Below are 471,888 nucleotides of genomic sequence, written 5' to 3'. Positions count from 1 at the left end.
AATAAGGGAATTTGCCTTAAAAAAAAGGGAAACGTTGACAGCTATGATGGGGAGGGAGGAGGCATCTCCTCTTTGCTTGTCCACGTCCTCGTTTCAAATCCAGGAAATGTGTGTGTGTGTGTATATACATAACAATTTCAACAATAAATTATGTGTTCTCTCTCTCTCTCTCTCTATATATATATATATAAACATAATATATTGTTGCAATTATTATATTTTATTTTTAAAATAAATTTCACTGGCTTTTGTATGACAAGCATATAGCAATAACATCTCTAATCTCTCTCTCTGCCCCCACTCCTCATTAGGTATCAGGTTATATATACATTAAGGTAACTGGGGTTTTTGCTTAGTTTTATGCTTTAATCAATCCGTACAGATTCTCCAAACGTCAAGCATGTGAAGTCCTGGGGACAGCAGCATAGAAATCGTCTAATCTGTCATAGACGGCAATAATAATAATGTGTGTAGTTCAGACCGTGCTGTTCACACTAGCAACGATGCTCTGAAGAGTTTGTCTTTAAGACCATTATCATTTGTGTATTGAATAAATGGCCATATTGCAAAAGAAAATAAATAAATAGCAACAATATATAATGTTATATATACAGGGGTACCTTGGTTCTCAGACTTAATCCGTTCCGGAAGTCCGTTCCAAAACCAAGGTGTGCTTTCCCATAGAAAGTAACTCAAAATGGATTAATCCGTTCTAGACTTTTAAAAACAAACCCCCAAAACAGTAATTTAACATGACTTTTACTATCTAACAAGACCATTGTTCCATAAAATGAAAGCAATAAACAATGTACTGCAGTCACACAGTCAATCAGTAGCTGAACTGGGTTCCACACAGTCACACACAAAAAAACAGCCGCAAAAACAAAAACGCAAAATTAATAGCAAAAACAGACAGACCTCAGCTTAACACTCAAAACTGAAGTGTGGCACTCAAATCGAAAATGTAGCGATACCTCTGCAATCAATAGAGACTCTACAGGACAGCTTCCAAGAGGATTGGGCCCATAACTTTCACATTTTTATACACTGCCTTGGGAAATGATGTTGGCAGGGACAAAAAAAAGGGGGGGGACTTATGGCTGTACAGCTAAGTTCTAACCTTTGAAAACGTGACTGCCGGGACAATTGTCCCCTGATCTCCCCAACAGTAGCCTATTAAAACAATAATGTTTAGATAAGTGAAGGTCATGTATGCTTACTCGCTAAACGAATCCAGTGCATGTATTCAGTTTTTAACTGTTTCCAGCTTGATCAGAAATGTAGACAGAATCTTCTTTGTTGGGGTGTTTCGGGGATCTCCTTGTTAAAATTCTCTGGGACCATCTGCACTATGCATTTAAAGCAGTATCATACCACTGGAAACAGTTGTGTCTTCCCGGAGAGAATCCTGGGAAGTGTAGTCATGGGGAAGAGGAATTAAGTCCAAGTGTCCTTATTTTCCAAGGACGTCCCTAGTTTAGAGAAGCCGTCCTGGTTTCTGATTTGATCTCAGGATGTCCCATTTTCCCTTTAGATGTCCCTATTTTCATTGGAGAAATGTTGGAGGCTATGGAGTTATCCAACCCCCAAGCCGTCTGAAGGCAATCCTGTATAGGGAAGTTTTATGAACGTTTTATTACTGGGGCAACTCAGTAAGATGTGTGGGGTATAAACCATATAACACAGGTCTTGAAAGACCTACAGTGGTGGCTCCCAGTATGTTTCTGAGCACAATTCAAAGTGTTGGTGCTGACCTTTAAAGCCCTAAACAGCCTCGGTCCAGTATACCTGAAGGAGCGTCTCCACCTCAATCGTTCTGCCCGGACACTGAGGTCCAGCGCTGAGGGCCTTCTGGCAGTTCCCTTGCTGCGAGAAGCCAAGTTACAGGGAACCAGGCAGAGGGCCTTCTCGGTAGTGGCACCCGCCCTGTGGAACGCCCTCCCACCAGATGTCAAAGAGGAAAATAACTACCAAACTTTTAGAAGACATCTGAAGGCAGCCCTGTTTAGGGAAGCTTTTAATGTTTAATAGGTTATTGTATTTTAGTGTTTTGTTGGAAGCTGCCCAGAGTGGCTGCGGAATCCCAGCCAGAAGGGTGGGGTATAAATAATAAATTAGTAGTAGTAGTAGTAGTAGTAGTAGTAGTAGTAGTAAAATTATCATTATGGAATGGGACTCCTCTATTCATGTTGGAGAAATGTTGGGCGGTATGTTAACTGTTAAAACACTCTGAGAATTGTAGCGCAGGTAGAGTTCAAGAAGCTCCCTCAGCCCTAGAGCAAGCACATGAGGCAGCTATTCTACATGCTACTGAACTTTATGCCAGGTCCCCTATCAGAGCAGTTCAACTCTGTCCTGGAGGACCACCCCCTGGTCTTGGAGTCCAGGCTGTCTGGCTCCATGGAGTTCCTGGGGAAGTGTGATGCCCTGGAGAAGAAGACATCAAGACCATCGGCTCTGTGTTCAACATGGAGGTGGAGGTGGTGTCGCTGACAGACCATGAGACCTACAGCCCACAGTACCAGCTGGTCCAGAAGAAGATAGAGGCACTCAACAGTAAGGTCTGTGTTAGTTTGCACAAACTCCCTTGCTCCTGGCCATCCCTGGGGATGCTTAGTGTAGAGTCCCCTGCAGGACACTCCTACATTGGAAGTTTTTAAGCAAAGGTTGGGTGGTCATTTGTCAGGTATGCTTTAGTGATGAAGCAATGATTCTTCAACATCAACTTCGTTGGACTGATCATGTTGTGCGGATGCCTGATTATCTTCTTCCAAAGCAACTACAGTGGTACCTCAGATTACAGACACTTCAGGTTAGAGACCCCGCTAACCCAGAAATAGTACATTGGGTTAAGAACTTTGCTTCAGGATGAGAACAGAAATCGTGCTCCGGCGGCACGGCAGCAGCAGGAGGCCGCATTAGCTAAAGTGATGCTTCAGGTTAAGAACAGTTTCAGGTTAAGAACAGAACTCCAGAACGAATTAAGTTCTTAACCTGAGGTACCACTGTACTCTAGTCTGAACTTAAAAATGGAAAGCGTAATGCTGGTGGTCAACAAAAGAGGTTTAAAGACTGTATCAAGGCAAATCTAAAATAATGTAGTATGTTGTTGTTTAGTCGTTTAGTCGTGTCCGACTCTTTGTGACCCCATGGATCAGAGCACACCAGGCACTTCCACTGCCTTCCACTGCCTCCCGCAGTTTGGTCAAACTCATGCTGGTAGCTTCAAAGACACTATCCAACCATCTCGTCCTCTGTCATCCCCTTCTCCTTGTGCCCTCAATCTTTCCCAACATCAGGGTCTTTTCCAGGGAGTCTTCTCTTCTCATGAGGTGGCCAAAGTATTGGAGCCTCAGCTTCAGGATCTGTCCTTCCAGTGAGCATTCAGGGTTGATTTCTTTCAGAATGGATAGGTTTGATCTTCTTGCAGTCCATGGGACTCTCAAGAGTCTCCTCCAGCACCATAATTCAAAAGCATCAATTCTTCGGTGATCATCCTTCTTTATGGTCCAGCTCTCACTTCCATACATCACTACTGGGAAAACCATAGCTTTTACTATACGGACCTTTGTTGGCAAGGTGATGTCTCTACTTTTTAAGATGCTGTCTAGGTTTGTCATTGAATTTAGTATAAACACCAACAATTGGGAAACACTGGCCTGCAAGCACTCCAATTGGAGAACAGCCTTTACCAAAGGTGTCATGGGACACTCGAACTCAGGACGCAAGGGAGAAACATTCTAAGAGGAAGGCACGCTTGGCAAATCCACACCGTGATCAACTCCCACCCGGAGCACTGTGGAAGGACGTGTGGATCCAGAATTGGCCTTCAAAGTCACTTACGGACTCACTGTTAAGACCATATTCATGGAAGACAATCTTACTCGGCTACGAGGGATCACCAAAGAAGAGTTGTGATTCCTGCATTGCAGGGGGTTGGACTAAATGACACTTGGGGTCCCTTCCTCCTCTACATTTCTCCAATTTTATGAACTCTTTCTTACTGAGCATGTTGGAAGGTAGGCAGGACAACTACGTGACAAATGTCACCTCTAGCCCTAACAGCTCATTTATTTTGAAAGAGCAGAAACTTCCCTAGTTATAAACAAACTCACCCGGGGACACAGATTTTTTTAGTAACACGTCAAACTTGCACAAAGAATGGTTGTTGCTTTTCATAGATGAAAATCACCTTTCCAGGATGCTAATTAAAAAACATCTCAAGAAAATGGCACTAATGAGGCAGAGAGAGAGAAAAAAATATCTCTGGATACCCATAACCTTGAGATCATAAATAGCTTAATCGCCTCTGCCAGGAACAGCCCTGCTCTGCAGTGTAATCAAAATAATTAAGGAAAATTAGGGTGGCTTCACCTTTGCACATGGATTCCTTTGCTGGAAGCAATGTTTTTCTCTTCCTTATATAACCACTGTGGAAAGATAACACAGTTCACTCCTAAAAAAAATAGATGATGCAGATACATCAGAGTGTGAGAGAGAATGTGGGATTTTCAAGTTTGTTTGTTTTTAAATGTAGTTTGCTTATATTGACACACAGTTGCAGAACTCATATTGACCGTGCTGTTGCCAAAATCAGATTGTACTGTCACCAATATTGTTGATGTGCCTAAAACTAGAATTGGGGAAATCCAAGATATTATCCACAGTAGTGTTCTTCAGTGTTGGTTCTCCAGATTTTGGACTACAAATTTCATCATCCAGCTTAGTCAATGTCCAGGATTGTTGGGAGTTGTAGTCCATCAACATCTGGGGAGCCAAGGTTGAAGAACCCTAGTCCAGTGTCTTAAGATATGATGAAATTATTATGGTTGCACACCATCCCAATGGCCATGTGTCCAACTTTACATAGGAAAGTCCTATGTTTAAAGGGTCATCTGGTTCAAGTCCAGTTTAAATATAACAAAGTCAAAGAAGGATGAGATTTAAAGTTGCCCATCAACAAACTGAACAAGCACAAAAATCACTTGGTCTGTCTTCCCTACTTTAGTTGTATGTATTGCATTGTAATACATTGTAAGTCAGGCGAGAGTGCTCACTGGAAGGACAGATTGTGAGGCTCCAATACTTTGGCCACCTCATGAGAAGAGAAGACTCCCTGGAAAAGACCCTGATGTTGGGAAAGATGGAGGGCACAAGGAGATGGGGACGGCAGAGGACGAGATGGTTGGACAGTGTTCTCGAAGCTACCAGCATGAGTTTGACCAAACTGCGGGAGGCAGTGGAAGACAGGAGTGCATGGCGTGCTCTGGTCCAGGGGGTCATGAAGAGTCGGACACGACTAAATGACTAAACAACAACAACATTGCATTGTATTTATATTACAGGGACTATTCCTAAATTTGCATTTGGAGATGTAAGTTAGCATTTGCAAATTATATGCAAATCAGTGTCCTCTTTGTGATGCAGAGGTGCACAAGTGGCCATTTTTGTAAACCTGGGACGAGGAACCAATGGCCATTCAGACATTGTTGGACAACACTTCCCATCAGCCCTATCAAGCTGCCAGAATCTCCATTACCCCAAAATGGAAAACCTTACAGGACTTGGGGCTCTCTGTTCGGTACAAAAGATGTGGTGTTTAGCATTAGTTGAAAAAATAAATAAATAATTACATGTTGCCAAAGGTTCAGAGGAGCCTGAAAAATATGTGTTTGGTGGGACCTTATCTCATATACAATAAATACAAGACTCCACAATACAATGTGAAACTTGGCTTTCCAAATGGTCTTAAATACTATTAACTACCCTGATATTTATTATTATTTTTATTATTATTATTATTATTATTAATTATCTGGGTGGCTTACAGTAGAATATAAAAACATAGTAAAATGTCAAATGTTAAATATTGCTCTTTTGTAGTTGTATTTTTATTATTCTTATTGTGTTTTATGTGTTGGATTTATTTCAATAAATATCTATTTTTAAGTGCAAAATTGAGGAACTTGAGCCGCTCTTGATGCTATTACATTTCTTCAGAATCACATTATCCATTCATGTGAACCTGAAAGAAGAAGTGAAAGTAAGGGAAGAAGAATGCTGACAAAGGGTCTGGCAGAAAAAAAGAGACTCATTAAACCTTAATGCTGTCTGGGGGAAAAATGAAGAAAGGTTAGGAGCCCTGGTTTTCTAAACTTCTCCTACTTATACAGATTGCTGGCCTCTGGCAGTAGAGTCAAAACCTAGCCATTGTGGCTAGTAGCTCTTGATAGCTTTATCTTCCATTACAGTAATCCAATAACCCCCCAAGAAACCCACATTTTAAAAGCGCATAGGATGTCAATCAAATCAACCAAAGGCCTGGTTAAAAAGGAATGTTTTTTCCTGGTAAGGTAAAGGTAAAGGTACCCCTGCCCGTACGGGCCAGTTGTGTCCGACTCCGGGGTTGCGTGCTCATCTCACTTAAGAGGCCGGGAGCCAGCGCTGTCTGGAAACACTTCCGGGTCACGTGGCCAGCGTGACGAAGCTGCTCTGGCGAGCCAGCACCAATGCAGCGCACGGAAACACCATTACCTTCCTGCTATAAAGCGGTACCTATTTATCTACTTGCACTTTGGGGGTGCTTTCGAACTGCTAGGTGGGCAGGAGCTGGGACCGAACGACGGGAGCTCACCCCGCCGTGGGGATTCGAACCGCCGACCATGCAATCGGCAAGTCCTGGTACCTAAAGGTGTATAATGAAGGCGCCAGGCAAACCTCCCTGGGGAGAGCATTCCACAGATGGGAAGCCACTGAAGAAAAGGCCCTTTCTCGTGTTGCCACCTTCCGGACCTGTTGAGGAGGAGGCATGTGAAGAAGGGCCTCAGAAGATCATCTCAGGGTCTGGGTAGGTTCATAAGGAAGGAGGTGGTCTTTGAAGTATTGTGGTCCTGAGCCATTTAAGGCTTTATAGATCAAAACCAGTACTTTGAATTGGGCCCGGAAACTAATTGCTAGCCAGTGCAGTCGGACCAAGATTGGTGTAATATGCTCAAACCATCTTGCTCCAGTGAGTAACCTGACCACTGAATTCTGCACCAGCTGAAGTTTCCAAAACTTATTCAGAGGCAGCCCTACCTATAATGCATTGCAGTAATCTAACCTTGAGGTTACCAGAGTGGTGTTATGTACTGAGTTGAATAGGATCCAAAATGCAGCAGTCTGATTGGCCCTAGAACAATCAGATTCAGAATGCAGCAGTCTGATTGGTCCTAGAACAATAGGATCCAGAATGCAGCAGTCTGATTGGTCCACAGGAGCCACCCAATCCAGCTCCAGGTGGAAGTGAATCCACAACCTGATTGGCCTACAGGAGAATCCCGGAATTAGCCAATCACGTGGGGCCCATTGTGTAAATAATGTCTGTAAAGCAGACATTCTGGGGGAACTTCCATTCCTCCTCACCACTATGAGCTGAATAAAGAGCATGAAATCCACTCTTGACTCCGAGTATATTTCACAGAGCATAGGCAACAGTAGTTAGGCTATCCCTGTCCAGATAGGGGCATAGCTAGGCAACCAGCCGAAGGTGATGGAAGGCACTCTGGGCCAATGAGACCACCTGAGCCTCGAGTGACAGCAAAGGATCCACCCCTAAGCTATGAACCTGCTCCTTCAGAGGAAGTGTAACCCCATCAAGAGCAGGCAACCTAACAGTGCCTCAGTTTTATCTGAACTGAGTTTCAGTTTGTTGGCTCTCATCCAGTCCATTATCGAGGCAAGACACCGGTCCAGCACTTCCACTGCCTCACTTGCAGGTGTAAAAGAGAAGTAGAGCTGGTTGTCATCAGCATACTGCTGACAACGTTCTCCAAACCCCCAGATAACTCCCCTCAGCAGTTTCATATAGATGTTAAACAACATAGGGGATAGGATTGAGAATTTGTGGTATTAAAAGTCAGGAGATTTCAGCAGAAAATGATGAGATATGCACTAACTGTGAACAAAACACTGTGGCTACTCCAAACAATTTGCAGGAACAAGCAGTACTGAGAGCAGGATAATGAGCACAAATCATGGTTATTGGTTCCGGGGGTTTTGTTGTAGTTGTTATCATGTATTTTGTGCTTTTATATTGCACTTTTTATGTTGTGAGATCTGCAGATGAAGGGCAGTGTCCTTTTTCCTCCATTTTTCAAAGTTTTGTTTAATTATTACTATTATTTTTCAGAGTTTCCATACATACGTACATATACTACATATTTTCCTTCATTTATTCCCTTTAGACTTCCCACCCCACCCTGGCTTCCTATTTTTCCTTTTTATGCTGCACATCCTCAAACAAAAAATTACCACCTGTTATTATTCTATTCATTATTCCAGTTTGTAATTACTTTTGCTTATATATCAATTCCTACTTGTAGACTTATTTGATTGTTTTGCCTCTTTAGGGTAGCATACAAATTTAATAAATATTACTGCTATATTACTCACAATGAAGCCACAATCAAAAGGACATCTGGAGGGACCTTTAAACATATGATGTACTCATTTGTGCTGTGAAAACAATGAGAATGCTGGCTTACTTTATAATTGCCCTAAAGATTAAAGAACTAATGTATGTGATGCTGTGAAGACAAGGAAAATGCTGGCTTGCTTTATAGTGATCCTAAAAATTACAGACCTAGCGTGAATCTACACACGGGGGGAGGGGGGAGAGACTATAAATAAGTCAGAAATTAGGTCATTATACCAAAAGAAAAAAACCCTATGTAAAATCCTGTAGAAAAGTTTTCTGCTCTACAGCGCCATCTGGCGTTGCATGTTTATAATGCATTCAAACCGTGGTTTTTTGACTAATGTAGCTGAGTCCCTAATGAATGTGAAACACTTTGAACTCTTAAAACAGGTATGGGTGGACTGTATTATTATTATTATTATTATTATTATTATTATTATTATTAGAGTTTATATACCACCCTATACCCAAAGGTCTCAGGGTGGTTCACATAAAAGATCACAACATATATAATCAATATAAAAACAACAACCCAATAACCCCTCCCCCCAGCAAAGATCCACATTTTAAAAGGGTATAGGATGTAAAACAGATAAACCAAAGGCCTGGTTAAAAAGGAACATTTTTGCCTGGTGCCTAAAGGTAGGTAATGAACTTCCCTGTGGAATACTCTCCCCAGGCAGGGAGCCACTGCAGAGAAGGCCCTGTTCTCATGTTGCCACCCTCCACACCTCTTGAGGAGAAGTCACAAAGGAGGACTGCCTCAGAAGGTGATCTCAGACTGTAACCCTACAGGCAGCAGGAGAATCACCCCTGAATTCATTGGTTCATCCTTCATGCATGTTGCTTTTCTTCAGATCCCTGTGTTCTCCTCCATCTCTTCCCTTCAGCCTTCCTGGCTGCGGTACCCTGGCACCACATTTTCCTTGCGCTGCTCTCTGAAGTTTCATTCCCAGCCAACTTGACGCGCCAAACATACATTCTGCCACTGGAAGCTTTGTTCTCTGAGCTGCGGGAACACCGGTGACATCACACACTTGTGCCTGCCGGAGACTTTCCTGCTGCTAGAGTAGAACATCCCTCCCTAGTCCCGAAAATACTAAGCTCAGGTGGCGAGTGCCAGCTGGACTGGAGCCCAAAACAGATGTGACGGGAAACAAAGAGGGCAGGATCAGAATGCACGGGGGAGAATCCCAGGTTGGTAGTAGTTTTTAACAATCCTGTGTGCGCCTTAGCGTTCTTAGTGTGACCGCAGAACTTTTACTGTCATTGGAAAAGAAGGAATGGAACAGAATGTCCTAGAGGAGAGCACGATTGGCTGACCAGCTGAAATCCTGAAGAGGTGGGCTGTAGCATTTTTTTAAGAAGTCTGGGTTTGGAAAGTGGCTGCAGACATTGAAAGCAACTTGAAAGGACATTTACAACACACACACACACACACCCCGCAAAAGAATTCCCATGCATTGCAGTTTGCCCCATGCAAAGCTATATTTCCCAGCACCCATAGCAAACTACAGTTCCCAGTATTATTGAATACATATTGTTGTATATGTATGTTTTATACACAGCCAGCGTGGGTTTCATCATGTGTGTTGTTGATATATATATATATATATAGGCCAAGATCCAAGTTTGGGGCAAGTACTCTTAGGTGAGAGAACCCCAGCAGAGATTTAAAATCACAAAATATGCAGCAAAGTAAAGCATGGAATTATAGATTCTTAGGACTTTGAAATATGCAACATATCATATTAAAGCGCATGAAGTTCTAAAGAGACTGGTGTTTTTAGTTTTGATGTGTCTCAATTCCGGGCTGAGCTTTTAAGGGTTTTGTGTAGGCCAAAATGGTCAATTTTTTGAAATTTCGAACCCTCATAACTCACAAACGGGAGGAGATAAAAAAAATAAAATTTTAGATTTAAACTTAGTTTTGATCATTCAACAAGTGTCAAATATATTAAGAAAAAAGTTGGATCACTTGATATGGAATGTCCCAGTAGTGAAATATTCTTGCGGTTTCAAGCACTTACCCAGGATTTGTGTTTCCTTTGGAAATGAGGCACTGCAGAGACCGTGGTGTCTTTATGATATATGGTTTATTTACACACATACCCAATCTTGGCCTACGATGGAGACTGGAGAGGTTCCCAGTGTTACAATCCAAGAGGATATTTTGCTTTGTTCCATAGGCGCAGCAGCCTTGGCTCCAAAACAGAAACCAGCCATGCACTCTGTCTCCTTTTACAGCTTGTCACAGATTTTGCTAATTAAAGGACCACTGAATGGTTAAGTCCAGTCAAACTTGACTATGGGGTTGCGGCGCTCATCTCACTTTCAGGCCGAGGGAGCCGGTGTTTGTCCGCAGACAGCTTTCCGGGTCGTGTGGCCAGCAGGACTAAACGGCTTCTGGCGCAGCACAAGTAGTGTTTGCTAACACACCACTGCCAACTGCCATCCTAAAAACTCTCGCCTTTTGTTTCCTGCTAACTACCTCACTAGAGGAAGGAGGGACTTGACCCCTCTCCTGCTTTGTTAATTGCCCATCTCCCTGCTCCTTTATTTGCATAACAACTCTGCCATTCTCAAACCCAAATATTGATAAATTGTTTTCGTGGACCCAGGAATTTACAGTGTCTCACACCCCACCAAATCGTAACAGCATTAGCCCCTTCTTTAGTGGTGTCCAAATTTTGTTCAAAGAGGGTCAGATTTGACGAAGTGAAGGGCCGTGAGGGCCGACCAAAGGCCGACCCAAGTTGTTAACCTTTTTTTTTATGATTGATGTTGTTGAGCTATTTTTAGAATTTTACCCCAGAAAGTAAACTGCACAGAGGCCAGATTAAACTGACCGGCAGGCTGGATTAGGCCCCCCCAAACAGACTTTGGACATGCCTAAGCATGTTCATTATATGAGGCTGGTTAGGACTTGCAGCCTAGGACTTGCAGATCAGAAGGTCGGCAGTTCGAATCCCCACAACAGGGTGAGCTCCCGTTGCTCGGTCCCAGCTCCTGCCAACCTAGCAGTTCGAAAGCACATCAAAGTGCAATAAAGTGAGATGAGTGCCAAAACCCTAGATATGGTCACGACTGGACCTAATGGTCAGGGTCCATTAAGCCTGTTCATTATATGATGCTGGTTATCCCACATGAAGTTCAAGGGCGGTGTAGTGGTTAAGAGCGGTAGACTCGTAATCTGGTGAACTGAGTTCGCTTCCCCGCTTTTCCACATGCAGCTGCTGGGTGACCTTGGGCTAGTCACACTTCTCTGAAGTCTCTCAGCCCCACTTACCTCACAGAGTGTTTGTTGTGGGCGAGGAAGGGAAAGGAGATTGTTAACCTGTTTGAGATTCCTTAAAGGTAACGGACCCCTGACCATTAGGTCCAGTCGTGGCCGACTCTGGGGTTGCGGCGCTCATCTCACTTCATTGGCCGAGGGAGCCGGCGTACAACTTCCGGGTCATGTGGCCAGCATGACTAAGTTGCTTCTGGCGAACCAGAGCAGCGCACGGAAACGCCGTTTACCTTCCCGCTGGAGCTGTACCTATTTATCTACTTGCACTTTTATGTGCTTTTGAACTGCTAGGTTGGCAGGAGCTGGGACCGAGCAACGGGAGCTCACCATGTCACGGGGATTCGAACTGCCAACCTTCTGATCAGCAAGTCCTAGGCTCTGTGGTTTAACCCACATCACCACCCGCGTCCCTTGAGATTCCTTAGGGTAGTGATAAAGCAGGATATCAGATCCAAACTCTTCTGCTTCTTCTTCTTCATGCTTTGGCGGGGGGGGGGGGGCAAGCCTACATCTCTGACTAGCTGCTAGAATGTTTCCTCTAGAATTGGTTTCTGCCTGCTGAGAGCATCAGGCCAGTTTCCTCTTTCTGTGGCTAATGCTCACTAGACCAGGCCATGAGACACTTTCACTACAAGCAAGTCAGGGGTTCGGATCAAAACAAGGAACCCAAAGCATTTGCAATAGAGGCAATTCAGTGACATAATCTCCAGCTGTCTTTTTTTTAAGGCAGCCACTGACGTTTTATCTACTTGTTTCATTCCATTTATTACCCCATCCTTTACCATAGGATTCCAGAGAAAGTTACAATGAGAAGATCTACAATTATAATGCAAATTAAACAGATACAGCCATAAAACAAAATTGTAGGAACAGGAAGAAAACCTATTCCATGCGTAAAAAAGCAATACAAAGGCTTTTAAAAACCAATCTGTTAGATAAACATACTTTAAAATAGGTCCAGTGTTTTTGGGTAAAGATCTCCACTTAAAAGTCTTGATGAAAAAGGGAGGTCTTCGGTATAAATATAAAAAAAATATTTCCCCCCCCTTTTAAAGTTTTTATTTATACTTTTCAAGTTTATACATTTCATTAGTTTTACAATCAATTTAACATTTCAAAGTCTGACTTCCTTCCCCTTCTTTGTGTGTTTCCTTAAATTTATTTTTAAATATCTTCTGCATATCCAAATTAATTTAATTTGCTCATTTAATTATCTACTTTAAATATATACTCTTATGAAACTGTATGTTCTTACAATAATCCTGCTACAGTTTTCATGTGTTTGCAATTTATCTGTAAATATTCAATAAGCCATTTCCATGCTTTTATTAAAAGTTTGTTATCTTGATTTCTTATTCTTCCGGTAAGTTTCGCCATTTCTGCATATTCCATAAGTTTTTGTATGCATTCTTCCTTTGCTGGGACTTCTGCTTCTTTCCACTTTGGGGCAAGTAGCATTCTTGCTGCTGTAGTTGCATACATAAATAAATTTCTATAAAATTTAGGTAATTCTGTCCCTATAATTTCCAGAAGAGAAGCTGCTGGGTTTTTTACAGAAGTTATTTTGAACATCCTTTTCAATTCATTATACATCATTTCCCAGTAAACTACAAGACCACCACATTTGATAATTTAGGTAGTTGCCAAAACAACTTTGTGTCCGGATTCTCACTTTTTGAAATATGGCAAGCCTACTGAATACACACTAACCTACTTGTAGCACAAAAATGTAGCTTTTCTCCAACTGGAATCTTTCCTACTCATCTTCAACACGCTGCTTTCAATCTAGATTGAGTCTAGATCCTGCCACCCAGAAGGGTGGGTGTGGTTATTTGAGATGTATTTGAAATACCCTCAGAAGAAGTACCAACATTGAAAGATTGGCAACATAATTTTTTCGAAATGATTGAATTAGCAAAAATGACGGCAACAATTAGAATGCAATCTAATCAAAATCTCAAACAGGAATGGAAATGTGTAGAAGAATACATGACCAAAACATTTATTGATAAGTTAAGCAGATATATGACTGAATGTTTAATTATTAAGATCCAAAAATACAATCTCAATAATAAATTTATAAACTAATAATAAGGAAGTCACGGACGGGTGGAGGGAAGACACAGGGCAAGAAATAAGAAATGGATAAATGTTGGTACATAATGAAATGTGAAAATGTGAATTCACAAATATAATGTATATGTATCATTATGTAAAGATTTCATATATGTATTGCAACATTAATAATACCGGTAAATAAATTTTAAAAATAAGAATGAAAACCCTCCCCTGGAAGAGGTGATCCACACCTTTCCCTCCCTGCACATGGCCCAGGTCATGGGTAGGCAAACTAAGACCCGTAGGCTGGATCAGGCCCAATTGCCTTCTGGATCCGGTCCACAGACGGTCTGGGAATCGCTGTGTGGATCACCAGCGTGCACGTTCTTTCCCTCTCCCTCCCTCTCCCTCCCATGGCGGTGGCGGCGGAGCTTCCTCCCTCCCTCCTCCTGGCTTCTCCCCGCCCTGCCTATAGGAGGAAGGGGGCTGTGCTTTATTGGTGCCAGCAGCAGCAGCGCTCCAGCGGCCGCCATTTTAAGCAACCTCTCTCCGGAGCCCTTCCACGTGCCACTCATTGTCCCGCTGCAGCTGCTCACAAGACACAGGTAAGCAGCCATTGGGGCTCATGGTGTTCTTGCATCATTCCCCCCCCCCAATATAGTCTGACCCCCCCCTCAAGGTCTGAGTGGATGGGCAGTGGACCGGCCCCCTGCTAAAAAAGTTTGCTGATCCCTGGTCCAGGTGAATGAAAAAGGGAGTGGTGATTGCAGTTGTGGGGAACACCCACCCGTAATGTCATTGGGCAGCTGTGGGTCCACAAAGACACCATTGCCTACATCTGTATTCAAAGGGATGTGCTGTGGGAGCAATGCAGAGTCAACCTGCAGCAAGCTTTGCTTTTTGGAACGAAACCAAATTCTCAAGAAGCCTTTTTCAGGGACACACACAGAAACACCAATGCATCCAATTTATGTGTGTGTGTGTGTGTGTGTGTGTGTGTTATGTAGGGGGAAAGTAAGTACTCAGTCTCCACTGCTCCTGAAATAAAATGTCATGCTCACACAGGCGAAGAAAAAAATATTCCTAAAAAGGAAATGAATGGTCAAAGAGGGTGCACATGTAACCACAGAGGCGTCTTTTCTGGCAATCAGGAAATGACTACTGTAATGACCTCTAGCATGACATGTCAGGACTGATAGCAGGGAAGTGGAATGTGTGGAAAGAGCATCCCATGGTTGGGTCTGTGTCCCCATGAGTCATGTGTGGATTTAGTCATTTTTTTAAATAATAATTTTTATTAGTTTTCAATTACAATCTTGTCATCTGCGGATTTAAACATGGCAAAGATATACAAAAAAAACGACTTACATGTGGGCAAAATAACTTAGAAACATAGGGGTGATAATAACACTAACTTAGGAACATAGGGATTTCCCTTCTACAGAGTCTGCCCATTGCATCCACAGGGATGCGGGTGGTGCTGTGGTCTAAACCACTGAGCCTTTTGGGCTTGCTGGCCGGAGGATTGGCGGTTTGAATCCCCATGACAGGGTGAGTCCCCGTTGCTCTGTCCCAGCTCCTGCCAACCTAGCAGCTCGAAAGAACACCAGTGCAAGTAGATAAATAGGTACCACTGCGGCGGGAAGGTAAATGGCGTTTGAATGCGTTTTGGCTTCTGTCACAGTGTCCTGTTGCACCAGAAGTGGTTTAGTCCTGCTGGCCACATGACCCGGAAAGCTGTCTGTGGACAAACACCAACTCCCTCGACCTGAAACGATATGAGCGCCGCAACCCAATAGTCGCCTTTGACTGGACTTAACCATCCAGCGGTCCTTGACCTTCTTTTTCACCACTTAGACTGGCTCAGTACATCCTACACTGACTGGCAGCAGCTCTCTAGGGCTTCAGGCAGCAGTCTCACCCATCCACACCTGGAGATACTGGGGCAGGCAAAGCAGATGCTCAACCACCTGAGCTACCAGACTTTGCTGAGTTAATTAATACCTGTAGAGCAAGGATGGACAAGCTGGTGCTCTCGACAAGTTGCTGGAGTCATTTCCCTCTTCCCACCAAAGAAACCATTGTGGTTACATGTACAGACACTTTGAGTTGTTGTTGTTGTTGTTTAGTCGTTTAGTCGTGTCCAACTCTTCGCCACCCCACGGACCAGAGCACGCCAGGCACTCCTGTCTTCCACTGCCTCCCGCAATTTGGTCAGACTCATGCTGGTAGCTTCAAGAACACTATCCAACCATCTCGTCCTCTGTCGTCCCCTTCTCCTTTCTCAACATCAGGGTCTTTCCCAGGGAGTCTTCTCTTCTTATGGGGTAGCCAAAGTATTGGAGCCTCAGCTGCAGGATCTGTCCTTCCAGTGAGCACTCAGGGCTGATTTCCTTCAGAATGAAGAGGTTTGATCTTCTTGCAGTCCATGGGACTCTCAAGAGTCTCCTCCAGCACCATAATTCAAAAGCATCAATTCTTCGGTGATCATCCTTCTTTATGGTCCAGCTCTCACTTCCATACATCACTACTGGGAAAACCATGGCTTTAACTATACGGACCTTTGTTGGCAAGGTGATGTCTCTGCTTTTTAAGACACTTTGAGTATTTCCTCTTTTTTTTAGGAATGGCAAATCAAGCACATTGCAAATGTTTTGCTGGGAAATTCAGGAGCATATTACTTCTGGTCAAAGTACTAATTGGGGCACTTTCCCCCATGCTTGCTTATTTATTGATTTATTGCTTTGTTTTGTTGAGATTATTATTGTTGTAAAAGTAAATGAAAACAAGAGAAAAAAGAAAAAAAGGCTACATTAATTAAAAAATGGAAGCAGAGAAACCAGAAACCACAAAATGACCAACAAATATAATTAAGATTACAAAACTATATACAGCATATATGTTGATGGAGAAACTATTTGTTTCCCTCAAGCCAGGATAAATCAAGGTTCCTGGCTTCTATTGACATGTAAATGTGGCCAGTTCCTATTTTGCCTGAGTTTGCTGTTTTCCTCTTCCCTCCTTGTCCCTTTTGCCTTGTGTGTCATGCCTTATAGGTTGTAAGCCCAATGGCAGGGGCTGTCTTGTTTTAACATTACATTACATATAAACCACTGTGGAATTCTTTTTGTTTGAAGAGTGGGGTACAAATGATCTAAATAAATATACATATTGTGTTGTTGTTTCAAATGAAGTTAATATGGAGGGGAGAGTTACTCTGCCGAGATCATTTTACTATCGCTCTTTTTCATACCGAGAAGGGGTGGATCGGACCGCTAAAGGATAACGCAAATCTCCTCGTCATCTTAGAAAAATGAGGTCCACGGAAATTAATTGGCTTTATTGTTCTTTTCACAGAGAGCAAACCAACGGCCACAATTGCATCGCCTCGTTTCAGGAAGCCTCTGGCAGCAACTGGACATCAACCTCTGCCTTGAGACTCACTAGAGAGTCAGATAATTAGTGCTAAGTGTATACTGTAATTCCTCCAACGCAGAGTGAAAATGCAGGTGTTTTGTGGCAGACGGGGCATGTGTTTTGATGTCATAACGGGGGGGAATACTTCTGATAATTAATTACACATAGGAAAGTTGCATAGGGAAGGGTGGAACATTTGTCGTACGGCCACATGGATCAGAGGGCTGGCTGAACGTCAGATGGAGACATTCTTGCGCAACTGCCAGGGCCCCAATTCCTGGGAGTGTCTGTTGCTGACAGTGCCGGATTTACATATAAGCTAAACAAGCTATAGCTTAGGGCCCCACTCTCTTAAAGGTAAAGGTTAAGGGACCCCTGACCATTAGGTCCAGTCGTGACTGACTCTGGGGTTGTGGCGCTCATCTCGCTTTATTGGTCGAGGGAGCCAGTGTACAGCTTCTGGGTCATATGGCCAGCATGACTAAGCCGCTTCTGGCAAACCAGAGCAGCGCACAGAAACACCGTTTACCTTCCCGCCGGAGTGGTACCTATTTATCTACTTGCACTTTGACGTGCTTTTGAACTGTTAGGTTGGCAGGAGCAGGGACCGAGCAACGGGAGCTCACCCCGTCGCGGGGATTCAAACCACCAACCTTCTGATCTGCAAGTCCTAGGCTCTGTGGTTTAACCCACAGCGCCACCTGCGTCCCTTCCCCCACTCTCTTGGGGGGCCCCCCAAAAAAAACTGAAGGAAAAAAACAACTGGATGTACATTTCCAAAATATAAGATAAAAAATAAATAAAATAAAACCTACACACAGCAACAGTGTTTTGTGTTGTGTAGGCTCCTGTGATGTAAGTAATGTGCGCCACCTGCTAGCCTGCTCCCTAAAATATCACTGGTTTGCTCATTTCTACATGCAGTGGGGTACCTTGGTTCTCATATATTCAACACAAAAAACAGTGACAATTTGTCGTTGACAAAGGACAGCTGGACATATAAAGGGCCCCATTACCTTCAGTAGCTCAGGGCCTCATCAAACCTAATTCTAGCCCTGGTTGCTGACCCCTGCCCTGGACCCCTCTTCCTCCTCTTCACTTTCTTTTGCCATACACCGGTCTTGAAAGACCTACACTGGCTCCCAGTACGTTTCGGAGCACAATTCAAAGTGCTGGTGTTGACCTTTAAAGCCCTAAACGGCCTCGGCCCAGTATCCCTGAAGGAGCGTCTCCACCTCCATCGTTCTACCAGGACACTGAGGTCCAGTGCCGAGGGCCTTCTGGCGGTTCCCTCATTGCGAGAAGCAAAGCTACAGGGAACCAGGCAGAGGGCCTTCTCCGTAGTGGCACCCACCCTGTGGAACGCCCTTCCAGCAGATGTCAAAGCGATAAACAACTACCTGACATTCAGAAGACATCTTAAGGGAAGTTTTTAATCTGTGATATTTTAGTGTATTTTTGGTTTTTATGGAAGCCGCCCAGAGTGGCTGGGGAAACCCAGCCAGATGGGCAGGGTACAAATAATAAATTATTATTATTATTATTATTATACTCCTTGTTCAGTGTAATTATTTATTTCTTAAGAGCTGCCTCCAACTAAATTCCATTCGGAGTAAACCCCTTGAAAGGAATGTCTCTTAAGTTAGCTGTGCCCTCAGTTTCAGTGGGTCTGTTCTGAGTGGGGCTAACAATGGAGACCACCCCCAAATTTATATGCCACCCTTCTTCCCAAAGGCACCCAGGACAGCAAACACCAGGCTATAAAAACAATGCAATTAAAAATAAAATAAACATTTGACACATTTACAAACCATTAAAAACAAAAGACCTCTCTGAAGCATATACAGTGGTACCTTGGGTTACATACGCTTCAGGTTACATACACTTCAGGTTACAGACTCCACTAACCCAGAAATAGTGCTTCAGGTTAAGAACTTTGCTTCAGGATAAGAACAGAAATTGTGCTGGACTACATGGAACTGGCGGAAATGACTGGCAGAATCTGAGACCAAGGTGAAGAGATGGTGGAAGAAAATTGGAAAAAATTTAAAGTTTATTTACAGAAACATTGCAGAATTAAGGAATGTTAGAAGGTTGTTGGAATGAAGTAATGTGGTTTTAGCAGAAATGATATAAAGGATTAGGTTAAAATTGATTTATTAATTGGTGAAAGACGAGAATTACAGTATATTAAGATAAATTATTAGGATTAAAAACAAAGCTGGAAAGGATTTGCTGAAACATCTAACTGAACTAGAATACAAAAAAGGGAGATGTGAGGAGGTCAAGGAAATAAGTAAAGGAAAGAAAGCTATGTAAAGGTCTGATCTGTTTTTTTTAATTGTTTGTTTGTATTTCTTATGTCTTTTTTATTTTTATTTTTTATTGTTCCTTTTTGTAATCTTCAAAATTTGAATAAATATTATATATATATAAAAAAAGAACAGAAATTGTGCTCCTGCGGCGTGGCGGCAGCAGGAGGCCCCATTAGATAAAGTGGTGCTTCAGGTTAAGAACAGTTTCAGGTTAAGAACGGACCTCCGGAACGAATTAGGTACTTAAACCGAGGTACCACTGTACATAGCATTAAAAATAAAATAAGAGACATATTTACAAACCATTAAAAATATTTTTAAACTATCACATATGCACACACCTGATAACTTCACTATTGACAGACCCTTTTGCCTGGGTGAACAGGAATTTTAAGTTCCTCTTGAGCATTAATAATGAGGGAGAAAGACGCATCTCACCAAGGAGTACATGCCACAATGGGTTAAAATATTATTATTATTATTATTATTATTATTATTATTATTATTATTAAATGTATTTATATCCTGCCTTTCTCCTAAGCCAGGGAGAAATACATTGAGCAATCAATATAGTTTATAACATTGATATAGCAGTGTGGGAAAGATCTTGGAAAGGAGATGTAAAATTTACAGTATGCTATGCATTAAAAGGGACGCGGGTGGCGCTGTGGGTAAAACCTCAGTGCCTAGGACTTGCCGATCGTATGGTCGGCGGTTCGAATCCCCGCGGCGGGGTGAGCTCCCGTCTTTCGGTCCCAGCTCCTGCCCACCTAGCGGTTCGAAAGCACCCTTAAGTGCAAGTAGATAAATAGGTACCACTTTATAGCGGGAAGGTAAACAGCGTTTTGGTGTGCTGCGCTGGTGCTGGATCGCCAGAGCAGCTTCGTCACGCTGGCCACATGACCCGGAAGTGTCTGCGGACAGCGCTGGCCCCCGGCCTCTTAGTGAGATGGGCACACAACCCTAGAGTCGGACACGCATGGCTCGTACGTGCAGGGGTACCTTTACCTATGCATTAAAAGAAAACTGCATGAAGAGGATGTATAGATGGTATTTGATGACTAGCAAGCTGGAAAAAAATGTATGTCTAAATCCAATATATGCTGGAAGTGTAAAAAGAAAGAGGGTACTTTTTTCACATGTGGTGGTCCTGTAAAGTTGCAAAAGCCTTATGGGAAAGGATTTATAATGAATTGGGGGGGGGGGTTAAAATAACTTTTGTTTGAAAACCAGAAGCTTTCCTTTTAGGTATACTTGGAGAAGGGGTGCTGAAAGATAAGGGAAAAAACCATTTATGTATGCTACCATGACTGCCCGGATGATATATGCACAAAACTGGAAAAAGGAACTGACACCAAAAGAGGCGATTGGCAACTAAAATGGATGGAATACGCAGAGAGGTTAAGAGATACCAGAGAATACCAGAAGGTTAAAAGATCAGGATGATAAACACTTTGTAGCAGAATGGGGGGAAATTATTGAATACATATGAAAACAAACTGTAACCAATTAGAAACATTAGCAGGATTGATATAAACACAAGCAGTAACGATGCTAAGGGAATTAAAAAGGACAAATGGGTAAAAAGGATAAATTAAGATATGCAGTAAGAATTTGATAGAAAAATAAGAAACCCAGAAGAGGAGTGAAGGAAGCAGCAGAAAACATTATTGAATTTGTGTGTGATTTATAGTTATTGTTGAATATTGTAAAATGGAAAAAGATATTTAGAAAAACCACAAAGTGGCTTACTTCTCAGTAGATGTGTGTAGAGAATTATAATATCACCACTTGATTCTGCTTGATGAGTTGCCGTGGGATTAAATCGGCTTAGGGCTGAGTAACAAAACTTCACTTGGGCTGTATATTTTTCATCTTCCAAAGTGATACATCTCGAAAGATCTAAGAGTTTGTCCTAACAAGCAATGGGAGGGAGATGCTTACTAAATGCAATATTTGCCTTTCATGATAGTCAATGGGGATTAGGTGTTCTTAAAACAATTTTGCCTTCTGTTCCTCTGCTGCAGTAACTCTTAAGTACCGTCTGGCAAAAGATAAAGGCTAACAGAAGAGTAACATTTGGTTGAACAACCAATAATTAGTTGTTGTTGTTTAGTCGTGTCCGACTCTTCGTGACCCCCCTGGACCAGAGCACGCCAGCCACTCCTGTCTTCCACTGCCTCCCGCAGTTTGGTCAAACTCAAGCTGGTAGCTTCGAGAACACTGTCCAACCATCTCGTCCTCTGTCGTCCCCTTCTCCTTGTGCCCTCCATCTTTCCCAACATCAGGGTCTTTTCCAATGAGTCTTCTCTTCTCATGAGGTGGCCAAGATATTGGAGCCTCAGCTTCACAATCTGTCCTTCCAGTGAGCCCTCAGGGCAGATTTCCTTCAGAATGGAGAGGTTTGATCTTCTTGCAGTCCATGGGACTCTCAAGAGTCTCCTCCAGCACCATAATGCAAAAGCATCAATTCTTCGGCGATTAGCCTTCTTTATGGTCCAGCTCTCACTTCCATACATCACTACTGGGAAAACCATGGCTTTAACTATACGGACCTTTATTGGCAAGGTGATGTCTCTGCTTTTTAAGATGCTGTCTAGGTTTGCCATCGCCTTTCTCCCAAGAAGAAGGAGTATTTTAATTTCGTGACTGCTGTCACCATCTGCAGTGACCATGGAGCCCAAGAAAGTAAAATCTCTCACTGCCTCCATTTCTTCCCCTTCTATTTGCCAGGAGGTGATGGGACCAGTGGCCATGATCTTCGTTTTTTTGATGTTGAGCTTCAGACCATATTTTGCACTCTCCTCTTTCACCCTCATTAAAAGGTTCCAATAATTAGTACTTATTTACTAACTAGGGATGGACAGATCTGTCAATTTCAGTTTCTATGCATTTCTCATTTTTCCAACCCTAAATTTTGTTCTCCACATTTCCACATCAGTTTTTGTTGTTTCATGGGTGCAGGTGGCACTGAGGTCTAAACCACAGAGAATCTTGGGCTTGCCGATCGGAAGGTTGGCGGTTCAAATCCCAACCCTAAATTTTGTTCTACACATTTCCACATCAGTTTTTTGTTATAATGCTATTGTTTGTCATCTGCTTTGAATGGAAAGCAGTCTAGAAATACAGTGGACGCTCGGGTTGTGAACGTGATCCGTGCGGGAGGCACACGTTCGCAACCCGCACCGCCGTGTCTGCACACATGTGGGTCGCGATTCAGTGCTTCTGCGCATGTGCAAAGCACAATTTTGCGCTTCTGCGCATGCACCAAAACCCAGAAGTAACCCGTTCCGGCAACCCGAAAACGCACAACCTTAAGCATCTGTAAGTGGAAGTATGACTGTACAATAAATTAAACCAAATGTTTAAAAGCAGTAAGTTCTTCCTCAGAGGGAAAGATTTCTCCCCACTGGTGCAAGCAGGTAATTTTGGACTCTAGTCTTCGCAAGAACAGACAAACTGCCTTATACGGAGTCAGACCATTGGTGCATTTCCAACACTGACTGGCAGAATTTCGAAAGGGAGCTTCTCTATCTCCCTGCCTGGCGCACGTCTCACACGGGACGCAAGCGACCTCCCTGGCACAGACGGAGCCTTCCCCCTTCTTTTTCTCCTTCTTTTCTAAACCTTGGGAAGTACCTTTGCCCCCATCGCACCCTTTCCCCACCGCAGTCACAAGGGGATGAGGAGCGGGCGGCGAGCGGCTTCCGTTCCCTCCCACCCCGTCGAACCGTGAGTCACTCGCACGCGTCTTTGTGTTGCCCTGTTTCAACCGCTGCCTCGCAGCCCCCTCATTGGCTGCGAGGGGCCGCTGCCCTCTCCCGATTGGCTACGGCGCGCCTGGGCGGGGGAGGCCCTCCGGCGGGGGCAGCCAGGGTCCGCCTGCCCGGGCTTCGCGGCCGCCTCTATAAAGAGGCACGTCGGGGCGGCTTCTCCATGAGACTTAGGCGGCAGAGCGGGATTGCAGGAGCACCGGGAGACGCAAGGAGAAGCAAGGCTGAAAGAGGCGATCCGGAGGAGAGGAGATCCAGAGGTCAGATCCCACCCCGTCTTTGGAGAAGCGCCGTCGAGGCCAGACGCCGGGATGGCGTCCGCCGCGCTGCAGATCCTGGGCTTGTCGCTGTCGCTGCTGGGTTGGCTGGGAGCCATCGTGGTGGCCGGCTTGCCCATGTGGCAAGTGTCGGCCTTCATCGAGAATAACATCGTGGTGGCGCAGAGCACCTGGGAGGGCCTGTGGATGAACTGCGTGGTGCAGAGCACGGGGCAGATGCAGTGCAAGGTGCACGACTCCATCCTGGCGCTCAGCCCCGAGACCCAGGCCGGCCGGGCGCTGATGGTCATCGGGGCGCTGCTGGGGCTGGTGGCGCTGCTGGTGACGGTGGTGGGCGCGCAGTGCACCAACTGCGTGCGCCCCGGCAAAGCCAAGGACCTGATCGCGGCGGTGGGCGGCGGCCTCTTCGTGGCCTGCGGCCTGCTGGTGCTCATCCCGCCCTGCTGGTACGCCAACATCGTCATCGGCAACTTCTACGACCCCTCGGTGCCGTCGTCGCGCAAGCGGGAGATGGGCGCGGCGCTGTACCTCGGCTGGGCCGCCGCCGCGCTCTTGATGGTGGGCGGCTCGCTCATCTGCTGCTCCTGCGCCCGCAAGGGAGACCCCTCGGCTTTCCCCGTCAAGTACTCGGCTCCCAGGAGGCCCGCCACCAACGCCGCCACTTCCAACGGGGAGTACGACAAGAAGAACTACGTCTGAAGGCGGCCCCGGCAGGGGAACTTCGACGGCGGCCGTCGGAGCCAGCGCAGCGGGGACTTCGCGGGGAGGAGCGGCGGCGGCGGCGTTGGCGCGTCTCTCGGCCTCGCCGTCGAGCTTCCGAGGGGCGATCGCCTTGGCAGAAGACCAGCGCTCCCTCCCTCCCCTCTCCCTTTTAAACTGCTTTTGTCTCTTCTTCCCAAGAAAACTCTCTTTTGCGAAGAAAAGGAATCGCGCCCAGGAACTCTCCGTTGCATTTAGGACTCCTCTGGGTTTGGGGGTTGTTGTTTTTTTTTTGGACCCCCAAATTGTACCGATTTCGTGGCGTCGCTTCTGAACTGGAAGCTTCGGGTGGGAACACACACACACACACACGGTCTGCTTCTTTTAAATTATATGTAAATGGGAGAATTTGCACTCTAAATCAAGCCGGGCAAAAAAGAAAAGAAAAAGAGCATGTGTTTGGTTAGCCTTGGGAAAGTCATCCTGATTGTAAATATTCCGGGTTAGGGAGGGGGGCTTGCCTCGTTTTGTACTGTTTCAAATGATCCAAAGGGATTCGCCGGGTATTAAACGCTGAGCAAGCATTGCAGGAGTAATAGATGGTTTTAGAATTGGTTTTTTTAATGGCTCCTCGAATTTGCATCTTTGGAGTAAAACTGGAGTATGGCTGTGATCCCAAGTGGTTTCAGTTCGGCCAGATGTGAAGTCAGTGGGATTGTGCAAAGGCTGCCTTGAGGGTCAGAGCTTCCCTGTGTTCAAAGGGCAGGGCACTCATAGGGTAAGATTTCCTCCCTACACACCTGCCTTAAAAGTGTTGGGTTTTGTTTTTTAAAAAACTTTTCAGTGTATGTTGTTAACTATTAAGCTGTGCGATAAGGAGGAGAATTTCACACTTGGATTTATTTTTTATTAATGACCGTGTCAGTATTTTTGCCTCTAAATAAAAATCCATCCCGGTTCCAAAAGCCTGGTCAAGTAATCAATTTTTCAAGGTTTCAATTCCCAATTTTTCTTTTTTCCGTTTACATTGCAGTCTTAATTTACAGAATTGCTTTTGCATAAGCTTCGATCATTTCAGTGGGGTTGACACAGGAGTCATGACTGGTACTGGATTCTACCGTTTTGTAACCTAAACTTAATCCTCTGTTGTTCTGAGCAGTATTTTCGAATCCAAGATCGTCGACTTTTATATATTGTGTATATTTATATAAATATTACAACTGCATGGTGTTTTTTTGGTCATTTTTAAGGAGGGAAACCCTATCTGCTCATGTTTACCAAGTGTCCCTGAAGCCGAATTGGGTTCCTTTTGTCTTTCTTGCTGCCTGGTCTGTTTCCTTTAGTTCTGTAGGAACAACCCAGATGGGGTAAAGGCACTTTCAGACTGTGGCTATTTTGGGGTGGGATCCAGTCATGCCCAGGCAAGTGATAATCAAATGGGAGGTCTCCTTGTGCAACAAACCTACTTCCCTAGAGGATCAGGCCAATGACCCATGTAGTCTAGCCTTCTGTCCTCGCAGTGGCCAACCAGATGTCCCAACGGGAAACTTGCAAGCTAGACGAAAGTCCAAAAAGCGCAGGAAACTGATAGGAAAATGCACTGGAAACTCTGGGATGGTACTTTCCCATTGACGCAAAGTCCTCTACCCTCCTTGCAAACAAATGGGGATGAATGTTCAAGTAAAAGAGGTTGCCTGTCAATGTCCTAACAGGTTTAAGACATAATTTTGAGAGTAGGCTAGCAGGAGAGAGACCAACGTTTTTCCTCTGCAACCTTTGTGTGCGTTTGTGGCTGCTGTCCGACTCTTTTGAAACTTAGCCCAGCCTTCCTCAGCCTCAAGTTGTTTTTCATTCTGGGTGCTGAGTATTTGTTTAGTTTCAAAGCCCTGCTTGGCGGTGCAAGGAGATTAGTTCAAATCCGGCAGGGGTGGGGGCAGGTGGGCTGCAAGCTCAACGCTCCGATTTTAATAGCCGCCAACCGACCTCTGTGGGTCTGATTCTTCAGGGCATGAAACTGGCATCTCTTTGGTTGTTCACATGCCGTTCTCTGCGTGCCGGGGCACAATTCCTCCAGGAAAAGGTGGGTTTTCTTTCGTCTGATTCAAATGCCAGAAGGGAAGCTATTGTTAAAACTCCAGGTTTGAATGCATGTTACAAGAAAAGAAGTTGCGTAGAACAGAGCAAATGTTTCCGCTGAGTAAAATTGCTTCAGCTCACTGCTGCAACAGCTACAAACCTATCCAAAAAATAGATATGGCAGAAGGTCGTGACTTCAGGACAGTATAGATGTCTTATCCCTTAATACAATCTTTGCCAACCTGGCACAGTCCACCTTGCTTGCGGAACGCCTTGGAACTCATACGTTTCAGCTCCGGAATGAATGAAAACCGGAAGTGAGTGTTGTGGTTTTCGAACTATTTTCGGAAGCCAAACATCCAGTGCAGCTTCCTCAGCTTCCGATTGGCTGCAGGACGCTCCTGCAGCCAATCAGAAGCCATGTCTTGGTTTTCAAATGGTTCTGGGAGTCAAACGGACTCCTGGAACGCGTGCTGTTCGAGAACCAAGGTACGACTGTACCCTCTAGCTGTTTTGGACTACAACTCTCATCAGGCTATGTTGGATGGGGTTGATGAACATTGTAGCCCTGCAAAAGACAGATGGAACCATAGGTTGCCTTAGGCTGAAAAGGATGGTGCCAGAAGTAGAAAAGATACAGAAAAGAGTGACCAGTATAACGAAAGTGTTGGAGTACCTGTCTGATAAAGGAAGACTCAAACATTTGGGGTTTTTCAGTTTAGGGGAGAGACCGCTGGTGGGGATGATAGGATTTTAAAGCAAAAAAAATTCCTTCCAGTAGCACCTTAAAGACCAACTAAGTTAGTTCTTGGTATGAGCTTTCGTGTGCATGCACACTTCTTCAGATACACTGAAACAGAAGTTTCCAGACCCTTCTATATAGTGAGAAGGTTCTATATATAGAAGGGTCTGGAAACTTCTGTTTCAGTGTATCTGAAGAAGTGTGCATGCACACGAAAGCTCATACCAAGAACTAACTTAGTTGGTCTTTAAGGTGCTACTGGAAGGATTTTGTTTTGTTTTGACTATGGCAGACCAACATGGCTACCTATCTGTAACAGGATTTTAAAGGTAAAGGGGCCACTGACCATTAGGTCCAGTCGTGGCCGACTCTGGGGTTGGGGCGCTCATCTCGCTTTATTGGCCGAGGGGGCCTCCGTACAGCTTCCAGGTGATGTGGCCAGCATGACTAAGCCGCTTCTGGCAAACCAGAGCAGCGCACGGAAACGCTGTTTACCTTCCCGCCAGAGTGGTACCTAGTTATCTACTTGCACTTTGACATGCTTTCAAACTGCTAGGTGGGCAGGAGCTGGGACTGAGCAACGGGAGCTCACCCCGTCGTGGGGATTCGAACCGCTGACCTTCTGATCGGCAAGTCCTAGGCTCTGTGGTTTAACCCACAGCGCCACCCGCGTCCCGATAGGATTTTAGGCATGCAGAAAAGTGGGGGAAGGACTGTAGCTCAGTGGTAGGGCATCTGCCTTGCATGCAGAAGGTCCCAGGTTCAATCCCTGGCATCTCCAGGGATTGAACTCCTACAATTCTGATTCTATGAAGAGTCTGTCCGAAACCCTAGAGAGCCACTGCCAGTCAATATAGACAATACTGGGCTGGGTGGACCAATGGTCTGACTCTGTACAAGGCAGCTGCCTGTGTTTCTAAGTGGCTAGAAATTTCGGCATCTTTCTCTCCCTTCATTGACAAAGTCTGGGTCATCCAGTGAAATGGATAGGCAGTAAATTTGAGGCACTGGCTTCTTATGAGTTACTAGATTTGGATCCTCCTCCATCACCTGCCACAGGCTCAGACATCACTGCCAATTTCCGGGACAGTCTTCCAGAGTGGTATCATTTTTCATGGTGTAGGGTCCATGAAGGGTTGCACTTGTTGGTTACACACACAGGTGTTTGCTGAGATTCTGAGCCAAGTCATACCATTATTTGTCACTCTCTTTACACTATACACACGGGTGCGCACACACACATTATTGGCAACCCAGTACAGAAAAAGAGATTAGCATGAACAGGGGCATCTTGGAAGTGGTTTACTGAAAAATAAGCTGTGAATTTTTGAGGTTAAAAACTAATAACCAGGACTATTCAACATTCTTTGTCCATTAACACAAGGGTAGATTTAATGCTGCTCCCTGGAGGAATCTAACACAATAGCTGTACTCGTGGAAACTCGTGCTTAGAGAAGGTTTTCACAAGTAGAGTTGCCATATAAATTCGATTTCCTGCACTGGCAAAAGGTTGGGCTAAATTGCCTTTGTGATCCCTTCCAACAGTTCTATATCCTTCATTGCTGGTAGGCCTGTGCAATTATTTAAAATGTCCTTTTAATGATCTCTTCCTGTTGTTTTAAAATGTTTTTATTGTCCCTGTGCACTACCCCAATGTTCTGCGAAATAGCAGTGAAGAAATACTTTGATAAATGAATAAAACAAAATAATATTAATGCAAGCTAGAAATCCTTTGCAAAAAATTCAGTTTCCTGTTTCGAATGTCGTCACTCCATGCCTCTCCACTTCATGCCAGACGAGATAAAGACATCTTCCTGTTTGGTATTTCTAAGAATATAAGAAGAGCCTTGAAAGATCAGGCCAGTGGACCATCTAGTCCAGCATTCTGTTCTCACAGTGGCCAACCAGATGCCTGTGGGGAGCTCAAAAGCAGGACCTGAGAGCAAGAGGACTTTCTCCCTCCTGTGGGTTCCAGCGACTGGGACTCAGAAGCATCGCTGCCTCTGAGAGCCAGTGTGGTGTAGTGGTTAAGAGCGGTAGACTCGTAATCTGGGGAAACGGGTTCGCGTCTCTGCTCCTCCACATGCAGCTGCTGGGTGACCTTGGGCCAGTCACACTTCTCTGAAGTCTCTCAGCCCCACTCACCTCACAGAGTGTTTGTTGTGGGGGACAAAGGGAAAGGAGAATTTTAGCCGCTTTGAGACTCCTTCAGGTAGTGATAAAGCGGGATATCAAATCCAAACTCCTCCTCCTCCTCCTCTTCTTCTTCTTCTTGACTGTGGAGGCAGAGAGCTTAGTCCTTGTCCACAAGTAGCCACAAATTTGTCTAGTCGTCTTTCAAAGCCATTGAATTCTCCTGAACATCCTGGAGGTCCCGGGCCACAGGGAGGTTAGACTGGCCTCAACCAGAGCCAGGGCTTTTTTGGCTGTGGCTCCGATCTGGTGGAACGCTCTGTCACAAGAGACTAGGGCCCTGCGGGATTTGACATCTTTCCGCAGGGCCTGCAAGACAGAGCTGTTCCACCAGGCCTTTGGCCAAGGCACAGCCTGACCCCCTCCTTCTGTAATCCTCATAGAACTCTAGCCCAATGGTTGCCATCAATTTGATTTGAACTGATTTTAGAATGAATTGATTTTAGAATGCTGTATTATTTTATTGTTGTTAGCCACTCTTCGGCTGGGGAGGGCGGGATATAAATAAATTATTATTATTATTATTATTATTATTATTATTATTATTATTATTATTGAAGTGATGGATTTTGACCAGACCCTCCAGATGAAACCCCACAGCAAATCTACTTCAAACCTGGCTGGGTCAACAAAGGGGAAATTACCCAGTCAGCAGGCAAAGAGGAAAAGGAAACGCTCAGTCACATCTGCAGCAGGATGTTTAAGGCAGCATTTCCCCTTCCTGTCCACAGATGTATTTGCTGTGCATCTGCTCTTTGGAGAATACTCCAGGCTCCTCCACCCCATTCTAAGCTAACAATTGCATTGCATGTTTTTTTTATATAGCATAACACAATCAAAGTAGCTTACAATGATACCGTAAACATACACAATGCCTTGGGGCACTTTGAAGACTAAAGGCATGTACACATTAGCAGCTCAAAGCACAATGAGGTCATTTCCCCCCAACCCACCCCGACTGTGTTTCAACCTAGGTTTCACATTGCTGTACACAACATTACCTGATTTGTTTTCCCGCGCAAAACCTGATTTCCTCCCCATCCTGTGCCTGCAACCTGCAAAACTCTTATCTAGGGGTCAGCAAACTTTTTCAGCAGGGGCCAGTCCACTGCCCCTCAGACCTTGTGGGGGGCCAGACTATATTTTTTGGGGGAGGGAAGAATGAATTCCTATGCCCCACAAATAACCCCGAGATGCATTTTAAATAAAAGCACACATTCTACTCATGTAAAAATGCCAGGCAGGCCCCACAAATAACCCAGAGATGCATTTTAAATAAAAGCACACATTCTTCTCATGTAAAAATGCCAGGCAGGCCCCACAAATAACCCAGAGATGCGTTTTTAATAAAAGCACACATTCTACTACAGTGGTACCTCAGCTTAAGAACTTAATTTGTTCTGGAGGTCCATTCTTAACCTGAAACTGTTCTTAACCCAAGGTACCACTTTAGCTAATGGGGACTCCAGCTGTGGCCATGCCACCGGAGCACAATATCTGTTTTCATCATGAAGCAAGGTTCTTAACCTGAGGTACTATTTCTGGGTTAGCGGAGTCTATAACTTTAAGCGTCTGTAACCCGAGGTACCACTGTACTCATGTAAAAAAAATGCTGATTCCCGGATCGGCTCCCTGGGCCTTAGTTTGCCTACCCATGCTCTTATCCAATTTAGCCATCACCTCTTCACATGTTGCCATCTGGGAATGTACAATGGATGTCTAACATGTGCATGCCTCAGCTTTACCATGCCTTACATTTTCAAACTGGGTGAAAGCTGGTTTGAGGGAAATCACATCCATCAGTAGTATTTCCTCCAAAACTACAAGCAACCAATGGGTTGAGGCTGACATCTTGTGTACGCAGCTTCAGACATCAGCACTAGGAGCAGAGTAAGGGGCAATGGATATGCAGCTGAAGCGTTGTACTGTGTTTTGTGGATTAGCACTTAATTAGATAAAGGACAAGCACATCTGGAATTTACTAGTGATATCTGGTTTTCAACATCATTATATATCACCAGTTAAAACATTGCAATATACTGACATATCACAATGTCTGAAATAAGGATGGAGCTATGTAGAGGCAGTGGCTAACTTCAAGGTTTTTCCCATATTGTGATTTCTGCATAGCGCGCGCGCACACACACACACACACCATGATATATATTGCCAGGTCAAAAATTATGAAACCGATATCATGATATGGACTTGAAACTGGTTTTGGACAATATATCAACATATTGCCCAACCGTAATGCTAAGTTTATTTATTGTTTGTAAAAGTATTGCTATATTTCCATATCACAACATATAAATGAAGTGTGCAACCCTAAAACGCCATTCAAAACAATAGGAGGAATTTAACACAGTGCTAAGCAGATTGCTCTGTCAGCTTGCCTGATGGACCAACCTGCCCTCTTTCCCCCCTGCAGACCCCTCTCCAAGAGCCAGTGGGGTGCACAGAGGGGAAAGCCCCATTGCACCAGTTTAAGTCCTTGCACGGGCTTCTGTCGGTGGGAAATCCCAGAGGGTTGCGTCCAACAAAATTCTACTCCGGATTAGACCCAGTGAAATTCCATCCAAACGTTAAAAACATCCACAATTAAAATATTCAAGACAACAAGCTAGTAAAAAAGCACAACAGTTTAAACATTTAAAAGAGCAATTAAAACAACTTGGTCAAGAAGTTCAAGTTCAGGAGAATGTTGGTCTAAACAGGTGTATCTACAAGAGCCAGGAGCTGCTGCTTCTTCTTTGACGATTACTCGTAGCCAGGTAAGATTGTCTTCCATAAACACGGTTTTAACAGTGAGTCCATAAGTGACTGTGGAGGCCAATTCTGGATCTACACATCCTTCCACAGTGGGGACGTTGGTTTCCGGGTGGGAGCTGATCATGGTGAGGGTTTGCCATGCGTGCCTTCCTCTTAGCACGTTTCTCCCTTTCGTCCTGAGTTTGAGCAACTTCAAAGGCCAATTGGTAAAGGCCAATTGGAGCGCTCGCAGGCCAGTGTTTCTCAGTTGTCAGTGTTTATACTACATTTTTAAAGATTTGCCTTGAGAGAGTCTTTAAAGCTCTTTTGTTGACCCACCAGCATTACGCTTTCCATTTCTAAGTTCTGAATAGAGTAGTTGCTTTGGAAGACAATAATCAGGCATCCGCACAACATGACCAGTCCAACGAAGTTGATGTCGAAGAATCATTGCTTTGACACTGCTGATCTTTGCTTCTTCCAGTACACTGGCATTAGTTGCCTGTCTTCCCAAGTGATGTGTAAAAAATTTTGGAGACACCGTTGAGGGAATCTTTTGAGGAGTTGGAGATGGCGTTTATAAGTGGTCTGCGTTTCACAAGCATACGGTAAGATTGGTAGTACAATAGCTTTGTAAACAAGCATTTTGGTTTCCCTGAGAATGTCCTGGTCCTCACACACTCTGCACTTCAATCGGAAGAAAGCTGCACCTGCAGAGCTCAGGAGATGCTGGATTTTGACATCAGTGGAAAGATAACTGCCAGGAGCTTGCCTATTCCAATAGATTTTCTCTTATTTCAGCAGGGGAGGGCATTCCACAGCACTGGTACCACCGGTGGAAGAAGCCCATCTCTGTGTTACCACAAGATCATTGGTCCATGGCAAAACTACATAAATTGTATGTTTCTGGTCAAAAGGCCACTGAACCCCAGCAAACCTTCTTTGCATATTCTTGATGGAAGTTTGTTCATTTAGATTCCTCTGCAGGAGGGGTCTGTCTGTCTGACCTCTTCCCCTCCTTACTACAATCTTCAGTTACAAGGGAAGGACAATCTCAGCCAGTACGTCATGGATAAAAGTCCCCATGGCAACTAGGAAGGCTATGAAGTTGCTTGGCTACCAGAGCTTGTTATAACATTTTGCCCCTTAAACACGGAGCGAGGCTTTCTGCAATGAATCAGCCCCACTAGTTTGCATTGTCTTGTGGCATTTTAGGATATTGTTTACAACGTACAGTTTTCCTGTCTCCCCGCTTCCCCGGATCCTTTGTGCACATTAAGCAGCTTTTGGCCTGGCATTCTTGCAGAGGAGGAATGCAAGGTTTGAGGTGCTATGAATTCAGTCTGGTACAAGGAAAGAAGTCGCATTCACTTGAAGACCTGTGCATCCCGTTCCGTTTTTCAAAGCTTCAAAAAGTCTGCTTTGTTTGTTGCATTTATTGTTTCCTTTTGTGAGTCAGAAGGCTTCTTCTTTTGCTGCCTCAAACAGAATCACAAAAGAAGCGAGAGGCTGTAAAACAGCGGCTTCTAAACGTTTTGAGGGAGTGTTCTTGTGCCTGGGTCCTGCTTCCAGTAGACATCTGGTTGGCCCCAGGAAGAAGAGGGGGCTGGATTAGATGAGCAACTGGCCTGGTCTAGGAAGACTCTTCTTAAATTCTAAAGGGTATTAGACAGAGTCAGGAAAGGTAAGGCTATCAGTGACTCCTAGACACAAGGACCATGTTTCAGCTCCACTGTTTATCTCCACTCTTCTGCTCATGTCCTCCTTGCATAAAGGTAAAGGTAAAGGACCCCTGGTTTTGAATTATGGTGCTGGAGGAGACTTCTGAGAGTCCCATGGACTTCAAGAAGATCAAACCTCTCCATTCTTAAGGAAATCAGCCCTGAGTGCTCACTGGAAGGACAGATCCTGAAGCTGAGACTCCAATACTTTGGCCACCTCATGAGAAGAGAAGACTCCCTGGTAAAGACCCTGATGTTGGGAAAGATTGAGGGCACAAGGAGAAGGGGAGGACAGAGGATGAGATGGTTGGACAGTGTTCTTGAAGCTACCAGCTTGAGTTTGACCAAACTGCGGGAGGCAGTGGAAGACAGGAGTGGCTGGCATGCTCTGGTCCATAGGGTCACGAAGAGTCGGACACAACTAAATGACTAAACAACAAAGGACCTCTGGACGGATAAGTCCAGTCAAAGGCGACTATGGGGTTACAGCGCTCATCTCGCTTTCAGGCCAAGGGAGCAGGTGTTTGTCCACAGACAGCTTTCTGGGTCATGTGGCCAGTAGGACTAAACCGCTTCTGGCACAACGGAACACCCTGATGGAAACCAGAGCGCACAGAAACGTCGTTTACCTTCCCGCTGGAGCGGTACCTATTTATCTACTTGCACTGGCATGCTTTCGAACTGCTAGGTTAGCAGGAGCTGGGACAGAGCAATGGGAGCTCACTCCGTTGTGGGGATTCGAACCTCCGACCTTCTGGTTGGCAAGCCCAAGAGACTCAATGGTTTAGACCACAGAGCCACCCACGCTCCTCCTCCTGGTGTGCTTCTCATTGGCATCAGGTGTGCCGCTGTGAGAACAGGATGCTGGACTAGATGGGTCATTGGACTGCCCCAGCAGGGCTCTTATGAGATCACGGAATCATAGGAGTATTTAAGAGGTCATCTGCTCAATGCAACCACAGTACCTATCTCCTACAAATAAATTCAAATGTGTGTCCCATTTAGCGTAATTCAGTGTGGCTAGAAGTTCAGACACACATGCTGCACATCCCCACTTCCTGAACCAGGGAGGGGGAAACAAATGCTGGCTGCCTTCTTGAACTGACCTACTGAACTTCCTGTAATGTGAACCATATACTCTTAGGGGTGCTGACCTCACTTCCTCTTCCTTCTTTTCTATGCCTCTCTTGTGAGAAGAGACATCTCTCTTTTGAATCTCTCTCCATCCGAGATGCAAGAGCAAGGAAGGCTCAGTGCGTCATCATCACCTTAGCTAGAACGAAGATCTTTCCTCTATCAAGTTACGTATATCCCACAATAAATGTAGCTGTATTATTTTCCAAACTCAAGAGTCTCAGTGTCCTTTCCAGCAGGAATTCAATTTTCCGTTCAGCTCCTGTCAGCATTTTAACTCCAAACTGCAAACATGAAAACCCAAGATCTCCTTACCGGGTGTAGGGCAGCAATTTGCGGAACTACCTCTTTTTAAAGAATTGTTGGAATTGCAGCTTTTGAGAATACGGGAAGTTCTTTGAAACTTTGGGGATTCCCAAGAGTTCTTGACTGCGAAACCCCTTCCCCCTCTGATTTTCTTTAGATTTTTAGTATAAAGACATCAAGTCAGGTCTCTTGACTCCTGCTGAAAATGAGGAAATGAAAGCCACTTCTCTGGAAGCCGTTTCTGTATCTGTTTCAGCAGCATCTTTCATATGGCAAAGGACTTTTCTGAAGGTCTTTTCATAGCGTTCTCCTGCTGGATATCCTGTCTGCACCACTTTTATTAGAAGTAGGATATCTGTTGCATTAGCCAGGATAACCTTTACCCTAATCTACCCACTATAGACCTTTAACAGTGACAATAGCAATCTTTCATTTCGCAGCATAAATAAACCCAGCTGCTATCTCGAAACAGAAGGCAGAAATGAACAAGCAAGACTTGTCAAAAGATTAGAGCAATTTATACTTGCCATATTTCCTGCTATTATTTCTCTGGAAGCGGCTGCCAAGATACAGCCCACTGTTAGCATGTTGCCTGTTTTGCTTACATCTTCCTTCTCTTGTCCCCCCTCCCCTTTTAAATATAACACCCAAATGCAGCTGTGGTGAGTACTCTATCCAGTTAGCACAGCATTCCGTGGGAGTTAATACTTAGGGAAGAGCAGCAACCCAGAGATAGAGCATGTGCTTTGCATGCAGCGGATTCCAGGTTCAATCTCTGGCATTTCTAGGTAGAGATGGGAGCATCCCAGTCCTGCAGAGCCATTGCCAGTCAGTGTACTGAGATAAATGGACCAGTGTTCTGACTTGGTGTAAGCTATATCCATGGTGGCGCTGTGGTCTAAACCACTGAGCCTCTTGGGGTTGCCGATCAGAAGGTTGGCAGTTCAAATCCCCACGACGGGGCTATTGATCCCTGTACCACCACTTTATTTCTCACTGACCACCCAAGCCCTACCTGGTACAATAGTGAGTCCAGGCAGGGCTAAATTGGAACATAGACTTCTGTTTATTTATTGCAGTTTAACAAGCGTGTGGTTTCATAAACGGTATCGGTCAATTACAATCATAGAGTGCCTATCCAGACCTATAACTTTCGATACCTGCTCTCACTCACTAAACCACCTCTTAGATGTTTACTTGTCTTCCTAACTCCTAACTGTTCCTGACTCAGCTTATTTCGCTACACTAACTCAACCTACCCACAGACTCTATCCCAATTCACTCCCACTCCAACCAACCACCCAACTCCCAATGAACTTCCCCCCTTCGCCCCTCACCCTGGGTTCTGATTGGGTAACCTGTTTAAGTAGTTCACCTCCAACACTCTCATATGTTAATGTCACAGGGGCGAGCTCCCGTTGCTCTGTCCCAGCTCCTGCCAACCTAGCAGTTCAAAAGCACGCCAGTGCAAGTAGATAAATAGGTACCGCCATGGTGGGAAGGTAAATGGTGTTTCCGTGATCTCTGGTTTCTGTCACAGTGTCCTGTTGCACCAGAAGCGGTTTAGTCCTGCTGGCCACATGACCCGGAAAGCTGTCTGTGGACAAACGCCAGCTCCCTTGGCCTGGAACGAGATGAGCGCCGCAACTCCATAGTCGCCTTTGACTTAGGAGCTTAACCGTCCAGGGGTCCTTTACCTTTTATTTCCCCCTACCTTTTTATATATTCCTATACATAGACACCTACTCCCTGGGTGCCCAAGCACCCACAAAATTCCCCATGAAGGGACTGGGCACCCACAAATTTCGGTGCCAAGGCCATGCACGCTGCATGGCACCCATGGCCCTGGGCACACACGCTTGCAGAGCCAAGTTGGCACTCCTGTTCCAATACCAACTCTTTCGGTAGACTGATTTTGTTACCCCGGATAAAACTAGTGATTTATTCAAATACATGAAGCTATCTTGTATGAAGACCTGGTTCTCACGGATTAAAAGTGTCTAGGATGAACTATGTTATGAACCTGGGGGTGGGGCTCACATGGCTGAATGGTCCTCCCTAGAAGAACTAAGGCTGCACACTGAAAGCTAGCAGTTCAGGAGACAAGGGTGAAAGAATCCTATAAGGTGCTAGCAAAGTTGTCATTGGAGCATTGATTCTGATGTAACCAAAAGGGCACCATCCACACACAAGAGGTTGAGATAACCTCAAGGGTTGTAGAAGTGATATATAAATTTGCAGGGTGGAGACTTAGTTGATGCTGAGTGTCTGTTGTGGGGAGGAGGGGATGGGAGAGGAAATGAAAGAGCAATGACTGCTGGCTGGTACATTGAAAAGGAGAACTCCACAAGTACAAGTCTCACTTAAGGCTCCCAAATTTATGGTCCCTGTTTAATCACCCGTTCCTATTTTTGCCTTTTTGGTTCTTCGTCAACGTTTTGTTAGTGTCACGCTTCAAATTTCAGTTCCTGTTCAGAGTTCTTAGAAGTTAAATCTTAGAGAGATTTACAGGAATCCAGGAATGGCCTCGTAAGGGATTTTTAAAAAAACAACCCATGATGGTGATGATTTATTTCATTTACGAATTGCTTCCCGCCAGACACCCCGAAGCAATTTACAATAACATATGTAAAAACAGTTAGAACAAAACAATTGTAAGTATAAAAACAGTTTCAAGCAATAACGGCCCATACATAAAATCGATTCAAGTCCAGCAGACAGCAGCTGGGATAAAGATTTTTAGAAGGATTGCATTTGGACCATTGTTTTTTTAAGTGTAGAATGAAGGTCTGGTGGTGGAGGGAAGCAAATAAGCAGGGATGTGGCAACAGACGTTTATAAAATTACGTGGTGGAAAGAAAGTGGGAAAACAGGTGGTTTTCTCTCCCCCCCCCCCACCATAATACTAGATCAGGGTTCCCCAAACTTGGGTCTGCAGCTCTTTTAGGACTACAATTCCCATCATCCCTGACCACTGCTAGCTAGGGATGGGAGTTGTAGTCCAACAACAGCTGGAGAGCCAGGTTTGGGAAACCCTGTACTAGATCATCCAATGAAACCAACCAGCAGGAGGTTCAGGACAAACAAAAGCACTTCTTCACACATCGCAGTTAAACTATGGAACTCACTCCTAACAGGAGGCAGTGATGATCCCCAGATAGGACGGCTTTAAAAAGATTGGACACATTCATGGAGGACTAGGCTGTCAATGGCTAGTAGCCATGATGGCTGTTGCTCTGCAGCCATTATCAGAGGCAGGAATGCTTCTGAATCGTAGTTGCTGGAAATCACAGGTGCTCAGGCCCTGCTTCCACCTGGTTAAAGGTAAAGGGACCCCTGACCATTAGGTCCAGTCGTGGCCGACTCTGGGGTTGTGGTGCTCATCTCCCTTTATTGGCCGAGGGAGCCGGCGTACAGCTTCCGGGTCATGTGGCCAGCATGACTAAGCCACTTCTGGCGAACCAGAGCAGTGCATGGAAACACTGTTTACCTTCCCGCTGGAGTGGTACCTATTTATCTACTTGCACTTTGACGTATTTTCGAACTGCTAGGTTGGCAGGAGCAGGGACCGAGCAACGGGAGCTCACCCTGTCGCGGGGATTCGAACCGCTGACCTTCTGATCGGCAAGCCCTAGGCTCTGTGGTTTAACCCACAGCGCCACCTGCGTCCCCCACAGCGCCACCTGCGTCCCTCCATCTGGTTAGCCACTGTGAAAATAAGAGGTTGGGCTAGATGGGCCATTGGCCTGATCTAGAAAACTCTTATGTTCTTATCTTATGTGTGATTTTTATGGAAGCCACCATCACAAGTTGTGGGGGCAGCTACTGTGGCTTAGATAGCATTGAAAGAGAACTGGGCAAACTCCTGTAAGGAAAAGAGTGTCAGTGACTCAGATAAAGCTCCCAGACAAAGAAGCGTTGTGCTGCTAAGCTCCAGTTGCTGAGAACAAGGCCAGGGGGGCAGTTGCCTTCATGTCCTGCCTGTGAGCTTCCCAGGAACATCTCATGGGCTCTTCTGCCCCACAGGAAGCTAGACTAGATGAATCACTGGGCTGATGCAGCAGGTCTTTTGGTAGGTTTCCTTGGCATCAGGAACTGGCTGTAAATGATTCTTTAAGGCACAGCAGGAGTGCACAGAATCATTGTATATTTCCACTTAAAAGGAGACTTTTTTTAAAAAGGTAGAGGAGCTGCATCATCCATCGCGAAAAGCATCAAAGGGAATGTCCAACAGGGACCAGTGATAAAACTGGTTCACATTTTGTGCATCGGTCACAACAGCAGGTGATGTGCTATTTGGAGAGAGCATCACTTATTCTTACTTAGCAAAGGTTCCCCCTTTTAATGCCAAATCCCTTTGACAGAAGCGGTTCCATGCAAGACAACGAAGGAGCATCTGTTGTGCATTTATGTTTCACAGACATAATTATGTAGAACACCTTCCATTTTCTCTTCTTTTGCAAGACTTTTCAGGGAATCTTCTACCTCCAGTCTTCAGGGTGAAACCTTTCACTTGGTCTTCTTACAATGCAGGACTGCTGCCCTTTCAGGAAATGCCTAGCTGCTTACACTGCCTGAAGAAGTAGGTGCCTTGCTAAACAAATTTAGGATGTGGGGAGGCAATGGGCCCAGAGCCATTGTTCTCTATTTCACTTCACATGCTAGAAAGAGTTCCACTGACTATATACTATACACAGATACTGAGATTCCCTCCTGATCTCAGAAAATCAAGCCAGATTTGCTTCTGTTACCCCCCCCCCCACTAGCTCTTTTTCTGTATACAGTGGTACCTCATTTTAAGAACAGCCCTGTTTATGAACTATTCAGTTTTAAAACTCCACAGAACTGGAAGTAGTGTCCTGGTTTGCAAACTTTACCTTGGTCTAAGAACGGAATCTGAATGGTGGAAGGGCACCGGAGGCGGGAGGCCTCATTAGGGAAAGCGCGCCTCGGTTTAAGAACAGTTTTGGTTTAAGAACGGACTTCTGGAAAAGATTAAGTTCATAAACCGAGGTACCACTGTATTTTGATTGCTCATGTTGTTGCTTTGGGGGGGCAGGCTTTCTTCACCGCTGTGTATCAGCTGGAAACTGGATTCCCACATACAGTGGTACCTCGGGTTACATACGTTTCAGGTTACATACGCTTCAGGTTACAGCCTCTGCTAACCCAGAAATAGTACCACGGGTTAAGAACTTTGCTTCAGGATGAGAACAGAAATCGTGCTCCAGCGGTGCGGCAGCAGCAGGAGGCCCCATTAGCTAAAGTGGTGCTTCAGGTTAAGAACAGTTTCAGGTTAAGAACGGACCACCGGAACGAATTAAGTACTTACCCCGAGGTACCACTGTACTGTGTAGTATACTGTGGAAGCAGAGGAATAGTTTGGCACCCAATTGCCAATAATCACACAGGATGCAGAGGAGAAAGTGGAAGGCAGGCCTCACAGTGCCCCACTTCCTGCCCCACCCATGCAGACAGAGGCTCCTATGTGCAAATAATAAACAGATCTCTATTGAGGTCAGTTACAGTACAGGCTTGGCAGCAGACAGAGTTCAGTAGTCACGATTTAGGAGTTCAAGATGCTCAGAACTGGATGGAAGCAATAAAAGCGTCCTGACGGTTTCCACGCCCCACCAAGCTTTTAAAGATGAGGCATGACCTGCTCTTTAGTGAGACTTTGCAGGAAGCTTGGGATTGCGAACCACAGTCCTCCGGGATGGGAAAGTCGGCTGCTCCCACCTGATGGTTTCAGGGTTCCTAAGCCTTTAAAAAGGCCAGCCCTAGACTGCCATGTGCTGGTTCAAAAACTACAGCCGGTGCAGAATGCAGTGAGTCGCACTGCTGGTGGAAAGTAGCCAGTCAGGACTTATGGCGCCAGTATAAGCACAACTGTACTGGCTGTTTATACATTTCTCTGCCCAATTCAAGGTCTTGCTTTTCACTTTTAAAGGCTTCTGTCTCAGAACCACAATACCCGACTGACCACCTTTTCCAACAATGGTGTAGTGATTAGTGTTTGATTAGGACCTGGAATAGGGACACGGGTGGCGCTGTGGGTGAAACCACAGAGCCTAGGACTTGCCGATCAGAAGGTCGGCGGTTCGAATCCCCACGACGGGGTGAGCTCCCGTTGCTCGGTCCCAGCTCCTGCCAACCTAGCAGTTCGAAAGCACTTCCAAGTGCAAGTAGATAAATAGGTACCACTCTGGCGGGAAGGTAAACGGCGTTTCCGCGCGCTGCTCTGGTTCGCCAGAAGCGGCTTAGTCATGCAGGCCACATGACTCGGAAGCTGTACGCCGGCTCCCTTGGCCAATAAAGCGAGAGGAGCGTCACAACTCCAGAGTCGGCCACGACTGGACCTAATGGTCAGGGGTCCCTTTACCCTTTAGGACCTGAAATACCAGGGTTCAAATCTTCTCAGCCATGAAACTCACTGGGAAACTTTGGGTCCACAACCTGCCTCACGGGTTGTTGAGAGTATGAAGTCCATACACCACATCAATGGGACCTAAGATAGTCTGGATCCAACTCCATCGCAGAGAGGGGAGATCCAAATACCTCTGCCCATTAAAAACAAAAAGCCTCTTTCCACCATTTAACTCCGGGGAATTTACTTTCATTTAATCAGTCACTCGAGCTTGTCAGGCGAAGAGCGGAGACACCTGCCATTGAGTTGGAAGGAATTCAGGGAGACAGGCAATGCTTGGTTTGTTTTCATTTGATTTAAAGCTAAAAAAGAAAAAGTACCAGCAAAGGAACAGGAGCAATTATGCCACATAAAGGTATCTCGTCTGCTCTGGAAACCTGGGTATACTACTGCCTTTAGCAGATGATGGCTAAAATATGTTGTTGTACAAGGCCACTGTGTTCATTCTAGCATACTCTCCAATACTCTCAGGGATATGCTTTTAACACTTATATTTTTCATTCCTGGGATCACTTTGCAAGTTGCATTCCCTCTACTATTCATACATTGGTGAAGGCTCTTTGCCTTGTGTGTGCTGCATTAGTTTACTCTGCATCCGTCCCCTAATATAAAAGCTGGAAGAAAGTTTGTTTGCTTAAATAAATACCAGATAAATCATAACTGCTGTATTTGAGAGCCAGCGTGGTGTAGTGGTTAAGAGCGGTAGTCTCGTAGTCTGCTCCTCCACATGCAGCTGCTGGGTGACCTTGGGCTAGTCACACTTCTCTGAAGTCTCTCAGCCCCACTCATCTCGCAGAGTGTTTATTGTGGGGGAGGAAGGGAAAGGAGAATGTTAGCCGCTTTGAGACTCCTTCAGGTAGTGTTAAAGCGGGATATCAAATCCAAACTCTTCTTCTTCATCATCATCATCATCTCACCAATGGTTTGGAACAGACATCAGTTGGGTTGGGATGTGGCTCAGCAGCCAGTCCCCTTGCTCCTCTTCTTGATGCAAGTGAGCAAACAAACCAGAAAGCCTGCCACTAACTTCAGCTTCATACCTGAGCACAGATTTTCACTTCTTGGAATATGGCAGCCCTAGGTTGACAGTCTCAGAAAAAGCCAAGACATTAAGCCAACTGCAGGTCACGGCTTCCTTCTTTCCACCCTATTTGTGGGCTGAGAAATGGAAAGGGCAGGGCAAACTGTTTTAATGAATTTCTTCACAGAGAATAAATTCTCCAACAAATTCTCAGTGGCCTACCTCTTTCTTCCCCTAAGGTTTTTAATTTTTTTGCCGCTGCTATAAAGGCGCCTGTGTTGGCAGCCTGGCCTCCATTTCACATCCTCAGAAATGTCCCGGACTAAGCATCATTGTGAGGCATGGTGGCAAGGGAAAAGGCAATTGCAACAAGACTAGTGGCGCATAGTTGAGAAAATTCTGCAAAAAGTAGCCTTTTCCCAAGAATGGGTTGACAAAATTAAATATCTTAAAAGTTTCACAGAAACCTCTGATGGAAAGCTTTCGTCTTATTAAACACATCAGTCATTCACTACAGAATCACAGCCAAGAAAATTCCTAAAAGGCAGCAGAGGTGCAATTAAAAAGGGGGTGTCCGCAGAAGCAGAGCATTTACTTAGGGAGGTTCCTGAAGGCCTGGTTAAGTTACTATCGATGTTCTTGGGAATCAGAAGCCGTGTGCTTCCCCAAAACAGCCAGGATCATTAATATTTGGTCTTTGACTCACTTCTTTCACTGTGCCAAATTACAAGCGGTAGTTATGGAACTGAAATACTTGCAATGACTGGAGCTCAGCCTGCAATCAAGGAAAGGGCTCCCCCCACTGAATTCACATTGTCCTTCTAGTACTTAACACTTATTAATGTTTCCTGTTGGCAAAATTCATATTTCTAGAATGCCAGAAGTTTTTAAGGCCGCACCGTATTTTAAGGCTTCTCTCCGGAATCAGTGTTGGTTTCCAATTGTGATTATTATTATTATTATTATTGCAAGATAGAAAACTGTGGCCAATGAAGTAATTTTCCATCCGGACTTTTAATGCACGATAAATGCTTCATTACCCTATGCCCAAGGGCTAAAAATGAAGTATGATTTCTACTATTTCCCATATAGATGGGGGGGGGGGGAATCACACAATGGTACACCATTACATATCACACATACATGTGACTACTTTTGCTGGTGTAGAATCTACACTGTAAATCATGGGTCGGCAAACTAAGGTCCATGGGCTGGATCAGACCCAATGGCCTTCTAAATCTGGCCCGCAGATGGTCCGGGAATTGCCGCGTGGATCATCAGTGCGTGTGTTATTTCCCTCTCATGGTGGCGCCTCCTCCTCCCTCCCTCCTCCTGGCTTCTCCCCGCCCTGCCTAGAGGAGGAAGGGGGCTGGGCTTTGTTGCTGCCAGCCCCTCTCCGGAGCCCTTTCACACACCACTCATCATTGTCCCACTGCCACCACCATTTGCAAGACATAGGAGCCGCAGTTAGCTAAGCACCCCTCTCAAGCGGCCACCATCTAAAGCAGCCCCTCTCCGGAGCCCTTTCACACGTCGCTCATCGTCCCTCCGCTGCCATTCACCCCCCCCCCCAAAAAAAAATAGTCCGGCCCTCCACAAGGTCTGAGGGACAGTGGACTGGTCCCCTGCTGAAAAAATTTGAGGACCCCTGCTGTAGATGCTATTGGAGTCCACTGGACACTGGGGGTTCTCATGCACTTGTCACATGATAGCATGCCACAGTATGTGAATGAGAACTCTCACCAATGGATGAGGTTCACCACCTCAACAACAGTTTGCACAAACTACACCTAAGGCCGTGGGTCCATGCACTGGCTCCCTGCTAAGCCGTTAGGAAACTTGGGAGCCATGCTTGCATGTTCCGTACTCAAATGCTCTCTGCTTCCCAGAACAATTTCTTTAACTGTGGCTATGAATTCTGTCCGCTTAGTGCCAACCATTTTTTGTTTGTTTCTAAAGCAGGGTATTTAACCATATAGAGGTACCTCGGGTTACAGACGCTTCAGGTTACAGACTCTGCTAACCCAGAAGTAGTACCTTGGGTTAAGAACTTTGCTTCAGGATGGGAACAGAAATTGTGCGGCAGCAGCGGGAGGTCCCATTAGCTAAAGTGGTACCTTGGGTTAAGAACAGTTTCAGGTTAAGAACAGACCTCCAGAACGAATTAAGTTCTTAACCCGAGGTACCACTGTAGTTTGAAACAGGTTCCAGGTCCTGGGTTAAGGTTGGGGAAATTATTTATCAATATTTCTTGCTATCCTGGCTTTCCTCGAAAGAACTAAGGATGGTATTTCTTCCCCTAGCCTAAGACCAAAAGACTGTGGCTGACCCAAAGTCACCCAGTGAATATCACAGCTGAGTGGGGATTTGAATTTGGGAGTCCCCATCGTCTGATGCTTTAGCCACAGTTCTACAACAGAATTGCTCCTGGGAGGCCGCATTCCCAAGGTGCATGTTTGCTTACACCTGAACCAGCATTATACCCGAACCAGCTCAATGTGCATCCTTCTCAGGTTATCAGGTATCCTTATCCTATTGGAAAGTCTAGAAATAACAACAACAATACATACGTTCAGGTGAAGGCACCTAGTTCACACCTCACACAATGCATCTCTGCCCATTCCCCATACATGAGCCACTGTTCTCATTAATGAGTCAACTGGCCAGCTCGCAACATGAAACAGAATGGAGAATTTCTTAGCTTGTTTCACCCCCCTTTAAATCTCAACATACCTAATAAGTACGGCAAATAATTAAGAATTGTCTATCACAGCAAACAAGTATTGTGTGCAGGGGGGAAATATTTGGCAGCTCCTACATAATCCTTTGGGAATGTCTCTTTTTGCATTCAGACACCGCAAAATGGAATGCAGATGCATAACAGGGCATAAGCTGATTTGTTAGTGCCTTAACTATTTTGTTTTTTAAACTTCCAGCCGAAGCCAAAAAATATCAACATGAACATACAGCTATAAAGAATATTATAATCTTTCCACAAAAGAAAGTTCAGAGCTCTCAAACCTGCCTCCTCTGAACGATAAAGAGTTGAGTCTGCAGAAATCAAGGTAATTCTTTTTTATATTTGATGGAAGAATGTAGGAGGAAAATGCACAGTGGCACTGCAAAGCATCCATTTTCCAACATTCACCAGGAGAGCTACATCATTCTGGTAATTTCCTAGTAATATCACTTTCCCAGTAGGAATGTTATGAAAGTAACAACAACAACAACAACAATTATTTATTATTTATACCCCACCCATCTGGCTGGGCTTCCCCAGTAATGTTATAAAAGGTTTATAACCTATTGCATCAAACACATGTAGTTGGGCGAGGCATGGAATAATTGCCTGAGATTCAGACTCTCTCTCCCACTATAAGAGCTGCTGCCATCAATGGAAAGCTTTTGATCCTGTGGAGAAATCTTACTGGCGCAATCAGGAGACAATTATAATCAATTTCTGCCTCCCTTTAAAGCCCTCTGTACCCTAAAAATCTGCTGGGGTGGCTTGATATTCTATTGAATAGTATGGAAGGTGACATGTGGGAAAGGAAAAGGGGTGGAAACTCCTCTCTCCTTCTGATGGCAGAGTACACTTTAGTAGATCTTTGCTCAGGGGATGTTCCTGTTGCCAGAGCAACATCTGGATTGCTGCTTTTAAAAGTTTTCAAAATGACTGTTTCAGTGCTAGCCAGGCAAATTGTTTGCCCAGAAGTGCCTGGGTGGGCAAACATGCCTGCAGCTAAAATTGAGCACTAGAGCAGATTCTTTAAAGCCCTAAACCAGGTTAGTATAAGGCCCCCTTCCACATACTGGGACTTGAAGACGACTTGAGATTGCCACTAGAGGCTTTGATGTCTGACCCATCATTAGTAAAAGAGGTAACTGTCAAACAACTCGCCTATAGCAGCACTGAAGTTGTAGAATTCGCTCTGAAAGGAGGTTCACCAAGGTCCCTCTTTCTAAGAGGTTGCTGAAAACCCTTTAAGTGCATCAGGATTCTTACGATTGATTTCTACTGTTTTTATGTTGTTTCCTTTGCTTTTAATGTTGCTGGTTTGTGTTTATTTGAAATCTCTCTCTCTCTCGTGTGTGTGTGTGTGTGTGTGAACAACTTAGGGGGGGGCGCGAAACTATTTCTAAAAGTGGTATACAGTGGTACCTCAGGTCAAGTACTTAATTCGTTCCGGAGGTCCGTTCTTAACCTGAAACTGTTCTTAACCTGAAGCACCACTTTAGCTAATGGGGCCTCCCGCTGCCGAAGCGCGATTTCTGTTCTCATCCTGAAGCAAAGTTCTTAACCTGAGGTAATATTTCTGGGTTAGCGGAGTCTGTAACCTGAAGTGTATGTAACCTGAGGTACCACTGTATAAATATATTTTCAGGTACAAAATGTGGTGTTAAGACATGGCATATATACAAAAACGGTAAAATAAGCCATGGATAACTGGAAGATTAATAGAGTAATAAAATTGTAGAGCTGGAAGAGACCCTGAGGGTTATCTAGACCAGTGTTTCCCAAGCTTTGGCCTCCAGCTGGTTTTGGACTACAACTCCCATCATCCCTAACTAGCAAGACCCAGTGGTCAGGGATGATGGGAATTGTAGTCTCTAAACAGGTGGAGACCAAAGGTTGGGAAACACTGATCTAGACAACTCCCAGCAATGCAGGAATCTCAACTAAAGCATTAATGCATTAAAAAAATGGAAGGAATAGAGCCAATCAACTGCTTTTAAAAAAATAGTCATGAACTCCAGCAGCAGCAGCAGCCCAAGCTCAGAGGTGTCAATAGTGTTGACTGAGAAGACACTGGCCCTAACAACCAGACCCCCCCCCCCGAGACCAAGCTGCTTTCCACAGAGAGGGGCTTGCATTCTCCAAGGGACTCACATTCCACCAAGCTGGCTTTTAACATACAGACAGTGGGCTCAGTATGAGATCCTGGCAGGGGTGTTACACCCCATTTCGCCGCTTGAGGAGAAACAGGGAGGGCCGCCCAGCTCCGTCTCTAATTTTCATCAAATTCTCATGAGATCTCGGTGAGATGCTGCCGGAAAGCAGTTCCAATGGTGCTGCTGCTGCTGCTTCTTCGCCAGGGCAGGCACCTGCGGGAATGCTGCCTCGTGGGCTGCTTCATCCTGTTTCATGGGCAGGCTGGCCTTGGATCCTGCAGAGGCACTGGAGTGCCAGGCTCTAAGCCAGAGGATGTGCACTAATCAGCAACAGGGTGGAGCCTTGAGAGGGATAGTCAGGGGCTCAGCTGAGATGATTCTTCTCAGAATAAGCTGCCTGCTCCCTGGGCTCTGTCCGGGGTCCTGAAAGATTTCCCTTCAGCTGTCATCATGGTTCAGATTTATGATCTTTACTGAACCCTACCTGTCTGTTTTCCCCATCTGCACCCTCTAGACCAAGCATGTCCAACTCCCAAGAGATTGTGATCTACTCCCAGTATAAAAAAACTAGCAGTGATCTACCCATTGTCATTGGAGGTAGGAGCGTGTGTGGGGTGGGTGGATTGCCCGGTTGTTAATAATAATAATAACAATACATTTTATTTATATCCCGCCCTCCCCAGCCGAAGCTGGGCTCAGGGCGGCTAACAACAATCAAAATAGTCCAACCTTCTAAAAACATTCATTATAAAATTAATTAAAATCAAATTAAGATCAAATTAATGGCAACCATCAAGCAAAATTCTGTGCAGATTGCCAGAGGAGGGGGTCAGGCTGCGCCCTGACCAAAGGCCTGGTGGAACAGCTCTGTCTTGCAGGCCCTGCGGAAAGATGTCAGGTCCCGCAGGGCCCTAGTCTCTTGTGACAGAGCGTTCCACCAGATTGGAGTCGCGGCCGAGAAAGCCCTGGCTCTGGTTGAGGCCAGCCTAACCACTCTGTGGCCTGGGATCTTTAGGATGTTTTTATTTGCAGACCGTAAATTTCTCTGTGGGGCATACCAGGAGAGGCGGTCCCGTAGGTACGAGGGTCCTAGGCCGTATAGGGCTTTAAAGGTTAAAACCAGCACCTTAAACCTGATCCTGTACTCCACCGGGAGCCAGTGCAGCTGGTATAGTACCGGATGAATATGATCTCGCAGCGAAGACCCCATAAGGAGTCTCGCCGCGGCATTCTGCACCCGCTGGAGTTAAGCTTTTTCTTTTTTTTAAGGAGTGAAGTGCCCAGAGTTGTTGAGCCTTGGGGGGGGGGGGGGGAGAGGATTGTACAGAGTTTTTTATGCCCCCCCAACTTTTTGTACACAACAAGGATCTCACGATCTAACAGAATCAGCCAGGGATCTACAGGTAGATCGCGATCCACTGGTTGGAAATCTCTGCTCTAGACCATGCTTAGGCAAACTAAGGCCCGGGGGCCGGATCCTGCTCAATCGCCTTCTAAATCCAGCCTGCAGATGGTCCGGGAATCAGCGTGTTTTTATACAGTGGTACCTCGGGTTAAGTACTTAATTCGTTCCGGAGGTCCGTTCTTAACCTGAAATTGTTCTTAACCTGAAGCACCACTTTAGCTAATGGGGCCTCCCGCTGCTGCCACGTCGCCGGAGCACGATTTCTGTTCTCATCCCGAAGCAAAGTTCTTAACCCGAGGTACTATTTCTGGGTCTGCGGAGTCTGTAACCTGAAGCGTATGTAACCTGAAGCGTATGTAACCCGAGGTAGCACTGTATGAGTAGAATGCGTGCTTTTATTTAAAATGCATCTCTGGGTTATTTGTGGGGCATAGGAATTTGGTTTTTTCTTCTTTCCAAAATATAGTCCGTTCCCTCACAAGGTCTGAAGGACAGTGGACCAGCCCCCCTGCTGAAAAAGTTTGCTGACCCCTGCTCTAGACACACCCATGGGCTTCATCATAGAGGGGGGCGGAGATAGGGAAAGAAACTGAAGACTGGATGGGAAAAAACAAACAAACCAAAGCACACAATGTTACTGTCATAGACATAGCCAATATTCACAACTTGGAAAGTAGCAATAATTCATATGGCCAATCAAGCACAATCGAGTACAGATATTTTGTTGATTTAGTGGTATATAAACATTGCAAAATAAAAATAAAAAGAAACAAAATATACCGAAGCATTAAAAAGTACATTACAAATTCTGAATATTGATGGACCAGTTCATGCTAAGTGAAACCCATGGCACACCCTAAGTATAAAATGAAATGGTCTGTAGTCCCATTTTTTGTAATATGTAGATTAGCAAAATATTGATGTTCACGGCATCATCAGATAGCACAGGGATTTTACATCAACCAAAACATAAAATGAAAAATTTATTTGATTAAATTTTTCAAGAACAAACCTGCATTGGCTACATCTAAACACACAATGCTTTAAAATAGGTTCACATCAAAGCTATACAAACCAAACATGGTAGATACAAGATAATTGCTATTTACAAATTCCATATACATAAGGTAAAACTCACAGATAAAACGGTATCAAGAGCTTACAAAAGGAGAAAGACACAACTTTAAAAATGGAACACATTCAGATGCATTTTAATGAGTTCTAAAATTGTTCAAGATTCAATGATTTTAAAAAATTATCCTTCAGCGCCATCTTACCACTAGGACAAAAGAGAAATAAGTGCATCCAGAAATTTGCTCCGATCTTCCATTTTCAATTCAATAACTAAAACAATAAAAGAAATGTCTGTAATGGCACAAATACTGGAGAGATAGCATATCACAGCATGATGGACCTGTTCTATATTACAGTGACAACTTGATTTAAACATTTTCTGGCGGTAATAATAATAATAATTTATTACTTACCGTATTTTTCGCCCTATAGGATGCACCGGCCCATAGGATGCACCTAGTTTTTTGGGGGGGAAATCAAGGGGAAAATTTTTTTTCCCGCTCAGGTTTGTGCAGCCATCCCCAAGCTAGAAGAGGGAGACGGAGCGCTCCGTCTCCCTCTTCTGCCTTCAGGGACAGCTTCTCTAGCCTCCGTGGGGCAGCGGCTTGCCCTGCTGTCCCCCGAGCTGGTGGGGCTGGTGATGGGGAGAAGCTTGCTTCTCCCCCCCCCCCGCCCGCCAGCCTCCAGACCAGGTCCGGGAATAGCGGGGTGGCAGCGCTCCGCCTCCCTGCTATCCCCCGAGCTTGTGGGGCTGGCGGGGGGGGGGGGAGAAGCAAGCTTGCTTCTCTCCCCCCCCCCCGCCAGCCTCCAGATCAGGTCGGGGAATAGCGGGGTGGTGGCGCTCCGCCTCCCCACTGTCCCCCGAGCTTGTGGGGCTGGTGGGGGGGAGAAGCAAGCTTGCTTCTCCCCATCGCCAGCCTCCAGATCAGGTCGGGGAATAGCGGGGTGGCGGCGCTCTGCCTCCCCGCTATCCCCCAAGCTTGTGGGGCTGGCGGGGGGGGGGGAGAAGCAAGCTTGCTTCTCCCCCCAGCCAGCCTCCAGATGAGGTCGGGGAATAGCGGGGTGGCAGCGCTCCGCCTCCCCGCTATCCCCGAGCTGGTGGGGCTGGCGATGGGGAGAAGTAAGCTTGCTTCTCCCCCCCCCCCGCCAGCCTCCAGATCAGGTCGGGGAATAGCGGGGTGGTGGCGCTCCGCCTCCCCACTGTCCCCCGAGCTTGTGGGGCTGGTGGGGGGGAGAAGCAAGCTTGCTTCTCCCCATCGCCAGCCTCCAGATCAGGTCGGGGAATAGCGGGGTGGCGGCGCTCTGCCTCCCCGCTATCCCCCAAGCTTGTGGGGCTGGCGGGGGGGGGGGAGAAGCAAGCTTGCTTCTCCCCCCAGCCAGCCTCCAGATGAGGTCGGGGAATAGCGGGGTGGCAGCGCTCCGCCTCCCCGCTATCCCCGAGCTGGTGGGGCTGGCGATGGGGAGAAGTAAGCTTGCTTCTCCCCCCCCCCCCGCCAGCCTCCAGATCAGGTCGGGGAATAGCGGGGTGGTGGCGCTCCGCCTCCCCGCTGTCCCCCGAGCTTGTGGGGCCGGTGGGGGGGAGAAGCAAGCTTGCTTCTCCCCCCCCCCCCCGCCAGCCTCCAGACCAGGTCGGGGAATAGCGGGGTGGCGGCGCTGCGCCTCCCCGCTGTCCCCCGAGCTTGGGGGCTGCAGGCTGCTGCCCGCAAGCCTTGCGAGCCCGCGGGACCTCCCGCCAGGCTTGCAAGGCTTGCGGATAGCTTTCTGAAGCCTGGAGAGCGAGAGGGGTCGGTGCGCACCTTCAGCGAAAGCCTGCATTCGCCCCATAGGACGCACACGCATTTCCCCTTCATCCTATAGGGTGAAAAATACGGTATACCCCGCCCATCTGGCTGGATTTCCCCAGTCACTCTACATTGCTAAGAGTCAATTTAGAAGCCACCGCTACCAGTATTAACTGGTAACCGTTGCACATGCAGAATTCATTTTAGGACTAGTTAACCTAAGGGACGTGGGTGGCGCTGTGGGTTAAACCACAGAGCCTAGGACTTGTCGATCGGAAGGTCAGCGGTTCGAATCCCCGCGATGGGGTGAGCTCCCGTTGCTCGGTCCCAGCTCCTGCCCACCTAGCAGTTCGAAAGCATGTCAAAGTGCAAGTAGATAAATAGGTACTACTCCGGCGGTAAGGTAAACGGCGTTTCTGTGTGCTGCTCTGGTTCGCCAGAAGCAGCTTAGTCATGCTGGCCACATGACCTGGAAACTGTACACCGGCTCCCTCGGCCAGTAAAGCGAGATGAGCGCTGTAACCCCAGAGTCAGTCATGACTGGACCTAATAGTCAGGGGTCCCTTTACGTAACCTAAGAAAAGCCATTTTTTCCACAGTGGTCAGCCATGTCTCTGGGTAGGCCGCAAGTTGGACATGAGGACAGCAATTCTCTCTTAACGGTTGTTCTCCAGCAACTGCTCCTCAGAGCAATCCTGATGCTACTTCACAGACATCATGATTAGTAGCTACTGAGAGCGTTATCCTCCATTAACTTGTCCGATCCCATTTTAAATATGTCCATGTTGGCAGCCATCACCACTTCTTGTGGTAGAGAATTTCACAGTTAAACTATGCTCTGTGTGACATTCTTCCTCTTCCACTAAGTTGGATGGCTCTAAAACTATGAGAGGGAGAAACTGCTTCTTTCTATCCACTTTATCTACACCATACATAATTTTATGTGCCTCTATTATCTCCCTACTCTTACTATTTTCCCTAGAGCAAAAAGCTCCCAACATTGTAATATTTCCTCATAGTTCATTCATTCATTCATGATCATCAATTAAATCACCCAAAGACTCACACTCAAAGATAAATGTATCAAGTGTTCCCTTCAAAAAGCACTTTAGTTGAAAGAATATCAGGTCATTAGTCTGTGATGTGGGGTTTTTCCCCCCCATACATGCCAGTCATCAGTTGGTCTTGTGCTCATCAACTGATGAGTGTGCACGCTTGAAACTTTAAAACTAGAAGCTGCACTACTTCAGTGCCAAGAAGTAAATACTTGGAGCCGATAAGCCTTTTCCCTCTTTGATCCATCATCCATGCAAAGCAACAGCAGCTACTTGGTTTTAGGGCACATCAGTAGGTGAAGCACATTGTTGGCTCCTGGTGCACATTCCTAGTCTCAGTGATGGTTGACTGCCAGTTCTTTTACAAGCTTACAAATACTCAGTAAAGTACTCAGACTTGCACAATTTTCTCTGAAATGTGCCTCATTAAAAAACAAGTAAACAAAGGCATGCATGGAAAAGCCTAAAAGTTGCTGATGCTCTCGCTTATATAAGATATGTAGCATTTACTTACTAGACATGTCAAAATGGTTGTGTAAAGTCCGAGAACTGGTGTTTTCTGCAGCTTTTTCAAATGCTCTTCCAAAAAAGCTAGAGAGGGAGAGAAAAACAAGCATTTTGCATTTCCCCAGAAAGGAAAAGCCAACAAGCATTTAGCCTTTCTCTAAAAAGTACCCCAAGCATCCATTAAATAAGCACACACACCAAAAATACAATCATCTAAGGCAGGCATAGGCAAACTCCGGCCCTCCAGATGTTTGGGACTACACTTCCCATCATTCCTGACCACTGGTGCTGTTAGCTAGGGATGATGGGAATTGTAGTCACAACCATCTGGAGGGCCAGAGTTTGCCTATGCCTGGTATTTGGTCCTAGAGTAAAGCGCTGGTCTTCCCCCTGGTTACAGCCCCCTATACTGCTCTAGAAAGTCCTCCAACCCCCAGGAGCAGTTTTTCAGGGAATGTGGGAGGCTGTAGGGGATTGGCAAAATCCAGGTGCCCCACGTTATACAAGTGCAAAATCGTTTGATACAACAGCTTAAATTTAACAAGCTGCAAAAATGGCAACTGTGCAAACTATTCCCATACTTCCTTTCCTCCAAAGAGTTTAGGACCCCACCAACACCTCATTTCATCTTTGCAACAACAATACAAGGTAAGATAGACTCAAAGAGTGACTGGCTCAAGACCACCCAGAGGATTTCATGGCTAAGCAAGGTTTTGAACTTGAGTCTCCTTGGTTCAAGTGAAAAATGCAAGCCACTACACCAGGCTAGTTCTCAGCATGCACCCAAACAACCATACAGAGTTGGCCTGTTTCATTGCAAACGCGTATCTGTTGTTTCTCCTCCCTCCCCACACATACACCAGAACAATGATCAGACTTGGAACAGCCAGCTCAGTTTGTGGAGCATCTTATCTAAAAGGGCCAGCAAATAAAACTCTTACTTCTTTTTGTCTGAGCTTTCCAGATGAGGTGGAATCCCCACCATGATCACTGTGCCTTGTTCAATGTCCATTGGTGCGGCCATAACCATTGGCAGCAGCTTACAGCGTTTGTTTTTTGTCTGGAAACCAGAAACCACATTGATTACATAAACTTCAAAGACAGAATCAGAAAACTTCAGCTCTGCTTTTTAAAGTACTGATGAGGAGTTCATTTGAGGGTTAAAGTTATCTAAAAAGGATTATAGATCAAACGTTTGCTAGACGTTTTGAGGTTCCTTAGGCAGCAGTAACCAGACAGATGTTGTTTCCAGCACTCACACACACAGATATTTATTTATACTTACTGCTCTGCTAGGTTTATGAGATTTTATCTTACCCATATTTAAAAGGAACTCACGTGTGCCTTACAATAAAAATAGTTTAAATGCTATGCTAAGTTGCTTAAAATGCAATTTAATAAAATTTAAAAACAGAAATTGTTACAGCACTATGGTGGATGAAATGCATAATTCTTTTTTGAATGTGCTTTTCTTTGGAAAACCTGCTCCTTTTGTAGATTTGCAATGTTCTGCCTTACCAAATGAATAAAAAAAAAAATCCAACACATGATGCTCAGAAATAAAACTGTCCTGTAGCATTACTCTTCCAATACAATGCCTTGCTTAAGTCAGTTCTTGAGTTAATTTAGAGTACACATAAGAAAGCCTGGGGAAAAACAGAAAGATTGGGGGGAATGTGGGCTCCCTGCATTGTTCCTTTACCCCTGCCCAGGCCTTCACATCTAACTCTAGAGCCAAAGTAAGGAACTATATTAAATTGCAGCAAATGGGGAGGGGAGAATTTAACCCTTTCACCCCTTGCCCCTAACCTAAGAAAAATTGCTTGCCCGAAAGTGCCATTTGTACTGTGAGTAAATTTCCCAGTAGCATCACTGGCGCTATTTGCTTTTTTAAAAAATCTGCACATTAAATTCAACTACAGTAAACCCACAACGTGCACACATTTAACTTGTGTGCATTCAGCTTTATGCTCTTGGAAAAACAAAAAATTAAAAAGGAAAGAAAAAGGAGGCAGACCCCCAGGAAAAATGATTTTGCCAATCCCACCCACCATTGCAACTAATGTTTTTTGACTATACATTGATACCTCTGGTTACATACTTAATTCATTCCGGAGGTCCGTTCTTAACCTGAAACTGTTCTTAACCTGAGGCACCACTTTAGCTAATGGGGCCTCCTGCTGCTGCCGTGTCGCCAGAGCACGATTTCTGTTCTCATCCTGAAGCAAAGTTCTTAACCCGAAGTACTATTTCTGGGTTAGCGGAGTCTGTAACCTGAAGCATATGTAACCCGAGGTACCACTGTACACGGTTTTGGCTTTAGGTGTGATCCCCGAAATTCAACCAGGAAATATAATACAGGCTTACTGTATGCATTTCAAGCCATGTCCTTTGTAATTTGGTCCTTGTGAGTACAATTCTATATCACTTCGGCACACCTCTCTTTAAGAGTGCATTTTAAAAGAAAATTGTGCTGTTCAACATCATGGAGATGATGAGTTGTATCCAGCAGGGCCACTCAACACTCCCCTCCTTTAAATGTGTTCAAGAGGTGTAAGGGAGCTCCTGGAGCAGATTATGTGGGTGTGGGGACTGCAGGACATCTCTGAAAATTGCTCCCCCGCCCCATTCTGCTATGGGAAAAGGTCTTGTCTGAGCAATGCTGGTAGATGCAGAACATCAGCGTAACTTAAGCAAACCCAGAAGGGGAAAAAGAAAATGACTTACAGAACAAACAAATGACTTGAGTAAGTATTTACTAAGCAAGCATAACGATACTGGTCTGGAGAACAATTTCACATCTGGTGTGCCCTGGGAAGGAAAAAAGAGATATAATTACTAAACCCGTCCCCAAAGGCAGTAATTTCCATATACAGGTTATAGGGCAGATGGCCCTTTTAGATGTGTGCCAGAGCTTCTACATGTATACCAGGCCACTGGGTCTTTTTTCTCCCCAACAGATTCACTTGCTGAGATTCAAAAGGTTCTTGTCAAGCAGTATGCAGCGCTAGTATTAAGATAAATAAAAGTTCAGCTGAGCAGCTGCTTTCCTGAAGGTGATTACTGAACCTCCTGGATCACAAATCTACCACCATCAACGTATAATATTTCTTACCTGCCCTTCACCACAAACTCCCTGGGGCAGGTTGCAACAATTTTAAAAAATACAATACTAAAATAAGTTAAAATGAAGTGTACAGTGACTGGTATCCTTGCAAGTTTCACTCAAAGCCCTGTTTTCATGCAGAGTGAAATCTTAAGATGTTAAAGGAAAAAACACTGCACTCTCCTGGGCTCCATAATGCAGGGCCAAACATTGCAGATTTGCAATCAGATCTCTTTACATTTCTTTTAAAAGCACTTCCACCATCTAATCTAAATTTGGCTCTGAAAAGCTGTAGATAGAGCATGTGTCAAGTGTGTGAAGCTAAAACCATTCAGTTTAGAACTTCAAGCTTGTTAACGTAAATGAAGTGTTTTAAAAGTACAGCACAGAACTGAGAAACAAGTCCAGGCTAATTTTACCTCCATGAGATAACAGTAAAGGAACGGTCCCTGATTGATTACAAGATTGGTGCAGATACAGCTGGCTATGGTCTGCTGAATTGCACGAAGTTGCTTTTTGGCTAGTTCCAGCCCTTGATGCAACTTGTCCAGGTTACTCCTGAAAAAAAGGAAAACAGAAAGAAGCTTACTTTACCAGAGAAGAGAAAAACCTGTACTGAAGACTTCTTAATTTATTATCAGTAACCACTTGCTTGGTACATTCTTATTGACCTTGAATTTTTTATGCAACAGCTTAGAATGCCTTACTGCCAATCAGTTGTGGGTAAAAAAAAAAATTAAAAAGCAGATTTGAATGAGCTTGAAAAACTAGGTGTGTTACCTGGAAAGACTATCCAAAGCTTTGATGAAATTGTCAGTTCCACTTTCGTCCTTCTCCATGTTCTCCATTAAAGAAGCAGCTGCATACACTACATCACTTGCTAAAAACTTATTTTTAAAACCAAACTGGATGCTGAAGGTTTGTACTCTTAAATTCTTCATTCTGCAAAACCAAATTAAGCCAACAGAGAGATGTTAAAAGCTTTTTTAAAACCCCTGCTGTCTTAGCACTGAACATACTATATACACGCACCATGAAAGTAGCTAAAGAAATCATGAATTTAATGTTCTAAAGGCCATTTCTGGAAGACTACCTAATAACAAAACTCTGTCCACCTGAATCCCTTCCCTATGTAGCTCATGGCAATATGTAGGAGCTTGTCTTTCCCTCAGTTTTCCTTATTCTTTTCCTCTTCCTCTCATTTTTCTAGGCATTTCCCTGCTCCAATCCTCATTTCCTTGGCCTAACACTTAACACTTTCTGCTTGCTTTGACCCTCTCTAGGATTAGATCAACTCAGTTCAGCTGGCGGCAGCTGAAGAACTCCGCCTGCCCTGCCATTTCTGTGATATCAGGGCAGCTAGTCCAATCAGCAGTCAAACAGTTCCTTTTAGAGCATTACTATTTATAAATAGTACTTTTCCCCCTAGGCACACACCAAAAAATCATGTTTTTGAAAAATCATGTTACTTTAAAGGTAAAGGGACCCCTGACCATTAGGTCCAGTCGTGACCGACTCTGGAGTTGCGTGCTCATCTCATCTATAGGCCGAGGGAGCCGGTGTTTGTCCACAGATAGCTTCCGGGTCATGTGGCCAGCATGACTAAGCCGCTTCTGGCGAACCAGAGCAGCACACAGAAACGCAGTTTACCTTCCCGCCGGAGTGGTACCTATTTATCTACTTGCACTTTGATGTGCTTTCGAACTGCTAGGTTGGCAGGAGCAGGGACGGAGCAACGGGAGCTCACCCCGTTGCGGGGATTCGAATCGCCAACCTTCTGATCGGCAAGTCCTAGGCTCTGTGGTTTAACCCACAACGCCACCAGCGTCCCTCATGTTACTTTAGAAATCAGTAAAACAACCCTGCAAATTAGGTTTGTGTTATAATCTCCATATACCACCCTAAGACCCTGAGCTCCTTGGAAGGTGTAATAAATAAAAATATTTGTGAAATAGTAAGCAGCAAGGGCAGACCTGCTAGCAGTGCTTTGGTTTATTTTTTAAAAAATTGATGAACTGTTCAATAGTTGGTTGAAAGTTTAGTAGAAATGTAAGGGCAAGGGTGGGTTTCTGCTTCTGCTCAGTCCAGACAGGCTACAATACACTTTTAGGCCATCACACAGAGATGAAAAGGTTTACTAAGACTTCCAAATATGTAAAAAAGTGTTTTACCCAAACTTATTTGCAGATTCTTCAATCATCTCCTGTAGATTCTCTTTCAAGGAAATGTCCATAGAGTGAAATTTCTGTTTTACTTGCTTCAAAGGTAAGCTGAGGGAGAGGAGTGGGGGTGGGGAAGAGATCACATTTTCAGTGATGAAGCAAGTCTGCCAAGTCACAATATCTTCATGTTCATTATTCAAAAACTATTCTTATTATTATTAATAATAATAATAATAATAACAATTTTTTATTTATATCCCGCCCTTCCCAGTTCAGAAAACTGAGCTCAGGGCGGCTAACAACAAATCTAAAACACTTAAGTGATGCAACAAAAAACAGCATAAAATGCAGTATAAAATGTGAATAACATAAATTCAGAATTCAAAAATTAATTTAGGGGGAAATCCATCCCATAAACATCAGGGCTGGTTAGTTAATGGCTGTTTTCTTCCTGAATATAGAAGACTGCCTTAAACCGAATCAGGCCATAAGGCCATATAGCTCAGTAATTGTCTACACTGAATGGCAGGATTTCAGACCAGTTCTACCCGGAGATGCTAGAGTTTAAACATGGAACTTTCCGGAGATGTTCCCAATAGTCTAGGTGAAAGCATATCAAACTTCGCCTGGCTTGGCAGCCTTGCTCATGACCTTTACTCAAGCTCCATTACCAGTTCTACCTGGAGATGCTAGACTTTAAACATGGAACTTTCCGAAGACGTTCCCAATAGTCTAGGTGAAAGCATGTCAAACTTCGCCTGGCTTGGCAGCCTTGCTCATGACCCACTACCTTGCTCAAGCTCCACTACCTTCAGCCATCCAAATGACTCTCCCAATTCTCCTTTGCCCCTTATGCAAAGGCCTGCATGCAACATTATCCATGCAATGCCTCCTCTTGCTTCCTTCAAAATCCACCTTCAAAACCATTCCTGCAAATCCTTTGTCTCAATCCTCTAGTCCAGGGCCAGTGAACTGGATCCAGCTAGTGGTCCGGATCCTGATCTCTCCAAGATCTACAGCGTACTCCTGTCAATCACCTAACACCACGATGACAGCAGATGAAGTATTTCATTCCCTGCACAACTGGAAATCAAACTGCAAGGGCAAAGGCAGAGGGCTTTGCAGACACTGCCAATCAGCAGATTGGGAATGCCTACAAACCCTGCATAGGGGTTCCCCATCACTGCCCTAGTCCTCATGCCCTACTGTGAATAAGCCTGTTAACTGAAATAAATGCAAATCCCCCCCATTATCCTTTTCTCCATTTTGCTCCCCTTTCTATGTTGTATCCCCTGTGCTTTCTATTGTAAACAATTCAGAACAAGGACCCATTCTCCTGAACTTTGTAAAAGAGCCACACACGTTGATGCTGCTATATATTATATACAAACTCTTTATTTATTTAAAATCTCCTTATTAACTCACCCCATATCAGCAAGGAATTCGTGAAGCCTCTTCTGACCTTGCACAGACCAAAGCTTGAAGCTGGCCGAAGTGTAGCAGGTATTACAGAGGGTTTCATACAGAGACCAATGTTGATAGAGCGCAAGGCACAAGCTAAGACCATCGATAAGAATTAGGAAAAGTACGTAATTACAGCAGGTTGGATCAAAAAAGCCTATTGCATTCTAGTTCAAAATGACTTGTCTGGATCACAATGCCCTGCTTCAGATATGACAGGGCTGCTTCAATAAACCATAGTTTGTTGGAGCATGAACAAATGCCAACCCCAAGTCCTCCCTCTCCTGCGTCTGATTGTTGAGGGACTTTCCTGGTTTCAGAGACCAGCTTCCAGAGGGAAAGGGAAGGCAAGAGCGCTTGAGCTCATCGCTCGCTTGTGCTCCAATAAATAGGTTGCTTTGAAATAGTGCCATTATGTATGAACTGAACCACTCACAGACTGAATGCCCAAACTGCAAACCAAAACCCACTTATTTCTTGCAAAGTGCCCAAAGTTTTTGAGCTTTTTGGGGAGACTCCCCAAAGTTGCTGAGCTTTTTTGGGGGGAGACACAACAGAAAAATCCCCGCGGGTCTTGCCATCTCCTTCCCTCTTCCCCCCTCCCACCCTGCTAGCTGGCTGGCTCGCTCTCAAGCTGCTGCGATGGGGAGGACAGAGCAGCCCTTAGGCCAGGTGAGTGGCGGCCAGGAGGAGAGGGAGAGCCCCCACCCCAGCCAGCCAGTCCAACAGCCTTGACTGCCTGCCTGTTCCCCGCCCGTGATCCCGGCGTGGTCTTCCCCATCTTCCTTCCTTCCTCCCTCCAGCAATGTCGCCGCGGCAAAGGGGTGAGGCTGGGTTGGGCCAGGCATGCGGCGGGTACAAGTGGCCTCCTAGCCCAGGCAGGTCGGGCCCACGGGTGGCGAGGGGCCTGCAGAGGATTGGAGCTGGGGGGGAGGCAGAGGAAGGGAATGGGCGAGGCCTGGATTGGAGTAGGGAGCTGGGAACTACTACGCAGCACTGAAAAAGGCGCAGAAAAAAAATCACAAGGAAGGTCAAATAACGAATGCTTTTGCGCCCAATCAGAAACAGCCACTGCCACAGCCAATTGAAAAACAGACCAATTGCCAAACACAATTGCCGGCTACCAGCAAAAAAAAGGGGGGGAAGGGGGGGAGAAAAGGTTCCGAGTTTAAGCAGCGGACGCACACAGTAGTGTGGGGAGGAGCGGGAGCACAAATGGAAAAAAAAAAAAAACAACAGTGCGGATGGCGCATGTGCCAGCAGTGAGGGCTCTGTGTGCCCACTCTGGCATGCGTGCCATAGGTTCGCCACCACTGGCATAGGCAATGCAACAACTGGTACTACAAACCACTTCACCCAAGTCTTAGAAATATTTCCGCAAAGTAATTTAGAAGGATACTCATATTCAAATGCTATTCTCATGCAGTCAATAGAAAGAGAATTTTCTTCATCCCCGTTGCGATGGTTATGCCGAGATACATGCCGCTGCAGAGACCCAATGTCTGTTACGTATTTCATTCTTTTTACAGAGAAAACAGATACGAAATAGTTAGTTCAATCTCTTTTCCCGGCAGCTCTATTATCTGCCTTTTAAATATTAAATGTCTTTTGGAGAAAGGATGAGCAAAAAAATATACTGATATATACCAGTAGATCTCTAGGGGATGAGCAGATTTGCAAGGGTTTATGTTTGACAACAGTGAAGGTGTTTTCTATGTTAGGTTGGTAAAATTAAGAAAAATATGTGAGAAGCCAGAAGTGGAATTTAGGAAGGGCTGCAAGATTAGTTCTGGTACTAAACTCAAATTACGGAGCTCAGCATGTGCTTTGTAGATGCCCTGCTCCTTAATGCTATGAAAATGTATGTCTGCCACCCTCACCCACTGTTTTGCAACTAGCTCTGATTGGTGGAGTGTAGGGTTCTATAGAAAAGGAGATAAAGTTTCACCATTCCTGCTTTCAGGATATTCAATGTGGAAAGAAGTCAATTCATTAGAAACAGCTTGCCAGTAAAATGCATGCTGTAAAATTCCTTTGACATTATAAGGGAATGAAGTCTATTGTCTCTCAAATACAATGCAGCCTTAGCAAATGCTATAAATACTGTGCTTCTCAGAAAAAACAAGTTTCCCAGTTGACTGCAGAATTGGCGATCGCCCCTAACACATGAAACGGGTATGCCGCTTTAAAAAGTAATTTCTGTCCTCACCATAATTGCATAAATTAAAGGATTCAATTTGTTATAAAATTACTTATTTAATTCCCTCTTTCTGTCCAGTCACAAAGACACCCAAAGCAGCTAACAATTTAAAAATACCCATTTGAATAGAATATTTACTGCTCACTTACTGAGTGATTTTGTCTTGAATCCACTGGTCTGTTAGTCCAACAATAGCCCACCTAAAAAGCAAATCAAAACAACTGAATCAAGAATTTGTAGATATTCTGTCTGTTCTTGCTGAGACTGAATAGTGAACAAATATTTAAAAGGTTCCCCGAAGACTTTAAGGTGCTATTCTATACTTTAGCCTACCTCCACCATACAACTCCCATCAGTCCAGTAAGCATGGCCAATAATCAGGGATGGGATTTATATTTCAAAACATCTGGAGGGCAGAAGGATAGAAGCTGCTATACCTACTTACCTGGGAGTAAGTACCATTGAACTCAATGGGACTTATTTCCAAGTAGACATGTATAGGGCTTCACTTTAAATATTTCAGATAAGCTTTCAGGTACTCACAGGTATGCCTAGCTAGCAAGTAGAAAATATTTCCCCACTTTCCAATGGAACATTGGAAGCTGCTTCTTAACAACTCAGACTACTGGTATAACTACCCAGTTCTGCCTATTTCAATTGGTAGAAGCCTTCCCAGGCTTTTACCAGTTCTGCTCCCTGGGTTCCTTTTAACTGGAAATATCAGGAACTGAGCATGGACGATTCTGGATGTATCTCTATTGGATGTGAAATTGTTTTTATGAAATGTTTTTATTGTTCAATCATCTTGTTTTAAAGGAAGCAATTATTGAATGGAAATAAATAATAGAATGTATGAGAATACATACAGCTAGGAATGACATTTAATGTCTGTGCCTCAAGAACATTTCCTTTTATATCTGCCTTATTAATAGCATACAACCAGTGTTAGAAACTCAGATATATAAGCTAGGTGCCAAATGGCTCCTTAAACCAGGGTTACCAAAACGGAATGCCTAGTTGCCATTTGGGGGCCAGGCAGCTCAAAAGTTGTATTTTCCAATATGACTTTCTGGTTCCTGAAATTCATTCTGATTGTGCAGATAAGATATCACAGACAGAATTCTACAGGATGGGTTGCTAGTGTGTGAAAACAGTCAAGATGCAAGGACAGCCCAGGCATGCACCTCCAGATGGTGGAGACGACAGGTGCCATCCTGGCACCCGGGCATCTTCACTTGGTCGCAAGTGGTCGATAAAGATAAAGGTAAAGGGACCCCTGACCATTAGGTCCAGTCGCGGATGACTCTGGGGTTGCGGCGCTCACCTCGCTTTATTGGCCAAGGGAGCCGGCGTACAGCTTCTGGGTCATGTGGCCAGCATGACTAAGCCGCTTCTGGCGAACCAGAGCAGCGCACGGAAATGCAATTTACCTTCCCGCCGGAGCGGTACCTATTTATCTACTTGCACTTTGATGTTCTTTTGAACTGCTAGGTTGGCAGGAGCAGGGACCGAGCAACAAGAGCTCACCCCATCACGGGGATTCGAACCGCCAACCTTCTGATTGGCAAGTCCTAGGCTCTGTGGTTTAACCCACAGTGCCACCCGCGAAAGTCAGGTGCAAAATGTGCCTGGCGAATTTCACACGCTGCATCGAATGGAGGGCCTCATTTGTAGAATTCCACCATTAAAAAACCTGTTTAGTAAAGCATCAGGGATTATGATCTCGCCCTAAAAAAATTGAAATAGTAGTTTATATGACATCCGTAAGAGCATGAGAAATGCTTTCAATGGATTTTCCTCTTCAGTAGAGCAATTGGCAGGGGCGTTTCTATACAGGTTGGAACACATCTGGAAGCAAGTCAGCAATACTACTATCACAAACTAAATTACGTACCACAACATATCATTTAAGTCTTTAGACATTATCCATGCCAAGTCAAACATCATCATGGCAGACTACAAGAGGAGAAAAACAACAATTAATAGCTGAGTGTGATTGGGGAAGGACAGATTTTTCCACACAAACAAATGTTTTCAGCATCTAGCAGGGCCAGCATTACTACTCTTACAAAAGTAAGGGGCAGCCATGGCTTGTTACAGTCTCTTCAGAAACTGAACTAATTATAACATCTGTTATTAACTGTTGTTGCTCATTTCCGAAAGCAGCAGCACACAAGAGCTCGGCCTCAAACTGTACAGGAGTGACCTGAGCTTTCTGCTCCCTCCCCACACCTGCACATTCAGAATACAGCACCACCACTCAGAAGTCTGTCGGGGGCAGCTTAATATGTAACTCATATCATCACCAAGGTTTGGGGGATAACAAGACAACCAACATGCTTATGTGTAATTAACACATGAAGGGGTTAATATCATAGAGTAAGCTGTCCTGCTATGTTAGCTTCCTCTCACCTTGAGAGGAACTAGGTAATCATGCCTCTCTTTACCCCCAAGTCCGCCTATGAAACTCAACATGTGAGGTCTGAGCTGGTTGCTGCAACTCAGACTGCATGCCTCTCAGAAACCAATCTTGAGTTCCTATACCAATATTTAGGAACTTTCACCACTTTGTAACTAACCCAAGTTTTACCGCCTGTGCAATTTTCTGGAGTACAGTAATCGGCCCTTTGAAAGTTTGTAAGTAAACTGATTTTTAACCTACCAAATGTGTGTTTTTTTCCTATAATGGGGGAAGAGGGAAGTTTTGGAATTCACAAGGGAATGTTTTAAAGGTCTAGCAGCCTGTATTTCCACGCTTTACTTTGCTGCATATTTTGTGATTTTAAATCTCTGCTGGGGTTCTCTCTCCAAATAGTACTTGCCCCAAATTGGATCTTGGCATTCAGGAATGTGTGTGTGTGTGTGTTCCCAATATAGTATTTCCCTGCAGTGAAGATGCACTCCCATTAGAAATCACCCTCTTATTGTTTGTGTATAAGTAACACTAATTGCTAAACTTATTTATACCTGAAAAGCAGCATGGTTCAAAGGTTTCCCCATTCTCATAGAAAGGTTAAAAACTACTGCAAAAATGTATACCCAAGAAGAGGGTCAGGGGCTTTTCTAAAGATGTGGCATGACAAAAGAGCCAGAAACACAGAATTAATTTATTAAGAATATACTATGCTTCTACTAGCTGAGCTTCCTTTCCACAAAGTAAGGCATCCTGAACTAACTGCTATTAATTTTGCAAAGTAATAACATCTTCACTTGAAAAAATGGTTCTCCTTCAAGGTCTACTGATGCTGATATTTGATACTCACTGAAGTCCCGTGATATTCATACTGCTCATAGTCAAACAGAATTTCTTGCCTGAAGAAGAAAAAGAAGTCATGGGGTTTATTCAATGTAGCACTAAGTTAAAGGCACTTAGCCATGTAGTTGTGCTGAAGGACTGTCGTTGTACAAGGGAAAACACAAGTACGGTGGTTCCTCTGGTTATGTACTTAATTCATTCTGGAGATCCGTTCTTAACCTGAAGCACCACTTTAGCTAATCGCTGCCGCAGCGTGATTTCTGTTCTCATCCTGAAGCAAAGTTCTTAACCCGAGGTAATATTTCTGGGTTACTGGAGTCTGTAATCTGAAGCATCTGTAACCTGAAGCATATGTAACCCGAGGTATCACTGTATATAACTGAAAATTTATTTATTTATTTATTTATTTATTTCATAAAATTTATAGTGCTTGACTGTAGAAAAAATTTCAGAGCAGTTTACAAAACAGATTACACAACAAGAATCATCTGTTGAAAAACAAACTTCTGCTAGTGAAATTGTTGATTTGGGTTCTTTTGCTCTGCAGCTTTTAAACGCTACCCTCCACTAGCACAAGGGCTCTTCCACTAATGAACAAAGAATGCTGTACTCCAACAATTGTTATGTACAAAAGGTTAAGCTTGTAAAAAAATATTTCCACTATGTAATGTGGAAAAAGAGAGCCAACCCAATCAAAAACACCCCATTGTGTATGCAGAGCTCTTACGTGCAAAGGTTGCCCTGTTTATTTTCATGCAAGGAAACACTAGATCTAGCTATATATTATAACTGCTGCCTCCACTGAAGCAACTGGGGAGTCTTCACAGGCCGAAAATTTTTGTGCGCAGGAGAGATCCTGTACCCACAAGAAATAAAGTGGAACCTCAGTTTTGGAGGGTCTTGGAAGTCGAATGTTTTGGCTGTGAAACGCCGAAAACCCGGAAGTAACTGCTTTGGTTTTTGAATGTTTTTTGGAAGCTGAATATGCCACGTGGCTTCCGTTTTGAGTTTCCCTATTGTATTGAGGTTTCCACTTTCAGTTTTCGAACATTTTGGAAGCTGAAGGGTCTTCTGGAACGGATTACGATCGAAAACAGAGGTTCCACTGTATTTGGATTTGGGGAGGAAACACAATGAGGTAATCAACAAAGCCTTTCCTACTAAAGGTGACCAATTTCTATCCCTGATAATATCCTTTCATCCAATTAATGCCACATCATAGAATGATAGGCTGTAAGTGTTATGTATTGAAGTTCTCACCCAGGCCACCAGGAGTATTGTGTATGTAGTTTTCACTCAGGTCCACGTCAGTTATTTTAGGCGGGAAACCCTGGGTTGTTCTTGCTACAATGTTGACAGCCAGCTGCCTATAAAAGCAGGCCGGCTGAGCTGTTTGCTGTTCAGTTTCTATTCCAGCTTACAAAATAAAGAGCTGCTTGGAGAAATCGCTGTGTCGTCTGTTATGTCAACCCACAACTTAACACTGGCGACGAGGATGGGATCAGTGGACATCAGAGCACAGCCAGACGCGGCCACCCTCTGAGATGAGCTGATTCACAGAGCTGAAACACTGAGCGAAATCACGGAGCAGAACCAATACAGAGCTGACCGTTCTGGCTAGAGCACAGTGTACCATCCATCGCCTCCACGTCAGCATCGGAACCATGGCTTCACTCGTGCCTCTACCGCCGTTTGCCCCAGCCTCTGAATCCTGGGACTCCTACCTCGCGCGGTTTGACTGCTACCTCCAAGCAAATGAGCTGACAAGAGGGTCTGTAGAGCAGAAGCGGGGCCTCTCCTCAGCCTTTGTGGCCCCGAAGTGTTCGCGGCGGCCCGAGCATTGGTTGCGCCTCTAGCAGTCCAGGCAGCACCTTGAGACACGATTCAATGTCATGTCTACCCACAACTTAACAGTAAGGAACCCCAAAGGGTCATCTAGTCCAACCCCCTGCAATACAGGAATCTCACTAAAGCACCCATGACTGATGACCAACCAACCTCTGCTTAAAATTTAATTGCCTGAGAGCTATATTTGAACCTATAACATATTTTAAAAGACAACTGCTGAGAACAGATTTTTGTCTTGAAGTTATATAAGCTAAGCATTTTTTTTAAAAAAGGAATAAAGATACACTTTCTATGATGCAATAACCACGTCAATATTTCAGAGCTTACAATCTCAATTTTACCATTAGACAGAACAGCAGAAGTATAATGTGTACAATCTGAAGACATACCTGCGTGCCTCCCACTCTCTTCTTTGCCGTCTTTTCATTGTTCTTTCCACTATTTCCTGCAGAGATTAAAATAGCAAATTACATTTCCCTTCTCTGTCCTTGTCACAACTGATTATAAAGTAATCCCACAAGTAGTGCCTGAAAGAACGGTCGCCTACTGAATTCTAACTCCCTGAACTTGTAGTTTTTATGTTTATATAGAATGAAGTTCTCAGGGGAAAAAAACAATAACCCATTTGCTTGCTTAGTGCATCTTCCTTCACTTCCTCATAGCAAAGTGGCTAGTAAATGATGAATGCCTATTTATAAACTTTGCCCTGTGATAGAAACAATTATTTCCCAGAAATGGAAACAAGAAGAAATTCCAACGAAAGAAGAATGGCAGACAAAATTAATGGACTATGCAGAATTGGACAAAATGACAGGAAGGATTTGAAACCTGCAGGACCAGAGATTTACAGAAGATTGGAAGAAGTATATGAATTATTTGAAGAGCAACTGTAATCAACAAATTACGCTAGTAGGACTACAAGAAGCTTTGTAAGGAGAAATATATGAAGTGTTACAAAGTATAAAAAGACAGAGATATTGGTTATAAGTTTGAAATGTAATAGGGAGGATAAAAAATACATACGGAGAGATTAGATTGGAAAATTTTCCGACAAGATTGATGGAAGTCAAAAATTTGAATAAGATGTAAAAGTATGTTTAATTACTGTTGAAAATGATATGTTAAAAAAACTAATTAAAATTATATTTAAAAAACCACAATTATTTCCCTTTAATACATGGGTATATTTTATTTAAGCTTCCATGATTTAAGGAACTAACCTCTTCAAATCGCCTCCGCTTTCCTGAAGGCTCTGAACCATCACTTTCATTACCAGAATCTTCCTCCTCCTCCTCGTCCCTAAAGATATCATCATAAGCAGGAATTTCAAGGTCATCATCTTGCTTTACCAATAGTTTGATCTAGTAAAAGAAAATGCTTAATTAAATAAAACATTTTAATGAAATAATGATTCAAGTGAAAGATAATTAACAATCATTAACAAGTCAATAAAACAATTACAATCTATAAAACACTATTGGCTAAACAGCAATAAAAAAATTAACTAAACTAAGCATCACAACTACAGCAAAAGTCATATTATATGATTAACAAATCAATACGGAATTTATGATCTATAAAACAAGACAAGCTAATGGAATTTCACCCAGGCTAGTTTAAGGAGCCAGAGTATGTCCAGAACCAAAGGATCCACCTATAAATTCTTATCTATCACAATGTGAATGGATTCCAATCAACCATTTTCTCAAGAAGCAGAATTTACCTGTGACTCGTTGTAAACATTCACTATATTGATAGGCCTGTGTGTGTCACAGACAAAGAAAACACAGTCTTCTTCAGGTTGCAGGACATCAAGTAGATCAACATTGGCACCACAATTTATGAGAACAAAATACTGGAACTGCAAATAAGGAAGTCATATTAATATGCAAGCAAGACTGTTGTTGTTTATGAAATGCTGGCCCATATCCAATAGATTAATGCTTCCTTTAGTCTCATATCCTCAGGGCTATTATGAAATATTAGCTCTTTACGTTTCCTGAGAGAAAATATAGCTAATTCCCTGGGACTACAGAAAGCAATTAGTCTTCCTCTAAGTTGTCCACAACAGAATCTAACATGACACTGTTTAATCTGAGAACTCAGGCCACCCAGAGCAATAAAAAGTAATTAACTCCCGTGCAGAATCAGTCACATGTGGAGAAGGGATATAACTCAGTGATACTGCATCTATGTTGCATACAAAATCCCTCAGGTTCATTCCTTAGCATCTCCAAGTAGGGCTAGCAAAGGAAATTCTGGAGAGCCATTGAATATTACATTATGTGGATCAATGATCTGGCTTAGCTTCATATGCTAACTCTTCATAAGAGTGGGCTGGACTACTGTAATAAGATGTAGGATTATTTGGGAGGAAGCACCAATGGAATTAATAGGATTTCCTTCTTATCAAATACACATAGCGCTTTTAACATGAGATGCTAGAAAGGAAATGGATTTTTTAAAAAATCCTACTTATGTTTTTACCTGATCTTTATGTTCAAGAAAAGCAGTTTCAAGTTCTTGCCATCCAGATACTGGGACTAAAGTATACTGCACATGATCACACTGGAATAAAGCCTCAAAAGAAACGAAAGTGACATTTTAGAGGAAGAGGTAGGCAAGCCACCACCATTAGTTTAATAATGAAGTTTATGGCTTTTGCTCAGCAGCAGTTTGAGCAAGGCCAAACATGTATCACACTGTCATAGAAAAATAAATAAGATTTACTCGAAGACAAGTACAAGAATCCAAGCAATCAAAAATTCACAGAGTTCTGTAAATAAAACATTGTTTAATCATCAATTTTTAGTGCCTGTTTTGCACTCTAAATATGGTAAAGTGTCCCAAATAATATAAGTGTGAAAAGGATTTCACTGCTTATTAGCCTTTGGCTAATTAAACAATCTATGGCCTTTTAAACTGGTGTGTGTATGATTGTTTTTGTTTGTTACTATGGCATGTATTTTTTTTTTTATATTGTGAAGTCTGTGATTCTCAGAGGAAGGGCAGTATGGAAATTTAATAATAATAATAATAATAGTAGTAGTAGTAAATCTACTTATATATACTCCATCTTTTTCCTTGACAGGAACTCAAGGCAGTTTAAAGATAAAACACTGCTTAATTTAGATATAGTTTTGCTTATCAGGCGACAGTATTTTAACTGCACAAAGGCTGCAAATTCCCATCTCTCCATCAACCAACAAATGCTGGGTTACATCCAATGGAGTAGATCCATTGAAATTAATGGAAACGACGAAGTTGGACCCATTAATTTCACTGTGTCTACTCCCAGTAGAGCTTAGCTGGATACAATATTAGAAAACTAGACTCCCCTCATCTTTGCACACAGGTCAGTTTACACCCATTTTGACTTTTGCACATTAACAGGACATAAAAAGGAGACTTACTTGGAGTATTTTACAAGCACATAGCGCATCTACATCTGAAGCAACAAGAAGTAGCACCCGCTACCAAAAAAAGAAAAGAGAGAGAACATTTTCATTAGTGTCTATGACAATAGCACACTACGAAATAACAATCTGTAACCACTTCATTCATCACAATTCTGGATACAGAAAGAACTTGAAAGAAACTTCATTTGAAGGTGTATAAAAAGTATCCTAGTACGTATATGAGAAAGGACTCAGTCTAGCCGCCTCTCCAGCATGCTATATTGCTTGGTAAATGTTGCTTTTCCACACTGCAGTACTGAAATTAAAAGGCCAACCTGGAGCATGAATTGGGCTTTCCTTTTGGGAATGCGGTTGCTTGTCCTTTTATTTTATTGTGTTATGTTTTCATTCACGTTTGGTAACAGAGGAGCAGCTGTATTAGCCTGCCGTAGCAGAAACAAGTCGGAGACTTTGGGCATCTAAAAGCCAAGCCGATTTAGAAAGCCATTCCATTTGAACAGCTACTGATGGACTAAGCCCAGTTGAGCTCAGTGAACCTCTTAAGTAGTAGACAATGTGCAGGTTACCATAGTTAGCATACATGCCTAACTGAAGAAAAGCTCCACTGAGCCTACTGGCAGGGCTGGTACAAAACCTTTTGGCACAAGGCAAGATCCAGGTCGGTGCCCTGGTGGGGTGTAAGGAGCATGCCGCCCGAGGGCGGGTAGCCTTAATGGTCTGCCAGCCAGTGTTCGAAAATAGCCATGTGCATTTTGACTCCAGCTGCAACCATGTGGAGATCTCTGGATGCCCGGTTGGCAACTAGGGTAAGCAAAATGTTACTTAGAGAAAGATCTGAAATATTTTCCTTCAAGCTTGAATTTGATTTATTCTGGATCATTTAATTTGATGTTTTAGTGTGTTGTAAACGGCTTTGAGATAGGTTATTTAACATTCAAATGGCATAGAAATTAAATTAATAATAGTAAGTTCAATTGCAAAAAAGCAAGACAAAAACAAAAAAACCCCGGCACCTAGACATTCCATTGTGGCAACCATAACCTAACTTTAAAGTGCCATTTGATGATTAGATTATATAACTGATTTCTAACACTGCTGGCCATGCTAGGGCAGTAAGTTAGCTCAGGGGCTGCAAGGCAGACCACATAACACACCTTTCTACCCCTCAGAATTCGCTGCTTGAGGCAGTAGCCTCACTCTGCCTCATGGCAGGGCCGGTTTACTGAGGGATTAGCTCTGAATAAATTAATCACCCCTACCCGGTCAGCCAGCCCGAAAAACAAGCACCACCTCAGCGCAGTGCTAGGCCAGGACTGGGGAGAGGCCAGAGTTCAAATCCCCAGCTTAGCCACAAAGCTCCCTGGGTCTAACCCACCTCAGAGGGTTGTTGTCAGGTTGAAATGGGGAGTGTGGCAGGACCCATGTGGGCCACCTTGAGCTCCCTGGGCGGAAAGGTGACCTAAATATGCAATTAGTAATACAGGCCCTCCAAGTGTCCCTATTTTTCAGGTACAGTCCGGATTTACAAAAGCCGTTCCAGTTTCTGATTAGATCCTGGAATGTCCTATTGTTCCTTAGGACATCCCTATTTTCAGTGGAGAAATGTTGGAGGGTATGCAGTTATGCAACCCCTGAGCCAAGGTGATAAGTAACTACACAACCTTTAGAAGACATCTGAAGGCATCCCTGTATAGGGAAGGTTTTTAAAAAAACGTTTAATGGTTTTATTATGTTTTTCTATGTTGGAAGCTGCCCAGAGTGGCTGGGGCAACCCAGGAAGATGTATGGGGTAACAACAATAAAAAAAGGTTATAATTATACAAAGGTCCATATAGTTAAAGCTATGATTTTCCCAGCAGTGATGTATGGAAGTGAGAGCTGGACCATAAAGAAGGCTGATCGCCAAAGAATTGATGCTTTTGAATTATGGTGCTGGAGGAGACTCTTGAGAGTCCCATGGACTGCAAGAAGATCAAACCTCTCCATTCTGAAGGAAATCAGCCCTGAGTGCTCACTGGAAGGACAGATCCTGAAGCTGAGGCTCCAATACTTTGGCCACCTCATGAGAAGAGAAGACTCCCTGGGAAAGACCCTGATGCTGGGAAAGATGGAGGGCACAAGGAGAAGGGAATGACAGAGGATGAGATGGTTGGACAGTGTTCTCGAAGCTACCAACATGAGTTTGACCAAACTGGGGGAGGCAGTGGAAGACACGAGTACCTGGCGTGCTTTGGTCCAGGGCGTCACGAAGAGTCGGACATGACTAAACGATTAATATAATATAATATATTATATATTAATATATTATATATATAATATATTATATATATTAATATATATATTAATATTATATATATATATATAATGTAATAAATAATAATAATATTCAATTGCATGACTATAAGAAGAGGAAGAGGAAGAAGAATCAACAGGCTGTCCCCATTTTCAACGGAGAAGTGTTCAAGAAGAACGTGCTCGCTTCAACAGCACAGATACGAAACAATAATAACAACAACATCGACCGAGGCCACCCAAGGGGCTTCGGGACTGAACGAGGCCTTCTCCGTCGGGGCTCTCTAAGGACCGGCCGGACCCTCTTGGCCCGCCGGGACCTGCTAACACACACAGGAGGAGCTCACCTGGTTCACGACCACCTCATAGAAATCTCTGCGAAAGTCCGTCAGGAACATGGCCGGGAAGGCCGGGCTTTCAACCCCCTGAGAGGAACCCGGCGGCGGCAACGGCGGCGAAGGCGAAGGCGAACTGTGGCGGCGACTTGGGCTCCGCTCAAAGGAAGGCGCCAAACCCCTTTGGCTTTGCCCATTGGTTGCCGCGCTCCGAATCTCGCCCAATAGGCTCCCCGACCCGCCCACCGTGCGGCCTCTCTGGCGCTTTGATTGGACGAGTGCTCCGCCCTCCTCCGCCCATCGCCCCAAACGGGCAGTTCTGAGACGGACCGGCAGAGGCCTTTTTGCACAGTTAAGAAGGGAGATTGGGCGGCAAGGGGAAAGGAGGTGCAGTCTTGCTCAGTAGGACGCGACGTCCGGTTCCCGGTTGCGTGTTGGTAGTGGCAGCCTCCATTTGAGAGAAAGAGTGGCGGAAATATTGCAGGGAATGGATGTAAAATTGCATAAGCGTGGGTTAGAGGCTCCCTTTCCTACCAGGGCTTGAAATAATCATTCCTGTATTTAAAAAAAAGGTCGGATCAAGGTTATCACTATTCTCTGGGGCTGCGCTTGCGGGGTGAAGCCTGCTAATCTTATTTACATGTTTACGTTGATTGCTATGTATAAAATGTATAAAATATAGGATGATACCGACAACATGGCTTTTTCCCAGGCTGCTGCTTAAAGCTCAAAAAGGGAGGCATAGCCGCTTTCTGCCAACCTTGCCCCGCAAGAGGTCTAATCAGAACCGGAAGAGAGGATTGTGAAGAACACTTCCGTGTCGACCCTAACAACTCTTTGGTCACAGGAGAGGGCGTGCCCATCCACCATTTTGTTTGTTTTAGAAGGGGAAGGGAAAAACCCCGAGGGAGGGAGCCGGAGTTTTCCATTGTAGGGACAAGCAACGCCGTGGTCGCCATGTTTGATTCGGGCAGTGCCTTTCCCTTTAATGTCCTCCTACAACTGTGGGCTGATAAATACACCCAAAAAGCGCCCACAGAACCCCAAACCGATGCACAACGCTGTGATGTTAAAAAAAGAGTTGAAATTAAAAACGAGACGTTAAAAAGAAGGAGAAAACACGAGAGCCTTCCCCCGCCCCCTTCATTTTAACTTCACCCGGAACAAAACCTTGGCGGACCGAGCCTTCGAATGGCATTCTGGGAAATGTGGTTTTTGTTGCGGTTGTTGTTAAAGCCCGAACGAACGTGAGGGGCGCGATCCTGTTGAGGTTTTCAACCCACGGAAATGCCGGCTTATCGGGCGTCGAGTGCAAAGGCGGCTTTTGAGTAAAGGTCGCTAATTTCCAGCCCCTGGGAAAGAAGTCCCCACCCGCTACCGCCCTTCGCTCCGTTTCCCTCGGCGCCTCACGAGGCTTCCTGTCGGCCTCGAAAGAGGCAAGTTGGCCGGAGCTCCCCGGCACTTGAGGAGGCCTCTGCGGGAGGCCTGTCAATAGCGAAGGGGACGAGGAGGAGGAGGAGGAGACGCCACCATCATGGTAGGAGGCCTTTGGGGGGGTCTTTCTTTGGATGGGGGGGACTGATGGTGGTGGTGGGAAATGCAGAGTCATCCTGGCTGTAAGGAATTGCAAAAGTACACACACACACACACACACACACCATCATCATCATTTATTTGTATACCGCCTTTGCACAGTTAAAAAACAACGCTCAAGGCGGCTTACAGCAAACAAGATTTACAACATTACAAAAGTCATAAACAATAAATAAACCACATCCAAAAAATACACAACAAAATGGGAAGCAGTTTCCACACAAATCAAAATCTAAAGCTAAGTATACAGCATTCATATCACACTTTAAAATGACATAGGTAAAAAATAACAGCAATTTGAACAAAATCAAAACAAAACTGAGCCCTCACACACATACACACCCCATTGTAGTTCTGTGGTACCTCGAAGAAAAGTTATTAGGATGGGGGACGGGGACGATGACGATTTGCATTTTTCCACTCAAGTAATAATATACAGTCCAGAAAACCTTGCAAACCTTTTAGCAAGGATACTAAGAATAAGATCTGTTGTTTGATTGACTTTCTGACATTGCTCAGTTGTTGTTGTTTGTTTATGATTAAAACAAAAATCAAAAGGAAGCCTATGGGTTCACCGGACTTATCTGCGGACGAAGGATGATGTGTCAAGTTCTGTCATTCGCGTCCATGTGAGCCTCTCGTATTTGGTATAGCTAAGCATTTTGCTCTGTCCTCAATATATTGTATTTTATTTTATTGCTACGGCCAGTGGCAAATGTAAATAGGGTTTCTATGCACTTATGCTTGCAAAATAAAAGTAAAGTGACAACACGGGTGAAAACCACAATGAGCAAAAGCTGAAGTGCACACCTCGGCAGTATGTTTAAATGGAACAATGCCCAACCCACTTAAAGGTTTAGATTTGCGGCAGCATAGTCCCCATTTTACTTTTGTGTGCGTACAGCACCGTAACAGCAGTTTGCGCGACGGACAGTAGATTCAAGCAGGCAAGATCCAGAGAAGGCTGGAAAAAACAAAAACCCCATTAAAAACTAAATAGCAAAAGAGAGTTTTGACTAAAAATTGCCCCCAGCTCAAGTAGGAATCTTAACCGGTCAGTCTTCAGACTGGTTTCCTGGGTTCAGGGTAAATTATATGCAGCTTTTGTGGGCTGTTGTTTATGTATTTATTCACGTTTATACAGCTGCCGCTTATCAGAAATTCTGCGAAGTGAAATAATAAAGACAACAACTTTAAAGCATACTGTACCATTCTTGGCCTGGGAAAGCCCAGATTCAGTCAGCCATGCTCTAAGAACCTCACTGTTGGAGACTACTGCAATGCGTTCTGTGTGGGGCTGCCCTTGAAGATGGTCTGGAGGCTGCCACTGGTACAGGATACTGCTGTCAAGTGGGACAGCGAGATAGAATTGTATGTGGTTGAGCCTTAAAGCACTGTGCTGGCTCCACGTGAGCAACAGAGCTCAATTCAAGGTCTTGGTTCTCGTGTACAAAAGGTTGGAACAACTTGAGGCCCCAGGACTGGGCATATTGCTTTGAGGCCTACTTGTCTTATCAGTGAGTATGTGCTCCCATGCTCTGGAACTTTCCAGATTGGATCATTGTAATCTGCTCTTTGTGGGACTGCCAGCGATGATGGATGCTGTAGTCCAAGAACACCAGGAGACCCAAGGTTGAAGAACACAGAAGTTGACAGTACTAAGCTAGATAGACGAATGGTCTGATTCAGTACAGCAGCATATTATATATAACTTGCCTCTTCTAATGCATTCTCTTGCTTTTCCTCCCCAGTTTTCTTTCAATATGTTCGATCACCCAATCCCCAGAGTGTTCCAGAACCGCTTCTCGACTCAGTACCGCTGTTTCTCGGTGTCCATGCTTGCTGGGCCTAATGACAGATCAGATGTGGAGAAAGGCGGGAAGAGTATGTGCACATTTTTCTTTTTGAATATTCTCTTGAGGGCTAGATGGTTTTGTGTTTTGCAGGGGGTGGTACTTGAAAGAGCGTTAAGCAACACGTGCTGGCTAAGCTCCCCCAAATAGAGAGCATAAGAGGAGCCTACTGGATCAGGCCAATCTAGTCTAGCATCCTGTTCTCATAGTGACCAACCACACGCCTGTGGGAAGCCTTCAAGCAGGACCCAAGCACAGGAGTACTCTCCCCTACTGCCGTTTCCAGAAAATGGGATTCAGGAGCATTATCTGGATTATGGAAGTCTAAGGGCCACATTAGGGACACGGGTGGCGCTGTGGTTAAACCACAGAGCCTAGGGCTTGCCGGTCAGAAGGTCGGTGGTTCGGATCCCCGCGACGGGGTGAGTTCCCGTTGCTCAGTCCCTGCTCCTGCTTGCCTAGCAGTTCAAAAGCATGCAGTGCAAGTAGATAAATAGGTACCGCTCCAGCGGGAAGGTAAACGGCCATCCCTGTGGTAGCCTCCTGTTGAGTCTCCCTCCACACTGAAATGTGTAGTATATAGGATACTTACTCTCTTGGTTTTCACACCCCCTGCTCTGAATCAGGAGAAGGAAATCTAGGTGTTATGACATAGGACATTGGATAAACATCTCTTTGTTCTCTCCTGCGGGCGGGAATTCAATGAAGGAATATATTCTCGTATTAAAGTACACGCCTTGATTTTCCTGTGCTTGTTTTCCATTGCCATGCCATACCTAATCTTACTGTTAATTTCCTTTTTTCGCAGTAATTATGCCACCCTCTGCTTTGGATCAACTCAGTGAGTATCTTCTATTCAGCTTACTTATGAAGATGTAAAGTATATTCTCTCACTGCAAGTGTTTTCAATGTTTTCCGACCCACCTTTAATCGAGACAGGGGTTTATAGACCCTCATCTTAATTGTTTTAATCTTGTATTTATATGACGGCAATGCCGTCATCGCGGCCCACTTTGGTTCAGGTCACAATCCAGTTGTGGATCCTGACCTACCAGTTAAAGATTAAGGTTGTAGCTGGTTAAATCAGTAAGAAGACAATAAGCATTTTGGATTGGCAACGTATGTGAAATTGCTGCCACGGTAACGCTACAATTATTTCCTCTTGACAGTCCATCCCATAGGATGTGGAAGGGCACAATGATGGTCACCTCTTGTCCCAACTTCTTGCTCCAGAGTCACACAGTGCTCAGACAAAACTATTTTTCTGGGGTTTTGGCCACCACATTACACTGCTACTGAATTAATTGCACTGGCTGTCAATAAGGTACTAGCCTTCATTCAAGGGGCTGCTACTGGTGTTCAAAGCCCTATACAGCTAGGGACCAGGATGCCTAAAAGGTTGTCTCACCCCCTTATATACCCAACTGTTATAGGAATTCTAAGGTCTCACATTTATATATAAATCATGTGTTCATAAATCTATAAGGCAAATACATAAGTATATAAACCACATCTGAAATAGTACAGGAGAGCAATCCTGAAGCCATTTTGAGTTTTTCAATGATTGACCTCAAATATTCTCTGCAGTGAGGAAGGAAATGGAAAAAGCCTCCCCATGGTCTCTTTGCTCACAAATCCTGTCTTAAGCGTTTTATTTGTATGTGAATAGGGTGAACCTGTGACCTGGTTTCAGGAACTAAGTATATAACATCTCAGAAGGAATGGCTAGGCTGCCCTGGTAAAGCAATCAAGTGACCAGTATCCTGCCAGAAGGATTTCTGTTGTAGACCGCCCCACTGTGATGTATTTCTGCTGTAGCCCACCTCTCTGTAGGAGAGGGCCTCCTGCAGATATCCCATTAGGAGGTCAGCTCTGTATGATTTTAGGTATTTAGGTCCCAAGCCAATTAGGGCTTTATATTTTGCTACTAACACCTTGAATTTGCAATGCTTTCAAGGCTGAAGTCACATGGTCCTATCAAGATTCCTCACTTACCATCCTAGCAGCCATATTCTGCACTAACTGAAGCTGTCTTCAAGGGCAGCCCCATGTAGAGTACATTACAGTAGTCCATGCAGGAGGAATAGGAATACTGTGTTTAGTGTTGCAGTGCCTACTCCTTGGAGCTTGGAAACCCTGAATTAGATCAATGGTATTTTCCTATATTCAATCCAGTCCTACACAAGTATTGTTGGACGCAAATCATACTGAGTTCAGTGAGGCTTACTCCCAAGTAAGCAAGTGTAGGCTCACAGTCCAAGATTCTTTATGTGAGCTTCCAAGAAAATTCTATTTGATATAGTGCAGTGCTTCTCCCCCCCCCCCACCCCCATTTTTTTCTAGGCCGTCTTAATATCACCTATCCTATGTTGTTTAAACTGACAAATAAAAATTCCGACCGGATGACGCACTGTGGCGTGCTTGAGTTTGTGGCCGACGAAGGCATTTGTTACCTTCCACACTGGGTAAGTAGACACCTTGATTCTCTTCTCAACTTAAAACTTTTACAAGGGTTACAGTGGTGCCCCACAAGACGAACGCCTCACAAGACGGAAAAACCGCTAGACGAAAGGGTTTTCCGTTTTGGAGGCGCTTCGCAAAACGAATTTCCCTATGGGCTTCCTTCACAAGACGAAAGCCCATAGGGAAATCTCTGGGACAGCGGGGAAGCGCAGCGCGTCTTCCCCACTGTCCTCGGACCTCCTCCAAAGGCTGGCAGTGGGGCGGAGAGCCCTTCTCCCCCCGCCAGGCTTCGGAAGGCTCCTCCGAAGGCTGGCGGGGGGCGGAGAGACCTTCTCCCCGCGCCAGCCTTCGGATGGCTGTCCTGAAGACTTGCGGTGGGAGGAGGGTTTTCCTTCCCACCGCCAACATTCAGAATGCTGTTCTGAATGTTGGCGGTGGGGAGGAAAAACCCTCCTCCCACCGCAAGCCCCGGGAACAGAGAAGCGCTGTGCGCCTTCCCCTCTGTTCCCGTACCTGTCCGAAGGCTGGCGGTGGGGAGGAGAGACCTCCTCCCGCCGCCAGCCTTCGGAAGGCTGCTCCGAAGGCTGGCGGCGGGAGGATGTCTCTCCGCCCCACTGCCAGCCTTCGGAAGGCTGCTCCGAAGGCGGGCAGAGGGAGGAGGTCTCTCCGCCCCACCGGCAGCCTTCGGAAGGCTGTCCTGAAGACTTGCGGTGGGAGGAGGGTTTTCCTTCCCACCGCCAACATTCAGAATGCTGTTCTGAATGTTGGCGGTGGGGAGGAAAAACCCTCCTCCCACCGCAAGCCCCGGGAACAGAAGAGAAGCGCTGTGCGCCTTCCCCTCTGTTCCCGTACCTGTCCTGAAGGCTTGCGGTGGGGAGAAAAGCCCTTCTCCGCACCGCCAGCCTGGCAAGTGGTCTCCATAGGAACGCATTAATTGATTTTTAATGCATTCCTATGGGAAACTGTGCTTTGCAAGACGAAAAACTCGCAAGAAGAAAAAACTTGTGGAACGAATTAATTTCGTCTTGCGAGGCACCACTGTATTTGAAATGAGTTGTCCTCTTTTTAATTTTTTAAAAAATCATTTCACTATAGCACAGGCTTGTGATGATGTCTCATACAGACTCCGGATAGACTGTACATTCCCATCACGGAGCTACAATTCTCAGAGTAGTTTATACTGTTGGTCCCTCTTCCCAGGGAACTTTGGGAATTACAGTTCTGTGAGAGGGAATAAGGGTCTCCTGGCAACTCTTAGGACCTTAACAAACTACAGTGGTACCTCGGGTTAAGTACTTAATTCGTTCTGGAGGTCTGTTCTTAACCTGAAACTGTTTTTAACCTGAAGCACCACTTTAGCTAATGGGGCCTCCCGCTGCCGCTGCGCCACCGCTGCACGATTTCTGTTCTCATCCTGAAGCAAGGTTCTTAACCCGAGGTACTAATTCTGGGTTAGTGGAGTCTGTGACCTGAGGCGTCTGTAACCCGAGGTGCCACTGTACAGGCCACAGGATTCTTTGCGGGAAGCTCTGAGTAGCTCCCAAGACATCATTTTAGCACCTGTCTTTGTTTCCTTTTGACAGATGATGCAGAACCTGCTCTTGGAGGAAGGGGGCCTGGTGCAGGTAGAGAGTGTCAACTTGCAGGTGGCGACGTACTCCAAATTTCAGCCGCAGAGCCCTGATTTCCTTGATATCACCAACCCCAAAGCAGTGTATCCTTTTCATTAAACCTCAGGGGAAGCCGCAGAGCATGGTTTGAGCTGTGGCCCCAGGGAAGGAAGATGAATTGCCTTTTTCCAACAAGGACCCACAGGACCAAATGTGGTTCTCCAGGGCTGTCCATCTGGACCTTGGAGCTCTTATTGGTGTTTGGCAACTTTGACCTGTTGCAGGACCTTAGCCAGACCTTAGCAGAGCATATGCAGAGTTCTCGAAAGCAATCAGCTGCAGGCAGGATGGATGAAGCAGGAACCAGTAACTTGTTACTTATAGGTGTGCTTATTATGTACAGCAGACTTCAAGTTAATATGTACAAGAACAGAACAGATACACAGATCTTAACTAACTCTCTCTCACTCCAAAGAACTCTTAGATTCCACACTGACCAACAACACATTCCAGTCATTTAGGTCATAAATCATTATGCCTGTGTGAGACTTTAGCTAATGGTAAAGCTGTTTCCAGGCTTCTTATCTCTAGGCAGATAACTCCTCTTTGCTCAGTCGTCCTTGGCTGTTGGCCAACTCTTAATTGCTTTGTGTGAAGCTGCACAGAATTTCACATAGTCAAAAAACCCAACAGCTCTGCCCAGCATGCACTTCCTCCTCAGGCCACACCCCTTCCTGTCTCTTCTTTGGCCTGGCTGACCCTGAGGGTCATGTAGTCCAACCCCATGCAATGCAGGAATATGCAAGTGACCCATGTGGGGTTTGAACCCAGGCCCTTGGCGTTATCAGTACCACGTGCTAACCAGTTCAGCTGGCAGAGCCTCTGAGTGTACAGAGTTGCATTGTCTTCCCTCTGGCCTTGCCTGCCATTGGCTTGCAGCCCCAGAAGGTTACTTAGGAGGGAAGGTGGCCCCTGGGCTCCAAAAACAGGTGCTATCTGAAAATGAACAAGGGCCAGTTCAGAGACAGCTTCCTCTGATGTAGCTTCATTGACTTCAGTTTGCGGTGGATGCCAGTGACACCAATCTGTGTGTCTCCTTTTCAAAAGCTGGTAACATGCCATGAGCTGGTGACTGAGGAGGGGAGAGTTTACCTTATGAGAATAAGATGTAGGAGAAAGTTGACAGACTTTATTCTAAAGCAGATTTTCTGCACCTTGGAGGTTGGGTGTCTATTTATTTTTAAGTAACTTTACCCTGCTCTGCAGTCAGAAAGGCTCCCAGGGGCGCTAACATAAGATCAATAAAGAGTAAGTCCCCCCTGCCAACAGGCATAGCACAAAAGGAAAACGAGTGAGGAGGGAAGATGGGGGGAAAAACCACACCAAGCAAATTCAGGCACTGGTTCATATAATGACCAGCTAGAACAGAAAGCTGTTCAGGGAGAAGAGGAGCCTGAAAGACCCAGACCCAGTGAAGTGTTCCTGCTTCACCTCTGTTCCTCTGCTCTAGTCCAGTGGAATGGCAGCCAGCCAGGTGACAATTGAAGGTGAGAGGGAGCCTCAAGGAGATGGGGAGGGTTAAAAGCAGCTGGTGATGTACCTGCGGTTGTGAAATGTAACCTTTTATGCTACCAGCATGGCTTGTATTTCAATTTAACATCCTGTAAAGATTGGAAAACGCTCTCAGAAATTTTGCTTGCCTGACCACCGGAGATGTTATAGCCATCAACTACAATGAAAAGGTAATACATTGCAATTTAAAGCAGAATAAGCTATACCTCTGGGACTCGGGTGGCGCTGTGGGTTAAACCACAGAGCCTAGGACTTGCCGATCAGAAGGTGGTTCGAATCCCTGCAACGGGGTGAGCTCCTGTTGTTCGGTCCCTGCTCCTGCCAACCTAGCAGTGCAAAAGCATGAAGTGCAAGTAGATAAATAGGTACCACTCAGGTGGGAAGGTAAACGGCGTTTCCGTGCGCTGCTTTGGTTCATCAGAAGCGGCTTAGTCATGCTGGCCACATGACCCGGAAGCTGTACGCCGGTTCCCTCGGCCAATAAAGCGAGATGAGCGCTGCAACCCCAGAGTCGGTCACGACTGGACCTAATGGTCAGGGGTCCCTTTACCTTTACCTAAGCTATACCTGAGGAGCCCTGGAGGGAATGATTAGGCATCATAATCCAGAAACTTGTGCATGTATCTATCTGTGCAGTTGATAATGGATCCAGGGCTATCTCCTGGTTTTTAAGTGGATTTTAGGTGACTTCTAGGTATTAGATTGAATTTGAGAGCTGGCATGGGGCAGGGCAGTGTGCGAGTAAAAGAGTTATAAGACTGGTCAGGCAACTTGATAGAGATGATATTGATGATGAGATCGGCTGTCTTTTTTTAGATCTATGAGCTTCGAGTGATGGAGACGAAACCCGACAAAGCTGTGTCCATCATAGAGTGTGACATGAATGTAAGTGGGAGATGGGCGTCTTCAGTCTCCCTGACCGCTTAAAGCAGGGGCTGGGAACCTTTTTTAAGTCAAGGGCCACATTACTCCAGTGGAAAGCTGTCAGGGGCCTGTGTTGCAGTATAGCCCCCCCCTCCCCCAGGTATTTCCCGTGGGTTCACATTCCCATTAAAATATATTTAGTTTTTAGTAAATATAATTTTTTTATAGACTTTTAAAAACAGCAACCAAGTTTGTAAACCCATTATCTCTCCTGGCTGTCCGAAAGTGAAAAAGCACCCGGCGTTTCCAGCAGAATGATGCAAAAACCGTCAATGCACACATTGGACTCCAAGTCCTGCCTTGCAGCTTTTAAAGGCCTCAAAATTCAAAATGCAATTGCAGAGGCAAAATTCAGGATGCAATTGCAAATGCAGATTACACGGCCTGCTTTTTGCATTTTTTCCCAAGTACCACAAACCCACCAAATTCCCCTCCTCTGTTTTGATCTTCTTGCAGAGAAAGGAGCTACAATTTTGCACAACATCAAAACCCTTCTCCCTTCCCATTGTACAACTGATGGTCTTAAGGGGGGACCCAGAGGATCCCGTGAAATCTGGCTGCAGGAATAATTGCTTTAATTCTACTTCTGGGGAAGGACTAAATCACTTTGGTAGATTAAGGGAGGAAGCCATTTCTTAGGAATGTTGTTCTTGTTTCTTACCCTGATTGTGAATTTGATATTGACTCTATACCCAGCCAGATGGGTGGGGTATAAATAATAATAAATTATTATTATTATTATTATTATTATTATTATTATTATTATTATTATTTATTACTATACAGGTGGATTTTGATGCACCCTTGGGTTACAAAGAACCAGAAAGACAGACACACCACGAAGAGTCCACAGTAAGTGGCCTTGTATATTCTTCTCTCTTTTTACTTGCTTTTTCCTCCCCCCCCAAAAAAAAACCCACTCAGAAGAAGCGGTGAATGCGACAAATAAATTGATAAAGCTGTTGTCAAGGTGATTTACTCCTTGCTTTTCATTTTCTTGATTGAGTTGGTCGACAGAGCGGTCATTTTGTTGGAAGAGTCAGGCTTTCTTCACAAAGTGCATAATTAAACTGTGGAACTCACTCCTACAAGAGACAGTGGTGGGCACCAATTTGGATAGTTTTTATAAAAGGATTAGACCAGTTCACTGTCAGTGGATATATTCCACCTCCACGGTTTCTAAGCACCAGAACTGAGCGGAAAGAGTGCTGTGGAGCCATTGTAAAACAAGTCAACTTGTTTCCCTGCTTGCTTTCCAGGATGTGGAGGCAGACCATAGCGGCTATGTGGGTGACCTGGGATTCCGTGTAAGTCTCTTTGATTAATTAAACTATATTTATTAGCTGCTTTTTAAGAAATAACAGCAACAACAGTTTTATTTATACCCCGCCCATCTGACTGGGTTTCCCCAGCTACTCTGGGCGGCTTCGAGCACGTACAAAAACATTAAAAAAAAAGAACTCAAAGCTACTCAGAAACACAGAGATTAAAAATAGGGATATCAAACATCCCTCAAAGGGGGACTTGACACCCTCTGCATCGCCCCATATGAAGGAAGCTGCTTAGATATTCCAGTGAACCCACTGAAATGTTTCTCTTATGATAAGACTTGCAGCATGTTGAGAATCCAAATTCAGAATATACTGTACTTTTCCGTGTATAAGACGCCCCCTATTTTGGGGGACTAAAAATTAAGAAAATGGGGGGAGATTGCACAGAGTTGTTGTGATGGTTTGTGTATGCTCTTCGCAATAAGCACCCTCTGCTCACTCAGAGAGGTGTTTACAGTTCTTTATTTTACATATGTACAAGCAGCACAGTACAACTTATGCATCCGAATCGTCCAGTTCAGATTCGGGGAGTGGTTTTCTCCTGCTTCTCCTCCAGCAGAAGAGGCGGGGTAGCTTCATGGGACGTCTCTGATCCCTGCGCTTTAACCCTTTCCTTTCCTATGCCAAAGACATAGGCTCTCTGACTGTCCCTGAGCTCCCTATGTGGTGCTGGGGCTCTACTTCAGCATCGGAGAGCCTTGCCACCTCATGGCTCTCCCCCTCTTCCCCTTCCATCATGTCCTGGCCGTTTCCTTCTGACTGTTCCTGCTCTGACTCTTCTCCTCCCCCCGACTCAAAGGCGTTCCTTGGCAGTCCCGTGACAGTTTGGCGGGAGGGTTTGCCGAAAATCACTCACCCGCCTGGGCAACGCTAACACTCGTGCCTCCTAATGTCTGTCCCCTTGCCGGAAGAAGCAGCCTATTGCCCGCCCAATTGCCACAGCAACACCCAATCAACACCACCCCAATCCCACGTCACCCCTAAGCCCTACCCATGTATAAGATGACCCCCGATTTTAAACATAATACTTCAGTAAAAAAAAACAACCTAGTCATCTACACGGAAAAGTACGGTAGATATAATTCCTTTCCAAACTGTGGAACAGTTGCAGTCTAATAGGCAGCCTTTCAAAGACAATCCTTAGTAAAGTTGTTGTTGTTTTCCTGCTTAGTTTCCTTGGGTGATTGCCTCTGGGGATTTCTTGGATAAACTAGATCAGGACTGTTCAGGTGGATATAGGCGTCATCCTACGTGGGCCATGACTTGAGATGCTCCATTTTACAAGGATGATGATTTCACGATGATGACTCTACCTTTCTTATCCCTGCAGGCCTTTTCAGGATCTGGGAACAGGCTGGACGGGAAAAAGAAAGGCGTCGAGCCAAATCCTTCTCCAATTAAACCAGAAGACATTAGAAGGTTGGTTTGCCTTGACACAATTCTGTGTGTCCTCCAAGTAAAATGACTTGGGCCGTTTCCATCTCTGTCTGCAGCATTGCCATGGCTTCAGTATTTGTGCGAGTTGGATATTCTCGCTTGGAGTGTCGTAACATGGCTTGGAAAGGAAGAAAAGAAACAGCAGCTATGTTGGAAGCAGGAAATCTCAGGTCCAGGAGGCAAATGTGGCCCCCAAGCCTCTCTATCCGGCCCTTAGAACTCTTCCCCAGGCCACACCCCATTATGGGTCCCTGCTTCACCTCCTGAGCATTTTTGCCTGGTTAGAAGTGTGCATTCATTCCTTTTGCTTGTCTGTATGGAGGACAGAGAAGAGTGTGTAGAAGCAGGTCTTTAGTGGTTAGCCTAAGAATGAGCAACTAGCTCAAGGTCACCCTGTTTGAACCCAGGTCCTCTCTGGTCACTGTCCAGCAGGCTAAAGAAGCTCCACGTCACAACACTTCTCACTGTGGATAATATGGTGACTTTACCTTCCCCAAACCTGGTGCCCTCCAGATATTGTGGACTAAAACTTTCATTCATCCCTCACCCTCGGCTGCGCTGGTTTGGGAGTGATGAGATGCGCAGTCCAAAACATCTGCAGGGCACCAAACAGGGAAAGGCTGGCTCATTTGTTTACAGCGGCAAGTCTCGCACAAGCTAGGAAATGTGTTTCGACAACTCCGGCTGAGATCAACCTGCGACTTAAAGAAGCCTTGTGAAGCCACGTGTTTAAAATTGCTCATCCACCAGGAACCAGTGATTACTCTTTCAGTAGAAGCCAAGCAAAAGGAGACAGCTGCATCTGGCTTCTGAAGCACACTATCTACCTCTCTATCTATATACAGTCAAACCTTGGCTCCCAAATGGCTCCATTTTCAAACGATTTGGCTCCTGAACACCGAAAATCTGGAAGTAAATGCTCCAGTTTTCGAACATTTTTCAGAAGCTGAACATCCAACACAGCTTCCACTGAGTGTAGGAAGCTCTTGCAACCAATTGGAAGCTGTGATTCAGTTGTCAAACATTTCAGAAGCCGAATGGCTGGCCATGCCTACCTTTAGGAGACCCCATCCTGTTCCCGGCCTCCAGCTTTTCCATTCTCCTTCACCCGCCCAACCATTAGTCAACATGCTTAGTCTTCATTGAATTGTTTTTGGGTCCTCTCATCACTCCAGCTTAAAAAATATTAAACCCAAATAAAAAAAAAACATGCCAAGTTTTTCCTTCTTTCTAAGCAGGAGCAAACCCTTAACTTCATGCTTTCTTCTCGATTTGATTTGGATGTTAATCTTTTTCTGTAAATTGTAAGCTGGCTCCATAAGGCAGAAGGGAAACGAATATATGAAGCACATGTACCTCATTTGTCTCTTCTGCAGAGGGATTCCCAACTATGACTTCAAAATTGGCAAGATCACATTCATCAGAAATTCTCGGCCGCTGGTCAAGAAAGTAGAAGAAGTGAGTAAAACTGTAGCTTTTTCACTTGAGGTTGTCTCCAGTGAAGGGACGCGGGTGGCGCTGTAGGTTAAACCTCTCTGCCGCTTGGACTTCCCAATCAAAAGGTCGGTGATTCAAATTCCTGCAATGGGGTGAGCTCCCGTTGTTCGGTCCAGCTCCTACCAACCTAGCAGTTCGAAAGCATGCAGTGCAAGTAGATAAATAGGTACCACTCCAGCGGGAAGGTAAACAGCATTTCTGTGCACTGCTGTGGTTTCGCCAGAAGCGGCTTAGTCATGCTGGCCACATGACCCAGAAAAACTGTCTGCAGAAGCAGACAAACGCCGGCTCCCTTGGTCTGTAAAGCGAGATGAGTGCCTCAACCCCAGAGTTGTTCGCGACCGGACTTAATTGTCAGGGGTCCCTTTACCTTTACCTTTTCTGTCCCCAGTGAAGTCATCCCATTTGCAGAAGGCCTTCCACCTTTGTAGTGGAATGTTTTCTCTCCTACCCTGCTCTGTCCCACCCAGCCCTGTTCATGCAGTGCTGGTTAAGACCAGCACCTAAAAACAACAACCACCCAAAGAATCTGACAAGAGAGCTCAGGAAGAGATATTGGTCAGTCACAATAAATCTGTTATTTGCACTGCACCCAAGACAGACCCTAAAACTTACTTACCTTGTGTAATTTGGCATTTCTAAGCATTTTCAATAAATAAGTGAATAAGCAGAAGTCAGCTCAGCTGAAATCACAGGATCAATGCAAAACTGGAACTACTCATGGTGCCTGAACAGGCCGCTGCCTGAAAAGCCCAGGTCTTCACTTCTTGCATGTGTAATAATGAATAATAATGTGAGTTTACAAAGTAATATTTCCCATTACCCACCCCCCTGTTTTCAGGATGACTCTGGAAGCCGCTTCATTGCCTTTTCTGGAGAAGGCCAGTCACTCCGAAAGAAAGGAAGAAAACCGTAACTCTCGGAACCAGGAGTTGGTTGGGAAGAATAAAATAACACTGCAGCGTTTCTGACTTATTTTAGCTTTTCTTTTGTAAAAGGACGTTGTATTGGGGGGGGTGGCGGCACTCTTGTTCATAAGCAACATAAGGACATTCTAATCTGGTTCTGCACTTTCAAGTGAAGTGTGGTTCAGTGGGTTTTGCTTAGTAGAACATTGTAAGTTGCGTGTTGATGAAGATAACTCTGGTAACACTGAACAGCAGAGACACGAAAAGAATGTGGATTTCTGAAGGCTGTTTTTGATTTATGGCAGCAAAGGGTTCTTGAATAAGTTGCTTTCTTGTATGTTAGCTTCCCACACTTGGAAAATAGGCATGGTTTCTTTACAGTTTAGGGCAGGGCTGTGGAAGCCTTGTGGGCAACCTTCCAGGGCCCGCATACCAGTGTTCTGGCAGGGCCAGAAGCAAAAGCAACATGTATGAATGACTGTTTTTTGTACTCTTACCTTTGAATGCCTTTGTATGCCAGAACATTCAGCCATTTGATACCTGACCTGTACTGTGAAGTGTTACAGCTCAGGTGCAGGTTTCTTAGCTAGAACTAGATGGAATAAAATTAGTGGTTTACATGCATGTGGAATGGATGGTAAAGATACGGTTTCTTAATAGTCGTCCTGGTTAAATAAGAAAAGCCCTGCTTAAACCAAAGGCCTATCTAGTCTGGCCTCCTGCCCTCACAGTGGCCAGCCAGATGCGCATGGGAAGTTTGTAAGCAGGACCTGAACGCAACGACACTCTCCCCTCCTGTGACTTCCAACAACTGATAATTCAGAAGACAGTGGAGCTAGAACCATAAGCACCAGGGTTGGTAGCCATTGATCGTCTCATCCTTCATGAATGTTTCAGCATAAATAAGCAAAGCAAAGTTTCTACCTTCTGATGGCTGAAGAAATGGCCACACCGTACTGTTGTGCTTTCACATTGTGTAGTTAAATTGGGTCAGCAACCTTTTTCAGCCGTGGGCTGGTCCACCGTCCCTCAGACCATGTGGTGGGCCGGACTATATTTTGAAAAAAAATAGGAACTAATTCCTATGCCCCACAAATAACCTAGAGATGAATTTTAAATGTTGTTAGCCGCTCTGAGCCCGGCTTCGGCTGGGGAGGGCGGGATAGAAATAAAAATTTATTTTTTATTATTATTAAATAAAAGGATATATTTTACTCATGTAAAAACACGCTGATTCCCGGACCATCCGCGGGCCGGATTGAGAAAGCGATTGGGCCACATCCGGCCCCCTGGCCTTAAATTACCCCTGAGTTAAATTAAGTGCTTAGGCAATTAACCACTATGCCTAAGTTGCCATGTGGGGCCTTAGTGACACACTGTAAATTTGGTAGTACAGTGGGAAACCAGTGAATCCAAAAAAGGGACTCATTTAGGCTGCAATCCTGTCCTCAGCCACCTGAAAGTTCTATTCAACTCAATATTTACTTCTTAGTAGACTGTTAGGATAATATTTCACTGCATTTTTCTAGGCAACGACCAAGAGAAGCCACTCTAACCAACTGAGCTCTCCAGACTGAGTTGATATTGCTGAATAATTACTAAATAAGGAACAGGAGTCAAGCCTTTTTTGAAAATAAAAAAGTCGTTTTGTTCTTCTCTCTTTTGCACAGGCGACAATTATTTCAAAAGCACGGGGTGGGTAGGGAAAGTGTTTACCCCTCTTGCCCAATTATCCCCTAATCAGCCTTTCCCCGCCACTCTTAACCCCCTTCAATGGCGGAGCCTCAGCCAAACTGCCGCAAACGGGAGCCGGAAGTTGTCTCTAAGCGAACCGCTGGAGCTTTTACCTCTTTGACTTCGACTGCGTCTGGGCTCGCGGACGGTGGCGCGGCCGGGTCAATCCGTCACAAAGCCCCGCCTCTTTACGGAGAGGGAGGGAGGGATGGACGGAGCAGGGAGCAGCATGGCTGACAGCGATACCTGGAGGGTAAGCGGGGGGGGGGGGGGATAACGTGGGGCTCAGAATAGGAAAGCTGCTTTAAAAAGCCTTCGAGAGAGGCAGTTGTGTGTAAGCCTTTTATAAGGGCCCCTCAAAAGACTGGTCTGTTGTGGCAGAAGGTGTGCAGGCTGCAGAATTCCTTGTGCCTAATGCAGGTATTAACGCAGGTGGCGCTGTGGGTTAAAGCCTCAGTGCCTAGGACTTGCCGATCGAAAGGTCGGCGGTTCGAATCCCTGCGGCGGGGTGCGCTCCCGCTGCTCGGTCCCAGCGCCTGCCAACCTAGCAGTTCGGAAGCACCTCCGGGTGCAAGTAGATAAATAGGGACTGCTTACCAGCGGGAAGGTAAACGGCGTTTCCATGTGCGGCTCTGGCTCGCCAGAGCAGCGATGTCACGCTGGCCACGTGACCCGGAAGTGTCTCCGGACAGCGCTGGCCCCTGGCCTCTTAAGTGAGATGGGCGCACAACCCCAGAGTCTGTCAAGACTGGCCCGTACGGGCAGGGGTACCTTTACCTTTACCTTTAATGCAGGTATATGAGTCCAATAGGTCCCTTATAGCGCCATTCAGGTGTTCTGGGACTACAACTCCCATCATCCCTTGCTAGCTGGGAGGATGGGAGTTGTAGTTCAACAACAACTGGGACTGAAAAGAGCTGGGTTAAAGCAGTGTTTTTCCAGCTGCTTTTGGACTACAATTCCCATTATTATTATTATTATTATTATTATTATTATACCACACCCATCAGGCTGGATTTCCCCAGCCACTCTGGACGGCTTACAACATACAGTGGTACCTCGGGTTACAGACGCTTCAGGTTACACACTCCGCTAACCCAGAAATAGTACCTCAGGTTAAGAACTGTACTTCAGGATGAGAACAGAAGTCACATGGCGGCAGCACAAGGCCCCATTAGCTAAAGTGGTACCTCAGGTTAAGAACAGTTTCAGGTTAAGAACGGACTTCCAGAATCAAATTTAAGTTCTCAACCCGAGGTACCACTGTATTTGAAAACATAATAAAAACAGCAATCCTTAAAAACTTCCCTAAACAGGGCTGCCTTCAGATGTCTTCTAAAAGTTTGGTAGTTATTTTTCTCTTTGACATCTGGTGGGAGGGCGTTGCACAGGGAGGGCGCCACTACCGAGAAGGCCCTGTGCCTGGTTCCCTGTAACCTCACTTCTTGCAGTGAGGGAACCGCCAGAAGAGCCTTGGCAGAGGACCTTAGTGTCTCGGCTGAACAATGGGGGTGGAGACGCTCCTTCAGGTATATGGGGCCAAGGCTGTTTAGGGCTTTAAAGGTCAGCACCAACACTTTGAATTGTGCTCAGAAATGTATTGGGAGTCAATGAAGATCCTTTAGGACCGGTGTTATACGGTCTCGGTGGCCACTCCCAGTCACCAGTCTAGCTGCCACATTCTGGATTAGTTGTTGTTTCCAGGTCACCTTCAAAGGTAGCCCCACATAGAGTGCATTGCAGTAGTCCAAGCGGGAGATAACCAGAGCATGCACCACTCTGGTGAAACAGTCTGTGGGCAGGTAGGGTCTCAGCCTGCATACCACATGCTGCAGGTAAACAGCTGCTGTGGGCACAGAATTGACCTGTGCCTCCATGGAAAGCTGTGAGTCCAAAATGACTCCCAGGCTGCGTACCTGGGCCTTCAGGGGCACGGTTCAGGACGAGGGTTCCGCCCCCTGTCCCCAAGAACAGTACTTCTGCCTTGTCAGGATTCAACATCAATCTGTTAGCTGCCACCCACCCACCCACCCACCCACCCACCAACTGCTTCAGACATTCACACAGGACCTTCACTGCCTCCACTGGTTCTGATTTGAAGGAGAGGTAGAGGTGAGTCTCATCCGCATACTGACAAACACCCAGCCCAACCCCCCTGGTTATCTCTCCCAGCAGCTTCATGTAGATGTTAAAAAGCATGGGGGAGAGGATAGAACCCTGAGACACCCCACAAATGAGAGCCCAGGGATCCAAACACTCACCCCCCAACACCACTTTCTGGACATGGCCCAGGAGGAAGGGGCGGGACCACTGTATAACAGTGCCCCCAGCTCCCAACTCCTTCAGACTGTCCATAAGGATGTCGTGATCAATGGTGTCAAAAGCCACTGAGAGATCCAGCAGGACCAGGGAACAGCTTTCACCTCAGTCTCTGGCCTGCCAGAGATCATCGACCATCGTGACCAAGGCAGTTTCAGTCCCATGATGAGTCCTGAATCCCGATTGGAAGGGATCCGAATGGTCCGCATCCTCCAGGCATGTCTGGAGTTGTTCAACAACCACGTGCTCAATCACCTTGGTCAAGAATGGAAGATTTGAGACTGGGTGATAGTTGGCCATGATGGCTAGGTCCAAAGTTGTTTTTTTAAGAAGCGGTTTAATAACTGCCTCTTTCAGCAGGTCTGGGAAGACACCTGGAACAGAAGAGCACTTTGCACTGCAACATTTTGATGCAGTTTCTATGGTCCTCTCTGTCCTGTAGACGAGTGTTGATTCCTTGCTTATACATTTTGTGTGTATGTTTGGCAGCCCCCACGAGCCTGCAATGACTACTGGTCTGAATGGAAACATTGCAAGAGCATCCCAAATCTGTTCCATTACTACTATACCTACGGGGAGGCGCCTTCCTGTAAGCAGTGGAAGAGAGATTATGAGAACTGCAAAGCATGGGAGAAGACGAAAAGTTCAGAGGCTAAGGTATGCCAAGGGACAAGGCGCAGGTTTGCAGCAATGGAAAAATCCATTCATAGGATTTTACTGTGTCAACCATCAATGTACAGTGGTACCTCAGGTTACATACGCTTCAGGTTACATACTCCGCTAACCCAGAAATAGTGCTTCAGGAGAAAGTAAGTACTAGGAAGGTTTTTCAGGCAGGAGGAGGGAAGTCAATAAGGAGGAATTTGGATGTAAAACAGATGTTTTGGATGTATAATTTGTTATGGAAAAAGAATAAAAAATATATTTAAAAAAATAGTGCGTCAGGTTAAGAACTTTGCTTCAGGTTAAGAACAGAAATCGTGCTCCAGCGGCACAGTAGCAGCAGGAGGCCCCATTAGCTAAAGTGGTGCTTCAGGTTAAGAACAGTTTCACGTTAAGTACAGACCTCCGGAACGAATTAAGTACCTAACCCGAGGTACCACTGTATCTAGCTCAGACTAGTCTTCCGTAGGGTGGGCAGATTTCAGATGTGTCAGATGCATGTTGCTTTTTTATACTTTAACCTCAGGATTGACCAACTAGAGCCAGGTGCAAATAACACACCGTCAAAACTAAATAACAGAGTGGCTCAAAACAGTGGTTTGCCTGCTGCTCTCAAAAAGTGGTTCAACTCAATCCCACACAGAGTAAGCAAAGAGAAATTGATGAGCATAAAGTGGGCATATTTCTTAATGCCATTGGGTCTATTCTGAGTAGGACTGGCATTGCATGCAGCCTATTGTGTGGTTCGTAACGATGGGGAGTACAAACTGGTTTTGCAATACAGGCAACCCCTGATTTGCGCTGGGGTTGCATTTTGGGTCATTGCATGCGACAGTGTAGTGAAAACCCACCCTGTCCGGGTTACGTCCTTTTCCGGCTCTGACTAGGCATGCGCATGGCTGGAATGCGTGCAAAATGGCCGTTGTCTGTATGTCCTAACCTAAGCACAACAGAAATGCTAAATATATTTGGTTCACTGTATCCCGTGTTATCCATCCTCAGCATAGCCTCATTGAAGTTTAACAGACATAATGAACTTGGATTAATTTCTGTGGTTGTACTGAAGTGAGTAGAACAGGTGCGATGAACTGTTGGTTCCCCAATGTTGCTGAACAACTCCCATCAGCCCCAGCAAGCATGGGCAATGCCCAGGGATGATGGGAGTTGTAATTCAGCAAGATCTGGAGGGCCAAAGCTCACCCACATCTGCAGAACTAGGTGGATACCTTTATTTTCAATACCAGAACTACTTTTGCACACAATCTCACGTCTTGTTGCCCCCAAGTTTGCTTTATTGTAGCAGTGTAATTTTTTAATCAACTATTATAGTGGTACCTCAGGTAATAATAATAATAATAATAATAATAATAATAATAATAATAATAATAATAATTTATTTATACCCTGCCCATCTGGCTGAGTTTCCCCAGCCACTCTAGGCGGCTTCCAATCAAGTGTTAAAAACAATACAGCATTAAATATTAAAAACTTCCCTAAACAGGGCTGCCTTCAGGGTTAAGTACTTAATTCGTTCCGGAGGTCTGTTCTTAACCTGAAACTGTTCTTAACCTGAAACACCACTTTAGCTAATGGGGCCTCCTGCTGCTGCTCCACCGCCGCTGCGCAATTTCTGTTCTAAACCTGAAGCAAAGTTCTTAACCCGAGGTAATATTTCTGGGTTAGTGGAGTCTGTAACCTGAAGCGTATGTGACCTGAAGAGTATGTAACCCGAGGTACCTCTGTATTGTTGTTTATTAGTTCCTTTATATACCACTAAATTGCCAAGGCAGCTTCTAAGCGGTTTACAAGTATAAAACCACTAACCAAAATTGTGTTTTTGTTGTTACTATGGGGAGTCGGAACCCCTTACTGATCGACCGATAACCTAGATATTTAACCAGTAGATTCCCCCATCCCATCGACCATAAGCCCACCCTTGATGTACATCAACACTGATTGCCAGCTGCTCCCCACCGTTTCGCACAGGTGCTTTCCCCAAACCTTTACCTGGAGATGCTAGGGATTGAACCTGGGACATTTTGCAGACACAGCTCCATCCTTCCCTTAATACTGAGGGACATAGAAAGCTGCCTTGCACTGAGTCAGACCATGGGTCCATCAGTCTACTGCCTACACCGGCAGCAGCTCCAGTATTCCAGTCTTTCCCAGTCCTATATGGAGGTTGAAGCTGGGACCTTCTGCAGGCATTCTATTAGTGAGTCATGTCCTACAAGATAGCTCAGTTGGTAGAGCATGAGACTCTTGATCTCAGTGTTATGGATTCAAGTCCCATTTTGGGCAAAGGTTTCCAGGGGGCTGGAGTAGATGACGCTTGTGGCCCCTTCAACTCTACGATTCTAAGATTGCAGACAAAGCTTTCTTTTACCAGCTGGGACCATTGGCCTGCCTGGGTCAGGAACGCCTACCCTGAGATGCCAATGCAGCTCTCCAGGATTTCACAGTTGTTTCAAGCCCTACCTGGAGACTCCAGTTTGCACCTGAGATCTTCTGTTCTGCATAGCATCTATGCTCACTTGAGGGCATTGTATGAATAATAGTTGTTATTATTGACAATTCGGTCTTTTTCCAGGACTCCCTATGCAAGAGCGAAAGAGAGCGGGTTATGGAGAAGCAGAAGTATGCTCCGGTGTGGAACTTGAGGAAAGGCCCTCCCGTAAGCTGGTATCTGCCTCTGGATGAAGACAAACCCAAATGATGAGGCCCTGGAATACCAGGTGTTGGACTTCTGGGCGATGCCTTCTATGGAATCTCAACACTGTGCTGTATAGAAGAGTTCTCAGCCATAAACCCATGCTCACAGCAACCATATACTTCACTATAGTGGTGCTTGATATTTTTTAAAAAGTACAATCTGTTCTGAACTATTTAGTAAACAGTGTGTTAAAGAGATAATTTTGGGGAGATAACCCTGTTACAAGTCCCCATACTTGCTAGTTAAGAGGTATATTGTCTCCGAATGTGAAAGTATCATTTAACTGTCATGGCTAACGGGCTTTATTTAATGTTGTGAGCTGTCCTCTGGCACCCTGTTTTCCCTCGCTCAACAATGTTCTAAACAGTACTGTCAGAATACCACTGACTTTCACGACAGGGCTACAATGGATACAATCCTGTAGATTTGTACGCGATGAGTGGAGGTGGTTTAGAAGTTCTTGTGTACAGTCAAACCTCGGCTCCCAAACACCTTCGTTTTGGAACATTTTGGCTCCCGAACGCCAAAAACCCGGAAGTAACTGCTCCGGTTTTTGAACAGTTTTGGGAAGCTGAACGGCTTTTGGGGAATTCTTTTCTTTTCTCTCCATTGACTTTGCCAACTGCTCTTTGATCCTTGGTTGTCGAACGTTTCGGAAGTTGAACGGTCTTCCGGAACGGATTATGTTCGACAACCAAGGTTTGACTGTACTACAAATGCAGCACGTACGTTCTGAATATGTGATACAGCAGGGGCTGCTAACCTGGTGCTATGGGACCTGGGGAAGACCTTCATTTGGCACCCTGACATGAGCCGCAGACTCGTGAGTTTTCAGTTTTTAAAAGGACTCTAGCCTTCCCATGGGACGTGGGTGGTGCTGTGGGTTAAACCACAGAGCTTAGGACTTGCCGATCAGAAGGTTGGCAGTTCGAATCCTCACAACAAGGTGAGCTCCCGTTGCTCGGTCCCTGCTCCTGCCAACCTAGCAGTTCGAAAGCATGTCAAAGTGCAAGTAGATAAATAGGTACCACCCTGGCGGGAAGGTAAACAGTGTTTCCATGCGCTGCTTTGGTTCGCCAGAAGTGGCTTAGTCATGCTGGCCACATGACCCGCAAGCTGTACGCCGGCTCCCTCGGCCAATAAAGCGAGATGAGCGCCGCAACCCCAGAGCCGGCCACGACTGGACCTAATGGTCAGGGATCCCTTTACCTTTATCTAGCCTTCCCATGAAGCAAAATGTGCAGAAATCCTTCCAAGGGATTTTTGTGAAATGAGGGAGCCTGGTTGTTCCTTCCTGTCTGTGTTTTTAGACAATGAGTGGTCAGAGCTGGGATTGGTGCGTGAGTTGTTTGGACCCCAAGTGATAGGAATCCCAAGGACCTAAGGAGCTGCTGTTTCTCTCTCACCCTTAATGTGCTGTTGCAGCTTATTTTCTACATAACATACAAGAGGTTGGTTAAGCCTCTTCTCATAGGAAATATGATTATGGTGAAAGCTTCACCAATATATGGCAACCATGTGTTATGCCACCCTCCCGTGGCAGCTCTTTGGGGACTGGTGTCCCCAGAACACACTCAAAATTCAAAAAGGTTGGTAACCCCATGGGATGTACAATCTTCCCCTCCTCGCATAGCTTTACTTAGAATGTAGACCCAATAACATATGCTAGCTGAACACATTCTGTCCAAGCTGGTGATCAGAGGAAAGGTGGCTAAGCAATCAATTTCCATCAGCCCCAAACAGCATAACCAACAGTGAGGAACGATGAGAGTTGTACTCCACACAACAGCTGGCAGACCAGAGGTTGGCTACTAATCAGGAAAAAATGGCAAAAAAATAATCATCATCATATAAATGTTGTTTATGTCACATATTCTTTGCACAAAGAGAGAAGGATAGTGGATGTCTAGAATGTACCCTATTCTAAAAGGGAGGCTTGCTCTTGTGGTGTGTTCTGTTCATTTCTGGTAATTCAGAAGTAATGAATGACCACACATAGTTCATGCTACTGTGTTTTGCATTTGCTGAATCTTCCAGTAGTTCCTTGGCAACGTTTCCGAATCACTGTGTATATACTTTGGTGACGTCGACACATTTTCCTTCGGGAGCCTCATACTTAGGCAGTGGCGGTGAGTGCATAAGCTCCTGCCTCTCAAAAGGGAACAGACCATCGTCTCGCTGAATTGCTGCCTCGTACAGTTCCTCTGATTCAAGGCGCAGTTCTTTTAACGCTGCCTCCTGGGCATCCACAAGGGATTTGATTATACCTTTCTCTGCCTCATGCTGCTTTTGCTTGTAAAATGACCACTTCTTCATAAGCAGAGCTCGCCTTTCGCTTTCCTCGGGGGAGAGCGGAGGGGTGTCTCGCACCCTAAAAGAGAAAAACAAAACACAATTTCCAATTAAACTTTTAATTGCACTAGCCATAGGCCACGGCATCATTCAGAAGGAGAACAAAAGAAAAAACAAAAAGAAAAAACAACAATAACCATAAAAATCGTCGGGCACAGACATACAATTAAACCACGGTCACGGCTACTAAAATTATTTGTTGCATTAAATAGAATAGAATAGCAGAAGATTCTCAGGTAAAATGTCCCAAATTAAATATCCAAATCCCCTTTGCAGTTGACCGCTATTTTGTCTAGTTCCTTCCTAAAAAACAAAACACAGTTACATACTTGGGGCCAACCAGTTGGAAGATTATTTTTACAAGACCTGCACAAGTTCCTGAGCTGTTAATCCTTGTTTCAGAAGGTGAAACTACGAGAGCTAAAATTTCTTAAGCCAAACTGACATTGAATCTCTGGAAAAGAAGCAATTTTAGAAGTGTGCCTCTGTGGTTACAAGGTCCATTGTGCCACATTGCAGCCCTGGGTTCTTGACTTTATTGTGAAATATTTCTGTTACATTAAAGCTGAGCAACATCAGCATCTAATAATAATTCCTTTGCCTTAACAAATACCCTTTGGCTGATCAGTGTAATTTGGGGGCATCAACTATCTTTAAGTTACTTAAACCACACAGAACTGTAATCCTGAAGCAAGGGAACCCATATCACGAACAAGGAATTTGTATGAAACAGTACTTGCTTTGCATACAGATGTTTCCCATTTCAATCCCAGACATCTCCATGTAGGGCAGGGAAAGATGCGAAGTGAGCAGTAAGCAGAGACAATTCTCGGCTAGAGGGACCAAGGGACAGGCAGCATGCTATATTCACTATATTTTGTCTTCACATGAAAATAGCTACTGATTGCTGAAACTTCGAGTGCTATTTAGTATCCAATCCACACCTTGAACATATCAGTGAATCAGAAGTTGAACTTAACTCTCAGGCTAGCACTGGCTTCCTTTGGACAACCATATCCCATATTATGAAGTACAGCAGTACCTTGGTTTACGAACTTAATCTGTTCCGGAAGTCCGTTCTTAAACCAAAACCGTTCTTAAACCAAGGCGCGCTTTCCCTAATGAGGCCTCCCGCCGCCGGTGCCCTTCCACCATTCGGATTCCGTTCTTAGACCAAGGTGATGTTCTCAAACCAAGACACTATTTCCAGTTTTGCAAAGTTTGTAAACTAAATCGTTCTTAAACCGGACTGTTCTTAAACCAAGGTACCACTGTACAAGTCTTTTACTTATGCATACAATCCCTTCTTCTCCTTCCTGGGCAACAGAGCTCAATGAAATAAATAAATTTCCAATTACTCATGGTTTCCTTTTTTGTCTGAACTAGGAAAATACGTTTACCAGCTTCAGAACAAGCCACGATCTTAAACCTTCAAACTGTGATTTAAAATTCTGGCTTGGTCCAAGGCTAATAGCCACCTATGTCCCTGGTCTGGATGAAATGGGAATCACAGAGTTGTAGAGTTGGAAGGGACCCCAAGGGTCATCTAGTCCAACCCCCTGCAATGCAGGAATCTCAACTAATGCATCCATGAAGGATGGCCAGCCATCCTCTCCTTAAAACCTCCAAGGAAGGAAAGTTGACCAGTTCTCATGAGAATCTGTTCCACTATAGAACAGCTCTTATCGTCAGAAAGTTCCTCCTGATGTTTAGTCAGAATCTCCTTTCTTGTCACTTGAAGTCATTGTTTTGGGTCCTACCTCTGGAGCAGGAGAAAATAAGCTTGCTCCATCTTCTATGTGACAGCCCTTCAGATATTTAAAGACAGCTATCATATCTTCTCTCAGTCGATATTCCAGGCTAAACATATCCAATTGCCTCAACTGTTAAAGGCTTGATTTCCAGACCCCTGATAATCTTGGTTGCCACCCCCTGCACATATTTCAGCTTGTCAATATCCTTCTTAAATTGTGACGCCCAGAACTGGACACAGAAACAATGGTTAGTCGGATACCACTGCCTTTCACTGAGACATACCCCATAAAGGGTGTATCATGCAAATGGATGAGAGAAGGGTTTGTATATGCTAGGAAAATACTTCGCTTATTAAACTGAAATTTGATTGCACAAATGCAGCAAAAGTATAAACTATCCCCTCTCTCAAACATGCACACACCTGAATTTTTTCACACAACTAAATCAGATTAATACTGCTACTCCAGAATCACTTCCCTTAGAGAGAAAAAAATACTGAAAAATCTGCTTTGCAAAGCATGCAAAATATATTGTGGCCATACTGTATGCATGGGAATGCCTGATAATTACCTTTTTTCATCTAGAAATCTGAACGGTGTTATAAAGTCTTCAATAGGAATTAGTTCTTGAGGGGCTTTTTGTAATTTTTTTATTTTCTTCCTCAACCGGTCTCTTATGGCTATATCCCTCTTTTGATCCACCTTCTTCTTCTTCCTTGGTTCTGCTCTAATGGAGACAGGGAAACACTTCAAAGAGTTCTTATCGGCAATTATAGGCATGCAATATTATCACTCAGGCCAACTATATGCTACATTCCAACAATGCCTCTGAACGATTACCTTGATGGTATCAAAAACAGGCTGAACAGAAAACATTTCAAACTATACGTTATATTGCAGGATTGGTGAGCTTGTATCCTTCCAGACATTGGACTACAAATCCCATCATCTCTGCCCGCTGGGCATGTTGGATGGTAGTTGGAGTCCAGCTACATCTGGAGAGGCAACAGGTTCCCCTTCCCTGTTTTATTGGATCATCCATGAAATACACAGAACTCTTCTTAAATGAACAATGCTACACATGTTTATTTGAAAATAAGTCTTGCCGTATTCAGCGGGGTTGACTCCCAGGTAAATGTGACTAAAATTTTTGCCTTAGAAACCCCCTGCAATGTAGGAATCTATTTGCCCAACATGGAGCTCAAACCCACAACCCTGAGATTGTCTGACTAGGACCAGGGAGACCTGGATTCGGTTCCCCACTCAGCTACAAAGCTCACTGGTGACCTTGGGCCAGTCACACTCACTCTCGCAGGCTTGTTGTGTACCTATAAGATCGAAGCTGACTTGGGTTTTACCTCATAGGTAATGCTGCCCTCAGTCCAAGAAGTGAAGACTGCCAGTGGTTCGCTCGACCTTGGACATTCCAGATTAGCTGAGAACTAAGAAATAAGCAATATTTCATTCATTCCAATATTTATATAGCACGCAATAGCAAAGATTACAGGCATCACCCAACACCCCATTTAAATCTAGCTCAACGTCCCCTATGCCATCTTTGTGCCCCTGGCGCCCCAATCATGGGCAACTTCCAGTGACAAACCCAACTGCAAACCCTTCTTCACTTCTGTGATGGTTATTTCTTCTACACCTGTTTGCAAATGTTTCAAACCAACTTACTGAAGCTAAGGCATAAAGGATTGTGGATTGGGCCCATCATGTTTTTTTCCATTTTTTGTGTGGCATAGCCACTGCGGGCTGGACCAAGCAGTGGTGTCTCACCATTTGCCCAGTGCACAGCAATGTCACAGGAGCAACCTGAGTATTTGAAATTGCCAATAGGTAGCAACTTGGGGCCACAAGGGTCATCAAGTCCAAGCCCCTGCAATACAGAAAATAGGGACGCAGATGGCGCTGTGGTCTAAATCACTGAGGCTCTTGGGCTTGCCGATCAGAAGGTTGGTGGTTTGAATCCCAGTGACGGGGTGAGCTCTCATTGGTCTGTTGCAGCTCCTGCCAACCTAGAAGTTCGAAAGCACACCAGTGCAAGTAGATAAATAGGTACCACTGTGGCGGGAAGGTAAACAGCGTTTCCATGCACTCTGGTTTCCGTCACGGTGTCCCGTTGCGCCAGAAGCGGTTTAGTCATGCTGGGCACATGACCCAGAAAAGCTAACTGCGGACAAACGCTGGCTCCCTCAGCCTGAAGCGTGATGAGCGCCGCAACCCCACAGTCGCCTTTGACCGGACCTAACCATCCAGGGGTCCTTTACCTTTACCTTAATGCAGAAATATTTGGCCTAACATGGGGCTTGAACCCTCAACCCTGTTTTTTGGCCTACAACTCCCATGATCCCTAGCTAGCAGGACCAATGGTCAGGGATGATGGGAACTGTAGTCTCAAAACATTTGGAGGGCCGAGTCTGAGGAAGCCTGATGTAAGTAATGGGCCCCAATAATTTTAAGTTAGAGCTTAATAATTATTTCATATACTTCTTCTTAATTGTATTTCACTATTAATATACTAGGGACGCGGGTGGCGCTGTGGGTTAAACCACAGAGCCTAGGACTTGCTGATCAGAAGGTCGGCGCTACGGGGTGAGCTCCTGTTGCTCGGTCCCTGCTCCTGCCAACTTAGCAGTTCGAAAGCACGTCAAAGTGCAAGTAGATAAATAGGTACCACTCCGGCGGGAAGGTAAACGGCGTTTCCGTGCGCCGCTGTGGTTCGCCAGAAGTGGCTTAGTCATGCTGGCCACATGTCCCTATAGAGCGAGATGAGCGTCGCAACCCTGGAGTCAGTCACGACTGGACCTAATGGTCAGGGGTCCCTTTACCTTTACCTATTAATATACTTCTTCTTAGTTGTATTTCAGTTCAACAATTTTAATAAAATACAAATTTTGTTATGTGCAAATGGCTTTAGATACCTATTAGGTCCATAAATTACCATATAGCATATATTCAACACACAAAAACTACCCTGCCCCCTACCTAAGTAAAGAGCTTCCTGCCCCGCTGCGAAGGAGGCTCAGCGCCCCAGAAGCGACAACCTGGCCCAACATGCCTCTCCTCCGCTCTTCAGCGCAGCGAACCTTCCCAAGTGCAGCAGTGCACCAGGTCTCTCCGTTCCGGAAGGGGGACACTTCCGGCGTTGCACAACGGTCCTGCCGCCATTGAGGTCCTCCCCACTCAGGAGCCCTGGCACAAAGGTTCCGGTCGGGGGAAACCGACTCGGTTGGGAGTTGTTTTCCTGTTAATAAAAGAGTTTTATCTCTACAGGTTGTCTTCCATTCTTTTATTGGCTGTCCCAGAGTTTTGGGGAATTCAGGTTACTGTATATTAATCTAGGGAACAGTAGAAACCCAAGGCTCCAATTCTTTAGCTGTTATTGTATATCTTTATTTACTTTGAAAAATAATATCTAGGTACAGATTAATTTAAAAACGTCTTCAGCAGTACAGATATTTGCTATTTTTTAAAAGGCGGTTGCAAAGGTTGGTGAGTGCAACAAGTAACAATGGAACGAAAAAAGCGGTTTGCCACTGACCCTCTCCAAAATAATATTTTTTATATGTTAGCAAGCAACACATGTGGCATTCTCCATAATAACACATCAGTAAAACTCAGTTATAGGAGGAGACAAGATAAATAAGGCCAGGAAAACTGCTTACATGGCAAGATATAAAAGGATAAGATCATCACAAGTAAGCACAATGTACGTGTTGGGAATGCATTAGTAATACAGATGTTAAGTATTCCTAATTTTTACATTGTATGAGGAAGGATGTTGTGGATTGTCTTCCTTATAATTAATATATATATAAAAAGCTCCAATTTGAAGTTAATTTGTCTGTCTTCGATGTATCATGTAAAACGCGTGATTTGGGGGTTAGTGACTAGTTTCTCTATAAATGCAATATGGCACACTTTGTGCTACCAGTTCTAAGCACAGTAACTGACTGTTGGTGCGGTCCTATCCATATCCACCCAGAAGTTAAAACCCCACTGACTTGGTGGGACTTACTCCTGTGCAGTCTAAATCAATTCCCTTCAAATACTTTTAAGAAAGGTCTGTAATCCTATTTTTAATAGGACAATTTCATGTAACGTAAACCGAAAAAATGCAATCTACAGTTTTCAATGGGATTAGCTGCCTGGAAAGTCTATATAAGGATTGTAGTCAGTTCATTATATGTTGTAGTTGACTTAGTAAATCTGCATTCATTTGCATATGAGGGGGAACAATATTTGTTGCACATGGGAAAGTAACAGTTCTAGAGCAGAGAGGAGGAACCAACGTGATTGGATTACGACTTTCATCAGGCACAGTCAGCATGCCCAATGGTCAGGGATGATGGGAGTTGTGAGTCCAATAACAGCTGGAGGAAGTCACATAGCTGTGTTGGCCTGGAAGGGCAACATTTCTTGTTATATTCAATGCAACACTGTTGAAGTCACTTAATGGTATTCTTGTTCCGCTCAAGAATGTTTTGTGCTGGAATAACATTGTTGCACAAGAGAACGCATAAGGTCGCTGGTAACTTCGTTGCGGGACGCAGATGGCGCTGTGGGTTAAAGCCTCAGCGTCTAGGACTTGCTGATCGAAAGGTCGGCGGTTCGAATCCCTGCGGCGGGGTACGCTCCCGCTGCTCGGTCCCAGCGCCTGCCAACCTAGCAGTTCGAAAGCACCTCCGGGTGCAAGTAGATAAATAGGGACCGCTTACCAGCGGGAAGGTAAACGGCGTTTCCGTGTGCGGCTCTGGCTCGCCAGAGCAGCGATGTCACGCTAGCCACGTGACCCGGAAGTGTCTCCGGACAGCGCTGGCCCCTGGCCTCTTGAGTGAGATGGGCGCACAACCCCAGAGTCTGTCAAGACTGGCCCGTACGGGCAGGGGTACCTTTACCTTTACCTTTAACTTCGTTGCACAATGGATTGTTGCACAATCTCTTGTGTGAGATTCCTCTGTTGCGCAACATTTTGAATCTCTTTGATAAGGAGATGGACCAGGCTCAGACCAGTGTTTAACAATGTGTTCATAATGTATGATATCTGGAAGTATGCTGTACTGTACGGTGTATGAAAAGTGAGGCATGCTTTTTCACTGTGCACTAGTATATGAGAGATTTGTTAATAGCATAGCAGGTGCTATAAATTTAGACCAGAGGTGCAAAAAATGTGAATCTAAAACTGAAAGTTTATTTTATTTATGGTAGAAATGCACCAACGCAAATAAACGTTGGATACCATAAGAGGTAATGGAAATAAAAATGCAAGTACAAAAAGAAAACCAATTTTATGTTATTATTTAAAAAAAAACTCCATACCTGAACATTTCTGAGAGTTAATGTTGTATATTGGGGTGTGGAACCTTTGGCCTGCAAGCCAATCTTGGCTGACTAGAGTGTCCAATTTGGCCTGTGATGCCATTTCCCCCTAATCGTTTCCACCTGCCAATCAACCAACACAATTTGTGTATATGACAGTCTATATGACTGTTGGCATCAAGTTTTGTTATGCAGATATTGGAAACATTATTAAATTTTGACAATGGTTGAATGGGAATAAAAGTTGCAATGATATGTTGCAATGATAAAGTTTAAGGTGGTCAACAGAAACATATACAGAATTGGGAATCCTTTATTATATTTTTGCACACAGCAGCGTATTCTTCAGAAGGTGTTAGATACTTTATGAGATGTTGTAAAGTATATAAATAAAGTTTATGCAATTCTATGGATCATGAGTTGGGATATATGAGATTCAATGGCTTTATTAGACAGTTTTTAGGATGATTAAAATAGAATTAATGCAGAGCTACCTGAACATTCTTGGTCTCAGTTGTGGTTAAGTTTAATTGAAATTAAAACAACTTACATCTAAGTAAACATGCACAAAATTGTACAAGTCAATAATTAGTCAAGCCCTTCATAAAATCATAGAATTATAGAGGAGAGAAAAATTACAAAAGGTTTCTTTATTTATTATTTGCTTCAGGTGGGGTGTGTCTGTGCTGCTTCCCTGTCCTCTCTCAGCCTAAAGTCTCCATCTAGATTATGGGGAATAATACCGACTGGGATTGTTGTGAGGAAGTCAACAGTATGTATACAGCAGAGATCGAGAGCCAGTGGTACTCTTCAGTCATTCTTGGACTCCCACCAGCACCAGCCAGCATAATCAACAGCCAGGGTTGATGGAAGCAACAACTGGAGGTCCACACCTGATATGTGAAGGCATTTCAACACCTGCTATATCCAGGATGTTGCTGGGCTCCCATCTCCCAATGCTGAGGTTCCTGCAGCATTTAGAGGGCCGTAGGCGGGTCTTGAAGCAACTTCATACACCTGTGGCCTTCTAGATGTTGTTGGACTCCCAATGCACTCGGTCCCAGATAGCAAGTCCAATAGTTGGAGATGATGAGAGAGCTGGGTTTGGGGTGTGTCCTCCTGCAGTATCTGGAGGACCACAGGTTTCCCAATATAGCAGGTCTTGAAGCAACTTCATACCCCACGAGTGAGGATTTGTGTTGGACTCCCAGCTCCCACCATCCGGATTTGTGTCGGACTCTAACTCCTATCCCCCCTGACTGTTTCCCCTGCTGGCTGGGACCTACAGGTGTTGGCAGTCCTGGCAACAATGGCAATATCCAAATGGACCATTTCAGGAACTACAGCTAGGGTGGGGCAGTTGGAGGGGTGTGTGTCATGTCATTGATTTTATTTTGCCTCTGGTCCTGAAGTCACTTCGAAGCAATCCATTCCAATCTGTTGCAGCCCGACAACATGACCCCTCTGGAATTTGTCACACACACATACACACATGTGAGAAAAATTGCCAATCTCTCTATGCTTGGCTACCCAGAGCTAAACCACATGACCTTTCTTTCCTCCTCCTCCTCGTTTTATTTTGACAAAGTAACAATCATAAATAAATAAGAATAAAAATGTGCACCCCACCACCGAGACCATTCTATTGTAACTACCCAACCTCCCAAAATTTCAACACCTCTGGCGATGGTTTGACCCCTTTCCGTTTTAACAGTACAAATTCTACAAACACCTTCCATATCTTATCAAAATCATTTCTCCTGCATATCCCCAGTCTTACCTTACTGGCACTTGTCAATTTATCATTAATAGTTATATCCCACACCTCTTTATGCCATTCTTCCATTTTATATTCTGCTTGCCCCTTCCACTTCCTGGCTATAATAATTCGTGCAGCTGTCAATAAATTTGTGAGCAGGTTCTTCATAGTCTGTGAACCTTCCCACGCCATGGTAAATTGATGATAATAATAATGCTACCTCTGGACTTTTCACACACCCTTTCAAACATGTGGAGAGGACACACGACTTGACAGAGAGAAAGAAAAAGAAAAAGAAAAAGAAAAAGAAAAAGAAAAAGAAAAAGAAAAAGAAAAAGAAAAAGAAAGAGAGAGAGAGAGAGAGAGAGAGAGAGAGAGACAGCCTTTTCCAATTGGAATAAAGGACAATCCTGTATCATACAGCACAGGAGCAGTGCCGGATTTATGTATAAGCTAAACAAGCTATAGCTTAGGGCCCCGCTCTCTTGGGGGCCCCAAAAAAATTTTAAGGGGGAAAAACCTCAATGTACATTTCCAAAATATAAGATAAAAAACAAATTAAACCTACATACAGCAACAGTGTTTTGTGTTGTGTAGGCGCCCGCTTGCTGGCCTGCTCCCTAAAATATCACTGGTTTGCTCATTTCTATATATAGGGTGCCTACATTCTGCATGTGCAAATAGCTTTAGATACCTATTAGGTCTGTAAATTACCATATAGCATATATTCAACGCAAAAAAGAGCGACAATTTGTTGCTGGCAAAGGACAGCTGGACATATTAAGGCCCCCATTACCTTCAGTAGCTTAGGACCTTATCAAACCTAAATCCGGCCCTGCTTCCGCCCCATGGTAAATTGATAATGCTACCTCTGGACCTTTCACACAGCCTTCCAGACATGCGGAGAGGACCCACGACTTGAGAGAGAGAAAGAGAGGGAAATAAATAATTAGGAGACAGCATTTTCCAATTGGAATAAGGGACAATCCTGTATCCTACAGCACAGTAGGGCCCCCTAACTGCACTCTAGTCAGTGCCAGATTTACGTATAAGCTAAACAAGCTATAGCTTAAGGCCCCACTCTCTTGGGGGCCCCAAAAAATTTTAATGGAAAAAACCTTAAGGGAAAAATTTCAAAGGAAAAAAATAAAGTGAGATGGCGCCGCAACCCCAGAGTCGGTCACGACTGGACCTTTAATAATAATAATAATAATAATAATAATAATAATAATGCAATCTCTGGACCTTTCACACACCCTTCCAGACACGCGGAGAAGACCCACGACTTGACAGATAGATAGATAGATAGATAGATAGATAGATAGATAGATAGATAGATAGATGATAGATAGGAGACAGCATTTTCCAATTGGAATAAGGGACAATCCTGTATCCTACAGCACAGGAGGGACCCCTGGTTGCCCCCCAGCAGCCCACCCCGCTCTCGGGAAAGGGGAGCCCAGGGAGCTAGCTGGCTGCAGCTGCTCTCCCCTTCCTCCTCTTCCCCACGCTGGATATCGCCCCGTCCCCACGAGCGAGCGAGCCCAGCCGCCCTTTCCCTCGCCGGCCCCCGGCCTCCTCCCTGGGCGTCGCCTCTTGTTTCCCGCCGGGCCGCTTAGGTCGTCGCCCTCCGCTGACTTCCGGCGTTGCCGGGGAGCCGCCGGGAGCGGGGGATGCTGCCGGGCGGAGGCAGAAGGGGCGGCTGGCGGGACGGGCGGCCGGGATGGAGCTCCCGTGAGGCGGCGGCGGCGGAGGCGGCCGGTGGTGGGAGCGGGGCGAGCGCAGGAGGAGGGTGGCAGCCCATGGCGGCGGGGCGCCGGCTGTGAGGCCAGCGGCGGCGGCGGCGGCAGCGACTCCCCAGCCCTCGCCTGCCTTCCGCCGCCCCCAGCACCCGCAGCTCCCTCGCCAGCCTCGCGGAGCCTGCCCCGACCTGCAGCCGCCCTCAACACGGAGGCCCAGGCACCCGAGCGGCGGGAGGAGGCGGAGGAGGAGGAGGAGGAAGAAGAGGAGGAGGAGGAGGAGGAAAATGAAGCTCCTGAAGCCGACCTGGGTCAACCACAGCGGTGAGCCAGAGGGGGACGCGGGGCTTCTCGGGCAAGGTGTGCGAGAGCATGTGCAGAGAGCCGACCCACGCACCCCACTCCACGCCCAAGGTGCTGGCGAGGTGCTCTCGGATTCTGTGCATGTGCCCTGCCTCTCGGGCAGGCCCCGGAGAAGCAGGGGGAGGGCTGAGCATGTGCAGAGTTCCACACACACCTGTTCTCCTGCTAAAGGGGTAGGGTTGGCTCCAAGCATGTGCAGCTGGAGGGATCTGGGAGCATGTGCAGAGTTCCACCCCCACCCCCACCCCCACCCACCTGTTCTCCTCGTAAAGAATTAGGGTTGGCTGGGAGCATGTGCAGCTCAAGGGATCTCTGAGCATGTGCAGAGTTCCACACCCCCCACCCACCTGTTCTCCTCCTAAAGAATTAGGCTTGGCTCGGAGTATGTGCGGCTCAAGGGATCTCTGAGCATGTGCAGAGTTTCTCTCTCTCTCTCTCTCTCTCTCTCACACACACACACAAACACACACACACACACACACACACACACACATACACACCTGTTCTCCTTTTAAAGAATTAGGGTTGGCTTGGAGCATGTGTAGCCTTCTACAGTAGGGCTCCAGAGAAGCTGAGAGATCTCTAGGCATGTGCAGAGTTTCACACCCACCCACACCTGTTCTCCCCCTAAAGGAGTTGGGTTGGGCTCCGGAGAAGTCAAGGGATATCTAGGCATGTGTGGAGTTTCACATACAAACACACCTCTTCTCCTCCTAAAGAATTAGGGTTGACTCAGAGCATGTGCAGAATCCTCAGTTGGGCTCCGGAGAAGCTGAGAGGTCTCTGGGCATGTGTAGAGTCACTCCTTTCTTCGTTGCTGAGGAAGCCCTGATGCAGTTGACGGGTGTTCCACAGCACACACCTAGGAACCTGCTTTGCATTGAATCAGGTTGTCAATCTGTCTCCGAAGGGTCTCTGAGCATCTGCAGAGTGGTGGGCCCTTCTCTTTATTACTGAGGTATCCATTGGGTGTACCCCACGCACTTGGTGTGAAACAGATAGGGGTTTCCAAGGTGCAGTTCAGTGAACGTGACTTTCTCTGAGTAAGATTTTTACTTACTTTATTTCCTTGCATTTACATTCCATCTTACTTCCATGATGGAACCCAGAGTGGCTTAGCTTTAGAAAAATAGTTGCCCTGCATGCCTTCTGGCTGTGCTCTGAGATCAGACCATACTTTGGGACACACAGGGCAATCTCTGAAAGTTTCTGAGCACATGCAGTGTTGGAAACTCATATATACATATACATATAAAGGTAAAGGGACCCCGACCATTAGGTCCAGTCGTGGCCGACTCTGGGGTTGCGGCGCTCATCTCGCTTTATTGGCCGAGGGAGCTGGCGTACAGCTTCCAGTCATGGGGCCAGCATGACTAAGCCGCTTCTGGCGAACCAGAGCAGCGCACGGAAACACCGTTTACCTTCCCACTGGAGTGGTACCTATTTATCTACTTGCACTTTGACATGCTTTCGAACTGCTAGGTTGGCAGGAGGAGGGACCGAGCAACAGGAGCTCACCCCGTCGCAGGGATTCGAAGTGCCAAACTTCTGTGGTTTAACCCACAGTCCTAGGCTCTGTGGTTTAACCCACAGCGCCACCCGTGTCACTGCATATACATATACATATATAAAATACAAAGCTAGGTGCCAAATGGCTCCTTAAACCAAGGTTACAGTTGCCAAAATGGGATGTCTAGTTGCCATTTTGGGGTAAGACGGCTCTAAAGAACTGCTGGCGCAAGTCTTTACTGCACTTGTGCAGCTTGGAAAGCAAAGCAGCCCCATAGAGCGATTTGCATTAAGCTAAGTAAGTTTTACAAGATGTCAACTGCAAGCCCTTAATCTGACAGTTTGCAAAAGGAGCAGAGCAAGGAAAGAGCTTTTCTGTGCTACTTTAAGTAGGTGTTAATAGCATACTGCTTCAGTATAATCATACCCCATGACAGCTGTGGGAAACTGGGCCTGTGGGGGTGGAGTGGGGTCATCATGTTGTTTGAGCCTTGAGGCCATTTTGATCAAGTCATACCTACCTCCCATACACCTGATCAGGTGTGTTGCAGGTAAAGATGTGGCTGAGCAGAAACAGGGTTCACAGGCACTGCAAAGCACTGTGCCCTTGGCTTTATAAACGGCCCTTGGCCGTTATGTATGTATGTATAGTCGTGACCGACTCTGGGGTTGCGGCGCTCATCTCGCTTTAGTGGCCAAGGGAGCCGGTGTACAGCTTCCAGGTCATGTGGCCAGCATGACTAAGCCGCTTCTGGCGAACCAGAGCAGCGCATGGAAACACCGTTTACCTTCCCGCCGGAGGGGTACCTATTTATCTACATGCACTTTGCCGTGCTTTTGAACTGCTAGGTTGGCAGGAGCAGGGACCGAGCAACGGGAGCTCACCCTGTTGCGGGGATTCGAACCGCCAACCTTCTGATCGGCAAGCCCTAGGCTCTGTGGTTTAACCCACAGCGCCACCCGCATCCCTGTATGTATGTATATGTCGCTTATATTCCCAAATGGCTGTGTGACAGTGACCTGACTTGGGAAGCTCCAGCAATCAGCTGATCCTTGGCACTTGCAGAATGCTGTTCACAGTACTAAGTTCACAGGACCAGAGACCAACAGTTGATCCTTGACACTTTCCACTGTGATGTCTGGTGATTAACAGGTGGGGCAGCCCCATCTTCCTGTCAAATGTGGCCTGGGGCAAGCGGGGAGGTGATAAGGGAGATAATGATTTGGACATACAGTTCTCTACCTTTGCTCTGATATGTAACACCTGATTGTATGGTGACAGTGGGAATGTGTATCAGGCTAAAGAAAGGATCTACAGTTTTTAAAATGCTGTTGTTCCTCTTGGGGTGGAGATTGACCAGAGAGGTTCCCAAGGCTCCTTGCTTTGTCATTCTGAGAGAATTAGATTATAGGATGTGAATAAATGGTTCCACTGGACCAGACAGGCTGATTGGGTTGCATAGCAAACCTCCTTACTGCATCAGACCAGGCCTAATTTAAATATTATTTACCCAATGCACAGAACACAAGAAAGCACATAGTCTGAGGATGCGGAGCTTAACTTTTTAAAAGCCCCTTACCAGGTGTGCATCACCCAGATTTCTGAGCTGCTGCTACATGCACATTGTCCAGTGCTTTCAGCACAGTCTTGACCATGTCTACTCAGAAGTAGGTTCTGTTGAATTCATCAGGCCTTACTCCCAGGTAAGTGGGGTTAGGATTGCAGCCTTAAACTTTGTTCTTTGCATACAGCATCAGTATAAATAAGTGGTTTTTTTCAGTGGGGGGGGATGTGTTTTCTTGGATTAAATAACATCTAAAGTGGGTCACCATTGCTCTGTCCATTTATTCAGCACGGAAGACAAGTGCATCAGAGAGCTGAGCTTTAATCTGGAAGGACAGGAAATTGGAAGTCTGTGTGTTTGAGGAGAGAGGGGCGAAGTAATCCACCCCACCTACCACATGCTGCAGAAGTTCAGCTGGATACCGTATCATTTACCTTGTCTCAGAAATATCCCCTTACCTGATGGTCTGCAGAGACAGGCTGGTGCAACTTCTTTGGGTGTTTAGGGTGGTTTAGTGTTAGGATAGCTTGCTGTTGTTTAGGGGAGCTTTAGAGCCCTGCTAGGGACGCGGGTGGCGCTGTGGGTTAAACCACAGAGCCTAGGGCTTGCTGATCAGAAGGTCAGCGGTTCGAATCCTCGCGACGGGGTGAGCTCCCGTTGTTTGGTCCCAGCTCCTGCCAACCTAGCAGTTTGAAAGCACGCTAGTGCAAGTAGATAAATAGGTACCACTCCGGCGGGAAGGTAAACAGTGTTTCCATGCGCTGCTCTGGTTCGCCAGAAGCGGCTTAGTCCTGCTGGCCACATGACCCGGAAGCTGTATGCCGGCTCCCTCAGCCAACAAAGCGAGATGAGTGCCACAACCCCAGAGTTGGTCATGACTGGACCTAATAGTCAGGGGTCCCTTTACCTTTTTACCTAGAGCCCTGCTAGAGCAGGTTGGAAGGAATTCCCAGGGCGCATATGTCCTCAATTTATTCTGGGTAGGTACATAGTTCTGTCACTACCCATTCTACTATTTAACACTGAGCAGCATTCATTGTCTTACCCTTTTCAAATCACTCTTTGTCAATAGCCTAGAATAGTTGGTTTATGAAGCAAGCTTACTTAACCGGAAGCCCCATGCTTTGTGGAAGAGGTTTCATGCTCTAACGTTGCATCTCTGTGTGATTTCATATATAATGCTGCAGTTGAGAGCTCCTTTAGAAATTTGTTGTAAAGGCTGATCCGGTCCCACTCTGAAACACATATACACAGCAATGACAAGGTTGGGTCATGTGGCAAAGACCTCCCTGCAAGAATGCAGGGGTTGGCATCCCTCGGCTAGGACTTTCATGCCCTGCTGGCCTCTGGGAAGCTCACATCTATGATCTATTCAGACACTGTAGGAAGCAGAACGCCAGATTAGACCTTTAGTCTGATCCAGCAGGGCTGCCCTTTTTGAGTTAAGCCTGCTTTAGAGGTCTGTTGCTTGTGGATTTCGAAAAAAGACTCCGGCAAAGTTGCTGATATTGAAGATCACTATTAACCACACTAAGAATTCCGACTGAAAATGCTCAGAGGCATTGGTTTATGCCATGGTCCTCTTCAGTGTCTAAGTAATATCTTGTGTTGGGCCTTCAAAAAGTGGCAAGTTTTCATGGTTCACAAAGTGCAAAAAAAGGTACCAGTTCCGAAGAGGATAGGTGAACACAGATGTTTTAGCAAGTGAAAGGAGAATGATTAAGTTTTTAACGTATCAGATGCAGTCTGTGTTCTTGATATCGTCTATCCCTGGGGGGGCGGGGAGAGGATGCCTTAAAGAAAATTAGTGTGACTTTTGATGAGAATGCTTTCTAAGTGTCAAGGTGTACTTATTTACTACACTTACTGTATTTTTCGCTCTATAGGACACACCCGACCATAGGATGCACATAGTTTTAGAGGGGAAGAACAAAAAAAAAAATTCTCTCCCTCTCTGCACAGCGCCCCTTCAGCGAAGTGGCAGGAGAAACAGAGAGGGAAAGCTGAGCAGCGCCTCTCCAGCAAAGCGAAGTCAGGAGAGTAAGAGGGATCGGCGCACACCGACCCCTCTTGCTCTCCAGGCTTCAGCGAAAGCAACGCGAAGCCTCCGGAGCGCAGTGGGAGCTCCCGCTGCGCTCCGGAGGCTTCGCGTTGCTTTCGCTGAAGCCATGGAGCCTGCATTCGCTCCATAAGACGCACACACATTTCTCCTTAATTTTTGGAGGGGGGAAAATGCGTCCTTTGGAGCAAAAAATACGGTATCTATCTGCTTTCTTCTGTCATGGAACTGAGGATGCTATGGATAGGGTTTGCCAGGCATTGCCCAAACCGAGACAGTGCCCTCGGTCCAGGGTAAGAAATTAGCCAGGCTCGTTTGTTATTGGCACGGGTCCAATTGTGACCATGTGGAGATCTCTAGATGCCAGGCTGGCAACTGACATCTCCATCTGGTTGGCCCCTGTAGCAGGTAAGCAGGAAGAGCTCATTTACTGCATTTATAAGGAGTCCATGGTTCACAGACTACCCCACCATCTCAGTTAATCCCTACAATGACCCTTGAGAAGGTTTGACTTGGCCAAAGTCACCCAGTTAGCTTCATGACTGAGTGGGGATTTGAAACCTGATCTCTCAGGTCCTACACTGGCTTCCTAGAGTACTTCTGCTTTGGGCCAGCTATATAAATTACCGGTAAGTAGGTAAATAAATATGGGGAAAGCAGAATGCCAGTTGTAGAAGGATCTGAAATATTTTACTTAAAGTTAGAATTGATTTTATTCTGGATTGTTTTATTTGATATTTTAATGTGTTGTAAACCACTTTGAGGGTTTCCCCCCCAAAAAAATATTCCTTAAAATACAAAGCGCTATAGAAATGAAATGGGGGGGGGGAATACTTCTAATTGTAAAAAAAAAAAAAAATGGTGCCTAGACATTCCATTGTGGCGACCGGAACCTAGGTTTAAGGTGTGCCATTTGGTGATTAGTTTATATTTCTGAGTTTCTAACACTCTTTATGTTCCTCTTGTTGTGACTGTATAGGCTTGGCAGGTACAATTTGTTAGCTAGGCCAAAAGCTGTACCTACTGAAATTTTGTTTACTGCACCAGTGTCAAAGGTAGAAAGAATTCCTTCCACCTTCTGTCGCTTCTGTGCTTTTTCTTCCTCATTTATTTCCTCTTTTAAAAACAAAACAAAAACCAAATATACAAGCAGAAAGAGATTGTGGTAGAACCGCTGTTGTGGTTAGGGCTGGGTGATGGTATATCAGTATAGTGTCCAAAACGGGTTTGAAGACCAAATTGTGACATTGGTTTCATAGTTTTTGACCTGGCCAATATATTGCAAATCATGGTGTGTGTGTGTGTGCGTGCGTGTGCTATGCAAAAATCGCAATGTGGGAAAAAGCATGAAGCCAGCCAATGCCTCTACATAGCTCCATCCTTATTTCTGACATTGTGATATATCAGTATATTGCGATCCTTAACTGGTGATATATCACAAAGCTGAAAACCAGATATCGCCCAGCCTTAGTTGTGACCTACCTTAGATCACATCTTGCCTTCCTTGAATGTTAGTGCACACTTCCAAACGCTAATAGCAGAAGGCTTAGTTTGAGCCTGGTTATGACCCCTTCACAGTGGAAGACAGGAGTGCCTGGTGTGCTCTGGTCCATGGGGTCATGAAGAGTTGGGCATGACTAAACAACAACAACAACAACAACAACAACAACATGACCCCTTCAAAGGTGGGAAGCCCTGTAACTCTGAAAATAACGTGACAGAAAGCAACCTGGGCCATACCATTTTGGAATGTGTACCTTAGGGCAGTTGATATTGACTTCAGGGGAAAATGGAAGAGTAAACGCTAGTTCCTGCAGCATAATGTACTGTTGTGGTTTGTGCTTTTGTGCGGCGTGCCTTTGAGCTAGAACGCTGTAGCTTGGATCGTTGTGGAAGAAAATTTTGGCCCAAACTGCACAAACCAAGGCAAACTGTCATTAGGGAAATGACTATAACTAGGCAACTTGTTCATAAGAATGCTGATTGTAGGGTATTTGGCTAGCAAAGCTGATCGTAAAGTGATGCCCGTGGAAAATAATGGCATTGATCTGTCCTCATCCAGCCATCATAGCTCTGAACTGCTGTAGTAAGAAAGGAAAGAATCGGAAGGCCTCTAAATTAAGTAGTATTAAGAGACATATCACACTCCTTCCTAAGTAATAAAACACTAGGTTCACAGTGGAGATACCTCCAACAGAGGGAGAAATGCTTGAAGCATGTAGATGTTCTACGACAGGAGTTGGCAAAAAAAATTAACGGCGGGCTGATCCACTGTCCATCAGACCTTGTGGCACGCTGGGGGGGTGGGGAGCTGGAAGAAGAGGTGAGGGGGGCAAGTACAGTGGTACCTCGGGTTACAGATGCTTCAGGTTACAGACTCTGCTAACCCAGAAATATTACCCCAGGTTTAGAACCTTGCTTCAGGATGAGAACAGAAATTGCGCGGCAGCAGCGGGAGGCCCCATTAGCTAAAGTGGCATCTCAGGTTAAGAACGGTTTCAGGTTAAGAATGGACCTCCAGAATGAATTAAGTTCTTAACCCTAGGTACCACTGTACCGTATTTTTCCATGTATAAGACTAGGTTTTTCCCCCTTTAAAATAATGTCAAAAATAGGGGGCGTCTTATACATGGGAGCATCTTATAGACAGAAAAATATGGTATTCCTCCTCCCCAGCCCCAGCCGCTGTGCTTCCCTTCCCAGGGGCTGCTGCCACCGCCACCGCTGATTCTTCTCGTGTGTAGGCAGAGTGAGCTCATCCACGCTGCTCTCTGGCCCACAGGGAGCACCAGGGCTGTGGCGGCGACGGAAGGAAGAGGCCGAGTGGCGGCAGCTCTGCCAATCAAACGCCGCACCTGGTTTACCTCAGCGCGGCGCAGGGAGGTCTCTGCCAATCAAACGCCACTGACGTAAACCAGGGGTGGAATTTGATTGACAGAGCCGCTGCTGCTCGGCCTCTTCCTCCCGTTGCTGAGAGTCTCGGCTTCGCGGCGGGTTCTGGCTTCACAGTGTGGGCTGGATTTAGGACCCAGGTGGGCCTGATCCGGCCCGGGGGCCGTAGTTTGCTGCCCCTTGTTCTACGAGATGTATGTTTACATAACCTGAATATTCTGTTTGCATGTTCTTGTCATAATTTGCATATTATCTTCATCAGTACAGTGGTACCTCGGGTTAAGTACTTAATCCGTTCCGGAGGTCCGTTCTTAACCTGAAACTGTTCTTAACCTGAAGCACCACTTTAGCTAATGGGGCCACCCGCTGCTGCTGCGCCGCCGGAGCACAATTTCTGTTCTCATCCTGAAGCAAAGTTCTTAACCCGAGGTACTATTTCTGGGTTAGTGGAGTCTGTAACCTGAAGCGTATGTAACCCAAGGTACCACTGTATTGTTTTTAAAAAAGGAATTTGAGCTGCTGCTTGTATTTCAGAGTGGACGTGAGGAGCCTGTGACACCCCCTCCCCGGTGTTTGCGCACCACACTCCCATCATCCCTGACCATTGGTCATTTTGGCTGGGGCTGATGGGAGTTGTATTCCAAAAATGTTCCGAAGGTCACAAGTTCCCCATTCCTGCATTAGAGGCCTGCCTCCTGCCTCTTAGCTGTGATTTTCAGGATTTCCTAACACAGCTCATTGGGCCACCCTGGTGGTGGTGTAGAGAGGGAGCTCATGAAGCCTAAGGTTGTAACCAGGCCACCCAAACTTGTGGGTCTTGGAATGGTGTGTGTCACCAAGTGATGCCAATATTTGTTTATTTAAAACCATGTACAGTGGTACCTTGGGTTACACACGCTTCAGGTTACATACGCTTCAGGTTACAGACTCCACTAACCCAGAAATAGTACCTCGGGTTAAGAACTTTGCTTCAGGATGAGAGCAGACATCGCGCCGCGGCAGCAGGAGGCCCCGTTAGCTAAAGGGGTGCTTCAGGTTAAGAACAGTTTCAGGTTAAGAACGGACCTCCGGAACGAATTAAGCACGTAACCAGAGGTACCACTGTATATCCTGTTTTTTAGCCATGGAAGTGGTTTGAAAGCTGACTCACAAAAAACAGTTAACAGCAAATTTTGCATAAAATATAGAAGTCTGCAGAACTACAGCCATCAAAGCAACCAATAAAGTGAAATACTTCTAGAAGCTTGGGTGTTCTTAAAAAAAGAAGACGTTTTAATTCGACTTCTAAATAATATTGTATGTCTACTGAGTATTGGGAAAGGGCTGTAGCTCTAGGATTGAGTTCATGCCTTGAATGCAGAAAGTCTTAGGTTCAACCCCTGACATTTCCGTGTAGGACTGGGAAAGGTTCCCTCCTGAAATCTTGGAGAAATCTCCTGAAATGGGAGTGGTCCAATTCAGTGACAACGATTGCATGTCACTTCAAACCATCGTTAAACCATCGCCAGCAAATGGCACAACAAGACTTTCTCATGAATTTCCTTGCGGAACTGAATCTTAAAAGTTAAAAGGGGGGGAAAGGCGTAGAATTCAACATCTCCTTGAGCCATTACTATCCGCGTGCGTATATTTAAACAATAATCATTTTATTTATAATAAAAATACTGCAACTTTTCCAAATGCCCAAGGAGAAGATTGTCAAAGTGGCTGCATCCTGCATAGCTCAGTTGGTTAGAGTGTGTTGCTGATAACGCCAAGGTTGCAGGTTCAATCCCTGTGTGGGACAGCTGCATATTTCTGAATTGCAGGAATATGATTCTAGAATATTTTAACTCTGAGATTCTAGCATGTTCAGACTTCTAAGATCTTTGGAATAAGTTTGTCCTCAGGAAAAACAGAATATACTCAAGCATTTTGATTTAAATATTTTAGGGTGGAATGGGGACCTCAATGGTTTATCAAGTGCAATCTCCTGCACGAAGCTAAAATCCTTCCCAAAACTATCAGTTTTGGTAGGTTTGCAAATAGTGCTATGAAAACATAGCTGCATGTACCCTTCCTTATCTTGCTGTTTCCAGACAGCTAATCCCTGTAATCCCAGTGTTTCATCCTTTGCTCATCTGTTACCAGATGATCAGTCCTTGGGGGAAGAAGGTGTTCAGTAAAGTATCCAAAGCTTCATTCAGACCTCTGATGGCTGGCAGTGGGCAGTAATATCACCAATCCAAAAGATTTCAGAAAACGTTATCATCCAAAATGCACATTTGGATAAACTTTTACTTAGCTTTGAGTCTTTATTCTTTTCTCCCCCGCCCCCAAAAAACCTGGAAGGTTTTGAAGGGTTTTTACAATGTCTGCTTAAGTACAGTGCTACCTTGGTTCTGAAACTTAATCCGTTCTGGAAGTCCGTTCCAAAACCAAAGCGTTCTAAAACCAAGGTGTGCTTTGCCATAGAAAGTAATGCAAAATGGATTAATCCGTTCCAGACTTTTAAAAACAACCCCAAAACAGCAATTTAACATGAATTTTATTATCTAACGAGACCATTGATCCATAAAATGAAAGCAATAAATTATGTACTGCAGTCACACAATCAATCAGTAGCTGAACACAGTCACAAAAACAAAAACAAAGAGCCGCAAAAACAAAAACAGACCTCAAAATTAATAGCAAAAACAGACAGACCTCGGCGTAAAACTCAAAACAGAAGTGTGACACTCCAAACGGAGCACGTTTGACTTCCGAAAAAAGTTCGCAAGCCGGAACACTTACTTCCGGGTTTGCAGTGTTTGAGTTCCAAGTTGATTGAGTACCAAGGTGTTTGAGAACCAAGGTACCACTGTATAAGGACAACCTGTTGCGCCAGACTGTCACCTAACAGCAGCTATTCTAGTAGCAAGCTGCAGAGCAAAGGGGGAGAAGGGAAGCAGGACTCTTCCATCAGTTTTGCTGAAATACCAGCTTCCCAGACTAAGCTGCCTGAACATTTTCCATTCTAGCTGGTCAATATAAAAAACTGAAGCTTCAGAAACAGGTGCCTCCACACACTGCCTACTGCTCAATCCCCATCTTTCTCTTTTCAAAATTTTGTGCAAGGTCTAAAAGATTGTAAGCCTGAGAGCAGGGACTCTCTTGGTTTTCTTTATTGTTCTGTAAGCCTCCCTGACAAACTCTTTGACACTAAAAAGCAAGGTAAAAATGCTTAAACAGACAGTGTAGAAAATGGTTGAATTTCGTTCTGTTTGAATTTATTGATCCCTTTTATAAACTGGTGTGTTGCCACCCCCCACCAAAAATAAATGTTTTGTGCTTCGATAACGGGTGGACATTTATTGTAAGCTGTTTTCGGCACAGCTCAGTATGGAAAAGAGGCATGCAAATTAGCTAAATCAGTCAATAAAAGCTTCTTGCTGTTAGCTGAAAAATGTGTGCCATCATTCCTGCAATGGAGACGCTTGGATGCAGGATACAGTGGTACCTCGGGTTACATACGCTGTAGGTTACAGACTCCACTAACCCAGAAATAGTACCTCAGGTTAAGAACTTTGCTTCAGGATGAGAACAGAAATCGTGCTCTGACGGCGCAGCAGCAGCAGCAGCAGCAGGCCCATAGGCTAAAGTGGTGCTTCAGGTTAAGAACAGTTTCAGGTTAAGAACGGACCTCCGTAATGAATTAAGTACTTAACCCGAGGTACCACTGTATATGGCTAGCCACAGAAAGCCCTATGCTTAGCCTCCAGCACTTTGTTGGACGAGTGAAAAGTCAGCAGAAACCAACAAGAAGTGCCTTCTCTGTCAAGAAGTATTGAAGAAATATTTTACTTTTGCTTTTCTGTTTTCCTTTCAAAGAAAGTCGACATCTTCCTAAAGATGTGATTACTTAAAATATTTTGGGAGTATTGGACCTGCTGGATTTGCTTACAGTGGTTACAGACCACTGTAACTCGGGTTACAGACGCTTCAGGTTACAGATGCTTCAGGTTACAGACTCTGCTAACCCAGAAATAGTACCTCGGGTTAAGAACTTTACCTCAGGATGAGAAGAGAAATCTTGCTCCGGCGGCAGCAGCGGGAGGCCACATTAGCTAAAGTGGTGCTTCAGGTTAAGAACAGTATCAGGTTAAGAACGGACCTCCGGAACAAATTAAGTTCGTAACCAGAGGTACCACTGTACTGTAACATTTGAGCTCTGAAAATTTATTTTATCATGTTTGAAGAAGTGTTATATTATTTGTTGATTTTCTATTTGCTGAATTGCTGTTTTTCCTCCTTAACTGGTCACATTTCAACCTAAGCCACGAGTTTCCTTTTTCTCCTCATGCCTGTGCCAAATAGGGCAGTCATCAATCCCTGTAAGACAGGAGCAAATACCTTTTTTGGCGTGTTTCAACAGGATATAAAAATAGGCCAACTGTCGGGGGAAGAAGAGGGACCAAAGAATAACGTAGCCGCTGCAAATCCAAATAAGTTGTGGTGTTGGTGCTGGGAAGTGAAGCAGCCACCTTGACAGATGCCTAAACCTTTAGCTTTTAAAAGTTCCCAGATGGGGCAGGTCCAGAGTGGGAAAGGGCAGAGGATGATGATGATGATGATGATGATGATGATTTAGTTGATGAACCACTTCCTATCAAGCACCTCGAAGCAGTTTCACAATACAGTGGTACCTCGGGTTACATACACTTCAGGTTACAGACTCCGCTAACCCAGAAACAGTGCTTCAGGTTAAGAACTTTCCTTCAGGCTGAGAACAGAAATTGTGCTCTGGCGGCCCAGCAGCAGGAGGAGGCCCCATTAGCTAAAGTGGTGCTTCAGGTTAAGAACAGTTTCAGGTTAAGTACGGCCCTCCGGAACGAATTAAGTACTTAACCCGAGGTACCACTGTACAGTAAAGAAATAAAGAACATTACATACATGTTTGTGTCCAGTTTCGCTCCCTAACAATCCATAATCTACAAATCAGTAACAGAACATGGTTTGAAGTCAGACTGGCAGTTGTGGCTTGTTTGGGAGAAACAAGCCACAATCTCGGATTCAGTCATAACGCCAGGTCCCCTGTCCCTTGTCTTTTTCTTGTGCAAGGAGGGAGTAAGGTAAAGGGACCCCTGACCGTTAGGTCCAGTCGTGGCCGACTCTGGGGTTGCGGCGCTCATCTCGCTTTATTGGCCAGTGGAGCCAGCGTACAGCTTCCAGGTCATGTGGCCAGCATGACTAAGCCACTTCTGGCGAACCAGAGCAGCGCACGGAAACGCCGTTTACCTTCCCGCTGGAGCGGTACCTATTCATCTACTTGCACTTGGCGTGCTTTTGAACTGCTAGGTGGGCAGGAGCAGGGACCGAGCAACGGGAGCTCACCCCGTGGCGGGGATTCAAACCGCTGACCTTCTGATCGGCAAGCCCTAGGCTCTGTGGTTTAACCCACAGCACCACCCGTGTCCCAAGGAGGGAGTAACGCAAGAGAAATGAGGCTGCATGTCTCGGCACAGTTTACTGAGCAAAGTTTCTTGGCTTAACTCAGAAATTCACGGAGGTAAAGGCTGTCAGCAGCTACTAGACAAAGTGGCTTTGCTCTGCCTCTATTCTTGGATTCGGATTGCGCCAGTTGTTGGAAACTGCAGGAGGGGAGAGTGCTGTTTCACTAAAGACTTGCTTTTTGGCTTTCTTCATTCATCTGGTTGGCCACTGTGAGAACAGGATGCTGGGTTCCAGAAGACTTTCCTAAAGCCATAGACTGTTCTAAAGTCACAGGAAGCTGCTTTAGAATGCTTTGGACCATGAGCCCATTTAGCTCAGCATTGTCAGCATTGACTGACAGTAGCTCTCCAAGGTTTCAGACAGAGAATTTTTCCTACCCCTACTTGGTGATGCCTGGGATTGAACCTGAGACCTTTGGCATTCAGAGCAGATGTTTTGCCACTGAGCTATGGCTTTTTTTTTGCAAAAGTGTTACTGTTAGTAATAAAATAAAAGCAGCCTTTCTATGAGTGCAACATGCCTTCCCCATTCGTAGGGCACTGTTGCATCCAGCCTGACGTTCTCTTTCGGCAAAATGCAAATACAGAGAGCTGCTATTGTACTGGAATAACAATTATACTGCACTCTGGGTAACTCTCTTGCTGTGTTTCTTCTTTCTCTTCCCCCACCTTCCTGCCACCCACCCACAACTCTCATTCCCCTTTGTTTTTAGATTCTAAGCCCCTTGGGCTATGATCAAACTTGTTTATTCTAAAGTGCCATGTGTATAATATGGCGCCAATTAAATAAATTGCATTCACATAACTGAAACAAATATCATTCATGTAACTTAATGCGTGGTACAGAGGATCTGTTGGAGGTACTCAGTACCATAAGGTGTGATCTCTTACTTGACTTTGTATCCCACTGGGTTCATAAGATGGAGAAACTGTGATAAGATCTTCAGATGAGCCGCCTTTTGAACAACTGTACTGTCAATTGGTGCAATGTGCTAGGTATGTTTAAAGGAGAGGGATTTGTCTATAGTGCCACCCAGCTTAAGGAGGTTCAACACATGCCAACTTCAGGCTTTCTTTTTGCCTTTTTTGATCCAACATTGCCTTTTTTGATCCAACCCGCTAGACGAAAGGGTTTTCCGTTTTGGAGGCGCTTCGCAAAACAAATTTCCCTATGGGCTTGCTTTGCAAGATGAAATGTTTTGCGAGTTTTTCCGACTTTCCCCCCCCCCCTTTTTCTAAGCTGCTAAGCCGCTTATCGGCTGATCCGCTAAGCCGATAAGCCGCTAAAAGCAGCTAAGCCGCTAATAGCGCTAATCCGCTAAGCCGTCAATGGGCTTGCTTCGCAAGACGAAAAAACCGCTAGACGAAGAGAATCGCAGAACACTGTCCCGGAATCTGTTGGAAGTGGTATAGACATCTTAAAAGCAGAAAGCATTTCCTGTTGCTTTTCTAAAAATAAAAGAGTAACACCTGCCATCAGTCATGTGCTGAAATGATGCCTGCTTTCAGAACAAATTTCAAAAGTCACACTCAGTGCCAACTGGTGGTTTGGATGGCAGGGAGACATTTGGTATCGAATTCACTTTGTGTACAACCTGGTACATTGTGGGAAGAGGCTCCCAAGTCATGTGATTTTGTTCCTCTTACTGTTTTTCAGGGAAGCCGATATTTTCAGTTGACATTCATCCAGATGGGACCAAGTTTGCAACTGGAGGGCAAGGTATGTTCACAGATTATATCCTCCAGAGAAAACTCTGTTTCCAAGTTGATTACTGGTTACCTTGAAAATGAATCATGGATCATGTTTTTTCAATGCAGTACCAGACAGTTGCATGTGGGGCTGATTGCATGATAACCATTGCAAACCATACATCTTTTTTTATTTTGATGCAGAGGCGGAAGGTAAAACTGCATAAGCCATTTCTCGTAAAACTGATCTACCCTCCTTTCATGCACGCAGAAGTAACGAACCACAGTTTGTGGCTTAACGTTACGTCTGAACCAGTAATCTGCTTCATTTGGACCATAATTGTTAAGCCAAGATGTGTTCTTGGCTTTTGTTGGCATGAAACAAACCATGAGCCTCAGCTTGGATGTAAAAGTGTGCTGTGGTTCATGGTTTGCTGCTCTCGCTTGTGCAATAGGAGAAGCAAAACGCGAGAGATCTTTGCATTTGGGCTAAACTGTGGTTTTTGCATGAGGTCCAAACCATAAATGAGACTTGCTGTAAATCTTTCAACACTCATATTTTCTGTAAAGGTAAAGGTAAAGGTAAAGGTAAAGAGACCCCTGACCATTAGGTCCAGTCGTGACCGACTCTGGGGTTGCGGCGCTCATCTCGCTTTATTGGCCGAGGGAGCCGACGTACAGCTTCCGGGTCATGTGGCCAGCATGACTAAGCTGCTTCTGGCAAACCAGAGCAGCGCACGGAAATGCCGTTTACCTTCCCGCTGGAGTGGTACCTATTTATCTACTTGCACTTTGACGCACTTCCGAACTGCTAGGTTGGCAGGATCAGGGACCGAGCAACGGGAGCTCATCCCGTCGCGGGGATTCGAACTGCCGACCTTCTGATCGGCAAGTCCTAGGCTCTGTGGTTTAACCCACAGCGCCACCTGCGTCCCTCATATTTACTGTAGGATGTCCAGTATAACATATTAGGACATTTCTTCCTTAAATTACTGTACAGTCAGGCTTCCCTTGTTCTGTTGAATAGCGTTGCTGTTGAGATATGACAGGCGGTCACAGTCTGTACTTTCCAGGAACAATGGAAAACGTTTTTGTTCCAACAGGCTTTCCCAGCTGCATAAACGTGTCCTTGCCATGAGTGTGTCTATTTGGCATTGTTTTAGTTTTGTTTAATTGTATCAGTTGTGTTTTTGTGTGTGGTGACTGCCTTGAGATTATTGTGTGAAAGGTGATTAATAAGTGAATGACAATGATAATTCATTGCTGTTTGACACCAGTTCAGAGCTAGTTCAGATCTTTGGCTCCTGTTGATACTGTCTTTCACATGGGGAGGAGGGGATGGAGTGCACAAATTACCGTATTTTTCGCACCATAGGACGCACCGGACAATAGGACGCACCTTGTTTTAGAGGGGGGAGAACAAGGGAAAAAAATTATTCCGCTCTCTGCCCAGCGCCCCTTCAGCGAAGCGGCAGGAAGCACTGCGCAGAGAGTGGGAGAATTTCCCCCCTCTTGTTTTCCCGCTCTAAAACAAGGTGCCGTTTAAGGTGTGTTCAGGCGGCTACCTTGGAAGCCTGGAGAGCGAGAGGGGTCGGTGCTCTCCAGGCTTCAGGTTCCTTTCGACCTGCTCTTTGGGGCTGGTGGGGGGAAGCCCACCACCAGCCCCAAAGAGCAGGTCAGGGAGCAGCGGAAAGGCGCAGCGGAGAGGCTGCTGCCATAGTCACGCATCACTTCTCCAGCCGGGAGAGGGTCACGGGGGGCTCCTCTCCAGCCGGGAGATGGCCGCGGGGCTATGGTGTCTTCGCTCCATAGGATGCACAAACATTTCCCCTTCATTTTTGAAAGGGAAAAAATGCGTCCTATAGAGCGAAAAATACGGTATAATGTGACAGGTGTTTCCCCCTGTTCTATGATTCTTTGCCTCCCCACTTAAAAGAGATGAAATAGTCACAGATAACATGCAAATGGCCATTTCACTTATCCAATATAAATTGAAGGGGATGGCAGCATTTCAATGGGGACAAAACCTGATACCTTCCCTGCCACACTAGAGATCCCGTTAGGCTTTTTCATGCATCACACGGAATGTGGGTACACTGTATACATGTGTTTGTTTGAAAGCTGCGCTTACTTGTTCATTTGTACAGCTCAGCTAGCATGTGAGGATACCTGCAGACCATTCAATTGCCAGTGGTTACATGTGAATAAATGTTCAGTCCAACTGTTGCGTATAAAGATTGTGTGATTGTTGAATATGTGTTTGTGTGTCTCTGTGGGCTATGCAAATCCTGTAAGAAAAGGAAACAAACAACGGAATGTTATTAAAGCACACATTTTAAAATCACAACAAGCAACACATGCTTGTTATACAACTAATATCGTTCAGGTTCTTCTCTCCCAACCATTTCTTTTCTTTGTTAAGTTTTCAAATTAAAAAGTAATAATTTATTATTAGTATCATTGCTGATGCTATTTTAACTGTCCTTTTCCCGTGCTCGGAGTGACATGGTTTTAAAACTACAGAAATAATTAAAAATCTATAACCTCACCATAGAAAAGAACAGAAACAAGAACTGGCAGCAATGTACTGCTAGATCATCATCACAATACAGCTTTGCCTCATACAGATAGACCTTCTCCACACACAAGTTTCCCCTGCCAGAATGAAGGGCATTTTGTTAGCTTACATTCATCTTGACATTGCTCAGCGTAGTTTAAAACGTGTAACTTAATAACAGTCTATAACTGGTTTCCTTTCTTTGCTTTATTTACATTGGCCGGCTCAACCCCATTTCTGTTAATCAAATCAACAATGCAAGCAAACCTTGTTGCTGTTTCTGAAGAGTGACATTTGATAATCTGACTAAATCGTCTTGGCCATTTTCCTTTCTTAGGTTATAAGTTAGAATAATCATTCTAGCTATTTGTTTCCATATGATGCTGCTTTGTTGTTTTGATTTCCTCCTGGAATCCAACCTGCAATTACACAATCCCTTAAACCCTGTCAATTTTAGCAAATCTGGTGCATCTGTATGCTGTGGGCTGGACTGCAACTTTTGCTTTTTCGTAGACAGTTTAGTGTCCCAGTGGCAAGGACAAATTAGCTGAATATATTTTGAATGGGAATGCATGGGATAGCCCAGTTGGTAGAGCATGAGACTCTTAATCTCAGGGTTGTGGGTTTAGCTCCATGTTGGGCAAAAGATTCCTGCTTTTCAGGAGGGTTGGAATAGATGAGCCTTGTGGTCCCTTCCATCTCTACAATTCTATGATTTAGCCTTTCTGAATTCTGTGGTTCTATGAAACACCGCTTGGGTGCCAAAGAGCTGTAGGCTGTAATCCAGGGGTGCCCAGACTTTTTTCAAAGAGACCCAGATTTGATGAACATGCATGATGGCCGACCAAAGTTTTTTAACCATTTCCCATCAAAGTTGTTGAGCTTCTTTAAGGATTTAATCCCAAAGTTGTTCAGCTCTTTTAAGGATTTTACCCCTATTAAATCGACCGGCGGGCCAGATTAGGACTTTGCACATGCCTGCTGTAATCCTATATACCGTATTTTTCGCTCTATAAGATGTACCAGACCACAAGACGCACCTAGTTTTTGGAGGAGGAAAACAAGAAAAAATATATTCTGAATCTCAGAAGCCAGAACAGCAAGAGGGAGCACTGCGCAGTGGAAGCAGCAATCCCTCTTGCTGTTCTGGCTTCTGGGATAGCGGCACAGCCTGCATTCGCTCCATAAGACACACACACATTTCCCCTTACTTTTTAGGAGGGAAAAAGTGAGTCTTATAGAGCAAAAAATACGGTAGTTTTACTTGGAAATAAGTCCCATTGGACTCAGTGGTGCTTCCAGCCAGTGGCCTTCAACCAGTCAAGACTTGAGACCTGCCTCTGACCTCCAAGCTCCAACATAGGACCCATCGGATTTATAGCTGGTAGCGTTATAGTAATGCATATTATTAAATCCTAAAATGGCAATTCACAGAGCAATAGACATAGTGTTACTTCTGCATCACTACTGAATGAAAACGAATCCTGCAGTGTGGCAAGAGAAAGGCATGAGCATGCAGTAGCTCAGAAATATGCATTCTATTTTATTTCTTAAATGGCTCCTGCCTTCCTCCTCCTACATTGCAGCACTCGTGGAAATTGATAAAATGAGCATTTTGTTCGGCGAATGCGTCCTGGTACAGATAAGCATGTAGTCCTCCTTTGGTCTGCTCAGCCGAAGCTGGAATCCAACATGGCGGCAACAGCTTTGCTGCGGACCACCTGCTGTGGCCTTGCGACCCATCTCTGGGTCCCAACCCAGGCTGAAGACCTATGTCCTGAGCAGATTTGTTGTGTGCTCTATCTAAAGCAGCAAGTGCAAGTATTTACTCTTGTGCAATGGAATTTACCTCCCACCCTCTTGTTACCCCTCTCCCCCCCCAAAAGAAAATCAGTTCTGGGTTTCCCCCCAACCCTCTGGAGCAGATTGGAGAGGAGGGTGCAAATTGGGCTTGGGGGAGTTCTGCTGTGCAAATGTAAATGGAACTCTCTAGTTGGAATCCACCCACCCCACAGTGTTGCACTGTCAGTCTTTCTCTATTTGATCATCATCATGGCTGCATGCAGGTAACGAAAGTACTCTGTGTGGAAACACCAGCGCTTTTTTGTAAAATGGTATGTTGATTTCTCTTTGTCCTTAGGACAGGATTCTGGGAAGGTTGTGATATGGAACATGGCTCCCGTCCTCAAAGAGGAAGACGAAAAGAACGAGAATGTACCCAAGATGCTCTGTCAGATGGACAATCATTTAGGTATTGTAGAACAGGGGAGGGCGGACTTCAGGTGTGTGGGATCCAGGAGAGCTCCAACATCCACCAGGGTGGTTAGATGCAACAGGCATACGGTGGTACCTCAGTATACGAACGGGATCCGTTCCGGAGCCCCGTTCGCATCCTGAATGGAACGTAAGACGTGACGGGGCGTCTGCACGTGCATGGGTCGCGTTTTGCCACTTCCGCGCATGCGCGTGACGTCATTTTGAGTGTCTGCGCGAGCGGCGAAACCCGGAAGTAACGCGGTCCGTTACTTCCGGGTTGCCACGGAGTGCAACCCGAAAGTGCTCAACCTGAAGCACATTCAACCCGAGGTATGACAGTACTGTAAGGATTTTGAGACCTGGAATTTGTTTGGCTGCTTTTTAGTACGGTACCAGAAATGGACAGAGCTCACAATTCTTCAGCAGAGAAATCCACTTCTGGTTTACCCTTCACCCCCCAGCTCTCGTAATTTCAGACGTATAATTTTGTTATTTAATAATTGATAGTCAGAAATCCTTGACCACTTACTGAAAATTGCCCAGAGATATAACACTACATCTCTTATCTACCTTCTATCTATCGCTCCTGGAGAATTACATTTCCATTTCGGTGCTGGTTGGTCAGTAAAGTGCCAGGAATGGCATGGAGTAGTGTTCTTCAACGTTGGGTCCCCATCATCTTTCAACTCCCATCATCTTTCACAATTGGCTAAGCTGGCCAGGGATGATGGGAGTTGTAGTCCAACAACACAAGGGACACTACACGGTTCTGGTGTAGAGAACCATGGGCCTTAATTGCATATCAGAGGAGTGTAGACTTTGAAAACTGCCTTGAATGTTACACTAAGCCATGGTTTGGTGTTAAGGAATGACCCATCTTATTGCATGCTCCCCGCCCTGCTTGTTCCACTTTTTAGAAATACCTTTCTGATGTCCAGAAATGAGTGGGTTGTACTATAATGCCAGATGGTACCCATTCTCAATTGCACCATTTTTTAAAGGACCTTAAGTTATGCCACTGAAATATTTGCTCAGTGACCCATTCATTTAAAGGAGAACAGAAGGCTGTAAAGATTTAGGTGCTCATACACACCACCTTCTCCAGTATGACCCTGCCCAAGTTGTGAGATCAACATCTATGGCCTTGCCCATTATCCACCACCAGAACATGTATGTGGGTACAAAAGTAGTAGAGGGGACCTGAAGCATTGAGTATATTGAATCTTGTCATTGGCAGTTAATTCCTGCTTATCAAACAAATTCCTGCTTATCAATTGCTATTGAGTGCATTGATATTTGTTCGCCTCTGATGTCGCTGAGTTTTCGTTTTGTTTTATTTTGCTTTCCTGGGTTACTGTTTTACAGACGTGACATTATGCCGCTTTACTCGGCTTGTAAGCTGTTTTGATCATTGCATGATCAAAAAATAATAATAATAATTCCAAACAATAAGTACATTTCAAATACTTGTTTTATTGGTAACGCAACATCTCTGAAGGAAAAGCATTGTTTGAAATGTAGGCAATCGCATTTCCTTCCCTCTTGATTCATGGTTAGCTCCCCCTCCACTTGTACTGTTTGATGGGTGCAGCTCCCACTGGTGGGACAGAAACACAATCTGTTTCTGCAGCTGAAGTCCAGTGCATGAACACTGCAGAAAGATAAAAACGCCATTACGATTATCAGAAGCATACAGAGAGAATTGCGAAGGGTGTGAACCCATTAAAAATACTGTGAACTGTTCTGACATGCCTTGATATAAAAATCCACCTTCTTTCCGTTTGTGTGTGTTTCTTCCATGTTAGCATGTGTGAACTGTGTACGGTGGTCAAACAATGGCATGTATCTGGCTTCCGGGGGAGACGACAAGCTGATCATGATTTGGAAGAGAGCTGCGTAAGTGTGCTGTCCGCCCCCCGCCCCAAATTTACATCTTTCCTTGTTCTCTGAACATTTGTTGAATTACTCCTTGTTTCTTATCTCCAGAGTTGTGTAAACACTTTCTAGAATACACAAAGCTAATTTTTGGTCCAGGCTTTCCCTGACCCACGAGGTTGCACCCTGACTTATGTCTCTTAATCCCTTGAATTCCAGTTTTACTTGCTTTTACAGTCGTACCTCTGAAGTTGAATGCCTTGCGAGTTGAACGTTTTGGCTCCCGAACGCCACAAACCCGGAAGTGAGTGTTCTGGTTTGCGAACGTTCTTTTGGAACCCAAATGTCCAACGCAGGTTCCGTGGCTTCCGATTGGCTGCAGAAGCTTCCTGCAGCCAATCGGAAGCCGCGCCTTGGTTTCTGAACATTTTGGAAGTTGAACGGACTTCCGGAACAGATTCCATTTGACTTCTGAGGTACGACTGTATATGTTTTTATAATGGTTTTGTTTGTTTTAGGTTTGCATTTTTGTTCCAATGAATGTTTTTTTTTCTGCCGTACAGAGTCTACACTGCTTAGAGTTTTTTTTTTTAAAAAAATAATGTGGTTAGGTTTTTGAATAAAATGAAGAAATTAAATAAATACAGATTCCATATTAAAAGTCTCCTCTAAATGTGGGGTGGGGTGAGGTTTTTGTCTGCTAAAGTTCATTTCAACTGTTGTGGTGGTTCACAAAGGAAATCTGCCGTGTGGTTGCTTTTGGTAACTCTTGTTCCCATCTTCCATAGGTACATTGGGCCGAGCACAGTGTTTGGTTCCAGTAGTAAACTTGCTAACGTAGAACAGTGGAGGTGTCTCTCAATCCTTCGAAGCCATTCGGGGGGTAAGTGTGTCTGAAACACTGGAAGGTGCTCACAGTGCAAACATTGATCTCTCAACCCACCCCAAAGTTCAATCCCCGTTATCTGGTCTGCTTTAGATAGATGCTATTCCGCACCAGCAGGAACACGGGTGGCGCTGTGGGTTAAACCACAGAGCCTAGGACTTGCTGATCAGAAGGTCGGCGGTTCGAATCCCCGCGACGGGGTGAGCTCCCGTTGCTCGGTCCCTGCTTCTGCCAACCTAGCAGTTTGAAAGCACGCCAGTACAAGTAGATAAATAGGTACCGCTCCAGCGGGAAGGTAAACGGCGTTTCTGTGCGCTGCTCTGGTTCGCCAGAAGCGGCTTAGTCATGCTGGCCACAAGACCTGGAAGCTGTACGCCGGCTCCCTCGGCCAATAAAGCGAGATGAGCGCCGCAACCCCAGAGACGGCCACGACTGGACCTAATGGTCAGGGGTCCCTTTACCTTTACCTAGAATGGCCAGCATTGCTTTCCATTGCACTGCTCTGTGCAGTTATTTACATCCTCACTTAACAGGTGGCTGGCTAGATAAAAGGCAGCAAATAGCAAGAGTCATACCCTATGAGCTCATCACATAGTCACTACCGCACTTAACACCCACCCCTATTTTGGGGTACTCCCAATTTCAAAAGATGTTGAGCTTTTTGGGGGGAGGATTGGAGTTGTTGAGCCTTTTTGGGAGAGGATTGCCCAGAGTTGTTCAGTTTTCTTGGGGGGGGGGGCAATGCAGTAAATCACTAACCCGACAGTTAAAATCGCTCGCTGACCATCACTCGCGTCTGCAACAAGCAGACGGCTGTGAATTTCGGTTCTCTGAACTCAAAGGGAGCTGTTAAGTGGATGGGTGCCTAGTTTTCTGTTTCCCCTGAGAAATAGTTCACATAAGGTGTGTGTTTGTTTGTTTTTTGTATCCCCTACAGATGTCATGGATGTGGCGTGGTCTCCTCATGATGCATGGCTGGCCTCTTGTAGTGTGGATAACACTGTTGTCATCTGGAATGCTGTCAAATTCCCAGGTATAACGCAGAGTTCTGACTATCAAGAGGTAATGGTTTTGTTTTGCGGGGGCCGCCGCTCAATATGGCAAACGTCAAATAACGTCAAATATCTTTAATATGGTCAATGACCAGAAAGCAGTTTATAAAAATATGACATTATAAGTAGTATTGTGCTACAAATACCAGTGGAAATATGGCCAGTTCACAGAATTGGTGCTTATATTTATGCCAGGTTATCAAGACTGATAAGATAAAAATAAAGCCGACAATGTCTATGATGGATGAGAACGGTAAGATGCTTCAAATAGAGGCAGATAAAGCCCCAAACCAGCTGGCTAAAAGACCAAAAACCCTATGGTAAACCTTTTTGAACAAAACAAACCAGAGGCTGTGCTTTGGTTTTTGGACGTTTTGGAAGTTGAACAGACTTCCGGAATGGATTCCATTCAACTTCCAAGTTACAAATGTATGTTAGAGTGGGATTTTCCACTGGTGGCAGATGACAAAAACTGTGACACCATGAGACCGGTGTAAAACCAAATAGAATAAAGGTTTTATTTCAAAACAACAAACAGCAAAGCTTGTGGGTGTTTTTCCTGCAGATCCTTTCATATCTCGTAGTTGCATTTGTATGCAAGCGTCCTTTAAAAACGACAGTAACTACTATGAATTCAGCATGATTGAATGCCAGCTTGTACCAAGACGTTGTCAGGCTTCAGTAGCATTTTAAAGCTCTCTGAGCTTTATCCATTTAATCGTTCTCGAAAAAGTCAGCATGTCTTTTTTTAATTAAAAAAAATATTTTTATCTCTTTGCTGCATGCAGAAATTCTCGCCACTCTGAAGGGACATTCTGGCTTAGTTAAGGGGCTCACCTGGGACCCAGTTGGGAAATACATTGCGTCGCAAGCAGATGACCGAAGCTTGAAGGTGTGGCGTACCATGGACTGGCAGCTAGAAACCAGCATCACCAAACCGTTTGATGAGGTGTGTGTTGTGTTAGCCATTTCAACAACTCATCCCATGAACAAACATAACTGCAGATGTGGGGTAGCTGTTTTAGCACAGGGGCTGCATTCCTTTGCACAGGCCATTGATGGGCAGGGCTGGAGGAAGAAGTTGGAGGAGCAATAAATGTAATTTTAAACCTTTGTACAAGAGATGTCTTTCAAGACCTCCACAAGGGACTACCATATATTTCGCTCTATAAGATGCACCAGACCACAAGACGCACCTAGTTTTGGGAGGAGGAAAACAAGAAAAAAAATATTCTGAATCTCAGAAGCCAGAACAGCAAGAGGGATCACTGCAAAGTGAAAGCAGCAATCCCTCTTGCTGTTCTGGCTTCTGGGATAGCTGCGCAGCCTGCATTTGCTCCATAAGATGCACACACATTTCCCCTTACTTTTTAGGAGGGAAAAAGTGAGTCTTATAGAGCAAAAAGTACGGTATTTACCTGTCCCTTATGCATATTCAACCCCTAGCTTCAGATCAAGATGTCAGGGCTCCCAGGTTTGCAGTTCTAGCTCGCAGGACAAATGCAAACCGTTGTTTGGCGGTCCACATCCTGCAATCCAGGGGGAGGAGGAAATTACAATCTGCAAGGAGAAGTAGGCAAGTGTGAGTCCAAGGCACCTGCAATCCAAGACAGAACTTTGTGCCAAACATCCAGGGCCCCACTCAGCCAATTAAGTAGAACGACCCCCAAACACAGCAGAGTAATTGAAGTAATACACATTGGCCCCTGAAGATGTACATCTGTTAATCTCATATAGTCAAACCTCGGTTGTCGAACGTAGTCCGTTCCGGAAGACGGTTTGACTTCCAAAACGTTCGACAACCAAGGCACGGCTTCCGATTGGTTGCAAATGCTTCTTGCACTCAAGCGGAAGCCGTGTTGGACATTCAGGTTCCGAAAAACGTTAGAAAACCGGAGCATTTACTTCTGTGTTTTCGGGGTTCAGGAGCTGAAACGTTATAAAATGGAGCCGTTTGAGAACGAGGTTTGACTAAAAAGCACCTAAATGAACTCCTGCTTCCTGGCCTGTTCTTGATCTGAGCTGAGCCGTAGCAGCTGACCGATTTTGCCTTCTTCAGTCAGGTGCCTTTGAAATGAGCAGGTGCCATCATTTCCAAACTGAGCACCTTGTGCTGTTTTGGTCCATATAAATTTGGGTGCATGTGGCTGTTCTCTCTCCCACATATAGCTTAGGAATTCAGTGCCTGTTCTCCCCAGTTGCTGCATTCCGAAACTGGGGGTTCACGTAGTATAGGCTTAAGACAGTTGCAAATCGTAACCTCTGAAAACATAAGAACATATAAGAACGGCTAAGGGAGCTGGGCATGTTTAGCCTGGAGAAGAGGAGGTTAAGGGGTGATATGATAGCCATGTTCAAATATATAAAAGGATGTCACATAGAGGAGGGAGAAAGGTTGTTTTCTGCTGCTCCAGAGAAGCGGACACGGAGCAATGGTTCCAAACTACAAGAAAAGAGATTCCACCTAAACATTAGGAAGAGCTTCCTGACATTAAGAGCTGTTCAACAGTGGAATTTGCTGCCAAGGAGTGTGGTGGAGTCTCCTTCTTTGGAGGTCTTTAGGCAGAGGCTTGACAACCATATGTCAGGAGTGCTCTGATGGTGTTTCCTGCTTGGCAGGGGGTTGGACTCGATGGCCCTTGTGGTCTCTTCCAACTCTATGATTCTGTGATATAGGGAGCCTCCTAGAAAATGCCAACGGCCCATCTAGTCCAGCACCCTGTTCTCACAGTGGCCAAGGAAATGCTTGCTAGCAGGACCTGAATGCAACAGCAACAACTGGTATTCAGAGGCGGACCGCCTCCAACAGTGAAGGTAGAATGCAGCATCCCCAGCTACTAGCCATTGGCAGCCTTATCCTCCTGGAAGCCAAAGTGGTTGGGTGACATGGGCACCTGTGAGTGCCACCCCAGATGATGCCAGTGACAGATAATACATGTTGAATCTGGTAACAGATTATGGTGTCATTTATCATCCATGAACATTTGGCAAACGTGATGCTCAGTCCCTTCTGTGGCCTGATTTTACTTTTCAGTGTGGAGGAACGACCCATGTTTTACGGCTCAGCTGGTCACCCGACGGACACTATCTCGTCTCTGCTCATGCCATGAATAATTCTGGTCCCACGGCACAGATCATTGAGCGAGATGGGTGGAAGACCAACATGGATTTTGTTGGCCATCGCAAAGCAGTGACAGTGGTGGTAGGTTCATTTATTTAAAAGTGTTTATGAACTGATATATATATATATTGATATATATATATATATATATATATACACACACACACACACACACTCTCGTACATATATATACAGTGGTACTTTGGGATGCGAACGGGATCCGTTCCGGAGCCCCGTTCACATCCCGAAGCGAACGTAACCCGTGTTCGCGCATCTACGCATGCGCGTGACATCATTTTGGGCGTCTGCGCATGTGTGCACGGTGAAACCCGGAAGTAACGCACTCCGTTACTTCCGGGTCACTGCGGAGCACAACCCGAAAATATTCATCCCAAAGCGTATTTATCCCGAGGTATGACTGTACACACATACGTGCACGCGCACACACACACGTACACAGAGTGGTACCTTGGTTCTCAAATTTAATCCATTCCGGAAGCCCGTTCCAAAACCAAAGTGTTCCAAAACCAAGGTGCACTTTCCCATAGAAAGTAATGCAATATGGATTAAGCCATTCCAGCCTTTTAAAAACAACCCCTAAAACAACAATTTACTATCTAACGAGACCATTGATCCATAAAATGAAAGCAATAAACAATGTACTGCAGTCACACAATAAATCAGCAAGCTGAACTGGGTTCCACACAGTCACAAAAACAAAAAGAGCCCCCAAAACAAACCCCCAAAATAAATAGCAAAAATAGGTGGACCCCAGTGTAACACTCCAAACGGAAGTGTGGCTCTCAGATTGGAAGCGTAACACTCAAAATGGAGCACATTTAACTTCTGAAAAAAGTTCGCAAACCAGAACAAGTTGTTTGAGTACCAAGACTTTTGAGAACCAAGGTACCACTGTATTGACAAACTAAGCAATGTACTGCATCAAAAACAAATAATGTTATTAAACTAAAAATAAAACATAAAAGCATATAGAAATAAATAAAAACAGGAATGCAGGACATTCAAACAAATGAAGATAGGGCTTGATCTTACCAGTCAGGCAAAAAGCTACACCTTTACAAGATACCTGAAGCAGGTGATAAGCTGCTACCTTGTGCGTATGGCGGAGGAAGGTTGTCCTATAGTGCAGGAGCAATAGCAGAACATGGCCATTTTCAGGTCAGTGCCCTGTTATTTCTTTAAGGTGTGGCACCACCCCTAGAATTCCCCCAAATGGTCTAAATTACTCCCTGTCCTGATCGTAGACAGAAGTGAAGCAGAACCGAAGAGACAATTGTTCTTATTTTAGGTAATTATTAAGCCAGGTCTTGCATGGGGTGGCTGGGGGGGGGGGGGGGAGGATAATAGTAGTGTAGGCTTCAGGAACAAAAAGTGACAAATGTGCTTATTTTAGCTATTTATTAAGTTCTTGAAGGAGAGGAAGAGGATAGTTGAGGAGGCTACAGGAGCCAAAAGAGCTTTTTTTCGTTTTCTTTTTCATGCAATAATTGTATTTCATTGCAGCCATCCCAGAAATACACAGAATAGGCATGTTAGGAGAGATTGGTATAATTCTTTGTTTGGGTCAGGCCTGACATACAAGTTTTAGCAAGGCCCCAAAATACCTGCTCGGTCCTCCTTTGCGCCTTAGCTCGGCTTCTTAAAGCAAATTAATTTTTAAGAGGACCCTCTGGTCGTTTCCCCTTCCCTTCCCTAGAAATTCAATCCAAAAATCTTCAAAAAGAAGCAGAAGAATGGGAGCTCAACCAAATCTAGCCACCCTTATTGCTGCTGTGCTGTCGGCAGCAAAGACCGGTCTCTTTCTGTCTGGGTAAGTAAGTCTTCTGTTCTAGCTGACATGGCCCAGCTCAGGCTGAGGTAGACATGTGTATCTTGATCAGTGGGCCCCACTCTGGTTCTGCCTTTTAGGACAGGTGTATGAACTTGTCAGGGAACTGCCATTGGAGCCAGAGGAGGAGGGAGGGCTCCAGAGGGATGACGGAGAGCGTCCCAGGAGGGAGAGAGACAGCCCATCTGCTGGGGAAGGAAATCAGCGCAACACCAGTGGAGAAGGGGGGCAGAAGGGGGAATCGGTGAGGGGGCTCCAGGACTCCTCGCCAGAGACCAGCGGGGAGAGCACGGGTCCTCCGCTGCCCACACCCTCCCTGCGCAGAAGACTTGCGTGCAGGGAAAATAGGCGGAGACTTGGCGTCAAAGAACTTCTTTGCTGGAAGAAGTTCAAGAAACGCCCACTGACGGATTCTGCCAGTGATTGAGACAGCCACGGATGGGTGGCTGTCCGGACAGAAAGGGTTCACCCAGGTAACTCAGCTAGGTGTGGCGACGACTTACGCACGAGCAACCCCCTAGAACCATTACAGAACTTAATTGAATTGTGCATAGGAGCAGCTGGTTGTAAGCCGGCTGTGCAGAGTGCTGATTGGCTAGTCTTTGCGACCATCATGAAGCCACCTTTCTCCCGCCTTCCTGTCAGGCTGTGGAGAGTGCTGACTGGCTGGCCCTTGTGGAAATCACAATACTGCCACCAACCACCCTGTTGTGGCTATTTAAAGAAAGCTTAAATGATACTGAATTAGCTGGTTGATAAGCTCTAAATTATTTATGGTAAGGTCTAAATTATGATTACCAGATGTCTCTCAATGAATCCGGGGACACTTTTTTTTTTTTTTGAAGCTGAGTAGCAACAGGGAGTCAGTAGTGGGGATGGTGAGGCAAAAGACCCTGGGCCCAAGCAAACATGCATATTGTATAAAGGTGCAAAGCCCTTCTTTTGCACCCTGTGAAACATAAATGTGCAGTTTTTAAAAAACCAGGCAACGGCTACCCACCCACCCAAGCCTCCCCATCGCCTGCCCCCTTCCTCCCTTTGTTTTGACAGATAGGGGAGGCTCAGGAGTCGTGGGCAGGTGGCCGTTGCCCAGGAGGGGCACAAGGCGCATGGTTTCTCTGCCAGACAAGGTGCAGCCAGGAAGTCAGTAGTGGGGATGGTGAGGCAAAAGACCCTGGGCCCAAGCACACATGTGTATTGTATAAAGGTGCAAAGCCCTTCTATGAAACATAAATGCGCAGTTTTTTTAAAAACTGGGTAACGGCTACCCACCCACGACTCCTAAGCCTCCCCTGATCAGTCAAAACAAAGGGGGAAGGGGCAGGAGATCTGTACCGCCGGACGTCCCTAGTTCCCTTTTGGCGGTGGCGATAGTCAGCAGCCCAGAGCCAGCCTGGTAGCGCAGTTGGCTCTGGCTGGCTTCAGGAGCTGCTTGCTGCTGTGGCACCCGCCATTTTTCCTCTCCGGAAGTTGTCATATGATGTGTTGCGCACAAGACACATCATATGGGGACTTCCGGACAGGAAAAATGGTGGGTGCCGCAAGCAGCTCCTGAAGCCAGCCAGAGCCAACTGCGCTACCAGGCTGGCTCTGGGCTGCTGAGGCTGCCACTCCCACGTTTCCCGGGGATAGATTTGCAAATCTGGGGACATTCCGGGGACGGAATTTGTCCAGGGACAGATTTGCAAATCCAGGGACTGTCCCCGGAAACCGGGGACGTCTGGTAACCCTAGTCTAAATAATTTTTTAATGTGATGAATATGCTAAGTTCCTGAGTGAACATGGGTGGTGGCAGGGAACAAATTTCTGTTAGTGGTAGAAGGGATGTAGTTCTGTTATAGCGCTTCTGCCTTGCAAGCAGAAGATCGCAGGTTCGATCCCCAGCATTGCCAGGCAGGGCTGGGAGAGAACCCTGCTTGGAAACCCCGTAGAGCCACTGCCGGTCAGTGTGGACGATACTGAGGTAGACTGGCCAGTGATCAGACTCAGTATCAGGGCCGTCTTAAGCATATCCGGCGCCGTGGTGCAAAGATTCCTCCGGCGCTCCACCCCGTTTCCCAGAGTTGTCAACCTTTTCCCAAGCCTCTGCGTGGATCGCTCTCCTCCCATGGAGGCTTGGCAAGGAAGCTGCATGCTCGCCAGCCATATTGTTGATGGGGCGCAGCTGACAGGCATGCAGGAGGGAAAGGGGAGGCCGCTGGCAAAGCCGCGCAGCTCCCCCACTCGCTGAGACGCCCCTGAGAGGCCGGCGCCCTGGCGCAACGCACCAGTAAACCCAATGGAAAAGACGACTCTGCTCAATATAGGGCAGCTTCTTGTGTTCCTGTATATTTAGTAGTGAAAAAGTGAAGCTTAGGGGTCAGGGAGAGTCACAACAGTAAAACCCGTGCTTGTTCCTAGGAGTTATGTCTGTCTCTGCTAGTGTGTGGTGCATTATGCCCAGTTGCTGTTTTAATGGGAACGTCACTTTCCCTCCCTCTCTCCTTCTAGGTCAGGGTGGCCCAAGACAGAACCCGTGGGCGGCAAACTGCCTTGTCACGCAGGGAGCGGGGGAAGCAAGGCCTCTAACTAGGCTTTGGGAAGAAGAAAGGATGACTTTAGGACCCTCTCAGAGCCCTCTCGCCTCCTTCCCAACACCCAGCATCTCGCTTACCCGCCTTTGGGAAGACAGCTTGAAGGCTGGGGGGGGGGGCGTGTGGTGTCAGATGTTGTTGAGGGCCACCAAAAAAGGCCTTGAGGGCCTCATGTGGCCCATGGATTGTGCGTTGGACCACCTTACTCTAGGTTTTCCATTGTTGGGTATTCAGCTTGCATGAATTAATATGTTTCATGATCTTCCACATGCTGGTGGATCTTGGAGAATGGGATGTGAGACTTGTGTATGACAATAACCACCATGCAACTTTCTGTTGTTTAGCTGACGTGTCTGAAAAGGCCTTTGGTTGTCATACATGAGCTGTTTGACAAGTCCATCATGGACATCTCGTGGTAAGATATTATTCATTAACTACGTTTTAAATTCCCCCTTTCCTCACAAGAGCAAGGTAGCGGCGACTGTTCTCATCACTTCCATTCTATCCTTGCAACAGCCCTGTGTGGTAGGTCAGGCTGAAAGAGAGTTGCCCAAGTTCAACGCATGAACTTCATGACTTGAGTGGCGATTTGGACTTGTGTCTCTGTGGTGTTAGTCCAGTGATCTAACCACTGCACCACACTGGCTCTCAAAATATGGCTTTGATTGCAACAAAAGATATTTCCTTTGCTGTTCACTGGGAAATAGTGATCTCCTGTTGTCAGCACGCCCAGTCATTCTGCAGTTTCATTAAACTGTATCCTTGTGGTCAGCCATCAGTTCCCATTTAATTCTGTAATGTCTGGCTTCCCACGTTTTCAGCTATTTTTTTTTTAACAAAATAAAAACATTGTGGTTTACAACATATCCTTGATTTTGCCTGTTGCTTGTGAGTAAGGCACCATGGTAGGGATGCAGGTGGCGCTGTGGGTTAAACCACAGAGCCTAGGACTTGCCGATCAGAAGGTCGGCGGTTCGAATCCCCGCAATGGGGTGAGCTCCCATTGCTCGGTCCCTGCTCCTGCCAACCTAACAGTTCAAAAGCACCTCAAAGTGCAAGTAGATAAATAGGTACCACTCCAGCGGGAAGGTAAACGGCGTTTCTGTGCGCTGCTCTGGTTCGCCAGAAGCGGCTTAGTCTTGCTGGCCACATGACCTGGAAGCTGTGCACCAGCTCCCTCGGCCAATAAAGTGGGATGAGCGCCGCAACCCCAGAGTCAGCCACGACTGGACCTAATGGTCAGGGGTCCCTTTACCTTTACTTTAAGGCACCATGGTGAGTGCCTTAGAAACAATAAGAAGTCTAATAGACTGCAGCGCAGTGCAAAAACAAATGGAATAAATTTCTGGGGCTTTGTTCAGGTTGGAAAGGCAGGTGCGGTGACTGGACTCCAAGTCATACTTGACAGTGCTCAGTTAAACTATGGAACTCCCTCACCCAGGAGGCTACGTTTATGTTCTTATGCCACATTGCAATGATACCTCCCTGCCACTTGAAGGCGCCACAGTGCTACTTCAGTTTCAGTAAAAAGCCCGTTCCCTCGCTCCTCTTTCTGGTTGCTCCCTCTGCTGGTTTGAAATGATTAGGTGGTAAGAGAAGCAAAGCTGATGATCTGGGCCTTAATTGAACTCAGCACGATAATAAAAGGTGTGGCTAAGCAGGAAGTGGGTGGTTAGAAAAAGTGCTCCCCCCCCTTTGTTTAAAAGATTTTTAGGCTGCAGATTTCAGCACTGCTTTCAGGGCAGAGCGTACAACCAGAGTAGTAATGCCCAGTGGCTTTTTTTTCTGGAAAAAAGGTGGAGGATCTTACCATGAAGTTACTTAGTTAGTTAATTAGTTAGTTAGTTAGTTAGTTTAGTTTATTGCAAGCCCAGTTGCAGCGCCCCCACCCCCCCAGGGCAGTGGCTAAATTTAAGATGCGATTAATAAACTCAAGCAGACAATGAGCTGGATTGGCCACAACTTTATTGATTACAGATATAGGTGGATTTTTGGCTCAGGCATTGGGTGTATATCCATTCCAGAACAAAACAAAAAGAAAAAAGAGATTATTATTTAATTTTTTAAAATTGAGGGAACTTAGTTCCACCGAGTTCCTGCTAAACACACACACACACACCGGTAATACCAATAGTATAACGTAAGACCACAAATTTAGTCCCATTAAAAGGAGAGAACAACACTGTAAAATGCCCAAGAAGGTTTCGGCAAAGTAAAATGAAACCATCCATAAAACTGCTAACGGCAATCAAATGAAGTCAAATGAAGTCTGGCGGATGTCAGGGTAGGTTGCCATGCCTGGCTTGTTTAGTGAGCGCCAAGTAAGTAAAGCACGTTAACATCTCCGAGGAAATCTGAGGGTTTGAATTTACATTTTTTCCCCAGTTTGCGTTTATTAAAAAGGAAAGGGGAAAAAAAAGGTTTGTTTTAAAGCAGGCTGTTTTCATTGTGAGCATCCTACTTTTTTTTTATCCCACCCACCTTCCCAAGAAGCTCATTTTTTTTATTTATAAGAAATATTTACTTGCTGCTGATTCATAAAGAAAATACTGAAACAGTTTCACGACAGCTGTACATAATACCATACAATAAAAACCATATGAGAAAGGTGAAATTGGATAGCTGTTGTGGAAAGATGTGCTCTGAGTTGCTGGCATAAACCTGACTGAATAGAAAAGTTTGCAGCAGGTATTTAAAAGCTGATGCAGAAAGCACCTACTGAGCTGCAGGGAAGGCTGGTACTGTCTGTAACATACCCAACACATTTTGCATTTGCACACCACAAGCTATCTTTCCGGAAGCTTATCTGTGGTTCTTTTCTGGCGAGTTTCCCTGTAAGCTGCTGAAGAACCTCCAGAGTCTCTGGAATATGTTTCAAAAACTGTTGGCCTGAGCCTTTTTGTATCCTGGCAAAAAAGAAGACATAATATAGAAATTTGTTGTGGGAAGGAAGTATTTGAGATGGCTCAGTCTTTTCCTATTGATCTTATGAATTCTGTAATGGCCATTATTTACTCATGTATGAAATACTATGGTATCGATCATTACAGCAGCATAGTCACTTGCCAGTTGTTCCCACTTTCTCTTGAAATGGTGTTGTGAGTGAGTGGCTGATTTGTCAGTCCGTTAGCATGCTGTTATGGTATAAAGCAACATGGACGGCCAGCTTCCATTTTTGAATAGCTGCACAGGGAATGGTGACAGCACAACATAGGGTCAGTAGGGCGTGATTTGCCTGCTGCCCCATATACATAAAGCCATTCCTCTGACCATAGTTCCATGTCAATAGACTCCTTTCTTAAGGAGTGTAGCTTGTGCATTCTCTGAAGCTGAACTGTGTAAAACCAAGGCCATCTGAAAAGCACATGCAAAAAAAAAAAGGCCAGAACTTAGAGTTTCTCATCCTGCTCCCTGCTGCGGTATTTGAACACCCATTTATCTTTTGCAAGGCTTTCTTCAGTGGTAGGGAGTTAGGTCTGGGTATTCCTGTTGCCTCGATGGCATGAGAGCTTTTGCAGTGTCACTCTTTCCTGCTACGCCAGGGTCATGTTAGAAGTTCCAGACCTGCCATGTGGAGTTTCATTCTGCTAGCGGTCAGCTTTGGCTCATGCTGGCATGAGGAGGGGCTGCAAGGAGGACTTCTCCCACTGTGCTTGGGTCTCCCCATGTTAATCCTGGCGTTGCAGGAAGGAGCAACTTCTACAGCATCTCCCAGGATATGATGAGTACTTGGGCTCAGAAAGCATATTGCACGTTGCTTGGGTTTTTCTAAGTTGCGACGAAGTTTCTCAGGAATATCATTCAGGATGCCTGATAATTTTGCAGGCTGGTTGATGTGAGAACTTGTGTGTGTGTGTGTGTGTGTGTGTGTGTGTTTGTTTCTGGGTTTGCCAGCAGGTTAACTACATCCCACCAAACCGCTGCTCTTCCAGTTACATGAGCTGTTCTCTCCAGTCTAAGGTACTAATCAAAATCCTAATCTTTATCTTCCCAGGACCTTAAATGGGCTTGGCATCTTGGTGTGTTCCATGGATGGCTCAGTAGCGTTTTTGGATTTTTCCCAAGACGAGCTTGGCGACCCTCTGAGCGAGGAAGAGAAGGTACCCTGCGCTATTTTGGACGGGCTTGCTAATTAAGGCTGCAGCCCTAACTTCACTTAACTGGGAGTAATCCCGATTGGATTCAACAGGACTTAATTCTGAGTAGACATGGTTAGAACTGTGCTGATCAGTCGCATCTTAAAGATGGGAGAACCTTTTGTTGCCAGGGTGGGGGTCATGTTGCCAGTTCTAACACATCCTTTGGATCACAGCTGGGGAAATGTGGCAGGTGCACTATAAACAGGTTATGTGCATGTATTCCTGCACTCAACAGATGCCTGTTGTTTTTTTTGTGTACATCCCTATGCTTTTCAAGTCTTCTTTCCTTTTTCTGCCACCATTGAAAGGGGATGTCCATTAGCTCAGCGCAGCATTCCTCAACCTGGTAGCTGGCAGATGCTTTGGACTCCCCCCAGTATGGCCACTGGGCAGGGGTAATGGGTTTTGCTGTCCAAAATATCTGCAGGGCACTAGGCTGGAGAAGGCTAGCTTAGCGGGGTTGTACATGCTTTTCATCCTCAGTCTACAGCATCACTGGTGTTTGAAATGCCCTCCATCGCTTCATTCAGAAATTCTCATTTATCTCTTGCTTTTCCTTAGTCTACTCTCTTTTCTGCTCCTCTGGTCCCTCCTGTCTGCATACTCTAAACCAGTGTTTTTCAACCACTGTTCTGCGGCACACTAGTGTGCTGCGAGATGTTGCCTGGTGTGCCGTGGGAAAAATTGAAAAATTTGAAAGATTAAAAAAAAGTCAAATTTTTGCCCACTAGGTGGGCGCCGGACTGTGTCCACCCTATTTTCCATCCGTCCTGGGTGGGGATCAGATCGGATGGGATCAGATGAGAGCAGACAGGCGGTCCGCTCTCATCCGATTCCCCATAGAGAGCAGTGGGGCTCTGACATCTCCCTCTCCGCACACAGTACGGAGATGGAGCTGTCATCTGCCGGCTCAGCGGGGATCAGCGGATCGATCCCCGCTGAGCAGAGAACGGTTCACAACGTTTTTGTTTGCCTTTAAAGAAAAAAATATTAAACATTTTCTAATGGTGGTGTGCCTCATGATTTTTTTCATGAAACAAGTGTGCCTGTGCCCAAAAAGGTTGAAAAACACTGCTCTAAACCTCTTTCTCACAGTCCGTCTCCTGCCTTTATTTTTGCACAGCACCTGAATCACTTCTAAATAATGGTGAAAGCCGGCAGACAAATGCAGCCGGAAATAAATGAGTCAGTACAGCTGAAGGTTTCTGCATTATTTGGATATTCAGTCCGTTGCCCGAGTCCTTTGTCATTTTTGATCAAGATTCGTGCACGCAGTTTAAGCGGCTGCTTTTGTGTTCTCACCTTTGCGCCCCTTAGAGCAACATCCACCAGACCACTTATGGCAAGAGCTTGGCTATCATGACCGAGGCACACCTGTCTACTGCTATAATTGAGAATCCAGAGATGCTGAAGTACCAGCAAAGGCAGCAGCAGGTGGAAAAGAAGAACGAAGCAGCGAGAGATGCAGCTGGCTCGGCAGCAGCGCCTAAAGTAGCAAGCATGGTGAATGGGGAGAGCTTGGAAGACATTAGGAAGGTAGGTGACTCTGATGGTGGTTCTTTTCCTTCATGTCACCTTTCCAAAAGGGGAAAGTTTGGCATCTGGCTCCTTGACGCAGCACAGAAGGGTTGTTGGTGTGGTTCCCATGTGTCATTTACACAGACCTCCAGCCACTCATGCTTAGTCCTGGAGAGGCTGTGACATGGACAACTGGAGCCTTGGCGAGGCATTGAGCGATTCAGTCATTTCTTAGATCCATTTCAATCTGGGTTTAGGCCGGGTTTTGGCTCAGAAACTGCTTTGGTGGCCCTGTATGATGACCTCTGTCGGGACAGAGGCAGGGGAAATGTGTTCCTCTTCATTCTCCTTACCTCTCAGTGGCTTTTGATATCATTGACTGTGGTATCCTACTGGAGCTGCTGTCCGAGTTAAGGGTGTGTGGTTCCTCAGGGTTCAGTTTTATCCCCAAAGGTTCGAGGTTTTAAACCTTTTTGAATCCATGGCTCCCTTGACCAGCTACAGTGGTACCTCAGGTTAAGAACTTAATTCGTTCCGGAGGTCCGTTCTTAACATGAAACGGTTCTTAACCTGAGGTGCTAATGGGGCCTCGTGCTGCTGCCGCACAATTTCTGTTCTTATCCTGAGGCAAAGTTCTTAACCTGAGGTACTATTTCTGGGTTAGCGGAGTTTGTAACCTGAAGCGTCTGTAACCCGAGGTACCACTGTACATTCTTTCTGCATCACCACTGTGGGGCTCAGGAGTCCAGTAATGTCACCCCTTACCTGCAGAGCTGGCAGCCTCTCACCCTTTTTTGAACACCCTGGTGGAGTGTTCTCTCAGCCTCCTGTCCTCTCCCCTCCGGACAGCCCCTGCCGCTGCCCCTGGTCTCTGAGCTGCCCTCCCCCCCGCCCCAAAGAGAGGTGCCTCCTCACACTGCCCCACAGCCACCTGGGACTTGTCTGTCCATTCCCAACAGCAAGAGCTGCCGGACTTGATGGCTGGGCTCCCTCGCCTGCTTGCTTGCTTAGTCCTAGGCCGCCTTGGTTCCTAGCAACCAGCACCCCCTGGCCAGCCCCAGAGACACCATTCGCCTACAGAGTTTGCAGCCAAGGCTGCTGCAACCAACAGCTGTGCAAGCCTTTGAGAGGCAGAGACACAAGAGGGCATCAGAGGGAGGGAAGGAAGGAAAGAAGGACAGAGGTCAGTGTTGCCCACAGCACCCCTGACCATCATTCAAGGCACCCCTGGGTGCCACAGCACGCGGGTTGAAAACCACCTATGATATTTAACATCTACATGAAACTGCGGAGTGGGCTTATCCAGAGTTTTGGACTTGGGCTCTAGGAGATTCAGCAGGCGTAATCAGTGCTAATTTTCAGACAGCTCCTCAAGCCTTTTTTAATCACAATAGGCCTATTTACCTGCTCAAATTTTCTTATGATGAGCTGGCTATCATTATTAATTTGTATTCTTTTTATGGTACCTTACATTTTATTATGACTGTTTTATTGTAAAGGTCCTATGCAGCCTTATGGTTTTATATGAGTGGGAGGGGTAGGAGTATTTTAACAAACTGAATAAACAAAATGTCCAGTTTATAGACTTTTGATGCTTTGCAATAGGCCTTTATAGCAATTACAAGCAAAAGTTCCAACAGCCATCTTTCCCCCCAACAGAATCTTTTAAAGAAACAAGTTGAGACTCGGACAGCAGATGGACGGAGAAGAATCACACCTCTCTGCATAGCTCAGCTGGATACTGGGTATGTATGTCTGTATGTGTGTGTGTATATATATTCCTCTCACTCTATAGGCCGAGGGAGCCGGCGTTTGTCTGCAGACAGCTTCCGAGTCATGTGACCAGCATGACTAAGCCGCTTCTGGTGAACCGGAGCAGTGCACGGAAATGCTGGAGCGGAAATGGCGTTTACCTTCCCGCCGGAGTGGTACCTATTTATCTACTTGCACTTTGATGTGCTTTCAAACTGCTAGGTGGGCAGGAGCAGGGACTGATCAACGGGAGCTCACCCCGTCGCAGGGATTCGAACCACCAACCTTCTAATCGGCAAGCTCTAGGCTCAGTGGTTTAGACCACAGCGCCACCCGTGTCTATATCTCTCTCTATATCTATCTATCTATCTATCTATCTATGAATGAAATATAAAATGACAGGTTTTATATTTTCTTCCATTGAGATTTTCTTAAATCATTTGTATACTTAAAAAGAAACCCTCATGTCTTCCTGTTGTGAAAATACTTCTATACTACTCTGCAACTTGTCTTTTGATGTATGTACTTTTTCTAAGTTATTGATGCTTCTTAAAGATTCAGGGTGAGAGTCAGCTAATGACTTATGTAAGCGGAAGCCCTGTGCAAGTTCTTCAGATAACCTAGACCTAAGCAGTTTAGGTTCTTTCAGGGTCTGCAGGCTGGTTGCCATTGCTCACACCCTGGTAACTGCCAAACCCATTGACTACTGCAGTGTACTGTACCTGGGACTACCCTTGGGAAGACTTCCCGGGAATTTCAAGTTCCCTGCATGAACTGGTAGCCTCCGACTGTTTCTGACACCACAAGGGTTGGGGGCAGTTGCTACAATGGTGAAAATGGCAATGCCAAATCGAACACAGCCATTTCTGATTGTGTGACTCAGATATGCTGAGAATCCCAGAAGGAGGTTGATGTACTCACCTCTGACCTTGCATGCAGCATAAATCTTTGTGCTGATCGAACGTGTCTTTTAGTGCTACTTTAGATACAATCTCTTCCTCCTTTTTATTACATAATTCAATGCATACAATTGTGTTTAAAATGTGTACACCTTCGATTATGTGGCACGTATATAATCCAGCTAATCTCTTGACTGTTGTCTGTTTGTTTCCCCCCGAAAAAACAGAGATTTTTCTACAGCTTTTTTCAATAGTATTCCTATATCTGGATCCTTAGCAGGCTCAATGATGTCAGCTTCTCAAACCAATCAGCTGATGTCATTAGATTACAATGCAACCAATATCCTCTGCACGTCTAAGCCTGCCTTAGAGCCGGTGGCAGTGAGTGTTAAACCAACCGAAGACGCAGGCAACAAAGATGGGTCAGTACTGGGCAACGGAGATCTCATCTTCTAACTTTTTGTGACTTGGGGGCTCTGTCCATGCACTGCATGTCGGTCGCTCTGCGACTCTTGTTAGCTATGATTTTGTGTTTTTGAATGAGCCCATCACGGCAATAACTTTCATATTGCCTCTCACTGATCCTCAGTGATTTGAAAATATGTTTGGAAAAAAAAAATCTGTGTAGTTCTAACAACGCAACAGAACAGGGGGGGGGGGAATCTCTCTTGGGACTATGTTAAATGGTTACAGGGAAATAGTCAGACACCACTTAACCAGTGCCGTATTTTTTGCTCTATAAGACGCACCCGACCATAAGACGCACCTAGTTCTAGAGGAGGAGAACAAGAAAAAAAATGTTCTCTCCCTCTCTGCTCAGCGCCTCTCCAGCAAAGCGGGAGGAGAAATGGAAGGGGCTGTGTTTCTCTTCCCGCTTTGCTGAAGGGGCGCTGCGCAGAGAGGGAAAGCTGCGCAGTGGCTCTCCAGCGAAGCGAAGCCAGGAGAGCAAGAGGGATAGATCCCTTTTACTCTCCTGGCTTCAGCAAAAGCAGCGCGAAGCCTCCTGAGCACAGTGGGAGCGCTCCCGCTCTGCTCAGGAGGCTTCGGGAGGCTGTCCCTGAAGCCAGGAGAGCAAGAATGATCAGTGCACACCAATCCCTCTCGCTCTCCTGGCTTCAGCAAAAGCTGCGCAGCCTGCATTCGCTCCATAAGACGCACACACATTTCCCCTTACTTTTTAGGAGGGGAAAAGTGCATCTTATAGAGCAAAAAATACTGTAATCATAAACTGAGGCTGTGTACGAACAATGCATTTAAAACACACAACAGCAACACTCCCAAGAATTCTGGGAACAGTAGTTTGTTAAGGGTAACTCTGAAAGGTAAACTACAACCCCCAGGATTCTATTGGATAAGCCACGTGCTTTGAATGTATGGTGTGTGTGTGTGTGCAGTCTTAACTTTGTGGGATTCTCAAAAGCACACACAGACCCATTAAGGGTTCCACATCTGCTTGCATCACTTGCCAACTTGATAATATTTTAAGTTTGTCACAAAAATAGTCTAGGAACATAGAAAGTCGCCTTATATGGAGTCAGACCATTGGTCTATGTGGCAATATCCCACACTCTAACACAATATCGGTTGGTATTACTTATCAGTTGTTTAAAAACATAAGCTGGAGTCAGATACAGTAAACTCTTTCCAGTGCAGTCGGGAATTCATGGTGATATAATCACCAGCCACTTCATCAGAAGTGAGACGTGCAGAAAACACCAGCCAGATTTCCTACAACTGCTAGTATGCAAAGTGCTAGATGCAGAGGTGTCAAAGTAACTTCATCACAAGCCTGGCAATTCTGGAACTATACCTGATGATCTGTTGGAAGTTGATAGTCTTTGTGATGTGGTGTAGTGGTTAAGAGCGGTAGTCTCGTAATCTGGGGAACCGGGTTTGCGTCTCCGCTCCTCCACATGCAGCTGCTGGGTGACCTTGGGCCAGTCCCACTTCTCTGAAGTCTCTCAGCCCCACTCACCTCACAGAGTGTTTGTTGTGGGGGAGGAAGGGAAAGGAGATTGATAGCCGCTTTGAGACTCCTTCGGGTAGTGATAAAGCGGGATATCAAATCCAAACTCTTCTTCTTCTACTTCCCCTTTGTTATTTTAACTCATGTGCAACTACTCATCCCCCATGCACATTTTATAGTTTCCTTTTTCATCTTTTAATTTTCGCCCGTTGTTATAAGTGTTCTCCCTGTTTTATATACAGGGGTACCTTGGTTCTCGAAAGGCTTAGTAGTCAAACAAATTGGCTCCTGAGCGTCGCAAACCCGGAAGTAAGTGTTCCAGTTTGCGAACGTTTTTCAGAAGCCGAACATCCGATGTGGCTTCTGCTTGAGAGCAGGAAGCTCCTGCAGCCAATCGGAAGCCACGCCTTGGTTTTTGAATGGTTTCGGGAGTCAATCGGACTCCCGGAACGGATTAAGCTTGAGGACCAAGGTACCACTGTAATTTCATAAAATGAAATTTATAAATAACCTTCCCAAAGAAGTACCTGGAAGACATGGGGAGGGACAAGGCAAGTCACTGGCTTCCAGTGGCTTCATTCTAGTTCTCTTCACTCAGCTGGAGGCCCCTCGAATTACCCAGAGGGGCAGAAGGGGCCACTTTACCCAAGATGTACCACGTAAGGATGAAAAACAGCTTCCATCCTGGGGACTGATGTGAAACAATGGGGACTGATGTCGCCGTTTTCCACTGCTTGTGATCTTTCATTTTGGTGTTTTGTTGGCCTGTAGAACACTCCCCCCCTCCAATATATATTGCCCCAACTCAGCTTTTTCTTCCTTTTTTTTACAGTGTAAATGCTACCTCTGCTTCAGCTGCTCCCCCTGCATCTTCGCCCTCTGTGCTGCCACCCTCTTCCAAGATAGAGCCAATGAAAGCATTCGATTCGAGATTCACGGAGCGATCCAAAGCCACCTCAGGGACTTCTGCCATAACACACACAAATCAGATTGCCATAGACAGGTGAGGAATGAGCTGTGCCCAGGTGAGTGTGAAGGAGGAAATTCCACTTCCTCCAAAGTTGCAATATCTTAAGACTCCGTTTTCTTGTTGTGTAGCCTGGTACATGCAAATGAACTTTCGCTAACCCTTCCCAGCAGAAAAAAAAGTATATGGGCAATAACCATGGAAACCTGCACCGTGGCACGTTATAGGAATGCAATAAATCAGCTAGGCAGAACGTTATAATTAACCTTAGGCTACTGAGCAAGGAAGAAACAACTAATGAATAAGACAATTAATCAAAAGTTAATGAATGAAGACACTGAAGAATGCGTGTTTATTCAGAAGTTAATAAAGAAGGACATTGAAGAATGTATTCAATCACATATTATTAAAAATGGAAAGTTAGGGAGGGGTATTCAGAGGAGCTAGAAGATTCCTGAAATATATACACAGAAATATATAAGAATGCTTTGTAATCATACCGCATTGCAGTCTTCCTCTGTTTTTCAGGAGACTGTCCCTGTGTGCATTTGTAGCCATTAAGGCCTAAATAATAATAATAATAATAATAATAATAATAATAATAATAATAATATTTTTTTTTTATTTATGTCCCGCCCTCCCCAGCCGAAACCAGGCTCAGAGCGGCTAACAACAGTAAAATGATACAACATTCTAAAATCATTTCATTATAAAATCAGTTCAAATCAGATTAATGGCAACCATTGGGCTAGAGTTCTGTGAGGATTGCCAGAGGAGGGGGTCAGGCTGTGCCCTGATCAAAGGCCTGGTGGAACAGCTCTGTCTTGCAGGCCCTGCGGAAAGATGTCAAGTCCCGCAGGTCCCTAGTCTCTTGTGACAGAGCGTTCCACCAGATCGGAGCCACAGCTGAAAAAGCCCTGGCTCTGGTTGAGGCCAGCCTAACCTCCCTGTGGCCCGCCACCTCCAAGATGTTTTTGTTTGAAGACCGTACGTTTCTCTGTGGGACATACCAGGAGAGGCGGTCCCGTAGGTACGAGGGTCCTAGGCCGTATAGGGCTTTAAAGGTTAAAACCAGCACCTTAAACCTGATTCTATACTCCACCGGGAGCCAGTGCAGCTGGCATAGCACTGAGTGAATGTGATCCCGCAGCGAGGACCCCGTAAGGCATTCTGCACCCGCTGGAGTTTCTGGGTCAGTCTCAAGGGCAGCCCCACGTAGAGCGAGTTACAGTAGTCAAGCCTGGAGATGACCGTCGCGTGGATCACAGTGGCTAGGTCAGGGCAAAGCACGTGCTTTGTCCCATATTCAGACCACAAGATCTCTAGCTGGGACAGAGAAGCTGTGGCTGCCCATGTGTGGTTGGACACCAGATTAAACTTGCACTAGCAAGGCCAAAGGTTCCCAGGTTGCTCGTTCCTGATCTGAAGCATCTGTTGCATCTGAGCTGTAACTGGCCATTTAGGTTTCAGCCAATTTGTGTCCTGAATGGGATGGCCGTTCCCACCATGTTTAGAGTAGTGCATTTTGTCGGGACGTGGGTGCCACTGTGGGTTAAACCACAGAGCCTAGGACTTGCCGATCAGAAGGTTGGCAGTTCGAATCCCCACGACGGGGTGAGCTCCCGCTGCTCAGTCCCTGTTCCTGCCAACCTAGCAGTTCGAAAGCACGTCAAAGTGCAAGTAGATAAATAGGTACCGCTCCGGCGGGAAGGTAAACGGCGTTTCCATGCGCTGCTCTGGTTCGCGAGAAGCGGCTTAGTCATGCTGGCCACATGACCCGGAAGCTGTACGCCGGCTCTCTCGGCCAATAAAGCGAGATGAGCGCCGCAACCCCAGAGTTGGCCATGACTGGACCTAAAGGTCAGGTGTACCTTTACCTTTATTTTGTCCTTACTGCTGCTGCTAACGCTACATCCAAAGTGCTTGCTGCTGAACTTGGCCATTAGCCCACCTAGTCAATATCCTGTTCTCAAAGTAGCCAACCCAGTGTGTATGGGAAGCCCAAAAGCAGGAGCTGAGTGCAACGGCGGTCTCACCACTTGTGATTCCCAACGACTGACATTCAGAGGCTTACTGCCCCCAACAGTGGAGGGAGAAGAACATAGTCCTCATGGCCAGTAGCCATGCTTTAGCCTGCGTGGAATTTGTCTATAACCATCTTTTAAGGCCGTCTAAATCAGTGTTTCCCAACCTTGGGACTCCAGCTGTTTTTGAACTACAACTCCCATCATCCCTGACCACTGGTCTTGCTAGCTAGGGATGATGGGAGTTGTAGTCCAAAAACAGCTGGAGGCCCAAGGTTGGGAAACACTGGTCTAAATTGATAACCATCACTGCTTCTTGTTGGAGTGATCTCCGTAATTCTACTGTGCGCTACGTGAAAAAGTACAGTCGTACCTTGGTTCTTGAACAGAATGCGTTCTGGGAGTCCGTTTGACTTCCGGAACCGTTCGAAAACCAATGTGCGGCTTTCGATTGGCTACAGGAGCGTCCTGCAGCCAATCGGAAGCTGCGCCGGACGTTCGGCTTCTGAAAACCGTTCAAAAACCAGAACACTCACTTCCGGGTTTCGATCGTTCAGGAGCCGATTTGTTTGGGAGCCAAGGTGTTTTAGATCCAAGGTACAAATGTACTTTGTCTGCCCTGAATTGTCCAGGGTTCCACTTCATTGGATGGCCCTGGGTTCTAGCGTTGTGAGAGAAGGGGGAAAATGTTTCTCTATCCACTGTCCCAACGCCATGCACCATTTTATATACCTCTATCATGTCTTCTCTTCTTTGCCATTCCTCTAAACTAAAAGTCTCCAAATGTTGTTTGAAAACGTGTGGATTTTTAATCATTAGGCCACTCCCACCCCCACGAATCAGCCCAGATCCTGCCATCTTCATCTGAGAGACATGCCTGGCCCCATTTCTGTCAGCTGTTAAGTGCCAGGATAATTCTTTTCTCAGGCCTTCAGTTAATTAATGTCTCCTGTGGTTGTGCCCATCTTTTACTGGGGTCATTACTAATTTGTTGCTGAATGAGCACCTTATACATTTTCTATTGTATGTGTTTTTAATTATTCCTCAGGTTTTAATTGGTTTTTCACGTGTGTAGCTTTTAATTTTTGCCAAGCCACTTCGCGTTTGTCGTTGCAAAAAGCGACTGATAAATGAAATTATCATTATCATACATGGCTAATTGCTATGCTGTGTGTTTGGAGCAAATTCTCTCATCCTTGGTTCTCTAGATGTTGTTGCGACTACAACTCCCATCATCTCAACCAGCGTGGCCAGTGGTGAGGGATGAAGAGAGTCGTAATCCAACAACATCTGCAGGGCCAAAGTTTACCAATCCCTGAGTTAAAAGGGTCTTGGGTAGCAGGCTTGGAAAAGACCCCTCTCTGCCTGAGACCTTGGAGCACCTTTGCCAGTCAGAGGAGATGGTACCCTTCTAGAGATACCAGGGCCGTCTGATTTGTTAAAAGGCCGCTTCTCTTAACCCTCTGCATTGCACCAGAAACCGCTTTTGAAACTTCGTCGAGTAACCCTGTGTTTCTTCTGCAGATTGAAGGAGCAGAACTCAATTAGGGAAAGCAAACCCAAGGATATCTTGGAGAGTAGCAGCGACAGTGAGGAAAAGATCCCAGCCAAGCCTATGATTCTGTCCAAGCGTAAACTGGACCTTGAGGTAGAAAAGAAGAAGAAAGGCAGACCTCGAAAGGACTCAAGACTGATGCCTGTGACGCTAACAGTTCAGGTAGCTGGGGTGCCTGTCATCTTCTCTTACTCATTTGCCTTTGAAAAAAAATATTTATCTGTACTTGATTTGCATCCTGTCTTTTGACTGGCAACCTTGAAGTGGCACATCATTTACCAAATACACAAAGAGCTCATAACCCACCTACTCTCAGCAGCCAGAAACATCATAGCCAGACACTGGAGAGACCTGTCAGGAGTAAGCATAGACCAGGGGTCAGCAGATTCTTTTCAGCAGGGGGCCAGTCCACTGTCCCTCAGACCTTGTGGGGGGCCGGATTACATTTTGAGGAAAAAAAATGAACGAATTCCTATGCCCCACAAATAACCCAGAGATGCATTTTAAATAAAAGGACACATTCTACTCATGTAAAAACACGCTGATTCCTGGGCCGTCCGTGGGCCGGATTTAGAAGGCAGTTGGGCCGGATCCAGCCTCCAGGCCTTAGTTTGCCTACCCATGGCATGGACCAATGGTATCAGTATGGGAAACAACCTTATTAGAAAAACTAACCAACAAATTGAAACTGACACGGAGGCAAATAGAAGAAGACGCCTTCACCCTGGTGTGGTTACTTTTTATCACATACACAGCCCAACAAGACAACGACAAGAATCTGCCAACAGCATTTGAATCAATCTGGCTAACCTGATCCAAACACACACAGACACGGAAACAAATTTCACCACAGCCAGTCAAAGGCAACCAGCCACCCCCAACCTCTCTAACCACCAAAGGAATACAAGTGAATAGTAAACTCACACAAGTGGCGCTGACACAAAACCCTACACATACACTAAGTAGAATAGAAGCATTCCCACCCCACCCCACTCACCATTCCCCCCTCCACCTCTTTCCTCCCTTTCTTCCTAATGTAACACTAATGTCTCAACAAATGAAACTGATCTGTAGAAAATGTAACCTGAAAAAAGAGACATTGCACATACATTTGTAAATCAATAAATCTTTAATATATATTTTTAAAAAAAATAAAAAATATGCAGATATGTAAAGAACCGTGAAAAAAACAAAAAAACTCTTGGTGGAGCAAGAGCAGGTGGTAAAAATGTCCCCTTCCCACTGAGAGCTTCGTGGAAAGGAATCTCCAGGAAGGAGAAAAGCAGGTGAAGACTACAGCGAGCTCCTGCTCCTTCTCTCTTTCCTGGATTCCTTTCCAGCTCCAGCTGGTGTTTGCAATTAAATGGACACAGGCGTTTTTACGCCAGTCAGCCTGGTTGAGTTCTTCTTCTTGCCTTTCAGTCTCCAGCAATCCTGGCTTCTGAGAAGGATGGTGCTTGCCACAGTGCACCGCTCACACTTAAACTGCCAACCCCAGTTCCTCAGAAATCGTTTGCATTGCAAGTAAGTGTTGGATTTAAAAAAAAAAAAACAAACTACACTGACCCTTCTGCAGTTAACAGCAGGTTAGTTCCAAGAGAAGAGCCAGGATCGGCGTGGACAGCCAGCTGCGGAAACTCCGGAGCATAAGGAGCGAAGTCTTCACAGTTTCCCAAGGCAGAGGTTCCCAGCAAAGTGTTTGGGGTATAAAAGGGGTTGGGAAAAAGATGACATTTTGGTCTTCCTGCCAACAAGCCGGACCCATAGAACCATATTTGATCCGGACGTTCCCAGACATAAGAAAAATGCATTCCTTTACGCAACAGCAGCGGCCAGAATACTGATCGCAAAGAACTGGAAGAGGAAGAAAATACCACCATTATTAGAATGGCAAAGTAAACTCTGATTTTGTGGAAATGGCAAAAATGACGGCAACAATTAGAGGCCATTCAAATCAGAGAATAATTAAAGAGTGGGAGGGAGAGAAGGAATATATGAAAAAAATATGGTTCCGGAACTGGAATATTAATAGATAACGTGTAAAACGTGCAGGGGTAAGCAAGGAAATAATAAAAAATCAGCTGAACAATAATTAAATTATAACAACACAACAAGACGGAAGAAGTAAAAATAAAATAAGATCACACATGGGTGAAGGGGAACGGGGGGGGGTATAGGAGAATTTGATATATTACTTATATTATAAAAGCTTTAATATAAAATTTCTAACTGTGTTGTATTTGTATACAGCAAAGAGAAGTTTAGAGTAATTAGTTATATTTTAATTTAATTAATTATGTAATAGGTTTATGAATATGGATGTTGAATTTGATGTTTGTAATTTTTCTTTTTTCTGTTTTGGAAATAAAATTTAAATTTAAAAAGGGGGGGGGGAAGAACCATATTTGATCCGGCCAGCTTCCTCATTTCAGCTCGTGCCTATTAAAAAGGATGGAGCTGAATCCCATATGCTTTATTTATTGCATTTATAACCCACCTTTTTCCTCCAAGTTGCTCAAGGTGGCCTACAGGGTTCTCCCTCTCCTCATTTAATCGCCACAAACAACCTTGTGAGAGAGGTTCAGCTGAGAGGCAGCGACTGGCCCGTGGTCACCCAGTGACCTTCATCGCCCAGTGGGGATTTGAGTCCTGGTCTCCCAGGTTCATCCAACACTCTAACCACCCCACCCCAATGCCTCTCTGTTAAGTTGCCAGCTTGGCTCAGATCAACAGATTGGGCGAGAAAACAAAGGGGAAAGCCAGATAATAGGAGGTTGCTAATTTTGGGTTAAAGTATCAGGTTATATTAGGGACGCGGGTGGTGCTGTGGGTTAAACCACAGAGCCTAGGGCTTGCCAATCAGAAGGTCAGCAGTTTGATTCCCCGTGACGGGATGAGCTCCCGTTGTTCAGTCCCTGCTCCTGCCAACCTAGCAGTTCGAAAGCATGCCAGTGCAAGTAGATAATTAGGTACAGCTCTGGCGGGAAGGTAAACGGTGTTTCCGTGCGCTGCTCTGGTTCGCCAGAAGCGGCTTAGTCATGCTGACCACATGACCCAGAAGCTGTACGCCGGCTCCCTCGGCCAGTAAAGCGAGATGAGCGCCACAACCCCAGAGTCAGTCACAACTGGACCTAATGGTCAGGGGTCCCTTTACTTTTACTATCAGGTTAAATTATAAATGGTGGCATTTCACTTCCTTTGTAATGAGCCCTTGTTGCTAAGTATTGGTGTAGCGTGGAAGTTCAGATGTGCTATTTTGCTGTAGCATGCCCTAAATGACTTATTGGGGGGGGGTGTACTGTACAATTGACCTTTGGCAGAATAATAAAGACTTGGACAGCATTGACAAGAGTAGAGCAAATTCACTGTACTTAATGCTGTTTCTTACCTTTCCTCTCAAGTCTGCAGTTGTAAACTGCAGAGAGCTGTTCTTTAGGAGCAGTATGTAAATTTAACAAGCTAATAAAATATGAGAAGGGCCTGGTAATAATGGTGATTCTGAATAATGCCGCTGGCAGGCACTTTTAATAACGTTTCAGTTACTACTACATAATACAGTAGCTGTGAACGGGCAGGTATTTCAGATGAGCCACCGTGTTTGAGCAATGTGTGTTTTTAAATAAAGAATCTACCATTTTCAATGTTGGATAACGGCACCTTCAAATTTCCAGGGTGTGTGGGGTTTTTTTAATTGTTTGAATTGGGATATATATTTGCCTTTCTGTTGCTCAGCTTTCATTTTAAGAGAACCAACTTTTGCAGGTCAGCTCAGATCCCTCCATGTACATTGAAGTGGAGAATGAAATCACCACAGTGGGAGGTTCAAAACTCAGCAGGTTAAAGTGCAACCGGGAAGGAAAGGAATGGGAAACAGTCCTCACCAGCCGAATTCTCTCAGCAGCAGGAAGCTGGTGAGTGTGTGTGTGTTTGTGTGTGTGTGCATGTGCAAACACAGCCACAACCAGGCCAGGTTGAAGGCATCAACTTGGTATATAAAGCCCTTAATGTCTTGGCACCAGTTTACTCATGGGATCACCTTACCCCATAAACACCTATTCAGGCTCTGCGAACTGTGCTTTCCTTCAGAATGGATAGGTTTGTTCTTCTTGCAGTCCATGGGGCTCTCAAGAGTCTCCTCTAGCACCATAATTCAAAAGCATCAACACCTTCTCAGTGCTCAGCGACCTCCTGTTCCCGTGCCACCCAATCACCCAAGGGCAGCTCTCTGACTAGGATGAAAACAAAATTAAAAATACATTCTGCGTGTTCCACCAGCTGATGGAATGCCTCATATTGATAACAGAAGGGCAGGATAAGAATGTCTTTCAGAAATATATTTTAGGTTTTCGGATGGAAGCTGTCCCGTTCTCCCAAGCTTTCTCTGGGATGCAATTGCAGAGATGTTTGTAGCTTTCCCCTCTTGTTTACCATGGAGGTTGGGTTGTGCTTTTTTAAAATGTGTTTTTATTTCTCACTTTCTTGTTGTGTTTTCGTTTTGTGCGCAAGCCACTTTGGAGACTCTTCGTGCAAAGCGTCGGTCTTATTAAATAACTGGAAGTTCTGAGTTGATTTCTCTTTCCCATCCCCTGGTTCTTTTCCAGCAAGGTAGTGAGTGTTGCTTGTGAGAAGCGGACCCTGTCTGTGTTTTCGGCTTGCGGCCGCCGCCTTCTCCCTCCCATCGTCTTGCATTCGCCAATCTCCACTTTGCACTGCACGGGCTTCTACATCATGGCTCTCACCACGGCTGCAACCCTCTCCGTCTGGTAAGCACTAAGCTGTCGTCGTTTCAATGGCCCTCAGGAAGGTTACAGTCAACAGGTGCAGAGGGAGGAATCCAGCGAGTGCAATGGCAGTTGTTCAATCAGTTGATTCATTTCAGCTTACCAAATGAAGCAATCTCCTCTCTGCTTCCCTCTTGCACTGTTCTTGGGATTCTCCCACCCCCCACAAGAGCCACTTTTGGGGGCAAGGGAGATGGCGGGGGGACCTCATTGTGTCAGCACAACTCCTTGCCTGAGCTTCCTCTGGCAGAGGCAGAACATAGTCGTTGTAGCTGGTAGCCAAGGGTAGCCTTATCCTCTAGTCTTTCAGTACAGCTTCTCAAAAGCGGGACCTGGTTCAATTCAGGCTTTCCCATGTGAGCCAGTGCCAATGAAGCGATAGTCCCCTGAATCTTACCAAGAATTATATTGGTGTGACGCTTAGCATCCTATGAGACTGGTGCCAAAGTTCCAGCGGCAATTCCTTGGTTTTCAGTTTTAATATTTTACCGTGCCGTATTTCAGTTTCTCTTCTGTGTTTTACTGAACTGAAATGCCATTCCCTTTCTGTACTTTCCAGGAATGCTCAAAAACAGGCAGTAGTGGTGAAAGACGAGTCCCTGCAAACAATTTTAGCAGGTAATGAAATTATTTCCGGTTAGGGGTGCTTTGTAGTGCTATGCATTAAACCAGGCATGGGCAAACTCGCCCCTCCAGATGTTTTGGGACTACAACTCCCATCATCCCTGACCACTGGTCCTGTTAGCTAGGGATGATGGGAGTTGTAGTCCCAAAACATCTGGCGGGCCGAGTTTGCCTATGCCTGCATTAAACGTCCTGTGTGGTCAAAACACATCACCCTAACACTTCACGGCCACTTCCCCTCCTCCTCCTCCTCCTTTTCATCCCCCTCCACATTTATTTTCTTTAGACATGATGGATTCTACCCAACCAAGTTCTACTTAGGCTTGTAACCCTGCTATGACTTTGCTCCAAGGAAGTCTCATTATCTGATTTGATTTTTATAGGAAGCGAAACAAGTGTGTCTCAGATCTTGTTGACACAGCATGGCATCCCCTTAATGAACATGTCTGATGGAAAAGCCTATTGCTTTAACCCTTCTCTGTCTTCTTGGTAAGTCTTAATCCTTGGGCATGTCCACCAAAGGTGAAAGAATGTACCTTCAGTCTCTTTACATTTCCAACATTTATTATCGGGCAAATGATAAATTTTTGCGAGCTTGACTGGTGTCATGTACCACCTGTAAATCATTTTCATTATATTCTCTCTTAAGGCATCACATGCCGTGAACTTCATACCTGTGGTCCACAACTGTTCCCAGTCAGCCATCATGATATTATGTCCAACATCTTGTGCCCATTTAATCATAGCTGATTTCACCGTTTCATCCTGAGTATTCCATTTCAACAGCAAGTTATACATTCTTGACAAGTTCTTAGTTTTGGGATCTAACAGTTCTGTTTCCAATTTTGATTTTTCCACCTGGAAGCCAATTTTTTTGTCCAAATTATATGCCTCCATTATTTGATAATAATGGAGCCAGTCTCGCACTTTATTTTTTAGTTTTTCAAAACTCTGCAGTTTTAATCTATCTCCCTCTTGTTCCAAAATTTCCCAATATTTCGGTCTTGCATATAATCAATTAAAACAAGACAGTTCCTGTCTGCAGGCTTACAGTCTTGAAAGAGAGAGAGAGAGAGAGAGAGAGAGAGAGAAGACACAAAAGGGGAAACGGGCGGGGAGGGAAGTTGGGGAATCAAATTCAGGCACCTCTTCTTAAACAGCTGTTCTTACAATGATCTGCTGGCACGGTTTGGGGGCAAGAGGTGCCTGATGGAGCCGGGCTTTTATCAAAGTCCATGGAATGAACCCTACTCCTCATCTCTTCCTCTGAGGCAATCTGCTGGAGTGGCAGACTGCCCCTGTCCCAGGTGACAGGTGAGGTAGAAGAGGCCTGATGGAGACGGCCTCGTTTGCGACCCTCTGCTTTACCCAAAACGTGTTTGCAAGCCACAATTTCCTGCCTAAGCAAACAGCTTTGAGAACTTTGGGTCGAGACCCTAGGTAAAAGTAAAGGGACCCCTGACCATTAGGTCCAGTCGTGGCCGACTCTGGGGTTGCGGTGCTCATCTCGCTTTATTGGCCGAGGGAGCCGGCGTACAGCTTCCGGGTCATGTGGCCAGCAGGACTAAGCCGCTTCTGGCGAACCAGAGCAGCGCACGGAAATGCTGTTTACCTTCCTGCCAGAGCACTTCAACTTGCACTTCAACTACTATCAACTATCTACTTGCACTTCAACTATCTACTTGCACTTCAACATGCTTTTGAACTGCTAGGTTGGCAGGAGCAGGGACCGAGGAACGGGAGCTCACCCTGTCGCGGGGATTCGAACCGCCGACCTTCTGATCGGCAAGTCCTAGGCTCTGTGGTTTAAGCCACAGCGCCACCCGCATCAGCTGAGACCCTACTTGTATATAAATATTAAAACTAAGTAAATATCCCCCCTCTAATTTCAGTTTAATCCCCTCCCCACCCCTCCTTTTTAATCACCTACAAATCTGTTTTTGTCTTTACAGGAACCTTGTTTCTGACAAGCAGGAGACTCTGGCGCAATGTGCGGACTTCAGGAACAGTTTGCCATCGCAGGAGGCTATGCTGTGTTCAGGACCGTTAGCTATAATACAAGGGAGAACGTCTAAGTATGGACTTACTAAGCCTCGTCTTTTTGTTGTTGTTGATGCCTCCCCAGTAGTTTCCCTGGCATTATCCCTGGCAAGTAGCTGAATTTTGCATAGCTGGGGGCTAGTTTATTCCTCAAGGTTTGCATGCACTTCTCGGTGCAAAACCTAATTATGAGAATCTAGAGCCACAAAAGCATAGAGCCACTGCCTTACTGGATTGGATTAAAGGTCTTTTTAGTCCCACATTCTGTTCCCATCTGGAGGACCAGGGACTAAAGACCAAGTGTGTGTAACTGAAGTAATTGAATAAAGGTAAAGGACCCCTGACCATTAGGTCCAGTCGTGACCGACTCTGGGGTTGCGGCGCTCATCTCACTTTATTGGCCGAGGGAGCCGGCGTACAGCTTCTGGGTCATGTGGCCAGCATGACTAAGCCACTGCTGGCGAACCAGAGCAGTGCATGGAAATGCCGTTTACCTTCCCGCAGGAGCGGTACCTATTTATCTACTTGCACTGGCGTGCTTTCGAACTGCTAGGTGGGCAGGAGCTGGGACTGAACAACGGAATCTCACCCCGTCGCGGGGATTTGAACCACCAACCTTCTGATCGGCAAGCCCTAGGCTCTGTCGTTTAACCCACAGCGCCACCCGCGAGCCTTAAGTAATTGAATAGTCACCCCCTGTTTACCCTGGTGCCCTTTCTTTTTCCTTCCTGCTGCCTCCCTTTACGCTGCGAGCCGTTTTGGGTGAGGACTCGCCCCCTTGCTCTTTGTGAAACACCATCTACGGGGACAATCCAATATTAATGGCAATAATTCAGAAGCATCTGCTATTGTTGGCTTGCTGTTACAAGCACAGATAGCTTCTGGCTCGTGCAATCCTTCATCCCCCTCCATTCCCGATTTGTGAGCGGAAGCTTCTGATCTCTTGGCGAAGCTGTGTGGAGGTGGAGCAGGGAAGAGAGAGTGTGAGTATATACGGACACTTACAGTTGAAGCAGTTGCTTCTTCGCTTCTGAAAACATTCCTGTCACTGCTCTTCATTGCAGCTCTGGGAGACAAGCGGCAAGATTGTTCTCCATGCCTCATTTGGTGCAGCAGGAAACGACTCTGGCGTATCTGGAGAGTCAGGTAGCTGCAGCGCTGACTTTACAGTCAAGTCACGAATACCGCCACTGGCTCCTTATCTATGCACGATATCTAGTTAATGAAGGTGAGACTCTGAGTGTGTATGCATGTGCTTCTTTGAGCAAATTTAACAAAAGAAAGAAGGAAAGAAAGAAAAAAACATTAGCACACTTTAATGAACACTAATATGTCTGTCTTGCTTTAGACATATATAAGTTGATAGATATCTTTCTTATTTATTTATTTATTTATTTGATTTGATTTGATTTGATATACCACCGTTCATCAGAAGATACCAGGGTGGTTTACAAGATAAAAATAAAAGATAAAAAAGCACAAATAAATGGTTAGAACAGAAACATCCCCAAACACATTTAAAAAGCTGTAGAGAATGAATTGTCCTAAAGCCTGGTTAAAGAGGAACGTTTTCACCTGGCGCCTAAAAATATATATGCCATCCAGATTTCCTGGCAGGTATCCAAACAAAATTGACATCTGTAAGAAGTGCATTAAAAATAGCAAGGGCAGTCAGCTCCTTAGACCATCGCAGAATAAGTGGTGGGTGTTTGCCCTTCTGGGCTTGCAAAAGTCACCTGGCGGCTACAAGGGCTTGCAGAATCCACTTCTGTTGTTCTGCCATTAGGGTTGGGTTGTTTACACTGCAGTAGTGAGTACGGCAGCACTGGGAGTTACCTTTCCCTCCCCCCACGAAGTTTCTCTCAGTGCTGCTTATGCATCTCTCGTTTGAGAGTTTTTGTCCCCAATTCACCTTTGTTGCCTTAACCCCCTGGTCAACACCATGGTCAGCAATTGGTCCCTCTCCTTATGCGGTGAGTTGCTGCAAACTGACCCTCAAGGAACTCCTGCCCCTCCAGACCCTCCCAGATGTTACAATGAGCAGAGGGGGCTCTCCACTGCCCTCAGAATAGAGGTGGCCAGGAGAGCCGCTAACTTGCCAGATTCCCTCTCCAAGAGGTGCATCAGGAACCATCATTACAGTGGTACCTCTGGATACAAACTGAATTCGTTCTGGGGGTCTGTTCTTATCCCGAAACATTTGTATCTAGAGGTGGGCTGTTCTGCGCAGGCACGGGCAACGGTAGCCCGCTTCCGCACAGGCGCTGGCAGCGGAAACCTTTCCTTTACAGTCATACCTCGGGTTACAGATGCTTCAAGTTGCGTTTTTTCGGGTTGCAGACCGCCGAAATCCGGAAGTACCGGAACGGGTTACTTCTGGGTTTTGGCGGTTGCGCATGCGCAGAAGCGCTCAATTGCACTTTGTGCATGCGCAGAAGTGCCGGATCGCAACCCAGGTGTGCACAGACGCGCCGTTGCGGACGATGCGGGTTGCGAACATGCATCCCGCACGGCTCACGTACTGTACTTCCCGGTTTGCTGTGTGCGTAGCCCAAAGCATTCGCAAAGGGGGCAGTTCATATCCAGAGGTACCACTGTATGTAGTTTCTGTTCTATGTTGAAGATGAACCTCTTTACCCTTGTCTTTGACAACGAACATGCATATTTTAAGGACCCACCTTATTCCCATGACTCTCAATTTGTCTTAAACTGTTTTACATACTGGGTTTTTAAATTGCTGCACCCTATCCTGGGCCTTATGGTGCAGAGCAGGCAATAAATCAAATCTAATAATAGTAAATAAGCTTGGATTCAACTGAAGCAATTCAGCTGCCTCTGAGTTTTTTTTCTGACGTTCACTTGGCTAGCTCAATCACAAAGTCAGTCTTTCGAAGAATGGAATAATATGCAGTGTCACTATCCATTTCTGGTTCTTCAGTGTGACGCAGACAACAGACAGAACCTTAACTGTCATGAACATGGATGGTCAACTTTAAAAAAACAAAACCTAGTTCATAACAAATTCTTAGCTCTGTCTTCTTGTTTCTGTCCTATTTCTTACTCAAGCAATTTATGGTACAGTGGTGCCTCGCAAGACGAAAAGAATCCGTTCCGCGAGTCTCTTCGTCTTGCGGTTTTTTCGTCTTGCGAAGCAAGCCCATTAGCGGCTCAGCGGATTAGCGCTATTAGCGGCTTAGCGGATCAGCTGATAAGCGGCTTAGCGGATCAGCTGATAAGCGGCTTAGTGGCTTAGAAAAAGGGGGGGGAGGGAAAAAAACCCACAGGAACTCGCAAGACATTTTCGTCTTGCGAAGCAAGCCCATAGGAAATTTGTTTTGCGAAGCACCTCCAAAACGGAAAACCCTTTCGTCTAGCGGGTTTTCCGTCTTGCGAGGCGTTCGTCTTGCGGGGCACCACTGCACTCCTGGGATTTTGTAAGGGCTGCCCTCACTACATTCTGCTATATGATTTACGCAAAGGATTTATTGTGATGCCTCTGAACATGATTTCACCTTCTGTCTTTTATCAGGGTTTGAATATCGATTGCGGGAATTATGCAAGGATTTATTGGGTCCAGTCCACAGCTCAGCTGGAAGTCAGTGGGAAGCAACTGTTGTGGTAAGGTGGCTTCCTTTCAGAATAGATTACACAAATTCCTTGCCTCTCTCCCTTCCTTTGTGAAGCGGCAAAGTTACCAAGGAGAAGGTCCAAAGTATACAGTCCTGGTATTCTGACAATCCAGCCACTCATCAAACAAGCAATCATTTATCATACAGTCACAGACCCCCCCCCCAAAAAAAAACAGAGCAGAGAAAGAATAAAATCACACTTGTTTAAAATACAATACAATGCACATGGTGAAACATATACATATGGGTTACAAACTACAACTAAATGAGAGCATCATATTCCGATAGCAGCCAAGAAAAGTTTCAGGTACCATTCTGGTATTCTTCCTGGGTGTTCCTGAAAAGAGGTGGCAAAGTAGCCTATTACATTCCATTCAAAGAAAACAGGACCCAACTTTTCAACTACTTCACCTGCAATGGGACACAGACAGCCCTTATCTGGGACACCTCGATGATGCCCTTCCAATATTGCTGAAGGGAGACAGTTATATCTGCCTTTAAAATAGATGGCAATACTTGGGGATAGTCAAATTACCTAGCAGTAGAATAAAAACCCATTATCTCCATTCAGGCCACAAGCGACAAAATTGAACTTCTTGAACTCAAAATTGAACTCAGTAGTTTTATCTAGGTGTTCCTTTGCTCACAAACTGCCACGCTAAGGACAGCAACATCGTGTCCTGGGAGGCTGAAATTTTCTGCTACTCTCTTGAGAATACTGTCCTTCCTGATGTCAGATCTGTGCCCTTTCTCTTGCCACTGAGAATTGTATTGGTTGAGAGCTACAAATTAATGTTGCTTTTGTAAATATATATATTTACACACACACACACACACACACACACACACACATATATATATATACACACACACACACACACACACACACAAATATATATATTTACAAATATATATATATGTGTGTGTGTGTGTGTGTATATGTACACAAATATATATACATATATTTACAAAACAAGGAAAAGCATAAGTATTAATAGTCAGTACTGTCATCCTTTTAGTTGAGGAGAGGCTTTTAATGTGTTTTAATATGTTGGAAGCTGTCTAAAGTGGATGGGGCAACCCAGTCAGATGGGGGCCCATAAATAATAATTAGTGATTACAGTCAAACCTCAGTTGTCAAACGTAATCCGTTCCGGAAGCCCGTTCAGTTCTGAAATGTTCAACAACCAAGGCACAGCTTCCGGTTGGTTGCAGGAGTTTCCTGCACCCAAGCGGAAGGCACGTCTGACGTTCAGCTTCCAAAAAACATTTGAAAACCGGAGCATTTAGCTGTGGGTTTTTGGCGCTTGGGAGCCAAAACCTTCCAAAACGGAGGCATTTGTGAGCCGAGGTTTGACTGCATATTATTATTTTCTAGGGTTTTTTCCCTATGAAGAAAGAGAAGGAAACCCAGCTACCCAGGGCATGGTTCACTTGTCTTTGAGGGCTAATCGTCCCTCATTTTCAACCAGTTAATTCACAGCTTTCCAGTCTGTGTGACGCGCCATGTTAGTGTGTCGGCGGCAGTGTGTAGGTGTGTCACGCAAACATTTCCTGCGCTCCTCCTGGGGCTGGAAAGGGGTTAGTTTAACGTCCTGTTTGCTAGTAAATACTGAATTACTGTGTTGCGAAACAATGCATGTCTAAAAAGCAAGTCGCCAATGTGAAGAGTTTGGAAAGCTCTGAGTTAATTTGATGGCGAGGCCAGGAAGCAGAAGCCACCTGCCTCTCCAGTGCAGGACCCAATTTGTTTTATGTCGGGAGGCAACAAGAAGCATGTTGCTGGCTGCTCCCAGGGATGAGCAGTTGGGTCCTGTTTCCCCACCCACCTACCTGTGTGATTATCCTTGGGCAGGTATGTGAGCCGGTGCCTGCTTGGGAACATTATGCATCCATTTATTCTCTGTGAGTGATATGAAGCACTTTCCAGCACAACTGTGACCCTCTAGTTTTTCATGCAATACGTCCTCCATGCAGCCACATACTTTGGGACAGTTGACGTAGAAAGAGAAAGCCCCCAATCTGCACAAACACATCATAGCTATAGGGACACGGGTGGCGCTGTGGTCTAAGCCAATGAGCCTAGGGCTTGCCGATCGGAAGGTCGGCAGTTCGAATCCCTGCGACGGGGTGAGCTCCCGTTGCTCGGTCCCTGCTCTTGCCAACCTAGCAGTTTGAAAGCATGTCAGTGCAAGTAGATAAATAGATACCGCTCCGGCGGGAAGGTAAACGGTGTTTCCGTGTGCTGCTCTGGTTTCGCCAGAAGCTGCTCAGTCATGCTGGCCACATGACCTGGGAAAACTGTCTGCGGACAAACGCCGGCTCCCTCGGTCTGTAAAGTGAGATGAGCGCCGCAACCACAGAGTCGTTCGTGACTGGACCTAACTGTTAGGGATCCTTTACCTTTACCTTTTATCACAGCTGTAGAGGTGATTCCCCACTTACAGGGGGGAGAGCACCCTCCAAACACCCTTGAAATGCCCTCTCGGCCACTGTCTCTCCAATCCAGGTTTAAAAAACCCATACACTGTACCAAAAATGTCCACAACTGGAATTGAAGCTCTGGGGCCTGCAGAAGGCTGGAGGGCACACACAGTTGTTGTTGCTGCTGCTGCTGCTGCTGCGCTACCGCACACATTAGATGTTAGGTGGGGAGACTGAGCAGCCTAAACAAAGCCCCACTGAGTGTCCAGTCTCTTCTCTGTGCTTACTGATGTCCTCTTCGGACTTCAGGGAACATCTCCTCGCAAGCCACAAGGACTCCAGCTCTCCTCTCCCATTTCCTGGTATGAATTAAATTACCGTATTTTTTGCTCTATAAGACTCACTTTTTTCCTCCTAAAAAGTAAGGGGAAATGTGTGTGTGCGTCTTATGGAGTGAATGCAGGCTGCGCAGCTATCCCAGAAGCCAGAACAGCAAGAGGGATTGCTGCTTTCGCTGTGCAGCGATCCCTCTTGCTGTTCTGGCTTCTGGGATTCAGAATATTTTTTTCTTGTTTTCCTCCTCCAAAAACTAGGTGCGTCTTATGGTCTGGTGCGTCTTGTAGAGCGAAAAATACGGTGATTGTTTCCCAGTGTGCATACATGGTTGTGCATAAGTCAGCCACAAGTGGGGAGTCTCCTGTAATCCCACAGTCAAACTCTGGTATTTGCCGTGTGATGAACATTAATGGATTTATTTTCCTTTCCCGTGCAGGGCTTACGCAAGCGAGAGCTCCTCAAGGAACTGCTTCCCGTCATCGGTCAGAACCTTCGTTTGCAACGGCTTTTCACCGAATACCAAGAGCAGCTAGATATCTTGAGGGACAAGTAGCGCCTCTGCAGATGTTTCTCTGGCCTAAGGAAAAAAGAAACAAATTGCAGAAAAGCATTAATAACAGGTGGAAACGGAAGGGGCCATAGTCAGAACGGAATACTCCTGGGAGAGATGTGAAGAAGAACCAGGCCCGAGGTGTTTTAATGAGCAAAATACTGATGATTTTTTGAAAGGAGATGACAAGAGGAATGTGTGGGGGAAATGGGGATGAACAGAGCATGCTTTTGCACCCCCCTCCCCATGTGGAATTTGAGCATCGCTACCGTGGCCTGTGGCCACTATGGAAAAGTTCTGGAGAATGTCCTTCAGGGGTCCTTTTGATTCTAGATCTCATAGGGACAAATATCAAAGAGACTACCTGGGGAACCAGTTGGGTTTTGGATATCCCGTGAAAAGCACATTACAAGAAGATAAACTGAACATCTTATTAACCCTCATTCTAGGGTTCTTTGCTAAGGATTTATTGAGGCTCTGTCCTATATTTGGGTTATATAAGAAGAAGCCCCATAAAAGAAAAAGAAAAATTCATAAAATACTTAAGGAATTATGCAGCCAACAGACTCTCTTAACTGTGAATAACAATAAAAATTAAAAAAAAAAAATATTACAGGCTGTTCTATCACATGGACTATTTTTGTACTAGAATTTGCTAACTTGTAATATGAAATTTTATTTGGCCGATAACCAGAATTCCCCGCCCCCTTTACCCCAAATCACCCTGGTTGTAATGAAACGTAACCCATTAATTATGACAGCTATATTGCTGAATAACTGTACCAAAATTAATGTCATCTGGTTTTTAATTTTTAACTATTTGTAAAAGGCATTTGTTGGGGGAGGTGGGATGGGGAGGTAGCTGAAAAGGGAGGGGCTGGGCTTTTGGGGGAGGGGTTTTGTAAGTACAAATAATAAATGAACATTGCATTGATCTAAGAACAAAGTGGAAGTTCTTGTGCTGCTTGTAGTAGCATTAAACTGTACGGGCCACAGCCTGTTTAAAACAAAAACTGAATGCAGCCTTTGTTTTCAGTCGGTAGTCATTTGTACAGTCATACCTGGGGTTACAGACGCTTCAAGTAGCGGGTTTTCGGGTTGTGCACCGCGCCGAACCTGGAAATACTGGAACAGGTTACTTCCGGGTTTCGGCGCTTATGCATGTGCAGAAGCGCTAAATCGTGCTTTGCGCATGTGCAGAAGCTCCGAATTGCAACCCGCATGTGCGCAGACACGGTGCTGTGGGTTCTGAACGCTGCGGGTTGCGAACGTGCCTCCCACACAGATCACATTCACAACCAGAGTGTCCGCTGTATTTCATCTGTGGGTCATCACTGAAGCATCTTTACAAACCAAGCCTGAAAGGGAGGGAGGAAGCCATATCGCACAAACACACAAGTATTGGGATTACATAAATAAGTTGGTCATAAATAATTTTAGAAGAGGCATTCATGGTAGGCAATAGCTGTATTTGTTTAGCTGTAAGCTGTAATAAAACAGAGCAATAATAATAATAATAAATTAAAATGTTGAGCCAAAAATACACTCTTAATTTCCCGGTCATCAGTGTAGGTAAACACAAGCAAAGTAACTGCATTTTTTTTTTTGCTGTTTGATAATGAAAACAAACTCTCTAGGTGTGACTAGGTTCTTGCAACTAAACTCCTAACAAGTATTTTTGACAGGGATCTTTATATAAAGAACAATATCCTTTGTGGTGGTTTTACACATTGCACATCCAAAAAAGCAGAGAACATGACATTATATCTTTGTTCTATAAAAGCGATTCTGTGAGTAGCTACAGTTATTAGATCCAAATAGTTAGCTTGCCGATGATCTAGCTGAATGCATGGAATGAATAAAGAGCATATCAGCCAGTCTTGCCCATACACACGAAGGATTGGTTGTGGATTAGACATAGACTGGCTCTCAGTCAGCTGGCTCTCAAGACCTGTGGCAAGTGTATACAGAGCGACTATTTACTTTTGGAAGTTAAGGGGCAAACCATAAACTACAGAAACCAAACACCAGGGTGGGCAGGGTTAACATTCAGTTACCCATATTTAACCACCAAAGTTTGGCATTCATGGTATTTTGTTAGGTGGTCTCCGCTACAAGTGGCACAGCATATTCTGGGCTGCTTCATGAAGAAAGGCAGGATAAAAATTGAATTGAGCCTAGGTTCCCATTCCTTCATAGGAAGAGCTGTCTCATAGCATGTCAGACTATTGGCCCATCTAGCTCAATACTGTCTACCAGTGTTCCTCAAAAGTGGGCCCCTAGCTGTTGTTGAACTACAACTCCCACCATCCCTAGTTAGCAGGACCAGCGGTCAGGAATGATGGGACTTGTAGTTCAACAACAGATGGGGAGCCACGTTTGAGAAACACTGGTACACTGACTGGCCGTGACGCTCCGTGGTTTCAGACATGAGTGTTTCCCATCCTATCTGGAGATGGAACCCAAGACCTCTATGCAAAGCAAGATGATCTACCAATTGAAACATTGGCCTTCCCAAATGGCCATCAAATAACCCATGTCATGTATAAACTCGAACGCAGTTAAATAAAGCAGTTATAAAACTCAGAATGGCTCTCCATTTTTACACCTGTGTTTTAACAAAAAGACATACTGTATTTATGTTGCCTTTGATTTTATAGCTTGTTTTATGTTTATATTGATTTAAAAAAAAAATTGTAAGCTATCCAGGTAACCTAACATGTGGGTGGAGTTAGAGGCAAAAGTGGACACAATGAAAGTGGACACCCCCTCCCTGCTCATTCCAACATGTTTTGCTCTTATTGGCATGAGGGTGCCATATTTGACAGAGTCTTGCAGCCACAGAAAGTTTAGGCTCAATGTGATTCAGTGCCTTCTCATACAGGACACCCTTCTGGGTGCATCTTTGTAGTAGTCCATAATGTATTGGGGGGTGTACATCCCCAGCTCCTTTTTCAATCAATAAATATTTTTACTATTATTGGCATACGTTCGCATACATGACAGAAACTTGTGACGAAGGAAAGCATTAGGCTGGATGTAGTTCAGGATCATCTGCCTTAGAGAGTGATCTAATATTTCTACTAGTTTTTAGTAAACAAAGCTGAAATGTTGAAACTGCCATAATTGCCAGATACTCATTTCCACCACCATCCATTAATTGATACTAATGAACTTACAAAATGGTGGGGGGGGGGATTCACCCTTCAATGAATTCCTGCCCTTAGATACTAACCCTCTGTAGCCACTAGAGCATGATCATTCCTGATTGGGCTATTGGCAGTGGCGGGTTGAATTTATTTCTTTAATACATCTGCAAATCTTTTTCTTTTAATGTAATATTTTAAATATGTTTTATTAAGGTGATTTCAGTTAAAATAAATAAAGTGATGCAGAAAAAAGAAGGAAAAGTGTGAGAGAGGAAAACCAACAACAAAGACATGTATAAAAGCGAAAATATGCAAAAAAAAAGCAATACTGTATATGATATTCCCATACATTCTTCTATAAATTGGTATAGTGTTATTCTCCTAGTGTTTATATAAATGCTAATAGCCTACTCCATTTTGTATAAACTTATACTTCTGCAAATCTTGTGGTTCCTCCAAGCCAGTGGGCTTATATGTCTCTCTTGATAATGGCTTTATAAGGATACTGTACTCAAGAGAACGGATTTTGGGAGCCCTTGCAATATATTAATTCCCAACTGTGGCCAGTGGACCACCAGGGGCTTCATTCAAGTGGAGTGCCGCATGTCCGCATTAAATACAGTTTGGTTTTTAATTGCTTCATTTATTTATTACAATCTGAACTCTGTGGAGTGCAAACAGCAAATACGATAAAAGTGGCCCGAAAGAGAAAAAATGTAGGTAAACTACTCACTTTTATGCAGGGCTATTATTGCTGAGTATTCATTGTGCAGAACGGTGACAGCTACTCAGTCTCCCAGGAGCCGAAAGAGACACCTATGCTTATTTTATATGGCCAGGAAATGTGATTCCCAATCTTTTTTTGTTTATTTGTTTATTTATCCAGGGCCGGATTTAGGTTTGATGAGGCCCTAAGCTACTGGAAGGTAATGCAGCCCTTTATGCGTCCATCTGTCCTTTGGCAACAACAAATTGTCGTTTTTTGTGTTGAATATGTGCTAAATGGTAATTTATGGACGTAATAGGTATCTAAAGTCATTTGCACCTAAAGAAATATGTATTTTATCAAAGTAATTGTTAAACTGAAATACAATTAAGAAGAAATATATTAATAGTGAAATAATTATTAAGTTTTTTTCCCTTTAAATTTTTTGGGGGCCCCAAGAGAGTGGGGCCCTAAGCTATAGGTTGTTTAGCTTATAAGCAAATCCGGCACTTTATCTATTTTTTAAAGTTGAGAGAAGAGGGAGCGTGGAGAAGCGCGGAATCTTAAAGTGCCGGCTCGGTGCTTCCGGTTAGGGGGACCCCTATGAGCGGCGCACTCCGCTCCACCGGAAGTAGCTGCAGCTTCCGCTTTCCTCTTCAGGAGACTGTTTCTCTCTCCTCCGTTTGGATTACCGGCTGGGCTCCGTGTGGCGTTGCTTTTTCTTCCTCCCTCCCCGAGGCCACCGTGGAGGTGACCAAGCTCGGCAGCCAAGATGGGGAAAAGGCAGCACCAGAAGGACAAGATGTGAGTGGAAATCTCCGGCTCTCCCTTCCCACACCCGAAGCGAAAGGGCCCTCCTGGTTTGGTTGTGGTCAGGCAGGGGCCGCTGAGCCTCTCCTGTCAGGTTGTTGCCACACGGGGGGTGGGGGGTAGGGTGCCTCGGTAGAAAAGGCGGCATATAAATGCAGGGGCGGGGGACAACAACAGTAAAAAAAATCTGTTTAATAATCTCTTCATGCTGTTATGTCACTTTAGTTTTTTAGGTTTTGTATTCAGCTCATGGGTATAGCCAAGGGGAGGGGGCGTTCAATCAATGCAGATCAATACAAATCTGAGGTGCTGCCCACCTCCTAAAATGCCCATGATTCAGTTAATACATTAGATATATACAGTGGTACCTCGGGTTACAGACGCTTCAGGTTACAGACTCCGCTAACCCAGAAGTAGTACCTCAGGTTAAAAACTTTGCTTCAGGATGAGAACAGAAATCGTGCGGCGGCAGCGGGAGGCCCCATTAGCTAAAGTGGTGCTTCAGGTTAAGAACAGTTTCAGGTTAAGAATGGACCTCCAGAACGAATTAAGTATTTAACCCGAGGTACCACTGTGCTGTGGGTTAAACCACAGAGCCTAGGACTTGCCGATCAGAAGGTCGGCGGTTCGGATCCCCATGATGGGGTGTTGCTCTATCCCAGCTCCTGCCAACTTAGCAGTTCAAAAGCACGTCAAAGTGAAAATAGATAAATAGGTACCGCTCCAGCGGGAAGGTAAACAGCATTTCCATGCGCTGCTGTGATTCACCAGAAGCGGCTTAGTCATGCTGGCCACATGACCCGGAAGCTGTACTCCCTTGGCCAATAAAGCGAGATGAGCACTGCAACCCCAGAGTCGGCCACGACTGGACCTAATGGTCAGGGGTCCATTTACCTTTATGACTGTATATAGATACACACACACATATATACATACATACATACGGTGTTTCCGTGTGCTCTGGTTTCCATCGCAGTGTTTCGTCGCTCCAGAAGCGGTTTAGTCCTGCTGGCCACATAACCCGGAAAGCTTTCTGTGGACAAACACAGGCTCCCTTGGCCTGAAAGCGAGATGAGCGCCGCAACCTCATAGTCGCCTTTGACTGGACTTAACCGTCCAGCAGTCCTTTCCCTTTCCCTTTACCTTATATAGATACACACACACATATATAAATATATCTATATCTAAAAATCCACCAGGTTTTGCTGGATTGCTGTTTTTGTTTTGTTTTTTAATGATAACATTTTAAAATCAGTTTTCCAGTTTTACATCTTCTTTCTTCTTCTCTGGCGATCACTTGTAGCCGAGTAAGATTGTCTTCCATGAGCACGGTCTTAACAGTGAGTCCATAAGTGACACTGGAGGCCAATTCTGGATCCACACATCCTACCACAGTGGAGACATGTTTTCGGGCGGGAGTTTATCATGGTGAGGGTTTGCCAAGCGTGTCTTCCTCTTAGCACGTTTCTCCCTTTTGTCCTGAGTTCGAGCATCTTCAAGCCCATGACACCTTTGGTAAAGGCTGTTCTCCAACTTGAGCGCTCGCAACAGCGCAGCACACCAATTGCATCGTTCACAAGGCTTAGATCATAGTTCTGTATCTTAGTCCAAAAGGCTGTGAGGTTTAGGTGGGTTGCATAAGTTGCCCTCTCGCCACATGCGTTCCAAGAATAGTGCAGCTGGTTTTCACCTGGTTGCATTTGTTCTAAATCCAGCTACGTCACTGGGTGTGTATTGGCTGTTTATTGGTTGTTTTAAAAGATATATAAAATTTTACTGGTACAGGTATTGCTTAGGCAACTCTAAAACTCTGTCCTAAAAAGTGACCTCAATAAATAAGGCTTGACATTTGTAAAACAGGTTATTGGTTTTTTTTACTGGTCAGAGATCTTCATGCACACACACAACAACCCTGTAAGGAAAGCTAGTACTATTATCTTGTAGATGGTGATGGGGAACCAAGAAAAGAGAGCCATTTGCCTTCAGGTCTCCTGGTGAGTTTATGAGCAAGGTAATACTTGAACCAGGGTCTGGGTCCTGACTGGGGCTTGCTTCTTCTTAAGTGCCTTTAGGATTGCAGCCTAAACATTTTGGCTATTTACAAGCTTCCTTCTCCTTTGCCCTTATTAGATGGCTTTTCCATTCAGCTGTGTTGCAAAAGGCATTTCAGATTTGGATGTCACATCCATTTTTATCTGTATCTTTTTTTTAAAATTAATATTTTAATAAATTTTACAAAAAAGTTTAACATAGCGACAAAAATCAAAAATAATCACAAAAAACAACAAACAACAAACATCAAAATACAAAACAGGAAAAAACAAAAAGAAAACATAAAAAAGAAAGTTTAACATAGAAAAAAGAACTCTCTCTCAAGTTAATATCCTTCAAAACCTTATTTTCCTTACTTCCACCCGCCTTCCTTTCTTGTATTCCACTTTAAAAATTAGTTTAGCAAGATCATTCATTATTCAGTTTTATCCTTATCCCTCCCTTCATATTCTTATTTGTCTTAATCACTAGAACCCCTTCATTTCATTTTCAATGTCCTCAGCATTCAAAAATTTAACAATGTTTTTGTAAGTAGACTTTAAACTTCTTCCAATCCTCTTCCACCTGCTCTTCTCCTTGATCTCGAATTCTGCCAGTCATTTCTGCCATTTTTATCTGTATCAGCACAGAAGGATCTTTAACTGCAGCAGCAGTTCCTGGCTCTGTAAACAAAATTTGGGGCAATAACTGTTGTCCCCCTAACTGTCTTTCTCTCTCTCTAGGTACATAACCTGTGCAGAATACACACATTTTTATGGAGGAAAGAAAGCAGGTATGTGGCTTGGATTTACAGCACTTTTAAGAACATGGGAAGAGCCCGCTGGATGAGGCCAATGGCCCATCTAGTTCAGCATCCTGTTCTCACGGTGGCCGACCAGAAGCCTGTGGGAAACACACAAGCAGGATTCAAGCATATAAGCTTCAAAATCCCTCGTGGTTTCCAGCAACTAGTATTTAGAACAGGCATAGGCAAACTCCGGCCCTCCAGATGTTTGGGAATACAATTCCCATCATCCCTAGCCACTGGTCCTGTTAGCTAGGGATGATGGGAATTGTAGTCCCAAACATCTGGAGGGCCAGAGTTTACCTATGCCTGATTTAGAAGCATTGCTGCCTCCAACTGTGGAGGCAGAGCATAGGTATTATGGCTAGTAGCCATTGATAATCTTCTCCCACATGAATTTATCCAGTCCTCTTTTAAAGGCATTCAAGTTGGTGGCTACTACTGCCTCCTGTGGGAGCGAGTTCAATAGTTTTAACAGTGTGTTGTGTGGAGAAGTATTTTCTTGTCTCTGTCCTGGGTATTCCAACATTCAGCTTCATTGGACGCCTGTGAATTCTAGTGCTATGAAACAGGAGGAAAAACTTTTCTGCGTCCAGTTTCTCCACGTTGTGGACTCCATGCAGGAACTATCATGTTGCCTCTTATTCACAGTATTCCGACATACAGTTATTTCCCACTCTTTTCATGGGTGCATCATTGGGATCAGAAATGTGCATAAAGGGGTTTTGACATTATCCAATGACATCCAATGACGTCTGCTGCATGCCCACTCGTGTGAATGATATTTAGGGTAATGTGGTGTATTGATCAGAAATCCACAGTTCATTAATGCATTGTAAAAAGAATGTTAGAAACTGAGACAGAAGCTCTAGCATTATAATCAGGAAAACAATCTGTTTATCCCAAGGTTGAACATGATGTGTGTGTGAAATGTTTTTATTTTGTTTTAATTGAACAGAAATTCCACAGTCCAACTTCAGACGTCTACCTTTTGATCACTGCAGGTGAGCACTGAAGAAATATTAAATTCTGATTTAATTCCTTTATAATTCTTATGGGAAAATAGGAAGCTCCCTTACACAGAGTCAGACCATTTGATCCCTGAAGCTCAGAACTGTATACTGTACACTGGCAGCTGCTCCCCAGTTTTCCAGACAGAAATCTCTTCCAGCCTGGGATACCAGGGATTGAACCTGGAACCTTCATCATTTAGAATCACTCATTTAGAACTCATCATTTAGAATCACTCTCCTTTTTGAATCGCTCTCCTTTTTTAGTTGAGGTGACCAGAACTGTACACGGTATTAATATGTTCATTCGTAATAGCCCCCTTTGCATCTTAATCACTTGTGGCTCCCTAATCCACCCCGTGCCATCTTTAGCATTCCTTTGGCACTGGGATAGCACATGAGTTGGTAGAGCATGAGACTCTTAATCTAAGGGTTGTGGGTTTGAGTCCTACATTGGGCAAAAGATTCCTGCATTGCAGGGGGTTGGACTAGATGACCATCTTGGTCCCTCCCAGCTCTACAGTTCTGTGATTCTAATTGCCTTTTGAGGAAGCTTATAAGCACTTGTCAGAACATGCCCATTTCTTCATCTGAGACTTTTCTCCAGGTTACCCAACTTTATTTTTATTTGTTTATATTATTATTATTGCGTTTATATTCCATCTTTCTTTCAGTGTGGCCCAAATCCTCCCTCTTCCCTTTTCCCTTTCACAACAACCCTGTGAGGTAGGATAGGTGGAGATACAGAGGTTGGCTCAGGGTCACCAGTGAGCTTTATGGCCCAAGTGAGGATTTGAACCCCATTTTCCGAGGTCCAAGTCTGATGCTCTAACCACTGTACTGCACTGGCTTTCCCAGAGTTTTAAGTGAGGATCTACTATGAACAGGGCTATTTTTTGGGTGGTGGAGCTCTAATTGCAGAATATCCGATCCAGAAATATTTCTTTGTGGTCATTGCTTAGGTCAGGAATGGGGCATGTTGTTGAACTCCATGTTGTTGGGAATTGTCGTTCAACAGAACATGCATGGCCCACGGGGTCCCCATCCCAGGATTTAGGTAAAACTGCATTGCTGGCTTATCATTGTGCTCTTCTGCTGATATTTAATTCACATTTACTTAATCGCCACATTACTTTTTTTCTCCCCCCAGCTTATCTTTGCAGCCATTTGAATATCCTGTATGCACACTGGAAGGCACCATCTTTGACTTGCTGTAAGTTCCTACTTTTTCAGTGGTCTCCCTCTCTTCCCCCTTCCTCCCATTAGTATATCTCTTCTCTCCTTGAAGGAAAATTGAGCAAATCTGCCATCTAGGATGCACAGTTCTTATCGTCACAAGTTGCTAATAGGTGGGGAGAATAATGTATGTCCTGAAAGACGTACATTGGCTCCCAGTACGTTTCCGAGCACAATTCAAAGTGTTGGTGGTGACCTTTAAAGCCCTAAACGGCCTCAGTCCAGTATATCTGAAGGAGCGTCTCCACCCCTATCGTTCAGCCCAGACACTGAGGTCCAGCGCCGAGGGCCTTTTGGCAGTTCCCTCACTGCGAGGTTACAGGGAACCAGACAGAGGGCATTCTCGATAGTGGCACCTATGGAATGCCCTCCCATCAGATGTCAAGGAAATAAACAACTACAGTGGTACCTGTAGTCACATACGCTTCAGGTTACAGACTCTGCTAACCCAGTAATAGTACCTCAGGTTAAGAACTTTGCTTCAGGATGAGAACAGAAATCATGCTCCGGTGGCGCAGCAGCAGCAGGAGGCCCCATTAGCTAAAGTGGTGCTTCAGGTTAAGAACAATGTCAGGTGAAGAACAGACCTCTGGAACGAATTAAGTACTTAACCCGAGGTACCACTGTATCTGACTTTTAGAAGACATCTGAAGGGAAGTTTTTGATGTTTGATGTTTTAACGCTAATAATAATAATAATTCTATCGGGAGCTTCCCAGAGTGGCTGGGGAAAGCCAGCCAGATGGTTGGGGTATAAATTATTATTATTATTATTATTATTATTATTATTATTATTATTATTTTATATATTTAAAGTGAGCTCATATCCAAGGTGCTATTTAAGTTGGTGGCTTCTCAGCTCACTTTCCTAAGCCCCTAGGCTACACCAGAACACATGTGACTTTTTGGGAGGAACCAGGCATTTCTGATTTTGTATCTGAACCTCTGCATCTTTTTTGTTCTTGTTTTAGGAATATCGTTCCCTGGATAAAGAAGTATGGGACGAATCCAAGCACAGGAGAGGTAGGTTTTCTTGGATGGGGGGTGGTGGGGGCTGTGTTCTTCTAGAAGCTGATGGCAGCCCAGCTCCCACGAGCCCCAGCCAACGTAGCAAGCAGCTGGGAAGAAGGGGATTGTAGCCCATCAGCAGGACTGCTGCCGAGCCTCCGTCCAGCTTTCACATTTACTCTTGATTTGGTGTACTCTGCTTTTTCTAAAATTAATTTTTTGTTTGCCCATTTAGCCAGGAAAGGAAATAGAATAAATAAAATTAATGAAGAAATAAAAGAGAGAGAAAAGCAAATTATAATACACAGATAACACTAGTAATAACAGTAGAACAATCTGCTCACTTTGGGGATACAGTGACCATCAGTACACGAGTAAATTAAAAAATTAATGTAGGCCCTGCAGATGTTCAAATAGGTATCCACATGTAAATTATGCATATATGAAATTCATTTAAACGTTGCCAGGGCTGTGACGTCCTTAGACCAGAGGTTTTCAACCTTTTTGAGTACATGGCTCCCTTAACAAACTACATTCTTTCTGTGGCACCCCTGTGCGGCTCAGGAGCGCAGTTATGCCACCCTTTGCCTGTAGAGCTGGCAGCCCCTCACCCTTTTTTCAACACCCTCCCTTGCGGAGTGTTCCCCTCAGTCTCCTCTCTCGCCCCTCTGCTTGGGAGTCTTCTGGGCAGCCACTGCTGCTGCCCCTGGTCTCTGAGCTGCCCCCACCCTGCCCTAAAGAGAGGTGCCTCTCAGAGGCGCCATTTGACCATGGAGGTTATAGCCAGGGCTGCTGCAATAAACAGCTGTGCAAGCCATTGGGAGGCAGAGACAAAGGGCTTCGGAGGGGAAGGAAGGAAGGAAGGAAGGAAGGAAGGAAGGAAGGAAGGAAGGAAGGGGGACAGAGGCCAGTGTTGCCCATGGCATCCCTGACCGTCATTCAAGGCACCCCAGGGTGCCATGGCACACTGGTTGAAAACCACTGCCGTAGACCATTGTGTAATAGACAATGGGTATTTATCCTTCCAGGCTTCAAGTATAAATCTCTTTGCCAAAATAAGAACTCTCAAAATCCACTTTTGTTGTCTTCCCATTAATCCAGGGGTCAGCAAACTTTTTGAGCAGGGGGCCGGTCCACTGTTCCTCAGACCTTATGGGGGCCGGATTATTTTTTTGGGGGGGGGGAATGAGTGAATTCCTGTGCCCCACAAATAACCCAGAGATGCATTTTAAATAAAAAGCACACATTCTACTCATGTAAAAACACGCTGATTCCTGGACCGTCCACGGGCCGATTTTAGAAGGCGATTGGGCCAGATCCGGCCCCTGGGCCTTAGTTTGCCTACCCATGCATTAATCCCTAGATTCAGCCCGCTCTGCATTTAATCTTGATTCTGATTTGAAAGTTATGTGTGCGTGTGCTATCCTGACTTCTGAGAGCATGCACCATGCTTCTTGGATGTGGCTTGCATGCCAGTTTGAAATTGGCCACGTGGTCCTCCTAGATTTAAAGAAAAGCACAAAGAGATGCAAAGCATCTGCTTTGCGTGCAGAAACCCCAGGTTCATTCCCCAGCATCTCTAGGTAGGACTGGGAAAGTCTCCTTTCCAAAGCCCCAGTAAGCTTCTGCCAGTCAGCTAAGGTTTTGTATATGGGAAAAACTATCTGACTGATATGCACCTTAATTCATTCCTTGAGTTTCTCTAGAAGGTATATTCGACACAAAAAACAACGACAATTTGTTGTTGACAAAGGGCTGCTGGACATATAAAGGGCCCCATTACCTTCAGTAGCTTAGGGCCGCATCAAACCTAAATCCGGCCCTGCCTTTTCGTTTATTGATGAAGTCATTCCAAAGGTCTTGCCTTCAATTTCTTTGTTAACTTGAGCCTCGTTTTAAGTTTAACTTATTTCACATATTTATATTCCTGTGTGGATTGTTGCTTTCTCCCCTTGGTTGCTGCTGCCTGAATTAACCCTTCTGGAAAACTTTTTGCGCTCCTGGGATTAAAGCGGTTATCTCTTGCCTAAATTGAGGCTAGTAGTGCCGACAGCATCTGAACAGAACGAACTTTTATTTGCTGTGGGTTGCAATTATTCCGTGCTTCACAGTCAAACCCAAGCTCAACCTTTTGTGCCTGTTTTCAGGACAGTCCAGAAATATGTGACTTTTATTATGAGGATGTCTTGTTGGAATCTGCAGAGATTTCTTTTAAGCACTAGGTGGCAGCTGTGATATGAGTGTGAAAGGTTTGGCTCCCCAAAATCTTTTTGTACCAGGGTTTTCGTCTCTTGTAGAGATGTGCACATGGCGCTCTTCTCTGTAACTTATACCCGCCTCCCAAGGTGTGCTTTTGGAATTATTTGGGCCTAGAAGCGATCTGTGAGCAGGAGTGTGATCCTGTGCATGCTTAGAATCATTGGGTTGTACCCAACGAAGTTCTACTCAAGACTAGACTCATTGAAATTAATGAACCTAAGTTAGCCGTCCCCGTTCACTTTAGCAGGTCTACTCTGGAGTAGCAATGAAATTTTGTATGAAATTTTGCACAGGGTGGAGAAAGCGGAGAAGAGAAAAGTCCCCCCCCCTCTCATAACGCTATAACTTGTGAGCATCTGATGAAGCTAAACATTAAGAGGATTCAGGGTAGACGAAAGAAAGTGCTTCTTCGCACAATGTGGAGTCAGTGGCGTAGCGTGGGGGGTGCAGGGGGGGCCGGCCACACCGGGCGCAACATCTGGGGGTTCGGGTTAGGGGGCGCAAATCCACGGGTTAGGGGGTGCAAATCCATGGGTTAGGGGGTGCAAATTACTTGCCTTGCCCCGGGTGCTGACAACCCACGCTACGCCACTGTGTGGAGTTAAACTGTGACACTCGCTCCCATAGAAGGCAGTGATGGCCACTGACTTGCAAGGCTTTAAAAGAGGTCTGGACAAATTCATGGAGGAGAAAGGCTGTCAGCTGCTATGAATCACGATGGCTGTGTTTTACCTCCACTGCCAGGGGCAGTAATGCTTCTGAATCCCAGTTGTAAGAAACCATAGGAGGGGACTCCTTGTCAGGCATAAGGTTGCTCACCGCAGACTTTAAGGCTGCCTGTTGTTCTTCTGCAGCTGTGGGACCTAATATGACCTGTGGCCAGAGCTTCCCCATAAAGAAACACAAGGTTTTTTTTAATGTATTTGGTTTCTGTGAGACGTAATTCCCACTGGGGTGGTAAACCTGTATCTTCAGCCTGTTATTATTATTATTATTAGTAGTAGTAGTAGTACCCCGCCCATCTGGCTCGGTTTCCCCAGCCACTCTGGGCAACTTCCAACAGAATATTAAAATACAATACAGTGGTACCTTGGGTTACATACGCTTCAGGTTACAGACTTAACCCGCTAACCCAGAAATAGTGCTTCAGGTTAAGAACTTTGCTTCAGGATGAGAACAGAAATTGTGCTCTGGCAGCGCGGCAACAGCAGGAGGCCCCATTAGCTAAAGTGGTGCTTCAGGTTAAGAACAGTTTCAGGTTAAGTACGAACCTCTGGAACGAATTAAGTACTTAACCTGAGGTACCACTGTAGTCTATTAAACATTAAAAGCTTCCCTAAACAGGGCTGCCTTCAGATGTCTTCTAAAAGTTTGGTGGTAGTTGTTTTTCTTTTGACATCTGGTGGGAGGGCGTTCCACAGGGCGGGTGCCACTACCGAGAAGGCCCTCTGCCTGGTTCCCTGTAACTTGGCTTCTCACAGCGAGGGAACCGCCAGAAGGCCCTTGGAGCTGGACCTCAGTGTCCAGGCAGAACGAAGGGAGTGGAGACGCTCCTTCAGGTATACTGGACCGAGGCTGTTTAGGTCTTTAAAGGTCAGCAGCAGCACTTTGAATTGTGCTCGGAAACGTACTGGGAGGTGCAAGTTGGCCATGGAGGAATGCTCCTCCCTACAAACCCCACCCCCAATGGAGAAAATAGTACATTGGTGACAAGAGGTATTCAAATTGCTGAGCCTTACTCCTGAAGTTCCAGCTTTGTCTGCATAGGTTTCTTTTGTTCTTTTGGTATGGAAAATGTTCTGTCAGAGTGAGCCCCCAAGTACAGTCTGAAGTGATACTTCCCAGGTGCAAGGTTTATTTTTGGGGGGGGGGGTTTTCTTTTTTTTTTAATGAATATTTATTGACATTTCAAAAATAATACATTATAAAAAACAAAAAGAAAGAATAACAAAAATACAAAATAAAAACAATTAAAAACACATAAAATTTCCATTTACTTATTTTCTTTTAACTTATTTCCCAGACCTCCTCTCACCTCCCCTTTTTGTATTCCAATTCAAATTTTTAGCTCAGCAAATCCCCACCATTAGTTATTATTTATTTCTAAAACCCTGATTTTCATAGTCTCTTAAAGCATTACAGCTGGAAACCACTTAATTTCTATCCAACATCATTCTAACATTCATTAATTTTACAATATTTCTGTAAATAGTCCTTAAATTTCTTCCAATCTTCTTCCACCGACTCTTTTCCCTGGTCTCACCTAGGTGCAAGGTTTAACACCACAGTGCAATCTGGGCTGAAGGGTGCAAGGTGGCGCTGCAACAACAATATGCCATGTTTAGTTGAAATTGAGAATTATTTCCAGCTCCGTGGCAGCGGATGAATCAGTTGCTGTGTTTGTTCTCACAGTCACAACTCAGCTCAATAAGTCTAGGTAATAATGAGCCTCTTCTCCAAGCACATAGTCCCTTTGTGGCACTAACAGTTGAGGAATCCCTCTAATTAACCACTGTTTCATGATTATGAACTGTAACACTGTCCATGATCAAACAGGTTAAGTGTTACTTTAGCAGGGGGCTTCTTCGTAAACTTTATATGCTCTGCAGTGATAGGTTCTGAATGCCTGTTGTCTGCCTTGTTTTTCTCCTCCAAAAGAAGCTGCGGAGGCCTTAATAGCTGATGGGTATTCTGGAAGGAGCAGGCAAAAATCTGCGCCTTTTCTATGATGTGTTAATCCAGCATCCACCAACCTGGTACCCTCTTGGACTACAACTCCCATCAGCCCCAGCAAGCTGAAGTTGTACTCTGAAACATCTGGACGGGGCCAGGTTGGCAAATGCAGTGTTAATAATAATAATAATATGCTTATAACTCTTCCTGAAATGTAGCCTGGGATGACTAAACCTTCCCCAAGTGCATTAGAGAGTTATTTTCATGCCTTCCTTCCCACTCACTCCCATACTTGTTTTTCTGTTAGGCTTTTCCCATTGTCATCTCCTGCAGATGGGAGTGTGCGGTGCTGCCGCTGTCCATTTAGGGGAGAAACAGTATTAATTGACCTTTGCAACATCCTCCCCGGCTTCCACAGAGTTGTTCCAAGGGATAATGTCATATCCCTTACCTGGATTGTTAGGCTTTGATACCGGCACTATGGTTACAGTTCAAGAGAAATTAACACTGTGGTGTGTCTTGTGATTTCTCTATTTTTCTTGCCCAGCTGCAGAACATGCACAGCTCAGTAGATCTGGCTGACTTGGACTTTAGACTTGGCCCCTTTAGCTACTGTTTTTAGATAACTTGCAGGTGGGCTTGCTTTGGCTTATGTCGCTGGTGGCAGTTGGGAATGGATCTGTGGATTTCATTAAAGCAGGCATAGCTAACATTGTGTCCAGTGGATGTTGTTGGACTCCAACTCCTATCATCCCTGACCATTGGATGCTCTAATACAGGCATAGGCAAACTCGGCCCTCCAGATGTTTTGGGATTACAATTCCCATCACCCCTGACCACTAGGGATGATGGGAGTTGTAGTCCCAAAACACCTGGAGGGCCAAGATTGCCTATGCCTGCTCTAATGGGACTGATGGGAGTTGTGATGCAGCACAGCTTGCCTTTAGGGGCCCTGTAAATCTTCTGTTTCTCCTACAATTTGCACACTGCTGTGAGCCAACTCCACTCCAACTGGGTTTGGAAGGGGTATTTCCTCGTATGGCTTTAATTTGTTGTTTTTTTTGTTGGTGGCGGCCACATCTATCTGTCCCGAGAGACAAAGAAGTGCGCCTCCATGGGTGAAGTCAAACCACTGTGCTAGCAGCACTGAAGTGACCTCTTTGGAGCGCAAGGCTGGGCAGTGTGTCTGGAGGTCCTGGGCTGCCCGGACAACAATGCTCCCTTCTTGGTCTCGCTGATGTGGACCGAAGAAAAGCAGAGCAATACATCTGGCACCAGATTGGCTGCAGGAGCTGACAGAAGGAGGCGCACGAGACACCATCCAACCGTCTTAGGGACCCTACTCCAGATTAGTGTAAGGGTTTGCTCCTTAGCCTTTTCTTCTCTCGGAAGATATCCTGCGAGTCAGTGAAGGATTGCTCGACTATTAACTCTTCGTTCTAGTTATTGGGGAATGGCGATCTTTAAAAAATCTGTTTTGTTTTCCACGCCACCCAGAGAACTGCTGTTGTGGTGTGTTGTATCTTGAGGTGAATGCTATTCCACAGAACAGGGGCAGCCACACTAAAAGCCCTGCTCTAAGTTGCTGCAGAGTGGGCTTCTGAGATTTAGAAATTTCCGGCAGATCATAGGGCTCTATTAAGGGATAAGGCCGTCTCTCAAGTAACCTGGTCCTGAACTGTACAGGGCTTTGTATTTTGGTACCAACCCATTGAACTTGGCTTGGTAGATGATTGACATTTAGAACTTGCACCTTGAGCTATATTGGCGTCTAGTGCTGATGAGTACAGACAGGTGCATATTTTTGGTGATGTATACTTTATTTTTATCCTGCCCCTCTTCCAAGGCGCATAGGCCGGAGCACTTCCTCTTCCCCTTTTTATCCTCACAACAAACAACTGTGTAAGGCAGTTTTGGCTGTAAAGTAGATGTCAGCCCAAGAACATCATGGCTGACTGGGGATTTGAACTTGGGTCTCCCTGAATCTAGTCTGCCACTCCAACCACAATGGTGCATTGGCTTAAACATGAGAATAGGTGGGTGATACGTTGGTTGGGGAACGGCTATTACAGTGGTACCTCAGGTTACATACACTTCAGGTTACATACGCTTCAGGTTACAGACTCCGCTAACCGAGAAATAGTACCTCAGGTTGAGAACTTTGCTTCAGAATGAGAACAGAAATAGTGCGGCAGTGGCACAGCGGCAGCAGGAAGCCCCATTAGCTAAAGTGGTGCTTCAGGTTAAGAACAGTTTCAGGTTAAGGACGGACCTCCGGGACGAATTAAGTACTTAACCCGAGGTACCACTGTAGATCAGTAGTAAGAGAATCTGTATGCTGAAGGTTCCAGGTTCCATCCCTGGCATGTCCAGGCAGGGCAGGAAGAGAGACCCCTTGCCTCAATCCCTGGAGAGCTTCTGCCAATCAGTGTAGACCAGTGTTTCCCAACCTTGGGCCTCCAGCTGTTTTTGGACTACAACTCCCATCATCCCTAGCTAGCAAGACCAGTGGTCAGTGTAGACAATGCTTAAGCAGTTGGACTAATGGTATGACTCTGTATAAGGCTCAGTTGATAAGAGAATGGTGCTGATAATGCCAAGGTTGCAGGTTCGATCCCTGTTTGGGATAGCTGCATATTCCTGCATTGCAGAGGGTCGGACTAGATGATCCTCGGGGTCTCTTCCAACTCAACAATTCTATTATTCTAACTTCCCATGTTTTTGTGCCTTGAGGGAAGGGCTGCAGCTCAGTGGTAGAGCATCTGCTTTGCACACAGAAGGTCCCAGGTTCAGTGCATGGCAGTGGAATCTCCAGGGCATGAACTGCCAGCTGAAATCCAGGGAGCTGCTGCAAGTAAGTGCAGACAATACTGAGCTAGGTGGCTCAGTGGTCTGACTTGATATCAGGCAACTTCCTATGTTGGTTTGTTATTACGCAGTTCTGTGGGTTAAACCACAGAGCCTAGGACTTGCCGATCAGAAGGTCGGCAGTTCCAATTCCCCCAACTGGGTGAGCTCCTGCTGCTCAGTCCCTGCTCCTGCCAACCTAGTAGTTTGAAAGCACACCAGTGCAAGTAGATAAATAGGTACTGCTCTGGCGGGAGGGTAAACGGCATTTCCGTGCACTGCTCTGGTTTGCCAGAAGCGGCTTAGTCATGCTGGCCACATGACCCAGAAGCTGTACGCCAGCTCCCTCGGCCAATAAAGTGAGATGAGCACCGCAACCCCAGAGTCAGCCACGACTGGACCTAATGGTCAGGGGTCCCTTTACCTTTTACCTGAAAGGCAGGAGATGGGACTTCTGTGCCGGCTGCAGCTCCCAAGCTGCCTTCAAGGGGAGCCCCTTACCCCCCTTTAACGGTTATGCATGGGCTGCCCCCTTATCTGTGTGGGGTGCCCGGTGGATGGAAGAGACCTCCTTTTCTCTCAGTGCCTGGTGCAGCCTTTTGATGTCGTTGGCTACAAATCCTTTTAATGCAGCATGGCACCCTACGTGCGTGACAAATGGCCGTGTGAGAATTTGTCGGCTGGCTCATCCATCACGCACTTGTCCGTGGCAGAAGGGCAATCAATTTCAGCCGTTCGGCTTGTTTCATCTTTGGTCTGCCCTGGTGCCCCACTAACCTACACAGTCAAAGAGCTCCTGCTTTTGTGTGATGGCGGCAGCCGGGAGGGGCGGGAGAGGCTGCCCTCCTCAGTCCTGGGAGGGGTGAGCCATGTCAGCTGGCAGACGGGAAGAGAGAGAAAGCTCAGTGCGGAGGCTTGCTCCTAATTGCCGGAAAGGAGGCTGCCTTGCCAAAAGTCTCTTGGCTGGTGTGTGTGTGTTTTTTTTGGGGGGGGGATAAAAGGCAGCACCCGTACCCCAAGCATCAGCCGTATGACGTGCCGTGATGTTGATTTCTGTTTTATCTAAATAAATGGTGCGGTAAACCCATTCAAAATTAACTTTTAAAAAGAAGAAACGCATGTCAAACTGGGTGCACATTAATTGAAATTCTGCGTCATGATAACCCGGATTCTGCAACATGAAGCGGTGCTGCCAGCTTCATGCATGATTGGCTTGCCTTCCATTTCCTGGAAAAAGATGGAAATGATCACTGGATAGCATTGTTTCACTAATATTCTCACGCACTTCCTGGACCGTCAGGCTTTGTAAACCTTTGCATTTATTTGGCTGGCTTCCACGGGCCGCAATGCCCCTGTAGTTTTACCAGCAGCTGTATTATCCATGCCGCTGACAACAAATTACGCTGAATTTTATTTTTTTACAGATGGCTCCGAGTCACAGGATCGTGTGGGAGTAGCATGAGTCCATATGGACCGCGCTGTTGCAAGGAAGTTCTTGTCTGAATCATCGCTGTTTACTGCAAGAACCTCTTTGCAATCTTTTCATTACTTTTATGAGCGTGGAACAATCTGTTGATTATATCCTGGCTCCCAGAGCTTTAGAATCGTTTGGGTTCAACATGACCTAGTTGCTTTCTGTTCCTTTTCCCCTGTTGGAGACGGAAAGAAGGAACACTGAGCAAGCTCCTCCTCCTTCATCCTCCACTCTGACTATATTCAAGTTAATTCTTGAATATAGGGCTACCTTTGAAGGTGACCCGGAAACTACAACTAATCCAGAACGCGGCAGCCAGACTGGTAACTGGGAGTGGCCGCCGAGACCATATAACACCGGTCTTGAAAGACCTACATTGGCTCCCAGTACGTTTCCGAGCACAATTCAAAGTGTTGGTGCTGACCTTTAAAGCCCTAAACGGCCTCGGTCCAGTATATCTTCTACCCGGACACTGAGGTCCAGCACTGAGGACCTTCTGGCGGTTCCCCCACTGCAAGAAGTGAGGTGACAGGGAACCAGGCAGAGGGCCTTCTTGGTAGTGGCACCCAACCCTGTGGAATGCCCTCCTACCAGATGCCAAAGAGAACAACAACTACCAGACTTTTAGAAGACATCTGAAGGCAGCCCTCTTTAGGGAAGCTTTTAAGGATTGCTGTTTTTATTATGTTTTCAAATACAGTGGTAACTTGGGTTAAGAACTTTTAATGTTTGATGTATTACAGTATTTTAATATATATATTTTTGGAAGCCGCCCAGAGTGGCTGGGGAAGCCCAGCCAGATGTGCAGGGTATAAATAATTTTATTATTATTATTATTATTATTATTATTATTATTATTATTATTCCCTCAAGATCTCCAGGCAAGACTTCATTCTGGTTTGAATATCGTTTGTACTTTACAGTATTCCATGCCTTTTAATCAAAAAATTCCAATAACAAACAAACAAACACCTTCCCAGCATCCCTTATTTCTTATGGCAAAGCCTGAAGTGTCCTTCAGGACAACTCTTGATTCTAGAGTTCACTGGTGTTAATGCCAGAGACCACCATGAATCTTCTTCGCTTGTCTCTAGGCTGACTTCTCTCACCTAGAGCCCCTTTAACCCAAGGAAGAGTCTCAATATTTTATTCTCCCTACCAAGGTTGCAGTGGTGAGACTCTGACCTCTGTCACATTAGGAACGTAGAAACCAGTCTCAGATTACTGGTCCATCCACCTTACTATTGTCTACACTGGCTGGCAGCAGCCCTCCTGGATTTCAAACGGGGTTTTTCTCCCAGCCCTACCTGGAGATGCCAGGGATTGAATCTGGGACCTTTTGCATGCAAAGCAGATGCTCTCCTACTGAGCTAGGACCTTTCTCATTGAACACCACCATTGCAAATTAATGGGACCTAATTTACTGGCTGAACCCAGAGAAATCCCCCAAGAGACAACCTCTCTAGGCCATGCTGAAAGAAGGATTCTATGAGCTAGCTCATCGCCAGCTGATAGAATACAGCTCTTCAAATGCCAAAGCTTGAATCTGAGTGCTCTGTTAATAGCTACATTTCAAAGGAACTATTCCTATGTTCAATGTAATTATCACCTAGCTGTGATAATGCACTGCCTTTAAAATCCCTGGCCAGCTACCTGCTACCTCTGTTATGGAGTGATACTAGTAGACCTTCACATTGAGAACCTATCCCTAAATAATTATCTAATAATAAATAAATAAAATATTATTTACATCCGGCTCATCTGGCTGGGTTGCCCCAGCCACTCTGGGTGGCTTCCAACACATATAAAAACATAATAAAACATTAAACATGAGAAACTTCCCTATGCAGGGCTGCCTTCAGGTGTCTCCTTAAAGTTGCATAGCTATTTTTCTCCTTGACATCTGATGGGAGGGCGTTCCACAGGGAGGGTGCCAGTTCTGAGAAGGCCCTCTGTCTGGTTCCCTGTAGCTTCACTTCTCGCAGTGAAGGAACCACCAGAAGACTCTCGGAGCCTTCTGTAGGACCTCGTACTTTGGAGTGGTAGATCGCATTTAAAGCACTTTTATACCACTTTTAACTGTCAAGCTTTCACCCCAAAGAATACTGGGATCTGTAGTTTATTATGGGTGATGGGAATGATCAATCTGTGAGGGGGTCTTCTAACAGCTCTCAGGTCTTGGGATTGTTTTTGGGGAAAGCCTTTGGGGCAGTGGTAGATTTTAGGTAGGCAGATTTTAATGCCGAGCCTTTGACACGTGTTTTGCAGTGTTCTAGCAAAGACATCCAGTATGCCTGTCTGTGTTTCATCAAAGTAAAATGGGTGTCCTTGCAGCACCCAGTTTTCAACCCATACCTGGGAAGTTGCCTTGCATAGAATCAGACCAATGCTCCATCTAGCTTACTATTTATGTCAGGGATGAGAAACATATGGCCCTTCAGTTGTTGGACTCCAGCTGCTATGAGCCAGCATGGCCAATAGTCAAGATTGATGGGAGCTGCGGTCCAGCAACATCTGGAGAAAGACTGGCTCCCAACACCTGGATTACATGAAGATCCCATCCATCAGTTACTGAATCTCATTTGCCAGACCAAGAGAGAAATCACAGTCCGTGGGTTTTCTCCCACTTAGTTCTACTGAACGTAGACGCTTTGAGATGACTTAGTTATATCCATTAGTTTCAATGGAGTAAGATAGGCATTGGATCCAGCGCTTATGTTTTTCTAAGCCCCCCAAATGATGTCGGTGGTTATTTTAGTAGTCAAATTAATAAGACTAATTGCAGTAATAACTAGCGCGCTCTATAACCTTCCAGCGGAAATCCTTTTTGGAGTTGTCACTTTCAATCAGCTTGGCTGGCTCTCATACGAATGCCTTTGCTGCGAGGGTTGCCCTGCTCTGCTTTTCGTGCAAAGTCCTTTTAATTTGGGCCACAGCAAGCTGGAAATACAAGTTTCACTCTGGGGGTTCTTTCATTTATCTTTGGCTAGCGATTAAGACTCTGCTTTGGTTTTATTGGCAATCTGAAACCCCCCAAAAAAGAAACAAAAAAGGAAAGAAAAGTGTTTGATGATGGTGGAGGAGTTACGATAGTCTCCCCTGAAAGAAATGAAGAAGTAAAATAAAAAACTGTTTTCTAAGATTGTTATGTGAAGTAGTGATGGGCAACCAAATGTGGCCCTCCAGGACTTTTCCTGGCCCTTGGGACTCTCACAAGCTGCACCCCTCACCAGCCTTTCTCCATGTCCTCCTTGAGTACTTTTGCCTGTCTTGGAATGTGTCCTTGACCTAAGATAATTCTTCTTGCTTGCCTGGATAGAAAAGTGTATGCATGTGTGTGGAGCATCCTCTGGATGAATGAATTTTGGAACGCAGCCTACTGTGCAAAGGTGAGAGTCACATCTTTTGCCTCTGGCCTTACCCATCAATGGAATGCGGCCCCCAGATGATCCCTCAAGCGAGAGAACGTGGCGCTCTGGCCAAAACACATTCCCCATCCGTTACATAAGATGTTAATGGAATTAAAAGAGAAAGAAGGTTAAAATGGGATGCAGGTGGCGCTGTGGGTTAAAGCCTCGGCGCCTAGGACTTGCCGATCGAAAGGTCGGCGGTTCGAATCCCTGCGGCGGGGTGCGCTCCCGCTGCTCGGTCCCAGCGCCTGCCAACCTAGCAGTTCGAAAGCACCTCCGGGTGCAAGTAGATAAATAGGGACCGCTTACCAGCGGGAAGGTAAACGGCGTTTCCGTGTGCGGCTGTGGCTCGCCAGATGCAGCTTTGTCACGCTGGCCACGTGACCCGGAAGTGTCTCCGGACAGCGCTGGCCCCTGGCCTCTTAAGTGAGATGGGCGCACAACCCCAGAGTCTGGCAAGACTGGCCCGTACGGGCAGGGGTACCTTTACCTTTACCTTTACTGTCAAATATTGGAACTGGGTGTGTTCCATCTTGTATGGACTGCTTACATTCAGTTTTTACTGATATGCTAGCCTTAATCATTTAGAGTGCAAAGGGGAAGGTTGGAGATGCATGCTTCCTAATGGTTTGGTGCTTTTGTCTTGGTCTGGTGTGTTTATATCCAATGAAGAAGTGTTCTCATTGCACAGTCTAAAAATAAAGACCATGAAATCAAGATCATTTTAACGGGGCACCTAAAGGACATCTGATTTGATGCCAGCTGAACTGTTAAAGGAAGGAAGGAGGTTCCATAGCAGAGGTGCCACCACTGAAAAGGCTCTTTGTAGTAGCCCTGTACCTGTCCTCCAGAAATTGGGAAGTACCTAGAAAGGTCCTCTAGTATTGCACTTAATAACAGACTTGATATAGGACCAAGCTAGATGTGAATGTCCTACATTCCATTTAGCATAGGAACATATGGAACTGTCTTCTACCAAGTCCAACAAGTACACTGCTGCCCACATTGCCTGAGACCAGGCCTCCAAGGTTTCGGGCAGGGAGTCTTTCGCAGCCCTATCAGGAAATGTCAGTGGTTGAACCTGGAACCTTCTGCTGACAAAGCAGCTGTTCTTCCACTGAGCCATGACCCTCCCCAAACAGAAGAACGCTGCTTTTTACCAGGATTCAAAATTAGCCAGGCGCTGAGCACATTTTGCGACTGGCAGCCGGCCTTTTGTGAATGGATGGAGCCACACTTGGCACCTAGCCACCTGCCTGGCACCTAGCCACCTGCCTGGCTGCAGTCAGCTGGTCTGCCAGGCATAGTGGCAGCAAAAGATGCACCCTTTTTTTTTACTGCCGCACTGCTGGGTGAATCAGGTGTTTGGCAGGGTAGAGCAGTAGCAAAAGACACATAATTTGCTGCTGCGCTACCCTGCAGACACCCTGGTAGCGGGGCAGCAAAAGAAAGAAAGAAAAAGATGCCTCAACATTTTGTTTTGGCACCCACAACCTTTGTCCCAGGAGCCACGTGGCTCTTAGTATCCCTATCCCAGTTTCTAACACTGCTTTTTACGGAGTCAGCCTGTTTGTCCATCTAGCTCAGCACTGTCTCCACTGACTGGCAGTGAATCTCCAGGGGTTTAGAGAACTTTCTCAGCTCTCTGGAGATAGCTAGGGATTGAACCTGAGACCTTCTGCGTGCAAATCAAATGCCATGCCACTGACCAACAGCATGCATTTTTAAAGTGATAATACATACATACATTTTGCTGTTTTTGTTTAGTCGCTTAGTCGTGTCCGACTCTTCGTGACCCCCTGGACCAGAGCACGCCAGGCACTTCTGTCTTCCGCGGCCTCCCACAGTTTGGTCAAACTCATGCTGGTAGCTTCGAGAACACTGTCCAACCATCTCGTCCTCTGTCATCCCCTTCTCCTTGTGCCCTCCATCTTTCCCAACATCAGGGTCTTTTCCAGGGAGTCTTCTCTTCTCATGAGGTGGCCAAAGTATTGGAGCCTCAGCTTCAGAATCTGTCCTTCCAGTGAGCACTCAGGGCTGATTTCCTTAAGAATGGATAGGTTTGATCTTCTTGCAGTCCATGGGACTCTCAAGAGTCTCCTCCAGCACCATAATGCAAAAGCATTAATTCTTCGGCGATTAGCCTTCTTTATGGTCCAGCTCTCACTTCCATACATCACTACTGGGAAAACCATAGCTTTTACTATACGGACCTTACATACATACATACATACATACATACATACATACATCATTTTATCCCCCCCCCCCTTTTATGAAGATTACACACTCTGAGACCCCACAGCTAATTCTCCCCTGGCCTCCTCACTGGCCCAAGTAGGACTAATTCAGCCAGCCAACCCTGGAGACTGTCTAATGCTTATTGGATGGATTTCCCCCAAATTGATTTTTGAACTTTGAATTTTATTGTTATTCATGCTTTTATACTGTATTTTATGCTGCTTCTAGGTTGTATTATAATTAAGTGTTTTAAATTTGTTGTTAGCCGCCCTGAGCCCTGTTTTCTGAACCGGGAAGGGCGGGGTATAAATAAAAAATTATTTATTTATATTTATTTATGCCGCCTTTTCATAGCTAAAGCCATGCTCAAGGTGGCTTACAGCAGGAAACAAATTACATAGTTAACAAATATAACTGTAATAGTAAAAAACAATAAATGAAACACTCAAAAAAGTACACAGCCAAATCAAACAATTTCCACATAAATCATAGCAAGATTTAAAAATAAGGATACAAAAAATTATTGGTAACAGCAACAGTCCCCCTTACATCAACCTTCCCTAAACAGTACTCTAACCCAAGACCACCACACATTCCTCACCATGACCATGCAAGATTTTTTCTTTTAAAGAGCATTTTCTTTGAAGAAAGTGCAGTCCCTTTTTATTATTATTCTTTATTCTTTATTAAATTTCTATACTAATTCTCTGTCTGAGGACCTCATGGCGGTTTGCAACATAAAAACTCAAAAATACATATCAAAATAAAAAAACAATAACAGTAACACACACCCAACACAACTTTGTTTGGGTTTGCTCTTTTAAGAGGGGGACAATTGGGTTTTGTTCATAAAGCAAGTATCTCCCATAATGTTAACCTAATAGGTGTTGAGGACCTCATTTTCATTGGTTTCCTGGTGTGATTTGCCTCTGAGGTCTCAATGCAGTTTTGCACCCCACCCTACCCCTCAATTCAGTGTTAGAGACTCAGATATATAAATTGGGTGTCAAATGGCATCTTAATTCTAGGCTGTGGTTGCCGCAGCGCAATGTCTGTTCGCCAGGGTGACCCTCAGGGTCCTTTCCAATGCTACAATTCTACGATTCTATGATCTCAACTCCCATCGCTTGATTGTACTTTACTCTTACAACAGTTCACTCGTCTCGGTATGCAAGAAAGAGAAACACAGTAGAAATGGAAATGATATTAACTATGGACTAAAGCAGAGGTTTTTAAACTGTGGCTACCAACCTGGTGCCCAGAAATCTCCACGTGGTTGCAGTTGGACCCAACGCCAGTAGCAAAATGTACCTGGCGTGTTTCGAATTTCGAACACTTGCCCCCATTGCTATTTTCATTTGTGGCGGGGGGTGCTGTTGGTGCCAACTGCAACTTTAATCTTGAACCCAAGTAAAAGGTGCATCGCAGCTATGCTGGGTGCAGAAAATAAAAAAAATTCCCTTACAGAGGCCTGATGTGGATTTGGAGAGGGCTGTTTCCGGTTTACTTTAAAGAATCTAATTAATAAATAAATAAGGCATGTAATTGTGTGGATGGTGTCATGTCCAGGACGCCCGTTCAATTCAGCAGCACATCTTGGGCGTATGGTTTTCTCTCTGTATCTGTGTGGTGGCGAGAGCATCTGCGCTGCGCTCTGAGTCACTTAATGCCATGGTTACTTTCTTCGTTTCACTTAGGGGTCAGTGCCAGGGACGATGATTAACCGCTATGTTTGTTTACCCCCTGCAGAAGCTGGAGGCCAAATCTCTCATCAAACTGAACTTTGCTAAAAACAGCAATGGTGAGTCGGCACTCTTGAGTCTTTTGAAAGCTTTCCCCCTCCCCCTTCTATTTAAAGGAGCTGGAAATGTGAAAAGATGCCGCACAGAATGCAGAGTGACACAGACCATTGCCCAGATGGGTTATGCAATCTGAAGTTGACTCTCTCTCTCTCTCTCTCTCTCTCTCTCTCTCTCTCTCTCTCTCTCTCTTTCTTCCTTGCATAGGCCCCATTTGCTTATGCACTTTAAACAGTCATGACTTCCCGCAAAGAATCCTGGGAGGTGTAGTTTGTCCAATGTGCTGAGAGTTGTTAGGAGACCCTCCTATTCCCCCCACAGAGGAGCTGCAGTTCCCAGAATTCCCTGGGGATAGGGATTGATTGTTAGACCACTCCAAGAACTGCAAAAGAACTTGGATTGATATGTGAATGTATTTCTGCTTTGTGGTGCACACATACCATTAGGTTGCAGCTGTTGCACTTGAAAAGGCCATAATTTTTTGGAATGCTGTGTGATGAGCCAGTGCAGTGTAGTGGTTAGAGTAGGACCAGAGAGACCTGAGTTCAGATCTCCACTTACCCATAAAAGCCAGTAACTCTCAGCTTCACAGGGTTGTTCTGAGGAAGAAAGGAATGGAGGAGCAACCGTTGAATTTGTTAGCCATCAGCCACTTCTGCTAGAAGGTGTTCTTATATATATGTATCTATATCTATATATCTGTCAGGCTTCGGGGAATCTGATCCCTCCCATGGTGGCAGCCAAGAAGCAGATAAACAAGAAGAGTTCTTACCAAGTACTTTATTCAGTGGGATGCGGGTGGCGCTGTGGGTTAAACCACTAAGACTAGGGCTTGCCGATCAGAAGGTCGGCGGTTCGAATCCCCATGACAGGGTGAGCTCCCGTTGCTCGGTCCCTGCTCTTGCCAACCTAGCAGTTCGAAAGCACGTCAAAGTGCAAGTAGATAAATAGGTACCGCTCCAGCGAGAAGGTAAACTGTGTTTCCGTGCGCTGCTCTGGTTCGCCAGAAGCGGCTTAGTCATGCTGGCCACTTAACCCGGAAGCTGTACGCTGGCTCCCTCAGCCTGTAAAACGAGTTGAGCGCTGCAACCCCAGAGTCGGTCATGACTGGACCTAATGGCCAGGGGTCCCTTTACCTTTACCTTTACTTTATTCAGTATTCACACAGAGAGACTAAGAAATGCAGTATCTCTTAGATAATGACATTGCTCTGAGTAAAGTCCCACCCCCATTTGTCTCTCTTATACTACCTCATCCCTGTGTTGGCTGATCTGAGCTTTCTGCCTCTGAGCTTTCTGTTCTACTACTCTCAGTGCCTGCCTGGTCCTGGGAGAGGGGGGATTAGGAATGCTTTCCAAAGACACTGAATCTGTCAGCTGTCTCTCCTCTGGAGCTGCTTCTTCCTGCTGTTCCTCTCCCAATATTTCCCAGCTTCTCCCCTCTGCAGCCTCTGAACTATGGCCTTCTGCAAACCACTGTTGTAAATTTATCCTCCTGTTCTCAGGAAGGTTCAAGAGGGACAGTCCTCACCATTCCTCCTCAATCCAGCCCCTGACAATATCTGTATCTAGCTGCAAACACACATATATAATTCTGTATATTCTTCAGAAAGTTGCTTGTAGCATCTGCTGCACATTGCACAATGCATGTAATAATTGCCGCTCGTTTCTGAACCCTCTTCCTTCTCCAAATCAGGTAAATACCACTGCCCAGTTCTCTTCACTGTGTTCACCAATAATTCTCACATAGTGGCTATCAAGACAACTGGAAACGTGTTTGCTTATGAGGTGAGTTCTCTACTGAACCAGGTTATGAAGTTACCCTGTTAGAAAATATCGGTGTCTGGATCCTTGGTTTGTTTCTTATAAAATATTGCAAGGCTGTATACAACCTTCTCTCCGCCCCACTCCCCCCACTCTGTGGAGCCTGCTGAAGCAGGTTGCATCTCACATGCTTTTACACAGAGCCAGCTGTAGGGCAGGTATGAGGAACCTCGGGCCCTCTAGCTGTTGCTGAGCTACAACTCCCATCAGCCCCAGCAAGCTTGGCCAAAGGCTAGGGATGATGGGAGTTGTAGTTCGGCAGCATCTGGAGGGCCAAAGGTTCTTCACACCTGCTCTACAGCTGGCTCCACATAAAAGGGGTATTCCCAGCAGCAGACAGTTCTGCTGCCCCAGAAGCATCTCATGGGGGGAGGACCCCAAAAAGGCCCTGGGATATGAGTCTAGGAGCTACAGAGGGGTGGGGAAGTTGGGCAGTACCAGCTTGCTGAACTACACTGGGAGGGAGACAAAGGGTGGCTTAAAAACAAGCCACTTTTGAATGATAAATGTTAATTGAATATTACCCTTAAATCCTTTCTGCTTGGTTATAATTTTTGAATCGTGCTTTGGTTCTGCCGTGCTTGCATATGTACCTGTTCCTTATTCAAAACCACGATAAGCTATAAATGACAAGCGCTTGTACTTCTGCTTGCAGCTGCCCTTTTTCCTGTCGGGAGCTTTTGGGTGCTGAGATTTCTGCTCCTTTGACGCGAATTCTTGCTACGCAGTCACCTCCTGACCCCTTTTGTTTAAATGCTCTGTGTTGATTCTGAAAATGGAACAGTGCACATTCCAGAGCACAATGGAGGCGAAGAATGCCCAGGCTTAAAAAATACCCAGCAGCATCACCTAGCAATATTCCAGCCATGACTCGGAATGGTGTGTTGCTCCTTCGTCATGCTGATCCTTGGTGTCAGAGCACCTCTCCTTGATATCACCCGATCATTAATGCACTTTGCTGTCCAAAGCATTTCTCAATCCTGATTCATGCTGTCAAGAAAACCTCGCCCAAAATCCAAGTCGTTGGTTCTTGGTGGTTCAGATGGTGCCAACACCCAGGGTGTAAAACCATCCCTATTAGGTGGGGCAGTTGTCCACCCAGCTTGAGCCAGGAGATCTCAAGCTATGCTCTGGGTGTCCTCAAGATCCCAAAGAGAAAATCTAAAGTACCACGCTGTCCATCGTGCTAAGTGCTTCTTGGGTGCCTCTTTGCATCATGCAGCTCATTGCGTGGAAGTTGGGGCAGAACTGGTGTCACATGCAATGACAGAGGCAGGGAAAACTTTTGTGGTGCTGCTCCCCATCCAATGTGTTGGCCCTTCCCTTCATGTGGCTAACATGCGACTTGGAATTGTACAGTGTACAGTGGAACCTCGGTTGTCGAACGCCTCCGTAGTCAAATGTTTCGGCTTTCGAATGCCGAAAACCCAGAAGGACCTGCTCCAGTTTTCGAACGATTTTCAGAACCAAACATGTTACGTAGCTTCCATTTTGAGTTTCCCTATTGTGTTGAGGTTTCCGTATTGAGTTTTCAGCTTTTGAACGTTTTGGAAGTCGAATGGTCTTCCAGAACAGATTACGTTCGGAAACCGAGGTTCCACTGTAATCCGCTTAAGGTTCATGAGTTTTTGAGTCCTACAAAAATATTGTTAAAACCTGGCAGTTGGGTCTGCGCCTACAGTGTTCTTAATGCTTGTGGTTACAGTATTCTTAGTGCATGGATTAACTGAACTCTAAAACATAGCATTTTAGAAGTTAGTGTTTTCATTTCCCCCTTGCACCCAAAAGAACCAGAAGAAACACTTTTCTTCTCCTTGTTTGGAGGCAGTAGTGCTCCTGAATCCCAGTTGATAGAAAACAGAGGATGGAAGAGTTCTTCTGTGTTCAGGTCCTGCTTGTTGGTTTCCCAGAGGCATCTGCTTGGCCACTGTGAGAACAGAATGCTGGACTTTGTGGGCCACTGGCCTGATCCTGCAGAACTGCTCTTATAGCTAGGCTACAGCTCCTACAATCCCTTGCTGGCTGAAGCTGATGGGAGTCCAACAATATCCACAGGGCCACAGGTTCCCTGCTGTTGCCTTATAGGCCTTATAGGATTGTAAAAGGTAAAATATTGCATTGAGCTTTTGGGACATCTTTTCTGACTTCATATGTCTTTTTCTCTGTCTCACTTTTTAAGGCAGTTGAACAGCTGAACATAAAAACGAAAACCTACAAAGATCTCTTAAGTGACGAGCCCTTTACTAGGCAAGATATTATCACGCTACAGGTAAGATACTATTATCACTGTTTTAATTAATTAAGGGTGTTTAATTAAGGGATGTAGGGGGTATTAGGGGAGGGGGATATCATCATCCTTTGGGGTAGTTTGCCCGCCTTTGGTCGCCACCCTGCACTCAGCTCTCACCTGTAGCTCCAAGAAGTTGTCACCTGCTACACCCAAGAAATGATTTTGACTGGCCAGCTAAACCAGGTGAGGGTAGTCGATGGGTCTCAAACCCTCAGTGAGACTTCCCCTGCATGGGAAGGCAGGCTCTGACAGATTGAGCAGACAGCACCAATGCACCAATAGTGGGTCCAGCCGTCCAGAAGGCAGTTTCTGCATGTGCGGTAGAGTGAAATGAGGAGCAGATGGGGCTCCAAAACCTGGGAAAGTACCCCATCTAGGAAAAGGAAAGCTCTGATCCTACACCTCTGCTGTCTTGCTGGATATCTTCGGGAGAAGAAAAGGCTAAGGAGTAAACCCTACGCAAATCCAGAGTGGGGGCCCTAAGATGTTGGAATGGCACCTTGTATTCCTCCATCTGGCAACACCTGCAGCCAAGCATATTGCTCTGCTTTCCTTTGGTCCAGATCAGCAAGGCTGAGAGTGTGGGGGTCTTGTCCTCTGCACAGCCCGACCCCCATACACACTGCCCAGACTTGCACCCTGCAGAGGTCACTTTGGTGCTGCCTGCACAGCGGTTTGACATCACCCCCGAGGCATAATCCCATTGTCTTTCGAGAAAGATGGATGCCAACCTGCTAAGGTTGGCCTAATGGATTTGTTATTATGTATTTTAATTATGTACTGATGTTAATAGTTCTAAACTGCTTGGAAGCAGATTTGGCGAAAAAGTTGTATATAAATTAATTGATCAACAACAATTAGCTAACTAACTGCCTAGGCAAGCTAGACGCAGAATCTGAGTTTGAGGCACATTTCGTCAAGGCAAAAGCACTCAAAGAGAGTGTGAAGCAAAGCCTGTGAAGAGTGTGGCTAGGGAGGGGTTGTGGCCTGGGGAGAGTTTCAAGGGCCACATAAAGAGTTGTGGGGGGCCACATACGGGCCCTGGGGCTGAGGTCCACCATTCCTGATCTTCTACATCTCTTATCAAAAACTGTGGAAGTAATAAAACATGATTTGGAAAAGAGCAAGCTGCAGAATAATCTTTTGCATGCAGCTTCTATGCCCGTCTGTGTTCTGTGCAATGAAAATCCATTTTCTTCAGCTGCCGCCCAGCTCTTAAAGGAGAAAACAAAGGGAAATAATTTACAAGCGTGCAGAAAGGGGAAAGAAAGGAAGCCAGTGGGCTGCCGGTTGGGTGCCGGCCTGCACTGCTTGACTTCGAAAATGTCTTTTGGTTTTACTGCCAGCCGTAAAACTAAAGATTTATTCACCAGTGAAAGCAAACAATTTCAGGGATGAATGAAAGACATAATTATGTTATTTAATGAGAGGCAGAGCAGTTGGCGCTCTCTGGTGAGTTAGTGGTGATGGAATATTGGGTGGTTTCTTATCTAAAGTCACAATGCTGCATTCATCTTGACTTTCCCCATTTGCATTCATATCGGCAGACAGTTCTCCCAGCGTTGCTTTGGGACTTGAGGCCATACTCTGTCCTCCTTACTACCCTGTTAAGATATATGCCTCTAGAAAATCATCAAATCATTTTGGAACCCCCCCCCCCTTGGCTTCAAGTTTCATCACACTCAAATAGAGCACCCTAGCATGAAGAGTTTCATTTAAAGCTGTTGCTGGAGAAAATGCAACACCCTCCCCCCGCAATGGCATAAATATGGTTGGATTATCAGCTTCCTGGCTTGACGTTTCAAGATGGCTTGGCCTTCACATATTTTTGCATTGTGTTTCCTTTTTTTTTTAGGATCCAACCAATTTGGACAAATTTAACGTCTCTGGCTTTTTCCATGTGAAGAACAACTTGAAAGTGACCGATCCAGGTAAGAACGGTTGTCAGGAGGCCTGGAGGCCGCGAAAGAAGCAAAGCAGAACAGCCAGTGGAAAGCAGACTGAGCCATTGTCACATCAAAATGCGGTGGGACAGCCTAATGGGGCTACTTGTCCTGAAAGTGCGGTGCTGGCAGCCAGTGAGCTAACAGGCCCAGTTCTAGCAGTTAGTACAGTGGTACCTTGGTTCTTGAACTTAATCCATTCCTGGAATCTGTTTGACTTTCAAAACCGATCGAATACCAAGGCACAGCTTCCGATTGGCTGCAGGAGCTTCCAGCAGTCTATCGGAAGCTGCGTTGGATGTTTGGCTTCCGCAGAACGGAGCACTTACTTCCGGGTTTGCGGCATTTGGGAGCTGATTTGTTTGGGAGCCAAGCCATTCGAGTACCGAGGTACCACTTTACTGGTGTACAAAGCCACAAGAATCTTCACACCCAAGTGTCTAAAAAAACCCACTCCACTTTCCCCAAGATCAACCCCCTCAGCAGGGCCTGTTGATGGCACCTCTCGGTTGCAGGGAGAGGTAACTCATGGCAGGGCTTCCTTGGTAACGTTTAAATTTCTTTCCCATCCTTCACCATCAGGTTCCAGAGAAGGTCACAACAATTTGAAATTCAGTTTTGAAAATGGTTGAAACCAATTACTGTCAGAGGAGTAGGGTGAATCCTCAAAACACATACCTCAGGTGTCTAAGGCCAGGGTAACGGAATGGCATCTCTAGTGAGCTGGGCTTTCTTGCTTCCTTATTAATTTTTGGGAGCTGTTTAATGAGGCAGACAGAGTCACCTCACCAGGGAGGCCATTCCGTTACCCTGGCCTTAAGGCACCTGCTGTGGGTGCCAGAGATTGTCAGATTCGAAACACCAGCAAAAACGTGAATGCCAAGAAGCCGTTTTCCTGTTGGTGTTGTTTTGCAGATGATGAAAAAGCAAGGTCAGACCCGTCCTACTACCTGAAAAATGCAAATGTCGAGACCCGGGAGACGCTGTCGGAACTCTACAAAGAATTCAAAGGGGATGAAGTTTTGGCGGCAACAATGAGGGGTCCAGAGAAGAAGAAAGTCGATAAGCTGAATGCGGTGAGTTGCATTTGCTGATTTGTAAAGGGCCACTTCTGAATGGCTAGCGGGAAGGCATTGGTATAAAAGAGAGAGGCTGTATGCATCAGCATCAGAGAAGCAGCCTGGCTAATCAGCCGCAGATTCACTTCTCCCCAATAGCCGTTGATTGGCTGGGACCTTGGCCTCTGTGTTGGTAGTTGTGCCATCAAACTGTACATTATGCAAGACACCAGGCTCTTGTCAGAAGCTGTGGCTTTCCCCTCCCTTCCCTGCATCCTCCAGCCCTGCTTCTTGAGGCATCTGAGAGTTGTTAGGAGGCCCCCGTTCCCCTCAGGGAACTACAGTTCCCAGAGTTCCCTGGGAAGAGTGCTTGTTAAACTACTCTAGCAACTGTAGTTATAGGTGTGGAATAGGAGCCTCATAACAGCACCATTGACAAACTACAGTTCCCAAGATTCTTTGCTATGACTGCTCAGAGTTTTATGATGCAGTGCAGATGTGGCCTTATTGCTCTGATGGGTATGCTTTAAGGGAAAAATGAGGAGCCTGTGGCGCATCATCACTACCATTGGCCGTGCTCTCTAGTGCTGATGAGTGTTGAGATCCAACAGCACCTTGTGGGCCCAGACTTCCCATCCCTGTTTTAAGTAAATGAGCACTGACCCAACCTTCATTCCTAACACTTGGCAACTACTTAAAACCCATAAATTAAGGCATCTATCCTGAGGTTTCATAACCTTTCTCCTAGTGATGTGAGGTGAGAATATTCTCTGCTAGAAAATTCTTCAGAGAATATTCTCCACAAACTGTAAATTCTCCGTCGTCTACACAGCTGCTTTAAATGCACACACCTCATTAATTGAGCATATTCCTTCAGAGTATTCTCCAAAAGATTATTCTCGAGAATTTAACATAGGCATAGGCAAACTCCGGCCCTCCAAATGTTTGGGACTACAATTCCCATCATCCCTGACCACTGGTCCTGTTAGCTAGGGATGATGGGAATTGTAGTCCCAAACATCTGGAGGGCTGGAGTTTGCCTATGCCTGATTTAACATCACTATGCGCAAGAGTGATTCAAAGGGCTGCGTTAGACAGTCATGAGAATTGCCTGTAAAAATAATTAGAATTTCAGCTCATTTACACAACTGCAACTCAAAAGACATCTGGAGGATCCAACGGTTCCTGGTTTACGGTGGGAAGTGTTGTGGATTGCCGTATGTCATTGCTTCACAGTGATGGGGTCCTGGTTTTTCTGCCGGTCTGGAATGCAGATTCTGTGGCTTGGTGGTGCATCCGAGTGTTTCTGGTTATATTATTGCGGCCTGAAAAGAAATAGTGCCGGTCAGGAGTACATCTTGTGTAGGATCACACACATTGGGTTGTGTCCAATGGGATGTCACCTTCCTCTCCTCTCCCCTGCACTCCCCAAAAAAGTCCTCTCTGGACGGTCTCCCAACCCTCTGGAGCAGATTTTGAGTGTATGCAGTGAAAAGGAGGGGAGAGTTTGGTCGCACAACCTGAAGTGTGCTGCATGAGCAAAGCTGTATATAACCCAAAGTTGCAAATACAGGCAGCGGCCGTTTTAAGCGTGTCCAATATGTGTGCGACTGCGCAGACAAGCGTCATGCCAAACCTGGAAGTGACCTGAAAACATCACAAAAAGGGGTCCCACTGTTGTGTACGGGGGTCCAGAAGGTAACCCCTGTGCAAATCAGTCACTGCCTGTAGTAGATTTTGACCAACCAAATCTGCAACATCCTCTCCTTTTGCCCAACTTAGCAGAAATGTGTTTGGAGGGGCACAGTGTGGATTTTAAATGATGAAATGACGTCCTTCCCCAATAGCGAAATTAATTCTCATGGTGTGATTTTTACATATTGTTTTACACGTTTATTGGTACGGTGGTGCCTTGGTTCTCAAACTTAATCCGTTCTAGTCCGTTCCAAAATTAAAGCGTTCCAAAACCAAGGTGCGCTTTCCCATAGAAAGTAATGCAATATGGATTAAGCCGTTCCAGAATTTTAAAAACAACCCCTAAAACAGCAATTTAACATGAATTTTGTTATCTAACGAGACCATTGATCCATAAAATGAAAGCAATAAGCAATGTACTGCAGTCACACAATCAATCAGTAGCTGAACTGGGTTCCACACAGTCACAACCCCCCCCCCAAAAAAGAGGCACAAAACCCCCAAATAAATAGCGAAGACAGACAGACCCCTGTGTAACACTCAAAACGGAAGCGTGGCACTCAAATTGGAAGCGTAACACTCAAAACAGAGCACATTTGGCTTTCGAAAAAAAGTTTGCAGTGTTTGGGTTCCAAGTTGTTTGAGTACCAAGGCATTTGAGAACCAAGGTACCACTGTATATGCTAAACATTTGCCATTTTTAAATTATTATTCTGTGTGGGCAGGAGGGAAGATTTTGTATCACCGCACATGTGATGGTTAGCTGTCTTTGTTTTGAAAAGGAAGGCCAGACAGAAGCATCTTGAATTACGTAATTTTGTTTGTTTCAACAGGCTCACTATTCCACGGGCAGAGTAAGTGCCTCATTCACGTCCACCGCCATGGCACCTGAAACGATGCACGAAGCAGGTAGCATCATGCAGGGGTGTGGGGCTTGTCCTTTTCTCTCTCTCACCCCTTTCCCATTGTGGCAAGGTAGCGGGGGGCAGGGCAGGGCGGGGAGGCATCTGTCTATACAACCCGCACCTTTTGTAAAAAAAACCCTACAAGCAGCTGCAAATGAAGGCGCAACGTTAGTGCCAAAGCAAATCGCATGCTTTGCATGTAGAAAATCCCAGGTTCGGTTGCCACTTTAAAAATAGTATCACCAGGCAGAAGGTACATTATAGGGCTGCCCCTTCCTCTTCTAAAAGTTCCTCAGATGATCTAGAAACCGAGGAAAGGTTGAAGGAGCTGGGTATGTTTGGCTTTGAAAAGAGGAGGAGGAGGAGGAGAAGGAGAAGAAGAAGAAGAGGAAGAGGAAGAGGAGGAGGAGGAGGAGTTTGGATTTGATATCCCACTTTATCACTACCCTAAGGTGTTTCAAAGTGGCTAACAATCTCCTTTCCCTTCCTCCCCCACAACAAACACTCTGTGAGGTGAGTGGGGCTGAGAGACTTCAGAGAAGTGTGACTGGCCCAAGGTCACCCAGCAGCTGCATGTGGAGGAGCGGGGAAGCGAACCCGGTTCACCAGATTGCCGCTCTTAACCAGTACACCACAATGGCTCAGGATACTGAGAGGGAGATATGATAGCTATCTTCAAATATCTCAAGGGCTGTCACGTGGAAGAGAGAACAAGCTTGTTTTCACCTGCTCTGGAGGGTAGGACTTGAACCAATGGCTTCAAGTTCCTAGGAAGGAGATTCTGACTAAACTTCAGGAAGGACTTTCTGACAGTAAGAGCTGTTCGACAGTGGAATGGTCCCCCTTGGGAGGCTGTGGACTCTGCTTCCTTGGAGGTTTCTAAGCAGAGGTTGGATGGCCATCTGTCATGGATGCTTTAGTCGAGATTCCTGCATTGCAGAGGTTGGGATGGATGACCCTTGGGGTCCCTTCCAGCTCCACAAATCTATGATTCTATGACCAACACTTTTTTTTTAATGTATTGCTGCCTGGGGGAAAAGTTTCACAGGTCATTGGGGAGATGATAAAAGGACGAGTTGTTCTGAAAACACTGTTAAGCCTGCTGTTTAATATGCATGGCAAGCTGCGGCTTAATTCCCTTAATTTTAGCGGGCGACAATGACGTTTTGCGTGAAAGGTTATCTGACCCTTCTGAGCTCAGGTCACATTGCTTGGCCTCCAGAAGCACAGGGGAGCAGGACTAATTTCAAGTGACCTTTGAAAGGTGGAGGGTGAAGATGTTCCCTGTAGCAGGTTGTGTCTTACTCATTGTTATCGTCACCGATGACTGAGACACATTTAACAAGTGCTAATAATTTCACCCTCTGCTTTGTCGAGCAGCTGCCATTGATGACGACATGGTTCGATACCAGTACTTGAAGAAGAAGAAGGGCTACGTGCGACTTCACACCAACAAAGGGGATCTCAACCTGGAATTGCACTGCGACATGGTACGTGGCTGTTCGATTATGCCGTCACAAATGCTATTATTACACTGTCACAGACTGGTAAAAATGACTAATAATAAAATGGGCCGTGCCATTGCTTTTCATTGCTGCGTTATCAAGGTTTTGCATTTGTGAATGAACAGAGAAGGATGTCAGACTTACAGCAGTGTTTGCCAAACTTGGATCTCCCATCTGTGGTTTGTTTTGTTTCTGTTTGTTTTTTGGACTACAGCTCCCATCATCCATAGCTAGCAAGACCCATAGTCAGGGATGATGGGAATTGTAGCCTGTAAGCCACTGGAGACCCAAGTTTGGGAAACACTGATCTACAGCATAAGTGGGGAACTTTCGGCCTGTGAGACAAATTTAACCATTGAGGACATTACTCCCAAACCTCACCCACCTGCCCTACGTCATATGTGGTGTCATAAGAACATGAGAAAAGCCTGCTGGATCAGGCCAGAGGCTCATCCAGTGTTGGGCGGGTAGAGAGACATGCCTGCCAGTGCACAATTGAGATCCTTAAAGTTCACTCCCTATTGTGAATTGGCAAGGGAAAGCAGGCTGAGACTCTGCTGCCCATCAGCTGGTGGGCATTAGAGACAAAGCCTCAGCCGTTTTAAGACATTGCTCCAGGATCTTCCAGAACTTCAGAGCACTCAGTCACCTGGCATCATTCCAACACCACCCACCTGTTAAATTTGGCCCGCAAGGCAGATCTGACCTGCCGAGGCGAAAGGGTTCCCCTCTCTGATCTATAGGGTTTGCTATCCAAACTACCATATGCTAATGACAATTCATGCTAATGGGTAACTTTTTCAGGCTACTTGGCGGGATTTTATTATATAGGCTACCAGTGCAGCCCTTCTTTGAGAGCTTCCTGAAGTTTGCTTGGAAATTTGGAATGATTACGTACCGTTGTAGATATACTTGTGTATACAATATTTGTATATTTATTTATATATACATACAGTGTGTGCATATCCGTGTGTGTGTGTCTCTTTTTCTCTCTCTCTCTCTCTCTCTCTCTCTCTCTCTCACACACACACACACACACACACACACACACATATATAGAGAGAGAGAGAGAGGTTTTCTTGCAGGGGTGTTAATTTCTGCTTTTTTTTAGTTTATGCATAAAAATCAAATACAAATTAAAGATGAATCATCTGGATACACTCTATAACATTTTTTACCATTTACTGGCTGCCTTACTTGCAGTGAGAACCCAGGGAGACTTTAAAAGGGGAATGGAAGTGGGCCTAATGGGGGAATCTGCCTGCCATTATTTACACTGAAAAAAACTCAGTATAATTTAAGTAGTCCAAAAAACAAAAGAAATATTTAAAAGGCCGATGGAATTATAATACAGTAGAACCACTGTAAAAATAGCAGTGGGGAGAGTGGTAATATTCCATGAGTTTCTAGAAGGGCCTCCCCGGGGAGAAATGGGTGGGAGCAGCAATGAGGTTTTGGGACAGTTTTTTCTCCAGCCACCCATCTATGCGCTTTTCTCCCAGATGGATGCAAGCGGCAGGTGGCCTGTGTGGTATCGACTCAGCACGTGATGAGTCGTCAGCTATGTGGCAGGGTGATGCAAACATTTTGGAACCACATTGTGCTAGGGTGGTTCTCAGGAGCCTTCATCAAGTGTTTTTAATGCTGACCAGTTTTTCTCTTTATTCGCTGAGTCACATTGAAAGCAGAGGATGGAAAGCCAAAGGATACTAGGGCATTAGTTATTTGGAACAGCACCAGAATGAACAGTCTATGTTTTGAGTAAGGCACCATCTGCACTATGCATTTAAAGCAGCATCATGCTGCTTTGAAAAGACATGGCTGCCCCCTCAAATAGTGTCGTTCGTTAAGGGTGCTGAGAGTTGCCGGGAGGCCGCCATTCCCCTCTCGGATCTACAGTTCCCTGAGAAGAGGGGCTGGCTGTTAAACCACTCTGGGAAGGGTAACTATGTGAGCTGGCAGTGGAAGGAGCCCCCTCATGACTCTCAGCACCCATAACAAACTATGTTTCACAGGATTCTTTGGAGGAATTCATGCATGTTTAAAGTAGTTTGATACTGCTTTAAAAGTGTAGTGCGGATGGGGCCTCATTTATTTAGCTGGGCTTCACAATGCAGATACAGTTGTACCTTGGTTGACGAACGCCTTGCGACTCAGACGTTTTGGCTCCCGAACACCGTAAACCCGGAAGTGAGTGTTCTGGTTTTCGAATGTTCTTTGGAACCTGAACCTCTGGTGCTGCTTCCGATTGGCCGCAGGAGCTTCCTGCAGCCAATCGGAAGCCACACCTTGGTTTCCGAACGTTTTGGAAGTCGAACGGACTTCCGGAATGGATTCCATTTGACTGCCAAGGTACTGCACAATCGTACAGTCATCTGTCATCTTACACAGGGGGTTGGTTTCAAGGGTTGCTGTTAAATTGTGCGAGTCAAATGCACATAAGTTGAGGGGTTGCTGTACTAGTTCTCTGGCCGCTTCTGTCCTTGGCAGGACAGGTGGCGGTCTAAATTTCCTGGGAAGCAAGTCCATCCCCTTGCTGTCATTGTACAGAGAGTCCTCCAGGATGGCATTCTTGAGAGCTTTTATTGGCCTTGTTATCGCGCCTTTATAGTGTTGAAATCTGGCCAGATTTTAAGCAGCCTTTTGCCTACACAGAAGAGCCTGGCCTGTACTTGTGAAGTATTCATGAGGCAAGAAGTGTTAGGTGTTGCTGAAGGATGTCTTTTTGGGGGCAATGGAGCATCTCGAGGGGAGGAGAAACTAGGACAGTTGAGAGAAGCAGACACGGCTCGTGGGTGTGAAAAAAAATGTTCTGTTTTACACTGAGCACTCAAAGGGGGGGGGGTGGCAAATCTCAGACCTGAAGGTGAAATGTGGCCCTCCAAGTTTCCCTGTGTGGCCCTTAGGGCTTTCCCAGGCTACACATTCCCTCTGGCCCCACTTCATGCCCTCCTGGAGTATATTTTCTTGGCTGGAATGGGTCCTTCAACTCTGACCATGCCCCTTGTTTGCCTAGATGGAGGATCAAGAGGGGTGTGTGAGCAGTGTTCAAAATTAGTCAGGTGCCAGGAACATTATGCACCTGGCTTTTGACCACTTGCAACCATCTGGAGATTGTTGGATCTGGACTGTTTTTACACGCTAATGCCACATCCTGTAGAATTCTATCAGCTGTATTTTACCTGCCTTGCCCCCCAAATAGCAACTGGATATTACCGTTTTGGATACTGTAAAGGTAAAGGGACCCCTGACCATTAGGTCCAGTCGTGGCCGACTCTGGGGTTGTGGCGCTCATCTCGCTTTACTGGCCGAGGGAGCAGGCATACAGCTTCCGGGTCATGTGGCCAGCATGATTAAGCCGCTTCTGGCGAACCAGAGCAGCACACGGAAACGCCGTTGACCTTCCTGCCGAAGCGGTACCTATTTATTTACTTGCACTTTGACATGCTTTCGAACTGCTAGGTTGGCAGGAGCAGGGACCGAGCTACAGGAACTCACCCCATCGCGGGGATTCGAACCGCCAACCTTCTGATCAGCAAGTCCTAGGCTCTGTGGTTTAACCCACAGTGCCACCTGCGTCCTTTTGGTGACTTAGCCTTGGTTTAAGGAGCAATTTGGCACCTAGCTTATATTTCTTGAGTGTCTAACACTGTGAGAGTATTGTATGTAGAAATTCGGGTCCAAATTTGCATCCATGGCTCTGCCCTTTTTTGTTTCTGGCCCCGCCCACACTGGCGTGTTCCTGCTGTGTCAGAAGGTTACACCCAGAAGGGAATGTGGCGCTCAGGATGGAGGAGGTTTCTGACCCCTACTTGTAAAGCAAGTGTGAGCCCTTAATGTCAGGGAAGCGGAGCCTGTGGCCCTCCAGGGATTGCCCTCCACTTGCCGTGCTGACTGGGACTGATGGGGCCTGGAGCCCAACAGCATCCTAAGAATTCAGGTTGGGGTTGATGGTAACTTTTATAAGCTCATTAAGGGGTCAATGAACTCAGAAGTTTGGGAAACCCTGACTGGGCAGAATACGAGCCACGTCAGCCAAGTGTCAGTTCCAATTCCGCTTGTAACCAACAGAAGAAGAGCAGTGACTGGGTAGTGCCGAAAGGCGTCCCCCCCAAGTCCTGAAGCACCCCCCCCCCCATCTTTGACGTCCAAAGGTTTTGCAGTATCTCACAGTATCTGACAGCTGGCTGGGCAGAATTGATTGAAAATATCCCCTTGGAGCAAGTGAGGGGGTGGGGAGAGGGTCCCCGCAGGCGCACAGCGATAACAAAGCTCTTGGTCTAATGACTGAACTGCTGGCACATTCTGCCTTTGAAAGCCCCAGCAACCGATAAAAAAGCAGCAGGGCTGCAGAGAGGCAGGCACGTCAGTAGTCGGCTTGCGAAAATGCTAAAATCAGTAGACTTGGCATGTCTGTGAATACGTGGATTTTGTCTGGCTCGAGCCGCGGCCTCCTGGCTGCAAGCGAGGCTCGCCTGTTTAATTGACCTGCGCATGCTTTTCCGTTAAGATTGGCTCCCAAAGCAGCTTAAAGCAATTTGAAATGCAAGAGATGTAAAAATCCATCGGAGTGTTGAAGATGGTGGCGATGTGATAACACAGGTGTGAGCATAGCACTCTCTTTTGACCCCTGAGAGTTGATGAAGCACTCCTGGCTTGCACATGCGCAGTAGAACGATAGTAGTAGACCAAGGTGGCAAAAATTGACTGTACCACTTCAACCAGCAATTGGGGGGTCTTTTTTTTTAACACTCCCATTTACTTTTTTTAAAAAGAAACATTTGGACAAACCAAAAACCAGCACACCAGGGAGATGTTTTGCTCTAGTCTTCTTTTTTGCGCTGAGTTTTTAAAATTAAAGCAACAAACATGGAACACTGAAGATTATAACACACACAGTAGACCTAGATGGAACCTAAACTCCATGTTCCAGACCCTTCCCCTGTAGTGTGGCAAGCCTGCCATGTGGAAGTCCCTGCCAGTAGAGGTTTAACAGCAATTATCCCTGCCTGTTTTTGGACCCCTTCTGAAAACTGTGTATTCAAACAGGCCTTTGAAATGAGGGTTTCATTATTGCCAACCAATCTTTATTGATTGATGCTTTTGTTGATTTTATTGCAGTGTTGCTGTTTATCATGTTGCATGCCACACGGCTGTATTTTTATTAGGCTACAGGCTATAATTAGTTTATCGGTTGGTTGGTTGATTAAAGGTAGCAGGAATAAGGACTGACAGGTGGGCTGATGATCATGGGTTAATATCGGCATCTGTTGGTATTAGAAGCTAAGATACTACTTTATTAATACATAATAAAATGTGGAATAATAAAAATAATAAAATGTGGAAAATTGGATTTGATATGTTAATTAGATGTTCTTATTGGAAAATTAATAAACGCTTTAAAAAATAATAATAATAATAATAAAATGTGGAAAATAAATGCCATTGATATAAGAACGGGATATCCCTGTTTGGCGCATCAGTAAGGAACATGTGATTGTCTTGATTCAGACCTAAAGATTCAGATGTCATTGCTTGAGCATGACTGTATAAGTGAGAAATAGCTAGGATATCAGTATCTGAAGTGTATCTGAAGTGTATCTGAGTGTATCTGAAGAAGTGTGCATGCACACGAAAGCTCATACCAAGAACTGACTTAGTTGGTCTTTAAGGTGCTACTGGAAGGAATTTTTTTTGTTTAGGATATCAGTAGTTAGAGGTTTAGAAAGATGGTATACAAGAACATAAGAAAAGCCGTGCAGCAGGCTCAAGCCAAAGGCCCATCTAGTCCAGCGTTCTGTTCTCACAGTGGCCAACCTGATGCCTACAGGAAGCCTGTAGACAGGTCTTGAGTGCAGCAGCGCTCTCCTCACCTGTGATTTCCAGCGAGTGGCATTCAGTGGAGGTAGGACATAGACACCATCGCTAGGAGCCACTGGGTGAGGTTGCACTGAAAGGAGCAGGTTCACACCTTAGGGATGCTCCTGAATTCAACCAGTTATGACCCCTCTTGGACAGAGATGATTTGACCACAGTACTCCATGCTCTGCTAATTCCCAGACTGGATTATTGCAATGCACTTTTCTTATGGGGTGCCCTTGAAGGTGACTTCAAAAACTTCATTTGGTTCAAAAGGCAGAAACCAGATTACTGGCTGAGGTTCCGTTTAGATCTCATGCAGACGCTGGTGGCGCTGTGGGTTAAACCACAGAGCCTAGGACTTGCCAATCAGAAGGTCCGCGGTTCGAATCCCCGTAACGGGGTGAGCTCCTGTTGCTCGGTCCCAGCTCCTGCCAAACTAGCAGTTCAAAAGCACGTCAAAGTGCAAGTAGATAAATAGGAACCGCTCTGGCGGGAAGGTAAACGGTGTTTTCCGTGCGCTGTTCTGGTTCGCCAGAACCGGCTTAGTCGTGGTGGCAACATGACCCAGAAGTTGTACGCCGGCTCCCTCGGCCTATAAAGCAAGATGAACGCCGCAACCCCAGAGTCGGCCACTACTGGACCTAATGGTCAGGGGTCCCTTTACCTTTACCTAACCCCATTTTAAAACAGCTCTCAGTTCATTTGTGGGCCTCATTCAAGGTCCTTGTGATAGCACCTTTAAAGTCCTAAATGACTCAGGACACCCCCCCAACTGCCTCCTTCCTTATGGACCCTCTCAGTGGGGTCCAATTATATAGTGACGGCTGGGTTGTTGTTGTTGTTGCTTTGAAAGAAAGGAAAGGAAAGATTCAGAGCATAAGATTGTTACGTAATGAAGGAATGAAAGTGTCACTTCTGTACCTGCTGGAAGGATGAAATTGGCTTCTCTTTCCGACAGGGAAAAGAAACCTGGGCTGGTTTCTAACAGCGCTTCGTTCTGATAAGGTTGCTAAGAAACCACTTGCTTGCCGGAGCATTGTCTGCCTTGCGCGATGCACGCAGTGGCCATGGGAACGCACTGATAGCTTTTTACAGGAGGAAGGGGGGAAATTGCAGGGAAGTGGTTGTCCTCATTTACCAAGCTGCAGCCCACAAAATAGTTCCAAAGTAAAGAAGCAATTTGTCTCTTATCAACCTCTGGTAGGTTTTGTTATTGGTTTCTAGAATGCTGAAGTGGGACTTTGTATTCTCACAGGCACTTTGGCTTCCAGCTAATTTCATTCCTCCCCTCCTTGCCTTTTAAGAGAGTCATTGCAGAATGTGTTTATTGCCCCAACTGTGTTGCTTCTTTTTTTAAAAAAAAAATCACAGCCTGTGCACCAGCTATTGCTAAAAGCAGCTTATTTTCTTTTTGATTCAGAGACAAAAATGAACATACTTGCTTTATCTGCCCTTTCAACTATGCCATCATTCACCACTTAAAAACAGAGTCATCCAGTTAGACAGTTAGTGGCCATCACTACATCTTGTGGTAGAGAATTATGTAGTTGTGCGCTGGTACTTGAATCTTGTTGTTGTTGTTTAGTCATTTAGCTGTGTCCGACTCTTCGTGACCCCCTGGACCAGAGCACGCCAGGCACTCCTGTCTTCCACTGCCTCCCGCAGTTTGGTCAAACTCATGCTGGTAGCTTCAAGAACACTATCCAACCATCTCGTCCTCTGTCATCCCCTTCTCCTTGTGCCCTCAATCTTTCCCAACATCAGGGTCTTTTCCAGGGAGTCTTCTCTTCTCATGAGGTGGACAAAGTATTGGAGCCTCAGCTTTACGATCTGTCCTTCCAGTGAGCACTCAGGGCTGGTTTCCTTCAGAATGGATAGGTTTAATCTTCTTGCAGTCCATGGGACTCTCAAGAGTCTCCTCCAGCACCATAATTCAAAAGCATCAATTCTTCGGTGATCAGCCTTCCTTATGGTCCAGCTCTCACTTCCATACATCACTACTGGGAAAACCATGGCTTTAACTATACGGACCTTTGTTGACAAGGTGATGTCTCTGCTTTTTAAGATGCTGTCTAGGTTTGTCATTGCTTTTCTCCCAAACTTGAATCTACCGCCATGCAAATATTTGAAAGATTGCCCCTTTCCTACAGGCCTATTGAATTTAGCAAGATCAGATGTGCTATGCCTCTGAATTCTATTACTGTGGAAGATCAGGAAGTAGGGTGCTATTGCACTCAACATCCTGCTTAGGGGATTCCCAGAGGCGTCTAGTAGAGACTACTTTGAGAACAGATTACTGTACTAGATGGGCCTTTGATTTGACCCAGCAGGACTTGTCTTCAGTTCTTAAAGTTCCAGGAGGGGAAACATCAGGTGCAGTTCATGAGTTCAACTGAATTTCACTTTGCCTAGGTTTAGTACAACTTCGTTCGAAAAGAAATTGCTGTTGAAATGGTAAAATAGAAAGCTGGCAGGAGGGAATAAAGAAAAGGGACATGTTAGCGCTTGTTGTTGTTGTTTAGTCGTTTAGTTGTGTCCGACTCCTTGTGACCCCCTGGACCAGAGCACGCCAGGCACTCCTGTCTTCCACCGCCACCTGCAGTTTGGTCAGACTCATGTTTGTAGCTTCGAAGACACTATCCAACCATCTTGTCCTCTGTCGTCCCCTTCTCCTTGTGCCCTCCATCTTTCCCAATATCAGGATCTTTTCCAGGGAGTCTTCTCTTCTCATGAGGTGGCCAAAGTATTGGAGCCTCAGCTTCAGGATCTGTCCTTCCAGTGAGCACTCAGGGCTGATTTCCTTCAGAATGGATAGGTTTGATCTTCTTGCAGTCCATGGGACTCTCAAGAGTCTCCTCCAGCACCATAATTCAAAAGCATCAATTCTTCGGCGATCAGCCTTCTTTATGGTCCAGCTCTCACTTCCATACATCACTACTGGGAAAACCATAGCTTTTACTATACGGACCTTTGTTGGCAAGGTGATGTCTCTACTTTTTAAGATGCTGTTTAGGTTGGTCACTGCTTTCCTCCCAAGAAGCAGGCGTCTCTTAATTTCGTGGCTGCTGTCACCATCTGCAGTGATCATGGAGCCCAAGAAAGTAAAATCTCTCATTGCCTCCATTTCTTCTCCTTCTATTTGCCAGGAGGTGATGGGACCAGTGGCCATGATCTTCGTTTTTTTTATGTTGTGCTTCAGACCATATTTTGCGCTCTCCTCTTTCACCCTCAATAAAAGGTTCTTTAATTCCTCCTCACTTTCTGCCATCAAGGTTGTGTCATCTGCATATCTGAGGTTGTTGATATTTCTTCCGGCAATCTTAATTCCACCTTGGGATTCATCCAGCCCAGCCTTTCGCATGATGAATTCTGCATATAAGTTAAATAACCAGGGAGACAATATACAGCCTTGTCGTACTCCTTTCCCAGTTTTGAACCAATCAGTTGTTCCATATCCAGTTCTAACTGTAGCTTCTTGTCCCACATAGAGATTTCTCAGGAGACAGATGAGGTGATCAGGCACTCCCATTTCTTTAAGAACTTGCCATAGTTTGCTGTGGTCGACACAGTCAAAGGCTTTTGCATAGTCAATGAAGCAGAAGTAGATGTCTTTCTGGAACTCTCTAGCTTTCTCCATAATCCAGCGCATGTTTGCAATTTGGTCTCTGGTTCCTCTGCCTCTTCTAAACCTAGCTTGCACTTCTGGGAGTTCTCGGTCCACATACTGCTTGAGCCTGCCTTGTAGAATTTTAAGCATAACCTTGCTAGCGTGTGAAATGAGTGCAATTGTGCGGTAGTTGGAGCATTCTTTAGCACTGCCCTTCTTTGGAATTGGGATGTAGACTGATCTTTTCCAATCCTCTGGCCACTGCTGAGTTTTCCAAACTTGCTGGCATATTGAGTGTAGCACCTTAACAGCATCATCTTTTAAAATTTTAAATAGTTCAGCTGGAATACCATCACTTCCACTGGCCTTGTTATTTGTAGTGCTTTCTAAGGCCCATTTGACTTCACTCTCCAGGATGTCTGGCTCAAGGTCAGCAACCCCACTACCTGGGGTGTACGAGACATCCATATCTTTCTGGTATAATTCCTCTGTGTATTCTTGCCACCTCTTCTTGATGTCTTCTGCTTTTGTTAGGTCCTTACCACTTTTGTCCTTTATTATGGCAATCTTTGAATGAAATGTTCCTTTCATATTTCCAATTTTCTTGAACAGATCTCTGGTTCTTCCCATTCTGTTGTTTTCCTCTATTTCTTTGCATTGCTCGTTTAAGAAGGCCTTCTTATCTCTCCTTGCTATTTTTTGGAAATCTGCATTCAATTTCCTGTATCTTTCTCTATCTCCCTCGCATTTTGCTTGCCTTCTCTCCCCCGCTATTTGTAAGGCCTCATTGGACAGCCACTTTGTTTTATTGCATTTCCTTTTCATTGGGATGGTTTTCGTTGCTGCCTCCTGTATAATGTTGCGAGCCTCCATCCATAGTTCTTCAGGCACTCTGTCTAGCAAATCTAAATCCTTAAACCTGTTCCTCACTTCCACTGTGTATTCATAAGGGATTTGATTTAGATTGTATCTTACCGGCCCAGTGGTTTTTCCTACTTTCTTCAGTTTAAGCTTGAATTTTGCTATAAGAACCTGATGATCTGAGCCACAGTCAGCTCCAGGTCTTGTTTTTGCTGACTGTATTGAGCTTCTCCATCTTTGGCTGCAGAGAATATAATCAATCTGATTTCGATGCTGCCCATCTGGTGATGTCCACGTGTAGAGTCGTCTCTTGTGTTGTTGGAAAAGCATGTTTGTGATGACCAGCTTGTTCTCTTGACAGAACTCTATTAGCCTTTGCCCTGCTTCATTTTGCTCTCCAAGGCCAAACTTGCCAGTTGTTCCTTTTATCTCTTGATTCCCTACTTTAGCATTCCAATCCCCTATAATGAGAAGAACATCCTTCTTTGGTGTCACTTCTATAAGGTATTGTAAGTCTTCATAGAATTGGTCAATTTCAGTTTCTTCAGCACCAGTAGTTGGTGCATAAACTTGGATTACTGTGATGTTAAAAGGTCTGCCTTGGATTCGTATCGAGATCATTCTATCATTTTTGAGATTGCATCCCAGTACTGCTTTCGCCACTCTTTTGTTGACTATGAAGGCCACTCCATTTCTTTTGCGGGTTTCTTGCCCACAGTAGTAGATATGATGGTCATCCGAACTGAATTTGCCCATTCCCGTCCATTTTAGTTCACTGATGTCCAGGATGTCAATATTTATTCTTGCCATCTCATTTTTGACCACATCCAACTTGCCCAGGTTCATGGGTCTTACATTCCAGGTTCCTATGCAATATTTTTCTTTACAGCATTGGACTTTCCTTTCGCTTCCAGGCATATCCGTAACTGAACGTCCTTTCGGCTTTAGCCCAGCCGCTTCATCAGCTCTGGATCTACTTGTACTTGTCCTCTGCTCTTCCCCAGTAGCATGTTGGATGCCTTCTGACCTGAGGGGCTCATCTTCCAGCGTCATAACTTTTATATGCCTGTTGCCTTTGTCCATGGAGTTTTCTTGGCAGGGATACTTGCCGGTTCCTCCTCCAGATGGATCACGTTTGGTCAAAACTCTCCACTATGACCTGTTCATCTTGGGTGCCCTGCTCGGCATAGTTCATAGCTTCTCTGAGTTCTTCAAGCCCCTTCGCCATGGCAAGGCAGTGATCCATGAAGGGGTGATCCATGTTAGCGCTAATTTGATGGGAAATAGTCTACAATATTGTTGGGGGTGGGGAAGGAATATGTTGAGACCTGCGTAGAAATATTGTTTCGCTTGGTAAATTAGACCTGAACAATTCCAGCCAGGTAATGCGTCATTGTGTGTGTGATACAATGGGCGTTAAAAAGAAGAATGGAAACACATCATCATTGTTTTGACTGTGTGAAAGACATTCTTTAATTACAATTGCCTAATGCTTTTTTTTTATTTTCCAGACTCCTAAAACCTGTGAAAACTTCATTAAACTGTGCAAGAAAAATTACTACGACGGGACTATTTTTCACAGATCAATTCGTAATTTTGTGGTGAGTATTGGGAGTGAGGGAGAAAGCTTTTTTATCTCAAGTGTTTTATGACCAGAGCAAAGAACTATAGTTATGTCAAGAGGTATTAATTTTCACTCTTTGTGGGGTTTTTGTGTGTGTTTTGTGTTTTTTTCAAATCTCCTTCTGGACTAGAATTTGCCACAGACAAAAAAATAAGGCTGACGTTAATAGAAAGAGAATATTCCTTGAGAACAAGATCGCTTTTCTGGAGTAAGAGCAATATCTGATTGCCTAGCAACCTGCGTTGAATAAGTCAGGCTGTCATCAGCCGTTTCCAAGCACTCAGAAAGGAAGAATGTTGTCATCGCTCAGTTTTCATTCAGACTCCATGGCTTGTGACATTTGAAACTTGGGTTCACTGGGCGATATGAAAGGCCAGACTCTGAACTGCATTACTCTAAGGGGCTTGGTGCTTAGAGTGCCAGACCAGGACCCCAAAGACCAGGTTTTAAATCTCCACTCGCTGGGTTCACCTCGTGCCAGTCTCTGTCTCTCAGCCTAACCTACCTCACAGGGTTTCTGTGTGGATGAAATGGGGAAGGGGAGAGCAATGTCTGCCACCTTGAGCTTCTTGGAGGAATGGAGGGATATAGATGTAGCAGTAATCACCTTTTAGCACATGAAATTGCCACTGCATATTCATCAGTTCCACACAACCCACACATTGTCCGTCAGTTCTGTTGTGGGGATAACTAGAGCGAAGACAAGAGAGGAAGCAAGGGTCCCATTCCCTTGATGGTATAATAATAATAATAATAATAATAATAATAATAATAATAATTTATTATTTATACTCTGCCCATCTGGCTCCCAACAGAACACAGTCAAACCTTGGTTTTCGATCGTCTCCGTTGCTGAACATTTTGGCTCCCAAGTGTCAAAAACCCGGAAGTAAGTGTTCCGGTTTTTTAACGTTTTTGGGAAACCGAACATCTGACGCGGCAGACAAGCAGCTTCCGATTGGCTCTTCCTATTTGCAAGAGCCAATCAGAAGCCGCGCCTTGGTAATCGGCCGTTTCGGAGGTCAAACATCCTTCCGGAACAGATTACGTTCAACTTCCGAGGTACCACTGTATTAAAAACACGATAAAACATCAGACATTAAAAACTCCCCTAAACAGGACTGCCTTCAGATGTCTTCTAAAAGTCAGCCGCATTAGAACATAAGAAGAACCTGCTGGATCAGACCAGTGGCCCACCTAACTCAGGATCCTGTTCTCATGGTGAGCAACCAATGACAGAGTTGAATACAGGGTACCCCCAAACTGCACACTTGATCCTTCCAAGGGAGTACCACCCTATCCACAACAAGTAATCTAGCTCCTTGACTTGGGGTTTGCCCATCAGCAGAACCTCTGCTTTTTTAGCACCCAGTTATTCCATCTGCATCCTTTCTCCCCACCTCTTCCCACCCTAAACCTTCTATATCTTTTGATTTCACAGATCCAAGGAGGGGATCCAACGGGAACAGGAACAGGTAAGCAAACAGGGTTGATTCCTTACCTGCAGTTGGGTGACTCATGATTTGCAACAAATCCCAACTTTTAAAGCTGGAAACCCCTTCAGCCAGTGGTTGCAACAGGCTGCCGGCTTATCCCTTCTGTTTACAGTCGACACTTCAGGGTGCAGCAACCTTGATTCAGGCTTGGCATACTGTTTATATTTTTATGCCCGCCATTTATGAAAGGGGAGGGGATAGACTATTTTAGGTAAAGCAAATTGGCAGGATAAGTGTGCTTGGTGAATTTTTCGGTTATTGGAACGGAAGCATTAAGCTGAACGGGAGTAATTGGAATTCCTTGATGGCCCTTTGCTTTATTGACAACCCAAGTGGTTACGCTATAGAATGTTAAAGCTTGTTTCCTCTAGGATTTTAGGAAATGGAAATCTGATTTGTTTTCAGGTTAATTGTAATGATTCACATGCCTTGAATTAATTGTTGAACGAAATACCGAGATACATCATTGGTCTTTCTAGCTCAGCACCTTCAACACTGACTGGCAGCAGCTCTATGAGCCACAGACCTCACCCAAACTGCAGTTCTTAAATTGTTTGCTGTGCATTAGCTGCATTGCCTTCCCCCAAACCCACCCCAGAGTAGGTCATTTTGAGAACTGCAGAATGGGGGCGGGGGGCGGAGAGAGATGCCCTGGCTTCATGCAAGGCCTTCGTTACGTTCAGAATGAAAGAGATGTTTGTGGAATTGCTCCTGGCTCAAGAATGGCTGGTTCCATCCAAGTTCAATCTTGCTATTAGTCCCTCGATCGCTTCGTGAAGTTCAGAACAAAAGTTTTCTTGTTCCTCATATACCTCCCCCCCACCTTCCTGCCCATTCCCCAGATCTGCCCTTGCTTGCTTTGCTGGTGTGGACACCTTGAAAGGCGGTCAAGAGCAGCATAGACTAAAGGCAGATGCCCCGTGAATGAAGTGGGGAACTGTTCTCAAGAGCACTCTCCTGAACCCAGCTGGCCCATCATATCTCTTAGTATCAGTGACTCAGGTGGCATCTGAGCAACAGCCATCAAATATCTGTCTCCTTAGACTTGCTAGATGCTTTGCATGCTTTCAGGTCGCCCACAGTTCTTTAGCAGATCAGAGAACTATAGGGTTGGAAGGGACCCCCAAGGGATCTAGTCCAACCCAAATATTTGCAGGGCAGGTAATAAAGCAAACTGTCTGATTAGTTCACTGGCTTGGGGGTCCTGTGGGTGAAATTCAGCCTCCCCACTCACCTCTTTGGACCAGGTGCTTTCTGACATGTCTTTTAAAGCCCATTGTGTGGTCAAGCACTCAGTCCTTTTCCCCCCAAAGGGTCTGCGGTCCAGTCAGAGTCTGCTGGCTGAAGTGTCTCCTAGGGATTCAGATGCAGGTTCTGGTCCAACAGATCCATCCATGCAGGAAGGAGCGGGTAGTAGATCAGTCTCCAGCCTGAGGCTACTTTTAGAGTAAAAGGTAAAGGTTCAGTCGTGGCTGACTCTGGGGTTGCGACGCTCATCTCGCTTTATTGGCTGAGGGAGCCGGCGTACAGCTTCCGGGTCATGTGGCCAGCATGACTAAGCCGCTTCTGGCGAACCAGAGCAGCGCACGGAAACGGTGTTTACCTTCCCGCCGGAGTGGTACCTATTTATCTACTTGCACTTTGATGTGCTTTCAAATTGCTAGGTTGGCAGGAGCTGGGACTGAACAACGGGAGCTCACCCGTTTGAACCGCCGACCTTCTGATCGGCAAGCCCTAGGTTCTGTGGTTTAACCCACAGTGCTGTTGGGATACTGCCAGGGAGATAAAGCCCATCATGGCTCCCACGTCGCCTCCGGACGATCCATCGATCTCCCGTAGATACAGTATCAGCAATTAGCGACACGAGCTCCAGAAAATAGCTTGCCACATTCCAGAGCTGATGCACGCTCTATCAGCAGAATTTGCACAGCGAAAGATGCACGCAGGAGAGCATTATTTAGAAGTTTATTCAGCGTTGGTCAGAACAAAGGAAAAAACATGACTGCCTGCTTGCGTGTTCAGGCACAGAGAGAGAAACGAAAGCATAGACACAACAGAAACATCCTGTGAACAGGAAATACGCAGGCTGTGACACAAACATCCTGTTCCCTTTTAAGGTGGAACGGAAATATCCTAACAAGCGCCACCCGTGTCCCTTACTTTTGGAGTAGCACACTGCATATGAGGCTGGATAGCTCAGTTGGTAGAACATGAGACTCTTAATTCCAGGCTCATGGGTTCGAGCCCCATGTTGGATGAAAGTTTCCTGCATTGCAGGGGTTGGACTGGATGACCCTCGTGGCCCCTTCCAGCTGTACAAGCCTGTGATTCCTGGGCCTCATTCACACTGCAAACACAAAGCACTGCGGCACCACTTTAAACAGTTGTGGCTTCGTAGTTCTCTGTGAAAAGGGGTTGAATTTTAAACCACTATGGGAATTGTACCTCTGGTACAGCAGCCTTAACCAATTATAGTCCCCAGAATTCTCTGGGGTAAGCCATGACTTTTTGAAATGGTGTCATAGTGCTTTAAATGTTTGGCCCCTGGTTTGGGGCCGTAACACAAGTACCAATCTGAGGGGGAAATTGTAATCCTCGTAGTAGGAATTGCGGGGGACTGAACTGCAAGTGCCAAGAAAACGCCCAGAAGGGGACTTTACTTGATTCATTCTCCTTCTTTTGTTTAAAAAGAAGATAAGTAATCTTCACACTGAGGGCAACATTTCCATCTTGCTTCCATCTCCGCTCGCTTCCCTTGAATTCGACTTGAGTACGCCTGCTGGCTCAGCTGGCCTCAGAGTTCCCTCCCTCGGAGCTCGCAGCAACTTTTGCAAAGCCGCTGCTTAAGCGATTCTGGAAAGGAGCTCTTCCCAGCAGCCACCATCATTCAGAGTGAATTAGGGGGAGTCACTCTTATTGCATGCTTCAGAGCCGTGTGGCTAAATCACAGACACAAAGAGAGCAAACTCTCTCTCGACCGGTGCAGAGAAGGCCGCTCTGCGCTGCCACGGATCCTGTACCTGTGACTGCGCACAGATTACCAGCCTTCCTCCCCCTCCCCACTACAATATCCCCGAGGGATCGGCTTTCAGTTATTGCTGCGGTTATCAGATGGCAGAAGCAGAGACCGAGAGACTTGTGGAAAGTGTGGGAAATTAGACTGTAGTTCCCATTTGCAGAGTATGCGGAAGACAGCCCTAGGTCGTTTGACCCTTTCATTCTCTGCCCCCCCTTTAAAAACTATGCAACACACTCTCTTTTAAAGTTTAAAGAACTTATAACTTTAATTGAGTATGCTTTCAGTTGCAGATTAAATATATACAGTGGAACCTTGTGTTACGTACCGTCCTTGCGAACGCTTCGGGTTACGAGCTCTGCTAACCTGGAAGTAGGTCCCCTTGTTGCGAACTTTGCCCCGGGGTGCAAGCTGAAGTTGTGAGGTAGCAGCAGGAGGCGCCATTAGCGAAAGTGTGCTTCATGTTACGATTGGTTTCAGGTTACAAACAGACCTCCGGAAACAGATTAAGTTCGTAATTTAACAGATTAAGTTCGTAACCGGATTAAGTTCGTAACTCTGGATGTGAATGCGATCTGTTCCAGAGCCCCGTTCTCATCCTGAAGCGAACGTAAGATGCGATTGTGCGTCTGCACGTTCACAGGTCGTGTTTCACAGCTTCCACGCATGCGCATGACGTCATTTTGAGCGTCTGCGCATGCACGAGCAGCAAAACCCAGACGTAATGCGCTCTGTTACTTCCGGGTCACCACGGAGCGCAACCTGAAAATATTTAAGCTGAAGCGTATTCTTCCCGAGGTATGACTGTATAAGGAGTAAATCTCTACACAAATCCAGACTGGAGTCCCCAAAATTGTTGGATGGCACCTTGTCTGCATCCTTCCAGCAACTCCTGCAGCCAAGCTGGTGCCAAATGTATTGCTCTGCTTTCCTTTGGGCCACATCAGCGAGACTGAGAGTGGGCTCTTGTTGTCTGGGCAGCCCAAGACCTCCAGACACACTGCCCAGGCTTGTGTCCCAGGGAAATCACTTAGCAGTTTGACTTCACACCCCACCCCAGACACAAGATATTGTCTCTCGGGACAGATGGAGGCCAACAATACATTTGGGGAGGGTGTGTTAAAGCAGATGTTACGGATTCTAAGCCTTTGGAGTGCAGTACATGGAATATTTAAAATTAACAACCAAGAGTATTAAAGAACTGGAGTGGTTACATTGCCAATTGCGGAATAAGTGGCATTCTGGCTCAATATACTGTTTTTGGTTCTCTTAACGGTATGTAGCTATTTAAGATTCCATTTACTCTATGGAGCTGTTTAAGAGGGAAGCTTCAGATGCGTGCTTAGAAGAAGCAATCAGAATGTTACCTTCCTCCTAATCTAATTCAGTATTTCAGTCCTGAGGCAAGTCTGATTTACATTGCAGCCAGACTAGAAATATTCCTTTATCTTAACAAGTCATGTGGCATTTGAAATTCCTTGTGGTAATCGGTCTTAAGGATTTGCTGTAATGTGCGCTGTGCTCCCTGTTTCACAGAGAGGGAGAGGGAGAGAGATAAAAGCTCAGAGACTTCCATTTCCAGAAACTAGGGAGGATTTGCCCCGAGGCTCCCTCTGCATTGTATTAAATGGGTTTAACTGCCATGCCAATCCACAAGCAAGGCTGGGAAGTGCCACTGTGTGGCGACCAGGTGATCTCAGGTGCCGGCTCAGACATCGCACTAAAGCAAAGGATGTGCGCCATTGAGAAAGAGGACACAAGCTTGTATGAATTTGTGTTTTTTTAAATAATAATGATGATGATTCATTTGCTAATTTGTAAGTATAGATTAAAATTCAGAAAATGTGTCTAGAATTTAAATTCCACAAAACACAAGCCCATAGACTCCCCATCCAAATTCCTTCCAAATAAATTATTTGCTACCCAAATCAACACAGGAAACTACCTTGTACTGAGTCAAACCATCAGTTCATCTAGTTCCATATTGTAGGCCATGGGTAGGCAAACTAAGGCCCGGGGGGCGGATCTGGCCCAATCGCCTTCTGAATTTGGCCCACGGTCAGTCCGAGAATCAGCGTGTTTTTACATGAGTAGAATGTGTCTTTTTATTTAAAATGCATCTCTGGGTTATTTGTGGGGCATAGGAATTCGTTCTCCCCCCCCCCCAAAAAAATATATAGTCTGGCCCCTCACAAGGTCTGAGGGACAGTGGACCACCACCCTGCTGAAATAGTTTGCTTACCTCTGTTCTAGGCACTGGCTGACTGTGGTTCGCCAGGTTATTGGGAAGTGGACATTCCTACTTAGAGATGCTCTACCTCTGAGTTATGGCTCTTCTCCAAGGCAGTTCCTATTGACACACATCAGCCTTCAAATCAACTCCCAACTCACTTCATTATCCCCATTAGCCATCACCACCTCTCATATTTTAAATTGTTCATTAACTGGGTACACAAAAGCAGTGGGTTGGGTATTCTACCATGGGCTGAGGAAGCCAACAGCTGGTTTTGTCTCCTTCCTTATTCTGCCGCCCACTTTCCAAGGGAGAACATGAAACCCTTGCTCTTTGTGATTATTGTTGCTGTTGTTGTCCAAATAAAGGTGGCGGTGGTGGCCTAAAGTGGATTTTTGATTCCCCCCAACCCCCTGTAGACCAACACAACAACTACTGTACCTTGGATTTTTAGTTTTTACTAGCACCCCATCTTTCGCCAGCTAAGGACAGTCTCAAAATGGCAGTACAGGGGATCAGAAGTACACGCTGCACCCCAATCACCATATTCCTAGGTGACCTGTGTATACAGGAACAAATCCACACCTGAGCTTTCAGTTCTTGCACCAAACACTAAAAATGCACCAAGAGATCGTCAAAAACATTCAGTGAGTAGTCCCATTTTACAGGTGAGGTGCACTGAAGTGGAGACAGAATAAATTAACTCAAGGCTAGTTTAGTGGCAGCATTCATAAGTTTGAAACCTTTCATTAACATCTGGGGGACGTCTAAGCCCCCTTGGGATTCCCATTTGGGGGACCTCTTCCTTTCTGCAAAGAAAAAGCATGCAGCTGTAACCAGTGGCGGAGCTTCATGCCCCAGCACTGGGGGGGGGGGGCAGAGAGCAGGCGGGAGTGGGGCTGGCATGGGTCCTGGGGGCATAGCACACCACCTGTGGGGGTGTGGTGCCCAGCGCAGGGTGGCAGCCGCGATGACACCCCACCGGGATCGCGCTGCCGGGGGCGGTGCGCTCCCCCCGCACTCCTCTTCCTCCGCCAGTGGCTGGAACACTTGGGAGGCCAATTTGGAGGAGAAAAACAGATAACAGGTTAAGCACCTCATCTTTTGCTGTTTTTCATCTCAAAAGCCACCCCAGCCCCATTTAAGCCACCTTTCCTTTAACAAAGAGGCCGTCTGGGGGGTTGTTACAAACATCTACAGTGTAGGTTAACCCCAGTGTCACAAGGGAGAACGAAAGCAAGCTGTCAGTTGGTTGAACAAGAAGCCCTCCCACTTCATTCGCCCAATCCCCTTCCTTCACATCCGCCTCCCCTTCCACCCAACTAAGTAAAGTGGCAATTCATTTTGAAATTGCCATGCATGATGTGTTCCCCACCTACACCTTTTGTTTGGAATATTGCAGGTTTTGTTATTTTAGCAGACCCCCTCGTTTAAAACGGCACCTGTATGTGGCAAGCATCAAGCTCGCAAGGGAAAGCACATCTTTTCCGTGGCAACAGAGCTGAGTTGCTATGGTTTTGAGAAGCAGTCAGGAGAATGCAAGGCCGCTTCAATATCTCTGGGGAGGAAGCATTGCAAACGCCTGTCTCTTCCCCCCCCCCCACCCCAATACACCCACCCTGTGCGCACACAAACACATCATTTATTTTTGTGTTCCTCGCCCGCTCCTTCTATTTAAAAGTCACTATTTTAGGATACCTAAAAGATTGGTATCTCATCTCTTATGTGGCCAGCCAGTCACTGTGCTCTGTAAGAGAGGGCCATTTCTAGCCCAGAATAGCCAGGCTACTGCCCTCCAGGCACTGGAGGTCTTCTTCCAGTTAGATTGCTGCAGTGTGCTTTATGTGGGGCTGCCCTTGAGGTTGGCTTGGTGGGGCAGACTATGGCTACAGTGCTAGACTGCTGCCGGAAGAATTGCCCTGGCCGTCAGCTCGCTAACTGGAAAAGTTGAAGGGGTTGGTCCTGTTGCATAACGCCACCTATCCTTGTGAGCGGGATACTGGAAAAGATACCTCACCCCTTATACCAGTGGTTCTCAACCTGTGGGTCCCCAGATGTTGAACTACTTGGGGTGATGGGAGTTGTAGTTCAACAACATCTGGGGACCCACAGGTTGAGAAATGCTGCCTTTTACAGTGGAACCTCGACGTATGTATGGATCTGCTTACATACGATTCCAGTTACAACCTTTGGTAGGTGCTTCGACTTATGAGCTTTCCTCTAGATATGAACAGAGGCCTTGCCAGCAGCTGCAGAGCAGTGCTGAGGCCTCTGCTGCCAGGGAAAGGGCCCCCATCCCACCCCTAAGCTGTGGAAGAGGTGCCACCTGCAAGAGGCACAGGAGGCCACACTGCAGCCCCAAACCCCGCCAAGGAACTAACCTGAGGAAGTCCAGTGAAGAACCTGGCTTGGCAAGAAAAAAAGTGACCCTGGCCAAAGTCAGTCAGTTCTTTCCTGACCCTTGCCCCACCCCCAGCTTGTAGCCAGGAAAGCCCACCCACCCTCAGTGCACGTAAGGGGGGGGGGATTTTATTTTTTTCATCTACAATACTGTCTTATTTATTTTATAGTACAGTACATTGATTGTTGCCTTCATTTTATGAATCTATGGGCTCGTTAGACAGAAAAATCCATGTTAAATTGCTGTTTTACGGGGTGTTTTTCATCGTCTAGAACGGATCAATTCACTTTTCCATTACTTTCTATGAAAAGTGCGCCTCTACTTATGTACGTTTCTAGTCATGACCAGACCTCCAGAACGGATTATGGTTGTAGGTAGAGGCTCCATTGTATACCCATGCCTCCTACAAGATCATCCCTATCCCAAATGCGCCCATTTGACAGCTTTGATCGGCAGAGCTGGCACTACTCCCAAGTGCCATGGCTAAACACCCGTCCCGCATTTGTAAGAACTTGGATCGTTTAGTGTGGCAACTCTGCCTGTTGAGATCACGCAGGAGCCTTTACTTTACTCTTTCCAGCGCCTGCTAAAAACCTCCTTGTTTAAACAAACCTATGCTTAGAAAATGGGGAAAATTTTTAATCTGTTTTAGCATTTTGACTTCCGTATGTTTTAAAGTTGTTGTTGTTGTTTAGTCATTTAGTCGTGTCCGACTCTTTGTGACCCCATGGACCAGAGCACGCCAGGCACTCCTGTCTTCCACTGCCTACTGCAATTTGGTCAAACTCATGCTGGTAGCTTCGAGAATACTGTCCAACCATCTCGTCCTCTGTCGTCCCCTTCTCCTTGTGCCCTCCATCTTTCCCAATATCAGGGTCTTTTCCAGGGAGTCTTCTCTTCTCAAGAGGTGGCCAAAGTATTGGAGCCTCAGCTTCAGGATCTGTCCTTCCAGTGAGCACTCAGGGCTGATTTCCTTCAGAATGGATAGGTTTGATCTTCTTTCAGTCCATGGGACTCTCAAGAGTCTCCTCCAGCACCATAATTCAAAAGCATCAATTGTTCGGCGATCAGCCTTCTTTATGGTCCAGCTCTCACTTCCATACATCACTACTTGGAAAACCGTAGCTTCAACTATTCTATATGTTTTAAAGTAGGGTTGTGATTTTCTTCTTGCTCTTTACCGGCTTCGTAAACCGCTTTGAGGTTCTCTGCAATCAAGTGGAGTATAAATTTTGTTAAATGGATAAATGTTGCCTTGCCAGTAGGTCTGTTCCATACAATCTAGGAGTCCAAGTGTGACACCTGCCCTGTGGAGCACCGTCTCTGTTGTCTTTTGGCACTTAACTGAATACTTTCTTTTCTCAGCAACCCTTTTAAGTGGAGATCTTTATCTTAATCTGAATCTGTATTGGATTTGTATGCGTGATTTGTAAGTGTGTATGAAGTTGATAACTTGGGGTGTGTGGGGAGCAGAGCGAGCGGTGGCTGGTGTCCTTTGGCACTGCTGGGGGGGAAGATAGGGAACCCAACAGTAGATGAGAGTCAGAGCTGACGATAGGCAAGGCCAGCTAACTCTAGTCTTGTCTCCATTCTCCTCCTCCCCTTTGTTAAGTCCTGCAGAAGTTGCAATGTTTTCCGGCGGCATATAATGGTACGCAGTACCACCACCTTTTCGAAGGGGAGGAGGAGGGAGGGCTCTCGAATCCCGTCAGAGCATCATGCCTCCTTTCCCGAGCCCAGGAAGCATTTGCCCAGCTCAGGGATGCTCTGACAGGATCCTGGAGCCCCAAGAGGGCCTCTTCACCTGGGCAGCAGTCACCGCCCAGCCTTGCCATCAGGCCACGCCTCTCTCCATGCACTGGCCACGCCCCCTGCTTGCTGGTGAGTACCAGCACTATTTTCCCTGGAAAATAGTGGTACCTCGGGATACATACACTTCAGGTTACAGACTCCGCTAACACAGAAATAGTACCTCGGGTTAAGAACTTTGCTTCAGGATGAGAAAAGAAATTGTGCTCCGGTGGCGTGGCGGCAGCAGGAGGCCCCATTAGCTAAAAGTGGTGCTTCAGGTTAAGAACAGACCGAATTCAGGTTAAGAACAGAACGAATTAAGTACTTAACCTGAGGTACCACTGTACTGTGCAAAAGCAATACTGAGGCTAAAGAGGAAGCAGGCAGCCTCTGCCGTCCTCTAAGTAAAAGAAGGATTGGAAGGGATCAAGACAAAGGTGAAAGGGGCTGAGCCCTGTTTCCCTAATGGAGCAGACTCCATTGCCAGTAGCTTCTGGTCTGCCTCTCCTTATCCCTTCCCTTGGATTCTTCTCCCCTGCTCACTTTGCAGCCTACGTGTTCTGAAAGCCTCCCGAGTACAGCAGAGGCTTTTGGAAGCGGCTGTTCCGCCAGTGATGCGATTCCTCCAGAGGATCATTAAGGTTGTTCTGCAAGCCAAGCCACCTTCTTCTCTGCTTGTTGCAGATGCGTTTTCTGGTGTTTTGTTTCTGGTAATGATGCAAAGTATGGGGAGGGGGGAGAGAAATTGACTGTATAACTCTGGGAATGACTCATCTCAGAATGTTCTCTCCTGATTAGGAATAGTCCTGGAGGAAAATGAAAATGTCACATCTGTCATAAATAACATGAAAGTGAGGAGCCCAAAGCAGATGAGCTGCATGCACTCAACAAGAGGTTCCCTTTTGTCTCTGCTCAAGGTGGGGACCAGCTCCTTAGAGGGCTCAAATGCTGCAGCATTGCAAGTCCCACAGGAATCTGAGGGAGGTTGGAGATTTTGGGGGCAGCTACATATGCCACATGAGGGTTCTGTGAGATGGATAATGGCCACCTTTTGAGCAGAAGCTTCAGTGATCCCAGTGGAATCCAACAAGGCAGATAGCAAGCTCATTTTCCCAGGGGCCTGTCTGTTGTTTTAGGACTAGCTACCCTGTAGCTCTCTGGATGTTGTGGGACTGCAGCTCCTATCATCCCAGACTACTGGTTTTGCAGAGCTGCTGAGATTTGGTCCAGCAATGTAACGCGGAGGGTGGCAGTCTAGCCCGTTCTACTTTATGTAGCCCAAACAGCCACCATCCACAAACAAGAGAGAGGCATTTGCAGGCATGGGGAAGGTTTGCAGAAGTTCTCATTTATAATCGGTAGAGGGGGCGGGGGACACAAACTGCTCATTGACTGCTGAACATCCTCACTGGCCGTGGAATGCCAACACTTAATTTGAACTGGTGGGAGGAGGAATGGAGTGTCCTGGAAGAAGGCATGGCTGGATGGGATGTTGAGCCCAAAGCACTCAGTGCTGCAGCACTGGATCACCGCTCCCTCTTGTATGCATTAAAAAATGAGCTTACCCTCCAAGAAACCTATCCCACGGGTGGTGTGTCCTGCTTTGCCGCATCCAAAATAGACTGAATCTTGCTCAAAATTGCCGGCATTTCTCTTGCCACTGGAAGAGGACGGACGGACACCTGTGGGTTTGCCACCTATGAGACTTCTTTTGCCTGAAGCAGCAGCCTCACCTTGCCTAATGACTGGGCCGGCTCTGGCCGATCCTTATGTTATCAGAATGGCACCGATGTCTGGGATGGACAGGAGTCCAAAGTAGTCGGGGAACCTGCAGACAGGGGAGAGGATGTGCGGGCAGGCGAGCACGAGGGCAATCATGGGGAAGGGGCCCACAATTTGTGCGGTTCTGTGCCACCCATGAGGCTAGTGCTGTGGGAGTGGTGGAAGTGGGGACCCAAGGGGAAGAGACCAGGCAGCCTGAGACAGGCAGGACAGAAAGGAGGCGGGAGAAGAGTTGCAGGGAATCTCAGAGGCGGAAGAGGCTGCCGTGGTCTCCGGGAGAGCCATGCCTCCGGAATGTCTCCTGTCCTCCCCTCCACAGTCTCTACACACAAGGCAGGGCTTGAAGCGATGGGACTAGCTGGAATCGCTGAGAGTTTGCGCAGACCGCCTCAGACAAGGGGTTTTTGGTAAGCTGAAAGGGGCCTAGTTACGCTGTTGCTTCAACTGTCTGGACTGAAGACCAGAGAGAAGACTGATCCGAGACCAGAGAGAAGAGATGGTGGAAGAAGATTGGAAGAAGTTTAAAGAATATTTGAAAAAATATGTTAATATTTAAATCTTAGAATAGCTTTGGAAGTGGATATACTTTTAAAAGTAGAAGATAGTGTATTTTAAAATAGTATTATTTGTAAGGGATAAAATGTGAAGATTTTTAATGGTAAAAGTAAGCGTGATTTTAAAAAATGGTTTGAAATTATGATATATGTAAACTGCTAAAGATGCGGTAAAATGAAAATCAGATGGGGGGACTTGGGGAAGCCCACCTAACAATGTTTAGAAAAAATAAGGAGAAGACAAGAATTTGTATTGTTTGTTTTTCTGTTTGTGTTGTTTAGTTGTATTATAAAATGAATAAAAAAATGGGGGGGGGGAAATCATCTGTCTGGATTGGAGCGTGGGACTGCAGAAGTAGATCACCTAGGCAGCTGGTGCTTTGCCAATAAAGAAATACACTTCCAAAAAGCTTTTCCTGGTTGGGCTGGGTGTGTTTGGGACAGTTGCCCGTCTTACAAAACAGTCCCTCATAACAGCTGCAGGGGTTGCTTGTAACACAGCAATAGCAAAAGCCCAGGGAGAAAAAAATAAGTCTCTAACCTGGTGTCAGCAAAGTTGCCAGGCAGGTTTTGCTGGGGAGAGTCAGTGCTGAGCTAAATGGACCAGCGGCTTGTCTTGGTATGGTGCGGCCTTTCCTTGTGGCATTTTGACCTATCTTGTGTCTGTGTGTTTGGGACTGGCGTGACCAGGTGTGGACTTACAGTAATAATAATAATAATAATAATAATAATAATAATAATAATAATGATGATGATGATGTTTATTTCAGGGGGAGAGTCATATTGGGGGAAGCCTTTCAAAGATGAGTTCAAGCCCAACCTGTCCCACACAGGACGTGGCGTCCTCAGCATGGCTAATACCGGACCCAACAATAACAAGTCCCAGTTGTGAGTAGTCGCTTGGCTCTTCTCTACCTCAAACCCATTTAAGGAGCATGCGGAATTCTGTGAAAAGCTTGGGGCTGGGCCTAACAGTTTCACCCTTCACAGCCTCTCTTAGCTGTTTTTAAGGCTTACGCGAGCCTGTTACTGCTTTTAATCCTCTTGTTTGCCCTTTGCACTATTCTAATTTTTCTGCAAGCAACCCAAAAGGCTGTTAATGGAAAGGTAGAATCCTTGTGAGGGATCTGTCGTTTTACCATGGGTTGGGACTACAACTCCCATCATCCACGACCCATTAACCACACTGCCTAGGGCTGATGGGAGTTGTAGTCCAACACCACCAGGATGGGGAAGCCCTCCCCTAATTTTTTGCCTTCTGGCTTCTGTCTTTGAAATTCTCCAGGTTTTGTGTGTGTGTGTGTGTGTGTGTGTGTATATATATATATATATATATAAATTCATATATATGAATTTTATTATTACGGTCATAGACCAGTTCCGGCTCACTTACACTATCAGGAAAATCATAAAACAAAACAGGAATACATTGAATTGAAATTGGGTATAACAGAGACAATACAGATATAGCGGCAGTTAAAATATATATATTAAATCTTGATCACTAAAATATAACCTAAAATTGTCATTTAAAACCTTAATCATTTTGGTAGTACAGCTTGTTCCCTAAGTTTTATGGCAGTCGCACAGAATTTGGCCACCCTTAGCGTGATCTCTAGATCCTTGTCCTCTACCAGGAGTTTTAGACATTGGAGTTCGGACCCATTTGGAGATTTTTGTATAACAGGAGTGATAAATACTGAGCATATATCCCCGTAGAAACGGCAGCGTAACCAGACATGAGAGTGTGTGTGTGTGTGTGTGTATATATATATATATATATATTTGCTTTCGTAGATTTTCACGGGTACAGGAATGCAGGTTTTGGTGTCCTCGGGTGTCTTCCCGTGTAAAAGTTGGGGTGTCTAGGCGACGTTTCGACGAGGTCTCACTCGTCATCTTCAGGCTGGTGCTTTCGGCTTCTTGTTACTGGAACAGAGCGGGATCTCAATGTTTGAGTTCCTATAAATACTGTAGAGGGGGTGTGGTGTCTAGCCTCCAATGTTCTGGGCAGAGAGGAAGTTCCCAGGCTAGTGTGCCTTTTCTTCTTTTGTTCCTTAATTACTTGAGAGATACCTTGAGTGATTTCTTGAGTGATATCCTGAGTACCACTTAGGTGGGTCATTAGGTGTGGATTAGTTGCTAAAGTCTTTGTGTCTTGACCTCTTGAACTTTGTGAAGAGTTTTCCTGAGAAGATGGCTGTATTGCACTTAGTTGTGCTTTGGCTTGGCTTCGTGTATAGGGGCGAGCTGTGGTTTTGTGGCTTGTGTCAGCCAGATCTGTGTAGGGATTGCAGGGGGGTGCAGCATCCGGAGGTGCCACCATGGATTGGCTACTGGATGGTGTCAGTAATTCATCTGTGGAGAGGGTCTGGGTTTGGGTCTGGTGTGGTTGATTGGTGTTGGCGTTCTGTGTGCCTCTGGATCTGGTGTCAGTTTTTGTGGGGAGGGCTAATTTCCAGATGTCTGGCAAGCGGGATGTGTCGTCACGCTTGTTCATGTTGTGAGGGTGTTTCTCTATCTCGATGGCTTCCATGATTATTCTCTTGTGGTGATGTTCCGTGTTAAAGAGCAATTTGGAATCTGCAAAATTAATTTCGTGTCCTGTTTCTTTCATGTGTTGGAAAAGAGAGGAAGTTTTTTCTTCTTTTTTGACGGCATTCTTGTGTTCTGCGATACGTGCATTTATTCGTCTGTTTGTTTGTCCAATGTACGTGGCTGGGCAGACTTTGCAGGGTATTTCATAGATCCCTTGGTTTTCCAACTGGATTTTATCCTTGGGGTTTCTGAGGATATTGGCTATTTTTTGGTTGGTGCAAAAGGCTGTTTTGATATTGTGTTTATGGAGGATTTTGCTAATTTTATCTGTAGTGCCCTTGATATAAGGAAGGAGGTAGATTACGTCCTAATCTACAAAAAACCTGATGGCTCCCTAGGACACACTATCTACCAGAAAAAAACACACACCAACCGCTACTTACATGCACAATCACACCACCACCCTGCACAAATAAACTCCGTAGCCAAGACTCTCATCTCCAGAACCAAACGCCTGGCTGACAAAGACCACTTGACAACTGAGTTACAGAATCTCTCAAATGTGTTAATTGCCAATGGATACCAGCAAAACAGGATTACGAAGCTAATCCAAAAGGAAACACCCCCCAAAAACCAAGACACAGAAGAAAACAATGGCATGGCCCTCCTTCCTTATATCAAGGGCACTACAGATAAAATTAGGAAAATCCTCCATAAACACAATATCAAAACAGCCTTTTGCACCAACCAAAAAATAGCCAATATCCTCAGAAACCCCAAGGATAAAATCCAGTTGGAAAACCAAGGGATCTATGAAATACCCTGCAAAGTCTGCCCAGCCACGTACATTGGACAAACAAACAGACGAATAAATGCACGTATCGCAGAACACAAGAATGCCGTCAAAAAAGAAGAAAAAACTTCCTCTCTTTTCCAACACATGAAAGAAACAGGACACGAAATTAATTTTGCAGATTCCAAATTGCTCTTTAACACGGAACATCACCACAAGAGAATAATCATGGAAGCCATCGAGATAGAGAAACACCCTCACAACATGAACAAGCGTGACGACACATCCCGCTTGCCAGACATCTGGAAATTAGCCCTCCCCACAAAAACTGACACCAGATCCAGAGGCACACAGAACGCCAACACCAATCAACCACACCAGACCCAAACCCAGACCCTCTCCACAGATGAATTACTGACACCATCCAGTAGCCAATCCATGGTGGCACCTCCGGATGCTGCACCCCCCTGCAATCCCTACACAGATCTGGCTGACACAAGCCACAAAACCACAGCTCGCCCCTATACACGAAGCCAAGCCAAAGCACAACTAAGTGCAATACAGCCATCTTCTCAGGAAAACTCTTCACAAAGTTCAAGAGGTCAAGACACAAAGACTTTAGCAACTAATCCACACCTAATGACCCACCTAAGTGGTACTCAGGATATCACTCAAGAAATCACTCAAGGTATCTCTCAAGTAATTAAGGAACAAAAGAAGAAAAGGCACACTAGCCTGGGAACTTCCTCTCTGCCCAGAACATTGGAGGCTAGACACCACACCCCCTCTACAGTATTTATAGGAACTCAAACATTGAGATCCCGCTCTGTTCCAGTAACAAGAAGCCGAAAGCACCAGCCTGAAGATGACGAGTGAGACCTCGTCGAAACGTCGCCTAGACACCCCAACTTTTACACGGGAAGACACCCGAGGACACCAAAACCTGCATATATATATATATATATATATATATATATATATATATATATATGAAATATTGATGTGTTCTATGGCAGGTTTGTAAGGTCTGTTCTGTCTGTTTTTCCCTCTCTCCAGCTTCATCACATTCCGATCCTGTGCATACCTGGACAGGAAACACACAGTGTTTGGAAGGTAAAAGAAACAAGTTTATTGCAACATACACCATGTTTTCCTTTGTACTTGGGCAGCAGAGGAATAGCTGGTGTAGTCCAGAGTGGTTAGGGCTGGGGAGACCTGTGTTTGATCTCCAGCTATGCCACAATAGCTCCACTGGAGAGCCTTGGGCTCGCTCCTTGCCTTTCAGTCTAGCCTGCCTTGCAAGAGAGTTGTGAGCATAAAAGGGCATCAACCCACATATGCTCCTTAGATCAGGTCTTGCCATACTTCTGCATTCATTGACCCCCTGAGGAGCTTACAAAGTCATCTTTGAACCCAGCCCAAATTCTGAAGAACGTAACAAATGTTCTTTGGAACAAACAAACAAACAAACAAAATAAATAAAATTAATAATGATAGTGATGATTAATTTTGTTCATTGCTTTTTTGCCATGGCAACTCAAAGTGACTTGCAATATTTTAAACCAAAAACCAGACACATATATGCATTAAAACTAGCACAAAAAAGCAAATAGCAGCTGTATACCCTTTTTTTTAAAGCAGTGAAGCAGCATTTTCTGAGAATACTGCTGTATCCCACACTGATTAAATGCAGAGGTTTCCCATCAGCAAGGAAGGGGCACTCTGTATATGCCCATGCACTTTATTTCTGCGGCTTGTAGTTCCTAATTAGTTTTTTTCACGCTGTACCTTGTAAACCGGTTTTCCAGCTCCAGGCCCTTTCTGACCCCATTTCGACCCCTAGGTCTTCATTCAGCTCCTGCGCACAGGGGCAGGGTGGGGTGGGGGGTCAGTACTCTTAGGAAAAGGGTGCTATTCAGATGCAGTGGGAATGAACAGATATATGGGCCCCGGCATCCCACCCAGCTGGGTTCAGTGGCGTAGCGTGGGTTGTCAGCACCCGGGGCAAGGCAAGTAATTTGCGCCTCCTAACCCGTGGATTTTAGTAGGGGCAGAGAGCTGCGAGTGCGAGCGCCCCCCCCCGATGTTGCGCCTGGTGCGCCCGGGCCCCCCTGCACCCCCCACGCTACGCCACTGGCTGGGTTCAAGTGAAAATCTTGAAAAATGGTTTCCATTCTGATGGTTGCTGGCCACAAGCAGTATCTCCTCTTTGTGCATCAATTGATTTTTCCACTTCTATATTAAAGTGCTTTTATTTGGCACACTGATTGGACCTCTGCATTTTGATAAGCCTGGCATAATATTTCAGACAGCGAGGTAGCACTACCGTTTGCTTGAATAAAACAGGCCAGTGAATCAGCAGATGCTGGCTTCAGATTTTGGGGAAAGGGAGACTTGAGCAAGAGCCCTTGTGATTTTTATTTACCATATTTTTTGCTCTATAAGACTCACTTTTTCCCTCCTAAAAAGTAAGGGCTGCCTTCAGATTTCTTCTAAAAGACTGGTAGTTGCAATCTTCTTCCACCATCTCTTCTCCCTGGAAGAAGATTGGAAGAAATTTAAAGACTATTTGCAGAAACATTGCAAAATTAATGAATGCTAAAATGATGTTGGATTGAAATGAAACAGTTCTAGCAACAATGCTAAAAGAATATGTAAAAATGGATTGATAATTAGATGAAAATAAGAAGTTTCAATATGTTAAGATATAGAATTAAGATGAAAACAAAGAGAAAGGATTTGCTGAATTAACCATGTGAACTGGAATACAAAAAAGGGAGGTGTGAGGAGGTCAGGGAAATAAGTAATTGAAATATAAGACATGAAAAGATTGATCTGTTTTTAATTTTTTAATTTTTTATCTATTTTTCATGTATTCTGTATTTTTATCTGTATTTTTGTATTTTTATTTTTTCTCTTTTTTCTTCTATTTTGTAACTTTTTTCTGTCTATAAAACTTTAATAAATATCTTTAAATAATAATAATAATAAAACTCTGGAAGTTGTTGTTCTATTTGACATCTGGTGGGAGGGCGTTCCACAGGGCGGGTGCTACTACTGAGAAGGCCCTCTGCCTGGTTCCCTGTAACTTGGCTTCTTGCAGTGAGGGAACCTCCAGAAGGCCCTCGGTGCTGGACCTCAGTGTCCAGGTAGAACGATGGGGGTGGAGACGCTCCTTCAGATACGGTATACTGGACCGAGGCCGTTTAGGGCTTTAAAAGTCAACACTAACACTTTGAATTGTGCTCGGAAATGTACTGGGAGCCAATGTAGGTCTTTCAAGACTGGTGTTATATGGTCTCCCAGTCACCAGTCTGGCTGCCGCATTCTGGATTAGTTGTAGTTTCCGGGTCACCTTCAAAGGTACAACTCCCATCACCCTGGGCCACTAGCCATGCTGGTTGAGGCTGATGGGTCATTGCGTAACGAAAGCAGTGCATTATGTATTTTGCTGCACGCATTGGAAATCTGCAAACGAATTTTTTGAGTTCTAGGCAGCCCTAATATCAACCTTCAGAATTTGGCTCCTCCAGCTGTAAAGGCTGCCATACTTCCGATCAACATCTTAAAATACTTTCCCCCCGGTAAACACAGATTTGCCAAGCGGACATGTAGATTTTTCTTGCTCAGGCAAGTCCCCTTCCCCCCTTCCTTCTGCTCTGTGTCTCTTTTCATTTCTCTCCCTAAAGCATTCCAGAGACTTTATTTATTTTATTTTGCATTGTCTCCTGAGCAGGAAACTGTGTTTTGCCTTGGGCCCCAGCCAGCACAATATGGCAAGCTGCTTAATTGATATAATTTAGGAGCAAGAGAGAAAAACACACAAGTGGAAGGGAAAACGTCTCAGGCACAGATGTCAGCAGAGCAAACGAAGGTCTCTTCCTGAATGTAGGGATAAGCGTAGAGACTTTGGGGCCTTGACAAGGCCTGGCCTTAGTGGTGCATTTCCTTTTGGCAGCTGTACAAATAACAGCATTCAGAATTGGTAATTAGTAATAATATGAATCATTGTTATTAATAATATTATTAATACCATTGAATATGAATACAATGTGGTGGAGTGGTTTGAGTGTCATTCCAGGTCCTGGGAGACCAGGCCTCTAGTCCACACTCAACCATGTGTTTCTGAAGAGTGGGGTTTGTGGGAGGGGTTGCTTGATTTGGGTCCTAAAAAGGGTTCCCCCCCTCCCCCTTTTTTGGAGGCGGCCAGCATGTGATATTCTGGATTTTTTGGATTATTAAAGCCCATTTAAAATAAAGATCCCCAATAAGAAAGCTTGAGTTTATTTGTGAGAGAAGGCTTCAGGACTTAAATTGGGGGCAATTAAAAATGTAGAGCACATCTGTTGGATGAGCTTTGTGTCTTCAGTGTCGTGTAAAGGCTTCTTCTGTTGCTGTCAGCCTGAAGCATCGTCATAAAAAAGGAGCTGCTGCTGTGAACTTTCTAAAGCACATAGAAACCATTTGTGAAACAGCTTGATGGAAACACCCCTAAGTCTTCTCCCTTTCCTGGTCAAGAAGAGATTAGGACCCTATCCACTGAACTTTGTGTTTTCATCCTGACTGGCAGAGGACTGAACCATGTATCATTCAAACAGAAACTTGAGCAGGATTATTTCCTTCTGCTGGATTGCCAAAGTTTGCGGTAGTTGCTGCTCCTTGGGGGTATTTTTTACAAATTTTATTTAAAGCGGCTTTGTGTCGCTTTTCCAGTGTTCAAATCCTCTTCCAGATAGCGACTAAAATACATGCAACATAATGAAAATCTAAAATAATGGAAAAGCGAAAGTAGTCGTGTCGGCTTACAACAAAAAATCACAAAGTCCGCGTTAAGGTGATAGCTTTTTTTTTTTTTTTGCTTTTTTAATTTTTTAAAATAATTTTTATTAAGTACAAATTAGAAAACATACATATTTACAACAAAAGAAAATACAAAGAAAAAAGAAAATACATATAACCAAGGAAAAATATTAGAGAATACTTTGCCTCTTTTCATATTTACAGTTATTTATACCTCTGTAAAATGCTGTTCACAATAAAGGAGTGAAATGAAAGATAAGATTTCAGAAAAAAGAAAAAAAGAACAAAGAAAAATAAAGAAGTAAAAGAAAAGGATCATAGGTGAAATTTTTTTAAAGTAAATGATAGCTTTATGAAAGTGACCGAAATGTCGCAAATGCTTTTGGAACGATGCGTTCCGCCCCCCTCTTTCTCCCCACTTTGTTTTATCCCTCCACTCAGATTGTCTCTTTTTCTTTTACAGAGTGGTCGGTGGCTTTGAGACGCTGACAGCAATGGAAAACGTGGAGAGTGATCCCAAAACAGACCGTCCCAAGGTAGCATCACCTGCAGCAACAGGTTACTCGCCTGAACTTTGTGACTTCATTGTCCTCCGCCACTCCTGCGCTTGAGCATGCTTTAAGCCCAAAGTTCAGGAGCGGTGGCACTGATCCGTGGAGCGCACCATATACTTAACCCACCCTCTCGTCTCCTTTTGTCCCCAGGAAGAAATAAAAATCACGTCGACGACTGTTTTCGTTGATCCATACGAAGAAGCAGATGCTCAGGTGATGATGGAAACTTGGGACATAAGCAGGCTAGCACAGAGGGCTACTCAAGCAGGAAATTAATTTAATACCTCCCTAGGCAGCCCTTAGTACTGTGTGCTTGTGTTTGGTTGTGTCTGCGCTTTTGAATTTGAAGAAAACCTGACTTAATCGGATTTTATTTATTTACAACATTTGGGCGTGAAATGCCCTTTAGGCAAAATTGTTTTACAGTTTACTTGCTTCTTTCTGATTACGTTTCTTTCTTACCTGCCTCCCCCCCCCCATGAGCTCAAGGTGGCATACATAGTTCTGCCCCCTTTGTTCCATTTTATCCTCATAAAAAGTGCAGACGATCCCATCTTTTGACTATTTTAGTTGTTGATTTTCTGCATTTATAGCCCACCTTCTTCTGCGAGCGAGGAGCTCAAGGCGTAGTTCTTCCACTCCTCATTTAATTCCCCCACAGCAAACCCTGTGAAGGGGGTCAAGATGAGAGGCAGTGACTGGCCAAAGGCCACTCAAGTGAACTTCATAGCCGAGTGGAAGGATTTGAACCCTGCTGTCCCAGGTCCTAGTCCAGCACGCTCACCGCTTCGCCACACTAGCTCTCGATATCTAGATAGATGACCCTCTGGTCTGTTTGATATCATGCCTTTTGGGACCTTACCTGCTCTTGTGTCTTTTCTTCAAAGGTTGCCAAAGAGAGAGAGAAGGCCCAGCAAGAGGAGGAGGCAGCCAAGGAGAAGACCAAAGTCGTCGTCCCAAAGAAGGAGCAGCACATTCCGAAGACGTACCGGGAGGGTGTCGGAAAGTACATCAACATAGCTGCAGCGTGAGTTGTGCGACTGAACTTGAGAAGTGAAACTGCTCCGCATCTTTGTTACGTAGGCAAGATCAGACTGTTTGCCTTTTAGTCCCCAGTATTGTCAACTCAGGGATGCGGGTGGCGCTGTGGGTTAAACCACAGAGCCTAGGACTTGCCGATCAGAAGGTTGGCGGTTCGGATCCCCATGACGGGGTGAGCTCCCGTTGCTCGGTCCCTGCTCCTGACAACCTAGCAGTTCGAAAGCACGTCAAAGTGCAAGTAGATAAATAGGTACCGCTCTGGCAGGAAGGTAAACGGCGTTTCCGTGCGCTGTTCTGGTTTGCCAGAAGCGTCTTAGTCATGCTGGCCACATGACCCTCAGCCAATAAAGCGAGATGAGTGCTACAACCCCAGAGTCGGCCATGACTGGACATAATGGTCAGGGGTCCCTTTTCTTTACCTCATTGTCAACTCTGACTGGCAGCACACTCTCCAGGATATCAGGGAGGGTGTCATGTGCAACCTTCAAAAGCTGAAGGTGTTGGAGATGGGAATGTTTTCAGGAGGCGGCGGGTGGGGACAAGAGTAGTAATTATTATTATTATTATTATTATTATTATTATTATTATTATTATTATATCAGTAGTGTTTGAGTAAAGCAGTGAAAGTGAGTAGCTGTCAGGCTTCAGGGACTCGGCTCCCCCCCCCCCCCCCGGCAGTAGATAAGCAGAACAAAGCGATAGGAGTCTCTTACCAGTTAGATAGTTTAACAAGCACAGCGAGAGAATAAAGAATCCATTCCTAGGATGAAGGTCTCTCAATTAAGGGTGCCACCCACTTCTCCCCTAGTCACCCCCGTCACTTCTGCGTCTTGCAACCTGATCTCAAAAGCACTGTGCTTTTTCTGAGCTGCCTCCTTATCTGCTCTCCTTGACCTTGGGCTGAGCGGATGGACGCTTTCCAGCAAAAGTGAATCTGCTAACTCTCTCTCTCTTTCAGTTCTTCTCCTAGCTCAGGGGTCAGCAGCCCTTTTTAGCCATGGGCTGGTCCACCGTCCCTCAGACCATGTGGTGGGCCGGACTATATTTTGAAGGGAAAAAATGAACGAATTCCTATGCCCCACAAATAACCCAGAGATGCATTTTAAATAAAAGGAGACATTCTACTCATGTAAAAACACGCTGATTCCTGGACCGTCTGCAGACCGGATTGAAAAGGCGATTGGGCCGGATCCGGTCCACAGGCCTTAGGTTGCCTACCCATGTCCTAGCTGTTCACCACCCAGTTCTTCGGTCTTCTGAACTATGTCCCTCTGCAAACCGCTGTTCCAAATCTATACTGTTCCTCTGCTCCTGGGAAGATTCAGGATCCTGATCAGGAGCAGGGGGAGGGGGAGGCTCCCATCGTTCCTCCTCATTGCCGCTCTCCTCAGCACAGTCCCTGACTCAGCAGGTTATTTTCTCTCTCAAGCACACAAAATATGAACACTGGCTGTCTCGTATCGCAAGCTTTACTCCTACTACTGCTGCTGCTACTACTACTACTAATAATAATAAATTTTATTTATACCCTGCCCTCCCCAGCCAAGGCCAGGCTCAGGGCGGCTAACAAGCAATAATAAAAACAAGTTGAATGAATACAACTTAAAAACAAGATTAAAATACAACATTAAAACATTAAAATGCAGCCTCATCACAGGAGGAGAAAGGAAAAAGAAAGAGGGGGAGGGAATCAAATCGACTCCAAGCCAAAGGCCAGGCAGAACAACTCTGTCTTACAGGCCCTCCGGAAAGAAGTCAGATCCTGCAGGGCCCTGGTCTCATGAGACAGAGCGTTCCACCACGCCGGAGCCAGTGTTGAAAAGGCCCTGGCTCTGGTTGAGGCTAATCTAACTTTCTTAGGGCCCGAGACCTCTAGGGTGTTGCTATTTATGGATGTTAAGGTCCTCCGTGGGGCATACCGGGAGAGGCGGTCCCGTAGGTATGAGGGTCCTAGGAACATACTTTTAAAAGAAAGCAAGCTGGGAATCTAGGACGTATGGTTCCTCCATCGCTGTAGATGCCCATCTATGGATGGAAGGAGGCGAATGGCAGCTGAGTGGAGCTGAAGGGGTGGGCCTCCCTGTCTCCCCTTCCCCTCATGATAGTGTTGGCTCAAGCGTTCATCCCAGGAAATCACTACAAAGTATTAAAATGCCTGGAACGCTTGGGGAGGTTTGCAGAGGAGAGCACATTTTCACCAAGTTCCTCCTGTCTCTTTTTCCTTCCCTTGAAAAATAAATAGCGAGTGAATGAGAGAGGGGAAAAACTTGAGCGAGTGAACAAGAGAGAATTGATGGCAGTTACCCTGATGTGATCCACTTTAGATTAGACTAGGGCCCACCAGTTGAAGACAAACAGCCTGAGGCGAAGGTGTGATGTTTCATTGACCGATGTTGCTTCTTGCCTGTGATACGAAGCCATGCCAGCAGCCCATTGAGTTTAAAATTGCTTTTTCTCCTCCCGTCTTGGTTTGCCATGAAAATGCGGAGGGGAAATAATTGATGCCTGTTCAGCCTTAAGAGAAAACATTATGAAAATGATTTACAGGTGGTACATGACCCCAGTCAAGCTTGCGAAGATTTATCATCTGCCCAATAATAAATGTTGGAAATGTAAAGAGACTGAAGGCACCTTCTTCCACCTTTGGTGGACCTGCCCAAAGATTAAGGCCTTCTGGGAAATGATTTATAATGAGATTAAGAAAGTACTTAGATGCACCTTTCATAAAAAACCAGAGGCTTTTCTCTTGGGTATGGTCGGCCAATTGGTGCTGAGGAAGGACAAGAATTTTTTTTTGTATGCTACTACGGCAGCAAGGATCCTTCTAGCAAAGTATTGGAAGACACAAGAGCTACCCACACTGGAGGAGTGGCAGGCGAAAGTGATTGACTTCATGGGACTGGCAGAAATGACCGGCAGAATCCGCGACCAAGAGAAAGAGACTGTGGAGGAAGATTGGAAGAAGTTTAAAATATATCTTAAGAACTGCTATAAAATTGAAGAGTGCTAAAATGTTAAGGGAAAGGAAGAGGTATAATTGCAGCGGCAAATTTTTTATGATTTAGAGTGAAATTGAAAAGGAGAACAAATTTAAAATTTAATTGATTAAAAGGGTTGCTGAATAATTGTAAAATAAGGATGCAAAAAGGGGAAGGTACGGGGAAGTCTGAGAAAAGAGGCTTATGAAAATGAGGTTATGAAAATATGAAAAATAATAATAATAATTGATGCCTGTTCGCAGGGAGTCTGGCTCCTCTGGCGTGCTTCTCTTTCACTCCTCTCTTCCAGTGTGGTGTAGTGGTTAAGAGCGGTAGACTCGTAATCTGGTGAACCGGGTTCGCGCCTCCGCTCCTCCACATGCAGCTGCTGGGTGACCTTGGGCCAGTCACACTTCTCTGAAGTCTCTCAGCCCCACTCACCTCACAGAGTGTTTGTTGTGGGGGAGGAAGGGAAAGGAGAATGTGAGCCGCTTTGAGACTCCTGAAGGGGAGTGAAAGGTGGGATATCAAATCCAAACTACTACTCCTCCTCCTCCTCCTCCTCCTCCTCCTCCTCTTCTTCTTCTTCTTCTTCTTCTTCTTCTTCTTCTTCTTCTTCTGTTCCATTTTTTAAAAGGGGAGAGTGTAGCTTGATGGGAGGATCATTCCATTTTTTAAAAGGGGAGAGAGTAGCTTGATGGGAGGATCATTCCATTTTTTTAAAGGGGAGAGTGTAGCTTGATGGGAGGATCATTCCATTTTTTAAAAGGGGAGAGAGTAGCTTGATGGGAGGATCATTCCATTTTTTAAAAGGGGAGAGAGTAGCTTGATGGGAGGATCATTCCATTTTTTTAAAGGGGAGAGTGTAGCTTGATGGGAGGATCATTCCATTTTTTAAAAGGGGAGAGTGTAGCTTGATGGGAGGATCATTCCATTTTTTAAAAGGGGAGAGTGTAGCTTGATGGGAGGATCATTCGGAGTCCATGCCCCCCCCCCTTTGGGCACATAGTCATTAGATGACTGTGAGTGTGAGCAGGAGATGGTGGCCGCCTCAGGAGGAGTCAGGAATAGCAGGGGTGGGTGGTGGTGGGAGCTGAAGGGTTTAGCAGCTGCCTTTCCTAGGAAAAACAAAAAAATCCTTCCAGTAGCACCTTAAAGACCAACTAAGTCAGTTCTTGGTATGAGCTTTCGTGTGCATGCACACTTCTTCAGATACACAGTGAGGTGCTACTGGAAGGAATTTTTTTTGTTTTGACTATGGCAGACCAACACGGCTACCTATGTGTAACTTTCCTAGGAAAGTCAGTGTTGCACACAGATCAAGAGTTCCTAAGCACTGAAAAGATGACGATACCCCATTTGTAATTCAAAATGAACCCAACGAGAAACGGAAAGACAACCTTTTGCTTTTTTGAAACGACACGAGATTTGACGCGTGTGCCAAAATGCATATGCATTCGTGTTATACGCAACCCATGGTGGGATCTGATTTCAAGATGCTGGTTTTAACCTTTAAAGCCCTATACGGCCTAGGACCCTTGTACCTACGGGACCACCTCTCCTGTTATGCCCCACAGAGGACCTTACAGTCTTCAAATCAAAACATCTTTGAGATCCCAGGCCACAGGGAGGTTAGGCTGGCCTCAACCAGAGCCAGGGCTTTTTCAGCCGTGGCCCCGATCTGGTGGAACGCTCTGTCACAAGAGACTAGGGCCCTGCAGGACTTGACATCTTTCCACAGGGCCTGCAAGACAGAGCTGTTCCACCAGGCCTTTGGCCAGGGCACAGCCTGACCCCCTCCTTTGGCAATCCTCACAGAACTCTAGCCCAATGGTTGCCATCAATTTGATTCAGAATTGACTTTAGAATGAACTGATTTTAGAATGTATTTTAATTAATCGATTGTGATTTTATGTAAACTGTGTTACTTTTGCTGTTGTTAGCCGCTCTGAGCCCGGCTTCGGCTGTGGAGGGTGGGATATAAATAAAATTTTATTATTTTATTATTTTATTATTTAATAGAATAGTTTGTAGAGTTGGAAGGGTCACCGAGGGTCATCTAGTCCAATCCCTGCAATGCAGGAATATTTTGCCCAGTGTGATGGAGCTCGAACCCATGACCCCGAGATTAAGAGTCTTGTGCTGTACCAATTTCATTGCGGTCTTTAAATCTGCATTAGGACCATGGCCCCCTGGTTTCCTTTTTGGTTTGGTTTCGGTGGGGATACATAATGATAAAAAAAGAACAGGGGAAAATGGGGAAAGACGGCGCAATGGAGTATAAGGAAGTCTAAAAAAGTTCTGGTTTTCACCATGATATCCACATTGGTGCTTCTGGTGGTTCCCTCACTGCAAGAATTAAAGTTGCAGGGAACCAGGCAGAGGGCCTTCGCAGGAGTCGCGTCCCTGTGGAATACCCTCCCGTCAGATGTCAAGGAGATAAATGACTGTGCAACTGAAGGCATCCCTGTATCGGGAAGTTTTTAATATTGGATGCTTTTTTATTTGTTGGAAGCCTCCCAGAGCAGCTGGAGCAACCCAGTCAGATGGGTAAAAAAAAAAAAAAATTTTATTGTTACTATTAGTCGAAAAGCAGGATATAAATCTACGAAATACATAATTTTTAAAAAGCAAACAGTACCTCAGGTTCTTCATGTTTTTGAGCAAGAGAAGAGGTCAGTACTCTGCTGCTCAGCAGATGGCAATGGGGACTGAAACATAGCTCAGGGTTAGAGCCCAAGCATTCCGCTCTGAAGGCAGCAGGTTCAATCCCCAGCATCTCGCTAAAAAATGAATCTCAGGTGGACTTTTTGTGGGAGACTCCGGAGAGCGTGCTGCTGATCGGAGTAGACCAGCATTTGCCAACTTGGTGCCCTCCAGATGTTTTAGGCTTCAACTCCCATTAGCCACACAGCACAACTGCTGTGGCTGATGGGAGTTGTAGTTCAGAACGTCTGGAGGACTCGCAAGTGTTCAGATGCTCCACTGGAGAGTACGAGACTGGGTGAACAAGTCGTCTTACTATACAGAAGCTTTATGTGTTCATGGGAAAGCCACACCCACCCCGTGGTTTCATTGGGGAGGCCCAGATTCACACACCCTATTCAGTAACAGAACAGTACCGAGTGACCAGTCACCCTTTTTCAGCCTAACCTGCTTCACAAGATGGTTGTGAGGATCAAGAGGAGGGAGGAGTGCTGCTCTTTGGATTGATTGATTGATTGATGGGTGGGGCAGAAGATGTAAATAAAAAGGGCTGCCCTCCATCCTGGTTGCATGCACTGAGAAGGAAGTCCGGTTGAACTCATTGGGGTTCGTTTCCCTAGGTGAGTGGGGTTAGGCTCACAGCCTGAGCCCTGACCAGTGTGGTTTCCATTACAGGAAGCGAGTGGCTGAAGATGATGGGCCGTCCACCAGCACAGCTGCAAAGAAAGAGAAGAAGAGCACAGGCTTTGGGGACTTCAGCTCCTGGTAGGGACCAAAAACCCAACTGTAACCAAGCCTGGACTCTGGACAGAGAAAGCCCAAGTTGTACATCTCCCCTGCAGCAGGCAAAGAAACCCAAACCCAACCAGTTCAAAACAATTTCCCAACATGGTTTAAGTCCGATTTCTTTGCCCTTTCTCTTTCTCTCTCGAGCCCTTCTCAGGAAGAACCGTTTTGCTTTTTCAGCGAGCTGCTGTGCTCCCTAATTCAAGGAGGACTCTTAATGCTTTGTTGCTCAGTAGATTTATCAGCAGAACACGAGAGGATGCTAAAAACAGATGAATGAGTGAGGTTCTATTCCCGGCTTAAATGGGTAATTGCCAGATTTCAGAGGAGGCGGCGAGAGCATTAGCGCTGTACCCTTGTTGCAGGAGACACATAACCCTTTACGCCTTCCCAATTTTAATTTGTAAACACCGCCTGAACAGCCTCCCTCCATTTCACACCTCCTACTGCACTGTATGAGAGCAACCTTACTGCTGCTTAGAAGCATCCACCCCTTCTCTCTCTGGGCTCTGGGATCATAACAGAGCTGCAGCTGTCCAGTGTCCTCTCTCTTAGGAATACAGTTCCGAGCTCCCAGGTTTGACGGAGGGATCTGCATCAGTTCGGTTCAGAACTTCGGCTTGCAGGCACAAATCAAAGCTCCACTGTCCTTCCCCCCCCCCCCCCATTTCTGATGTGCAGCATGAAGAGGTTGGAGCCCAGTTAGAAAAATGACCTCTTACTTTAAGAAGCACAGGGAGCAGACTGGAGGGTTTGCTCACTCCTTTGCCCACAATTTTAATCATTTGCAAGTTCCCTCCAAGTGCTTTTGACCCTTTGGGGTGACCCTTAGGAGGAGAATCAGCTAGAAGATGCCATTTGGAGAGGAATTGGTCAGCAAGGAGCAGTTTGAGCCTTCTCTCTGCTTGAAGCTAGCCCCTCCTAAACCTACTATCCTCATTAACAAAAATGGCCGCCCAGCAGTGACCGTGTGCATTTCTGTGCCCTTTCTGCTAAATATGGGCAGAGTTAAGGTGTGCCTGCAGCCCCACATTGCTTAGAAGCATTGGCTGAGTGAATGCCAAATGCCAGTTTATAGTCCAATGGAGACAAGTTTGCTTATGTATATATGTATTTCTATTTTCATATAATTCAAAAATTATATTTATAGGTAAAGAAAAGAAGTATCCCCACCACCACCGGCACAGATATGTGCAACTTTTCTAGCTGTCTGGATTGCAGGAAATCAGTCAAAGGGGCTTGCTGTTAGCAGGAAGTTGTAATAAAAGAAAGACGCTAGCTAGACTGTCATTATTTGTTTTTACTCATTGGTCTTGTTCACATGTAACAGTAAACCGTAGTCAGTAATAACCCATGGCTTACTCTGAACAAGCAGTGTGCTGCTTAGTCGCTTCCTCTCTGTTCTGCCTTGTCCCCTCTGGGAGAAACGAACGATGAGTGCTGATTCTAACATAATACTGAATCAAGCTTTGTGGTTCATTTCTCCCCCAGACTGGCAGGGTGGAGCAAAAGGAGTGAACTGGTTTTTGGGCACCAGAAGTTGCTAATGATGGGTTACTGTTATGTGCTACCTGGGCCGGTATCCAAAAGCAGTGAAACCACCTCTTGGCGAAAGTTGCCCAAATAAAGTGGCCAGTCCTTCACTTCCGATGTACAGACCACACCCTCCCTGGGAGCCAGCCTAGAATATTTAAATGATCTTTGCAGACTGAGCAACAGGGATTGCTGCTAAAAGACTGGCTCCGAATTCCATCCACTAACAACCATCCTAATAGCAGCACCCTGGCCAGACACATTGGAGTAATTACTTCTACTGCTTGGACTGATCTACTGAAATCCCTTGGCAAGAAGTGAGGACCTCTTCCTTGAGAAAATAATTTTTTATATTGCAGTACCACCTTGTTTATGAAGAAAGAAAACGTCAAGTCCCCTTGACACAAAATTGCAGCAGGACAATTTCTGTGATATGGTGTTTTATCCCATTAAAGATTTAAATTTTCATTTGCTTCCTGCTTTCCCGTTCAGTTTTTCCAGGACCCTGCCAAAACTCTTTTGTTTGGCTTGCCAGGAAATGAGTCACCTATATTTTCTAAGATTCTTCCTGGAGCCTTGATTTCTTTTGAGGAAATGGTTTGCAGCTCTATAAGGAATTCAGCCTTGTTTGAAAATATGATCACGGAGCCTTCAGTTTATTTGCTGTGTGTGTGTTTAAAGCAGAGACAAGAAGTGTCAACAGCTGGCCTTCTGTGTGAGGAGCCTAGTGCACCAGAAAAGTCCACTTCCTTTGGTCCAAGCTTGTTGCTACTGCTGTTTACTTAAAAGCTATCTTCTTCTTTAGTGATCACTCATAGCTGAGTAAGATTGTCTTCCATGAACAGGGTTTTAACAGTGAAACCGTGAGGGACTGTGGAGGCCAATTCTGGATCCACACGCCCTTCCACAGTGGGGACATAGGTTTCTGGGCGGGAGTTGATCACGGTGAGAGTTTGCCAAGTGTGCCTTCCTCTTAGCACATTTCTCCCTTTTGGCCTGAGTTCAAGCATCTTCAAAGCCCATGACACCTTTGGTAAAGGCTGTTCTCCAACTGGAGCGCTCGCAGGCCAGTGTTTCCCAGTTGTCGGTGTCTATACTAGATTTTTGAAGATTTGCCTTGAGAGAGTCTTTAAACCTCTTTTGTTGACCACCAGCTTTACACTTTCCATTTGTAAGTTCGGAATACAGTCATACCTCATGTTGCATCTGCTTCAGGTTACGTGTTTTCGTGTTGCGTCTCGTGGCAACCCGGAAGTATCGGAACGGGTTACTTCCGGGTTTCGCCGCTTGTGCAGAAGTGCTAAATCGCGCCGCGCGCATGTGCAGACACGGTGCTTTGGCTTGCGTCAGTTCTGTGTTACAGACGGGCCTCCGGAACGGATCCCATCCGTAACACGAGGTTCCACTGTAGAGTAGTTGCTTTGCAATACAATAATCAGGCATCCACACAACATGACCAGTCCAGCGAAGTTGATGTTGAAGAATCATTGCTTCGGCGCTGGCATTAGTTCACCTGTCTTCCCAAGTGACGTGTACAATTTTTCGGAGATACTGTTGATGGAATCTTTTCAAATATACGCAATTTCACCTAAATGTGTGGTGCCTTGGAACGTAACCCCCGCTTAAATTGGAAATTGCCTGTACCTGCATCCAAACTGTGTGCAAGGGATGCCATACTTGGAAAAGGGGAAATATGGTTTAAAATGAATTCCGATTAAATGCCTGGAAATAACAACAGAGTAGGCGCCTGCTTGACTTCAGCCGGTGGGGAGTTCCATAAAATGGAGCCTACATTTCTAAAAGTATGGCTCCTGGTACATATGAGTCATTCATCGAGACCACAAACAGTGACTCCCCTGTAGACCTCAGGGATATAAGAGGTTAGACGTATCCTGGACCCAAGATGTCTAGTTGCTCACCTATCCTCTGAGCAGCAGTCCAGACTGATCCCAACCCCAAAGAGAAGGAATCACTGCTTGGTCATCTGTCATTACTCTAGAGGTGTGTGTCATTGTTTGTGAAAGTTACTGCTTTGGAGAGTCTCACACCAAATACCTCCCAAAATCTGTAACCAGCCCTCCTTCACTTTTTTTCTGTTCTCCTCTGTCCTCACAGAAGGCGGCTTCCTGGGCGCAGGGGGTAGAATATATCAGGGTTGAACAGAAGATGCAGTAATTAGACTATATAAGCCAAGCCGGTGCTTTAAAAACGGACAGTACTATTACAAAGGAAAAAGCAGGTTTTAGCAGAAGCAAAGGTCTGATGAGCGAAAGGAAATCAAAACTGTCTACATCAAAAGTGCTTCTGAGACAAGAGGCTTGCTGCCTGGAACTGAATACAGAATCACCCAGATGTATGAAGCAGAAGACGAGAGAGAGTGTGTTTATAAAGAAAAGCAATTAATTCTGTTTGCTGCAGATTGGTTTTCAATTTGTGGCTGGACATGCAAGAGGAAATAGTTATCTTGAAGAAGACAGGCAGTGCCTCTTTCCCTGTGACTTTAGAACCTCTCGCTCAAAATCATTGATCAGCTAAACAAAAGAGGGTTGGGAAGGGATGAAAGCTGGCAGAAACCATTTCTTACCCTAATTGGTGACACTTTCAGGCACTGTGTAACTGAGGACTTGTTCATGAGTCACTTGCTTATGTGACAGCACACTGACGCCACAACATGTGACTGTCTTCCATTTGAAAGCCATAAATTCTACTTCAGATGGCCTCGTATTCCAGGGCTTAACTGCAGCCTGAGCTTAGATCAGGGTTTCCCATACCTGGGTCTCCAGCTGATTTTGGACTACAACTCCCATCATCCATAGGTAACAGGACCAGTGGTCAAGGATGATGGGAATTGTTGTCCAACAACAGCTGGCGACCCAAGTTTGGGAAACGCTGGCCTAGCAGGTGCTTATTACTACTGCTGTGCCAGAGAAAAGTTTGCCTGCTTAACTTGTGCACCAGAAGTTCCTGTTTAAAAGTACTTCAACAAAACATGGCTGGAGAGTGGGGCTGGGGCTCCAGTGATATACAGTCGCTGGCACTGTAGTCTCCAAAATTGGCTCTATATTTTAAAGCCACAACATTCAAGTGAGCAGTGGAGTAACGCTATAGGGGATCAATATTCAGGAGGTCATGTCTATCTTATGCCCTGTTCACAGATCATAGGAGAACACTGTTCCCTTTGTTTATATAAGCACAATCAATATGCATGGTGCCTTTACATGCTTGCTTCATTAATTGTTGGGCCCTCCTCCTCAATCTGTGGAAAGAAAAGTAGCAGAAGTTAGCCCTGCCACTGGGCCAACTATCACTCTGTGTTGTACCCAGTGCAGTACTATGTTAAAGTCGCCTGTTGGTATAGTTGCTCTGAGGGAATGTTGTTATGCATGGGAAAAAGCAGGTACATCATCAAAATAGTGTGCAACAGATTGCACAAGAATTCGCTGTTGCGAACTTCGGGAGTGGAAAACTGAGTTGGATTCCTTTAGTGGGCCACCTTTATCCTTGTCTTCCCCTGACACTAGGACTTTTGTGCTAGCAGACAGAACATTGGTTATAGCTCTTGACACCTTAACCTGCTCCATGCCATTTGTCAGAAGAGAACAAAATATGTATAGGAAGGAATTTGGGTACCACCACTGAAAAGGCTTTGGAAAAGATCTTAATTATCTGTTCACCATAGTCATTTATGTCTGATAGGTTGGGGGAGGGGCTCAAGGTGACCAACCATAGTTTCATAAAAGCTGTATTCTTCCCCAGAAGACTCCTAATAGTGGCTGCTAATATCATCATCATCATTTGTATACTGCCTTATACCCGTAGATCTTAAGGCGGTTCACAACATAAAACTCTGAATAATAAGTTTATTGTAGCATAGGTTTCTGTGGACTAGAATCAGATGCATGGAGCATCATCCTCAGTTTGCAGGTTATGTATATACAGTACAGGGTTCTGCAGGTAGGTGATTGCAAACTCTGAGATCAGAGGGAAGTGAAGTACAGATAGTAATGTTACTGGGTTATGGAAGTAGGGCAAAGTAAAAAGAAAGAAAGAAAAGACAAATATTCCTGTTTCCCTTACAGAATTATATACCCACCTATGGCACTCTTGAAACTTTGCTGGGCTTTCCCTCCCCCCATTGATCAAATCATAGATGTCATGGGGAAACCAATTACTTAAATATCCCTATAACAAAGGAAGCTGTCTTGCACTAAGTCAGAGCATTGGCCGTTCTAACAGTAAAGTCACATCTTGGTTTTCGAACAGCTTACCGTATTTTTCACCCTCTAGGACGCACCATCCCATAAGGTGCACCTAGTTTTTTTTTGGGGGGGGAAATAAAGGGGGGAATTATTTCCCCCCCAGGCGCGGGGCTGGGGCGGGGGAAGCCCGAGCTTCCCGCGACCCCAGCCCCCAGAATAGGCAACTCTTCGCAAGGCGTGGGAGCCCAGCGCAGGGCTCCCGTGCCTTGCGGAGAGCTGCGCGAAGCCTGGAGAACGAGAGGGGTCAGTGCACACCGACCCCTCCCGCTCTCCAGGCTTCAGCGAAAGCCTGCATTCGCCCCATAGGACGCACACACATTTCCCCTTCATTTTTGGAGGGGGAAAAGTGTGTCCTATGGGGCGAAAAATACGGTAGTTTTCGAAAGCTTAGTTTTGGCTCCTGAACACCGCAAAACCCGGAAGTGAGTGTTCTGGTTTGTGAACTATTTTTGGAAGCTGAACGTCTGATGGTGCTTCCGATTGGCTGCAGGAGTTTCCTGCAGCCAACCGGAAGCTGCACTTTGGTTTCCGAACGTTTTGGAAGTCGAACGGACTTCCGGAACGGATTCCGTTCAACTTCCAAGGTACGACTGCATTATCTGCACTGTCAGGCTGCAGCTTTCCAGGTTCTCAGGCAGGGGTCCCTTCTGGGGATTGAACCAGGGACCCTCTGCATGAGGGCAAATGCTCTACCATTGAGCTATGAAACTTTCTAACCTACCCCTCAACACTCACTCACTGAATCTAGAGTGGAAAATACTAATGTCTGGTTTATCAAACTGAATCTGGATGATGAAGATGCCAGTGGTTTGTTTTCAGTTGTGCTGTGGGGGGAAGGGACAAAGAACTGATAATGAACGGGGTCCTCAAAGATAGGCGCAATAGATGACCACATTTTTAAATTATGTATTTACCTAGAAGCACTTCTGCTCCCCTCTTCAACCAGGACTGTTCCTGCCTGACTACCTAAAGTCTCTCCCACAACCCACCCTGGTCCCACACAAGACTATTCAAAATCTATGGTCCCAAATTAATCAAACTGCGCCACTGCTTACTTTGCTTGTTCCTCACAGCTGGCACATTGCAGGACTAAGGGCCGCGCTGCAACCCCCTGCGTCTTCCTGAAGCAGCGAGGGAAGCCTTTGAGGAGATTGGGACAAGTGATTACAGAAAAAGGAGCAAATGCAATGGTTGTGTGTTTTGGGCCTGTTTGGCTTCACTTGATGGTCAATGGCCATCATCTGCCATGTGCAAGGACCAAAAGCTTTTATCCGCAAAGGCCTCGCTTGGTTTCTGCCCAGGCTGTTTGCTTATAGCCTCTGGTTCATCAGGTCATAATAAGCCACTGTTGCAGTCCAGTGTATATGTCTTGCTCAATGTTTCAGCCTAGCATGTGGCATGAATCAATCCAATCTCTGTCATCTTCCACCAAGCTGAAAAACTGCTGCCGTTGAGGATGACCTCACTCCTCTGGGAACAGGCGCCAAAGGAAGTATTGTTTTGCTGCTCTTCCCCCCCCCCCCAATATTCCCCCTCCCCAAAGATGAGGATGATAACAACTCTGCTGGAAATAGAAAACAAAGAGAGAGGGAGACTGATGGGAAAATCAGGGTGATTTCTCTGAGACATTATGACCCAGTGTATATGCCATTCAAACATAAAAGCCTAAATTGGCTGAAACATAAGATGTGGTTTTAAAATGATGTGCGCGCTCTCTCTCATTCTCCAGTTAAATAACAAGAAAGACGGCAAAAAAAACAATTTTATGTCATGCATCTACTGAGATGGGTTTTTTGAGCCTAGAACTAGACACCCAATATAATCATCTCTTCGATAAATACAAAGAGAGCTTTGATAACAGCAAATTCGTTCGTACATGAGCGTTTGCACACAGGGGCGGTGCTGTCTCTTCATTTCATTTATTTTACAGAATTTTGTAGGGTGCTCAATTGTCGAAAAGGGACGCGGGTGGCGCTGTGGGTTAAACCACAGAGCCTAGGGCTTGCCAATTAGAAGGTCGGCGGTTCGAATCCCCATGACGGGGTGAGCTCCCATTGCTTGGTCCCTGCTCCTGCCAACCTAGCAGTTCAAAAGTACGTCAAAGTGCAAGTAGATAAATAGGTACCACTCCGGTGTTTCCATGCACTGCTCTGGTTCGCCAGAAGCGGCTTAGTCATGCTGGCCACATGACCCGGAAGCTGTACGCCGGCTCCCTAGGCCAGTAAAGTGAGATGAGCGCCGCAACCCCAGAGTCGGCCACGACTGGACCTAAAGGTCAGGGGTCCCTTTACCTTTTACAATTGCCGAAACCTCAAAGGGGTTTGCATAAAAATCCATTGGAATTATTGATAAAAGACTGAAGTGCAAAACAAGCTGGCCACTATCTTGACAATGGGGTAGATGCAGCAGATGGGACTCCAGGGGATTTTTTTCCCCAAGGGGGAAAAGATGCCTCCTGAAAGTTGATAGCATCTATTGAGATTACAGAAGAGAAAGCAAACAAGCAGAGAGGTGCCTTGGATTTCACAAGAGCCTAAGCTGTTTTCACACCAACATGCGCACCTCCCACACCACAAATTGTTATGGAGGCCAAGGTTCCATATAGGGCAATCCGTGCTGCTTTTGTCTACAGCCAGCTGTCTGAGTGGCCACCTACGTACATTCCAACCACAGGGATACAGAACTAAGATAAGAGACACTCGGCTGAATCAGACCCAAGGGGCCTCCTAATCTAGCTTCCTGCTTCCCACAGGGGCCAGTCGGTTGGTTTTGGTGAGCGCATCAGCAGGGCAGCCAAGAGGACAATCCTTTCCTCCTCTTGCCACCTCCCCAGCCATTGGCATTCAGGAGCATGAGGCTGTTGAATCTGGAAGTGCCATTTGGCAAACCTGACTTATCGCCAGCAGCTTTTCCTCCATGAATTTCTCGGCTCCTCTTTCAAAATAACGGTGGGTTGGTGGTGGAGGGGAACCTCTGGCCCTCCAGATGTTGGTGACTTACAACTCCTATTAGCTTCAGCAGACATGGCCAATGACCAGGGAGGTGATGGAAGCGGTTGTCCAGAAGGCCCAATTTCTCCATCCGCTGCATGTTTTATAAACTTCCTATTGTGGCTATCTTTCTTTCTAAGCAAATAAAGCCCCAAATATTGTTGCCTTTTCTGATAGGGCAGGCACTCTGATTCCTTGATCGTTTCTGCTCCTTTTCCAGTGAAACAGATTTATTTTATTTTTAAATGGCGCAACCCAGAGCCGTTTATAATATTCTAAGTATAGCCGCATCGTCGATTTGTATAAGGGTGTTATAAACATATCAGCGGCTTTATTTTAAAATCTCTTCTCTAATGCTTTTAGCTATTTTTGTGAGAGCTCAGTTCCGGCAAATTTTAATCATGCCCAAAACCTCCTTGTCCCAAAAGGCAATAATTTATGTGATCAAGAGCCAACCAAATCACAGCAAGAGATACTTAACATGAACAGGTTACTCAAGAGGGTCACAGCAGTTTAAATCCTAAAAATGTAGGAAGAGCCCTATAGGATCAGAGCAATGTTGAAGAGCTCGTTTGGAATCTAGTGCGGCATCTGGCTTCCACAGTAGCCAACTGATGCTTCTGGGAAGCCCTTGAGTAGACACTGGCTCAATCCTCCAGTTGTCGCTGCCAACAATTCATGAACTCCCATCATACTAGACCTCATGGACATTCAATGAAGCTGGTTGTTTGAAGGTTCAGGATAAAATTAAGTAGAGAGAGAGAGGACCCCTAACAGTTAAGTCCAGTCGCGAACGACTCGGGGGTTGCGGTGCTTATCTCACTTTACGGGCCGAAGGAGCCAACGTTTGTCCGCAGTTTTTCTGGGTCATGTGGCCAGCATGTCTAAGCCGCTTCTGGCGAAACCAGAGCACATGGAAACACCATTTACCTTCCCGCCGGAGTGGTACCTATTTATCTACTTGTACTTTGATGTGCTTTTGAACTGCTAGGTTGGCAGGAGCTGAGACCAAACAACAGGAGCTCACCCCGTCACAGGGATTCAAACTGCCGACCTTCCGATTGGTAAGCCCTAGGCTCTGTGATTTAGACCACAGTGCCACCCGCATCCCTAAAATTAAGTACACAGCCCATAAACTAAGGAACTCTCTCTCACACAGGTGGCAGTGATGGCCACCAACTTGGAAGGCTTTAAAAGAGGACTGGACAAGTTCCTGGAGGATCAGGCAATCAGTGGCTACTAGCCATTATGGAGGTATTCTCTTTCTCCACATTTGGCCTTTGGGGAGGCAGTAAGGTTTCTGAAAGCCAGTTGCTGGAAACCACAATAGGGGAGAGCACTATTGGGCTCAAGTCTTGCTTGCAGGTTTCCCATTGGGGCACCTGGGATCAGGCCAATAGCCCATCCAGTCCAGCATTCTGTTCTCAGTGTGGCCAGTGTGCAAGCAGGAACTGAGCACAACATTATTTGTCCCCCTTGTGATTTTCCAGCATCTGGCATTCAGACGCATGTTGCCTCCCTCCCAACAGTGGAAATGAAACACAGCTTCATCCTCCTTGCATTTGTCTAATCTCTCTAGGTAACTTAAAATGTTAAGCTGCTAACAACTTTTACACAGCATCCATGCATGTTGTGTCAAGGTCCAAAAGTGTCCGATTGCGATTATCTTTTGTAATTATGTTTTGGCTTTAGTGGAGAGAGAAAGAGAAGAGAAGAGAGGAAGGGGAGAGAGAAAAAGAAAGAAAGAGAGAGAGAGAGAGAGAGAGAGAGAAAGAAAGAAAGAAAGAAAGAAAGAAAGAAAGAAAGAAAGAAAGAAAGAAAGAAAGACAATACAAACTTGAGGAGTGTGGGTGGAAAATTACAGTGACCAATACTTGGTGCTCCCGCTTAGCCGTAAAATGTATGAGTCATGTGTTTTCCTGACAGCAAGCAATGCTGCAGCTGTCCTTGGAAGGTTTTACTGGTGAACCCTTTCCCAAGGCCTCCGAGGATATGGCTCTGAGTGAACACCTTTGCTCCTTCTGGTGTTATTTCCCCAACAGAAGCCTCTATAGAAGAAGTGGAGGGACTTTTTCCAGCAGTTGAAGGCTGCTTAATACGTCAAAGTGCTGCATGCTGGTAGTGAATGGAGCCAAAACTGGTGGGGTCAGGGCACCCCTTTCTCTCTGCCCTGCCTATGCTCCAGTTTTTCTAGTATTTGAGAAGCAAACACTCGTTTTTACAGAGCCCCTGGGGAAGGTTTTATTTTGAACACAGTGGGCTTGACATCATTTTATCCTCTATTGACTCTGGTTGGATTCCTTCACTTCTTCTGCAAACCCATGGGCAGTCTTCAGACATGCGATCCTCTGCCTTATATGGGGTGGGGGAAAAATAGGCTCTCTTTAACTTTTGCCTCCTTCCCTGTGAAAGGACCATCTGCAGGCAGGCAGTGATACCTAATTCTGGAATCATAATTGGTCAATCCAAGAATGGAGGAAAATTAAGACTCCTAAATTCCTTTTGCCTACGAATTTGCATTTCTGCTTCAATCCAACACTTCTTAGCATTTCAATATTAGTCTGGGATAGCTGGTCCGCCACTATCTCCTTCCTACTCTATACTTAACAAGTTGAATAAGAAAATTTACTTTTTTTTTATTGGCACATGGAATATCTAAGGTATCAGTGGTGGGCACTGAATTTACAGACTGATCGAGAACAGGACATACTGATGACGATTTCAGCTTCCTAGGTTTTGAGCCTTATGCAGCCAAAACCATACCAGCAAACTCAAGGGAATCCCAAGCTTGCAAGGAAGTAGGACAGACATAATTATTTACAGGGAAATAGCTCAGCGAACGCCAAGCATGCTCAGTTGCCATGGCCTGAGAATTGACTGCTGGAAAGGATAGAAGAGACAATTGTGGGGGAAAGGCATGGCTGACTAGAACCGGGAACATTCAGGTGCTGGCCCTACTGCTTCTTTTTCATTTTTGGATTTTACACTGCGACCAGATCATTCTCCCACATCAGTAGCAGCCAGCACCAATTGCCCTTTATACCCTAATAGTGGTCCAGGGAAAGTGGAACTAGAATCTTTCATAAAGTGTAGCTTTAAAGGTTTGCAACAAAAACTTCAGGTTTTGTGTAAGAATTGCTTTCTCGTTAAAATGTGACTCTTCTTCATCCTCTTAAAGGGGGAGGGGCGGGGGAAGCACAAAATTCAACAAAACTGAAAACGTTTATTGTGATACCTCAAGTAGATACAATAAAGGGAAACAACAACTTGTGTACAGTATTGCCAAGACAAAAACCAGAAAGAAGCCACATCAGCTGTGCAAAACGTAAGCGGTTTTCCAAAAGCGTTCCAGCAAAGAGGCACAAGTCAATGGGCACCTGCTATGACTCCTGTGTTTTTGACCCTACTTTGCTTCTGTGAAATCCCTGTTCACGGCAGCGTAAGATTACTGGTGGTTGCCTCTACACTAATGGTACAGCATGTACCATTAATCTGAACATTTGCTGTCATTCCTTTCACCATTATACAAAGCTGGATAAGAAACTGTGGCTATCTGGGTTGAGTCGTCATAAAACAGGTTATCATAGCAGACCATAATCTTCTCTGAAAAAAACTGCATATTTTTGTAAATCTCACATTTCAGATTTATTAGAAACCAAAATGGTACAGCCCAATTAATGCTGACATTCATATTAATGACCAAAGTGCACTGTCCCTTTCCCTCAAAAGGGAAACACTGCTCCTCTGAAGTCTTAATTTCACCCGACACCAAGGGAGCTTTCAGTAACGGTTATGCATAACACAGTCCTGTGACATAAGGTTCATCATACAGGTAATAAAGCAATTTAGAGAGACATTGGTAATTTCAACTTCACAACATAATATAGTTAAACGTGGGCCGTGAGGAAAGCAATGCTCCCTAGCCTTGTTGAACAAACGGGCCGAGGCGAGTTCAAGTTGTTCTGGGTTGTTACATAATAGGATTCATGGCAATAGCACAGCAAGTCAAATCCATATGTATAACAAGACTGATTAGGCCGAGAAGCAAGCTTTTATTGGGACGAGTGGTGAAATAATGCAACTTAATATTCTGGAAGCCTGGTGTTTTCTTCCAGTGGTTAAAAGCCGTCCACAGCTGTTAAGAGAAATAACTGCCACATGAAATTGGTTCATACTACTGTAATGCTCACACCAAAGGAGCTAGAAAAAATGGAAGAGGAAAAAAAGTTGCACAGTGGGGCTAGTTCAGATGCACGAAAAAGCTTCACATCAGCATTCTTATAGATACATCTGCATGGAGGAAGTTAGCATCTGATCTAGCATGACCACGTCATGGCAATGTTTCCTAGCGTTTACTTTGCTAGGTGCCTGCCAATGTGGTTCTGCAAGATTAGACGTTCCTTCTTCCACGTGGAGATTTTTTAAATTGCCTGATCTGGCCCTCAGTCATGCCATACTGTTTGGTTAGTTTATGCTAACCATGGCTATTGAGTTTGAAGGGAAAAACACCTCAATACATGTACACTTTGCGAGCACATTTTCTGTATGTGTGAATGAACATTCTTCCCAAGAACCAGCTTGTAGTCAGTTCATCTAGTCCAAAAAAAGGGGGGGGGGCTAGTAGGTAGCACACAGAAGTTCACAAAAAATCGTTGTTACAATTTATAAAATATATATATATATAATAAATGTTAAGACCAACAGTAATAAAAATAACAGGTAACAAAAGTGCTCAAGTTGAAGGGATAGCGTAAACTTACCCAGAAAGAACACACAAAACCTTAAATAGAATACATTACGCACACTCAAAATGGTTAAGAGGGTAAATGTTTTGAAAAATGTTCAAGTATTATGCTTATGTAATGCTGGAAAGTTCAGTAACCAGACTGACCTTTTACACATCAACCAACATCCAGCAGTATCTGGATCCGACTGACACCCATCCTGTAAAATTGAAGCACCCAGTTTTAAAGACCTTCCTACAATGCGAAGTAAAATCATTCATTTCCCCCAAAGGATCTAATATGCAATGCTACTTGATACCTACAGTATCATTTTTAGATTTAGAGTTCTCTACCACCCTTCCCATCCCCTTTTCAAAATCCATAAAAATATTGCTCTATTTGGTATTCTTAAATGCCTTATCACTACAAATGACTTGCATTAGATTTTTACCCGCAATTTGATACTCCAGGTGCCAACTAAAAAATAAAAATCTCACGTTTTTGGCATCCAGGTTTAACAAACGGTTTAGGTGAAACCTTGTACCCAGAAGGCCAAACTACACAATATGTGCAAGTGTGTTTTCTTAAAAGCCCCTCTTTTTTATCATAAAACATTTGGGAGAATTAGTAAGAATGGAAAAGCAAGAGGAGAGAGAAGAGGAGCTCCACTCCAGCCCCTCTTCACGCCCTACCCACGGCTTGCCCCCAAAATACAAGCATACAATTGAAACCTTGGGGGCGGAGGGAGAATACTTGGGGAAATGATTTGGAGCAAGGAAAAGTCTAAGCATCTCCCGTCTCTACTCTTTTCATCCCAAAGTGAATTTTCAACTTTTAAGGAAGGCTACAGTTACATGCTTGCCTCCAACATGTAGTTTAGACCTAAGTGATTTAGGTTTAGAATATGAATAATGCACTGATAAAAAGAGGTTGGATTTTGTCTCAAACGCTTTAGAGTCTCAAACTCCTGCCCAAAAGACCTGACCAAAATCTGTCCTGTAATTCCTGTAAGTACTAGGTGAGAGACATTTAAACCAAGGAGGAACCATGCTATTGAAAAAGATATGCTTCTAGCGACAGTTTCATAGCTGGTACGGCTTACAGCCAGCATCGTGAGCCAGCAACAGTGCCCATCTGCTTACGATTTCAGTACTTACATGGTTGGCAGTGGATACTGTACCAGTTAGAATATAGTTCAAGTTATTTACTATTTCAGCCATAAGCAGTGGAGGGAAGATAGGAAAACCAGACCTTTCGGATAAAGCGATTTGAAAGCGATACAAAATAAATAAAGTCAGTTTACTGATATTTAGCGAGGCACACCAGACAGATGTTTGCACAAGTCACTAACCCACAAGACACACAGTGCCTGCCTATTCTATGTTCCCATGCTGATTACTCCTAGTCCAAGCGGACTGGAAGGATCTGTGATGGCAGCACTAAGGAGGATACCAGATGCCAAATCTTCTCACGAGGAACTAGCTCCTCTTAAGAGAAACTTCAGCGGCCTGTGGTCGATGAGGGCGGCTGAAGTTGCTGCTGTCTAGGCGTGAGTCAAGATAACTCCTGGTTCTAGTGTACATTTAGATCAAGTACTGTACTGAAGATTAATGGATAAAAAACACACACAAACCCTCATTCATATTAAATTAAGCACCAGAATAAAAGGTCATTCAGCAAAACAAAATTTGAATCTAGCTGTCACTAGTACAGCTCTTTGGATTTGAATGCCTAAGAGGTAACTATGCACACGCACACTTAAACAGATATATTCAATATCCTTTTTTTGCATCACAGTGTAACCATACTACTTCCCAGATGGTTTGCTTGGGAAATAATTCTTCAAACAGAAGAGGGAAGGGAGAATTCCTCTTTAGGGAAAGATTACTCTTACTTTTAACATGAAAGATATAGCTAAAGTGCAGTAGAGACTTGAAAGCCCATCAGACGAGGATAGCAGCAGCCAGCAGAGAGGAACAATGCCAAGTTTTTCTTACGCCATGTAAAAGACATTGTATTAGAAAGGAGCAGATTTCCCAATGTAAGGCTTTCCATATTATTCATGCTATCAGCAGCTATGTGGTGTTAGTGTAAAATATCCTCCAATCCGTTCCTCCTCTGATAAATTTTAGAATATTAATGCAAAAATCATGACATAAAAATTATTCAAATCTCTTGAAACAGTGTGCAGGAAAGTTCCCATCAGTGAACTTTACATACACACACACATAGTGGAAGTGTCTAACTGAGTCACCCCACAAAAAGCAGCAGCTGGGGGAAATTACAAGTTGATGCTTATTTCACATAACTGTTTATTACAAAATGTGCTCAGGGATGATTCAGCCAGCAAATCAAACGCCCCTTAAAAAACCTAGCATGAAGAAGTCAATTTGCATTTTTTTTTGCCTGCTCCCCAACTTCCAACCTCCCACAGGTAACAGCTAGATGCTCTGGCCACTTTCACACACAAAAATAATCCTGTGTGTTTAAGGACTGCAAGAGCAAATCACTTCACCGATATCAACCTCTTTATCCAGTGCATTAAAAACTATGTAGCTACATGGAACCAGCCATAAAAACTTCAGTGGATGTACAAGTCCCTGTTAAAGGTACAGTACCGAGACATTTTACATGACATTAAAAATAAGAGCTGCATATAGTTGCATCCTTTGATCTTGAAAACTTTGCTAAGACATTCTTTCTTAAAAGAGCAAAGTTTAACTTTCTTAGGAATGTTTTGATTTCGGTCAGACCTTATAAGTTAGTTGACCTTGTAAATTATTATTCCACCCTCGCTTCTCATTTTCTTTAAATAAAAGCAAGGATTTATAAACCTCAGCCACTACAAATGACTAAACCTTTAACCAACCTGCCCAAAGATACACACAAGCTGCAGTACTTTAAAAAAGAAAAAGTACTACAATGTTATGTCCTTCTCACTGCAAAGAGAGCACAGAAATTGCTATGTCTGGGGTCATGGGGAAGGAACATGCCTTACATTCTCTCTAGGACTGTTCACGCAGGCCTTCAACAAAATTCCGGGACAGGTGATGGGCAAAAAGCATGCACAGAAAGAAGGAGCATTTAAAAAGCACAGGTCAAAAGAGAGCACTAGCTATTAAAAGTAATTTGAAATTAGGGAATTATTCCTCTTTGAGTTTGTAGAAAAAGTCGATCCAAAACAACTGTTCACACAGGAATACATATACAAAAAGAGGGAAACTTACACAAAGAGAAAAAGGCAAAAGATGGCCTTTTTGGGAAAGGGGGGGGGGCACAAAATTACATTACTCAGTTGGGAGGTTTCAAAAACGCAGCGATTTTCTCAGCCAGCCGGACCAAAATCCTTTTTGCATTAGTCTTTATAAAGCATGTTCCACAGGTTAATTGTCCAAAGAGAGAGAGAAGTGTTCCCATTTACTCCCAGCCATTGTCTTTGATCATGTGGGCAAGTTCAATGATGAATTTTCCTTCTTTGTATTTCTGACTGCTTTCAAACGCATGTTCCTAGGCAAGAAAATAAAATATTAGATTCCGTTATCCGCCGCTTCAAATATGAACGCTTCTTAACATTACTTAACTGTTCAGCTCAGCTTAACTGTTGTACTTTATGCACTTTGGCATCACTGTATGAACGAAAGAGGGATGACCTGGTTCAAACCTCAACAGGTCAATACTTTACACAGGTGAGCAATGGATTCATTGGCAGATGACTGTTGATTAAAAGCAAGAGTGGAAACCACTTTCAACCAGAGGACTAGATCAATCAGTGGCCAACCCTCCATGGGCATATTTGTCAGGTGAGCACCAGTCACCTGATTCCATATGATCAGAAGATTGACCTGAGCAAAAGCCGCAGGGCTTGTATTTGGTGCCATATTTAAGCAGCGCCAAAAGCAGGAGAACTCAAAGGGTCCTGATTGCTCCTTTGCAGCCACGGCTTTATCTAATCAGCTCCTGGTGTCAGGTAAATGGTAGATGGGCATGGCCAGCCCAGAACAGCCTTACTGGAAAGCCTAAAAGGTCTAGTTAGGCGCAAGGGCCAGAGGTCCTCCCAGTTGGTTTAAAGCAGAGGTGTCCAACCAGTAGTTTGCTATCTACTGGTAGATCCCCGGCTGATCCTGGTAGATCATGGGATCCTTATCATGTACAAAAAGTTATGGGGGGAAAGCTAAAAAATCCTCCACCCAAAAAGCTCAACAACTCTGGGCAATCCACGCTCCTCCCTCCAATGGCAATGGGTAGATCACTGTCAGGTAGATCACAGTCTCTTGGGAGTTGGACATGCCTGGTTTAAAGCTATCCCATGCTTCTTTGCCATTGAGAAACTATTCAATACCAACAACCAGAATTTAATGAAGATTACTTTTGGGTTTGTTTTATTCCTATCATCTACAGTATCAGACTTTGAGGAATGCAAATCCTATGGAAATTAACTTCCTTTAGGTACAGTTACAGCAGAGATGACCCTGAGGCTGGTTCCCACCCAGTGTCAGAATCAGTATCCTATGCTTTATGAAATACTGGGTGCATCACAAAGTCCCCGTGGTGCTGGCAGGTAAGCTCTACCCAGGCAATCCTTTCCCAGTGAAAAAGGAGTAAATGTATGGGGGAGCCCAGTCAATGTCCTCTGTTGATGCCGTTTGAGGTGTGGGGCCAGACATATGGCAATGAGGGAGGCCTAAGCATACTCCAGAGGAAGGGGTGGGGGAAGTAGCAAAGCAGAGCAACGCAAAGTCAGTCATACTAAAATTAGTAGACCCATTGAAAGTAATGGATGTGGCTAATGGTGGACCATTAATTTCAATGCGTCCACTGAAAGCAGGGCTTTGGCCACATCACCCTGGGAAGAGAGAACAATTGTTAAACTGCTCTGGGAATTATAGCGCTGGAAGGAGAATAGGGGCCTCCTAACAATCTACAGCCCCCAGAATTATTGGGGGGGGGGGGAAGCCTTGGCTGTTTAAAGTGGCAGCATGGTGTTTTAATTGTATAGTGTGAATGGAACCTTGGTTGGATACAACCCTTTGAATTCAAGGTACAGTTAACGTTAATAAAATAAATTTTCATTCAAGTGCCTTTATGCTCCTGGGAAATGGGAAATTTACTTCTTACTTGGGAAGACTTTTGCCAGTATACTTTTCATTACATTTTGCAAAGAAAAGACTATGTACTATGAAAACTGAAAATTCTAGGGAGGAACCCGGGCTCTCCCTAAGAGCACCCCATCCCCAGTGGCCTTAGTCCTGCACTCAAATAAGTAAGAGGAAGGGCAGAAGGACAGGTCCTCATGCAGACTCCCTGGCAGGTGGAATAAAAGATTCCCTTGCAAATCCGGTGGCTCTGAAAACTGCTTGTTATGAGCCCCTCACCACATGTAAGCAGGGTCTGTCAGGCACCTGCCACCCTTCAAAGCAGCAAATATGAACTGAAATTCATATTTCTAGTACCCACTCCAGGCCTGAATGCAATTTGCTTTAAACTGTTGCTTTTTACATTGCTGTAGCCTGCCCTGTGCCTTTCTTGGGGTGGGTGGGTGGCAATAACAACAACAATAACTACAACTACGACTACTACTACTACTAGGGGAAGGCCAACTGGTGATGGAACATCGGGTTGCCTCTTTAAGATGTGGATAACTTTTACCCATGGATCTGAATTGTAGCCAGACTTGGTCAATTTATCCTCAGGCTTCTTATCATGCCACCAGTCTGACAAGAACACAAGGCATCAAAAAGGGACTGACAAGACCCAGAGGGTATCAATGTTGGGGTACTCAGACTAGACCCACTGAACTTTAGTGTAGAGTAGACTCAACTTTAGTGAGTCTGCTCAGAGTAGTACTTAGTTGGCGACAACACAGATACTCCCACATTTGCACATAGCCTATTTCAATGACCAGACAAATCCAAGCAGTTGCATGTCCAAAAATGGGCAAATGCTTACGTATTTCCATCCAAGAGTGGTTTTGCAGTTTTCACAATAAATATCTGCTACTGCATGCAAGCCTGTCAGAAGAACTCTCTCTTCCGCAGGACCACAGCCCACATTCACCCTGCAAGATAGAGAGTCGGAAAAGCATAAGCCATTTTATAAGAATCTTCCTTCCCCTCCAATTAATATAAAGATATATGCAAATGCTAGACGCAAAATCTCAAGATCATTCACACCAGGATTTTGGCAAATATTTCCAACATCACACAAGGAAGTTATTTTAAAGCCAAAATGCTTTGCTTGTTCCTCCTTACATAGACCAAGCTTTTGAACACAATCCAAATTAAACATCTGTGTGATTTCCGACCTAGTATTAATTACCAGGTAAATTGTTTTAAGCAGTGCCATTTTTCTAGAAGAGGAGGTGCTGGAGCTCCTTATGAAGCTTTCCCTTGTTCTCTTAGAATGGCAAAGGTGCCCACCTGAGAGGTGCTGGAGCTGAGCTCTGGTGAGCTCCAGGTGGAAGAAAAAAAAGTCCTGGTTTTAACTATGGCTTTGTTTCTGTTTCTTTTAAAGGTGAAGGTAAAGGATCCGTGGATGGTTAAGTCCAGTCAAGGGCAACTATGGGGTTGTGGTGCTCATCTCGCTTTCAGGCCGAGGGAGCCGGCGTTTGTCCACAGACAGCTTTCTGGGTCATGTGGCCAGCAGGACTAAACCGCTTCTGGCACAACGGGATACTATGGTGGAAACTAGAGCGCACGGAAACGCAGTTTACCTTCCTGCCGCTGTGGTACCTATTTATCTACTTGCACTGGCCTGCTTTTGAACTGCTAAGTTGGCAGGAGCTGGGACATAGCAACGGGAGCTCACCCTGTTGCGGGGATTCGAACCGCCAACCTTCTGATCGGCAAGCCCAAGAGGCTCAGTGGTTTAGACCACAGCGCCACCCGCGTCCCATGTTTCTTTTAGCTATGGCTAGGAAAAGGTGGTCATATGCCACCAACAGAAGTTATTATCTACATTGAAAGGATTTTAATAGATACTCTAAAAAAGAAAAAAGTTGCATTATAAAATCTATAGTTAGAACGATGTTTCCATATGGGCTGGTTCCAAACATAACTTTTTGGCAATGCCAATTAAGAGGAACATAGAAAACTGTCTTATATCAAGTCAGCCCACTAGTCTACCTAGCTCAGTTTTGTTTACACTGGTTGGCAGCATCTCTCCAGGAACCTTTCTTATCTAGACTTGATTGAACTGTGGCTCTTTTGCATGCAAAGCATGCACTCTTTTACTGAGTCACAGCCATTCAGCCCTCAGAAGCCTTCCACATGTGCCTGACTGAAGGATGTGTGGCCTTCCGCAGGGAGAGCAGACCCTTCTCTCACACCATTCAAAGTATTTGAAAACCACAAAATACCGGATGCTAGGGAGCAACAACAAAGAAGGGCTACCGTATTTCAGCCATGTTGATGGCTTCCAAGACATCTGCCGGCCACTGTGGGAAGCAGACTGCTAGACAAACAGACCGCTGGGTTGATCCCATAGGGCTCGACTTGGGTCCTTGCGTAAACCAAGGCAACAAGCCAATCCACTCACATGCTATTGTTGTAAAATAGTCCTCCTATTCCATAGAAAATAATAATTGCACTTACACTGAATTAAAGAGGTAGGCTCGCCCCTGGCTTCCCTGAAAGGACTGTAAAAGAAAAAGAAGACATATACATATATATAAAAATATTTTTAAAAAACACTAAAAAATTGTCTCAATGAAGAGGCAAATCAAAGCATTCCACCTGAACTTTGAAACTAGTACATTGTATGTTAAGTGCAATTTCAGGTGCATGTATTGTTCCAAGTAATTATTCTTCAGATCTGCCACATGGGGCTGGAAACTCATTGTCTAAGCTCTAATCTCAAAACCAAATCTTTCCCCAAGTGTTTGTGCAACTACTGCTAGGTATAGTGCCTTCTTTAAGCCAACAATGTCTGACACTGCTGCAACAGACAAAAGAAAAGGTATGGTAATTAACACAATGTAGTATAGCAAAGGAAGATCTGGCACAGTTCAAAACCTTAGCTATAGAAGTCTGTAGCTCCACTCTACCATTAACACACACTGTTTTAAGGCAATCCACTCTCTCTCCCTTCCCCATCAGTAATATGGGGACAGTAACAGTCTACCTTATATTATTGAAACATTATTGAAATAAAACATGTGAAAAATACATGGATTTGCCTCTCAATAATTTATTGCACTCACTTTGCCCTCTACTTTTTCTGTGTTGCTTATTTAGTAAGCTAAATAAGTTTTAAATAAATTTTGCTTTTAATTAACTTTGGTCATTATTTCCTAAATGAAGCCAAAAAATGATACAGGTGTAATTGTATAGGATTACAGAAAATTAAAATTGGGTAACTAGAAAACATACGAGTTCACTGGGCATTCTCCATTTGGTTCTTGAGTTATTAGAGTTTCAAGTTGGGGTGTGTGTGTGTGTGTGTGTGTGTGTGTGGCTGTCGAAGTCCCCCCCCCCTCCACCAAAGGGTTCTAATTTGTTAGGAGAAGGGACACAATTAAAACTGGAGATTTAAAATTGACACTTAGTTTTAACTGGTGCTTTAAAAAATGAGTCTGGTGAGCCAACTCCTAGGGTCTTTGGCCCCCAATAAAATACTTGAGGAGGCCATCCCCCAAAAAGTTGGTAGGAATTGTCATTCAAATGGTGTGTGCGCACCATGTCATGTGATTGATTATGTGCGGGGGGGTGCTCACCTGCCCCCCTATATTATTCAAGTTGGCACCCCTGGGTTAAGCATTGTCTGAAGGGGAGATGATGGTGGGGGAGCAGGAAACAAATTAGAATCAACCCAGAAGAACAAGCGGCAAGTCTTAGGTCCCCATCTTCCCCTTTTACCAATCTGGCTGGCTCCTTTTTTGGTTAAAAGAACAGATTCCCCTGCCCCGCAAAAAACCAACTAAAGCTAGTCATTAATTCTTGTGCGAAGCTATCAGGCCATCAAGGAGATAATATGAATCTGAGAATGTTCTTAGTGAACAAGAGTCAGAAAGAACCAATCTGAGACAAAATGGTAATATTCAGTAAAACTGTACCTAGCAGTTATCTAGCAACCTCTTACAAATGAGCTCTATGAAGTTACTTATGACCTGGTGAATGCCCAGATTCAGCAGGATTGTCATTATAGAGCACGTAAAAGTTCCCATAGGTCAGAAGTTTAATACAAGATGTATATTATTCCTAAATAATTATTTTTTTTCAAACACTGTCAGTCCTTGAAACATTGTTAACTAAGTGGCAGAAAATGTTGCAGTGTGCAGATGGCAGAGACACAAAGATTCTGGAGTCCATGATGCTAAAAAGTATCACATAGGGAAGATTCAGAATTCCTGAAGGAATATCTGTGTCCATTTACAGTTAAATGGGAGCATTGATAAAGGATAGAGTAACACATAAACATGCTAACATTATCATGAGCTAGAGCATTCACAAGTTTCACTGAAACAGATGCCACCAACCCTTAGGAACCTCCAACTACACAGTGGTACGATCCATTTTTAAAATCTGAAATAAGAATTCCCATACAGTCATACTTCGAGTTGAAGTAGCTTCAGGCTGAGCATTTTCAGGTTGCACTCCGCGGTGACCCAGAAGTAACGGAACGCGTTACTTCCGGGTTTCACCGCTCGCACATGCGCAGACGCTCAAAATGACGTCGCATGCATGCGCGGAAGCGGCAAATTGCAGCATGCGCAGACGCGGGGTGCGTTTGGTTCAGGATGCGAACGGGGCTCCGGAATGGATCCTGTTCGCATCCAGAGGTACCACTGTATTAATAGTTCTCCTCAGAGTACCAGATGCCGAGCAGAAAAAAACAGGTGACAGCCCCTTTCACACTACATGCAGATTTGTACAGGAGGAGATGGGATTCTGCACCACCTAGAAACCACATTGTATTCATATGGAATGCAATTGTATCAAAGCACCTTCCTAGACTCCCTAGATATATACAGTACTTGAAATGAACCTCTTGAATACATCATCATTGCTACCTAATAGGTCAAAGGGGAATACAGATCTCAAACAGGAATTTGAATACATAAAAATGGCTGTAAAATGATGTCTATTCCATAAACCAGCAAAATTTCCAAGATTACTTCATTTGGTTTTCATTACCACCCTGTCAGAAGAGATCAGAGAAAGTTACACCATATATTTTAACATATGGTGTGCCTGAGAAAACATGTGCCAAAATACTGATGTGCAGCAAACAGCAAAATTGTGAGTCACAAATAGCCATAAGTTGTTATTGTTACTTACAATACTCAGGGTTAAGAATTTTATTAGTGCCTGTTTTATTACAACTTAGTTGCCTTTCCAAGTATTGGCTCCTGTGATTCATATTATTTAATTGTTCAAGAGCTATTAACAAGTCCCATGTCCAATATACATCAGCAGGGTAAAATGGTCTTGCAGTTGAATAAAAAAATAAGATTAAAAATTGCAGTGGTACCTCAGGTTACGAACTTAATTCGTTCCAGAGCTCCGTCCTTAACCTGAAACCATTCTTAACCCGAGGTACCACTTTAGCTAATGGGGCCTCCTGCTGCCGCCGGTGCGCGGTTTCTGTGCTCATCCTGGGGCAAAGTTCTTAACCCGACGTACTACTTCCAGGTTAGCAGAGTTTGTGACCCAAAGTGTTTGTAACCCGAGGTACCACTATTCAGGCAAATAAATAGCCTGTGGGAGGGCTAGAGGGAGGGAAATGAAGCTAAGCCAGTAAGATCAGATTCACAAGGTGCTACACCCCTTCTTTACAGAATTTGTATGCAACACAATCACAGTATTACACATATCTGTACCATCCACTAGCCATTGCCATTTGTGTACAAAGTGTACACACACACACCTCGGCAATTAGTAATATTTGTTTCAATGTTAGTGCATGAGGATGATTGAAGCTAAGCTGCTAATACCTCTCTTTGGAAAGTTACCCAGTATGTTACTGCAATAGTGGGAGTTCCTAGGAAATCTGCCCTCCAATATTCATTGTTGGAAGAAACAGGAATTCCGGATGAGCACCAGGATTGATGGGTTGCAAGATACACTGGAAAGCAATCCTCCTTCCATTTTTTCAGCAGCCTGAGTGATTCACATATCACCACGCCACGTAGTTTGCAAACCAGGGAGTGTTTGGATTTATTTTAAGGGCAATAGTGAGTCAACTAATTGCACTGTAGTGTTTGTTTTTAAAACAGGCATAACCAATCATTTACACCTTTAAATTACTGCTATGTATTCAATTTTCATCCCATCACAGTCTTGTGAACATACCTAATTAGGAAAACCAGGCACTGAAAAAATCCATAACTGTAGCGGAAACCCTCACCTCTCTCTTGTCATCTAAAAACTATACCAATTAACCTAATTAAGTACAACGTTTAATTACAGTTACATGACCCTGTCCCACCAACTTATTAGTCACAGTATACTAAACTTGTAACAATTAAAGAAGATGGGTGTTAGACAAATTGTCAGCCTGAAACCATTTTTAATGTTTAGTAGATTGTTTATTATGTTTTTACCTGAGAATACAATACTATTTTTAACACACAGGAAGTAGAAAATTATATGAGGTTTCTTTACAGAATATACTTTGTTTAAAAAAATTATTCCCTTAATTTTGGTGCAAAATTGGCTGGGGGTGAGGGGGAGAAACAAAAATCAGTGGAGGGAGCATTTCTCTTGTCATTTTTCCTTTATTGTGTTTCTGTGTGGTAAGCTTAAATCTGCAGCACAAACCAGTGCTGTAGCAACTGCTAACAAATGCATACTCTTCAGAATATATGCATGTAGATCGCAGCATATAGCAATCATGAGAGACCCCATTGCTGTGAAGGAAAATCTGAATATTAGATGATGCTCTTCCAGAGGTCCAAATTCCTCTCCAATGCACATGAAGAGTGGATACAGAACAGGTGAATAATGAATATATGCTTGGGAGAATATGGTCTCAGTTCAGAAACAGTTCAGAAACTCCCAAATCTTTGCATAGGAGTTGGGAAAACTACCTGGTGAGAGGTTTCTTCACATATACAGATCTCAAAGAAGAGCCTTGATTCACAGTTGTTACCAAAAGTCCTTCAAATGAATGCATAAAGGGGAAAAACAAGGAACAAAAGAAAGTACAGTGGTACCTCGGATTAAGTACTTAATTAGTTCCGGAGGTCCGTTCTTAACCTGAAACTGTTCTTAACCTGAAGCACCACTTTAGCTAATGGGGCCTCCGGCTGCCGGAGCACAATTTCTGTTCTTATCCTGAAGCAAAGTTCTTAACCTGAAGCACTATTTCTGGGTTAGTGGAGTCTGTAACCTGAAGCGTATGTAACCTGAAGCGTATGTAACCTGAAGCGTATGTAACCCGAGGTACCACTGTAGTTTTGAAAAGCATGCTTCCTCACTTCAGGAATGCTCTTACTGGACAGGTCTAGCTGCAGAACATACACAGAAGAAGAAACCCATCCACCCTTCTTTTCCAACTGACCAGATATACATCTCTGCATACTTCAATCCATTGACTATTTTCTTCACATGGCTGGCTAGCTGGTTTAGATTTCATGTCTGCATACTAGATCTTCTGTACTTGAATATTAAGAACACATTAACATAGTGTAAGTTACACAGTGATTCTCTTTAGAAGAATCATGCTACCAAACTAAAACAAGCAGGTTAGTCACATTACCTCAAGTGACCACAACCCTGATCAATGTGCTTCACATTAAGAGCACTTCTTTTAAAATATCAATTACACATCATTCCGGCCTGAGAAGAGACCAAACACACCTCAAGAAGTAGCACCTGAACACAAACAGAATGTAATCAGGAAATACATGATGTAAATTCTTATGCAGTGTATTTCTAATAGACCCTGAAACACATAGCTTTTGGTGTATCTTTTTGTCTCATTATGGCAGTTACAAACAGGCACCAGATCATGCATTCATGAGGTCTAGAGACAGGCCACTTGCCTTGGAAATTAGTTCATCATGATTGGCTAGATGGGCTCTGCAGTGGATACAACTGTAGGTCCGATGACAGTTTGGTAGGTAAGCCTGGAACGTTTTGGATTTTGTCATTTTTACCATCTCTGTGGCCAGTTCTTCACTCTGATCAGGGCTGGCACTTGAAGAATTACAACTTTGCTGAACTTGCTGACAAAAGAAACACTGGAAAATGCAAGCAAAAGCCGTTGTTGTTCTGGAGTGTGTGTGGCAGCTTCCACACAAACGCCACAGAAGAAACAATCAAAACCTGCAACGGAAGAAAGAAGCATATAAGCCACTTCAAGTCTTTTTATAGTACATATTTCTAATTAAACATTTAACTTCTCCATTTCATCATTAGTGTAAGTTTAAAATAAAATGGGCACCTTAAGTTACATGCAGTGTTGCTGTCTGTTAAAATATCATGCCTGCATGTATATGCCACAGAGTCCTACATGGGAAAGGAGAGGAGAGGAGAGGAGAGGAGAGGAGAGGGGGGGCCTACTCTTGAACTGTGATACTGAGATGCTCCCAATCTCCCATCCAAAAGGGAGATGGGAACACTGCAACAGAGGGCAGTATGCAAACACAAGCACTGGAAACTCAAGGGTGGTAAAACAGCTGGATGAACAAAAGGCAAGCGTAACTAACATTCCACTCAGCCAACACAAAATAGTTGCTGAGTTAGGTCAACTATGAAACTTTCTGCCCATAGGTTCCCCACAAAGTAAGTGCATTCTGAAGTCTGTTTGTTTAAATCAAACCATAGTTAACCACAGGTTGTCAGGTTTGAATGAAACAAGCAACTTGCAGCCAAACTGGAGAAAGAGGGGAAAGACAGGGAGCATATGAGTCCAAGGCTCAACTTGGCTCATTTCCATCAAAATAAGCCATAGTTTATAAGGATGTTTAAACACAGCCAAAGCCCAAATAAATACTGAACTATGTAGATTCAAAAACTTCGTAGTATAGCCTCTTCAAACAGCTTTCTATAAGAAATACTGCTGCTCAAAAAAAGATAATTTCCAGAAGCTTGGCAGATGGTATCACTGCATGAATGCCGGACACTCATAAACCTCTGTTCATTATCAGCCAGCTGAAGCAAGAGACACATTCTCTTCAGATCCTCGAGCTTCAGGGTGGTCTCATTTGATTCTAATATGTAATAATGAACTTAGGGTCTGGAGACCACAGACATCTAGTACCAATGCTGTATCCCATAATAAATCAATCTGAGTGAACATAGAGGTGGGAAAACACTATCAACATTTTAACCATTTCTTTATCAATTTCATCAAGGACAGTCAAGAAACCTGGGGTTTTCCATTGGTAGTAAAAATTAGAAAGGCACAAAGATTATGGTGTGGTAGCAATAACAAGTGTAAACAATAACGCCCCCCCAAAAAGGACTGTTGTGAACTTGTATGCTGGGAGAAAGGAGGGCCATAGCAAACAGTTCTAAACCATAAAAGTGCTTGTTTCATGTTTGGAAGCTCAAACCATAGTTTAGGTCCTAAACTATGGTTAGTTACAGTGACTGATCTGAGCCTCTGGTTAATTATTCAGTCATAGTGGTGGCTGAATAATTCCTGTAACAAGATAAATGGGAGAGTGGGGAAGAGGAGAAAGCAGTAATTCAGTCTTTGGACACTATAAATGTATAATTAGATATAATGTTGGATTCACAAACCTTCTTAAAATTAATGAGCCTGTGCCTTGCAGAACTAAGGTAGGCAACATGAGGAAAGGCAGTCACCTAAAATCAAATCTCAAAATTAAATTTATTAAAATCAATGGCAGTAATTAATCCAGTTCTTAGAGAGAGAGAGAATGGAATTCTAAAGTAAAGGAATTTTACTACTGTATTGCCAATGGCAGCACATTTAAAGTTTATTAATTATGTTTTGTAAGTTGAAAATCAATAAAAATAGTTTACATGCTTCAATGCATGTGATAATGTCACAGATTCCGTTTTAAAGGATTATTTTTGTGGACATCATGTTTTTTGTTTTACATTCACATATTTTAATCTGGCTTCATTTTAACTTTTGTTTAAAGTTGGTTTAAACTTGTAAACTCATCAGTTTTCAACTATCCTACTTTAAAGTTTATGTGCAGAGTGTGCTCATGAATGTCACAATTATGTTTCTTGTTAACTAAGACCAGGGATGCACAAGATCACCCCAGTGGTGCAAGGAAGTGCAATAACCCCTATCCTCCCTCTGCTGACTAGTCCTTTCCCTGAGTTCTTGAGGAACTGCAGAGAACATGGAGGAATATGCTTCCCTTTGCACTTTCTTTGTGGAGAGTTTTGCATTCTGCAAAAATCCTGTGAGAAATGAAACATGAATAGACCCCTCCCATGTTCTTTGGCATACACAGATAACTTCGGGGGGGGGGGTGGAGGTCTTGTTTCATCTTTTACAGATCTTCAGAAAAAGCAATGGGACCTTCTTAGTGCTTCCCCACAGTCTCTGGAAGCATTTACCGGTATAAAGCACTGGAATCAAGGGTTGGGTCTTTCTGTATTTTTGACTGGGCTGTTGCATAAGATTGAACCATCTGTCAAATCTTCAAGACAAAGTTTTTTCCTCCCAAACTCCACCACCACAGGCACAGACAGAAGATATAGGGGGAAGGAGGGCTCAAGGGTAATAGCTGCCTAATAAGTTAAACCAAAGATTTCTGAATACTTGATTAAGTACTATTCATATACCTTTCTCTGATATCTGCAATCTGCCACTGAGGTACATCTAAGAGTGCCTGGCAGTGACAGATTGTGCATTTAGTGTGGTGGCATCCGGTTTATAGGCAATCTACCTAATAAAATCAAGCTGGCAGCAACTATAATGAGTTTTAGGCACCAATACTTAATTATTTCAGGGAGCATTCTGATGAAAAGGATTATCTTGTTTTTTAGAACCTTCTTGTTAGGTGACCCATTCTGTGCTTCTGTTTGTTTGGTTGGTTCAATTGTATTTGTTATGTTGTTTTGGTTTTAAACTGAAGTCATATTGTACACTGCATAGCTTTCAGTTTTGTGGTATAGAAAGGAACAACCAACCAACAGTAGTTTCCTTGAAATAGACCTACATGAATTGCCATACCCACTGCAACCAAAAACTACAAGTGTGGACGAATCCTGAGGTTTACAGAAGTACCAAAAAGAGAGAGATGAAAATACAGTAGAGCTCAAATTTACTGAACAATGAAAAGACTACCCTTTTAAATGTGAAAGCAAAACTGATTGAGATTGTAATAACAACTACCCAAGCCCCCCCCCCATTCCATTTCACAACACTAAAGGAGTTTTAAAAGCCATCAAAATGTTTGTCTCCCCTAAAATACTAACTATACACAAGGGCATGCTGTACAAATCTGATATTCTCTGCCAAGCCCCATGTGAAAACAGGTTCAAGCATTGGAACCTATGTTTTTTCAAAAACATGTGTTTTTTCAAACATTCATTCTAGAAGCAATTAAGACACAATTTTCATTTTCATCATGCCCTTGCTACTCCCAGTTGAACATGCTACCCATTTTATTAGATGGATGTTATTTTCATGTGATATTACAATTCATACACAGAATGCATACAATGTTAGCTCTTCTGTCTACCAGCATGATGTCATTTGAAGGAAAGCGTAATCTTAGTAGGCAAGCAGCAGCCAATCTTAAGCATAGTGGGCTGTCCTAATTCTGCACCCGGATGTATAAACAAATATTTAAGCATGTTAGCTGCAACAGAACGTTATCAGCATACAACAGATCTACAGAATATTAAGATATTCTGAAACCATTATAGCTTTTATCAGGAACACAAGCAACAGGTCATTTGATTCTACTATACAGTATGTCCCACTGCTATTTCATACATTACATTTATAGAGGTTTTGTACTATAACAAGCCTTAATTTCATTCATGTTTTTACCAAGCTACTAAAAGGGCTTCTATTAAATATGAACTACAAAAATCGGGGTTATAACCTTATCCATACTTATCTGAGAGTAAGCTGAAATAAGCAGAGAAGTATTTATTTCTGAAGAAACATGCACAGTTGGTTTTTGCCAAGTTTAAAACCCCTAAGATTTGTTATGTAAGACACATAAAATGTGGCTGTTTAATTGTTCATTTAACTGAAGCTAAGTTGCTTCCCACCCCCCATTAACAGTAACCAAGAACTCAGAAAGATCAATCTTGTTTTCCTGTCTTGGACTTTCCCATGAAGTCTGTTAATGCTAAAGAACCTTTCTGATCCACCAGCAATCCAGACTGCATCAAATGTATACATAGAAATAGATGTTGCTGCATTGTAGACAGTGCTAAAGTGGCTTCTGTGAAAACACATTTCCATAAGACCATTTAATAGACCTCACTCTTACTAAACTTCAAACAATGCTAAAATAAAGAGAGACAAAAGACTTGTGCAGATTTGATCTTCACTTTCAAGGGCTGTTGTTAGTGGAGTTGAAAACTCCTCACTACACACTCAGACCACAAAGCAAAACATCACTGCCTGCTCTGATTTTAACCAAAACATCTCCTCCTACCCTTTCTTTTGCCTGTTCTTCCTCTGAAGTGTAGAAACAATGGGTTCGGAGCCTTGTGGAAAAGGCAACTTTTCATGGAGAAAGGCAAGGGCACTGCGAGAAGCAACATTCTAAAAATAAACATGCAGCTCCAGTCTGCTTTGGACAATACAGCACGGAGGAGGGGAGGGGAGATGAACGGACGTGCAGCAGCAACGTCCCAGCCAGCCTACCCACAACAGCAGCAGCAGCCAGCCCCTGCCACAGCCAGTCCGCGCCCGGTGGATCAAAACAAAAGGCCAACGGCGGCTACAAACGGCTCACTTTCTGGCACTGTTTATAAACAGTGTCTGAGCGCCCCCGGTGGGGTCGACCTAGAGCGCAGCGAACCACGCTGGCTTCGACTTGCCCCAGATGGGGGGTGTCCAGTTCTGGCACAAGGTCGGGGAGGAAAGGTGTTTTTCCTTGTCCAGCCGCAAGACGATCAGCTCGAGCCAGAATTCCAGTTCCACTTTGCTCCGAATTCCAACCACCACGAAACCGAAAGGGGAGGGGGAGAAAGGGCAAGTTCTCTTTTCTGCGGTTAAATCAATGAAAGCGAAAGATCTGGCGAGGAAAAAGCCTCGAGGGCTGACGGAAAAGAGCAAGCCAGCATGCAGTCACAAACAAAGCAAAGCAAAACAGATCCGGTTCTGCAGCTGAAGCTGAACGAAAATCCCCTTACCTCTGGAGCTTACTTGTTCGAGCCATTGAATAGCAGCCTAGCAGGCTCCAAAACCACAAGAAACTGCAGAAGGGGCGGCACGTATAGACGACCCCCCCCCAGCTGCTCAGCACGATCGTCATAGAAAAATGTGCGAATCCGAGCAGCAAACAAAACGCCCCCCCCCCAGCTCCAAACCGACAAAGAGCTTGCGGAGGCAGAGTGACACAAAACCGACTCAGAGATGTTTACTGTTCTACTGCCCCAGATAACAGGCTCAAGGACCGCCTGCATCTTGTAGGGAATTTCTGCGATGCTATGATCAGGGGTAAACATACCGCCCTTGTGGTGCACAGCCCTTAAAGATGGAGGGGAAAAGGGAGTGCGGAGTGTGAGAAGGAAATTAAATCACCGACGCATACAGAAGATTACAGAACTGAATTGGCTAGGATAAGCTCTTGTCCCCCTCTCGGTAACACGCTAATTAAAAACAGCAACACCCACCTTGCAAAACAATTTCTTTCTAAACCTTCAAGTAAACAAGAAACCCTCATGGAGGCTATTGTGTCCCCTATTACCTCCACAGGCTGCAAAAGCCAAATCCCCCTGCACCCCTTTCTCAGACTGCTCAAACAAGGAAGAGTGGAGCCTTTTGTGTATATGCAAACTGATGCTTAAATTTGAATCTGAAAAAAACTCTAGAACACACAAAGCATTAAAGTGCATGGTATTGGGTTTCTGAGCCTGTGCAGAGTACATTCCAATAAACACTCACCTATAGTAATTCTATTAAGAAACTGGGCTTCCATTTGAGACAAACTGGTAACAAGGAGTCCCTGGCTAGCAGCTCTGATCAGACTTTTCTCAAGGATGCACAATTCTTTTCCTTCTACAGCAAATAGAAAAACAACTATTCTTTTCCTCCATGTGTTGGAGGTTTCTCTTTTTTTGTTCAGGATTTATTTATCTTTTAACGGTGAGCCCTTGGAAGAGACATGACGCCCACAGACGCCACCAAAATTGGTTTTAGCCATTCTAAACTTTCAGTGTCACAACAGGACACCAAAAAAACTCAAGTAAATAAATCTAGCACTCAAGGACTAGTACAATGCTTATAATATCACTTACTAAGTTGAGGAAATTTTTAAAAATAAAATAATTCTTTCTCCTCAGGCCAAACAGACCACATTACTTAAGGTCCTCATCTTAAGAGGCTTCAAGAGATTAGATGATGTTGAAATTGCTGTAAGTTGCCTCTGCCAGGAGGATGCAATAGAATATAAACATTGCAGTTATTAGCAAATTAATAAGTATTAGTCAAGGCCATCACTATCCCAGAGTAATTTTTAAAATATTTTTCTGAATTACTTTTATAACACTTTTGTTTGTCAGCTGCTCATTATCTAAATGCAATTTGCTTCCCTGTCCTTTTGTATGACTGTTGCTGTCTTCCAAGGCTGCAATCCTACATACTTACACCTTGGGAATAAGTCCCACTTAACTTGAGTGTGGATTTTGAGTACATAAGCTGTAGAATTGTAGCCTGTTCATATTTTCGAAATCCTCTTTTTCCCCTCTTTTTTTTTAGCAGCCTTGGCTGGTTTACTTAGAGGCTCCGGATATCATCGCCCAAACAACAAACATCATTTTGGGAAGTTGCTTTAAGCGCCTCTGAACCTCCAGGGAATATGAAAACAGAGTCAATAATGAAGTTGACCGGATACCCTACCTCCCTTCGACAGAGGCAACCATACAGATAAAGGGATCGTCATCAGCCCCAAAGTTCACCCCCCCCAAAAAAAAATACCTCTTGGATCACAAATGTTGGGGCGGAGAAAAGGATAAGTCCACCCCAAATATAAACTGATCCTGCCCCCCATCAGTAACAACCCTTCCAGGAAGAACTACCTAAACTCCTCACAATCCTCAGGTGGTTTTTTTTTTGGGGGGGGGGAGGAATGAAAGTGAAGGGGGAGGGAGGGAGACAAGACACTGGAATGTGTGGGGAGCGTATCCCCCACGCTATGGAGATGTCCCGTCCCCCCGCCAAACACCAACTCACACACAGCCCAGTCGCCCTTTCTTCCTTCTTTCCTCGTCCCAGCCGGGAAAAAAGGGCAGGGGAACACCAAGCGGCCGTGGAGGCGGAGAGTGGCTACCTGTGGGGCCAGGGTCGCGCCGCCGCCACCGCCGCCTCCTCAGCGAGCGCCGCCGACCATGACCCAACGCGAGGCGGGCAGCGGGGTGGGTGGGCTTGTGTCTCCTGTGAGGGAGGAGAGGGGGGGTCATAGAAAGCTCCAACCGCCGCCGCTGCTGCTGCTCCCGAGCCGGGCCCCCCCGCTCTCCTCAGGGCCCAGAAGCGACCGAGAAGTCATCGTGCTCGTCCTTCGGTCGCCGGTGTCGTCGTGGTTGCCGCCGCCACTCTCTCCTCCTTCACGACCCCCCTCAGGTTTAACGCCGCCCCGCCCCCTCGCCTGGCTTTTGTTTTGCTTGGACTCTTCTGCTTTTTCTTCCCCCTTCTCTCTCTCTCTCTCTCCGCCCCCTCTGCTCGCGCGCGCACTTCAGCCCAAGGCGCACGCGCGCTGTCGTTAATTTATTAGAGGTGGGGGGGGAGGAACGCTCGCGTTTTGGCTCCTCCCCCCCTCGAGCGCGCGCGCGCTTCGACGCGAAAGACTCGTGATTTGCCTTGCCCTCTCCGCGCCCTCCCTCCCAATCTCTCTCTCTCTTAACTCCGCCTACACTTGGTGCGCGCGCAGTTGAGGCTCCTGAGCCGCCGTTAAAAAAACGTGGATTCGTGGTTTTTAAACCCGCCCCCTCCGCTTCGCACACGCTCTTTTGGGTTGTGTGGGTTTTTTTTTTAAAAAAAACAACAACTCCGCCCCCTTTTAGCCCTCTCTGTCTCGCGCGCGCGGACTTTCAAGGCGGGGCGCGCGCGCGCAGCTAATTGCGCGCTGCCGTTAATAAGCGCTGTGGGCCGGGGGGAGGGGGCAGCACGGCGACGTTTGGCCTGCGCGCGGACTTTGAGGCAAGGCGCATGCGCCTCTGGGAAAGGCGGGAGTTTGTAGCCGTTAAATGAATATATAAATACAGTATTGAATATACAATAATAGACGTGGGATGTTGCCGCCGCCGTAGCACCTTGTCAATCACGAGTCATAGACTCTCCCCCACTTTCTTAAAAACAACAACGTTGCAGTTGTTGCAAAGGGCGGCGTGTGCGGAATGCAGTAATGATGCAGAATACATAGATAAATACGTATTTTGTGTGGTTTTTATCTTGTATTTTTATGTTGTGTGAACTGTCTGAGATCTACCGAGGGCGGTATACAAATTTAAATAAATAAGTAATATGGGTAAAGTTGTTTTTTTTTAATGACATCACGTGTTAATTAGCTGATGAGCTATTTATTGCACTTTGATGGTGCGGTCCCATCAAATATTTTATTGGGAGGGCTAAAGAGACCTTAGCCCCTAGGAGTTGGCTCCTATGCTGGCAACTATTTGTGCGGATAATCTTAAGGATAACAATTCATGCTTTGATGAAGTCCACAAACGCTAATGCTTTATGGTGCTGCTCAACTTTGGGTGGTTATAGAAACAAAGTTGATTGTGGATTCCCAACACATTTAGATAAGTTCCTTTACTTTTATTAAAGATTTATCATAACAAGATAACCAGTAATTTCTCTTTGTCAAGGAAATATGTGGAGTCAAATTCCAGAGGAGTATTTTGTATTGTTTTCGCCTACCAAAGCCTTTGTGAAGAGTCGCTGTGATTATTTTGTAAACTTCTCAGGCTCAAATTGAATTGTCAATTTTTATCCTTTTTTGCTGTCATATATAATATAGAGGGAGAGATGTTGAGTGTTTTGGTTGTGTATATATCAATCTGATACATAAATTAATCATAAGGTTCAATGCTTTCACTTGTGGATTTTTATCACACCATGTTTGTTAATTGCCTTGCTGTTACCAGTGAGGGTGTCTGTTTCGACACAATTGTTTTGTGTGCTTTACTTGAATGGCTGTTCTTAATCATTATAACTGACTGTACTTTTCTATATCCTTTCCTTCTGGCCTCTTCATTTATTCCCCCCCCCCCCGCTCTTCCCAGATAAACTGGTAATTCAAGAACAATGGTGCATCAGATGAAGAGGGCCCCTGTCTGCCAACCTTCATCAACTTGATGTCCTTCAGGTAAAATCTTTATAGTGGGGGTGGAGAGCTGAAAAAAGTCACATCTGGCAACCAATGTGCCCCTCTGGTTTCAGGTAGTACATGGGTAGATATCTAAGAAAAACCTGGGGCACAAATTTTCACGGCCCACTAGCAGCTATGGTGACGCATTCACCAGAAGTAATGTATTTTGCTCTTTGTTTATCTAATTTAGGCAGCAGCCAAAGGGATTTACTTTTGAATAGGCTGGAATAGGATTGCACTGTAAGGCTACGATCCTATGCATACTTTCCCATGGATAAGTCTACACAGGACACAGTAAGGACTTTCTTCTTACATAGTGAAGCATAAGATTACACAGGCTGCGCACACACCAAACATTTAAAGTTCATGACTGCCTCCAAAGGATTCTGGGAACTGTAGTTAACAGTGCTGGGAATTATAGCTCTTTGAGAGGCAAACTACAATTCCCAGGATTCTTTGGGAGAAAATATTTTGTGAAACTGGCTACATAAACAGAGCCCCCAACTCCTGATTTGTGATGTCTCCTTGCTATTACATAGTTGAAGTTGGAGAAGTTTATATTTAAACAAAAGGAATTATTTTAAAATGTAAACCTATGCATATAAATTAGCATATGCAAATGTTATACGAACCAGCACCTTTTGGTGATGCATTTCCTCTTCATGGCCACGTTGATGCATTAAGAAGCCCCCTTATGTGAAGTGAAACTCAATAACGTAAGGAAAATAAACATCTGGAACAGGTAACAGTTTTTAATCTGCAAGATTATGACTTTGTAACCTTTTAATGTTATTTATTTATTTTTTAGAGATGTTGTATAGCACAGAAAGTGTGCATATAGCAATCAAATAATAACAAATAAAAAAATACAACTAAAACATCCATGATGAAACAATTATAACCAATTCAGCAGTACAAAAGCTTTTTTTTTTTTTAAGACCTCAAAGGTACCATTGCACCAGTGTTGGCGACGTGCTCTATAGCAGGAAGTTAGCTACTTTTCTGTTGCCTTATAAAGTATGCATCTTTAGCTTCATATACATTCGGCATAATTAAAAGAGCTTTCCTCACCTTTACTTTTAGGAATCTCCACAGCCACGGTGTCCTATGCCAAGCAATGCACGGCCAAAACATTACAGGAAGACTTGACGGCAGGTTCAGGATGCCCATACTATGGGGAGGTAGGTTGATGCACATGACTTAAAAGCCCTACTTGTGAGCACTTATGATGTCACTCTTTACCACATGCACAGTGGGTCCCCTGAAACAAGGATGCGCCACTCAGCATGGGAAGGGGTCTTGAGACCTTTTCGAAGGCTCTTCTTTGCTAATTCACTACACTCTCATTTAATGCTGGACCACTTCATAATGATCAATAACCCGACGTTCCACGCTCAATTCATGGGGCTTATGTTGGCATTTAAAGCCCTGAAGAGCCTGGGGTCCTGTTAACACTTCCAATATCAACCTGGTGTGTTAAGATCAACGAAAGACGGCCTCTGGGTGGTCCCTGTGTTAAATGAGAGTTCTGTGCGGGCCTGCGGAAGAGCCTGCATCTGTAGAATGACTTTGACCTAACTTTTTATTCTCTTAGGTGTCAGGTAAAAACCTACATTTTGTTGTCAAGCTTTGAGTCTGAAGGATTAAGTCATTTTTGTTGTTACTTATGTACTTTACTAGAATAAAAAAAGTTTTTGCTTATTTTGTATTATGATTTACATTACCTTTTAATTTTTTGTTGTTAAACCCTGCAACCATTTTTGGCGAAAGGCAGTTTTATAAATAAAGCAGAGCAGGTTCAATTGCCATTCAGATTAAAGGGCACAGCCATGGGCAATAGCCAGGATTTATGTTAGGGAGACAGGGTGCCCACCTGTCATTTTCCTCTGTCTGGCTCTGTCTGTCAGATTCAGAATGAAATGTCTCAACAAGAGTTGTTTTAAATGACTTTCTTTTGTCCCCAAGTGCTCAGAAAAATCTGTCAAAATCTTTCTGCAATTTCTATTTTTAGTTAAGTATTTTTGTTTATTTACTTGATTGGGGAGACAGCTGCTCTCTTCCACCATCTGAATACTCCCATGCACATAGCCTTTCCTCCAAACAGGACTTAGGTAAAATACTTGACACGCCATAATGACCTAAGAAGAGCAAGTTCCCCTCCTGCAGTTATCAGCAACTGGTTTACATGGGCTCTATTCCAGGAATAACAACTCCTGGGCTCACTTTGGATTGGTTAGGCTTATATCAAGGCGGGGAAATCAGAGTCTCTCCGAATGCACTCCAGCTCCCATCAGCCCCATCAAGCGAAACCAATTACCAGGGCTGCTGGGAGCTGAAGACCCGAAGTATCAGGAGAGCCACAGATTCCTCTTCCCCTGTTTACATATTCAAAGAGTGAATCAGAGTCTGAGCAGTGAGATAAAAAGAGCCCAGTAATTTCAGAGAAGGCTGTGATCTTTAAGGATCATTAAATACAGTAGATATTGTTGTAGTAGGTGTTTTTTTTGGGGGGGGGGCTCCCTTAAACCCTAGAAATTAATAAACTGTAAGATTTTGATTATTTGGGATGTGAAGCTAGAAATCCCAGCTATAGAGGAATTCATGGGCTCGCCTATGCAAAATGACCTGGCCAAGCTATGGACATTAAGAAACAATACAGGGCCATTGAGGGCCATCGCAATGCACATCGCAATGCAAGAGAACTGTCCTTCCCCCTTGCCCTGTGAACAGAGTTTGGATAGTTGTCAGGGTAAATGGATGTGAGTTGACAGGAAAAGACAGTTTTTAGCAGGGCGTTCTGGGAAGAAGAAGGTAGAAGATAGTCTGGGGTCCACTTCCCATCATCCCTGACCATGTAGGGCCAACGTGGTTTCTTAAGGGCCATAGTTCAGTGGTAGAGCATCGGTTTTGCATGCAGAAGGTCCCAGGTTTAATCCCCAGCATCTCCAGGTAGGGCTTGGAGAGCGTCTCTGTCCGAAATCCAGGAGAGCTGCTGCCAGTCAGTGTAGATACTGCTGAGCTAGACAGACCAGTGGTATAAACTCAGTATAAGGCAACATCCTATCTCCCCTGCATTCCTATACAACTCTCTGAGCTTAGGCCACACTGGCTGGGGCTGAGAGCATATTATACAGTACCATAATAGATGTGTTATTCTCTAGTGTGCCTCAATACTCTTTCTTGCTTTCTCTATACAGTGGTACCTCTGGTTACGAACTTAATTCATTCCGGAGGTCCGTTCTTAACCTGAAACTGTTCTTAACCTGAGGTACCACTTTAGCTAATGGGGCCTCCTGTTGCCACTGTGCCGCCGACAAGCGATTTCTGTTCTCATCCTGGGGCAAAGTTCTTAACCCAAGGTACTACTTCTGGGTTAGCGGAGTCTGTAACCCGAAGTGTTTGTAACCCGAGGTGTTTGTAACCCGAGGTACCACTGTACTACGACATGTCTTGCTGGTGGGATCCAGACAACATGGTTATAGCAATAGGCCATCATGCATAGATATAGTATTACGGTGGCTCCATCTTGTGGTGGAATTTCCTGTGTCTTTTTTTTTGTATATCTGCTAAAAATGATAAATCATTATACAGTGCTACCCTGGTTTTCGAACGTCTCAGAAGTCAAACATTTCAGTTTTTGAACGCCGAAAACCCAGAAGTAAATGCTTCGGTTTTTGAACAAACCACGGAAGTTGAACATACTACGCGGCTTCCACTGAGTCCAAGATAGCTGTCAGCTATTGAGGTTTCCGTTTTAGAACGTTTTTGAAGTTGAACGGTCTTCCAGAACTGATTACATTTGAAAACCGAGGTACCACTGTATAGGCAAAAATAATTTGTCTACAACCAGGGTTTTTTAATGGGCAAACATTTATCATAGAAGGAGGGGCTAACAACAGCTCTGGAGGCAATAATAGGTTGGTTGAGGGCTGATAAACTGAAGCTGACTCCTGTCGATACAGAGGGTATACCGATGGGCGGTTTTCATGAAACGAAACTGGATGTATGACCTGCCCTTGGTGGAGTCACATTCCTCCTAATAGCATCAGCTTCATAGTTGGGGGGTGGGTACTCCTGGATCCAGCACTACCATTTGAGAACCAGGTGGGAAAGAGGGCCTGGTGCCAACTCCAGCTGGTGAGACCAGCTGTGGTCATTCTTGGGCCAGGATAGCCTTGCCATTCTGCTGCATGCTCTTGTAAACTTTTGCTTAGATTGCTGCAATGCCCTCTACATTGGGCTTCCCTGGAGACTGCAGAATGCTGCTCTTCGACTCTGATAGGTTCATCAGCAGGCAGTCATATTCCAACCCATACTTTACCAAGTATGGTGCTGTGGTCTAAACCAGTGTTTCCCAACCTTTTTTGGGCAAAGGCACACTTGTTTCATGAAAAAAATCTCGAGGCACACCACCATGCCAGATGGGGAAAGGTCACTTTTTACTTATGTAAAAAAAAAAAAAAAAATAGTAACAGCATAGAAGGTAATGGTTATCTCTTTGATGTCTGATGGGAGGGCATTCCACAGGGCGGGCGCCACTACTGAGAAGGCCCTCTGCCTGGTTCCCTGTAACCTCACTTTTCACAGTGAGGGAATTGCCAGAAGGCCCTTGGCACTGGATCTCAGTGTCTGGGCTGAACGATGGTGGCGGAGACGCTACTTCAGGTATACTGGACCGAAACCGCTTAGGGCTTTAAAGGTCAGCACCAACACTTTGAATTGTGCTCGGAAAGGTACTGGGAGCCAATGTAGGTCTTTCAAGACTGTCGTTACGTGGTCTCGGCGGCAGGTAGCAGCGCTCACAGCTTACGGACTGCACCGTGTAACAGGTGTCTGGCCCAGCAGCCTAAGGCGGACAAGCCACTGAAACAGGCATTCAGAATCCATTCATTTCATAAAACCTGCAGGGCTCAATCTCTGTGTTTGTGTATGTGTGTGTGTTTCTGTTTTGCCCAAGGGTCTGGGGGTGGGAGAGAGCTCTTTAGCATGATGCTTTTAAAACAATTAAATTATCAACAAACAAACCTGATGATACGAATAGCAACGTCAGGTGCTACCGGGGGGGAGGGGGCCTACTCGGAAGTAAATACTGCGTCCAGGCGCAATTAGCGCTGATTTAAGGTGCACCAAGACTGCCTAAAAACCTCACCAAAGATATGCAACAAAGCGCTTCGTTGCAGAGGGGAGAGTTTGTGCACCGTGGAGGCTGGAGGGCTTCTATTCTACATGCGGGGGTTGGGGGGGCGAGGAAAATGTGCTCCGTGGGGGGGGCGGGGAAGGCAAGAAAATGAGCTGAGCTCTAACTATAGGCTCCCACGCTTGAGCACGCCCGACTCGGTGGGGCGGACCACCCTCTCTCCTGGAGGAGGAGGAGGAGGAAGAGGAGGAGGAGATTCCCATCCACGGCGTGGCCTCCCGCGCTCCTGAACGGGAAATCTCTGCAGCCCAAGACTCTCCGCGAGGCAGCTCCTCCCTTCCTGCCTTGAGCCGCCGCCAGCCGCGCCCCCTCCCCAGTTATCTGCTGCCTGCCAAGCCCCGCCCCTCTTCATTGTCCTCCCCTTCTGTTTATTCCCCTTCCTCCATCCCTCGCTTTTTTCCCTCTCTTTCCTTTTTTTAAAAAAATATTTTCTCTTCCCCTTCTTTTTTCCCACCCTTTCTCCCCGCCCTCCTGGGTTAAAGGATTTGAGCAATGGGTCTGGAGGTGGAGCTCATCGGAGGATTAGCCCGCCTCGCCCGCCTCCCTCCCACGGCACACTAGGCAACGTCCGGCGGCACACTAGTGTGCCGCGGCACACCGGTTGGGAAACACTGGTCTAAACCACTGAGCCTCTTGGGCTTGCCAATCAGAAGGTCAGCGGTTCAAATCCCCAAGACTGAGTGAACTCCTGTTGCTCTGCCCCAGATCCTGCCAACCTAGCAGTTTGAAAGCACACCAGTGCAAGTAGATAACTAGGCACTGCTACGGCGGGAAGGCAAACAACGTTTCCGTGCGCTCTGGTTTCTGTCATGGTGTTCCGTTGTGCCAGAAGCGGTTTAGTCCTGCTGGCCACATGACCTGGAAAGCTGTCTGTGGACAAATTCCGGCTCCCTTGGCCTGAAAGTAAGATGAGCACCGCAGCCGCATAGTTGCCTTTGTCTGGACTTAACCGTCCAGGGGTCCTTGACCTTTTTTTACCTTTACTTTGCCTAGCACTGGTTGACTATACTTTACTGCCGGGTTGGGGAACCTCAGGCTTGGGGCCTAGATATGGCCCTCCAAGCCTACATATCTGACCCTCAATAATCTCCTTAGGCCACAGCTTCACCTCAGCTACCCACCTTCTCCCCTGATCACACCCCTCCCTGGCCTTACTTTATACCCTCTTTGAGCATTTTTGGACCTGGCTGGAATGTGGTATTAAACTCTGATAATTGAATTTATTTATTTTTGTTCCACAAGAATTTTACATCGTTTAATTGTTAACAAAGCAACAGCCTCAGAGCAGTTTGGAAAAAGAGAATAAAACAATAGAATTATCAGTAAAAACATTTTAAAGGAAGTACTGTATATAAAACATTTAAAAATAATTAAAATAAATGGTAAGCTAAAAGTCAGATTTAAATGCCTCTCAATATTCTGTGTGTCTCGATAAGCTTGGCTAGACAAAAAAGTTTTTAGCTGGAGCCGGAAAGAGGGCAGTGAAGGCGCCTGCCTGATGTCAATGGACAGGGAGTTCCCAAGTGCAGGTGCACAAAAAGGTCAATTTCTTACCAGTGCAGAACGAGTATCATGTGGCATCTTTAGCAGTGCCAGTTCCACAGATCAAAGTGGCCCTAAATCCAGAGATTACTTGTGCTTTAGGGGAGCTGCATTGATTGCAGAGGGAATCATCTGGTTTAGGAAGGAGAAAGCATGGGAGAGCATTAGTTGAACAAGGGCAAATTAACAGAAGCGAGTGGGGTTCACAATTCACATTCAGCCAAAGGTCCACACTTACCAGGGAGTATGTTCCCACTGACCATTAGGGATGGGTGAATCTGTCAATTTCAGCTTCTCATTTTTCAGCCTTAAGTTCACGTCTCCTGTTTCCATATCAGTCTGCAATTTTTTTTAAGTCCTTATAAAAAAACCCACCCACATTTTAATACAAATTTCTCCTAATATACATGTTTGCATGCAGTTTTGCCTAATACTGTATGCACATTTTTTCAGAGCAATTCTTCCAGAATAATGCATGTTACTTTCACTAATATATGCATTTCAGTGGATACATTACCCCATGCTTTGCTGAAGAACTGCACTGCAAAACTTGGGGAAGTGTGGATCTCCAAAGGTGGCTGTGTTTTGGTTTGGTAATTGGCTTGGAAAGTGTGGATTAGCAAGGTGGGTTCACCTACAAATGCAAACTGAGTCGCATTTCTCCCGCTGTCCTCACTGAACACAGAATGACTTGCTTCTAAGTAAGCAAGTCTGTAAATAAAAAAAAGATGTGTCCCCCCCCCCCCCCGTTTCTGCCACCCCTCCCTTTGACAATTTCTTAGTAGTGTGAAAAACTGCCTATCTCCTGTTTGCAGGCAACGGACTGGTAAGATAGCATGCCACCACAGCAACAGATTTTCTATATTGTTCTCTCTGGCCATAAATTAAATGCATTCCCCCCCCCCCTTTCCGCCTCTCCCTCCATCTCACCAGCCGGTGGCGAAAAAAAGCTGGTGGCGTTTCAAACCATTTAAACATATAATTATTGCATCCAGAGCTGAGCCAAAGGGTTGCTGCACTTTGCTATCCTGTAGCTAATGGCCTTGCAGACGCACCAACAATCAACAGAACCACCAACATTTTGTCCCTCGCAAGGAAACATTATGTTGCCCCGCAGATGTCACAAGCCATGTTGTTTGTTGTTGGCAAGGCAGCCTTCGCAAGTAACCTCGCTCTGACATCCACCCTAGAATAGTTCTTTTAAAAAGCAGGCCAGCCAAGCCAGTGCTTCCAGAAGGAGATGCCCACTTTCAAGGCTGGCGGGGCATTGTTCTGCCAGCCCCTGCTTGCCTGCCTCCTTACTTACAAACAGCTCACAGGCTGGCACTGGCTGGCAGCTTCCTCCTCCTTAGTCTCAGTGTTGGATTCGGCAGCAAGGAGGATGGGGACGGAAGTAGGGCCTCATCAGCACTATGCATGTAAAACAGCCTCATACCACTTTAAACTGTTGTGGCTTCCCCCAAAGCATCCTGGGAACTGTAGTTTTTTAAGGGTGCTAAGCAGAGTCGCCCACTTGTGAGGGAGATTGGGGGTGCCCATGTTGCGTGTGCGACGCCCTGATGTCATGGCAGGATGTCAGAGGAGCCGGGGCGGAGCTGAACGCAATGGCAGCGTGGCTTCACTGGCTCCGCCTCCTCCTGCTGCTCCCGCCACCAGCCAGGGGCTGCTTCCCCTCCTTACGCTCCATGGCAGGAGGAGAAGGAGCCACACACTGAAGCCACACCGTGCTTGGCTCTGTGCTCAACCCAGTTTTTTAAAAAACATTGGGGAGGCAGTGTCCTCCCCGAAATATTGGGGGGGGGGGCAAAGAGTTGGATCCTCAGGAGTTAGCACCCCTGTCACAGAGGTATGATTTCCACAGTGGTTTAGCAGTCATTCCCTCTTCTCAGGGAACTCTGGGAATTTTTAGTTCTGTGATGGGAATAAAAGATGCAAACTGGATATTGTTCTGATTCCCAAGTCTAATGATTGAATGGTGACAGTACCCCCACCAGTCTATCCAGGTGAACCCTAGGGAAGTGAGGGATGAATGTGTATTAATGGTAAAGGTAAAGGGACCCCTGACTGTTAAGTCTAGTCGTGGACGACTCTGGGGTTGCGGCGCTCATCTTGCTTTATTGGCTGAGGGAGACGGCGTACAGCTTCTGGGTCATGTGGCCAGCATGACTTAGCTGCTTCTGGCGAACCAGAGCAGCGCATGGAAACGCCATTTACCTTCCCGCCAGAGCGGTACTTATTTATCTACTTGCACTTTGTGCTTTCGAACTGCTAGGTTGGCAACAGCTGGGACCGAGCAACGGGAGCTCACCCTGTCGCGGGGACTCAAACCGCTGACCTTCTGATCAGCAAGCCCTAGGCTCTGTGTTTTAACCCACAGCGCCACCCGCGTCCCTTTAAATGTGTATTACTTTTGTTATTTTCCCACTTATAGATGCTGAATTATCATTGTTGCATCATTTCTCTATATCTGCTCATTGCATTATCTGCTTGCGCTGAATAGCAGTGACTTGCTTGTACACAGCATGTGAAAATAAATATGTCAGGTTTTTGGTTTTTTGTTTGTTAAGTAGACTGTGGACAGGACCACATTCCCAGAAGGCAGCATCCTAGCCTAGGAGGTACAGGGTGGGCTACGTGGCGCACACAGTTCTGCCCTCCAACACATACCCACCACTTCCCATTTCTGCCACCCGAGGTGACTGCCTCTCTCTTCCTAACAATAGGGCTGGGTCTGGAGATTTTTTCTTGGGGGGGGGGCAATGACATACATCATGCACTACTTAGATGAGTCACAGACCATCACTGACTTCTAGCAGCCAAAACTAACAGGCATTTGAAGGGAGTCTCCCACATTATACTTCTCCAACCTAAACCTCTTCCTCTGGTGCTAGCGCAAAGGATTCTGGTTCATCTAATTATATGCTGTAATTATAGCTCTGCATTTATTGAAGCAGCCTTCGGAACAACTAGAACCCATTTCTGATGTACAGAGAACACAGTTTTCCTTATTTGGATGTCACGGCTGCACCTATCCTTGCAGCTGCTGCTGCAAGCAGAACCTGTTTACGGAGGAGACAATTCTGTATAATGGGGGCTCTTAAATTTAGCATCTGTGAGCAAAAGTATGCAAATAGCCATCAAGCCAGTGACCTCACCCAGCTACTATTTTCCTTACTTTCTAGACCTCCTTCCTCCCTCCCCCCCTTTTTTTTTTGCAGAGGCCACTCCCAACACATTTTCTAATTTTTAGTTTGCGCAAGCCCTTAAATGCTGCAACATGTTTCACGGTTTTTTAAGCACTTGTGGAGAGCGGCTCCAATTCTGATTAGAGCAGTGCTACTGGAGGAGGGGATGTTGAAGCTTTCCTCCACTTGCGCTGTTTTCCTGATTTAAATCCCCCCCCCAACCCCCTGCCCACCCTCTCTCCTGCCAGTACTCCCACTTGGGGGGCAGGGAATACAGACATGATAAAAGTATGTGTCCTTTTACAAACTGAGTCTAGAGCAGGGGTCAGCAAACTTTTTCGGCAAGGGGCCGGTCCACTGTTCCTCAAACCTTGTGGGGGGCCGGAATATATTTTGAATTCCTATTCCTATGCCCCACAAATAACCCAGAGATGCATTTTAAATAAAAGGACACATTCTACTCATGTAAAAACACGCTGATTCCCGGATCGCCTGCGGGCCAGATTTAGAAGGCAATTGGGCTGGATCTGGCCCCCGGGCCTTAGTTTGCCTACCCATGGTCTAGGAAGCTTCAGGGGTGGGTGGGTTGTGATTTAGATCAGGATAATGGCATGGGGAAAGGACAATCTATTTGTATCCTTCCTTATTGCAACATAGAGGCAGCTTGTGAAGGGTCCCAAGAGAAGATCTTAACAAGTGAGCAGTCTGACGCATTTTCCAGCACCACTGCTGCAATAAAAACCATCCTTTTGCAGTTGCTGTAAACCAGGGCTAGGGATCCTGTAACTCTCCAGTTGTTGTTGGACTCCGCTTCCCATCTGCTCCAGCCAATATTGTCCATGGTCAGCAAAGATGGGAGTTACTGTTTAACCACAGAGGACCACAAGTTTAGGAAAGGGCGTGGCTCAGTTGTAGAGCATCTGCTTTGTATGCAGAATGTCTCAGGTTCAATCCTAGGCATCTCCAGGTAAACCTGGGAATGTCCTCTGCCAGAAACAGTGGGAAGGTTGTTGCCACTCGGTGTATGCAGTACTGAGCAGGATGGACCGATTGCTCTGACTTGATATAAGGCAAGTTCCCATGTGCCTCATCTCTGCTAAGGACTGTGTGAGCGGGGGGGGGGGGGACCCCTTTAGGAGACCTGATAATGGATGTCTTCTGGGTCACATTTCTTTTGGCCCTGACTCGTCCCTAATGATGAGTACAGTGGTACCTCGGGTTAAGTACTTAATTCGTTCTGGAGGTCCATACTTAACCTGAAACTGTTCTTAACCTGAAGCACCACTTTAGCTAACGGGGCCTCCTGCTGCTGCTGCCGCGCCGCCGGAGCCCGATTTCTATTCTCATCCTGAAGCAAAGTTCTTAACCTGAAGCACTACTTCTGGGTTAGCGGAGTCTGTAACTTGAAGCGTATGCAACCTGAAGCGTATGTAACCTGAGGTACCACTGTACAATGTTTGTGAAGCCGCAAGCCTTTTGTGATGGGCCATGAATTAATAGCAGAAAAACTGCAATAGCTACCGCTGCTGTGCTTAACTGTCTTGCTCACTCCACACATGACGCTACTCAAGCGAGTAGACTGCTAGCCAGGCTGGCCGTATGCCTTCTGTTACAGAGGACAGCCCTCTGTTTGGAGAACTGTCCAGCCCAGAACCTTAAGAAAGGAGGGAAGCAGAATCATTGAAGATGTCCATCAGCATTCAGAATCCAGACAGCATACTGAGCAGGCACCCAGGACATTACAGTGAAATGTCCTTTTATTGCAGCCAACTCAGTCCTGACCCACTGTAATCAATGCATCATATGGATGTACTCTGAACAGGACTAATGTTGGATACAACCTGTTGCAATTCCATTTAAATTATGCCTATTTCTCCCCCTAAAACTGTCCCTTATATAAATTGAGTATATACAGTGGTGCCTCGCAAGACGAAATTAATTTGTTCCGCAAGTCTTTTCGTCTTGCGAGTTTTTCGTCTTGCGAAGCACGGTTTCTCATAGGAATGCATTGAAAATCAATCAATGCGTTCCTATGGAAACCGCCTTCAGACCAGGTCCGGGGACAGTCTGTCCCCCGACCTCTTCTGAAAGCCGGCGGGGGGGGGGGGAAGTCTTTGCTTTCCCCCGCCTGCCTTCCCGGGACAGCGGAGACTTCTCCGCTGTCCCGGGGCGATCTTAAAATGCTGGCAGGCGGCAGCGAAGCTTTCGCTGCCGCCCGCCTGCATTTTAAAATCGCCCCAGGACAGCGGATGAATTCTCCGCTGTCCCGGGGCGATTTAAAAGCCCCCGGGAAGGCAGGCAGGGGGGGGGGACAAAGACTTTTGCCCCCCGACCGCCTTCAGAAGAGGTCCAGAGGGCTCCCCAAGCGGCAAATGTCTGCCCCGCGCGAGGGGCGCTCTGCTTAAGAGCGCCCCTCACGCGGGGCAGCAGGCTGCTATCCGCAGCCTAGGCGGGAACTCTTCTGAAGGCTGGCGGGGGAGAAGGGCTTTTCGTCCCACCGCCAGCCTTCAGAACAGCCTTCTGAATGTTGGCGGTGGGGAGGAAAAACCCTCCTCCCACCACAAGCCCCGGGAACAGAGGAGAAGCCCTTCGCGCCTTGTCCTCTGTTCCCGGACGTCCCACCGCAAGCCTTAGGACAGGTCCGGGAACAGAGGAGAAGGCGCGCTGCGCTTCCCCGCTGTCTCCGGAGATTTCCCTATGGGCTTTCATCTTGCGAAGCAAGCCCATAGGGAAATTTGTCTTGCGAAGCCGCTAAAAAATCGGAAAACCCTTTCGTCTTGCGGGTTTTTCGTTTAGCGAGGCATTCGTCTTGCGGGGCACCACTGTACAGGCAAAGCAGCGTCTTCTTTGGTGATGGATAAATGGCGACTCTACCACTTGCATGAGAATACCCAGGGCATTACATGTGACTCAGCCTCTAGTCCAGGGATGGCTTCCTTCCAGGTGCTGTTGGATTCCCAACTTCCATCAGCTCCAGCCAGCATGACCAAAGGGGGGTGCAAGTGATACTTCAGGAGCATCTGGAGGAACACACCCCTGCTTTGTTCTCCATGGCAACTGGCTCCACAGTCTGCAGAGATCCACCACCAGCAACGCACACACAAAGGCCTCACAGAATTCAGCTGGGTTGCTACCGCCTCCGTTCTTCTTCTTCCAGGGTCACAGTCAGGTGGTAGAGAACTTATGACCCTCCAGATGTTGTTGGACTCCAGCTTCCATCAGCCCCAGCCAGCAGGGTCATTGGTCAGGGATGACGGGAGCTGGAGTTCAGAAACATCGGGAGAGGGCCCCAGGTTGCCTAGCCCTGCTCTAAGTCTTCCTGCACAGCTCCAGCATACCACTTGAAGTGTGAGAGAAGGAACCAGAGCAGTTTTTTAACTTCAAGAAGCCTAGTTTGAGCTAGTCAGGAGACCCACACGAGTCCCGATTCCTTGCAACTGGGAACCTTCATGCATTTCACAGAATTATATTAAAGCAGTGTACGTTGCTGGCTGGCTGCCTGTCTTAAAAGCCAATTTAAGAGGGTGGCAGCATCAACTTTCTAAAAGCAAACAATTGCAAGCTGAGTGCCCTCTCTCGCAGCTGGGAGAGCGATTGTAATCTGCAGGGTTCACATGCCGGTGACAACCCGCTAAACAAGCAGTGTAAGCAGCTTAAAAATAGATCTGCACAGTGATTATTATTTCCACACTGCTGCTTCATTTTTCTGCTATAGCTTCCTGTAGCAATGTAGGCAGGCATCTTTTTAAGTCTATAGGCATTAGAGTCTCCTGCGGATATAGCTGCAGCCATGGAGGAGCTAATATTTCCATCTTGAATGTTTTCATATCTATTAATCTCTTATTTTTTCCCTTTGAAAACTTGTGCCATAAGGAGGAACAGGAATCAGGTCTACAGCAGAGAGGAGGAACCTTTGGTCCTCCATTTGTCGCTGATCTTCCACTCCAATCAGCCCCAGCAAGCATGGCCACAGATGATGGGAGTTGTAGTTTGGCAACATCTGGAGGGTCAAAGGTTCCCCTTCCCTGTTCTATGCTTTTCAGTGGGCTTTGCAATTTCATTAGCAAATTGCCAAGTTCATGTGATTGTGGACTTGTAGATCTTTTGCCGCCAGTGATGCAGTAGGTTTCTCTTGGGACGGGAGAACCTGAAAAACTAGGCTATATGCTTTGGACGCAAGTTTCTAGGACCCACTTCAAGATATGTTGGGCTAGCCTGCAGTCAGTCAGTTGTGGTTCTCCTGAGATGGAAGCTGCCAGTGGTAGAATAATTTGGAGGTTTGTTGAACCTTTGACACTCCACATATTGCTGAACTACAACTCCAGCTAGTCCCAGCCAGCATAGCCAACGGCCACTGAGGATGGGAGTTGCAGTTCAGCAACAGCTTGAGGGACGAAGATTCATCACACCTCATCTATAGACTTAACTCCTTCCTATAGATAGGCTTGTAGGAGGAGAATATGGTAGGAATATGGCTAGCCTCCCACTTCTTTTTCTCAAGGAGGTGGGTCATTTTTTTTTAAAGGTATAATTCCTCTCTCTTGCAGAATCTGAAAAAAGCCCCTTTTCAGTGCACATGAACTTTGGAATCCCTGGCCCAGAGATTCTCCCATACCTGATGGTTTTCTACTGTAAAGACCATCCTTTTAAGGAAGGCCCCTGGTTGCTATTTTATTAAACTGTTACTGAGTTTTTAGATGCTGTGTTTTCTACAGACCCTTGCGAGCTCTGCAACAGTGAGGCAAACATGCTCCTATACCAGGGGAACTGGAGCCCGAAGGGACTTTACACCTGTTATCGTGATGTCTGTTGCTGCCCTATGCACAGGAGTAACTGTGCAGGAACTCCACACTTTTTCTTTTTCCTTTTAGGATGCCCTTCGTATGTTTGGTAAAGGCTTTAATTTTGCCACACAATTTCTTTGTTGCTAGGGTGTGGCCGACAGTAATCCCCGTCTCCTCTCCTCCCTCTAGTATGATCTGGCTTCAGCTGCCCTATGACTATAACTGTCAAGGGCAAGGGTTCTCTAGTCTGAATTGTGAGGTAGGCAATGTCTCAGGATGGAAAGTAGAATGGGTGCTGCTGCTGTTAGAGCATGAGGCAGTCAGTTAGTTGGAAGACAGGGATGCTACCAAGAAAGGCCAGTCAGGCAAAATAGCAAGGGTGATGGTGGATTGGTCATGCGAGTTGTCAGGGGAAGGGATTGGCTGTCCTATGCATGGGAAAGGCAGTTGGCCCATGCAGCACTCTTCCTGATTGGCTCAGGAGCACCTGCCCCTCAGGTCCCCCCCCCCTTTCCTAGGGTGGGATAGTACCCTGGATTCAAACCCCTCACCTGTACATGCAAAGTGTAAGCCAGGAGTGGGGAACCTGTGGTGCTCCAGGTGGTTTGGACTCAACTCCCTTTGACCCCAGCCAATGGTCAGGAAGGTGGGAGGTGTCATAATGACGTCGGAAGACCAGATCATCAGTTTGCATTTCTTAGTACAGAAAGTATTGATCTGATGCATAGAGATCTTTCCTATTCTAATTAATTCAAGAGGGTACTGGAAGCTTCTGTGTGTGAAAGAAACAAGCAGAAACTTCTTGATGCTTGGGTTATTCCTTCAGAGAAGCTGAGTACAGTTGGCTTAAACTGGTTCTGTTATCTCTTCTGTCAAGCTCATGCTGACTATAATTATAGGCCAAGAGGAGCCTGGGTTTCACTTTCTCTATCTCTTTTCTTTCTGGTGTGGTGTTCTGTACATAGTATGGTTAGTGTCAAGGTTTAGACTTAATAGAAGTTACTGTACGTTTAAGTGAAGTCTGCTGCAACTGAATTTCTTATGGACAGTGTCAATCCTGAATGTACAGTGGTACCTCGGGTTAAGTACTTAATTCGTTCCAGAGGTCCGTTTTTTAACCTAAAACTGTTCTTAACCTGAAGCACCACTTTAGCTAATGGGGCCTTCCGCTGCTGCCGTGCCATCGGAGCACGATTTCTGTTCTCATCCTGAAGCAAAGTTCTTAACCTGAGGTACTATTTCTGGGTTAGCGGAGTCTGTAACCTGAAGCATATGTAACCTGAGGGACCACTGTATTGGATTTGTTACCATTATGCTCATTTGCCTTCAGTAGCAATTAAAGCTCTGCTGGATGAAATGCAATTGTCTCTGGTCCATTTTTGGGGAATCCTGCAACATGCTGCAAGTTGTTACTCTGCTAACTATACATTAGAATCTGCCCTGGATCAATTCCATGACACAAGATTCCTCATGCCATGCAATTAGCAACTGCTGCCATCCTACAGTGTGTGTGTGTGTGGAATGTCCCCCGCCCACTCAGCTCTTGAATATTGCCCCAAGAGTGTGCACCTAGGTTGGCTGCAGGTCCCCTGCCCAGGAAGTGATGTGGGTGTTGTGTGAGCTGTCTTTTCCTTTTGCATATTATGCTCCAAAATGGTACTCATGAGCAGTGAAGGGGACTCAAACTCCTGCCTGGAGTGGTGCATGGTGTCTTGGCCACTTGCTGGCTGTGTCACCAGGTTGTGACACAGCTCATTCCGTGGGCAATTCCTACTTTGTTGGCTTTGACAGCGCTTCCATGGAGATTGGGAGGGTGTCTGGTGTTTTGTGCTGTTCCAGCAGTTTGTTAGCACAGGAAGGGGAATAGCATACAGGGTATCGTGGCTGTTCTGCAAGCAAAAATGGCAGCATATTCCACTCCCTGCCCCCCGTCCCTCAGCACAGGGTTATTTGGTAAATAACTTAACCTGAGCATAATAAGTAGTGGACTATACTACTTTTTCTATTTTTAAATCCTGGAAGTGCTAGTTTATTATTTAGGCAAAAATGGATTTAAATTAATTAAGAGAGTCAGCTTTAACTTGGGTGCTGAAAATCTTAATACGATATCTTCATGTGTCCTCAATTAACATTTTGTTCTTGGGTTTTTTGGTGTTGTTGTTAAAGAAAGGCAGCTGCCACATTCATTGTACATATGCACAATACTTTCTTACTTTGGTAATCCAGGATCACAATTTAATGATTTATTCACATTTGTTTGTACAAGAATCAGATGGCATATACTAAAAAGACATTTAATTAAAAAAAAAGTATATACGTTTACATCAACAGAAGATGAAATATAAACCTTTTCTACTCACAGTCATTCTATACATATTATAATAAACAAATCACAAATCTGTCACACAATATAAACGTTTAGTTGTTATAATGTAACAACATACAGAAAACCTTTATAAAATTTTGCTTTCGTTTTAGGTTTTAAATCTTACCATTAACTAAAATTAGCTGTGCGGGATGTTTGGGGTACATGACTAAGGCACCAACAGTACAAAGCAAATACAAAAGCAGAAATATTTCCTTGGGAGTGCTCTACGCTGAAACACCACAAGAAAAGGCAACAATAGTAAGTAAACCTGCTGCAGCCTTTACAAGTTTCTTCTGGGGTCACAAGGTTAGTCCTATGGTTGACTTTCTTCCAATATATCACTTCAGTTCTGATCACAGCACATGCTACAACACTGATGGCTAGGATGAACTTCACCAAGGTGCACTTTTCATTAGCGTCTTGTATTTCAGACAAATCGTTCAAGCCAAAGCATAAATGCATTTTAGACTTATGTGAAAAGGATTTCTTGGACTTAAACTGCAACACTTACAAAAATACTTTCCCTTAAACTTGGGATTGCTTCAAAACATTGCTTTATAAATATAGAAGTACTATGCAAAGGACTAAAAGTGAAATCATAAGTATGTATACCCCTATCTGAGCTATTTTAAAAATTGGTTTATTAAGCAAGCATTTGGGATAGATACTGAACTTACAGAAACCAACGTACCCTTTAAGAATTTACAATCCCCATGACAGCTTCTTGGCTGATGTATTTCTGACAAATTATAAATATACCATAGTGTAGCACGTAGTATATAGCACTTTATGCTCAGTAGCAGAAGCAATAAGGTCTGCATGGCCCCAAAGTCCAAGGTTCAATCCCTGGCACCTCCGGCTTAAAAGAATATCGCAGAGCAGGGCTGGGAAAAACCTCCCCATTAATGATATTTGAGAGCCACTGCAAGTACTTTGGTAGATGTGCCAATGATCTGACTCTCTATAAGGCGGCTTCATATTTAAGTATTTTAAAGCAGAAACAAAATTGGTTGCCTTCAATTACCAAAGTCCTCCTGCAGCTCTCATATCTTACCTATGTGATAATGCAGTTACCAATTAAAACACACATTACAAGGCTTCCCATGTATGGCACACACGTATGGCTTTGCGGGGGGGGGGGGATAGGCCTCAGAAAGCAAAAGTTCAATCAATCACAGCCAGGAAACATAATTTGCTTGGATTATACCTGTAAATTGCAGGGTCTTACTAGCTGAAGACTGGAATGTTTGGCAGCTTGCATATGTTGCAGCTTACAGGAGCCGAACGTAGAATGTGCACAAACTGACAGAATGACAGTGTATATATTGCCTGATCAATATGCATAGTCTCCAAACTGAATATGAAGCTATCCAAAGGATTTCATATAGTGACCGGTGAATATGCACATTCTGCACTCAACTCACATCAAACCCAAAATATGCATTTCTTATACCAAAGATCCCTGAACAAACTTTAGTATAACTGCATACCTATATTGGTAACATGACCTCATGTTCTCCATCACTTTAGTAGGAATTCCTGGGACAGTCATGCAGAAATAGACAGGTAATAAAAACCCATTGGTATAAGCATTTATCTTAAAAATATTTCCTGTTGAAAATCCTGCTTTTATGCTCAAGGTGGAATTTCACTCCTTAAAACATTTGATGTCTGCAATTAGTGCTTTCAAGTCAATCTGTTTTAAAAGCAGACAGAAGTAATGCCTCAAAGCACCAGATATTAGTAAATTGTGCCCATGGCTTCTTTTGTAGAGTTGTAAATCCAAGGTAATGTTCATACTACTAAAGTTAAATCTCCAAAGCATAACTGCAAGGAGTAAATGAAAAGCTGGCAAAGCTCTTAATAAAACGGTGGTGTTATTTCAGTAGAGCTTTTCTAACAGTCAAAACTCACCAAGTTAATTCTGTAATGATCGTACAGGCAGAGCCTAGGGCTATATTTCAACTGAATGAGGTGCAGGCATTTGGCTAAGATATGATTTGTAAAACGACCAAGGAAAGTTTCCACCCGAGTACAAACAGCGAAGTGTAGAATCCTAACGAAACTGACATCTTTGCAGTTTTCCCAACTATGTCCCCTACTCGTGGTTTACAAAGAAGTAGTACTATGGACCATAAGAGTTAATAGAAAATGCCCTTTGAAGACAAACTTTTGTTTACTAAAAGTTGGTCTGCTTAAACAAATTCCTAAATTATTCATTAAAAAAATGTTTGGATTCTGGGTCCTATAAGCACCCTTTTATACTGGGCCCCGAATTCAGTTAAAGTGCCTGTGGCTACAATCCTAAAGTCATTTACTCAGAAGTAAACCTCATAGAGTTCAATGGGACTTACTCCCAGGTAAGTGTGCATAGGATTGCAGCTTAAGTCTCAATGAGACAAGTAAACATGCTTAGGATCGTGCAGCATGCCCCATTGGAACCAATCAAAACTAGTTTAGGTGTGACTAACCAGTGTCCCAATATTTTCAATGGGATTTGGTTATCACTAACTTGAGGTGGATAGGGGCCTGGAACCATCCTATGTATCATTACTTGGGAGTTGTTCTGTCCATCTAGTAAATATATAAAATGATAGGGCTGCCAAGAGTCTAGGTTAATGCTTTCTAAATTATACTGCAGATAAAATTAGTGCTATCACCAGCAAGTGTCCTTTAATACAACAGACGTCAGATTCCCATCTAAATGCTTTATCAAAGAGCAAATAAAATTATTTGAAAGGTTAATGTAAAGATACAAGATTAAAATTTATTTTTGATTAATTACAAGTGCGTCTTTGTCCGCATTAGTAAGCGTTCTTTATACAGTCTATTCTTCACTGCTGCCAAAACACAACAGAGCAGAGAAAAAACAGCTAAAACAAAACTATTTTTTTCCTAAGTTATTTGCTGGATAGAATTTAATTCAACACAACTCGGAGGTAACTTTTTCAATTGTAGGCATGTGGCACTTAGACAATCATCTTTGCACAGAAAGCTTGTAACAGTCATGCGAGGGCACAGTAATTATCTTAAACAAGGCAAATTTCTCACCACAGAGCAGTGGGGAAAGTAAAGGAGGCACTGCACTGGAACATTACACCTAGTAAACTCCACATGATACAGTTTCAGAAACAAATACTTAAAGAGCTATCATTAGAAAAGGTAAAGTGTTCAATGAAACATGATTTAGTGATAGCTTCATTTGGTGGCCCTAAATCAGCATTATCAATAAACAATTTAACTGAGCAGTAGATCAAATCAGAGCTTATCACCACAGGGAAGATTACAGCAAGGTAAATTCTAAATTTCTTATTCAAAGATGCAGTGTTCCTTTGTCAGAGCCCTCCGTGTAAATTCAAAAATTGTAAAGATACCTGAAGTGTTTCATTGGTATTTAATATGTAGACTGAGTTCAACATATTCATATGAATATTTCCACTCACTAATGAATACCACATGGCGCCTTTCCGCAACGGAAAACTACTGAAGATGAAATGTGGTTATCTAAATTACTCTCTCACTGCTATTGAGCTGCTACTTTCTGTCTGCAAGGCTATCATTCTAAGAATACCTACTGGTCCTACTGAACTCACTGGGATTTACTTCCGAGTAAACATGCTTAGGATATGAATATCTTTCAAGGGATTTACTTCCGAGTAAACATGCTTAGGATATGAATATCTTTCAAATATGACAGTAGATGCTTTGGGAGTACCATTCAAATTGAAAATTGTTGACGTACCTAGGACTGCTGAAAGAGGTGACAGAACGGCCCCCCGCCCATCATTAAGGTTTGGTTAACAAAGCAAGATTTCTGGATGTCCTAGTAAAATGCCCTGCAATAAATAATTTACATGTGTAAAAGAGATCAGAGCAAGCGCATGATTTTAATATTAATGTAGCCTATGCTGTCACTCTGTCCATCTGCACTGTGCATGTTAGTAACCACTACTGCTTAAAGAAGTGCAAAAGAGTGGAGGATGCCACTGACTTAAAGTGCCCTAAATCGTAGCTTTTTCTTTAAAAAATAAAATTGCTACTAACAAAACAAATCTAGAAAATAAAACAGTTCATGATGTAGAAATCTTTGTCTGCCACCTTCTAGGTTAAAATCTGGGGATGAAACACTGCATCTTTCAAAACAGAAAAGGAAGCAGTAGGTGCATATGGAAGTACAGTACTGCATAAAGGTCAGTAATGGACATTACACACAGGAATTTCAGTGACAATTTTTTCAGGCATAAATAAAGAATCCATTGAAAGCATAAAAGCCAGGACTACCAGAAATGGTTCTCCTGAATGGCTTGAAGTGGTTAGTGGATAAGCTGAAATAGGCCACAAGGCATGACCATAGATAAAGAACCAGGAAGATAACATCTATGTGGAGTATGTCCAGCCCTTGAACTCCTTTTTCCTGGGGAGGGGGAGGCAAAGAGGAAACAAGTTTTAATAAAGAACCGTGTGTGCATTTATTGATAAAGTACAAAAGATTAGAAATGAGACACAACCATCAAATTACAGGCCTCAAAAAAGCAAACCAAGGCAGCTGAACCAATATTCTTGAAAAGTATTTCTCTCCTGTCTTCACTTAAATATTCTGAAAGACCTTCTGCAACATCTTTAAGAAGGGTAAAGCAGGTAAATAATCCAAACAGTACTGGATTTAATACTCTGCTGAAATATCAAATTGTGTCCACTATTTACTAATCAAATGTAAATTATGCTCTACCCCCAGGTGTACCCAGAGCACATTTGACTAAAATTTGTAGTGTGGGAGATATGCAGTCACATCTAACAATGCATATTCCTGCTAGTTAACATGTGAGGGGGTTAAGACCATAGAGCTGTATTGCTGATAGGCAAACTCAGACTATAGAAATGTGTGATGTCATTTCCCCCTTCCCTCCTAAGGGGGAAGAAGCAAAAGAAGTATTTCCTGTTCCTTCTCTCTCTTTCTCTCTGCTTCATACCGTGTGAGCAGATGAACATGTCTTGGTCTGCCCCAAGCCTAGATTCCATTTTGAAAATATTCCATTTTGTACCCCAAAAATATTTTACCTGCATTTGTTTTTGCTGCTAAGGACAAATGCTTGACTGTGATTAAAATATATGTTTTAAACTTAATTTTCAGTCTGTAGCCTGTTTCTTTGATAAATGGGATAATAAAGGGAGAAATCAGCCAACAGCTAAGTCCTATGCTTTCAATTAAACTGCTTAAAATGGGATTTAAATTCTGCTCAGTCCCATACTTTTAAGTGCAAGCACTAAGCTGATCCCTTTGGCTGCTAACCCACGTATCTGGGTCTGTAGGGGAATAAAATATAGTTAATTATATTCCATCACTTACCTAATAATGCCCATCATAAGGTTATGGGCCCAGTACAGGAAAGAATTCCAGAGATTTCTGAGGGTTTTTTTTTTACTAATTATTGAAAATGATTTTTAAACTGGAGAAATATTTTTTTGTTTTGTTTCCTCAAAGTCACAAGGGCTCTTTTGTTCTAGTGTTGGAGGATCAACTCGCCTGCCCTTTTCCTCCCCTTTCCTTTGCAACACAGCAATGAGACTTGAGGGTTTTTGACTTCTATTTTGCTTTTGGGGGCTATTTGGATTTTTATCTTTGTGATTTTGAGTCTTTATTTTGAATTTTGGGCGGTTTAATTATTTTTATTTTTGGACCATTTTTCAATTTGGGGCCAAACTTTTGTCTTTTTGATTTTAGGATGGCTAGCAGGGAATTCCCAAAGAAGGCCCAAAATTACCCAAGATTACTCAAGAATGATATCCAGTAATTCAGAATTTATAAAATAATTACTTTAGAAAAATGTCAACCATTTTGTGTCTGTTATTTTCTTGCACCAGTTTTACACAGTTAGGCTAAAATTCAATGTACCTGTATGTCATTTAGGATCTGTATCCTGGCTGGAATCTAGCAGTTTCCTCAAAAATCAGTTCTTTCAGTTTTTCCTTTGGTAAGTCATCCAGCTCCATGTCAAACTTGAAGGGTGCTTCAGCTACAGGCTAACAACAGCAACATGAAATCTTTTACTAAACCTGTTTACAAATTTGTTCCAAACCACCATAGGAAACAGGGAGGTAACAGAGATGTAAAGGTAAACAACTTTGAGGACCAGGTGGTTTAAAAGCAGGATATGTCTTTAAAAAATAATAAAGCATAGCAAAATTAGTTTTACGATTCATTTAGTAACCAAAGAGGAAGCAGAGGCCAACTGTGTGTTACTTCTTACATTTTTATAGGAAATTTTCATGCAGAATTCTTGTCAGATTAGGTCTGAGTTGTTTCTAGTTATGTGAAGACAGTCATGTCTATTCATCAGAGTGAAAGTGTGCTAAGTAAGAACGCAATGAAGTGTATGAAATCTTTTTCCTGTGTAATACAGCAACTTGCTGTGTAATACAGCAAGTTATTACAAATAACATGAGCTTATGGCTCTTGTACAATGGCATTGTTTGTGGGGTCTAAACACAAATGCTTCATGCCCAAAGTCTGGACAGATACATGGACATAAACAAGTATGTACATACATCTGGGGGCTCTGACTGACAGGAATTGTTCATCATATGTTCACCTGTGTTGACAGACACTTGTCATGGGAAACATTGGGGTAGCTATTGTAGATGGAACAGTTGTTTTTGCTACATAAAATGTGGCACTGCTCTCAGAATTTAAAACGTAAAGCATCTGATGGTCATATGGTGTCAATTGTCTAATATTAACCCATCTAAACATAAATATCTAAATATCAATCTTTATTACTATGATCACAGATCAGGCATTAAATTACAATCAAACAAAAACAATTTTACAGTTTCCAGGCCAGTAAACAACTATAGTCATACCTTGGGTTCTCAAATTGAATGTGTTCTGGGAGTCTGTTCGACTCCCAGAACCATTTGAAAACCAAGGCGCGGCTTCCAATTGGCTGCAGGAGTGTCCTGCAGCCAATCGGAGGCCGCGCCGGATGTTCAGCTTCTGAAAATCGTTCGAAAACCAGAACATTCACTTCCAGGTTTCGATCGTACAAGAGCCAATTTGTTTGGGAGCCAAGGCGTTTGAGATCCAAGGTACGACTGTATTTGGGATTAAGAGAATGGCAAAGGGCTAGGATGTGTGAGCATTGTCACACACTCACAATCACACTAGAATGGATTGCTGAATGTTAGCAAGTATGCTTGCACAGAATTTTGTCACTCTAACAGTGATTTTGTTAGTGAAGCCTGACAAAAGAAGGGAAATGTAAAAATGATCAGACCTGCCAGTAAATGTAAATATAAAATTACTTACAGTACTAGTATATATAAAATTATGAATTTTGTTTGTGATTTACTTGCTAGCTTCCTCTATTCCCCAAACTATTCTAAGCATCTATTTAAAGAATTTCAGTGATTTCAAACCAAGTAAAATAAAATGTTCCCCTACCTCATCACTTGGATCATAATACTGCTCTAGATATGGATGCGCCAAAGCTGCTTCCACTTCAATTCTTTTATGAGGGTTGAAGGTCAACATTTTATCCAACAAATCAAGAGCTATAGTAGAGAAAGATAGAATCAGTTTGTGTTGTAATGCAGCCATATTAATTCAGCACTGTTCTTCCCTTCATGCATGATTCAGAGCGGTTCTGAATATGTTTAGCAAGCAGCACAAGACATATATATCCTAATTCAGAACACAGAAATTGGAGGGTGGGAAGAAAAATAGTTTATAGGAGAACAAACCAAATCCCACAAACTCCCTAACAGGTTCCAAGGCAACATTGAATGCTTTATGGGACTTTGGACTGGACTTAACTGCTCATCTGCTCCTAAGAAAATTACTTGCAAGGGTGCTTGTCTTGGGGTACTTGCCAGCCCTCTGCTTCTGATCTTGCTGGACATTGCCACAGTCAGTGTACTTATGTCTTTCTGCCCCAGAAGGGTGCAAAAGAAGCCAAGGAGGCTCCCTACCTCTGCTCATCACCAAGGACTCAGCTATACAGCTGCAAATAAAATGTTTTAAGTGTGTTGCAAAGTGCAAGATACAAATGTGACACTAGATGGCGACAGTGAGCTATGGTAAATTCAATATATTTTTTCAAAACGTTTTTTTTTAAAAAGCATTTTTACAGCGTTTTTTGTGTGTGTGTAGATTTCACCCAAACATGAAATGCAAAGCCCATGTGCACTGTGTGCATGTCCATAGTGCCTGGGCCTTATTTCCAAGCTTTGTTAATCTGGAGTCAAGCACAATTGATAGAGGTTCACTCCCAACTCCAAAAGAAAAAGAAAAAAGCACCAGCTAAAAACAGTTTCATGAGCATTTGGCCAAGTAATGTCTAGAGTGAGCAACCATCCTTCAGAGTGCCACTGGCCACCAGCACATGAAGTGATTAGCCCCAATGAATATGAACTGGGAACAGAAATTGGCAAACTAAAAATCTCTAACTTTTTTTGTGATTTAAGCTCTTTACAAGCTGCAATGAATCTGATACCAAACACAAATATAACATAGTTTATATAGTTATATTCTGCGAAGGGAAATTTAAAGGGTAAGATTTCAGCCCTTGCTACATTCAATGGTCACAAATCTTGCATCACTATATTCCAGTTGTTATCTCAATCTTTTCATGTTACCTTTGGGGTCAGCATTTGGAAACAGCCTGTTCCATGGCACCTTGTTTTTGTACGGAAGAGAAAGCAAATAGTTTCTGGCTTTCAAATTGATTATGCAGTTCAAGTCTTCTTGAGAAGGAGATCCAAGTATTCCTACAATTCAATAAAATAGAGAAAAGAGTATTATTGTGGAAACAAAGCACTTGAATGCATTTGATAAAGATTAAATTAATATCAAGTTTCTTAAATCTGTTATTTACTAGATTGGGTGTACTAATAGATGCAGGTGTGTCACTGAACAACCACCTGTCATTTGTGGTGCTGAGCACCTTCCACTAATTAAGGTTATTTTACCAGCTGCTGCCTTTCCTGACATTATCCCTGCTCTGGTTACCTCCAGATTCAACCCCTGCTCAGGGGCTGACTTTGGAAACTGGTTGGAAGCAGTTGCTAGTATCTGGAAGCTGTATCTTAAATTAACTGGGAGCAGCACTGAAGAGAAATTATGTGGTATTCTTTAACTATCTCAAACTAGTTCATATCTGTGTACCAATGGATAATGAAAATTTGTATCAAAGGATGGTACTGAAGAGGAATTTTGCTCTTGTTCGTTTTCTACTTGTTTCTGTGGTGCTTACATCAAGGAGGTTTCTGCTGGATTGTGCCCTTGCCTGGTGGAGGAGTTTAGAGTGTTGCATGCAGAGCAGGAGAGGTGAGAACAGGGGAGAAAATCAGCATGAATTTAAAATAAAAATATGAATAGATGGCCACAGCTGGTACCATCAATCAAGTCACTAGGCTGGAGAGAAATGGCAATTAGTAGACAATAGCAGCCTTTGCCTATAGTTATATATAGAAATCTTACCAAGGATGTGGTTCAGCTGATCAAGATAGTGTTTTCCTGGAAAGATGGGTCTGTTTGATAGCATCTCCGCCAAAATACAGCCTACAGACCAGATATCAATAGATTTGGTATAACCCTATAAGTAGAAAGTTGGGGGAAATCACTTGTTGCTAGCATTTGCTGTACTGTTCAACATACTACAATTTAAGAGAGCCAAGATATGGTAATTTTGAAATCCAGAATTCCAGTCCTAGCACTTGTGATGAATCAGAATTTATATAACTGTTCTTGAACAATGAGGCAAGCACTGTGTTTTATAAATATGAAGGGTAAGCACACAAGTACAGAAGACACCTACAAAGCAATCTATGGATGATTACTGATTGAGTCAGTCTCAATGTCTATATTTGCTTATCACAGAAAACCACAGTTCAGCCATGAGAAGTTTAGAAGCTGCTTCTTTTGATTTAAGCACAACTTGCCATGCTGTTGGGACTGAGACCTACTATTAAGCTTAGCCACAATTAGTCTTAACAAGCCAACGTCAATAGCAATAGTGTCAAGCTGCCTTGTTTTAAACTAGCTGTAGTTAAGAATAACCACAGTTGGTTGGTTCAGAACATTATGAACGGTCACTAAGTAAAAGCTACCAGATTCCTTATCGTCATGTAGGAACAAAAAAGGGGAGGGGAGCATGTAAGCCTGAGGCTCGCTACAGCCATTTCCTGCTTATTCACATCATGCTAAACTATGGTTTATCATAAGGTGCATATTCAGTCATTGCTTTCAGCTGGACTCACTTGCACTCACCCTGACATGTGTGCATGGGAATGCAATCTTAGAAACATAAAATACAAACTTTACCTAATTGTTACCATGTGAAACCCACAAAGATTACTCTTAATTTTTTTAATTCCAAGCCCTAAAGCCAGTGTGATCTTTTGATATAAACAAAGTATCAGGAAACTCTGACTTCAGTGATTGGTGAGTTAAGCCACACACTTAGCCTGAGCTGCTCACGTGTAAAATAGTATCATTTAACTTCTCATTTCATATGAAAATAAACAGCATATTTTGTACACAAAGAGATGATACAGAAATAATTAAAAACCTGACAATATGGATTTCTGAATTGCACTAGAACTTTCTGTATACCTCAACACTTAAGATTTGAGATATACATGCTAAAAAGAATGGGCAAGTATTAGAACATGGTCCATTTAACATTTTTGGGTTTATGTGAGTTGGATCCCACTACTACTAAGCTTCAGACTGCCTTCATTCCCACTTGCCTGCTTCTGCAACCTAGGATGCAAACCCACAACCGTGTGTTCCACTGTGCTCTGCCAGTTTAGCCAGCTCCCGTCTCTCACCAGTGATAATTGCATGCCTGCATATGTACACTTTCTTCCAGGGATTAAAATTCCAAATGAATGCTGGGCTGCTAGTTTATTTCGAATATCATATTCACAGTTCCATTCCAAAGCTAAAAAGTAGCAGCACCAAGTACTGTGGCCTCAATTTGGTAATTACCGTATTTTTCGCTCTATAACACGCACCCGACCATAACACACAAGCAGTTTTTAGAGGAGGAAAATCCGTAGGCATGCCACCCATAGGCATTCCCTCCATAACACGCACAGACATTTCCCCTTACTTTCTAGGAGGAAAAAAGTGAGTGTTATGGTGCAAAAAATACGGTATATAAAAAGCCATACACAAGCAGCTTCATCTCTCAGAAAGCAACATAAATTTCAATGATAGGCAATCAAGAATTTCTACTTGAAGTCAAAGCTAGCTCTGGTCTGCAGCACTGTTGGATAAACACATAATCAAGACATTCAACTGAGCCAGCAAACTCTCATATGGTTGTTGTCAGTGAATTAAATATCGGGGTGCAATTTGTTCATGTACAAAATTTAGGATTTAATTAGATTTTCCAGGAGCCACATTGTAGTGGAACGCTCTCCCAGCAGATGTTGAACGGATAAACAGCTATGTGATTTTTAAAAGACACCTGAAGGCAGCCCAACAACAACAGTAGTAATAAGAATAAGAATAACAATATGTATTATTATTTGTTATTAAATATTTCAAGCACCACATGAGGCACTCTTCCATGCATAGCTCTTACTTTAGAATTCAACATGATTTCAGGAGCTCTGTACCAACGCGTAGCTACATATTCTGTCAGGAACCCAGTGTGATCATGATCTGGATCTGCAACACGAGCCAGTCCAAAGTCACAGATCTAATATCAAATCAAACAAAGATGTTATAGGAGGCACAGCTTTCTCTTTATTTTTTGTCATACCAATATTCCTAATCAAGCAAAAATTTATGCATTGCAGGGGATTGGAGTAGATGGCCCTCGAGGTCCCATCCAACTCTATATTTCTATGATTCTATCATCAAAAACCCTCTCAGATTTTCAAGCTGCAATAAAAACTGTAAATGTGCTTTCTGTCTTTTAGAATCTGCAGATTAGCTGCCCCATGGCAACAAGAAGGAACACTTACAGGTTCCATTCTTTAAGGAAATGGAGATAACATCTGAACAAAAAAAGGAACAAAGCTTCAATCCATGCATAAACAACTTTTGTGTGTGTGCTAAAACTTCATTGCCAAATACCACAACAATGGCACACATGCCTTTCTAATAATCTCTGTTACAACTTAGTTTTTGGGATCTTTGTTGGCATAGAAATCCACTGATTTAAAACAGCGAATGAGTAAGTTTTATATTGACATGGGTACTTTTATACTGACAAAAAGATACTTGCTAACCTTGAGATCACAAGTGGTGTTTAGCAGCAAGTTGGAAGGTTTGAGGTCACGATGCAGCACATTGGCTGAATGGATATATTTTAATCCTCTCAGGATCTGGTAAAGGAAATAACAGATGTGGTCATTGCTGAGATGTTGAGTCTTTAAGAGCTTGTAAAGGTCTGTCTCCATTAGGTCTTGCACAATGTATCTGTAAATCGTATTAAGGCAAACGAACCAAAATTTTACTACATAATACTGGAGTTGCTCAGCTCCCAAGTTCTTTAAAACTTCACTTCTACATTTTCAGAAGAAAAAAATGTGCAATATTGCTGGATGGTTAATCAATAAAGAAGCACATCACCCATAACTAATGTCATAGTAGTCTTACTTAAAAATAGCTCAGTCGGTAGAGCACAAGACTCTTAATCTTAGGGTTGAGGGTTTGAGCCCCACGTTGGGCAAGATTCCTGCGTTGCTGGAGTTGGACTAGATGAGCCTCATGGTCCCTTCAAAATCTACAGTTCTATGATTCTAAATTGCAACATTTGCATGGTACAAGGACTGCTTACGAATTGAGAATGGCATGATTCCATATCCTATTACAATTTGCTAATCAGTTGGGCTAATCAGTATGACAACTGGACATGGGAAAAAAGGCTTGCTGTGAACCATGAGATGGGCCTAGAAGGATAAGAAGGGAGGAGAGGGAAACTCCCCAAAGTGCATACAGTCGTACCTTGGTTTTCGAACAGCTTAGTTCTCGAACATTTTGGCTCCCAAATACTGCAAACCCAGAAGTGAGTGTTCCAGTTTGTGAACTATTTTTGGAAGTCGAACGTCCAGTGGGGCTTCCACAATTTCCTGCAGCCAATCAGAGGCTGTGTTTGGTTTGGTTTCTGAACGTTTTGGAAGTCGAATGGACTTCTGGAATGGATTCCATTCGACTTCCAAGGTACGATTGTACAATTAAACCAAGTGGAACAATGGAAGTGTGGGGGGGGGGGCGCGGGGATTCTGTCATTGGAAGGGTGGGGGAAGGAGCCAAAATAGACAGAAGTTGAGGGAAGCACAGAGAGATAGGGTGGCACAGGAAAAAGAGATGGGGTATACAAACAGCGAGAAATGCTACACTTGAAACTCAGTCCACTTTTAGCCTTGGCCCCACCCCACCCTCTGCCAGCATGCAGCCCTCACTCCAGCAGATTACCCACGAGGGATTGAAGGGATTGAAGTCCTCAACAGATAAAAGGTTCTGTTGCATTACACACAGAAAGACTTGAGCTTAGTACAACTACTAAAACAGCAAGAATCGCTTGATGGCAAGATCAAGGAAGTAGTCTTTAACATATAATTTAGGATAACACCAAGATAAACAATCAACAGTGAAACAGAGCAGAAAGCTGAAACAATGAGAGCACAAGGGCATACATCTTTAAAGGATACACATCTTTCATCTGTTCAGTTGTTGGAGCTCTGATAATGTCATTGATCCCAATAATATTTTCATGTTTGAAGCGCAGTAAGATTTTGATCTCTCTCAGAGTTCTCTGGCAGTAAGTCTGGTGTTCAAAAGGACTGATTTTCTTTATGGCCACCCGAACTTTATTCACATTGTCATGTGCTGAACTGGAAGAAGAATCATCAATATTAAACAAAAAATTAATGGCATTATCTACAGAACAAGACTCAGGTTGTCTAGAAATGCTGACATAGCCTTTTTCAATCATGAAGATAACAAAATTCAATTTATCTGCCAAAATACTGTGAGGTTTCAGCACTTAACATTTTTCTCAGAACCAGTGGTGGCGAGATAATAATGGTGGCATCATAATAACTTTAACCATATTAGATAAAGCTTTAGACACTATGTCAGAAAACATTATTTAAAACATAGAAGCTTGCATTGCATTAGTAGCTTGCATTAGGCCCAGTATACCTGAAGGAGCATCTCCACCCCCACCATTCAGCTTTGCCACTGAGGTCCAACTTCAAGGGCCTTCTGGCGGTTCCCTTACTGTGAGAAGTGATGTTACAAGGAACAAGACTTGGTAGTGGTGCCCATCAGATGTCAAAGAAATAAACAACTATATGACTTTTAGAAGACATCTGAAGGCAGCCCTGTATTGGGAAATTTTTTATGTCTGATGTTTTACGATTTGTTATATGTGCTGTAAGCTGTTTTGCTGTATTGTATAAATAAATAAAATTGTATGAATAATATTGTTCTGTTGTTGTTGTAAGTCCTGTTAAATAATTTTGAACAAAATACAACGAAATTATCCAGGTAACAGTTAGTCACTTGCTGCTTTAACTCTTCTCAAAGTTTTTTTCAGGATGTGAAAAGCAGTAGACAGGAAATTTGTCAAAATATTCACAAGATTAGTTGTCTCCTTTGAATATTGGCATTCAAGATCCTACTTTTAAGCATAATTTCAAACTTCATTCCAGATTTCCTGCCTCATTAAAATGTCCATGATTTCAGCTTTAATTAGAAAGATGGCACACCACCTCATGTCTTTGAGAGAAACTTAGCCAATTCAATCTTGCAGGAATTAAAGTAGTCTAAATCTCAGATTGCTTGTTCTACCAAACCTTTATACTGTCCCATTGGTGTGTCAAGGGAGAAATAAGGTTTTCTGAAAGGTAACAGTTGCCTGAACAAATGAATAGAACTAAACAGAAAACTGATGTTTTAGATAAGGAAATAAGAGTTAATACACACTGAAATACAGCAAACAGGAGGACATTATATCAGTAACCAAATTAACCAAATTGATGAGCCAAAGAACAGAGAGGAAGAATCATTTTATAATCCGGTATATGCTTGACAGGTTAGAAAAAAAGCCATTTCTCTTTACTGAACAATGCGCTGGTCACTCAGGCTGAACAATGTCCTGGCCATTGCTTTTTTTAAGCTTAGATACACAGGGACCTGGGTTAAATTTTCCATTAAATTAAAGCCTTTTGTCACGTAACATATTAAGTCCCTATGTGAACCACTATGTGAACAAAAAAGGACTAAAAAAAAAATTCAAATATTTATTATAGGTGCAATTCCTATTCAGGCAATGTTTTAAAATGAAAAAGTGCTACAATTTATGATATAATATAAAAGTTATACGCATAATCCTGAAGGTAAGAGCTTTTCAGTCATGGTTTTCTGGAGAGAAACAAACTGTGAGGAGTGTTTCAGACAATGCTAAATATGGTCTATAATTGTGTATATCTAGCAAAATTTTATGTATGACAAAAGGTCATCAAAATATAAAAAACTAGATATATAGCATATTAAAACACATCAAAATATTCTGTGAATATTATACACAGAGATATCCAATGTATAAGGATTAACGAAAAGCCACTAACCGAAAAGAAACATTCTACATCATGAATAAATGAAATGCATCATCTTTGTAGTATGACAGCACATACAGAGGGAGGAAAGCCCATCTGTTGATAATATTCCCATAAATTTTACTGGGAAAAGCATTCCATAACTGGGGAGCCAAGACTGAGAAACCCTTCATCCAGGAAAGCTAGAGAAGGCATGCTAATCAACTGAAGACTATCTGTCAAAGAACCTAACGTAAGATAGGCATAAAGGGAGACAGGCAGTCAAAGACTTATAAAATTGTAGAATTGGAAGAGATCCCAAGTGTCATCTAGGCCAACCCCTGAAATGCAGAAAACTCAACTAAAGCATCCATGACAGATGGCCATCCAACCTCTTCTTAAAAACTTCCAATGAGGGACAGTCCACAACCTCCCAAGGGAGTCCGACTGTTCCACTGTCGAACAGCTCTTACTATCAGAAAGCTTTTCCTGATGTTTAGTTGTAATTTCCGGAGCAGGAGAAAACAAGCTTGCTCCATATTACATGTGACAACCATTTCAATATTTGAAAATGGCTATCATATTTTCTCAGATGCCTCTTTTCTATGCTAAACATACCCAGCTCCCTCAACTGGTTCCTCATAAGGCTTGGTTTCCATACCCTTGATCATCTTGGTTGCCCTCCTCTGCACACATTCCAGCTTGTCAATATCCTTCTTAAATTGTGGCACCCAGAACTGGACACAGTATTTCAGCTGTGGTCTGACCAAGGCAGAATAGAGTGGTACTATTACGTCCCTTGATCTGGACATTATACTTCTGTTGCTGCAACCTAGAATAGAATTAGCTTTTCTTACTGCTGCAAAAAAATGCTACACACATCCTGGTCCCAAGCTGTAAAAGGCGCCAGAAGTCAGAATCAGGCCTGAAAACAGATTGAGGAACAGTACAAGTGGTGTAGTATGATCATAATGCCCAATCCTATTCAGAAATTTAGCTGTTCTATTGTAAGCTGATTGCAGTTTGTGATCTGTCCTGTAATGAAGTTCATTACAGTAGTTTATACTTGTGACTTAGCATGTAAACTGCACTCAACAAACTGTGTTATGCACTTAATGCTTTTGCTTGTGAAGTAAGTACAGTCATTAATGTCATGCATAGATACACTGCTTAGTGGCTGATAACTTCTATGCACATGGAAGAGTAGTACACTTTGGCAATGCCTTTTTCTGTGGGTTCTGCTTCCTCACTCACTCACTCACTGTGCCCCTAGGTGCATGGGCACAACCCTTTTACCACTGGACTCTGCTCCCACTGCATGGGCTCCATAACTTTACTGCTAGGCTGTACCCCCCAAGTGTGCACAGGTGGACTCCATGTTGCAGGCTGGGGTTCCAAAAGGACTCCAGCTCCTGGCAATATGAAAAGGACTGGTTTTTAAATCAACTTACCATGGGAAGGGGGAGGGAATGGACAAAGTGTGGGAAGCAATATTTATCCTTGTCAACAAGGCCCTGAGCAAAAGGCAGTTAGCAGAAGTGCAGGCTTTGGCAAAGCAAAGGTAAAGAAGCATCTAGGGTTTAGTGAGTGTACATTAGAAGGTGCAGAAGGTGCTTTGCTAGAAAGACAGCAGAGAAGAAAATGGGCAAAGTTGGTCAAATCTTGATTTTCTTCAGAGATGCTTCAAGAATTAATTTAAAAAAGCCAGAACAGGAAGCAAATAATATGGGATAGGGAGGAGTTGATGGTGGACGTTTAGACCAGATGCAGCTAGAAGGACCAATGACCTGACTCAGTATGAGGCAACTTCTTACATTCCTACAGAGTCTAAGGTGTAGGCAGAAGATAACACTTTCAAGAGGACAGCCATTTACAAATCCTAGAAATAGCAAGACACAGAAGAGGGAAGGAAATGAGTGCTAATGCCAAGACAGATTTCCACAGGAAAAGGGTTAGAGAGTTCTTAAGAGTTCTCAGTGGAGGTTGAAAAGAAGTCAGTGTAGAAGAGAATGTGGAAAAAAAGCTGGGTCAATGAGGTTATTTGTATGAATGCTGAATCACCAGCGAAATTGGAATATTGTCAGGAGGGAAAGGGGAAAGCCATATGAGGCATGGCATGAAAGCTGAAGGGAGGTAGCATGGGGAAATGGCAATATACCACAGCAATCCAGAGATGCAAAGGAAATATAAAAGATGAATTTTGAAGGTTGACAAGCAGTGAAAAAAGCAAGCAACCAGGAGCTGAAATGGCAGGATTTTGCAAAGAAGCCAATTCTGCCATCACATCAGCCAAGTCAGGATGAGTGGGAGGAGAAGAAACTTCAAAAGACGAGAGCAGCAACAGGGAATGTGTTTGGGGAGGGGAGCCAGATTTTGGTGCGTGCAATGAGCTAGAGGGAGGCAAGAAAGTAACATTCCTAATTATCACAATCCACAAGGAGAGTTCATCTAGAATATTTCAACTCAGCCCTGTGGAGCCTTCAATGTGGAGTTCCTCAGGGATCTATCCTATCTCCTATGCTGTTCTACATCTACATGAAACCGCTGGTGGGGTTATCCGGAGGTTTGGAGTACGTTGTCAGCAGTATGCTGATGACAATCAGCTCTACTTTTCCTTTACATCTGCAGGTGAGGCAGTGGAAATGCTGGACTGGTGTCTTGCCTCGATAATAGAATGGATGAGAGCCAACAAACTGAAACTCAATCCAGATAAGACTGAGGCACTGTTAGTGGGTGGTTCCCTAGATCGGATGGCTTCGAGGTTGCCTGCTCTTGATGGGGTTACACCTCCTCTGAAGAAGCAGGTTCATAATTTGGGAGTACTCCTGGATCCTTTGCTATCACTTGAGATGATTTTCTGAGGCCCTTTTTTGTGTGTCTCCTCCACAATAGGTCTGTAGGGTGGCAACACGAGAACTGGCCTTTTCTGCAGTGGCTCCCCATTTGTGGAATGCTCTCTCTAGGGGGGCTCGCCTGGAACCCTCATTATACAGCTTTAGGCACCAGGCAAAAGCGTTCCTCTTTAACCAGGCCTTTGGCTGACTGACATCCAATGCCCTATTAAAATGTGGTGATCGTGGGGGGGACACGGACGGACGTTATTGGGTTGTTCTTGTTCTTATTTTGAGTATGTATTCTGTGATTTTATATCATGATTTTATCCCGTGAACCGCCCTGAGACCTGCGGGTATACGGCGGTATACAAATTAAATAAACAACTACTACTCCTGGCTTCAAATCACTTTTGTTGTGGAGTTATCTTAAGTGATTCAAGCAAAGTCACAGAGTAAGCTCAACACTGGTCCTGAACATGTTTACATTAACACAACCTTCCAACAATTTCTTTGCTTTAGAGCATGTGCATAAGTTTATGACATCTTTACATTTAATACTGACGTTTCTACTTCTATAAACTTTATTCCAATCTCATTACTGTAACACTAAGACACGATCAAGGCTTAAGTATTCACATTATGGTCACTTACTGACTGCAGTTGAATGGCTTATGCCTATACTTTAGTTTTTAACTAGATTAAACTACAGTTTTCACAGTTTATATTCACCTATACAGTTTTTAAAGGAATAACCCATTTGGTTTTTTATCACTAAAATAAACATCCAACAAGTTATTTTTATTAAAAAAATATGCATTCAAATGTGATTTAAATCAGTGTTATTTACTGCTTAACAACTGCTCACATGCTAACTTTTATTAATATTGCTTTTTTTAAAAAAAAAGTTTCCCTAGGGCAGAGTACACTGTGCAATGTTTCTTTCTAAGGGGGAAAAAACTTTTCTTAAAAGCGCCTGATGCAAAGTGCTGCTGAACATAGACTGTGAGCAAAATTATTTCCTCCTTGTTCACAGATACTACACTGTCTGAAAAGTGGCTTAGGGTGAGACAACAGGCAGACATTTGAATGAGAAGAAATGATGACTCTAGGTTGGCTGGTTTCCACAATACTGTACCTGGAAGACCAAAACAGTGTCAGTCACCACCTGTTAAGCTGTGTAGAGCAGCGGACTGCGCCCACCAAAGCCTTCATAACACACACAAGTGCACTACACTGCAAATGCAATCACTGCACCTATGTTAATTTCCAGCCAGCTAGTGAACCTAAACCTGTCCCATTTTTGATGACTTATTGCGTATTTACTTCTTTCAGAGTTTCTGGTCAGTGATGCCTACAAAGAAGCCATTAGGCGATGCTAGGCTACATAGAATAAACTGAAGAAAGTTCTAGGGCAGCAGTTGCCTAGTCTTAAATGGAGTGGGAAAGGTGTGTACATGTGAGAGATACACTCTGACTCCGGTGGATATTTAATGTCAAATTATGTTTAAATATTTATTAACTTTCACCAACTATATTCCATTACATGTTTCCTTAAAAAAAGAAAGGTCATTCACTGCAAGACTAGTGTGTTTATGCTGCAGTGAAGTCCCTGAGACTTAAATACTTTCAATGCACTTATTTTAGTAATAATGAATCACACAAAAACTGAATCTCGCAAATTTAAAACACTACTGATAGATACCAAGTTACGGTAAACCAGAGTTCTGCTGCACTTGCTACAATACATTTGGCAGAGCAAGAAAAGAGAAAATGCCAGCAATGAAATTTGAGTATTAATCAAACAGCAATACAGCTTAGACAACACTGTCTTGCTCCTTACTGCCACAGCTTCTCATATCCATATTTTGACAGATATGAGGATGTGAGTTAACCAGCACAATACACATGCAACAGCAAATTGTTTTCTTCATACTTCCTATAAGTACCAACTAAATGTGACAAATGATGGCATTTGATCCATCATTTCCTCCCAATTTTCGATCTTCCACTTGCATCTCCATCTCTTCTTGCTCATGACAGCATACTGTCAGTGGCAACCCACCACAAGTTATTAATGCTAATTAAATCCAACCAAGGATCTCTTCTCTCACTTTTCCCTAAGACAAAATAAATTGGGAAAAAGATGTCACCTTGCTTTTACTCTTTCAGCAATGAGAAATCAGGTAGCTCCCTAGCTTCTAGAGGCATCCCATGCCCTCCCAGAAAGCTCCCACACTACATATACAATCAAGTCAAATATATCAGCTAAGCCACAACACACAAACACTATCGTTTTGTTTCATGTTCACAGTGATATGATTATTGAGCTCTTGGCTTTACATTTTATATTTATATTGCTTTTATCAGTATAAATTGCCTAGGGTGCTGTTGGCCAAGGAGAGGCGACTCATGAATGTTACAAACTACAATAAATAATAATTTGAATTTATATACTACCCTATTACCTACAACAACAGCTTCCACATTGCTCAACAGAAAACACAGGGAACAGCCATAGCTCAATGATAAAAGCACCTGCTTTGCATGCAGAAGGTCCCCACAGTTCAATCCTCAGCATTTCCTGGAGTCCAGGTAAAGCTGGGAGAAACCCTTGTCTGAAATCCTGGAGAGTAACTGCCAGTCTGTGTAGACCAGGGGTAGGCAACCTAAGGCCCGGGGGCTGGATGCGGCCCAATCACCTTATCAATCTGGCCCGCAGACGGCCCGGGAATGAGCGTGTTTATACATGCGTAGAATGTGTGTTTTTATTTAAAATGCATCTCTAGGTTATTTGTGGGGCATAGGAATTCGTTCATTTCCACCACCACCCCCACAAAAATAGTCCGGCCCCCTACAAGGTCTGAGGGACAGTGGATCGGCCCATGGCTGAAAAAGGTTGCTGACCCCTGGTGTAGACAGTAATGAGCCAGATGGACAATAGATCTGACTCGGTTATAAAGCAGCTTCCAATGCTCTTATTGATTAAATGGTTTGGCAGAGAAGAGGTGGTTTAAAAAAGAAATCCAGCCCTTTGCATATACAATTCTGTGCATTTACCTGGGGGTAGTCCACTGAAGTTACTGCTATTTGCTTGTAAAGTAAACATGCACAAGCTTGAGTTGAAGAGCTGCACTTTGTAAATCTACACATACCTCTGAGAAAGGCTCGTCTACTTATGATACTATTTTGCTTTCCCAACAGACACTGCCTCCCTAAGGAGCCCAACACAATCTAATTACCGTGCACCAATGCTCACTGCAGGTGCTGTACATACACACACAACAGGATTTCAGCAAAGAAGTGACACTGTGGATGGGCTGCAAGGCATCTTTGCAGGGCGCAGGAGCCTCTGAAAAACTGGGAGGCAGAGGAAAGTGAGAAGGAAAATCCAACGACTAACAGGTCAGTGTGCAAGCGTTTTTTATTCTCTTGGATCGTACTGTAAGCTGTACCTTATACTGAGCCAGAGAAACAGGAAAGGGTCCCCCCCCCTCTCTCTCCCATACATAAGGCTGCGGTCCTGTTTCCCTTTCTTGCCCTTGTGTACTCACTCCCCGGGCTTACTTCCGAGTAAAACACGCGCAGAATGGCACTGCAGGCGTCGGGGCTGTGCAACCTTCTCGGCCCCGATCTCCATCCCATGCATGCTTTCATTCCGAAGGAAGGGAAGGTGCCTCGTTGCCGCGCTAGTGCGCAGCGCCCTTAACCCCGTAAGCCAAGGGCGCTTTCTTGCATTAAAATAATAATAATGCTGAGGGGGAAATTCAGCAGCAATAGCAAAGGGTGAAGGGGGGGGGGGAGAGAAAGAGAGAAGTGGAAGCAAGAGGAGAGAATTAGCGCCTTCTTACCAGACCATCCCGTAAGCTCCTTCCCCGATGTAGGAGAGGTTGGTGTAGCGAGGCCCCACGTCGAAAATCTGCCCTCGCACCATCTCCGGGCCCCCGGCGAGGCTGGCACAGCTGCCCGCCGCTGCCCCCGACACCGCCGCCATGTTGTTGTCCGTGAGGGGAGGAGGAGGAGGAGGAAGAGGAGGGGAGTGGGGGTGAAGAAGGAGGGGGAAATGAGAGGGAGGGAAGAGGAGAGGAAAGGCGACAAGGGGCTGGACTCCACCCTCCCTTTGCCCGGCAGGCCGTGTCTGTGTGTGTGTGGAGGAGAAAGAGAGCGAGAGGCACACAAGAAGGACCGGCCCGCCGGCGCCGCCACACAAACCGCCAGCCGCTCTCTGAGGGAGCCGCTGAGGGAAACGGGGCGGGGCTTAGGTGGCGCGCGCGCACACGCGACACTGAGAGAGTGAGAGAGAGAGCGCGCGCAACCGTCGGTGAGGAAAATGGGGCGGCGCAGCTGAGGGGAGGTGGGCGGGGCCTGCTCCAAACCTATATAAGCTGAAAAGGGAACGGAGGGGGCGTGGCTTCCTCGCCTGTCGCGCCGAGGCGAACTGGGCGGGGTTTGGAGGTGGGCGGGACGCTTAAGGGGACGAGCCGCAGCAAGCAGCCGCCGCCGCGAAAGGGGCGTGGCTTTGGCTGCACGGGCTTGAGAGAAGCCTGGGGAGGGCGTGGTCTCTGGCGGGCGAGGCGTGGCCTCTGCGGGGACTGCGGTAACTTCAGAGCCGCAGAGGAGGCGGGGGAGGGAAGAAAGCTGTGGGTCACGTGATTGCTCCCCTGCAGCCTTTTAAGCAGGCTCCTGTTCCGATTCGCGGTTAAGGTGGGTTCTCCCTCTGAGACGGCTGCAGTCTCATGCATACCTGCCTGAGAGGGTAAACTGTACTGCGCTAGGGCTTGCTTCTGAGTAAACTGGGATGGGAAAATGCACGTGGCAAAGTAGTTTTAAATTAAAGCTTATGCTTCCTAAAAACCGTGGAGCCATATTCCTAAAGTTTTTCTTCGGGTAGCTAAGCGGGTTTGATCCACACGTGGGGGTGGGGAGGATTTTAATAGATCCTTGATGGCCCGATTAAAGAAACAGCCACTGGCAAACCCCAAGCATCCATTGTCTAAACTACAGCCGACATCTTGGCATATGGACTGCCTTATTTAAATCTATTACGGATCCATTAGAGCTGCAGGAATGCTCGTGATTTGTTTTTCAATACATAAGTAAAGGTAAAGGGACCCCTGACCGTTAGGTCCAGTCGTGGCCGACTCTGGGGTTGCGTGCTCATCTCACTTTACTGGCCGAGGGAGCTGGCATACAGCTTCAGGGTCATGTGGCCAGCATGACTAAGCCGCTTCTGGCGAACCAGAGAAGCGCACGGAAACGCAGTTTACCTTCCCGCTGGAGTGGTACCTATTTATCTACTTGCACTTTGATGTGCTTTCGAACTGCTAGGTTGGCAGGAGCAGGGACCGAGCGATGGGAGCTCACCCAGTCACGAGGATTCGAACCGCCGGCCTTCTGATTGGCAAGTCCTAGGCTCTGTGGTTTAGACCACAGCGCCACCCGCGTCCCATGTATTGAAACCCACGTTTCAATACATGGGACCCTGCCAAATCCACTTTCAAATCATAGCATGCTTCTGTGCACATGTGAAAATTCATTGCAAAAACATAAGAACATGAGGCTGCAGGATCAGGCCAGGGGCCAGCCAGATGCCTGTGGGAAGCCTGCAAACAGGACCTGAGTGCAACAGCACTCTGCCCATCTGTGATTCCCAGCACTCAGCATGGGACGTACTGTTTCCAACAGCAAAGCCAAAAAAGTGTCATGAATTTGTGGCACTTTGGCTTAAAAAAGGTATAGCGTCTTTATTTTTTTATTAAAAAATTACTGTCAGTTGTCTCAAATCAATGCTCTAATAACCACAGCTCATATCCATGCCTGCAAGAATGCTGTATAAAAAAACAGACCCCGTGCTTGAAGGCACTGCAGTGGTACAAAAGCCTGTATGTGAAGTGTAGATCTTCCTGCTTTTTATATGGCATCAATTCCACCAGCTAATTACAGCTTGCATCTAAGCTCGCATATTGCATGGTAAAAAAAGAGAACATGCTAGCACTGCCTCATGGTGCAGCTGTGCTATGAAATGTGTGCCACTCAGTTGAGAGACCAGCCACTTTTGTGCTCTCCTTGAATTCTTTCTATTCCAGCTTATAACAACATTGTAACTAAGATCTGGTTTCTTGCTTCTCTCCCCCTTGCTCTGACAGGCTCCTTTTTCCCTTTTGTGGTGCCTTTTAAGATTGTAAGCCTGAGGTTACAGCAACTGTTTATTCAGCTTCATTAAGGAAAACATTTCAGCTAAAGGAAAAGACGAAAACTCTTATTAGCAGCGTAGATTTGAGACATGCGTCAAATTCACCACCCCATCAGAATTTACGTCACCCAGCGAGCTTCGTGGCTGAGTGGAGATTTTAACCCTGGTCTTCCAGGTCATAGTCAGAACACTAATCATGGCACTACACTGATTCTTATTCCAGGCATTGCAAGTCTGCTGTCCTCTAGCTGTTTTGTACAGCAAGTCCCATCTTCCCTGGCCACTGACCACCCTAGCTGGGGCTGATGGGAGCTGGAGTCTGAAATCATCTGGAGAACACCATACTGACAACTCCAGTGCAAAAACAGATACTGATGGTATGGATAATGCTGTTTCCTTGTCATTTTAGCAATCAAATCACAAAAATTAAGTGTTTAAAATCCACAGCTCATAACTCTGTGCACATTCAGCTCTTTATATCCAGTGCTTTGTTGTACAGCCATTACAAAGAGATAGCTACATGGTTTTCACACAGAAGCTTCCAAATCAGCAAGCAGCGTATTAAAAAAAGACAGTAAAGGTAAAAGGTAAAAGACCCTTGGATGGTTAAGTGTAGATGAAATTGACTATGGCAGTGATGGTCAAGCTTGGCCCTCCAGCTGTTTTTGGACTACAACTCCCATCATCCCTAGCTAACAGGACCAGTGGTCAGGAATATTGGGAACTGGAGGGCCCAGTTTGGCCATCACTGGACTATGGGGTGCGGCGCTCATCTCGCTTCAGGCAGAGGGAGCTGGCGTTCGTCCACAGACAGTTTTCTGGGACTTGTGGCCAGCATGACTAAACAGCTTCTGGCACAATGGGACTCCGTGACGAGTGCCAGAGCGCACCGAAACACCATTGACCTTCCTGCTGTAGTGGTACCTATTTATCTACTCACACTGGTATGCTTTCAAAATGCTACGTTGGCAGGAGCTGGGACAAAGCCATGGGAGCTCACCCCATCACATGGATTCAATCTGCCAACCATATGATCGGCAAGCCTAAGAGGCTTAGGAAGATAGCCTCTTCTGAGATGTTGCCTCCTACAACATTCGTGTAGCATGAAAACACATTAGCTACCAATTTCCTCCAGCAAAATTCTGTACCTCTCACTCTTCTTAAACTTGACAACAGCCTCGGTATTTTTTGGCTGATCATCCCAGGGTGGAGAAGGCTGTGTAGACCAATAGTAACATAACTAACTTCCCCCAGGAGCAAACTGGCAGCTATTGCAGTTCTTTGAGTACAGGTGCAATCTGCTGCAGATTTTATGTTATAAATCGCTTTTAAGAGGTTTGTTTTGGCCCTGAGGGGTGGTCTGAAAAACACAAGTTAAGTTAATGAAAAGAAAATAAGTAAAACATAGTCTAAAAGACCAGCAATTCAGAGAGAGATAAACTCGCTAAGTGTAAATCTAGCCACCCCAAGCACCTGTTTGCTCTAACAGTTTTCCAACGCGACAGAGTAGAACAGCATGAAACAGCCCCCCCCCAGCAATTTCTTTTTTTAAAATTGGTCAGGAACATGAAGGGGGGAGGAGAGAGAGATCACAGATGACAATGTTACTTGGTACAAAAATATTTTTCATCCTCTTATTACATAATCGAAGCAGCTTTCACGTTGAGGGGGAGGAACAGATGGCGAAAACTGCGGTCCTGCTTATCATTCAGCCCTTGTAGGTCCCATAGAAGTGAATGGGTCTTACATGCATCGAAGCACCTGCAGGACTGCAGCAACAAGTCGTCATCTTGTGTTACTTTCATTTATAGACTACCTCATCTGAAAAGTCACAGGCTACATGGGCAACACCCTACACCCTCAAACCAATAGAAAGTAATGCTAGAGTTTGCGCTAACGGACTGGTGAGCTTTAATGTTGCGCAACAGAGGAACCCAAACTCAGCAGTTATGCTTGCAGAAACTCACTGTGCAACCAACTGCACCATCTATTGTGCAACAAAGTTACAGGTGACTTGCTTGTGCACTCTCTTGTGCAAATATACGCCCCGGTGTATTTAACTTGGTGCTACGTTGGATAAGGTAAAGGTAAAGGGACCCCTGATCATTAGGTCCAGTTGTGACCGACTCTGGGGTTGCAGCACTCATCTCGCTTTATGGGCCGAGAGAGCCAGCGTACAGCTTCCAGGTCGTGTGGCCAGCATGACTAAGCCACTTCTGGCGAACCAGAGCAGCGCATGGAAACGCCGTTTACCTTCCCACTGGAGCGGTACCTATTTATCTACTTGCACTTTGACATGCTTTTGAACTGCTAGGTTGGCAGGAACAGGGACCAAGCAACGGGAGCTCACCCCGTCACGGGGATTCGAACGCCAACCTTCTGATCAGCAAGTCCTAGGCTCTGTGGTTTAACCCACAACCGCCACCCACGTCCCGCTACATTGGCTAGAAACACATTTATTGCGCTGGCCAACCACATGCCTCTGGGAAGCCTACAAGTGGTCGCATGAACGCAACCACCATTCTCCCCACTTGCGATTCTGAGGCATACTGCCTGCAACAGCAGTGGCAGAACGTAGCCATCATGGCTGGTAGACATGGAAAGCTTTGCCCTTTATGAATTTGTCTTATTTTCTTTCGAAGCCACCCATGGGAGCACCGTTCCATGGTTGTGCGAAGAAACCTTCTTTGGCCTGTTCTGAATCTTCCAATATTCATCTTCACCAGACGACCCTGAGGGCTAGTATTTGGGAGGAGGAAAAGCTTCCTGAATGCACAATACATAATTTTCATTTCATCAGATGCGTTAAAAATTTGCAATGGTTTTCTAATTTGGGAAGCAGTCTCCAAAGGCTGTGGTGGGCAATCTGTGGTTCTCTAGATGTTGATGGACATCCTATCATCCCTGACAGTTTATCATGCTGGCTAGGATCTAGGGGAGGTGAAAGCCAATGATATAGGGACAGCAGTATGTTGACTACCCCTGCAAAGGCATGTTGCACCTTAATCTTTTAGAAAGTCACAGTTCCTCACCTAGGTCTTGGTTTGCATTCAGGAATGAAAGCAACACTAACAAGATGTGTGGAAGCCAATGCAGATGACAGAACAGAGGTGCATGAGGTTGTTGGGTGTGGAAATTATAAGTTTTGGCAACAGATGATGTCACCAATATCCTTAAGCAAAGGCTCAGATTTATTGCAGCCTATGTTTTTCTGGATTACAGCCTTCTTCATCAGATATATGAAAGGCTATTCTCAGCTGACACACAAACACACACACAAGTTAATATACAGAGGTGTCAGAAGGGCACGAAACAGAGGAGGCGGTTGGTATCTCTGACATTTCTATGAAAAGTTGAGATGTGCTGAAGATAAAGGGGCCACACGCATCAGTGTTAATAAGATGCCATTAGACTACGTGTTTTGTTTATCGACAATAAAGTGTAGAAACAAAGTACAATAAAAACATTTTTTCACACACAAGATTTTGATTTTTCACAGCAAACAAGAGTCTATTTAGATCACATCATGAGAATTACTAAAGCCCTTGAAGCTCATCAACAATACTGTATTTAAGATCTATAAAGATCTCATCGCTCTTTGCCTATCCGGATTGTTTTGCAAATTCCAGTATAGAACAATATTCCAGTTATAAACAAACATTCCTGAATCTTCTAATTCGCTTGGCAACTCTTGCATTTGTATTTAACACAGTTACCCCATTAATATCTTTGCCGTTCCCTGGAAGAAGTTTCAGTACTAGCATAGACATTTATAATGTGGCATAAATTGTTTTGTTTTGACTGTATTTTATTTCAAAAGCTTTGAACACTTGACAGCGGGGTGATTTTATTTTTCAGAAAGAGGAAAAAGTTTATTGACCATTCTGCTTTGATAATCCCTACCTTGCCTTTCCCCTCTTTGCTGGAAGGCTCAAAGCACCATCCTTTCAGGTCACATTAATAGCTACCATTCTGTGTGCAGTGGTTCAATGCTTAACATTTCTGAAAACAAATCAGAGCAAAGATCAAGTCTCTTGTTTTGGATCAGAAAATGGGGCTTGTTCTTAGTGGCTTTGAAAAGCAAATACACAAGAGCAATTCCAGTCTGCAAACAGCAGCTCAAAGTGGTGTTACCATGCTCCTTCCACAGCGATACTTCTTTTTTGAGAGTTTGTAGGTAGCACCACAAAGACAAAGCAAACAGGTAAAAACTTTCTTGCAAAAATAAAAAACCCACCAGCTGAATGACAGCAGTTGCAACTATGTTTGGTTTCTTTACCTTGTACCCAAAGTCTCTGGGAACCTTAAACAGGCACAGGTGAATAAAATGGGTATTTTTTGCTACATTTGGGTGACATGGGTATTAATCTCACTGCCCCAGTGTCTGTGGGTAGAGTAGCATGGGAACAGTAGATCTGTAAAAAGCAAAAACAAACAGTTAAGAGCATTGTCTAGTCCAGCGGTTCTCAACATGTGGGTCCCCAGATGTTGTTGGACTACAACTCCCATCATCCCTGAGCTCTGGCCTTGCTAGCCATGGATGATGGGAGTTGTAGTTCAACAACATCTGGGGACCCACAGGTTGAGAACCACTGGTCTAGTCTAAGCCATGGTGCAGGGATGGGAACCTCTGGCACTCAAAATGTTCCTGACTAAAATTCCCAACATTCTTGCACATGGACTATGCTATGTTGGGTTCTACAGCCCAAATTTGCCTGGGAATTAAAGGCTAGGAATTGCTGGTTCTAGAGGCTTGATGTAATAATAAGAATAAGAATTTTATTATTTATATTCCGCCTATCTGGCTGGGTTTCCCCAGCCACTCTGGGCGACTTACAGCACATAAAAAATGGTGAAACATTCGACATTAAAAATTTCCCGATACAGGGTTGCCTTCAGATGTAAACATGCAATGAATGAGATAAGAGGAGTAACTGTATATCATATCAGACTGCAAGCTTTGCAAATAGCCAGTATGTCAGGTAATGGACTGGTCTAGAATCCCATCTTCTTCTTAGCTGCTCATCATCGCTTGACAAATCCCATCCCTTGTCAAAGGCTCAAAATAAGTAATCATTGATGCCCAAATGCCCGGGAAAACAAAATGGCGTCAAAATGATGGCAAATTTGGAGCCAAGTAGGCCTTCCTTGGGATGGAGTTCAGGGTGGCTCAGGACCGCAATACCTCAAGGACCGCCTCTTTCCATATGAACCTACACAAACCCTGAGATCATCTTCTGAGGCCCTTCTTCATGTGCCTCCTCCTCAAGAGGTCCAGAGAATGGCAACATGAGAACAGGGCCTTCTCTGCAGTGGCTCCCTGTCTGTGGAATGCTCTCCCCAGGGAAGTTCGCCTGGCGCCTTCATTAAACACTTTTAGGCGCCAGGCAAAAACGTTCCTTTTTCACCAGGCCTTTAGTTGATTTGATCCTATACCCTTTTAAAATCTGTGTGTGGGGGGGTTTGTGTGTGTGTGGGTTATTGGGTTGTTGTTTTTTATTTTGATTATGGATTTTGTGGTTTTATATTTTGATTTTATTCTGTAAGCCGCCCCGAGACCTGCAGGTATAGGGCGGTATATAAATTAAATAAACAAATAAATTAAATAAAATGGAGGCAGTTTGTGGAGAAGTCAGGTGGCAGTTAGTTCCAGTTGAGTCAATGGGGGGGGGGGGGATGGAGATAGGCAAATTTGTCAGTTTTGGTTTATTTCAGTTCGTTTTCCCATTCTTAAGTTTGGTTACCCACATTTCCACATCAGATTGTGATCTATATATTTTTTAAAGGGTGTGAAAATTCACCAGCATTTTTGTGCAAATTTCTATGTACAGTTTGCCTAATATACACATTTCTGCAAAGCATTTCCTTCTAATATAATACATTTTTTTGTCATTGTCACTGATATATTTGCAGTCTGCACGAACACTTGTAATGCCGGCATATACGGTTTGGCCGGAGAACTGCATTAAAAAATTCAGAGAAGTGCAAATTTCAAAGGATGGCAGAATTTTGGTTGACACGTTGTTTCAGAAATTAGATAGGTTCACCTTTAAAGCTGAACTGAATCAATTTTCAACTACATCCCTAGGAGGGACATATGCTGTCACCTCTCCCTCTGTCCTAGGCAGATGGAGTAGTAGAAGATGGGATGTTTTGCAAAACTCACCATGTAACACAACACCTTTTTTCAATTTCAAGCACCAAAATGCAGAGCTGGCGGCATGAAAAAGCAACAACAATAACAACAGCTGTCAACCATCCCTTATTTGGCGGGAAACTCCCTTATCCCAGCACCGTGTCCCGCTGCTGGTCCCTTATTGATGATGTCCCTTAAATTTCCTGGGTTTCGAAGGAAGCAGTTCCTCTCCCCCCCCCCCCTCGCCGGCCAGGGAGGAGGGAGGCTCCAACTGTGTTGCTTGGCTGTGTTGCTCACCCAATAAGGAGTCTAAGAACGACTGGGGGGTGGAGCTTGCATGCCTTGTGCTGATCAAATCGGCCACGTTGCCTGGGGACTCGCCTTTGCTCAGCGCTTCCCAGCGGAGAGGTGACGGTGGTTTTCCTTGCTGCATCCCCTTTGCCGGGTTGCTGCGCTGTGGGAATCACCGCTTGAGGCTTCGTTTGGTTGCTGGCTGGGCTTTCTGCCTTTGGCTCGGAGGGGCTCAGAAGGTGAACATACCTGTGCTTGGAAAACCCCTTATTTTGGCTGCTGATCCCTTATTTTCGAGGCTGCTGTTCCCTTATTTTCAAATCTGTGACAGCTATGATAACAACCCATGCAGCCATTCTTCTAAGGGGGGTGTAGGGAGCCTCTGGGCTTCCAGACACTGATGAAATACAACTCCAATCAACCCTGGCCACGCTTGCTTGGGCCTGATGGGAGTTGTAGTACATCAACATCTGGAGGGTCAAAGCTTCCCCATACCCCCTCTCACGTAAACTCTATTGCAAGCTATGAGACATTGCAGTTCCATCTTTTCCAGAATCACTAGGATGCAGTGGGTTTTCTCTCCCCACTTCCACTTTCTCTCCCAGAAAACAAAACAAAAAACTTGTTGTGACAGCTGGAAAACAATGTAGCTACAATCCAGCTGTGTGGAAGCAGCACCAGAAACACCCTTCCCACATTTTCTTTTCAAAGCATTTCTTTTTCACAGTTTGGCAAAGAGAAAGGGTGGATGGAATAACAACTGGGGAGGTGGGGTGGAACCCAAAGTAAACATGATTCTGGTGTCCATGAATTTGGGAAATCACACCTGTTTTCTTTAAAATTAAGTCCTCACATTTCAGCCATTTGTAAATGAAGCGCAGATAAGGACAAATGAAACATTTTCGTCGTTTATTAACACTTCAAACCATCACATCCTATAGCCAGTGATTCCCCCCCACCCCCGCCAATGTTCTCCGCATTTTCTTCCTGATGGTACGCAAATAGGTACATGAGGCACTCTGTGCGAATACTGGAAAAATTATATATATAATATACACATACTATATAATATACACATATTACATATATAATACACACACACACACAAATCCAACCAACCTCATGCAAAAATAAATAACGGGGAATATTGCAGAATATGCACAAGCACCATTAGGAAAATTTGTGTGCTTAAAGAAGTTACAATCTGAATAAGCATATAATCGTGATTAATAAGAACAGGGTTACAGTTCATGCACATATCGTAACTATGAAAAAGCTAACAAACCTCTGGCTACCAAAGTACCAGAGCAACAGTTTATAAAAGCCCACCCTTTTCCAGTCTTCGTTATCAGCAGACAGTGTTTAAAAATAAATAGGATTACGTTTGAAATGACACACAGAATAAAAACTTCCTTACTTCTAAACATAATTTTTGTTGGGGTTCCTTTCAAGGTTGGTTAGGCAACAGGGCAGAATGAAGGAACGCTGCCAAGATAAAGCAACAGTTAAGTACTCTCAAAGTCATTAATACTGACAACTTGGGGGGGGGGAGGAATCAGCAGGAGTAGTTACAGAAGAGGAGCATTACTGCTTGTACTTCTGTAGTTACATAATATGCCAAATGCTGGAGAAACGGCTTGACAAAAAGCATGTTGCATTATTAAGCGTAGCAGCTTGATCGTCTCCGGTTTGGCCGAAGCAAAGATGGCCAACAGACTGTTCAGAGAGTGGGCTCTTTATATAGGCCGTATGCTGCAAAATCATCATCATCATCATCATCATAGTAATAATAACAGTAACAATAAGGAAGAATTATGTTGTCTGAGAATCTGCTCTTTAAAAAAGTAGGATGGGAAGTAGGAAAAAAGCCTTATTAATGATGTGCAGTCAAGTGGGTAATGCTTTTAAGGGTCAAAATGCATGTTTTGGTTAGGGTTGCCATATTTCAAGAAGTAAAAATCCGGGGCACAAAAGCTGGTTCTGGGAAATCAATGCACACTTCACTGTGTGATATTTTACCGATTTCCACCGGACGATAATTCCAACATTGAAATCCCAGACAAATTCCAGATGTATGGCAACCCTAGTTTTGGTGCCCTGCACAATGATTGTGTTTGGATTCACACCCTGGTTCCAGAAGTGTGCATTAGCTAGTTTCTCACTAAAACGCAGACAGAAACGAATTCCCCCTCCTCCCATCCCTAAGCTGCTACTCTACAGGATATGCATTCATATAAATGCTTGCATGGAGGGCTGATTTCATGACCTTCCTTTACTTTTATAGTCTTCCGCACATGAATGTTCTGGCCCTACGACTGCATTTCTATTGCTTTTGCAAAACTGTGTAGTATGAATCTGACTTCTGCAGTTTGTCAGTGGAATCTAAGCCCTGGAAGAAGTTTAGCAGGGCAGCTCCTGATGTAATGAATCTCCAGGGAGAATTCAAATCCAAATAGTAGACGTCTGAGGCTGTGAGTGGTCATTCTAGTTAGAAGACCAGAAAATAAGGCAAAGAAGAGGCAAAATGGAACAGGAGGACTTGGCTATCCGACAGTGACTGTCCCACCCGTATTTTGGGCTCGTATAACTATACATTCCCACTGAATAAAACTTACAACAGTTAAAAGTCTATGTGTCTGACACATTGTAACATATAGAGAGCAAACAGTAGTATTAAACCATCCCTGTCGTTAAGAAAGGTAATAAATTGGGGGGGGGGTGTTGAATCCATAAAGGAAGTATAAGCAGCAGCTAGTTTCCATTTCTATCAACTGACAGCTTACTATGAAACATATATATTTTATATCCTCTTCCTTTGAATTAAAGTCAACTTGGTTCTGGGGACTAAAAAGGAATTCATTACCCCCATAGCAGCCTTTCTCAACCTGTGGGTCCCCAGATGTTGTTGAACTACAACTCCCATCACCCCTAGCTAGCAAGGCCAGAGCTCAGGGATGATGGGAGTTGTAGTCCAACAACATCTGGGGACCTACAGGTTGAAAACCGCTGCCCCATAGCCATCGTTCCAACTCTCCAATTCTATGATTCCATGATTTTTCAAAGTACGCAGGGCTGATGTTGCCGGCATACCATGCATTTAGCTCTCCAAAGGCACTTTGCTGTGGGATGAGAAACCTCTGCGGCCTCCAAGATGTCCCTGGACTACAACTCCCATCATCCCTAGCTAGCAGGAGCAGTTGCTAGGGATGATGGGAGTTGTAGTCCAACGACAGCTGGAGAGCCAAATTTGAGAAACACTGTTCTTATGCCTGACTCGTGCATTGACTACCAGTGAAACAGAGACCTCTCTATCTGGCCTGTGGGCCTCCACTTAATACTACCCCTTGAGTGTTCTTGCCTGGCTAGAATGTGTCCCTGGTGCCTCTGAAAAACAGAGAGGTGTATGTGTGTAGAAACTAGGATATAGGAAGCTTGCTTAGAAGGGAGAGTGGCCCACAGACTGTGCTCCGTTTCTAGTCGTAGAGACCTGGGCACAAATGAGGGTAAAGTACAGCGTGAGTCATCCTCTGCCACCCAGCACCTGGCAAAGAGATTTTAAGGTGCTGCCCACCTCACCCGCTTTGGCTCAGGTGATGAAGTCCTTTACTGGTCTAAGCCAACAGGCCAAAGCAGGCACTGCCAGAACACAGAGAGCAAAGCCCATGTCAAACAAGGGCAACTTTCTTTCTAGAAGTTTTAGAGCTTTTTGCGAAAAAGATTCTAATTGCTTTGGGAGCGCATGAAAAAGAAGCGAAGCTGTGGGGTTTGGGGGTGGGGAACAGAAGCGAGGCACCATCCCACTCTTGAGTTCCACTCAGTGTCAATGATTAAAGTCATTGCTGTGATTAACGATATTCAGCTGCCAAATCTGCCGAAACAACCCCTTCGCTGTTCATCCTATCAGAAGAAAACCTGCAGTATCAAGCCAAGCCATCAGCAGCCTTCAGGAAATTCACTTACAGCAGCAGGTGCAGGTGTGTGGCAGTACTTGCATGTACTCTGTGTGTGTGTACCATTTCTGTACATGCAAGTACTGACACGCACACATAATTTCTTGCACGCTGTATTTGGGAAATGCCCTAGGATTGACAAACACATGGGCATCTATATGCTTTGAGAACTCCCTACCTCAAACCTATTTAAGACAGTTCTTATCATCTCTGCCAGCCGCCTTGTACCGTCCAATGTCTCTATATAGCTATATTTATCAGATTCACCCTCCCAGCATAAGATTTCTGGCTTCCTCCAGCGCTCTGCATCTCTCGATAAGAAGCAAGGCATATGTAGCTCTATTTCCCAGCCCACCTTCCTTTCAAAAGCAGGCACTAATAATTCTTAAATGCTTTCCCATCCCTCCCTTACCACTATTAGAGGGTGGATTTACTTTTTTTAAAAATTAAAAAATCCCCTCCCCCATTGTTCTAAAAACTGTTCTGCGTATTCCCTTACTCTTTCTCAAAGGTTCTGCAAAACACTGCATGTCAAACAGATTAACAGGATGTGACAGGAAGCCTTTTCCCCTGGGGAGGGAAAATGTCCCTGTTTACACCAGTAAGCTATGCATTTCTAGTTTATAGACTAGTGATGGCATGTCCCTCTAGTATATTTGACTTGATTAATATTCCTTTCACAAGTATACATATATGGGGTTGGAATTTATAAGTGGCTAGGCCTCCTTGAAATATATAAGAGTTTTGCCATTTAGTTTCAGTGGGAATGGGGATTGCTGCCCAAAGCTCTTCAAAAGGACACCGCTCCAATATTTTGCTTGAGGAGTGCAGTGAACAGGCGGCAGCATTTTTAGAAGTTGAGTTGAGGATTTAAATGGGGGGGGGGTAGCATTTAGGTGTGGAGTTCTATCAAGCAACTTCTCAAGAAACAACAACAGATTCCGAAGAAAAGGATTCGTGTTTTTCAACAAACAATGTACTAGTTGTTCTACATCACATTTCCAACCTGTAACAATATCTACCTGCAAACTGACACATGCATTGAGTGTGTGTATGTAACATGGCATACACAGAGGTTATATGTGCATTTGTTTTTGGCTCCAACTCAAAGTTAGTGAGCATCAAGCTTAACCTTGTTTGGGAGCAGCATGGAGCAAAGTAGCTGTGAGCTGTTCCCAGACCCCACATGTTTGTGTGGTCCCAGAAAGCCAGGGATGGGGAACCTCTGGCGAAATTTGACCTGGCATAGGTCCTTATTTTGCCTTCGAGGCCGTTTTCCACAAACCAGAGCCACCTGCCTTGATGTCATATGTGGGCTAAGTAGAGACATGGCAGGATCACCCAGGTGACTGAGTTTCCCATGGGGAACTCCTACTGCACAACCAATTCCCGAAGAAAGGAGGTTCAGCTTACTGTAAACCAGGTCAATGAGTCAATCCTTAAAGGCCAAGAGAATTTATGGTGAGATATTTCAAATACTGCAGGTTCATTAAAAAGGGTAAAGGGACCCCTGACCATTAGGTCCAGTCGCGGACGACTCTGGGGTTGCGGTGCTCATCTCGCTTTATTGGCCGAGGGAGCCAGCGTACAGCTTCCAGGTCATGTGGCCAGCATGACTAAGCCGCTTCTGGCAAACCAGAGCAGTGCACGGAAACGCCGTTTACCTTCCCCTCCAGAGCGGTACCTATTTATCTACTTGCACTTTGATGTGCTTTCGAACTGCTAGGTGGGCAGGAGCAGGGACCAAACAACGGGAGCTCACCCCATCGCAGGGATTCGAACCGCTGACCTTCTGATCGGCAAGCCCTTGGCTTTGTGGTTTAACCCACAGCGCCACCCGCGTCCCTGCAGGTTCATTAGTCCTCCTTTAAAAAGCCATCCATTTGCCTCACCAATCAGCAGTACCTCCGGCAAACCGGAAACCTTCCCAGATCACAAGAGAAACCAAATCTGCTCTATTAGCAGGCCACTATTAAAGGGCAAATGACACACCTCTCTTAGAGAAGTTTCTGCCCCCAACAACACACAAGGTCTCGTGTTCTTTTTAAAACAGTGTTTCAGAATACAGAGCACACATTGAATCCAAGTGGCGCAAGGCACACACACTGGAACAAGGCAGGATCAAGCATGGGTCCCACCAGTCATCCCCCCCCCAAGTGGTTTCCTATGTTAAATGACACTGGAATTAACCACAAGCAGGGCCGAACAACCTTCAGATCCTGAACTCAGGGCTGTATCCAAAACAGGGCTGTATTAAAGTCACTTAGCGGTGTACTTATTCTGTTTGCGAAATGTTTCGCACCTATGGTTGTTCAAGAGAATACTTATAACAAGAATTTATTTCTTATACCCTGTCCATCTGATTGGGTTACCCCAGCCGATCTGGGCAGCGTCCAGCAAAATGCAGGGCTGCTTTCAGATGTCTATGAAAAGGTACCTAGTTGTTTAATTCTATTGACATCTGACGGGAGGGTGTTCACAGTAAGGGTCTGACTACCAAGACAGACTTGGTTCTATAAGCAGGTTGCTGCTAATGCTGGATGAGTTTCCACTAGTGCAATTGTTCACGGGATTCCTGCTCCACAACATTAAGAGCCCTTGTGCTATTGGACAGGGTACGTTGGGTACAGCCCTTGAGTTCAAACTGTACGTTGCAAACTTGTTTGTTTGCAATCCAGGCCAGCTCCAATAACATATGAAGTGGGAGGGATGTATTTTAAGAGCAAAAGATGTGTGCGGACGAGGGGTGCCGAATGTTGCCCCCTCCTTCAGTTTAGCTCCATTGAGATACTTGTCTTCCAGCTATGCTCATCTCTGGAATCAGAGCGCGATTAGAGGAAAAGGAATTTTGGATATGGGCTGTGGGGGTGTGTGGGGGTGTGTTCTGCTTGTGTTCCCTTTTGCGCTTGAAAGCAAAACCAACCTATTTGATTGGAACAGAGCCAAGTTTAAATATACAGGTCTGCTGGCATCATGGGTTGTTTGAGCCTCAAACAGCTGTGCTTTGATTAATGGTACAGGATTGTAGAATTGTAAAGTTGGGAGAGACCCCCAACAGTCATGCAGGAATCGCAGTTGAAGAATCCCTTAGAGGCCATCCAAACTCTCTTTAAAAATATCCAACGAAGGAGGGCTCCACTACCTTCTGAGGTAGTCTGATTCACTTTCGAATAGCTCTTAGGTAAAGGTAAAGGGACCCCTGACTTTTAGGTCCAATCATGACCAACTCTGGGGTTGCGACGCTCATCTCGCTTTATTGGCCAAGGGAGCCGGCGTACAGCTTCCGGGTCAGGTGGCCAGCATGACTAAGCCACTTCTGGCAAACCAGAGCAGCGCACGGAAATGCCGTTTACCTTCCCGCCGGAGTGGTACCTGTTTATCTACTTGCACTTTGAAGTGCTTTCAAACTGCTAGGTTGGCAGGAGCAGGGACCGAGCAATAGGAGCTCACCCCATCGCGGCGATTCGAACCACCAACCTTCTGATCAGCAAGCCCTAGGCTCTGTGGTTTAACCCACAGCGCCACCTGCGTCCTTTCCTCTCGCTAAAGGGGCAGCCGAACATTTCCTTTAGATCAAAATCACACCTTCTTGGGAAAGCTTTAAAAATAGCATGTCCCCCACAATAATATTTTAAATGAAAAGGTTCTTGCCCACACCAGTTCCTGCATACATCAAGAAAGCCTTAAGTGCTTTACAAGTATTTAAATTAACATAATAGATCACCTCCTCAAAATGAATATAAAAACTAACACTTCACACATCATGACAGAAGAAGCAGCCCTTTGCATCTGTGTCAGAATGACATATGGCACTTGAGAGTGGCCAGTTTTAAATACCAGTGGCAAAAAAATAACAGTTATATACATCTAAATCCTGATATAAATAAAGCTTTGAACATAACACACCTAAAAAAGTCCTCAACCACAGAAGAGTATAAAAATAATAAAATAATAAATGTTATATTCACAATGAGATGCACATAACATGTTCAAACCAGCCCATTGTTTTTAACATGAAGACATGGTCTGCTTATCTTAGCTGTAGTTTGTTATCCCACCTCAGTCAACTATCTATGGTTTGCCTGTGGCCACCAAACCAGAATATGAAACTATGGTTTGAAGTTGGCTTACAAACTTTGGCTTGCACTAACCATAGTTTCTTGCTACGCCTACTATCCTGGCGTAATCCTGGATTATTCTGGTGCCCCTCCCCAGATAGGATGTGTGGCAAGAGTGGTTAGAAAATGAAATCAACATTAGGCGGAACAAGCCATGGTTAATTTGCTCGTCAGTGAGACTTACTTTGGTTTGTTCCAACAAACCATGGATAAAACAAACCATAGCTTAACACGCCATGTGAACGCGGCCAATGTCTTTTCAAACCGGATGACAAAATATTTTGTCCTTAGTACTTAATAGGCACCAGTAGGATGGAATGGTAAAACCCTGAAAAGCCATTGAATGCTGTCTCCTTGTACACTCAATGGAATGGATAAGGCTCAATCAAGAGTTGTGTTTGTGAACTGGCTGCAACCCACTGCATTAAAATTGCCTCCATGACACTAATGGTGTTTACAAGTAATGGCACCTTCCTATAGATGCTTCCTATGCTGATAGTTTGGTACGTTAGTAGGTATTATTTTCGGAAATGCATTTTCCATTTCAGTATCTAAGCTCCCTTTCTTCTGAAGCTTCATTAACATGTTCTTGATATTCCTTAGTAATATTTTCTTTGGTATGCAATGAAGAGAAGGGGACATCAGCTCTTATGCAAGACAATATTGTGATGTTCCAGTATCTGGTACTTTGTTTAATACTGAATCTGTCCACAGCAATTCACTCATCTATGGTGAGGGTGTGGTAGCTTATTCACGCTTATCATTAAGTAGCATCTAAATGCAACCCCCTTTAAATGATATTTAAAATTATTCCAGAGGGTTCTGAATATTGATCTTTAACATACAGTATGTTATTTTACCATCTCCCCAAGAGACAGGGATATGAATGGGCAGGCTTAAAACTACTTCAAAGAAGTAAATGCAAAACCACCAGACTTTTTGAGGCCTTGTGTCTGAGTTGTTTCATGGCAGGTTTTAGATGGGGATTTGCATGACTGAATGCCCCTCCATTTAAAAACAAAACAAAACCCTCCACAAAACTGTTGTCTCAGAGACCTGGTCCGCACTCAACATTAAAATAAAAACATTTAAAATGAACTATCATTTATTTGTGGTATACAAGCCTTTTTAAGTTTCCCTGCTCCTGTGTCATGCACCAGAGGAAACAAGTCACATGAACCGAGCCTTACAGTTCATTTCCTCCACACAAACCATTAGCCAATGTTGGTTCTGACTTATCACTCATGGTTTGTTTGGAGGAGACAAACCAGGTCACATCAAATCAAACTCTGGCTTCGTTTTCTCCTCTGCAGAGCGCAGTCCGGAAAGCACTCATGGATGTTAAACCATGTATTAGTTCAAACTGTGATTTACCATTGTGATCAAATGCAGCCAGAGAGAAGCAAGGTTAGAAGCCTTCACTCAGGTATAGTTTGGCTGCACCTAAGAGGGCTGTTGGATTTTTTAATTTTTTTTCTTTTTTGCACGAAGGGACATTCAGTTATACATTCCCCGAACCTGCAATTTAAAATGGTACAATCCAGACACTGGCCGGAGTTATGGAAGAACCATAGACCAGACCCATTGAAATCCATAGCCATGGCTAGTTTAGGTCCATTGATTTCTAAAGGGCCTACTCTTGAGCAGCTTAGTTTAAGACAACCCTGGGTTTTGAAATACTTAAGTTCTTGCATCTTGTCTGCCACACAATAGCTTTCATTTTCCAGTGGTAAAAGGATTCCCACCCCCATTTGAACTTGCTTACGTTTCGATGTTGTGCTTTAAATGGATTTGATAGTCACCCTTTCGTCTTCCATTTCAATGGTTCTTCTCAGAGCTGAAAAAGTTAAGGAGCGGGTTCCCTGTGCAGTCGTCAGCAGAGCAGCTTCTAGGGTCTCTGAGGCAGTCGGACATGATGTCTTTGGGCTCCCTTAGAAACACCACCAGGACAGTGATGTTGTCACTGGATCCACTTTCCTTTGCGGCCGCCACCAGCCTCTCTGCAGTCTTGAGGCCGTCCCCTTTGTTTTGCATTAAGTGCTCTAGAACATGGTCCACCACCTCAAATGGTTGGATGGTGTCAAAGAATCCGTCGCAAGCGAGAAGCACATAATCTTCGGCACCAGTTAGCTCAAACGATGCGCTATCTGCACAGCCGGAGATATAAGGCTTTTGGAGTGGGTCGCCTAAAAAAGCAAGCAGGAGAGAATGAAGTAAATTACCACACGAGGTACAAAATCCCAACTGCCCCATTCCTTTTTCAGAGCCGTCAACCTTTGCCTTTGTTTAAGGCGAAGCTCTAAATCAGGGTTTCCCAAACTTGGGTTTCCAACTGTTGTTGGACTACAACTCCCATCAACCCCAACTAGCAGGGCCAGTGGTCAAGGATTATGGGATTTGCAGTCCAAAAACGGCTGGGGACACAAGTTTGGGAAACGTTGCTCTAAACCGGGGGTGCCCAAACTTTTTTCAAAGAGGGCCAGATTTGATGAAATGAAAATGCATGAAGACCGACCAGTGTTGTTGGCCCCCAAGGCGGACTTTGGACATTCCTGCTCTAAACCAAGGGTGGGTGATCTGCATGCCAAGCCAACCTTTGTGACCTGACAAGGCCTTCCCATAGCTGAGGAGAAAACACTGCAAACTGCAGTGCAGGGACAGTGATCTTGTGTATATTTATTTCATTCCAGGTATCTGTATACTAAGGGATGCAGGTGGCGCTGTGGGTTAAAACACAGAGCCTAGGACTTGCCGATCAGAAGGTCGGTGGTTCGAATCCCCGCGACGGGGTGAGCTCCCATTGCTCGGTCCCTGCTCCTGCCAACCTAGCAGTTCGAAAGCATGTCGAAGTGCAAGTAGATAAATAGGTACCGCTCCGGTGGGAAGGTAAACGGCGTTTCTGTGCGCTGCTCTGGTTCGCCAGAAGCTGCTTAGTCATGCTGGCCACATGACCCTGAAGCTGTACGCCGGCTCCCTCGGCCAATAAAGCGAGATGAGCGCTGCAACCCCAGAGTCAGCCATGACTGGACCTAATGGTCAGGGGTCCCTTTACCTTTTTATCTGTATACTACTTAATATTCAGAATTGCTGAGTGGTATACACATAAAGTTAAAAACCACACGAAGATGAAGCACAATTAAAAATCATCCAAACAAATAAGGAGCAGGGGGGGTGTCAGGGAACTGCCATCGGAGCCAGGAGTGGAGGTAAGGCTCCCCAGCCATGCCGGAGAAGGGCCCAGCAGGGAGAGAGGGAACTCATCTACTGAGGAAGGAAATCAGCGTGACACCAGGAAGAAAGGGGAGCAGGGGAGGGCTTCGGAGAGATGTCTCCAGGACTCTTCCACAGAAACTAGCGGGGAGAGCACAGGTCCTCCGCTGGCCATGCCCACCCTGCGCAGAAGACTTCCACGCAGGGAGGCTAGGCGGAGACTTGGTGTCAAAGAACTTTTATGCTGGAAGAAGTTCAGGAAACGCCCACTGACGGATTCTGCCAGTGACTGACACAGCCGTGGAGTAAGGGCTGTGCAGCCAGGGAAAGGTTTAACCAGGCAACTTTGCCAAGAGTAGAGGCAACTTACGCACGAGCAACCCCAATTCCCATTACAGGGGGCTTTAATCTTCCCACCCCACCCCAGGTCTGCCAGCGCCTCTGATCCAATGAAGGCCACTTCTCTGCACTTCTCTATTTCAATGGGAAGGTAGTCAGATAGGGAGAGTCATCTTTGTGCATCTATCTCTCCATTCAAACCTTCGCCTTAGCACAACAAACAGGTAATGGGGCTGGAAGAAGCACAATTTATCCTTGCTAGGATGGAGAGATGTCTGCTCTGCTCTTCCCCAGCAGAGAAGGCACTTTGGAAAGCAGGGGTTTGGTTGTCTATCGCAAATTCAGTCACTGCTTTGAAAGAGTTGTCTTTCTGCGTGTGTGATCAAATGCGGTGCATGAAAAAAAAAAGAGCGTGTGTACATGTGCACGCACCCCAGCCATGCCACAGGCATCCACCCACAGGCCTCTTCGGAAGAAATTGTTGCTGTAAAGGTCTTTCAAAAATCCCATTGCAGGCAGGTGGTGAACCAGAATTACAGAGCTAGAACTGAAGGTTTTCCATGGATAAGTGAAAAATCTTGTTGATCTTCCCAAAGGGTTTTCTTTCTTTCTTTTTTAAAAAAGCTTCCCTTGAAATCCTCAAATGTTTTGCCTAAGCAGGAACTTGCAGATTTTGCCTTGATTTACATTTGCTTTAATGTAACTCCCTTTTTTTGGAGGGGGGGGGGGAGAGAAGCATAGGAAGACAGCATGGCTTGAAGGAGTTCCTGTGATGAACAACATGTCAGCCAAGATGGTGCAGGGAGAATGAGGACCAATATTTTTGTGCTGTTTTCTTTACTTAAAAAGAAAGAGAGTTTCTGGACACCTCTGACTTCCCACTTCCAACAGCCTTCCTTGTGTCAGGCAGTAAGACAGATGGGAATGTCTGACCAACTCCCAGTCTAACAGGAAGAGACTTTAGGCCCCGCCTTCCTGATTTCCCTACCTCACTGTCAAATGTCTTCCTATCTCCGAATTATGGGAGAACCATAATTTGCGATAACTACAGTTTAGAATCCCAGCCGTTGTTGAAGCTCCCGAAGATGCAAATTGCGGATTAGAACTGCTTGTCTGATTTTGTTTTCCCTCCTCTCGGCACACTGTTTCATAAGCTCCTAAGTTCTCTCTCGTCTCCATGGTGCAGCAGCTTCGAAGGCAGAGCAACAGCAGTAACTATGCATTCTTATTTCAGGAATCGCGCCAAGCCAAACTTAGCACAAACCATGGTTCGCAAATCTGTGTCAAACCATAGGTTCCAACTTTGGTATTGCAAACCAGGCGTTGTCAGTTCACGCAAAGCTTCCTTAGCCGCGGTTTGGCATGGTGTCTTAAATGAGCCCCAGAATGCGGCTGAGTCCTCCAGCTCATTATTCTGTTTTCCAGGGCACTTCTCAATGCAGTGATATGAATGTTGTAGCAAATGGTTCTTCCTCTTCACACACAGTTGGAGTCTGAAAACTGAGTCTTGCTTTGCTGTAGGCAGCGTCATGTCTAATGTCTAATACTGGCAAGGGAGTAGATTTTCACCAGTGAGCTACTGATGAAACAAACACACCCACGTACATATAGAATTATTTTAAATGTTAAAACCCCTTATTTTGCCTTTCTGTCCCCCAACCCCCGCAAGAAGTTTAAACACGTAAAATATGCAACTACTTGTAAAAGCAGTTAATCAAAATTAAGGAACGCTTCTATGAATTAATTTGGAAATGCCTCTGGTTTGTTTCCCCTTCTGGATTTTTTGTTTGTTTTTCTTGGAAGCTTTGGTACTTCACTGCTTAGAATCATAAAATTGCAGGGTTGGAAAGTAACCCCAAAGATCATCTAATCCAGCCCCCAGCAATGCCATCATGCCCTGCCCCACCCCATCGTAATCTTATTAAAGACACATCCTACAATTGAAAAGTAAAAAAGGACTTCTGCCCTAAAGTTTAGAGAAAGTTGTGTTAGTTGGATGACAAAAAAAGATAAGTGCAGTGTAGTTTAGTGGTTAGGCATGGGGCGGATCAGGCCCAATTGCCTTCTCAATCCGGCCCATGGACAGTCCTGGAATCAGTGTGTTTTTACATGAGTAGAATGTGTCCTTTTATTTCAAATGCATCTCTGGGTTATTTGTGGGGGCAGAATGTGTCCTTTTATTTAAAATGCATCTCTGGGTTATTTGTGGGGGCTGCCTGGTGTTTTTACATGAGTAGAATGTGTCCTTTTATTTAAAATGCATCTCTGGGTTATTTGTGGGGGCTGCCTGGTGTTTTTACATGAGTAGAATGTGTCCTTTTATTTCAAATGCATCTCTGGGTTATTTGTGGGGGCTGCCTGGTGTTTTTACATGAGTAGAATGTGTCCTTTTATTTCAAATGCATCTCTGGGTTATTTGTGGGGGCTGCCTGGTGTTTTTACATGAGTAGAATGTGTCCTTTTATTTCAAATGCATCTCTGGGTTATTTGTGGGGGCTGCCTGGTGTTTTTACATGAGTAGAATGTGTCCTTTTATTTCAAATGCATCTCTGGGTTATTTGTGGGGCCTGCCTGGTGATTTTTCATGAGCAGAATGTGTCCTTTTATTTAAAATGCATCTCTGGGTTATTTGTGGGGCCTGCCTGATGTTTTTACATGAGTAGAATGTGTGCTTTTATTTAAAATGCATCTCTGGGTTATTTGTGGGCAGTGGCGTAGCGTGGGGGGTGCAGGGGGGGGGCCGGCCGCACCGGGCGCAACATCTGGGGGTTAGGGTTAGGGGACGCAAATCCACGGGTTAGGGGGCGCAAATCTACGGGTTAGGGGGTGCAAATTACTTGCCTTGCCCCGGGTGCTGACAACCCACGCTACGCCACTGTTTGTGGGACATAGGAATTCGTTCATTTCCCCCCAAAAAATATATATTCTGGCCCCCCACAAGGTTTGAGGGACAGTGGACCGGCCCCCTGCTGAAAATGTTTGCTGACCCCTGGGTTAGAGTGTCTGACTAGGAGCTGGGAACCTAGGGTTCAAATCCCCACTCAGCCATGAAACTGACCACGAGCCAGTTGCTGTGTCACAGCCTAAGCTACTTCACAGGGTTGTTGTGAGGGTAAAATGGGGAGGGGGAGAACCATGGGTGGCACTCTCAGTTCCATGGAGGAAAAAGGGGGATATAAATGTAATAATAAAAGAGCATGGTGGGAAGGGCTGGGTGTTATGTCGCCCAAAACCAGTTTGAAGTCGATATCGTGATACAGGTTTCATAATTTTTTACCTGGCACTATATCGTGTATCATGATGTGTGTTAGGGCTTTCTTTCCACAGATAAACATTTTGATATAGCAATATACTATGATATCTGAATATCATAGTATATACATGTTTCCGTGTGCTGCTCTGGTGCCGGTTCGTCAGAGCAGCTTCGTCACGCTGGCCACGTGACCCGGAAGTGTCTGCGGACAGCGCTGGCCCCCGGTCTCTAGAGTAAGATGAGCGCACAACCCTAGAGTCTGTCAAGACTGGCCCGTAGGGGCAAGGGTACCTTTACTTTACCTATGATATCTGAAATAAGGACATAATCATGTAGAAGTGAACAGGGTAATGTCCCAGAAACTACTAATACTTTGGGATCTAAAACTGATACGATTTTACTTTACCTATAACATATTGTTGCAACTGTTATTTTATAGTACAGAGCAATAGGGAATCACAAGAGAAGCAATGATTGGCTTCACAGTTTTCCCCTCATCATATATACACACACACACACCCTATATCAATATTCACACACACACACACACACACATATCGCCACACACACACACATGCTGAATGTTATGAAACCGTTACCACGATGTGGACTTCAAATCGATTTTTTTATTCTGTATTGCTACATTGCCCAGCCCTAATGTGTGTGTGCTATGCAAAAATAACAATGTGGGGAAAACTGTGAAGCCAGCCAATGCAACTCTACATAGTTCCATCCTGATTTCAGAAATCGTGATGTATCGTGATATTGAGTTGGGTGATATATACCATAATGCTGAAAACCAGATACCGCCCAGCCCTAATGGTGGGTCACTTTTGGGAGACCATGCCAAAACTGTAGTGCCTATTGCTTCACACGTACAGTGGTACCTCGGGTTACATACGCTTCAGGTTACATACGCTTCAGGTTACAGACTCCGCTAACCCAGAAATATTACCTCGGGTTAAGAACTTTGCTTCAGGATGAGAACAGAAATCGCGCTCCGGCGGCAGCAGGAAGCCCCACTAGCTAAAGTGGTGCTTCAGGTTAAGAACAGTTTCAGGTTAAAAACGGACCTCCGGAATGAATTAAGTACTTAACCCGAGGTACCACTATAGTCTTATTCCCAGGAGCACAGAGCAGGGCTTTCAGATGACTCATGGAAGGAGGCAGTTCACATGGCAGAAACAGGAAGCACTCAGCATGGTAATCAACATTTATCAAAAATTGACCTAGAATATTTATTTATCCTAGGATATTTATTTATTTATTAACGCGGGTGGTGCTGTGGGTTAAACCACAGAGCCTAGGACTTGCTGATCAGAAGGTCGGCAGTTCGAATCCCTGCGATAGGGTGAGCTCCCGTTGCTCGGTCCCTGCTCCTGCCCACATAGCAGTTCAAAAGCACGTCATAGTGCAAGTAGATAAATAGGTACCACTCCGGCGGGAAGGTAAACGGCGTTTCTGTGCGCTGCTCTGGTTCGCCAGAAGCAACTTAGTCATGCTGGCCACATGACCCGGAAGCTGTACGCTGGCTCCCTCAGCCAACAAAGCAAGATGAGTGCTGCAGCCCCAGAGTCGGCCACGACTGGACCTAATGGTCAGGGGTTCCTTTACCTTTATTTATTTATTAAAACACATTTTTATATTACATATGGCCCTAAAAAAGCTCCCCCCCCCACAGCATTTTGCAAAAAGTTATCGAGTGAAAGGGGAAACGATCCACGACTTCTCAATAGGAGTGAATGCTTGGGCCATTTCAGGAGGCACAACTATAATAATAAAATAGTTTTACAGATGCTTCGAGGAAGGAGCTGCAAGAGCAGTATTCTTTGGTGTGCACTGTCAGGTTTGTGTTACTATGGCAATGTACCACATGGAACAATTATTAATGTAGGTGCAATAACGGCAGCGATTCAGTCCAAGGTTAGGAAAATGCTGCAGTGTCTGTTGGTAAGGGGGAAAAAAATGGCCTTGTGCAGTTAGGATATGGCTGCTTTTGTCGTGTTCGTTATAGATTTCCACAAAAGCCCTGCAGTATCAAACCATTCCCTGTGTGTGTGTTATTTGTGAAGTTTCTAGCTGTCAAAGCTGTGCTTTGAAATAACTTCCAAACTGATGCGGAACGCAAAGTTGTGAACGGCGGTAGAACAAACAACTGCCGCCCCATCACACTTACATGCTGACAATATTTCATTAGAGCTAAATATGGTAAATGAACACATTAGGGCTGATGTTCTTCAAGGGCATGGCTTACCGATAGCTCTGGAAACAGCCAGGGTTCCATTGACACGCCAGCAGTCCATGTAGATAAGGCAGCCTCCTAAGGCTTCTATGCGTTGTCTCTCATCCTAAATAAACAACAACAACAAAAGCTCACTAAATCTATAGGTGTAGGTGTGACAGGCACAGGAAGAACAGTACCAACCAGCCTAGGGATATAAAGAGGCAGCAATTTCTATTCTGCCCTGTGTTCACTGCAATCAGCCCTGTTTCCCTTCTACTGCAGGTCAGCTTCCGCCAAAAACGTATTTTAAATTGGTATGTTATTGTATTACTTAATAATTTTCTATACTGTCCTTCATCGTAGGATCACAGGCCGGCTTAATTCTGCACCAGCTGAAGTTTCCGAACAGTCTTCACAGGCAGCCCAACACACAACATCAAACATTAAAAATTTCCCTATACAGGGCTGCCTTCATATGTCTTCTAAAAGTCAGATAGTTGTTTATTTCCTTGACATCTGGTGGGATGGTGTTCCACAGGGCGGGTGTCACTACTGAGAAGGCCCTCTGCCTGGTTCCCTGTAGCCTCACTTCTCACAGTGAGGGAACTGCCAGAAGGCCCTCAGAGCTGGACCTCAGTGCCCGGGCTGAATGATGGGGATGGAGATGCTCCTTCAGGTATACTGGGCCGAGGCCGTTTAGGGCTTTAAAGCTCAGCACCAACACTTGGAATTGTGCTCAGAAACTTACTGAGAGCCAATGTAGGTCTTTCAGGACCCGTGTCAAGAGAAGAAGAGGAGGAGTTTGGATTTGATATCCCACTTTATCAGTACCCTAAGGAGTCTCAAAGCAGCTAACAATCTCCTTTCCCTTCCTCACCCACAACAAACACTCTGTGAGGTGAGTGAGGCTGAAAGACTACAGAGGCATGTGACTAGCCCAAGGTCACCCAGCAGCTGCATGTGGAGGAGTGGGGAATCGAACCTGGTTCACCAGATTACGAGTCCACCGCTTTTAACCACTACACCACACTGATGTACATACACAAGAGGCCAAGAGCTTTGTGGGAGAAACTCAAAGAAGCAGTAGTTACCTCTCTCTCTGGCTTGTGAGGTTCCATCAGGGTTATAGCTTTCCCTTGTTGGACTAGCATTACCTGTGAGTCGCCAAGCCAAGCTATATGTAACTTGTTCCCAACAATCAAGGCAGCCACACCTGTGCTACCGTTGCGCAGCTTCTGTATAGTTTGAAGAGAGAGAGAGAGAAGGGGGAGGGAACGTTATAAAGAGCCTTTAAAAGGATGAAATGAAACTGTGTGGGGAGAATTGGTGCTCATTATTTAACCGTGCATCAAAGATCATAGAAACTCTGTTAGCGATGTAAAAAGCATTAGAGTGAAATCACACTAGCCTTTTGTTGCTATTGTTGTGATGACTTCTATCTGGTTGTTCAAAACATGTCAAGAAATAAAATGCAACTAGTTACTGTGTGCCTGGATGACTCTGGGTGACTTCTCCCAGAGTGCTGGGAGAGTTATTGCGTACTGCAGATGACTTCTCCCAGCAGTTTCATGTAGTTGACAACAAGCGGGGGGGGGGGGGGCGGGCAAGGGAAGAACAGAACTCTGAGACATGCTGTAGGCCGATAAATGTTTTGCTACCATCTTCTGAGATTGGTTATCCAAGAAGGAATGCAGCCACTGTTAACGCTGCTCCTCTGAGGAGTCCCATCCCAGACAACCGATCCAGAGGGACAGCATGGTCAATGAAATCAAAAGCTGTTGAGATATCCAGAAAGACCCCAACATTCATCAACGTTGGCCTAAATTAAACCTTTCACCTCCTCTGATTTGTGGACACCCAGTCCTTCCCCAGTGTAAGGCACTAATCAGGGCAACCAAGGCTGTTTTTGCCCCAATTTTGAGCCTAAACCCAGACTGGAAAGGATCCAAATTACCTGTATCATCCGACACCACTCATGTATTCAAAAACTATTGCAACAGAAGATGCTCCTAAAGATCTTGGTTTGTTTCTATTCAATACAGTGCTGGCAGTCATACCCTTTTCAATAAGTACTTTCAAACATCTATTACAATCAGCCACCGCAGTGGTCAACGTGAGAAGGTACAATCAGATAGAGAGATCTAGGGCTTGCATTAACATTATAAGCATTAAATATTAAAACAAACAAACAAGAGGTTTGCTGTATTCTCAGAACAATGTTGTGGGCTGTATTCATCAAGCAGGGGGTTGGGGTGGTAGTGGCCCACTCAGGAATATAACAAGCCCCTCTCTCTGAACGATCAGGTTTAATTGAAAAAGCAAAGTCTGTCGCACTTTTCAGCTGGAACAAAGTGTGCCGGCTCACTAAGCAGTAAAGCTGTTCCTGTTTTCCTGTGTTCTGATCAAGGAGGGTAAAGGCAGAATTCCCAGAGTGGTTGAGCAATCAATCCCTCTTCCAGGGAACTCTTGGAATTATAGGTCTGTAAGGCAGAGAAAGGGACACGGCGTAGCGTGGGGGAGTGCAGGGGGGGCGGCCGCACCAGGCACAACATCTGGGGGGGCGACTCGAGTGCTCAAATCCACGGGTTAGGGGGCGCAAATTACTTGCCTTGCCCCGGGTGCTGACAACCCACGCTACGCCACTGGCTGTGGGTTAAACCACAGAGCCTAGGATTTGCGGATCAGAAGGTTGGTGGTTCAAATCCCCGCAAGGGGTGAGCTCCCGTTGCTCAGTCCCTGCTCCTGCCAACCTAGCAGTTCGAAAGCATGTCAAAATGCAAGTAGATAAATAGGTACCGCTCTGGCGGGAAGGTAAACGGCGTTTCCGTGCGCTGCTCTGGTTCGCCAGAAGCGGCTTAGTCATGCTGGCCACATCACCTAGAAGCTGTACGCTGGCTCCCTCGGCCAATAAAGCGAGATGAGCGTCACAACCCCAGAGTCGGCCACGACTGGACCTAATGGTCAGGGGTCCCTTTACCTTTACTTTACCTAAGGCAAAGAAAGGCCTCTGAACAACTCTCAGCACCTACTGTTCGCAGATTCTTCGGGGAATGCTATGACTGCTTAAAGTGGCATGACACTGCTTTAAATGGATAGTACAGATGGGGAAAGACAGAACTGTCGTCACAGACAGAAAGAGGGAATTCTAGCCACATGGGGACAGTAGAGGAGAATGGTTGGAGTAATTAATGAGAAGAGATTTTTGGTGGCTGATCCTGGTATAGTGAGAAGAGTGAAGATCATGGACAGGGATACACACACACACACACACACACACACACACACACAGTATCTGAAGAAGTGTGCATGCACACGAAAGCTCATGCCAAGAACTAACTTAGTTGGTCTTTAAGGTGCTACTGGGAGGGGGAAAAAAATTGTTTTGACTATGGCAGACCAACACAGCTACCTATCTGTAACACACACCGTGTTATTTCTAGTGTTTTAACTTTGTATATCTGTTTTGTGAGAACCACCCAGAGGACACTTTATATAGGTCAATAGATGCATGTCAAAAAAACCCAAAATAAAATATATTGGAAGGAAAGCTACTATTCTGCCTAGTAAGGTAAAAGCTAAAGCCGACCCCTGGATGGTTAAGTTCAGTCAAAGGTGACTATGGGATGCAGAGTTCATCTCGCTTCAGGTCAAGGGAGCTGGCATTTGTCCGCAGACAGCTTTCCGGGTCATGTGGCCAGCAAGACTAAACTGCTTCTGGCACAACGGAACACCGTGGTGAAAACCAGAGCGCATGGAAACGCCATTTAACTTCCCGCCACAGCAGTACCTATTTATCTACTTGCACTTTTTAGCATGCTTTCGAAGTGCTAGGTCGGCAGGAGCAGGGACAGAGCAACAAGAGCTCACCCCGTTGCACGGATTTGAACTGCCGATCTTCCGATCAGCAAGCCCAAGAGGCTTAGTGGTTAAAACCACAGTGCCACCCGCTCCCTAGTATTAACTGCCAGTCTGGCCTCAGAAAAGTTCTGGGCATTTTGTGGTTCAATGATTGTGCTTAGGGATTGTCCCAGATGCAGTTTCTCCTAATTCTTGACATATGTACTGTAGCCCATCATTCCCTGGATCCTTGCATGAGTGACAGTGAACAGAAAGTAACCTGGAAGAACCTACTGGGCTTAAAAAAAACATGGCTACTCCTCTGGAAAGACCCCAACATCCGTCAACATTCGCCTAAATTAAACCTTTCACCTCCTCTGATTTGTGGACAATGATTCTTAGGCAAACGTCTATTAAGTGAACCAATAAATTATTAACCGGGATTTTCCGCAACGCTACAGAAAAGCCAATTACCAAGAGGGCACATTTCTCAGCGCTCAGCTTCCCTGTACCCACTGGCGAGCCAACAATCTACAATTACTGCAGTACTCGCCTCTCTCCACTCACCTCCCTCCTGGCTTTAGCAAGGAACATTTCATCTGTTTTCTGGAAAGATTCCCTCAAGGCCTCCACCGGGTTTTTCAGAAGGTCTTTGTGATGTGCCACATTTACGTGCAAGTGAGCGGCTGCATAGTTAGCTGCATCTATTCCTCCGTGACCATCAAACACGGCGAAGTACGCTCGGTCCACCTCATCCTTTCAGAGGCAAGGACATGTAAAGAGAAGGCAAAGGTAATTTTTTTTACCACATGTGACTTCTTCTGTGAATGTATCGGAATGGCCCTACTGTGCTGAAGAATTTTTTCAGTAATAATTTCATTGCTATATCTTTCCCCCCCATAAAACTCTTTGAGGTTTTTCTACACTCAAGCGGCATATAAATTTTTAATGAAATAAATAAAAAATAAGTAGAAAAATAACCAATACGGGGGACCTAGAAGCATAAACAGTAACAAGACCCAAGATAAATAATCCAATATAACAGGTGTGCTACTTTGCTGTGCAACAGGTTGCTCAAATCTATTGTGAAATGAAATCAGTAGCAACCTGATTTTGCATTTTCTTACGCGGCAACCTTCTGCTGGTACAAAACATTTGGCCAGTGGAACAGGTACACCACTAAATGACGTTCATTTAGCTGCACTACATTGGCTACAATCCACTGTCTTGCACAGGACATGTACCTAGAGCTGCCTTTTTATCTCTTAAGCAATTTTCTTGAACCCCACTCCCCAAATCACAATAGTTAGAACTAGTCCTTGGGGGGTGGGGATGGCGGAGAGACTCAGATTAATATATTTATTATGTCAGAACAATAACTTAGCAAATAGTTTTGAGATTAGTGTGCTCAACCAATGCCTATTCTATAACAGATTCCTCAAAGAACTTGGTGTGAAACTCTGTCGCGATCTTCATCCAACTTCCAGCAACTTTACCTAATATGCACATTTTCGCCATTCCATCTAAAATTGAGTGTTTTTGTCTAATAGATGCATCTTCATTGACACTTGACCCCAGCATATATGTTTTTGAGAATGTTATTTGGATGGGAAACTGCAGTGTAAAACTCAGAGAAGGTTCAAATTTTCTGTGCTTTGGTTCTTGTAGTGCTTCCAAAAGTGTGAATGAAATTGAACTTCTGCCCCTTCCCTATCTGTGAGTACCTGCGCTCTCTCACAGTTGTGCAGTTACATCATTTTAAACCCTGGACTTTTATTATTATTATTATTATTATTATTATTATTATACCCCACCCATCTAGCTGGGTTTCCCCAGCCACTCTGGGCGGCTCCCAACAGAATATTAAAAACCCAATAAAACATCAAACATTAAAAACTTCTGCTTTCAGATGTCTTCTAAAAGTCGGATAGTTGTTTATTTCCTTGACATCTAATGGGAGGGAGTTCCACAGGGCGGGCGCCACCACCTAGAAGGCCCTCAGAGTTGGATCTCAGTAATGGGGGTGGAGACGCTCCTGCAGGTAATGGTGTTGTGGGGGCACTGCCCTCTTTCAGAGAATCTATAGAATTGGTAGTTTTGAAAGGTACCCCAACATTCATTGATTCAACCCTCTGAAATGCAGAATGATAGCTAGTCATCTAACTCCTGCTTCAAAACCTCCAAGGATGGAGAGTCTACCTTTTGTGGAATAGGTTTCAAAAATAGACCAGTAAACAATGGTTGAAACGGAAGCCACAGTGGAAGGCTACTTTTTCCAACAGACTGATCTGAAGCATTATTATGAAAGTTTAGATGGCAACATGTATTAATTCACTTATTTCAAAATGCACTATGCCAGCCCTGCTGTATCCTCTGCTCCTAGCTCATTCCTGCTGAGTGGCTCTCTGGACTTCTGTCCTGACGCCACCAGTGTTCTCTCACCCTAGAAACGTACCGTCAAGCCAAACAGCTGATTAAATTCTGGGAGGGAAACATGCCTGTCCTCCATTTTCCGGCGGGTATTACGGGTTGCATGGATGGAAACTTGGAGGTAGCGATGAAGCGGCTTCGGTGGCGGCGGCGGCTGCTTCTGCCACTTGCAGCAAACGTCCCAGAGTTTGTTAAAGAAGCAGCGCTGCAAAGGGCCGCCATCCAGCACTGAAAATAAAATGAGAGAGAAGTCATCTTTCGGGGCTTCCATTGCATCATTTGACTTTCTCCTTCAACCTGCCACTGTTTGAGGTTTTTCTCATCTGTTTACAGTGGTACCTCGGGTTACATACTAACCCAGAAATAGTACCTCGGGTTAAGAACTTTGCTTCAGGATGAGAACAGAAATCGTGCTCCAGCGTGACGGCGGCAGCAGGAAGCCCCATTAGCTAAAGTGGTGCTTCAGGTTAAGAACAGTTTCAGGTTAAGTATGGACCTCCAGAACGAATTAAGTACTTAACCCGAGGTACCACTGTACTTACCTAAGATACTGCACGATTTTAATAAAACAACCATAATGGTGTTTAAGGCTGTTCCACTATTCTCATTATGGTTGTGTTAGGGACGCGGGTGGCGCTGTGGGTTAAACCACAGAGCCTAGGACTTGCCGATCAGAAGGTCGGCGGTTCGAATCCCCGCAACGGGTTGAGCTCCCATTGCTCGGTCCCTGCTCCTGCCAGCCTAGCAGTTTGAAAGCACGTCAAAGTGCAAGTAGGTAAATAGGTACCACTCCGGCGGGAAGGTAAATGGCGTTTCCGTGCGCTGCTATGGTTCACCAGAAGCGGATGAGTCATGCTGACCACATGACCCGGAAGCTGTACGCCGGCTCCCTCGGCCAATAAAGTGAGATGAGCGCCGCAATCCCAGAGTCGGCCATGACTGGACCTAATGGTCAGGGGTCCCTTTACCTTTTTAAGGTTGTGTTGCTCAGCGTAGGAGATAGGGAAGGCTCCTCACGTTTTGCTACCTGAGGCAGAACGTAAATTGTCGCCTTCTGCCCCCACCCACACTGGCAGAGTCAGGGGCAAGAGTCAGGGCATTCCATAAAGTATTGCTGCTTGGCTTCCCTGCCCCGGGGGCATTCTGGTGGCGGCGGAAACTGTGAGGCACGTGGAGCGCCATCTCTTGCACCTGTGCCGCCTGAGGTGGGCATTTCACTCCAACCTCATGTGTGGGCCGACTATTCACAAAGAAATTATGATATAATTGCGTGATACAAAAACTGTGCTTCTAAACAACTGTGGTTGTTTAGAACAGGGCAATATCACAGTATCAGAGGGAGAAAACAGACAACCAAGTTCCCTCTGGAGGATGAGACTAGCTGCCATTGGCCTTCTCCCCTCCTGGATCTGCCTCCTTACCAAGTAAACATTTCACTGGACGTAACTTCGTTACGTATTAATATGAACGTGCTGGTGCCATAACTTGTTTATTTTGCTTTTCTCCCTTCTCATTCGTTTTGCCTTATTGTATCGTGTCTCAGATCACAGGCAGAGAACCTGTGGCCATCCACATGTTGCTGGACTTCAACTCCTCCTCATCCCTTGCCAATATTGACAATGCTGGCTGGGACGAATGAGAGCATCAGTCCAATAACGCCTGGAGGGCCACAGGTTCTCTGCCTGTGATCGAAGCACCTTTTGGCTAACGCTCATAGCACCACATTCAATAAGAAACCATTAACCGCTCCCCACCTCCAACCAGTGTGCACCAATTTGTCGTTTGTTTGTTTGCTTGCTTGCTTGCTTGTTTAAAAAAATATATGTGCATATTTGTTTTCAGATGCTGGGCACACTTATGTTAATACTGCAGCACTGGAACACTCCATAAATGCTTTTCAAAAGAAGAACTTGGAAAAATGTCAGCAAGCTATGCTGCCCCCTAAAGCAACTCCTCAGCATTTCGTTAAGTTTTTAGGGTATGCCCCGCCCCCTCTGGTGCTTGATCCTATGTCTTCATTATGAAAGGAAAAAGTATCGCAGGAGTGCAAGCTAATTCTAGTGCCAACTACTGTTTTATTTTGTGTTCCCTGCTCCCTGAAAGGCAGGGCTGGCCGGCCCACCCATGAGGCAAGGTGAGGTGATGGCCTCAGGCGGCAGGATCCGCAGGGGCAGCAGCAGATCCTGCTATAGATCTTTATTCCATTTGCTCCTGATGCAGATCTTCACGCACTCCTTTTTTCCTGGCAGGGAGGGGCTTGGTATTTTGTGGTTCGCCTCAGGTGCCAAAATGTCTTGGGCCAGCCCTGCTACCTGACAACCCAGCCTTCCTAGGCACAGCTTGAAACCTGCCTAGCACCTCACTAGCAGTAAAGGTAAAGGTAAAGGTACCCCTGCCCGTACGGGCCAGTCTTGACAGACTTTGGGGTTGTGCGCCCATCTCACTCAAGAGGCCAGGGGCCAGCGCTGTCCGGAGACACTTCCGGGTCACGTGGCCAGCGTGACAAAGCTGCATCTGGCGAGCCAGAGCCGCACACGGAAACGCCGTTTACCTTCCCGCTGGTAAGCGGTCCCTATTTATCTACTTGCACCCGGAGGTGCTTTCGAACTGCTAGGTTGGCAGGCGCTGGGACCGAGCAGCGGGAGCGCACCCCGCCGCAGGGATTCGAACCGCCAACCTTTCGATCGGCAAGTCCTAGGTGCTGAGGCTTTAACCCACAGCGCCACCTGCGTCTCACTAGCAGAGCCTTGTCCAATTGTCTGCCACCACCTCCCACATTCCATCTGAAGTCTGACTAAACAAAAGACTACAGGGCTTCAGCATCAGCCAACATTACTCTTCCCTGCCGGCTTTGCTTGACATCTGATGGATTTTTGATTATTATTTTTTTAAACTTACGGACTGATATGGTTACTTTTGATTTTGAATACCAATGCCAATAATAATAATAATATCTTTATTTACAAAAGTACAGGTAGAGCAGGCAACATGATGATAAAGATAAAAGCACACAGGCAGTCCCTAGTAGGGATGGAGGGATCTGTCAATTTTAGTTCTCGTAGCTTCTCATTTCTCCCACTGTGAAATTCAGTTCTCGACATTTCTGCAGCAATTTGCATTTTTTAAAAAAAAGATAACTATTCAGCACTGTAGTACAAACTTCTTCTAAGAATCGTATTTTTTTAATGCAGTTTTGACCACATTTTTGCAAGCAATTTGTCCTACCGTATTGCATTATGGCTTGCTATTTTCGTTAATATATTCATTTTTATGTGCATTCCCACCTAATATATTCATTTTTATGACCATTTCACCCTAATATATGCATTTTTGTAGACGTTGTTCTGTTGGAGGATTGCACTGCAGAATTAAAGTAAGTGTGGATTTTGAAGGATGGCTGTGTTTTGGTCCTCAATATTGTTTCAAGAATTGCAAATTTGACAGATTTGGCTTCAAAGGCAAGTTGAGTCACGTTTCTGTCCCATCCTCAGTACCAACACAGCATCTCGAAATCTAAACTGCTTGTACAGCAATTGTGACCCAGACTAGATGGAAGAATACTTTGCATAACAATGTGGCTAACAACTGTATCCAATGGTAACTCAGGCATAAACCACCAACAGCCAAGTTATTTCAGGTATTTCCCACTGGTTTTAATAGAAGAGAACAAAGCTGTCCTGAACTTGGAGGGGGTGGATTTCCATTTTACTGTATGTCACTTAGGTGTTTTGCAGAAGTGACAGACAGGCTTTATTAAAGTGAATTCTATTTATTACACATTTCCTGCTGTAAAACAAATTTTGCCTCTGGAAAGCTATTATGCGGCATAGCAAGCCTGTTTCCTTTTGTGTTTAGTTATAGAACCGCAGATCTAAGTGGGAACTATTGCTTTGTTGCACCGACTCCTAAACCAAGAGGGACTGTTATGAAGATTTAAGGCTGCCATTTTACGCACATTTACATGCGAGCAAGCCATATTGAATTCAGTGGGGTTTACTTTGGAGAATAAATATGCTTAGTTTGCACTATATTAACTGTAAAGCAGGAAACATAGCAATGCACACCTTAAATAATAAGCACATATTTAGGTACACATATTTCGTGCATGCACACGAAAGCTCATACCAAGAACTGACTTAGTTGGTCTTTAAGGTGCTACTGGAAGGAATTTTTTTTAGTTTTGACTATGGCAGACCAACACGGCTACCTATCTGTAACACATATTTAGGGATGGTAATGGGTGCTGCATTTCAATGTGGTTCAGTCCTTGTGCAGGAACCTTACCAATTCAGCTTCCTGCAGGAAACAATTTGTGTGAAATTGAAAACCATGGACGCACATGTCAACAGGGCGGTTTGAAAACTAGTATTTTCTTTGACAAAATAAAGCTTTAATTTTCATTGGGGGCACATACAAATATCTCACCACATGCAGTTAGATTAGAATAAGAAAAGGTACAGGGAAAATCCCTTTCTTGCTATGATATGCCATAATCTATTGATCCAGCCCAACTCCCTGGTTGCCATAGCTGATAAGGAAAGCATCTCCTATGCATGCATAAAGTCCCAGATTCAATCCCTGGCACGTCCAGAAAGAGAGGGGAAATACCCTCAGTTGGAGTTGTGGGTTTGAGCCCCACGTTGCGCAAAAGATTCTTGCACTGCAAGGGGGTTGGACCAAATGACCCTCGTGGTCTCTTCAAACTCTACATTTCTATGATTCTACCCCGTTTTGAAATCCTGGAGAGATGCTACCAGTCAGTGTCAACAATACTGAACCAGATGGACCAATGGTCTGACACAACAGGCAGCCTCCCATGTTCCAGGCCGATTTGTAAATATGCCCTGTTTGGTGACAGGCTTTGGAGGCGTGGAGTTAAGAACTATTTCCAACTTTCTCTCCATGTGATCTTATCACTTGCTTGAGGACCCCCAACAGCTGTTTGCCAAATGTAAACAAGCTTCTCTTGATGTGACACCTTCCTTTATCTTTATGGCTCATTCAGCCCCCCTCCCTTTTAAAAAAATTAGGGGTTTTTTTTAAATCAACTTCTGCTGGTAACTCATTCCATATGGAACATTAATGGGAGGAACCTTATTTTTGCCAGTAATCAAGTTATTTCTGAATTTCAGGGGAAAGGACGGTTATATCCAACCTGACCACGGCTACCAGCTTAATATTGGCTGCTTACAAATTGCTACGAGACACTGAGCCAGGCTTTGTGGCACTGGGAGCTTGTTCCTGCCTTCTGATTTGCTGATTCTGCTATGCCGGTTAAGTACCAACAGAGTATGTGCACTTTGTTTTAAAAAAATAAGAATCCCTGCCCAGGAAGTAAGCAAGAAGCACACAGTCAGGCCACTGTAAAATCTCAGCACAGTTTTCTAAGGTAAAGGACCCTGACCATAAGGTCCAGACGTGGCCGACTCTGGGGTTGCGGCGCTCATCTCGCTTTATTGGGCAAGGGAGCCGGCGTACAGCTTCCGGGTCATGTGGCCAGCATGACTAAGCTGCTTCTGGAGTACCAGAGCAGCGCATGGAAACACCGTTTACCTTCCCGCCGGAGCGGTACCTATTTATCTACTTGCACTTTGATGTGCTTTCGAACTGCTAGGTTGGCAGGAGCTGGGACTGAGCAACGGGAGCTCACCCCGTCGCAGGGATTCGAACCGCCGACCTTCTGATTGGCTAGCCCAAGAGACTCAGTGGTTTAGACCACAGTGCCACGCGCGTCCCTAATACTTTAGGGAGCTGCTAAAGTCACAGTAAATGCAATATGTTGCTCTCTATGTCGTTAAATGACATGCAGTTTTCATAATCCCCAACAGATGGAGCCAACATATTACTTCACTTTGATTCAGAGGAAACAGTTACCCAACAGATTGCTTGAGGAAAGGAACTGAATTGTATGTAGGATTTGGCAAGATCATCGCATTATATACTACTTTTAGATCCCATCCTTCTCCAAGAAGCTCAGGGTGGAGTGCTTGCCCCCCCCCTTCTTATTTCATCCTCACAACAGGCCAGTGATGTAGGCTAGTTTGAGAGATGGGGAGTCACCCGAAATCTGCAAGTAAACTTCATGGCTGAGTGGGGAACACCATAGAACCTGGATATATTGCCCCTCAACAGATAAAAGCAAAACAAACAAACAAACAAACAAACAAACAAAAGGTCTAGAACAATTCAAAATGCAAGGAACAATAAAATCAAATTGACAACCACAGGATTGTTGTGAAGGCAACTGAGGTTTGAGTGGAGAAAATAAAGTTGTAGCAAAAAGAGAAAACCAGAGCAAGATCAGAGTTTTCAGCAAAGGAAGGTGCCATGTGCACTACGGGAGGGGAACGTTAAGGCACAGAAATGCTGGGCACCTCCATGATTATGTACTCCCCAAAGGACTCTACATGGGGCATCTCTCGATCTTGGTTTGGAAACTGCAGTTAGTGCAGAATGCTGCAGAACGGTTGCCAGGAGGAGTGAGATTCCCCTAGCATATCACACCTGTGCTCAAAGATTGCCCTGGCTGCCAGTTCAATCCCAGGCTGAACTCAAGGTATATGGAGTATAAAAAGCCTATTGGTATATAAAGCCTTGCGACCAGTTTTCTTGCCTTGCCCCACGTGTGCTGACTTGGAGCTACAGAACTTGCACTTCTGCAAGTGCCATGCAATGCCCAGTCTGCATTTGCAAAGAGTTGTTCCTTTAAGGTGGCAACACCTGTATTCTGGAACTAAACATTAGGCAGGTGCCACCATTGTTTTTTTCTTTTAGGTGCCTGCTGAAAATGTTCCCGTTTCAGTGGGCATATCCAGACACATGATTCTGTTACATGTTTCACCGGTTTTGAAATATTTAGTGTGCGTTTTTAAAGGTTCAGCTGGAGCCACTGCTGCATTCTTGCACCTTGGCCTTGACTCACCTCCCTACGGCTCCTGGGGCTATTTATGTCCCTCTACTTTTCTGGGAACCTCCCCAGCCTCCTTCTTCATGTTCTGGGTGCTGTCTGCCATAATTCTGGCCACCTTGCCAAACAGTACAAATTCAACACAGCCAAATTTGCTGTAACATTTTTTGCAACAACCCTGGAAAGACATTCTCAACAACATCCTTCACTGGAGGATGAACACCCTAGCAGGGGGAAGAGAGAGAGATGAGGTTTTGGGAAACCACAGTTCGACTCCCTACTCCATGGATAGGCAAACTAAGGCCCGGGGGCCGGATCCGGCTCAATCACCTTCTAAATCTGGCCCGCGAACAGTCCGGGAATCAGCGTGTTTTTACATGAGTAGAATGTGTCCTTTTATTTAAAATGCATCTCTGGGTTATTTGTGGGGCCTGCCTGGCGTTTTCACATGAGTAGAATGTGTCCTTTTATTTAAAATGCATCTCTGGGTTATTTGTGGGGCCTGCCTGGCATTTTGACATGAGTAGAATGTGTCCTTTTATTTAAAATACATCTCTGGGTTATTTGTGGGGCATAGGAATTGTTCTTTTTTCTTTCTTTTCCAAAATATAGTCTGGCCCCCCACAAGGACTGAGGGACAGTGGACCGGCCCCCTGCTGAAAAAGTTTGCTGACGACCCCTGGGGCCCTACTCAGTCAGGAAGCTCAGTGGGTGACCCTGGAAAATTTGCTTCCTCTCAGCCTGATCTATCTCACAGGGTTGTTCTGTCTATAAATGGGGTGAGGAGAGGAGAGAACCACACACGTGGTCTCGAGCTCCTAGGAGGAAAGGTGGGATATAAACTTTGCATGAGTGATGTAAAACAAGAACTGGCATCCCCCTGGAAAACCGAAGGAACAGAGAAGTATAAGAGTAGGAGGGAGAAGAGGGAGGGATCAAAGGCTTCGTGCTCGGCCTACAGAACAGATGGTAATGTTGGTGACAGATAAAAAGAGTAGTTGGAGAGAGGAATGGTTAGGAGGGAAAGCGAGAGGCTCGATTATTATAGAGCTGAGTAATAATAATAAGTGGCTATGATTGCTTCAAGACAGTTTAGGTACATGTGGGTTTATGTCTGCATGGCAGTCTGAGCCGCACCGTTGTCAATTTCATCCACCACCACATTCTAGCGAAGAAAAGGAGGAAGGGCGTTTTTGCTTTTTCATTCACGCTTGCATGACATAAAGCCACATCCTTCCGCAACAGTAAGCAACACTCTGTTTAACTGCCCCCAAATAGGATATTAAAGCCAACTAGGAAGATCAAATCTTGGGGGACAGAACAGGAAATGTATCATTAATAGGCATGTGTATAGCATTTTAGTCTGTTAGGTGATTTGCAATTTTTACTGTATGAAACCCAAACTGCTGGCTTGAATCCAAAGGTTCCCCTTCAGCTTGTGGGGGTGTTCCCTGCTCACAGGAAGTCTGCAGTTCAGTGGTGCCTTGCGTGCAAAATGTCCCAGGCTAAATCCCTGACATCTCCCCTGCCTTAAACTCTGGAGAGCCCCATCTATTGAGCCAGATGGGCCAATGGTCTGATTTGGTATAATGTGGCTTCCTATGTATTTCCCAAGGACTGTTTTACCCTAAAGCGCTGTGCAAGAAAAGAGAGGTCAAACCTAAGGAGGTTAATCTGTTAGGCAGGAGTTTTTGCAATGTCTCGCATAAGCCGAATAACTGCAACTGATTATAGCACTGTGCAAATGTGTAAACGTTTGGAGAACCACACTAGTGGCGTTCCCCACTTCTGATAATAGTTGTTTGGATCTAACCCCTACATCCATCTGAATCCCACTCTGCAGACAGAAAAACAAGGATGATAAACTGTGACAACCCACAGGATTGGAACTACTGGGCTCCACTGGGTTCCCTGTAAATACAGTAAGCATTCCATTCTCTTCAATGGCAGAGAAAGGTTTCACTGCCCACGCCGTCTGAATGATTGAACATGAAACACTGTTAGCAACAGGGTGGATAAAAATCAATAATTTTTTAAATATTTAAATTGGATTTTTAAAATAAAATGCTTTTGGAGGAAAAATCTTTCTAAAGATAGTATTCTATTTAGGTTACATTATAGTCCAAAGGCTATTCATCAAGAAATAAGGATTTGTTTCAAGTTTTTCATGTGTGCTAAAACTCAGTCTAAGGTGTGTGGTGTTTTTTTAAAAAAGTTTAACTATGTCAGTTAACAAACATGGATACATATGCTATAATGTTACTGCTTTAGTTATATATACAGTGGACGCTCGGGTTGCGAATGTGATCCGTGTGGGAGGCACAATCGCAACCCGCAGCGCCGCGTCTGCGCAGATCGCGATTCCGCGCTTCTGTGCATAGTGTGATTTAGTACTTCTGCGCATGTGCGAGCACCAAAACCTGGAAGTAACCTGTTCTGGTACTTCTGGGTTCGGCGCAGTGCGTAACCCGAAAACGCACAACCTGAAGCGTCTGTAACATGAGGTATGACTGTAAATTGTTTAAATTATTATTAAGGAAATGATTATTTTTCTCCTTCCAATAAAGTACAGCAGAAAAGTTGTCCAAATATAAACAGTTAACTTATTAAACCTCACAATTCATAATTATCTGTCTATGTATTTCTATGTATTAATGAAAACTGATGCTTTTGAATTATGCTGCTGGAGGAGACTTTTGAGAGTCCCATGGACTGCAAGAAGATCAAACCTCTCCATTCTTAAAGAAATCAGCCCTGAGTGCTCCCTGGAAGGACAGATTGTGAAGCTGAGGCTCCAATACTTTGGCCACCTCATGAGAAGAGAGGACTCCCTGGAAAAGACGCTGATGTTGGGAAAGATGGAGGGCGCAAGGAGAAGGGAATGACAGAGGACGAGATGGTTGGACAGTGTTCTCGAAGCTACCAACATGAGTTTGACCAAACTGCGGGAGGCAGTGGAAGACAGGAGTGCCTGGCGTGCTCTGGTCCAGGGGGTCACGAAGAGTTGGACACGACTAAACGACTAAACAACAACAATGTATTTCTACTAGTATAACCAAATCAGTAATTTTTGATATAACTGTAAAGACTACTGAAAATTTATTATTCCAAAAATGAAACTTTCATCTGGTTGTAAATATTAAGATTCTACCAGTAAGGATGAGTATTTCTGTAAAAAAAAATGATTTAAGTCAAGTCTTACTGACTAGTGATTTAAATCGATTTGATTTAAATCAAATCCACCCTGGTTAGCAACTTCACTACCATCAACAAAAAATTAACATTTTTTAATGGGTAGTCCCCATTTTTCAAAATATTGTAGCAGGATGCCAACAATTCCTTGGGCTGGTGCAGAAAGACCAAATGCCGCTAGTCATGCTGATCAATGTTGTCTTACTGTTCTCCTTTGCTTTTTTGCAACAACCTGATGGTTTTCATCAAGGGATTTCTTTGTTCTGCAGCTGTGCCGTGTCTTGTGCAATGAAATTCTCAAATGACAGAAAACAATAAAAGCACTATTTCTAATTCTGCCATCTAACAACATCAAGAACACCAGCTTACAGCTATTCTCTGGTAACCTCCTGCACTGTGTTAGCTAACCTTTTTGGCTGTGATTATGCCATTAGTGGAATGCCCTCAAGGGGCCGATACTGTTCTTTTTCAGACTAAAAATGTGCCAATGATGATGCTTTTAAGAATTGTAAATTTACCTGGGTGTCACATAAACTACTGTAAACAATCCTGGAGTCAATTTTGATGGAGAGTGGTATTAAAATGTTTTAAATTAATGAAAATAAAAGAAGTTGAGTTACATCTACTTGAATAGTAATGACCTTGAGCTCAGACTCCCATATTACTTTGGGAGGCAAATATAGGTACTTACAGGGCTCTGTCTCGTGATCTCCAGCTTCCTCCCCTTCCACATTCTGCTTTTTAAACTCGTTAAGATCTGTCTGCAAAATATCATGGATGGCAGCATGAATCAAAGATGCTGCAAGGAGTGGTGGTGCATTCCTGTTATGGAAAGAAAGGAGAGAGACTGAAATGGACTGCATAGCCAAGGGAAAACAGTTGATGAAAATCTAAAATGAAGCATGTTTACGATTCCGACTCACACATCTATTCTTCATGATTTGCAGGGCAGTTGGCTGGGGCAGGTGGGTGGGGTATAAATAATAAAATTATTATTATTATTATGGTGGTGGTTTTTTGTTCAACATATGGAGGAAGGGATTGTGCAAATACAAGGTAACAATACTGTTCCTATTAAGTATATACTGCCAGATTTGTATAATGAAGAGTAATAATCTTTTGGTCCATTTAAAAAGTGAACCAAACCCACAGTTCACCCCAGAGTAGTACAACTCATAGCAACCTATTCTGTACTGTACACTTATCTATGTATTTCGTTTTAGGATTCACACATATAAGATCCAGTTTACATTTGAAGGATTTCTGTCTATTCCATGCATGCTTGCAAGGGGATTGTTTTCAGTTATTATGAGCTAATCCGAGGCACTTCCTGTTATTCTCTTTTTCTCAAAGCAACTGGATTCTGTGCTGGAAACTGATGTCAACAATAGCATCCTTCTTCCCTCCCAGAATTTCCTGCAGGATACAAACTGCATCTTTTGGCATGAATAATACTTTGCTTCCTGTTCGGAAAAAGCAAAGTGGAGAGCTAGGTGAACAAACACCCCTTTCCCCCCCCCCCCCCACAAAACTGGCCTAGCATTAAGTCATATTTTATTCTTAACAGGAGCAATTGTTAAAGGTAGGTAGCCGTGTTGGTCTGCCATAGTCAAAACAAAATAAAAAAAATCCTTCCAGTAGCAACTTAGAGACCAACTAAGTTAGTTATTGGTATGAGCTTTTGTGTGCATGCACACTTCTTCAGGGGCAATTGTGCTAGTCGCAGTACTAGTGTGTACATGAGCTATCATGTACTATCACGTGGATAGTGATAGTACATGAGAAATGGATAGCATTGTTGCAGAAAGCTATGGTTGCATATGCACAGAACATTTAAAGTACATCCCCTCAAGAATCCTGGGAACTGGTAGTTTCCTCATAGAACTACAATTCCCAGTGCCATTGACAAACTAAAGTTCCCAAGACACTTTGGGAGCGGTGCTTTAAATGTATGCTGTGTACATCACCACTTATAGACTCGTGGTTGCCATTTTCTTTCACATAAGGAGAAAGAGTACATAGCACTGTTGCAAAGGGAGAATGCACAGATTTAGAAGAACCAAACAAAAATAGTGGGGCAGGAGGAATAAAATAGTCAAAATAGTCAACCGTTGCTTGTGGTGAGAATAGGGAATGTGGCTGCCACACTGCACATCCAAAGGAATAATGTTGAATGGATGAGGGGGTTTTTTGTTTGGTTTTTTAAAAGCAGCTCCATTAATGCGAGAGGAAAGATTTGCATGGGCAGCCATGAATATATCTGTGGTTTCGGAAGGCAAACTGCTATTTCCTAGTGATAAAACAGAATTCTGTTATCTCATGGTTTGCCCTTCCCCCGGCTAACATAACATATAATATAACAAGCTCTAGCTGGGCAGGCGTGCATTTAAGGCAGTAGACAGACAGCCATAGCTGAGAAGCAATTCCATGCAGGCGACTGAGCAGGCTGGCAGGCGAAGAGAGAGTGACCTCTCTCAAAGAATCCTGGGAACTGTAGTTTGTTAAGGCTGGAGTTCTCCACCTAGCAGAAAAGCAGTGGGGCTGCTTCAAGGAGAATGGTGCCCTCTGTCCCTTTTCTGCCAGCCCCAAGCAGGCTAGTAAAAAAAAGAGGAAGGAAGGAAGGAAGGCTATTGAAGTTATTTTTAGGTTCACATGGTAGGATTCCCATCTCCCAAAACAAGAGAAGGGTCATTTTCAGGATTTAATTTGAGCTGGAATTCTTAAAATATGGGCCCTGATCCCAAGTCTTTTATAAAGGTAAATGTATAGGGACCCCTGACCATTAGGTCCAGTCTTGACCAACTCTGGGGTTGCAGCGCTCATCTCATTTTACTGGCCGAGGGAGCCGGCGTACAGCTTCTGGGTCATGTGGCCAGCATGACTAAGCCGCTTCTGGCAAACCAGAGCAGCGCACGGAAATGCCGTTTACCTTCCCGCCTGAGTGATACCTATTTATCTACTTGCACTTTGACGTGCTTTCGAACTGCTAGGTTGGCAGGCGCAGGGACCGAGCAACGGGAGCTCACCCCGTCGCGGGGATTTGAACCGCTGACCTTCTGATCGGCAAGACCTAGGCTCTGTGGTTTAACCCACAGCACCACCCGCGTCCCAAGTCTTTTGTACCCATCCATTCATTGGGTGTATCATTATCATATTTGGGTTGGCTTGCAAATAATTTACGAGCGTGTTCAGTCTGCTTCTCTCTTTCGCCACCTGGTAAGCCTGCCAAGCCTACAGGCACCTGGAATGAGTAAACGGGTTGCACCATTGTGTGTATGCTTACTCAGAAGTAAGCTCTGCCAAGTTCAATGAATTATTAGGGGGACGTGTACACAGCATTGCTAGCTAGAATATTTCAGTCAGTATCTATCTAAGCCAGGAATGGGTAAGTTGGTCGTGGTCTTCCCAGTGTTGTTGGACTACAACTCCTATCAGCCCAAACCTGCGTGGCTAATGGTAAAGGAGTTACAATATAATAGGCTGCCTATCACCAGGGTAAGCACTGGGGCAGGAATTACTAACAGGTTAGATTACCATAAATTGGTTAAAGGTAAAGGTAAAGAGACCCCTGACTATTAGGTCCAGTCATGACCGACTCTGGGGTTGCAGCACGCATCTTGCTTTATTGGCTAGGGAGCCGGCATACAGCTTCCGGGTCTTGTGGCCAGCATGACTAAGCCTCTTCTGGCGAACCAGAGCAGCTCACAGAAACACCCTTTACCTTCCCGCCGGAGTGGTACCTATTTATCTACTTGCATTTTGATGTGCTTTTGAACTGCTAGGTTGGCAGGAGCAGGGACCGAGCAACGGGAGCTCACCCCATCACGTGGATTCGAACTGCCGACCTTCTGATCGGCAAGTCCTAGGCTCTGTGGTTTAACCCACAGCGCCACCCGCATCCCTTAATCTGTTGGTTTGGGGGCAATATAAGGATGGTGGGTTTTTTTGCTGTGTGTGTGTGTGTGTGTGTGTGTGTGTGTGTGTGATGAGATTAATCTCTTGGCCAAAATTCTCAATGAAAATTCTACGGTTGAGTCCCCTTTTGCAGAACATCCCAGTGCAACAGTTCAAGCATACTTGTAAAATGCCAAAACAAATCTGGTCAAGCCATTAACAGTTCTTCTTTCAAACCCACCTCTCAGGAGCAGTTTTACTCCAATTACATACATTTCTTACCCACAGAAACAGCAAGAGTACAAAGTCTCAGACAGCCAGGTTCTGTTGGGTGGAAGAGTTGGAGACTCCCTCCCTGAGAATTCTTGTGGTCGAAAAGGAATAAAAAAAAGTTGGGAAAAGTCTTTGCAGTTTTGGAATCTTGGGGATATAAGTAATTTTAAGCCTCACAGAGGCTCTCTAACAAGCGCTAGCTCCAGGGCAGGAATGCAAAATATGCAGCTACTGTTCGGCTCATTCTTGCATTAACATAAAGATGGTCAGGAAGGATGAGACACAGTCCAAGCTTTACAACAATGTGTTGCGCTTTGCGGGCGGGGAGGGGTTTTAATTTATTTATTTCAAGATGTTTTCACAAGGTCCAAACATTTTAGCTGGCCTTCATGGCCGACTGAAATCTATCACAACAGAACAGGGTCTTTTCCGTAACCTCATGGTGCACTACCAAAGCACAGTTAAACCCCTGCTCCCATCTCCAACTTCTGGAGGTTCACCTCCCCATATAGCTTAGAGCTGGGGACTGGGAAGAGAAGCACGGCCAAAAAAAAATCCCTAATCCTAGTGGGAGGCATCCCATGCCAGAGACTGTCTAAGCACCAATGAGTGATCTAGGATCAGTCATTCTGTCAGGCTATAGCAGTGGGTTTGCTCTTTTCCTCTTCCCTCCCTAATCTCTTTTCCTTTTATACTGTGTCTGTAAACCTGAGGGCAAGGACTGTCTTATTGTTGGTATTTTAAGCATTTCTAAATCCTTCTCCCTCACTCCAGTTGAAGAGCAGGTCAAAAATGCTTTAAATGAAGTGTGGACCGTGTCCTAAGGGAAACACATTTTTAATGCACAGTCTAGCAACATTTTGTCTACCATTGAGAAATGAGTTTACTGAAACAGACATACCAGCCGACGCTGAACCACAAAATTGCTAATTCAGAACCACTGAACATATACTTTTTAAGCTGTCATGCTACAGCTTAGTTGCAACAAATATAACCAAGGTGGAACCATGTCTGCATTTAGGACAGTTCTTCAGACGTAATTTGAAAGAGCTATTAATAATAATAGTATTCAGAAAATTGCACACATTCGCCTATTTGCATGGTTAAAACTTGGTAAAATTGTTATTTTAAGCAAAGTAACAATTCATCACTGGGAAGAATAATAAATATAAAATAGGAAGCTTTCCTTAATAGAGAGAGGCTAAATTGACTTTAAATTGCTTTAGCTAGATAAATAGTTTTGAATCCAAACTACACCAGTTTTTAGTAGAATTTAACAATGAACAGCTTACTCTTAGTTGAAAAATTAACATTTTCAAAGAAACATGTCAAATCACAAACTGCCACAAATCAGTCTTAATTTTAAATGAAAACATTCATCATCAAAGCATGTTTTGACCAAAGACAGTTTTAAATACATTAGACACAGCTACACATTTTACCGTTCTTTTTCTAACCCCAGAAAGAACAGGGGTATTATTGATTTAATATTAACTTTAGAAACAAAAAGGAAAACACAGTGTTCACCGTTTGCAAATATGACCCAGGCCTTTTTGGGATTGTTTTTAAATTGTTCAGCAGTTACAATTGAATTAAAGCCTCTGATTGAACTAACTAACGTGAAACACAGAAAAGGAGGCTCAAGCTGTAAATTTTGTATAGCAAAAGACTACACCATGGGTAGGCAAACTAAGGCCCGGGGGCGAGATCCGGCCCAATTGCCTTCTAAATCCAGCCTGCGGATGGTCTGGGAATCAGTGTGTTTTTACATGAGTAGAATATGTCCTTTTCTTTAAAATGCATCTCTGGGTTATTTGTGGGGCCTGCCTGGTGTTTTTACATGAGCAGAATGTGTCCTTTTATTTAAAATGCATCTCTGGGTTATTTGTGGGGCATAGGAATTTGTTCATTTGTTTTTTGCAAAATATAGTCCAGTCCCCACAAGGTCTGAGGGACAGTGGACCGGCCCCCTGCTGAAAAAGTTTGCTGACCCCTGGACTACACCCTTGGAAGGGCTGAATAAACTAATATTTCAGATTGTTATGCGCCTATGCACCCATACAAAAAAAATTAGCCACCTATGATTTTTCCAGCTTTGTCCCTATACCTGCCCCTCCTCTAGGTTTACACGATATTCCAACTGTATAATTATGTGTGTTTCAGAAGAGACTCTCTGCACTGATTGAGAAAAAAATGGAAGGATCTAGCCTGTCAAATTATATAGTTCCATCTCTATTTACAGAAGGTCTTGAGGTCCCTTTTCCACCACACACAGAAACCAGAATGCTGGACTTCCTATCCCCTGCATTCCCCAAAGAAATGAATTAGCTGTACGCAGCCTGTTACGGAACTGCCCCTGTTCCTTAGTGGAAGCAGAATTTATTTCCTCCCTCTCTTTTCTTTACTGATCTCTCCCTGCTTTGACAGCACAAAGTAAGCCTTTCATTTAGGAGAGTTTTGAAGGCTTGCGTTTAACCGGGCTTTCTCAACCTCAGCCCTCCAGATGTTTTTGGCCTACAACTCCCATGATCCCTAGCTAGCAGGACCAATGGTCAGGGATGATGGGAATTGTAGCCTCAAAACATCTGGAGGGCCGAGGGTTGAGGAAGCCTGGTTTAACCCATGATAGCAGACAACAAACATTACTTTTAAAGAGCATAGGGAACATGGTAGATAAGTTATATTTAACTGTAGAAGAGAAATGGTCCTGGCCACAAAGCGCTTATTCTCAGGAGAGCATCAAAGTTTCTACCATATCCCATGCAAAAAAGAAAAGAAAAAAGATGGAAAGACATTAATAGATTCAACCAACATCAAGCTTTAAAATTTTTTGTCCCCGAAATATTTATTAAAATATTTATACCTACTCTTCACCTGTAAAGATACCAGGAGAAGATACAGAATACAAGATAACAACCCCAATTAAAAAGCAAAGAGCCGTAAAGGAACAAGACCATCATCTAAAACAAATAAAATCAGACGAAAACAGAAGAGCAAGCTGAAATAGTGGCATCAGAACAAAATCAAGGACTGGATAAATTTGATTTACAAAAGATCCAAGGATCCAAACTAGTCTTGTCTAGTTTGGCCCTATTTATACAGCTAATTGTACCATTTTACTGTCATTGCTAACTTGAGAAAATGAAATGAGAGTGAAGATTTTGCATCTGTTAAATTAAAAGGACAGTAAAACAATAAACATCACTATGAAAACAGAAGAGTTTAATTTTTAATTCAAACTGACAATTTTTTAATGTACAAGAAGCATATGTAAGGGTCAAAAGGGCTAGAGGTTATCTAGTAATTTTCCCTGGTAGAGCATATAATATGCTGTTTTTGTACTCCATACAAATTCTGCTGCAAGACCGGAAAACTGTAGTCCTAAGCATCTTTGTCTGGAAATACAGTGGTACCTTGGGTTAAGTACTTAATTTGTTCCAGAGGTCCGTTCTTAACCTGAAACTGTTCTTAACCTGAAGCATCACTTTAGCTAATGGGGCCTCCCACTGCTGCTGTGCCGCTGGAGCACGATTTCTGTTCTCATCCTGAAGCAAAGTTCTTAACCCGAGGTAATATTTTTGGGTTAGCGGAGTCTGTAACCTGAAGCGTATGTAACCCGAGGTACCACTGTATGTTGGCTTTAAATCAGTTAATATTTCATTGCAGAGAAACAGGTTTAGGATAAGGATACACTGCACTATCCTCTATGCTGCCATACTAGGGAGAGGGGAAATATTTAAAGATGAAAATAGAATTTAATAGGAGGCAACATCCAAATTAAATTCAGGTTAGGCAACAGATGGTGTGATCACACCAGATGCCCTGCCAGGGAAAAACATCTTCCTGCCCCTAGCATTGTTACGGGTGTTTTACTGTTGCACACAAGCATCTGGACAACATTATGAAATACCAGGTCTAAACAGTGGCCTTAGCTTGCTCACATCCAGGTAACAGTGTTCGTTTCATTTATTATTAAGCATTTACTAATAAATTCAGATTTAGAACAATTGTATCAACATCATTCAATGAGATGTAAGTAATGGGATGATAAAAAAAGGGGATTCAGAGAAGACTGACCCAGCAGCATATGGGCTGCCAGTGAATACTTTAGAGTAATGGAGTTATGTGCTGGCAGTAGTCTGTCCCCATCAACAGTCTAGCTGCAGTGTTTTGCAACTGTTGGAACCGAAAAGTAGCCCCACGTAGAGTGCGCTCACTTCAATAATGGAGTCTTGAGGTTACCAGTGAATGGATCACTGTGGCCAGACCATTCCTGTCCCAGAACGACCATAGATGACAAACCATCTGTAGCTGGTAAAAGGCACTCCTAGCCATTCAGGCCAACTGAGCTTCAGTGACAAAGATGGACCCAGGAGCATCCCAAATGTTGAACCTGTTCTTTCAGAAGGAGTGCAACCCTATCCAGAAGAGGCCAAGTTTCCAGGACGCAGGAACTACCAACCCACAGTCTCCATCTCTGTGCCCGGACAATGGTCCAGCTTGTGCACAACCTCACCTAACTCAGATGCTATGGAGAAGCAGAGCTGTGTGTCATCAGTGTACTGATGGCACTTTGCCCCAAAATTCCTAATGGCCACACCCTCCTACAGGGACGTGGGTGGCGCTGTGGGTTAAACCACAGAGCCTAGGACTTGCCGATCAGAAGGTCGGGGGTTCGAATCCCCGTGATGGTGTGAGCTCCCATTGCTCGGTCCCTGCTCCTGCCAACCTAACAGTTCGAAAGCACATCAAAGTGCAAGTAGATAAATAGGTACCACTCCGGTGGGAAGGTAAACGGCGTTTCCGTGCGCCGCTCTGGTTCGCCAGAAGTGGCTTAGTCATGCTGGCCACATGACCCGGAAGCTGTACGCCGGCTCCCTTGGCCAAGAAAGCGAGATGAGCACCGCAACCCCAGAGTCGGTCACGACTGGACCTAATGGTCAGGGGTCCCTTTACCTTTACCTTACACCATCCTGCATGTGGCAGTCAAATGCAAATAATCATGGATCTGAACAAGAGAGCTCCAAAACCACAACAGCTCCACAATGGCCCAGTCGGACCTCTCAAAAGCCAAATAAATGTTGCTTTGTGGCTCTTCTATAAGATTCACATTTGCACAGTTCTGGTGATATAGGTAGGTGCTTTTTCTACCCATTCTTCCCCGGTTCTGTTCAAACCACCTACCATTACCGCAGCAGGTATTTGCACACACACAAAGCTCTTAACATATTTTAGTACATGCGACAATACATTTCATACCTTTGAGAGTTAAGTAGAAAAGCAATGCTTTGCCATTTTCAGAATAACATTTGAAGTCAGTAGTCCAAACATTACTGGGTGGGGCAAACCACTCCAAATTCCTCTTCAAGCTGCACTCATGAATTTGGCTTGTGGTTCACCCAGCAGTGCGGGTTTTCTTGATTCACTCCCCCCCCCCAAAAAAAATTCCTAGGTGAATTAATCTAATTTTCACTTTGTATCAGGTAATTTTCCAACTCCCTAGAAAATGGGCTAAAAACTTCAAAACCGCCAAGTTGGTCTAGTCCTGTATTTGCAGCTGGTATCCATTCCTTGTTTCTAATTAAGTTGAAAAACTAAAAAAACTGGATGCCTAGTTCACTTCATGCCTAGTTCACTTAAGGTAAAGGGACCCCTGACCATTAGGTCCAGTCGTGGCCGACTCTGGGGTTGCGGCGCTCACCTCACTTTATTGGTCGAGGGAGCCGGCGTACAGCTTCCAGGTCATGTGGCCAGCAAGACTAAGCCGCTTCTGGCGAACCAGAGCAGCGCATGGAAACGCCGTTTACCTTCCCGCCAGAGTGGTACCTATTTATCTACTTGCACTTTGACGTGCTTTTGAACTGCTAGGTTGGCAGGAGCTGGGACCGAGCAACGGGAGCTCACCCCGTTGCGGGGATTTGAACCGCTGACCTCCTGATCGGCAAGTCCTAGGCTCTGTGGTTTAACCTACAGCGCCACCTGTGCCCCTCTAGTTCACTTAACCTCCATTAAATGCAGAAGTGTTAGTTGTTAAAACTGTGTCTTGCCCTCCTTGTGCTCCAAGCAGCACCTGTGAGTTACCCAGGCTCCCTCCCACTGGGGCAGTAGTAGGCTCAGAACTGCTTATTTCCATAAAAACAATTACCGGTACAATAGGATTTGCAGTCCTTGCCTGTACCGTTAGCAGGCACCGTTCAATTCCCAAGGCAGCCCATTCTTTTTGAAACAGTCTTTTTGAAACATTTGCACCCACTCTTTCATATAATCACCAATAATCCCCTCCTTCCCCCACATACACTAATAACCCCACAAGCACACCCTATGACTCCATCCATACATTCAGATACAGCCTCCACACACATGCACTATTGATGATGCTCTCCACTTGCCTGAATAAGTCAACCCTTCCTATCTGTGCATTCACGATGCCACCTCACACATGGACTAATAATGCACCCTAGTCCTACTTTAGTAACTCCACTCTTCCTACACAGAGGGCTGCTGTTATCATTAGGCAAACTACGCAGCTGCCTAGGCTGCAGACTTCAGAGGGGTGCAGTACTGACCTTCAGAGGGCAAAGTTTAATATACATTAGTTTTTGTTATTTCATATACATTTCTGACATTATTTTACCTTTATGTTATATTTTGAATAATTTTATCACTTCCACAAGACATCTGTTTTTGAAAACTGAGGTTATCAATCGGGTTTGTGTGTGCGTGTGCGTGTAAGTACTTAGCCTTGCCTAGGGCACAAAATGCACTGGCACGGGGACTGTGCTACGTATTATTATTATAAAATGAATTTATACCCCACCCTTCCTCCCCAAGGAGCCCATATGCACTCAAAACATGACCTCACTCACATTATTGACTCCACAATCCATATGCATTCACGACGCTGCCTCACCCTTGCACTCGTGATCCCACAATCCATGTGCACTCAAGACACCTTCACCCTTGCACTACTGACTCCACAATCCATATGCATTTGAGACACTTTCACCCTTGCACTTGTGAGCCCACAATCCATATGCATTTGAGACACCTTCACCCTTGCACTTGTGAGCCCACAATCCATGTGCACTCAAGACACCTTCATCCTTGCACACTTGAGCCCACAATCCATATGCATTTGAGACACTTTCACCCCTGCACTTGTGAGCCCACAATCCATATGTACTCATGTTGCTGCCTCACCTTTGCACTAGTGACCCCACAATCCACACACACACGTGTGCACCTCCCGCTCCCTGCCCGCTCTGCAGGACCCAGCCCTAGCTTCGCTCTCCCAACTCCGTGCCCAGTTTTCGCCCCGGGCGCAACTTTCCGCCGCGCCGCCTCTCGCTCCGCCACCCGCGGCCCCTCCTCAGGCTCCCCCCGGGGCCTCTCTCTCCGGCCCCTACCTGCTGCCCAAGAAGGTCCGGGCCAATTCGACCAGCTCCGCCGGCGCTTCGGCCTGGCTGAGGGACCCCAGGCGGCCCGGCGCCGGGCTCCAGGACGGCGCGTCGTCCGGGCCCAGCGGCCTCGGGAAGTCCCTCAGGAAGGTCCCCACGAAGCCCCGCGCCGCCTCGGGCCACGCCATGGCCTCCACGAGCGAGCACCCGAGCGCTTCCCGCGAGCTGCCTGACTGGAGGGAGGCGGACTCCGCCGCGCGGCCCGGCCTCCGCCTCCTCCTCCTCCTCTCCCCGCCTCCCCTGCCTTCTGACCCCCGAAGGGAAGCGGAGTGGCGGCGCCGGCCCCGCCTGGAAACGGCTCCTGTCAGGGCCGGGCGGCGGCGGGGAAAGGGGTGCGGGGCAGCGGCGGCCGATATCATCATCATCATTATGGAACGCCCTCCTGTCAGATGTCAAGGAAATAAAGAACCACACAACGTTTATTATTATACTTAATAAAATTTATTATTATTATTATTATTATTATTATTATTATTATTATTATTATTATTATTATTTGCTGTTGTTGGGCGCCCTCCCATCAGATGTCAAGGAAATAAAGAACTACACAACGTTTATTATTATACATAATAAAATTATTATTATTATTATTATTATTATTATTATTATTATTATTACTTCTTGTTGTTGGGCACCCTCCCATCAGATGTCAAGGAAATAAAGAACTACACAACTTTTAGAAGACATCTGAAGGCAGCCCTGTATTCGGGAAGTTTTTTTTTTTAATGTTTGAGGTTTTACAATGTTTTTATATGTGCTGTAAGCCGCCCAGAGTGGCTGAGGATTAACCCTGCCAGATGGGTGGGGTATACATAATAACATTTATTGTTGTTGTTGTTGTGGGGTGCCCTCCCATCAGATGTCAAGAAAATAACGACACAACTTTTAGAAGATATCTGAAAGGCAGCCCTGTATCAGGGAGTTTTTTTTTGTTTGACGTTTTACTATGTTTTTATATGTGCTGCAAGCCGCCCAGCCAGGTGTGTGGGTAATCATCATCATTATCATCATCATGAAATTGGCATACCGCTTGATTTTCTTTGGTTAAAAAACACACACACCTCAAAGCGGTTTACAGGAGACAAAACGGTAAAATCAAGAAAAAAATCACAGCATGCAAAAGTTAAAATGCCAAAACAGATTAGAATTGCCTCAGCTTTCTAAGCCGCTGAGCAGACTTGCCTACACAGGAATGTTTTTAGCAGGCGCTGAAGAGAGTATAGTGAAGGCCTAGGCACCTTTAGTTCCCTGTTGTGGCTGGAAAATCTGTCCCTTCTGCCCACCCCACCCCATGTTTATCTGAAAACATTTAACAGATTTCCAGTGCCATTCGTTTGTGAAGGAGTCCCACCGAATTAAAGGGGCTTACTCCCATGTAAGTAGGTATAGGAGCACCGACTTTATTGCAAGCAGCAGCCTTCTTGGAAGGGCAGGTGGTAAATAATCATCAACAGCGTAGGGGCAGTGACTAAAACAGAAACGATACTGATATTTCTGTTGCTTTGGTTCTCTCTGTGTGTACATATGCATGTGCATGCACACACACACACACAAAAAAAAAAACATATATGCACAATGCATGCACAGAAACATCTGCCAACTGAAATGAACAAGTAGGTGCAATGCCTGGCGTGCTCACAACTCCTGGAGAGCATGGAGGCACAGTAGTAGTAGTAGTAGTAGTAGTAGTAGTAGTAATAATAATAATAATAATAATAATAATAATAATAATATTTATACCCCGCCCATCTGGCTGGGCTTCCCCAGCCACTCTGGGCGGCTTCCAACAAAACACTAAAATACAGTAATACATCAAACATTAAAAGCTTCCCTAAACAGGGCTGCCTTCAGATGTCTTCTAAAAGTTTGGTAGTTGTTGTTCTCTTTGACATCTGGTGGGAGGGCGTTCCACAGGGCAGGCACCACTACCTCTGCCTGGTTCCCTGTAACTTGGCTTCTCGCATTGAGGGAACCGCCAGAAGGCCCTCGGCGCTGGACCTCAGTGTCCTGGTAGAACGATGGAGGTGGAGACCTCAGGTATACTGGACCGAGGCCATTTAGGGCTTTAAAGGTCAGCACCAACACTTTGAATTGTGCTCGGAAACGTACTGGGAGCCAATGTAGGTCTTTCAAGACCAGAGTTATGCGGTCTTGGCAGCCGCTCCCAGTCACCAGTCTAGCTGCCGCATTCTGGATTAGTAATGGCATCAGGATTGGCCCTCTCAGCCGGCCAACTAATTCACATGAACAATAACAACAGTGTGGCAGGCATTCCATCACCCCAGGCTGTTGCCAGCCAAAGGCATAGTGATGGTAAACAGGAAACCTGCCTTTACAGGCATAATGACTTAGAAAATGCAGTATATGCTCTAAATCCACTCTCAATTGCTACATATCCAAGGTTATTTATTTAGTGCATGACACAACTGGTATAGCTGAAGGAAAACAAGAGAGAACACTACCAATTCTCCCTCTGGTGGCTTCTTGGTAAATCTGTCTCCTCACCTTTTACAGCAGAAATGTTTTGTTTGTTCAGAAGATTTCTATCAGCGCCTCACCATATGAGCCCAGAGTGGGTTACAGCAGCAGAATACACCGCCGTAAAAAACAGCCGAAACCATTACAATAATAAAACAAATTTAAAAATTCCAAATGGAACAGACTCCTGACTCCTATTGTCTTCAGCTTCTGGAATTGATGGGAGTGAGGAGTCCAGGGTCACAGGTTACCTTTTCTCTGCTCTACAGAGCACCTAATAAAGAGAGTTAATATGGATAGACAGTGGGCAATCTACAGGGAATTGCTGTACTTTACAGGGGGGGGGGGGACCCAAATTTAAAGTAATGGAAAATGTAAGGAGCCTTGTTACGGATTGGTTACAATACCATCAGTTACATGAAATGTTTAAATTAAGATAGAAATAATGGTTTTCTGGACCAAAGCTCACAATTCGAAAAAGAACTTTTACAAAACAAAGAGAAACTTTTGTCCAAAATGTACAATTTGTTATTAGAGTGGGAAACAAAAAATGAGCTTGTTAAAGCCTCAATGACACACTGGGCAAGACATATAGGTCATATTACAGATTTTAACCTCTGGGAAAATCTCTTCTCTTTCCTGTTGCTACTGGTTTTTGTAGGTAGTAAACCCACAATGTATGTGCATTGTGCACATTTAGCTTTATGTGTTGAGGCAAAAATTAAAAAGGGGGTGGAAAGGGGGAGTTCCAGGAAAATAACTATGGCAATCCTGTCCGCCATTGCACCCAATGTGTTTTGACGTTACACGGTTTTGGCTTTAGTCACATGGGCTTACTGTAATAGAAAATGAAAAGAAAAGCAATTATATGAAAAAAGAGAAAATGTTTCTCAGGCTGCTGAAGCGAAGCCTATGAACTTCCTATGGGGAATTTTTTAGAAAGCCTGGGTGCAAGACTGCAAACTAAGTGGGGAACGAAAGGCCTTTTACAAACATAAGTGAAGGAGCGCCTTCTCCCATACAGACCAGCCCAAGTGTTAAGATCTGTGGGGAAGCCCCTCCTACCTGGAGCACATTACACCTTCTCGTTGACTGCACCAGCATGGGAGTCTCTCCCCTCTGATATATGACTGGCGTTGATCTTGGTGAGTTTTCGACACTCACTGAATACACATTTGTTTGTTGGGCATTAACACTGGAATCTATTGTCCATTGTTGTTTTGCTGGGCATTGTGAATATTTGCATGTGTTTTACTCTGAACGTTGTATTTTAAAATTGTTCATGTACCCAACCTCTGGAACTGCCGATGCAATGAAGAGCAAACATTTAAAGTGAGAATAACCAGACATTAAGAATACCTCCGCTGGGTCAGAGGAAGAAACCATTTAGTTCTGCATCACATGTCCTGCCTCTGAAGCTCACAAGCAGGCCATGGAGGGAATAATAATAATAATAATAATAATAATAATAATTATTATTATTATTATTATTTCTACCCCGCCCATCTGGCTGGGTTGTCTCAGACACTCTGGGCGGCTTCCAACATAAGGTTAAAAATGCGTTAAAACTTGTTGTGCTCCCTGGTTTCTGGTACTTAATAGGACTACTGTTTCTGAACCTGGAAATCTGTAGAGCTGTATGCAATGTAGTGCTAAGTTACAGCCACTTAGTGGTGTATTTCCCACTTGGCCATCTGCTATGCAACAAGTTTTTGCTAGTGCAACTGTTGCATTCGATGCATCATTAAAACTCATCCATCCACAAAGAACACTGGATAACATCCCATCATGACTAACAGCCATTGGCATCCTATTCCGCAAATTTGTCTAACCTCCTTGTCAGAGCCATCCAAGCTACTGGCCATCACTGAATTCTGTGGCAGCAAGTTCTGTACACTGCCCGACGTGTGAAGTTCTTCCTTTCGTCTGTCTTGAAATCCCCCATCTATCAGTTTCATTTAATTACCTTTGCATTGAGGTATAAAACCTCCTCTGCCCATTTTCTCAACATCCTGCACAAATTTTATAGACCTCTTACCATGTTCCTTCTCCCTAATTTTTTTTTTTAACCTAACAAAAAGTTTTATTTATAAAGAACTACAATTCAGCACCAAAGTTATTGAGAATTATGCAAGCACAAATTAAGTAACTGGCTTCATTCTTCACTCTTCAGACACTAATGGTAGAATTGGGAGTGATACCATTAAACCACTGCATATTTTCTTCTATAGATTTAAAGATTAAACTAATAAGCAAAACAGACTCAATAGCCATTTCTAGTTAGAAACACTCTGTAGAAGAGGAATACTGTCTCCTTTTAACATGATTCGACTCAGCTGTTTCCTTGATTTTGTCTTATTAAATCTCCTCAGGATCATCCAGAACCAAGTTCATATATTCATCAAATCCAATAATACAGCCTTCTATCCTCATGTTCACCTGTTCATACAGCCACACCTGAATTCTGGACCTATTCTGTAGGTATCTGAAGATGAGGTTGATGGGCTGCACTATCACTTTCTGCACCTTCTGGCCTTGGCCATGACCACCAGCTGGGCTGGGAACGACCCCCGACAGGATGAGCCCTACTTAGGCGGAACGGGGCAGCCAACGATCACCTCCTCTCCCTCCTCGCCTTATCTCTCACACCTCCTTTCTCCCTAAATGAAAACTCCCCAACCGTTATAGTCTTTCCTGTTATAGGTGCAACACAAAGACACGCTCTACGGTGCTTACGAGGTGCTGGCAAAGTAAACTGCGACACAGACATTGTATGGCGTTTTATTGCTCAATGGGTCATTATACAAAATAAGCAGCCAGAGCGGCCATCTTGTCTTTGGGCTTCTTTGGATTCGGCCTCCCTCCAGGCCTCCTGCCTTTTCCTCTTCCCCGGCCCTGCCGTTTCCCCTGCCCTCCGCGATGCATGGGGTGCTTCATCGCCGCATGCTTCAGTTCAACCAGGTCTTGGAAGATGGGGTCGCAGAACACGCAGCCAGAGTGCTGCGTCTCATTGCCAGGAAGGGGGGACTTGGCTTTATTGAAATCCACGTCCACCAGTGCGGCGTCACACGACTCGCAGGTCTCGGCTGACACCCGTACCTTGTGGGCGTTTTCAAAGAAGTGCACAACCACGTTGCATTTGTTGCAGGCCATCTTCCACTTGGGCCCCGAGGTTGGGTCAAGCACCAGGACCCCGTTCTCACACTCCACGCACTGCCCGATTCCAAGCATGTTCAGGGAGTGCTGGCATGTGGGGTGGGTGCACTCATTACAGCCCATTCCTGGAGGAAAAGGAGCAACAAAGACCGTGAGGGACCTTTGCAGCTCACATCCTGGCCCCTTCTGTATGAGAGAGGGGAAATAACTGCACCCAGAGTTCTGCAAAACAACTCTTACCCAATAATTTGTGTAACCTAACCTTTCAAATTCCAAATTATGCGAGTTAGGCAGCTCTGAAAGCTTACACATGCTTTGCATCTTTATTCTCAATGTAAAAGCTGGATTTCTCACTTTCTCTCTCTATAATAAAAACCTAAGGATGTCATCATGTAGCTCCAATAGTAGGGTTTGTAGGGCAACATCGTAATCCTGGATTTTGGGGTAGAGGAGCAAAAGTGAAAGCAGGTTGCACAACTGCAGTGGCCATGGCATGAGAAGGAGAAGGGAGGCCACTGAGAGGCAAAAAGTGGTGGTTTTAAATAAAGGGAGAAGTTTGAGTAAAGTACTATGGAATATTTGAGGGCTCTGCATTCTCCATCTCTCATGTGAGGCAGCTGAGAGTGGAAGAGGGAGAAGTGAGAGTATAGCAAGAAGGGAGAGATGCTAAAAGGAAAAGAAGTGGATATTTTAAACAGCCTCAGAAGTTTGAATAAAGTGGGGGTACAGTAACACCGAGAGGAAGCTATGACAGTTTTAAACAACAGCAGAAGTTTGAGAAAAGTAGGGATGGAGTGTCTCTGAGAGGACCGGTGGTGAGAGATGTTGTCCAGAGTGAATGTGTGGACTGCATTCTGAGGACTGGGTGGATGTGTGTGGAGGACACTATTTGCCCCCAGTCCAAGGTTCCCCAACCCTGCATTAGAGCATATATTCTGTGGTTTGTGATGCACTTATGGCCATATAAATGCCTAAAAGCCCAGTGTATGAGATGAAGATCAACCATGGCTGGATTTAGGATTCTTCTACAGGGAGGAAAGAGTGTTTTCTTCTGCCCAGCAAGTAGAAAACAGATCACACTTTATGGACAGCAGTCCATCTAAGCTTTCGTTTACTAACTGTGGAAAATCTTTTTTAAATCCCTACAGATTTGACTCATGAGAATGCTCCTAAGCGGTTAATTCCTATATGTGAAACTGTACTCTCAGAAGCATATATACATATAGATTTGGTTGTAAGTTGCTTTGGGATGCCCTGGGCAAGATAAAGCAACTAACTAAATAACTAACTAAATATAATAATAATAACAAAAGTCAGAAATCTAATAGTAGTAGTAATAATAATAATAATAATAATAATAATAATACAAGTCAGAAATCTATATGCCCTTGACTGACTTGCAAGTAAACATATGTATACACAATTCTGATACAATTTTAAGTATAGGGGTGACTTGCGGCCACATTCCATTTAGTTAAATTCTGGTCATCAGTAGTGATCCTAAGACTCAAAATATGGTTTTTCAAGTATGTTCTCTAGAGCTGTCAGAATGAAACCTGCAGCAGTTTCTTCTTAAAACATTGTGAAAGACTATTATTTAAAAACGTGTCACAAAAAGGACCAAGCTGATGTATCTTTCACTGTAGAAAATCTAACCTTTTTTCATGTCCCTGAAAGGAGGATGGTTGTAACAGTAAGGACACAGCGGGTAGCTCTTCCCTCTCGACCCAGAGGACCACAGCACCAGTTCAAAGTCATCCAGTGGGCATCGCAACTCTTTGTAGAGTTTGATGACCCCATTCTGAGGAAGGCTGTAGGTCTCGTCGCAGTGAGAGCAGTGCAGACGGCTCGGCTTTGCCTACAAAGATTTAAGGAAAACACATTAAGAAAGATGATGGCTTTTCCTCTCGTCATCTTACTCAAAAGACCTCTTCATTTGGCAAGGGGTAAAGCCTAAATCAAATGTCATTGACCGTGCAGGTCTCACCTGCTGCTTACAAAATCCTGTTATCGAGTATTTTGCCTTGAGACTGCTTTTGAAAAGTTTCTGGGCAGTTCAGCTGTCCCAGAATGCAGGGGGTAGAGGGTTGATACCTATTTATCTACTTGTACTTTGACGTGCTTTTGAACTGCTAGGTTGGCAGCAGCTGGGACAGAGCAACGGGAGCTCACCCTGTTGCGGGGATTCGAACCACCAATCTTCCGATCAGCAAGCCCTAGGCTCTGTGGTTTAGACCACAGTGCCACCCACATCCCAACATACATACATTAAATTTAACAACATACATACAAACACTGCCCCCCCAACTCTGACTCTTGAATAAATTTAAATTCTACATTACCTGAATATACTTCATAAAACGATGGCATTTTCCACAGCGGGAAAGGGGCTTGCCTGTGGCAGCAAGCGGTGAGAAGGACACTTCCATCAATTCATCCATGCCTGCCACAAAAAACAAAAAACAAGTCACAGAAATGTCAACTGCATGCTTTGTTTGCTTCCTGATTTCAACACGCATGGGTAGATAGATTTGAGAGTGGAAAAACCCTTACCGGCAATTGAATCAACAAAGTAGTGAAACTTCCTTTTGAAGATATCCAGGGTGTGCTCTAGGACCTGGTGATAATTTGCTTTACCTTGGGCGATAAGGTTGAGTTGTTTCTCTACAGCGCTGCGGATTGTGGGGAGAACGAGCTCTGCATCTAAGAGGAAAACCGGAGGTAGAACAAATATTCAAGCTGGGTGTACAGAGAGGTCAGTCTGCCAGGATCTTCCCTGCTATGAGCCCAATTCAAATAATCTGTGCAAAAGCATACTGTTCCCTGGAGGAAATTCTCGTTTCTTGTGCAGGAGATGTCGGTGGACTGCACCTAATGTCTAAAAGCATTTGCTAACACTTGTATCCATGTTCAGACAAGTTTGCATCTGATGGACTATATCCATCATATATGTAGAGAGGTTTTTAACGACATTTTAAAAATAAACTTCTCCTTTGGCTAGACTCTTGTCCCTATGCAGGGGCAGACCTTGGTGATATGGCACCCTGTGCGAGGCTAAAATTTGACACCCTCTCCAGCCTTTCCAAAGCCAGGTAAGAAGTGCCAGGCTTTGTGAAGGAGGCATGAGAGTCCTATAATAATAATAATAGTAGCAGTACTACTACTACTATTACTACTAGTAGTAGTAGCAGCAGCAGCAGTTGTTGTTGTTGTTGTTGTTGTTGTTGTTGTTGTTGTTGTTGTTGTTGTTGTTATTATTATTATTATTATTATTATTATTATTATTATTATTATTTATTACTTACACCCTGCCCATCTGGCCGGGCCTCCCCAGTCACTCTGGATGGCTCCTAGCAGAATATTAAAAACACGATAAAATATCAAACATTAAAAACTTCCCTAAACAGGGCTGCCTTCAGATGTCTCCTAATAGTCAGATAGTTGTTTATTTCCTTGACATCTGATGGGAGGGCATTCCACAGGGCGGGCGCCATCACCAAGAAGGCCCTCTGTCTGGTTCCCTGTAACTTTGCTTCTCGCAGTAAGGGAACTACCAGAAGGACCTCAGAGCTGGACCTCAGTGTCCGGGCTGAACGATGGGAGTGGAGACGCTCCTTCAGGTATACTGGGCCGAGGCCATTTAGGGCTTTAAAGGTCAGCACCAACACTTTGAATTGTGCTCAGAAACGTACTGGGAGTCAATGTAGGTCTTTCAGGACCGGTGTTATATGGTCTCGGCAGCCACTCCCAGTCACCAGTCTAGCTGCCACATTCTGGATCCTAGAGCCCTCATGCCTCTTTCTCAAAGGTGGACAAGAGCTTTGCAGATTTTGAGAAGGTGTCCTCCTTGGCTGCATGCCCACGTGCAGGAGAACTGGTGGCACTGCCCTACAACTGCCTCGGCACTATGGAAGTTAGGATCTCCAGAGTTGTGAAAAATGGTACAGAAAAGCAGTCACGAACCAACCTATTTTATAGTAGCCGTGCACGAGAACAATGCCCAGGTTTGTAGGTTTCAGTCTGCGGCCGCTCTCTACCGTCACATAGTTGCGCTGGCAGATGTTGTTGATATGCACTGGAATGCTGGCATCCGTTCCTGATAGCAGTGATGATAATAATACCACTTTTAGCATTTGTAGTGCACTTTAAAAGAGTTCAAAGTAGCTCATGTGCATTATCAAGATGTAACCCTGTAAGGTTAATATTCAATAATATTACAGTGGTACCTCAGGTTAAGTACTTAATTCGTTCCAGAGGTCCGTTCTTAACCTGAAACTCTTCTTAACCTGAAGCATCACTTTAGCCAATGGGGCCTCCAGCTGCTGCTGCGCCTCCGGAGCACGATTTCTGTTCTCATCCTGAAGCAAAGTTCTTAACCCGAGGTACTATTTCTGGGTTAGCGGAGTCTGTAACCTGAAGTGTATGTAACCTGAAGCGTATGTAACCCGAGGTACCACTGTATACAATAGACCAGGGGTGAAAAACCTCTGGTGTATGGGTAACATTTGCCCTGGCATTGGTCACAAATGGGCCCATGAAGCCATTTCCCCCAAACCACAGCCACCTGCCCCACACCTGCGTAATATGTGATGTGGGGCAGATAGAGAAGCATTTGGATTGGCTGCATGGCTGCATAGGGAACTTACAGAACACTACATAATGGACTTTGGCAGGTGGGTGGGACAACCCAACTGTCAATCATATGATATCGTCGTGACATTGGGTGATGGGCATGATCTGGCCTGCTGGGCCAAAAATATTTCCCAACCCTGCAATGGACCATAGAAAATATACCAAAGTTTGGCAAGAAGGTATTTTAGATAAATTAACACCAAAACTAAGAGTAACCAGGGGGCAAATGATAAAGGACTCATCCGAGGAAAATATGGAAAGTGTTTATTGATTACAGAAGTGTCTGTAACCTGAAGCGTATGTAACCTGAAGCGTATGTAACCCAAGGTACCACTGTATTATCTCCCATATTGCAAGGAGACAGAGAGAGAGCGGTTTGCCTAAGACCACCAAGTGAGTTCATAGCAGAGGCAACATTCAAACCGGGGACTTGATCTGTAGCTCACAGTGCATTCCTATAGATAGCCATTCTGAAGTTCCACTGAACTTCCTAGTAAAGTGTGCAAAGGACTGCAGCCTCAATCTCTTTATCCACTTTTTATCAGACTTTCCAAGTTCCAAAACGGAAGGCTGCATGTTCATCCCTTCTTTGTGTATACACCCCACTTCTCTAAATATTTGCTCTCCTTTGGCTCACGAGTTCAAATTTCCTACTCCTTAAAAGAAAAAGTGGCTGTCCAGACAGAAAGCAGTGGCCAAAATAAGAGGAAAAGCTTTTACGAAACAGTAACAAAAACTCGACAATCTAAGAAATGAAGTGGTCGCAAACACAATGCTGGGGATTTTGAGTTCAGAGTTCTTGTTCCTGAACACCGAATTAGTTTTAACATACAGTGGTACCTCGGGTTACATATGCTTCAGGTTATGTTCTTAAAATTATGCTATGCCATATACATATGCCTCTTATGTTCTTAAATTTATGCTATGCCAACATTAGGGAAAGATGGGTGTGGGTTGCCAAAAAAACAAAACAAAACAAAACAAAAACAGCCTAGCAGGCCAACCTCCTATACACTGGTACCTCAGGTTACATACGCTGCAGGTTACATATGCTTCAGGTTACAGACTCTGTTAACCCAGAAATATTACTTCGGATTAAGAACTTTGCTTCATGATGAGAACAGAAATCGTGTGTTGGCGGCGAAGCGGCAGGCCCCATTAGCTAAAAGTGGTGCTTCAGGTTAAGAACAGTTTCAGGTTAAGTACGGACCTCCAGAACGAATTAAGTACGTAACCCAAGGTACCACTGAACTGCGTTCTATATCCCTCGTTAAAAGTACCAAGTTTAATTCCTCCTGGAGTCATCTCCCACAAGATAATGCCCCACAGCTTCATGGTAAGTTTGCTTTTTAATGGCTGTCATGAAGTTCATTTCAGTGGGTCTGAAATCTTGGGGTGTCTACCACCCTAAGTCTGCCGCTTTGAACCACCATTTTGCACCTGACTCCAGACGAACCTCAGGATTTTAGCAAAAAGGGAAAAAATAAAAAAGTATATTATGTGAGCATGATATTAGTATTCCAACACAGACATCTCCCACTCTTTCCAACACACAGCAAGACTGCCACCACCAACGGCATTTTGCCAATATTTGAAGAAACGCCACTTCATTATTAGATGAAAGAAAGTGATCTGTTCCCTTCCGTTTCCTACCAATGCCATGTTTTTCCATCAGAGTAATGAGCTCTGCTTCAGTCAGATAGTCAGGAGGATTAGTTTGTTTCTCCAGCAGCTGAACTTCACTGATAGGGAAGACTGTGCCTCTCTCACAGATGGGGAGACTCTCTTCTGGCGGAATGCTCTGCCAGGGCATAATCTCAGTGAAACCTGTAGCAAAGTTAAAATTCTGATTAATCAGGATTCTTGCTTTCTAAAAATTCCACATCTCAACTGGCCTCTGGCTAGAGGTTAACTGGTTGGTTCCCATCTGGCTCTGACATCAGACAGACCCCCAGTTAAGTACGTTTTGAAATCCCAGTGAGATGTATTTGATAATACAGTCGTACCTTGGTTTTCTAACAGCTTAGTTCCCAAACGTTTTGGCTCCCAAACATTGCAAATCCGGAAGTGACTGTTACAGTTTGCAAACTATTTTTAGAAGCCGAACGTCTGGTGGCACTTCCATGGCTTCTGATTGGCTGCAGGAGCTTCCTGCAGCCAATCATAAGCTGCGATTTGGTTTCTGAACCTTTTGGAAGTCAAATGGACTTCCAGAATGGATTCCGTTCGAGTTCAAAGGTATGGCTGTAACCCCAGTTTTGGGCAAGAAAGTATTAAATGTTATCTTCTAATATAGGGGGACAAGTATGCAAAGATGGTACATGGTGTCTGTAAAGACTCCAGTGGTGTTTGTTGCTGTTGTGTTTTTTTAAAAAAACTTGTAAACCAAAGATACTAGAAAGTCTCACTGACTTCATTTTCCAAAGGCACAGAAACTCAATCAATCAATCATTTATTGTACTAGACTAAAAGCCATTACAAACCCAGTTACAAAACCAGCAAATCCAATAAAACCTATTTTAAAAGATCCAGAAATAAGCAACCATTTACAATAAATCAAACTAATGAGTCCCCTGCACAATCTACAGATTTGTCTTTTATGTGACTAGCACAAAGACTTTTAGTGGCTTTTGCAAATAACTGTTTTATATGTGACAAGCAGTCAGATAATAGTCAACATATTTTCACTTTAGGGTTCTGTCCCTGTAGCAGTGCCAATATCTGTTCCAAAAATCTCTTTCTGGGGTTTTGATAGAGCTGACAATGGAGTATGTAATGGGGAAGATCTTCTACTTCACCTACCCCACAAAAACAGTATCTTAAATGCCTTGGAACTTTCCTGTATCTTCCATCTAAGATGGGTGCGGGCATTGTTTGAGAGCTGTAAAAGCAGTTCTCAGGGAGGCAAAGGTAAGTGTCTGCAAATATTGAGTTCTGGTGCGGTTAGATTTCAGCAAATGGTACCAATGGGAGAATTTTGAGATATATAGATTGAAGTCTTGCTCGTTAGCTCAGAAACTCTACCCAACAATAACCCAAGCAGCAGAAATACTAAGTGATATATAAATTTACACACAGAGGTGATATCATAACTTATAAAGGTAAAACCAGTGGTTCTCAACAACCATATAGGGAGGCTAGCGTGAGATTTGGTCTTACATACTTTCTGTGTTGTAGGAGTGCAAAATCCAGAGTGTGGGGTCAGCTGGGATTACTATGAGGAATTATAAAATATGCATAAAGCCATTGTGTCCACGATGAATGCATTGTGTTGACTGAGTTTGATACATTGACAATAATTTCTGATCAAATCCCACAACCCTCTGCATCTCTGGCCATTTCCTCTACTGTCCATTTCTCTTGCTTGACAAGTCACGTACACAGCCCAGTTGCTTTGCCAGGCATGCATCCTGGGTCATAAAGATAGTGGGCAAGTTTCTTTGATGTAGCTTTTCTGATATGTTAATCTTAGGATGTTAATCTTAGGGCCAGGAAACAGATCTCACCTGAAGCTGATAATGATCACGGTCTTCCTGGCCATCCTTCTTATCATGTATATTGCTTGTTTATGACCTCAGGGGTTGCCAAATGCACTCCTTTGTAGTTCTGTTTTGTTTACCCCAGAAATATGTGTGCTTAATTAGTTTTGGTAGTTTAACTTTGTCCCCAAGTGGGGTTTGTTGAAATGCTCAGAAGAAATCTGATTGGTTCTTATGAACACTCTGTAAAAATTCTTTTGTGAATAAGGGAGAGACTATTATATGCACCCTTCCCAGAGTCTTGCTGGTTCAAGCCTCTGTGTGTATTCTTATTAATCAGAGTTTAATCCTTCCTTTACTTTGGGAACGCCTCACTGTGTGAGCAATAAACACAAATGCACAGAAGGATTAAAAATATGACTGAATTGAGAAAGATATGGAGAATGAGACATGCACATTCCTTTACTCCTTCCTTACCTGGTGAAATAACAGTTTTTCCTATACAGGTAAAACGTTCAGGACCAATGCTGCAAGCAATGGTGGTTTGGAGGTATTTGCAGTCAGCACTGACAGTGGCAATGAAATGCCTTGTAATGTATTCATATAATCTCCATCCATCACCGCCTAGAAATACAGATATTTTTCACTCCAGTTTGCATACTACTTTAGAAGAACAGGAGGAAAGGCAAATTCTAAGGGGGGAAGATGCTAACTTATTCATGTACATTTCTTTAAATCCTTATGCCTCCATATCCATTATGATTCTGCGCCAAAATAAGTTTAACAGCACAATCCCAACCATGTCTACTCAGAAGTAAATCCTAAAGAATTCAGTGGGGCATACTCCTAAGTCACTGGGGTTAAGATTCCCACTTAATTTCCCCCTTTCACTAAGGAAGGTTCACTCTCAATACCAATCTTTCATTTTTATGGCTTCTCAGTTAAGATGTAAGAAACACAGGGTTGTCTTATATTGAGTCAGGCTAATGGTTCATGTACCCAGTGGTGTCAACGCTGACTGACAGAATGGGCTCTCAAGGGTCTTAAAGAGTCTTTCTCAGCCAAATCAGGACATGGCAGGGACTGAACTTGGAATATTCTGCATGCAAAATAGGTTGCTTTAGCAGGAAGGAATACAAGTGAGACCAATGATGACTGCTTAAGTTCTAGAAAAAGGAGAAGATAAAGTCCCCACCAGAGAAGAATGGCAGATCAAGTTGATGGGATTATGCTGAAATGGCCAAAATGACCAGGAGAATCCGAAATCAGGAAGACCAACATTTTAATAAGGAATGGAGGAAATTTATAACTTATCTTAAAAACCATTACAAACAGTTAAAATTGTTAGTAGGATTGGAATATCACCTGTAGTCTAATGGTGAATTTTGGACACAATGGAGAGGTAAAAGATTTGGATTATCATAAAAGACGCAGGAGGAAATGATTAACAATAGGACCCACAAAGGGGAGGAGGGAGGTCCAAGAGATTCATTGGAATCTTGTTTTTATGTTGTAAATTGGATAATGTGACTGTAAAATTTTAATTTGGAAAACCAAATAAATACATTTTTTTAAAAAGTTCTAGAATAGGACTGCTTTACCACTTTAAAGGGTACTATCTTAACTCTGGGGATGCAGGTGGTGCTGTGGTCTAAACCACAGAGCCTAGGGCTTGCTGGTCAGAAGGTTGGCGGTTCGAATCCCAGCGACAGGGTGAGCTCCTGTTGCTTGGTCCCAGCTCCTGCCAACCTAGCAGTTCGAAAGCACGCCAGTGCAAGTAGATAGATAGGTACCCTTTCAGTGGGAAGGTAAATGGCATTTCCGTGTGCTGCTCTGGTTCACCACATGACCTGAAAGTTGTCTTCAGACAAATGCTGGCTCCCTGGGCCTACAGAGCAAGATGAGCGTGCAACTACCGAGTCATCTGTGACTGGACCTTATGGTCAGGGGTACCTTTACCTTTATTTTAACTCTCAATGTGTAGCCCAAATAACTGAGACTAACAACGGGCGTCATTCACGCTCATAAACATACTAAAAAAAAGAATTTGAGAGAAAATTTAAGCCTTCTGAAGTTACCATAGCTGCTAAGAAAAATACTTCCAAGTCAACTTTACTGCATTATGAGGCCATGCCCTCCCCTCCCCCTGGGTAAATAACTGCTTGCAGGCCCAGTAATTTCCACGAGGTCTAAAAAATGGTAACCAGCCTTTAGGTGTTTAGACTTCTGAATAATCAGTCACCTAGTTCTGCTTCTGTGGCAGTTCTCATTGGTGTTATTGGGGGATGGTCACCAGCATCATGACCCTTCCTTGGTTTGTTAATACCTTCTGACAGTAGTGCTTTTACCTAGGGGGGAAACCAAAAGAAAGCATATGTATGTTAAATTGATCTAAGGTTCGGTGATCTTCCACTGATTTCAGTGGGAAACATTTAAGCATGTGCTTTAAAAAGCTCACCAAAAGCAATGGTACTTTAGGAGAGTTCAACTGTGGCTGGATCACGCCCTTTATGTTTCTCATTGTCTGCGTAGCAGTTTGCAAAAGGTGCCGTTTTCTTCACAATGCTTTTTCAAATATAAAAATAAATAAAAACTTACTGTTTCAGCCCAGTAAGGATTATTAGCCTGCTGCCTCAAAGAGCCCTTCAGATCAAAGTTCTCTGGATAGTGGGTAGTTTCCGTTCGAGGATAACTGATATAGCCTTGGGTATAAAGCCGTTCAGCTATTTGCATGGCATGCTGTGGTCCCATTCCTAGAAATAAAATATTTACATTTTTTAAATAAAAAATTAAAAAGTCAATTATCTTATTTAATAACCAAAGATTTAGAGTTACAAGACTTTTTCCAGATTTAATCTTTTCCACAATTCGGAATATAGAGAGCAGCCCCATACCAGATAAGATTACTTATCCAGTTGGCCAAGTGCTGTCTGTTCCAACCGGAACTCACTCTCCTAAGTCTCCGTTTACCATCAGGCATCAGGTGCTGTGAGAGATTGAACCTGGGATTTTCTGCAGATAGCACAGCAGCAATGGCCCAAGTCTCTGAGCTGTGAGCTAAACAAGATGGATACCACTGGGCCACATACTTACCCAATGCAGAGCTGGCAACTCTTAACATCTCTACAGTATTCAGAGCCAGAGGTCTCTGCTTAGCCTTCTCCTTCTTACTCACAGACTCGATCTACAACACAGAAATAAGTCCCTTGGTGAGATATGAGGGGGAAGCAGAAGGGAAGGCCAACCAATAACACAGTCCTATACATGCCTACTTGAAAGTAAGTCTCATTAGGTGCAATTGAGCTTACTTTCAAGCACATTGGTCAAGAATTGTGAGCTAAATTTCTCTCTCACCAATTTAGTATGGAGATGAGGAAGCTAGCAACATGTTTCTATTGTACAGTTGTATCTCAGAAGTCAAACAGAATCCATTCCAGAAGTCCGCTCAACTTCCAAAGCGCGGCTTCTGACTGGCTGCAGGAAGCTCCTGCAGCCAATCAGAAGCCACGGAAGCCCCGTCGGACATTCAGCTTCTGAAAGAACATTCGAAAACCGGATCACTCACTTCCAGTTTTCGATCATTTGGGAGCCAAAATGTTTGACTCCCAAGGCACAGTACAGTGGTACCTCGGGCTACATACGCTTCAGGTTACAGACGCTTCAGGTTAAAGACTCCGCTAACCCAGAAATATTACCTCGGGTTAAGAACTTTGCTTCACGATGAGAACAAAAATCGTGCTCCGGCGGCGTGGCAGCAGCAGGAGGCCCCATTAGCTAAAATGGTGCTTCAGGTTAAGAACACTTTCAGGTTAAGAACAGACCTCCAGAACGAATTAAGTACTTAACCTGAGGTACCACTGTACTTTTAGTTCCAACACTTTAGGTACCATACAGTAACTGAAAACAGTTTGCCAGGAGTTGCCAAAGTGGTGCCTGTGGATGCTAGTGTGCGTGTGAAAGGTTTCGGTAAATGTCCCCATCAAAATCCACAATGCACAGAAGACTGTTTGCTCTTCCTGAGCAATTCCTCTCCTACATTTAACACACCCTCTTAAACATGCCCACATTTCATTGGATGCCAGGATAAGACACCCTCCATTTTTTCTATTCTGTGAGCGAGATCTCTGGCCTCCAGAGGTTTGAGACCCCGATACACCATGAGAGAAGATGCAAGGCATTAGTTGAACTTTTAACACTGAAACAACAGAAGTTCTGAAACCAGAATTCAGCCCATGTACAACGTTCTAATAACCTTACCTTCGCTTCTTTCGCAACCTTTGTTATGTTTAGGAACATCTGAGCAATTTCCCTGTCAAATACCCTCACTCTGTCCCACTCGAGTGTCAGACAGCAGTCTTTTTCATGGCTAACCTGGCAGGAAGAAAATAAACAGAAAAGCTAAAGTATCTTCCGTTCTTCTCCAGCAGTAACCTATTCTGTAACAGACATAATGGAGAAGCCAAAGTGAACCATTGAGGTGGCTTATTCTAAGATGCTGCCCTTAGCAACATGCTGTGACATGCCAAACTCCCAAGACTAAGAGCAGAGAAAACCAGTTTGTGAAGGCACACTACCAAGACAAAGATCCAGTTTTCAATTTAATTCATTCACTAGATTTGTACACTGCTTTCCTGCAAAGGTGGACTACTATTTGTTTGTGATTCATGATACAGCCCCTTTGAAACTAATGAATTTGGTCCTTCATTTCTAATAATAATAATAATAATAATAATAATAATAATAATAATAATAAAATATTTATTCCCCAGCCACTCTGGGCTGCTCCCAAAAGAATATCAAGAACACAATGCAGCATTAAACATTAAAAACTTCCCTAAACAGGGCTGCCTTCAGATGTCTTCTAAAAGTCAGGTGGTTGTTTATTTCCTTGACATCTGATGGGAGGGAATTCCACAGGGTGGGCGCCACTACCGAGAAAGGCCCTATGCCTGGTTCCCTGTAACCTCACTTCTTGAAGTGAGGGAACCGCCAGAAGGCCCTCAGCGCTGAACCTCAGTGTCTGGGCAGAACGATGGGGGTGGAGACGCTCCTTCAGGTATACAGGACTGAGACTGTCCTGTATTTAAGTCACAAACCCCTTTGCAACTATCTCAGTTACACGAAGATTTGCTGGTTACACTTCAAAATTCAATTTTTTTGCAAAGCGGGAAGAACTGAGGAGACATAAGAAACTGAATTGCTGCTGCAACTGAGGTAAGGAGTTGAAACTGTTTGAGTTTAGTTTCCATCCCAGCCTCCAGCATCACTGCTTCAAGCCCTGTCAAATTTGCCTGTTAAAAGAGTCCCAGTCCATGGGTAGTACTCTGTACTGCCTCAGCCTTCCTGTGCTTTTCCACTTCTACGGTGGCTGCACCGTAACACCCTTTACATCAGGTGTGCAGAACAAGATGTAGCCTAACTACAACTCCCATCAGCCACAGCAAGCGTGGCTAGTGGTCAGGGATGATGGGGGTTGTTGTTCAGTAACCTCTGGATGACCAAAGGTTCCTTACAGCTACTTTAGTTGATCTTATATCTAACCTGAAGCATATTCCGTGAATGATGGTTCACTTTAAAGGCTTGAATCGAATCATGGATTTGTGCTAGTAGAGTTCTTCTGTAGGGTGGAACAACTGGCTGTCACCAGTCCCTCAAGGTTGGGTGACCCTCTGGGTCAGAGATGGCATAGAAGGCTGCAGTTGGTAAAAATGGGTGACCCTGCCTTGTGATAATAGAAGCTACCACTGGATACAACTTGATCCTGTGAACTTTTAACACAATTCTGAAACCTGGACTAACCTTTTCTTTTTTGCAATTAATATTAATAGCGTGGACAGGAGCAAATTCTTATTCAGTTATTACCACAATTAGTTTCAGAGAGACAGGAATCTCTATATCACTAACCTTGGCTTGCAACACCCAGTAATTTTCAGGCTTGAAAGACTGGATTTTATCATGTCGCTCCACACAGAACCCCAGAGTTGGCGTTTGACAGGGTCCGAAGGAGATTAGTGAGCTGTCTAAATTGCCGTATTTACCCTGGAAGTATTTTGTCTGAAACCTATGAGAAAGATAAAGAAATTAAGTTAAGCTATTAGTTTTCAATGCTGATAATGAAACCTATTTAATGCCAATGATCTACATATATCTAACATTTCAGGAAATATTGTTAGCTCATGACCATCTAAAATGTGTTTCAGTGATCTTGCACGTAAATGTCACATGCAAAATTTACTGGATGTGATTCTTACATTTTATAATTTTAAAATGTGTTGTTTTAAAACTGCTTCTTTTTTTAGTGGCCATCATCTGCACAATGAATGACCCAGTTCACACATAAATGCTAAGCCAAACCATGGGTTAGAATGAACATACGAGTTCCTAGGGGAATGGTTGCTGCATTCCTCCCCCAGTCCAGCTACACTACTAAGGACTAAGCTATGGTTTAGCATGCTCTCCAAACCCGAGTTTGTGGTATGACTTACTCCAGACTATGAGCCTGAGTTCAGACAACATGCTGCCCCAAACCAGGGCTTAGCCCCAGGTAGGGTGATGGCGACAGGACTGGGGGAGGACCATGCAGCTGTGACCCCTCCTCCAGGAACCCACACATTCACATGTCTGCCTTAAGTCATGGTTTGGCTTAGTGTTAAGTGCGAACTGAGTCAATAAATGGTATTGTGTGATTCTTTTTGAGTATCGCAGTGTGAAATAATCTTCCTTGGACATCAGGCATGAGGAAACTGTGGCGCTCTGGATGCTGTGTGGATACCTTGTAAATGCACAGCCAATTCTCAGATCCAGCTCCTGGCGGGCGTCTACTGACAGAGCCTCATTGTGGTTAGGCTCCCCTAAGTTGTTCATGGCATTGCAAATGTCTGTGTCCGTAATAGAACTGAACTTGGCTCTGTACACAGTCCTTTCACTGCCACGAGGTTTATTCATCACAGGAACGGTAGCATCCAGGACCTACGAGATGAAACCAGAGAATGCTTCTTAATTAAAGTAAGAACGCTGTAAATTAGACACATCCACTCTCAATTGCCTATGAAGTCAATAGGTACACCTTAGGAACATTTCCTCTGCAAGCACCATGGAAACAAATGGGAGTTGTTCAAGATCATGACTGTGAGTCTTTCATTGATTTCAATGAAGCTTGCGCAACAGAAGTTCCTGAGAGAGGTGCATCCAGAAATTTAGGTCTTTTATCACAGAAAACCAATCCACTTTGTGGATTGTGGCGCCATTCTTCAAAATGCCGCTGTAGCATGAGAAAGGTCTTTGGAAAAATAGGGAGGCCAGGTCGTAACAAGAAATGTGAGTATCTTAGTCCTCCATTTCTACACTTTCAAGTCTAGAGGGAAGTCTGGCAGAATTCACACCACCACCCTGTCACATTTACTTGTTTCAACATGGGCTTTAGCAGATTTCTGGACTGGAAAAATGCTTTTGCTCATTTATTTCTCTATGAGCTAATGCAGTATATTATCTAAGAAACCCAACTATAAATCAGGAAATCCCTGGATCCAATTTCATCTGCAATGAATTCACGCAAGTAACTTTTGCCAACATAGTCTTAGCCTCCCCATCTGCGGTAGAAATATAATAATACTGATTTAAGGAGTACAATGAACCAATTTGTATGCCATAATAAACTATGGTTTTCTCTCAATGTGGAGACATTGGTGCATACTATCATCAGTAAAATGTAAAAATGAGGCAACAGACAAGTTACCTGCCAGTTTTCTGGATTAGAAGACCTGAATTTTTCTACAAACTATAAAAGAAACTGTTTAAATCCATAGATACCAATGGAAATGTTGCAGTTAAATAATGAATATAAATTGGGCACAGAAATCCTACCTCAAAACAGATGTTTTCACCTTCCTTGTCACAGTCCAACCACAGAACAATACAGTCACAACCTCTCCCTTCCACCTAAAATACACATGGTCCAGTTAGTGTAAAGAAGGCAGGTGTGTCGCAGGGTATCATACAAGAAGATAAATAAAAGTGCATGGTTCAAAGACAAATGTAATGCTTGTTTTTTACAAAACAAAACAAAACTCTCAGAACAGTAAATACCTGTAAGAATTTCACCATGTTCAGTTTGGGATTCGCTTCTTTCTTTTCTGTAGGGGCCTTACTGAAAAGTTCAGCTGGGTCCACTTTATCCCAGTTGTTGTACTTTCCTGAGAAAGGCAACAGAATGAAATACAGGTCTCATTATCTTCAAAGCCTTTTTGTGGCTATCTACCTTAGATAGATAGACCATAAAGAAGGCTGATCGCCAAAGAATTGATGCTTTTGAATTATGGTGCTGGAGGAGGCTCTTGAGAGTCCCATGGACTGTAAGAAGATCAAACCTATTCTGAAGGAAATCAGCCCTGAGTGCTCACTGGAAGGACAGATCCTGAAGCTGAAACTCCAATACTTTGGCCACCTCATGAGAAGAGAAGACTCCCTGGAAAAAACCCTGATGTTGGGAAAGATGGAGGGCACAAGGAGAAGGGGACCACAGAGGACGAGATGGTTGGATAGTGTTCTCGAAGCTAACAGCATGAATCTGACCAAACTGCGGGAGGCAGTGGAAGACAGGAGTGCCTGGCGTGCTCTGGTCCATGGGGTCACGAAGAGTTGGACACAGCTAAACGACTAAACAACAACCTTATACCAGGAGGAGGCCATGTCCAGAATTTTCTGCAAGAGATCGGTTTGGACCTCTGGCGTGCACAACTTTATCCCTCCCTGGCAGCTCTCTGGATAGGGAGAAGGTTAAGAGGAAAAATATAGGAATGGTTCCACACACCATCGGCATGTGGCCCCCAACTGCTTACCCCCAAGGGAGAGTGGCCCTCAAAAGAATAAATGGTCTTAGAGGATGATGCTTATGTAGTTCAGAGGTACGTGTATTTTTTATCTGACAAGTACAAAAGATCACTCTGGCAACCAGTAATATTCTCTGAAGCAGGTATATAAAAGGTGATAGCTCAGGTAACATTGTCTACTTTTGCCTTCCAATCTAAGGGTTGATTCTCACACAATGCCCCAGTGGAAACATCAAGGCAAAACCACAGTCTGATTGTTGGGGTTGTGCCTCCATCTCGCACACTCCTTCTTGCCCTTAAAGGTAAAGGTAAAGGTACCCCTGCCCGTACGGGCCAGTCTTGACAGACTCTGGGGTTGTGCGCCCATCTCACTTAAGAGGCCAGGGGCCAGCGCTGTCCGGAGACACTTCCGGGTCACGTGGCCAGCGTGACATCGCTGCTCTGGCGAGCCAGAGCCGCACACGGAAACGCCGTTTACCTTCCCGCCAGTAAGCGGTCCCTATTTATCTACTTGCACCCAGGGGTGCTTTCGAACTGCTAGGTTGGCAGGCGCTGGGACCGAGCAGCGGGAGCGCACCCCGCCGCAGGGATTCGAACCGCCGACCTTTCGATCGGCAAGTCCTAGGCGCTGAGGCTTTCTTGCCCTTACATATCCTCAATTCCCTCTGTCGCACCCTAGTTAACACTAACTATAGTGTGTTGTGACATCTGAACTGGGCAAACAGTAGTTACTGCCATCCTTATTTGCCTCCAAACAAGGTTTTTTGTTTGTTTTAAAAAGAAAGAACTTTGTTCATACTGTGGTTTCTAATTCTGGTCTGGAGGCAAACTATGATTTATACTGCTTTAGTAATGAACTGATCCTTGAGAAACTGCTGGAAGTTTTTAGGAAGCTGAACCTCTAATCTGGATGTGCACCTTAAACGCCAGTGGGATACCGGCTTGTTTCAGAAATTGCCAGGGTTCAGCTTCCTAAATGTTTCAGTTAGCTCTGCAGAAATTCCTGCCTACTTTCTTTGGTCTCAAATAACAACAGCACCAAATAAAAGTGTGAAGTAGTCAACAGGTGATGCTATACCTATAAAATCCAGTGTCATCACATGGCCACAGACAGATGTCATCTTGAAACGGGCACTTTGTCCTATGAATGATCCAGTGTATTCATGCACTGAACATGCCCCATTCAGCCCTTTGCGAGAGGACATATTTCCTACAAGAAGCAGACAAGCTAATGGTAACAGTAGATATTAAGAATGTCTCATGTTACATTTTTTTTTGGACAGAGATTAATCTTGTCCTGGGAATAAAGGAAGGCAAGCACCGTTTAGGAAAAATAAATTACAGTTGCATTTGAACCACTTAATCACTATACGAGGGAGGATGTATTTGGATGTAGTAAATTAGACGGTCATCCAGTATTTCATTATCCATTTTAATAGGGTGATCCATGGGTGGCAACCCAATCCAAGTATTCCTGGAGAAAGCTGATCTCCAGGATCAATTCCTGTCACACTTCAGAACAGAAACTGCTTTGGAAACCCTGGTGGATTATCTAGGCCAGGATTTCCCAAACTTGGGTCTCCAGCTGTATTTGGACTACAATTCCCATCATCCCCGACCACTGGGCCTGGCTAGTTATGGATGATGGGAGTTGTAGTACAAAATCAGCTGAAGGCCCAAATCTGGGAAACTTTCAATAGGAATGGAAGGAAGACAACACTACAAGTTTTCTTACTTCCTTAGGTTGGTAGTGGAGAATGTGAGGCTCTCCAGATGTTGTAGGACTCCAATTCCCATCAGAATGGCCAATGCTTAGGGATGATGGGAGTTGTAGTCCAGCAACATTTGCCCAGGCCCTGATCCAATACAATAACCTCCCATTTTACAAGCATTTGACGTGCAATTTCAATCATACACAGTTGAAGGTGAGCTGTTTGAAAGTGTGCAGGTCGAGTCCCAAGCAAGGCAGAGAGCTATACACAATTTTTGTGTATGTGCATAACCCTCGGAACTGAACTCCCAAATAAAATGAGGGATTACTGTATCCTGTTTCTAAGCAGGAAGCTCACAAGCAGGACATAAAGTCTGCAGCCCTGCTTCACTTTCATCCTTTCTGATTTTCAAAGGAATACCACTTTTGAACCTGCTTTAGCTATTATGAATTCAATGGGGATTTACTCCCAAGTTGTGTGAATGGGATTCCAGACCAAATTGATTTAAATGCTACTACAAAAATACTGTCAAAACAACAAGCAAGAGTTTTAAAGAAAAGGGATCTAGATCCCTCCTAACCTCTTGAAAGGATTTTGGCTATGGACTGAGCCAAAGAAGGCTTCTCTGCTACCATAAGAACCGTCTTCATCTTCTGCCGGTAGTGAAAAGGATAATCAAATCTCAAGAAAATTCTGTCTTGTCAACCTAAAGAGAGAAAACAAATCCTATTTATTACTTATTTGGACTGGTGACCTGGAGATTCAGTATTTCCCCTCTCAATTTTTTTGTTTCACAAGTACACTGAAAAGCAACTATATATCACCCAGTATTCACATCTTCACAAATCCCAGTGTGTAGTACAGTGATTTTTTAAAAAGGTCTCTTCCAGCTAAATTATGAGCGTAACAGTGCAACCCCTATACATGTTTACCAAGAAGCAAGCCCCATGGAATTTAAATATGTACAGTACATTGCATATAAATGTAAAAAAGGTTAATTCCATTTTATTTAGAGCTTATTTGATGGGAATTCTATGGAGCTGCCATATTCAAAAATAAGTAACACTAATCTCTTTGAAAAAAGGAAAATAGCAAAGATTATTGGTTGAGCAAACATTTTGCTAACTCTCCAGTTTGAATAAAATATGAGAATGATGATACTGGCTTTTTAAATGTCTGTAAAAACATGCATATTAAAGCTGAGTTCAGTCTACTGCAACTTAGTTCAGAGTTAATTGTTCTATGAATTTATTAAGACTGGATATGTGAGAAAACCAGCAAAATAGACAGAAGATTTCATTTTGCAACTCTGAAATGATTTCAGGAATTGTCAAAATTCAGCAACAGACCACGCAATCCACTCTCAAAGTGAATACATGCCCACCTAAAAGTACTGAGACCCCAAGAACAATTGTCTGATGCTGCAAAGATTGGTGTACAGTACAGACATCACATTTCTCCTCAAGCTCATGTTTCAGGTATGTTTTAACAGCTCTGTAGACTCTATTAGGAGCATTTTAACGTATGTACATTGAAAAACATCATTATCTGTCCCAGAATATATTCACCGGGCAAGTAAGAATTCAAACTAACACCCATATTTATTCTAATTTCTAAGTCTCCCTATCTCTAAAGGTCCAAATTAGGTAATCCTATTTTTTTAATAATATCTGCAGAACTCACACACAATCTACTGTTCATAATTCCAGTACTCTGGATTGATTTCTGTGGAAGGGTGGCTCTCCAATGCTTGCAAACAGGACTGCACCCTTAATGTTTTAAATTTCAGTTCCAATATACCCTGCCTTTAAATAATAATAATAATAATAATATTGCTTACAATAAGTCAAAATGCATCGTTGACCAAAAAAATTAAAAAATAAATCCAATATATTAACCCTGTTAATTTTGCCTCCCTGTAGAAGACATTTCATATTTTATTTTGCAATGCTATGCAAGCAGGCAGCAAACGCCCGCCGAATCCCGCCGTGCTTCCTTCCAAGCGAACACGTGAACGAGGCCTTCGCGAGGACAGTCGCGCTTCGCGTGTACTCAGTATCAGATACACACGATACCCTCCTCCCCCGCACCGAGGAAGTAATTCGCTGCGCCACCTTGCCTGCAAGGCCTCTCCTCTCTCTTAAAGTTGTTACCAGGATTGAAAAAGGCGTAGTTTCCAAATAAAAAAAACCAGCAGCTTCCACGGCGACGCCAAACGAATTTGGGGTTTTGCTTGGGGTTTTCAAAATAATAATAACGTCATTTTCCCTGCCTCTCCCCCTCCCTCAGCTCACGCTAAAAGGCGGCCCAGCATGGAAGCGCATGGCGGGGCGGGGCGTTGGAGAAGCGCCCCCTGGCACCCCCTTGAAAACGTCCCCCACCCCACATCTCTCCGCTCCTTCTCCCCACACAGGCGAGGCAGGCGGCCCTACTCACCCGGCGGGGCGGCCTCAGAAGGCGGCGGCAGCGGCGGCCATTGCCGAGGCTTCCACTGCCGGGTCACCCTCGGGCCCTCCCCTTCCCAGGCGTGGATGGAGAGGCGGAGATGCTCCTGGTACCCTGCATCCCTCCAGGCGTCTCCGTTGCCATAGAAACGCCCCCTCCTCCAACTTCCCTCTTCCTTCTCCTTTCTCTGACCCGCGCCGCTCGGCTCGAGGTGTCTCTCTGTGTGTGTTGTTGGTTTTTAAGCGCACAACACACACACACACACACACACACACACACACACAAAACACCCCATTGTGGGGACTGACTGACTCGTTTCTTTCCAAACCACGACACGGGTTTCGTTTCATTTTTCCCCCTTTACAAAAACGTGATGTGCCCCACAAATAGTGAAAAAGGTAACACGGGAGAACCGGGGAAAAAGTCACGGCCCAGCTTGAAAACGTATCAAAGTCAAAATGCTATAACCTCGGCTCTCTGAGCAGCTTGGTCGGCTTGCCTAAGCAAGAAAGTTTTTAGCATTGTTGTTAATTATTATTATTGTTTTATGTATATTCATTCATTCATGCCCTGTCCCCCCGCCACAGGACTCAGGGAAAATTATATATTTTTACATTTTCATAATAATAAAAATGCATCCTTATAACTGCTATTGTTATCATTAAGGCATTGTTGCATTTGTTTGTTTGTTATTTCTAATCATAGTAATTAATGCATTATTTCTTGTTTCTTTTACTCATTTTTAGATTTTGTAATGATAAGATTAATAATCAGTTTTATTATTAATAATGTATTTTTATAAAGTTAATTTATTATTTATTTTTAAATTCTATTTCGATAAAATGCATTACTTTCAAAGTTCCGTTTCTTTGTTTTTGCAATAGTATAGCGTATTATTATTGTGTTGTTTATTTTTATTCATTTTTTTACAATTTAGAATAATCATAGAATTATTATTACTATTATTAGCCTACATTTTCTCCAAGGAGCTCTGAAGTGGATTTACAGCATTCTTTCTCATCTTCTTTTTATTATGCTGTATTATTTTATTGCATTTATATCCCAAATAATAAATAAGAATTTTTATTCACTGTTTTACTTCATTTATATCCAAGGGGAACAAGGTCCAAGGTGTACACAGTTCTCCCTTCTCTGCTTCTATCCACACAACAGACCTGTAGGGTAGGCCCTGCTGAGATACAGCGGCTGGCCCAAGGTTACCCTCTGAGCTTTGTGGCTAAGTGTGGGATTTGAACCATTTTATATTCACAGCAACTCTGTGAGGTACAAACAACAAGGAGTCTTATGGGACCTTAGAGACCTTGTGGCATTATCTTTTGCGGACTACATTCTTCTTTATCAGATGTATTACATTTTATCCTGATTTGCAGGTACACATGGTATGACAAAGGGACTTCAAACAGTGAGGCCAGAGGGAAATGAAATGCAGTCAGTGAAAAGTACCTAATTAATAGTGGTAATTCCCAAAACAATTGTTAACAACACAGGCATCCTGGCATTGGTAAGCCAATTAACATAAAAATGTTTAAAATGTTGGGTGCCTCATATTCCCAAACCCATAACATTCACCTCCTTCTGTGCTCTCAAGAAAGAGTGTGAAATTAGGAAAGGTGGGGCATCAGAACACAATACAGTGGTACCTCGGTTTAAGAACTTAATTCGTTCCAGAGGTCCGCTCTTAACCTGAAACTGTTCTTAACCTGAAGCACCACTTTAGTTAATGGGGCCTCCTGCTCGTGCCACACCGCCACCGCATGATTTCTGTTCTCATCCTGAAGCAAAGTTCTTAACCTGAGGTACTATTTCTGGGTTAGTGGAGTCTGTAACCTGAAGCATCTGTAACCCGAGGTACCACTGTATTGTTCCTTGAAACACCAGCAAACTATTGCAAGCAAATCATCTCATTGCCACAAAGGAGCACGAAGCAAGTGAAACAATTCCATTCCGTTCCATTAGAGGGCAGTAGTACAATATTGCAAATGTATTTACGGAGAAACTGCCAACCATTTGTTTTGCAGACTTTCGGCATTAAGAAGCAATGCCAAAGAGAGAAGTAGGCATTTAAAACCCAAGTTTTAATCCAGAAGCCTTTCTAGCAATTTTACAAGTGTGGATCAGAACGGCAAAGAGAGCGCACGGAAGCCAACCTTTTCCCCGGCCTTAATCCTAAATTATTTGACTTCCAAGCAAACAACTTCAACACATACAGTCTGAAAGTAGAAAGTAAGCAAGCTGGTCCTATTTATTTTCTGTTTAGAAATAAATACATAAAAACTAGTGTATTGGCTCAAAGGGTGCCTGTCTTGGTTGTTGTGAGCAATTGGCTCTCTGCTCTCAAAGAGCTTGTTAGTTCCTTTGAGGCCAAGGTAACTAGGGTCCTCAGAATCCTAGACTATTTGTAAGGGGCTAAGGCATGGGTGGAAAAACCTTTGCAGTCCAGGGGCCACATTCTTTTCTGGGTAGCCTAATGAGGGCCTCATGCAAATGGTGGGTGGGTCCAGAGGCCCCTGGGTGGAGCAATTAAAATAAATTTTAGCTTTGCAAAGCAGAGGTGGTAAGAGGTGTGGCCTGGGGGAGTCCCAAGGGCCAAGCAGAGAGGGCTGGGGGGCCACATTTGGCCCCCAGGCCTGAGTTTCCCCATCCCCAAACTGAGGGCTGCATGTATACAAGGAAGATCTTTTATGGTTGCACTTCTGAATCCTGGTGAAATGTGAATACAGGTCTTCACTGAGTTGAGTTAACTAATGCATCGAACACGTTAGGCCATCTCAACCACTCTATACAAGAAGGTCAAAAAGCATGAGAGATGCAGCACGCCTTAGAGGCTAGCAGCTCGATTCTGGGCCTGTTTACTTGGAAGTAAGTCTAGCTCTTGTTCATGGGAGGACAGAATCCCAGGAATGACAGAGACTCAAAGCCCCGGGGCGAATCTGTGCTCCCAGAGCGGCATGCTAAGAATGTGTCGGGCTTTGTGCACATCCAATGCGGCCCACATTCTCCGCATGCCAATTAGGTCAAGTGAATTGGCCTTAACTGGTTTATGGTCTTAACTGGTTTATGGGTGTTACGAGCTTTGGTCACCTGTGCAGGAGAGAGAGGGAGAGAGGGAGGGAGAGAGAGAGATGGCTGCAAAGGAGACCATCTCTGCACATGCCCCCACTGGCTGAAATTTCACCTCAAACTTCCTTGGGCAAATGGTGGTGCACTCACTGGTTGTAAGAAGGCAGGCAGGTGAAGGCTGTCTGCAGGCAGACTGAGGTTTGCGGGGCAGTGCCCCATTGACTCTAAAGGAACAGTCCCCACGGCTGCTTCCTGTGTGTTAAGTGTCACACACACATAGATACCTGTTGCCCAAACTGCATGTTACACACAAGGGGACATGTAAACCTTGACGGATGCTTCTTAGAGGAAAAAGCCATTTCAGGAGGGACCCTGCACACCCTCCCAACATTTCGCCAAGTGGAAATGGGGACAACCTATTCAACAACAACAACAACAACAACAACAACAGTTTTTTCCCCCCTCATTCTTTTTTATTAGTTATTTCCAAAAAGAACACAAGGTAACACACAAATACAAAGAAAATACACAGAAAAGAAAAATTAAAAATAATAAACAGCAATTATCATTTCCATATCATCCATAACATAGTCGTCTCTTACGGGGCTTCCTTCAGCCTGTCCGTAAATCATTCGAAGCAATAAATAAAATTACACGTTTCATTACTTATATTGTCATTATACCAATTCCTAATTCCTGTTTGCTTTGCACAATAACTCTTAGTCTTTCACAGTGCGTCTCTAAATCCCTTTAGCGTTATTTGCCCTTCACTAATACATTCCAGATAATCTACATACTTTTCCCAATCTTTGGTGAACACTTGGTCTCTTATGTATCTAACTTTTCCTGTTAATCTATCCAACTCTGCGTAATCCGACAACTTAGATCTCCACTCCTCCACCGTTGGGGTTTCCCGTAGTTTCCACTTCTGGGCTAATACTACCCTTGCTGCCGTAACCGCATAGTATACCAATCTGCGATCTTCCTTTTTTATCTCTTGTCCTAATATCCCTAGAAGAAAGATTTCTGGTTTCTTTATGAACGTGTACTTTAATATCTTCTTCAATTCAGTGTGTACTTTCTCCCAAAATTGTTTCACCCTTCTGCACTCCCACCACATATGGTAGAAGGAGCCCTCTATGTCTTTACATCTCCAGCACTTATTATCCACCTTATACATTTTTGATAATTTCATGGGTGTCAAGTACCACCTATAAAACATCTTCATGACGTTTTCCCTTATCGAAGTACACGCCGTAAAGTTTACCCCCTCCTTCCAAAGTTTCTCCCAATCCTCAAACTGTATACTATGACCTATATCCCTTGACCAATGGATCATCACCGATTTGACTTCCTCATCGCCTAAATTCCAGTCCAACAACATCCTATATATCTTAGATATAATTTTCACTTTATTATTTATTATTTCTGTCTGGAATTTTGAGTCTTTATCTGCATAACCTCTTTCTTTGATATCTTTACTAAACATCTGATTCACCTGATGGTGATGTAGCCAATCGTAAACATGTTCCTTTGTTTGCTCATACGGTTTTAGCTTCCATTTCCCTTCAACCTTAGTTAGTAGCTGATCATAAGTTGCCCAACTGCTTCTCATATTAATGGTTTTTGTACTCATTACTTTGAGAGGTGAAAGCCAATGTGGTGTTTTCGGCTCTAACAGATTTTGATATCTTTCCCAAACTTCGATTAGCGGCCCTCTAAAAATGTGATTCGCAAACCCCTTGTGTTCTTTCCTTTTGTTCTTCCATAAGTACGCGTGCCAGCCGAATCTATTATCGAAGCCCTCTAAGTCGAGCAGCTCCGTATTCACCAATTTTACCCATTCTTTTATCCAACATAGGCATGATGCCTCATAGTACAGTTTCAGATCCGGCAGGGCAAAGCCCCCTCTTTCCTTTACGTCTGTCAGTAATTTAAACTGAATTCTGGGTTTTTTGCCCTGCCATATGAATCTTGAGACTATCCTTTGCCATTCCTTAAAGATTCGACTCCCTTTGATTATAGGGATGGTCTGGAATAGAAACATCAACCTTGATAAGACATTCATCTTGATTGCATTAATCCTTCCCCAGAGTGACAATTTTAGCCCTCCCCATTTCTCTAAATCTTTCTTTATTTCCTTCCACATCGGCTCATAATTATTTTTAAATAAGTCTATGTTTTTAGGTGTTAACCAGATGCCGAGATATTTGACTTTTTTGTCCATCGCTATCTGCGATTGTTGTTGGATTGTTTCAATTATCTTTGGGTCCACGTTTTTTCCTATCATTTTCGTTTTTGTCTTGTTTAATTTAAAGCCTGCCACTTCTCCAAATTGTTCTATTTCCTTTAATATTTCCCCTATTGCCGTTGCTGGTTCTTCTGTCATTATTACTAAGTCGTCGGCGAAGGCTTTGGTCTTATAAACATTCTGTCCTACTGATACTCCTTTTATATTCTCGTTTTGTCTTATTGAGTTCATAAGGACTTCTAACACAGTTATAAATAGTAACGGAGAAAGCAGACATCCTTGTCTTGTTCCCTTCTGTATCCTTATCTCCTCCGTCACCATATTGTTTATGATCAATTTGGCCTTCTGTTCTGTGTATATTGCTTTTACCCCATTAAAGAAATCGTTACCCACATCCATGTGTTCTAAGTTCTTCAACATAAAGTTCCATATCACGTTATCGAAACACCATTATAGCTTGTTTGTCTTTAAAAGATTGGAAGAGAAGTTGACGGAATTTGTGGACCAAAAAATAATTTTAATGGGGGATATGAATGGGGTTGTTTCACTAGAAATGGATAGACAAAGAGAAGGAACAAACAAAGAAGGAAAGTTACCAAAAACCTTCTTCTCCATGGTAGAAAATTGTAATCTGGTGGACATCTGGCGTCTCAGACACCCGCTTGACAAACAATTCACCTTTCATTCTGAGCCTAACCAATCGCTGTCGCGCATAGACCAGATATGGGTCTCAAAGGAACTGTGTCCAAGAGTTAAATTAATAGAAATAAGACCAAAAGTAATTTCAGATCATAGCCCAACAGAGCTGGAACTGGAAAGCCTAGAGACAAGAACCTTCAGATGGAGATTAAAAGACCACCTTTTAGATGATCAGAAAGTTGTGGAAAAGGCACAGAAAAAACTGATAGATTATTTTAAAGATAATGGTGATAAAGGAACAAAGGATAGCGTTGTCTGGGATGCGAGTAAGGCTGTAATAAGAGGGTTTTTTATCCAACAGAATGCAATCAAAAATAGGAATAGAGAGAAAAACAAAGAGGAAATTCTAAAACAGATAATGGTTAACGAACAAAAACTATCACAAAAACCAAATTGTCAAAAAGCGAAGGAAAGAATTAAAATTCTACAAGCCCAGTTTGCTATAATAATAAATAGAGAGGTGGAGTGGAACATTAAAAAACTAAGGCAAAAAAATTTTGAATTTGCGAATAAATCAGGCAAATGGTTTGCCTGGCAAATCAAAAAAAGGAAGGAGCAAGGTGTAATTAATAAAATAACAGTGGAGGGAGTAGAAAGAACCGACCCCAAAGGAATTAAGAGCGAATTCCTCAGCTATTACAGGAATTTGTATAAAGATCAAGAGAAAGTTGGTTTAAGGAGGATAGAGAGATTCTTGAAGGATAAAAGGGTGCAAAAAATCTCAATAGAGGAAAAGCAACGTTTGAATACACCAATTGGAAATGAGGAAATAGAGGAGGCAATTAAAGATTTAAAGAGGGGTAAGGCACCAGGCCCTGACGGATTCACAGCCGGCTACTACAAGGAAATGAAATCTATTTTGGTGGGACCTCTAAAAACGATTATGAACAATATCTTAAAGAAAGGAGAAACCCCAGAGACCTGGAAAGAGGCATATATTACGTTTATCCCCAAACAGGATGCAGATCCAACCCAGGTTAAAAATTACAGACCAATTTCACTCCTAAACACAGATTATAAGATATTTGCAGGAATTCTGGCAAGAAGGCTGAAGATTTTGCTATCAGAAATTATTCACAGGGACCAGGCGGGATTCCTGCCAGGTCGGCAGATGAGAGACAACACAAGAAATATAATTAATATGCTAGAATACCTGTCTGTTAGGATTAACAACAACAACAGTTTTATTACCGTGGTACCTCGGGTTAAGTACTTAATTTGTTCCGGAGGTCCATTCTTAACCTGAATCTGTTCTTAACCTGAAGCACCACTTTAGCTAATGGGGCCTCCCACTGCTGCCGCGCTGCCGGAGCACTATTTCTGTTCTCATCCTGAAGCAAAGTTCTTAACCCGAGGTACTATTTCTGGGTTAGCGGAGTCTGTAACCTAAAGTGTCTGTAACCTGAAGCGTATGTAACCCGAGGTTCCACTGTATTTGTACCCCACCCATCTGGCTGAGTTAACCGCTCCAGCCACACTGGGCAGCTTCCAACATATATAAAAACATAAACATAAAGGTAAAGGGACCCCTGACAGTTAAGTCCAGTCACGAACAACTCTGGGGTTGCGGTGCTCATCTTGCTTTACAGGCCAAGGGAGCCGGCGTTTGTCCGCTTCTGCAGACAGTTTTTCCAGGTCATGTGGCCAGCATGACTAAGCCGCTTCTGGTGAAACCAGAGCAGTGCACAGAAACGTCATTTAGCTTCCTGCCAGAGCGGTACCTATTTATCTACTTGCGCTTTGACACTAGGTTGGCAGGAGCTGGGACCAAGCAATGGGAGCTCACCCTGTCACAGGGATTCAAACTGCCAACCTTCTGATCAGCAAGCCCAAGGCTCAGTGGTTTAGACCACAGCACCACCCACGTCCCATATAAAAACATAATAAAACATTAAACATAAAAAACCCTTCCCAATACAGGGCTGCCTTCAGATTTCTTCTAAAGGTTGCATAGAAACTTATCTCCTTGGCTCAGGGGTCTACTAACTCCATACTCTTGAAACATTTCTCCAGTGAAAATAGGGGTGTCTTACAGAAAAGCAGGACATTCCAGGATCAAATCAGAAACTTGGATGGCTTCTGCAAATCCAGGACCGTACCTGGAAAATAATGACACTTGTGGTGTCTGGAGTGACCTTTTGTAGTACAGTGTTACCTGGGGTTAAGTACTTAATTCGTTCTGGAGGTCTGTTCTTAACCTGAAACTGTTCTGAACCTGAAGTACCACTTTAGCTAATGGGGCCTCCCGCTGCCGCCGCGCCACCGGACCACGATTTCTGTTCTCATCCTGAAGCAAAGTTCTTAACCTGAAGCACTATTTCTGGGTTAGCGGAGTCTGTAACCTGAAACATATGTAACCTGAGGTACCACTGTATATGCCTTTTTCCCACTCCATCTCCCCAACTCCTGACCACTTCCCCCTCCCCACATGATACTGGGGCTGTATTTACTCTTAGAGATGTGTGTGGACTCCTGCAGTTAAGGGAGGGTTCATCAGAAAAAAGAAAGCAGGGTTCCATTAAACACATACCCTTATTTGACGAAAATCCCCCCTTCCAAATTGCTTCTTACCCCCTTCAAAAGAACAACCACCACCACATTTAAATATATACATTTGGGTATAATGTGTCATTTGTGGAAATGGGGGAGAAATTCTATTTTGATTAATATTTTAATGTGAACCTATGTGAATTGCACTTTCCCAAATGATACTCGGGCCAAAACACAGCTGTCCTTAATGCTTCTCCAAATGTTGTGATGCAGTTCTCCAACCACCATGTGAACAACAATGTATTATATTAGGGCAAAGTGAACATAAAAAGGCACACACTAGTAGAAAATCACATATAAAAGTGCATTATATTTGGGGAAAGTGCTTGCAAATAAATGAGTAAGAGCACTAAAATGCTGATGAATTTTGAAATTGCAAACTGATGCAGAAATGCCCCTGCCCACTGTGAGACTGGAAAACTGAGGTAAACCCAAAACTGATGAATTCATCCATCCCAGCTCATTAATAGTAGACCCCCCAAGTGTCTGTATTTTCCAGATTTAGAGAAGGCACCCCAGTTTCTAATTTGATCCTGGAATGTCCCACTTTTCCTTAGGATGTCCCTATTTTCATTGGAGAAATGTTGGAGGGTATAGAGTTATCCGACCCCTGAACCATCTGAAGGCAATTCTGTAAAGAGAAAGTTTTTTCAAAAAACATTTAATGTTTTATTTTGTTTTTATATATATTGGAAGTTGCCCAGAGTGGCGGTGCAACCCAGTCAGATGTGTGGGGGTATAAATAGTAAAATTATCATTATGGAATGGGATGTCTCTATTTTCATCGGAGAAATGTTGGAAGGCATGTAACAGCATGATACCCTTTCCCTTCTTGCTGCTAGGAACCAAAGTTTTATGATTCTCTACACACCGACTTTGGAGTAAGCCCCATCAAACTCAGTGTAGCTTACTTCCGAGTAGGCATGCTCAGGTTTGCTCTCTGAAAGAACCCATCTCCTGAAAGTTGTCCCTCTTTATCTGAGTTCTAATCTGGCTCCCTACCCTGCCCTCCTTGTGGTCTGATGCCCAGTCAATCTTGTCTTTGACAAGGAGAGCAAAACAAAAAACAAAAAGGGGGGGGGGGAAGAGATTTTCTTTAACTTGTATTCATTTGAGCTGCTTTAATGCCAATAGGATATGTAGCTTCTATCCAGTAATTGGAGCTGACAAGCGTTTGCTTGCGCCCTAACCTTGTGGTCCCCTTGGAATTGGGCTGGAGGCAGGGTGCTCTCAACCTCAGGATCTTATCTTTGGGATTCCTTTCCTGAGGACATCTGCTGGAATCCATCTTCAAAAGATCACCTTTGACCAACACTGCTTTGTTTTAACTCCATTTATTTACATGCCAGTCCCTCCCTCTCTCTCTCTCTCTCTCTCTCTCTCTCTCTCTCTCTCTCTCTCTTCCTAGGACTTTAAGTGTTGATTTGAGTCTTTTCTGTTGATTCATTCACTCTGCCATTTCTTGACCCACCAACAACAAATAAACAGGCAGACTATTTTCTGTTGTTGTTGCTGCTGCTGCTGTTACTTTTATTTCTTTAAATTCAACATTTTTAATGCTGCAAAGAAGGTGGCTGACATAAAATCAAAATGGTATGGAATGCAGCCAATTACTTACATCAACTTGTTTATTGAGCAATCATCCTGATTTCATAAAATCACAGAATTGTAGAGTTGTGTAGGACCCCACAAATCATTCAGTCCAATTCCCTGGTTGCATGAAGTTTGTGTGAAGGTTAGACACCAGTGGCGTAGCATGGGTTATCAGCACCCGGGGCAAGGCAAGTAATTTGCGCCCCCTACCCATGGATTTGCGCCCCCTAACCCGTGGATTTCCCTAACCCCCAGATGTTGCGCCTGGTGTGGCCGGCCCCCCCTGCACCCCCCACGCTACGCCACTGTTAGACACAACACCAATTATTTTGATTTCTTTGCGGGGTGGTTAGACAATACAGTGGTACCTCAGTTTACGAACTTAATTCATTTCGGAAGTATGTTCTTTTTCTTTTTCTTTTTTAATTAAGAGCTTTCACGTAACAAATTATCCAAACAAATCATCTTTGTTATCCCCCCCCCCATTTTCCCCCTCCCACCTCCCCAACAAACCCTCCTTCCCCCCTACGGCTTCCCTCAGCTCCTCTCTCTGATTTCTCAACCAATTTTAACTTATGCATATTATAAAATGATATACATCCTTATATTATCTATCTACTATGTTGACCCTCAATAAATTTGTGTCTGTTTATTCAAAACCTGCCAAGGAGTCCAGTTCATTTTGTTGTCTTTTTAAATAATTTGTAGAAGGTTCCCATTCTTCTTTAAAATCACAGTTGTCCTTGTCTCGTAGTTTGCACGTCAGTTTTGCCAGCTCTGCATAGTTCATTAATTTCTCTTGCCACTGTTCTTTTGTCGGGGTTTCCTCATTCTTCCATCCTTGTGCAATCAAGACTCTTGCCGCTGTTGTTGCATACATAAATAAATTCTTTCTTTTCCTTGGCAGGTCTTGTCCTACAAACTCTAACAAAAATGCCTCCGGTTTTTTAATGAATGTTATTTTGAACATTGGAAATCTGTTCGTTCTTAAACCAAAGCCGTTCTTAAACTGAGGCACACTTTCCCTAATGAGGCCTCCCGCCGCCGTTCAGCTTCTGTTCGTGGACCGAGGTAAAGTTCGCTAACTGGGACACTACTTCCGGTTTCGTGGCGTTTGTATACCGAATAGTTCGTAAACAGGGCTGTTCTTAAACCGAGGTGCCACTGTATTGCATCAAGCAAACTTTGGTGCATTTTCTTTTACTTTCATTATTGTAGAAAGTTCCTTTTTTTTTTTTTGCAGGGTGGGGAGAGGAAATTTGCAAGAGCACCAGATCAACTTGAATGGAACGATTTGCCAGTATTGTAACCCTACTGCAGAATAGTGGCAGCCTGGAGGTGCCCACAGTCTAAAAGAGAAGAAAAACAATTTAGTATCAAAACCACCAACACTTTAAACAGACAGCAAATAAAAACAGCAGTAGATATATAGCTGTCTCCCCACTCGTATGTTCCAGGCTCCCATGCATATAAGTAAAATTGCGTGGAACATCATCATCATCATCATCATAAAAGCCACAAGGACTCTCCAGCTCCGTCCCACCATTCCCAGTTTGAATTGAATTATTTATTTCCCAGCACCTCATGTATATGCGAAGGATGCAGGTGGCGTTGTGGGTTAAATCACAGAGCCTAGGACTTGCCGATCAGAAGGTCTGAGGTTCGAATCCCCACGACGGAGTGAGCTCCCGTTGCTCAGTCCCTGCTCCTGCCCACCTAGCAGTTTGGAAGCACGTCAAAAGTGCAAGTAGATAAATAGGTACTGCTCCGGTGGGAACGTAAACGGCGTTTCCGTGTGCTGCTCTGGTTCACCAGAAGCGGCTTAGTCATGCTGGCCACATGACCCGGAAGCTGTACACCAGCTCCCTCGGCCAATAAAGCGAGATGAGCGCCGCAACCCCAGAGTCGGACATGACCGGACCTAATGGTCAGGGGTCCCTTTACATGTATACGCAGTCGCTCACAAGTCAATCACATGTAAGTAGGGGGATGCCTGTATAACAAAAACTGGGAGCTAAGAAAAAGTCCACTTAAATAAAACTGCATTCACCACCCACAGTGGGGAGGTCAGCTCTGCTTCCTTTGGAAGATGTGTGATCTATTCTGCACACATATGATTTCTGGGAACTTAAAAAAAGAAAAGCGGGGTGCGGTGGAATGAGAGAAACCAGATTTGAGACGTACCACTGTACTGACACTAATCTCATGCAGCAGCAAATTACTCGGTCTCCATATCAACTTCACTCAGAGATATGACTCAGAGAGAAGAGTCAGTTTTAATTTTTAATTATTTTTATTTTTATTATTTTTATTTTTATTATTTCAGAAATGTACACTATATTAATATACAGAGGCTCCAAATAGTAATGTTACAATAAATTAAAATCAACACATGGCTTTGCATTGTCATTCTACTTACTATTCCAAAACATGAAGAAGAACCTCGATTTCTCCATAAATTTAATAGGTTCATTGACTTGTATTCTCATTTAGTAAGCTAATTTAATCATTGTCACAGCAGACCACAGTTTTTCAGTCCATTCAAAAAGTGTATGAACTGTGCTCATTCTTCAGTTTTTGAAGCCAAACATCCATATTGTACACCAAATATAGTTAAATTTTATCTTATATCTATAGCCAATGGTTTGATGGCTATAGCAAATAAAAGATAAGATAGAGGGCAACACTGACTCATCCCCCTAATCAGAACAAATCTTTCTGACAATTGGCCATTCGCCAGCACCTGGGCTACGGGTTGGGAATATAAACATTTTATCCAGCTCCCAAGTTCCTCTCCCAATTAATGCAGTGTTTTAAACAAGTGTGACCACTCAACTCATTCCAGTGTTTCTTGGCATCTAAAAACAATAATACATGGGGTTGTTTATTTTTTGCTATTAAAAAATATATATCAGTCTTCTAAGATTTTTTTGTTATTCTCCTTCCTTCTACAAAGCCCATTCGGTCTATACTGATATACTTCACTGTAATAATTGTTTAATCGATTTGCCATTATTGAAGTCTATATTTTAATGTTCACATTGAGAAGGTGATTAGCCTGTATGAACCTAGGAATGATAAGCCCTTATTTGCCTAAGAAATCAGTATGATTTTTGTTTCATCCCATGATTATAGTAGTGCTTTTATACAAATAACTTCCTAAATGGTTTCTGCAGCAGCAATTATTCAGTCCCCATATTTGCTTCATGATTCAGAGGGAAGAACCCGTGATTTTTCTTCTTCCTTTCCTTCTCTTGATCTGGTGGTGTCTGAGTGCTGCAGGATCCTTTGGTATGGCAGGCTTTACATTTTGTGGTTTGTGCAAGAATGCTAAACACAGTTGCATGTTCACGTTAAGCCATGGTTTGGCTTAGCATGACATGCAAACCAGACCATAGTTGCAGAGGACAGTAAAATGTTAGTAAAACCCCAGTCCCATTTAAAAAAAAAAAAAATATTGGGGCATGAGGGGCATTCTTCCATTCATTTTCAATGAAACAAACCCTCATTAGTTTCAGAATGCGGCAGCTACACTGGTGGCTGGGGGCGGCCGCCGAGACCACATAACACCAGTCTTGAAAAACCTACATTGGCTCTCAGTACGTTTCCGAGCACAATTCAAAGTGTTGGCGTGGACCTTTAAAGCCCTAAACGGCCTCGGCCCAGTATACCTGAAGGAGCGTCTCCACCTCCATCGTTCAGCCCAGACACTAAAGTCCAGCTCCGAGGGCCTTCTGGCAGTTCCCTCGCTGCGAGAAGCGAAGCTACAGGGAGCCAGGCAGAGGGCCTTCTCGGTAGTGGCGCCCGCCCTATGGAACGCCCTCCCACCAGATGTCAAAGAGATAAACAACTACCTGATATACCTTTATTGATCCCTGCAGAAATTTGATTGACCGTTTACAAAAGATTAACCAATCATCTTCTAAAGGATATGGGACTTGGTTTATATCAGGGATGAGGAACCCGTGGCTTCCCAGATATTGCTGAATTAAAACTCCCATCATCCCCAACCACTGGCCGTGCTGACTGGGACTGGTGGGAGTTGGAGTTCTACAAAAACTGTGAAGCCACAGATTCACCATCTCTGGTTGATATAGCTAAAACTTATTAAAGTTTGTTTTTTGTTTCAACAAGCATTTACAATTGGATTAAAAAGGTCTGTGCCCACGGCTTTTTTCTGGCCAGAAGTCACCGGAACTCAGTTCTGGCACCTCTCAGGTGGGCACCTTTGCTATTCTAAGAGAAGAAGTTCATGGTGAGTTCCCGCACCTCTTTTTCTAGAAAAATGGCACTGTCTGTGCCTTAGATGTCTATTTTGTAATGTTTGTAAGTCAGCCATCAGTCATGTGATTTGTTTGTAAATCACCTTGACAAATGTGTAAAAGGTGACTAATAATAATAATAATAATAATAGATGCCTACAGTGCGTCTGCACACTATATTAGGAACAAGCTCTCAAACTCTCTCTCTGCTGAGAAGCTAGACTGGCTCTCTCCTTGCTATGCTTCCACTGGGAGGCAAAGACTTTTTTTTGTTCCAACAGGTCTTTGGGAATTGACTTCTTTTAATGAAAGGACTGATGATGTGCTATTTTAATTATAATTACTGACATGTTTTAAACACACACGCACAAAGTGGAACCTCGGAAATCGAACATAATCCGTTGCAGAAGACCGTTCGACTTCCGAAACGTTTGAATTCTGAAGCACGGCTTCTGACTGGCTGACAGCTAGGCTTTTTGCATATCGGAAGCCGCGTCGGACATTTGGGGGTCCGAAAGGCGTTCAAAAACTGTAACACTCACTTCTGGGTTTTTTATGTTCGGGAGCCGAAACATTCGGAAACGAAGCGGTTCAAGAAGAGAGGTTCCACTGTATGTATATGTATGTATGTGTGTATGTATGTGTATATGTGTGTGTGTGTGTGCGTATTCTGTCAATGTTTAACTGTATTTCAGTGATAGATTTTTCTATGTCCCCCCCCAGATGATCTTTATTGAATTTTTAGTTACATACTGTACATACACATACATTATATTTCACATTTGTTCTTGCTTTCCCGAGCTGACTTCCCTCCTTCCTTCTTCTGGCTTTTTTGTGTCCTCTTTGACTTTTCGCATTGTCTTTGTCCATTTTCCACAAGATTGTTCTTCTTCATTTTTTCCATTAAATGTCCGTAACCAAATAAATCTTTCTATATATACAAATACTTGCTGTCTGTCTATATTCATTTACAAATATTGTTCAATAATAATCCTAATATACATTTTTATTTCATTTTGATATTATTATCCAGTAAATTTCTTGTATTTTCCCGTTATGAGATATTATTTTAATTCTACTGGTTTCCCTATTTCACATCATCTTCAGATTTTGCTATGTTTTAAGCACTTATCATTTTATCTGTAAGACCTCCTTGAGTCCCATCAAGGAAAAAGGCGAGGTATGTATCAATCAATCAATCAATCAATCAATCAATGCCCAATTTATTATTATTATTTTTTAATATCCTTCTTTTCTTCCCTTGGCCCCCTCCCTTTAACACCCCCTCTCTGCACTCCTGTTTTACTTACATACAACCCAGTATCTGTCACTGGCAGTCATCTTCCTCTAACTTAGTCTCAGGGTTGCCCCTGCATAACTCAGCGGAGAGGACGATGGGGATAAAGCAATAATTTGTTGACTCCACCTGCCATTGGCTCTGGCTCCCCCTACTGTTCGGCCCTAGCAGTCCCAATGGGCCCTAGCCACCACGGGAGTAAACTCCAGATTTATGGAAAAGAAGCCATGTAAGTGGGAGGCACAGCCAAAATCGGGATAGAGCTAGGAGGGGCAGGGTGATGCTCCTTCAGCTTATTTCCGGGGTTTTGCATTGCCCAAGTCGACCATCTGTTGCCCTCTCTGATTGGGTGCCCTTTCAAACTTGCTCTCGCTTAATTTCCCTACACCCCTAGCATTGGATCTCCTGCCCCTTCAGTTTCCCTCTTTGTCTAGGGCAGCTGCCTGTAAAACAATAAAAATGGCACTTAACCCCAGTAACCCTCTGACTGGGGAGCCATAGAAAAAGGAAGCCACTTTCTCCTAAAGGGTCAGGTGAATTTTGGCCCCTTGTTTATATCATTAGCTTAATTTTCTAAGAACAAGTCCCATCCCCTGTGATCTGCCCTTTTCTCTCCATTTGCCCATATTGCCTAGAACAGGGGTCTGCAACCCGCGGCTCCGGAGCCGCATGTGGCTCTTTTACACCTTTGCCGCGGCTCCGGGGCGGATACTAGCGAGGGGAGGAGGCGCATTGTGCGCCCTGACACTCCCCACTGTGACGGGTGCTGTACTGGCTGTGATGTCGCATGGGGGCGGTGCGTGCGTTAGTGACGCACTGTCGCGACGTCACCTTCCCACCCGCTGTCAGATCGCGGCTCTGGAGATATATTTGTTTTAAATGTCGCAATGGTTTTGCGGCTCCCAGTTTTTTTTCTTCTTCGGAAATGGGTCCAAGTGGCTCTTTTTGTCTTAAAGGTTGCAGACCCCTGGCCTAGAAGGTTGATAAAGTGAAACAAGCAAAGTGAAGCATGTAAACTAGGCAACAAAATACAAAACAAACCACCATATAGAGTCCCCCATCCACAGGGTCACAAGCCTAATAATAAAGAATACACACCATACATTTGAAGCCACACACTCATGAATTTTGGGTACTGTAGTTTAACCTCACAGAGCTACAATTCCTGGCACCCTAAACAAACTATAGTTCCTGGAATTAATTTTTTTTTTGGGGGGGGGGGCGTCAGCATCATGTGCTTTCAATGTATGGCAGCACACAACTTAATTCTGGTTTTGTCCTCACCCTCCTCTGTGCTGAGTTGTAGGTCATGTACACACCACATGGTTAAAGCACACCCCGAAGAGTCATGGGAACTGAAATTTATCTCCACACAGCTTCAATTCCTGGCACCCTTCACAAACTACAGTTCCCAGGATTCTTTGAGGCAGCAGAAATGTGTCGCTGCTTTTTGTGTTGAATATATGCTATGTGGTAATTTATAGACCTATTAGGTATCTAAATCCATTTGCAAATGCAGAATGTAGGCACCCTATATATAGAAATGAGCAAACCAGTGATATTTCAGGGAACAGGCTAGCAGGCCATTACTTACATCATAGGAGCCTACACAACACAAAACACTATTGCTGTATGTAGGTTTTTTTTATCTTATATTTTGGAAATGTACATCCAGTTTTTTCCCCTTTAAATGTTTTGGGGGCCCCAAGAGAGTGGGGCCCTAAGCTATAGCTTGTTTAGCTTGTATGTAAATCCGGCACTGCTGAATTCCCTCAACCGTTTCCAGATCCTTTATAATATTGGTTGCCCTTGCATCTGTTTGTTTCCCCTTAAAATATTGTTGAGTTGCCATGGCAAAACGTGACTACTAAATTTAATGGATAATAATAATAATAATAATAATAATAATAATAATAATAGAAATTTATTGGATGTAAAGAACATAACAAACTATTTCAAAATAAGTAGGTTCTTTCTTACACCCGCCTTTAACAATACCAGGACAATCAAACATTAAAAAGAATTTCTCACATTAATTGGGATGTGGTACTTTTGATCCGGGTCAAAGATCAAGCACTACACTGGGAATTAAGAGAGGGAAGTCGGCATCAGTCAAATGAGAGGTACAATGTGTATCTATGATTGTGAAATTATTGGTGGTTTTGATGATAACTGATCTGTCATACCACTGGTGCTTGTGTATGAAATAAAAGGCCACCACAACACAAGAAAAGTGTCCAGGTTTTGTTTCCCTTGAAGAACGTGAGAGTTGTGTGCAATTTTCTCAGCCGTGGTGAGCTTCCAGACATTTGTAGAAGCCCATGGTTGGCTCCTGCAGGTCTCTCCATGCAGTCAAACTCTCTTTTAAAGGCTTGTTTTCCCTCTGCCAGGCTCAGGCTGGCAGTAGCACTGCTCCTGAATGGAGTTTCGAATTGGATATTGGAGCACTCCAAATTATTTGCCCACCCACATAAGGTGATTGGGAAGTACCGTATTTTTCCATGTATAACACCCCCCGTGTATAAGACGACTCCTATTTTGGGGGAGTCCAAATTAAGAAAATGGGAGGAGATTGCCTAGAGTTGTTGAGCTTTTTTTGGGGGGGGGGGGTTGCTGAAAATCGCTCAGCTGCTTGACCAACGCTGCCAATCGCACATGTTGCCAAAGCCACCAACCGTCTGCCCGCTTGCCACAAAATGCCGCCAATCACCCACCCAAGTACCGCAGTGGCAGCCAATCAACAGCAGGCCTTGCCACAGCCACCAATCACACACCCAATCACCGCTGACAATCTCCTGCTCAGGTCCCCCCTCTGCACTATCAGTGTATAAGACGATCCCCAATTCATAACATTCTTTTATAATAAAAAAACAACATCTTATACACAGAAAACTACAGTACATCAAGGAGGAGTTGTTCTGTATGCTCCAAAGCTAAGAATCTAGGAACAACTGAAAACACAAGGGGTTTCCATTTCAAGAGAATGGGGTGCAAGTTCTGTTATGCAGTGGCAGTTCAAGGGAAACGCAACTCAAGTCATTCTGAAAGGAGATCTTGGAGCACTCAAAATCATTTGCCCATGCACATGCGTGGAAAACAGAAGATCTATCTGAAAAGCTGCACACGGCGATCTGCATTGATTGTTGCAATGCATGCCTAATTATTATTGTTCTATAATTATAAGATCATTATATACCATATTTTTCGCTCTATAGGACGCACTTTTCCCCCTCCAAAAATTAAGGGGAAATGTGTGTGCGTCCTATGGAGCGAATGCAGGCTCCCTGGCTTCAGCAATAGCAACGTGAAGCCTCTGAGGTGCAGAGGGAGCGCTCCCTCCGCGCTCCAGAGGCTTCGCGTTGCTTTCGCTGAAGCCTGGAGAGCGAGAGGGGTCGGTGCGCACCGACCCCTCTCGCTCTCCAGGCTTCAGGGATAGCCGCCTGAAGCCTTCGGAGCGCAGTGCGAGTTCCTGCTGCGCTCCAGAGGCTTCAGGTTCCTTTTGCTGAAGCCGGGTGAGCAAGGGTCTCCGTTTCTCCTGCCGCTTCGCTGAAGGGGCGCTGAGCAGAGAGGGGGAGAATTTTTTTTCTTGTTCTCCCCCTCTAAAACAAGGTGCATCCTATAGTCGGGTGCGTCCTATAGAGTGAAGAATACGGTAATCTTAGAAGGGGCCGTGACTGTTGGGGAAGTGGCTGTGACAAGGGACCCTGCACCCCTGTATTTGCTGCTACATTACTGCCAGGCAGTGTGGTCCAGTGGTCAGGGCTGATGGGAACTGTAGTCCAACAACAACAACTGAGACCCAGGTTTGTGAAAGGCTGCTGCTGTACACAACCACAAGGACTACACACATTTAAAACAATAACGAATGGCGTGGCTTGTGTAGAAGTCCATGCCAAGCGTTTGGCTGTCTCTCCTGCAGAGAGAGGAGCCCCAGGAACCTCACTTCCCCCTTCCCTCTTGTGGGATCCTGCACGGCTCTCCAGCAAAGGGAAATGGGGAGGGCTTATATTTGTAACGCCTATTGAAACTTTGATGGATGGGAGCTGCAGGAGTACAAACGTATCGTTCCTTGTCATCATTAATAGCTTTCCTCCTCGGGCCAGAAGGAGTTGTTTCACTGGTGGCTCCCCACTCCAATTTACTTTTTTCCTGTTTTGTTTCCAAGCACATTTAGAAAGGCAGCAGTGAAATTAACAGCTATTGACAGCCGGGTCAGTCCAGGAGGAACACATTTGGAAGGAAGTTCAGGGGAAGGAGAGACACGGAGAAAATGCAAAACCTAGGGCATAATTGGTAGCACTTTGGGGTAGCTTCCATTCATCTCCGTGAGACTCGTGTAGGAGAAGCTCCTAGCAGAGTGTGCCTCCTCAGAAGTGATAAAAACTAAGAGCCAAATGATGTGTTATGTTTGTGGCAATGTTTGTTCTGTTAACTCGGTGGCAATGTTTGTTCTGTTAACTTTGCTGCTGTGTATGTTCTGTTAACTTGGTGAATAATAATAATAATAATAATAATAATAATAATAATAATAATAATTTATTATTTATACCCCGCCCATCTGGCTGAGTTTCCCCAGCCACTCTGGGCGCTTCCAATCAAGTGTTAAAAACAATACAGCATTAAATATTAAAAACTTCCCTAAACAGGGCTGCCTTCAGAAGTCTTTTAAAGAGAAGATAGTTGCTTATTTCCTTCACATCTGAAGGGAGGGCGTTCCACAGGGCAGGTGCCACTACCGAGAAGGCCCTCTGCCTGGTTCCCTGTAACCTCACTTCTCGCAATGAGGGAACTGCCAGAAGGCCCTCGGTGCTAGATCTCAGTGTCTGGGCAGAACGATGGGGGTGGAGGCACTCCCTCAGGTATACAGGACCGAGGCCGTTTAGGGAGCCAATGCAGATCTCTCAGGACCAGTCTTATGTGGTCCCGGCGGCCACTCCCAGTCACCAGTCTAGCTGCCGCATTCTGGAGTAATTGCAGTTTCTGGATTAATTGCAGTTGCTGTGCTTTTTAGTTGCACATTTTTAAAAATGCAGATTTACAGCACAGGGGCACCTGTCTGGGTTGGGACCCTGGGATTGGGGGAAGGGGATAGGGGTCTCTAGCCTTTTGCTCCCTGCTACTAGATCCTGGTGGGTCTAGGAATTTGCATGGGGGGGAAATAACCCAATAATCCACTAAATAGGAGCCCCACTCTCAAATTGCATGTGTGTGGCCCCCAGTCCAGATCAGGGATTATATTCAGTGCTAGTGCTGACCTGTTGATGTTAATATATACAGTATGTCTAACTTGGGTCCATTAACTTGGGTCCATTAACCAAGTATGTCTAACTTGGGTCCAGTTTGAGGAAAACTTTGCTGGATACAATGCCAGCAACGGGGAAGGGGTAGAAGCCAAAATTGAGGAGGCCTCTGCTGGCATTTTGGGCAACCCCACTCCATACACCCCACACTGGGGGAACATGTGCATAGCTAATGCAGCTGGTAGTCCGGCCCTAGGATATGGGAAATGAGCTATTCACGGCCTTTAAGCCATGACAAAGGTTCGTGCCTCAATTGATTTTGATGGAAGAAAGAGTTACGCCTTATTGAGATCAACTGGGGAAGCTCACCTCTGTGTCCTGCTGAGGGCTGAAGTTACATCTGGCTGCAAAGGAGGGGAGCCCAGACCCCACTGCCTGGGGCTCTTGCGCTCTTGTCCTGCTTTTGGGCTTTTCATAGGCGTCAGGCTGAGCACTGTGAGAATAGGATGCTGGACTAGATAAGCCTTTGGGTGTGATCCATTTTTGATATTTTTTTTTAAAAAAATTTATATAAATTTTCAGTTACAATCCAACAATTGCCTCATTATGACAATACCAAAATATAATACAATTACTAATACCAATCATACAAATACAGTGGTACCTCGGGTAAAGAACTTAATTCGTTCTGGAGGTCTGTTCTTAGCCTGAAACTGTTCTTAACCTGAAGCACCACTTTAGCTAATGGGGCCTCCTCCTCCTGCTGCTGCTGCCGCACCGCCACCACACGATTTCTGTTCTCATCCTGAAGCAAAGTTTTTAACCCGAGGTACTATTTCTGGGTTAGTGGAGTCTGTAACCTGAAGCGTTTGTAACCCAAGGTACCACTGTACCAAATTATATAATTTAGGTGGGCCCCCCACGTGCTAGATTTGAAGGTTTGATGATTTTCTTTAGTTCTGCATTCTAACTGACCGAGCAGGGAGAAAACAGGGGCGAGTCCTCGGCTGCGGGCACTTTAAATAGCCTGCAGCACACCCCCGGACCATCTGGATTGGACAGCCTAAGGATGATGTGGCCAAGGACCATCCAATGGCGCAGGGGGTATCCTGCCCCGTGCGCGTGGGGAGGACTTGCTCCCAGCCCGCAACGTCATCTCCCTGGCAACGGGAAATGGCTTTCTAAAATCTTATCAATTTCAATTACCATATTTTCCCCGAACGCTGCAAACCCAGAAGTGACTGTTCTGGTTTGCGAACTATTTTTGGAAGTCGAACGTCTGACGGGGCTTCCGCGGCTTCTGATTGGTTGCAGGAGCTTCTTGCAGCCAATCAGAAGCCACGCTTTGGTTTCAGAATGTTTTGGAAGTTGAACGGACTTCCAGAATGGATTCAGTTCGACTTCCAGGGTACGACTGTACTTTTTAATGCTTTTTAATGTTTAATGTTTTATTGTGTTTTTATATATGTTGGAAGTCATCAATGGGGCAACCCTGTCAGATGGGCGGGGTACAAATAAATTATTATTATTATTTGTATGTACAGTATATATTGTAAAACTGCATTTCATCTACCATTTTATTTGTACACCAGTCAGAGAACTCTTCAATTAAGCACTTTATTCATTTTTCCAAAAACAAACAAAACGAATAATCTACTCTGAAACTGTCTCTGAATTTTTATTCCAATCCTACTATTTTGCTTTTAACTCAAGACAGGGCCTTTTTGTGGCATCTCCTCATTTGTGGAATGCCGTCCCCAGTAAGTCTGTCTCCCTCATTCTTAACTTTCAGGAGGAACTTTAAAACGTTCCTTTGTTTACCCAGGCATTTATTTGATGACTGAAAGATACTGTTCTCGACAACTTTGAAATTATTACCTGCAAGCATATTTGTCTGTTTTGCTTTTGTTTCCCTCCCTTCTTAATATTTTTAGATGGTTTTTAATATGTTTCTGTTTTATTTTGAATTGTATTGTTTAGCACTTTGGTGTTGGGGAGGAAGAGCGGGATAAAAATTTAATTACTACTATTAATTTAATTTTTAAAAGGTTGTAAGTTGCATTGAACGTTTTATAAGTTGAAAGGCAGGATATACATATTTTTAGTACCCACATAAAGGTCTGCTTAGCTCTTAAGTACTCAGTGAAATAAATGGGTCTTAGCTATAGTTTTCAAGGCAAACATTAGCAAGATCCAGCATCCTCCTTTCTTTCTTTCTTTCTTTCTTTCTTTCTTTCTTTCTTTCTTTCTTTCTTCTTCCGAGTGGAGGAAGGGTTAACTGTGCCCGTGGAATCCAAATCCTGAAGGCATTCTCGGATACCTGGGGTACCTTCAGTTCCACAGTGTTGACCTCTGGCCCCTGAGGTTTATCAGCACCGTTCACTAATCAGGGGTGTTTAATGGAACAGCCACATGGATGCCTGGAATTCTTGAAACATTACAGCCTTGTCAGTAGGGTGAAGACTGAATGTTTTCTTGCTTTTGAACTCCCCTTTCTCAGTGTCTTCAGAGGCTTTTGATAAATACTTGCTGGATGCATCTTACCGCTTCCCCAAACCTTCCTTCCAAAATAGTTCTGTTTGTGAACATTCATCACCTAACTCATATCTTTCCCTGCTGGTCTGGTGGTGAAATCCCAGATTCCCCACTTTTAATTTTATGTACATTACATTTATGTAATCCATTTTTATAGCACTTGCCAATGAATAATCACAGGACGCTTTAAAGTACAGTGGTACCTCTGGTTAAGTACTTAATTCGTTCCGGAGGTCCGTTCTTAACCTGAAACTGTTCTTAACCTGAAGGACCACTTTAACTAATGGGGCCTCCCCCAAGTGGCCGAAATATTGGGAGATATTAGAACAAAACGGAGACACATTGAGATTGCAGAGTTTTGAGAAACTAAAAGATAAAGTGCGAGATTGGTTACATTATTACCAAATTAGAGAGGCCTTTAATTTGGATAAAAAAATAGGCTTCCAGGTGGAAAAATCAAAATTAGAAACAGAATTGTTAGAACCTAAAACTAAGATACTTTCAAGAATGTATAACTTGCTGTTAAAATGGAACACTCAGGATGAAACGGTTAAATCAGCTATGATTAAGTGGGCGCAGGATATTGGTCATAACATGATGTTTACTGACTGGGAACAGTTATGGACCACTGGTGTAAAATTTACGGCATGTAATGCCTTAAAAGAAAATATTATGAAAATGATGTACGGGTGGTACATGACCCCAGTCAAGCTTGCAAAAGTATATCATTTGCCTGATAACAAATGCTGGAAATGTAAAGAAACTGAGGGAACATTCTTTCACCTTTGGTGGACGTGCCCAAAGGTCAAGGCTTTCTGGGAAATGATCTATAATGAACTGAAAAAGGTATTTAAATATACCTTTCCTAAGAAACCAGAGGCCTTCCTTCTGGGCATCGGTGGCCAACTGGTGCTAAAGAAGGACAGAACATTTTTTATGTATGCAACAACAGCAGCAAGAATACTCATCGCAAAGTATTGGAAGACACAAGATTTGCCCACCCTGGAAGAATGGTAGATGCAAGTGATAGATTATATGGAACTGGCAGAAATGTTTGGCAGAATTCGAGACCTGGGAGAAGAGTCGGTGGAAGAGGACTGGAAGAAGTTTAAAGACTATCTCCATAAACATTGTAAAATGTTCGAATGTTAAAATGATGTTGGATATAAAGATAATATGGCATCAGTGACATAGTTAAAAGGAATATGTAAAAATGTTTTAAAAGAAAAGGGTGAAAAGATTAGAGTAATATTATGTCAAATTTAATCAAAATGATACAAGGGATTAAGTTATAAAAGATCATGTAAAAACGGATTTAAAGAAAAAGGAAAAACCGGAGACATAATAGGTTGAAATGTATAATGTTTATTAAGATTTGAAAGAGGGTAAGGAATTGCTGAACCTGATTGTGTAAAGGGGAACCCAGAAAAGGGAGATGTGAGGAAGTCAGGAAAGAGGGTTCTAAAGATAATAAGTAAAAAACCAGATTTGTTTTGTTTGTTTTTTTGTTTTCCGTTTTTTCTTACTTTTTTATATTCTCTTATTGTATTTTTCTATTCTGTTTTATTGTTTTTCTTTTTTTTCCTTTTTTCGTTGGATTGTGATGCTTGTTTCACTATATAAAATTTCAATAAATATCTTTTTTTAAAAAATAATAACTAATGGGGCCTCCCGCTGCCGCCGCACCACTGCCGCACGATTTCTGTTCTTATCCTGAAGCAAAGTTCTTAACCTGAGGTAATATTTCTGGGTTAACAGAGTCTGTAACCTGAAGCATATATAACCTGAAGCGTATGTAACCCGAGGTACCACTGTATACAATAGACCAGGGATGAAAAACCTCTGGTGTATGGGTAACATTTGCCCTGGCATCGGTCACAAATGGGCCCATGAAGCCATTTCCCCCAAACCACAGCCACCTGCCCCACACCAGCATAATATGTGATGTGGGGCAGATAGAGAAGCATTTGGATTGGCTGCATGGCTGCATGGGGAACTTACAGAACACTACATAATGGACTTTGGCAGGCGGGTGGGACAACCCAACTGTCAATCATATGATATCGTCGTGACATTGGGTGATGGGCATGATCTGGCCTGCTGGGCCAAAAATATTTCCCAACCCTGCAATGGACCATAGAAAATATACCAAAGTTTGGCAAGAAGGTATTTTAGATAAATTAACACCAAAACTAAGAGTAACCAGGGGGCAAATGATAAAGGACTCATCCGAGGAAAATATGGAAAGTGTTTATTGATTACACATGTGTAAAAGTTGAAGGATGGTGCCTGCCTGCCGCCCCCAAAAGTATTCTAGATTAAGGATGTTTTTATCTATTTCCTTCCTTTGACTGTGTCTTTCCATTTGACTGCGTCGACCACAGCAAACTATGGCAAGTTCTTAAAGAAATGGGAGTGCCTGATCACCTCATCTGTCTCCTGAGAAATCTCTATGTGGGACAAGGAGCTACAGTTAGAACTGGATATGGAACAACTGATTGGTTCAAAATTGGGAAAGGAGTACGACAAGGCTGTATATTGTCTCCCTGCCTATTTAACATATATGCAGAATTCATCATGCGAAAGGGCTGGGCTGGATGAATCCCAAGCCAGAATTAAGATTGCCGGAAGAAATATCAACAACCTCAGATATGCAGATGACACAACCTTGATGGCAGAAAGTGAGGAGGAATTAAAGAACCTTTTAATGAGGGTGAAAGAGGAGAGCACAAAATATGGTCTGAAGCTCAACATAAAAAAAACTAAGATCATGGCCACTGGTCCCATCAACTCCTGGCAAATAGAAGGGGAAGGAATGGAGGCAGTGAGAGATTTACTTTCTTGGGCTCCATGATCACTGCAGATGGTGACAGCAGTCATGAAATTAAAAGACAGCTGCTTTTTGGGAGAAAAGTAATGACAAACCTAGACAGCATCTTAAAAAGGAGAGACATCACCTTGCTGACAAAGGTCCATATAGTTAAAGCTATGGTTTTCCCAGTAGTGATGTATGGAAGTGAGAGCTGGACCACAAAGAAGGCTGATCGCCAAAGAATTGATGCTTTTGAATTATGGTGCTGGAAGAGACTATTGAGAGTCTCATGGACTGCAAGAAGATCAAGCCTATCCATTCTTAAGGAAATCAGCTCTGAGTGCTCCCTGGAAGGACAGATCCTGAAGCTGAGGGTCCAATACTCTGACCACCTCATGAGAAAAGAAGACTCCCTGGGAAAGACCCTGATGTTGGGAAAGATTGAGGGCACAAGGAGAAGGGGACCACAGAGGACGAGATGGCTGGATAGTGTTCTCGAAGCTACCAGCATGAATCTGACCAAACTGCGGGAGGCAGTGGAAGACAGGAGTGCCTGGTGTGCTCTGGTCCATGGGGTCACGAAGAGTTGGATATGACTAAACGACTAAACAACGACCTTAGACCAGGAGGAGGCCATGTCCAGTGGAAGACAGGAGTGCCTAGCGTGCTCTGGTCCATGGGGTCATGAAGAGTCGGACACAACTAAACGACTAAACAACAACAAAAGGTTGAAGGATGGTGCCTGCTGCCACCCCTCCAAAGTATTCTAGATTAAGGACGTTTTGATCTGTTTCTTTCCCTTGACACCCTGTAAAGAAATTTTGAAGAACATTATTAAGATTATCTGTATAATTAAGATTATCTGAGCAGTCTTAAGCCTGTTATGTTAATACTCACCCTTTGCATCTTGAATTAATTTCTATTTTCAAAAAAGTAAGTTTGTGTGTGTGGGTTTGTATGAGAGAGAGAGAGATGGCAAAGCAACAGAAAAACACAATCATAAACAATATCTCAACCTTGCAACAGCTGCAATTAAAAAAAAAAACCATTCCCATAGACCATCCTGTGACTCAGCAGATCCTTCAGCTTAACTGAGAAAAACCTGAAGTAGGTCTAAAGAAGTATGCCTTGGGCCTTGCCTCCAGGAATAGTTTTGTCTTGGTGTAGTGGAAAACACACAAGAAAAAATTGAGGAGGTGTAGGTTTGGCCTTGCGCAACCAACCCTTCCTGTGACTCCTTGCAGGAGCATTCCTGCCCTTGCGGGTGGCCCAGTTGGGGCTGGATTGCCCAGATTAGGAGCCCGAATTGCCACAGGTGGCAGCCGTGAAGACATCCAGCTCTGTATGGCTGAGGCCGAGGCAGGTACAAATGGCTCAGGGTAACATAGTCAAGGAAGGTGAGGGAGCAAACACTGCTGAGACTCCATAACGGCTTGATCTGGTGCTGTATGTAGGTGAAGGTCTGGTGGGGGAATTATTTCTTTGGAATTGTTCTTCAGGGGCTATTTCTCAGTGTAAGGGGATTTTTTAAATTGTTGTTTAAGAAGGTTTACTGTCCAAGGGGTTTTTTATTGCTGTTTGAGGAGGTTTCCCTATTCTGCCCAAATAAAAATATCTTTTCCCCTCATACACTGACTACCAAAGATCCTTGAAAGAACCTTCAGCGTTAATTGGCAAAACATTTGGGAAGTCTCGTCTCCAGCATTAGAGAGCCAGAGACCTCCGGGAAATCGGGCCAATGTGGTCCCAATGATCAGGATTCACCACCCACTCAAAAATTGGGCTGGAAAAACAGGATTGGCTTCCTAGCTTGTAGAACATTGCTTGGTTCCAGAAGCCCAGAATGGTTGAGTTACTATTCCGCTTGCAACAGCAACAACCAGGTGCTGATCAATTGCCCAATGTCCAGAAGCACCCCAAGAATGGCAGTAATGGGGATGCCAAGAGGCTGTTCCATTGGGGCAAACAGGCACTGCCCCACTGACCCCAGTCTGCCCTCAGCCAGCCCCCCACCTACCTCACTTCCTACTTACAAACAGCCCAGCGTTTGGTGCTGGCTGTCAGCTCCCTCCTCTTTGGTCTCAGTGTTGCCATTGTAGAACTTGGCATGGATGAGCAAGGGCAAAATTAGAATTCAGTGGCTCCAGCTGTCATTGGCTCAGCTTCTGCTAGTCATTGGCTCTGGCTCCACCTACTGTTGGGTCTCCCTGCCTTCTACACCACCAGTTAAAATGGGTACCAGCCGCTGCCAGAGGCCAGGGGTCGCCTATGATCTCTGTTAGTTCTTTGACCAATAGCTGCATAGGAAATCTGCAGTGTGGTTTTATGCACAAGTAATAATGGAGTAGGGACGCGGGTGGTGCTGTGGGTTAAACCACAGAGCCTAGGACTTGCCGATCAGAAGGTCGGCGGTTCGAATCCCCGTGATGGGGTGAGCTCCCGTTGCTCAGTCCCAGCTCCTGCCAACCTAGCAGTTCGAAAGCACACCAGTGCAAGCACACCCCCACTCTGGCGGGAAGGTAAATGGCGTTTCCGTGCGCTGCTCTGGTTTGCCAGAAGCAGTTTAGTCATGCTGGCCACATGACCCAGAAGCTGTACACCGGCTCCCTTGGCCAATAAAGCAAGATGAGCGCCGCAACTCCAGAGTTGGTCACGACTGGACCTAATGGTCAGGGGTCCCTTTACCTTTACCTAATAACGGAGTGGCTTGTCTTGCTGTTTTAGCTTTCGTGGGTTTGAGTGGGTGGTGGCGGCAAAAGAATGTGCTCCACGTTAGCCCCTACCGAAAGGAAGTCTCCGTTCAATTAGCAAAATATAAATATTGATACTCCAGCTAATCAGGCTCTTACGGCTATTCCTTGTTATAATCATAAAATTTGTCTGCTTCAAGAGGTTCTTAAAGGGATTTCAGCAATAATTCTAATGACTCCACATTATGTTATAATTACCGCAGTTCAGAGTCAAGCGGGATTCCTCTGTGATCCTTTGCCTGCGTATCTTGAAATACAGGGGCCAAATGATTAAACGAGACCAATCTGCTCTCTTTAAGCCCCCTAGCAACAAGTAGCAACCCAGAGAAGCAACCCAGCCGGCTATCATTGCCATGGAAAAGCATGTCCTGTGATAAGTTGGAAAAGGAGGATACCCCTGGCTCGATTGTACCTCTTATCCACTCCAAGAAGTAGGCTATGCAAATCAGAGTTCCCTAGGATTGGCTGGCAAAGCTCAGCACCCTTGGCAAACTACAGTGGTACCTTGGTACTCAAATGGCTTGGCTCCTGAAAAAATCGGTGTGTAGTGTTCCTGAAAAAACTGGAAGTAAGTTTCCAGTTTGCGAACGTTTTTCAGAAGTCGTACATCTGACGCGGCTTCTGCGGCTTCCGATTGAGTGCAGGAAGCTCCTGCAGCCAATCGGAAGCAGCGCCTTGGTTTTTGAACGGTTTTGGGAGTCAAACAGACTCCCGGAACCAATTAAGTTCGAGAACCAAGGTACCATTGTATAGTGGTACCTTGGGTTACAAACACCTTGGGCTACAAATACTTCGGGTTACAAACTCCGGTAACCCGGAAGTAGAACCTTGGGTTAAGAACTTTACCTCAGGATGAGAACAGAAATCATGCGCCGGTGGTGTGGCGGCAGCGGGAGGCCCCATGAGCTAAAGTGGTTCCTCAGGTTAAGGACAGTTTCAGGTTAAGAACGGACCTCCGGAACGAATTCAGTTTGCAACTAGAGGTACCACTGTACAGCTATAAAGCCTTAAATGGCTCAGGATCACAATATCTCAAGGGCCACATTCAGCGGTTCTCAACCTGTGGGTCCCCAGATGTTGTTGGACTACAACTCCCATCATCCCTGAGCTCTGGCCTTGCTAGCTAGGGGTGATGGGAGTTGTAGTTCAACAACATCTGGGGCCCCACAGGTTGAGAAAGGTTGCAGCATATGAACCTACTTAGACCTCGCAATAATCCTCTGAGGCCCTTCTTCGTGTGCCTCCTCCACGAGAAGTCTGGAGGGGGAGGCAACATGAGAACGGGGCCTCCTCTGCAGTGGCTCCCTGTTTGAGGAATGCTCTCCCCAGGAAAGTTTGCTTGGTGTCTTCAATATACACTTTTAGGCACCAGGTAAAAATGTTTCTCTTCCACCCGGCCTTGGACTGATTGACATCCAATGCCCTTTTAAATGTATTGTGGGAGGGGATACGGCCGAGTGGGGTTTGTGTGTTATTGTTTTGGTATTGTTTTCATTATGTATTTTGTGTTTTTATTGTTTATGTTGTGAACCACCCTGAGATCTACAGATGGTGAGCGGTATACAAATTTACTTAGTAATAATTCTTTTTTTACCAATATATGCATACTTTACCCTTGTATATGCATTTTTGCTCACTTTACTTGGCAGGGGAACATGTGTTGCTGTATAGTCGTTTAGTTGTGTCCAACTCTTTGTGACCCCATGGACCAGAGCACGCCAGGCACTCCTGTCTTTCACTGCCTCCCGCAGTTTGGTCAAATTCATGTTGGTTGCTTCTATAACACTGTCCAACCATCTCGCCCTCTGTCGTCCCCTTCTCCTTGTGCCTTCTTCTCTTCTTATGAGGTGGCCAAAATATTGGAGCCTCAGCTTCAGGATCTGTCCTTCCAGTTAACACTCAGGGCTGATTTCCTTCAGAGTGGATAGGTTTGATCTTCTTGCAGTCCATGGGACTCTCAAGAGTCTCCTCCAGCACCATAATTCAAAAGCATCAATTCTTCGGCAATCAGCCTTCTTTATGGTCCAGCTCTCACTTTCATACATCACTACTGGGAAAACCATATCTCCGATGAAAAAGGAAGACGTCCTAAGGAATAGTGGGACATTCCGGGATCAAATCAGAAACCGGGGCAGCTTATGTGAATCCGGGACTGTCCCTCGAAAATAGGGACACTTGAAGGGTCTGGGAGAATCAGCTTGCAGAATTCCTTGAGAATTTGGAAGGATGGCTGTGTTTCAGCCTGCAGATTTATTTAGGAAAGTGCAAAGATGCACGTCTGCTTTTCAATGTGAATGGAATAAAATTTTTCTCCCATCCCTACCTGTGGCTAATTTAAACATTTCTTCTAACAATCAAAGCTGTTTTACTCCTCTCTCATCCCCCTCCCTGCAAAAGAGAGAGAGAGAGAGAGAGAGAGAGAGAGAGAGAGAGAGCGCAAGCACGCACACTCCTCAAATTAGATTTAACAACTGAGCTCCATGATTCCTGCATGCTGAAACTAAAAATTCAAAGCACTGAAATGAAAGGGAAAGCCCAGAGGCAAATTGAGGTCCTGGCTTTATTTGCTAATGTTTAAAGTATCCAAGAACAATCAGAAGTCCTTGGAACAGGCCTGACAGCCTCTTCTGGGTTGCTCCAAAAAACAAGGCATACATTTTGGCACCTTCCTACTGGTGAAACGGATTAGCAGAGCCCCAGGAAAGGGAGAGTTTTCATTTCCATTTATTTCACAAGATTTATATACCCATTGACTGTAAATAGAGAAAGAAAAACAAGAAGAAAACAATCAAGGGGTATATAAATCTCATGAAATGAAAACAAAGAAGGAAATCGAGAAGGAAACAATACATTTGCCCATTTAAAAAAAAACAGTTAACTATTGGAACCATTAAGAAAAAGAATTAAAATCAACACTAAGCTAAAAACGAGATTAAAACACATGTTGTCGTTCTACATGTCTGCCATGTGTTGCATAAACAATCATGTTTTTAGCAGGCGTCTGCCTGGTATCAGTAAGCAGGGAGTTCCAAAGTTCGGGAGTATATGGCATTTATGGATGTGATAAAAAGGTAAAGGGACCCCTGACCATTAGGTCCAGTTGTGACCGACTCTGGGGTTGTGGCGCTCATCTCGCTTTATTGGCCGAGGGAGCCGGCATACAGCTTCCGGGTCATGTGGCCAGCATGACTAAGCTGCTTCTGGCAAAACACCGTTCACCTTCCCGCCGGAGCAGCGCTCATCTTGCTTTATTGGTCATGTGGCCAGCATGACTAAGCCGCTTCTGGCAAACCAGAGCAGCGCACAGAAACGCCGTTTACCTTCCCGCCGGAGCAGTACCTATTTATCTACTTGCACTTTGAGGTGCTTTCGAACTGCTAAGTTGGCGGGAGCAGGGACTGAGCAACGGGAGCTCACCCCGTCACGGGGATTCAAACCGCCGACCTTCTGATCAGCAAGTCCTAGGCTCTGTGGTTTAACCCACAGCGCCACCCGCATGATAGGTGTGTCTGAATGCTGTACGTGCCCTAGGAAACCTGTATTTACACCACAGAACAATGCTTAACACAAACATGAACACCTCTACTTCAGACCTTCCAAGTGTCTCTTGTTTTCTAGGGACAGTCCCGGATTTACAGAAGTCGTCCTGGTTTCTCTTTTTTCCTTCCCCCCCCAAATTTTTTATTTATACTTTTCAAGTTTATACATCTCATTAGTTTTACAATCAATTTAACATTTCAAAGCTTGACTTCCTTCCCCCTCTTTCTGCCGTTCCTTACATTTATTTTTTAATATCTTCTGCATATCCACATTTAATTAGCTCATTTAATTATCTACTTTAAATATATACTCTTATGAAACTGCAGGTTATTACAACAATCCTGCTAATGTCTTTATCTGTTTGCAATGTATCTGTAAATATTCAATAAACCATTTCCTTTTTTTAATAAAAAGTTTGCTGTCTTGATTTCTTATTCTTCTGGTAAGTTTTGTCATATCTGCATATTCCATAAGTTTTTGTATCCATTCTTCCTTTGCTAGGACTTCTGCTTCTTTCCACTTTTGGGCAAGTAGCATTGTTGCTGCTGTAGTCACATACATAAATAAATTTCTATACAATTTAGGTAGTTCTGTCCCTATAATTCCCAAAAGAAAAGCTTCTGGTTTTTTTTTACAAAAGTTGTTTTGAACATCCTTTTCAATTCATTGTATATCATTTCCCAGTAAATTTTAAGCTTAGTACAAGACCACCACAAGTGATAAAAAGAACCTTTTTTCTCTTACATTTCCACACTGTCCCGGTTTCTGATATGATCCTGGAATGTCCCATTTTTCCTTAGGGAGTCCCTATATTCATTGGAGAAATGTTGGAAGGTGTGGAGTTATGCAATCCCCGAGCTAAGGAGACAAGTAACAATAAAACCTTTAGAAGACATCTGAAGGCAGCCCTGTGTAGGGAAGCTTTTTTTAATGTTTAATGTTTTACAGTGATACCTTGGTTCTCGAACGCAATCCATTCGGGAAGTCCGTTTGACTTCCGAAACGTTTGAAAACCAAGGCGCAGCTTCCAATTGGCTGCAGGAGCTTCCTGCACTCAATCAGAAGCCGCGGAAGCCATGTCGGACGTTTCCAGGTTTTCAGCGTTCAGGAGCCGATTTGTTCGTCAACTAAGCCGTTCAAGAACCAAGGTTCCACTGTACAGTGGTACCTTGGGTTACATATGCTTCAGGTTACAGACTCCGTTAACCCAGAAATATTGCTTCAGGTTAAGAACTTTGCTTCAGGATGAGAACAGAAATCGTGCTCCGGCGGCGCGGCAGCAGCAGGAGGCCCCATTAGCTAAAGTGGTGCTTCAGGTTAAGAACAGTTTTGGGTTAAGAACAGACCTCTGGAACGAATTAAGTACTATGTATTATGTTTTTATATTGGTTGAAAGTCACCCAGTCAGAGGGTTGGGGTATAAATAATAACATTTTGATGGTGATGGAATAGGATGTCCCTATTTTCATTGGAGAAATGTTAGAGGGTATGCTACTTTATTTATATTTTATGCTTTCATAAAAATACCAAACTGAGTTATATATAATAAAAAAATGCAACAATAAAAACAACAGTGGAAACAGCAATAAATACTGGCTGGTAAAGAGAAATTCCAGTTGTGAAGGCCTGTCTTGAATAAGACTGTGTTAAGGAGATGTCTAAAAGAAGGCAGGAATTATTCCTGCTCATCTACTGGCAGGGAGTTCCACAAGTCCTGATACGCTAAAAGCTTGGACCCTAGTTGTTAAGTTGTGGGCGAACATGTCAGACGACACAGCGATTCTTCCAAAGCAGCTCTTTATTTGTAAGCTGGAACAGAACTAACTGAGGAGCTCAGTCAGCCTGCTTATATAGAGCTCCAGAACAATGTAACTGTTGCCATTTTCTAAAACTATCCAATCACTGAACGTCACTTTCGATCCTTCATTTGCATAACTATCTACAGTATCCCCCTGCTGGCCCAGGGTGAAAACTTCACTACATAACACTAGTAAAGGCCCACTGAACCGCAGAGGTTTGGGGAACAACCAGAAGTGCCCCATCAGAGGATTTCAGTGATTGAGGTGGAACATAAGGGATCAGACAGTCTGGAACAAATGAGGAAAGCGGGTTCATCTCTGTCTGTTGGGTGGGACTTACTCTCAGGTAAATGTGTCCAGAGCTGCAGCCTCAGGATGTGATCCTAACGCCCAGTGCAGGATTAAGACCACAATAAAGATTGTGGTGCTCCTCATACGTAATTCAAAATAAAAACAATACGGAAACAAAATTTTAAAATAAAACATTGATTATTATTTTTTTGCAACACATGGCAGGATCTGTTTGTCTCATCTATGTTAGTAGGACACCCTACTGGTTTAGGTGACGCGGGTGGCACTGTGGGTTAAACCACAGAGCCTAGGACTTGCCGATCAGAAGGTCGGCGGTTTGAATCCCCGTGACGGGGTGAGCTCCCGTTGCTCAGTCCCTGCTCCCGCCAACTTAGCAGTTCGAAAGCACCTCAAAGTGCAAGTAGATAAATAGGTACTGCTCCGGCGGGAAGGTAAACGGCGTTTCTGTGCGCTGCTCTGGTTTGCCAGAAGCGGCTTAGTCATGCTGGCCACATGACCAATAAAGCAAGATGAGCGCTGCAACCCCAGAGTCGGCCATGACTGGACCTAATGGTCAGGGGTCCCTTTACCTTTAAGTAAGAAAAAGAGAACAGAAAAATTGGGCGGGGGGGTGAGGTGTAGTGGAATATTAATGAGTCTAACAAATTCTGATTCCCCTCCCCTGCAATTACTACTTTTTGAAGCTCTTTTTGAAATGTCAAATTCTTTCCAACAAAAATTCTCATTTTTGTGCCCCTGTTTTGCTGGTGTCTTGGCACATGCCTAGGACCTGCCGATCGAAAGGTCAGCGGTTCGAATCCCTGCGGCGGGGTGCGCTCCCGCTGCTCGGTCCCAGCGCCTGCCAACCTAGCAGTTCAAAAGCATGTCAAAGTGCAAGTAGATAAATAGCGACCGCTTACCAGCGGGAAGGTAAACGGCGTTTCCGTGTGCGGCTCTGGCTCACCAGAGCAGCGATGTCACGCTGGCCACGTGACCCGGAAGTGTCTCCGGACAGCGCTGGCCCCCGGCCTCTTGAGTGAGATGGGCGCACAACCCCAGAGTCTGTCAAGACTGGCCCGTACGGGCAGGGGTACCTTTACCTTTACCTTAGACACAGTTAGGTTTGCTGGTGCAGGCTGGTCTTCAGGATAAAAATGAGGTTGTTATGTTTGTGTGTGTGGGGTGTCATTCTGTTCTCATCTGTGAAATATAAAATAATATGAAAATCCACGACATGGGCTGTGTACAAAACATTCACCTAACCCAAATTTGTGCTCTAAAGCTCTGCTTTTTAAAAGTTTCTTCCAGCTCAGGCCCAGCACTTTGGTTACAAGGTTTGCTGAGGCACGGGGCTGCGTCCAGGATAGGAAAAATAGGTTAAAGGAGCCTGTCCAGAAAACCAAACCTCTTTTTTAAAAAAAAGTCCAGTTAAAATAAATTTATAAAAGTTTAAAGAGTCTTTTGACACCTTAAAGATCAAGGATTGTATCCAGGTAAGTCCCCCCCCCTGAACAGACCCATTTAAATCAGTGGACCTAAGCTAGTCCTGTCCATTAACTTCTGTGGGTTTACTCTTGAGTAGAACTAGCATTGGCTGCAACCCTCACACATTTCTTATAGTCCCTGAATCCCACGAAAGCTGATGCTACAATACTGAAAGTGCCGCAAGTTTATTTGCTTGTTCTTTTGCTGCAAGAGACTAACCCTGCTACCCTTCTGAATTATTATTATTATTATTATTATTATTATTATTATTATTATTATAAAAAGAGTTGCCCTAACAAGTTCAGCCATTGCCTGTCAAGAGAGCTCAGCGACCAGTCATTCATTCACAAAAGGGGAATGGTTTTCAAAGTGCATAGGTTTCCTTTAATTCTAAGTGGTACCTCCGAGGTATGCTTTATGGTAAACAGACCCCTTTGCCCCTAAATTGCCGTTTCCCCCTTTCTTCCTCCCCCTCCGAGACCCCGCCTGGTCTGTGGCAAGGCATCTGATTGCTGTGGAACAGAGGTATGTTAGGAAATTCAATGCAAGGCACAAGACAACAAAAATCAGAGGTATTCCTTCTGAATGGGGCTTTGTTCCAAGCATAATTCTTGTGTGTTTAAGGACAGAGTAATAGATTTGGAAGGATAAGTCATATATCTTAGGATTTTCTTCCCTGCCCCCTTTGATTGATTAATTCCAGTCTCTTCAGATCTCTGCCTGTTTCCCACAAACCTGGAATCTCAGGATTGTTTGATTAAGTCATGGTTGCTATGGCAATCAAAGTGCCTCTGGCCACGGTGACCTTTGACTGCATTCAATTCACCAAAAAGGGAATGGACAGACTATAGAAAAGCCTTCATCTCTGGGCCGGCTATGGCTTCAAAATGGCTAAACCATGCATGGACTGAACAACTTGAAAACACTTATAAGCCTTCAGACTCAAGAAATGTGGAATCTGGTAGCCATGTTCCCGCACATTGTTTCAGGATGGATGGATCAGTCCATTTCGGTCCTCTCCATTTCTCTTAAATTTGGCTGTCCGCATTGCTGCAGCAAGTTGCCATATTTTAAAACACACTTTTAAACAGCCCGCAGCATTGCAGTGCAAGTTTATCTCAATAAACACACGTGTGGCCTAACAGGCACATTTTTGCAGAGCGATTTCCCCTAATGTAACGATTTCTTAAGTATTGTTTCCACTAATATTCATTCTTATGCACATTTTACCCTGATAGACACATTTTTGGTGTGTACACAGTACTTGGCTGCAGAACATCGCTGGAAAATTTGGAAAGGTGCAAATTTTGAAGGGGGACTGTGATTCAGTTTGCATATTTTTTCAGGAAGTGCGAATTAGGTAGGTTTGCCTTTAAAAGAGAACTTCAGATCAAGGCATTATGCAGTCTCACTAACTGTGTGAGTGTGAGTGTGTGTGTGTGTGGGCATGCATGCATATATATATAAAATGTTCTCTTTATCCTGTTCCATGGTAATTGTGTCACCTGCTAGATATATTTTCATGTTACTATTTTTGTAAAAAAACAAACCAACCCACCCACCAGATATTTAGAGAGTCCTGTTTTAAAATGTTGCCACCTCCAATAATGTTTGACTTTGAGGCTGATCATAAAGATCATTATTCCTTTAAAAAAATATTTTGTTGCCTATCCATGTCAGCTGAAGCTTGTGTATTGGGGCAGGAGAAGGAGGATATTAAAGGTCGAACCATCAGAGGAAGGGGAATATGGTGGGAGGGGAACCTTACTTTGAAAGTAAACCTCCTGCTATTTGTAAATGGGCTTGACAGAATGAGAGTTGCTCTGTCAGGGGAATTTGAGCACACCGTGTTCTGAGGGTCCCTGTGCAGCCTGACGCTCTGCCTTCTGTCCACAAAACCTTGCTTACCATTCCCATTCACATCAGGAAACACTCAATGCAACAACAAAATAGCAGCATTGAGTTCTTATTAACTTGCCTTCTTCTTAAGTTGCATGATAGTTCTTCTCTGGGGCTGGCCCAAGAGGCTTTGTCAACTGTGGTGAACCAAAAATGATGCACACACACACACACACACACACACACACACACACACACACTCCCCCTGCAGCTAAGGGAGAAGGGGTGAGTGAAGATCTACATCAAGAACAAAGGGGGAATAAAGATCTACATCGGGAACAAGGTTGGGAGGGGACCAACAGCGCCTCCTATTGGCCAGGAGGCCACTGTAGAAGCCACATCAGGGGGCATGGCTGATGAAGACACAGCAGTTCCAGCCTCCATGAAACGTGTCACAGCCATTTCTGCCACCATGGCGGCAGCAGTGGGCGATGCGTTCCTTGCTGGCCTGATCTGCCCCCCCTGGGGATCTTGTCACCTGAGGCGGTCCCCTCAGTTTGCCTCATGGGTGGGCCGGCCCTGTCCCTGGCAGGAAAAGCTGAAGAAATCGAAGACTGGTGGTGGTGGTTGGGGACAAGATATCCGCCTTCAGATACCTGAAGGGCAATCAAAAACAACAGTTGACCTAGAACCACCAGATCTGGGAGTTGAGAAACTGGTGACGAAGATGGGAAGTTTTCAAGTGTACATGATGGGATCTGTGGAATTTGCTGCCACAATAGGTAAGTGATGGTCATTCATTTAGATGGCTTTGGAAGGATGCTGAATAAATTCATGGAGGACAAAGCTGTCAATGGTCGTTCCATTGCACTTCCGCTGTTGTTATCTACGTCATCACTATCTGTTTCCTTAGCACTGTACAGTGGTACCTCTGGTTGCGAACTGGATCTGTTCCGGAGGCCCGTTCGCAACCTGAAAAGAACGCAACCGCGTCTGTGCATGCGCGCGACGTCATTTTGCGCATCTGCTTATGCGTGAGCAGCGAAACCCGGAAGTAACCCTTTCCGGTACTTCCGGGTCGCCGCAGGACGCAACCTGAAAACGCACAACCTGAGGCAAACGTAACATGAGGTATGACTGTATATACATTAAAAGGTAAGAGGATCCCTGTCTACAGGCTCACAGTTCAACAGACATAGCACAGGAGGGAAAAGGAAAGAAGAGGTAAACTAAAACAGGAGCTGTCAGAGCTGCCCCAAGGTCCCAGCTCACAGAGGACCAACGCCAGGTCGTTGTTATATACAAAAGTCTTTATTGAAGTTCAGTCTCTATTTCAAAGCCGTGGCGCGCAGCTCTACGTCTTAAACCCTAGACCGCCGAAGCTCCGTCTGAATCTCCTCCCCTCTGACACCAGTTTAAGACTCTAGCCCTGCTCCACCTCTTCCTCTGCTCTCTCCTCCTCTGGGTCCTCCTGTCCGCTGGGGCATTCCCCTTTCTGGACTCTTCTGACGCTGAGTCCCCTGACTCCTCCCCCTGCCTCCGGCGGGCTTTAGGACCTGGTTCCCAATCCGGGTTCTCTGCTGTCCCACGCGCCTGTACATTTGAACTTGGCGCTCGCGCCAACCCAGTGACCTTCCTCCTGACGGTTACACTGCTTCTGTCACTGCTTCCCTCTTCCGGGAGGCTAGCTGGACCTGACCTCCCCTCCGTTCCCTGACTCTCCGATGGAGGCGTGGTCAGCCCTGACTCATCTTCTCTCCCTGCTGGGGGAGACGCTGGCGCCGATACCTGGGACTCTTCCCCCCCACTACGCTCTGGTGGGGAAGCTGGTCCTGATCTCCAACTGCTGCTCTGGGAGTCCCCGCTGGCCCCTTGCTTCTGGAGTGTCCCCCTTGGGACCCCCCTTGCCCTGGCCACCGGCGCCCCCTTCTGTGAATCTTCTGATTCGCTGGAGAGGCTCATGGAATCTCTCGGGCCACTGTCATCTTCTCCTACGCTGCCCTCAGATTCTTCCCCTTCGCTCTCCATTTCCTCTCTTCCCTGTGCCTCTGCTCCTGAGCCTCTGACAGGAGCACTTGCTCCTTCACTAGCCAACGGATGGGTTCAGTTGTTTAAAACTGCCATTTTGCTCTCTGTCCACCCACCTCTCTTTACAGAAACTTCTCCCAGTCATCTTTCCCCCTTCCAGTGTCTCACCCTTCTCGCTGTACTCAAACTTCTCCCTTTTCTATTCCTCAGCTACCTTGTGTGAGAGAGATGAAAGACGTGGAGCCCTCAAATATTCCAGTGCTTCCAAATATTCCAGGCCACCATTTTCCTCTCAGTTTCCTCCATGCTTGTTTGACTCAGAGTTCTGAGTAATTACCACACCCTTGTGCAAATTAATTGAAACAAAACATGTTTTCTACCTTACTCGTAATCCTGTACTCAAAACAAACATGAAAAGTCAGTTGATCATTATGGTGTCGGAAGCCTGTAGCCAATAGAAGGAATGATGCGCTCGCCACAATATATTGAGGTTCTATGAAATAGAGTTATTCCAGAGCTGAGAAAGAGGTATCCTGACAGTACTGGGATATTGCAGCAGGACCTAGCCCCCATCAAAAGTGGTGAAGAAATTCATGACAGAGCAGCAAATACAGGTACTTGATTGGCCAGGGAATTCCCCGGACGTAAATCCCATTGAGAATTTGTGGGCTATATGCAAAAGCCGCCTCCGTGCTGTAGACTGTACGACTATGGAGAAGCTCATTTAGGTGCTGATTCAAGTGTGGTACAGGGATCCAAAAATCAACAGTGACTGTTCAAAACTAGTAGACTCCATGCCAAACCACGTTCAAAAGCTGCTTAAAAATAGCGGAGGTCATATCCTCTACTAATGTACGTATATGTGAATTTTGTACATGTATAAGTGAGTTTTGTACCATAAACTACATTGTTTGTTTCAATTAATTTGCACAAGGGTGTACTTTCCCCTTCTCAGTTTCTCTCCCTTCTTGTTCCCGTGCCATGACATCGCTTTTGCTCCCCGACTCCACCCTGACTTCATGCAAGTCCAGGATTGTGACACGACACCAAAAATTCTCCAATGAGAGCTGTGTGATGACCGTCCTTACGTTTTTATTATATAAGAGACAAATGAAAATCAGTCAATAGATCCAGAAGGCAGGCGCATGCGCACGCACATACATACACTGCCTCCCTCTTCTGGTGCACCAGGTCTTGCCTTAAAGAGCAGATTAAGTCGTCTCTTCTTTTTCATGGATTGGAAAACAGACTCTGAACTGGCACCCCTTCCATCTTCCTAGCTCCCCGAATAGACATCACTGACATATGAGATCATCAGCATGTTTACTCTCATAGCAGAGAGACTGGGAAACATTATTAGTATAGAATGAGAGAACCCCCACCATCTACATCTTTTGCCTTTCCCCTCCTTCCTTTTGATGCTGCTGAGTGTTTCCAGTTGCATTCCTACAATCTGTAAACTCTTGCCGGGTTTTTGTTTTGTTTTGTTTTTGCATTTCATTTTAGTCTTTCTTCTCCTTCTCCTGCTGCTGCTCAGATTTGTCTAGCCTATTAGCCCAGAATGTTGGTGTTTATTAAATCCAGATACCTATTTCTCTATTGCTCTGCCTTGATGCAATACCTATAAGTGTGCATCCACAGAAGCGAGGCCTCAAGTATAATGTTCCATTAGAGTGAAATGTTTACGTGAAGGAAACCAAGGAGTTTAGCTATTATAAACCTGGAGACTGTCAGTTCAGTTACCAGGCTGTCATATACAGGGTGTGATAAACTGTACACTGAGTCCCGTGTCTACATAGTCTTAGCATCTACACTAGTGGCCAAAACTGTGGAAACCTTTTGGAAAAAGTGTACAGTGGTACCTCAGGTTAAGGACTTAATTCGTTCTGGAGGTCCGTTCTTAACCTGAAACTGTTCTTAACCTGAGGTACCACTTTAGCTAATAGGGCCTCCCTCTGCCGCCGCGCCGCCGGAGGACGATTTCTGTTCTTATCCTGAAGCAAAGTTCTTAACCCGAGGTACTATTCTGCGTTAGCAGAGCCTGTAACCTGAAGTGTCTGTAACCTGAAGCATATGTAACCTGAGGTAACACTGTATTTCCGAGGTTTGGTGGCTCATAACATCACTTTTTTTGGAGTAATACCATAAAATTATATATCAACGGAAAGATAATTTGAGGAAGAATGTAATGCAACAAAGTTCAATTATCTGTATTCTATCAAAGTTATAGCCACATACAGTGGTACCTCGGGTTACATACGCTTCAGGTTACAGACTCCGCAAACCCAGAAATAGTACCTCGGGTTAAGAACTTTGCTTCAGGATGAGAACAGAAATTGTGCTCTGGCGGCACGGTGGCAGAGGGAGGCCCCATTAGCTGAAGCGGTGCTTCAGGTTAAGAACAGTTTCAGGTTAAGAACGGACTTCCGGAACAAATTAAGTTCTTAACCCGAGGTACCACTGTAACCAGAAAAGGAAGCCAATGCGCATGGGTATTTAGAGAGTCAGTGAAGTGTTATGAGCCATCAAACCTCAGAATTTCTCCCTAAGATCTCACACAGAGCCTGTACCAGAGACTGGCTGGGCCCATGCACTGGTTTCTAGTGGCTTGCCAGATTTCTGACAGATAGGGGAGGGTTTGAGAGAAGAACTGCAAGAAGGATTACTTTTATCTAGAAAGCGAAGGAGATTTTACCTCTCTTTATCCTCACAGCAACCCTATGAGGTACATTAGGCTGGGATATACAGGCCCTACATTAAAAGCAGTATTGTGCTACTTTGAACGGTCGGGATTTCTCTCACAGAATCCTGGGAATGGTAACTTGTTAAAGGCGCTAAAAGTTGTTAGGAGAGCCTTGTTGACCTCACAGAGCTACAATTTCAAGAGCGGTATCCGTATAAAAGGTTGCTTTTGTTTCGTTTTAGATGGGGGGAACGCCGTGCGCAATCCCAATTAATTGTTTTCTTATGCTCTGTTCTTTAAATCAGTTGCTAAACTTAAGAGTTCCGACAGATGCAATCTTATTCTTTTAACATATATTTTAATCAAGTATTTCAATGAAGGCCTTTAGCTATGGCAGGTGTGGAGAACCTTCAGCCCTCCAGAGGTTGCCAAACTACAGCTCCGGCAAGCATGGCCAATGGTCAGAGATGATGGAGGTTGTGGTTTAACACACATGGAGGGCTGAAGGTTCCCCATGTGTTATGTACTGAGTTGAAAAGGATCCAAAACGCAGCAGCATGATTGGTCCTAGAACAATAGGATCCAAAATGCAGCAGTCTGATTGGTCCTAGAACAATAGGATCCAAAACGCAGCAGTCTGATTGGTCCTAGAACAATAGGATTCAGAATGCAGCAGTCTGATTGGTCCTAGAACAATGCAGCAGTATGATTGGTCCGCAGGAGCCACCCAATCCAGCTCCAGGTGGAAGTGAATCCGCAACCTGATTGGCCTATAGGAGAATCCTGGAATTAGCCAATCATGTGCGGCCCATGGTGTAAATAATGTATATAAAGCAGATATTTTGGGGAAACCTTTATTCCTCACTACTATGAGCTGAATAAAGAACATGAAATCCACACTCGACTCCGAGTATATTTCACCATGCAAATGCTTGCAAGGCACAGCACCATGATCTCACAACTAAATTCCAAGGTAAGCGTCAGTTTTCATTTTTTCTACAGTTGTATAAAATGTTCAAGAGTTTGAATCCACAGGCTAACAATACTCTGGAGAATGGGGGTGCTGTCCCAGACCCCTTAACAACCCCCTGCTTCAAGCCTGTTGAAAAAGTTCATTTTTAACTCACTTACCCTACTCCAGCACCTTTTTTAAAAAGGAGTTAAGAGTTACCGTACTTTCTCCTTCTTGGGTGATATCAGGAATCACGTTGAGAACATGATGGTCTGACTACATGACAACATCATCTGAGGGCAAAGAAAGCCAACTGAGAATGAGGACAATGGAATTATTTGTGAAAGTTGCTCCCTTAGTATTTTCAGTAAATACTCTCGCTGCTTTGAGCACAAATGCTCATAACTGTGCCTTGAACTCAGTGCTCCTGAGAAGTCCGCTCAATTACTGTAATCTTGCAAAATTTCATTATGGGGGGTGAGCTTGGAGGGGGCAGGTAATTTAACTGACAGCAGCTTCTTGTCCAGCAATGCCGCTGGGTTTCACGGGTTATGCAACTGTTGATGATGCTCCAATAAAACTTTCACACAGTGCCATTCTAGAACGACGCAAAGAACCTTTCAGTGCCTTGGAATGACCCGATATCGTAACAGCCATCTCCTTTTCCAGGTGTGAATACTTAACACAGGCAAAACAGCACGCAAGATGGAGGATGAGCAGGCTCAGAAGATCCCCAAGGTTGGCAGAAGTAGGGGGGAACAGGGGGAGGGGCCAAAACCACCCAGTGAGGACTGAGCATGCTCAGTGGACATGGAACAGATGATATGGGGAAGGACTTCTGTGTCAGAGCACCTACTTTGCATGGAAAAGGTCCCAGGTTCCACCCCTGACATCTCCAGGTAAGACTTGGGAATGGCTCCTTGGTCAGTGTAGACTGTACTAAGTGAGATAGGCTAGTGGTCTGACTTGGAAGTTGTAAGGCAATTTCCTATATCCTATAAACAAGGCATCTGTTTATCAGCTCCATCTGGTATGCAGGCTGAGACCCTACCTGCCCACAGACTGTTTCACCAGAGTGGTGCATGCTCTGGTTATCTCTCGCTTGGACTACTGCAAGGCGCTCTATGTGGGGCTACCTTTGAAGGTGACCCGGAAATTACAACTAATCCAGAATGCAGCAGCTAGACTGGTGACTGGGAGTGGCCGCCGAGACCATATAACACTGGTCTTGAAAGACCTACACTGGCTCCCAGTACGTTTCCAAGCACAATTTAAAGTGTTGGTGCTGACCTTTAAAGCCCTAAACGGCCTCGGTCCTGTATACCTGAAGGAGCGTCTCCTCCTCCATCGTTCTGCCCAGACACTGAGGTCCAGCGCCAAGGGCATTCTGGTGGTTCCCTTGTTGCGAGAAGCCAAGTTACAGGGAACCAGGCAGAGGGCCTTCTCAGTAGTGGCACCTGCCCTGTGGAACGCCCTCCCACCAGATGTCAAAGAGGAAAATAACTACCAAACTTTTAGAAGACATCTAAAGACAGCCCTGTTTAGGGAAGCTTGTAATGTTTAATAGGTTATTGTATTTTAGTGTTTTGTTGGAAGCCGCCCAGGGTGGCTGGGGAAACCCAGCCAGATGGGCGAGGTATAAATTTATTATTTGTGGCTGAAACATTTTAATGCTTTATGATGCAATGTTTTGTTGCAAATCCCACTTGTAGTTTAGTATTTCTGTTGCAGCTTCGATGGAATAGTAGGTAAGGATGCATCAAAGGAACGTCAAACTGTGTGGTTTCTGAGAAGAACATTTCTGATGGGTTTGGGTCATGTTTCTGAAGCCGCGCCAGGTTTCAAAGGTTGGTGGCTACAGGAAAGACCTATCATAAGTAGCACAGCAGGGGAAGAAGAAGAAGAAGAAGAAGAAGAAGAAGAAGAAGAAGAAGAAGAAGAAGAAGAAGAAGAGGAGGAGGAGTTTGGACTTGATATCCCGCCTTTCACTCCTCTTAGGGAGTCTCAAAGTGTCTAACAATCTCCTTTCCCTTCCTCCCCCACAACAAACACTCTGTGAGGTGAGTGAGGCTGAGAGACTTCAGAGAAGTGTGACTAGCCCAAGGTCACCCAGCAGCTGCATGTGGAGGAGCGGGGAAGCGAACCCGGTTCACCAGATTACGAGTCCACCACTCTTAACCACTACACCACGCTGGGAAGAGCCATTGCTCAGTGCGAGAGCATCTGCTTCCCAGTCAGAAGGCCCCTTATTCAATCCCCAGCATCTCCAGGTAGTAGTGCTGGGAATATTCCCTGCCCCAAATCCTGGAGAACTTCTGCCAGTCGGTGTAGACAATCTTGAGCTCAATGAACCAATGGCTTGGCTCAGTAGAAGGACGTTTGCTGTGCTCCTCAGGATCATGAGTGCTTGTTGGTCTGACTTGACCACAGGATGACAAGCCACGATGGATACCTTGCAGCAAGTCCCTTTGCCTATAACAGGACTTCCTTCAGAGTAGACACACTAGTTCACTGTTAGACAATAAGGTATCAGGTAAGCTAGAGTTCCAGGACCTTGGATAGTTCCAAGCAGACAACTTACTCCAATAAGGGTTTGGAGCTCCATTCACTCTTGGGGCAGATCATTCTTTCCAGGATCCTGCCCCCTTCCCAAAGAGCGTAAAGCCTTAAAGGGGCAGGCCACTGGCCCAGAACAGAAATGGGCAGCCATCAGGCTTGTGGGGTATTTTTTGTTTTTTACTGGAATCTTGGCCACCAACTAGAGCAAAATAGTGGCTAAGCCATGTGGACATAGGTTGTAAGAATTAAGGGCAGGGTGACAGTCCGGAAATTTTTCATTAGTACCAGAACTCCCATCAGATGTCAAACTATATGACTTTTTGAAGACACCTGAAGGCAACCCTGCGTAGGGAAGCTTTTAATGTTTAATAATGTTTTAATATTTTGCTGGAAACCACCCAGAGGAGTGGAGCATAAAAAATGTTGTTGTTATTAAGCTTGCAAATCTTTCCACACAAAAATTCACTCCCAAATTTTTTTATATATAATTTTTATTACATTTTCTGTTTTAGAATTTAAAATACTCATTTAAACATTCTTAAAATATCAGTGACTTCCCTTCTTCTCTTTCCATGGTTCATTTTGCATATCATAAATCCCTGCCAATTTTACACAAACTAAACCATTCAGTATTCCATTATTACATCCATCAAAATTAATTTACACTGTTGAATTTATCTTAAGGCTGCCAATGTTTTCAAGTGTACACAATTTCCCCCCTTGTATTCAATAAACGTTTTCCAGTCTTCTCTAAATGTATGTTCTTCTTATTCTCTTATTCTATATGTTAAGTCTGCAAGCTGCACATATTCTGTCAATTTAAATTGCCATTTTTCTTTAGTTGCTCATTTTCCATTTTTGGGGCTAACAAAACACAGGCAGTACTGGCATACATAAACAAACTTTTTGACACCTGGAAATTTCCATCTGAATTATCCCCAACAAAAAAGACTCTGGGTTTTTTTTTGAAAGGTACTTTAAAACATTTTTTTTCAATTCATTATAAATTATTTCCCAATACTCTTTTACCCTTTTGCAAGTCCACTCCCCAAAATTTATCAACCCCCTGCCAGTGTTCTTTTTCAGCAACTTAATTTAGGAGAATAAAACATTTTAGTCATTGATGTTCTTAAGACAACTAAGAACCAGAAACCGTTTCCAGTTAACTTGCAAATCCCCCAGATATCTGGCAGTAGATCTGATCTAACTTATACTCACCCTTGGTCTAGAGCAGGAGTGGGGAACCTCAGTTTGGGAGACCAAATCAGGCCCTCCATGGCTCTCTGCCTGGCCCTCAGAATGTTTCTTAGGCCACACCCACTCTCCGAAAGGCCACACCCTTCAGTGGCCCTGTTACAAACTGCAAGTGTTTCTGCCTTGCTGGGTCATGTCCTTGAGCTCAGCTAATGCCTCTTGCTTGTTTGGAAGGCGGATACAGACAGGTGTGTGCAGAGGGTGTGCAGAAACTAGCCTGATGAACAAAGGTAATATTTTCATTTGTTGCTTGGCCTTCCTTAGCCTCTGGCCCCGCCCAACACAGGCAACAGAAGGTTGCTCAGAACCGAATGTATCTTCAGCATCAGCATCAGCATCAGCATCATCTCCTAATAATAATTTTTATTATTAGAACGGAATGTATCTCTTGGGTTATAAAGGGTTTACTACCCAAGGCCTAGAGCCTAGCACTCTCAGTCAGCTCCCACCTTGTGTGTTCCCTGTGTTAGTGAGCAGGCACTGGGGTGTGTGAGGCCCCTGGTGTACACAAGGCCCATCCTCCAGGCCCCAGGGGTCTTGCCTCTGTTTTTGAGAATCTCCAACTCAAGGGACTCCAGATCAGTGTCAGAGATCAGGCTGGGTCCAGCACATCAGGTGCTTATGTTCCTCCTAAGCCAGCTAGCCAGCCCCTCCTCTGTGTCACAATCCCAGTGAATCAGGGCCATGAGATCGGAGGGGAAGGACAATAGCTCAGTGGTAGAGCATTTGCCTTGCCTACGGAAGGTTCCAGTTTCAATCCCTGGCATCTCCGGGTATAGCTGGGGAAAACTCCTGCCTGAAACCTTAGGGAGCTGCTGCCAGCTAGTGTCAACATTACTGAGCTCCCAGTCTCTCTGTCTGCTCCTCAGGACTCTCCTCAACCCAGTTCACCAGATTATGAGTCCACTGATCTCAACCACTACACTACACTGGCTTTGTCTAAAACCCTGCTGCCACGGTTGTGTGGGCACAGGACCGAACAAGATGGAGCCATCGGCAAGGCAACTTCCTTCATCCTTGTGGAGACGGAATTGCAAAGGACCTCAGCAGAGCAGACCCTGAAGTGGTGTGAAAACGTGAAAGAGAAGCAACTAATGAGACACATTGCCACTAATTGAGAAGCCCAAGTCTAAAATCTCTGTGGACATGTGGAAATGGTTGCCGGGACCTTTGAGGCCTGACCACCACATTCTTCAAGATGGTAGACTTGGCATGCTTAACTAAAGCTTTTAAACCTCCACCCACCCGCCACCTTTGTCATTGGACTCTAGCTGCACTCCTGTCATTATCAACTAAAGTTCAGGGTCCACCCCCACCTCCCCGCTCCTCTCTCTTTTTCTTTCTTTCATTCCCCTTAAAGATTACAACCTGGGCAAGTTTGCTGTTGCCCCTAAACATTGTTTCTCCAATTACAAGCTACGCTGACAATTATAGTGATTTAAAACCAAACTAATTGCAAAGTACTTTGATCATGCTTAGCACAACTTGCGGTCTGTAGGCTGCAGCTAGTTGAAAGGAACCGTTAGAATCCCAATTTCCCTTTAATATAAATTTTAAGTTGATATATAAGACAGGATTCCCATCTCAAAATTAAAACCTTGGAATTTCTCCCCTAACCCACTTCTTTTAAAATATATGTCTCCTTATGGCCAGGGGTGGTTTGATCATCCCTCCCTTAAATTAAAATTTCCTGTGGCACTGGTACTTGAGCTGAAATTGACTTTCCTTGCATTTGTATTTAACTGGGACAAGAATTTTTAAGTTATTGAGCTGCTGTTTTTGAGGAGGGAAGGGGAAGTGCGGTAGTGCCAATAGTTTTTTTAAAAAAGCAACCAGTTTGATATTGTTTTAGCAAGATAGGACTTTATAAGTCCTTATAAAAGAGGCTGTCAAAGCTGGCTGTGTTGTGGACTGAATTTGTGTTGCACTGATGTGGAATTAAAACATTTTATTTACACAACAAAGCCTCAGAACTCGATTTCTCATCCTTTGCTCCCTTCCTTTCCAGTGAAATGTTTCTTAATGGGTTTTGTATTTTGCGCTTTAGAAACGTAATAATTACAAGGATACTAATTTAACTTAGGATTTGGGGGAGATTTGTTGTTTTGTGTGTAAGGGGGTGAAATGGAATGGAATGCTTTGCAGTTCTTCTAAAATGAAAAGCCTACAATAGCCCTGGGCTTAGAGACTGGACTCCGATACTCACCTGGGAATAGGGATGTCAATTCTTGTTTCTCTTTGACTTAGTTCTCCACATTTCTACATCTATTCACTATTTTTAAAAAAATAAAATCCTCGTGAAAATTTAGTTCTCCTAAAACACACATTTGCCTACACAATTTTGCCTAGTATACCCATCTTTGCAAACCAATTCCCCCTAAAATAATGCCTTTTGGTATGCTGTTTTTCACAAATGTGTGCTCACTTATGTTCGCTTTCCCCTAGTACATGCGTTTCCCTACACATTACTTGGCAATGGCAATGCAAAAATCATTTTCAAATGACTGCTACATTTCAGTTTGCATATTGTTTTGGAAAATGCAAATTAGATGAGTTCCTTTTAACATGCAAACTGAATTGAATTTCCCCTCCATCCCTACCTACTTCAGAGCCAACCCCATTAAACTCAAATGGAATTTACTTCTGAGTAAGAATTGGAATGTAAAGCAGACTTGCTAGTCATTATACCCTTTTCTCCTAGGGATGGGGAAGAAACTCCTGCACTCCACTTGAATGCAAAGCAAGGTGCATTGTTCAGACCTGCACAATTTTGCAATGTGGTTCTCCAACCCTCCCCCCCCAAAAAGAGCTGTACAAAAATATGTATATTGGGGTGGGGAATTGCAGGTGTTAGTGAAAATTACATACAAACATGAATTGCCGTTTGGTGAAACTGCTTGCAAAAAGTGCATACGTTAAGCAAAATTGTGTATATATGCATGTAAGGCAAAATGCACACAAAAATGTGTGCAGATTTTCATGCAGGCTTCCTCCCCTCCCCCCGCAAAAATAATAATCATAAACTTATGCAAGAATGTGGAAAACTTAAGATTGGGAAAATGAGAAGCTGAAAGAAACCCAAATTGCTAGATTTGTGCATCCTGCCTCAGACTTCACCTAGGGATGGGCGAATCTTTTGATTTGGGGTTCCTCATTTTTTTCAGCCTCAAGTTCTCCACATTTCTGCATCGGTTTGCAAATCCTTTTTTGAAGCCCTCGCGAAAATTCGCCATTGTTCTCGTGCGAATTCATTGTGCTTCACAGGGACACTTCTGCAGGCAAACTCCACGAACAAAATGCATCTTCTTTCCTCCCCCTCCCCATTAGCACACCCCTCCTTTGGGCACAGTTTCCCTTAAGCTATCCGTTCTTGGGCACATCATTTGGTCGCAGAACTGCACCACGAAACCTGGAGCGAAGAACGAATTTTCGGGGAGACAGCTGAGGTTCAAGCATGCGTATGATTTTGGAAAAGGCGGATTAGGTGGGTCTGCGTTAAAACCCAAAGCAAGCTGCCTTCCTTCTGCCCAACTCCACCATATCCGCCCATTCCTAGAGGCAGCCCGCCATGTCCTCTGTCTCTGTCATTCCCCGTTCCTTCCTGCCTTGGGAGGCAGCGTGCTTATTTTAAGTTTTTTTTCAGGTATGTGTGGCTAGTTCAAAGGGAGGTGTGCGTGCTGGCCCCATCCAAGCGCAGGCGCCTCTGTGCCTGGGAAACCTGAGCATTTATGTCCTTGCTTATGAACCATGACATCTGTGCATTCCATGGGTGCTGACCCAGGGGGTCAGAGGTCACGCCAAGGTCAAGCAGTTTCCTCTTTCACCACCAATAGAGACCTTGACTAGGAGTAAATTATGTTGCCGTTTAAGGAAATAATTTGAAACACTCTTGTAATTATAATAAATTTTGCTGTTTACATTTTAATCTTCAACCCTTTCACCCTCTGCTCTCTTTCCGTTTGGGGTGGGGTGGGTGGGGAGAAAAGTATTTGTGTGTGTGTGTGCATTGAGGGAGGGGGGAATTATATCTTTAAACTGCAAAAAAAAAGGAGTTCCCCACACAATGGCCAGGCTAATAAAGACCACCACTATCCCCGTTGTAGGTCTTAGCTCTGTGGGAGTGTGATTTTTATAAATGGAAAGTCAACTTCAAGGGTTGTCAAATGTTATCCTTGTGAGACTCCTGCAAGAACAAGTTAAGCAGAGCGGAGGGTGGGGGGTAAGGTTGTGTGCTTAAAATAAAATAAAATAAAAGCTACCCAAGGCTAACAAACAGCCTGATGCAGGGAGCAAAAAAACAACAACCTGGAAGTCAGAGCAGCTCCTGGGCTTCTGTTGCACAGCTCCTGTTTGTTTCAATGGGACTTGCACAAAAAAGAATTCTGCCTTCCAAAATCTGGACCTCAGTTCTTGGTTAGTCAATTTCCCTCTGATCCCCAGGCTAAACACAGGAGTTCATGTTTGGGTGCTCAGTTTAGCAACCCAGTCCAGAAACTCCATATGTACACAGGATTCTCGCGAGCAGGAAGAAAACAGTCCCCAAGTGCTCCCCTGCAAACACTCATGCAAAAAGGTTGCAGAAGTGCGCATAAGAAACTGCCTGATAGCGAGTCAGGTCCCTCCAGCTCCATATTGTCTACACTGGCTGGCAACGACTCTCCAGAATTTAAGACATGGCAAGAAGTAGGTTCCCTGTTGCACTTTTTGTGCTTCTTGTTACCCAAGAGATTACCCAAACTCCAGGGCAGGGGTTGTTAGTGCGACATTGATGGGCAGTACAACCTATGGCACCCATGAAAGGCCTCCATAAATATCCCCCCCCCCAAAAAAAATCCACAATACAGGAGAGGTTGTTTGCTCTTTCTGCTCTGTTCCTGTCTCAGCCTCTCCTGCATCAAACACCTCATTGGATACCAAGATTAGACCTCCTTTCCCCGTCCCTTTTGTTCTGAACAGAGGAGGGATAGAAAGAGTTTCTTTCTGTGAGTGCATCTGGTAGTGGTTGACATAGGCATCTTTCCCCTCACTGAGGGTGGAGGTCGTGAGTGGAGGGGTCCTGTCTCTTATCTGACTCTTTCGGATGTGGTGGCCATTTTGTGCTTTGCCCCCATGCCTCACACACCCGAGTCAGCCATTTTGTGAATGCCTGCAGCACTTCCTCAGAATTCCACATGTTAGGCTTGCCATATTTCAAAAAGTGAAAAACCTGACACAAAAGTTACGGAGTTTTTCAAGGCAAAATTGCAACAAAAGAGAGAAGTTTTTGAGCTGTTTTTAAGGGAAATCACCAAAAACGACACTGCCGACATGGGTTGCCCTACGTCCGGATTTTCATGGACATTTTTAGCCATTTGCATCTGGACACTGCTTCCGACTGCAGTATTTTGGCTATGTCCAAGAAATTCCGGACGTATAGAAACCCTACCCTATGGGTCCAATAGCTCCAAAAACATGCTCTAGGACATGGTGAAGAATTTATTGTACCTCACACTGCATGTTGAGTAGAGACTTGCTGCATGGTGTTATTGACAAATAGAATAAATAAACAAAGAGATATTTGAACACAGTGCTGATTTTCTGATGTCATCCTCAAACCCTTTCATGAATGGAAGACACTTTCCGGAGCAGGGGTCACCAACCTTTTTGGGACCAGAAGCACATTTGGAAACGGAAGACACTGTCATGGGCACAACAAAATGCCCATTTCACAGAAGAGAAAGTGACAGGACACAGCTCCCCAAACAAGCAAAGCATCGTTGCCCTGCACTGAGGGAACTGCAATGGCTGTTGATCAGCTACCAGGCCATGTTCAATGCCTTGTTGTTAAGATATTGTTGCATGCGATATTCAAGTGTTGAGAGACTTGAGGATTTCCAGCGTTTACTCTGGGTTTTGTCTTCCTTGGAATAAAAGGCAATGAAGACTGTAGTGTCTTTAGGATGTATGGTTTTGTCAACAGATATATACAAGCTGAGCATGGGATGGAGAGGCTCATAGTATTAACACTCCAACATATCATTCCTCCTCATTAGGTTCCCAGCGACATCTCCAAGCCACAGTTTTGTCTCCAGCACAGAGCAAGACAAGCTTCTGTCTCTCCCCCAAAAATTCACATACAGCCCCCTTTTCTTACTGTTATCCATCCTAGGTGTCCAGCCACGTGAGCTTGGAAAACACCCAGGCGCTTGTCTCTATGGCAACAGGGCAACTTCTTTGGATATGTAAATAGCAGCCCTTAGCTGACCAGCTGAGGCCATAAAGTGGCCTGTCCATTTCAGCAGGTTTTTCTCTTATAGATGCTAACCTCATATGCATGAGGCCACAGGTTTGGAAATGACCCAGGGTATCATCTGACCTGAACAACCTGGGACCAGGCTTACCTGAAAGATTGCCTGCCTTTGAAAGATCTACTTGTGGCACTGTCCCCTGTAGAATATCCTAGGGCGGTAACCCCCAAAATGGGCATTTTCTGCTGTTGCCCTTTTAGTATGGAATGCCTTTCCCTCTGCCATATACAAAGCAGAAACCATCAGTTGCTTTAGATGCCTTGCAAATACTTTATTTTATTTGCCCAGCTTTTCCCTGACCCATAACAGTGGACTTTGCTTTCCAAATCTGGGTCCTCTGAATTTCTGTTTTATACACCTTTCTTTGCTTTTACATGGGATGCAGGGGGCACTGTGGGTGAAGCCACAGACCCTAGGGCTTGCTGATGAGAAGGCGGTTCGAATCCCCGTGATGGGGTGAGCTTCCGTTGCTGCCAACCTAGTAGTTCGAAAGCACAAAGTGCAAATAGATAAATAGGTACCACTCAGGTGGGAAGGTAAACGGCGTTTCCTGCCACTTCTCTGGTTCACCAGAAGTGGCTTAGTCATGCTGGCCACATGACCTGGAAGCTGTATGCCAGCTCCCTCGGCCAGTAAAGCGAGATGGGCGCCGCAACCCCAGAGTTGTCTGCGACTGGACTTAACAGTCAGGGGTCCCTTTACCTTTACCTATATACTTTTACATCTTTCTTTTTATTTTGCTGTTTTATTGAATTTAGGCTGCATTGCTGTTTTCATGCTTTAATGATATATTGCTTGCTTGCCTAGACAGTCCACCCCTTAAGGATTTTTGAAATATTAAGTGGTTGATGATGATGATTCTATAAATGATTGTTGGTGTTTTTACAGTAACCTCACAGCACATGTTGCAAGTGGCAACAAGAAGTTAAAAATCTTATCCTGAGCACTGGTACAAGATGAGTCTCCATCAGTACAAACAGAGTCAAAATAACAAGGTTTCAGGTATGAAATATTGAACATCATATTATGCCCATGACCAGAAATGCCCAAGAATGACATCAGACTGCACAGAGCACTGTGAGATAGGCAGAAGACTAGAACCCTTTCGGCCAGTGACAAATGTTGTAAAGGGGAACAACCTGGTGTCTGAGAAGGATTTTAAAAATTCTTACACCTCCGGGTTGTCTGTTACGTTCTGTTACATTAAGTGCTATATAGTAAAGGGACCCCTGACCATTAGGTCCAGTCGTGGCCGACTTTGGGGTTGCGGCGCTCATCTCGCTTTATTGGCCGAGGGAGCCGGTGTACAGCTTCCGGGTCATGTGGCCAGCATGACTAAACCGCTTCTAGTGAACCAGAGCAGCGCACGGAAACGCTGTTTACCTTCCCGCCGGAGTGGTACCTATTTATCTACTTGCACTTTGATGTGCTTTCGAACTGCTAGGTTGGCAGGAGCAGGGACTGAGCAACGGGAGCTCAGCCCGTCGGGGGGATTTGAACCGCCGTCCTTCTGATCAGCAAGTCCTAGGCTCTGTGGTTTAACCCACAGCGCCACCAGCGTCCCAGGCGCTATATACATGGATCGTAGGTTTTTAATATTCTGTTGGGAGCCATCCAGAGTGGCTGGGTTATGTATGTATGAATGAATGAATGAATGAATGAATGAATGAATCTCCTCCTCCTCTATGTACTATGGGTACTAAACTACAAGTGGGATCTGCAACAAAACATTGTATCATAAAGCACTAAAACATTTCAGCCACCAATTAATAATAATAATAATAATAATAATAATAATAATAATAATAATAAATAATAAGCTTGGCCTTTGGCTTTGAGCCAATTTAATCCCCTCTGTTATGTACTGATGTTCTCACCCTGGGCCAGCAGGGGGATACTGTAGATAGTTATGCAAATGAAGGATCAAAAGTGACGTTCTGTGATTGGATAGTTTGTATGCAAATGAAGGATCGAAAAGTGACGTTCTGTGATTGGATAGTTTTAGAAAGTCACAACAGTTGCAATTGTTCTGGAGCTCTATATAAGCAGGCTGACTGAGCTCCTCAGTTAGTTCTGTTCTGGCATCTGAATAACGAAGAGCTGCTTGAAGAATCGCTGTGTCGTCTGATATGTTAACCCACAACCTAACACCCTCCCTCTCTTTCTTTTTTCTTTTCCTTCTCCTCCTGCGATGAGGCTACATTTTAATATTTCAATATTTTAATGTTGTATTTTAATTTTGTTTTTAAGTTGTAATCATTCAACTTGTTTTTATTATTGCTTGTAAGCCGCTCTGAGCCTGGCCTTGGCTGGGGAGGGCGGGGTATAAATAAAAATTATTATTATTATTATTATTATTATTATTATTATTATTATCTATACCCTGACCATCTGGCTGGGTTTCCCCAGCTACTCTGGGCAGCTCCCAACAGAATATTAAAAACACGATAAAACATCAAACATTAAAAACTTCCCTAAACAGGGCTGCCTTCAGATGTCTTTGAAAAGTCAGATCGTTGTTTATTTCCTTGACATCTGATGGGAGGGTGTTCCACAGGGCGGGTGCCACTACCGAGAAGGCCCTCTGCCTGGTTCCCTGTAGCCTCACTTCTCACAGTGAGGGAACCGCCAGAAGGCCCTCGGAGCTGGACCTCAGTGTCTGGCCTGAACGATGGGTATGGAGACGCTCTTTCAGGTTTACTGGGCTGAGGCCATTTAGGGCTTTAAAGGTCAGCACCAACACTTTGAATTGTGCTCAGAAACATATTGGGAGCCAATGTAGGTCTTTTAGGACCAGTGTTATATAGTCACCAGTCTAGCTACCACTCATGCAAGTATTCTCCTATTCATTTCAATGAGATGGGCAGCTCCACACAAAGAAAGAACATTTGCCTTATGCTGCTTTCCCCAACAAGCTCATTAGCACAAGTCCTTCATTGAACTGCACATGGGGGAATACATTGCTGATATCCTTTGCTGCTGCCCCTTTAGTGAAGGAAGAGAGGATTAAAGAGGAAAGAGAATGTTTGAGTCTGCACTCTGCCAGTTGCAGTGGAGATAGAGAGCAGCTCCATCTCACCAGGGCCATCTTGCTGCACAGGTGATCATGTGACCCTGCTCCAGTGGCAAGACATTGTGGGATTTTCGAGAATAGAAGTTCAACACCTTCATGCCCACTCATGTCCATACGTGGGTGGGGCTTGGAGAGCACGAACAGCAGCAGGAAACTCGTCTGTGGGACTCGTGATGGAGCTTTCTAATCTGCGTATACTATCCAGACCTCTTGCTTTGGAGAGAGTTCCTAAACTTCTGCCAGCTTGAAGGGTTTCACTGTGGGGTCCTCTGAGGGGAAGGTCTCATTCAGGCAAATGTCTACTCGCCCTTCTAGGCAGGCTTAAATAAATGTTTTCATTCTCCCTGGGATTTGGTCAGCATTAACAGCCTGGCTTTGGGTGGCTGTTTTCCACTGTTCATTCTTGTGTGGGTGGGGTGGGAAAGGGGAATTTGTGGCCCTCCTGCAGTGGTGAGTGGCACCCAATTAGGACAGGCAGGGCAGGAGGCAGGGGAGCCAACAGTAGGTGGCGCCAGAGCCAAGAACAGAGAGAACCAAATAATTCTATTTTTTCCTCCCCCCATTACCACCCCCCCAATCATCTTTATTGAAGCTTAACATATACAGTCATACCTCGGGTTGAATGTGCTTCAGGATGAACGCGTTTGAGTTGCGCTCCATGGCAACCCGGAAGTAACGGAGTGTGTTACTTCCGGGTTTTGCCGCTTGCACATGTGCAGGCGCTCAAAATGACGTCACGTGCATGCGCAGAAGCAGCGAAAGCGATGCGCGCATGTGCAGATGTGCCGTTGCTGGTTACATTTGCTTCTAGATGCGAACGGGGCTCTGGAACGGATCCTGTTCACATCTAGAGGCACCACTGCATACATAATAACCAAAATTCCCAATGATTCCCTGTGAACAGTTTACAATCATTATTTAATAATGATATGGGTCTGTAATTGTTAACTAATTCTCTAACTGTGCTCTAGTTGTGCATTAAAACAATATTAGCTTCTTGCCACGACTTTGGTATTTTTCCTTCTCGCATGATCTTGGAGAACCAAATAAGTCTAGGTTCATCTCTGTTCTAGAATCCTAGAGAATCAGAAGAACCCCGAGGGTTCCAGTTCAACTCTCTGCAGGGCAGGAAACTTTCTCCCAACATGGGGCTCAAACCCACAACCTCGAGATTTCGACTCTCTTGCTCTACCGTCTGAGCTATCCCAGGTCAGTCGTCCTCCCTAATGAGTTCTACAAGGGCAAAACTGAGACTAGGGAGTAGCAAGTCAATAGGCAGGACTACCCCTTGGAGTGGTTGTAAGTAAGAAGGCAGACCGGGGTAGGACCCAAATCAAGTTACAAGAAAGGAGATTCCCACTCAACATCAGGAAGAACTTTCTGATGGTAAGAGCTGTTCAGCAGTGGAACAGAGTCCTTCAGAAGGTGGTGAGCTCTTCTTCTTGGAGGTCTCTAAGGAAGAAGAGGAGGAGTTTGGATTGATATCCCGCCTTTCACTCCCCTTAAGGAGTCTCAAAGCGGCTAACATTCTCCTTTCCTTTCCCTTCCTTCCCCACAACAAACACTCTGTGAGGTGAGTGGGGCTGAGAGACTTCAGAGAAGTGTGACTAGCCCAAGGTCACCCAGCAGCTGCATGTGGAGGAGCGGAGACGCGAACCCGGTTCCCCAGATTATGAATCTACCGCTCTTAACCACTACACCACACTGGCTCTCGGTTGGATGAGGAGATGTTGGATGGCCACCTGTCATGGATGCTTTAGTTGAGATTCTTGCATTGCAGAGATTTGGACTAGTTAATCCTCAGGATCACTTACAGCTCTATAATTCTATGATAAATTTAAAAAATGCATTTGCCAGGGGCCAAGAAAGAAGGCCTAGCAGGAACCAGGCAAAACTTTAGAAGTATTTAACTGTTTCTAACATTGTTTTTAGAAGTTTTAATTGCATGATCTTGTTTATGTGCCTGCTGCCCTGGATTTCTTTGGGAGGAAAGGTGGGATGGAACTTTAATTTAGAAGGAAATAGAAATTCTACAGTTGGGACGTCACCTCTGAAAGAATCTGTTCTGATGTTCTCCCAGCCATCACCGCACCGGGTAATTGATTAAGACAGTGTTTCCCAACCTTTGGTCTCCAGCTGTTTTTGGACTACAACTCCCACCACCCCTAGCTAGCAAGACCAAAGGTCAGGGATGATGGGAATTGTAGTCCAAAAAGAGCTGGAGACCAAAGGTTGGGAAACGCTGGATTAAGATATATGAGATCGATAATACACCCAGGAACCTCACCAAAAAGCTGGAGAGGATGCACCTCCACAGGCACATACCTCCACATGTGGTGGGAATGTCCTAAAATCCAACTCTTCTGGATATCAATCATACAAGAATTATGCAAAATAACTAAGCAAATATTAGAAGTCACTCCAGAACGGGCCCTACTAAATATCTTCCAAGACAATAACGCCTACTCACAACACAAAGAGCTCATAACCCACCTACTCTCAGCAGCCAGAAACGTGTAAGCATGGACCAATGGTATCAAATAGTATGGGAAACAGCCTTATTAGAAAAACTAACCAACAAACTGAAACTGACATGGGGACAAATAGAAGAAGATGCCTTCACACACACACACACACACAAAACAAATTTCACTACTGCCAATCAAAGACAACCAGCCACACCCTAGGCCACCCCCAACCTCTCTCACCACCAAAGGAATACAAGCGAATAGTAAAGAGAACCCACACAAGTGACGCTGACACAAAACCTCACACATACACTAATAGAAGCATTGCCACGCGACCCCACCCCAATCACCATTTCCCCCTCTACCTCTTTCCCCCCTTTCTTCCTAATGTAACCCTATTGTCTCAACAAATGAAACTGATCTGTAGAAAATGTAACCTGAAAAAAGAGACATTGCACATACTTTTGGAAACCAAGAAACCATTCACACACACACACACACACACACACAGAGAGAGAGAGAGAGAGAGAGAGAGAGAGAGAGAGAGAGAATGCTTTTTCTGGGGAGACACATACCCTTAAACATTTTGTGAATCTTTGTACTTTTGTCCATTTACTGTATTTATTTTTCCTGATTTGAACTATGAAATGGTGATTTTCTTGAGTCAAAATGAGAGTACCCCTAAACATTTTTTTAAAGAAAAAAGAGCACTCCGTATATATATATGATCGAAAACTACATCTAGTCTGCATTATGTTTCACATTCGCCAGCATGAGGACTCTAGACTGAAGATATGGACCTCTGATGGCTTCTCCATGGCTGACTAAAGATATTTGATACCTGGAACATACCATATTTTTCCATGTATAAGCCTAGGTTTTCCACTAAAAGTCAAAAATTAGGGGGTGTCTTATACACAGGGCCACCCCCCCATTTTCTTAAATCTGAGTCCCCCAAAATAGGGGTGTCTTAAAGATGGGAAAATACGGTAGGTATATTCATCTTGAGAGAAAAGCAATGACAAACCTAGACAGCATTTTAAAAAGCCGAGATATCACCTTGCCAACAAAGGTCCGTATAGTTAAAGCTATGGTTTTCCCAGTAGTGATGTATGGAAGTGAGAGCTGGACCATGAAGAAGGCTGATTGCCAAAGAATCGATGCTTTTGAATTATGGTGCTGAAGGAGACTCTTGAGAGTCCAGCTGCAAAAAGATCAAACCTATCCATTCTGAAGGAAATCAGCCCTGAGTGCTCACTGGAAGGACAGATCCTGAAGCTGAGGCTCCAATACTTTGGCCACCTCATGAGAAGAGAAGACTCCCTGGAAAAGACCCTGATGTTGGGAAAGATGGAGGGCACAAGGAGAAGGGGACGACAGAGGACGAGATAGTTGGACAGCGTTCTCAAAGCTACCAGCATGAGTTTGACTAAACTGCGGGATGGAGTGCCTGCGTGCTCTGGTCCATGGAGTCACGAAGAGTTGGACACGACTAAACGTCTAAACAGCAGCAGCAGCAACAACAACAACAATATTCATTTAGCTTGATATTAAGGTGCTGGCTTTAACCTTTAAAGCCCTATACGGCCTAGGACCTTTGTACCTATGGGACCGCCTCTCCTGGTATGTCCCACAGAGAAATTTACGGTCTGCAAATAAAAACATCCTGAAGATCCCAGGCCACAGAGTGGTTAGGCTGGCCTCAACTAGAGCCAGGGCTTTTTCGGCCACGGCTCCAATCTGGTGGAACGCTCTGTCGCAAGACACTAGGGCCATGCAGGACCTGACATCTTTCCGCAGGGCCTGCAAGACAGAGCTGTTCCACCAGGCCTTTGGTCAGGGCGCAGCCTGACCCCCTCCTCTGGCAATCTGCACAGAATTTTGCTTAATGGTTGCCATCAATGTGATTTTAATTTGATTTTAATTAATTTTATAATGAATGTTTTTAGAATGTTGGATTATTTAGATTGTTGTTAGCCGCCCAGAGCCCAGCTTCGGCTGGGGAGGGCAGGATATAAATAAAATTTATTATTATTATTATTATTGGTCCGACTAGCTCAGTATTGTTGACGCTGACTGGCAGTGCCTCTTCTGGGTTTTAGACAGGGGGAATTCCCACACCCGCTGGGAGATGGCAAGGATTGAACCCGGAGACCTTCTGCATGCAAAGCCAGATGCTTTGCCTCTGAGCTACAGCTCTCCGGCTTCCCCTGCACGCATTACTAAACAAGGCTTTGACCTGTTGCTGACATATGTGTTTCAAGGAGGGGAAAGTAATGCATTAATGATGATCACAGTGCATTTCCCCCATTCCTCTCCTTTGGTTTCCATCCGGGGAAAATCAATGCTCGGATTATGTTTGCTAATGTTTGGAAGGGCTGCAGTGAACGACTGCAAGAACAGCAGCCTGGCTTTTGCTGAATCAGTCAACAAATGTGCAACACATTAAGGGAGGTTGCCTGAGGGCCAAGTAGAAGCCCCTGTGATTTTACATGGATATTATCCAATAAGAAACAAGCCATGGATTCCAAGCTTTCTTTTCCTCCCCGCTTTGCTGCCACACAGTTAAGAGAGTTCCCCCTACCACGGCCAGGTCTGCACATAGCGGGAAGCGTCTGAGGAGTGTTTACACCATCTTGAGCTCTATGGAGAAAGGGTGGGATATAAATTTAATAGTAAGAATAAGAATGGGACGTGGGTGGCGCTGTGGGTTAAACCACAAAGCCTAGGAATTGCCAATCAGAAGGTCGGTGGTTCGAATCCCTGCGACGGGGTGAGCTCCCGTTGCTCAGTCCCTGCTCCTGCCAACCTAGCAGTTCGAAAGCACATCAAAGTCCAAGTAGATAAACAGGTACCACTCTGGCGGGAAGGTAAACGGCGTTTCCGTGCGCTGCTCTGCTTCGCCAGAAGCGGCTTAGTCATGCTGGCCCCATGACCCGGAAGCTGTACGCCGGCTCCCTCGGCCAATAAAGCGAGATGAGCACCGCAACCCCAGAGTCGGCCATGACTGGACCTAATGGTCAGGGGTCCCTTTACCTTTACTTTAAGAATAAGAAATGACTTTTTGAGTCATACTGTGGATGAATTGCAAGGGCACAGATGACCACCCCCATTTCACCCTTTGAGCAGCTGAGAAAACCATGGAAGATTTAGCTCAGCATAACCAGAACCATGGTTTGTTTCACCTTAGCAAACTGCAATTGCCAAGGCAACAACAAGCCATGGTTTAAGGCCCATGGCTGAAGGAGATCTCCTCCCCTCTTCCCTCCTCTTGCTTTTTCCTCACTTGACATGTCTTTTTTTTTATTATTATTGTGAGCCTCAGGGCAGGGACTGTCTTAGAAATGACTTGTTTCCAGAGCCTTTTAGGCTAAAGGGCAGGGTATAAACACTGCTGGTAAATGAATCAAATGAAAAGAGTGGGTTAGAAATCATGATTTGCCAGGGTGAAATGAATCATATTCTTGGGTTTAGTCATTGGTTTGCCACTTATGTAAAGGGCAGAACAAAGTGAGAGTGCTCAGGAAAATGATTCCTAAATGCAACAAAATAAATACAGTGGTACCTCTGGTTACGTATTGAATTCATTCCAGAGGTCCATTCTTAACCTGAAATTGTTCTTAACCTGAGGTACCACTTTAGCTAATGGGGCCTCCGATTGCCGCTGCGCCGCCAGCACACGATTTCTGTTCTCATCCTGGGGCAAAGTTCTTAACCCAAGGTACTACTTCCGGGTTAGTGGAGTCTGTAACCCAAAGTGTTTGTAACCCGAGGTACCACTGTAGTAAATAAGGCAAGTTTTCTCAGTGACAGGTCTGCATTTACCTGTAAACACAACAGCAACACAAAACCACTAAATATGGATGCTGAATGTAGGTTTTCACGCCATCCTTCCAGCCAGATCTCAACAACAGAAGGCTCCTTGTCTGGTTTGCTAAAATGAATCAATGACTCTCAGCTGCGGCATCTGTCATGGATCCAGGTGTGAGTCACCCCCCCCCCAACATAGTGAAGGAAACAAAGCTAAGTAGCTACCTAATTTGTAGACAACTTGCCTCTCTGCCCTAGTAGTGTCTACTCTGAGTGCTCACTCGCTGGATCATCACCTTGTCATGGTGAGTGGGCTTGCACATTCCTATGACCCTTGTGAGCAAAGCCGTCGGGAGTCTCGTACTCCCAACAGGGTTATCCAAGGTGATCAGAGGGGAGGAATGATCCAAGAAGTTCTCAACGGCAGAGCAGGTGGAAGATAACAAGCGATATGTTACAACAGCTGTGAAGGCCTTTTACCAAAGGTGTCATGGGCTTTGAAGACGCTCAAACTCAGGATGCAAGGGAGGAACGTGCTAAGAGGAAGGCACGCTTGGGAAACTTTCACCATGATCAACTCCCGCCTGGAAACCTATGTCCCCACTGTGGAAGGACGTGTGGATCCAGAATTGACCTCCAGAGTCACTTCCAGACTCACTGTTAAGACCGTGTTCATGGAAGACAATCTTACTCGGCTATGAGGAATCGCCAAAGAAAGAAGAAAGTTAAGCCCTCACAGAACTACAACCCCCAGCACTCTTAACAAACCACAGTTTCCAGGATTCCTTGGGGGAAGCCAAATGCTTTGAATGTGCTTTGAATGTATGGGGTGCATGCAAACTGAGTATCATGAATTGGAAACTGCGTCTTCCCATGTTTTTATATCTGTTGGAAGCCACCCAGAGGAGCTCGGGCAACAAATGATAAAATTGTTGTTGTTGTTCCTTACTTGACCCTAACACTCTAATCCAAAAGTGAGAAGCCTTTTTCCAGAATTGGCCTCCACAGTCATTTAAGGACTCACTGTTAAGACCGTGTTCATGGAAGACAATCTTACTCAGCTACGGGGGGGGGGGGGGGTTGCCAAAGAAAGAAAGCAAGTGAAGATGAAGACTGAATGGCAGTGGTTGTCAGGGATGGAAATCCATGCCATTGCCAGCTCTCAGATCCTTTAATTTGCAGGTGCCAGGGACTAAACCTGGGACCTTCTGCAGCCAACACATGTGCTCTACCACTGATTTATGTTACCTTTCCAAAATTTGCTTGTTCAGTCCAATTATAGGTCATGTCTTTCAGGACTGTTAACCCAGGATTGCTATCCTTGGATAACATATCCATCTAGACTGGGGGGGATGGGATGGGACGACGACCTGATCTGGCCAGGGTTACCCACCTGTCAACCACCTGATGTCACAATGACATCACTCTAGGGCTGCTGGGACTTCAAGGCAACACCCAGGCATTGAAAAGAACTCTATGCAGTGCTTTGAAGCAGCACCAATCAGTCAATTAAAGTCGCCATCTATCAGACAATGGGTGGTGACTTCAACCCTGCCCACTGGAGCAATTGGCTGTATGGTTGAGTTGCGTGGCGAGTTCCCGCCTCCCCCCGAGGAAATAAAGACACAGGACACAAGAATTCAGGTTAATGGGTCAAATTAGGCCACAACTTTATTGATTACAGGAATTGAGCAGTATTGGCCTTAGGCATTGGTCCTAACTACTAACCGGCTAGAGGCCGGAAGGGTTAATCACCAGTGGGAGGAGTTCTGCTGAGGCACATCAACTAGGACCTCCCCCCGGTTTCACTGCTTGGGGGCGTGCTGTGGGCCCACACCTCCTTAGGCTTAGGATAAGGCCACGCCCCCCGGAATCCTTTACCTGACTACCCTTGCTAGGGGGAAGGTGATGGCGCTCCTTCCCCCTTCATTTGCATAACAATAGGACAGTACCCCCACCAATGCCTAACCAGCCAATGGGTGGTGACTTCAACCCTGCCCTCTGCAGCAATTGGCTGAATGGTTGAGTTACCCATGGTAGAGATGGGACAGAACCCTGGAGAACTGCTGCCAGAGTAGACAATACTGAGCTATAGGGTTGCCAGGTCACAAGAACATAAGAAGAACCTCTTGGACCAGGACAGTGGCCCATCTAGTCCCGCTTGCTGGTCTCACAGTGGCCGATTAGATGCCTATGGGGAAGCCTGTAAGCTGGACATGAGTGCAACAGCACTCTCCTCCCCACCTGCAAATCTCAGAAACTGTCGTTCAGTAAACATATAATATAACCATCATGGCAGCCTTGCCCTCCATGGATTAGTCTAATCCTCTTTTAAAGCCATCCACGTTGGTGACCCTCACTGCCTCCTTTGGGAGAGAGTTCCATAGGTTAACTGTGCACTAATGATGTATCTTTTATACATATAATCATTGAATACAAGGTTGCTTTTATTCTTGCTTTTATGCATGTTTTTAATATTGTCTTCTGTAACTCACTTTGAGTTCACCTTCCTGCAGGGAGGGAAGTAAAATGATAATTGTAGTAGTAGTAGTAGTAATAGTAAATAATAATAATAATAATAATAATAATAATAGCAGCCTCAATCATGTCATAGGCTCCTCACTTTTGGATTAGAGTGTCAGGGTCAAGCAAGGAACAACAACAATTTTATCATTCGTTGCCCAAGTTCCTCTGCGTGGCTTCCAGCAGATATAAAAACATGGGAAGACCCAGTTCCCAATTCATGATACTCAGTTTGCATGCACCCCATACATTCAAAGCACATTCAAAGCATTTGGCTTCCCCCAAGGAATCCTGGAAACTGTGGTTTGTTAAGAGTGCTGGGGGTTGTAGTTCTGTGAGGGCTAAACTTTCTTCTTTCTTTGGTGATCCCTC

The 471,888-nt window shown here is 44.6% G+C and overlaps 11 protein-coding genes, 4 long non-coding RNA genes and 1 pseudogene across 22 annotated transcripts; 8 read left to right on the top strand and 8 right to left on the bottom strand.

Annotated features, from left to right (window-relative positions):
• The first annotated feature begins 23,468 nt into the window (after positions 1 to 23,468).
• Positions 23,469 to 25,515, top strand: CLDN5 (claudin 5). The gene has a single exon (XM_083717894.1). The coding sequence runs from the start codon at positions 23,625 to 23,627 to the stop codon at positions 24,288 to 24,290; it is 666 nt and encodes a 221-aa protein (XP_083574020.1). The 5' UTR covers positions 23,469 to 23,624; the 3' UTR covers positions 24,291 to 25,515.
• A 24,414-nt stretch (positions 25,516 to 49,929) lies between these two features.
• CDC45 (cell division cycle 45) lies at positions 49,930 to 73,794 on the bottom strand. Its single transcript, XM_083717348.1, has 18 exons — positions 73,468 to 73,794; positions 70,823 to 70,882; positions 69,897 to 69,989; positions 69,133 to 69,270; positions 68,630 to 68,770; positions 67,799 to 67,854; positions 65,569 to 65,617; positions 64,200 to 64,261; positions 62,455 to 62,505; positions 61,505 to 61,624; positions 60,070 to 60,201; positions 58,654 to 58,752; positions 57,263 to 57,424; positions 56,902 to 57,040; positions 56,104 to 56,187; positions 54,318 to 54,436; positions 53,384 to 53,460; positions 49,930 to 50,303 (listed from the first exon to the last, which is right to left on the bottom strand). Exons 1-18 carry the CDS (start codon positions 73,516 to 73,518, stop codon positions 50,239 to 50,241), a joined length of 1,698 nt encoding a protein of 565 aa, XP_083573474.1. The 5' UTR covers positions 73,519 to 73,794; the 3' UTR covers positions 49,930 to 50,238.
• An 858-nt stretch (positions 73,795 to 74,652) lies between these two features.
• UFD1 (ubiquitin recognition factor in ER associated degradation 1) lies at positions 74,653 to 88,701 on the top strand. Of its 2 annotated transcripts, XM_083717625.1 has the most exons (12): positions 74,653 to 74,992; positions 76,800 to 76,932; positions 77,710 to 77,742; positions 79,245 to 79,366; positions 80,948 to 81,078; positions 82,644 to 82,716; positions 83,363 to 83,431; positions 84,257 to 84,322; positions 84,730 to 84,777; positions 86,132 to 86,220; positions 87,615 to 87,696; positions 88,577 to 88,701. In XM_083717625.1, the coding sequence occupies exons 1-12, from the start codon at positions 74,990 to 74,992 to the stop codon at positions 88,649 to 88,651; spliced, it is 924 nt and encodes a 307-aa protein (XP_083573751.1). In that variant the 5' UTR covers positions 74,653 to 74,989; the 3' UTR covers positions 88,652 to 88,701. The 2 variants fall into 2 exon arrangements, with proteins under 2 accessions (XP_083573751.1, XP_083573752.1); XM_083717626.1 differs by lacking the exon at positions 74,653 to 74,992.
• Positions 81,085 to 83,352, bottom strand: LOC310834308. Its single transcript, XR_014559173.1, has 4 exons — positions 83,114 to 83,352; positions 81,785 to 82,752; positions 81,661 to 81,734; positions 81,085 to 81,215 (listed from the first exon to the last, which is right to left on the bottom strand). It is a non-coding gene; the product is annotated as an uncharacterized lncRNA (long non-coding RNA).
• Positions 88,702 to 90,482: 1,781 nt separating the features above from the next.
• Positions 90,483 to 96,195, top strand: LOC310834263 (synaptic plasticity regulator PANTS). The gene is made up of 3 exons (XM_083717813.1): positions 90,483 to 90,630; positions 93,186 to 93,353; positions 95,950 to 96,195. The coding sequence occupies exons 1-3, from the start codon at positions 90,586 to 90,588 to the stop codon at positions 96,073 to 96,075; spliced, it is 339 nt and encodes a 112-aa protein (XP_083573939.1). The 5' UTR covers positions 90,483 to 90,585; the 3' UTR covers positions 96,076 to 96,195.
• Positions 93,634 to 95,188, top strand: LOC310834319. Its single transcript, XR_014559184.1, has 2 exons — positions 93,634 to 94,699; positions 95,118 to 95,188. It is a non-coding gene; the product is annotated as an uncharacterized lncRNA (long non-coding RNA).
• A 1,720-nt stretch (positions 96,196 to 97,915) lies between the features above and the next one.
• Positions 97,916 to 103,329, bottom strand: MRPL40 (mitochondrial ribosomal protein L40). The gene is made up of 4 exons (XM_083717742.1): positions 103,170 to 103,329; positions 101,537 to 101,620; positions 100,750 to 100,905; positions 97,916 to 98,443 (listed from the first exon to the last, which is right to left on the bottom strand). Exons 1-4 carry the CDS (start codon positions 103,238 to 103,240, stop codon positions 98,134 to 98,136), a joined length of 621 nt encoding a protein of 206 aa, XP_083573868.1. The 5' UTR covers positions 103,241 to 103,329; the 3' UTR covers positions 97,916 to 98,133.
• Positions 103,330 to 109,056: 5,727 nt separating this feature from the next.
• On the top strand, positions 109,057 to 170,452 carry HIRA (histone cell cycle regulator). The gene is made up of 25 exons (XM_083717019.1): positions 109,057 to 109,325; positions 124,518 to 124,580; positions 129,247 to 129,357; positions 131,168 to 131,258; positions 132,026 to 132,120; positions 133,061 to 133,156; positions 133,964 to 134,124; positions 136,210 to 136,377; positions 138,014 to 138,127; positions 141,063 to 141,133; positions 144,713 to 144,818; positions 146,175 to 146,393; positions 148,035 to 148,120; positions 149,254 to 149,448; positions 151,825 to 151,995; positions 155,508 to 155,700; positions 156,961 to 157,062; positions 159,301 to 159,449; positions 160,140 to 160,301; positions 160,879 to 160,937; positions 161,327 to 161,432; positions 162,896 to 163,018; positions 164,048 to 164,211; positions 166,513 to 166,601; positions 169,809 to 170,452. The coding sequence occupies exons 1-25, from the start codon at positions 109,289 to 109,291 to the stop codon at positions 169,923 to 169,925; spliced, it is 3,048 nt and encodes a 1,015-aa protein (XP_083573145.1). The 5' UTR covers positions 109,057 to 109,288; the 3' UTR covers positions 169,926 to 170,452.
• Positions 170,453 to 174,389: 3,937 nt separating this feature from the next.
• PPIL2 (peptidylprolyl isomerase like 2) lies at positions 174,390 to 252,027 on the top strand. Its single transcript, XM_083717368.1, has 20 exons — positions 174,390 to 174,581; positions 177,362 to 177,411; positions 178,382 to 178,427; positions 179,584 to 179,646; positions 180,640 to 180,691; positions 197,330 to 197,381; positions 199,075 to 199,166; positions 201,382 to 201,471; positions 203,348 to 203,423; positions 204,351 to 204,511; positions 207,022 to 207,097; positions 208,474 to 208,583; positions 220,440 to 220,529; positions 221,994 to 222,027; positions 234,596 to 234,713; positions 238,213 to 238,269; positions 242,420 to 242,492; positions 242,661 to 242,723; positions 243,398 to 243,537; positions 249,911 to 252,027. Exons 1-20 carry the CDS (start codon positions 174,550 to 174,552, stop codon positions 250,002 to 250,004), a joined length of 1,569 nt encoding a protein of 522 aa, XP_083573494.1. The 5' UTR covers positions 174,390 to 174,549; the 3' UTR covers positions 250,005 to 252,027.
• Positions 252,028 to 262,006: 9,979 nt separating this feature from the next.
• On the bottom strand, positions 262,007 to 282,273 carry YPEL1 (yippee like 1). Its single transcript, XM_083717809.1, has 5 exons — positions 281,779 to 282,273; positions 276,510 to 276,792; positions 271,117 to 271,160; positions 269,474 to 269,582; positions 262,007 to 267,034 (listed from the first exon to the last, which is right to left on the bottom strand). Exons 2-5 carry the CDS (start codon positions 276,624 to 276,626, stop codon positions 266,945 to 266,947), a joined length of 360 nt encoding a protein of 119 aa, XP_083573935.1. The 5' UTR covers positions 276,627 to 276,792; positions 281,779 to 282,273; the 3' UTR covers positions 262,007 to 266,944.
• A 20,604-nt stretch (positions 282,274 to 302,877) lies between these two features.
• Positions 302,878 to 325,762, bottom strand: MAPK1 (mitogen-activated protein kinase 1). 3 transcript variants are annotated; one of them, XR_014559097.1, is made up of 10 exons: positions 325,273 to 325,762; positions 316,701 to 316,883; positions 315,276 to 315,465; positions 314,624 to 314,740; positions 312,511 to 312,625; positions 311,667 to 311,798; positions 310,474 to 310,583; positions 308,926 to 309,053; positions 306,683 to 307,446; positions 302,878 to 306,634 (listed from the first exon to the last, which is right to left on the bottom strand). XR_014559097.1 is itself a non-coding variant. In XM_083717533.1 (9 exons), exons 1-8 carry the CDS (start codon positions 325,413 to 325,415, stop codon positions 308,937 to 308,939), a joined length of 1,107 nt encoding a protein of 368 aa, XP_083573659.1. In that variant the 5' UTR covers positions 325,416 to 325,762; the 3' UTR covers positions 302,878 to 307,446; positions 308,926 to 308,936. The 3 variants fall into 3 exon arrangements, 2 of the variants coding, with proteins under 2 accessions (XP_083573659.1, XP_083573660.1); XM_083717533.1 differs by having other exon boundaries at positions 302,878 to 307,446; XM_083717534.1 differs by lacking the exons at positions 302,878 to 306,634; positions 306,683 to 307,446 and adding an exon at positions 307,476 to 307,650.
• LOC310834333 lies at positions 311,833 to 322,315 on the top strand. The gene is made up of 2 exons (XR_014559197.1): positions 311,833 to 312,357; positions 314,964 to 322,315. It is a non-coding gene; the product is annotated as an uncharacterized lncRNA (long non-coding RNA).
• Positions 325,763 to 334,926: 9,164 nt separating the features above from the next.
• PPM1F (protein phosphatase, Mg2+/Mn2+ dependent 1F) lies at positions 334,927 to 379,435 on the bottom strand. 2 transcript variants are annotated; one of them, XR_014559087.1, is made up of 8 exons: positions 379,075 to 379,435; positions 368,193 to 368,323; positions 357,428 to 357,630; positions 355,540 to 355,728; positions 352,227 to 352,370; positions 351,166 to 351,259; positions 341,469 to 344,295; positions 334,927 to 339,780 (listed from the first exon to the last, which is right to left on the bottom strand). XR_014559087.1 is itself a non-coding variant. In XM_083717436.1 (7 exons), the coding sequence occupies exons 1-7, from the start codon at positions 379,251 to 379,253 to the stop codon at positions 343,928 to 343,930; spliced, it is 1,308 nt and encodes a 435-aa protein (XP_083573562.1). In that variant the 5' UTR covers positions 379,254 to 379,369; the 3' UTR covers positions 342,718 to 343,927. The 2 variants fall into 2 exon arrangements, 1 of the variants encoding a protein (XP_083573562.1); XM_083717436.1 differs by lacking the exon at positions 334,927 to 339,780 and having other exon boundaries at positions 342,718 to 344,295; positions 379,075 to 379,369.
• Positions 379,436 to 383,740: 4,305 nt separating this feature from the next.
• Positions 383,741 to 384,373, bottom strand: LOC310834429 (small nuclear ribonucleoprotein E pseudogene; annotated as a pseudogene). Its single transcript has 2 exons — positions 384,340 to 384,373; positions 383,741 to 384,188 (listed from the first exon to the last, which is right to left on the bottom strand). The product of its transcript is annotated as a small nuclear ribonucleoprotein E pseudogene (transcript).
• Positions 384,369 to 406,004, bottom strand: TOP3B (DNA topoisomerase III beta). Of its 3 annotated transcripts, none has more exons than XM_083717102.1 (19): positions 405,847 to 406,004; positions 405,094 to 405,215; positions 403,991 to 404,116; positions 402,777 to 402,908; positions 400,956 to 401,062; positions 400,734 to 400,808; positions 399,643 to 399,839; positions 398,775 to 398,931; positions 397,128 to 397,241; positions 395,964 to 396,054; positions 395,469 to 395,623; positions 395,113 to 395,218; positions 393,348 to 393,494; positions 391,045 to 391,218; positions 388,727 to 388,855; positions 387,313 to 387,462; positions 387,102 to 387,202; positions 386,416 to 386,617; positions 384,369 to 384,884 (listed from the first exon to the last, which is right to left on the bottom strand). In XM_083717102.1, the coding sequence occupies exons 3-19, from the start codon at positions 404,058 to 404,060 to the stop codon at positions 384,403 to 384,405; spliced, it is 2,589 nt and encodes an 862-aa protein (XP_083573228.1). In that variant the 5' UTR covers positions 404,061 to 404,116; positions 405,094 to 405,215; positions 405,847 to 406,004; the 3' UTR covers positions 384,369 to 384,402. The 3 variants fall into 3 exon arrangements, with proteins under 3 accessions (XP_083573228.1, XP_083573229.1, XP_083573227.1); XM_083717103.1 differs by having other exon boundaries at positions 405,669 to 405,854; XM_083717101.1 differs by lacking the exon at positions 405,094 to 405,215.
• LOC310834318 lies at positions 405,312 to 408,076 on the top strand. The gene is made up of 3 exons (XR_014559183.1): positions 405,312 to 405,507; positions 407,247 to 407,377; positions 407,895 to 408,076. It is a non-coding gene; the product is annotated as an uncharacterized lncRNA (long non-coding RNA).
• The last annotated feature ends 63,812 nt before the right edge of the window (positions 408,077 to 471,888 follow it).

This window comes from Podarcis gaigeae (assembly GCF_964106915.1).
Source record: "Podarcis gaigeae genome assembly, chromosome: 16".
Lineage (NCBI taxonomy): Eukaryota > Metazoa > Chordata > Lepidosauria > Squamata > Lacertidae > Podarcis > Podarcis gaigeae.
This window is presented reverse-complemented; position numbering and strand designations above follow the sequence as displayed.

Bases quoted from the DNA above. Each gene is read 5' to 3' on its own strand.
- CLDN5 (XM_083717894.1), top strand. From the start codon at position 23,625: ATGGCGTCCGCCGCGCTGCAGATCCTGGGCTTGTCGCTGTCGCTGCTG.
- CDC45 (XM_083717348.1), bottom strand. From the start codon at position 73,518: ATGTTCCTGACGGACTTTCGCAGAGATTTCTATGAGGTGGTCGTGAAC. The intron at 70,883-73,467 runs GTGAGCTCCTCC...TTTTTTTGGTAG, and splicing joins ATGAGGTGGTCGTGAACCAG to CGGGTGCTACTTCTTGTTGC. The intron at 65,618-67,798 runs GTATGTCTTCAG...TTTCTTCTTCAG, and splicing joins AGAGAGTGGGAGGCACGCAG to GCAAGAAATTCTGTTTGACT.
- UFD1 (XM_083717625.1), top strand. The intron at 77,743-79,244 runs GTGAGTATCTTC...ATTTTTTTCTAG, and splicing joins CTCTGCTTTGGATCAACTCA to GCCGTCTTAATATCACCTAT. The intron at 84,778-86,131 runs GTAAGTCTCTTT...TTATCCCTGCAG, and splicing joins TGGGTGACCTGGGATTCCGT to GCCTTTTCAGGATCTGGGAA.
- LOC310834263 (XM_083717813.1), top strand. From the start codon at position 90,586: ATGGACGGAGCAGGGAGCAGCATGGCTGACAGCGATACCTGGAGG. The intron at 90,631-93,185 runs GTAAGCGGGGGG...TATGTTTGGCAG, and splicing joins CTGACAGCGATACCTGGAGG to CCCCCACGAGCCTGCAATGA. The intron at 93,354-95,949 runs GTATGCCAAGGG...GTCTTTTTCCAG, and splicing joins CGAAAAGTTCAGAGGCTAAG to GACTCCCTATGCAAGAGCGA.
- MRPL40 (XM_083717742.1), bottom strand. From the start codon at position 103,240: ATGTTGGGCCAGGTTGTCGCTTCTGGGGCGCTGAGCCTCCTTCGCAGC. The intron at 101,621-103,169 runs GTAGGGGGCAGG...CTTATTTCTTAG, and splicing joins GCAGGAAGCTCTTTACTTAG to TTCTCAGCTAATCTGGAATG. The intron at 98,444-100,749 runs GTAATTATCAGG...TTTCTCTTTTAG, and splicing joins AGATTTCTAGATGAAAAAAG to GGTGCGAGACACCCCTCCGC.
- HIRA (XM_083717019.1), top strand. From the start codon at position 109,289: ATGAAGCTCCTGAAGCCGACCTGGGTCAACCACAGCG. The intron at 109,326-124,517 runs GTGAGCCAGAGG...ACTGTTTTTCAG, and splicing joins GACCTGGGTCAACCACAGCG to GGAAGCCGATATTTTCAGTT. The intron at 133,157-133,963 runs GTATAACGCAGA...TGCTGCATGCAG, and splicing joins GAATGCTGTCAAATTCCCAG to AAATTCTCGCCACTCTGAAG.
- PPIL2 (XM_083717368.1), top strand. From the start codon at position 174,550: ATGGGGAAAAGGCAGCACCAGAAGGACAAGAT. The intron at 204,512-207,021 runs GTGAGTTGCATT...TTGTTTCAACAG, and splicing joins AAGTCGATAAGCTGAATGCG to GCTCACTATTCCACGGGCAG. The intron at 234,714-238,212 runs GTGAGTAGTCGC...CCCTCTCTCCAG, and splicing joins AACAATAACAAGTCCCAGTT to CTTCATCACATTCCGATCCT.
- YPEL1 (XM_083717809.1), bottom strand. From the start codon at position 276,626: ATGGTAAAAATGACAAAATCCAAAACGTTCCAGGCTTACCTACCAAAC. The intron at 269,583-271,116 runs GTAAGTGCAATT...TCTATCTTGCAG, and splicing joins GCCTACCTCTTTAATTCAGT to GGTGAATGTGGGCTGTGGTC. The intron at 267,035-269,473 runs GTAAGCATTTGC...TTTCTTGCCTAG, and splicing joins CCACTCTTGGATGGAAATAC to GAACATGCGTTTGAAAGCAG.
- MAPK1 (XM_083717533.1), bottom strand. From the start codon at position 325,415: ATGGCGGCGGTGTCGGGGGCAGCGGCGGGCAGCTGTGCCAGCCTCGCC. The intron at 314,741-315,275 runs GTTAGCAAGTAT...ATTTGATATTAG, and splicing joins ACACCACTTGTGATCTCAAG to ATCTGTGACTTTGGACTGGC. The intron at 309,054-310,473 runs GTAGGGGAACAT...TGCTGTTGTTAG, and splicing joins ATTATGATCCAAGTGATGAG to CCTGTAGCTGAAGCACCCTT.
- PPM1F (XM_083717436.1), bottom strand. From the start codon at position 379,253: ATGGCGTGGCCCGAGGCGGCGCGGGGCTTCGTGGGGACCTTCCTGAGG. The intron at 368,324-379,074 runs GTAGGGGCCGGA...TTTCCATAACAG, and splicing joins CGGACCTTCTTGGGCAGCAG to GAATGCACCACCACTCCTTG. The intron at 357,631-368,192 runs GTAAGTACCTAT...TTTTATTTTCAG, and splicing joins AGATCACGAGACAGAGCCCT to TGCTGGATGGCGGCCCTTTG.
- TOP3B (XM_083717102.1), bottom strand. From the start codon at position 404,060: ATGAAGACGGTTCTTATGGTAGCAGAGAAGCCTTCTTTGGCTCAGTCC. The intron at 400,809-400,955 runs GTATTTACTGTT...TGTGTATTTTAG, and splicing joins ACATGGTGAAATTCTTACAG to GTGGAAGGGAGAGGTTGTGA. The intron at 395,624-395,963 runs GTAAGTATGTGG...TTTTATTTCTAG, and splicing joins AGTTGCCAGCTCTGCATTGG to GAATGGGACCACAGCATGCC.